Source organism: Cricetulus griseus, chromosome 5 (genome assembly GCF_003668045.3).
Source record: "Cricetulus griseus strain 17A/GY chromosome 5, alternate assembly CriGri-PICRH-1.0, whole genome shotgun sequence".
In the NCBI taxonomy this organism is placed as follows: Eukaryota; Metazoa; Chordata; class Mammalia; order Rodentia; family Cricetidae; genus Cricetulus; species Cricetulus griseus.
In genome coordinates, this window is record NC_048598.1 from 57429732 (window position 1) to 57961360 (window position 531629).

The following is a 531629-nucleotide window of genomic DNA, read 5'->3' on the forward strand; positions in this document are numbered from 1 at the left end:
CTAGTGGCTCTGGGAGCCCTGACCACATCCACTTTGTGTGGTGACAGTTTGGGACCACATTTCATCTTCCATGCAAGCTTCAAGAAAGCAAAAACCTGAGTCCAGCCGGGCGTTGGTGGGGCACGCCTTTAATCCCATCTCTCTGGAAGCAGAGGCAGGCGCATCTCTGTGAGTTCGAGGCCAGCCTGGTCTCCAGAGTAAGTGCCAGGATAGGCTCCAAAGCTACACAGAGAAACCCTGTCTCACCCCCTCCCCCCAAAAAAACCTGAGTCCAAAACACCCTGGCATTTCCCATGTCACTCAGCCATTGCATAGTATATTAATTAAGGCTGTGTGGACACAGAGTAGGTAGCTGCAGGAGTTAGAAGGAGGCCTGCAGAATGTATACAGAAGGAAACCACTCCTCTAGTCCTCCCTGTGTGTTCCCACACCTCCAGTCCAGATGTCAGGTTCCCAGCATCTGCTCCAGTGCCTTGTAGTGTCACTCAGTTAACCAGTTTGAGTTATGGCTGTTGTGAGTGCTTCTGTTCAACCGTAGCTACTATATGGAGGATACTCACCCGTCCAGTGCAATCTGCCAGTAGCCTTGCTTGGTGACTGGAATCCAATTGAGGTTCCCAGAGAAATGAGAGGGATCAAAGCCTCCAAAAGTCAGCTCACTTCCTGAGCCACCTTGTGGGTCACTACATAGAGAGAAAGGCAAATTGTCAAAGAAGGGCCAATTGGCTCTTTGCCGCATGTCTGGGCACTTGCATCTGATACCCAGGTAGGCAGAAACTACCTAGGTAGCCTGAGCCTTTGGGAAACCAAAGAGAAGAATGACTGTGTTCAATTCTCTGTGAATATTTCCTGCTTCTTGGATAAAACATTTAGTAGGTAGGTAGCATCAGATCTGCAGATCCAAGATCAGGACTATCCTGGGTGTGCAAACACCCAGGATGCCCCCCAAAATACCCTTTCTCGGGGTATGTTCCCTGCTATGAATGCTGCGGTGTCCAGAGTTCCCACAATGGTCACTCCCCTTTGGTAAGGCAGAGAGGGTAGTTTGAAAGCAAAATGACATATTAGAGCTTGACTATTGGTTAATTTTCTTTGGTAGTTTTTTTCTCAAGTTATGTGCTGGAATTTAGTAGGATTTGGGGAAGAGGGGTATTTCCAGGAGGAAAAGGAGCAGAAAGATACAAAGCCTGAGGTGCTGCAGGGCAGGCTGGTAGTGAGGAAGGAACATATATCTGTAGGGATTTTAGGTTCAGTGAGGACTGGGGATGTAACTAGAGGGTACAACACTTGCTTGGCATTCATGAGTCCTGGGTTCTAGAACTCTCACCAGCTGATCTTGTTGAATTCTTACATCAACCTTGAGGAAACTGGGACACAAAACCATGCAAGCGGAAAACATGAGTCCAGACAGTGTGCCTCGATCAAAGTCCTACCCAGTCCAATCCCAACTGCACTCACTCTGGAGACACAGCACAGCCCAAGAGAGCAAATGCAGGACTCTTTGTGGAAGGGGGACAGGAAAAGGGGACCTATTTTGTAGCCTGATGAGCTCAGGCCAGGCCAGAGTGGGAGGAAAGTGAGGTGAGCATCCCAGGCAAGGGTACAGGGACAGCAAGCTCCATGCTCTTCCCAACTATAGTTTATGGATTTTGAGAGCGCATGGCGATACAGGTATAAGACAAAACCATCTTAACTATCTTTGAGTGTGCAGTTCATATTTTCATTCTCATGAAGCCAAGCTCCTGCACATTTTCACCATATAGAACTGAGACTTATTGAACAAGGATCCCTTTCCCATCTCCCCTTGGCAGTCATCACTGTATTTTCTCTTTAAATTCTCTTTAAATTCTGGGTACCTCTTGTGAGTAGAATCGGATCTGTCCTTTTGGTGTCTGGCTTATTTCATTTAGCATAAGTCTTGAGGTTTAATCCATGTTCTAGCACAGGTCAGAATTTTTTTTTTGTTCAATGGGAAATTGAACTCAAGGCCTCCTGCAAACTAGGTAAGTCCCCTAGTGCCATACTGCAGCCCTTGCTATCTTTCCTTTCAAAAACCAAGTAACATTCCTCTGTATGGCTGTACCACATTTTCCCTTCCTATTCATTAAAATATAACTGATTTTTGGTGTCATCTTATTGGCTAATTTTCCCCCTATCTCCCAAAAATAGACGTTGTCCTTTTTCCATTGTGCTTTGGTGTCTACCATTTCAGGTAGCATGCAGTGGGACCTTTTTGTTTTTTGAAATAGGGTATCTCTGTGTAACAGCCCTGACTATAGACCAGGTTGGCCTCAAACTCACAGAGATCCACCTGCCTCTGCGTCCTGAGTGCTGGGATTAAAGGCATACGCCACCAAGCCCAGTTTGGGTATTTATTGACTATATAAATCACTAGCCAATCTCAAGGGTCCATAGATTCAACTCACAGTGGTAGTTTACCAAGTATTTGTCACAACTCCTTTATGCGGCAAATCACATTTCCTCAAAATCCAGAGAGCCTAAGTGTTTTGCTCAAGATCATATGTCATAGGTCAAGCCAGAGTTTCAAGAGATTCACTGGTCTTAGGCCCATAAAGTTTCTGCCTGTAGTCATCATTGACCTGACCCATGGAACTTGACTGGCCTCACCTGCTCATGTAGACAGAAAATATAGGCAGATCCACGAGGTTCTGGGCCATCATGTTGTCAAACACTGGGGTCACCCCTCCAACAGCCAGTGAAGGGTATCCCAGGCCCAGAATCCCATCAAACTCTGCATTCACAAAAGTCTGGCCCGGCTCCTTGACACTCTCTCCAAACTGCTGGCCGTCCACAGTCAGCCCTTCCACCTGAAGGGAGAATTGCACAAAGGTTCGTTGGATGAGGTTCTCAGATTCCTGGGTCCCTGTTCCAATGAAAGCTAAATCTTCCTTTCTCAGCTTTCCTTGATAAACAGGACAAAAATGTTAACTATAATCCCACTGATGTAATTTCTTCACGTGACTTTAAAAATTGAAATATAATGAAATGCAGAAAATGCGAGTGTCTAATAACAGTCCACACACTATACATGCCCATGAAACCCTCCTGAGACAAGACAGAACATTTCAAAGCCCCAGGACATTCCTTTCCTGTACCCTACCAATCATTGTGTCCCTCCTCCAAAGTGACTGGCCTTCCAAGCAACATTGGTTTGTCTATGTCTTTAATTTTACATGAATGGAATTGTTTACTAGGACGCTGCTACTTAGCTTCTGTTCCTTAGCACTATGCTTGCTACATACTCTTAGAATGCTTTTATTCTCATTAGTATTCCAAGGTATGACTATGTTACATGCTTGATCCCTTATGCCATCCATGGGTAGGATTCTGGGCTGTTTCCTGTGTTTGATTATCACTGCTGCTGCTCTGTGTATACTTCCTCTTCCTTTGGTGAACACAGGTGTGTATTTCCATTGGAGCAAATCTCTAGACGTCAGGGTTTATAAGTATTCTCTCTGATCAAAAGTCCTGGAATCTTGCAAAATTGTGGTACCAGTGTTTCCTTTACTGATATTCTGAGAGTACCAATTGGGCCATACCCTCATGAAAGCTTTATGGCCTGTCTCTTCCATGTTGGTTTTATAGCAGATACACAGAGGGTTATATTGAGATTTTAATTGCATTTCACAACAATTAATTGGTTATTTGGATATCTTCTTTTAGGAATGCCTGCTTTTGTGGTTGTTGGTGGTATATTTTGGAACCAAGTCCTTTGCTGGAAACTACAAGCCCCCCCCCCAACTGCCAGTGATGCCTTTTGCTGTTTTTGATGAAAAAAATATATGAATTTTAATGTAGTTAATTTTTGCTTCACCATTACTGTTTTTTTTTTTTAAATAATGTGCTTTGGAGTTTTTCTTTTTCACAGTCATGGAGACATTTTCCCAAGTTTTTTCTACATGCTTTATTCTTTTACATTTTTGCATTTAGGTCTATAATCTACCTAAAGTCTGACAACATACGACAAAGTTTTTTTTCCTGTACAGATATCTAACTGACCTACCGTTTTTTAATAACAGTGTTATCTTCTATATGCTACAGTAAAATGTTCAATATGAGTGAGGTGATTGGTGGGAGATTTCTAGATTTTTTTCATACATCCTGGTACATTTGTTTTTTTTTTTTTCCTTTTTTTTCTTAGCCTGTACCAATATGGGAGTCCAAATTGTGGATTTATAATACCTTGGCATTGTTTTCATAAGTCAAGATGATGATGATGATGATGATGATGATGATGATGATGATGATTATGTTTTTTTTTTTAAGACAGGGTTTCCCTGAGTAGCTTTGGAGGCTGTCCTGGAACTCACTTTTATAGACCAGGCTGGTCTCAAATTCACAGAGATCTGCCTGCCTCTGCCTCCCAAGTGCTGGGATTAAAGACATGTGCCACCACCACCTGGTGAATCAAGATTATTCCTGTATATTACATTGCATTCATCTACATGCTAGAACCAATTTATCAATTTCTAACACAAATCAGTACTGTTTGATTGGGGCAACACTGGATCTAAAAATCAACTTGGAGATTTTGACTATTTTATCAAAGTAAATCTTTCTACAGTCCTCGCTCATCTTTCAATATATAATCTTTTAATTTCATACAGCAGTGATTTATGGTTGTTTTTAGGGTAGAGCATATTTGTTAGAGGTAAGCTGTTTTTGATGGTTTTCAAAACCTATTTTTCATTTGTCTTTGCTGTGACATAGAAATCCACATGACTTTTGTATGTTTACCTCTTCTAGAAATGTTGGTAGATTTTCTTATTATTCTCAATATACTGAAGATATTTTTAGATTTCCTACATGTGGATTTTTTTCTTGTGGTTATTTGTCTTGGTGCATGCCTTTAATCCCAGCACTCAGGAGGCAGATGCAGGTGGATGGATCTCTGTGAGTTTGAGGCCAGTCTGATCTACACAGAGAATTCCAGGACAGCCAGGGCTACAGTAAAACCCTGTCTCAAAAGAAAACTGAACAAAACAAGAGGGAAATCTTGCCCAGTACTGGAAGCCTAGCAGGCTACCCAGGGCTAGGGAAGTAATGGATCTTGGAGGAGAGCCCATAACCACCACGTCACTAAAGCAACATAAACCGTAGCTACACTCTAAACATTTGTCTTTATACCCACTGATAAATGTAATCCTCAATTCTCATCAAAGCAACTTCTCTTTGAAACCGACAGAGTTGTCACAACCAATCAACATTCAGAGATGCGGAACCCAGTCCCAGTGGATATTTCAAAAAAACAAAAAACAAAAAACAAAAAACAATTCCACAGATAAGGCTCAGGGGTCATTGTGAAGAGAGGGTTCAGAGAAACTGTAAGAACCGGAGGCAGGGGGAGTTTGCTGTGAGATTGTGTCTCTTAAGAGAGTTAAAAGTTACACCCATAAAGCCTCACCAATATGACTGTGTAAAAAAGCTGAACAAAAGTGACACTAATAAACCTGCTGACACAGATGGGAGAAAGCCCATGAGGCCTCAGCCTAGGCAAAGAACTATGGGCAACCAAGGAATGCTGAGAATGGGAGAAATCACCTTTCCTAGGAAAGAGCACACCCATTTGGTTATTCAATACCAAATGGTCATCCCTGGAAACATGTACATACAAGTAATATTATACAAACAGAGCAGGTTGTTAGCATGTATCTAGGAATACATACATACAATACATACATACATACATACATACATACATACGCATGTATATAACAACAATTAGTGAAAAAAGAGACCATGAATTTGAAAAAGCGCTAGGAGGGGTTTATGGGAGGGTTTGGAGAAAGGAAAAGCAAGAAGGAAATTATGTAATTATACTATAATGTCAAAAATAAAAGAAAACAAGCAAAACTAAAAACAAACAAGAGAGTCTTTGTGTGTGCTGCTGGTATGACAATGTTACTTAGTTTCTTTTTCTTTTCTTGTCTTACTGTGTTAGCAATGGTCTTCAGCACAGTGCTGAACAGACAGGGTGATATGACTACTGCTGTCTGGTTCCTAATCTCAGGGAGAATTTCAAACCCTCTCAAAAAATTCACTATTGACTGTAAGCTCTGCTGTGGGCTTCAGAGGAGGACAAATTAACCTCAAACTCTCTGGCTTCCTCCACAGCCTCCCACACGCATCCCCATGACTGTCTTGTGGGTATTCTTTAATAGACTAAGGAAGTTAATTTATAATCCTGGTCTTCTAAGAGTTTATTTTTAAGTTATGAACACATCTTGAATTTTACCCATCCAGATGTTTGTATTGCTTTTTTGTCTTTATTCTCTCAGATGACAAATTTCTAGGAAGAAATGACTCTTGGTTGGGTCTTATGATCCTCACAAAATTTAATTTGCTCATTTTTTTTTTTTTTTGTTTAGGGCTTCGGCATCTATTTGGGCATGGTGGCATTTGCCTGAAATCTCAACACTCAATTCAGCACTCAGTAAGAGGATGGTAAGTTCCAAGTTAAACTCTGCTCTCAGTGAGAGCTGTCTCAGATCTGTCCTCCCCACAGAACACAAAAGCTTTGACATCTATGGAGAAAGGGTGTAACGCTAATCCATTTTGTTTTGTTCCTTTTGAGACACGATCTCATACAGCCCAGGCTAGCACAGGATTTACTATGTAACAGGAAATCTTAAACTTCTGATCCTCTTGCCTTTGGCTCCAGAGTGCTGGGATTAGATGTGTGTGTCACCTTGTCCAGTTTTTGTGGTCCTAGGGATCAAATTATGGGCTTTGTGTATGCCAGGCAAGCACTCTGCAAACTGACCTGTATCCCTAGCCTTTAGTTCCAGTTATTTGACTGACTGACTGACTTGATTGATTGACTGACCGACCGACAGACTATTCAGACAGGGTCTCACTATATAGCTTTGATTATCCTATAACTAACTCTCTATATAGATCAGGCTGGGATGACACTCACAGAGATTTGTCTGCCTCTGCCTCCTGAGTTCAGGGATTAAGGGCATGTTCTAGTGCTTATAATAACTTCTTCAAGTATTATTATTAAAGTTGTTCGGCTATGAAGTAACTATCAATTCTCTGGAAGATGGACCCAGAGTTTTCCTTGTGGGAAGGTTTTTTTTTTCTTTTTTTTTTCTTTTTAAAATAGTAGAGTAAGCATTTAAAATAGATACCACATTATTAATATTTTCTATGTTATTGCATCAGGTTTGATAGTTCATATTCCTCGGAATATTCATCGATTTAGGATTATTGCAAAGCTTATCAATGCAAGACAACTTTGATATCTTGTTTTGAGGTTGACGAGATCTTTAATAGTGTCCCTTTTCATTCTAATGTTAGGTTTCTTTCATTTTTCTGGATTAGTCATGCTAGGCCAGTTGGTTGCCCTTTGCAGTTAATTTGTGCCTTTGTTGTTCTTGTTTCCAGTGTGGATTTCCTACTTCACTGACGTCCTGGTCCTTCTCTCTATAATTTCTTTCCTTCCCTTTTCTTTGGGTTTGGTTTGCTCCTGTTATTAGTGGCTTGTTCTTCTTAGTGTTTGTGACTCAAAACAACAGTCTAGGTCACTGGTTTTTCTCATATAATGCACTTTGGGCTGTACTTTAAGAACTACATTAACTGTACATCAATCTGTGTACTTATATCTTACATACGTGTGTGTGTGTGTGTGTGTGTGTGTGTGTGTGTGTGTGTGTGTGTGTGTGTGTGTGTGTGTGTGTTTAGATAATTGTCTTTACACAGTTGCAGATGCCAGTTAGAGAGTGCACTAAAGATGTGGTTTCTAACCTAGGATTGCAGCCTGAGGTCTGCAGATGTGGCAGCAGAGAGAAGGTATGTGTCAAGAGAGAAGATATGTGTCAGCTGGAACCTGCCTGTGTAGGGGTGCTGGGCCCCCTTGGAACTGGAGTTACAGACAGTTGTGAGCTGTCACATGGGTGCTGGGAATTGAACCCAGATCTTCTGTAAGAACCACTGAGTCATTTCTCCAGCCCTCTTAAACATATTTTAAGGAGACTTAGTATACTAAAGAAAATAATTAAGGCTAGCAATACATTCATTTTTCTTTTTATTATTTGATGGCCAGCTCAGTGGAGTAACCAAACCCCACACAACTCACAAGAGTTCAGAAAGATTTGCTCCAGGTTTAATGGGGGGGCAGTGATAAAAAAGAGTCTTCTGCTAGGTTTTTATTTTCACTTTTCCCCACTTAATTCTCAAATTGTTGAAAGGATGTTGACAAAGACTGTGCTCCACTGACCTTGGGATATAGAATGATGGCCATCAGGGTGGACCAGCCTCTATTTCTCACACACACTTGCAGAAAGTATCCAGGCAGGGCCAGGACTCCCCTGGTTCTCTGATTCCCACAGCAGGGACCGGTAAGACTTTTGATGGGGGGGGTGTTTCGGTGTTCAAGGAGCGGCTAGACTTTGGGACTTTGACACCTGTATTCTTCTCTGTAGTTGGATGTTTGCCTCACACCTTCCTATTTCCCAATGGAGCCTCAGCTTGCTCACTGGCTTGCACTTCTTTTTTTCTTTCAAGGTGACAGCCTTCTCTCATCCCCTTAGTGCTCAGGGACTGGTGATCCAGTCCTGACACAAGGCATTGTGCCCTGACCCTTCTCTCCTGAAGGTAGTCCCATGCTTCTGTCTAGGGCTCAGTGTGCTGAAAGATGACCACTGTCCCATCTTGGGAGGGAAGGATTGCTCCCTTGTCCTGGAAGCTAGCCTTGTCTAAATCCACCTGAGGCAGACCTGAAATTGTGTCCCTGAGACCTCTGAACCATATCCTGATACCCCTGTGCCTAGTTCCTGCGCAAGAGAGCAAAGATTGAAGAATCTCACTCACAGAGACTTGGTCAGCTCCGATGATTCCTGTCAGGCTCCCAGTACCATACTGGATGGAGAAATGATTCCCTACCTCCTCATATGTGCTGGACTGGGATGGATGGAACACTGGGTGAGTCTCTGGAAAACAAGAATGCTGCTTATTGCTTCCATCCCTGCCCCAGAGAGGCAGAGTGGCTTCCCTCGGCTACCCACAATGAATGGACGATGGGGGTTCTTGGCAAGGCCTGTCAGTGAGCTACTGTGTTCTTGCTAGCCTGACCAGGTGTGTCCCAACCAGGGACCAAATATTTGTCCCTGGGCAAATCTGGTTGCTCACAGTGACCTCATAGACACAAGATAAGCACCATTTACCTGGCGCCAGCAGCAGTCTCAGCCATCGGTGTGGGGCAGAGCCTGGCTTTCAGAGGAAGCTCTGGGTGAACAATTACCACTCTAGGAAATTATCCCCAACTCTTCACCCTACTTTACAGATGTCTAGTTTCGGGTTTCAAAGAGCTTCTACCCTTGGGATGTGTTTCACACAGAAAGATCCTTCTCTGTTTAGGGCTTCTGTTTCCAATCTCTCCCTAACCCTACATTACCTCTGGCCAAATGGACACACCCATGCCATTGTACCCTACCAGCCACACCTCCATGGGAGCCAGGCCATCAGGGCCTCCTTGAAGCAGGTATACAGTCTTCCTTAGAACTCAACTGACCAACCTGTTCAGGTATAGACCAGAGAAACTATCCCCCATGTTCCTTTGGGTGTGTTTCAAAGGAAGTGAGTCACCAAGTCAAAGATTTCTCTTTTTAGTGGCTAATTTTCTCTCCATTAATTCTGACTAATTTGAAAGTTGTTATCTTGACTAGCAGTTACTTTTCATCTCCATCCCTGACCCAGCCACACCAAACACACACACACACACACACACATACACACACACACGGGGTGGGGGGGGGGAGGCTGGTATGGCAGGGAGGACCTGTGGAGGGAATCAAAGTCTCTCCATTGCACAAAATAGCCTCTAAGAAGTGATTCCCACCATTGCTGCACACTTACTGCATGCTGGGCTGGTACAGTAAACAGAAGGGACCCAGAGGTTGGAGGAGCCAGTGTCAAAAATGACAGTGAAGTTCTGTGGTGGGGATCCAATGGAGATAGTGCCGAAATATTCCATCTACAGGGACGGGAGAGAAAGAAAGAGAGTGTGGGAGGAAGGGAGAAGGATTGCTTGCAACTAGAGCATGGACTCCCACAGATGACAGTTTACAGAGCCTTGAAGAGGCAAGGCTGGAGACAAAGGATGCCAGGAACAGAGCAGAGACCACCAGGGAGGGCACTAAGGATACTCAGGAAACTTGGTTCCATTCTTCTCTCATTATCCTGATTCTTTGTTTTCCACTTTTAAATTTTAAATTAGATACAAGATTGTCTTACATGTCAATCCCAGTTCCCTCTCCCTCCCCTCCTCTCCTTCCCCCCACTAACACCTTACCTATCCCAACGCCTTTCTTCACCCCAGGGAGGGTGAGGCCTTCCATAGGGGATCTTCGGAGTCTGTCATAGCCTTTGGGATAGGGCCTAGACCCTCTCCCGTGTATCCTAGGGAGTATCCCTCTACCTGGAATGAGCTCCCAAAGTTCATTCCTATGCTAGGGATAAGTACTGATCTACTACAAGAGGCCCCATAGATTTCTGAGGCCTCCTCATTGACACACACATTCATGGAGTCTGGATCAGTCCTATGCTAGTTTCCTAGCTATCAGTTTGGGGACCATGAGCTCCCCCTTGTTCAGATCAGCTGTTTCTGTGGGTTTCTCCAGCCTAGTCTTGGCCCCTTTGCTCATCATTCCTCCCTCTCTGCAACTGGATTCCAGAGTTCATCTCAGTGTTTAGGTGTGGGTGTCTGCTTCTGCTTCCATCAGCTACTGGATGAAGGCTCTAGGATTGAAGGTAGGCATCAATCTCATTATTGGAGAAGGGCATTTAAGGTGGTCTTTCAACTGCTGCTTAGATTGTTAGTTGGGGTCAAACTTGTAGATCTCTGAACATTTCCAGTGCCAGATTTCTCTTTAAACCTATAATGGCTCCCTCTATTATGGTATCTCTTATCTTGCTCTCCTCTATTCTTCTCCCAACTCAACCTTCCTGCTCCCTCATGTCCTCTTCACCCCTCCTCTTCTCCCCTTCTCATTCTCCTATCTCCCTTTCCCCTCTCCCCTTCTCCCAATTTGCTCAGGAGATCCTGTCCCTTTCCCCTTCTCCAGGGGACCATGTATGTCTCTCATAGGGTCCTGATTCTTAAAATGTCATTGTGAACAAGGCAGGGGAGACAGAAATGCCTCTGTTTTTTGGGATCAGGGAACTGGGAATGTGGGGAATCAAGTTCTTTCTTTGCCCAAACATATAGCTAGTAAAATACCCAGCCAAGCACACAGTAGGGTCTTTCCCCTTGGAGCACATTTCATCCTTATCTCTTTCTTCTTGAAGGAATCCTTGCACACTGGGCATTACTGGGGCCTGCTTTACAAAGTTCACAGAGACTAGGGGATTAGACATCTGAGTCATCCAAGCAAAGAGACCCATGCCTAAGCACCCAAAGTCACTGATGCAGCACTGGTCCCTGCTGGAGGCCCAGCCTTCCTCCTTACACCCTGTGTCCCCAGGCTTCAACCTAAGAAGTCTTACATCCAGATAGTTGATGAGTGGCTCATTGGTACTCTGGTCCATTTTACAGGACTCGCTGAACTGGATCATGTCCAAGTTCTGGGACTTCCAGAAGTCTGAGAGCTTGCCTCGGGCCCGCAGCTTCTTCCGGATGGACTGATGCTTTCTGAGGGGTACCCTAGAGAAAAAGAGGCATGAGGGGACAGTTCTGCTTCTGTCCCCTATATCCATGTATCGGTTCATAGCCTGACTACAGCAAGACCCAGGAGAGGACCTTCAAGACCAGGGTGCGGCCATAAGCAGGCCTTCTCTGACCTGTGGATTCAGGATCTGAGTAGAAGTGGCTTTCCCTACTGGGCGCTGTCCCTTTGAGATTTTCTAGGGAATGGGAGGTAGGACACAGTCCGAAGTTTCATCTGACCTCCATGAAAGGCTGACTTAAAGGGATGGAAGGACTCTGTGGACTGGTACTCTGTGCAGCTTGGCAATGTAGCCCAAATAATAAAAACCCAGAGACAGATATTGAGGTTCAATCAGAAGATCAGAAAAGCAAAGCAAAGTGAGAGTTCTCACTTCTACTGGTGCTCAGACCTAGGGGGTGATCTACCAAACCTCACATTGCATCTCCAGACTGCACTGCTCCTCACCAAATCTCAGAGACTCTCTGAGACTGCACTGAGCTCCTTATAGTCTCTCTAGTTCTGGGATTAAAGGTATGAGCTCTGTTTCTCCTTTAGACTGATTCACTCTCATGTAGCCTAGGGTGGCCTTGAATTCACAGAGATCTATCTGCCTCTGTCTCCTGAGTCCTGGGAATAAAGGTATGTACCACCACTGCTCAGCTTCTATGGCTGTGGCTAGCTTTGATTTCTGATCTCCAGGCAACTTTATTAGATCATAAACAAATATCACTACATGGGAAAGTATTTGAAGGCTTGGAGTTGCAAACCATAGCTGTGAGGCACGCTTTTGAGCAACAGAGGGAGCCCCTTGAACTGGGGCAGGCACCTCCACTGGAAGGATTGGCCTGGCATAGACTGGGGAACATTGTCTAGGGATTCCCGTGAAACCCCAGTTTCTTCTTTTCATTTCCTCATTAGCTTTCCTCCCCCAGGGGCATCTCCGAGCCAGGGTTAGGGGATGCCTAAGTTGAACTCAGTGCTGGGGGCAGGGCCTTACCTGTGTATAGCTCCATAGGCCTGTCCCAGGTCCAGAAGAACCAGCAGCAGTGCAAGGAGGGATTTCATTGTGGTCCAACCAGCAGCTTCTCTCACTCTACTTTGATCTCTCTTCCCCCTTCTTTTCTTCTCAAGCACAGGGCAGGGTCACCAGCTCTTCCTGGTGCCCAGACCTGCCCTGCCCAGTCTGAGGACCCAATGATAAGGTCTGGAGTCAATAGCCATGCCCAGAGTAAACAGTATGTGTAATAGGACGTCCCTTGTCTGCCTCTTTTTACTTGGGGAGATAAGGGCAAAGTGTGTGTGTGTGTGTGTGTGTGTGTGTGTGTGTGTGTGTGTGTGTGTGTGCACATGTGTGCTCCTGTGTGTATACCCTCTGAAATGAGAGGTGATCCTGTCTCAGCTTCTTCAACGGTCTTCGGACACTCCACACTGGCTTTAAGAAATCCCATGTTTATTGTCTAAGGGAGCAAAAGATCCTTAACGAGGGTCCCACTGCTACTACAGGTGTTTAAGGTGAAGACTCCTGAAGGGCAGAAACTGAAATGCTATATGTGTAGCAGGATTGTAACTCAAAACGTTAGCCAGGCTATTGTCCCTATATTTCTTATTCTCTCTTCATTCCTTTAGAGGCTCCCAAAACAATTTGTCCTACTCCCCAAAGGCCCTGAAGTGGAAACATTTGGCTATGGATTTGTTAGGCAAGCTTTCTTAGCTCCAAACACTTGATGAGTCTAGGCCTGGGGTCCCTCAGTGTGACTGTCAGTTGACTTCCCATTGCCTCCAAGATATAGCACTCTTAGCTCCAGCACCATGTCTGCCTGCACACCACCGTGCTCCATGTCTTGATAAATTGAACCTCTGAAACTGTAAGCCAGCCACCCCAATTAAATATTTTCTTTGTAAGAGTTGCCATGGTCATGGTGTCTCTTCCCAGCAGCAGTAGCCCTCACTAAGACATGGGGCCTTGAAAAGAGGGCTCTTCAGGAATGTGGGGAGGAGGCTGGCTGGAGGCAGAGGCTTGGCACTTTCCAGAACATGGGAAAGCTGTTGGAGATGACACCCCTTATTAGCTTCTTTTTCTACAGCTTCAATTTACAGAAGATAAAATAATGACAGGGGCAGCTGCACAGTGCTACATGGAAGTTAGCTGCTCCAAACACAAGGTACATTACTAGTGTGGGGTAAGAGCCTGCTCTTGATGACAGGGAGCTACACTACAGGATGCGCTGCCCCTGGCTCTGGCAATAGCATCAGCTCAAAATGGCCCTGACAACTAGTTGGGAAAAATGTCCCAACTGTTTTCTGCTCAGAGTTGAGGAATAAAGAAAAATCCACTATGCCACATGTGACCAGGCAAGGAAAGACGGGCAATGATGCCTGCATCCACTCAGTTTTGCCCTAACTGGTCATCTCATCTTTGAAGACATTTCTCTCAAAACCTCATTCCCTCATCTATGAAATGAAGAGGCTGGGTTGAATGATGATAGAAGGGACACTAGAGAGGGCACAGGTGTGTCTCGGACATTGTGTTAAAGGACTTAGGAGTATGTCTTCAGACCTCACCCCAATCCTATGAGAATATTTAAAGCCACGGGGTAGCTTCTTTTTTTGGGGGGGGGCGGGTTCGAGACAAGGTTTCTCTGTGGCTTTGGAGGTTATCCTGGAACTAGCTCTTGTAGACCAGGCTGGTCTCGAACTCATAGAAATCTGCCTGCCTCTGCCTCTGCCTCCCGAGTGCTGAAATTAAAGGTGTGCGCCACCACTGCCCAGCCACAGGATAGCTTCTATGCAGCACTGTAACTATGCTCCAAACCTAGGTTTGCCTGACTTTAAAGCTGAGATTTCTAACTATGACACTGTACTGAATGATCTATAGGGCCTTGTGTTCTAGAACTTCTTCCCGAAAGAGGAAGACGAGAGGCTAAAAAGAGCAAGATTCATTTCTGCCAAGACACATGATTTGTAGGCTTGGAAGAATAAAAGGCATGCATAGGGTGTGGTGGGGTGATAAATGTTCTCAGTGCATATTCATAAGAGTTTGTTTGTTCTTTGAGACAGAGTCTTACTATATACCCAAGGCTCCTGTCTCTACTTCCTCATTGTATGTTTTTCTATGTATTTTCTATCTTGGTGTCAATGAATTGCTCTGGAAGAATCATTACTGTATTGCTAATAGGTGCAAAAATTACACCTGCACCTCGCTCTGGCTGAATGATGAAAAAAAACCTTATGTTTCTTTAAAACATTTGTTTACAGAACTGGGGAGGCAGAAGCAGGTGGATCTCTGTGAGTTCGAGGCCAGCCTGGTCTCCAGAGTGAGTGGCAGGATAGGCTCCAAAGCTACACAGAGAAACCCTGTCTGGAAAAACCAAAAACCAAACCAAACCAAAACAACAACAACAAAAAAACAAACAAAAAAAATTTGTTTAATGCAGAGACAACTTTGAGACACTTGTTTTTTCTACACAACTTGTTTTCTTTGTTTTTCCAGCCTCCTTTTTTCATGCAACTGGAAATCAGAAGACTCTGGCATCCCCAGCCTTTCACCATGTCATAAACTCAGTCAATTTGAGCTGTTTTACAACACACCACCAGCTGTATTCTGGGAAATTGGCTTTTAGACCAGAAATTACACAGCATTGCCAGCAGAGGGCGCAGGCGCCATGGAGGTTTCCTGTCCAGATGCGGCCTCTGTTTGCTAGCACCAGCATGTCATGCTTTATGCACAGTGACTGATACCAACTTACATGCTTGAATGCAGACACAGCAGGGTTTGAGTCCTGACACATGGCTTGTGATACCATGGATGTGTTTTGAGTTTCAGATTCTTCAACTATAAGAAGAAGTATGTGGGGCGCACCTGCAAAATATTAGCATAGGAGGTCCTCTACAAGTTTGAGATCAGCCTGGTCTACATAGGAAGCTCCAGACCAGCCAGATCAAACAGGGAGGAAAGGATGGCAATGCATAGGAGGAAACAGATACAAAAGAGCAGTTGAGATTATGTCAAGTCTCTGAGATGTGTATCTGATGAGAGTCATCAAACTCCCCTGTGGAAAAGATTGCAGATGGAGGTCTTGGAAGGCTTCAGTTATTTATTCACAGGTTGCGGTGCACACTCTCGCTTATCTAATTTCAGAAAGAGGAGCCCTGAGGCCCCAAGAGATATCTCCCTCAGTAGGCATGATTCAGGTGTAGGAACCTCAGGGTTGTCTGACTAAACTTAAATACTGTGGTGGTATGAAGGAGAACGGCCCCCACGGGCTCATGTATTTAAATGTCTGGTCCCCAGTAGGTGGAACTGTTTAGGAAGGATTAGGTGTAGCCTGGTTAGAGGAGGTGTGTCACTGGGGGTGGGCTGTGACTTTACCCTAAAAAGTCAAATCGGTCATTTGCAATACGGCACATTGCCCTCGGAATGAACTTTTACAGAATGAACTGTTTGGGAAAAGTCAATAGCTTACACTAGACCCAGTCTTGTTTTTTTCTGCCTGAGGCCTGTGGATCATGACCTAAGCTCTCAGCTATGGCTCCAGCAACATGTCTGCCGGCCGCCATGCTACCCACCATGACAGTCATGGACACACCCTCTGTAACTGTAAGCAAGCCCCCATTAAATGATTTTCTTTTATAAGTTGACTTGCTCATGGTGTCTCTTCACAGCAATAAAACAGTAACCAAGATAAATGTGGCCATGCCTAATGTAATGTAAAAGATGACAGCAGCTGGGCACTGCTTTCTAGACAGCCTGGTCTGGGTTGTATGGTGGGCAGAAAACCTCAAGTTCACTTTCAAAGATTGGGGGCTTCTGCTCACTCAGGAGGTGGCTTCTAGGGTGGATTCTTGTTGGGCTGTCCTTGAAAACTTCCATCTTGTATCTGACAACTGGATACCAACTCTAATAGAGAGCCTTGATATCTGTTGAGAAGATTGGAGCAGTCTGTTGTCCTTCAGCAGACAACCTGCTTACTGAGCCTGCCTGGAAGCTGCTCCATCAAAGCTGGGTGGCCCGGCTCTCCGCCCTTGGAGCCCCTCCTTATGTCTCTGACAGTAGGCTACCTCTTCAAAGCACACCAAGCCTGCAGGATATTTCTCAGCCAAGGCTGACTCAAAGGCAGCTAAGTCCCTACACCTATTCCCCAGTGCCTGCCATACCCATATTTCTTTGTTAAGTGTCTGCTGGAGGCTACTATGAAGGCCCACGAAGATAAATTTCCCAAATGCATTAGAATTTCTACTTCTAGATCTGTGGAGGGTAAATTTAAATGCCCGGGAGTCATTTTTTCTTCTCAATGAGTTTTGATGTCAAGTAAAGATGATTTTGTTCAACTAAGCTGAGACACAAATTAATTCACTACTACTCCTTTGGGCTTGGGGATTTAAAAAAAAAAAAGAATGTACCTGGTCTATGTATGAGTTCCAGGTCAGCCCGGGCTTGTGTCAAAAAATAAGTAAATAATAAGTAAATAAACAATAAAAATAAGTCCAGGTCAGGAAGCACATGCCTTTGACATCTGGTTCTGGCACTCGGATGCAGGGCAGAATCACCATTTACAAGGATCTGAGAACCTGTTAGTTAGTGCTTCTAGCAGTAGCTGGTGCCTGTCTACCATTCAGTGTCTCCCAAAACTCAGTCAAGAGCCTTGTCTAGACTGAATGGCTGAAAATAAGAGAGGAAATCATTTTATAAGGACAAAGCTGCAGGACTGAATAGGGGACTCAGCCGCTGAGAGAATGAGTTCAGCTCCCAGCACCCATGTGTGGTAGCTTGCAACTGCATGGGACTCCAGTTCCCAGGGCTAGTGCCCTCTTCTGACAGTCACCGGTACCAGGCAGGCATGTGGTACACACACACACACACACACACACACACACACACACACCTAAATTTAAAAAATCAAGGCAAAGATATTTTGTTTTGCTCAAAACTTGTTATTAGTAACTCCCAACTTCCAAGACACTACAAGTTATAGGAGCCTCGCCTGCAAAAACAAAGACAAAAATCTTAAGCTGGGTGTCAAAATAGTCCGAGGAACACTGATGCGTTTTTGGAAAATGCTGAAAGAAATTTACGTCAATCTCTATCAAGACCTGGAGTTTTTCAAAGCAGGGAGGATACAGTAATCACTCAATAAATACTGCATAGTCAGGACGTGCTGAGGAGCCAGCTTTTTGCTGACTTGTACTTCTCTCGGGGCTTCTTGGCAGCTCCCAAAGCTGCAATCTCCCTTCCTGACAGCACAGGAGAAAGTTGTGCGCCCGCTCTCTGCTCTGCTGTCCTGCTGTCAGAAGAATGAAAACGTACAGAAGTCCCCTCATATAGGCAAAGCAGCATCTGACTGAGACTCTCACAGATGCCCAGGTGTGGGGGTCTGCGATGGAGACAGTGGAGGCTGAAAATGGCGGACAGTTTCTGGGAGAGGAAGGTGTGGGAGGCTTGGGTGGGAGGTAGAGCATAGATGCTCCCCCAGCGTTCTCCAGGTGATCCAGTGAGCTCTTCATAACAGTTGACACTTATGCCCAAATCGAGGGGCCCCCCAATCGCGGGGTCCCCCCAAAATCAGTAAGGAGGCCGATTCCCAAATATAAAAGCAAAGAGCCTGTATTCAAGCTCAAGCTTGGAGTCTGTCTGTCTGATGCAGTGGTGGAGAGCAGAGAGTGCCCAGCCCACATTGAGTGGGGTTTTTGTCATAAAGGTTGGGAGTGAGGGAATTTCCAGGGTTCAACACCCTGATTGGCTGTCATTTGTCTAGGGGTGTCTTGGTGAAAGGGGAATAGGTGTGTTCTGGGCTCGAGGACATCTGATCTTTTCTAGTGGTTGGGATGTTTGGAATGTCAGGTACTTCCCCTTAGATACTGGCCTTCCCTGTGTGGTATAAGCTTATGACTTTTGCTGGAACCAGGGGCTGCCTGCCAGGGCCCACTTTTTAGCTGGTTTTTATTGAGCATGGCATGGCAGCAGTGCCCAAGCTGTTCTGGACACCCACAGACTCAAGTAGAAAACAATAAAGAAAAATGGACTCAAATATCTATTGGGTGGAGCCGAGTTAGGTCAGACTTTGGGTGGAGGACTGGAGGACCTCGGACTTGGAGCTGTTCTCGTTTGGCAGATCCTCTCAAGCCACCAAAGATGCTTAGGGGGCTCGCTTTCCCTCTTCCTTTATAATGCAAGTGAATTTTGTATTTAATGCGTGTGGCTTTGGGTTTCCAAGGGAGCTAAACACAAAGTGACTGTGAGGAGGCTCCCACCAAGATGAAAGCGATGTTATATAGAGATCTGGGAAAGTAAAGATGGTCTAACTCTTGTTCATCATTTATCAGAGGAGATTTTTGTTTGTTTGTTTGTTTGTTTGTTTGTTTTGCTAAGCCACTTTAGCAATCTACAAGACAACAGACCTTACTAGAAAGGTCAGAGCTGCCTTCAAGACAAATGAACTTTGTAGTGACAAAAGGAAGATAGTCTCAGGGCTGAGAAGGAATTTAGGGCTGTTATTTTATTGTCAGGAGAATTCTTTTACAGGAACAGTTCAAGTACTTTCAGAGTTCTCAGCTATTCCTCTGCCCCTGCCCTCCTCAGTCCACACCCTAATTTTGTTCCAGGACCATTTCTGTTGGAACATGATATGCTGCCCCTGCCCCCTGACAATGGGTGGGATATGCATATCGGCAATCAGGCAGACACTTAGGCAGCTCAAAAGGGCCATGTCATGGGGCTGCCTAAGGACTCAGTACGCATGTACAAGCTTCCCCTAAGTGTGTGCCTCCACATTCTCTCTCTCTCTCTCTCTCTCTCTCTCTCTCTCTCTCTCTCTCTCTCTTCTCTCCCACTCTTGCTCTCCCCCACCTGGAATGAACTCTATGGTTAATGTATCTCTCACGTTCCATCTCCATCTCCATCTCGAGCTTTCTAATTTAAACAAAATAACAATTTCCCTCAAAGTTTGCCTCGGCGAGGCCTGACAACCCTGGGGGTGGACGTGGGAGCTCCCTCTACAACTTCCCACTCTACCTCTTCGCTTCTCTCCTCTTTTATCTCCCTTTAAGTTCAAGATATATTCATTACAGAAATCATCCCCCAACTCCCCCCCCCCAAAAGAAAGATAGTCTGAGTGAGGTGGTGGATGCCTGTAACCCTAGCGCTCTGGAGGCTACAGCAGGAGAACAGGAAGTTTGAGGCTAGCCTGAGCTACCTAGTGGGGCTCCGTTTCAAACAAAACAAAAGTAAAATGGAATAATAAAGAATATGCAAATCACCACTCCACAGATTATTCACTTTTGATGTTAATCCCTCCCCCCATCCCTGCCTATCATGGACATGGAAGGTGGTCAGAACGGACTGCTCAGTGGAATGAGAGGAGGAACACACAGAGACACACGTGTAGTTTCAGTGAAGCACATTTGCATCCTGCCCTGTGTTGGTGCAACAAGAACATGGTAAATGCAGATTGATTCCATGTGAATTATATGCGAAATAATTGAACCCCAAATAACAGAAAAATGTGTATCTCTGGATATAAGCCAGCGTCAGACACAAAAATCATTCTCAGGGAAAAGGAGTTTTTTTTTTTTTTTTTTTTTTTTTTCTCCAGCATCTTATTTCTATGGAAACTGCTGCTGGCATCACAGATAGGCAGCTTTTGAATTTTGATTGTCAGAAGAACATTTCCCGATGCTGACTAATGCTGTCCTGGTCAGTACATGCTGGCAGCAACAGTCATTGTAGTGCTGTGCCCAGTGTGCCACTGTGTATATAGCTGGGGCACTATGTGGGCCAATTAGACTCAAGAAGTGACTGACACACTTTAGTTTAGTGTTTGTGTATGTGTAGGGGGCGCATGTGTGCACGTGCACATGCTGGCGTGTTTGTGTGTAGAGGCTGGAGGTAGACCTCGGCTGCCTTCCTCCACATATTCCATGTATTTATGTGTATTCCATGGTGTGTGTGGTGTTTGTGTAGGTGCCCAAGTACGCATGTGAAGATTGGAAGAGTATGTGTCCTGCTCCACATCACTCTCTGGCAGATTCCTTTTCGACAGGGTCTCTTACCAAACCTGGAGCTAGACCGGCTGGCCACCAATCCTCTAGCATCCCCGCTGCCCCAGAATCCACCTGTCTCCAGTCCAAGTGTTGGGTTAAAAATATGGCTCACCGTGCTCAGTTTAAGAGAACTGGGGCTCCACTCAGGACCTCACCCTTGTGCAGCAAGTATTTTACTGGCTGAACCATCTCCTCAGCCCAGTCAGGTGGTGGTGGCCCACGCCTTTAATCCCAGCACTCGGAAGGCAGAGGCAGGCGGATCTCTGTGAGTTCGAGACCAGCCTAGTCTACAGGGAAAGTTCCAGGACAGCCTCCAAAGCCACAAAGAAACCCTGTCTTGGGAAGAAAACAAACAAACAAACAAAACTCCTCAGCTGAGACCTTAGTTCCGGCACTAATGTCTCAATATCACACTTCTTGCCTCATACCTCAGTGTCAATCATGTGTTTTTAAAGGTTATGAAAGTTCATGTTTACCACACCTTTTCAAATTATGCATGCAATCCCACATAGTGAAAAGGCCATAATATTCTTGATATCACAAACCTTTCTTTTAAAGAGATAGTGTTGTCTCCAATATGGGGGAGAAATCTGATATTGACTTTTGGAGCATATAAAGGCTCAACTAAAATGAGTTTTCTTTTTCCAGTACTTTCTATCTTGGAGAAGTTGCTAGCAATGTCAAAAGTCTAGCATTTGTTTGACACAAGCAATATATATTTCAGGAACAACACTTTTATAAACTAGGGTAAAATTTTATCTTTTCTAAGTTTCATATTCTTGATATTTTTCTGGACATTCTGTACATCAACATTTAAGTTCTGCTTATGGTAAAATTTATATAGTAGGGATATGGCTCGGGAGTAGAACACTTGCCTAGCATGCGTGCAGAATGACCTGGTTCAATCCCTAATACAGAGCAAAACAAAACAAAAATCCACGCTGGCAAAAGCCAAACCACAAAAACCATGACGTTTATGTTGTCATATATTTTACTTTAAATATCATGACAAATTAGAGCAGAGAAAACATATTTATCAGTATACATTTTCAGAAGAGTAGCCTTGGCTTATGTTCAAGAATCCATGTACTTAATAATGTTGAAGCTTTCTAGAATGTTCTCATTGCCTCTTACTTTTAAACTCACAATGTTTTCAAATAGATTCTGTCCTTAGAGCTTCAGTCGCTTACTTGACTGCTCTGTTTTCAAGGCTTAGCCGAAGTCAGGCCATTCTGGCTGACTTGATAGAATTCACTAATGTCACCACAACTTCTTGATATATTATTCTGTACAGTCTAGGACATTTTGGGAACTTATGTTGAAATATATGATTGTTAAAATTTTCTTCAGCTTTGTGTCCCTCAAACGCTTATAGCCTAGGTTTGGTCTTTTTTGTTGATAATCTGGTAAAAATCTGTATAATCTTTCTCCAGCTATATATTTTACTATAGAAACAATTTTTGCTTGTTTGGTTTTTGTTTTGTTTTGTTTTGTTTTGTTTTGTTTTGTTTGAGACGGGGTCTTTTTGTGTAACCCTGGCTGTCCTGAAACTCACTCTGTAGACTGGGCTGGCCTCAAACACAGATCTGCCTGCCTCTGCCTCCAAGTGCTGGGATTAAAGGCATGTGTCACCATGCTTGGCTAATTTTTAATGTTTATATACAGACAGATTTGTGTTCTGAAAATATAGCTAAGGAAATTAACTGTTCCTCTGGCATAGGAGACAAACCTCAGTGGCATTTAGCATTTTTTCTTTTAATATTAAAAGTGATTTGTGATTTCAGTCAACAAACTTGGTATATGCTGTTGATTTTTTTCAGCCAAAATGTGTGGATTATTTAGTGTTTGTATTTATATTCTGGGTTAATGTTCTGCTATAATGCTATGAATCTTCTATAATATCCATAAGTGAAGAAAATTTCTCTTATTTTTTTTTCTTTTTCTTCCTCCATTTTCTTTTTGCTTGCACTGGGGATGTAGGGTTCTAATACCAGGCTAGCTCTCTACTCCAAAACCACATCCTCAGTCCAACTTTACTCATTGTGAGACCGGACCTCTCCAAGTTGCTCAAACTGTCCTTCAATTCATTCTATGACCTACGGCTGCCTTGGACTTGACATCCTCCTGCCTCAGTCTCCTTTGTAGCTGGATCTACAGGCTTGTACCAGCAAGCCTGGCTCCAGGCTTTCCTGAGATACTCTTTGGAATGACAGATATTATCTGGTCAGCAACAGATTTGTGTTTATGTGTTCAACAGCAGCATGCCCATTTTCCTTATCTTATAGAATCTGATTTGCAATATTAGTAAATAGATATTTCCAAGACAGATTTGAAATTTGAAGGTGTTGATATTTTGTTTCAGCTTCTTCATGTTTACTGGATGTGTGTGTGTGCTAAACTCTCCTTATCTTTGCATTCTTTCTAGTTTTCCAGTTGATTAATTTTCCATTGTTATTGTTATCAAAGAACTTTGAAGACTCACACGGTAAGACTCAGGTTCTATGTGAAAAATTATTTGCTTATTCTATTTCTCAAGACTTTTAGCCTGCATTATTATCCATAAAGCAAAAACTTCTTCCCTGAGGGAAAATTCTCACCGAGGGCATGTGCATGACCTGTATTTCCACAATGTGATTGCGGATTTGGCTTCTTTGCCTTTCTAAGTCTAGCTTTTATTGAAATTCTCAGTAATGGTTGAAGATGGGACCCAAAGGTGACTTCCCATTCTGCTCCTGTGTCTACCCATGTGGGCAGTTTCCAGCTGTGAATTATAAGTCAATAATTCAAATAGTTTTATTTCACTTTTTTTCCTCTAGACAAGTTTTTATTTTTTGTTTTGGGACTAACATTTTTGGTTTTTTTTCCTTTTCAATACCTTGAAAGAAACACCATATTAACCTATATATACATATACAATAGTTTATGTTAGAAATTATATTAAAAATAAGTAATAATCTATGAAATTTTACCAGTAGGGTTTTTTTGTTTGTTTGTTTTTGAGATAGTGCCTCACTGTGTGTCTTGATTGGCCTGCAACTCGGTATGTAGACCAGGCTGGCCTTGAACTCACAGAGATCACCCGCCTCTGCCTTCCAAGTGTTGGAATCAAAGGAATGTAGCAGCACACCTGGCTCCACAGATATTTTTGTCCCGAAGAAATTTCTTTTAGCAATGCATTAATAATAGCTGTGAACCAATTAGATATATAATGGTACACGGACATTTATTACAACAAAAGTGAGTTGTGCCATAATAAAAATGTTACAGACTCAGTTAAATTGGGAACTTAGAGGTACCATTCAGACTACATGACTTACAATGCTAAACGTCAAATTTCATCAGTACACAAATACTAATAGGGAGTTAAACAACATTTAAATAAACATAGCAGGGCATAGTGGTATATGCCTGCAATCCCTACACTAGGTAAGAGGACTGAAAGGAGCTCAAGGATGGCTTGACCTACAGAGTAAGACCGTGTGTCAAAAAAAGCAAGCAAGCAAGCAAACAAGAACTTCAAAATCCTCGGCAAAGCGCCTCTGTGGAAGCCCCAGCAATTTCTACTGGCGGGTCCTTAGCAAACTCATTTCACTGTAACTTGCGAAACAAGCAAATGCCAGCCTTCTTAAAAATGTCTATTTCCCCCTGCCAGAAAGGATCATAATAAATGAATTTTGTTGAATAAAGCGTCACATTGTCATTTACCAGAAAAATCTGTAATTAGTTTATAAACCACTTACCTTTGAAGTTACCAGAGAAACAAAAATGTCAAGAATACAGTTTTCTTGTAGGAAGTGGATGGTCAGCAGGGAGTCTGAGATGTGTGTGGTAACACCAGTCTTGTTGTTTGCTAACTACGACCTTAAGCAACACTTATCTCTTGGCCACCTCAGCTGCAAATGGAGATAACTGTGCTGATCCTTCCAACCTCTTCTGGAGTCACATGGGGCCCCTCCGGTTCTGAGGAACAAATGAGGCTGTGAGATGGGTGTACAGTTTTTTGGCAATTACAGGAAACGTGCCTGCTTTCTGAAATAAACGAGCAGGCTCAAAAGTCAACTAAAGGAGGGTGGGCATGGTGGTGTATGTCTGTAATGCCGGCATATGAGAGGTGGACACAGACATATCAGGAATTCAAGGCCAGCCTCAGCTACATACTGACTTGAGGCTAGCCTGGCATACATGAGACCTCGTTTCCATAAAAATTAAACCAATCAAATGAAGAACACGTTCAGAGTCAGTAGAGGACATTATTTCTGTAAACACAAGGTCTGTCCCTGTTGAGCCAGCTGCGTCCCAGGTGTTGGTCTTACATGGTCACTGGTGGACTTTTGCAGGAGCCCACAGGGCTGATATCCAGGATGTTCTTAGACCATCAAATGTTAAGACAATTGCTGGTTGTTTGCAAATAAGCTACCATGCAAACTGAAAATCTCAAAGTGATCCATCCTTAAGGCAACTTCCGTCAATAAATGGACTCTGTGATAAACCTCCAGGTGACACAGGAAATCTATCTGGAGAAGTGAAATTTTGCAGTAACAACCAGAAAGACATTCAAGTCCCAGAAATGGTGAGGACATTTACTTCAGAGGGAGCAGAGAAGGTGAACCTTAACGTCTCCGCCCTGGTTCTAATTCCTGCTTAGGTATAGCAGCACATCTGCCGCCAATCCGAGGAAAGAAAGGTGACAGAGTCCCATCCTTCATTCATTCATCAAGCATTTATGGAGGATGACTACGTTCCAGGCACTGGCCTAGGTGATGGGGAGATGAGTCGAACAGGACACGGGGCGCTTGAAATCTACTTCGTGAATTGTCCTTGTCACACTCTGTCTTCCCAGGTTCTGTCCCTTTTTTTCTTATGATCCCAGGCACCCTGAGGCTCATCTCTTACCAGTGATTTCAGATGCTCGCTGGAGCAGGAAGGACTACAGGGCCTGTTAGCATGCCTTTGTGCCTAGTGCCCTCTTACCTGGAACACACAAAGGCAGACTTGTGCTTCGGCACAAAGGCAGCTTTATCCTCTTGTTATCCAAGAAACAACTGCCCAGAACTTGGAAGACAGAAGAAGGAGGATTGTAAGTTCAAGGCCAGCCTGGGCTTTGTATCAAACCCTGGTGAGAAGAGATGCTGTGCTCCTCTCTGACCCTATAGTCCTTCTTTGGAGTACATTTTTTTTTAAACACTAACTTTTAATCTTTTGTCATATCTGCTAAGTTCCAGTGGAGATGCCCCCAGGAGAGTAGGGTAGGAGTGGGTACGGTACTGTTGTGGGTGTCATGTACACTGTCTCTTACTTATGCAATCTGTCTCACACTGCCGGGGATATAGCATACACTAAAACAAATTCTGCTGCATTGGCTTTTTCCCCTTGGATTTCCTTTTCTTCCTTCTCCACTCAGTTCTCATGGTCTAGTTTTGAGCATCATTGGTTTCCTTGCTCTTTATCCCTACTCTACATCTTTACTCTAGCTTCTAAATGTTATTTGCCCCTTTGTGTGTCTAAATGATTCTTGACGTTATTTGGATGGAATTTCGTTTTTGGCTAATAGAATTTTGTCTTAGTTAGGGTTTACTATTGCTGTGAAGAGACACCATGACCATGCCAACTCTTATAAAGAAAACATTTAATTGAGGGTGGCTCTCTTACAGTTCAGAGATTCAGTCCATTATGATAACGAAGGAGAGCATGGCAGCATGCAGACAGACAGGGTGCTGGAGATGAGACTGCTACATCTTGTAGGCAACAGGAAGTCAACTGACTCCCTGTGAGGTATCCTGAGTATAGGAGATCTTAAAGCCTGCCCCTACAGTGACACATTCCTCCACAAGGCCATACCCACTCCAACAAAGCCAGACCTCCTAATAATGCCACTACCTATGAGATTATGGGATTGTGGGGTCAATTACACTCAAACTACCACAAATTTCCTCATTGATTATTTTTTTTCTGTAACCAACAACTTCAGGAAAGATGGATTTATCTTAGCCCATGGTTGCAGAGGTCAGTTCATTATGGCAGGGAGGGTATGGGGAGCAGAGTCACTCACGTCACGGCAGCCAGGAAGCAGAGAGAGAATGTCTGTACTTCTAGGCTTTCTCCTTTGACTCCAGGAAGAGTCCCAGCTTATGAAAGGAGGCCATCCACCTCCACGGGGAAGAGAAATTCTTCCCCATTTAGTCTTCTTTGGAGATGCTCTCACAGACATACATATGCTGAGGCAGGCATTACCAATCTCCTAGGTGCTTCTCAATCTAATCAAGTTGACAAGATTAATCATCACAAGGACAAAACATTCCCATTGGCATTTCAGGTGCCAGCAGTGAACCAGAAAGAATTCTGGACCCCAACCCTCAATCCCTAGCCGCACGCCCCCATCAGGGGTTTAGAAAAGCTGGTCAAGGTTTTAAAAAGTCAGAGTACTCTCCACCATTGAGTGTAAGAGGCCATCCTTCCTTCAGAAGGCAAGTTTATGTGCTTCCCCAGGACCAGCACATAGGAATATTCCTCCCCAGCCCTTTTCTGCCTGGCACTGGGCATCTGCCTTGCCTGCTCCCTCGACTTGGCCTGGTCATGGGGCCAGTTAGGGAAAATGAGAGGCTGCAATAAGGATGTAGGAAGCAGAGACCCAGCTGTCAGTGTTGGGACTTCTTGGTGGCCTTCTCTTCTTGGTGGCCTTCTCGATTTCAGTTAAGGACCCAGCCTGGGGTGGGGGGTGGGATGAGTCACTTAGAATTATATTCCTCTACACAGAAGGCCAAGAAGATTGCTGTCTGAATGTGTTCATCACCATTGGTCCTTGCAGATATTTCTAAAGATTGCCATTGACTCAGCACCCGAGTCTGTGAGTCAGTAGCCTAAGTAAGCATCATTTCCCAAAGTACAGGCTATGTATATTGTAAAGGCCAATGATATCACAGGTCATGGACGGCACAGACCACAAACATTCACAGATCACAGTACAGGCCATGATGTCACAGGTCATGGGTGGCACAGGTCATGGATGTCACAGGCCATGGACAGCACCGGCCACAGGCATTCATAGATCACAGCACAGGCCATAGATGTCACAGGCCACAGACATTCATAGATCACAGCACAGGCCATGGATGTCACAGATCACAGACAGCACAGGCCATGGGTGGCACTGGCCATGGGACAGTGGTACCTCAACTGTGTCACTCTGCATGCTCCTGTTTTTCTTACCGGTCTGAATAACACATTCCCCGTGTTTGTAGGACTTTCTTTCGTGGTGACCTCTGGTCCTCCTCTACCTGACACCATCCCAGCCTGTCTCAGTGGTATAGCAACCAGCTTCTCTTCCTATAGAATTCTCTGCAACACGTTCTACTCGAGAGTCCTTAATAGGCAGAGAGAGAATAAATTAGATCTATCACCAAATAATGCTGGTAAGTAACAAATAGATGAAGAATAATATAGAAATATAATAATAATATAGAAATATAATAATATAGAAAACCTCTTAAACATAGCACTGCATGTTTGTAATTCCTGCACACAGGCTAAGGCTGGGCAATCCTGAATTTAACTACTCCAACAATAAAACCAGTGATGAAGGCCGTTGTCCTGTCTTCTGAGGAGGGTGTTGGGGCTCACATTGCTTCTTGATTCCATTCCACCTACAGAGGGGAACACAGGAAGCAGTTACATCCAAGCCTCCATGCCCTTCCTGTATTGAAAACCGTCAAGCTTGGAACAGTCAGCTCTAGGCCTCAGAAGAGTGGGAGACAAATCATGTGATCTAGCTGGCTTCCCATCAGCCCTGCAGAGTTATTAGGCCACTGTCACTTTTTTTTTTTTTTCTGGTTTTTCGGAGGGTTTCTCTGTGTAGCTTTGGAACCTATCCTGGCACTCGCTCTGGAGACCAGGCTGGCCTTGAACTCACAGAGATCTGTCTGCCTCTGCCTCCCGAGTGCTGGGATTAAAGGCATGTGCCACCAACGCCCAGCTATCATGTGATTCTTGTTAACCATGCTTTGGTAATGGAAAAGTAGGTTTGAGGTCAAGAAAAGAGGGACATGAACTGGTTTGCTGTAATAAGATAATTGAATTGGGGATAAGGCCGAGGGAGCTGGGGAGCTGGGGAGCTGGAAGGGGAGTTTTGATGGGGAACAGAGCTAGGCATTTTTCTTTTTGAGATAATGTCTTTTTCTTTTGTGTGTGTGATATACATGAGTGAGTTTATGTGCATACCACAGTATCCATGGAGGTTGCTGCTGTGTACCGGGCTGGCTGACCTGAGAGTTTCTGAGGGTTCTCTTGTCTCTGCTTCCCACCTTCCATGTGAACTCTATATCAGGTGTGCTGCTGTTGGCTTTATGCTGTTTTAGGAATACAAACTCAGGTCCTTCGTTCTTGAATGACTAACAATTTATAACTGAATCATCTCCTCAGCCTGGCACAGGGTCTTTCTACATAGCCCAGGCTGACCCTGAACTCACAGCAACCCCACTTCAGCCTCCTGAGTTCTAAGATGACTGGTATGTATCACTACCCCTGACTCAAAATTGAGAAGATATAAAAGCACAGACTGCAGGAAAGCCAGCAAACACAAACACCTTGTGGGGTGTTTGGTAGAAAGGAGATGATGTGAAAGGGGACTGGTGTCCACAGCGCAGAAATGAGTGGTGGCAATAAGTGCATCGTGAACAAGGTAGAGAACCAGTCTGGGGTGACTGAGCCCAGAGTCAAAAGTCACATGAGGACACGATCCCTCTGGGAATCATCAGAAGTCTCAGAGAGTGCACTGGAGTGCCCAAAGAACCTACACTGTAGAGAATCGAGCCAATTGCTGTCAAATCTTACTGAACAGCGTGACCTCAGCGAAAGTCTGTGTTGTGAAATGAAAACAGGTTTTCCTTATTGCAAGATGCCTCTTTTTGTAATGTGCCTTGTTTATAGCATTGTAGTATTCCTCGGATTTCCTTCTTTCCCCACCCCATGCACTATGGGCATCTCATAGGGTCAGAAGTGGTTTTTGTACCCACAGGAAGAGATAGCTCTAAGAGGTAACTACTTACCTCTTAGACCAGACTGAATCTGAGAAGGGGACAGAGTGGCCATTGGTTTGCCCGTAGGTGAGCAAGATTGCTGTATCTGACCTGAGGCCAGCATGTATTTTCTTTCTTCGAGATAGGGTCTCTCTATGTAGCTCTGGTTGTCATGGAACTTGGGACTCACTGTGTAGGCCAGGCTGACCTCGAACTCCCAGAGATCTGCATCCCTCTGTCTCCTGAATGCTGGGATTAAAGGTGTGGGATACCATACCTGGCTTCAGGATGTCTTTTGCCCTGCCTTGATGTGTGTATTGTAGTCTTAGATGGCCAGAGACAGTAGATCTCAGCCAGGGTTGTTTCCCCCACCATCATCCCTCACCTCAGATGACACTTGCATTTCCTGGAGACTCTTGGCTGTCATATCTGGGTGTGGCCATGCTATTGTCATTGTTCATCAGAGCTGGGAGGGAGGAGACAGGGCAGAGGTTGTCCACAGTCCTGCTGTCCACAGTCCTGCTGCTGAGACCTGTTGTGAGGTCTTCCAGGCTCTTGGGGAAGCCTTCCTCTGTGCTAGCTCTATAGATAGAGGTGTTAGAGGTCCTGGTTCTCAACCTCCCTAATGCTATGACTCATTAGTACAGTTCCTCATGTTGTGGTGACCCCCAACCATAAAATTATTTCATTGCTACTGTGTAACTGTCAATTTGCTGCTTTTTTGAATATAAATATGCAGGATATTTGACCCAAAGGGGGTCTCGACCCACATGTTGAGAGCCATTGTTCTAGGTGATGATAGCAATGGGTGGTACTTAATGATGGTTGGGAAGTCTGAGCAACTAGATGGATGACCAGTTCTACTGGTGTGCCTGGGATTGTCTCAGTTTTTGCACTGAAGTTCCAAGTCTCAGGACAACATGGAGGCCTGACTTGCTCTTACTTTTGTAGCTGTGGACTCTGCAACACAGAATAAATCTCTCTGATTTTAAAACAAGCAACTTCCCTTTTCAGGATGGGAGAATTCTGGATGTTTCTAACCAGAGCCTAGAGGACAAGGGTGTGATAAGCTTCTCAATGTAACAATGACCTGTCAGCTGGTCCTCAGGGTCTGCGCCCCTACCTACCAAGCGAGAGGCCCGAGTCTCCTTGACTCCACCAGCAATCATGACTCTCAGAGCAGAAATTGGGTACATTTTGTTGAGTGAGTGACTAGGGGCAGTTTTTCTAGATGGTTCTTGGAATATTCTGTTCAGTCCACTGAGGGCATGAGACAGGAGCTATTTCCCTTGGGAAAGCATAATTCTGCAAGACTCTGGGCATCCCCAGGGATAAATTGTTGATGTCTTACCCAGTACAGACACTTAGAATTGAAAGATGATTTGCAAAATCTTAAGAGAAATCTGAGTGTCCAGAAAAGAAACCACCTTGTCCTTTTAGTATTTCATGTGTGTATGTTCGTGCATACCCTCTATTGCTCCTCATCTTGTTTGGGGGGACAGGTTCTCTTACTGAGCTCAGAGCTCACCAATTGGCTAGACAGGCTGGCCAATGATTGCCAAGCATCTGACCATGTTCATACCCTGTTCCCAGCCAGCACTGGCATAAAGATGCACACTGCCATGTCTGACTTTTTATGTGGGATGGAGGTGGAGCTTAGTAGTAGAGTATTGTCTAGCATTCTCAAGGGGTGTGTCTCTCTGTGTGTGTCTCTGTGTGTGTGTGTGTGTGTGTGTGTGTGTGTGTGTGTGTTCTAGTAGAGAATAGAAAAGGCCCACTTTTTGTGTTCAGTGGAGAGAAATACTTTATACACCATCTATAATAATGTGTACATGGTGATCATAAAAAGCAGACTAATGCTTGCCACATTGGCACACACCTGTAATCCCAGCCATTGTGAAGCTAACACAAGAGGAGGATCAGTAGTTCACAGCCAATATGGGCCACACAGAGAGGCCCTGTTTTGGTTGTTTTTTTTTAAGAGCAACAAAAAGCAGATTGCCTTTATTTAGTTTATTGTTTCCTCTACAATGTACTCGTTTAATACATGGGAGGAAAGTTAAGGCCTCTAATCCTTGGCTCACCACGGTTCTCCCAGTCATCAGTGTTGGCCTTCACTTTCTGTGCACCAGGCTGGCCTCGAACTCACAGAGATCCACCTGCCTCTGCCTCCCGAGTGCTGGGATTAAAGGCATGCGCCATCAACTCCCGGCTGTGTATGATTGTTTTGCCTGCATACGTGTGTGTGCGTGTGCGTGTGCGTGTGCGTGTGCGTGTGCGTGTGCGTGTGCGTGCGTGCGTGTGTGTGTGTGCGTGTGCGTGTGCGTGTGTGCGTGTGCGTGTGCGTGTGCGTGTGCGTGTGCGTGTGCGTGTGCGTGTGTGTGTGTGTGTGTGTGTGTGTGTGTGTGTGTACCATGTACCTGCCTATTGCCCAAAGATGTCAGAAGAGTCATTGTTTCCTCTGGAACTGGAGTTACAGTTGTGAGCCACCATGAGGGTGCTACAAATTGAACACGGGTATTCTGCAAGAACAAGCACTATTAACCACTGAGCATTCTCTCTAACCCAATTCCATGGCTTTCAGCTCACACACAGAATGACAACAATTCTAGAACACATCTAGGAGGCTGCCTCACTGTAGACACTTCATGTTTCTCACTATGCTTATTCATGTATGGTATGGTGCTAGGGACCAAGCCCAGGGCCTGGCACTTGCTGGGTGAGTGGTCTACCACCAAGCTTCAGCCCCAGGCACTCTGGGTTTTGAATGACTGCTATCTTGGTCTGTTTTATTCACTAACAAATACTTTTTTCCATGCTTGATCTCATTGTGCAGAGAAAAATTGTTTTTTATCATAGCTTCCATTTGTCAGTATCCAAAAATAGTGCAGAAAAATCTCTACCAAAATGGGAGCAATTTCTAGCTCTGTATTCAGTCAATAATCTACCTTCATAACCCTGTATGCTCTGCCTTGAACTTCTTCTCTTTTCACCACATCTGTCTGTTTTTTTTTTTTTTAATTAAATTTTTTTTTCAGTTTTTTTGTGACAGAGTTTCTCTGTCTGGCCCTGGCTGTCCTGGAACTCTGTAGACCAGGCTGTCCTCAAACTCACAGAGATCTTCATTCCTCCGACTCCCGAGTGCTGGGATTAAAGGTGTGTGCCACCACCACCAGGCTAATTAAAATGTAAGAATTTTATTCTTTGGCAGTTTTATACAGGCATGTAATGAATTTTACATGTCATGTCCCCATTCCTTGCTCTCATACTTGTCCCTCTCCCACTGAACCCATTTTTCCCCAAGTTAACCCCCACTTTCATGTCTTCTTTTTATGTGTGACCCCACTGGGTTTAGTTGCAGTTACTTGCACAAGTGCGGGTAGGAGATTATTTGCTGGATCGTGGACAACTGGCCTTTCAGTGACTACACCACTAAGAAAATGATACTTCTTCCCCCAGCAGAGATTCACAGCCAATAGACCTTCAGGGATGAGTGGGACCTCAGAGGCTCCTTCCCCACCACCATGAAATGTTGGCTCCATCTTTTTCAGGTCTCCTGCAGATAACCACAGTTGTGGTGAGTTCATGAGTGCAAGCAACACGTCCAGAGGATGTCTTTGTGCCGCACATCTCCCCTGGTCTGACTCCTGAGTTCTTTCCTCCTCTCAGATGTTCCTTCAGCCTCTGAGGGTGTGATACAAGAAGTAGAACACTCCATCATCACTTACTTTTGGCAATTTGGTCAGCTACGGGTTTCTGCATTAACCAATTCCTACTTAGAGAAACTTGTTTGACGAAGGGTAAAGTCTAGCACTAATCTCAAATGGCACCAGGAGTTAGGGCTGACATATGTGGGCTTGCTGGAAATTTTTGAGCTGAAAGTGCCATGCTCTGAATTGTGTAGTTAAAACACTCATTTATTTTATTTTATATTTATTTGTTTATTTATTTTTGGTTTTTCGAGACAGGGCTTCTCTGTGTAGCTTTGGAGCCTATCCTGCCACTTGCTCTGGAGACCAGACTGGCCTCGAACTCACAGAGATCCGCCTGCCTCTGCCTCCCGAGTGCTGGGATTAAAGGCGTGCGCCACCAATGCCCATTTATTATAATGCAGATTTTTTTTTTTTTTTTAGAAATGTGAAATGTAGACAAGAACTGATTATAGAGACTAAATAGTGAATGGTCCCCCTTTTCAAAAATCCCTTAATTCTGTAAAACATACAGATACCCATTTAGGAAATGAAGCAGGGGAAAATGGTCCCTCCTGCAGTGAGTGGCTTTGCTGTCCACAGATTTGGGGGGGATGGAGATGCTGTGCCTGGGAGCCAGACACTGAGAAGAGGGCCTGCTGTCTTTTGAACCAAGTGCTGAGATGAGTGGAAAGGGGCAGGAAACTCCTCCATGAGATGTAATCTATCAAAATAGCTTCCTGTTGGTGTCACAGAATCTATCTCTTCAAAGGAAGAGATAGATCTCCATTTAGGTCTCATTTCCACCTCCTGTCTGGAACTAGAGCCTATTGGTTTAAAGCACAATGCTCACAGGCTAGACAGGGGGTGTGCCCCCAAAGACCCCAGTAACCTCCAGGCAGGTTACTTTCAGAACCTTCTCTTCTTGGATGCAGTGTTTGCAAGTAGGCAGGGAGTTGAGATATGTGTGCACATGCCATGAATGTATAAGCAGGCACTGTGTGTGTGTGTGTGTGTGTGTGTGTGTGTGTGTGTGTGTGTGTGAGCATGTGCATACTATCATCATGTGAGCCCCACGGGCTGAGCTCAGGTCCCCAGTCTAGGTAGATGCTGTCTCACCAACCTGTCTGTGTTCCTTGACTTTATTCACTTGCTGAGGGCACATGCATTTTTCATGAGCCTATTGGGAACAGGCTGAACTAACTACAGAGAAGAATGAGACCCAGTGTCTCAGTGACTCTCACTTTGTGTAAAATACATGATGGAACACAATACACCATGTCAGCATGGAGGTTTCTATAAAACGTAGCCTGAGTCTCAGGTGAGAGGCCCAACTGGGGAGATGGGTTCCAACATGTGGGGTTTAGCCACATGACCCCAGAGAAAATAAGCAAAAGCAATGGTGAGAGGCAAGAACGGATTTGAATCAAAATGATCATTTTGGGCAACTGGGAAGCAAACATTTCAGTTCATTTTCCGGGCCCTGACAGAGTGCTTCGGGTTTAACTACAAGAATTGGGTCAGGTTGAGAGGTCTGTATGCTTAAGCAGCACTGGTCAAAGGGTGGCCTGTTGATTGTTATCTCAGAGCTGCTTTGGAAAGTGGCCTGCAAGAACCCTTACTGTTTCAGGGAACAAACTGGCTGCCACAAGATGATTGTTCCTCCTGTTTGGGGCGATCTGTCTCCTAGGCTTTGCTGTTTTCCCCCTGGAATCCAAGGTAATTGCATTTGAGGGATCTAAAACAAGACATGTAGAAGCCCTGGGTAAGATGCCTGGCATGAGAGAGTTAATCACAGCCATTTTCTAGACACTTAAGTGACTCACAGGCCTACATGCAGAGTAACAACACCTGGCCCAAAGGTTTAAACAAAGGGACAGAAAGGGACGGATGTGGAAGAAAGGCAGGAGGACAGGCTTCCTTCAGGGTGTCAGCAAAGCATCAGGGCTTTTTAAAAAATGATGCTGGAAGTGATAGCATAAACATTTCTTATAGGGGCTGGGGGTACATGCTCAGTGGTAGACTTATGATTGGGTGAACACTTTTACATGGTCTAAGGATTTAGCATGTTTGAGTTTGAAATTTGATCTCGTGCCAACCCCCCCCCCAAAAAAAAATATTTCTTGTAATGTTCTGTAAAGAAGACATGGTCCAGAATGGACAAAGCCTCAGCTTTCCCATTACTGAGGTTCAAAGACAGTTTCTTCTGATCTCTGGGGCCCCAGGCAGATGGCTGTATACTGCTTCAACACTGCTTGAGTGTAAGGGTCCCTGGAGGAGTGTCCATTGAATAAGGAAGTCACTGTTTCTGGCATGTGATCATGCCCATCTCAGTCCCCAGTCAAATGACCAGCTCTAAAATCCTATGCAGAGGACATGAAATGTGTTCAAAGGTCCTCAACGTTCAGCACATGATACTGTGAGCCTGGAGCAGAAGCGTGGAAAATTCTGGTCCCTGAGTGGCCATAGAAGACTAGGATAGTAGAATGTTACCCTTGATCAGGAATACAGGTGATGGAAACAGCAAATCAAGAATGGGAGCTTAGGGCTGGAGAAATGGCTCAGAGGTTAAGAGCACTGGATGCTTTTCTAGAGGGTTTGATTCCCAGCACCTACATGGCAGCTCAGAACTCTGTAACTCCAGTTCCGGGGGAATCAGATGACCTTTTCTGGCCTCTGCAGGCACCATGTATATATGGTGATGCAGTGATATACATGCAGGCAAAACACCACCACACACACACACACACACACACACACACACACACACACACACACACACACACACACACACACACTAAAAAGGTAACGACAGTTTTAAGAATAAAAAAAGGTTTATTTCCACCAGCTAATTGTAGCTCAAGTGGATAACTCACAATCCATACTGTCTTTTTAAAATTAGGGCTTTATTGCTAACTTTTACAGACAAAAACTCAAGATCAGAGAGGGCAAGAAATTGTTCTTAGGTCACCTGGCTGCTAAGTAATATAGACAGGGTTTAAATTTTTTTACCTTGTTCTCCTTTTTCTTCACTCCCCAGTGTAGACCCCAGGGATTTAGCCTATGATAGACCATCCTTCCTTCCTTTCCTGCCACTCTCTGTCATGCAGGCTAGAAGTCACTGTAGGTTAGTCTTATTTGGTTCTTCAGGGTCCTTTTTCCTACGCACACATTCAGCAGCATCACACAGAGATTGGAGAAGAGCTGCGTGGATGAGGGGGCTTTGTAGTCCCTGCATTCTAAAGGAAGAACCAGTTAGTTCCTGGTGCAGTGAGCTGTGGGGTCCTGCTCAGCACTGTGTTTGGTGGGCTCTACCTCCAGTCATCCGCTGCTGCTGTGCCTGGTATTGTGTGGTCAGTTATTGGATGGTTCCAGAAGCTGGCCCCATGGGCCTTCCTTCATGGTCTGCATGGGTGTGTGGGCATTTGAAAGGGTATGAATCCTGGTAATGGTTCCATTTCCATTCTCTGGTGCCGCAAATATGCCAACAGGAACAACACCCTCTAGTTTTTTTATACCGGAGGTTTTGTTTATTGTCTTTATTTTGCCTGCCGTCCTTTCTTCTCTCTTTCCCCCAGGGCCAGGGACAGAAGCCAGGCCTTGTGTGTATTACAGTAAGTGCTCTCTATAGCTGAGTTACACCCTTAGCCTGGCCTTTTTGGTTTTTAATCTCAAGGGTTGGAGACTCAATGGGTCACTTTCCACACAGTGGAAACTGCTACTACATTGGGGAGACGGCCTCCAGGAACCCGTTCACTCTCATGTTCTCCCATCAGTGCATTTCTTCATGGCCTATCTCTGGATTGCTTTCAAAGGCTGGAACTTGCTCTGTCCTTGTGACTTCCCTTGATTTGATCTGGGCCTCAGGGCCGGTGGGAACCAAGGTGCTCCTCTCTCAGGCTGTATGTCAGCAGAGCAGGGAGGTCCAGCCCCTAACCTCAGGCCCAGAGCTTCCCAGAGCCTGACCAGAATCCTAGACTGACTAGCAGACACCTCAGAAACTTCTGCAGACACTTCAGAAACTACTGCTCAATTCTCCTGATTTGCAGAATAAAAAAAACAGGGTTCAAAATTAAAAAAAAAAAAAGAAAAGGAAAGAAAAGAAAAGAAAAATGTGACCTGCCCAGAACTAGTGATAGCCTTAGCCTGGAACCTGAGTGAGGTTTCTAAGCCAGCACCATTTGCTTTGGGGCTTGCTGTCTCTCATGTGCTGACTCTTGTGACTTCCCTGTCCCCAAGATCTACCCAACATCAAACCTGGTGTGCCACTCCCCCTTCCCCCATTCCCCTCTTCCTCCTCCTCTTCTTCCTCCCCTTCCTCCTCCTTTAGACAAGATCTCATTGTGTGGGCCAAGTTGATCTCCAACCTCAAATTCGTGGTCCTCTTTACTTGGCCTCTTTAGTATTGGGATAGCAGGAACGTGCAGCCATGCCCAGCTCCTGTATGCTTTTCACTAGTTTTGGATGTCTCTGGATGAAGACGCAGTGCCTGGATCCTTGGTCAGGTTTTTCTCATTGTTGGAAGCTCTGCCATCCACCACCCTTTCTCTCCATCTCTTTTTGGGGGTTCTGTATCTCTCTCCCCCTTCCACCACCTCTGTTTCTGTATCAGTCTTTGTCTGCTCCACCACCTCTGCTTGCTTTGGCAGAGGAACTCTTTCTATCTCTCCCTGGATGACAGCAGCACAGATAGTTTGGACAGCTCCAACAGCCTGGACAGCTCCCCTCCTGCCTGCCAGGGAACCCCAGCTTCCTGGTGATCTTACTCTCCACTTAATGATCGGGGTCTCTGATGTAAAACATGAAAGTTAAGTCACCCCAGTGATGGGCATGACAGCAAAACACAGGAAGGCCCAGGGCATCCTAACAGCACCTTTGTGTAATCATGTGTCCTCAGACATATATGCAGCAAAACTCCCTCACACATAAAATAAGTAAAATGCATTTTTAAAATCTAGAATTTAAAATATAGTTAAATAGCACAACATGTAAAGGTGTTTGTTACCAAGCTTGATGACTTGAGTTCAATCCCTAGGACCCACATGATGGAAGAGAGAAAAGACTCCTGGAAGTTGTTCTCTCACCTACACACACACACACACACACACACACACACACACACACACCCTCTGCATGCATGCCCAGCAAATAATATTAAAGTCTAGACTTCATACAACCTCCAGAGTGTCCCCCACTGTCTCACAGACAGCAGGATTCACTACCACCCACAAACTGGACTCATGGCCTTTTTGCATTGATACTGGCATAACTGGTAGCTTCCTTCATAGTCACATAGTTCAAGACAAAATCATTGTTCTGTCATCTGGTGACTGGAAAGACCACTTAAGACTATTGCACGTTCCTGATGGGCTATGGGACAAGCAGATGCGTGGAGATGTGTAGGATAGGCAAGGCTGGATTTTTGTTTCAAGAGGCTCACTAAAGGTCTGGTGGAAAGGGGAAAGTGGTTACATTGAGAACAGGGTCAGGACAATGAGGATCGTGTCCAAGAGCTTTATTCTACTTATCAGCAAACACTGAGCTTAAGGGTGAGCAGGTGAGAGGTGATGGACAGACACATCAGACTCAATCCAAGTGAGGTCAGGGCCCAGAGAAGATCCTGGCCAGGAGCCTGGAGTTGGGAAGAAGCAAGTTCTTCTCATCTCTAGTGCTTTGCTTGGATCTGTGTACCCCTCAGGCCACCAGGGATGTTGTGTCTTTATCAGCTGATGTATTTCATTGAGTAAGCCTGCCTTGCTCCCAGATTTTCAAATAATTCTTTTTGAAAGCCAACCATCAGCAAACCTTTGAATCAGTTTTGGTTTTTCAAAACCAAATTTACAAAATTTAACTCAATAAGATTTAATGTTCATTTTTTTGTTTTATTCGAAGCAATTACAAAATAAAAGATACTTTTCTTGACTTGAGTAAAACTAGCTTATCTGAGATTGATGGTTATACAATATTTAACTGTGAGGTCCTGGACGTGATCCCACTTAATCAAGAATGAAACAGACTGTTTACAGCCTACTGGTTCCTTTATTAGCTGCTATCCCCTTTGACCAGCCGTTTTCAGCCTGTGGGTCTCGACCCCATTGGTAAACATCTGTCTCCAAAAATAAATATTTACATTATGATTCATAACAATAGCAAAATTATAGTTATGAAGTAGCAATGAAATAATTTTATGGTGGGGGATCACCACAACATGAGGGACTGTATTAAAGGGTCACAGCTTTAGAAAGGCTGAGAACCACTGCCTTAGAGGCTCAGACCAGTGCAAGCTAGGTCATCATGAATGGGGCTAAGATGAGATAAAGTGGAGACCATCACAGGCAAACAGTGGGATCCTGTCTTAATATTAAAAAATAAATACATAAATACCATAAATAAATGCTCTAGCAAGAGGAGAGGCCAGCTGCCCTAGAAAAATCTAAGACCTTAGCTTCAAGTTCTTTAAAGTTAAGCTGGGGCTATAGCTCAGTAGTCAGGTGCTTGTCTAGCAAGTGTGAAGCACTGAGTTCAATCCTCAAATCCACCAGAAGGGAAAAATGGAAATTTGGGGCTGGGGAGATGGCTCAGTTGATAAGAACCTACAAGTAAAGTCCAGCATGGAGGTGAATGCCTGTAATCCCAGAAGCCTGGGAAGGACACTGGGGCTGGCTGGCAGCAGTCTAGCCAATCAATGAGCTCCAGGTTCAGAGAGAAGTCCATTACTGTGTCCATAGTAATAATAAAAGATGGAGGGGTTAGCAAGATGGCTCAGCAAGTAAAGTGATCACCACCACACAAATACAAGGACTTGACTTCAGATACCCAGCTGTGTGTGGCATGCAAAAGCTGGCCAAGCAGCGTGTCTGCAACCCTAGTGTTTGGGCGGGATGCAGAGTACGGACAGGTCCCTGGTGCACACTGGCCAACCATCCTAGTCAACTGGTGCACTCCAGGTTCAGTGGGAGACCCTGTCTCAAAAGTAAGGTGGAGAGTGATTAAAAAGACACCCAACTTCAACCTCTGGCCTCTACACCCACACGTGTTTGTGTGTACCTGCATATAAGTTTGCATATATCACACGAACTCAGATAGACATAAACAAAAAATTAAAGTGGAGAGCAATCAAGGAAAAACACCTAGTGTTGGCCTCTAGCCAACTCCTTATGCACACATACAACACACCCACAAACACACACACACACACACACACACACACACACACACACACGAACATGTATACACACATATTCACACACACACAAATATTAAAAAATAAAATAGGGCAGGTGAGATGACCCAGCAAGTTAAAGGTGCCAGTGATGAAAGGTGCCAATGATAAAAATAGAACAAACATAATAAAGTTGGTGTTTCTTCTTTACTGCACGAGACCCCTTGATAGTGTATGTCATAACCATAGCTACTGAGTGACTGACGGATGAGGAACGCATATGCCAGGGATTTGCTGGGCAAAGAGATGACTCAGGTTGGAGGCAGGGAGATCAGGATGGCACTAGATTTCGTCACACCGTTGGAAAGGGTGTGAGGTTTAAAATGTATGTTTTCTTTCCAGGGTGTTTTGGTTAATGTTTTCAGCTCCAGCTGGCTGCAAATTAATCCTAGGAAAGCGAGGTTGTAGATAACAGAGAACACCTGTGGCCCTCAGTCATTGTATGCCACTCCATCAGTAATCAAGGAGCTTTTGTATGTGACAGTCCCATGAACTTAGAAGATTGGCTGTCTTCATCTGCAGAAGTAATTACCCTGTGAGGGGTGGGAGTGTAGTTTCTAGCTCAAGGTATATTCCTTTGGAACCATCATGCAGAACCGTCATGTTCTTCCTCGTGGGCTCCTCCATTGGGGGAGGCATTGGATAAAAGTTTTCCCAACTTGTGTAATAATAAGAGGCAGAGAAATTGATTTGATTTAGCAGTCAGTAGATGATTGTGTGTCTACAAGCTGGAAATACAGACCACAACAAGCAGGACCCTGCCTCATGGATTCTTGTTCTAAAGGAGCAAGCATCCTAATGCCACTACGGGGCTGTAGCAGAATTCCAAGACCATCTCAGGGTGAGAAGTATTTTAGACTCAATACCAGTGGGGATTTGCAAATATAGATTTCTGGGCTCAGCAAGATCAGAGAGCAGCAGCAAAGAGACACTGTCTTTTCTGTTTTTTTTTTTTGTTGTTGTTGTTGTTTTGTTTTGTTTTTGATGTCCCCTACTCCATCAAATAGTCCTATCTTTCTTCGCTTTCTGGTACAATCCCCACACATGATCCTACATCAGAGAAACCTCTTAGGTTTTGCGGTTTTCAGATGCATCCTCCATGACCTTAGATAGAAAGAAGCCCCCAGTCTGGTGTCTCAAGAGAAACCGGGCAAATAGAGGCCAATACTCTCAAGGCTGGCTTTCCCAGCCTGCCCCTGGGGCTCATTATTGCCTCAGAGGGCTGTCCCCGGCAAGGGTGGGGTGGGGTGGGGTGGGGTGGGTGGGTGGGGTGGGGTGGGGTGTGTGTGTGTGTGTGTGTGTGTGTGTGTGTGTGTACACCGAATCTCAGTAATGTTTGCCTAGAGAAGGGGCTTCAACCTGATTTTTAAGTCAAGAGCTGCCCAGGCCAGCCCAGAGCCACGGGACCCGCTCCTTCAGCTCCACACTGCCACCTTGTGGTTGGAGATGCAGTTTTGCAATGAGCAGGGGTCAGGAGACCCTAATCATGTCTTTCCGCTCCCCAACGTTATTTGTTCAGTAAGTCATGTTTTAATTTTATCTTGTGGAGCCCATTATCATTGCTTATAAGAATAAATATGCACTGGATTTTCCTGTATATTAAAGAGTCATATTGGCTAATTTTAACCAGGACTTTGGAGCTCTAGACCCAGAATGGAACCACTGCAGCCTGGGTCCCGATTTAATAGCCACTTTAGACCAAAGACCTATTTACGTACAAACAAAAGCATAGCCACCTGGGAAATCAGTTACTGTTACCAGATAGCTTAAAAATCCATCCTGAGGAATTCCTACAATTAACTGGTCAGCCATTTTCCTCTCTGCCCTGGCCTGGTGTCCTGTTCCTACATGGTTGTTTCTTTGTTTGGTTGATTGGTTTTTCCAGACAAGGTTTCTCTGTGTAGCTCTGGCTGTCATGGAACTCACTCAGTAGATCAGGCTGGCCTCAAACTCGATGGGATTAAAGGCTTGCGCCACCAACCGCCCGGCTTTGTTTTGTAAAATAGGGTCTCACTATTGCAGGCCAGACTGGTCTTCCAATCCTGCCTCTGCGTCCTGAGTACTGGGATTACAGATGTGTGCCACGATGCCCGCTGCCTATGTAAATTTTGGATTTTGTTTATTTTTGCACTACTAGGGGTAGGATTAAACCTAGGGCCCGTTGCTTGCTAAGGGATCGCTCTGCCGCTGGACTATGCTCCCAGCTGTTTTTATTTATATTTCAAGGCAGGGTCTTGCTAAAATATTCAATCAGGCCTTGAACTTGCTTCTTAACCCGGGCAGTTCTTGCATTTGCAACCCGCTAGCCTCCTGAAGAGCCGAGGTTACAGATTTCCTCTGTAGGCTTTAAGGAACTGAAGGGCGGGGCTTCACAGCATGAACTGTATATAGATGTTCCCAACACAGAAGCGGCATTATTCAGTTTATCCTGGTGTTGGGGTCAGAAATGATTTTTTGCTCCCTCCCCACAAGGCCCACCCGCTTGTATCCCATCCAGCTCTCACTGCTCCACACTGTCCATGAGAACTCCCTATAGGTGCTGCAAAGGCTGTTGCTCATTGTCTTAGACCAGACACACTTTTGTTCCAGGATCATCCTACAGTGGGCTCCCAAGGTCCCAGGCCCAATGCATGGTCACTTCACACTGGTCTTATTGTAGAATCTGCTCTCTGGGAAAGATCCAGTGTAGTCTTCCCACGGAAGGAACCGTGGGGTGAGGGCCCCAAAGCCACCCCACGAATAAATTTTCCTTGTGCAGTTCACAAAAGTACACAAGAGAAAGCACAGGAGTAGGCAAACAAGGACTACCGGAAACAAAGAGTAAACTGGAGAGGGGTGTTAGCTAGCCTTGGTCCTGGGTCCTTTTCTGTCTCCAAATTATAGACTCTCCAGACCCAAGACCTTGGGAGTCACCCTCTAGCTGCAGTCTAAGACAGGCTGTCATTTCCTCCTATGACAACAGTAGAGAGTTCTTTATAAATCTCTTCCAACATTGTTGTTTCTAGTTCCTAAATAAAGGCAATTCTGTTCAGAGAAATTGGTGACCTGCAGAGTTCACACAGGTAGAAAGAGCAAGACTGAACCCCAGACCTTTGGGATGCACAACTGGAGTTCCTTCTGAGTTCCAGTCACATGGTGAAGGATTTAATTAGCACCTGAAAGACCCGCTCGGAATGCCCCTGAGCCCCCTGCCCCGAAGCTGCCGGGGCCTCCCAAGCCTACACCCCGGCAGGGCTCGCGCCCCCGGCCCGCCCCGCCTGGCACCTCGCCTCGGGGCTGGGGCCGAGCAACGAGCACCAGGTGGGCCGGCACGAGGGCGAGCACCAGGTGGGCCGGCACGAGAACGAACACCAAGTGAGCCGGCCTGGAGCCCTGCCCCTGAGCCCCGCCCGATGAGAAACACTCCGTCCCAAGGTCTCCGCCCCCAAGGTCAGCCATCTGGACGCGGAGGGGGGGGAATTGAGTCTGTTGTACCAGACACCAGACCTTGAGAATATGCTGATCTGGAATGGCTCTGTGTCTTATTTGAACCATCCAATAGAAATGATTCTGTATTTCGCCTCATTTGAAAGACTCTGTGTTTCACCTCATTTGAATAACTCTGTACTTTGCCTCATTTGAATAACCCTGTATAGCGCCTCATTTACATTGACCAATGGGAATAGCTCTGTACAATGCCTCATTAGAATTATCCAATAGAATCCCTGCTCCTAGCTTGCGCCTTTTTCCCTATATAAGGACCCCTTTCCCTTGGCTCGGGGCGCTTAGCCACACAGAAGCTAAATCGCCCCGGGTACCCGCGTCTCCAATAAAGCCTCTTGTTTTTTGCATCGAGTTCGTGGCCTCGCTGATTCCTGGGTGTGGGTCTCCCTCTACAAAAGTACCTCTTCGGGGGTCTTTCACACCTTGTCGGCGGTAGGCACTGGAGCCAGGAAGTGCAGTCAGAGATGGGGCACTGGGTAGAGGGGTGCGAGAGATTGCATAAGCAAGAAGAGGAACATCTTCAACTGTCCTGGCTTGATGGGGTTTGCATCCCAAGCCCAGATCCACATGATAGATGGGCACAGAAGCCACAGAACACAGAGAGAGAGTGGGTGACTTCCTCCTGACTGTGTTGTACCTTTAACACCCCCTGTCCCCTCAAATGTGCCTGTTTGCTGCTCTCCAGTTCTCTAGTTCCAAAGGGTTGGATGTTCTGTTCAGTCATCGCATCCAGCTGGGATTCTTTTCTGAGGAATCCTAAAGAGGTTTCTTAGGGCAGAGTGGCTGTGATAAACACCGTGACCAAAAACAGCTCAGGGAGGAAGGGGTTTATTTCAGCTTACAACTTCCAGGTCACTGAGAGAAGTCAGGATAGGAACTCAAGGCAGGAACCTGGAGGCAGGAACTGAAGCAGGGGCTGTGGAGGAGTGCTGCTCACTGGCTTGCTCTCCATAGCTTGATCAGCCTGCTTTCTTTCTTATTTTTTATTTTTTTTTGTTTTTTTTTTTTTTTTTTTTTTTGTTGTTGTTTTTTCGAGACAGGGTTTCTCTGTGTAGCTTTGGAGCCTATCCTGGCACTCGCTCTGGAGACCAGGCTGGCCTCGAACTCACAGAGATCCGCCTGCCTCTGCCTCCCGAGTGCTGGGATTAAAGGCATGCGCCACTAACACCCGGCTTATTTTTAATTTTTAGAGCAATTTCTTTTATTTTTTTGAGATTATAATACAATCATGTCATTTCCCTTTTCCCTTTCCTCCCTCTAAACCCTCCCATATACCCTCCCCTTCTCTCTTTCAAATTCATGTCCTCTTTATTCATTGTTGTTACATACATATATGTACATATATGTGATATGTATATGCATATATATTCCTTAAATACATAAATATAAACTGCTTGGTCTGTATGATGTTACTTGTATGAATGCCTTCAGCTCAGCCTTCTTTCTTGTACAAACCTTTCCCCAAGGGCTGCCGCGCCCACAGTCGGCTGGGTCCTCCCACATCAGTCACCAGGCAAGAAAATGCACCACAGGCCAGCCTGGTGGAGGCAACTCCTCAACTGAGGTTCCCTCCTCCAAGATGAGCATGGTTTGTGTCAAGTTGACACAGAAGTGTCTTTACTGAGCCTTAGTCCCTCTTCAGAACTTCTCTAGGTGTTTGTAGATCAGTTGTGATTGCAAACCACATTTATACCCACTTTGTCTGACTCTCATAACTCAGGTATCCAGGCTCAGAACGTCACTGACTGTGGTCACAGCTAGTCCAGAGCCAGGATCCAGCCCTCTTGACCTGCTGCTGGTGGCTGCTTTTTGTATAATCTTGGCTGTCCCTTGGAACCAGAACTAAGGTGGGGAAGTTCCTCTAGTTCCCCTGAAAATAATCAGGAAGAGTGGGGCCAGGCCCCAGGTTTCACTTTTCCTTGCTGTCTCTTCTTCCTACCTTGGAGGAAGATTCGGTAATACAGAACCGAGGTCAAAGGGGCCAGCTCTGTTGACGTGGGACCTACCAGAACTGAAGTAACAACATGTATGTAATTGTTATGAAAAAGGGACAATTCTAGAACCTGTTGGTTAGAACATCCTTTGTGGTTTTTGTGCTGTGTTAGGAAATTCTGGTTTTGCAAAGTCATAGATGGCTAGAGTTGAGAAAGACCTTAGAGACTACCTCACTACAGGTGAGGAAGCTGAGGCTGGAAAGTGGAGGTGGCTTCCCAGGGCAAAGTAGAGACTTCAAACCTTGACTTCAACTTCTCTTAGAACTTCAAGGATTTCTAGAACCATGATCATGTCATGTCTTTTTTTTTTTTTTTTTTTTTTTTCAAAAAGGATGTCTGTTCCACACAGTACCAGAGGAAGGAAGGCTGGATCTCTGGAGGAGACGAGGAGGAAAGGCCCTAGCCTTGTGGCTCACAGCCTTATTCTTTCTCCTGATTTTATTTTATTTTATTTTTTTATTAGTTCAAATTAGGAACAAGCGTGCTTCACATGCCAATCCCTTCTCCCTTTGTCTCCCCTCCCCCCAACCTGCCACCAGCCCCTTCCCCCCTCTGCTCCCCATCTTTCTTCTGATTTTATTGTGAACTTTTTCACTTCTTCTTCCTGCTTCTCTTTCTCCCTATCTCAGCCCCAGGGGACATACCACTGAGAATGCATGGTGTGTCCCAGTGCCAAACACCCAGTGGCAGGAATGATGCAGGAGAAGGGCTAGCTAGCATTTACTGTGTTCCTAGTTGGCACCAGTTCCCACATCACCATCGGGTATCAAGCCCCAAATTGTCATCAGATCATCTCATTTCTGCAGATAGGAGGGCATAGCTGGGAGTCCTGTTCTCCTTTCTAATAATCTGTCCTCCCTGGTTGCACTGAGATGTACCAGTAGGTTAGAATGGGAACAGTTAGCCAAGTCACGAGACAAGCCTCTAAGTTGATAATGCCATTGAGGCCTGTCCTAGATCTAGAATACTAGTCTACCAGCCGGGTCTGTTTGTGGGTGCCTTTATGGATGTGAAGGGAACCGAGAATTTGATTCTCCCGATTCCCAACAATCTAAAATTGAGAGAGAATAGCCAGCACTCACACTAGGGGCTGCCATGACACCTAGGGTAGTGGCAGCCATTCTAGCCTCCTCATCCTGCCTCAAACTAGGCTCCACTCGGTACCATCATCAACCCTTTTAGCCCTTATTCCCAATGCCTGAGATGAGCAGAGCCTGGTTCCAGGGACTCCTCTCTAAAAGATGCTGGTCTCCATGTTGGCTTCTCCATCCCCCTGCTCTAAATCCTTCGGTGACTCTGCAGGCCTGGGCTTTGAATGGAGGCTGAGGTTAAGGCTAAGACGGAGGGTAGATGGACCACTGGAGTGGGTCAGCAGTGTTGTGCGGCGGCTAGCAAGGCTGCTGTTGGAGAGTTGCCTGTGCACTCGGGGCTGGGAACCCCTGCAGCAGGAGCGGGGACTCAGGGAACGTGGCAGCAGGTGGCTGTTGAAGCCCATGTAGATCCAGGGGTTGCAGCAGCTGCTGAGGTTGCCCAAAAGCATTGAGATGGTGAAAGCCACATTGGTGGAATCTGCCGAGACAGAAATACAAAAGGTCTTAGAACGACAGCACAAGGGGGAGCCTAGGACAGAAACCGGGTCTCCACTGAGCAGATGAAGGCATGGAGGCCCAGAGAGGAAAAGAGATTCACTTGGGGTTCTGTAACTAGGGAGCATTGCTCAGGCCTAAACTTTAATTCCTAAGCCAGGCCTCACTGCCCCTGTCTCAGCTGACTTGTAACGGTAGTGATAAGGTTTGCTCCAAGTTCAATTTAGAAGAGTAAACGCTGCTTGGGTAGGACTGCTGGTCCAAACAGAAGGAAAAGGTTTTGTTTTAAAATGTGGACCATGAATCCTCTAATTCGAGTCTTTTCTCATTCTTTTAGCCCAGTCCAGCCTCAAACTTAACACAGGCCTTTGGAAACTTACTCCAATTATGATCCCTTTTCGCCCAGGGGAAAAAAAAATGTATGTTTCCTTGGGTATACAGGTAGACAAATGGAACATTTACTGATACAAATCACAAAGTGATTTTCTTCTTCCCTATGGCCTCATGGATGTGCGTATTTTTCTCGTTGGGTATGAAGGATTCCTTCCAGCATCTATCTGCTGTAGCCTAGAGGCCAAGGGTTCCTTCAGTCTGTTTTCATCATAGAAAGTTGCCTTTTGGTGGACTGTAGGCTGAGCTGACAGTTGTCTTTCAGAGCTCTAAACACATCACTCTAAGCCCTCCTGGCTTTTAAACACTGTTGAGAAATCAGCTGTTACTATGATGGGCTTGTCTTTCTGTGTAACTTGGTGTTTTTCTCTTGCTGCTTCCAAGGTACTTTATAATATAACGTGGGGAAATTCTTTTCTGGTCTTATCTGTTTGGTATTTTAAATTCCTCCCTAAGGGGATGGGCATCTCCCTTAGATAGGTGAGTTTTGAAGCTATGGTTTTATTGGAAATGTTTCTATTTCTTCAGCATGGATTTTTTTCTCTCTTTCTTTTATGGCCCTGGTTTGTAGATTAGGTCTTTTCAGGGTATGCCTCAGATCTCAAATGTTTTATTAACACTTTCTTACTAATTTACCTTTGCCATTGATTGTTTCAGCTTCTCCACCTGGTCTCCAAGTCCTGATACGTTGTCCTTCTCATGATCTATCCTTCGGGTAAGGCCTTTCACAGAACTTTCTGTTGACTTACTAGTATTTTATTTCCAACATTGTTTGCTTTTCTTCAATGTTCCGGTCTCTTTCACATCTTATATTGTTTTCCTTGTTTTCTTCAGCTCTTTGTGTTCTCTTGGAACTCATTTGGGAGTTTGTGTTCTCCATGATTTTCCTGAGCATATTTATAATCATCCTTTTAAATCCTTTGCATGGGATTTTTGTCTAATTCGGTCTCATTGGAGGCCTTTACTATTGGACTAGTGATTTTTTGAAGGAGTCACTTTTCCCTGGCTATTCATGTTTCTTATGTTTTTGGCTTGAGACTTGTGCATTAGGTCATTGGTTGGATTTTTAAAAAGCACTCCCATTCTTTCAGTAGAAGTATTTACAGTGTTCAAGGGAAGCTGCACCATAGTGGGGTTGAGGCATAGCTTTCCTCTATCAGACTTCAGGGCACCAGGAGCAATCTCCCCTGAGAGTGAAATACTAGCTGCGAAAACAATCACTATCAAGGAACAGGCTCACTGTGAAAATATATTAGCAGTTAAATAAAAAATAATCACTTCCTAAGCACCAATAATTTTAGACAATAAAGAATTGATAGTACGGCAAGCATGAATTTATTAGTTAGTGTGGGAATAGGTAGAAAAGAAAAATAGTGAGACTACTGTTGGATTGATGAAGAAAGAGTAGAGGAAGGAACGTAAGTAGAAGGGGGACAGTAGGGACAAAGGTGTGGGGGTAGAGTGGGGTAGGTAGCTTTGGCTAAAGTTGGAACTGGAAGAGAAAGGTAAGGAAATGCAGATAATCACCTGGAACCACCCCAGTGCCCAGAAGGCTGAGACACAGCAGCCCTTCCACCTTGGCCAGCCTGTGTGCTTAGAGAGGAGAGGGTTACAGACAGAGAACAAGAGCAGAGAAGGGTGCAGCTGGCATGGAGAAGTGGCGTTGGGTATTAAACACAGGAGAAGCAGATGTGAAAGAGAGCGAGCTGATGGGCACAGAAGAGTATGAATGCAGGCTGATCTCTTTGCTCGCTCCTGTCTCAAGTCTCTCCGCATTCCTTCCTTGGCTCCCAGAAGCCTGGAACCCCCCTATAAATTGTGTCAGGTCATTGATGCTAGGGGATTCTTCAAGGATACTTTAGGGTCCAGTTCTGTGTTGTGGATGCTGCTCTTGCCTCAAGTAATAGCTCCTGCTCTCTGAGTTTCAAGGAATTTATTTTAAAACAAGTTTTGCTATGTACTTATTAAAGACTAAACCAAGTTTTCATGCCAATGGGATGGATGTGCTTGTTCATTTTCATGTAAACAGATCTTAGCCAAAATATTTGCTACTGTAGAACACAGAGCATTTTCAATGTCTTTCAGAGTTGATTAATATTTTGAATTTATAATAGTCAATGTGCAGACTGTTGTTTTGTATGATTATGTAGCATAAAATAACAGTAGCATATATAAGGACATTTCAGATATTGTTAGAAATTCTATCCTAATAATCCCAGGCCAAAATTCGTTCAGTGAGGGCTGGAGAGATGGCTCAGAGGTTAAGAGCACCGACTGTTCTTCCAGAGGTCCTGAGTTCAATTCCCAGCAACCACATGGTGGCTCACAACCATCCCTTATGAGATCTGGTCCCCTCTTCTGGTGTGCAGATATACATGGAAGCAGAATGTAAATAAAATCTTTAAAAAAAAAAAAGAACTGAAAAAAAATTCGTTCAATGATATTTTCTTCTAACATATTTTTGATTAATGTATATATGGTGTATATGTGTATGCATATGTGTATATTGGGTGCACATGCTTGTACATGCATGTGTGGAAGTCAGAGGTTCATATCAGGTGTCTTCCTCTATCACTAACCACCTTACAATTTTTTTTTGAGATAGGACATCTAACTGAGTCCAGAGCCCACAGATTGGCTAGACTTGGACAGCCAGCAAGCCTTCAGGAACTTCCCATCCCAGCACTAGATCTGACTACCACACCAGTCTTTTCACATGGATGCTGGAGATCCAAATTCAGATCCTCGGGTTTGCAGGCAAACACTTTACACCCTGAGCCACCTCCTTAACCCTGGTTATTTTTAATATGAAATGCAAGTCAGTAACTCAAACAAAAAAAATTTAAAAATCAAACATTTCAATCCAATGCAATCCAAAGATAAACAAATTTAATGCATGCTGAGCAGCGATAGCAAGAAAATATTAGGTATGATATAAAGCCCGGTATGATAGAACACTTTGATCCTAGCACACAGGAAGCAGAGACAGGTGGATCTCTGAGTTCAAAGCCAGCCTGGTCTACCAGAGTGAGTTCCAGGACAGCCAGGGCTGCTATACAGAGAATCCTTGTCTTGAAAAACCAAAACAACAACAACAATGAGTGGTTTTGGTCTTTCTATTTTCTCTAGAGCATTCTCACCATTTGCTCTGGTCACTATAGTCTCCTTTGCCCAAAGCAGTAGATCAGCAGACCTTGGAATGAAACTTCTCAAACTCCTGCACTGCATGGAAGAGCCAACCGCCATGCTACAAGCAGGCCTGTGGAGAAGCCTTCATGGCAAGGAGCCAATGCACATGGCCAGCTGACGCACTGAGGCCTGCTAGCCAAACCATACACAAGCTCACTTGAAGTGGAATCCTCTCCCAGCCGAGCCTTCAGATGACTATAGACCTGGCTGATACCATAATAGCTACTTCCCTGCGAGAGACTCTGAGGCACAGGACCCAACAAAATGGTGTGTAAATTCCTGACCCACAGAAATGGTGAAGTAAAATGTATCACTCTAAAGACAGTCGACTCTTACCTGGATAATTTTCATCTTTATCTGCCTTGTCAGGCAAGCAATCTTCATCTAGTTCAGTGGTTCTTAACTTTCCTTAACCTTCAACTCTTTAATAAAGTTCCTCATACTTTGGTAACCCCCTCAACCATAAACTTATTTTCATTGCTGCTTCCTAACTGTCATGTTGCTGCTATGAATTTTAAATAAAAATGTCTGTGTTTTTTGATGGTCTTAGGTGACCACCACCTCCAAGTACAACAGAGGAGCAACTTCTAGACACAGAGCAACTGCTGGGATCTCAGTCTTCTTCTCTAGTTGTTACTAGGAATCTACTCTCTCATGGGGGGGAGAAGTTTCTTAGGTGGGCAAAAATGTACAGTGAAAAATTCCACTGAGATCCCTTCCAGATATAAATTTCTTCCTAGAGATTTAAGGAAATGCTTCTCACCAACAGGAATGCAGATGACCCTGGCCTCCTGTGCAACAGCATAACTGACTTACTAGCAGCTTCTTCACAAAGGTTGAAGAACCTTTGAAAGCAATGCTGGACCTGGAAGGAAACTCACAAGCAGACTTCCCAGTTCTTCCAGCACAGTCAACAAGAACCACTGCTCCATCCTTCTATTTCTAAAGAGAAGATCCCGCACCCACCACTAACATCAAAGGTCTAGCTCATGTGTTTACCCTGCAGCCCATGACAAAAGCTTCAGACAATCATGAAAAAACTCCTTCAGATGTGCTCAAGGTAGGGTCACACCTGAGACAAAAATAAACAGGGCATAAGGTGGGAACATTTGATAAGACACGAGTCATAGGGGTAGAAGCCAATGCTATTTGGCTAAGGAACACAAATGCCTTGCCTTATGAAGCATCTTTTGTTTTGGTCCATCTGAGCCAGGCACAGTGTAAGGGAATATGCCATGAGGAAGCATCGGACTCCATGGGGGCTCTGCTGCTCAGCCCTTGTGGGAAGATCTCCCACAACCAGTGCAGGCAGAAATTCAGCTTACAAGGGGCAAGAAGACAGGCTTTACCCAAAGACCATGGGGGAACTGGGTGAACAGAACAAATAACTCTAAGGTAGTGACTCAAAGCCCACAGGGCTTTTATTTTGCTGAGAATGCATTGTAAGACAGTTCTTTGTCCCTGCACTGGCTTAGAGAAGTCCTTAGCCATGGAAAATCACTCTCGATACAGACAACGTATTGGGGACAGGCTCACAATAATGGTGGGTCTTGAAGGCAAACAGGGAAAACCACACCACCTGATAGAAAAAAATGGAATCAATCTTCCCACAATGCTTCAATTAAGGGCAAATAACTACTTCATCTTTTATCACTGGCCAGACTGTAATTGTTTGGAGAAAAGTCATGTGACAGATAAAGCTGGCCTATAAAGCCCCTGAACCAAGTCCTGGCTCCATCACCTACTAGCAGTGGCATCTTAGACCTGTATCTTTAAGGCTTCTCTGATGTACTGTAGAGAAAGTCACTTCATGCAGCTTCACATACATGGTACCAAGAAACCCTTCCTACTAGTCTATGCCTGGCTGGAGCAGTGGAGCCTTAATAGTAAGTTGGGTCTAATATGCTCATTGCTTACAGAAAACTTGCAAATACCTTTGTGTCCACACTAATGCCAATGGGATAGTTAAGAAGGGATACAGAGCCAAGCATGGTGCTGCGTATCTGTAATCCCAACACTCAGGATGTAGAGGCAGGAAGATCAAAATTTTGACATGGGCTATACAGTGAGTTACAAGGTCATCCTGGGCTACCTGCAGCATTTGCAGCTCAGGAAGCTACTGTGCACATCATTCCTTGTTACCATGTAGAGCTGTCTTTTTGGAGAGCATCACTTTGTTTTTTGGGTAAGAGGAAGGCCTCCTTCCTTGTAGAGTCAAGTTGAGAACCAGGGATGTCAGCAAGGAATGGTTTAAAAAAAAAAAAGACAAAAGTGGGCTCTACTCTTCACTTTGCCAAGTCACAGATCCTTTCTGAGCCTCCCTTTCCTCGATGGCATAATGAAAGAAAGAGCTGAAGTTGAGGTCATAGGGCTGTCGTATGCCAGCCTAACTAATTGGAAGTGGCTACTGAGAAAGGCCACAGAGCCATATCCAGACCCAGAAGGGGAGGGCACCGAGAGAGAGAACAGTTCCTGTACATTGCCATCCTGGATCAGATTATTTGAAACTCCCTTTCAGTTCTGTTAAGTCTGTGATCCTAAAGCCCATGTAACAACTGGAAGTTGACTGAGCAAATCTGCCAAAAACAGCCATACTGTTTTCTACCTTGTTCCACAACAAAAGCATCACATAGTGTTTTAAAATTGTTAAATAAGTAACCAAAATTTAAAATCAAGAAATTCCACTGTGGCGATATCTTGCTTGTACAAATAAAGCCTGTCTGAAGGTCAGAGAAGGGAGCTTGCCACTGGCTAACCATAGAGGTCTATAGCAGCAGAGCATGCTCTAAGACAAACAAGCATCAACTTTCTTAGTTACTCCATTTCTTAGTCTCCTGCCTGGCCCTGGGAGGCACCGTGGTCCTTACCCTAACCAACCTTATTGCCCTCCCTCACCACTTCACATAAGCCGCATACTTGCCTTCGTTAGGGGCATTCTCATCCCACACAGACCACATCTGGACACTGAAGAAGGGTGCCCAGCAAGCGATGTAGGCCAGCACAATGACAAAGGTCATCTTCACAGTTCGGATCTTTGCCCTGGTGATGGTGCTGATGCTGCTGACCCGGGATGGCAGCCCTCTAGTGGCTGCAGCAGGGGCAGAAGATGAGGACTTGTCCCACGTCCTCCAGCCCCTTCTTTCCTCCCTGCCAGCCTGTGTCTTGACTTTAAGGTTCTTGTAGATCTCACGGCAGATGAGGCTGTAACAGGCTGTGAGCACCGCCACAGGGAGCACAAAGATGGCCATGGTGGTCCAGGTGATGTAGGCCCGTGGCCCCCAAGAAAAGTAGAAATCTGCCCAGCAGTCCAGCACCCCTGAGCCCTGGATCACCTCTCGCAAAGAAAAAATGAAAATTTGAGGGAGGCTGAGGACGGCAGCCAGCAGCCAGGGGGCAGCAATGAGAGGGTAGGTGGCTTGGCTGGGCTGCTGGAGGCTTCGAAGGGGGTGACAGACAGCCAGGTATCGGTCCAGTGTCATGGCCAGCAGCATGTAAGTGGAAGCAAACATGCTGAGCACCTGCAGATACTTGACGGCCCGGCAAAGGACGTCAGAGCCCTGGAAGCGGTAGGTGATATCCCAGAGCAGCTGAGGCAGTACCTGGAAAAGCGCCACGCCCAAGTCAGTCAGGGCCAAGTGCAGCACAAACAGATGCATTCGGGAACGCTTATGGCCCTGGCACCCCAGTGTCAGGAGTACAGCCAGGTTGCCTCCTGTGGCCAGAACCAGGACAGTGGCTAGGATGCCAATCTCCACCTTGGCTAGCTCTTCATCCCTGCCCAGCCAGGGTGTGGTGGCATTGGGGACAGACTGGGTGCCCCCAGGGGAGGGAGTGGCAGTCCAGGAAGGCTCAGAATCCATGATCAGGATTTGAGGGAGAGAAGGATAGGAGGGTGGATGGAGGGACCGCGTGGGTGCAAACAAAGCTGGATAGATAAAATGGAATGGGAGAGAAAGCTCTAGAGGTGGAGAGAAAAGGAGGCGAGGGTGTCAGGGAACAGGTGGAATAGTTCAGCAGACAGGAATAGGAAGGAGAAGGAAACCAGCAGAGAGCAGACCTAACATCCCTGACCTCTGTGGGCCAGGGAATCAAGGAAAGAAGAGGAGGCTCTGGGAGCTGGGGGTCAGTGTGGCAAGGATGGAGAGGGTTGGAGGTGGGGGCTTCTGAAAGGTGACAACAGAGGAAGCAGAGGGGCAGCTGCCATCTCCCAAATCCAACCCAAATTCATTTTGTCCAAACTTTTCTGGAAGTGGAGAGAGTGGATGTCCTCGAAGGCACAGTCCAGGATCACAGACAGGCGTTGCCTGCAGGAACTGGAAATCCCAGCTAAGCCATGCGCGCTCTCGGCTCTTCCTCTCGCTGGAGGAACACAAGCACCAGCCCAGCAGATGTGGCAGCTCAGAGCGTATTTGTATGTGCTTGGATTCCTAGCCCAGAGGCTGCCGCTTGCCGGTTGGCTCCTGCGGAGGAGGGTGGAGTGAGGTTCAGTGGCACCCTTCAGACAGGGGTACCGAGGGGAGGGGCTGAGGAGCTGGGTGGGACTGTGGTGGAGGAGGGTCAGGGAAAGAATCGTAGAAGGAAGAAAGAAGCAAGCTCTCACCAGCTACAGGGATCCACTGGGCACCAAACAAACTAACCCAGGTTGGCATCTTGACCCCTCGACTCTCGCCAGACAGGTGCACACTGGAGATGGGTGTGTATGCTTGTGCATTTGTGTGTGTGTGTGTGTGTGTGTGTGTGTGTGTGTGTGTGTGTTTGTCTGTGTGTCTGTGTGTCTGTGTGTATGTGTGATAGAGAGAAAGGGGGAGTGGAGTGGAGGGGGAGAGAGAAAGGGAGGAAGGGAGGGAGGGAGAGAGAGAGAGAGAGACAGACAGACAGACAGACAGACAGACAGACAGACACAGGTGGTCTCTTTTCCCAAGCACAGTGCTGTAGGGCACCACAACGTGTGTGCAAGATACCAAATCTTCAGGAATGGCTGAAAGGCGTGTCCTAAAGAAGCTGACATTGGGGGACCAGATGTGACAGTCGTTCCTCTTAGGATGGGCACTTGGAGCTTTGAAGGTAGAAGAAAAGTGAGGACATTTGCGATGGGGGGGGGGGGGGGGGGGGGGGATGGTGGATGGTGGAAGCAGCTAGACCCCAGAGCCCTGATGACAGGAGAAATTCCAAATAGAGTGTGCATCTCCAGGGTAAGTCTAAACTTCTGGCCTCTCTGGGGATACACTTCACGAGTTCATGTGAGGCAGAAGCACAGCCGCTTAGAAATTATGTCACTTAGAAGGTTACAGAGCTAGTCAGCAGCAGTGCAGAACCAGAACAAACCAGCCGCAACAGAACTAAATACATTATCTTCAATGACACCACGGTGTGATGTGAGCTGTCTGAGAGGTAGCAGCTGATCTCAAACGAGTAAATACCATCTGGCCCTGAGAAAGTTTACAGTTCGATGGAGCAGGCACTGAAAGGTGTAGGTTGGGAAATCACTTTATCTTTGGGAATTTCACACTGTCGGGACTCACTAGGTAGGTTAGGATCCATGAGGAGCTGTGATAGTATGATCCAAGCCTCAGGGAGAGTAGGCTCTGTGAGTGCAGGTCCATTTAATTTGTTTTTTAAATCAAAGCTGATGGATTCAGCCCCCTTGACAAGCCACACACACACACACACACACACACACACACACACACACACATCCAGCTTGTGTCTTTTCTAGATTTTTCAACCTGCTATATATCTCACAAATTCATCATCTTTTGTGCTTTGCTGTCCAAACTTCCCCTTTTCCAGAATTTTGCTGTTTGTGAATGAATTATTTTCATTTTTTCTACCTTTGTGTAGACACACTCTAGTACTCTTCATTAAAAACAAAAACAAAAACAAAAAAGCATTCTAACCCTGTGCAGAGACTATACCCAGATTTCTATATGTGTACTCTTCCTGCACACAGCATAACTTCTTGCTCTCAACCATTTGCTTTCTTTTCTTAAAAAACAAACAAAACAAAAAGGGATAAGGGAAAGGGAGAAGAAGGGAGGAGGGAAGGGGAGGTGGGGAAAAATGTATAGCTCAATTTAAAAAATGGCAAAAAAAAAATAAGAGGAGAAACAAAACAACAACAACAAAAACTGGGATCTGACTGTGTAGAACAGACTGTGCTCCAACTCAGAATTTGCCTGCCCCAGCCTCCCAAGTGCTGGGATCACAGACATGAGTAACACAAGCTGCCTCCAATCATTCATTTCCACACTGTTTTTAGTTGAGTCAACCACATTTATATCTGTTTTTAAAATAGTATAAAAATGATAGCAAGCCATATGTACCATCTTTTCTCTTGGGGGTGGAATATTTTTTGCTTTGTTTTGAGACAAGGTATCAGATAGCCCTGGTTGACTTGGAATTCCCTATATCGTTAAAGATAACCTTGAACTATTTAGGGGTTTGTGTGCATGTACATGCATGTGGAATTCAAAGAATAACTTCAGAGAGACCATTTTCTCTTTCTGCCTGTGAGCACCTTGGGTCATCAATCCTGGCAGCCGGTTTCTTTACCCAACAAGCTATCTCAGGGGCCCAACTCTATGCCTCTACCCCTCAGGTGCTGGGATTACAGGTGCATTACACCATAAATGGCTCTGGACCTGGATTTTGAAATTCTGTGTGGTTTTTGAGATTGCCTATGTTGATAGATGGTATTAATCTAGTTAACTGACTTTACTACGTGATATTCAAAATGTGGAAGTAAACCACTTTTTATTTTTCCAGAACTGGGCTTTCATAATTGAAGTCATTCCAAGATTTTTTTCTTATTTACTGTGTTAATTCATCAGATTTTCTCTAGGGTGAATAGCTAGCATTATTGGGTAATACGACGAATGATTTTTGTTGTTGTTGTTTGTTTTGTTTTTCCAGATTGGGTCTCACTATGTAACTCTGGCTGTACTAGAACTTACTCTATAGACCAGGTTGGCCTCAAACTCACAAAGATCTCCCTGTCTCTGCCTCCCGAGTGCTGGGATTAAAGGTGAGTGACACCACTCTCATCTGTGAATGGTTTTTAAAGAGATAAGACATAACTTGAATTTTTGTCTCTAGTTGTTCTACTAGCCGAATTTTAGTTTTCCCGTCTTTCTCATTGTTAGACTTTTTAATTTTTGTCAACTTGGTCTGCATGGAATGGCATTCCTTCTATTTTATAGCTCTCTGATTATGATTGGTTTTGAGAATCTTCCCAGGCTTGATTTCCTCTTTTATGAATCATTCATACCCTCCATACAACTTCTGATTTGATTTTGTCACTTTGTCTTTCTGCATGTCTGGTATGGATCTTTTATTCGTTATCACATGTTGCAACTATAAGCTGTGGTCTCTGACTCATCTCTTAACTTTAAGCAGGGTCATCTATTACACGGAAGATTTGATTAGGATTTAGTTAATGGTTTTTCTTATTTCAACCTTTTGTGCTTTATGGTCTCTATTTACAGAAGATAGATGTTCCCTCCTTCGGTAATTGCCCCACCCCCATTCTCTGCCCTAGCATCGGTTTTTTTGTTTGTTTGTTTGTTTTGTTTTCTTTTTTCACTTTAAGGTTTGAAATTCTTTAGGAATTTATTTTTTACAGTGTGTGAAATAAGTCTCTAACTTCATTTTCCTCCCAGGGAACAACAATTCCTCCATTTATTGAGCAATCCATTGCTATCTGTCTATTACCTAAATAATTATCAAATTTTAAGATTGTTATTGAGCCTATTTCTAGGATCTCTATCTAGTATGGTACACTATTTTTTTAAAATCCCTGTTGTAATATTTGAAAATGAACTTTAATATATAGTAAAACAAAAAAAACAAGCCTACCCCTTGTTCCTTTAACATATTTTAAATATGTATTTTTTAATGATGTGTATATGTGTGAGTCTGTGGGGGGGGGGAGATATGTATATGTGAGCACGGATGCTTTCTAAGGCCAAAGGTGTTGGATAACCCAAGAGCTGGAGTCGCAGGTGGTTGTGAGTCCTTTGCAAGAGCAGAAAGTCCTCTGAGTTATCTCTCCGGCCCCTCTCCATCTTGTTCTTCTCAAACTGTTTTTCAAAACTTTGAAAATCATAATGTTTGTCAGTCTGTACAATTCCACAAAAATCTTTGTTGAAATTAGGTCAGAAACATTGAATTTGGGGGAAGACATAGCATTATGTATGTATGGTTTTAATTAGGTCTAACCTCCTTCAATAATGTTCTGTAGCTTTCTTCATTAAAAAAAAAAAATTTTTTTTTTCACCCTTTGGAGATTTGATTCAATCTACCTTACAGTTTCTGTTGCTGTTGTGCACACCACTGTGTCCTACTGCATTCCCTAGAGACTTGCTGGTTATTGCTAGTAAATAGAGACAGTACTGGGTTTTGTATCATGTTCCTATATACAGCAGGTTTTCCTTTTTAATATTTATTTGTTATGTATACAGTATTCTGCCTGCATGTACGCTTGCAGGCCAGAAGAGGGCACAAGATCTCATTACAGGTGGTTGTGAGCCACCATGTGGTTGCCGGGAATTGAACTCAGCATCCTGGAAGAGCAGCCAGTGCATTTAACCTCTGAGCCATCTCTCCGGCCTCTATAACAGGTTTTCTCTAGTGTGGAAATTATCTAGGCGTGTAATATTGTTTGCAACAACATTAATTTGGTTAACTAGTCTCAATTAAGCTCATGTTTCTTTTTCTTATCTTACTGCTAAAGCTAAGATTCCAGTACAGTGCTAAAGAGCAAGAGTCACTGATGTTTCAGATGAATCTACATCAGGTTCTGTAGCTCTTCTTCAGTTACAAATTTTAAGATGTATTATTTTTTTGACTACATATACTAGTCAAGTGATTCTACAAAATTTGTTTCTAATAAAAAAACCACAATTTCCATTTTTTTAACCCATCAATGCAATTCTTTCCTTTCACCTTATATTTGTTATTAAAGAAATATCAAATCATATTCAAAACTAGATAGAGCAGCATAAGGAAACCCTGTTTCCATTTCTCAGCTGTTTCAGTAATCAGTAGATAGCCAATTTGGTTTCATCTAAATCTTTTTCTATTCTTCACCCCAGTATTATTTTGAAGCAAACATCAAACATCAAACATCATTTTATTTGTTAGTATCTCAAACACATATTTCTAAATATAATGGTGTTATATTCTCATTCCTGTATTAGCAAGGGCTCTTCAGAGAAACAATCAGTGTGGTGTGGGTGTGGTTATAGAGACGGAAGAGAAAAGCAGGAGGGGCTGGAAGGGTACTGGGGATTTTTGTTTGTTTTTTCTTTTTTCTTTTTTATTCAAGATGGGGTTTCTCTGTGGCTTTGGAGGCTGTCCTGGAACTCGCTCTTGTAGACCAGGCTGGTCTCGAACTCACAGAGATCCGCCTGCCTCTGCCTCCTGAGTGCTGGGATTAAAGTTATGTGCCACCACCGCCTGGCGGGTACTGGGGTTTTATAAGACTCAGCTGCATGTTGATAGAGGCCCGAAGTCCCAGGATCTACCCATCTACAGTTACTGTGTCTAGGTGTGTGGCTCCATGGAAGAGACCTCACTTAACATGTCGTGAGACCCTAGGTCAGATCTCCAGATGGAAACAAAAACAAAACACAACATTGTAACCAAATGCATCCCTGGCTGGAGATCCAGAACTGCTGTACTCTTCTAGCCCAGGCCTGAAGGGGGCCCACAGACAGGAAACACAAGAGCTGTTTTTTCAGTCGTGGCCTAACAGTAGGGAAAGATCAGGACCACAATTCTAGCTGTAAGACACAAACAATAATCACCATGAGCTAGTGAGATGGTTCAGTTGGCAAAGGAGTTTGCTCCAGGTGCTGATGACTTGAGTTCGGTCCCCAGATCCACAGCTGAAGGGACAGAACCAAATGCACATCTATGTGTGCAAGTTAGCATGTGCAAGCCTGTACTCACATGCACATATTATACACACTCTATACAGTAATATAACAATAAATAATAAAAACCAGTCATCAAGGCCTCTGAAACTATTAATAATTCATTCTCTTATCAAATATTTGTCTAGTCAAAATATTCTGCTGTCTTAAAATTTCCAGCAGTCTGCTTGAGTCCAAATTCCAGTACGTGTAATGCTTGCCTGCCTTTATGTACTCCAATCCTTGCATAGTTTCTGTGCCCTCCAGTTTTGTTGCTGCAGAAACCACATCATATAATACTGTGGGTAATCCCATCATCATTACCTTTATTCTCTTCTTCTAAAATTGTGTTTATTTTTTTCTTTGAAGTTTTCACACATGTATATAATGAATTTTATATTGTTTTAACCCCTCATACCTCTCTCTTATTCTTCCCTTCCTCACCACTGAAATCCTTCCCCCTCTAACTTTGATCTCTCTCTCTCTCTCTCTCTCTCTCTCTCTCTCTCTCTCTCTCACTCTCTCTCTCTCTCTGAGACCCACTGAATTTAATTATGGTTGCTTGCATGAACATGGGCGGGAGGTCATTTACCGGAGTATCAACAACTCTCCAGTGGCTACAGTATTGAAGAAAAGGAAGCCCCTCCTTCAACAACCACTGAAGTCATCCCTCAAGGGGTGGGGCCTCATGACCTCTCTCCCATCCCTGATAAAATGTTGACTGTTGATGGAAAGGCCTTCGGCAGTAACCACTGCTGCAGTGAGTTCATGAGTGCAACTGCTAAGTCATTTCCAGAAGAAATGTTTGCTCACACACTTCTCCATCCTCTGGCTCTTACATTCTTCCTGCTCCTTCTTCTACAGTGTTCCTGAGCCTTCCAGGGGATGTCTCATTTAGAGCTAAGTTCTCCATTGTCACTTATTCTTAGCACTTTGGCCAGTTATGAGTCTCTGCATTAATTACCATCTGCTGCAATAAAAAAGTGTCCTGATGAATACTGAGAGCAGTACCATTCTCAATACATACCTACATACATTCATACATACATACGTGTGAGTGTCTGTGTGTGTGTGTGTGTGTGTGTGTGTGTGTATGTGTGTGTTGAGAAGGTAGTTTGTCAACATGTCAGACTGGCAAAACAATAGCAGTAAGTTTCCCCAGGGCCTATGAACTCCCCAGTCAGAGGCTCTTGACCAGTATCATAGCAACAGACATGAATACATATGAATCAGATCCAACCCAGTTGGTTGCCCCTGTAATACTCATGCCACCATTGTACCAGTGGGCACATCTTGCCTGGTGCGTCATTATTGTAGTTCACAGAGTTCACAACTGGGTAAAAACAGTTGACTCCCTCACATTTCCACACTCAGCCCCCAAGAGCCAATGTAGGGTACTTGCATCTTTGATCAGGCTTCTTAGAACAGGAAGTAATTCTGTTAGGCTCAAACTACACTACCCTCAACTTCCTTTGCAGAGCAGTTGAAACTTTCTGTAAAGTAATCAGCAACTCACATAAGTATTAGCTCATTGTGGCTATCGGATCTCCAGTAAGAGATCCGTGCTCGCCCATACCCTTGGGGGCGCCTGAGAATCCAAGGTAAGACAATCTTTGAGTTCCAAGCCAGCCATGGCTAGTTAGACCCTGTCTTACACAAACAAACAAGCAAGCAAACAGAGCTCTAGTAAGTTCCTCTGTAGTTTAGAGAAATTGGGGCAGGTAGGGGAAATGGGGTAACATAAGAGAGGGAAAACAGCCCCTCACCCTGAAATCCAACTGAAGCCTCACTAGGGAAAAATCAAGAATTCCAGGACAATTAACAACTGTCTAAGCCAGGCATCCTCCCTTCCCAGCCTTGCAGTTTTCTAGGAATCTCATGGGAAATCCCATCAGCAGGGAAAGGATATGTTACATGCTAAACTGCTTGTGCAAAGCTAGTGGCTTCTGAGTTCCTTTATCAGATTATAGTCCCATCAAGGTATCTCTGGCACCACCCACTTACCTCACTTTCAAAAGAGAGAAATAAAGGGTTTCATAGCAACCTTTTGAGATGTAATATGAGAGCCACAAAAATGGTTTATATGGCTAGTGCTAAGGCAATAATTTAATGCAGCTCTCTCTTGAGGAAACCATACCCACATTCGGGTATGTCTTATGCTTTCGGACTCTCCCTTAGAAAATGCTCTGAGGCTCTAATTTCTCCCTTCTCCCCCTACCCCTCTCTCCTCTCCTTTCTCTTTCTCCTCATGCTTAAGTCTATGTTATATTACTTCTAATAAAATCTCAACTCTGCTTCATCATACCGGCTAGTCCCCAAATTCTTTTCGGTATTGGAGCCACAAATCCCAGTTTGCAGTGAGTTTCCATCCCTAAAAGATTGGGGGAATTCTTCAGACTGCTGAGGGTGACAGCATGGAGCTGAGTCTCTGTCCCCTCACCACAAAAGGCTGTAATTCACAGGGGAAAGAGACACGGCATGACTTCTAGTTTCCAAAAAAAAAAAAAAAAAAAAAAAAAAAAAAAAAAAAATCTGTCTCCTACCAAGGATAGCAGGCTCGACTGAGGTGTTGTTTGATGTAGAGAAGCCTCAGGTGGAAAGAGGGCTGGGTGAGGTACAAAGCTGCTGAGCCTAGGAGGTGCTGAGGGTGAGCGGCCAGCTGGCCTCCACTCTGTGTTCAACCTCAGTGCTCCCTCCTGATGCACGCAATGAGGCACACACATGACCCATAGCCATACATACAGGCAAAACACTCATATACATAAAAATCAAAAATAATTTAAAAAACAAAACAGAGTTTTGTTTTCAAAATTCATCCTTAAGGGAAGGGAGTTTGTTCCCAAGCCTGTTTGCTGAGACATGAAGTTATTTTCTTCCTACTGCTTACCTCTCACCCCAGCCATGTTCCCAATACACTCATGCTTTTGCTGCATGGCAAGTTTTATGGCAGGCGGGATAGAGGACAGTCTCCATAGTGACCATCCACTGCATCAACGCTGATCTATGTTAGCAAATGCAGGCAGGTTATTCATCTGTGTGCTGTGTGTGAAATAACCAAATAGTCTATGTGTTCTGTCTTACTGAAAGAAAACCTTGGCTCATGGTGGCTCAGCAAGTGTTTGCTGGAAGGATGGATGGGGAAAAGATAAGAAAGCCACAGGCCTTAAAGTCAGGATGCCTGAGTTCTTTTCTTGTACTGCTGATAACTCTTGATCAAGTCTGCTTGTCACCCTGGCCTTAGTTTCCTCTTAAGGAAATAGGATGATGGGACGATTGAGCTCTCAGACCCCCATAGGATCTCTGTCTTAGGAGCGCTATCTGAAGATGCCTGGGCATATTTATTTCCTGTTGGCTGTTTTCTTTCGATTCAGCTCTGGACACTCCCCCCAATCAAGAAACCTCCTTCTGAAGTCTTAGAGCCCCATGCAATTGATGCCGTCTCTGTTTGGGCAGTGACAGCTGTCCTTGCTCTGGAAGAACAGCTGCGTTTCTTATCCAGGTCACTTACCTGATCCCAGCAGTCTGGACTGAGCTGACTGGCCTAAAGCTACCTGCCTCTGGCTGCTTCCGCCTCCTCTGCCCCATCTGCCCTCCATTTCACTTCCTGTTCATTGCTGAGTTTGCAATCTGGCTCAAAATTCACCACCTGCCACCCCTCCCAAGGCCCCCTGACTTCTTCCCTGAGCTCTGCCTCCCTGCCTGGTACAGACTGCCCCACGAAATGACATCCATGTACAGGATTCAGCAAAGCAGAGAAACCAAAGACGAGAGAAGGCAACGCCAGTGAATGCAGCCAATGTTGCAATTAGAAAATATAGAAAGCCCTTGAAATTTCAGCACTCATTTAGCTCTTGGTGTGTTCTGATTTTGAATTATATTCAGGGAAAGCAGATTATCTCTCTCTAGAGCTTGGGGCCTCTGCCTGGATCAGTGAAATAGTTTGTTTAGGTTACATTCTTTTGACTCATCTACTAGTACTAGACTCTGTCTTAGTTTTATGTCTGTTACCGTGATAAAAATCCTGACGTAAAACAAGTTAGGGGTAAAAGGTTTATTTTAGCTCACAGTTCTGGCTTGTTGCCCACCATGGCAGGCAAGTCACAGCAGCAGGAGCTTAAGACAGCTAGTGACATCACATCAAGAGTAGGGGAAAACAAATGCATGCATGCTTGCTCACTTGCTTGCTCGCCTAGGCCCAGCTTGGTTTCTCCACTTACAGTTCACTCGTTAATGCTACATCCTTGAGCCCTGTTGCACTGGAGTTTGTCAGCCCTGTGACAACACATTTACCATCACACAGAGCCAGCCAAGGAGCTGCCAAACTATGTTCCCCACTACCTCCACCCTTAGCCTTGGCATAGCAATACCAGAAGACCCTGGGGCTGGATGTGGCTGTTTAAAGAAACACATGAGATTATACATGAAAGAGTTTAGGAGAGAGCTGGATGCACAGCAGGCTCTGAAACAGTTGTTTCCATAGTAATGGTAACTGTGAAAGGTAAGCAGAGCAGGGCATGAAAGCAGAGGAGGGACACTGATAATAAGGGCGTATGAAAGCTCTGACATGTGGGAGCTGGTGCTAAAATTGAAGTCAACATACCAGATCTCAATTGTCCTTTTGTTGAATGCTAGGTATACAGACTTCTCCAAATCAATCAGATTCTTTCCTCATCTGTCACATGGAGGTGTTCACACTATGCACACCTCCCAAAGGACCTGTGATAGTTTCATCAAACACCAGGTCTGTAACCGTTACCCATGTAGGCCTTACACTTGATGAATGTTGACCTGTTTTGAGGGTTGGGATTTACCACTAACACTGGCCTAAAGCTGATTGGATCATTCTCGAATGTCCTTGCTTGAAGGAGGATAAAGTTCAGGCTTTGGGCCAGGTTGAGGTTGTGATTGCCATTTAAGTGATCTCAGCTGAGTGACCACTGTTTTGGTCACAAACCCTCTCCAAATGATCCGGCTGTGACCACCAGAAAGCTGAAACTTGCTCTTGGAATCAATCTTTAGGTTTAAAGAAGTCTGGGCTCTCTGACTCTGTTGGGCATCTAGGTTTCAGATCTGTTTGTGAACTGGAGCAGATGGCACAGGTTTGGAATTTTAACCTGAGGCCAAATCTCTGGGCCTTCTCCTAGTATCCATACTCAATTAACTGGAAAAGTAGAATGTAAATACATTTTGAAGGGGCAGGTGTGGGGCTCCTGTTGCTCTCACATGGCCCTCTGCTACCAAAGAATGATGTCATCATTTCGTTCCTTTTAGAACCAAATGGAAAATCATCTTCACTTTCTTCCTAGCCATTTGTATGGCAAGGATGGTATAAGGAAAGGCTCCAACATTATTTATTTATTTATTTATTTATTTATTTATTTATTTATTTTTGGTGTTTTGAGACATAGCCCTGGCTGTCCTGGAATGCAAGGCTGGCCTGGAACTCACACAGATCTGTCTGTATCTGCCTCCCCAACGATGGGATTAAAGGTATGCAGCATCATGCCAGGAATTTAAATTATTTATTTATTTATTTATTTTTTTGTGTATGGGTGTTTTGCCTGCATGTGTGTCTGTGCACTAGCTTCATGTCTTGTGCCTGCAGAGGCCAGGAGAAGAGCAATCAGATCCCCCTGGAACTAAAGTTACAGATGTGGGTACTGGGAATTGAACTGGGGACTTCTAAGGAACAAGAGCTCCTAACTGCTGAGCCATCTCTTCAGCCCCACCTAAAATTATTTTTAAACTACTGAGTTGAAAATGCTCCAATGAAAAACCCATTCTGGCTGCCCACCTACAGCATTACCTGAGGCGGGCCTTAGCAGGCAACCACAATGTTTGCTTTATGCAGATATCTGAAGTGGGAGCTGTGGCAACCAGCTGCATCTACACAGCTATGTTCCAGGACTGAGGCCAGTCATCACAGAGATACTGAACCAAATTAACATTTTATAACCCACCAAAGCACTTTTCTAACTGTAATTCAACATATCTGGTGGAGCCGGTATTTGAGATGAAGGGCTTTAAAGAGTAGGCACCAACTGTCCTGATGGCTGGGGATTTCCAGAGAGGTGGGAGTTTCAATTAAACCAGAACCATCTGCACAAACTGTGACAGTATTCATCTTACCACACAGCATTCTATTTTCCTATTGTTGGTGTCAGCAAAACGTGACCGAGTGAAGGGACGAGAGGGCACACGCCCTCCAATCAAACCTCAGTCTGCACTGGGGGTCTCTGGGGGTTCACTAAAAGTGTTTTGGGTTTGCCTCTGGGTAGGAGCTGAGATGTAGCACATCCCTACATCAGATTGATGCTGCTGGACCAAAGATTATTTTATTTTATTTATTTTAGATTAGGAGCTCAAAGTAATTCACAAATATAAGGCCAACCTGGACTATACGAGACCCTATTTCAACAAACAAATATGCATTTATATATGGATGTGTGTTTTTTTTACAAAGTAAAAGAAAAAAGAAACCACTGCTCTAAATCACCTAACTTGGAATCATTTTAGGAATAAGAAAAAAAAAAAAAACCAAAACCAAAACAAAGGAACATCATATATATGGGTGATTAGAGGGGCTGAATAGATAGCTCATTTGTTAAGAGCACTGGCTGCTCTTTCAGAGAGCCCAAGTTCAATCCAAGCATCCACATGGCAGCTCATAAAGCAAACTAGGACAGACTGAATGCATAACTATTATATGTGTGCCTTGTCAGTCTCTGAAAGTTAGGCAAGCCTCAAAGTTCTGTTTCAATTGCCTGGTGAGCTGTTAAGCCTCCCCGAGGTGATTCTAATTTACAGCAAAGTCTGAGACATTCTAATTTACAGCAAAGTCCGAGACCACCGCTATAAGTTTCTGCTCCCATTGTATTCAGAAAGTGAGGTGAATTAATTTCTTAACATTCACTCATTTGACATTCAACGTTTGTTAAACTCCTATATGCCAGGCACTATGCCAAAGGCTGAGCTGGCTAAAAGACATAGGAGATTCTCTCTCTGTCTCTCTCTCTCTCTGTCTCTCTCTCTCCCTCCCTCACTCCCTCACTCCCTCCCTCTCCCCCTCTCTCTCCCTTTCTCTTTCTCACTCAGAGCTCATTGAGTAAGTGAAAACAACATAAACTAAAGCAAATTTACCATTAAAAACTAGGATGGCTTACACCTGTAACTACAGTACCGAGGAAACGAGGCAATCTGTGGGCAGCCTGAACTATACAGTGTGACTTGTGTCAATAAATAAATAAATGGCAAAAATGCTGGATGAAAAGATCAAGTAGCAGGGACCAAAGAGAACGTGGAGCAGGGAAGGGGTGGGGAGGAGGGCAGGTGAAAGGGCTGGGGATTGAAGGGTAGGCACTTAGAAAGCTATTTTTGGCAGAGAAGTCACTGAGGGTGTCTTAACAGTGACATTTAATGACATTTGAAAAATTCGTAGTCAGCTACACGAATGTAGGGAGAAAAACTGAGGAATAGAGGCGGTTCTAAGGACCGTAGAAAAAGAGATGTTCCTGGAGGACCAGAGAGAGAGCAGGCGGCCTGAGGGAAGGTCAGTGGGGGAGGGCTTCCTGGGCCAGGGAACTAGCTGGGGTTTTAGTTGTATTCTAAATGCAAAGGAAGCCAGTGAGAGAGCACATTTCTGTTTCTGTTCCTGCATCTTTTTAATTGACATTAAGCTTTTATTTATGGAGTACAGTGTGATATTTTGATATATACATACATACATACATACATACATCTTACTAGAATAATTAGCATTCCCATCATCTCCAACATTTTTCATTTCTTTGTGTTAGGAGCACTCAAAACCCTCTTTTCTAGCTTTCTTGGAGTATACAGTAACTTGTTTTTTAGCTGCAGTCATCCTGTTATGGAGACCTGGAACTTCTACTATTTACATTTAGTACTCATTGTCTGCCCTCCCCAGCTTCTGGTAGTCTTTGTTCTATCTTCTCCTTCTATGAGATTAAAAGTGTTAGCTTCCCTTTTAAATACTGAAAATAGAAACATTCACCCTGCTGCAAAAGGGAAAGGAGAAGGCAAGCAGGTCCAGGCTCCCCCAAAACTCCCAGAGGAATACCGTCTTCCCAGTGGACTGCTGAGAATGGCTCCTGGGGGCTGGGTGGTGACTACTGTGTGCAGCCAGAGCTGAATATCAGTCACAAGGGATGAAGGCAGTGGCTGGGGTTGCAACTCTTTTTGTGCAAACTCACCAGATAATCAGGTTACATGAGTTTTAACACCTGCACCTCTTTTGGGGGTGGACATGGGCTGGGGGCTGTTCTAAAGAGAAACAGGCTTTGCAGTTCTCTGCTAGATGAGACGCAAGTGCCAAGACTAGCAGCCAAACAGGGAAGTCTGAAGCCAGGCTCTGGGGCCCAGGGACTTGGGAGTCCCAGGTGCACGGCCATCTGCAGTGAATCCATTGCCCAGATGGAAGGTCAGATTAAACGAGTGACCAGAACTTGAGGTGGGAGGGTAGCCCTGAGGACAATCTGTGGGAAAGGCTGTCCTTAGTAGGCAGGTGCGAACTCTGTTAGAGCAGGGGAACTTCTTGTTACTGAAAAACATTGCAGAATAAATTTGAACAGAAACTAAATCCCCCTGAAGAGCACAGCCCAGGACTCTCACCTTGTCCTGAACTTGTAGGAGAAGAGGAGGGGGACTTTGACTCACAGTTTCATAGAAATACAGAGGAGGGAACAGGAATGAAGCCATCTGATCAGACACTGTCCTCCTTAAAGACAACACCCCAAGACAACTGCAAGGCCAGAGGGTGTGTTTCAGAATACTCTGTCTGGTACCTGAGGGGGGAAAAATGAAAATGGAAATGAATGAGGCTAGTCCAAATGGGTCCAATAATCATGTTCTCAATACTGAATGCTTACTGATCACCTCCTATGTGTGCCAAGTACTTGGATAGGTGTTGAGAACAAACATATATATGTATATGTACGTATATGCTGGCCCATGGAAGAGAAGGGCATTGGGTCTCCTGGAACTGGAGTTACAGGCAGTTGTGAGCTGTTGTGGGTAGTGAGACACAAACTCAGGTCATCTGGAAGAGTGATATGCACGCTTCACTGATCCATCTCTCCAGCCCCAAAAATGGTGACTTGAGGAATTCACTGAAGTAGGCCTGGCTATCACTGGGCATGCCTTGATCTGTTTTAAAACATGCAAGTTTCTTCCAAGATGACTATGAAGGAGACCCTCGTGAGACAACAGAAACTTGGGGAGGAAAAAGTGAGGGAAGGGTCATGGTAAATAATACAGAGAGAGAGAGAGAGAGAGAGAGAGAGAGAGAGAGAGAGAGAGAGTCCATGTTACACACCCAGATGCTATAAATTGTGCCAAGGGAGAAAGGGTTTACATTTGGAGAGATAGTTCATGTCTGGAAAGTCAGATTCTGTACTTGAAGGATAAAGTTCCACGTTCAGAGGACAAAGCTCCAAGCCCCAACACCTATGTAGAGGGCTAGTGGAAGACCAGATTACGTGCCTAAAGAGTAAAAAACTGTGCTTAGAAAGTTCAAAATGAGCGGGGCGTTGGTGGTGCACGCCTTTAATCCCAGCACTCAGGAGGCAGAGGCAGGAGGATCTCTGTGAGTTGGAGGCCAGCCTGGTCTCCAGAGTGAGTGCCAGGATAGGTTCCAAAGCTACACAGAGAAACCCTGTCTCGAAAAACAAAAACAAAAAACAAAAAAACAACAAAAAAAGAAAGTTCAAAATGAATACAGGAGTATCAGATTTCATACTTGGAGGTTGAAAGTGCTTGCATGGATTGCCAGTTTCCAGCCTTAGAGAATAGGTTCTATATCTTGAGGTTTTAAAAATATCTACTTCCAGGGGCTGGAGAGATGGCTCAGTGGCTAAGGGCACTTCCTGCTCTTGCAGAAGACCCAGGTTTGGTTCCCAGCACTCAAATGGCAGCTCACAATATTCTAACTTCTGTTCTGGAGAATCTGGCACCCTCTTCTAGTTTCCACAAGCACCAGGTATGCATATACATCCATGCAGTCAAACATGCATATGCAAAAAGCAAAATAACTATTTTAAAAGAATCCATTTCTAATTTCCTAAGCCCCCAAAGCACACTTTCTTAAAAACAAATTTGTCTTATTGCCTATTTTTGGTTAAAGAGTAATACTGTTTCATTGTCTTCACATCCCCCTTCACCACTGCAATTCTCCATTTTACTAATCGTAGTAAATAGATGGATGAAGGGCACGGGCTTAGAGTACTGGGTGGATGTAATTGTGAAACATTGCACTAGAGTATAATAACCGTCAGAGTAATAATAGATGGTTCAATATGCTGTAGTTACAGAAGCCTCCTTTATCCTCACCAGGGCTGACTGCTCTTGTCTGTCTTCTCTATATTCCTTATAAAGCAGATACATGGAAATGACTTTGTTTGGGGATGCCCTGATCTCATCTCTCCTGAGGAGTAAAGTGATGGGTGTGATGGCAATTCCGCTTAATGACCTTCCACTGTCTAATTATCATCAAAGAGTGGATTGCAACTATGGGAGGGATCTGAGAGGAGAGAATCAGGGTAAAACGGCGAATTTAACAGAGCTCATTTCATTCAGATGACAAAATGGCCTCTGCTTCTGTCTTTCCCTTTATCCTCTTTCTCCTTTATCCATCTATATGTCTTAGAATCAAGATATTAACATTTTTGTCAATTAAAGGAGAAGGTATGTTAAAAAAAAAACAACTAGCAGTATGCCATAAACATTCATCTCTGCTTACTTGTGTCCCTGTTGAATATTTCACACTATCTCAAAGAGAAGATGAGAAATCCTCCATTTCCTTCCAATATATCAGTGCTGTATCTTCATGTTAGGAAAATCTATTGAAGATAGGTAGCAGTTCTTGATGGCCCCTGAACGGCTCATTCAGACTCGTAGAAGAAGCATTTCATTAAATTCAGCCAAAAGCTTATCTATTTTTATGGTACCAGGGATGGAACCCAGGACTTCATTCATCTAGAAAAGTGCTCTATCATTACACCATCTCCCTGCCCTCTTACACATTACTGAGACCATAAGATCATTTTGGTTTTTCATATGGACATACCCTCCTGCTTTTCATAACAACCCTTTCCCCATTCCATATACTTTTTAGATTGAGACTAACCTTATAGACTTATATGGTGATTCAACTGCCAACTGGGCACTTAATAACTACTGTATCTTTTGTAAGCACCACACTTGACAATGGCTCAATACTTCCTTCTTTCACTGTTTGTTTCCATAAGATAGATAAATCTCCCTATTAACAGTGGGATATTTACTTACACAGAACAAAGTGTTCCTAAATGTAATTTAATATGCAATGACTTGGACACTTTAGAAACTAACCTTGTTAATTTTGTTTGGGGAGTGCATATATAAAAATGTTATAGATATGGAGATTCACATCTATAATAACAGCACCTGGGAGCCTGAGGGAGGAAGATTGGAGGATAGAGTTCCAGGTCATCCTGGGTTATACAGCAAGACTTTATTTTTTTTAAAGAGAAAAAATAAATAACTATTGTATAAAGGATATGTGGCTGTTTTCATAGTTGCTAAGACAGAGAGCCAGAGCACAAAGCTTGGAGTATGCAAAGCTCTTGTGACTAGATGCCAGCCCTATGCACACAATGATACCATGTCAAACCCTGTCTCTGTTGCCCTGGATGCCAGATGTCCAGCTTTATCGGTGCTCTTACCTGCACAGGTTCTACTCAGGGACTCGGCTTCATGACCAGTTCTTCCACACTGAAACCAAGTCAGAAGCACAATTTGGAGGAGTCAAGAGAAGCTGGGAAAAACTGGCTTCTCTTTTCAAAAGGCACACTCTTTAGATAGTAGAGTCCCAAGTATAGAAAAGTATCCAAAGCACCTAAGTGACTAAACAAGAATGACACACATGACACAAAATATATGAAGCATGATTTTAAATATGGCTGTTTTATGTAACTCAACACATGACCAAAAATTATACTGAAATGTTAATTTTGCTATGCTTTGTTATAACATTGACCGTGCTAGTAAGCACCCAAATAGAAATTTGTACTGAGTTTCAAGACTCACACTGTTGAAATTGCATCACATGCTGGAACTGATCAATGAATGGGTGACTAGGACCTTTTGAGATGGAATAAGTGACTAGATCCCTTTTTAGCCTTGCATGAAAAAAACAAAACAAGCCTAAGCTTAGGGTATAGCAGTGCTTGCTTAGTATGCATGTGTAAGAACCTGAGTTTAAACCATAGGACCAAAGGAAGAAAAAAGTTTAAAACTGATCTAGTCAGGTGGTGGTGGCGCACACCTTTAGCTACAGCACCCAGGAGGCAGAGGCAGGTGGATCTCTGAGTTTAAGGCCAACCTGGTTTACAGAAGCTCCAGGACGGCCAGGACTACATAGAGAAACCCAGTCTCGAAAACAACAACAAACACCTCAAAACCCCAAACCCAAAACAAATCTAAGACAGTAAAAAATGACCTAAACTAGGAAAGCAGAGGCCTCCCCTGAGCAAGGTGTCCCGTTGGTTCTAGGGTTCCCATTAGGCTGAAGTTGGAACCTTGCACCTGGGCTGGAATATCAGCTGGAAGGCTCCAGTGAACCCAATAATACACTCTCCAATGGCTAGTTCCCATTTACTGGAAGTGGAGCCTCTTCATACCCACAAGGCGTTATTTGCTGAAAAGTGCTTATAAATAGCAACCTGAAACCTTTTATCTTATTTGTTCATTTAGAAACAAAACAGTTGAGGCCTTATCTTAACGCACGTGATATTCCGGTTGTAGCCAGCAGAGCTTTTAGTTAAAGAAGTGACAGCAGGCTGGGAGTGTTCGCTTGCTTCCAACCAACCCATAAAATGGAGATGCACAACTAGATTAAATACTAAAACCAGAAGCTAATCCCCTAGCAGCCCTGTGCAAATTAGAATCGGAGGCCCCTGCTATTGAATAAACACCCCTTTGAGGCAATGAAGGATCTGACTTAGCTACAACTCTACCTTAGGAGGTCCCTAACTGAGAACAGCTAGTGTGGTGGTGTTGCAGATGGTCCCTAAAGTGGTTTAGAGGGAATTATTGACTCCATTCACCAGGTCATGTGTTCAGTGTAGACCACATCTGCTCTATGGGTAGAATTCCTGTGATTTGAGTCTCCCCATCATTTTCAAGCTGCCCATCCCAAGCGTTGCTCAAGGCTGTGATCCCTACTGGCTATCCCGGCCCATGGTATTCTTGCCAGCTCTTTCAGCTCCCACTTCTCAGCAGAACCAATCTTTTGTTTGTTTGTTTGTTTAAGACAGGGTTTCTCTGTGGCTTCGGAGGCTGTCCTGGCTAGCTCTTGTAGACCAGGCTGGTCTTGAACTCACAGAGATCCGCCTGCCTCTGCCTCCCTAGTGCTGAGATTAAAGGCGTGCGCCAGGCTCAGAACCAATCATTTTAACACTTATATGCTGTCCTGACCTGTTAATCAGGTCACGTATGTGTTTACATGTTGCTTTCCTTTGAGGGAATTAGTATATTGCTGCTGAATTCATGCTATGATTGCTTTGTTAAGTTTTGTTACATTGTACACTGGTAATGGGTAACTATCATTTCCACCAGGAACCTCACAGAGTATTCTAGAATGGATTAATTGGCATCTCAGACTTGGAAGGGTTTCATAAGACATGAGTAGCAGGAATCCTGTTTATTGCTTGAGGCAGAGGGTAGGATCTAGCCTTAGAAATTGTTGTAACTGAGTGGGAAGGACTTCAAAGAAAAAGAGTGTGTCTTGCTGGGCGTTGGTGGTGCACACCTTTAATCCCAGCACTCGGGAGGCAGAGGCAGGCAGATCTCTATGAGTTCGGGGCCAGGCTGGTCTTCAGAGCGAGTGCCAGGATAGGCTCCAAAGCTACAGAGAGAAACCCTGTCTCGAAAAACCAAGAAAAAAAAAAGTTGTGTCTTTCTAAATAAGAGGTTGGGAGGGGTTCTTTATCTAGGAAAATGACAAGCTAGTATCAGACAAGCTAGTAAATGTCATGAAGGCAAGATGGCTGCTGTCTTCTGGCTGAGAAACTACAGGCAAAATATCCCAACAGTTTCTAGGGAGTCAAAAGACTTCTTCTGTGTTACTTTAGGACTGGAAGCTTGTTCTTTGGAAATCGACAGTGCTTATACTTTGCATTTCCCTTTTAGATGTCTCACTGGAGAATACATGACTATGTTAAAAGGCCCCAAGGGAAAGTGCTCTGTACACTTGACCCTCACCTTTCATGGAAGACCTAGCACTGACGGATCAGTACTGAAGTCTGTGCAACATGAACTCTTATTTGTGTGAAGGGCCTGGGTGTGTCCCTTTGGTGAGTAATCTTCCTTTGTTATTTCCTGCTTTGTTAGCAGCTGCTGGACTGACTTGCTCTTGGTTAGAGCTGCCTTTGGCCTGCTACTCAAGTAGATGTCTCAATAAAAGTCTTGCCTGTATTCATCTGGGTTCTGTCTTGTTTCTACCATTTATGGATCCAAGCACCTGGATCCAGCAGCTAATAGTACCTATACTGACTCGGCATGGCAGTCTTTTTGGGTCAGGGGTCAATGAATGAGTTGTGTAAAATCTTTGAACACTACAAAGTGCATTAAGATTGAAAGTGTTAGTGTTAATAAGGATAAAATAATTTATTTTCCTTAGTATGGTAGCATTTTAATTTTGTGTTACTCCGTATTAAATCCAGAGCCTGGTGCATAAAAGGCAAGCACTAATTTTATTCAGTTTTATTTTCGTTGCATCAATTGTTGGTTCCTTCTCTCTAGTTTCTTAGGCTCCTATCCCTCCACCACCAGGTTACAAGTATAACTGAACACCAGCATGTAATAAGCCACTTCTATTCTTATTCAGAGGATTCAGACAGGTCCAGGCTTGTCAGGGGCGTGGGCAGGATCTGGGTATACAGAAGAGATGGGCCCACCAGGAAGCCAAATATGGCAAACAGAGAGACCTATGGAAGGGCATAGGATTGACACATGGGGTGCTGGTTTGCACCTCCTTATCTCCCAAGAACCAAGATTAAGAGTAGCCAACCAGTTGAACAATTTTTTTAACTGTATGAGAAGGAACAAATCACAAGGACACTAATACAACACTAGAAATAAAAATTAGATGAGTGGTTTTATGAGAAGTTCTCTCACAGTGACAAAGTGGGATTGAAAGAAATACTCTGATAAACACTTAAGTCTGGGGCATGGGGAAACAGGAACATGGAAGGCTAAGGCATAGGATTCCCAAGTTTCAGGCCAACTTAGGCTACCCAGAGAGACCTTATTGAAGTATGTGGAAGAAGAGGAGGAAGAGAGAAATGGGCACTCATGCAAGGGTGAGGACCTATGGAACATTCTTGCTTAACATTTAATACTTCTTCTAAGGAGCATGGTGAAATGAGCTACACAGTTGCTGTTTTGGAAAAGGGCCTGCCAGTTTGGAAATAGAGTTGAACCTCTGTAGTTTGCAAGATTTATATCAATAGTCCTCACTCTTTTTACTGGGCACTCAGGAAGTAGCCAGGCGTGGTGGCATATGCCTTTAATCCCAGCACTCAGGAGGCAGACAGGTGGATCTGTGAGTTCAAGGCCAGCCTGGTCTACAAGGTTCTAGGACAGTCAAGGCTGTTACTCAGAGAAACCCTGTCTCCAAAAACAAAAAACAAAAAGCCAAAAACAAAACAAACAAACAAACAAAAAGACTCAGCAAATAAACAAAACTTAGAAAGCTCAAGAGATAAAAGAAACTCTCAAGACTCAGGAGACTAGAGAAACAAGATTCCCATGGCCCCTCCCCAGGGTTATACAGTCATAGTTTCTGAGAAGAGACTCTTCAGCCACCTGAGCTGTCTACAGTTGTGCAGGAAGCTCCAGGGATGCAACCAGAATGGGCTTTTCAGTGGTGAAGCTGCCTTTGAGTTATCCACTCTCCTGTAAGTAACCCAAGTAAGTCCAGTCAACTCACTAATTCACCAAGGTAGACTCCGCTAGAATCATTTCTTTTGTCTGTTGTCAGTGCCCATCTGGAATAGATAGACCTTTGATCATGTCTCTGCAACAATCACAGTACAACTGGTTCCTAACAGAGACCGAGAGAACCAAAGATGAGCTAGGGAGGAATGTTTGTATGGCCCCTGTGGCGGGTCCTGGGATGTATAATGGAGGATGACCTGTGTAAGAGTGGAACCTCTGGGGCAGCAATCGTCTCCAAGTGGTATTGGATGGTGTACCTCCTGTAGTGGGGTCTGCTTGTCTCTCCCACCTTCCACTCCCCTCCCACCCCTCCCACCCTCCACCCCCCACGCAATGGGGCAATGGGTACCAGAACTTGCAACCAGGGCCTATGCATCTGAAGGCAAAGGCTGCATGACCTGAGGTAATACATGAGAAATCAATCCACAGTGAACTGGCTCATAGGAGCCATGGAAGACAATTGATTATTATGGGCTGAGATCTCTGAATAGCAGAGAGTGAAACATCAGAGGACAGACAGGCAACACTGAGGGACCTGCACATGAGAGAAGGTGTGTTTGTTGCACAGTTGACCAGTCCGTACTGGGCTGTGTACATAGGATTGCTAAGGGGTTGATTCTGGCCGGGCATTGGTGGTGCACGCCTTTAATCCCAGCACTCAGGAGGCAGAAGCAAGTGGATCTCTATGAGTTCGAGACCAGCCTGGTCTACAAGAGCTAGTTCCAGGACAGGCTCCAAAGCCACAGAGAAACCCTGTCTTGAAAAAACAAAACAAAACAAAACAAAAAACAAAAAACAAACAAAAAAAAGAAGATTGATTCAGGAGGGACTTCAGGACTGGGATAAAGCTTTAAAGGCTTTGATGAGACTCCTGGTAGGACATGCTCTTTACAAGGTAGCAGAGGCTCAAGAAGATCTAAATTATTTAGATAGATCGGGTGTGAATCAGGTTCATGAAGCATTAAAAGCCATCAAGAGGGGATAAGAGAAGGATAAACCAGATAAGGGGGTATCTTGGTCATTCAAAGGCAAACATGGCAAGATGTGTTGAGCTAGCGTTGCTAGGTCTTGGTCAGTGTTTTAGTGCTGGGAAGAGACACCATGACCACAGCAACTTTTTATAAAGGAAGGCATTTAACCGAGGCTGGCTTACAGTTCAGGGGTTTAGTCCATCATCATCAGGGTGGGAAACATGGCAGCCTGCAGGCAGACATGGTGCTGAAGAAGGAACTGAGAGTTCTACATCTGGACCCACAGGCAGCAGGAAGGAGAGTGAGCCAACGGGCCTGGCTTGAGCTTCTGAAACCTCAAAGCCTATCTTTGTGACACACTTCCTCCAAGGCCACAACTACTCCTATAAGGCCACATATTTGAATCCTTTCAAATAATGCCACTCCCCACGAACCTATAGGGCCATTTTTATTCAAACCACCACAGAGCCCAACTCAAGGTTCTGGCTGTCAACTGTTTTATATGCTGCTGAGACTTGTTTCTTTTGCCAACTTCTGCTGCAACAATAGCTATCAGCAGTCTGCTTCTTCTGGCTCCTTGTCCCTTAGGTCTTGAGCCTGTAGAAAACTCCACATGAAGTTCCCACCTATCGCTAAGAAAATGTCCCTGAGCTGAACAAACAAGTTCTACCCCAGGTATATTTGACTGTGTACTATGGGAGAATAACTCTGCCACTAGGAAAAGCTTAGTCATGAACTATTCCCCAGGTTTTTGCAGGTATGTCTTACCTACAACCCATGGGCTGCATGTATCTCAGGATTGCTATGAGTGTGGCACAGCACATTTGTAAACACAATGCCATATCACAACATCAAAGGTTGGATGTCCCTTATCACTGAGTGGGACCTGAAGACCTGATTGAGAACTCTTAGCAGTTTTTCCCCTTCCCACCAGATCTGACCTCCTTCCCATAAACCTCATTTGCACCTTATTTGCATATTCACACTCAGCCAGTTAGGGCCTGACTGGTCCCCTATAAATTCAGGCACCAGAGTGGCTCCTGGGAGTAGAAGCATTGTAAAACTCCACAGAGAAGGAAGAGAAAGAAGGCTGTCTTCATGGTTCACCTGGGGTGGACTGACTGACTACCTGTGCCTGAGGCTTCTGTCCTGGGCACCATGCTCACTTGAGCCAACCTCCGGGACTCAACCAGAGACTGCAAGCAGAAGCAACTGCCCCTGCTTCAGCCTCCAAAACCCACTGCTCCAGAGACCTGTGGCTCCAGGCTTCCATACATACAGACCTCCAGCCTCAGAGACCTGCAACTCCTGACCTCTGGGCTTGCTACTCCCCATGGTGTGACCCACAGACTTAAACTGCAAGGGACTCCTCTCAGTTGGCACCCCTAAGCCTTCACAGAGCTGAATTATGTGCAAGCTCTTTTTATTGGCATCCTACAGAGGGTCCCAGAACTTTCACTTTTCCCTTGAAATTGTTACTTGCAAGTGGCAATAGTCTCCTTTTGTTCCCTTAGCTGTCTGCCAGCTCCTTTCTTGGAGGGAAGGCAAGAAAAGAACTAGATTGGAGACAGGTGGTGATTTCTACCAACTGCTTCACTTTCAGCAGCCAGGTATGGCTAATGGAAAGGCAAGGGCCATGGTGCTGGCCTGGAGCCTGTCAGAGACAAGGAGCAAGTCCCAGTGAGCTGCAGGCTCTGCAGGAAAGAGTTTGACTCTGCTCCTCTTTGGGTCTGAACCTGGCCTAGCCAAATAAGCTGACCCCACAGAGACTATTGGAGGTGGGAGGAAACACAAGTGGCGCCATAGTAGCAGCAGCAAACCCGGGATGAGGAAGCGATATGGGGTTTGAGCCAGAGGGGTCATGAAGGGAGAACCCATAGAGACAGCTGACCTGAGCTTGTGGGAACTCATGGACTCTGGACCAACAGTTAGGGAGCCTCCATGGGACTGACCTAGGCCATCTACATGTGACAGTTGGTTTCTTTGTAAGGGTAACACTTCCCATCCATGTCAGTGTAACTAATGTTGCTGTTTTGACAAATGATCCATACATGTAATGAGAGTGTTTTATGTTATGTTGGACCTTACCTTTTTTTGTTTTGTTTTTAAAGTATCCCCTTAGCTATCCAAAATCAATTGACTCTCTCTAAGATCAGACAGCAGCCAACCCTCAGAGATTTGCCAAACCTCAATAAAAAGGCTTCTTTATGTCATGATAATCCTTACCTTTAAGATAGCTTAATGGGTAAAGCCATTGCTGCCAAGACAGATTACTTAAGGTTGAGCCCCAAAACCCACATGGTAGAGAGAGAACCAACACCCACAAGTTGTCCTCTGACCTCCAAAAGCATACGGTGGTATAAATGCAAACACATATGCACAAACACATACACAAATGTAAAAATTTTAACTATAAGCAACCTATAAACTTATAAAATATATTCTTAGCTTAAGCACAGAAACACAAATGAAGACACAACAGAAAAGGTGGAAACTAGATCCCTGTTCCCCTATCTTACATTCTCTACAAAACCAACTCAAAATGGATCAAAGGCTGCAATGCAAAACCTGGATCTTTGAAAACACTAGATACTGGCATAGGCAATGATTTCTGAGTAGGAGGACTCCAACAGCTCAGGAAATAAAAGCAGAAAAAGGCCCATGGGATCAATCAAATTAAAAGGCTTCTGCACAGCAAAGGAAGCAACAGAGGAGCAGACCTACAGAAGGGAAGGGTTTTCACTAGTTATTCATGCAATGGAGGGATCAGTATCCAGTGCACATAAAGAACTCAAAAAAGTTAACAGCAACATAGCAAGCAGTCCAAAGGAAAAATAGGCAAATGATCTGAAAATGCTTCAAAAGAAATACCACACAAACTTATGGAAAAGGCTCCCAGTGTTTTTAGCTACTAAATGCTAAAATGCAAAACAAAACTTCACAGATATTTGCCTCACCCCCCAACCCAGAACCATTATCATCAAGAAAAACCAAAACAGCCAGGGCTGATGACTCATGCCTATAATCCCAGCACCTGGATGGTTGAGAGATTGCTGTGAATTTGGGGTTAGTCTTGACTGCATAGTGAGATCTTGTCTCCAAAACCAAAATACATTCTGAGAAGATGACTCAACAGCTGAGAGCACTTGGTGTTCCTGCAGAGGACCTGGATTTGGTCCATCTACATGGTGACTCAAACTGCCTGTAACACCAGCCCCTGGGAATCCAATGTCCTCTTCTAGCTTCCGGGGCACTTGCATGCAAGTGCTTCACCTACATACATGTATTCAGGCACACATACGGTTAAAAATGAAAATAGGCAGCCAGGCATTGGTGGCGCATGCCTTTAATCCCAGCACTCAGGAGGCAGAGGCAGGTGTATCTCTGTGAGTTCGAGGCCAGCCTGGTCTCCAGAGCGAGTGGCAGGATAGGCTCCAAAGCTACACAGAGAAATCGTGTCTTGAAAAACCAAAAATAAATAAATATAAAAATAAAAATGAAAATAATGAAACCCACTACTTCGTGTGCTAACTTAAAAAAATTAACTAAAGAAAATAAACAGAGAAAGTGGAAGAAAAGGAAAAATGCTAGAAAGGATTAGATAAAAAGAAACCCTTATATTCTGTTAGTAGGGATGAAAATTAGTGAAGTCCGTATGGAAATCAGTATTGAGGGTCTTCAAAAAACTAAATAACATGTAATCCAGCCGTCCTGAGCTTATACACAAGGCAAATAAAATCAGCATAGCAAAGAGATCCTTGAACACCGTGTTTATTGCAGCACTATTCACAATAGCGAGATATGGAATCAGACTATGTGCCTAAGCACAGATGAACACACACACACACACACATTCATACTCACATTAGTGGTGGAAAGCTTTAATTAACCGTGATTCATAAGCACAGTGAAATGTTATACAAAGAGAAATGTGGCTGGAAGGATCTCCAAAACACATTTTAAGTTGAAAAATAAATCAAACAATATTGCAAAATGATACCCGGTTTTTTAATAGAAAGGTCTCAGTGTGTGCATGTATTGAAAATTTATGATGACCTCTTAGAATATGTAATTTTATATATGGGTAAAAAATAAATTGTAATAAGTATTGTAAGGGGATACCTAAGTATTCACTCCTCAAGAGACCACCTAATTATCTGGGCATTACTGCCTCCATACAGTAATTTCCTTCAAAACCAATGACCCAAGCGTTTTACATTCAATATCTTTACAGTCCCTCACAAAAGTCTAGTATATGATAAGTATTACAATTTAGAGCGAGTTCCAGGACAGCCTCCAAAGCCACAGAGAAACCCTGTCTCGAGAAACAAACAAACAAAATTGTAGGCTGGGTGGTGGCACACACCTTCAATCCCACCACTCAGGGGACAGAGGCAGGTGGATCTCTTCGAGTTAAAGGCCAGCCTGGTCTACATAATGAGACCCTGTTTCAAAAATATTCTCTTTCAAAAGGCGGGTAGGAGGGGAAACGGGAAGAAGTGAAGGAATGGACCCTGGAATCTCACTCACTGCCTGGTGTCACATTAGTGGAGGGGGAAACGTTTGGGGGGGCGGCTTGTGCACTCTACTCCTGCTAAGAACGCTTTGGTGGGTCACTCTTATGATGTAATTTCAAGGAATCAGACTTTTAAGGTAGAAAACACTAAAACATAGGTATAAAGAATAGAGCTAAGCTAAGCGTGTAGCTGTTATCACCCGCTGTTCAGTATCTGGCTAAAGGACGGCAGGTGGCAGCAGAAGCAGGCTGGGGTTTGTAGGAGCTGCCAGAGAAGCAGCGTTTGAGTAAAGCCTTCCATGTGAAAGAAATCTTAACACAAGAATAAAAATAGAACAATGAGGAGCTGGTGCCACGAGCTCCAGCCACCGCAGACCCTGATGTCATTCACTGTCTGCCATCTGCTGAGCCTTGTCTTTCAGGGAGAAAGAAACGGTTCCAAGCTCTGTGTGTCCCTGTCCTAGCTTTGCTCAGGTCACAGAAGGAAGCTGGTTCACCAGATAGAGGCTCTGGGCAAGGTGGGGCCGGATGAAGGAAAGGTTTTTAGAAGGAGACTTCTTAGGCAATAAAAAGAAACGAAATGCTGCTTCACAAACCTCAAAATGCCATGCTAAGTCAAAGAAGGTAATCACGGGAGACCACAAAATGCATGGCACCATTGAAAGAAATGTTTAGGATAGGCAAAACCAGAGACAGAATGGGACTAGTGGTTGTGTAGGGTAGAGGAGGTGGTGACTGCCAAAACTTCTAATGGATACTTAGTATCTTGAAAGGATGAAAAGATCCTGGAATTTTACTAAGTTAGTGGTTGTAAAAGTCTGTGAATATGCTAAAACCATTGAGTTTTACATTTGAAATGGGTACAATTTGCTAAAACCATTGAGTTTTACATTTGAAATGGGTACAATTTATAGTATGTAAATTATTATACAGTTCATAATACATAAACAATATAGCATTATAGAATTCATCGTATGTAAATTATTCAAATGAAGATAGATCACAGACCTGGCTACAAATTTCACTTCTTCCTCTAACAACCTATGGACCCTCCCTTCCTTTTCTATACCTACATCTCAAAATTAAATCACAACAATTTAACAAAGACTATGAAATGCCAGCCAGAGTGAACATGGCATTTGTGTCCTTTTGTTTTCCTAGTCCTTACAAGCAAGATGACACTTTATCTCTAAGCCCAGCTGTGTCATGTTTTGCTTTTGGTACAACTGTAAACGTCTCCACTGTTCTCCATTTCCACTCCAAGTCTATTTTCTTTTTCTTTTATTATAAGAAAAGAGTCTAGTTTTATTTTTTAATTAATAATTTATTTTTTACATTCCAGTCCCCCCACTACCCTCTCCACTCAACTCCCCATCTGTTTGCTGGACAGGATAAGGCCTCCCCTAGGAAATCTATTAAGTTTGTCCCATCATCTCGTTGAGACTGGACCAAGGCACACTCTCCTCAACCCCCCATCTAGGATGAGTAAGGTGTCTCTCCATATAGAACGGGCTACACTAAGTCGGTTTGTGCATTAAAGTTAGATCTTGGACTCACTGCCAGTGGCCTCATACATTGTCCTCCTTTTTGTTTCTGATTTTGTTAATTTGAATATTCTCTGTCTTTTGGTTTGTTTGGATAAAGATTTGTCTATTTTGTTGAATTTCTCCAGGAACCAATTCTTTGTAGTTTTCTTTGTTCTATTTTATTGATTTCAGCCTTCAATCTGACTATTTCTTGCCATCTACTCCTTGGTGGGTTTGCTTTTTTTTGTTCTAGTGCTTTTAGTTGTTCTGTTAATTCACTAGTGTGGGATTTTCCCAGCTCATTTATGTAGGCATTTAGTGCTATGAACTTTCTTCTTAGCGAGGCTTTCATTGTGTCCCATAAGTTTGGGTATGTGTGCTGCCATTTTAGGAAGTCTTTAATTTCTTTCTTTATTTCTTCCTTGACTCAGTGGTGGTTTAGTTGATCATTGTTCAATTTCCATGTGTTTGTAGGTTTTCTGAAATTAATGTTGCTGTTGAATTCTAACTTTAAGCTGTGGTGATCTGATAGGATACAGGGGGTTATTACAATTTCTTTTGTATCTGTTGAGGTTTGCTTTGTTACCGAGTATGTGGTCTATTTTTGAGAAGGTTCCCTGAGGTGCTGAGAAGAAAGTATATTCTTTTGTGTTTGAGTGGAATGTTCTATAGATGTCTGTTAAGTTCATTTGAGTCATAACCTCTGTTAGTTTCCTTATTTCTCTGTTATGCTTCTGTCTGGCAGATGTGTCCACAGGTGAGAGTTGGGTGTTGAACTGAAGAAATGCCTCTACAGGTAAGAGCACTAGCTACTCATCAAGCAGACTTGGGTTCGACATCCAGCACCCACATAGTGGGTGACACTAGCTGTAATTCCAGGTCCAGGGGATCTTCCTCTGGCATCAAAGAGTACCAGGCATGCAAGTGGTCCACAGACATACAGGCAAAATATCATATACATAAAATAAAGTAAAACAAAAAAATTTAAAAAGACACCAATGTTTTTTTTTTTCCCCAAGGGAAAAAAAGATATACTACTGTCTTAGTCCATCACCAGCTGTTTCTCCACTTAATGTAAATTTCATCCTTTAAAAAACAAAACAAACGGGGTTGGAGAGATGGCTCAGAGTTTAAGAGCACTGACTGTTCTTCCAGAGGTCCTGAGTTCAATTCCCAGCAACCACATGGTGGCTCACAACCATCCTTTATGAGATCTGGTGCCCTCTTCTGGTGTGCGGATATACATGGAAGCAGAATGTTGTATACATAATAAATAAATAAAATCTTAAAAAAAAAAACACAAAAACGGGGCTGGAGAGATGGCTCAGAGGTTAAGAGCACTGGCTGCTCTTCCAGAGGTCCTGAGTTCAATTCCCAGCAACCACATGACCACATGGCTCACAACCATGCAGAATGAGATCTGGTACCCTCTTCTGGTCTGCAGGGACACATGCAGACAGAACACTGTATACATAATAAATAAATAAATAAATCTTAAAAAAAGCAAAAACAAACAAACAAACAAAAAAACCCATCAGATTAATCATATCTATTCCATCACGGAATCCCTTCTTGGGAGTGTTGTGTTTTGCCACATTCAAATACTTTTGCCACATTCGATTCCTTTGACCCTTGATGTATTCTGCCTTTACTCACAGAGCCAACCCTGTGGTCTAATGGTGGGGATATTAAAGTCAACAAATTAGATTCTCTACTCTCCTGGCATTTGCTTCATGGTGGGGGGAGTCTAATAACAACAACAAATGTATACATATTGCTGTGGACTGAGTTTTGATACCTGTCATATGTTGGAACGCTAACTGCCAGTGTGATGGTTATTGGAGACGGGACCTTTAGAAGGTAATTAAGTTTGGTGACATCATGAAGATGAAGTCCTCATGATGAGATGTGTCCTTTTTAAGATGAAGGAGCGATTGCTAAAGCTCTATGCACACCACACAAGGGCAAACGGGGAAATAACTTTCTGCAAAGTAGTCAGCATCCTACTGGGACCAAAGCTGTACTCACCTTGTCCTTGGACTTACTGATCTCTGGAACCATGAGAAGTAAGTGTATCATTTAAGTCATCCAGCCTGTGGTATTTTATTATGGCAGTCTGCATAGACTGATACAAGTTGGTATGAAAATGTGCATTTAAACAGGAATCCTACAAAAGCTATATATGATGGTTTGGTTTGGATATGGTTTGCTATTGCCAAGACTCAAATTGAAATTTGGTGTCCATGTGGGAGGAGGATCCTGTAAGAGATTAGTTTGAAACTGGATTCATTCTCCAAAGAGCAGGTGTGGCAACAGCCATTCTCCTCTACGCTTTTGTGTATGCCTGTTGGCCATTCCCAGAGGCACTCCTGCCATGTGATGCCATCTGCCATGCTGTGACATGGCAGCAGGCCCCTCTCAGGTGCAGGTGTTGAATCCCAAGCCTCCCTGAATCTAGAATAAACCTCTCTTATTTTAAAAAATAAGGTTTGGTCTTTGGTATTCTGTTATAGCCAAGAGTAGACCAAGATGGCTGATCTTGCTGATGGAAAGACTCACTGTGGTGAGAAGGCTGCTTTGGGGAAGCCTCACAACTCTCTGCTTAGACTCTGGCATCTGTAAAATAGTGACTTGTAAAAGGGTCCCTGAAATACTTGGTTCTGCCCATCTTATGGTTAGAATAACTATTTCCCTGGGAGGATTACACATGCAAGTGTACTCGAACTTAAGGTGTTAGGTAGAGCATCCTAATCATCCTGGTTTAATTTTCAAATCGAAAAGTGTGCCCTTAAATTAGGATCTGGATTCCTAGTTAACAGTGTTCCCTTCCCAGAAAAGAAGCAGTGTGTGTAGACAGAACAGCTCCTGTTCATCAATTCTGCTTCCCTCTTCCTTGGATTATTGCTGGCTCCCCTGTGCTGTTCTTTGGAGCCACTTCCCTTGCAGGTAGCAGTCCAGAGAATAGAATCTATGGCTTCCTAGGGGTTCTTTGGATAGGGCTGATCCATTATGATTTCACTGTTCTTTTACTTTCTCAGAAGAACTATAGCAAGTATCATAGCAGAAAACCAGCATTTAAAAATTATTCAGACATTCTGTAAAATTAGATTTCTGCTTCTCTCACCTCTGAAAGCTTTTGCCGAATGTCTCAGATGCAAAAGGATTATCCAAGCTCTCCTTACCTCTGCCTTCCCAAAACAATGACATCCAGTGGCGTGGCCACACAGTATCTTATTTTCAGCCTTTTCTCCCTGGGAACTCTCCACTAGTGACCATGCTAGAGAAGACAATGCTCTTCTCCCTATGACTCCTTGGTGCAGACTTGGGGAAACCTCAAGGAATTCAGAGTACAGCACACCATGGATCTGCCAGCAGCTTGGGATGTTTTTGGCAGATGTTTTTCCTGGTGATGAGACTAAAAGGATCCTCATATAACTGGCAGATAGAGTCCCTTCACTTCTGAACAATCCATTTTAGGGAAGACCTATCAAAAAGGAAACATATATGAGTTTTTTTTTTTGGTGTTTTCTTTTTATTTTATGTTTATTTAAATTAGAAACAAGCCCATTCCACATGTCAATCCCAGCTCATAAATGAGATTTTAAAATATAAAAATGTGTTCAATCTTTTGCTTATGATAAATATAAATTTAAAAAATCATAAGAGGATACTAGTATATTGATTATAATTTTAAAAGTGAGTAACCCCTCTGTTGATATTTTTACATAAAGGTGGTGGCAGTTTACTTTGGTGTTTAAGAGGTAACTTGATAAATTTTATATACAAAAGGTTTTCAAGCTGGGCGGTGGTGGCACACACCTTAAATCCCAGTACTTATGAGGCAGAGGCAGGTAGACCTCTGAGTTCAAGGCCAGCTTGGTTTACATGGTTAGCTCTGGACTGCACAAAGAAACCCTGTTTTGAAAAACAAACAAAAAGGTTTTAGTAATTCCTCTTCTAGGAATTTATCTCACTGATATTCCAAACATGTTTAAAGCCATATTAGAAAATTTTCCATTACTATATTGTTTATAAGAACAGAAGAACAGAAGCCTGGGTGACAGAGGGGCATGCACTTGTCTTTGGGTGATAGAAGCAGAAGAACCAGGGTTCAAGGCCAGCTTTGGCTACATAGTGAGTTTGCATTTTTTGTCTGGTCCTAGGGTTTCCATGACACCAAAGCTGAGAAGGAGACCCACAGCCATTCATTATTCCACCCTAGATGAAAAACAAACTCCTCTTCTTCTTCTCCAGACAGTCTCTCTATGTTGCTCTGACTGACCTAGAACTCATTATGTGGACTAGGCTGGCTTCAGACTCACAGGGATCTGCCTGCCTCTGAGTGCTGGGATTAAAGGCGAGTGCCACCGTATTCATCGATGACAAACTTCTTATGTTCTTGAGAAATGTTCTCCTTTCCTGTCCTTTCTGATTTCAAAGCCATAGATAACATCCCCTTTGGTGAGTTCAGATTTTATCCAAAGATGGCATAATCATTCTGCAAGAAGTACTTTAAGGCGAGAAATTACTACACATTTACCTAACCTATGTAATTGATATTTCAAAAAAAAAATTCCACCACAGAGATGGAGTGATAAAGATGAGTTATTTCAACGTTAGAGCTCTCCTCCTCCACCAAATTTCTCTCTGTAAGTATAAGGACTCCTGTGTTATGGAATGTTGGTAGCAGATTTGGACTGAGACATGAGACAGTTAACATCTGCAATTTGAATGCAGGGGCCAACAGAGGCCGCTGACAGAAGGGGGAAACACGGGTAGTCTCTCTTTGCACAGTAACAGGCTTCACTTAGAATCAGCCAAGTTCCTGGCCTGTGTTCAGCTAACCAACCCGTAAGCATAGAAAAGAATGCAAGATTGTAACCAAGGAAGGAAGTGTTAGAATCCAAGGGCCTGGAATCAAAGAAAAATATATTTAAATGAGAACCAGGTTGCTACCAGTACTCAGGAACGTCTAGAGCAGGCAGAGAAAGGGCGATGGATGATCTAAGCATAGGATCTGTCAGCTACAGGAGCTTGGTAAGAGCCCCGCCCCTAAATTCCATCTGTCACCAATGGAAAGCAGAAAGGAAATCTGTACTGAGAGCCAAGCCAGTGGGGAACTAGTCCCAGATGGGTGTGCCTCCTGTGTACTTGATACATGTGGCCTGCTCAGCAAATTTGTGTTTCTCTATTCCTTGGGCTACCGTCTGCTTTAAGGACTAGGAAACATTTGATCTCAAGTAGTTCAGAAACTCAGTTTCCTGCCGGTGTTTGCCTAGGTCTAGAGGAAAGGAATAGTTGGGCCGGTTGGTTTCCTGGTAGAGACCCTGGGTCAGCAATTCCTGGTCCTTTGCTCCACCTAGTGGATTTCCAGGCTAGAAGAGGCTCTAAAAGAGACCTGTGATGAGAGAGAAGTGTACTTTTGTTGGAAACTCTCAACTTCCGTCAGTTTCTTTATTGATAATACTTAATTCCATCTCCACTGGGTTCTTGTTCACACTGATTGAATTTTCACCGAAGCTAAATGTGTACCTGTGAGTCAGTAGAATCTTCCCCTCTACCCCCCAAGACAAGGTTTCGCTGTGTAACAGATCTGGCTGTCTTGGAACTCACTTTGTAGATCAGGCTGGCCTCAAATTCATAGAGATTCACCTGCCTCTGCCTTCTAAGTACTGGGACCAAAGGTCTGGGCTACCCCTGCCCAGCTATCAGCAGAATCTACTTTTTTTTTTTAAATATGGAAATAACATTATATGATTAGGAGTTCCCTGTTAACACAGAGGAGCATATTCCATGCATAATTATGTTCTCTGATGGCCAAACCCAATCAAAGTTCCATAGGTCATTTAATTAAATAATGACCTACATAATTAGTACTTCAGCAGCTCCCTTTGAACAATAATTGGTCAAATAATCACAGAACTATTTATTGTTCAAGAAGTTTCACACTTGGTTATAAAGACAGATGAAAGGACATAGAGATGCAGGGCAAAGCTAAGACTTTCAGGTTCAGAAGGATTCCAAACAACTGACTCACAGATCCAAATGTGGAGATCAACATTACTCTCAGTGTAGGCTTAGGACATTAACGTCTACATTATAAATTCAGCAGTCTATACTTACTTGCCTCTGTCACCAGCATCATAGCTATTCCAGTCATCACTCTTTATTCTGTTTATATTAGATACTTGAATTTTATGGTTGTTTTGAGACAAGGCCTTATGTAGCCCAGGTTGGCCTCACTATGTAGTCCTGATTCTGAGATTGCAGGTGAGCATCACCGTGTCTGGGCTTCTGGGTTTAGTTTTGTCTCCATTACTATACATATGTTAAAGACTGCACTCTCCATATTTGAAAATGTGTCCTTGTTTGGAGATAAATGTGAGTGTCCTTATAAAAAGGGGGAATTGGAGACAGACACGCACAAAGGAAGAACGCCATGTGAAAATGGCCACCTACAAGCCAAGGAGAGAAGCCAGGAACAGGCTCTTCTGGCAAAGCTGTCAGAAAGCACCAGCCCTGCCAACATCCTGAGCTTGTTCTTCCAGCTCCTAGAACTCCAGGACAACACATTTCTGTTGTTTAAGTCCCCTAGCTTGTAGCGCTTTGTCACAGCAGCCCTTGCAAATGGATATCATTAACCCTGGCAGACAAATAAGAAGTTCTCTGCAAAAAAAAAAAAAAAAAAAAAAAAAAAAAAAAAAAAAAAAAAAAAAATTAAATGAATCTGTGGAATGCTAGAGTTGGGAAGCATCTCAGAAAACATTGCTTAACCCCATTATTTGTTTTGAAATAATGTCCAAGGCCCACAGCGATTAGGACTTAGTCCCCTTTCGACTCAGCCTTCAGTATATCAGTGTCCATTACATCTCACCAGCTAACTCAAAGGCTGGCAAAATCTGCCAGGGATGGTGATTCCATCCAGACTTTGTTGGCATCTTCTGGGGGAATAGTATTTAAGTCTTTGACCCTCCTAAATACTTGCAAATAGAAACATGCTATGTAGGAGGATTAATTGCTAGCTGGTTGCCAGACAGAAGATTAATATGCAGGAGAACAGCAAAAACTGGTAACTTGACCTCCGGCTGGGCCCACACCATCATCAGGTGAAGCTCCAGCTCTAAAGGGAAGACTACCTCTGTCCCACTGAGCATCTTATCAGGTTCCTATGAACAGAGTGGGGGCAAAAGGATGCAGAGCCTGAGTAATGTTTTATAATGGGTGTGGACGCTTGTTAGACTAGTGAGCATACTCTTGATTAAAGTATACCACACAAGTAATTGCTAGATTTCAAACCAGCTATCATCTGGGATCACAGAGTTCTAATATCCGACAAAGAACCCAGCTTCAATTCTGCAGCAGAGGCCTTTAAAAAGTCTCGGGGATAATTGGCACTAAACCCAGGAACTGCCAAAAGGAAAAATGAATTGGTATAATTCGACCATGAATTACACTTGATTCATAGTCCCAGATTGGGTAGGAATGGAAATATCTACACATTTCTATGTTTGAGATCCAGCTTTTCTGTCACCAAATAGTTTTGTATGAATACCGGTATAGGCAGAGATGGTCGCTTCCCCTTTACTGAGGACTAAGCAATTTTAATTTGGGCAGAGAATAAATTGCATGGCAGGCTGTTAAGTGATTGCTTTTCATTTAATCTTCTAGCCCCTCACTGAAACACTGACTGCTGTCTTCCTGGTATATGGAAGGTGCACCCGCAGTTTATAATTAAGACAAAGAAGTGCTGATCACTGTTTTACTTCATAAAGTGTACCATAGGCATCTCTCTGGGTATTTAAGGAGAATATATGTCCCTCTGAGAGTACAAATTGCTTGTAAGTGTATATGCCCCTGCTTTTTCCAGCAGGAATGGTCCCTTGTTCCATAAGGGCAAAGAACTAAATATAGTTGTGGTAGACAGATGCTGTAACAATCCCTCCTGTACCATGTGACTTTTGGCAATATGACTTAGCCACAGCTCCCATAAAGAGAGGGAGTCTATTTTTTCCTCCCTTTGAATCAAGGCCATCCTTATGATTGACTTTGACCAACAGAATGAGGCAAAAGTGATGCCGTGCAACTTACAGATTTAGCTCATATTTTTAGCCTTTTAGAAGGCAGCCACTACATAAAAACCAAACCAAACCCTCAAACTGGATTACTGAGATGGTGGGAAGGCGAACATAGGAGAAAAGGCTCGGCAATTTAGGGCATCCCATTTTGTGAGTGAAATCACCTAGGGCCTGCTAACCCAGCACAATTAAGAGTTGAGTACACACACACACACACACACACACACACACACACACACACACACACACACACACACACAGGAGGTCCGATGAGATCAACAGAACCACTCAGTCTAATTAAGTTTGGGGGATGTTTATTACACAGCAATTGATAACTGAAAGAATTTAAATTCCCTGATAACAGGGAATTTAAGGCTTGCATATTCTGAAGGGGCAAGTACTAGGCATGGCCTCTAGAAATAAGAAGCCACTTACCACTTAAAGAAAGGTTTCTCTGTCATTTATTTTAAGTTATGTGTGCTTGCTTACATGAGTTCAGGTATATCCCACTCATTAGGGAGTCCTTACAGGTCAAATTCCCTGGAACTGGAGATGCAGGCCATTGTGAGTCTCTATGTGGGTGCTAGGAACCAAACTTGGGTCCTCTGAAAGAGCAATAAGTTCTCTTAACTGTTGAGCCATCTCTCCAGCCCAATTACTGCCACTACTTTATGATTTCTGCTTTCTTTCTTCCTTCCTTCCTTTTTTTTTTTTTTTTTTTAAGGGTTTCATATAGCTGGAGATGACCTTGAATTCCTGATCATTCTTCCTCCACCTCCCAGGTTCTGGGATGACAGGTGTGAACCACTGTGCATTTTTATTTTTAATTTCCAACAGAGTCTTCTGGAGGTCAGGCCTCCCACCCTGTCCTTAAATTCCTGATTGCATTGTTTCCACCCAAGTGCTGGAATTGTAGGTGTGTACTACCTTGCCTGGCAAATCTACCATATCACCTTAGTCATGATCTGGGAATGTGGAAGTAACTTCGTTTCATAGCCATATCATGGAGTCATTTCAGATTAGCAAGATGGGTGATCAATATGTAGTCACCGTCCTTTTCCTCACTGCAGTTGGTTCTGGAATCAAAACTATACAAATGCGTGTGTGCATATACCTAGCAAAAAGTAAATTATGTCCAAACTGCTAGCTGCAAGGGAGTCTAGGAAAAAAATAGCATTTTGTTTTTCCAGACAGAGTTTATTTGTGTAGCTCTAGCTGTCCTGGAACTTGCTCTGTAGACCAGGCTGGCCTTGAATTCATGGAGACCCAACTGCCTCTGCCTCCTTTGTGCTGGGATTAAAGGCATGTGCCACCACCATCCAGCTAAAACAACTTTTTAAAATGTATTACAGAAAAGCACTGAAGGATTTTTTCCCTTTTGAGTTTCAAAAAAAACTGTAATATTAGCTGGGCAGTGGTGGCACACACCTTTAATCCTAGCACAAAGGAGGCAGAGGGAGGCGGATCTCTCTCTGTGAGTTCAAGACCAGCCTGGCCTACAAGAGCTAGTTCCAGGACAGCCTCCAAAGCCATAGAGAAACTCTCTCAAAAAAACAAAACAAAACAAAACAAAACAAACAACTCCCCCAAAGTAAAAAAACCCTGTAATATTTAAAAATAATGTTCATATAAAATAAACTCATTAAATATGGGCTAAATGGCTTAACCAATGATCAATAAATAAAAAGCATGATTTAGAGATATCAGCCTCAAGTTAGGCCTGAGTAGGACATTCTGTGTGCCTAGAATCCTATGTTTCTTTCATTTGACTTTATGAATATACCCTGAGGTGTTCAGAATGCTTTCAGATTCAAGATTATTTCAGCTTAATAGTTTCCTCCATTTCTGCTACTATAGAATCATCTCAAAACAAACATGCTCGATCTGTTTGTTCACAGTAAATTTTCATTAGAAATGGATTTGGGAGGGTGGACAGAGGCTCCCAAAGGCCAAACTTTTAATCATTCCTGCCCCCTGTAGCTTTTACTATCTCCTCTCTTTGCAGGCTTGTTCTTGAGGATATTGACAGCTTGATTTCTCTGGGTTATGCTGTACAAAGGAAATTAGCTCAGTATGTCTTCTACTGAATTCCATCTGTAGCTCAATGTTCTAAGGTATTTGTGAATGTGGTTACAGACCAATTTTTATAAGACAAGGCAATGTTCCAATGTCTGAGAATATTTCTCCTTTTTTTTTTTTTTAATTTCACTGAACACCCTGGAAATCCACCCACGCATGAGCAATCTCCTGCAATGTTCGGAGTACTTTTCAGGTGTTACAGACATAACAGGTGCTTCCTCTGGGGAGAAAAAGCATGGCAAGGAGAGAGGGGCAGAAAGCAAACTGTTGGGATATTCTGGGTACAACTTCCCTCAAGTGAATCATCCCCATATGCCTGCTTGCTGTGCGTCCCTTGGCCGAGGAAGTGATTTGTGTGAACGGAGGCAGAGAGATACATTCTGGTGGCAAACTTCAGTGGAGCTCATCCTTGGCAAATCCGACTGTTGGTTAGCTATTTATCAAGCCACTCTGCCACAAATACCAAAATGCAAAGTTTGAACATAGATTTGATACCTGTATTTGCTCTTCTTATTTGCAATATATGTATAATCTTGCATGAAAATCAAGTAATACTTGTTTAAGGCAAGATAGCTTCTGAAACTAAGCATCAATAGATTTTAAATATTAGCTTGCCAGAAAACAGAGACTAAATAAAAAATAAACAAATAAAAACCCACAATAGAGAAAAGACACATTTTTTATTAAAAAGAAAACAAAGAAAACAGAGACTAGAGACATTTATAAAAGGTGGCCGTTTGATTCATTTTTTGAAAAATGCACACAGCTTACAGCACAGGCATTCACTTAACTGTGAACATTTGTAACTTGGAAGATGAAAGTCTGGACTGGTGAAAATGACTTCATTTACAGATAGACATATAGCAAAGCTGGGAATTAAGAATGCCTCCCACTCTCATCAAGTGTAAGTCTAGCTTTCTCATCAGTTGTGGGGTTAAAAAACAAAACAAAACAAAACCTCAGTCACTAAAAAGCTAGATGCTGTTGTTCTCATCTCTAAAACAAAATCACCGAGGGATAATAGGGAAACATATGTACTGGGAGATTGCTCATGGAAAACTTGACTTATTTGAGTGGAAGTCAATGACACTGGGAACATAAGGAAACAGAGTTGTAAGCTAATTAATTAGGGCCACTCTAAACTGTACAGTGGTGTCATTTACTTGCCCTGCCAGCTTAGGGAAAAATAAAAAAAAAAAAAACCTTTCTGCCTCAGTTTGTTTATTTTATATTTTTTATGGCAAGGATGATAGGGACTATCTGTTAGGAATTATGTGCAAAGAAAGCACTCTGAGTGAGGGTTGGCTCACAGTAAATATTCAATAAACTTTCTTCCTTCTCCTCAAGTATCATGAGAATGGGGCTTTGTTTAGTTAATGCTGTATTTCTAGCATCTGTTTTGTGCACAAGGAGGGCCATCAATATTTCTTGAATGGGTAAATTAAAGTAACTGAATTTTGGGAATGAGAAAAAATTTGTCTTTGGATTGGGGAATGTAGCTCAGTGGTATAGTGTTTGTCTAGTGCACGAATTTGTCTAGTGCACATAAGCCCCCACGAATTTGATTCCCAGTGCAGGAGATGGGGAGCAAAATAGAAAAAAAAAAGCACTGACCTGGAAAATTTGTCCTAGGTTTTATAGCTGGGGAGAAAAACAAATGGTTTTCAGTATAGGGCCACTTAGGGATGTAAAAGAGATCCCTAAACGAAAATGAGAACACTAAGATCTAATTTAGAGTCTTTTAATTCTTTAAGTGTTTGAACTAAGAATTTCTTTTTAGCTTAGCTGGGCATAGTGGTGAACATTTGTAACCTCAGCATTAGATAAAATGAGGCAGGAGGATTGCTGCGAGTTCAAGGCCAACCTGTGTTAAATAGTGAATCCTTAGGAGGAGATATTCTTAATTTGTAAAGTCGAAATGAAATGATGACTCCAAGAGGATTCTGAGAATTAAAGAATATGTGATAATTCTCAGTGAAACAGAAAAACATGATACTGTTAACTTTTACATCAGTGAGTTTGTACACTGAGTAACAATAAACTCATTCTTTAGTGTTAGAAGAAAGAACCTTTAGCTAAAGATTTAAGCACTAAAAATATTCAACCCCAGAGGTACCACAGACATAGACTAATTTTTTCCATCTGTGCAGTTTAGGGTAGATTTGGCATACACTCAATACCAGGAAAGAAAGAAACTATGGTTTAATCTGCTTTTAGAGGAGAGAAAGAGAGAGAGAAGGAGGGGGAGGCAGAAAAGGAAAATATTTCCTTTTATGAGCATGAATGTTAAAACATAGAGCCTTCATCAAGTAATTCACTACTGAAGCAAGAACATGCAATCCATTTCCTACAAACCTCTGCAACCTACACTTAGTTGTTTTTCTATATCATGGTTTACATATTATTGCCACTGCCTTCTTACCAAAGGGAAGTAAATATAGATTATTCTTAATCAGTCCCTTGTGACTCAGAGGTCAAAAGATCAGTTCTAATAGGATAATCTCCATAAAATGCTAATATTTAAGGACTTTTTTTTAAGAGGCAAGGGTTTATTAAAAACATTAGAGCTTTAAAATTGGGTCCCACCCAAGATGCCTCAATAGAGCCTGGGGCTGAGAAACTGGTTTGAGGAAAAGATAAAGTGGCAGAAAAATCAAGGAAGCTCATTGTCCCTTCCTTGAACTTCAGGAATGCTGAGATGGGAAGGAAAAACAGGCAGTGCCCTTGCAGATCCGAGGCTCTCTGAAAGACAAGATTCAGGGAGCTTCAAGATGTACATGTGTTTAGAGAGTGAAGAAATACCATTTTCACAGTCAAGTTATACTCCTCAAAGAAAGAACATTAGAAAACTGAATTTGATTATACTTTAAAATAACTATTGTCCTGAATCTGGTCATTTTAGCTCCTTGGCCAAAAACTTCAATAACTACGTTGCTTCTGGGTGAAGTCTAAACTAGACAATGACAAACTGTGCTTTATCTTGAATTAATCCTTATTATTTCCTTACAAGGTATGGGGACCACTTGTAATTTCCCAAGTAATCAAGATAATTTTATCTTTTCATCCATTTCTTCATGTGGTCTCTGTTCTAAACTCTCATCCCAGCTGGTAAACTCCTGTGCACAAAACCTGTCTCAAGTATAATTTCTTTTTCAAGGATTTCTCAACTCCCACTCTTTCGTATTACTTGGGGTAACTGTGCTTTGTCTCTGGAACCCCAGCACTTTACACATGCCTTTGTTAACTCACTTGCTGTCAGGAATTAGAGCTTTCCCCCAACCCCTGAGGGTTCCCAAGTCAAGTGTGAGCAGAATATTGTGCAGTTTTTGCCACATGACAGGAGACTAATACAAATTGATGAATGGAATATTAAAAGACAACAAATGCATAGATGATTTTAAACCTACAAATTATGCCAGGACCAGAAAACAAATGCTTATCTACACACATACATGATTCTGCTTTGGTCTTTCCAGACTATGTAATTTGCTTTTATTTTAGAAGGGGTAGTTTCATGATAGAGCCTTTGTCTAGCAAGCCTGAGGCCCCAGGTTCAATCCCCAGTACTGAAGGAAAGAAATTTAAAAAGAAAGCATTATGAACAAAAGAGAGCAAGATAAGAGATAATATAATAGAGGGAGACATTATAGGTTTAAAGAGAAATCAGGCACTAGGGAAATGTCTGGAGATCTACAAAGATGACACCAACTAACAATCTAAGCAACAGAGGAGAGGCTACCTTAAATGCCCTCTCCTGATAACGAGATTGATGACTAATTCATAAGACATCTATAGCCTTCATCCAGCAGCTGGTGGAAGTAGAAGCAGACACCCATAGCTAAACACTGAACTGTACTGAAATCCAGTTGCAGAAAAGGAGGACTGATGAGCAAAGGGGTCCATACCAGGCTGGTGAAACCCACAGAAACAGCTGACCTGAACAAGGGAGAGCTCTTGGTTCTCAGACTGATAGCTGGGAAACCAGCATGGGACTGATCCAGATCCCCTGAATGTGGGTGTCAGTGAGGAGACCTTGGAAATCTATGGGACCTCTTGTAGTGGATCAGTACTTATCCCTAGCATAGGAATGGACTTTGGGAGCCCATCCCACATGGAGGAATACTCCCTGAGCTTAGACACAAGGGGGTTGGCCTAGGCCCTATCCCAAAGAATATGACAGATTTTGAAGACCCCCTATGGAAGGCCTCACCCTCCCTGGGGAGCAGAAATGGTATGAGATAGGTAGGGTGTTAGTTGGGGGCAGGCAGGGGAGGGAGAGGGACCTGGGATTGACATGTAAAATAATTTTCTTTCTAATTAAAATAAAGAAATGAAAAAGAAAGCATTATGGATGTATTTCTCTAGATAAAAATGTATGAATTCATTTGCTACCTAAAATGGGCTTTCCTAGAAAAGAATCATAGAAAAGTAGCTGAGTAATCTTAAATACTGTGCAGCTGCAATGGAATATTCGGGTTTATTTCAGTCAGTGTGCCTCTGTCTGGCACTGCCTCTTCACAGAGAATCCAAGTCAAACAGCACATCAAGACCTGAGCTGCATGGGAACAGACAAATTCTATTGAAGGTTAGCTTGAATTTTAACATTCTCAACTCTAGCTCTAAACACTTTTTCTTTAATTGAATAAGTTAATTGAAGAATATATATTGCTATGAACTTTGTTTTTGTTGTTTTAAAGCCTTTCCAAGAATCTACTTTTTTTTCCAGTACAAGATTAAAGATTAAAGCCAGGCCTGGGTATTGGTCTGTAGTGCTAGCTACTGGGGAGGCTGAGACAAAGGATTACAAATGTAACGCTTGCCTGGTCTATGTAGTGAGTTCCAGGCCAGCCAGGGCCACAGAGCAAGACCCCTATCTCAAAAACAGAAACAAAAACAATGCAAAAAGAGGGAAAACTCTTTTTATAATGTATGGTGGTTAAGCAATCATTTCTTTAGGTTTTTTCCTATCATAAGTTTTGACCTAGACTACTCAACTCGAATTTGCTATTCACAGAAAAATATCTAGAGAATGGATAACTTAAAGATGAAAGTTGGTTTTATCTGGTTCTCAAGGCATAATATCTATAATGGCTTTAGAAGAATGTAAATAACTAACATTACTAAACAACATACATTGATAATTTTCTGACAAACTCATGTCTAACACCACTTTCCATACTAAAGCAGTCATTACCAGTACAGCTTATGATAACCAGTACCCATGGAAACCTGACAGCCTGCTTTTTTTTTTAATCCTTATTAAATTCAGTTGAGCTGCATATTTTGTGTGGCTGACATAGGAGTGGGTATTAATGTTCTTATTCAGGAATATAGAATCATATTATCTAGCATCAAGTTATAGAAAAACTCTCCATTTGGAAGGTAGCCGAGTGACAGGTGAAATTTCCTATTTGAAGTCAAGAATATACCAATATATATCTGGGCAGAGGGGAAGGGAAGAAGAGACAGTAGAAAAGGAAGAAAAGCTGCTATCAAATATGAAAAAAAGAAATAGAAGTAAAGAATTGGCTTAAGTTAAATTGAGAAAATTAATTTGAAATCGCAAATAAAAGAGTAAATGCTCCATTGTTTAAACCACTGGCAAATCTTTATTGGCAATGTTAAAATTGACCAATTAAATATTTTAAATAGAAAAACTATAAAACATTACATATCCATCATGATCCATTCATCGAATATACTCTTCTGCTGACATTTCTAACACATCTTCATCTGTACATTCTTCTGTCTCTGGCAAGTTGCCCCAAAGTAGGAAGTTTACACCTGAAAATAAGAGGTCATAAAGTTCTTTAGTGCTTACTACTACAATTCAGAGCATGACATATAAAACTTTATATGCCAAACTTCTCATATAAACTATGACATTACTAGTAAAGACAACAGCAGGGAATTATGTCTTACAAATAAAACTATCTAATGTTACCCATCTACAACATGAGCATTCTTTAAACTCTTTTAAGCAAGAGCTTGAATGTTAGACTCTTAAGAGCTCAAAAGGAACTCTGGAGTTCCATCTGCCCCAACCCTGCCTCCAGCTACACAATGCCATTCATAATCTACATTGATAATTTAAAAATATATTTCAGTCAGATGCTGCCTTTAATCCTAGCACTCAGGAGGTGGAGGCAGGAAAATCTCTTAGTTTGAGGCCAGCCTGGTCTACAGAGTGAGTTCCAGGACAGCCAGGGGTACAGAGAAACCCTGTCTTGAAAAACAACAACATATATCAATATATATATATATATATATATATATATATATATATATATATATATATATAATTGGCTTTTATATCAAAGAATTCTGCACAGGTGCACAGGTATATAGTATTAGGCCAAACATACTAAGGATAATGAGATGACTAAAAGTAGAAAATTAGGAGAGAATAAAAAACTGTCATGAGACCATCTCAAGCTATTTAGCTGGTAGTATGAGCAAAAGACTACCAGCCCTGGGTTTCCACTCTACACTGAGATGAAGACCACATGGTGGCACAGAATGAGCCAGGACTTGGAGACTGGTTTGAATCCAGTTTCTGCCACTGTCAGCGTTTTTACTACAAGTGTACACAACTGTAGACAATAGCTATTACTGTTTTGTTATTTAAAATTGTGTTATTGTTCTGTTTGTTTCTTAAGATAGCCTCATGTGCCTAAACTAGCCTCTAACTTAATATGTAGCTGAGGGTGACCTTGGACTCTTGAATAACTACCTCTACCTTCAAGTGTCGAGATTACAAGCATGTGCCACTACATCTGGCTAAAATTTTTATAGAATGGCATTATACCACACACGTTTTTTTTTCCCCAAGATAAGGTTTCTCTGTAGCTTTGGAGGCTGTCCTGGAACTCGCTCTGGAGACCTCACAGAGATCCACCTGCCTCTGCCTCCCAAGTGCTGGGATTAAAGGCGTGCACCAGCTGCACACATATTTTTGAATTTATCTCATTCATGTTATTTCTAAGTGGCTAAAATTGTTATGGAATGGTACTATACTATATGTATTTTTCTAAGTAATCTCATTCACCTTATTTCTGAGTTTTGTCTTTTTGACATGTGGTGCAGATTTAACTCATTTACTTTTTTTATTCTGTACAGTGTTTCATTGAAAATATTTTATTTTTAACTTAAGTTAACCAGTGGGAAGCAGATGTGTACATGCTGCGTCGAACATCTGGAGTAGAGAAGGGAGGTTGCCTTATTGAGGCAAGGTCTTTCTTGTTTCCAGGCAATTCTCCTACCTCCACCTCTAACGGGCATCAAACTCAGTTTATCAGCCTTGTGCAGAAAATGCTTTTACCTGATGAGCCATCTTGTCTGCCTAACTCTTTTAAAATATGTTGAGAATATGGCCCATCATTTCTGGGCCTGATTTGCCTCAGCACCAAAAGAGACATGAACATGGTTGAAGCAGTGGGAATACACAAGTTTATATTGTTTGACAGAGATATTGCAATCTAATCAGGCAAGAAGTTAGTCCTTATTTGAAGTGACAGAATACATAGATATCTACCATGTTCTTTTCCATAATGGTTGCATGTCTGAATTGGTTAGGATAAAAACATTTCCTAATTTTCACCCCAAGAAGAAATGGGGATCTGCTTGGGGAAACCTATGCTGAGGGGCTGACCAGATAACAAGGAATTGTTAGGCTAAATCTAACAGAAAATTAGAATCCATAAAGGAAAATGGAGAGCCCAATACCTTTGGGATATTCTAGGGAATCTGAGTTGAGATTTCTCAAGTGTATTTGGGAAAGATCTGGGAAATCAGGCTTCTATGTGTAGGCTAACATAGGCTTCTTAGAGAACTTTCATGCTGAACATTCTAGAATGTTGTATGATTTGTGCATCCATTCCTTTGGTGAATATAACTCAGGAGACTCAAGGACAGTTCCATAGCCATTAGAAACCTCCCTTTGACAAGCATTTAGGAACTTTTAGTTTAAATCACAATATTAGAGTTACAAAGAAGTTTGACATATTTGGAGTTTGTACTCAGGAACTATGAAGCAACTTAGCACAATTGGTTCAAAAGAGAAAAAAATAAATGAGGAGACTGGATCTGACTGAAGAGCCACCTTCCTCTCTGTTACGGAGGAAGGAAATCCTGTGCTACGTCTGTTTCTCATGGATTAGAGTCAGGGCAAAAGAAAGAATGCTGGTCTTTTATGTTTGAAAAATTGACCAATATTTTAAAGTAAATCAAAACTGAAAAATCTCCACCCTGTGTTTTGAATCCGGTAAAGCAGGAAAAACTGTATCAAAGCAGAAACTTTCTTTAATGTGTCCCATGGGAGACACAAATATAAAGTGAAAAGCCTAAAGTAGGAGCCTGTATTTTACTTAGGGGAGTTAGAAGGGTCCTTGCTTGAAAATGACCATCTTAATATACATAGTTTTAAATTAAAAGGCCAAAGTGATGGATTGAGAGCCATTTTTGAATCCTGGGCCATTAAAAGAAAAAATCAGTCTTTTTTTTTTTTTTTTTCTTTTTTTGGTTTTTTTGAGACAGCGTTTCTCTGTGTAGCTTTGGAGCCTATCCTGGCACTCGCTCTGGAGACCAGGCTGGCCTCGAACTCACAGAGATCCTCCTGCCTCTGCCTCCCGAGTGCTGCACTGGGATTAAAGGCGTGCGCCACCAACACCCAGCAAAAAAAATCAGTCTTAAAAACACAAGCATAATTGGAGCATTTAAAACCCTTGACAACTTAAAGCTTGAAATTCATGATCTCTTGGTCTATCAAAGCATCTCTCTTTCCCTTCCTCCCTTTTCCCCTCCTTCCCCCCTTCTCTCTCTTTCTCTCCTTCTCTCTGTCTCTCTGTCTCTGTCTCTGTCTCTGTCTCTGTCTCTCTCTCTCTCTCACACACACACACACACACACACACACACACACACACACACACACACACACACACACACACACCACACTTTAAAAGGAGTATGCTGGGTTAGAGATGTAGTTCAGTTGCTAAAGTGCTTGTCTGGCATGCACAAAGTCCTGGACTTAAACTCCAGGACCTCATAAAATCAGGCTTGGGTCTTGGTTGCACAGTGAGTTTGAAGCTCACCTGGTCTACCTAAAACCCCGTTCCAAACACAGAAGAATAACTGATAATGGGCTCAGTAAGATGGCTCGTTGGATAAAGGCACCTGTTGTCAAGCCTAATAACTTGAGTTTGATGACTGTAACCTACACAGTACAAGGAGAGAACTAACTCCCACAGGATGTCCTCTGATCTTCATATGCATGCTATTGTGTAGGCACATGTATACACACACACACACACACACACACACACACACCCCACATTGTAAATAAGATCTAATAAAGATGTTAAAACTCTATAATATACTTTTTTTGGTTTGTTTTTCCAGACAGATTTTCTCTTTATAACAGTCCTTGCTGTCCTGGAACATGCTTTGTAGACCAGGCTGGCTTCTAACTCACTGAGATCTGCTTGCCTCTGCCTCCCAAGTTCTGGGATTGAAGGTGCATGCACCACCATTGTGTGGCTATAATATATTTTCCTTCTATATGTATGTCTATACAGTAAGTGTGCAGAGGTCAGAGGGGGATATTGGGTGTTTTGTTGTATTACTCTCTACTTATGCCTTTGAGACAGTCTCTCACTGAACTTGAAGCTTGTTATTTTGTCTAGATTGATTGTCAGGAAGGTCCTGTTTCTGTCCCTCAGTGAAGGGGGTTATAGGTACACTCAGTCATGCCTGGCTTTTTCTTTTTCTTTTTTGTGGTTTTTTTCGAGAGAAGGTTTCTCTGTGGCTTTGGAGGCTGTCTTGGAACTAGCTCTTGTAGACCAGGCTGGTCTCGAACTTACAGACATCTGCCTGCCTCTGCCTCCCAAGTGCTGGGATTAAAGGTGTAACCCACCACCACCCGACCTATGCCTGGCTTTTTCATGAGTGATGGGGGTCCAAACTCAAGCTCTTAGCCTTGGGCAGCTATTACCCACTGAGTTTTATGTGTTCTTAGGCCCTAGCACATTTTCTTACTAACATAATTTGCGTAACACATTGGCCTTAAATATTTCCCTTGACTAAAATTCTACTGTAACTTATTAATGCACATGCTAATATATATTTTAAATTTATTAACTTTGTTTTATGTGTATGTGTGCTTGCCTACTTGTCTGTATGCACACCACAAGCATGCAGGTGCCTGTGGAAGTGAAAAGAAGGCATCAGATTTCCTGGAACTGGAATTGCAGACAGTTATGAGCTGCCTATTGTGGATGCTGAGAACTAAACCCTGGTCCTCGAGTAGCAAGGCTCTTAACCACTGAGCTATCCCTCTAGTTCCTGAAATGTATTTATTTCAAAGAATTGCCAAACAGAGGCTACTCAATTTTCTTCCCATTCCTCACTGCCCTGGCAGGCCCCTTTCCTCCTTTCTTTACACACATGTATGTACACACATATGCCCTTGACTATGCATATACTGTCTTCAAAAGCTCTCTGCAATCAGGATGTGCATTAAGGTTCGACCTCACAGCAATAAAATGCTAGTTTAAAAAGACCAGCATGACAAGTGTGGTGGTACACACCTATAATCACTTTGGAGGCTAAGGTAGGAGGACTGAGCCAGCCTGGGCTACTTAGTATGACTGTTCCAAAAGGACAACAACAAAGCCTAAGACATTCAGGTAAGTTTGAAGTGTTCCCTCAATTCAGCAATAAGTGGTGATGAGTTTTGGCTGATAGTTTCATAACTGAATGTGTGGGAGAAAGCAGACCAATGTTTTACTCTTGGGGACCCAAGGTTACACTCTAGCTGTGAAGGTTTCAGGAGGTACCGGCAGAGAAATGTTACAAGGAAACATATACATCAATTGTTTCTTACCAGTAGAGTCTAGTCTGTTAATACCATAAACCGCCTGGCTGTGAAACATCCAGAAGTGTCCATTGTTGCAGGAAAGAAGGCAGGAACTACAGGGAACAATCACATGATAGCCTACAATGTTCCCACTTAAAAAAAAAAAAAAGTAACTGTTAGTAGATAACACCTGTAATAGGTAACAGCTGGACACATAAGCATCTGTCTGCTACTTACTGTAAACAGACCACGAAGTTTCAGCTTCCTCTGAGTGGTTTGTTGCTGGCTTTGAGAAGGGAGCTTATTCTGACAGTACTCACAGGCCTATACAGTCTGTAAGTGAGACAATACTAATGTATTTGCACATTTATTATTTTATTCATACTCTCTTTGGAAGTTAGCTTTAGGATGTGATTTGTTATGGAAAGTACCAAAACTGATGTGCTATACAGAGAAAATATATTACACAAACTCAGGTGTATGGGTAAAGGATTTCACTATCTTAGGGACTAGGATAAGGTTTTTATAGGTTCAGGCTCTTAAAAATTGTTTCAACAAAGTGGGAGGTAGGTGAGGGGTAAGGGCATGGGCCCTTTAAATGAAATGTAAGCTGGCAACTCCCATTTAGTTGCAGTGATTTTGGAGGAATTCAGAAATGAAGCAAATCTCCAGACCCCACAGAGTTGAAAACAGTTTGATTGTCTTCAGCAAATCACCAAGTTTCTTATTTTCACATTTTTTTCTGAGTCTCATGCTAACTATAGTAAACACACAGGGAATGTTTTGTTCCTTTTTTTTTTATGAGTTGTTAATACCTTGATGGTAAAAATTCTTTTTATTTTCTTTTTTTGTTTGTTTGTTTTTGAGACAGGTTTCTCTGTGTAGTCCTGGCTGTACTGGAACTCACTCTGTAGATCAGGCTTGCCTCAAACTCACAGAGACAGACAAAATGGGATAGAGGTAAAAGCCACGAGCCTTGGGGCAGCACAGGGATGAATAGAAATGGGTTAAGTTGTAAGAGCTAGTTAGTAACAAGCCTAAGCTATTGGCTGAATATCTATAATTTACATTAAGTCTCCGAGTCAGTTATTTGGGAAGCAGCTTCTGGTTGTTTGGGAACAGGAGGGTGGGATAGGGAAACTTCTGCCTACAATATAGTGAATTCAAGACCAGCCTGAGTTACAGAGTAAGATCCTGTCTCAAAATATATATATATATTTTTTCATTCAGAAACTAAGTTTGAGCTTTAGAGGTTTAAGGTATTATCAAGATCATGCAGAGAACCAGGACAGGGCAGGGTTCAGATCTGATACCGGGCACAGTGGTATGATTATGTGCATGGATGTAAAAACCAGAAGTCAACTTGGGGTGTAGTTCTTCAGGAGCCTTCTGCCTTTTCTGAGAAAATCTGAGGTTTGTCAGTTAGGCTAGGCAGGCTGGAGAGGGAACACCGAAGATCCTCCTGTCTCCAGCTGGGAGCTGCAGTGTATCCTGCCAGTCCACAGCGGGGACTGCAAGTGTATGCTACCACATCCAGCTCAAGTTCAGAGCCTTATATTTCTGCTGCAAGCTCTTCACCAGTTGCACCATCTCCTCTGCTCCCTAATTTTTATGAGTGTAAATCCCATTGTTACCTCTTAGATTACACAGGATTACTGGGGAGCAGATATTTGTGAATGCACTTTGGAAAACTACAAATAGTATTTCAACACTATCACAAATACTCTTTTAAAACAATAATTCTAGGACTGGCAAGTTGGCTCACTGGGTAAAAGCACTTGCTTCTAAGCCTGAGGACCTGAGTTTAATTCCTGGGCTTCCTATGGTAAGAGAGAACCAGTTGTCCTCTGACTTCCACATATGTGCCATGGCACAAACAGGCTATATACCCATATCCATGCATATAAATAAATAAATAAATATATAAATAAATAAATTAAAAATAGTTCTAAGAAACAAACATTCTTTCAATGGCTCATTGTCTGAGTTATATCAATGCTAGATACATCCCTCAGAATCTTCTGTGGGTTTTGGTGTCAATATCTACCTTCCAAACTCTGGCTATCTACAACAGTGGCACAGATTACCATTTTAAACATGCGATGTCCTTCAGTTTACATTTGCAGATTCCAGTGAAATAGCATCTTCCAATGAAATCCACAGTGCTGGAGGATAAAAAAAGTTTACAGGCAGTCAAATATACTAAAGAATTGAATTCTGAAACAAAAGATAAAAACTTGCTGTATATTCATTCCCACTAAAAAATGTGTGTGTGTGTGTGGTCAAGAGCCACTAGGGATGGAACTTAGAATCTTAAAAATGCTAGGCAAGCATAATACCATTGCTCTACCATTGAGCTATATTTCCAGAATTCTATCTTATTCACAAAACTAGAAACTAGACTATAAAATATAATTATAGGGAATTTTTGTAAGAATTGGGTAATAATTTGTGCTCACTATAAACATTTGGCAGATTTTCTACTAAAAAACAATCTGTGAGAGCCAGAGAGATGGCTCAGTGTTTAAGAGAATGTACTGCTCTTGCAGAGGACTGGAGTTTAGTTTCCAGCACCCACATTATGCAACTCACAACTGCCCTCTCGGGACACCTCTAGCCTCCGAGGGCATCTGTGCACATATCCACCACCCTTCAAACACACACAATGAAAAAAGTAATAAGATAAATCTTAAAGACCAATGCACTCACTGGTTCACACATCCTTAGCGTATGAATACAATGTGATTATAACTCCAACAAAGAAACGTAAGGAATGCAAAAGGCATGATTCTATGCTAGACTCTAATATGTAACAACTCAGCCAAGACTTCCTTATGATCACAATTCTTATAAAGATGGAAGAATATTTCATATTTGTGTGTGGGCATATCTAACTAAAATAACACATGGATCCTAGGACCTTTGGGACATTAGGTAGGTTCTACGATTTTATCATCTAGTGCTTTTTTTTTTTGGCACCACACAAGTGCACATACACAAATATTACCCAGTTATTTCTGCAACAAATGACTACATGTAAGCCAATTCACAAAAGATTTCAATGGGTGAATAGGCTATATATATAGCTTTCCTTGTCTGTAGTTTAAAAAGTTCAAACTTACTATCATTATTAATTACTTTGAATGAATTTCACTTTGAATGAATTATTACCCGCTTCTTTCCAAGTGACTGTTGAAGACTTGCTTCAGTGAGAAAGGGTGTTTGGATAAGGCATGAGCTTCAAGAGCCAACTTAAGGGATGTACGGTCACGTGACTGTAAGTGCCTAGAAGCATGACCTCAGTACTGACCACTTTGGGTAAACCACAGACTTCGTCCAGACAGTCTGACCACTTAGATAAACTCCAAGGGAATCATCAGACTGTTGGGAGTGGCTGGAACACCAAATGATAACCTTGATTCCCAGGGATCCATGCCACCTACTGCCCGGTTAGTTAAAGGGCTACCCACTGGACTTACTCGGTAGGAGGGATGTCTGTAGAGTAAAGGTCTATGTCAGTATCGGCCAGCAAAACAGCCTTCATTCCCCTACAGCTGAGAACTTGCTTACAGAATTTGCAACAAAGGATGGACACGCATCGGTCCTTGAAAGTACAGTTGTTGGCAGACATAGTGTCCCACGTAGAACGAGGTACAGAATTTGGAAAGGGGGGAAACAAGCAATACCGTTCGTGTTTTGATTCCCCCGGGCTAACGGCCAAGTCGGGAGGCCTTGAGTTCTCTAAGCTCTAAAATTAAGAAGAGTTCTGTTTTTCGGGTGGAAAGGTAAAATTAGTATTTATTGAGTGGGAAGAGCAAATTGTACTTCCTTTTGCCTTGAGGGGAGGATGGCGTTTGAGGTGGGGAGAGACAAACAGGGTTGAAGGAAAACTTTTAAGACTGCTTTCACTTTCTGTGGTCTCCAAAAGTCCTCGGCTCTTCACTTCCCGCCCCCGAATTCAGCGATTCCCAGTTCCCGGCGGGCTTCCCTTTAAAGCCTCGCCTCTCTGACCACTCCCAGCGCGAGCCCCGCCCGCAGAGCGCTCCAATTCCTTGCTCGGCTCCACGCGGCCTCTTCGCAGGGTTCAAGGGCCCTCAGCTCTCGGCACGCGCCCCCTTCTCCGAGCTCGGCCGCGGGCCTGCTCCTTGCACCACGGCTCTCGGCGTCCTCGCCCCCTCAGCTCGCGCACTTGCCACCCTTGGGGTCTCTCCCACTGCGGCCGCTCCGGAGTGAGCAGTAGTGTTGGATGAGGTGGGGGAAGAGGCCGCAGATGAGGCTCGGTCCGCGCTGGAGTCAATCACCGCTCACGCCGGGTTTTGCTCTTTCTTCCGCTTTCTCGGCTTTTTCTAACCCGCTGTCAGTTTGAATTGCCGGCGCCGAGCACGGATTGGGAGGACCAGAATTGGCCCCAGCCCCACATTGGAAGGCCAGGGGCCTTCTCCTGACGTGAGCTCAGAGGCCTCTCCCCAGTAACGGTGCCGAGGTCAGATCGGCTCTCTGATTGGTTCGGCTTGACTCGGCCTCTAAGCTCATTGGCCAGCATCTGCTCGGGTACACCCTCCTTCCCCCTGTGAACTTGGAAGACACACCCCGAGTTTCTTATTGGTAGATACTCTACGGACCTCTACTGCTAATTGGCTAAACAGCCCTCCTCCTTTGCCCGGCCCGATTGGTCTCGTCGTCTCCTGCGAGTTTGTGTTTGGTTGTCGGTTCTATGTTACCCCGCCCATCAGTTATACTTTAGGGTTCCACAGGCCGGGGAGGAGCTCACTCTGGGACTGCGCCTGGGCAGCTAGGGCTTGCCACACCTCTAAGTTTCGTCGGCCCCGCCCCAACTCCAGGCTTCTAGGGATCCTTTATTCCTATTGGCCAGAGGCCCCATCGGTCGATAGAAAGCGGGTGCTGATTGGCAAGGGGGTGGGCTCTGCTTCCCGGCGGGGTCTTGCGGAGTTGGCGGAATCTCCTTTGGGAACTGGGGGGCCGAACTGCGTAGAAGAGGGTGGCGGGGAGGAGATCGCTAAGTGGGAAGCGGAACCTGGGGCCTGGGACCCGTCGCGGCAGAGCCAGGTAAAGGCTCCTTCCCCCTTTCCTCTCCGTTTGCCTGGCTGCTGCCCTGACTGTACAAACCCGGACTGGGCGGGTGGACGCGGTGCGGATGCTGCTGCTCTCGGCGCCGCCTTAGCGGTGCCGCCGCCCACGGTCCTCACACCGCCCTCCTCGGCCCGCGACCCTCCAAATCCCCCAGTGCAGCCCATAATACTTCCCAGGACTGCTCATCTCCCCGCCCATCCCTGCATTGCTGAGGACTGTCCTCACGCGGCGACACCGCCCTCCCGCAGCCCCTTTGCACACGGCTGGCCGGGTCCACCTCGGGGCCTCGCCGTAACGGTCTGCTGGCCTCGTCCCTGGTCTCCCAGCCTTGGCCCGCAGCCCAGGACCCGGAAAGATGGGGTGTTCCTCCCGGCTTGCGGGGCTCTTTCTCCGTCTAGCCCTGCAGTCTGTCTCCCGGGGCTCTCCACCCACTCCTATATCCAAACCTCATGCGGGTCCCCAAAGTTGCCAACATCCTGCACTTCATGTCGCAGCCCACCGTGGTTTCTCCCATTGCTTTGCCCCCAAAGCCGTCTTCTCGGCGCCCTCTCTGGTCATGCATGCTTGGGCCGCTCGCGCTGGCCCGGGCTCTCTCTCTCCCGACTCAGGACCCCACCTCACGCCCGCCTCCCGCTTCCTGCCTGCCCGCCCGCACCGTGCGGCCTCTGCTAGCTCTTCCTGCGCGCGGCCCTTCCTCCAGCCGCCGGGAGCAGGCGACACTGCCCGGAGCCGCCCGTGCGCCGGCGGGGACCAGGCGGCCTAAGAGGCAGGGGCCCGCTGCAGCACCGGAGCCCTTCCCTCAGTCTCCCTGCCGCCGCCTCCCGCGCCTCCTGGAGCGACTCTCACTGATGCCTCCCACCCGACTGGGATTGGGTGCGGTTTTTGTGATCCCTGGGCTTGGGGGACAAAAAATATTGGGGTTGCCATTTAGAGGCACCCTTGTCCCTGGCTTGGGGGAGGCGACTGCCCCTTTCCGTCTCCCATCCCCTGGTTTTCCCGGCTTAGACCCTCGCTCGCCTCTAGCCCGTTTCCTGCTTCTGCCGACCACATTGTTTTCCTGGATGTCCCGTGCAGAGCGGGCCCTTCCTGCAGCACCCCCCTCCCCCTCCCCCCCCCCGGCTTTGCTGCCAGGAGAAGCTGGTTACCAAAAACAAAACAACTGGGAGGAGGGGTGGGAAGGGAAGAAAAGTTATGCCTGTCTGGTTTGTCCCCTCTGGTATTGATCCTGTAGATGTTTGGGAGGTGCCCCAGCGGGGGGTCAGGGGCCGAGTCTCGGACTCGGCGGGAGAGCCCCTCTTGGATTAGCTGGGCTGGGGAAGCACCGAGGTGCCGCAGTCCCCAGCTCTGCTTTCCCGCCGCAGTCCCCGCCCGGAGCACGCGCTGCCGGCTGCTCCAAAGTGTTTTCTTTCTGCCTTAAAACAATCTGGAGGGAGCTGTTTTCTCCCTACCTCGCCACGCCGGGTCTTTGGGCCGAACGGGCAGTGTTAGGCCAAGATGAATGAGCCGAAGCTGGACTCCGAGTGTCATCCCCGACCCCACCCCTGTTGCGATTAGGATCTGCCCTAGGACTGATCGCCCCCTTCCCCCCCCCTTTTTTTTTTGCATTTACAGGCTAGTGAACCGGAGCAAACGACTTCCGATCTACTCCGCGCTGCAGCGGCACCCTTTTGGGATTTGATTTGCAGCGTCTTTGAGCTGGTACCACAAAAAAAAAAAACCCCGCGAAGCACGCCTTGGCACCCAGAGACAATCCCACTCCCTCCCAGAGACACAGCTGGGCGCGTCCACACCCCCGCATCCCATACACCATGTTGTGCGGAAGGACTTCTACTCCCAGCCTGTGTCGTTGATGTCAGACCCCAGGCCAGCCTCAGGGCGCTGCAGTTCTCCTGGCTAATGCTGTGGCTGTGGCGAGGGCTTTAGTACATAAGCCAGCCGTCTCTGCCGCCGCCGCCCCCCTCCCCGCCGGCCTCAGCGCCCACAGTCTGCATGTGTGTGTGGTAGCCGGCTGCCCATCCTGCCGCCCGTGTTTCCCTGGAGCTCTGGAGACCACCGCGGGTTCTTTCTCTGCCGGTGGGAGAAGTGGCCTTGGAGGAATTGATTTCGGTGTTGGATTTTTCTCGTGGATCTATCAATTGACAATTCGAATTTGGAAGAAAGAAGGAAAACATGACGTCCCCAGCCAAATTCAAAAAGGATAAGGAGATCATCGCAGAGTACGATACTCAGGTCAAAGGTAAGGATTTTGAAAATTAGCATAGTGCATATGCTCTGCAGACTGGTGAGGCATGCGTTTCCACCCCAATTTTCAGGGCGTTCGTTTCTTGGGTGGAGCAGGTGGCAAGTTGACCCCAGGGGTGGTTTCATAGGTGGATCAAAACCTTGGAATGCTCAACAGTGTCGGGGCCACGAGCACTGGAAGTGGGCTTTGGGAGTACCGTTGTGGGGCTAGCCATTATTTTGGCAGCTTTTCCCCAAAGGCTGGGTGGGGGAGGGGCAGGAGGTTCTCCAGAGAGAGGGAAAAAAAAAAACCCTGCAATTTGCCTTTGGGTGTCTTGAGTCAGGCTTACTTGAAGGACAGCTGAAATCTGACAGGTGTTTATTTCAAAGGTTGAAGAAGTGTCCAGACAGAAAGGCAACCTTGAGAAGGTATACCATTTGGAGAGACCTGGGAGAGGCGGGCGTTTTTTGGTGTACTGTATTAAAGCATGAGATTTGCCATGAGACTGGATTCAGGAAGACCTTAGCCATATTGGGTGCACCTTGTACTTGTCTGGCCCATGGTCACCCTGCATGCAGTCAAAGATCACAGACCAGAAAGAAGACCATCCCAACTCGTTTCCATTCTCACCTAAATCTGAAGGAGTTGAACTGTTAGGGGTTTCAGAGTGGTGCTGAAACTGAAAAATAGGAAGACATAATTGTTTAACCCTTCTGTGTTGTCACCCTCTGCTCCAGAATATATGCTTTTAAAGGTTCGTTTCCCTTTCAGCAAAAATGTGAAGGGGTAAGGCAGTATGTAGACCTGGGAAAACCAAATGTTGTCTCCTCATGTGCTTAAATTGGCTTCTCAAATCGAAGCCCATAACCAAATAGCTTTTCCTTATCCAGCGTTTCCCTTGAGAGGTGTCTATGCCTGTGAAGGAGCCCTAGCCTGTGTTTGTGCAAGGCACTACCCCTTCCTGACCAGTCCCTGGGAAGAGCCATGTGGCTCTAGCCCATTGAGACCTTAGCTGGGAAGTAGGAGAGGTGGGTGGCCTTGAATGTTCCACCACATGGTTGGAGCTGAGTTTTTCCTTTGTTTCAGAGTACAGAGGGAGGGGCCCCTCCTTCTTTCCCTGCACCAAAGCTAGGAGACCTTTTCCTATCTTAGAGGACTTGGGAAAGGCCATGTCTCTTCTCAAATGATTGCCCTGGGTGTGGGCTAGAGGTAGAGTGTGAAACCGGTAGTCCTTTTATTTCTTGGAAGGTTGAAAGGTAGTTTGAAGTCATCATTGTTTCTGCAGGGTTTTTTTTTTTAATAGATATATATATATATATCTATTATATATCATATATATATGATCAGTTTGGTCAATGCAGGAGGTGCCTTAAGGGACCTTCAGTCCACTTGACTGCACATATTGGTCAGTTTTATTACAAGGAGGGGTAGTTGACTGATGATAGCTCCAGCTGGGTTGGAATTGAGAGAGGCATGATTTTGAGTTATAACTTAGGTCTTGGCCTCTTGTCACCAATCATAATCCCGGCCTGTTTTTGTAAACAATGGCTACTGGCCTCTATGTCCTGTCCACAGGCACTGTATTCTGCTCTTGCAATGCCCCCCTACAGTTTTAGCCAGATATGTCATTAAAAAAAAAAAAAAGTGTCCTATTTCTAACTGTTGCCAAAAAGGAGTGTTAATAACTTTGACTTTTCCCAGGTGGTTCTCTAGAAACACACAATTCGACTAAGGCACAAAGTGCTTATATTTTTTTTTTCTCCATTTTCTTTTATAAAGGTTCAGTGCTGGCAGGTATCAGAATTTGCTGATTTTTTTAGAAAATTGGTAACGATTTCTCATGAGTGTCTCAAAATTAAGTACTTTGTGAATTTACAAATACTGCTCATTGAGATGATGTAATGCAGCTAGCTACTTGGAGTTTCTCTTCCACCCTGCTGCAGACTAGAGACTGTTGTGTTTCGTGTCAATATTTTTTCCATTGACTCTATTTAGGAGTTAGAATTTTGTAGGTGGCTGACCCTGATTACTGCCTCAAGGAGGTGCCCCAAGAATGCTTTTGGAACTGAACTGGTTTAGTCTCTCAGTTTATAGCTAAGGAGAATGTAGAGAACTGAAGAGGTTTGTTCAAGGTCACACAGCTAGGTGGTAGCAGATCTGAAGGTAGAGGTAGCTTTATGACTTCTGTCTCTTCACAGTGGAAATATCATCTGATCATGGTGACAAAAAAATTCTTAAGGCAAAACCAGGTGACGTATAATAGTAGTGATAGGATAATCATTTTCTTTGGATGTTCTTTATGCACCATGGAATCCTAATGAGAGGTCTGGTGTAATTGTCACACCCCTTCAGGAAGTATTTTTGCCATTTGAGGACATGAGGAATCTGAGGTATGAGGGTAAAAAACCCGTTCAAGGTCACACAATCAAAAGTAGCAGCTTTACTTCCTTGTTTTATTCATTAACTCTTTATTGTGTGCTTAGTGTGTATTCTAGGACTTTATACATCTGTGAAGAAGACAGAATTCCAGACCCTTATGGAGCTTACATTCTAGGACCATACTTCTGGTGGAAGACTATAGAATTTGAATTTCAAAGGGCTTGAGGTTGGGGTTGTTGATATGGCTTACTACCTGATCTTCTATTAGAATTAAGAATTTCAGCTTTTCTTTTTTTCTTTTTTTTTTTTTTGATTGTATCTTATTTGTTTTGCTTTTTAGAAACAGAATCTCAATGTGTAGGCCAGGCGAGCCTGAATTGACTCTGTAATTCAGGTTAGCCTTGAATTCATGACAGGTCTTCCTTAGTCAACTTTGTAAGCCTGGGAATACAGGTGTGAGCCCCCACACTCTACCAGAGTTTCAGTGGAACTCAAGGTGCTGCTGGATTTACTTCTCTTATAGATGCCAAGATTAAAAAAAAATATATATATATATGGCAATCAATTTGGTATGGTGGTTAAAAGTAAAGGTGTTGGAGGCTGAGAATCCAGGTTTAAACCTTTGATCTACTCTGTTACATGCCTGTCTGAGTCTCAGTTTCCTAATTGGAAAATTGGCAAAATAGTGTGGGCTTGCTATTCCTGTGAGAAATAAAGGAGCTGGTCTGTAGAATTCATGTAGTACAGTATCTGGCACCTGTGAGGATGCCGTGACTATACAGTCTACCTTCTTCAGGGAGCCTCTGTCTTGCCAACTAGTCAGGCTGCATTAAGGGATCTCTCTCAGAGCACCAGAGTAGGAGTGAAACATGTTCTCATTTGTTGAGGAGTAACAAATGTGTCAGGTGTCTGTCATTTAAATCCTTTGGCAAGGCATTATGGCTTATGCTTGTAATCCTAGTATTTAAGAGGCTGAGGCAGGAGGATTGCTGAGAGTTTGAGGCCAGCCTGGAGTAAAGTGAGATCCTGTTTCAGAAACAAAATCAAATCAAATCAAATCAAACTAACAAAACAAAGCAACCCTCCTCCTCAAACAAACCCAAACAGACCACCACCAACCAAACTCTCATACTCTTTGAAGATTAATTTCCTTTCATATGAGTAGGTAAACTGTCTGAAAAATATCATTGCATGTGTCTACCTACTTTTTAGTCAGAATTGTGTGAATCAAGTAGACTCTAAATAGACTTTGGGCTCTCCCCTATTTTGTGTCTCCTTAAAAGCACCCGCTTGCATGTGCGCTGAGGGATTTCTGAGGTCTCAGCATCAGTCCTACCCCAGTGTGGTTTTAAGGGGCAGGAGCAATGCTCCCATTAGTCAGTCTGCTGTGTGGCTGCCTTCTTAAAAACCAGCATTGTTTCTGCCTTGTGGGTGTTTAGATTCCTTTGAAAAGTTCATGTCTTTCAGTGTCCAACTCACAAGCACTAATGTTCTTAGTCTTTTTACATGACTTTTTTTTTTCAAATTTATAAAGTGCTTTTATATATATGAATTTCTGGAAATTCTTGACAGCCTTGATGAGATTCCTGATTAGAAACTGGTGCATCTGACCTCTAGCCTGTTAGCATCTTTGCTGGTACTTGAATGCTGTATGGTGGTGAAGAATGGGACATAGAATAGAGATGATTGTCTGGGTGGGACTTGGGTGAATTCATACTACTGTCCACAGTGCCACTGGGTCCTTTCTTAATTAGATGTTAAGGATTCTCTTCCCCCTTTATTATTTCAACTTTGTCCACCACTGAGCTAAGAAGTAAAATTGTTATTTATTTTATTTTTTAATTTTTTTGAGACAGGGCTTCCCTTCCCTTCCCTTCCCTTCCCTTCCCTTCCCTTCCCTTCCCTTCCCTTCCCTTCCCTTCCTTCCCTTCCCTTCCCCTCCCCTCCCTCCCTCCTCCCTCCCTCCCTCCCTCCCTCCCTCCTCCTTCCTTCTCTTTTCTTTTTGTTTTTTTAAGACTGTCCTTGAACTCTCTGTATTGATCAGGCTGGCCTCAAACTCACAGAGATCCACAAAGATGGGGTCTTACTATATATTTGTTGGACTTGAACTCACAGTGATCCTCCTGCCTTAGTCTTCCAAATCTGGGATTAGAACATACACTACTATGGCCAGAGAGAAATGAAATTTTTATAATTTGCATTTGAAACATTCTGATAGGAAAAGCACCAGCAATTTCCTGGAACAGTTTAACTTGTGGTACTCTTTGGTAGCTGGAGATGAAATTTCAACTCTAGTCATATTGTGTATGCACTTGTGCTTGGGAATGCCAATTGGTGGTATTAAACAAGCCTGTTCTCAGGGGAGGGCTGAGAAGTTCCTAGTACATGCCAACAAAGGTCTTTTCCCTGAAGTGTCTTTCCTCCCAGCCTCCACCCCTTACTCCCCAAGGAGACTTTAAATATAATCAGATTGTGAAAAGCTGCAGTAAAACAGCTCTTTGGAATCCTCAAGCAGATGCTGTTGTCTTCCCGGGAGATGACTGAATGCTCTTCTTCCCTCATTTATGGAACATAGAGACTCAGCAATAAGGTGGACTCCTAGAAGAGAATGAAATTCTAGGAAAAATTCAAGTACCCCGAGTTGCAAGACCCTGAAGGAAGGTGATAATGCTAGGAGCTAGGCCATGCTGTTTGACTGTGCAAAACAGCAGTGGTTGGAAACTGTTTATGAATACTCTAGCTTTGCTATGTCAGGCATTCTCTAGGAAGAATAGAGACCGAAATTTCCTTGGGAGAAGTCCTTTGGGATCTCATTGATTTTGTACCACTCAGGCTGAAAGCCAAAGATAAGCCCTTGTGAAGTTTATAGACTGTGACCTGGCTTGGAATATTTTCAGCGTCAGCTAGCTCTCAGGTACTGATTTTTAAATCCCACTGTTTGCTCCAGAAAACTGAGCTGCCCATTGTGGTCCCTGTAGAGCTCTCCTTCTGCAGTAAAGCCTTTCGTTAGGGGAGTCATGTCTACTTCACATTCTAGACTTCTGATGGCTACATTAGGAAAATACTGTGTCATGCTGAAAGGAAAAACAGTCCATTCCAAATGTTGGCTCCATCCAGGGGGAGCAGAAAGGACATGTGATAGGTAGGGTTTTAGTTGTGTGTGGGGGAGCCGTAGGGGAGGACAGGTGGGAGAAGGGAACTGGGATTGTCATGTAAAACAATCCTGTTTCTAATTCAAATAAAAAAAGTTGGAAAGAATTTAAATGACCACAGGGGGGAAAAAAAAACAGTTGATGTATGATTTCTTGTAATAAAATTCAAGAGAACAATTTTATACAGTGTTGTGAGCTCCAGTGGAGAATCTTGGAATGTTACTTTGGAAGAAATTTAGTTTGAAAAATAAATAATAAGAACTTTAAAAATTTATAGAATAATATCTTTGATGAAATTGTGTAGCAATTCTCATTTCTTTTTTTAACTGATTAAATGCACATAAAATTTTTATTACTAATTCTTCAATGTACAGTTAACTATGTATTCTTAAATGTACAGTTAACTATGCATTCTTTAATGTACAGTTCAGTGTCATTAACTGTATTGACATTGTTTAACAACCATTACCGGTCATCTATCCATTGAACTATTTTCATTTGTACCCACAAAACAGTAATACTTCAATCCTGCTTCTGACAACCATCTCTTTACTTTCTGTCTCCAACTCTAGGCACCTCATATTAAGTGGAACCATTCAGTATTCACCCATTTGTGACTGGCTTATTTTGCTTAGTATATTGTCCTTAAGGTTTTATCCTTGTCACTTATTTAAGGTAGAATGATACTCCATTTGTGTGAATGTATGTTATATTTTGTTTATCAGTCATTTGTTGATGGGTACTTGGTTGCTTCTATATTCTTGACCTGTTGGAATAATGCTACTATGAACATAGGTGTTTTCCTATTCTTTTTTTTTTAACACTTTTATTTTTGTGTTTGGGTATTTTGTATGTGTGTCTGTGTACAACGTGTGTGCTTGGTACCTGTAGAGGCAAGAAGAGGGTGTTGGATCTCCTGGAACTGTAGTTTATAGAAGGTTATGAACCATCTTGTGGGTTCTGGTTATCAGACCTGGGCTCTCTGAAAAGCAGCTGAGCCATCTTTCCAGCCCTCAAGATTCCTATTCTTTTATGTATTTATTTTTTTCTGAGACAGGGTTTCTCTGTGTAGCTCTGGCTGTCCTGGAACCAGCTCTGTGGAGCAGACTGGCTTTGAACTCACAGAGATTCACTTGCTACTGCCTCCCAAGTGCTGGCTTAAAGGCAGTGCACCACCGTCACCCAGCAAGGTTTTGTTGTTTTTTTTTTTTTTTAGATTTTATATCTGAGTCCTCTGCATGAATAACTGCAGGCCAGAAGAGGGCATCAGGTCTCATTATAGATGGTTGTGAGCCACCATGTGAATGCTGGGAATTGAACTCAAGACCTCTAGAGGAGCAGCTCTTAAACACTAACCCATCTCTCCAGCCTAGGATTTCCATTCTTAAAACATGTTCCCTGGGTGATGGTGGTACACACCTTTAATCCCAGAAAGTCGGATCTCTATGAGTTCGAGGCCACCCTGATCTACAGAACTAGTTCCAGGACAGCTAGGCTGTTACACAGAGAAACCCTGTCTTGAAGAACCAAAACAACAACAAAAAATAACTAAAACATGCTCTATATCAATATTTTATAAGCCTACACATCCATAATATCACTGTCTCAGTAACTTTTTAGAGTTAAAGTTTCAATATGAATACATATTTTTGTGTTTTGAATATGTAGCTATGTTCTTAATATGAGCATTATGTTATTAACAATAAAATTCTATACTTCTTAATAATTATATTAGTTAATACATTTTTCTTTGTTTCAAGCAATTTATTGAATCATTTTGTTTTGTTTAGAGACTGGATCTTTTTAGATGGCCCTTGGTGATCTTGAACTTTCTGTGTAGATCAGGCTAGCTTCAAACTTGTAGTGATTTTCTTGCCTCTGTTTCCTAAGTGCTGGGATTATAGGTATATGTCACCATAGCTAGCTTTTGTTTTTAAGTTTTAAAAGGAATGACATAAGTTGTACATTTTTAAAGCATAAAATTTAGAGCTGAGGATGTAGTTTAGTTGCAGAATAGACAGAGTGATTGCCTCACATACATAAAGCTGTGGGTTTGATCCTCTCAGTACAGTTATGATAAAGCTTGAGGAGGAACTTGAGTGGGGAACCATGGCAGATTCCATGGCAGGTGAAGATGACTGAGGCGAAGGGACAAACACGCCAAGGAGACAAAGCTTAAGTGAGAAGTTTTATTAGAAAGGGGAGAGGTGGGGAAAGGAAAGAGAAAAGAGGTTAAGAGACATACAGACACACAGAGAGAACAGAAGAGAAGAGGGAGACAGGAAAAGTTCTTGTCTGCCCCAGGGGAACAGCAGGAAGGAGAGAGTGGGAAGAGAGCTGGAAAAGAGCAGAAAGAGAAGAGAATGGAGAGAGAAGAGCTGGAAAGAGAGCGTAAGTGGGTGGAGGCCTTTTTTTGTACCTGCCTGCAGATTAGTACTCATGGAACGCTGGGCTGAGCAGAGTACTGCTTGAGTACATTCTGCCAGGTGACAGGGGGAAAGCCAGCATAATGCCTGAATCCTTATAAGTATCCATGAGTTTGATCCCCATTTACTACATTAACGTGGTATAGCGTCGTGCAGGCCTGTAATCCTAGCACTCTTGGAGGTTGAGGTAGGAGGGTCAGGAGGTTCAGGGTCACCCTTGGCTGTATAGCCGCTTTGAAACCAACCTAGACTACATGAAACTCTTGTCACTAAAAAATAAAGTACCCAATTTATATATCTATGGAACCACCAGTGCCAAGGTAGTGATTATAACAAAGTGTTAGTTAGCATAACATCCCCAAATGGTTTTTCTTGATAATATAAAAATCGAGAACTATAATAACCTGCATGAGAAAACATTAATTTGAAGACAAAAAGGTAAAAGCCAGAAATTACCAAGTTTTAAAATGTTATAACTAATGCTGTTAAGTTACTAAGACTGGTTTCTAGAAAATTGGTTTAACCTTAATGAAAAAGATCAAAAAGCAAACTCTCTCTAGGGCTGGGTTAATAATTTTATCTCAGCCATTATTGTATTTTTAGGAGAGACTGTACAATGGAAAAAGAAGAAAAGTCTTGGCCATGTTAGGAGCTGACAAGTGACAATATCTATTTCCTTATAAATCTTGCTAGAACCAATCCCCAGGACATCACACCTCTATAGAAGGGGCGGGGCCATAAGTGAACCAGATGCCAAATGGTGTGTGTGTGTGTATGACTAGAGACTCCTATGGGAAAATCTCTCTGAAGACTGTGGATTTGACTTTTCTGCTAATGGTGAACCCATTTCCTGCTGGATAGAGACCAGGTCTCTGTCTTCCATCTGCTTGCAACCTATTATTTCAAGCATGTTTTCCTATTTGGGTTTCAGAGAACTGGAGACCTGTCTGAACTGCTTGTTATTCTTTTAACATAGTCACTACTAGTTGCAATGTCGTTTGGGATTACTATGTACTAGGCATTATCCCAAATACTTTATATTTCTTAATCCTTACACAAGAAATATATTACTGCCATCATATTTAGTTAATGAAGAAAGTGAGGTGCAGGACATTTGGTGACTTTACCCAGGGCTTGCCCTGGTGAATTTTCTGTCCCTGTGCAAACAGGCATTAGAACTTCAGTTGTCACTAGAGTCTCAGTTCTGAATGCTGTCATGGAATGCTTTTCTCTTCCTGCCCAGCCCTAGATGCTCATCTGCTGAAATACCATCCTTCTAGTCAAATCTATTCTGGGATGTCTTCTGTGGTCATTGTGACCAGAAAGATTCTATTTCATCCACATAGGACTGCTCAATAGCTCCCTAGGGAATTGATCTTGTACTGCATTATGTTTTGAATATTTGTATTTCAGTCTTCTACTAGGAATTATTTTCTCTCTGTTTTTTCTTCTCATGTATGTGGTGAGCTTATTGTATATGTTTTTGTGTGTGCATGGGAGCATGCGTTTCTGTGTTGGTGTCAAGAATCTTCCTTGATTGCTCTTCTACTTTATTCTCTTTAGGTAGGGACTCTTAAACCCACAGCTTGCTGTTATAACTAGTCTCACTAGCCAGCTAGTTCCTGGGACCTCCTGTCTTCCAAAGACACTATTACGTTTATGTGTATTTTCTGATAATGAACTCTGGTCCTTTTGCTTGCAAGACAAGCTGTAGCTGCTTAACCATTTCCCCAGCCCTCTTTGCTTTTTGAGATAGGGTCTTCAGGTTGACCTCAAACTATGATTTTCTTGCCTTAGTTTCCTTAGTGTGGTCATTATAGGTGTCTGCCACACTATGGATTTGTAAGAATGGCTCAGTGTTGTCTTATATAATGCAAGGAATATTGGTGTTGGAAGTAGCTTTGAGTTGGAGTCTTGTATCATCTTTTTGCTCAAGTTCTCTTCTAAGCATCGTCTGTGATATAAGATAATAAGACTTACCGTCTTGTTATTGCAAGTGTACTGTAAAATACTAACTCAAAGTGTGACATTTATTAAATGCTAAATAAATAACTTCTTATGAGATCCTTTCACATAGGAAAGATGTCTGGAAGACTGTTATAGTCTAAATGGTGGATTTTAGTAAATATTTATTGACTATGATAATGAATGAGTAAAAGAATGACCTAGAAATATACTTTCGTTTACAAATTTTTTTTTTAAAATTTGACCTTGATAAATCACCAAAGTGATTAGAAACAAACAAATGCTCATTATTCTGCTTAGGTCATGGCATACAGTATTGTTTACACTTATTAGTTCCCATTTATCCTGCTCACATTTCATATTGCTGCAGAACTGAACTGTCTCTAGTTTCCGTACTACATCTTACTATGTCATGCTTTGTCTACGTTCTCTTCTCTCCTGGAATTGAGTTCTCTTCCTTGGGCCTGGTAAGTACATTCATCCTTTAAAGCTCAGCTTAGATGGAATCACCTCCAGGAAGCCTTTTCTGCTTCTCTACGTCTCTGTCCACTTTGTTTGTTTGCATGTATCCACTTTCCAGCACATACTAAGCACATTAAAAATATTCACTAATGAGGGCTGGAGAGAAGGCTCAGCCATTAAAGGCTAGGCTCACAACCAGAAAATATTCATAAATGAAACTGAACTGTTTTCTGAGTTGGTTGGATGTGACATGTTGCCTTGTCACCACACTTCTCCTGTTTCTCCCTCTATTGCAGAAAAAGCCCACTCCCTTTCCTAATGTTACTTGAAATTCAAAAAATATTAAACATTGTGAATATTATCATTCCATAAGGACAAGTACTGATTATCTAGCATGATGGAGCTTCTCTGCAAATGAGACATGATTCATATTTATTACACACACCTTTATCCTCTTTTGAGTTTAATGTTCTAGAACTGTATTTGAGCTGTTTATATTTCTTCTATCATATATCTACTATAGGGGAAAAAGAAACCAAAAAGGGACACACTATTATTATTTGAAACAGTCTTGCTTTGTAGTCCTGGAACACACTATGTAGCCCAGGCTAGCCTGAAACTTGTGCTAAGCCATATTCCTCAATATCCTGAATGATAGGATTACAAATGTGAAGCCACTCTGCCTGAAAAATATTTAGTGTGAAATTCTCAGGAGTTTAAAACAAAAGTAAAGCCTTTTTGTAGTTACAGCAAAATAATTCTGTACTTATCTAGGATTTATTTGCCATTTTTAACAGATATTAAAAAGTCCCAATCTGAGAAAATTTTGGTCTGTCTTGACCAGGAATTAAGAGCATTAACTGCTACATGGAATTGTTAGGATACTGTTTCAAAGCATGGGTTTTGCAAGAGCCAATTACCTGGTTAGACACAGCTGCATGGTCTGCAGCATGGGAAGGAAAGGCCTGAGGGAACAAACAGGAAAGCTCTCTTCCTTGGTTTTTCAAGTCATTTGGTGTTTAGTAGCTTTGACCTTATTTGTGTATTGTGAATGCATGGTCTTTTTTTTTTTTTTTTTTCCGAGACAGGGTTTCTCTGTGGCTTTGGAGGCTGTTCTAGAACTAGCTCTTATAGACCAGGGTGGTCTTGAACTCACAGAGATCCTCCTGCCTCTGCCTCCCGAGTGCTGGGATTAAAGGCATGCGCCACCAACGTCCGGCTGTGAATGGATGGTCTTAAAGTTGAAATATAAGTATATATTTTTCCCTGAAGAAGGAAAACAGCTAGTATATGTGCCTTTTCCTTTTTTTTATTTTTTTATTTTTTAATTTTTAAGGATGCCATCTGTTGGTAGAAGGCAGAATCTCCCCACCAATCTGTTTTTGCTTTAAATGAGTTAATCATTAGGTGGGTAACTCAAAAGACATTTTCAGAAGTTGACATTATCTGTGCTGCTTAAGCCCAGCTTCTGTAGTTACAATCATGACGTAGAAAGCAAGGTCAGAATGCTCTTTCTGGAGAAGACTGCATCGGCTATGGGTGACTGGAATAGCCAGGACTGTACAGGGTGATAGAGCACAGAAAACAAGGGACCCACCAAAGAGGATGGAACTTGTCAAGACATGTCCTGCTAGCAGCTCGCGCCCCGCCCCCCCCCCCCCCGTGTGTCCGTGTGTGTGTGTGTGTGTGTGTGTGTGTGTGTGTGTGTGTGTACATGTGTACATGTGTACATACTGGTACCAGAGCTTGTTGGATGAGTGAACTGCTCTTTGGGAGGCAACTTTGCTAGAGGTGGGTATTTGGAAGCTGTGGTTCTTATCTGCAAATTGGGGACAACAATACCTGGGCTTTCATTACCAATGGAGCTGATGGTTAGCACTTATTAAGGGCTTCATAGGTCTAAGATGTGTTTTGAAAGCTTTACATATATTAGTCCAGGAATTTCCCAATGACTCTATGAGGTAACTATCATTATTATCATCTCAGTTTCACAGATGAAGCAAAATGAAATTAAGTGACTTGTTCCAAGCCACAGTAGTAAGTAGTGATGAAAATAACATGAGCCCACACTGACTTAATGTTGTTGTGAGGCTCAAATGAAAGTATTCATTTGGATGCTGGATGCCATTAAACACCTGTAATCCTAGTACTTGATAGGTAGTAGGCAGCATCAGGAGGACCATGAATTAGACACCCTTAGCTACTTAGTGAGTTCAAGGCTAGTCTGGACTGCATGAGACTGCCACTGCCAACAATGAAATTTGATATTCTGACATGTTCTACATGTTTAGTTGACTTTTTTTATTTCCCAGTATCTTTTTTTTTTTTTTTTTTTTTTTTTTTGAGACAGGGTTTCCCTGTGAGCTTTGGAGCCTATCCTGGCACTCGCTCTGGAGACCAGGCTGGCCTCGAACTCACAGAGATCCGCCTGCCTCTGCCTCCCGAGTGCTGGGATTAAAGGTGTGCGCCACCAAGGCCCGGCTATTTCCCAGTATCTTAGTGAAGAAAAACAAAATAATACAATGTTCTAAATGCATTCCTGGTACATAGTTCACTTGTCCTGACTATGTCTTGGTTTTCTCATTTGTGAAATTAGGAGTTAAATTAGAATATCTTTAATTTTTTAGAAAGGTTTTAGAACTCACTATTCTTGCTAATTTAAGATATTGAAGTTATCCCTTGTAGGGTACGTTTCTCCTTATGTGGGTACAAAAGCCATTCTCAGCACAATACTCTCCCTAGCTCTAGTGCCTGTACCTGGGCGGCTTTTGCACACGTAGAGGTGGACTCCAGCTAGAGCTAGAGCAGCACTGACCCAGAGAGCACTTGCAGTGGTGTTTGCGTACCTATTACAGTCTGATAGGCAGATGTGCCTCATAGATGCCTCAAATTGAGGGAGGAATAGTTGAAATGTTTTCAACTATTGTTTTCTTGTCACCCAACGAATAGGCTAAGTGACAGCCTGTTGTTTTAAAATGATCATTATTAATAATAACTATGGCTCATATTTTCATCATTGTAGCATTTGAGAAATACATTCATGGGAAAGGAGGTTTTAGGGCATTTGTGAGATGAGTTACCTGATCCTGAACAAGCCATTTCACCCTCAGAATTTTCAGTTCTTAACTAGAAAGTGGAAAGAGGCAAGACCATTTCTACTTAGGATGTATGATCAAAAGTATGGCTTGCATTAAGTGAGTTGCCACAGAGTCCAGATACTGATTTTTATCTCGGGAGAAAGATAGAAAACAGACTAGACCTGTCCTGGGTTTTTCTTAGAGCCTCTACTCCTGGCTCAAGTTTCATCTTTAAGTGACATAAATAGGCCATATGTTTTAGGCATCCTTAGAGTCAATTGTGCTGTATCTCTTCATCTGTATTTATTCAGTGATTTGTGGTGGTGTAAGTTGTTTTAGCTCTTTGCTGTCAGCAATTTTAAACCAAACACTGTAGCATTTGGGGTAAATGGCATCTGTTACTTGAATTAATGAAATTTTTGAAATGGGTGTGTTAAGGCTAGTAAAAACACAATTTAGAAATACCTACTTCTCTCTCAAACTATAGTAGTACTCTGATCGCCAAAGGTTAAATCTGGTTTGCTGAATTGTGCCAATTGCATCTTTGTGAGAGACAGACAGACAGACAGACACACACACACACACAGAAAGAGAGAGAGAGAGAGAGAGAGAGAGAGAGAGAGAGAGAGAGAGAGAGAGAGATTTCTTTTGCTATTTGTAGGACTGTCAGGCCAGAAACGTCAGCTTTTTTGGATTCAGCAGCAAAAGAATTAATCATTATCCTGGCAGTAACAGAAACTGCCTAGGTTTTTTACCTTTGTCCCACATTTCTCTCTTTTTTTGGTCTTAGAAGAAAAAGAACATGTATACACACTTAAACACAGGCACAGACACAAGACTTGGCGTAAAATGATCTCATGCTTACAAGAGCAGGAATTACTTGGGAGGGATACTTGTGTTCTGTGGTGTTAGTAGGCATGATGTGAAAGCAGGCCTGTTTGGCCTGTGAAGATTGCAGATAAGAGTGATATGTAATTGAGTAAGAATTTGAAAAATTATCCGATAACATTAGGAGCAGCAAAGCAACTGCTTGTGCCTTTTTATGCTCAAAGTATTTGGAGTAGGAGTGAGGAGTTCTCATTGTTTTCAGGGCGTGGGAACCCTCTCCCCACTCCACTGGCCAAATATGTTTGCCTAAACACAGAGTGTAAGGTTTCTGTGTGATCTTAGTGTTTAGTGTAGTCTTCTGTCCCTGGGCAAGTCTTGAGTCTAATCATTTCTGGAGAAAGACTGTCAGCTAACCTTTAAAATCCTTTCTAGAGAAGCCTAGCCCAGCCCAGCCCACCTTTTCATCGTGCTCTAGTGACCCAAACTGTAAATGGTTAATTCTGTCATTTGCAGAGCTTGAAATAGGAGGAAAAAGAGCCTTGCCGGATGAACTAGTATCTTCACTGGGGCCACCACATGCTCTGTGCTACTTTTGCTTCCTTCTAGTTCTCGGTCCTTGGGAAGGAGGAGGGTATTTATGAAACTTGAAGACCTTTGCTCTTGGCTACTGGGATGTTGTTCTTCCCAGCCCTCTCCCATCCTACTTTTTCTAGTGTTGGGATACTTTGTATGAACAGGAAGAATGAACTAACTTCAACCAAACACCCATTTTATAGCACCTAGTATGTGCTTGGTGCTGTTAGGTTGTGGACATACACATAAAGAAAAAAGTGTTTCTGTCTTTAAAGTACTTCAGCCTAGGGGGTTGGAGAGATGGCTCAGAGGTTAAGAGCATTGACTGCTCTTCCAGAGGTCTTGAGTTCAATTCCCAGCAACCACATGGTGGCTCACACCATCCATTATAAGATTTGGTGCCTTTTTCTAATGTGGAAGCAGAATATTGTATACATAATAAATAAGTAAAATATTAAAAAGAAAGTACTTCAGCCTATGAGTGGGATGGACTTGCAATTGGCACAATTCAGCAAACCAGATTCAACCTTTGATGATCAGAGTACTACTATATTTTGAAAGAGAAGTAGGTGTTTCAAAATTGTGTTTTTACTAGCCTTAACACACCCATTTCAATAATACAGACAGAGGCTGGTTGATAGGAAAGGTGCTGATTGCCACCTAAGCGACGGAGACCCAGGTAGTATGTGCAGGGCCTTCTGGTACTTTATCTTACTTGATTTCAAGTAGTACTACAACAGGCCTCTTTGGTTTTTGTCCTTTTTGAAATGCTTTATTGTGATATTAGTATACATTTACTTGCAGTTCTAAGAATATTGAGATTGTACACAACCTTAGTTTTCTTCAGTAGTTAATACCTTACAAAATGATACACATATAAAATAATACAAAATATAGTATCACAACTAGGACCAAGGCATTGATCAGGCGAAATACTGAACAGTTCTATCAGCACAAAGATCCTTCATTTTACACCAGGTGGTGGAGGCATCCACCTTTAACCCCAGCACTCGGGAGGCAGGGGCCAGTGGATTTCTGTGATTCAAAGCCAGCCTGGTCTTCAAAAGTGAGTTCCAGGGCAGCTAGGGCTGTTACACAGACAAACCTTGTCTCGAAAAACCAAAAACCAAACCAAAACAAAAATGATCCTTCATGTTGCCCTTCTAATCTTGCCCTCCCTTGAACTCTTCATACTAATGCCTTCCATGCTCCATCCCTAGTCTTGTGGTTTATTGTCACCATAATCTCTTCTTTACATCTGTAATTTTATCATTTCAGGAATATAACAAAAATATATCTATAAGCACACAGCCTTTTAAGATTGACTTTTTCAGGGCTTAGTGGGTAAAGGAGCTTGCTAGCAAGCCTGATGACCTGAGTTTTCTCCTAGGACCCCAGGTGGTGGAAAGGAAGAGAGAATCAACTCCCTTAAGTTTTCCTCTTTTCTCCACATGTGTGCCATGGCAAGAGCTGGTATGCGAACACACACACACACACACACACACACACACACACACACACACACACACACACAGAAACACGAATAAATGTAACTTTAAAAATTAACAAAAAAGACTTTTTTCAAGAGTGCATTTCTTTGGGCTGGTGAGATGACTCAGTAGGTAATGGTGCTTGTCAGGCAAGACTGGAAGTTCAGTCTCCGAAACTTCTGTAAATGCAGAAGGAGGAACCAACTCCACAAAACTATTCTCTGGTTCCCACATGTGCATCATAACGTGTGTCCTTCCCCTTACCCCAAACACATATCACATGCATGTGTGCAAACACACACCTACTGAAAACTAGTAATTAAATAGGACTGTGAAATGGCTCAGTGGTTAAATTTCTGCTAAAGCCTAATGACGACTTCAATCTCTGGGACCCTGGGATGAAGGGAAAGAATTTACCCTTGAAAGTTGTCCTCTGAACTTCACACTTGTGGGTGGCACTCTCCCAAATAAATACATGTAATCCCATGGCATGACTGTTTGACTGTTTAATCATTTACTCATTGAAGGATCTCTGGGTTTCCCATTTAGGAATGTTATGAATAAAGCTACTATGTTTATACACTATGAATGAAGAATACTCAGGTACAGGTTTTATATAATAATGTTTTTTAAAAATATATTTTGTAGATTATTAATAGGAAATTCAAAGTTTTTGTTCATCTAGAGAAGAACATAATATAGAATATTATTATTCCTAAATCTGAGTTGTATATATAAACTGAGATAATATGTAGCAGTAAATACTGCGGTATGTAATGAAATATTAGCATAAGTAAGTTGGACAAGATGCTTCCTCACTGTGTCCTGTCCTTTAATCTTAGATATCAGAGTAGGAACTTTTAAAAATTACGTGTATTTATTTATTTATTTATTTATTTTTATTTTGTGGTGTGTGTATGTTTATGCAGTGCATGTATGTGCACTGAGCACAGTGTGCATATGGAAGTCAGACGTCAACAACTTAGAGGCGGTGTTTCTCTGCTTTCAATCTGTGGGGCCCATGGATTGAATTTAGGTTATTAAGCTTTGTAGAAGATGCCTGTACTGACCGAGTCAAAGTTCTGGCCCATTGTTCTTAAATTATGATTTAGGGAGCTTTTAGAATGTCTTCTTTTCTTATTACTGATGTGTTGGTAGTCCTTATATATTCTGGTTGTTGAAGATTATTGGCTGAGATACCTTCTCTTAGAGTTTATCTTCTTACTTTTATTGAATTATTTGATATGAGAATTTTCAATTATATAGTTAAATTGTCTAACCTCTCTTTATGGCCTGGATTTGTTCAAAATATGCACACACATACTTTTCCTGTTCTGAAATTATAATGTACATGTATTTTCTTCTAAGAGTTTTAGAGAGCATTACTTGCCATATATTTTTGAATAAATCGGGAATTAATTTTTTGTACATGCTATGAACTAGGAAACTAACTTTATTTTGTATTCAATATGGATGTTTGTCTTAACTCTCCACTGATTTGTAATCGTCACCTTTGCGCTTACATCAGATTTGTATAGCTTCGTGTGCAAGAGCAGATCTCCATTATGCTGAAGTAGTACTGCCCCTGGATGGATATAAGGGGTCCCTGTTAAGGGACTTGAATGTTTTCTCTCCTGCAGTAGACAACATTAGGCTGCCACCATTGTCCCAAACAGAATAGCTCTGCAATTATGCTCATTGCATTTGGCATCTACTTCATACTTTTTGTTTTAAAATTTTTCTATTTTATGTGTATGGGTATTTTGTTTTCATGTATGGCTATGTGCTGTGTATGTGCCTGGTGTCCCTGGAACTGGAGGTAGATGACTGTTTGCTGCCATGTGGGTGCTGGGTATTAAATCCAGGTCTTCTGGAACAGCACCTAGTGCAGTGCTCTTAACCTCTGGTTCATAGCTCCAACCCTTGTTTAGTTTTTCTGAGATAGTCTTTATTATGTAGCTCTGTTTAGCCTGTAGACCAGGCTGGCCTTGACTCACAGAGATCCAGTTGCCTTTGCCTTTTGCTGGATTAAAGATGTGCAGCACCACACCCAGCCCATGATATATATATATATATTGTGTGTGTGCGTGCTCAAGCATGCACACGCATGTATATACATATTTATGGGGGCCAGAGGTTGATATTGAATGTTTTTCTCAATCACTCTCTATCTTACGTATTGAGGTAGGGACTCTCACATCAATCCAGAACTTACTGATTTGGCTTTTCTAGCTAATTAGTTTGCTCTGTATGGAGATCTCATCTCTGCCTCCCAAACATTGGGATTACAGATGGGCCATCAGGCTTGACTGATACTTACATGGGTGCTGGAGATCCAAACTCCAGTTCCCATGTATGTGTAGCAAGTGCTTTATCCACTGAACTGTACCTTCAGTCCACTACTTAAGATTTTATTTGAAGAATTTATCCGTTGGCCAGGCAATGATGGTGCACACCTTTAATTCCAGCACTTGGGAGGCAGAGGCAGGCAGACCTCAGAGTTCAAGGTCAACCTGGTCTATAGAGCAAGTTCCAGGACAGCCAGGGCTAAATAGAGAAGCCCTGTTTCAAAACAAAACAAAACAAACAAACAAACAACCCCCCCCAAAAAAAAACAAAGGGAGGGGAAGAACTTTTTAAAATTTTGAAGTTGCTATTGTTTATGTATTCATTGTGTGTGTCTGTGTATGCACACCATGTAGGTGTGCATGTACGTGTGGAGGCCACAAGTCTGGTCAGGTGTTGTTCCTCAGGTGCCGTCCACCTTGTCCTTTTGAGACAGGATCCCTCACTGTTACAGGGCTTGATGATTAGGCTAGGTTGAGAATCTAGGTAGGTGACGGCCATTGAACCTTATATCTACTTGTCTCTGCCTTGCTAGTCTAGTGTTGAGATTATAAGAGTAGGCTAGACTTTTACATGGGTTTTGGGGATCATGCTTGCGTGGTAAGTACTTTACTGATTGAACAATCTCTCCAGTCTCCCACTGCCTTTTTTTTCTTTTTTTAAGAGCAAGGTTTCATGTAGTCCAGGCTGGCCTCAAACTCACGTTATGACTGAGGCTGGGTTTAACCTCTGATCATCCTGCCTTCAGCTTTTGAGTGCTAGAGTACAGATATGCACTACTACATCTTAAAAGCTTTTTTTTGTTTTGTTTTGTTTTGAGACAGGTTCTCACTAAGCAATAACCCAAGTTGGCTTCTAATTCAATGTGTAGCTCAGTTTGTCCTCAACTGTATAATCATCTCACATCTGTTGCCTGAGGGCTGAAATTACAGGTGTGTGCCACCATTTCCAGCCAAGAGTACTATTTTAGCAAGTGTAATTTTGGAAAAATTTTCAGTTATTTTTATTGCCATGGGTCTTCTTTCTCATTTTGGGTTAGATACAAAAGGTCAGAAGTTCGGACCTAGCAGTGAGAGGATAGTGTATTCTTTTAAAGTTAAGTAAAACTATTATTTTGTGTGTATATGTGACTTGGTGACTGTCAGTAATTCCAAGTACATAACCTATGCCACAAATAATTAATATATAGTTTCCATAATACTGGGTTGTCTAGAGTCTTGTTCATTTCCTCTGTTATCATATAAATCAGGGAAGGAAAACAGCCTACTTATAAGAAAAGTAATTAAAAAGTTAACCCACAGAAGTACAAGAGGTGACGTCAGCCTGGGCATGACTAAAACCAGCGATTTGGTAAGCACTTGAGGAGTTCTGAGATGGGAGAGGTGTTGGCCAGCGTGAATAAGAAAGACCTTCATTTATGGAGTGGGACTTGGCTAGGTTGAGAGTAGGAGGGCAGAACAGAGGCCATGTGTCTTCTCATAGTGGCATTCCCACAGCCCTTTCCACGCTCACCACTCCTGCCTCACTTCCTACACCCTAATACAGTGATGGTTTTATGTACTCTCACCCCCTCTCATTTCTCTCTCCTAGACACACATTCTGAATCAGAAATCGTAGGAGTTATTGGAGGGTGGGCAGTGGGTGCCTTTCATTTCAGCATTCCCAGCATCTAGCACCATGTTTGCATATGGTAGGCACCCAGTGAATGGTCTGGCTGGAGTTGACTCATAGAGGAAGGAGTAAGATCAGGGCTCTGCACTTGGGCAGTGGAGAACAATGGAGACAGTCAGCGTTGAGGAGCAGTCTGATGATGATGTTGCATTTCAGGTCTGCTGGGCTCTGCCCTGGGTGCTACAAGTCTGTTTGTTTCTAGTAGTCAGTCCTGGAGCCACTGATGAGGAAAGTGTCATTCCTGATTGACAAGTGATTTGCAGTGCATTGTGGATTGTGTGGATTGCCCCTCAGCTCATCTCTGAAGCCTTGTTTTCTTCAACCTTTGGTACTATGTTTGACGACACTATGTGGAAAGATGGCAATGTGAGCTCTGGGTGGGATGGGCACGAAGGGTGAGAAAACAGTCTCAGGAATGCCTGAGACCAGGGCAGAAAGAGACAGGAAAGTCAGGAAGAGATGCTGCAGTTGCTAAGAAAATGAACATTATTTTAGACATCCTGACTTTGAGGTGACATTGTGACGGTGCCACCCTCAGCACCTTCATTAAATCTGTCGTTTTCCTTTCTTCTAAATTGGGAATGTTGCAGAGAAACCTGTAAAAGAGATGACACCTCCTGTATGTGTCAAACACCTGACCTAATTTGCAGCTTCTTTACATTTCAGTCTGAGAAATGTTCTCTCTTGAAGGGGTCTTCATACTATGTTTGTGTTTGGGATTAAGTAGCAGTTTCTTTCCCTGCACTCTGTAGGAGATGAGCACAACTAAACAAGGAAAAGAAAACCTTGCTCTGAGCTGCCCTGCCTTGAGAATTATTTAGAAGCTTCTTCAGGCAGTCAGCTGGGAACTTTGCAGAAGTCAAGCCCTGTTACCACCTAAGTGCCTGTGGTCCGACTAAGATCTGGATAAGGACCAAGTTATTTTAAAAGCACTCCAGGGAGTGTGGGAGAGGCTGAGTTCAGCAAAACATGTCTGGGTGGTGCTCGTCTTGTTTCTGGGTGTGGAAGCAGGAGTGGCTAATCACCTTAATTTTAATAAATCTGGGATGGTGAGATGATTCTCTGATAGAGGATTTGATTAGAGATTGTAATACAGGATTTGTTGAAAGAGGGGATCGTGCTACAGGTATTAATAGAAAAATATATTTCAGGTATTAACATTTGAACTTAATGTATTTTGTCGTCATCTCCAAAGCTTTTGAATTACTAGTGTTATTTTTTTGTTTTGAACAAAGTGGCTTGTAGTTTCTTCTCATCTAGTTGTTGGATCTCAGGTGACTGTAGGAATTTACCCCTCTCACTCCCTTTTTTTGAGTAGCAAAGCTGGTTGGGTTGGGAATGCCAAACCAGAGTTTGTAAACACAATAAAATGAGCAGCTAGAGGTTGAAAAGCTTGGATACCAGTGCTAGTGTCATCAGATACACACCCGGGGTAAGTCCCTAATATCACCTTGCCTCACTCAGCCTTTTAGCAATAAGAAGAAACATAGTGTCTACAATTAGGGGTTGTTGTGTTGATTCAGTGAGATTATGTTTATATAGATGTATAAATTTTTATAATTCAGGCTTTGTAAATTACATCTCCAACAAACTTGAATTAAGATTTTATTTGCTGTTGCAGAAGAATGTGGATAGTCTCTTGGTGTTGTTTTAATGGGGCTTGACCTATATAACACTGACTCAAGGATATTTGTTAAAGTCAATCACCTATTGCTTTCTGGGCCATGCCTGAAATGACATGCGATGTTTTGGTGAACTCCTTTTGCACTGCCCTAATTTGAGGTTGCTCTTCGACAATTTGGTTGACATTTCTGAACATACATATTCTTCTCTCTTGGAAACAAAACAATGGCTTGGGCTGGGTAGACATTGGGAACATGACTTAGCTGGTAAATATGTGATTAACAATGTACCTTTGGCCTAAGTGTTGGTTTGGGCCTCAATATATGATGGGCAAATGATAACTAGCCAGTCAACCAAGTTGAACATGTTGGGGAACATATTGGGCTCTGCTCATGCTTGAAGCATGACTGTGCCAATGCTATACTAGTTAATTAACATAGTGAGCACATACCAGTAACATTATTTGCATTCGTTTGATTATACCTCTCTGTCACTTGCTACACTGTGAGCTCCTTGAGAACAGAGACTGTTCTTGCTTATCTTTGTTTTTCCAATATTCAGTGTAGTGTTTGGTACATGGTAAATGCTTATTAGGTGAATGGATGAAGGGATAAATAAATAAATGAATGAAGCTTGGTGTTTGTATTCAATTGGAGGGATTTTTTTGTGGAAGGCAAAGGTGTGGGATTATGTGTATTGTCATCTGGTAATTGGAAAGACCCATACTTATGCACAGGTAGATTGTGGCTGTTGTCCTGGACTGATGCCATAGTGGTGAGGACTGACTGAGCATTTATCCCTTTCTTAGAATAGTTGACCCCTCTACCTCTGTTCCCTCTTTGCCTTCCTTTCAAGCCTTGAAACTCACTTAATTTTGCCTAGACAGTCTCTTCATCCCTCATTCTGTTTGGGTACACATGCATGCCTGTATGTATGCATGTTTAGGCCTGAGGCCAACCTTAGGTATTATTCCTTAGGCTGTCTATCTTACTTTTGGACATAGTCTTGCTGACCTGGATCTCATGAATTAGTCTAGGCTATCTGGCTAGTAAGGATCCACCTGTATCTGTCTCCTTAGCACTGGGATTACAAGCCCAGGTCACTATGCCAGACTTTTTTATTTGGGCTTTGGGGATCAGACTCAGGTTCTTTTGCTTGCACATCAAGTACTTTACCAGTTGCACTGCCTACCCAGTCTCCAATTTCTCTTTTCCAAGTGCATATCCTTACCTCAAGGAAATCGTTTCAAACTCTTATTGATAGGTACATTCCTGTTCACGAGTTAAAGCCACATCAAACACCTGCCCTAGAGTATCTTTACTTGAAAAAGCACTAATGAGGGGCCTGAAAAGAGGAAAGACCTGGCCACAAGTTCTAGAATGAAATGAAAGCAACAAAGCATCAGTGATATCAACTTTGAAAACATCAAAAAGTACCCCCGTTAGTAGTGTATGTAGCCTTTAGAATCATGAAGTCTCAGTTTACTTCCTCATCCTTCTCAAGTAAAATTTCCTTTCTGAAACTCCAGTCTTAACAAAGCAGGGGCTGGAGAGATGGCTCAGCAGGTAAGAGCACTTGCTGCTCTTCCACAGGACCTGAGTTCAGCTCTTAGCACCCATGTCAGACAATGCAGAGAGAATGGATTTAGAGTTCCTTGGCCACTTAGTATCTTTGTTACTTTGAAACTTTTCAAGGTTTTCTGTACCTCTGTTTCCTTCTTTGAAACTATGACCATTTATGATGAAATAACCACCCTGTTAAGCTATATATGAAAAATTTTTTGTAGCTAACATTTCTCATATTACATCGGTTTTCTGTATTGTTTTTGATTTGCATATACTTGATGCATTTTAGTTGCATTATAGTCTTAGAAGTTGGCCATCTTAAGAACTGAAATGGCACACATAGCATGCCTTTCATGGTAAAATGTGTTTGAACTTCATCAAATTTACAAATAATGTTGTTATGCAGGGCAATGTACCTACCCTATTAGTAAATTAATTGAGGTTGTCTTCAAATTAAGTGTGGATGGAAGGATTTATCTCATACATTTGTTCTTGCCATGGTGTTTAGCAGTGCTGGACACTTAAAGGGTGATTATGATGTATTGTTGATAGTTTTAAGAGTCATCTTAATCATGACTCATAATCATTTTTATTTAGTAGTAAATCAAAATATCTTGAGAATATTAAATTCCTTTATTTTAGAAATAAGAATGGGAACTTGGATGTTCTTCTTAACTGGTTCACTTGGTGGTGTTTTGTTTTGTTTTGTTTTTTCTCTCTAAATTGGATAAATTTGGGTTTGTAAAATCAAATTTTACAAGAAAGGCACATGTCTTCTGGTTGGCTTCCCAGTAGGGTGCATTTTTTCAGGTATCTCCCTTTTAAGATGACATATCTTCTCAACTAAGAAAACCATTTCCCAAACTCTTATTTTTGGGGGACTGTTTCAGAGAAATATACCAAAGGAGAGAACCAGAAAGCATAGAGTGTTTATAGTTACTTACTTCATGGAGATATCACAGTGGATCCCCAATATACCTTGATACTCATTGGATAGCTTAAGATCAAAGGTGGGCTCCTGCCTGTGCCTCCTCCCACTGTTAAGATTCAAATAGGTGATTGTTAATGTTGACTGTTAAAACATTTTTTACAGGGAGCATTCACATTCCCAGAGTCAACAGGAGACACTTACAGAGGCAGGCTGTCAGATACCCTCCCCACAGTTTTAAAAAAGGGTGAACTATTTTGTTAGCTAATGTACTGGTGGGTTTGAATACGCAAAGACGATAGATTTTTCAATCTTATTTTTCTTTGGGAAAGCTTCTTTCATTTATGCAGGGATTATGTAACGTTGTAGTCACCCCATATTGAATGTATTCTTGGCTTGATTTGGTTTCACTGTTCTTAGATTCCCTTTGTCTTATCTTCTAGGCACGTCACTCTGAATGCTTAAATCATTAACAATTCATTTAAAGTCTTAGCTCTTTTCATTTCCTACCACCCTACAACCTGGGTGTGGTGGGAACCTGTACAAGCCTGCCTATCTGGGCCACACCTGAGCACCTTAGTATTTTGGTTGTCAGAAGGCCTGGGAATAAGCAGATTGAATGGAATGCACTGATTGATTGGAGTAAGCAGATTGCCTGCTCACTGAAAATTCTTGTAGTCAGGTGAGAGCTACAGGGCAGAGAATGAAAGCATAAAGTCCTGAACCTGAAGATTTGACGGTTAACAAACACCTTGACTCTTTTTATGCAGCAACCCTTGTTTACTTTTCTTCAGCGGCTGTTTTTGTACTTGTGTTCTTCTTCTTCAGAGAATCGAAAGTTCTTTTGCTTGTGTCATTTCATTTATTTGTTGTAGAGACAAGAATGTAAGTCCTTTCCTCCCATGGTACTAGGATTGAACCCCAGGGAGGTACATAGTAGAGAGATAATCTGTACTGAGCTGCAGACTTGCAGGAAGTAAAGTCTCCATGGAAGTGACACGTTGCATCCCTTGCTGGGCTGCGGAGTCATTGCTCTAAGGCAGTTAGAGGAGATGTTCCAGTGGTCTCTCTCTCTCTCTGTGAAACAAGAGGAACATGTTATGAGAAAACGCATTCATTAGTTGATTTTGTCATAGTGTGAACATGGTGGAATGTATTTAGACAAACCGAGTTGTAGTTGTAGGTTAATTATTCACCTCTTGATGCAAAATAAGAGGTGTGTTAAACACAGATGTGAGTCTGCTGCCACTAGTAATACAGCATGCTGTTTTACAGGAAGTATCTTTTTACAGAAATAATAGAGTCTGACATAAAAAGTATAGCTTAACAAATACATAGACAAGCAACATACTTGTTTGTTGTCATTATCAAGCATTATATATGTACATAATTATATGTGCTATACTTTTATATGGATATGATTGAATGCAGTAGTTTGTTGACACGCATCACCACACACATGTGAGTAAAGTGTTAAGTTATGTGATGTTACAAAGGACATGATGTCATTAGGAGATAGAAATTGTTGAGCTCCATTATAATCTTAGGGGGCATATATAGTCCATTGTTTACCAAAGTGTGCTTGTAAGGCATATAAACTATTAGGTTTGTGTGTACATACACCTGTATATGTACACATCCGTCTTTTCTTATTCCAAAAATAACTTCATCTGCATCTAATCTTTCTCTCTCTCTCTCTCTCTCTCTCTCTCTTTTTTTAAAATTTTTTGGTTTTTCGAGACAGGCTTTCTCTCTTTAGGGTAGCCTGGGCTGTCCTGGAACTTGCTTTGTAGACCAGGCTGACCTTAAACTCATAGAGTTTAAGTGTTGGGATCAAAGGTGTGCACCACTGCTACCTGCTTCCTTCCTCTTCTTTTTCGAGACAGGATCTTTCTATAGCTTATAATGGCCTTTGAACTTTTGCTTCTCACAAATTCAGATATTACAATTGATATGTGACAGCTGAGTGTCTTTTAAGAGAGAATTTCAGGTATTAATGTTTTAATAATCTATGTTGTTTTGTTTTTGAGAGAGGGTCTTACTATGTAGCCTTGGCTGGTCTGGAACTTGCCATGTAGACCATGTTGGCCTTGAACTCACAGAGATCTATTAATCCCTGTACTGCTTTCTAAATGCAAGGATTAAAGGCATGTGCCACAACACCTATCAGTATTTTTATATATTTTAGGTATTTTATTTTTTATATGTCAAGAGGAAATGTTTCTCTGCTTTTGACCCCTTTGTGAGTTGATCACTTGTAACTTGTACTGAGAGAAGGAAGTTCAATCAATCAAAATGTTTCTGCTGCATAAGCATATTTTATAATGGAAATGAAGTGACAGCTTTTTTTTCCGTTTAAATGAAAACATTTCCTTTGGGTAAATTGAAAAAGTTGATAGTTAGCCTATAAATACTGATGATTAATTATGGCAATGCCTGATGATATATTTTTAGGTGATTTTATTTATTTTTATTTTATGTGCATTGGTGTTTTGCCTGCATGTGTATCTGTGTGAGGGTGTCAGATCCCCTGAAACTGAAGTTACAGACATTTGTGAGCTGCCATGTGGGTGCTGGAGATTGAACCCACTGGAAAAGCAGCCTGTGTTCTTAACCACTGAGCCACCTCTCCAGCCTCCTCTCTACCTCCCAACCCCTGCTATGATGATATTTGATCTCACTTCTGTATCTCTTAGATGATTTTCCCCATTAAAGCATATGCTAGAATTGACATTTCTTGACAGTTTTGGTATTTCTTGCAAGTGCAGATGTGATCCAAGACATTGTCTCTTTTTATCTACCTGAGGGTCTTGCCCTGTCTTTAAAGATATTCAATTTGTGTACTTAAAGACACACATTCATTTGTTCATTCATTCACTCATGTACTCAACACATAGTGATGCTTGCCTATTATGTATTAGGATCTTGTTTGGTCTGAGAGACAGAGTTATTGATAAGAGTGAGCAAGTCTCTGCTTTTGTGGGACTTTAGTCTTAGAGAAATATTTAATATACAAGTATATGAGGTATATGGATAAGTTAATAGGATATTTTAAGTTGGTGCAAAAGTAACTGTGGTTTTTGAATTATTGAAATTCCTGATCAGAATGTTTATAATAAACATGGATGTGTTTTACCACACATTTTTGTTTTGTTTTTGCAATGATTTATTGTTACTTATTTTATACTGTAGATGTTATTGTCCCCTCTTATTCTGTACAATAAGAAACCATTTCTTGATTTAGATTGTGACATGCAATGAAAAGTAGATTGTATACAACTGGACCATGGCTAGCTCAGTGGTTGGACTGAAAAGAAGCTCCAAAGCACTTCCCAAAGCTGAACTTGTACCATAAGAGGGGCATAGTCACTGCTGCTGGTCTGATCTACAGTTTCTTGAATTCTGGCCTGACACATCTGAGACATGTGTTCAGCAAACTGATGGGTTATACTGAAAACTACAATACACAAATCTAGCATTGGTCAGTAGAAAGGTCCTATTTCTCCTCTACAGTGCCTGAATTCACATTGCACAACCAAGGCTTCAAAAACTGAACGAAACTGGGTGTGGTGGCAGACACCTTTAATCCCAGCATTAAGGAGGGAGAGGCAGGCAGACCTCTTTGAGTTCCAGGCCAGCCCAGGCTACTTTACATAGTAAGATGCCATCTCAAAACAAAACAAAAAACTTAAAAAATAGAAGGAGCGGGGTGTGGTTGGTGCACGCCTTTAATCCCAGCACTTGGAAGGCAGAGGCAGGCGGATCTCTATGAGTTCAAGACCAGCCTGGTCTACAAGAGCTAGTTCCAGGACAGCCTCCAAAGCCACAGAGAAACCCTGTCTTGAAAAACCAAAAAAAAAAAAAAAAAAAGAACTAGTTTGTGAAATTTTGCCATGTCTGCCATTATTTACCTTCAACTGACAACTGCTTCATCTTGATTTTTTTTTTTTTTTTTTGAGACAAGATCTCGCAGAGATCTACCTGCCTCTGCCTCCTGAGTGCTAGGATCAGAAGGTATGCACCATCACTTTTAGGCATCTTTTTGCAGGAGAAATGCTTCCACAATCAGCAGGATTCAGGAAATGCTTTCCAGGAGTTCATCTAATCCTGAAGCGCAGATTTTTTTTACATTACAGGAATTACTTTCTTTCTTATTAGCAAAAATGCATTGGTTGTAGTGATGCCCATTTTGATTAATAAATATATATATTTGAGTCTAATTATAATAATTTAAAAATTTTATGGTCTGAAACTGCAATTGCTTTTGCACCAACTTAATACTCGTGTGATCGGAGGAAATAGAACAAGAGGTGTGGAGAGTGCCTGGAAGGGAAGAGGGAACCTCCTTAATCACTTGTAGGCAGGGAAAGCTGTGCAGAGATGATGCCTGAGCCGGCATTGTGAGGAAGAAAAGGAGCTATGCAGGGGAAGCTGGAGGGGGCAGGTCTAAGGGGTTGAAGTAGACAGAGCTTTATATGTTTGAGGAACAGAGAGAAAGTGTGAGAAAAGAGGGCAGAGAATGAGTAGAAGAGAGACGGACAAATGATGGGAAGTGCAATAGGCAGGTATGGCCAGACTGTCCAAGGACTAGAAAACATCCTGGAGAGTCTGTATTTGACTGTGCACTGGGAAATCTGGGAGGACAGTTACTGATTTACATTTTTAAGGTTATTCTACTTGTTGTATGGAAAGTGGGTGTTAGTAGGCGAAAAGGTGGAAGAAAGAGTACCATTTATAAGATTATTGCAGTAATTGAGTGGGAGAAGATGATGGGTTAAACTAGGTGGTCAAATGTGAGCCTAATTTTATCTTTCTACTAGGTAAAACCAGGATGAGTGGTATTCTCAACATAGGGACATAAAAGGAATATTTGCCAGGAACAGTGATTGTGCAGGGGTATGTGTGGAACAACAATTCCATTTAGGCAAGATGTGTAATATCTTTCCCTGGGACAGTATCTCTGCTTACAGAACAGGCTCTGTAAGATGACAGGCCCGTTTGCAGGTAACACCCACAGCTCTGCAGGGCCACTTGAAACTTGGAGATGATACCTGAGCAGATACTATAAGCCTGCTAGAATGTATCTGGAAGAACACTGTTCTAGTTTGCTTTCTGTTGCTGTGATAAACACCATGACCAGCTGGGGGGTATGGTTGCACATGTGGGAGGCAGATGCATGCATGCAGATCTCTCTTGAGTTAGAGGCTGGCTGGGTCTACATAGTGAGTTTCAAGCCAGCCAGAGCTGCTAATTGAGACTTTATCTCAACAACAACAATAAACAAACAAACAAACAAACAAAAGAAACCAAACAAAATAACAACAACAAAAAACACACCAGGACCAGAAATACCTTAGGGGAGAAAAGGATTTTTTTGGCTTACACTCCAAGGTCACAATCCATCATTGAGCTGAAGTAATAACTAAAGTACCGACACAGAGGAACACTGAATACTGGCTCTCCCTTGGAGGCATATTCTTTTGCCTGACCAAGGAGTGTACAGTGTACACTGGTGTATCGTGTACAGTGGACTGGGTTCTCTTACATCAATTAATAATCAGACTGTCCTTCACAGACAGGTCCACATATCAACTTGAAAAAGGCAATTCTTCCACTGATGTTTCTCCTCTCACGTAACTCTAGACTGTGTCAAATTGACTATAAGAATTAACCAGGACTAGTACTGTGGTACTCTGTTTCCCAAACTATCTATTGAGGTTATATAGTTGTTGTCAAGGTTCTCTGTAGGTGGGTGAGCTGTAGACATGTCTTTAAAAAATGTTGTTTTCCCAGACCTCATTCAAAAGGCTGCTCACTTATTTATGTTGCTGTGTGAGATTCCATGTGTTTCTTGCAGCATTGATGAGATCTAACATGGTGGTTCTCAACCTATCTAATGATTACACCCTTTAATACAGTTCCTCATGTTTTGGTGACATCCAATCTAAAATTATTTTTACTGCTACTTTACAACTGTAATTTTGCTGAGCAGTGTCTCAGTTCCTAAGACTATTGGAAATACATGTTTTCCGATGGTCATGACCCACAGGTTGAGAACTGCTGGTCTGACACTGTTAGATACCAGTTTTAAGGGATAGCAAATAGGTATATGTGTGGTTAGAATGGGAAGGGTTGAGCACCTGCAGTTGACCCTACCTGAATTATCTTATTTATTATCTTAATTGATCTGTATGCACATGAGTATGTGCATGAGAGTGCTGGTGCCCTCAGAGGCCAGAGGTGTCAGATTCTCCTGGAACTAGAGTTACAGGAAGTTGTGAGCCACCTGACAGGTGCTCGGAATCAAACTCCGGTCCTCTAAAAGAGTAGTATTCACTCTTTTAAATGGGAATCATTTTATTTTGGACTAGAGAGATGGCTCAGGGGATAAAGTACTTGCTGTGCAACTATGAGGACCCGAGTTTAGAGACCCTGCCTCATTAGTAAAATCCAGAGCAATAGAGATAGAAGACAGCATATGGCAACTTTGGTCCTCTGGCCCCCACACATGTGAACAGTACCTATACACATGCACCCAAAAGTATTTTATTTTTGTGTGTAGAGTGTTTGTATGTATGTGTGTAACATTCCTACTCATTTACTTCCCTTGGAAGAGAAGAAGAGCCCACAGTTTCAGGAATGGCATTGGTTTGGTTTCTACATTCTGACCTGATTGTCATCCTCAGTTGCTAGGCTCCTGTGTTTAGGTGCTTTTCAGTTGCAGCCATAAGATCTATAAATCAACAGTTAAATTTTCATAGTGAAGAGTTGGTTAAGCAAGAAGGGAGAATACTTAGGCCAAAGTCTTCCAGAGGAAATACTTAAAGAACAACCAGAAATTGAGCATTTGTTAAACAGAAGAGAATTGTCATTCTGTAAGATCAAGATCACCAGGAAATACAAAGCAGAGGAAGTTCCAACTGCTTAGTATTTTTGCTTTTAAAAATGGGATCATATAGGCTGTAAGATAATTCAGTTGATAAAATACTTTCTGTAAAAGTCCGAGGACCTGAGTTTGATCCCTGGAACATACATAAAAACGTGTTGTGTGGGCAAATAAGGAATGCTGAGAGTGGAAGAAATAAAGCCCCCTCAATTGGTTATCCAGTACTGAGGTGTCAGCCCTCAAAATCATAAACATATAAGTGACATTGTAGGGACCGAGCAGGTTGTATTTATATATTTAGGAGTGTGTGTCCATTTGTGAATGTGTATATGTATGTGTGTGTAATGACAATTAAAGAAGTAGAGGCCATGAATTTGAAAGAGAGAACAAGGGGAGGATATATGGTAAAGGTTGGAAAAAGGGAAGGGAAGGGGAAATGATGTAATTAATATTTTAATTTTAAAGATGCTTTCATTATAACCTTAGTTCTGGGGAGGCAGACACAAGAGGATTGCTGAGCTTCATGGCTACTTCACAGTGAGCTCCAGGCCAAGGAGACACTCTGTCTCAAAGAAAGTGGGCAGTGTTCCTGAGAATGACACTCAAGGTTGTCCACACATGCACATGCACATGCACATGCACATAAACACACATCAATTTTTAAAATAAAAGTGGGACTATATGTATTGTTTCATTGTTGACATTATTAATCCCATTTTAGAAGATGGGAAAACTGAAATATTAGATAGGCTAAGTGACATGCCTGAGTTACATAGTAAGGGTAGAACCAGAATGTAGAAAACATAGTTCTTTTTAAAAGAACTTAATTGCCTGGCATTGTGGAATATACTTGTAATCCCAGCACTCAGGAGGGTAAAGAGGGAGGAGGATCAGGAGTTCTAGGCTAGCCTGGGCTACATAGGAAGCCTGTGTCTCCAACCAACCAACCAACCACCTTAATTGAAATGTATGTAATTTACATACAACAAAGCACAACCTTTTAAACTAAAAAAAATTAAGTTTTGACTAATAAATGCACTAACTACATATTGAATGATTCTGTCACACACCACCCCCATGTCCCATGTCCCCTCATGCTCCTTTGCCTCTTCTCCATTATTTTGACACCTAATCCAATGACCTTTTCCCAATCCCATACTCTGATGTAACATATTTTCTTTCATCTGTTTCCTTCTGGAGCGGTACTGACTGGCAGTCAGCTTCCCCATGTTGAGTTGTAAGACTGACTAGGAAGTCCATTGTGAAGTTCTTCCTTGGCTTTTTCTCACCTTCAGGTGGCTTCTTTCCTGGTGAGCTTGAAAAACTGGACACCCACTCATTGTCTGCACTTACTTTCCTGTGGCCTGCAGAGGGGTGGAGGAGAGTGGTGGGCTGGCAAAGGAGATGACCTCTGGAGGATGCTCTGTTTCTGTATGTCTGCTCAGCCTCCTCCTTGGAAACCTGCTCTTTGCTGCCTAGTTGCAGCTCTCCAGGGCCTTAATTAGTCTGAATTCTCTATCAGGTGACTGAATCCCAAAGGCCTTGAAGAATCCCAGCTCTGACAAATGAGCAAACCTTGGGTTTTATAGCTGTGTAAAGCAGGTCCTTTCCCTTCTCTCCATTAGGTTGTAAGTGAGGACAGCCTTTTCTAATGTGCCATTCTCATAGCCTGGGTTCTGCTCATGGTGTCTTGAACATTGCAGAGGATCAGAGGTTCTTCCCAGAGGTTTGACCCTGGAGTGTAATTGCTTCTAGAGCTGTTATGTGGCAGTACACTGACTTTGTTCCTAGCAATGCGAAGACATGAGTACTTTAGCTAACCTCTATAGTGCTCACAGGAAGTAACCCAGAATGCAGGTTTTACTTTTCTAAGTGAGGCTTGCTTCCATTTAGTCACCTAATTCAGGGTTATGATAGTAATCTCTTCCATTTGTTTTTGGGCTGTTTTCAGTTTTCAGGGCCCATTTTTTAGCCATCATGTCCTATTTGGTACCTTGTGTTAAGGTGAAAGCCCTATCTCATCTGACTTGGAATAGCTCTGAGGGTATAATAGACTCAGATTTCTCCTGCAAGGACTCACTCATCTTACTCTTGGTCCCTACAGTATTAATTTTCTCCTAGTTATCTTAGAAATTTCTCTGGCTTTGGGAAGAGTAAAACAACAACAGCAAACCAGACTACATGCTTCAGCTTCAGGTTTCTCCCTTGCTGGCAGCCCCAATCAGAAATAATATTTTCTAGAGAGCGTAGCCTGAGGCACTGGTTTTATTGTACTCCCTTGAGTCTGGCTGTCAACTGTTGGTGGCCATTCCTTGCTTTCCTCTTTAGTTTGCTGGCTACATCTGCTTGCTAAATCTCTGGAGTTGTCTCTTTGACCTCAATGCCCACTTTCTCACTGTAGGGACCTTTTGCATTATGGAGACAGGGGAAAGAATGTTTTGTCTACACTCAGAGGTACTCAGAGGCCTGTGTACTGACTCCAGGGTGCTTCAGGAAGACATGATGGTAGGAACAAAGACTTAGTTGAGAGCACCATGTGTACATCAGGGATGGCTACACAGAGATTGTGTGTGTGTGTGTGTGTGTGTGTGTGTGTTTGTGTGTGTGTGTGTGTCTGCAAATGGTTACTCATTTCGGCAGGCAAAAAGAGAATTCTACTTTTTGCAGAAGTCACATGCTATTGCAATGCTTTATTTTCCATTTCCCACTGGAGTTATGTTTCGAAAGGCCCAGGAAAGTTTCATTCCTTTCTATACTCCAAGAGAGCATTCCATAACAACGAAAGAAATATTAAAGATGACAGGGAACGCTAGGAGTGCAAATAGCCAAGGCAGGTAGTAGGGAGAAAAAGAGACCCTGGTTTTGAAAGAGAAACTTCTTAGAGACACTCTGTAGGTGGTTACCTAGGGAGAGTGTGGATTTATTTGACAGTTCCTGGTTTTCATTTAGGCTTCATGTGTACATTTATTTGGGAACTAGACAAGGAGTTGTGGCTGAGCTTCTGGTTCACTGGGCCAGACAGAGTTGCTGTAGGTAGGAAGCAGGTTGGCTCAAACATCCACAAAGAGCCAGAGCTAGGTGGTTATTTCATGTTGTTTTGTTTTGTTTGTTTTCTTCCTCCCTCATGCTGTCCTTCTTGGAGTCTGTATCTTCTCTTTCCACATAAAGTCTCTTCTGCTTCCCTTTTCTACAGCTGTACCTGGGTCCAGATGGCTTCTGCCCCCTTCCCTTTTGCTTTGTAGCGCTGATCACTTCTTCACAGACACCCTGGGTGGAAATGGGGTTTTGTTCTGGTGCCCTCTTTTCTGGAACGGCTGCACCCTACCAAGACAGATGGCTGTCTAGACTATTTTTAACTGTCTCTGGGGAAGAAGTTTCTACAACCTATTTTGAAATCTGTTCTCCTGATTGACAGTTCTCAAGTTAGGATTTCTTGCTGATACTTGGCTTAAAAATTGACAGGTATAATTAACTCCTTTCAATTTGTTCCTTTAACATCATGTAGTTCGAGGTGGAGAGGGAGTTTGGAAGTCATTTAGGCCCACCCCTAATGAAGAAAATGAAACCCACCAATTTCTTAACTCTAAATTGAAATGGAAAAACGCCTCTACATTCTCCCATTGAGAATCCCATCTGTTTTGGGATCTGCCTCTGAAAGCACACATTTGGGTATCATTTTGTGAGAATCAATTTAATTTTCTGGAAAAGAAACAAGTGATTGTGGAGTTGGAAGTGTAGACTGCAAGCATTAATTGACTTACTCTGTTTTGTTAGTGAGAAAGTTAAATGATGCTTGTAGAATTACTTTGCCATAAAGGTAAAAGTCAGCCTTTAAATATGTACAGCCTTTTCCAGTTTATTATTTTTTTTTCCATTCTCTTAAACCTTTTCTTTAAAGGGAAAAAGAGGGTGGTGGTAGTTATTTCTCTCCCTTCTATCAGTGTGATTCTCTGTATGTTAAATATTTGTTGTAATCATTTTGTTGGGTGGCTGAAACTCCTTTGAAGCCCCCTTCACGCAGAGGGCTTTCTGCTGTTTCACACTTCCCTTGATACAAGTCCTTGTCCTACCTCCCTTGACTGTCAGCATCTTGATAGCAGAAAGCTCTAGTGAGAAGTAATAGTGTTATCTCAGTGTCAGTAGAGGATTCTTGTTATGTGGTGTGGAAATCCAGCATTCATTGTAAACCAACAAAGCCAGGGTAGGCACCCAGTTGATTTCAGAAAATGAAAGGAACCCTGTGGCCAGGCGTTAAGTAGAGTATTTGAATTCAGCTTCTGGTTCATGGGAAGTAAAGCCAAAGGGGCAGTGAAAATAAGCTGTTATGGGACATTAGACTTTGTCCCTTTCCTTTCAGAGTTATCCCTTGTGGGAGGGCCCCATGAAAAATTCCTGTTGCTTTGGCAGCCTGGATGTGTGTGATCCAGCTGTTTAGTGGTGCCAAAACAAACATTAGTATTGGTCTCAGGGCCCTTGTTGAGGAGTTCGGCAGAGGGTGGAAGGGCTGCATTGGGAGCAATGTTGATGAAAGTGATTTTCCTAATTGCTGGCTTGAGGTTGGTTCTGAGCTGAATTTAAAAGAGTTAAGATCTTTTTTCTGTCCACTTTTTTTTCTTTTTTTTGGGGGGGGAGTGGGGGTGGTGGTTCAAGGCAGGGTTTCTCTGTGGCTTTGGAGGCTGCCCTGGAACGAGCTCTTATAGACCAGGCTGGCCTCGAACTCACAGAGATCCACCTGCTTCTGCATCCCAAGTGCTGGGACTAAAGGAGTGCGCCACCACCGCCTGACATCTGTCCAGTTTTTGAACCAGTTTTTGAAAGGCAAAACTAGGTTTACAAATGGAAACCTAAGAAAATGTTAAACTTCAGGCTTCTTGGTCAGGAAGGTCACTGCAACTATAGCAAAAAACAAAAACCAACCAAACAACCAAACAAACAAAAAACAAGCCTTTCTTCCAAACCCAACTTAATTTCTTTGCAAGGCAATTCTGAATGTTAAACTATTTCTGTTTTTATATGTTGGAAGAAAACATCAGTAAGGTAGACATTAGTTGGAGACCACCTTCTCTAGTTTCCCTTCCTGCAAGAAGAACTTTTTTTTAGTTTAAATTGATACAAATACAGTATGGCCCAGAAGTAAATGAAAGGATTCCTAATGTACTTCTTAGCCCGACAAAGTTTTTCTACTTATCTGCAACAATTTTTGACAATTATCTTAAGTGTAGATTTTAATTGGAGATACGATTATTACCAAGTCTGGTTCATCTTAGGATAGATTCTCTGAGTCTTTCTTGGGTTATTTTACATCCCTTGAGGAAAAGGACATTGTCTGATCAGAACAGAATTTGAGTTTCATCCTACATTAGATACAATTGGCCAACTCAGAATTCTGGACTAGGGAAAGAACTGTGGAGTGGTGTTGAGTAAGTCTATGGAAATGCTTTGTACTCATTGCTTTGGACACCTGCTTCAATTTGGCCTTAAACTCATGGAACTAGCTCCTTGATATGTGGGAACACAGCTACACAGAGAAGTCAAGTAGAATTTATTGTCATGTGTATCATGTTGGGCACCACCAGAGGACTTTCAGATTCTTGTATCCAGGAACAAAGCATTAGACAAACATGTGGATAGTAACAAGCAAAATGAGAGAATTTATTAAGACACTTTGAAGGGAGGAATAGGGTCAGAGCAGGGAGAAAGTCTGGAAGCTTAAAAGGCAACTGCTACACAAAGAATAGGTGTTCTTATGTCACACCTGGTGGGCATCCTGGCTCATTTGTATAGTGCTGGTTTTTTGGACCATCTGTATAGTATGTTTTTCTTACATGCTCTACCTATTAAATGTGAGTTTTATATATAACCTCATGTTCTGTAAATCTTAGAGCATCTTAACGAGTCACCTTCAGACACAGTAGAGTGCATCTATCACTGTATCAGTAGCTCCATCCAGTTCTAGTATGCCTCACCCTTGGATTTCCAAGCCTTGTTTTTTTTTTTTTTTTTCTGCTAATTTTATAGGCCTTGTTTATGACCTGTTCTACTACCTCAGGATTTGTTCATACCTAGTGTTATGATAATAAATGAGGGGAACCTTGGCAAATTCCATAGCAGGCAAGGGTGACCAAGGCGGGGAAACAAACATGCCAGGTAGACAGAGCTTAGTGAGATGTTTTATTAGAAAGAGAAAGTGGGGAGGGGGGAGGTAAAGAGAGGCAGAGAAAGGACAGAAGAGAAGAAGGAGACAGGAAAAGTCTTATCTGCCCCAGGGGAACAGCAGAGAGAGAGAGAGAGAGAGAGAGAGAGAGAGAGAGAGAGAGAGAGAGAGACAGAGAGAGACAGACAGACAGAGAGACAGAGACAGACAGAGAGAGAGAGACAGACAGAGAGACAGAGAGAGAGAGAGAGAGAGAGAGAGAGAGAGAGAGAGAGAGAGAGAGAGAGAGAGAGAGAGAGAGAGCGCCTAAGTGGGCCGGGGTTTTTCTTTTAAAGGGTCCTTTTCACCTGCGTGCAGACTAGTATTCTGGAACCCTAGGCTGACCAGAGTACTGTCTGAGTGCATTCTGTCAGGCGACAGGCCAGTGTAAAGCCTGAATTCTTACACCTAGACCGTTTCTGAACCTTCTTCAGTTTCACATACAGGTTTCTACTTCTCTGAATTAGAGTGGAGTTATGTGGTCCTCCCCAGATCTGTGGCCTTAAGATGATTCACAAAACTTTGTGAGGTGATTTTTTTTTTTTTTTTTTTTTTTGACAATTTGGACAGGAACATAAGACTCAGAGAAACATGTTGAGGGTCACACTGGTCCTGGAAAATGAGATTGCAGGAACTGCTTCTGCAGTCTGTGCTTTTCTTGTAGGGCTTCTGAATTTTCCCTTGACTTCTGACCATTTGTTTCACCTCTTGGGGTCCTTGGAAGTAAACTGACTAAAAAGGGTTTAAGAGAAAGAACAGAGAAACTGGACTGTGGGTGTTTACTTGCTATTGGAGGATCATCCACTACCATGAGAAGAGTAACCAGTTCTGTTTTCCTTTATGCACAGACTTCCTCATCCACTTCTGCTGACTCCACTGGGTAGAAACAGAGATGCTGTAATGGAGGAGAGGAGGGAACTGAATGTAGTTTACTCTGATTACATAATAAAATCAGAATCTCCCAATGGACCTTTCCTGTCTCCTGATGGCTGTGATAAAGTGGGCCACCCTAGGGACTATTTACTTCAGGGCCTCCCCAGGGTTATTAGGCCCACAATGGGTCTCAGGATTAAATGTGCAGTTAAATTGAGATCAATTCATTAGGATAAAGACTTCCTTTACTTCTGAAGTAGTGTGGTGTTCCATCTCATCTGTCTTTAGAAGTTCATTTGTAACTGGCATTTGAATAGTGGCAATTTGAGAATACCTCTAGTTTATTTCTCTAAGGTTTAGATTAATATACATATATGTTTAAAATATGTATAATATATATATATATACACACACACACACACATAAATGGAAGCTTATAACATAAATTTCCATATGGCTGCAAATGACTTAGTGTTAGTTATCTCTACCCTAACCCCTCCTCTATCTGACCTTCCCACTTAAACACCCCTTCGCTTATTCCCCTCTTGCCCCTTCATACCATCTGTGTCTACTTTCCTTTTCTAAGTTAATTAATATGTCTTAAGACAGGGTTTCATGTAGCTAAGGTAGGTCTTGAATTTGTTTTGTGGCTGAGGATGACTTTGTACTTCTGATTGTCTTATCTCTACCTCCAAAGTGCTAGGATTACAGGCACGTGCTACAGGATGCCAGGGTTTATGCAGTACTAAGTGCTCTAACCTGAGGCTTTTTATGTGCTAGGCAAGGAAGGCACTTTCAAAATAAACTACATCCCTAGTCCTAGATTACTTTTACTAGTAAATTTCATTTTCAGAAGACTACAAAGAAGTCCTGAGGGCATGCTCATTTACATAGAACTTTACCAAAGTACAGGATAAACTTAGGCTTTTAAAAAGCAATCTGACCCGGTATGGGAGGTGGCCTAGTGGGTAACACACTTGCCCTCGGAAGTGTGAGGATTTGAGTTTGAACCCTATAATCACATAATGCCAGATGAGTGGGAAGCCGTTCCTATATATTTCTGTAGCAAGATGAGAGATGGATATAGGAAAATTTTCTGAAGCTCACAAGCCAGGTGTAGGCCAGCTAGCCTGTTTTACAAGGTAGTGAACAAAAAAGAGACTCATTACAAAGAAGGGGAGGACTGATACCCAAGGTTATCTTTTGACCTCCACATTTATACTGTGGCACACATGTACACTCACTCTCATATAAACATCATATATGCACACAAATAAAGAGAAATAAATAAATAAAATATAAGTAATCTGACCATATGCTACATTGTTTTTTGATGAAAATGATTTTAGTGACCATTGCATCTTATTGCCAGTAAGCAGATGGATGGAATAGCGATTTATTCTGTGGGTATCAGCACCTGAGTTTATACTGTGCCTGGGAAAACATTCTTCGCTGTAGTAGAGCATACATCCTGATGCCTTGGACGAGTACCCTTTTCTTTAAGACAGCTCTTCCCTAATGTTCTTTAATAAAACCTCCCTAATTTCCAGGTGAATACCTAAAAAGGAAGCACTTTGATTAAATTAACTTAAAGTCAGAATTTACGTATTATTCCTTCTGGAATATATATACTATTTATCTAAAAGAGTAATTTTGTAGATGGAAGTGCTAATTTTTTGTGTAGTATATGTGTTCATGCAGGTGTCTGTATGTGGGTTGTGGGGGGCAGAAGTTGATACTGGTATCTTCTTCAGTTGCTCTCTATATTATTTATTTTGATTTTCAAGTGCAGGGAATAAAGATGTGCATTACCCCCTGGCTCCACCTTAGTTTTTTGAGACCAGGTCTCTCACTGAAGATAGAGATCACCAATTGGCTAGAGTAGCTGGGAGGTCAGTTCTGGGCTTTTCATCTGGGTGCCGAGATCTGAACTTAGGTCCTCATGCTGTGCAACAAGCACTTTTAACTAAATGGCTAAGCCGTCTTACAGGATTCCATAAATATAAACTCTTTGAAGAGATTGTGCAGATTGTAGGTCAGAAACACGGGTAGGGAATATCAAAATCTCCTCTCATATCCTTTAACTATTCCAGGTGTTTTTTCTCCTACATGAAATAATTTATGTTAATATTTTATAATTACTCATTCTTCAAAGAAAGCTTTCCTTCTAGTTTAAAGGAAAACAAAATCATCTCTTTTTTTCTGTTTTTTTAAAATTTAAATTAAAAACCATCTTATTTTACATACCAATGTCAGTTCCCTCTCCCTCCTTGTCCTCCTATACTCCTCACCAACCTCCCCATCCCACCTTCCATCCCCTCCCAGGGAGGGTGAGGCCTCTCTTGGGGGGGTCATCAAAGTCTGTCACATCATTTGGGGCAGGGCCTAGGCACTCCCCCATGTTTCTAGGCTGAGAGAGTATCCCTCCATAGGGAATGGGCTCCCAAAGTCCATTGGTGCACTAGAGATACACAAAGTATCATCTAATCTTCTAGACAGCCAAATGAGGAGTGAAGGCATATTCATAGGTGAGTTGATAAAGCTATGGAGTGTTTCAAGAACCATAGAAAGCCTGAAACAATATAATCACTTGGTTGTATTTTTAGAAAAATTGAAAAAACCTAATGAGTAAACGTAAATCCCTCTTTCGAAACAATTGTATTTTTGTCACTACAGAGCTTTTTTTATGGCTCAGCAAGATGCCTCAATGGGTAAAACACTTAACCTTACAAGCCTGACAGTCTAAGTTTGATTCCTGGAACCCATGTAAAGTCCTCTTACTTCCAGACACCAGCTATAGCACATGTGTGCCTGCTCACATCAGACACATACCTAGTAACAATAATAATAACTTAATGAAATGGAAAGCCCTTTTGTATTTGAAAAAAAGAGAGAAACTAATTTGTAGATAAAGCACAGCAGGCTAATAGATATATAAGCTGATGTTTTCCAAAACTTCAGTTATTTGAAGGGTGAGAAAGGCTACATCAAAATAATAACTTTGAAAGATGAGCTTTTGGGGGAAGAGGGGTCAGTCTTCTCTAACTCAGTCTGCCCTCAGACTAAGTAATTAAGATGATCAGGAACTTCTGATCTTGCCTCCACTTCAGGATTATAAGTGTGTCCCGCCATTCTCTGTCTGCTATGGTTGTAAAGGTCAAACCTAGGACCTCTGTCATGCCAGGCAAGTGCTGTACCAGCTAAGCACACTCCCAACCCAAGAGAAGCTTCTTGGAAGTTTATTTTAGAAAAGTGGCTCTATTACCTAGCACCTGCTCTTTTCATATGGCTGTGTCCTTTACTCTGAAGGCCTAGCAGCCATCTTGATCCTTTAACTTAACATTTAATTACCCATTTTGTTGCCTGTATGAGTGAGACTAAAAAAAATTTTAACACCCTTTTGAACTCATTAAAAGATAATCCCATTCCCTGGGGGAGTTCTCTTGCCCTGTCAATGGATACTTTTCTAAATGACAAATGTGAAGTGTGGTGGTTTGAGTTTGCCTCCTTTCTTTAAATCCTGGAACTCTGTACTTCCTTTACTGCTGTTATTCTGTACTTACTAAGTAAAGAAAGCCAATTTAAAAACTTAAATGTTAAACTGAGAAAGATGCTGCACTTTTTTTTTTTTTTTTTTTTTTTTTGGAGGCAAGGTTTCTCTGTGTAACAGCCTATATATTCTGGAACTTGCTTTGTAGACTAGGCTGGCCTTGAATTCACAAGAGACCTGCCTGCCTCTGTTTCCTGAGTGCTGGGATTAAAGGCGTGAACTACCACATCAGGCTTTTTTTTTTTTTTTTTTTTTAATTACAATGTGTAGTGTGTTGCATCCCATCCTTCTCCCTTTTCTTTGTAATTCTGTAATCAGGAGTCATGTCATCCATTTTCTCCTAGTGTTGTGCTATAATTAGTAGTCTAGTCTGAATTATACAATGGAAGTTGGTTTTTTTTTTTTTTTTCCTAGCAGAAATGCTACTTACTCACTTTATTTTACAAAGAGCTCACTCAGTCTGTAAGAGTGATTCATTCATCCAAGAAACATCAATTAATATGGACTGTGTGTAAAAAGTGAGCTGATGGACTGGAGAGATGATTCTGGTTAAGAAAGATCCTGGCAGGGGAACCTGCATCAGACCTAGCTAGGCCCCCTGAATGTGCTTGACAGTTGGGGGGCTTGAGCAGTCTATGGGGCCGACAGCAGTGGAACCACTATTTATCCTTAGTGCAGGAACTGGCTTTTTGGAGCCCATTCCCTATGGAGAGATGCCTTGCTCAGCCTAGATACAGGGGGGAGGGCTTTGGTTCTGCCCCAAATGATGTGACAGACTTTGATGATCCCCATGGGAGGCCTCGCCCTCTCTGAGGAGTGGATGTGGGATGGATGGGAGGATGGGAGGGAGAGGGAATTAGAATTGGTATGTGAAATAAGATTGTTTTAAATTTTAAAAAAATTAATAATAATAAAAAGAAAGCTTCCTGGTCTTTCAGAGGACTGGAGTTTGGTTTCTAGCACCCACATCTGGTGACTCATAATTGCCTGTAATTCCAGCTGCCGGAAATCAGACTTCTTCTGGCTTCTGCAGGCACCAGCATGACCATGCGTATATTCATACACAGCACAGATACATACATAAAAATTTTAGGGTGTGCAGGATTCTGGGTATTCAGAGACAAATATACAATTCATGCCCCTAAATGTGCTCATCTAATCAGAGGCATACATGTGAATAACCAGGTGACCTTCCATTTGAGAAATGTTGTAACGAGGCATGTACAAAGTTCTGACTTGGTACTTGCTCTCAGGATAGTAGCTTCCAAATTGTTCTATTTGCCTGTTCTCTTAGCAGTTCTGGGAGTGTTGAAGGGCTAGGGATGACTATGAATATGGATTTGAAGTAAATGACTGAAAGAGGGCATATCTCTTATCAGTGCCAGGCCTGGCTTACAAGGTGTCCTACAAGGTAGATCTCTTGTTTGAGGGTAGCCTGGTCTACATGGCCAGTTCCAGGCCAGCTAGGGCTACACAGCAAGACAGCAATAACAACAATAATAAAAACCCCAACAATAACAATAAAAAACCACAAAGTTCTTGCAAAATGTTTGATCACTAAATAGTAATAGGAAATTTCTTGGAGTGGAGCCATTTGGGAAACTGGATTTTGCATTGTTGCTCCTAAGCACAAATCTTATTTTTTTTTTTTTTAAGAATTGTTTTGCTTCATGTATGAGATCAACATTTTGCAGGTGATTTCACATTGGATGGCCTTTTAAAAGTGACCATTTTACAACCTTCTGGTCCATTTTAGGTTTAGGGCAGGCACAGAGATGAAGTCCTGGGTAGATGTGGGCATGCTATGTGAAGCGTTGCTGCTCTGTTGCTGTTTGTTTGGAGTTGTAGAGATGGTGCTTATGCCCCTTCAGTTCCTGTGACTCTCAGCTCTGGAGTGGAATTCCCCCAGGCAGTGCCTTTTGATAGATTGGGAAGGAAATAAATCTGTTGTTCTGTGCCTATTTAAAAAATATTTCCATTTACCTTGGAGAATGTACAAGAACAGGGTTTAACACATATTTAAGAGACAACTGCAAATAAAGAGGATGTGTACACAGTAGCATGAATGGAGTGCTATTCTTAGTCTGGGCTGTAACCCAGAGGAGAACAGGAAACAAGATGCTTCAGAATGGCTAGAGCCCAGAGTCTTCAAGTCATAGGGAAACTCATGACAGCTGGTAGCATCCTCCAGATCTTCCTGTTTGGCTAGAAATTTACCCTCTGGTTTTGAGATGGAGGAAGAGATGCTCCTTTTCTAAGAGATCTTGAGAGAAAGAGTAGATCAAGAAATGGATCTCCTGCTTGTCCTATTTCTTCTGTAGAAATCCATATGGTAGGGGGAACTCCCTTTCTCATGTTTGAAAGGTTCAGCTTCTTATGAGAGAGAGACCAAGTGGGCTAAACCTTCAGCAATTTTTTGGTTCAGACTTTAACATTATGCTTTAATTCCATTAAGCTTTGAAAGTTAAAAGACTGGACTTGAAATGCATGATGAATAATTATAGCACACAATGGTGAGCAACTAGAAAGTGTAGGCCACTCAATGGCTGCAGATTCATTGACTCGAATATATTAGTGTCTGGAAATTGGTCCCATCATCTGTCTTCCCTGTCTGATGTATGATAGAGAACAGTTTGTCCAGCTAGCATCCTCGTACCCCTCATACACCTGTCATCCTCAGGTAATCATTAGTGCAAACTTAACCTGATCTAGATAAAGTAAGGTAAATATATACCGGTCCCCACTATTTATTATTTAATATCAACACACCAGGCTATTAAGAAAAGGATACCTCTTTTTTTTTTTAATCAAATACTATAGGACTGATTTAATCAGTATAAAATTGAAAGAGATTTAGATTTGTAACAAAAATCCAAATTTGAGGAAGGACAAACTTTAAAACAGCAGCCAAGTCTGGAGGGGTGAGTGCAGGCATGCTGGACTGTGGAGCAGGGAACTGACCACTGTCAAACCAGTGTAAGTTGCTTGGTTTCTCATGGAAAACATTTTATACACTTATGTCCATCATCGCCCAAATATGTCTGTTCCACTGGTAATATCACAGCATAATATTACATTTACTCCAAATTCTGTCCCATGTGGGAAAATTAGATGATTTCAAATACTTTCTTCAGCTCCACAATAAGCTGCCAGTCACTCTTCTGCATTTCGTCTCTGAAGCAGTCTTTGAGTGCCTGCTGATCTTGCTCACAAGAATGTCCGTAGCTTCAAAATGTCTCCCAAACATTTTGGGAGATTCCCCAGGGATGGGTTCTATTTTGACACAGACCTCTTGTCCTTTTTTTGCAACATCCACCTGCCTGTGGTTTATTTCAATACTTGTTCCTATCCCAGTGTCAACAAAATTTTTGCTTGGAACACACATAGGTGTTCCTTGTTTCACTTGACCAGCCTCCACAGTGACGCCTATTACTATTGGATCTCACGAATTGAAAATGTACTGAGGGAGGATTTTCATCTTGCAGGGAAATACTGCTATGTGCTTTTAAACTCTTCCTGTTTCTGTTTCTTTGTAGTCTTGTCTGTATTTTGTAAAGGCATCGAATAAATGATAAATAATTTCTGCACTAAAGATTCTAACTCCCACACTATCAGCCATCTCTTGCGAATCCCGTTCGATGAAAAGGATACCTCTTTAATTTGAACCTGATATGAGATAGGTTTCTTCAGAAGGCCTGCTATGGCATTTTCTTCAGGCACATTCTATGAAGAGGATCAGGCCTGCATATAAACTATTGCATTCCCCATTTTTCAGTTTATAAGAAGACAGTCTCATTTCCCTTTTTTCCCTTACTCCAAATACCACATTTATGTAGTAGTGGTACCTCTCTTGGAAGAACAGAAATTTTATCTTAAGAGTGCTACATAGAAACTTGGATTCGCTTTCACCATTGATTAAAGTTTGTGAGAAACAAATGTAGGGAAAATACTGCCTGTAGACTTGAAAACCATTTACTTTATTAATAGAATAGTCTTGTTTATACTAACTGTGTACCTTGAATATTCAAGATCTCCATGCTCTTAATATTTTAGATAATGTTCTGTTGATGCTGTGAGTTAGCCAGGAGCTGTCTTCATCTAATGGGGACGAGAGGTGGGTAAAATGAAGGCAATTGGTTGCTGTCAGCTTCTCCATTGATGTGGTGACTATGTTAGAGCCAGACCCTGGAGACCTGGCTTGGAGAGGTATGGAGGCACCAGATAATGTGATGTCACATACCTGCAGTTCCAGTTACTTGGTAAGATAAAGTAGGAGGGTCACAAGTTGGAAGCTTACCTGGACAAATTAGTGAGATCTTGTCTCAAATAAAATATAAAAATAATAAAATAACAAAATAGGCTGTAGAGGTTGCTCAGTGGTAGAGAACTTACCTAGCATGTCTAAGACCCTGAGTTAATCCCATACCACAAAACAACAAAATGTAAGCCAGAAATATCCACAAAAGTCACTATGAGGAGTTCCGATAGAGTACCAGATCTGAATTACATGAAGCATGTAGCCCTCAAGCAAAATAATTTCCAAATGGTTATAAGAACATACTTTGGTTTAGAGTTGTCACACTTATGTTTTCTGGTTTACTATTGTTACTAAATTTTTCTTGTCCTCTCCCAACCTCTAAACTGTTAGCATAGATTTGAGAGATGACAAGGATTCCAGTGTAGGTAACTTTCTATAAGAAATTTGGAAGGAAGAAGACTAGAGAATTGATCATGCCCTAACCTGACAAATGATGATTAGTTCTGATGAGTATGGTAAAGTTCAGAGTTGTTATTTTGGAGGTGTTTTGGGATTGGAATTCAACGAAAGGTATGCAACAGAGAATCTGGGCAAAAAAACCAAAAAAACAAAAAAACCTTCCTTCCTATTTATCTAGTCTTAAGAACTTGCCTTTGGGTTATTGATTGCAACCTGCTGGACCAGTCACTGGTGTCAGTTCAGAAGGTCTGCTTTTCATAACCTATATGCATATTCAACCAACCACACTTCAAACATAAGTGGGATAGTCCAGCACTAAGAAGGCTGAGACAGAAGGACCACAAATGGAAAAGCTTAGACTATGTAGCAAGACTTTCTCCCATAAAAGGCAAAAATTTCCAGAGAGCCGAACTTTAATTTGTTGTGCACTGAGTTCATGTGACTAAAGTTATGTTCCTACATATCCTACTCCTGCTATTTGATATAACCTATCTTTGTAGCATTCATTTTAAGCATTGTTCACCTTATATTCTAGTTAGGTTTATGAAAATTGAGTCTGTCTTAAATATGTTACAAACATATTTCTTGCCACTACTCCCTTAACAGTATAGTGCAACAATGATTTATATGTCACTTATATTGTGTTTGGTATTATAAGTAATTTAGAGATGATTGAAAGTATATGGGAGGACCAATGAGATGGTTCAGTGGGTAAAGATGCTTGTCCTGCACGCCTGACATCCTGAGCTTGCTCGCCAGGTTCCATGTAACGATGGAAGGAGAGAACCAGCTCTACAGAGTTGTCCTTTGGCCTCCACATCACACTGTATGCCCCCCATAACAATAAATAAGATTTTAGATGCAGAAAAAGGAATTTGTATTTCAAAAGTGTATGCAGAATATGGCAGATTGTGTGTAAATATGCTATTTACGAGAAGCTTGAATATTCTTGGATTTTAGTATCCATGTATCTGTTCTGGAATCAACTTGTCACCAATACCAAGGAATGGTTGTATATGAAACTGAACTATAGGGATTTTAGGACAGGAGAAATGATGAGATTAAAGCAGGTCTTCCATCTTTTCTGGAAAGACTCCTTTGATGTGAAATCCATTTTGTCTAGTTAATTGGAATTACGATCTGGCTTCTGTCCTTAAAGACTCTGTGATAATTGTGGACTACTTAATTAATTCTCTTTGCTTTATTCTCTTTGCTTGACAAATTGATGACATCATCAGCAATAAGGCATTTGATTCAATGTTTAATGTGTGATTTTTTGTTTTGTTTTGTTTTTTGTTTTTTTGAGACAGAGTTTCTCTGTGTAGCTTTGGAGCCTGTCCTGGCACTCACTCTGGAGACTAGGCTGGCCTCGAACTCACAGAGATCCTCCTGTGTCTGCCTCCTGAGTGCTGGGATTAAAGGCGTGATTTTTTATTATTGCTCCTTGCATTCTTAGATTAGCAGAAAAAAAAAAAAGAAAGCCATTTTTATCTCTAACTACAGCTCAGCTTCACTTAAACAAGCTGTAGCAATCAAGATTTACATTCGTTTTGGCTATACAATAAGTTGTATTGAAAGAGTAAATTGCTTAATTTTCTAGAATCTTCATGTTCTTATTGTAAAGCGTGGACAAAGTAACTAGAAGGTAAAAAGAACCTCGAATGTGAAAGCTCACAGTGAGCTTTAGCCGTTTCTTTTACTAGGTGGAAAGTGTACAAACCTATTCTGTCCTTTCACACTTTCTACTTTCTGTTTGTAAAGTGAATTTGACATTCGCTGTTCAATGGATGTTTGGAAGTCTAGTGAGAGATTTGAGCTATGAGGGTGAATGTGTGTCTCAAGATCCATATTTGGTTTGCAGAACTTGTAGTATATTTGTAAATTGTCTTTAAAGAACTGTATTAAAAACACACTCCAACTGTTTCTCCTTATCAGTCCTTTACTTCAGAAGAGTGCTGTCTGACCATGTGCTTTAAATAACCTTCAGATGGTGATGTGCCTAGTAGATGAACACAGTCCTTGTGAGTCCATTTGCCCTATGCTTGGGAGTTCTATTCTTAGATTACAATGGCCGGAATAGAAAGCCTTTGACCCCACATCCCACTGGAGTCATGTATCCCTGGCTAATGGAATTCTTTGGGAGCCTAGGACAAAGGGCAGTCTGCTTCTATTATTGACTAGACTGGCATATAGTAGACTATTAAAAAACTAGCTTCTTAATTGTTTGTAGTTTCTAGTATATGTGCTGCCAAAGCCAGCACAAGATTTCTCTGCATAGCCCAGGCTGTCCTGGAAGTCAGAAATCCTATTGTCCTTGTCTCCCGAGTACTGGGGTTAAAGGTGTGTAGGGGGATTTTTGTTGTTGTTATTTTCTTTTAAGATTTATTTATTTACTATGTATACAGTGTTCTGTCTGCATGTACACTTGCAGGTCAGAAGAGGGCACCAGATCTCATTACAGATGGTTGTGAGCCACCATGTGGTTGCTGGGAATTGAACTCAGGACCTCTGGAAGAGGAAACAGTGCTCTTAACCACTGAGCCAGCTCTCCAGCCCCTTGTTTGTAGTTTCTGAGCCTGGCTTACCTGGGACATCCCATGTTGTAATCCTAATTAAATTTGGTATGTTTACTCTGCTGTAGTCAAGGAGTAGTAAGAGAAATAAAGGATAAATCTTCCCTGTTTTATGTTTCCTTGGATCTGTGATTAAAATTTAATATCATTCACTATTTGTCAAGGAGAGTCCTGAGAAGGAGGGCTCTTTAGCATGTATTTTGCCTCTATACTGAACCTGGGACCAGGCCACCTGTATTTCAAGTTATCTTTTTAAATCCTTCTTTGATTTTGTTTTGTAAAACCAAAAATAGAGAGGTAGAAATGAGGTCAGAATTTACTCAGGGGCTTTCTGCTACTGCATACTGCACATGCCTTATCTCTTGACAGGTGACAGTATGGTCATTTCAGTAAGGATACTTGTGATTTAAGAGTATCACTAAATGTTTATAAAACACCAGAGTATAATCACTCCATTTATACCTAGAACTCCGGACAGTCTCTATAAAGATATTATGTTATGTGAGCGTATTTGGTTGTTGAATTCTGAGGCTGAACAATTCTGGAGAAAGAGAGCCTTCGTACCACAGGGAGTGGGGTGGGTGTTTTCAGGAGCATCTTGATTTTTATTTATCCTACCAGAGACCAGATCCTCTGATTTTGGGGTGCCTTTCTCCAGGGAACCTTTGGAACTTCCAGAGACATGATCTCAGCTTCATAACATCCCTGTTAAGATAGAAGAGGGCTGAAATAACTTTGTAGTGAGTGGGAGAGTCAGAGAAACCCAAGTTAGAAAATTAGTCCAAGGTCACATCAAATGATTTGCAGCTCAGGTGGTAAATGTGTCTAGAGCCTGGTCTCCTAGGTGTTGCAGCTTCCCTAACAATATAATTTGTGCTCAATTACTTACTTATCTGTTATATCTTTCTTCTTCCCTTTTCTATTTTGGTAAGTAAGGTGTTTCCACACTAATTGCCTGATTAATGTTGGGTTTTAATTTATCTCTAAAGATGATTGTATTGGTTTATTTTGTATCAACTTGATACAAGCTAGAGTCATCAGTGAGGAAGGAGCCTCAGTTGAGCAAATGACTCCATGAGATCCAGCGGTAAGGCATTTTCTTCATTAGTGATCAATGGGAGAGGGCCGAGTCCATTGTGGGTTGTGTCATCCCTGGGCCAGTAGTCCTTGGTTCTATAAAAAAAAAGCAGGGTGATCAAGCTAGGGGAAGCAAGCCAGTAAGCAGCACTCCTCCATGGCCTCTGCATCAGCTCCTGCCTCCAGGATCCTGCCCTGTTTGAGTTCCTGCCCTGACTTCCTTTAATAATAGTAATACAAATAGTACTGTACAGGACATACAGTACTATGTACTATATACTATACAGCACTGTATATTATACTACTATAGTACTGTAAAGCACTACAAATTTGGCTTTTGTTATTAGTTGTTTGTTGTAATAATATTATTCACAAACATATCTTTTCCGACCTGGGCCGGTTCACCCCTCCTTAGGCAACCTGGTGGCTCCCCGCTCCCGGGAGGTCACCATATTGATGCCGAACTTAGTGCGGACACCCGATTGGCATAGCGCACTACAGCCCAGAACTCCTGGACTCAAGCGATCCTCCTGTCTCAGCCTCCCGAGTAGCTGGGACTACAGGCGTGCGCCACCGCGCCCGGCCACAAACATATCTTTTTAGTTGCCTTCATGACTCAGTATTTATCAAAAACATGAACTTTCTCATGAAATATCTCTTTTTGTGTTTTAGATGGGAGGTTTTGAGGCACAGCGAAGTTTGGTGACTACCTATGGTCACCATGAAGTAGCTGAGTTCTTTAGATTCTCAGCTATATGCTATGAAGTTTTTTGGAAGTTTAAATGCTTAATACTATGAAATAAGTTTCAAAGGAGAATGTTTTACAGAAGAGATCCATTCACCTACAGTGGGAATTATCAGTTAGTGAAGTATTATCTAGTGCTGTATAGTTTTTGGTCTGCTGATGATGGCTGGCTTTTGGATTTATGATACAAGTCACTCATTTAACACTGGATGCCTCTCTCTCTCTCTCTCTCTCTCTCTCTCTCTCTCTCTCTCTCTCTCTCTCTCTCTTGTGCCAGTTTACCATGTTGGACACTGGATGACAGACGGGAACAATTCCCTCATCTTAGGATCTCATAGTGGATGTTTGAATTTGGTGTCCTTTAGATGCTTTCGATCTGCAGTAGAGTTTTCTTAGAACCTGTACTGTGCCCCCTGTCTTGTACTTCAGTGGATATCACTGCTGCTAATCTGGGCCCACAACTTTCATACCACCTCTCACAGGATTGTCTCAATAGCCTCCTAATTAGTCTTCTCACTTCATTGCTATCCCTTTCATCTGCTTTCAGTATGACAGCTCAAGCAGTCCTTTGAAAATGGAATTCAGGGGGCTTCTGGAGAGATGGCTTAGTGGTTAAGAGCACTTGTTCTTGTGGAGGACTTGGGTTCACATAGTGGCTCACAACCATCTGTATGTAATTACAGGTCTAGAGGATTTGACTCCTTCTGATCTGAGGACACCAGGCACACACATGGTGTATATACATGCATGAAGGCAAAACACCATATAAATCGTAAGATGGAATTCAGATCCTCATTCTCTGATCAGACCAACCTGTGGTTTTGTGTCACAAGATTCTTCCCTGACTCCGAATACTACCTCACTTTTTATTACTCTTTGCCTTGCACTCCATTTCATAACAGTGGACTCATGTTGTTTTCTTTAACACGCCGAGCATGCTTGGCAGAGGCCTGTCTTAAGGCTCCAATGCATCTTCTTGCTAGAACACTAGTATCTTCATAGCTCAGCTCTCTACTGTCTTGAATCTCTCCTTGAAAATTACCTTGTTAACAGAGCCTTTGTGATAGCTCTCTAGAAAATGTATCCTGACCTGGTATTTTCTATTTCATTAGTTTCAAATCACTTCCTTTTTACTATACTCTAATGTATGTATGGGGAAAGGATTTTGTCTGCTTTTTTCTGTTTTTATCCCTAATGCTTATGAAATTCTTGGTATTTGTTAATTGAACAAATCAGTCTATTATTGATTCAGTATCCTTTGTAGAAGTCTCTTGGACCAGTGGTTTGAAGAGATGGACAGAATAGCTGTATTTGTGTAGAATGGAGATTTTCTTAAGGTAAAAGGTGTTTATTGGTTTAAGTCCCAGCTTTAGCTTTAGTAATTAATCAAAATTTCAAAGAATGGATTAAAAGAGAACTGGGAGACCATTTGATTATTTTGCTCCAGAGAAGTTTAATAGACTGTGTGTGGGAGTAATAGAGTCCAGAGAAGATGCATATGTGGGAATAATAGAATCCTGAGAAGATAGCTGAGTTGGCTAAAGTCTTGAGCTGGCTGAGGGTAAGTCTGAAATTAACGTTTCTGACATAGGATTCCATAGTCTTTCTTACATGTGTTTCCCTGGTGAAAGGAGATTGGACACTTTTTTCTCCAGACTTTAAACAGTAGCGTTTTTCTGTAGATGGGTGGTAACTCAGTAATGTGTGGAAAACAGCAGAGACTAACTAGTGAGAATGGGAACTACCCAAGATATGCCATGAACACCAAAGTGTGCTTCCTCTTTTTATTGGCAGGAGATGTGTCGGGTGTAAAAGGAAACCAAAATCCCAGAGCCTTTGACACCCTAGTTGTTTTTTTATAGGCCACAGTGAATGTGTCTGCCACTTAAATTCAGATTTTTTGATGACTGGCCAGACCAGCTGCAAGACTAGCCCTGCCTTGATTTGCCAACTGTTCATTTTCTTGGTAAAGTTCATTATTTCAGGCATTTGTGTATACTAGCTTATTGTGGGGTTGTCAGAGCTATCTCTTCGGGACAACCATGCCTCCCCATGTAGCATGTGTCTTGAAGCTGGCCTGTCTCCATTTTTTTTTTTTTTTTTTTGTAAGCATGTAAGGTCTTTGTTCAAAAAGATAGCAAGGACTGTTTAAAAAAAGGGGGAAATGGACATAATGGTGGGAACATGTTTGTAAATCAACCAAGATGTAATTGGAGTGGAATTAACAAAAAGACAAGTTTAACTTCTTGCTATCTGGTTTGTGATGTACCCTAATTTGGGTTTAGAAGACACTTTGATCATTCATTAAGGGGATGCCATCTTTGATTCTTCCTATGTTTTTTTTTTTTTTTAATTACAGTACTAATCTTACAAAATCCCCATGCTTTTACTACATCGGTTTTATTCAAGCAAAATTCTGAATTTTACTAGTTTATCCAAACATATTTCTAGTTGAGATTTGAATCTGGGGATGCTGACTTTCACATAGACATTTTGGGACAAGTGAAGTTCCAGTGTCCTGAATACTGTAGTTATGCTACCTAGAAAGATGTGTTTTGCTTTGGTTATAAAGTTAATTTTTAACTTAGTTTTTTGTGTATTAGGTAGCCAAAGTAAAAAACAGGAAGATTTAGGGCTGGGGTGTAAGATACCAAGTGAAACAAAACTCATATGATTAGGAACCAAGAGTTACTTTGTCTGTAGACAATTTCTTGTTTGGGCACCAGTTGATTTCTTCATTTTGTATCTCCTGGCTGTATAAATTTGCTGTTGGGTGAGTCTCACATATGATTCTCAGTCACTCATGGAAGACAATAGAGAAGACAATCCTTGAGTAGCTGAGTTTAAACAATGGGTGTCGTGAGAGCAACTCTCCGCTTTGGTTCCTATAAGTCTTCTTATGGAGAGGCTAGAGGAGCTAATGTCAGGATTAGAAGTAACGCTGATGTTTTTGGTGGTTGGGACTGTTAGAGTATGACTTAGATTCTGTTATCCCATGGCGAATTCCCTGATCCTTTGAGACAGAGGCAGCTTATAACATAAATAATGAGACAGTTAAATCCTTATCAATTCTTATTTTCTGTGTTAAAAGGTCTTAGATAATAGGCCTGCCCCTCCCCCCCACCATCTTTTTCCAGTAGTGTTTTTACTTGGCAATTTCATTTAGACATAAGCAAAAGGATATCAACCCAGCTTTGGAAATAAAACCAAGTCTGCATATTACCTCCCTAGTTATTCTTCCCGTTCTACTTTCTGCTATTTGGGTAGTAGATCACTGGCGTTTCCCCTCCTCTCTTCCCCTTCCTCCCCTTTCCTCATCTTCCCCCACCTCCTCTCCCGCTTCCTGCAGTACTTTCACTCTCTCCCTGACTTTTTCTTTGACATTTTTGTTTTGGAAGAACAGATGACAAGCTCTGTTTAAGACTCTATGAGAGGGTACAGTATGGATGACAATCTTTGCTAATGGTGGCTTGCATTAGGATAAATTAAATAAGCCAAACATTGTCTCCTAGTGATAGGAACACAAGTGTTAAACACATTTGGAAAGAAATTCTGACATCATCCCCAGGATCTTCGGGAAATACACATAACCTAGAGACACATTCCCCTTTGACCCTATAAAGATTTTTTTTTTTTTTTTTTTTTAAAGAATAATGCCCAAACTGGTTTTCTGGCCACCTTGCCTGCCCATTTATTGTTGAGAGAATGGATGGAGGCAGCCTGCTTTTGGAGTCTCACAGCCTCCAGAGGTGTGTGGATTCTACATTTGAAAGTATAAAGCCCTCAGTGAATGCGTTCCCTCTATTCATTGTACCTATAAAACTTGCTGGTAACCAGCACCGATCAGGATTTGAGCTTTCTGGTTGCTTTTCTGGCTTGTTACTTAAGTGTCTGTTAGGGAAGGGCTAGACTGAGTTTTGACTAGTGTTTATGTGGATCCTCATAGATGATCTGTTGAGAACATTGTTTTCACTCTGCTACCTTTTGTGGTCCTGTGTGTGGTTCCTGAGATGTGAATGAAGATGAACTGGAGTCCTTTGTTGGTGTTTTGGTGAAGTAGCTGTCTTAGTTAGGGTTTCTATTACTGTAGTAAAACACAATGACCAAAAGCAATGTGGAGAGGAAATGATATTTTGTCTTCCAACTCTCAGGTCATACTCTATCACTGAGGGAATTCAGGGCAAGAACCTGGAGGTAGAAACAGAAGCAGAAGCCATGGAGAAGTGCTTCTTATTGGCTTGCTCTTCATGGTTTGCTCAGCTCTGCTTTCTTAAACCATTCAGGACCCTCTGCCCAGGGATGGTACCACCTGCAATAGGCTGGACCCTTCCACATCAGTTACTAATTAAGAAAATGCACCATAAGTTTGCCTACAGACCAGTTTGTTGAGGACATTTTCTTAGTTGAGGTTTCCTCTTTTCAAGTAACTCTAGCTTATGTCGAGTTGACAGAAAACTAACCATGAAAATAGCCAGGACCGTGGTTGGACTTTTTTTTTTATGCTTTCATCATCATGATTATCATTTTTATTTTACATCCTTACTACAGTTTTCCCTCCCACCTCTCATCATAATCCTTTTCCACCACCCCACCTCAACTCACTCCTCCATTTTTCCTTCAGAAAATGTCAGGCCTCTCATACATATCAACCAAATATGGCATATCAATACCAAATTTTAGTAAAGCTGGATGAAACAACCCCATATGCGGAAAAGGGTCCCAAAAGCCTGCAAAAGAGTTAGAGACATCCCCTCCTCCCACAAGAAGACCAAGCTACACAACGGCCATATATATGTAGAGGGCCTAGGTCAGTCCCATGCAGACTCCCTGGTTGTCAGTTCAGCCTCTGTGAATCCTTATGAGCCTAGATTCTGTGGGTTTTCTTTTCTTTTCTTTTTTTTGGTGATGAACAAGTGTATTTTTATTTTTTTTTAAAAAAATTTTTTATTAGTTCAAGTTAGGGAACAAGCTTGTTTCACATGTAAGCCCCTTCTCCCTCTCCCTCCCCTCACCCCCATCCCTCCTCCCCACCCCAACCTACCCCCCACCCCATCCACCCACCACTCCCCAGGCAGGGTAGGGCCCTCAACGGGGGCTCTGCAAAGTTCTGTGTTTTCTTATGGTGTCATTATTTTATTTTTTATGGGTGTTTTTGCTTGCGTGTATGTTTGGGTACCTGGTACCCAATGAAGCCTGAGAAGGAGTTGGATTTCCTGGAGCTAAAGTCACAGATGGTTGTGAACTGCCGTGTAGGTGCTTTGAAAGAAACCCAGGTCCTCTGGAAGAGCAAGTACTCTTTAACTGCTGAGCCATCTCTCCAGTTCCACTCAGAGCCTTTCTTAACCTGTGCTTATTTCTCTATGAGCTCTTGAAACATTTCTCTTGCCTTTGTCTTGGTTGAATTTACATAATGTCTTCATTTTTAAGACCAGGACCTTTTGCATTTCTGGAGCTAATTATTATTGAAAGGTAATCTATAAGCACACTCTAGAAAGCCACCCACAGGGAGCTAGAATTCCAGATCAAGTCCTAGGCAACCTGATGATTCTGTTATTTGACACTTCTTAGTTGCTACAAGAGGGTTGAAATGGCCTTTCCTGTTCATAGAAGCCTTACCTGAATCCTACATTACTTGGCTTAGGTTCTGTCTTGGTATGATGGTAAGCTTTAACTGTCAACTTGACACAATGTAGAAAACCAACTGGGAAAGAGACAGCTTGTCTACCTTGGGCTGGACTGTGGGGGATTGCTTTAAGTTAATTGATATGTGGCACACACCTGGTTTTGTGTCCTGGACTGTATAAGAATAGAGAAAGTGTGTAGTAGGCATACGTGCGTTTACTTCTCTCTGCTTTTGATTGTGGATGTAATGTGGTGTAGATGGAAAGCTCTTCTTGTGACTTGTCTGCAGTGGTGGACTGTTAACTGGAATTGTGAGCTAAATAAATCCTTTTGCCCCTAAGTTGCTTCTTGTCAGGATATTTTATCACAGCAATAGAAATGAAACTAAAACATTTGGATTTTTTGCCTGAGTCTGAGGGAGGAAAAGTTCAAATACACATAAACAAAAGAAATATAGTGCTACGGCTTTATATACCCAATAAGTAGTTATTGCTGACTTCATTTCACCTTGTTGCTTGGAGTCTTTTCTGGGCCAGGTTTTTCTGGACCAGGTTCTTGACTTCTTATTCAAACAACAACAACAAAAGCAAACACAAATTGTAAAGTAACAAGATGTTTTACTTAAAGAGACTACAGGGCATACTGTAAAAGACCAGTGGGCTACTTGAGCTAGAGTGTTCAGGAGCATCAGTTACTGTTTTTGGATTTAATTTTATGGAGGTTCACAAGGAGGAGTTGGTTGCTAAGGGGAAGAATATGGGCATTCTTCTGTTTTGACTGACAGGCTTAGGTTATGTATGTCTTTTCTGCACATGTTTTTTCCCCACGATTCATCAGATTTTAATCATATGCACACTCAATAGATATAAAGTGGTAAATAGAAGATTTTACTTAAAAATTCACCCAGAGGACATAATTTTCCTTAGTGTGCCCCAGTCATCCTAAACTGGTTCAGGATGGATCAACCTTCTACTTCTAGTTGTTGGATGTGTTCTGGGACACATTTCAGTGGAAACTAATCACAAAAGGGGAATTGCCAAGGAGTGCTTAGGATAAGAATGTCCTATTTCATTGTTTGGAGGAGGGTGGATGCAGCTAAGTGCATTGTTAGAAAAGGGATGTGAGCATAGCTCAAGCCAAGTGGAATTCCAGGTTACCTGAGCTATATTTATGCTTGCTTGCCTCAATCTACTGTATACCACTTTCTTCAGCAAATATTTGAATTTCCCCTATCCTATCTTCTCTCCCCTTTTAAAATTATTTTTTGGAATAATGAGTTAGTGACCAAGTAACTTTCACTAATGCACATCATTTTTTGCTTGTTGGGGTGCTAGGGGTTAAACCCAGGAACTCTTAGATAACTTCATGGACATTAACGCATTGTAATCATTATTTATTGTTTTAGATGCTCACACTGCATACGATTAATAGGTATCCATTCCAGTTGACCCCATATCTTTAAAAATATTTTTAGATTTATTTGATGTATGAGTCTTTTACCTGCATGCATGTATGTGTGCCACATGACTGTCTGGTGTCCACGAAGGCCAGAAGAAAGCATTGTTCTTAACAGCTGAGCTATCTTTCTAGCCCCTCATTCCATGTTTTGTTTTGGAAACAGTCTTGCTATGTAGTTCTGGATAGCCTCAACCTCAATTCTCCTGCCTTGATCTGCTGAGTACTTGGATTATAGCTATTTGCTAAGATATCTGCCTTTGACTCCATATGTTTTTGACATGGTCCCATTGGACTTCAGTTTCCATCTCCTCTTGTAAAGATTCATTCTGAGAATCTTGTGCTGTAACCCTAGCTGTGGTCTTCTTGGTTCTTTTTTGTTTTTGTTTTTGTACATTAACCAGTTTATTAAAGGTGAAAGAGGGAGAGACAGAGAGAGGGTAAGAGAGAGACAGAGAACAAAGAGGAACAGGAAGAGGAGAAAGAAAAGGCTGTCTTCTTGATTCTTATTCTCTCTCTCTCTCTCTCTCTCTCTCTCTCTCTCTCTCTCTCTCTCTCTCTCTCTCTCTCTCGTAGCTCTAACCGGACTTGACCTTGCTGTGTAGTTGAAGATGACTTTGAACTTCTGATCTTTATGCCTCCACCTGTCAAGTGCTGGGATTACAGATGCCATTCTGATGGTTTTCTGTCAGGGAGTAAGATGCACTGCCTCTGAACCATTGGCAAGGAAAGTCAGAGTGGATAATGGGCTGTGATTTTGTTCATGTTGTATGAGGAGATAGTCTTGTAAAAGACTTGGCAGCAACCCTTTGAATAATTGCTTCTTGGCTCTTGTGTTGATATAGACAGATCCTTGACAAGAATTTTACATGGTCTTGAGTCTGGAAGATACTGGTATATCAATTAGTTTTCTTGAAGTAGACTGTGGGAATGTCTTGAATGCAGACTGTAGTTCTAAGAAGTCTGCAGATAGGGCTAGTCATTTTGTTAATTTAGCTGGTTTGACTTCTTCACATGTAGAAACCAAATGTAAAGGAGATGCAGACGTTAGGGGAAAACCCTGGAGCCTTGCTTTTCCCTTTCTTATTTTCTGTGACTGGACTATTAGGTGAACGGGAAGAAGTACTAAATCCCAGCTGGAGCTTTGGTTTGTTTCCTCCAGTCCTTTATTCAAATTTACAACAGACAACTCAGAGTAAAATACAGAGGGATAATTTAGGACCAAGTTACCTTACACTTTATTGTAATGAACAGGAGACACAGTAATTTATAGCCTGTCATTTCTATAGTCTGGAGATGGTTTTGCTTTGGCATATGCTTTGTTGAAACAGACTGTGTGGCATTAGGCGAGAACTCAGCAAGTTGTACCCAGTCCACAGCTTTTAGATGCTAAGGGAAGAGGTCATGTCAAGATGTTAGGATGACTCTAGGACTCAGTCTCCCACGTGAAAAAAGAGAATAATGACTTTCTGAGTTGGCCTTTTTTCATTTCCCTTTGATTTTGAGAAATAAATCCCTTCTTCCCTAATTAGCTGGACAATTTAATAGTCTGTATTTCTGAGAGAGATTATTCTTATAACTATCAGACCCAATTAGGTGAAAATCCCTTGGTTTTACAAAGGGCTAATGGAAATTCTTCTAAAAGCAATAATTTCCATTCTACTAATCAGGTAGTTCTGAAGAACTTACCTGAATCTCTTGGGTTATTTTAACAACAAAAATCCAAGTTAGGTTTTCTTTGCTAATAGTTAGCAGGGAGAATATGAACACTTGGCATCCTTGAAGAATCTTTAAATTGCTATTAGGATCAAGTGTTAGCTCTCTTTTTCTAGTCCTTCTAGCAATGCTGTTTATAGGACACAAAATAGATAAAACTGCATTACTTCTCTCCCTGCCTCTTTTCATTAAAAGAAAGTGTCTTCTGCAAAAACCTTGCTTCATTGCCTTTAAATTTAGTATTTGTTAAGGTATTACATCCAAACCTAGCATTGTGTTGTATGTTGTATCCCTGTCAATTGATTTTATTCTACATTCATGGAGCACCAGCAGTGTTTTAGTACTGTGTTGGGTCCTTGAGATAACAAAGTAAGCCAACATGTCCTTGCTCAGTCTACTAAGAGAACATCAGAAGGTATAATATGAGCTGTGGCAGCCTTGCCACATAATTTATATTTTTGTTCTGGAGCCATTGGGGAAACCTGAAGTGTTTTAAGCAGAAGAGTGACATGATCCTCTTGTGGTTTAGAAAGATTACTTGTACAAGAGATGATACCCAGAGGTAAGTGGGTGAGACTGGAGACAGTAGCAGTTCCAACAACAGATACTGACGGAGCTCCTTGTGAGGTGTCAGACATGGCTCTAGATACTGGGAAGTGAATCTGCCCTTGGGAGAGAGGTGTGATGATTGGTAAGACAGATCAACATAAAATAAATGATACTTTTCAGTTGTTGATAAATAATTTGAAGCAAATAAATAGAGCCAGAGGGGTTAGGATATTTGGGTCTTAGGGTGATCAGCAAAGGACTATCTAAAGAGGTAAGTAAGTGAGTTCAGGCAACTAAGGAGCTCTGAGAAAGAGAATGATGGGAGAATAGCAGGCAAGGGACTCTCCCTGACGAAATGGATGTGACACAGTGTGTAAAACTCTGTAAAGTCAGGGTGGCTGGAACATAGTGGAACATAGGGGAGCAGTTGGTGGTCGGATGACATTGGAGAGGTTCCTAGGCCATGGGAAGGAGTTTGGGTTACTTCCAGTGGAGCAGCAAGCACTGTACTTAATTAAGTTGGGATCAGCAAAGTATAGTCCATTTGACTCACCTGGATATCTCTCTAAATAATCTGTATTTGGACAGTCACACTCACTGGCTTAAGGGTTAAATGTGGTTGTTTTTACATTACTAGAGCAGAGCTGAATAGTTGTGACAGAGAAAGTAGGACCCAGAAGCCTGCACATTTGGCCTTTGTAGAAAAAGTTTGTTCACCTTAGACTGTAACAATTTAACTTAAAGTTTGAGGAGATATTCTGAGTGCAGTGTAAACAATGGGTGGTAGAAGGCAAGAGCATATCTGAGTAGTGTGGGCAAGAAATAATTAGATGTGACAACACCAGGAAGCATGCATCATGCTGCTACCCTAGGAAGCAGGCATCTAACTACTTTTATTCTGTTAAAAGCACCCGAGTATCTATCTGGGCATGGTGGTAAACACCTGCAATACTTGCACTTGGGAGGCTAAGGCAAGAGAATTGTGTTGTGTTTGGAGCAGTCTGAGCCACATAACTAAACCTTATTTTATACCTTTCCCATCTCCAAAGTAGTTTCTTAGCTGTGATCTGTACTCAATAAATGCTGTTAAATGAACTGGAAGTAACAAAGTAAAGAGGTGTTCCTGAAAATACTGGGGAAGTGAGGCTTTGAGGTGTTTTTTTAGGAGGTGAAAACTCAATGCAGTTATTTTTTACTAGTTGAACAGAAATAAGGGTATGGTATCACCTCCAAAGGCTAGGTTATGGATGGGAGATTGGCATTTGAGGCCCTTAGATTTTCCTCAAACTTGTTCTTCTTTCCCTGTATTTTTCTTTCTCCAATTCTAGATTCTCAAGCTTACAACCAACTCTCTTGTTGTCCTTTACTCCTTTTTAAACAATTCATTATAAGTTTGAAGTTGTTGGCAGAGGTGGCAAAAGTAGAAAGTAGGATGATGTTTCCTTTCTGGTTCACAGGTCAAGATGAATGGAAGAACCATTTACACACAGAGGGAAAGGACAGAGAGGGGAAAGAAACGCATCTTTGGCTAAGGGAAATATAGGTTGAGCAATCCAAAGGGGAGTTGGGAAATCAGGCCTGGAGTATAGTAGCTTTAGTTCTAGATTGGTGATGACAGGAATTCCAGAGTCATCAGCTAATGTGCATTCTTTAAAGGAGTGTATAGGACAGAAAAGGCAGGACAGATATCACAGGCCATCTATAACTGCTGAATATCTTTCTATATTTTGTTGGGCCCCCAAAAGGGCTTTCTTATGCTAACATGTGTTTGCTCTCTCGCTCGAGATTTATATCTTGTGTGTGTGTGTGTGTGTGTGTGTGTGTGTGTGTGTGTGTGTGTGTGCGAGAGAGAGAGAGAGAGAGAGAGAGAGAGAGAGAGAGAGAGAGAGAGAGGAGGGAGGGAGGGAGGGAGGGGGTGGGGGAGGGGAGGGGAGGAGAGGAGAGGAGAAGAGAGGAGAAGAGAGGAGAAGAGAGGAGAAGAGAGGAGAGTCAATCAGTCAGTGCCATGGAGTCTAGAAGAGGGCATTAGATTCCCTGGAGCTGGAGTTATAGCCAGTAGACATGGGTTCTAGGAACCCAGCCAGGGTCCTCTGAAAGCAGCAAGCTCTCTTGCTGAGCCATTTCTCTGGCCACTGTTACTTTCACTCAACAACATGGCTGGGGAGCTCTTGGACTTCTTTTGTCTGAACTCCTATGGTGAGTGGAGCATTTGTGACCTTGTAATGCTGCAGTTGGTTCATGTCTGCCTTTATCTATGGCTAGGTAGGAGGGTCTAGTTGCTTTGGTGCTGGAACGAGAATTCTCTGACACTAATCTTAGACAGATAATTTTATTGAGTCTTGTAGCCTTTCTTTTAACCTGTAAGACTGGACTAAACTTTAAGCAACAGCTGCCTCTTTTTTTTTTTTTTTTTTTCTGGTTTGAGAAAGAGGAAGCATGGAAGTGACTCAAAATCACCCTGTGTTGAAAGTAGCCTTAAGATACATGTCATCATAGATTGGATATAAATCTTCTCTCTTTAAAAGTTCATTATGAAAGCCCAGGAATAAAATGAGAGCTGCAAAAGGGACAGAGAAAGATCTCTCTCTCTCTATCCTGTTCTCTCAACCCCCTTAATTTCCTTCTGTCCTGGGCATTGAATCTAGGGCTTCATACATGCTAGGCAGGGTTTTACTACCAAGCGATACTTGCAGCACCCAGTCCTCTTCACCATTATGGTAGAGACCCATATATGTTTTGTGGTAAACAATCAAGTCATAGTCTAGCTATTCCTCTGATAAAAATTACCCTGTCCCCAAATTAGTGGCTTCTGACAGGCACAGGTATGCTTCATCATCTGGTCTCAGGGTTGTAGAGACTGTCTTCTCTCTGCTCCATCCCCATCTCCTCAAGTGAATTAAATGGTAAAGGTAAATTTAAAACATGAAAAGTATTTGGAAGGGTTTTGTTTTGTTTTTTGTCAAATCCCCTACACTGATTTCTTATCTGGTATTAATTTATGTAAAAATAAGAAAGAATGGGGGGCTGGATAGATGGCTCGGAGGTTAAGAGTAATGATTGCTTTTCCAGAGGTCCTGAGTTCAATTCCCAGCAACCACATGGTGGCTCACAACCATCTGTAATGAGATCTGGTGCCCTCTTCTGTGGCATTCAGGTGTACATGCAGGCAGACCACTATATACATAAAAATAAATAAATTTTAAAAAAGAAAAAGAAAGAGTGAATCTATGATTTTATTCCTTCCCTGTTGTTTTATACAAATGATAGTATAGTATACAATCTGTACAATATAATTCTAGAGCTCTGGTGGGTGAGGTGTCCTGTTTATTATAGACAACAAATTGGGCTGTTCTCATTTGTGTGCTTTTATGGAGTGGATGCCTTTGGTCTTTGCCATTATGTCCTGGGGAATCTTTCCATGTTAGTACAGAAAAAGTGGTCATATATATATTTGCATAGTATTCCATTGTATGGATGGCTGCCACTGCTGAACCAGTATCTCACAAATAGACACTTTAGTCATTTCTGATGCTTGCTGTTACAAGCAATGGCTCAGTGAATAAAGACAGCATTTAAAAGATTTGCACACACACACACACACACACACACACACACACACACACACACACACAAGGTTTGCACAGTGCTGTTCGTGTACCTTTAAATAAGATTATTAAGTCTTTATTCTTAGAATGCTGGTTGGTTTTATTTATTGCTAAATTCCCAATTACTGATATTCACCAGTGAAACATCGAGAATGAGACAAACATCCCTTCAGAACTCAAGAATCATTAGAATGACTGCTCCATGGAGGCATACTGGGCTATCTTAGCTTATTTTAATAATAAAACCTTTGGAAATTTTAATAATGAAACCTTCTTATGGTCCTTTGCTCAGTAAGTCTGAATCACTGATCACTGTGATTACTGCCATGGCAGCTGTAGAGCAATTTAACAGGGTGATAGTGAATAAGACAAATTACACTTCAGATTCATAACAGATTGATATGCAGAAGTATGCAATGGATGGGGTTGGGGAAGGAATGCCTTTGAATTTCTGCACATAGCGATAAAATAGGGAATGAGGTCACTGTAGCCATTCCTACTCAGAATTAGTCATCCTGCACCAAACTAGAGCTCTGATGGGTAAAGTGGCCTGTTTATTATAGACAGCAAATTGGGCTAATTCTCTTGTTTGTGTGCCTCTTGGAGTGGGTGGCAGTGCTGGGTTACTTACTAATTGTTTTCTTTAGAATACTCCCCTTTCTACTGCACAATGAGTAAGTTTTTAATGGGAAAAGAGGGAGGCAGACTAATAGCTCCTGGCCAAGGGAGTATCAGTTTTTATGCCATGTAAGTGATTGAAAAGAGCAGACTGGGAAACTAACTGTGGGGTGCTAAATGGTTCACTCTTGTTTACAAGGTAATATAAAGTATCCCTGTGATGGGAGTTGGGGAGAGGTGGATTAGTGAAGTAACTATGGCACTTACTTTGTGTATTTCCGGATTTGTGTTGGGGGGGGTAGTGAGGATATGGGTCACATGGGGGGTTGAGGGCAGGCTTTGAATGGACCCAAGAAAGATAATCCAGGTGACTTGACTGCAGTTCAACCATTATGGATCTTTCTTGACACCCAGTCATATTGTGGATGCCTCAAATCTATGAGGTATTACTTACTGATCTTGTACCTTCGTCCTGTGTAAAAAAACACTTAGCACACATTATCTTGTTCGTCATGGACGTCTTTGAAGATGACGAGCAGGAGAAGAATGCTTTTCTTGTTTAGTGTTCAGCCTCCTGTCTTTATTAACAACGTGTCTTAAAATGCCACTGGATTAAGAGTATTGTATGTTGATACAGAAACAAGCCAATGTCTTGAAGTGTGTAACACCTTTTTTGGAAAAAGAAACTGAGCTAGATTAGTGAACAAGATCTGTACCTCACTCCTTGTATCTGGGCAAAGTTTTGTGCTGACAGAAGATCCTTCAGAGTCAGTGTGATCTGAAAATTCTGTGTTCAAATCCTACTTCTGTTCCTTTACCAAGTTACCTGACCTCTGATTTTTAGCTATTTTATCTGTAAAATAGGCAAATGACAGCTACCATGAAGTGTTTTTTAAATTATTAAATGAGGTAATGGAAATAAAGTTGAGTTTTTGTCAAACATAGCTGCTTTAGTTATTAGCAGAGTCTTCTAAAAGGTCTCGTTTATAGGTTTGAAGAGCAAGCAGGTGCTAGAGATTGGTGCGTCTGGCAGTGTACCAAGAAGTCTGCCTGTAGGGGAGGGAAACATATTGACAGTTTTGGAGGAAGGTGTTGGTTACCATAGCAACTTGGGAATTCATTTGAAGAAATAGTTGTGTGACTGGAGGTTATCTCACTGTAAGAGACTGAATGATGGAAGAGAAAGATAAAAGAAACAAAGAATCCTTGTCGAACGACCATTAGATCTCACTTGTTCTGTATCTTCAGGAAATACTGTTAGAGGTGCTGTAGAGAAAGCTTCAACTGTGAGTCATAATGCTGTAGGCCTTCTGTTTATAATGGATGGGTTTTTTTTTGTTGTAGTGGGCAAACATGATGCAGCCTGTGTTAGTTTATATGTATTACTTAGGTTAAAAAATAAATGTACAGTGTTATTTCAGTGAACTGAATGTCTTTGGTTATCTGAAAGCCTGGCATCATACAGTCGCATATTTTTTTTTTTTCCTGACAGTAATTTCTTTTCTAGGGTTTTAGTTTCCAGGAGCTCTAGTGTGGAGTACACTTTAATCATTTGCTTTGTTGCTAAATTAAGTAGCATGATGAATACAGGTGTCTTCTCTTGCTTTGGCAATTCAGATATATTTTCTTTCTTTTTGAAAAAGCTCGCTCTGTTATTTAGTTTGTAATTGCAACTTCAACTTTGCCTAGAAACAGGAATGGGCCAAATGAAACCTTTTTCAAGAGTATGGTTTTATTAATAGATTTTCTGTGTAAGTCTCATCAAGTTTCTAGTACTCACTCACATCTACTTCTCGGATTCCCTTTGAAGTTAGTGGTGGCTGTGTGGCTTATTCTGAACAGCAAAATACGGTTAAATGTAACACTGCTAAGCAGAAGCTATTTCCAGGATGAAACAGCTTAGTGTTTTCTTGCTTGGTATTGTGAATATTTTTGTCCAGATGGAGCCTATGTTACTCTGGACCTTTAAACTACAATGATGAACAGAGTCCTTACTCCTCATCCTTGTTGGACATATAACATAAACATGAAATGAGCTTTTGTTAAACCACCAAAATTTAGGTGGTTGTTTGTCCATACAGTAGAATCCCACATATCCTGTCTATTTTAGCAGACACTTCACACTTACTGAATTAGTGTCTTAGTTAGCTTTCTCTGTTGTTGTGATAAATATCGTGGCCAACAAACAACTTGGGTAAGAAAGGAAAGGGTTTATTTGGTGTATGCATTCAGATTACAGCTAATCATGGAGGGAAATCAGGGGAGGAACTCAAACAAGAATAGAGGTGGGACCACAGAGGGTCTCTGCTTATTGGCTTGCTTCCCATGGCTTGCTCAGCTTGCTTTCTTATACCATCCAAGACCCACCTGCCCAGAGATGGTACCATTCATAGTGGGCCAGGCCCTTCCATATCAGTCATTAATCAAGAAAATGCCCCTACAATCTTTCCTACAGATAATCAGATGGAGGCAGTCCTTCAATTAAGGTTCCCTCTTCCCAGATGACTGGAGCTTGTGTAAAGTTGACAAACTCTAACTAGCACAGTTAGGTTGGAGAATGTTACAGCAAATGAGACAAATGGAGTCTCCACCTTCATGGACTTACTTTCTTTGATAGGTAACAGATAAGAACAAAAAATAAGGCAGGCAGTGGTGGTATCATCTTTAATCCTGCCACTTGGGAGGCAGAAGCAGGCAGATCTCTGTGAGGTGGAGGATGGCCTGGTTTATAGAGAGAGTTCCAGGACAGCCAGGGCCACAAAGAGAGACCCTGTCTCAAAAACCAGTTAAAAAACAAACAGAAAAGAATTGCCAGTTGAGACAAGAGCTATACAAGAAAATAACAAGCAAGGCTATTGTGATTGGTAAGTCTCAAAAAAGCAAAGAGGAAGAAAATGGGATCTTTCAAGAGCTTTGTTAACACTTTAATATTTCTTTACATGTGTCAATACTTTTGAGTGTTTCTAGAGTATTTTCTTGTGCCACAAAAAGGAGATAAAATTGAAAATTAGGGAGACGTGTTATTTCATACCATTGAGCCTAAGGAAGTAGCTAACGTATTTCAAAATAAATGACATTCAAGAATATTAGTTTGCTTTGTGGTCTTTGAAAACTCATTAGTATCCCACCAGATTTAATTGGAGATGAAATCTGAGCTTTGTTTATCTGCTGTTAAGCCCCTCCCCAAGGGTACCCATCTTCCCAATTACACAGTTAAGATGTCTCCTGGCTTAGCAGAGACAATCCTGGTTAACTGTGTTAACCAGTCTCTTATACTGGGGACAACTGGAGTGGAAATGGATACATAATCCATGTATTTTGTCTAATGTGATTTTGGAAGTAGATTGATAAAAGCATTGATTGGTTATCATTTTTCTGGAAGAAGCATAGGGCTGGGGCTCAGGTTTGCTTGTTGAAGGACATTACATTTCTAGTTGTTGATTAATTTTGCATGACTGAGAGATCTCTTGTTGTAAGAGCAGGCAATACCTATTCTGCCTTGATGGGACCAAGGGACAAAAGTGGTGACTGGGAATTGTAATGAGGGAGGGAGAACTTGAGTGCTAAAAGAATGAAGCCACTTTTCCCACAAACTTCAGGCAGTAGGGTTATGGACTGCACGCACAATTGTCGGTTCAGTTTTACAATACGTTTGCAGCTTCAGTGAAAGGGAATCTAGAAATTTGTGTAGAGTTTTTTCCCTCATCCATCTGGGTAGTCTTATGGTCATCCCTGGAGGAAGATGGAGAACTTACATGTTGTAAACCAGACTTTTTTTTTTTCTCTGACTGAATATTTTGATCATTTCATAGAGGCACATGCTCTGAAAATTTTGATGTGGATGAAACTCCAGGCAAACAGGGGAAAATGTATAAAAGTAAGAACTCCCCAGCACATACTTGCAAATATGGTTATATTGATACATTACAAATGCTCATGCTAGGGCACATGCCAACAGTTCAGTGCTATGTATAGCAAGTCCCTTGTTAGATCTATTCAGAAATGGTAAAATAAGTTGTGAGTATGAAAATTTTGAAGATGCATGATCATGTTACATAGAGGCTCATGCATAATTCAGCTGAGTTTAATATTTTTTCCACGGTGGGTGCAAAAACTGAACTGTTTGGCATAATGAAGGCAAATTATACCCTCATTTGGGAATGAAGGTAGTCATGGGGAATATGAGGAAGGGTAGAAAACCAGGTCACTTTTATATTTTTTTTAACCAAATGTATGGAATCTTTTAGTATTTTACCTCTACAAGAAGTAAATATGTAAAAGTCCAAATTGGAGGCTTAAAGGTGTTTGTTTTGAATGGACATTATTAATAGCGTTGGGCTTGAGATGCATTTAGAACATTGTTCCTATATTCATAGAATATTCAGAGATAATGCTGGACTAGAAATTCAACCTAGTCGGTAGAGTGCTTGCTTAGCATGCATGGTGCAATGGATTCAGTGTCCTGTACCACATAAGCTGGGCATAGTGACACAGGCCTATAATCTTAGTACTCAAGAGGATATGTGGTAAATTTGAGGCTAACCTGGCCTTCATGAACCTGCCTCAAAAAATACTGGGGAGATGGTTTGATGGGAAAAACACTTGCTGTGCAAATGTGAGGACCTAAGGTTTAATTTCTGGAACCCACATAAAGCCAGGAGCAGTCTAATGTGCCTGTGATATCAGTGTTCTTACACAAATGGAAGTTAGAGGCCCAGCAATTTCCAAAAGCTCTTGGGCCAGCCAGGCTGGTGTACAAACCGAAGAGGGATGCAACAAAAGAGACCCTGTCTCAAGCAAAGTGGATGATGAAGACTAGCATCCAAAGTTGTCTTCTGACCTCCACACACCTACCTGCATTCCTATGTATCAACACTCACACATATGAAGTGAACATGTATCCAACCACAAACATGTATGCACATATAAATACAGAATTCAAAATATATACACATACTAATGGACCCCCCAAGACTTTATTCTGCAAATGTACCTGCATTTATATTCATCATTGAGAATGGAGAAGAAATTTTGCAATGGCCATCAAAATGGGAATAATTGCACATACAGAAGCACAGCCATTTGAATGCTATGTAGCCAGGAGAAAGAAGAGGCAGATTCATAATGTACTACTTGAAAAACTCTCCAAGGTACACTGTACAATCTTTAAAAAGCACAGGGAGGGGAATAGATACAGAGTTTGTATATTCCTATTCTAGATACATATGATATTTTAGAGACATATAAAAATAGTAACAGGTGTCTTCAGGATACGAGCTTTGGGACAGAGTGGAGATAGGAGGAAACATCTTTCTCCTTGTTTACTTTTTTTGCATTATTTTCAAAGTACTTTCCCAAGTAAATGAATGCTATGCCTATTTAGGAAAATATAAGACAAAGACAAGAAACGCCTAATCTCTACTACTGTCCATAGTGATTCTTTTGTTTTTGCTGCTGTATATTTAAGACGGATTCTCTGATTTTGCCCAAGATGATAGGGAACTCACTGTATAGCTCAGATTGGCCTTGAACTTGTAGTAGTCTTCCTGCCTCTACTTTCTAAGTGTTGGGTCCCATAGTGATTCTTAGTGTAGATGCCTTTGGCATGTTGGATATATAAGAGTGTTCACATATCCTAAGACATTACATTTCTGTCCCTTTATACTAAACACTGGTAACACTTTTTCAGTCATTGTGGCAAGCAAAAAGTAATCTAACTTCTTTTCAGGGAAACTCTATTGTTGTCTTACTGAATTCTTAACATGGGAAGCTGTGGGCTTTTATTTACATAGAAAAAAAAAGTCAGTGAACTTCTTTCTATTCCTGATTTTCAGTCAGTAATGTAGTGCATCGGCTGGACCAGTGACTGACTAAATGTGGATTGCATCTTGATGGGAAGAAGTGTGGTGCTTGGACTTTGGTAACAGAGAGTAAAAAATTAGGAAGTAGTATTTTTTCCTCTTCTTTAAAAGCACAGAAGATTGATTGGTCAATTTCTCTGTGGTGTTTCTCCTCTCCTTCCCCCCAACACTAACAGAAACCATCCAACTGCATTATTCTCTGCCAACATTTTTTTTTTTTTTCCAAGCTGGAAGGAACAGAGGCTTCTGCTAGAAATTGGCATCTGTCTCTTGCCTCTCTGTGGTGTTGTTTCCTCTGTGTAACACTGAATTCACATTAGAAAGCAATCCCCTGAGACTCATGGAAAGAATCATTAAGACTAGTCTTCCAGGAGATGAGCAGAGATCACCTCATATGAGAGCAAGTGGTCTGTCCTGCCTGATTGGTGGTGGCCAGGAGCCCTTTGTGAAACAGGAGGCCAGCTACTGAGACACAGTAAGCCTTGGCCTTTAGTATTGTCTTCCCAGGCTTTATAGATCTAACACAGCCAAGGATAAAAACCTTCCAAGTAGAGATCTTTCTTTGGGAGTAGTCATTCGGGAAAAAGGAATCTTTATTTGGAGTACTTTCTTGTGCAGTGAGTGAATCTAACCACTAGATGCCTTCTATCATAAAGTAATTGGTTTCTCTAACTTAAGTGTGCACACTGAAGCATAGGAAAATGCACACACTTTGCCAGTCTTTCAGATTTTTTTCTTTTATTTCCCTTTTGGCTTTTTATTTCTTAAAAAAAATATTAAGTGAGATTTTTCTTTATTTTCTTCCATCTTCCAATTTCCTTCCCTAGAACATTGCCTGGAAGCATTCTGGGTAGTGCTTCTGCTGATCTCATTTCACATTTTTTTCATTTATTTATTTATTTATTTATTTATCCATTCATTCAGAGAAAAAGTAAATGTGTGTTCATGCTGGTTTTAAAGTAACCCTAAAACAATATTCTTATTAATTGCTTGAGAGTTCCATACAATGGTTTTGCTCATATTCAACCCCAGTTCCTCCCTTGTCTCCTCCCAGATCTGCCTCTACCCCCTTACTGCCCCCAACTTCACATCATCCCTTAAAAAATTTTTAATCCATTATCTCCGATTTGTGCTGTCCATATACTTTAGGGTGTGAGACTATGCACTGAGCTTTGTCAGCCTACCCGCCACAACCTTAAAGAAAACTGAATCTCCCTCCCCCCAAAGCCAGCAATTGTTCATAGCTCTTCAGGCATGGTAGTTCACTAGCTTGATCTCGTGTATGTACCCACTGCTGCTGTGAATTCATGTGTTAAAATAACATTCTATTGCCTTTCTAGTTAGATAAGCAGCATGATTATCATAGACAGTTTGGAAAATACAAAAAAAAAAGCAAAATGAAGAAAATACTCATTAAAGAAGACAATGCCCCCCTTTTCTTAGCCATGATTTTTTTTCCCTTCATCTTTGTTCCCTTTTCACATCTTCCTGTCACTGAGGGTTAGCAGCTGATAGAGGGCCCTGAACCTCACCATTCCAAGAACACTGAAATGAAGCAGGATCTCCTTGGGTTTGCCCTGAAGCTTTGCTGACTGAGAGATATCCTGGTATCTCCCTAGAAGACTTTAGGAGCGTGGTTCTTGGAAGGAAGGAATGGGGTGAGGGATGTGTGCCAGTGACCTCTGTAGGACCCTCTTCCTTCTGCCAGGCTTACTGGATATCTGTGCATTTTTATTTTCTACCAGAATTCAGGCTGTCACCTTGGCTATCTTTTATATCCTGGCTCCCCGCATCCCCAACCCCTTGTTGTAAAATGCTGACTGTATTACTGAATCTTTCAAATTAGTTTTGGGATCCAAAGAGAATATTTCTTCTTGAGGGGTTTAGATTTCTGCTGTTGGCCAATTCCTGACAGATACTGACAGTAGGACAAGTGACAGCAGACAGGTCTGATGTCACTTCAGTTCCAGACTCTGTATCTCCTTTGTAGGACAGCAAGAGAGATTAACCAGGTGGCGGCGGCTTCTTCTTCTTCTAACTCCTCCTCCTCCTCCTTCTCCTCCTCCTCTTCCTCCTCTTCCTCCTCCTCCTACTTCTCCTCCTCTTCCTCTTCTTCTTCCTATTATTACTATTATTATTATTATTAATTATATTTTTAAAAATAATAAAGTTTCTGGGGGAGCTTTCCATTTTCATAAGAACCTTTCTGCAGGTTTTGCTTCGTTGGGAATTGAGAATCTGTGAGTCTTTACGATTGCTTACCCTCTCTCCCCCAGTCCTACCTTTCTTCCCTCCTTCTCTTGACAAGATCTTAGTCCTCCTTGGCTGAAACTCTCTGCTGTGTGGACTGGACTGGCTCCAAACTTGTATGTAGCCATTCTTCTTCTTGAGTACTTTGATTACAGGTGTGGTGTCATCTTGCCTGGCCAGGACTCCCCCCCCACCCCCCTTTTTTTCCTTTAATGTCTGAAATGTGTTTCTGTAAAACATCTGGAATTGTAGATATCCTGGGAGCAGAGAGTTTCTAAGAATTCCCTTTCCCCCCAAGTTCTTCGATTGCTTTTTCCTTCTCTACCCTTTTTATACAGTTGATTCTTACATCCTGCTATCTTTTCCTAGGTCCTAGATCCATCAAGAAGTACATTTTTCCTCCTTTTTTTGTGTGTGACAGGGTTTTGCTATGTAGCCCTGGCTTGCCTGAAACTCACAGATATCTGCCTACCCCTATTTCTGGAATGCTGGATTAAAGGCGTACACTAACATACCCTCTGTAAGAAGTGCTTTTATTCTTAACTCTTCCCCCTGAAATGTCTATGCTTTTCAGAAGATGGCAAGAAATAAGTGAAGACATTTATTATTAACTATAGTGGTTTTTAAGAATTGTAGTGAATAACTTCCATTGTGGATTATAATCTCTCAAAGAATTTGATGTAAGGATTTTTTTCACTCTTCCTGCCAGATGTCTCATTAAGAAGCATATATTTCTTAGCTTTGTAGGCAGCCATCTGGTTCCTCTCTCTGCCTCTGTCTTGGCTTCTAAATCTTCTTTTTGTCCACTCTGTGACTGAGGGTTAGCCAGTGGATCTGAAAAGTTGTTTAGAGTGACTTTGGGGTAGATGTAGGTTTCTGTTATAACTATGTAATCTAGAGCCGATCCTGGGTTTTCCAAGAAGCCTCTTCCAGGTGTATGAGCAGGAGCCCACTGCCATTTTAGACTAGATGGTTTTCTGACCCATTGTGTTTGGTCTTTACTCATAGGCACAACAGTAAGTACTAAAGATTTGTTGGATTGAAGTGACTTAAATATGATTTGTGTATAATTTTATATTCATGTAAAGTCTGTTCCCATCTGAGTTACTTTTCATTTTATGTACTGCTACTCTGAAAATTGTCATTTCCTAAGTTCTTTCCTTTTTTACCCACTTGCTTCTGTTGTTCCAAATTTAGGCATATTTAAAGCATGACCAGGTGGGTGTAGAAATAACCGTTGATTTAAATTGTTCAGCTAGAGGAGGGTTGGAAAAATGGCTGAAACAATCAGATTTTTTTTTGCGGGGTGGGGGGAGAATCTGGGCTGTAGGGGCAGAAGGTGGAAATTTTGGTAGTGCATCAAATACAAAAGTTACAGGTTGTCTGTCTGCTTTTTTTTTGAGGGGGGAGGCACTGGGGGTTAAACCCTGGGCCCACATTCTAAGTGGGCACTGTACAGTGATCTGTATCCCCACCGAATCCCACCCCTGCACTGGCTTAAATTTCTGTCTGTTTTAGAAGGAGCCATTTGTCGTGGAATAGTGAGTGCAGGCTTCAGCATCCTTAGAGCTGTGTGTGGGTGTGGAGTACTCTGTTCTTTGGGGGTGTTCCTGTGCCCTCTAGGCACATAATCATTTCCCCTTCCCCCACCATCTGCCCTTCAACACTTGGCACTTGATTTCCCATGTCCATTCCTGACACCCCTGCCCCCATAAAAGTGCAGCAAAAAAGCCATTAGCTTCCTGTCTGCCCCGCTTTTAATCATCTTCCAAGGGCAGCAGCAAGTGCAATCCTAGCCCTTTCTATGTGGGTGTCAGACTGAGCATTTAACTTCTCCTCTTTTATGAAAGTGCACATTAGCCATCCAGAGACTTAATCTCCTAATGATTTGTGTGTGTTGGTAAAAAGGAAAAGCTATCATCCCTGACTGGTATACTCAGATGTTCCCTTTGGTACATCCATGGCAGGATTTCAAAAGAGAAGGACCATTTAATTTAATTTTGCAGATGGCGGGAGGTGCTGTAGGGAAGCTTGGTCACAATGTACCCCCTCCTAGGAGAGTAGCTTCAGGAAATTCAAGTTGCTGGAGGGATTTAGTTGTGAGAAATTGAATGTGCTGGCTTCTTTCTGTCTTCCTTTCATTATGAAATATGGATTGGAATGAGGGACAGCGGGAAGGTATAGTGAAGAAATGGCTAGGTTGAGTGACTGGTAGAAGATTGCTATTTGTAATGATGCTCTTCTTGGACATATGGATTATAACCAGCTACAGATTAACTCATTTCCTCATTAATTATTTTATGGCTTCGTCTTTCTTAAATTGCCCCCTAGAGGCCTGATTTTTTTTTTTTTTTCTTTTTCCTGTAGGCTAGAGACTGCACTTGCTGGTTAAGAGATTAATCTACCTTTCTCCAGGGCACCAGCTCCTTTTAAAGACTTAGAGAAGACAGATGAGGGATTTTCTCTGAACCTTACTGTTTATTTTAGGGGGCTGCCTCCCCATAGAGAAGAGAACCCACAATTCTGATTCAGAGCACAGCACAGCTGGATTTTTGCTGTTCAGTTCTGTGAAAAGTTTCAGGATTAGAAATCCAAACTGTTGGCTTGTGAGCCAATAGACAGACACAGAATCTTGGTGCTTTTCATTCTGGCTCTTAAATAAATTTCATGTTTCAAATCTGGCCAGAGTGAGGAGAAATTAGTTTTCTTTATGTTTTGGAGTTATGCTGTTTTACAAGGAAGTCTGTTTTAAACAAGTGCATATTTCTTCATAATCTTTCTAGATGGTATTAGGCAAAATGTCTTCATAAAATTTGTGTCCCTCATGGAGAAATCAGGGTAATACCCTCTGGGAAGCTTCATTCCCACTGGCTAGCTTTCATAATGCTAGAAATTCGGTGTCTGCCACTGGAAGAGAAAAGGAATGACCAGTCTTATCCAGCTGTGAGCCTGGAGAACTACAGCGAAGACTGGCCTGGCAAGACATGCCCACTGGCATCAGTTTTATGGGGTTCCCCATACCTGATGGAATTTAAGGCCTACTGTCAATGAAATACATATATGGCACCATTATTGGAGCAATAGGTGGTGGGTGACTACAGGAAACTGTTTTCTGGACACAGTAAGGCAGTTGTACACTTGAATTCATAGCAGTTGAAAGAACATGTATATTACCTGTACAGGCTCAAGGCAGACAAAATTTCAGGTTGGAGAGGGGAAGTGGTCATGAAGTCCCTCCCCTAGCTAAGGAGCACTTGGCAATTGATAGCTACTGGAAGAGGGAGGATCATTTTTCTTTAAGGGTACAGCCCCCAGTGAGTAAACCACCCTCCAGTAAAAGCCATATTTCCAAGTGTATGGACAGAACAAACTGTTTTTAATGAGTTACAAAAAACAGTGAGAGACACAAAGTTGGGTGGGTGGGGAAGAGAAATGGATCTGAGAGGAGAGGGCTGAATATGATCGAAATGCATTGCAAAAATTCTCAACTAATGGACACAGCAGTTTAAGTAAATAGCCCGAAGATACACTGTGAACTTTTAAATCTTGGGATCTTGTGCAGATCTCTGTTGCCTTTGCTCTTTCTATCTCCTTTAAGGTGTCTGCTAACTTCACCCTGCAATCACTCCTTTCCCCTAGAAACGTAAGTGTCTGATACCATTCATCTTGATAAGACTTTAGTATGACTGAGAGCATGATAAATATGGTTGATAACAATATGCTATATTTTAAAAGTTGTGAGATAGTATACTTTAAGTGTTCTCAAAACAAAAATGATGAATATGTGTGATATAACATGTTAATTGGTTTAATTTAGCCATGCCATTGTGAACATACTGTATTCTGTATCATAATTGTGCATGACTTACTTTATGAACTAAATAAATGAATGGAGAAAAAAAAGACTTTAGTATGGATGAACATGTGCATCTGTGTTGAAGACCCCATTCCTTTTAGCTATCACCAAGCAGGAAAAGAGATTTAGATCCTATACTATGCACTTGTCCATTCATCTGTTAAGTGAATATCATCTATTATGTATTCAATATAACTCTAGGTGTTTAGTTTTGTTACTAAATACTAAAGTATTTCTGAGTTAACATTCCAACAGAGTTTGAGGATTAGTGTACAATTACATAGCATCAAGATATCAGTTGGATATCAGTGTTGGATAGTGAAGTCAGATTTTATTTCAAAATGAGGATGGACAGTGTTGAGGTGAGTTTTGTAATATAGGTCACATTTTTGCAGAGATTTGAAGGAGGTGAGATTTTACACTTGTGTGAAGAACATTCCACTCACAAGACAAGCGTCTTGTAGCAGATCCCTGAGGCTCAAGTGTGCTCAATGTGTTTGAAGACTTAGAAGTCAACTATAACTGAAGCAAAGTGATCTAGAGGAGATGAGGGGGCAGTACTATAAGTTGATGTCACAAAGGGGTGAGGTGGGGATAAAGGTTTGTAGAGGACAGAGAAGATGACTGAACATATCATGTCATGTTAGTACAGGCTTTATTTTGTAAACCCCTCTGGTTTTACCCTGTGCTACCAGGTTTTACAGCTTTCCATCTCTACCATCTTCTAAACTCAGGACTCTCCTAAGAAACTGGATGGGGCATAGTGCAAGACTATATATAACAGAGAACACAGAGAAATCTACACCAAAGCCTTAACCTAGAACCTTTTCTATAAATTAATAGGAGTCTTCCCACCTTCCTCCCTGGCACATACAACAAGAAAACTACATAGCTTGCTTTAAACTCAACTTCCCCCTTTGTTCTACTTCAAGGCTCCAAAATATTTATGATTTTGGTGTATTTGGCATTACTTTAGTCAATTTCTGAAGGTGTTTACCACTGTTGACCCTTTTATCTCAGAGAACGTCCTGAAATGCTTTTCTGTCTGTCTGATACTTCTAATTCTGGAAATGAACTTCCTAACAGCAACTCATTAAATCATCATAGGTGAAAGGTATGTAGAAACACACACACAAGAAGAAATTGACAGGTTGTATCCATCTTTTCTTTTATCACCATCACAACATCAAAAGCATGAAGGGAGGATCCATCCTTTGGATAGTGTTTGATTTTTACTGGGAGCAGCAGTTCTTGCTAGCATGTTTGGACATTGCCCATATCTGGTTTAGTCTAATCCTCACCTTCTTACCAAGTCTAGTAGTGTTGTGCTTTTTCTGAGTGAGGATTCGAGTATTTTAGTTTTCCAGATAGAGATTTTGTTTCGGGTCTTAGATCCATTTTTCCTATCGGTTTGGAGTTTTTGTTTTGTTTTGATTTAGGGTCTTGCTGTAGAGCCCTGCTGGCCTGGAGCTCACTACATAGACCAGGCTGGCCAGAAACTTATAGCACACCTCCTGCCTCTGGCTTCTCCATTGCTAGGACTGCAAGTGTTAACCACTTATCCAATTGTTTGTCTTGTCTTTAAGAGCTATTATTTTACTACTTAAAAGTTTTCAAAGTGATTCTTGAAACACTGATCACAGCCATGTGTATAGCTCAGCTGACTAGAGCTTTCACACAGGTTATGAAGCCAGTTGTTTTGAAAACTCAAGTGTTTTCTTTTTTTTTAAAGCATAGAAAGAATAAAAGCAAACTGGATATAGACAATAAATATAACTGCATCCAAAAATTCAGAGTGATTGTACACATATGCATGTGGTATGTTCTGTGTATGTGCATGTTTGTTCAGAATGTAACATGTACTGCTCCTTAGGGTTTTGATGAGTTCAAAGCATTGCCTCAGCTTGACTGAAAGTTACATTTGCTTATTATAAGGCTAAGGAAGATAGAAGTGAATGCCTTCCAAGGAATATTAGTTACCTTCCTGGCAGCTGCCACAGCAATTTAAAGAAGAAAGAATTTACTTTAACTTACGGTTTCAAGGAATACAGTCCATCGTGGTGGCAGGTAGCACATGGCAGTGGGAACATGAGACTAAAACCCCCTACCTTTTGCTATTTCAGTGGCTGACATTCAACTGACTTTCCCCCTGCCCTTTGTTGTTTTTAGTCTGGGGTCCCAGCTCATGGGATGGGCTACACACTCAGGCCAGGTCTAGCCTCCTCAATTAATCCTTTCTGGAAACACTCCACAGAGACACACCTAAAGATATGCTACATAATGTCTCGGTGTTCCTAAGGAAGGTGGGGAAATCACAATTAACCATCACAGAAGGTAATAATTTGGTAAAATAAGAGTGAGTAGACCTTCAAATGATAGTTATGAGAAGAAGAAGAAGAAGAAGAAGAAGAAGAAGAAGAAGAAGAAGAAGAAGAAGAAGAAGAAGAAGAAGAAGAAGAAGAAGAAGAAGAAGTTGTTGTTGGATTGGGTTTGCTACTCTTTTGTGAAAGTGGACTTGATAGTTATTATCATCAATTTGACTAGAATACAAGTGCAGGTTATCCAGGTTGTTGACCTCCAAGCATGCCTGTGAGGCATTATCCAGACTGGGTTAACTGAGGTGAGAAGGCCTGCTGGCTATGGATGGCACAGTTGCATAGGTTCTTGTCCTGGACTCAGTAAAAAAGAAAAACTGTACTGAGCAATCCTTCTCCCTGCTTCCTGACTGTGGATGCATAGTGATCAGTTGCCTCAAGCTAAGCCCTTCCTCCATTAAGTTGCTTCTTGTTAAGTGTTTGTTCACAGCAACAAGAAAAGTAATTAAGATAGTGGGAGATCCTGTGCCAGAACATTATGCTATCCAGGTCAACAGGAACTAAGCTTGTTGTTTCTCTTTGCACAAAGAATTGTGCAATTTCCAGTGGGAACTCCCCTCTGGAGGTGGAGAGGCAAGGAAAGGAGGAGTGGAGAAAGAGCCAAATATACAGAAATCTTTATTGTTGAGTCTTTGCGAACTGAGGATCTGCACATAGTTAACTCTGAAGCTTCGTTGGAATCTTCCAGAGTCATTGTTGAAGATAGGGAAAGAATAATTCATTTTCATTTATTTCAGTTCAACATTTATACTAGCTCTGTGGTATGTTGCCCGGGATGTGAAAATAAGATGTGGTGTTAGACTTGAGGTGCCTAGCATGGGAAACAAATTATATTTCCAATTACCTTCCATTGTGCTAAGTGTCATAATAGAATTATTCGAGATGCTACAGAGGAGAACTCGTAAATAAGAGGAATTATCCTGTAAGCTTTTTTTTCTGAAAAATGTGACATTTAATAATAAAGAACTAGGGGGCTGAAGAGATGATTGCTCAGTGGCTAAGAGCACTTGTTCTTGCAAAGGACCCAGGTTCAGCTCCTAACACTAACACCCACGTTGGTGGATCATAATTGCCTATAACTTCAGATACACATGTGGTGCATATATGTACATATAGGCACTCACACATAAACATAGTATAAAACAAACAAATCCTAACAAAAATAATAAAGAACCAGAATAGTGATTTCCTTTATACAGTTTGGGAAAGTCTACTCTCTTGAAAATGAAAATTAAATTTCTTAGGGACTCGGTTTTGTCTAGTCCAGTCAGGGTGTTGTGCTGGTTTGTGTCTTTTACTCAAATTTATTCTGTTGTTTTGTTAAAAATTAAAATAAAGGACTGATCCAGACCCCCTCAACGTGGGTGGTCAGTTAGGAGTCCTGAGCAATCTATGGGGCCTCTGGTAGTGGATCAGTATTTATCCCTTGTATACGAATGGACTTTGGGAGCCCATTCCACATAGAGGGATACTCTCTCAGGATAGACACATGGGGAAGGGTCTAGGCTCTGCTCCAAATGATATGACAGACTTTGAAGATCTCCAATGGAAGGCCTCACTCTCCCAGGGGAGCAGAAAGGGGATGGGATGGGGTGAGGGTGCGGCAGAGGAGGAAGGGAAGGAGAGGGAACTGGAATTGACATGTAAAAGAAACTTGTTTCTAATTTAAATTAAAAAAAAGAAAAAAAAACATGAAAAACAATTTTGACATAATCCTTGCCCAGAAAGTCTAGAGGCACATAAGATCATTTAAAATAAATTTTCTTATAATGTCCTTTAAAAATACAGGCATATACTAGGGGCATGAGAGTTTTTCTATAATGGAACCCACAGTACTCTTGCTTTTGTTTTCTCAATTTTTAAAACCAACAGTAGCTTTTAAAGACATGCAAAATCATGACTAATTTGCAATAGTAATATCAACAGAAGTCACATAATCTAATCTCCCACCTTCTGATGCTAGGTTGATTGACATCTGACAGCAGCATTGGCCTAAGCCTGTTTATGTGAACAGACTGAATCCAGACCTAAGCTTTAATGCTTGGTATTTGGTTTTAATTTTATTTAGTTTAGTGTTTTTTATTCTTAGCTGACTTGCTCTGAATTATGTTCCTGCCTCAAGAACATTCTAAATATGCCCATCTATGGATTTGAGCAGGAGGGTATTCCCACCCCCACCCCCCCACCCCTACCCCCGAGGTGTGAAACAGTCAGGCAAAGCATTTTCTTGTCTTTTTCTGGTTCCTGAGTTAAAGTCCTTTCCACTTACGTTGTTGAGGCATGTGGTTGAGACATAGCCTTTGGTGTAAAGGGGGTAGGCAGGGAGAAATACTTAACCACAGACTCTCTCGGATGAGGAAAAAGAAACCTAGGCCTAACTGGTCTGACTCATGCAGTTTTCTTGCTGCAGCTATAATACTTAACTCGTGGGACTGATCTGTTGGCAAGATTATAACGTGTGGTCATTTCTCGCTAACCATTGATTCACCAGGCTCTTTGAGCTTTGGAGGGAATTTAGTTTATTTGGAAGATGCAAGTTGAAGGAGTCATTAGAAGAATATTAAAAAAAAACCTTGACCTCTCCAAAACTGAAATGGTTCATGCTTCTCTTGTGTTTGGACTCTCTAGAGGGAATGCTCACCATCTTTAAAAGCAGTTGCTTGTATAACTTCTATATGTGATCCATGATGGCTTACCATTGGTCTGTGGGAACAATCCTATGCTCATTCAGACTTTGGTATTGTCCAGCACCATGACCCCTGTCTTCCCTCCGTCTTCCTTTGTTCAACCTCCTACTTAAAAGTTCGAGGTTCTAGTTAGTCTGAATTTCTTTTATTATTTCATTTCCTTTTATATATCTTCCTGTCCGAATTTCTTTTATTATTTCATTTCCTTTTATATATTTTCCTGTCCTTGTCCTCTGGACCATTGAAATACAGTCTTCCTCTGGCCTAGGGAACCTTCCCTGTACTCTTTTTCTGGGTAACCTCAGTCCTTGAAGTCTGGCTTCTGGAAGCCCTTCCTCAGTTTTGGACCAAGTAGGCTTGATAATATACTGTCCTTTACCTGATAATGAGCTATCCTGTTGCAGCTCTTCCCATAGTCTGTCTTCTCTAGAAGACCACCTTCCTTTGGAAGGCAGGCCCAGGAAACTGGTTAAAACGAGAAAGACTTATACTGTGCTGGCACTTAAAAATTTATGGACTCTTTTCAGGACAGTATAATCTCATGTTGTCCTTCAGGAATTTCAATAAGTGTTATCACTTCTATAAACTACACTAAAGATGTGAATTTAGGCAAAAGTTTCTTTTAAAGCATATTAAAATTCTGAGTATTTATATCCATTTTAATATAGTTTAAATTTTAATAACTTTCCTTCTATATAAACTGAACTTTTTATTTAGCAAGTGATAGACACTATTATTTTTTAAATTAAGTGAGAAAAATCTGGGCAGTGGTGGTGCATGCCTTTAATCCTACCACTTGGGAGGCAGGGGCAGGAGGATCTCTGTGAGTTTGAGCCCAGCATGGTCTACAGAGCTAGTTCCAGGATAGCCATGGCCACACAGAGAAACCCTGTCTTGAAAACAAAAAATGTTAAGAAGGGGGAGAAAAATGTTTAATATAAATTTTAAGGAATGTGGAGAGTGAGTTCCAGGACAGCCAAGGCTACATATAGAGAAAACCTTTCTTGAAATATCAAAAAACAAAACAAAAAATAAGAAAAATTTGATTTATATTAATATACTTGGAAGCTATATTATTTGTTCACATGTTTAAAAAGTTGTGACTGACATTATATTGCTGTGGGCTAGTTAGAGGGGCAGGATATTTTCTTGATGGTACCTTTGTCTCTCTGACTGAAAAGGGCACTTTTCAGATTCTCATTGGCCTCTGTGATCTTCTGATTCTGGTAATTATATGTTTAGAAAGTATAAGCATATTGAAGGTGATAATTTTATTTTCTACTTAAAGACACCACAGACCATCATACTCATACATTTGCAGGCTGGTCACATTCTGGATTCTGGTAAAGGTAATGAAAGACATTGTTTCAGAGGGCTATGAAATTTAGGAAAACCCTTGTTTTGTACTCTGACTGGGATTGTGTTCACTGTGCTTGGCCAGCCCTGGGGCAGCTGAAACGTTTGTTCTGGTAAAGTTTCCTCCTAAAAAGATTTCATTAATTATGAAAAATGCCCCGTGGACATATACAGTGAGTCCTTTTGTATCTGTCATAAATAATGGAGAGAAAACATTTGTCAGAATAGAACAGAACTGACTAGATAATGCACCTCTCCTTTGAATTTTTCTAGGGTTTCTTTTTAAAAATTTTAAAAGATTGGTTTTGTTTTTGTGTATAAATCTTTGTGAGTATATGCTTCACATATGTGGTTTCTACAAAGGTCAGGAGATGATATCAGACCTCCTGGAAATAGAGTTATGCACCATTGTAAGCCACCTACTGTAGGTGCAGAGAACTGAACTCTAGTCCCCTGACCTGCTGGGCCATCTCCCCAACTCTTCTTTTCTCTTTTTAAAAGGAATAACTATTGACTTTGGGGGGTTAGGGAGCAGTCATAATTAAAAAGTCTTGAGGAGGGACAGCAATAAGTTGTCTCAAGTCTCATAAAGTCAAAGAAGCTTTTCATTCATTAAATTCAGACTTTTTATATGTTGGTCACTAAGGCATCAAGGGTCAACTGTGAACAAAGCAAATCCAGTATGTCATCATGGGGCTTGTGTCTAGTGAGAGGAGAAGACAATACCTAGAGTTATTATAGGTATAGAAATTATAGTGGGGTAAAATCAAATGAAGGTAAAGGTTAGTGTTAGGGCTCTATCAGATGGGATGTCTGTGAAGGCTGCTTTGAGAAGATGACCTCTGAATAAAGGGAAGGGACTAACCATTGCAAAAGAAGTGTGCTTCAAGCTAAGGGGAACAATTTCAAAGGCTTCCTTCCCTTAGCTGAGGTAAAGGTGGGCTTGGTACATCCTATGACCAGAGAGGCCTGTATGCCTGGGGAACTGTGAGGTTGAATTCCAGAGACTGGAGCAATTGAGCTATGTAAGTGTTTGGAATGCCTTCACCCTTTCTCCAGTGTTTGCCATTGGAGGGTGATGAGTAGAGTTGCCATGTGTAGAGTAGTAGACTGTGGAGTAACGGGTGGAGAGTGAGGAACCAGATAGGAACAGTTATTCAGAAGAAAATGATGGCAAGTTATACTTACCATGTAAGTAGAGAATTGGTGGAGAGGCTAAGAAGAGGTTGAATTCGGGATGCAATTTGAAGGCAATTTGAGTTGACAGAATATGAAAGAGAAGACTCAGCAGTATTTTTGAAGGTTTTTGGTCTGGTAAGTAAAAGAGGTGCCATTATTAGGATAGGAACCAGGATGGGTAGTGGCCAAGAGTTGTGTCAAGAGTTTCCGTTTGGGCTTAAGTTGATACCTGTTAGAGAACTAAGAAGAGATGGTAAGTCAGTTCTAGGAGGCTGGATAGGTCTAGAGTATAAGAAATTTGCAGATAACCAGGCATAGGAATGAAAACAATAATTCCAGAAGCAATTGTTTGGAATAATTCTTGTCAGTGAAGATTTCTGTGCCTTATTCAAGAGAGTGAAGTAATGAGAAAAAGGCTATTAGTCACATTCTTGTTGTTTTGTAGTTTACTGAAAGTAGCTCACTGGTGTTTTGTTTTGTTTTTAAACATCAGCAACTCATAGATAAGGACCAGTATTAATCCTCAAAGGACGTCGTATCACATGTAGATTGAATGTAGTACTGTATCTATAATCCCCTCAAGTCATGTGAGTGACCAGGCCCCACTCCTGAGGTCCTCCAACTCCCAGTTTCCACCCACAGGACATTCTAACTGCAGGAACCCCCCACCCTACAAAGTAAAAAGCCCAATCTCTGGACATGAACCAATCTCCATCCCCTCCCCCCCAAAAACTCTGTCTGGTACCTGTCTCCAAGATACTAGTACACCAAGAAGGGAAGGATATACCTGTGTGGCTTGCCTAAAATAATGTATCTCTTAACTCTATATAAGCCCTGTATCCTGTTCAGCTTGCTAATGTTTCTCACCTGAACAGAGGTAGCCACCCTCCTGGTTTTTTCCCCTCTCAATCTCTTGCGTGAGGTTTGCTGTGTGGTGTGTCTTTGTGGAATTCCTTGGCTCCTGTCTGCCAGGATGCCTTTTCCATCCATCCGAGCTACAATGCTTACAGTGTCACTCTTCCCTGCTTTCACAGCACTGTGCACATCCTCACTTATTTATATTATTTCACTTTACTGTAGCTTTTTATTTATTCCCCACTCCCTTGCTAACTTGGAGGGAGAATTTTTGTCTTTGTAATCTCAGAACTGGGAAGGCACTCAAATAAAGTTTGTGATAACAGTAAATAAAGAAGGTTGGCTTCAGAGCCTAGCTACTAAGGTTCCAATTCTGAATCTACAACTAACCAGCTGTGTGATACTCACCAGTCTCCTTCAGTTCTCTGGGCTTTGGTTCTCATTTCTTCCAGCCAGGATTTTTTTTAAGATTCATTTATTTGTTACATATACATATGTTCTGCCTATGTGCCAGAAGAGGGCACCAGATTGAATTGTAGATGGTTGTGAGCCACCATGTGGTTGCTGGGAATTGAACTCAGGACTGCTGGAAGAGCAGTCAGTGCTCTTAACCTCTGAGCCATCTCTCCAGCCTCCAGCCAGGGTTTTTAAGAGTCTTGGAATTACGAAATTTGTAGAAAGGCAAATGATCAGGGTAAAGAGCATGACTTGGCAGGGCATCCAACTTTGTTTCCTGGAGATCAGTTTGGAGAGGAACTGATTACTGTTGGGATCAGAAGTCTTGGTGAGAAGTAATGGAGAGGTGAACCTGATGAAAGCTCCATTGTATTCTTACATAACGCTTTCTGGAAAGTACTACGAATCAATATTTTTGGTTGAGGTGACATCATATGTTTGTGAAAGGACTAAGAGCAGGTGAGATAGATTTTGTGGAGAAGACTGGCAATCAGGCCAGGTTCCCACTGGGAAACATGATCCAATAATATGTTTCATGTTGGCAGCAGAACCCATGGGAGTCACAGCACCTGTCTCCAAGATGCCAGCACACTCAGAAGGGAAGGATATACCTGTGTGACTTTCCTAAAACAATGTATGTCTTTTTTCTGACCTGCTTTCCTACTTCCATTTTCTCCTTAAATATGTGGTATTTATGACTAAATTAGAGAAAATTCTAGAATGTGGAGATGGGTTTTGGAAGGCAAAAGAAATGAGCTCATATCCTAGGGTTGAGGCAGTGGGGAACACAATCCCCATCTGAACATCAATGAATTCTCTAGGTGCTCTCTGAAGTGAGGACAGTTTCCAGAGGGCTGTTTCATCCCCGCTGGAAGGTATTATCATTTAAAGGATACATGATTGTCAGTGAGGCAGGGCCTTGACTATTTTTGCTAAACTGTCAGTAATTTCCAGTTATACCCTTATTGAAACTTGTCAGCAGCATCCTTTCTAAGTAAGATACAAACCTCCTTCTAACTCCTAAGACAGGTGTACTTAGTAGTGTCTGAGCAATAACCAGGCATGGACAAGGAGGCAGAACTGCCCCAGAGGAAACACTAGTGGCTATGTCTTCAAATCCTGAGTTTGAATGTAAAGTATTCCTTGCCATATTTTGATCTGACATCCTCTGAAAATAGTAGAATAGTGATGTGCTAGCCAGTGGAGTTTAGTGTCATGGCTAAGCCTGCTGCCCAGACACATTGTTTGTACAATTTGCTTTAATAATTATTCAATTCAGAAGTGATTTAACCCTGAAAGTAGAGAAATAGAAACCAAAATTCTTTATGGAGTCTGGGGCCATTTCCGTGTTCGTTGGCAAAGTGGTACTCAACCTCAACAGAACACATTTGGTGGAGTTAAAGGTGTCTGTGTGTGTGTGTGTGTGTGTGTGTGTGTGTGTGTGAGAGAGAGAGAGAGAGAGAGAGAGAGAGAGAGAGAGAGAGAGAGAGAGAGAGAGAGAGAGAGAGAGAGAATTCACATACTGTAAAATTCACATCTTTAAGGTGATTCAGTGTGTTTTCATATACTTACAAAATTGTGGAACAGCAAAGTTAAACTTTGCTTGAATCAATGAATGAAATAGCAAAGGTAACTGTTGAGTATCAGGAAACTTGTTTGAAAACTTTGGTCCTTGCAAGGGAAGCTATTTAAAAAAAAATTATATCATTTTAAAATGTGATAGAAAAGAAAAGAGCCAAAGGACATTGAATTTTTAAGATTTACAGTTAGATTTCTTTCTGTTTATGGTTACATTTAACTCTTAGGTCTTCACATTGGAGTTTACTTTGCTTCTGTGGGTCTGTTATATAATAAAGAACATTCAAAGCAAAACCAAAAAGCCTTAGGTGCCCAGAGAAGATCACTTCTGGCATTCATCCTTTCTTGTAGCCAGTTCATGTGACCCTAGTACTTTGGTACTTTTTGTTTAACCAGGGAAGCTTTCATAGCTCAGAGACAGCTGCTTCTAAAACATAGAGCTTGGCTTCTTCCCACAACTCTAGTGAAAGATGCTACAAGGGCCCGCCATCTCTCAGGACTTCTCTGCCTCCTGTAAAGCAGACTCGTAAAGTCTTCTTGGTTTGTGTGGTAGAACAAGATGTGAATACTGTGTCTTTGAGTGTGTTTACAAGTGCACATGCATACTCACTTGAGCACACAGGGAACTTTGAGAAATTCCCTGTGTTTTTATAAATTGCCCCTTTTTCTTTTTGCCCTTATGGTCAGCCAGGGTATGGAGGGGCCTCCAGCCTGGGCACATGGCCCAAGTGTGCTGACAATCAGCACCCTATTGTTTCTGTCCCCTTATGTGCATGGACAGAGGCTGGCACAGCTGCCTTATTGAGGACCACTATTTGTTGTAACAACAGCAGCAGTACATTCTACTCTCCACAGAAGAGCCATTATGTCTTGGAGCAGTGGACTGGAATCTTTCTTACTGCCTTCCTCAATGTTCTGAGAAAGATAACAAAGGAGAGATTTCTGTCTAGGCATGTTGTAGGGGAGTGCTTCCATGTCACTAACCAATGACAAATGGTGTCTATTAGCAGTCTCTTCTGGATTGGGGTGGGAATATCACCCCCACCCCCACCCCCTTCCCTATCTTTATACTTATTGAATACCTCAGGATGGGCTCACAAGCAAAGGGAAGGATTTTCCTGGAAACTTCCATGGAGAACAGATGTAGGATGTGGGGAAGGAATCCAGTCTGGTTATGGATTAGTAAAAACCAGATAACTTGTACTTCAGTGGCCTAGCCTAAACTTGATCCCGGGATCCTGAATCATTCTTCAGCAGGAAGATTGAAATCCCAGAGATTAAAAACCATGGTCCCTTAATTACCCAGAAATGCTGTCCATGGAGTATCTACTTCTTACTTCTCCAACAAAGCAGATAAATGTTAAGTTAGCTTTAGCCCTGTCTCAGTTGCCTTTCCTGCTGCTGTGATGAAATATCTGACAAGAGCAATTTAAAGGCAGAAAGGTTTATTCTTAGTCTGGCTCCCAGTTGAAGGAGCAGTCATTTGTGGGAGGGAAGCTGAGGTAGCAGGACCTTGAAGGAGCTGGTCAGAACTCTGCAGTCAAGAGAGAGCTGTGAATGCCTGGCTTGTTTTCTCACTTACTCAGTTCAAGGCCTCAGTCTGTGGAATTGTGGCACCCTCAGCCAGGGAATCTTCCAACCTAAATTAACCTAATGTAGGTTATACTGAGTCTCAGAGGTAATAATAAATAGATTCCATCAAGCATTAACCACCATGAGCCCTATTAACACTGTTGGTATGGCCTTTGGCATATTACTTAGTAAACCTTCAGTTTTTCTGATTTGAAATATCTTAGAAGCTGGTAATGGGAATTAAGTGAGCTGCAGTGTGTGTGTATCCATATAATGTGTTCAGTAAACACATACCCTTTCTGTAAGGATCAAGAGGGTGCAAGAATGGGATACAGCTCATGCTACACTGCTTATGCATGGAGAAGTCAGCATGGAATCTCATGCTGGTTGTAAGTGCATGGGAACTTCTAAGACACATTGCTATATCCCACAGGTGGCCCCTTGATGTACTTATTTCATGGATAGGACAGTTTCAGAACAGCCTACTTCTTGAATTACATTAGTATCATGGGGCTTTATCTATAGTCCTTAGAACAGTCTAGAATGTTTTTTTCTGCATTCCTAGCTAGGAGATTATTGAGGTACAAGTCTTAAGTGAGGTGGCTCAGAGGGACTTGATAGCCAGAGTGTACCTTCCTCTCCCTTTGTACCTTTGGCCCTGATTAGGCACTTGGACAGCCATTTTACTCTAAGAGATGAGTCTCATTTAATGGGCAGTTTTTAAGTAATATTGATGACCCATGAATAATCTACCCACAGTCTTCCTATCTACTCATCATTACTGCTAGCTTTTCATTAATATGTACAAAGGGGCAGATGCCTCTAGGAATGATCGTAACAAAGACCTTTACCCTTAAAAGACCCAGAAACCTCTGACAAAGACCCAGATTCCTGACATGAGCTCTGTAGATCTCTCTCTCACACACACACACAGCCCTACACCCCTTGTAATCAGACTCCAGAATACACAGAACAAGAGAGCTTTGATGAGTGATGAGGTAGGCAGCAGTTTTTCTGTGAAGCATTCTGCTTGCTTGAAACAATCCTGCAGTGCTCAGTTTCAGTTCAGGTTGGGTTACTGCAGGGCTGACAGGGATGGAGAAGAAGATTGCTCTTAGATATTACCTAGGGTCACCTACAAAGGACCACCTGTGTCTGTCATGTACTGATACTGCAAAAACAGAGCAATAAAGATGGGAATAGATTTTGGACGTCAGGTACTCAGAAGTAAAACCCAGTGCAACTTTGTCAGTCCTCACCGCTTTTAAGAAAGCAGTGGTTTGGAAGATTTCATGGCCTTTATCCCAAAATTTCATCTAGAGCTCGGGTGATAACTTCACTCTTCTCCTTCCCCACCTGCCAGTGCTGTGGGAGATGAATTTGAAACACAATCAGGAAAGGTATAATATATAATAGGCACTTCCGTTCATCCTCAACTTGGAGTCATGCTTTGAGGTGAGTGTACCGATAGAGAAAAGAGATGAAAGCAATTGCTCTATTTTGATGCTAATGGGGAACTGGATGTAAAATAAGCTGGACATACACTGTGGGCCTACTCTGGGCAAGAAAGCAGCCCAGTGTTGGCAAGTCTATTTGCCTCGAATGCCAAATCTCTTATCAGTAAAACATGTAGTGTATTCGAGACAGATCCAGTTGCATCTGAAGCTGCCATTGTTCTGGTTCCACAGTGATAGTGTTGCTCGTCCTATGCAAGGACTTGGTAGGAAATCTGCCAAGCAGGAGTGTAACTGGACATAGTTTTACCTCAGACAGAGCAGGGGGCTATCAAGCCACTGAGGATGGGACAAGTGAGATACCAGTAAGAAAGATCTTTCGTGCTTTTTTGGTTTGTTGTTTTTGTTTTTGTTTGTTTGGCTTTTTTTTTTTTTTTTTTTTTTTGAGACAGGGCTTCTCTGTGGCTTTGGAGGTTGTCCTGGAACTAGCTCTTGTAGACCAGGCTGGTCTCGAACTCACAGAGATCTGCCTCCTGAGTGCTGGGATTAAAGGCATGTACCACCACCACCTGGCAGAAAGATCTTTCTAAGTCACTTACTATTCCTATTTTACTACGCCTTCAGCTTTAAAGATAGTTTCTTGAAGATTTACATTCTGTAATATTAGAAACTATGAAACCAATTGACCTTGAATGTGATTTTCTAGAAGTCATGTTTTATTCTTGATTGCTGCCATTTGCCCTTGAAAAGGCATCTTTCAACCTCCATGAAAATACAATGATCTTTACCCTGTTTTGAAAAACATTTGGAAGTGATGAAAAAAAGTGTAAAAAAATAGTTATTTGTCTGGCTTTGAATCCCAGCTTACTGGGATTTAATAGTTTGTCTTCTTTAAAGACTGAATAATAGTATTCAATCTTTAAAATAGGGTAACATGATTTCATCGGATCATTCATTTTGCCAGAAAAGAACCCAAATTCTGGATGGTGTTAGAAACAGTAACTTGCTTTGTAATTATTTAGCTTTGGATATTATTTTGTGTATTATACAACTTATTCTAATGATTTGAACAGCTTCTTGATTGGTCTTGAGTAGTCCAAAAAGAGTTGGAGGTTATTAAAGGTTCCTCACATCATTTGGCCACGTTCAGTTGTAGGCTGTTTATTAAGGGCTTTACTATCCCAGGGTACAGGGAACAAGTGAATGAAAGGCAGGTAAGTATCTGTGTGTACAGTATATATTTAGAGCTGTCTGTCTGACCACATTCTTTTGTTTTCTTACAGAGATCCGGGCTCAGCTCACAGAGCAGATGAAATGCCTAGACCAGCAGTGTGAACTCCGGGTACAGCTGTTGCAGGACCTGCAAGACTTCTTCCGAAAGAAAGCTGAGATTGAAATGGATTATTCTCGAAACCTGGAGAAGCTAGCTGAGCGCTTTCTAGCCAAGACACGAAGCACCAAGGACCAGCAATTTAAGTAGGAACTCTGTGACAGTTGCTTTTAGAAACTTTGAGAGTGAGGTCTGGGGTGCAGGGAGGCAAGAGGCACCACTTAGATCCAGGTTGCATCCTGAGCCTACAGCTTCAAATTTGTTGAAAGCCCTCAAGAACTCTTCTTTTTGCACATCAGTCTTATCTAAGAGAGATCAGAATAAATGGGGAGCCAAGCTAATGAGTTTTATAGCCTTTCTTGTATGTCAGCCAGTAGTCTGAGTGTGTGTGTGTGTGTGTGTGTGTGTGTGTGTGTGTGTGTGTGTGTGTGTGTGTGTGTGTGTTAGCATATATATATGTGGCTAACAATTTATACATGTATAAATTGTATTTCAATTATATTTACTTCTGCTATCATACCATCATACTATGCCTTCCTATTCCCTCCCACGCCAGCTGATTCTCTTTGTCTTCCTAGCTAGCCCCAAAGGGAAGATTGCTAAGCATTCATCCAACTAATGTCCGTTGCTCATTCCTTGAACTCCTTCATAGTGCCTTAAGATATGGCCGAGAGCAAGCATTTCCTTTTCACATGGCCTTTTAATTAGAATGAGGAGATGGGCAGTAAACAAATTGTAGTCAGGTAATTTGAAGATGGAGTGAGAACTGTGGATGTGTAATTCAGGTGGTGCAAGGACCTAGAAAAGGGGACCATTCCCACCCTCCTTTGACCATTATTTTGTGCTTGATTCATTCCAGCTTATTCCTGTCTTATCTTATTCTAAGTAATAATCCAGTTCTTAGCTCCCTTTAAATGCCTGCTAGGTACTGTGCTCTGTGCTGGTTCCTATGGGAATAATGTAAGCTTTGGAATGCTTAGTTAACAAGGAAAAGAACCATGCAAACTATATAAGCAAATCCTTAATAATAGAAATAGGGGGAAAATGGATATTTTCAAAAAACTGTGAAAAACAAGGTTAAGTAAGTAGAATGGGTCCCAGAGGATAGTGCTTTGACAGCAAGTATAGAAGGTCATATTTGATGTGCCCGTGGTAATGAGCCTCTGAGGAAAAGGATGGGAAGATTAGATAATTTTTTTAATCCAAGAGAAGAATATTAAATTTGGGGGTAGTACATGTAGAATTGGATAGCATATAAAAAAGAGCAGTAAGGATGTATTTGAGTTAGTAAGCTTTCTGTTGCTATGATCAAATAACTAAGATAAATAAACTATAAGGAGGAAAAGTGTTTGTTTTTGCCTCATGATTCCAGAGGTTCTAAGTCCATAGTTTGATCTGATTTGGGGAAGGAGGTGGTGCATGGCATGTGGAGGAGGAGGCCTGTTCCTTCATGATGTTCAGGAAGCAGAGAGAGGGTGGGGCTAGGAGTCCATCAAAGACAATCTCCCAGTGTCCTAACCTCCTATTACTATGTCCTACCTCTTAAAGGATCTGCTGTTGTCCAGAAGTAGTACCACAGCAGTAAACAAGCCTTTAACACAAAGCCTTTGGTGGATCTTTCAAACTTATATGTTAGCACTATTCAAGAGGTATTTGAAAAATTTAAAAAAAAAAAACAAAAAACATTTGATAACTGACTGGATAAAAAGAATCTTAATGGTTCAAGGTATCTCTGGTATCTGGTATCTCTAACCTGGCAACCAAAAGAATTGTGGTGTCCTTTATAACATGAAGGCATGAAGGAAACAGGTGTTTTAAATAGTGACTCTACTTTGAGCAGGAGTTTGAGGCATTGTAAGGATTTTAGGTACTCAAGTTGAGTTGTGGTACTGTGGAGCTAAGTGGTTTTGAGTGGGGATACCTATTAAAATCTTTAATGTAAATAATACTGTAAATGTAGAAGAGAGGATAAGAACCAAGAGCCAAAAATCTAAGGCTTAGGAGACCTCCCAGTGTTAGGAGATAGTAAGTGGTTCTGCTGGGAAAAAATAAGGAAAGGAGTCAGTCCCTCCTCCCAGGCAGGTTAAAGGTGGGAAGATATGGTGTCTCTCTCAGGGAGCTAGAAATGTTTCAAGGAGAGCTTGATCCGAGTCAGTTTCAGCAGTTTCTTACTAATAACTTTGGGTTCAAGGCATTCTGAGAGAAACAAAACAGAATAAGAGGAGCTGGAAGGCTGGAGGGACAGCTCAGTGGTTAAGAGTGCTTGCTGCTTTGGGGAAGATCCAAGTTTCTTTCCTAGACCCATGTCAGGCAGCTCATTACCATCTGTATCTCTAGCAGTCTATTCCACTCTTCTGGCCTCTGTGGGTACTGTATTCATTCACACACACACACACACACACACACACACACACACACACACACACACACACACACACACACGAGATAGTTCTTTTTTTTTAAAGGAGTCTGAAAACAAGAAGCTTTCTTCTCTCAGAATGGAACATCTGAAATGCTAGTTTTTGTAGGTCAAAAATGTTCACATAATAGCATTCTCACATGGCACAGCCTACTACAAGAAGAGATGAGTCATTTGAACAAATGCACTTAATAAGGATAAGATGGAGAAAACCTCAACAAGAGCTCTAGGCAACATCCTGTGTTCAGACTAATTTATTCCTAAAAATGTCAACAAAATCAGATAGTTAAGAGTCTTCCTGTTTTACATGGAATAAATGGCTTTTGTTCTTATAAGTGTATATATGAAAGTCTAAATTATCCTTCATTTGATATTTTTCAGCCTTTATACCTTTTCTCTCATTCTTCTTTTTCCACAATTACACCTATGATCTACTTTGAAAAGTTCAGTGAGCATCTGAAGGGTCCATGCTAACTTCTGCTTTGTCTCACTGATGCAGTGATGAGACCTCTACTTCTCAGTATAGCACTAGTGATGGAACCTTCAATTTCCTGTCTTCCCCTCATTTCTGTGTTACAGAAGATAGCCAAGTGCTTCCATGTTTGTGTACTGTAAGCATTGCTGTGGAGACAGCTGTGTCCCTGCACCTGTGTTGGGATTTTATACATAGCACCAAAATTTTTGGCTTTTTCTTTTCTTTCTTTCTTCCTTTCTTTCTTTCTTCCTTTCTTTCTTTCTTCCTTTTGAGGCAGGGATAGGAGATATTTAAAGGCATTTTAAGCATGACTAGTTTGGTTAAGATAGGTGTGGCTGCTATAGTAGACCTTAAGTAACAATAGCATATACAAGATAGGTGTAGATTTTTCTGTAGATAATAGCCTGTTGGGCAGTCAGGACAGTGTCAGACTTCTTATCCCACTCCTAAAATGTGTCCATTGCTGTATGGCCCAAAGTAGCTCATTGCTACCATGTCCCATTTCATCCATTGGGAAAAGAAACAGGACAAGAGGGCAGCATGTCTTTAGTCTTTAAAGGTATAGACTGGAAGTGGCACATATATGCCTTTAACTCATATCCAGCTGGACAGAACTTAGATACATGGTTATGTTGCACTGTAAGGGAAACTAGAAAATACATTTATTAACTTGGATGATCTAGAAAGTAGGGTTTCTCTCAGTATAGAAGGGAAGAGATATTGAGGGACAGTGTTTGCAACATTTCCTAAGTGTCATGGTGTATGGAAGGGCAGGTGTGTGAAAAAATGATGCTCCTTGACCATATATAGTACACATAAAGGAAGGAGTGATTTGTTCTGCTCTCAGAGGCCTGGAGAAGAGCCTTTTGAAGGGGAAGTTCAATGGATAGGAATAGAAAAAGGAATCTGCTAATGCTATGTATTGTCCCTAAATAATCGACTTAATTAAGACAATGCAAGCACTTGGAGAAGAATGAAGAGATGGGGAAAGAAGCATTTTAGAGAGAAAACAGTGTTACCAACAACCCAAAGGTGAGAAAAACATGGCTGGTGGAAAACTTATCTGATTTTCTGAACAATATGAATTATAACTGTAATACTAAATAAACCTGGAAAAGTTGGTAAGCCAGAAGATAACAAAGGTTTATAATACTGGTTTATAGGGTTAGGGCTTTGTTCTGTAAGGATAAAGGAGCCATTGACAATTTCTGAGCAAGGAACTGAATTATGTCCATGCTTTAGAAAGACTAGGTGAAAGGACTTAGCAGAGAGGTGTGGTTGTCCAGTGAGGAGGGTAGTATGAGCCAATGCAGAAGTTGTCATGCCCTTGGGAATAAAAAAGATGGAGCAAAATGTGAAGGCAGGAGCCACTTGAGTCAAACAATCTGGAACAGAGGAAGCGCTTTTTGGTTTTCTAAACTTTGGAGTAGGAAGTGTACTGTATCTTCATTCAGCCAGCAAACTGAGGCCTCAATTTTGCTGACTCTGTGACTGGTCCCAGAATAGTTCATTCTCAGCAGGCACTTGTCACTTCCCCCAGAGCTGTAGCAGCTGCTAGCCCAGTAATGCCATGAATTTGTCTGCCCGTGCTGCTGGGAGAACAGCTGCCAGCAGCAGCTCTGGATAGAACCCACTCTGGGATGTGGAATTTATTCAACTTGGGGTGGACCAGGTTGGCCAGGGCTGAAGACAGTACACATAGATTCAGCCCACCCTTTTCTAGGCCTGTCTTTTACTCTGGCTCCATTTCAGCCATTCATCTTGGGTTAGGATAGTTATTTTGTTATAGTTATAAGTGGCACATTTAGGAGCAGATGTTGCTGAACTATTTATTTTTATCTTCTCTTGGAAAATTTCTTCCCCTGCAAGCCATTGCCCTGTCACTCCACGGCTTTGCTTTCTGTTCTTTGTGCCTGTTCACCTTTTGTCCTTCCCCACATGGCTCAGTGCAGATGTCCTCATTAAAGCCCATACAGCTTAACTCCTGCAAAGTCTGACCTGATGGTTCCATTCCTCTGCCCCAGACTGTGAGGGATGCTACAGACAACTAGAATGATTATTCTCTGCTTTCAGTTAGGTAATATGGCCTCCCTGTCCCCTAATTCATTCACCCTGGTTTGATTTAAAGCAGAGACATGTGACAGTAAGAAGCCTTCCTATGGAAGATGTTTTTGCATTTTCTTTCACTCTTTGAAGAGCACAAATGTATTCCCATTTGTTGTTGAGCCTTTCCTTGTCTCTTGAAGTGGACTTTGTGTTAATGTTGCCCCACAGGATTCTGAAGGCTTCTAATTAATAATGTGCTGGCTTTTCTTTTCTTCTCTTCTTTCACATGGGCTTGCTGTAAATTACTTTTCAGCTTATTTGGTTTTGATCTCCTACTTTTAATAACTAATGTCTTTGTTATATTTTGAGGTAGTTTCTCTCCCCCACCCTCACCCCATGTGGAGTTTTAGAGAAACAGTCAAGCATGACTATCCTGCTGTGTTCCTTACAGACCTTATGCTATTTTATAACCTGTTTTTTTTCTCCATCTTTTCCTTCTCCTTAATACATATTTTTGGACATTTAAAAATTATGTTCTAGACTCCTAGAGAAGGGGTCTCCTCCCCAAGAAAACCCCAGTATTTTACTTTTGCTAACATTAAGTTAGCAATATCTGAAGGTGGACTTGTGGAAAGTTACTTTAATGAAGGATGCAAGAGAGCCTGACCTCAGTATCTCATGAATCTGATGGAGGGCTGGGTGGGGAGTTAACTCAGTTAAGAGCACTGGTTGTTCTTCTAGAGGACCTGGGTTCAGTTCCTAGCACCCATATGGTCATTCATTACCTTCTGTAATTCCTGTCCCATAGGATCTAATGTCCTGTTCTGACTTCTGGGTGCATCAGGAGTACACATGATATACAGACATACATGAAGGCAAAAGTAGCCAAACACAAAGAAATACAAAATAATAGAATTTGATAGATATTCAACTTCAGCAGTCCCTTCAGTGAAAAATTAATTACATTATTAGTTTAGAAAAATTCTGGTCTTATGTCTAGCCTATGTATGTGCAAAGGTGCTGTAGGTGCTTACCTTCTGTTAATGGAGTCTTCCTTCAAAGTCAAGTTGAAAGTTGTTTACTACTCATTTGGTTGAAAAGCAGAATCAGTTGGCCATGGAGAATATTATAGCTCTGACTGCAAGTGAGAAAAAAGGTGGAGAACCAGAGAAAACAGAGGTTCTCTATAAGGAGGGGAGCAATAGGAAACAGAGTTCCTGGAAGGAAGAACTATCTGACTTCCTGGGATTAGCACATCATTCATTCATTGTGGACACATTTGGTAATTTTTTGTTTTCCCCTGGAAAGTTTTGCCCAGATGTAGCAGCATTTGGTATTAAGCATGGGTTGACCTTCCTTCCCTGTGGCTCAAGTTACTTTTATTGAGAAATTAACAAGAAATTCCTTGGTATGTTTTCCACCGGCCCATTCCATATAGAACTTTAGGTGGTGGCTGGTCCTTTTTAAAGGACGTGTTGGCAACTGACAAAAGAAGAAGAGGCTGCATAATGTTCAGTTGCATTCCCTCCTTTCAAGGCTCAGGGATCACTGCAGAAGAGGGGTGGAAAGAGTCTAAGAGCCAGAGGTAGTGAACGACTGCAAGGAAACAATGCCTCTGTACACAGAGCAGCTATACATATGAACTCAAGGCAGTTGTGACAGCATACACAAGACCTGTAGAAGCCCACGCCAGACCAAACCCCAATGTGGAGATGGGAGTTGGACACAAAATCCCACCCTTAGCCACGAAGCTATTGGTATCTGTTAGCTGCTGGGAAAGAAACAGAGACAGACACAGACAATTTTCTCTTAGCGTAGCCCCTAGTAAGTCAACCACGCTCCAGTGGAAGACCATACACCCAAGAATATTTAAGCAGCACAGCACAAATTGGTCTTTTTGTTTATTTGGTTGGTTTTTTTTGGTTTTGCTTTGTTTTGATTTGTTTTGTTTTTGAGGAGATCCAAAAATGTGTATGGATAGGGACAGGAATAGAATAGATCTGGGAAGAGTTGAGGGGGTGAATAAAGCACATGTGAAACTCTCAAAGAACTAATAAAAAAAATGAATGGTGTTGAGAGGGCTTCTCACACAGGGTAAAGGAGGATGGGAGTCATAAGAAGGCCACTTGAGTGCCTGCAAGATAAGGTGGTTGACCAGTCTTTGGAACTGAAAAATAATTCTGTAGAAAGTTTTTTGGGATACTTTGCATCATAGTAGAAAAACAAAACCAAACCCCAAAGCTTTGAACTGGGTAAACTTAAGTCTAAACCTGATATCTTCTGCTATAGCTCTGTGACCTTGAGCTAGTCATTAAACCCTTTAATCCTCAGTTTCCATACTATGAGGTGTGGAGTGTAATACCTTGAAGAGTTGGTCTCAGGATTAGATATAGTTTATGAAGTACTAGTCCAGCATCTACACTTAGTAGGTACTCAGTAGAAATTAACTGCAAGAAACTGTTGGGGTTTATGTAAGGAGTAGAGAGACTTGAGTAGATAGAAGACCAGTTCTGTTTGGCCTCTTGCAGCACTTTCCATGGAGTCCAGCAGGGCTGTACAGCAACAACTGTGATTACTGGGCTCTTGGTCTCAGGAAGCCTATCAAAAGCTGCCACACTTCTACTTAAATGGCTTTATTTTATCCTTCTGGGACAGGGAATGACAGATGGGTCAACAGCAAAACATGCTTTTATGAGCATCTGGGGGTGTGCTGGACTTGCAAGAGCTTCTTATGCATCCTAGGATCTGACACTATAGGGTCAGCAAATCATACTTCAAGCTTCCCATATCCACAAACAGGAGGCATGCCCTTTGACAGCAGTACTGGAGGATAGGGGAATTATAGTACGGTCTCTACTCTTAAAAGTATTGCAATAAACCCAGGGAGCAGTGCGTAGCTCCATCTCTGAATCTTTAATTCTTAAGAATTCACAGCCAATTAAATGCATTGTCTTTGACCCAGTTCTCTTTTAAAGACAAAAGCCATGCCTTCTTGTTGAGAGTTGTGTTAAGTGGGAGGGTTTCCAAGATAAGAAGAAAAGACATTTTCTGCTACACAGAGTTTTATTTTTTATTGTTGGCTGGAGAAAGTCAAGCAGGCTGTAAGAGAATAATAGCACATATCCACACAGGCACAGGAATCTAAAAGTAGAATACCATTTAAAGCAGGTACCAGTAGTTCCTGAGAAGGGAGAGATGGTGGAATATTCAGAAAGGGACTCACACTTGGTTCAGTCAGAGAAAGGTAAAAGATAGCACAATTATATTCTCAATTAAATTTGGTCCCATGTTAATTGAAGTAAAGACTTTAATATCTTAGTCCTGTGCTGTGCTCAAGTATCACACTGTGGGAAGGGTCATGTGGGAAGGGCTCAGTGTTAATGAAGGATCTAAGGAGGTTGAGAAGAAGTAGAGTTTGGGTTTTTCATTGCTGCAGGGTAATTTTATTCTGCTACCTCCTGTTTCTTCTTACTCTCTGCCCCCTGGGTTTTACATTCTGGAAGGATCAATGAAACAGGTCTGCATCTTAACATTCTTGGTACACTGGATAAGGAGTCAGGATTAGAACGAACTGAACACATTAGGATTGGATTCAGTGGTAAGATCCTGAGCTCTATTAGACTATTTCTGCTTAAGTGATTGGAAGAGGGCATCCTTGCATGAAATTCAGAACATCCCTTCCTGGCAGCTTCTAGTGTTAAAGTAGAGGTTGTAGAACAAGTCTGGCAGCTCTCAGTCTGAACCTTTGTAAACAACAGATGTTCTTAACTGAGTTCTAGGGGTGGAGGTTGAGGTTTCTGTTGATGCTTGAAATTCTTTGAATTTATAGGCAGCGTCTTGGGGATTCAGCAAGAGGAGGAAGTTGTAAGGGACTGATTTTGCAATGTACAGGTGGAAATGCTTCTGACAGATTTCCTTAGAACACAAAGCACTATTGAATGGACTCTGAATAGAGAGAGAGGTACCCAGGGAGGTAAACACAGTAAGAAAGGCTCGGCTTCAATGGTATATTGATTTCCTGCCTTCCTCCCCCTTATACTCCTTCATTTGTACACCTCTGACTTTGTTAGCTCCTTCCTTATGAGGATGGAAATGAATGCTCTTTCCTGCCACAAGCTACTGGGACAGCTGCAGCATAGCCTCTTTCATTAGTACCTTCAAAGTAGTTTGGATTCTTACAGTGTACAGATTTGTAGTTTATGGGCTTTTCTAGGATTTTTTTTTTTCTTTAGGTAAGGGTCTCACTGTTGAACCCATGAACCTCCTTCTTTGGCTGCCTGAGTGCTGGGATCACAAGCATGTACCTCGACATGGCACTTTTCTTGGATTCTAAGCTTATTTTTGTACTTTCTCAGTGCTGATTTTGTGAGATTCCCATTACATCATTAATCACCTCCAGTTAGAGATGGGTGAGGATAGTATGACTTAAAGCAGTTCAGTTCTTCCCCCCCCCCCTTTCTGGAACTAGGGCTCTAATCCAGGATCCCACATGTGCTAAGCAGGCTTTTGCTTCAGTGCCACATTCCCAACCTCCAGTGCTGCCTTTCCCTATCCCTGTCACCCAAACTCCAAGTACAAGTACTAAACTCGGGTGCTGAGAGCCCTTGTACTTCATAACATAGAGGAAAAATGTATATGCCTTATGTGATACAACAAACAAAGGTTCTCACCTTTAATCAAATGAAGAAAGACAATATATTAGATTTGGGCACATTTTTGTGCCACTCTTATTAGCAGAAACAACTGTTTTGAAAATCTTTGATTAAAATCACTTGTTGTTTGGGGACTGAGGACATGTTATATTCTTACTGATTCTGAGAGCAGGTCACTTCTGGCTGTTCTATCCAGAAGTTTAGAAAATGATTGAACACTACTCCTAGTAAGCTCATTCTTTAAGCAAACATTTCTGAGCACTTATGATATGCCAGGCTCTGCCAGGAATGAAGCATAGGTAGTAGAATAAGCCACGGTTTTAATTAACGGAGGTTACTGATTAATGTGAAACAGTGTAAGTGTATGTATGTACATTTCTGTGTTCCAACAAGGCCTGGAGTTCAAGCTGAGGAACCAAGATTGTTGAGGGATACTTTTAGACACTCTAAGCACCCAGCTTCATTTTCATCATCAACAGTCAACAATTCTGCACAGATGCTGCATAGGTTCTAGAGTCATAGAGATGACTGGGCCTCTTCAGGAGGCTCATGGTGTCATGTGGAAGATAGGTTTATACAGAAAAAAAAACAAAAACAAAAACAAGGTAATATGTAATTAGTGCCAAAGGAGAGATGAGGAAAATGGCTTCGTTTTCTTCCAGAATGGAATCCTTTACAACTTTTTATTTTATATTTAATTATATCTTATAATTATAGAAAAATTTTAAGAATAGCACAATAGTAGTATATACCATTTTACCCAAATTGAAAATATGGCACACATTTTGCTTCACATATTTTCTTTTCTTTTCATGTGCAATTTGTAGTGTTTGTAGATATGGTACTCTTTTTTTATTTTTTTGTAGATATGGTACTCTTATATCCCTACATATTTCAGTGTGTGTCTGCCAAAACTATACCTGTTTTCTAACACAGTCACAGTGTAATTGTCAAAAGTAGAACATGAAGATCACCATGATAATCCCTAATTCATAATCATCCACATTTTACCAGTTGTTTAAAAAGTCCTTTTAGCAAAGGAAAAGTCAAGGTTGTTTAGTTGTCTTATCTCTAAGTATCCTTTAATGGAGAATAAATTCCAAGTCTTTGTATTTTATTACATCTACTTTTTTATCATTTGACTCAAAAATTACTACCTAATTTGCTATTTCTAATCTTCTGATAATACTGTCTGTGATTTGATTCAGGTTGCAAGCTTTGGTAGGAGTGCCATAAGAGTTATTGTCCTGGTTTTCTCAGTATGCCATGATAGGAGTCACTTGCTGGTGATTTGCTCTGTTACTGGTAATGTTAACTTTGATCATTTGGTTAAAGTGCTATCTATCAGGTTTCTGTATTTTTGATGTAACTCTAAAGCTATTCTGTCCTGTGCTTTGAAATTTAAGGACATGTTATGGAGACACGCTTTAAGTCTGTGTATAATTACCAGTAGTTTTATCATCTGTTGATAATTCTTGCTTGAGTCAATCTATTAGGAGAAGAATGGTTACCAAAAAGTCACTTTTCAAATTCTCTGATTCCTTCTAATTTTCTTGCATGGGATTTTGTAGAAGCAAGTGATTGTCCACCACTTCCACTTTTTTGGTCTGGTTGTTTATATCAATGTGGATGGGTAGACTTTTTTTTTTATTTCCATCAATAGTTTATGATCCCTTAATATTTGCATTTATCTTTATGTTTGTGGTGTCTTATACTTTATTATTGGAGTCCCATCAGACTGGATCCTGTGTCATCATGACATGTTTTCTTATCATTTCTTTATAGTGTAAAATGGTCCAGGCTCAAACTGAGCTTTCCTTGTTTCTGCTCTAGAAAGTCATTTCTTTAGAGAGTCCTGGTTGCATTTAGTATGGAATTTTATCTAGAAGCAATGGTTGCTTATGTGTGCTATTTGTTATTAGAGTTTAACTATAGTCTCTTTCAGCAAAGGTAGTAGACAGGTGTAGGTCCAGAAGCCAGCACCGATGTACTTCTACTTTTTTCTCCATTTATATTTAGATGCTCCTCTGCTTATAATGGGATAACATTCTGATAAATTCATAGTAAGCTGGAAATATCTTAAGTTGAAAGTGCATTTAATACACTTAATAGGCTCCATGACTGAGCAATATAGCACTCTTTGGAGTATTAATTATTTACTTTTGTGATCATATGTCGGCCACTGCCCAGTATCACCAGAGAGTCATACTGCCTGTGGCTATCCAGGAAGAGATTCAAACTTAAAATTTGGAATGTAGTTTCTACTGAATGCTTATTGCTTTGACACCTTTGTCAAGTAAAAACACTTTTTAAGTTCAACCATCATCAATCCAGAGACTATCTCTACATACTTATATAAAAGCCTGTGAGTTCACATTAATCTTTAGTTCTATTCTAATGTCACATGTTTTATTTAAGTGTCTGCACTTTCCATATTTGTAATTCTCCTCTCTGAACAGTCAGAAGTCTGGTTCCATTATCCATAATATGTTTAACTAGTTATTCAGTCCTAGGCTGTACAGAACATAGTTTTAGAATTGCTAACTCACACTTCTGAAAAATACTGACTCAGTTGTAATACTGGCTTAGAGTATTCAAGTTTTTGTTTCCAGCCAAAAAGTTGTTCTTGGTGCTTTCTCCTTCAAACTTCAGACTTTGACTATAGTTGTATTATTTGTTTTGAAATGTAATTCTGTTTATATTTAATTTTTCCTCTCCATGTTGAGAGCTTAATTAACATTCTCACTTCCAAATCTTTCTCTTGACCAGAGATCAAAAAACTTAAGGAAGTGCCAAACGTGGTGGCACATCATGCCTTTAGTGTCAGCACTCAGAAGCAGAGGCAGGCAGATCTTTGATTTTGAGCCAGCCTGATCTACAGGGTGAGTTCCAGAATGGACAGCCAAGGCTACATAGAGAAACCCTGTCTCAAAAAAAAAAAAAAAAAAAAAGTTTAAGAAAAAGCAAGGGACATGATCACCTGTAAGTTATGTCAGGATGTTAGCATAAGTCAGATGATGGATGTACTCAAGGACTGTCTGGATTTGCCCCCCTATTTCTGATTCAACTCTGACTCCAGGGCAAGATAGTCTATGGATGTAGACCCTTGCCAGTTTCTCTTAAGATGACTGCTTAAATTCTCCCTCCCATTCTGGGCGGTCACTTCTTTTACAGTTAGGGAACCAGAACTAGAGTCAAGTTTTGTTTTTGTTTTTGTTTTTGTTTTTGTTTTTTTGTTTTTTTGTTTATCTCAGGTTTGTGTTGATTGTGTACACCATTTGTCATCAGCTCATGTCACACACTGGATGTAGGTCCTTTGATGATCTTAATATGGTCTAGAGCACTCTTCCATAGATAACCAACCCTGCAAAATTTTAGCCCTGATTGCTAGACTATTCTCTAGCTCTCTGTTCTAAAGCCCCTTATTTTTCCTTGCTAGCTTTCTTACCCAGACATACTGGCTTCTCTAACAGCTCTTACATTAATTCTAACCCAGTTATCAACCTTCTCTCTTAGGATGGTGTCTGAATTCTCCTTCTGTGCCACATCCCTCTACCTCCCACACACTCATTCTGTTTCTTTTTCCTCCAGATCCCTGTAACTTGCTCAGTACTATTTCCAGCTGTTCTGAATCTTCCTGCAGCTTAAGTTCAAATACAGATGGGCTCAAAGCTTCAGCTGCTGTGCTCATTTCTACAGCCTAAAAACAAATTACTAAAAAGCATCAGGAAATTTTAGAGTAGCTTTAGGGTTTGGTTTTTCTGTCTTCTCGGTGGTACTTCCTCTCCCATTCCTCCATTTCCCCCTGCCTATTCCTCATAATCCCTCACCACTTTCCCCTTTTCCTTTTATGCCTTCCTTAGCAAAGGCTAGTTCCTACAGCTGTCACTCCATTTTTATTCTCTCCACATGTTAATGGATTTAAGCCATTTGTATGGTACTATTGACAACCAAGCTGGAGATGCTGATGTTCTTCTAATTGTGCTGATTTGCTATTTCGGACTAAGGAATTTGTATCCTTTTGGTCAAATAAGGAGATGAGGTTCTGCCCGTGGTCGAGAAATTACCCACTTAAGAATGAAGGTGCTCTTCTAAGGATTTTATCCATAAGGGTGGGAAAAGGAGCCGGTTCTACTGCCTGCCGCCTGCCTGCCTGCCTTGCCTAGTGTGTGTAGATATTTCCTATAGATAACAAGTGTGTCACTCAGGAAACAATTAACATTGTGCCCATGTCATTATTTTCAACATCTTCTTGAAATTCGTCAACCACTTTCTTCTCATGTTCTTTAGAAGTTTGTTTAATTCAGTATTTCTAGTCACTGTAAATATTAGAAGTCAACATAGTGGGACTATTTATTATTCAGATGTACAACAAAGACAGTGGCTGTCAGCTATAGAGGTCAGGAAGAAGACAGAGCAAAGTGCAGTAATTATGGGATGCCCAGTGTGACCAGAACACTGAACACTTCTAGGCATTGTCCTAAAAAGAGGTTTTCAGGGAATGGCTTCCAGGGGTTGAGGGGCTTCTGCATTTACATGGAGATTAGGAAGCTTGTGTACAAATGCCATCCTTGCTTTCTCTCTGTCCTCCCCAATTACCTTTCAAGTGTGTGTGTGTGTGTGTGCGCGTGTGTGTGCGCGCGCGCGCGCGGCGGCGGCGGCGGGAGGGGGTGGGGGTGGAGGTGGGGGAGATGGGTGGTGGTGGTGGTGGTAGATGAACCTCCACACATTAGCATATGAAGGCCAGAGATCAATATTAGTGTTTTACATTATCACTTGCTACCTGATTTTTTTTCTTTTTTTAAAGACAGAGTCTCCCAGTAAACTTAAGAGTATGGCCTTTTGGCTAAACTAGATGGCTAAACAAGCTCCCAAGGTCCACCTCTCTTTCCCTGTCTTTCCTCCAGTATTGGGGCTACAGATGTGCATCACAGTCCTAGTGTTTGTGTGTGCGCTCGGGATCTGAAGTCAGGACCTTGCACTTATCCAGTGAGTCCTCTTCATGGTGACAGTTCCCCAATTCATTTTCTTCCTTCCACCTTTCTCACTCATTTCTGTCTTTGGAAGAAAATACTTGGAAGAGAATTTTCAGATTCTTAAAAAGGGCTGGGTTATCTGAACATTTCCTTGAATTTAGGACATTGGTTTAGACTTCTAAACTATTGTAAGCTGGAACACACAGGTCTACTCATGCAAATAGATGCATATGCCAGCCCTGGTTGTGCACAACTGTAGTCCACACACTTGAGAAACTGAGGCAGGGAACATGAATTCTAAACTAGCCTGGGCTACATAGTGATACCCTGATTAAAGCAAACATCTAACAAACAAAATCAACAAAAGAACAGAAAAATATAAGACAATGTACATTTGTATTATTAACCAAGAACATCTCTTTCAAAAACAGATTTTTTACTATATATAATATATACTGATATCTTACTTTTTTTTTTCTTTTTTTTCTTTTTTTGGCTTTTCAAGTCAGGGTTTCTCTGTGGCTTTGGAGGATGTCCTGGAACTAGCTCTGGTAGACTAGTCTGGTCTCAAACTTACAGAGATCCGCCTGCCTCTGCCTCCCGAGTGCTGGGATTAAAGGCGTGGGCCACCACTGCCTGGCAATTTTTGTTGTTGTTGTTGTTTTAAATATTTATTACTGAGTTATGTGTCTGTGTGTGGGTATGTGCACATGAGTGTAGTACCCATAAAAGGCCAAAAGAGGACATTGGATGTCCTCAAGTTACAGATGGTTGTGAGCCACCTGACATGGATACTGGGATCTAAAACTACAAGCACAGTACCCACCCGTAGTCACTGAGCCATGTTGCCAGCCCCCAGCCCCAGGATATTCTCTTCTGATCATACTCGCTGTGTGGTATTTTCTACTGTTTTTAGTTGTTCTGTTCTACTGTTTTCTAGGTTCTGGGGGTTGGGGAGAAGAATGCTAGTTTTAAATTAATCATTATTTCAGCTACATTTTAGTGTGATTCCTATCCCATAGATTGAAAAACATGCCTATAAGAACACTAGTTCTAAAGTGTTTTTGCAGGGTGCAGAATTACCTGGAATGCTTATTTAAAAAGGAAGGTTCCTGGGCATTACTCCAGTCCACAGTTTAAGCAAGCACTCCAGGTGATTATGTTGCAAGGTCACCCAGAGAAACTGCTCTCTTAGGAACTTAGCCTGGCTGTTGAAAGTTTCAGTTCTCATACTTGATTGGAAATGATTGATAGTAGGGTTCAAATCCAGAATGAGGACCTTCCATTTTAGAATGACCCTGATCATCTACAGTGGCTCCTTGATCCTACTATGCTGTGACAATGCTCTTTTTAAAATGTCTGTTACGGTTCTTTTGCAGTAGAAAACATTTTAAGCGAAGCCACAGAATAAAGAATGAAGGAACTGAAAGGTCCTTTTACAGGGTGGCTGGGTATGGCACAACCCTTCAGTAGGTACCAGAGCCAGGCCCAAATTAGAATGGGTGGGATTCAAAACTGTTTTCTCTTCACTTGCCTTTCATGTATAACCACATGCAGTGTGTCAACATGCTCTCTGGCGCCGCTAGTCACCAGCAGCTTTGCTCCCTCTGGGTTCATGGACCCTTGGTATTCCTGTTATGTGTTGTCTTAGAATAGCTCTGTGCTCTGGGGAACCAAGCATTGTCCATTAACTCTTTCATCACTAGGTCTTTGTAGACACTAAGTTAGGTTTTCTGATTGAAATGCAGCAACCACCGCAATGAAATAAGAAAATCAGTCAAGAGACCCGGGCCCTTGTCTTGTTCCACCACTATTTGGGTGACCTCAAGATCCCTGAGTATCATTTCCCTCCCATAGAAAATGATACGTTTGGTTTATTCTACACCATCTTGAAAGTCTCTTCTACTCCTGAAATTGCATGATTCTATTTTTTGTACCCTCTGGCTTTCCTCTTTACACTTTAAACTTTTTCCCTTTCAAATCTGGGCAAGGTTGGGTACAACAGATTTACTGAGCTTGGAATTTTCCTAGAACCAGATGATCAGTTAATAGTAGCAAAACATATTCCTATGTAGTGCACTGACATAGTCTAAAAATAGCAAACATAGTTCGTTGTAATATTTAGGAAAAGACCTGAGAGGTTTGAGGTGTGGTTTGTCTTTAGGAAAATTATGACTTTACTGGAGCCATTTTGTGAGTGCAAATTCATTGAGCAGGCTGTCAAGTAATAATGACAGTTGTTAACGTAATAAGTGGTGGTGATACTGAATCGTGGCTGGAGAACACTTCCTGTGGTAAAGCTTTTATGTGGATATCATTTTGGTGTAATGATGTGATGATAACAGGAGTCAGATGAGTTAGGCTTTGGGTCTGTTGTTTTCATTTATATTTTTAAACAGGAAAGGAAAATGTGAAGCTTACAGTACAGATGTCACTTACTCAAGATTACCTGGCTATCAAGTGACAGAGCTGAATCCAGGTCTTAGGGTGCTTTATATAAAGTATTTCCTTGCTGGGATAGAGTCACTATTCATCCAAATTCCATAAGGAACTAAACTCAAAATCTGACCTACTAACCTGGAAACTGACTAGGGCATTCTTACACTTCCCAGCCCTTTAAAGTTTCACTAATAAAGTATTAACCTGGCTAATAATATGTCTGGGTTTGGAGCACACATACCAATGGGGATACATATTTGGTCACTCAGCAGCTACCGAGAGAATAAACACGAGACACAACGCATAAGAAGTAGTAATGATATATGAAGCTGCTCTGAGGACTGTATGACTTTGTTCCATTTATTTTTCGTTTCAAGCTTTTTTCCCTCATTGTTATCATGAGCCATATAAAGGGATTCCTTGTCCCAAGAGCATGCATTTAGAAAAGGGAGGTAGTACCCTAATGGATGCCCTTTTCTTACCAATGGGCTGTTACTACTTGGCGTAGTTAACTCCTTCTGGCTGGAAATCAGTAATTTATTGGGTATAGATCAAATTTCTGTGCTTGTGCCTGGTGCCGGAGAGATACTGCTCCTAGAGGGAGCATTTGATGCTTTGAAATAAGTGTGCGGATTTCAGATTGATGCCCTTCTGTTTTGGCTCACATACATATTTATTTCTCTAGCATAAATGACCAGGAGTGAGCCATGCAGTATGCCTCAACCATCTTCCAAGGTTTTATTTATTTTAAAAATCTGCTAATACATCTGTGGTTTTCTCTATATAGTTGTCATTACTTATGGGGCTTCTGATGACATCTTAATTAACTAAAGAAGGAAAAACTGAAGATATAATTATATAATTGTTCACAGACCTCCCTGTAGAACATGTGGATCCAACTGAAAATTCAATAAAATGATTATAAACTTTCTCAGCTGAGGAGTTCTTTGGTCATTGCTCATATCTTTGCCATGTCTTTCTCTTGCTATATTTTAATTCTGTTGATTATTAGTTCTTCAGGCCTTTTGATGTGATCACTATATTTTTTGAGTCAGGGTATCATTGTATAGTTCTAGCTAGCCTGGAACTTGTAGCAATCTTCCTGCCTCTACCTTTGACATTCTGAGACTATAGACAAAAACTATGCCTAATATTGATTACTGATTATTTTGGTGTGCCTGGAGAGAGGACTGTTTAATGTTCAAATAACAGAATTTAAGTTCATAGTTCATGTTCCCCAGTTTTTAGATAATAGCTACATTATATAAGGAGAGTTGAGTAAAGAAGGGGAAGGCTCCAGGTCTGCAGAAGTCCTAAAGAAGGCTGTGGATAGACAGACCTTCTAATTTAGTCAAATGAGGGTTTGTCAATGGGTTCTTCTGTATCTGTTTTCATACAAGCAGCAAGACCAATATAAACAAGATGAGGGTTTCACCCACAAGGACAGTTTAGGAGAAAGAAGCCATGTTTTAGATCTAAGAAGTCCACAAACAGATCGATATAAGAAACAAGAAGGATGAACCTTCAGCTCTCGTCCACAGAACAGAGTTTGGCACATTGTTAACTATTCATTTTTTGTTGAGTGAATGAATGAAATAAAAAGAGATTGGGAACTCAGAAGGAATCAGAAATAAGATATCAAAAATCTAGGCAAGAACTTGGGATGGCAGAGATTTGGGTTTAGGATAGAACCCCATGTTTGTTCTCAGGGGACCCACTGAACTAACTGTCTTGAATTATGGGAAGAGCTTCTATCTGTCTCCTCTTCCCTGAGATCAGGGTGTTCTGGGGTGGTTGAAGGGAAGGCAGGGTCTCTAATACAACTGACTAATGGTATTTCCAGCTAGAGTCTGTATTGGTTCATATTTGGGGTCATCCTTATTTCTCTGTCTTAACCCAAAAGAACTAAGGTCCCATACTCAGAAAGTGGTTGCTAAACATTTAGCAGATATCTAACACATTGTTGGTCCAGGTGTCTACTTCAAAGCAGATTCCTAGTTTGGAAGGAGGGAAAGAAAGGCATACCTCTCTACCAAGGCTATAACTAAGCTCCATGAGACTACTCCAGAGCTACAAGAACCCCATTCCCTATAGCTCTTTCCCCAAACCTGATTAGAGGTGACAGACTGTTTTGAGTAAGACACATAGATGGCTTCTTGAATCCTTTCTAGTCATCTGTCTAGGCAAGTATGTGGCCCTAACTTGAAAATTTGAAAACTGTTTCTTCGCACATAATGTATATTGGTTTTGCTTTTGGTACTTCTCTGTTCCTGTCTCTGAGCACTCCTACTCTGATCTCATTGTTGGCAAAGCTGAAGCTACAGCTGTGATAAATCCAGAGAAATGTGCCCACCCCCTGTCTGCCTGCCTATCTTTGAAAGGTACCTTCAGGCTGCCACTGTCACACAACCAGCAGCCACCATTACGGGCAGAATCTTTTTAAGTCAGTTTCTGCCTTGGTGATTTAATTTTTAAATTCTCCCCTCCTTTTAACACCTTCCCTAGCAAATCCAATCCATCCTCTGGCTTATCTGGGTCAGCAAGGGTCTGATTTTATGCACAGCACTGTCAGACCGCAAATCCGCTGCAGCTTTTCCTCTATCGAGCTTGCCTGTTTCTGTCAGCATCAGCAAAATGCATAATAAAGAAAATAAGCCAGAAAGGCTAATAACGCTCATCTGAATAAAATAATCTTTGACTGCTTCAGTTCATTTCATTTTAATCAAGGTGCCAGGAGGGAATTTAGGTTTGCATTTTTTATTTATTTTATTTCTTTGCATTCAGCTTCTTTCTCATCACTAGTTTGCTGTCAAGCCATCACTAAATGAGCTCTTTTATCATGCACATACCTATTTTTTTTATCTTTCTCATTGGAGACTTAATAACATATACTGAATGATGAATTTAACTCATTCAGAGTTTAGTCTGTCATTGCAGAACTGTTATCTGAAAGTGAAAAATTATATTCTTAGATGCATTGATAATTGCCAGCTTTTTAGAAATTGGCAGGTCTGAGAGGGGTTCTGCTTTGGGGCTTTGGAAGTTGCTGGTGCTTCTGGGATTCTGGGCTCCTTTTGAATTTTTTTGTCAACCTCATCACACAGTACCCACTGAGGAACACAGGACCATTGTTCTACCTTGTCTCTTTGGGAAAGTACAGTGGAATATTGAAGTCTGTTTCCCTTTTGGTATCTTCCCAGAGACATACAGCTGCTTGGTTAATTGCCTGTCACCGTCTTATCCCAACTGTGATTTGCTAAGGGTTATGCACTTTTAGCAGGCTGCATTCTTGGCTGTGGCCCAGTGCCTGTTGAGGAGCATGTTGGAAATGGATGAAAGCTGAGTCCTCACATGTTTGGAAATGAAAATAATAATATTTCTCACATTTGCATAGTGTTGTTGCTAAAGTTCTCTTGCATCCATCATCACAGCTGATCCACAACAACCTTGAGAAAGGGCAAATAATAGATTGTGGACCTATAGGAAAACTTCAGTACAACAATGTAGAAGATTAAGTCATACACTAAAACCAGGCTTGTACTCTGCAAAGCCATAAATGTACATGTTATTAATTAATTGCTGGAGGAGCTTCTGGGAGCTTAGCAGAGATCTATTGAAGATCTTTCAGGAGCTAGATTGGGGACTGTCCATTTTGTAGATGAGCTGGTAGAAAATTGATAGGACAAGTGTTGATTTTGTATGTGAGCTTATTGAAGCAACCAGAGGAAATATGAGGGGGGCGGTAATGAATAATGTAGAGATTTTATGCTTATGGAGCTGCTTTTTCCTTGGCCATCTAAGAAGTCCTTCTAGTCGTCTGTTGTTATGTGTTTGAGTATCCATAGATGTAATCTCTACTGAGGGAGGAAAACTGGCTCATGTCTTCAAATTGATGTTCATGATTCAGTTGCACGGGTTTGTCTTGTCCAGTGCCTTTCTTTGTAAGTGATAATCCCTTCTGTAGGTGCACACTGGCTATGAGTTTAGTGAACTTCTTTTGACTAGTCATCTCTTCTGCAACACAAGTATTTTCTTGGCTTCCTGAATTTTTCAAGTAAGAAAGATAACTTTTGGATATTCTGTTTACTTTTTAGGGATTGGTGTTTATGGGGGTTCATATGTGTTTACATGTGTTACATGGAACTAGACATTCTTCTGTGAATTTTTCATGGCAGATATCTTCAATGTTGTTTTTATGGAATCCTACTGTGGGAAAACTTGTAGAGGTTTTAGTCTGTAGTATTCCAGAGATTTTTGTCTCTGATAAGATCATTTTTAAAATTTACTTTTAATTACATGTATGTGCATGTGTATGGGTTTGTGTACAGTGCAGGTGCCCATGGATGTGAGAAGAGGGATCAGATCCCCTGGAGCCAGAGTTAGGAGTGGTAGTGAACTACCTGATGTAGGTGCTGGGAACTGAACCCAGGTTGTCTGCAAGAGCAGCCAGTCTCTTATTCACTGAGCTATCTTTCTCTCCCCCCCCCCCAAGACAGGGTTTCTCTGTATTGCTTTGGAGGTTGTCCTGGAACTCACTGTGTGAACCAGGCTGGCCTCGAATTCACAGAGATCCACCTGCCTCTGCCCCCCGATTGCTGGTATCAAAGGTGTGCACCACCAGAGCCCGCTGATAGATAAGCTCTTTAGCTTTATCTCTGACCCTAAAGATAAGCCAGATGACCTTAGCTCTCTGATGTGGACTGTGGCTCTCTGGTTTCCTCTTGATCTTTACTGTTTCCAGAGAATGACAATTTCTGTGAGCTTCAGTTTTCTAATCATTAAAATGAATTGACGTATAGACCTTAAAGTTCACTCCCATGGCGACCCTTTTCCTCCAGCTAAGCCCAACCTCCCCAGATAGTAGCTGGGGTATGAAAAGTACAAAAATACATATGCCTGGGGCAGGGAGCATTTCCCACTCAAACCATAGCAGTAGGCTGTAGAAAAGATATCTTAGTTTCCACTTCTGCTTGGGTTACTGTGAGTTTTATGATGTGAACTATAATCATAGCTGTTGGCCCTGCCTGCTTACTAACACTTTTTTTTTTTCTTCCATTTCTATGCAGGAAGGACCAGAATGTTCTCTCTCCAGTAAACTGCTGGAACCTCCTCTTAAACCAGGTGAAGCGGGAGAGCAGGGATCATACCACCCTGAGTGACATCTACCTGAATAATATAATTCCTCGATTTGTTCAAGTCAGCGAGGACTCAGGAAGACTCTTTAAAAAGGTATATGGATAGGTGCTCCTCGTCACAAAGATTCGTGGTTGGAGCAGTGGCATAGCTTTGTAAATAAGAGAAAGGATATTTTCTTTCACTTAACAAGTTTTCCATGACCATTCTATACCACATAGTCTTAAAGAAAAAGAATAATCCTGGGAAGACACAGCCATGGACCAGCGCCATTATCTATCAGCTTTATATATTGATTCTGATCTGGCAGCTTCCTTTGTGCTTTGCAAAACTCTTGGGAATTAGGGCTCTTTAGTGTTATGCATGTTTTCTCATCTAGTTCACTTACTAATTCCTATATGTTTATATTTTGAATTAGTTTTCTTTCCAAGTTCTGTCTTAGCCAGTTGGACTTAAGGATTTGATTATTCTTATCATGGACACCTTACTACTTTCTGAAACTTGATTGTTACCTCAATTTATTGTATATGGATTGAGCAATTTGGCTAAAGAAAAATGGAAAATAATTGTCATAATCTTTTTTTAAGATCTATTTATTTTATTTATTTATTATGTATACAGTGTTCTGTCTGCATGTATGCCTGCAGGCCAGAAGAGAACACAAGATCTCATTACAGATATTTGTGAGCCACCATGTAGTTGCTGGGAATTGAACTCAGGACCTTTGGGAAAGCAACCAGTGCTCTTAACCTCTGAGCCATCTCTCCAGCCTCAATTGTCATAATCTTAAGTAATTATACCCCTTTTCCTGTTAGTGCTGGAACTAGCCTCTTGGGAACTCAGGAACCCTCTTTTCTTAGGCTCTCGGTGAACTAATTCTTTCATGAGGCTTGGTTATAAATGGTAGCAGAGACCCTGACTACTGTACGTAGTAGCTGTCTTAGTCAGTGTTCTTTTGCTGTGAAAAGACACGATGGCCACAGCGACTTCTATAAAAGAAAGTATTTAGCTGGAGCTTGCTTACAGTTTCAGAGGTTTAGTCCATTTCCATTTAGTGGGAAACATGGTGTCATGCAGACAGACATGGTGCTAGAAAAGGAGCGGAGAGTCTTACATCTGAATCCACAGACAGCAGGCAAAGAGAGAGACTGGGACTGGCTTGGGCTTTTAAAACCCCAAAGTTCACCCCCCAGTGACATACTTCCTCCAACATGGCCACATCTATTCCAATGAGATCATACTTTGTAATCCCACTCAAGTAGTGTCACTCCTTAATGATCAGGCATTCAAATCTATGAGATTATGGGGGGCATCCTATTCAAACCACCACATATACCATGTCTGACATTCCTCAGAGAATTTCAAGAAAGTGAATGTCATAGGGAGAGGATATATACAGCTATTTATACATTGGCTTCTAGATGACAACATCCAGTGTTAAGATTAGAGGCTAAGTAAGAAGATAATCTAATAATCAGAATTGTCATTGATGTAGTTATAGCTCTTTATCAATTTCCTAGTTTTTAACATTAGACAATGTTTCAGATTTGATTAGACATGGAATTAGTACAGGATTTCTTCCACTACTGGTCTGAACAAAGGACTGAGTGCAATTCTGTGTACTTAACTGCATCTATGAAGGCATGTCCTTTGTGTTTAGAGGCGGGAACAGATACTGAAAAAGGGGGAAAGGTAACTTCTCTTAATGCTCACTGACAGTCTGATGTGACTCTGCTGTTGGGGACACTTTCTACCATCTCCATTGTTTCCAGCATCTGCTGTAGCTTACTTACTATTAATCTGAATTTCTCTGTAACACCCAGTAATGTGTTGCTATGACTGAAATAACTTCTTTAGATTGGCCCTCGACTGTGATCTCTTTTGCTCTTTGTGACCTTGACACTGCTGAGACTATCTTAGACAGCCCTGCAAAACCGATAGCTTCTACCTCCATTTTCTCTGTTCATTTGAGTACAGTACTTTCATGAGAGGCAGTTTCTTGGCAGTCTGTCAGCTTCCTTTTCTTCTAGACTTAGAATATATTAGTTCTTTTCTGTTGCTATGATAAAACAGTGTGACCAAAGGCACCTTATAGAAAGAGGGGCTTATTGGAGATATGGTTCTGGAGCAATAAGAGTCCATCATGGTGGAGAAGCATGGCAGTAGACATCAGGCATGGTGGCAAGAGCAGGAAGCTTAGAGCTCACTTCTCTAATACAAGTGTGAAGTGGGGAGTAAACTGGAAGTGCAGTGAGGCTTGCTCTCAAAGCACAACCCCAATGACTAGTTCCTCCCTCAAGGGTAGCACCTAAACAACTCAAATAGCACCAATAGCTGGAGACCAAGTACTCAAATTTCCAAGACTATAGGAGACATTTTTCATTACATCACCACAGAGAGGAATAAGCTAAGAGAGATTTATAGCCTCTCCACATCTCCGAAAAGTCTGTACCAGCAATAGGCAGATATCAAAGCCATTAGTGTTCTTGACTCCTCAAGTACCCATCTACATTTCACCAGAGACCTGGGGATGTCACCTCTAGAAGGAAAAACCCTTCCATTAATGACATTACTAACCAGGACCTCAGGGTTGACCTCTGTAAGCTGTTTTCTTACATTGATGATGTAAGGAAGAATTTACTTCTCAAGATTGTTTGTGATACTTTGTAGAAGAGTGGTTCTCAATCTTCCTAATGCTGTGACCTTTAATACAGTTCCTCATGTTGTGGTGACCCCAACCATAAAATTGTTTTCGCTGCTACTTCCTAACTGTAGTTTTGCTACTGTTCTGAATCATAATGTAAATATCTATATTTTCTGATGCTCTTATGCAATCCCTGTGAAAGGGTCATTCAATCCTGACGTTGAGAACCGCTATTACAGAAGAAAAACAACCATATGATAAGTTTGTAGTTCAGTACATTTCTACAAACAGAATACACCTATGTAATCAGTTTCTTGGTCAGGAATCAGAACATTTCAGTATTCTAAAAGCCTCATCTTCCTTTCCCAATTTCTGAAGCCCTAGGAGCAGCCACAGCCCTGATTTCTAACAGCATACTTTGTTTGTGTGTAGATTCATACTGTGTATGAATAGAATTCTCTCATTATTGTCTTTAGGTATATTTCAATATTGTGTAAATGCAGCTCATAAGACTTTCTTGATTATTATAACCTGGTTTCAATATATTTTTACTAATTAGAGATATAAATAGAATTGTTAAATAGCCAATGTTTACTATTCTATAAGGTGGATAATCCCTTTTTTTCTTCCTCGTGGGGCCCCGATGAATACAAAGAACCCTTTAGCAAGTTGGCCAGTAGATAAGAACAGATTCATTCTGTTTGGATTGGATGAGGGCCTTTCTGCTTTCTAGTTCTAGGCAAGAACACATTCTTCAAACCCCAGTTTTCCACTGTCTTGTTTAGAGTCTATTGCATCTGAAGAATTAGAATTCCACAGGTAAAGATAGAGAAATCAGATAAAAGACAGAAGAAAAGTGTCAGGGTACCCTTTCTGTTTTATGAAGCTTTGTGCTGCTGAGCAGAGGCCTTATCCAAGGGACCTTTCTCATGCTGGATCTGCTACTGAGCTCAAGACCTGGACTTTGTTATGTGCTTCAGTTCCCTAAAGTTAGAAAACAAAACAACAAACCACTCACAAAAACCAATTTGGGTTATAGATCTCCATGGTTTCTTCTGTCTTTTACTAGAGAGATCTCTTCTGGTTGTTGGGTTACTTCTGTTATATTTTGAGAGGTAAATTGTAGACCCAGAGATAAAGACAAATACAAGTGAAGTGTGAGTATAGAATGGAGTAGAAAGGTCACGTTGGAGAACGATGTATCATTTCAGAGGCTCTTATAGTGACCAGCAACCAAGAGATAGCAAACTGGAATCATAGTATAGATAGTATTTTTTGTTTTACCAGAAAATTTGAATCTAGTAGTAAATATCTATTTCTTCAGAGACATAGGCTTTAGAAAAGGTACTTTTATTTCTGATTTTACTGCTGATGCCTGTGTTTTATGCTAGGCTATGAAATTTAGTGACAAAGGTTATAACAAGAAAAGTCAGCTTTTTAAAATCCATATGTGCCAAGTATTATGCTAAACATTTTTGTATACATTATCGCCTTTAATTTTTACAATGTATTTGGAGTTACTATTATTATCTCTTTTATAAAATAGGAAACTAAGACTTAAAGACATTAAGCAAAATGTATAGCGAGGCTGGTGTTTTAGTCCTGTCATCTGGATCTAGAAGCTGGTGTTTTCATCTACATGCTGTCTCAGGAAACTGTAGGTGTGGTGTGCAAGGAAGAGGCCTTACTCTTTGCCATTGAATCTAGAAAGTCACCCAGGGAGTAGGACTAACATTTTCTTTTGCCACAAATCTCCCCAAAACATTTAACTCTATTGTTCCTCTTACCTGCTTGTGGGCAGGCGCTCAGGGTTGTCCTGAAGTAGGCTGCATGTTTTTCTCCCCAAGCATAGAATTGCTAGTAAGAAAGGAAACAAAGACTCATTAAATGTGAGGTATGGCCAAGAATCTGGCTCATAGCTAATTCAGCTAGTTTGGGGTTGTCAATTTGACTACACAATTGGCCCCTCTATGCTGCTGAACCCTCTTAAGGGATACACCCTACTGGCCCTCTAGTTTGTGGTTATACCTACTGGGACATACTATATATTTTGCATGAAGCTGTGTTGGAGATTACTTGAAGCTAAATATAACATCTGGAAAGTAGCCTCCTGTCCACAGCTAAGAAACAGACGCACTTTGTCTAGGATTCTAGGGAAACTTGAGTCCATTTGGTGCTCCTGACATCTCCTTCATTTAATGAAAGCTCAGTCTGTCTGACCCCTGTTGGAAGCAAAGCTTGGATAAATATTATTACTACCACCTTCATTTATTTAATGTGGTGACTTCAAAAATGGCAACTCTCACCCCCACATAGAAGAGGAATAATTTTTCCCATTGTATCAGTCAAGCTGCAATAAATGTGAGTATGCTATTTCCCACAGTTGGGAAGACAGTCCTGTTGGCATCCTCCTTTCACCTTGTGGATGACACTTAAAGCACCTCTGGCTCTGATTTTCTCAGCTCATTTATTCTAGCCCTTGACAGACACTTAAGCTTGGAAGCTGGTGAGCTCAAGCAGCTCTTGATTGTACCCTTGTTTTTCCAGTTAACTATATTCTTAATTTACTTTTAGTGCTCTAATTTTCTCTGGCAGAAACTCAGGTTAATTTAAGAAAGCTAGGTCACATTCCCCACAGACTAGTAGTTCTCAACTTTGCCTGTGCATAAAAGTTACTTGGAGGAATTTTAAGAAAATCTTTGACCTTGAATAGACAAAGATATCTTAGAATATTAAAAAGCATGAGGTGTAAGAAGAAAAATTGATTAAGTCAGATTTCATCAAGTCATGGGCTTTTTGAAAAGATATTTAAAAAAAAAATGAAAAGCTACAGACTGAAAGAAAATATTGCAATGCTATAACACCATAGCTGAGACGGAATAATTTATCCAGAATAGGGGTTTATTTCATGACAGTTATGGAGATGAAATTCCCAGAGGAATGCCTCTGGCAAGGGCCTCCTTCTTTCTTATAGTGTCCTAACATGGTGAAAGCATGACATTAATGATGGAGCAGAGAGAGAAGGATAGAGGTTGATATATTTTCTTCCTTTTTTCCTTTTATCAGAAACTTACCCTGAAATAACTAACCTAATCCCAAAGACAATGATCCATTTACCTAATCACCTCTCATCTTTACTACTCTGAGGATTAAGAACATGATCTTTAAGGGGCACATTCAAATCACAGCAACATACATCTGACAAAGACTTGTATCAGAATGGAGAATTAAAAAATTACAACTCAATAATAGGAAGATATACTTACTACCTAAAATTTTGAACAGGCAAAACATCTTAGTAAACACTTTTCTAGTGAAGCTATATAAATGACCAAGCAGCATGTGAAAAAGATGTTCAGTGTCATCCATCGTCAGGGATACACACATTAGAGTAATTAGGACACAGGCTGTCAATTCCCTAAAGTGCTTAAAATGAAAACAGTTGACAATATCAAGTGTTTCTGAGAATGTGTAGACATCTTGTGTTGTTTGTAAGAGTGCAAAATAGTAATCACTTTGCAAAATAGTTTGATAGTTCCTCAAATATTATATACTCACCATCTTGATGTGGCAGTTCCAGATATTTCTAATCATTTACCCAAGAGAAATAAAGGCATATGTTCGCATCAGTTCTGTGCCTAGATATTCATAACAGCTTCTGATATGATTAAGTTAGAGATTTTATGATGAGGAATGTGTGCTTGAGTGTTCAGGTGGACTCTAAATATAGTCGGAAATGTCCTTATGAGAGGGAAATTACAGTTAGGAGAGGGAAAGGTCATGTGATAAAGAGTCACAGAGAGAAAATGCTGTGCCGCTGGTTTAGAGTACGGGAGGAGGTCATGAGACAGGGCTGGATGCTATAAAATACAAAGACATGGATTCCTGCTGAGATCCATTAAAGCAAAAGTAACACTGCTGGCACAGTATTCTAGTTACAAGAGAATTACTGTGACTGGTCAGATTTTCATTGATACCAAATATCTTGGTTCAGTTTTCAATTGTTGTGATAAATAAAACACCATAGCCAAAAGTAACTTGGGGGCATGGAAGGGAAGTGAAGGCAGGGACCTGTAGGCAGGAGCTGATGCGGACGCCATAGGGGAGTGCTGCTTGCTTACTTCTGGCTTTTACTCCTTGTAGCTTGCTCAGCCTTCTTTCCTATACAACTCAGAACCACCTGCCCAAAGGTGGTACAGTGAGCTGGACCATTCCATATTAAAAATATCAATCAAGAGCTGGGTGGTGATGGACGCTTTAATCCCAGCACTCAGAAGGCAGAGGCAGGCAGATCTCTGAATTCAGGGACAGCCTGTTCTACAGGTCTACAGAGTGAGTTCCAGGACAGCCAGGCCTGCAACACAGAGAAACACCGTTTCAAATAAATAAATAAATAAATAAATAAATAAATAAATAAATAAATACATCAAGAAAATACCTTCCTAAAGGCTTCTTTCTCTGCAGGCCAGTCTGGTAAGTGTATTTTCTATTGAGGTTCCCACTTCTTAGATGACTCTAGCTTGGGTCAAGTTGAAGAAATAGGTAATAAAAAGAGATTTAAAATTAGAAGCAGTACATGTTGCCCTTTGGATAGTAATCTAATTTCCTATTTATGCTGAGAGAAGATTATTATACTATAAGAAGCATATTCTATGGTGTTATTTTCATAAGAAGAAATAAGAGAACTAACCCATGTTTGTATATGCATTGATCAATGTCTCTAGCAGGTATAGCTGGCTTCTGTATCTACATTTTTACTGCAGACAAAAATTGTTTGGGAAAAGTGAGTGGTATGTGTATTATACGTGTATAAGATTTTTTTTCTTGTCATTATTTTCCTAAATCATGTAACAACTACTTATATAGCATTTACATTGTGCCAGGGTAATATAAATCCTCTGGGAATGATTTGTAGCATAAAGGAGGTATTAGTGTAGGTAGGTTGTATACAAATTCTATGCTACTTTGTAAGAGACTTGAGCATCATTTGATCTTGTTTTCCTCAGGGGTTCAATAAACCAATACCCTGAAGACACTAAGGTATGACTGCTCTACTGATTGAATGAATGGGAAAAGAATGGTTTCTAAAGGTTATGGCCCTGTCTTCTGCCTCTTTGAGAAAGGGTTTAACATGGAGATGTCTTTGGAAGAATATATGAGTGATTAAATTGTCCTGCCTACCTCCCTCCATCGCCTGTCCTCCACTAAACCCAGTATCTCTTAATGACTGAATTTCTTCCTCATTACAACATGGTCACTAAGAACATTTTGTGATGCTTTATAGACAGCTATTCCAGTTGTAGTTTATCCTCTTGGTAGCACACACACAAAACTAACCCCCCCACACACACCCCAGAATTTGTTGTGATTGCTTGAACTTTACTCTCTCATTTCTGATGAAGAGATTGTCTTTGGAGAAATGAATAGGATGTGAAGCTGGAATTCTTTGAGTAGGGAGTGGAAGGCTGCTGGGCCCTTCAAAGGTGTGTCTGCTGATAAGGGGGCCAGATTTGCCACCAAAGCCAACACACAGGAAGCCTGAAGCTAGTGCTGTTCATGGTGGTTTTAGCTTTGTTTTCCATGACAGAGCAGCATCTATGTACTGCCCCTAAACGTATCTCTCTGGGTGATTATTTTAGAATAGGTAGCTGAAGTCTTTTTCTTAGGTTAGTTTGTATGTTTACCTTTTTAATATTTTAATTCTTTGATATCTAGCTGCTTTTTCTGAAGGAGCTCACATTGCAAGATATAAAATATTCCAAGATATAGTGGTAAATCAATTTTTAGAAACTAAAAGGAAGAGAATTTGAAGAATCACAATAAGATGTGTAGGGTAAGGATACCAGAGTCTAAGCATAGCCTTTTAAGTTGCTCTAAATTAGAAAACCATCCAGTCTCTAGATATATTAGTGACTACTGTCACTAGCTTGAACCCAGTTCAGTAGGATGATTTGCCTCTAGGATCATAGGCATTTCATCTCACTTAGAACTCCACAAACTTTATGTAAAATAGTCATGATTAGTACTGCTAACTACTTTTTATTCAATGGCAATGTGACTACACTCTATACTAAATAAGTATTTACTATAATCCCTTTGTCTTCTCATGGAACTGTTAAATACTCAAAGTATACATATTATAAAGTATATAGCTCAGTGAATTTTTACAAACGCCTCTTTTGCTCTATTCTAGTCATCAAATCCCGAAGGGCTGGCTTCTGACAAAATAAAAGCATTTGCCTCTTCATTTGTGTAAAGGAAATCTCCAACACTATTCATTGAACAATTTAAATGCTCTTTGCTCTCTCCCCTCCCCTCCCATCCCATCCCGTTCCGTTCCCTTCCCTCCCCTCTCTTTCTTTCCTGGTCACTACAATTTATACAATAAGTATGCTTATTTTCTCTGAAGTATTAAACTTTGTTCTAGATGGTGGTTAAACTAACCGGTTGATTGTTTTGAACTTGGGGGACTTGGTTTTCTGTTTTCCTATGGTAGATATTTTTTGCTTCTATTCTTAATCCTGGGACATAGTTTGTATATTTAATGCATGGCCTTTCTTGGGTTTCTATAGCAAGTCCAAATGTTTATCAAGACCCTCTAACTTGGCAGGTTTTCAGCTTCACATTCTGTCTCTGTATCTCCCCTACCGTGGGCAGTTCCTGAGTTGGACAGCTGTCCCAGTTTGCTTGGAGCTGAACAGCTCCTGAGACTGGGGCTTCCAGGTTTAACTGTTCTGCTACTGATGGCATTTGGGTAGGCTCTATTTCGAAACTAGTATTAATAATATTGCTATGAACATCACACTGGAGTTTTTCTTCCTAATGGGTAGCTAAGAAATTAAAATTGTCATTGATAAAATACTCTTGTAAGACCAGAATGAAGTGATATTGAAATTTGAACTCCTGTGCCATTTCTACTATAACATACCATCACCCCAAGTTTTAGAATTTACAGTCAGTAACTTTAAAATCAGATTGTTGCACCTGATCCCACGCCAGGATTTCAGGCCATGAATTTAAACCAGAGCCCGCTGCTTGTTCTCTTCTCTCATTCCTTTAATTTCTCTACTGTTTTTCTTCCCCTTCTCTTCTTCCTTTTTTTGTATCCCTTTCCCTCTAGTCTTATGAATGATCTTCAAGTTTTTACGGTGTATGTGCATTATAGGAAGTTAAAGAAAAATTCTTAGTCTAATGCTGGTCTCTTTTAATGACATTAATTTGTTGAAGAGATCATGGCAGTTATCCATGGCAGTTAAAATTTACTGGTGCTTGACTTCTGCCCTGTACGTTGGAAGTTGGTTCTAAAAACCTAAATGAAGTCTTATATTACAATAATAATAATAATAATAATAATAATAATAATATTGTAGTGAGGGGGTACTGAGAAAGGGAGGGAGAGAGGGGAGTGTGGATGTGTGAGTGTCAGAGACTTGTGAAGCCCAGGCTGGCCTGGGATTTGAGATCCTCTTGTCTTGGCCCCACAGCTGCTTTGATTATAGGTTTGTGCCATCATTCCTAGCTTGTTTAAAATGTATAATGTTTGTTGTATCAGTTACTTCATGTTGAATCACAATAGGAAATACCTTGTGAACCCACTGTGTATTGATGTCTTAACACTCCATAAGCATTCACAATCTAAACCCACAATTCTACAGTTACATTTTTTTCACATGAAATAAAAGGCATTTATATGATGTTGTCATAGGAATGTGCAGCCAATTATCAAGTAGTTTAATCATCTACCATCTTTGTGCCTCTTCTATTTTGAGAAAAGGAGAGGGTCAGTAATATAGCTTGCCAGGGACCAAGCAAACAGATACTGGTTTGTAAAAATGTATTAATGGCATGCAAGCCAACTTGGTACCAACATTTTTTCATTTCAAGGTTCATAGCAGTAATAAAAATAATAATTATAACTAATACTAAATGAGTGCTAGCCATGTCCAGGGGCATTGCCAAGTATTTATATGTAGCCCTTTTAATCAACACAACAGGTCTCTGCGGTGAGTACTGCTTTTGTCATCTTTGTTTATAGATGAGCCTAGGCAGAGGGGATAGGTAATTTCTTCAAGGTTATACATCTGGCTGACAGGAGAATTGTGATTCAGGCTTAAGCAGTCAGCATCCTCTGAGCCATTTATTCACACCATCATGCTCTGCTGCCTTGTGTGCAAGGAGGTAGCAGTCCTGTGGCTAAGCTGCAGAACCAGTTCTTGTGCAAGGGATAATGGCTTATGGACCCTGCAGTCATACATTTTGATGCTGTATCGAACTATTGTGTTACTCTTCTTGCTCAGCTTGTCCAGAGAGAGGCAGCACTCTTGATTTCAGGTCCCTTCTTGCAGAACTTGCTTCTTTTGATTGTCCAATTTATCTTTGTCAGGAGTAATCCTTTGAAATTCTACCAGCAGGTCTGAGCATGATTTTTATTTAAAATGAAAACGAACTTAAAATGTTCTGTCTTCTGAAACAGAATCTTCACTTTTCCATTTTTATATCTTCTTTGGTAATGACATCTTTCTGACCCCTGAGTTTTTGCTGTCAGACCTTTCTTTGATCTCCTCTACCTGTCTCCTTCCCCTCAGACAGGGTCTCAGTGTATCACCCAAGGTTGGCCTTGAACTTGCTGTGTAGTCCAAGCTGACCTCAAGATTCCTGTGCCCTTGTCTCCTAGGTGCTAGGATTTCAAGTATGTGCCGCTATTTTATTTATTTTTCTTTCTTTCTTTTCCCCTGTGCTCTATAAATTATTTGTACAACCAGCTTTCTTCGGCCTTTAATCCAAAATTAAACATCCAGATATTGATTAATTTTAATTGTCTGCACTGAAATTCCAGCTTTGAAAGATCATACCATAGGAACCTAGGAGCATTCTTCTTCCTGGTTTCTGACCCCTTAGTTAGCCAGGCAGTTACTGTTAAATCCCAGGAACAAGAATATTATATTTTCTGGGTTTTGTTTTTAATTGCATTTTGAAATAGAGAAACCAGCCTTGGAGCTTGGTTGTATTTTGTTTGTTAATTTGTTTTATTTTCTGTTGTATAAGTAGTCCATGCAGCTGTGTTCACACCCGTAATCGCAGCGTACAGGAGGATGAGTAGAGGAGGGTTACCACAAGTTCAGGGATAACTTAGACTTCATAGTGAGTTGAGGCCAGACTGAGCTATATGATAAGACACTGAGAGGGAGCAGCAATAAATAGGAAGTAATAATTATTTGAAATCATTACAAACAATTTGATATACTCTCTTTCAAATTTTTCTATGTACTTTGTAGAAAATGAGGATTATATTATGGCCATATTGCTGTGTAAGAGAAATATGCAAGAAAATTATGCATATTTTCTTATTTAACATCGTTAGTAAACATCTTTTTCCATATCATTGCAACCTTTTTTTAAACATCACTTTCTATAACTGTTTAGCATTCTATTTCCCTTGGTGTCCTCGAATGTTCTTTTGATTCTTATATCTCTGTTTCCTTAACTCTAGTGGGCCATGCTCTTATATATGCAGAAGCAATCCCAATTCTATCTGATATCGTCAGGAAGTGACTTGTTTTAAGGTGATTAGATAGCCTTCAGTTTCATTTAGTATTACCCTACTTCCATTTAATGTAACCTTTCATTTTCTTTATTTGTTGTTTTCTTTGATCTTAGCTGAGAATGGCCTCAAAGCTTTGCCTGAGCCTGGGCCCTGGATAGCTCAGTATAGGTGTCACCATCCTGGGTATCAGTTTCTTGTCTTTACACTGAAGAAAATCACGCATAACTTTATTTGTTCTTGTAGACTATCACAGGAATCATTGAAAAACCGGTAGGAAATTGCTGTACAGAACTGTTATGACCAACTGGTATCTGAGTGTGTCCCAGAGACTGATGTGCACTGTGTACCTTCCCCCTTCTGGAATGATCTTTGCATCTCTAAGTTAATCTTTTTTTAAAAGCATTTTTATTGCATATTGTTAGGAAGGAAATAAAGTAGACAAACTAAGAAACCCAGTATTTAGCTTTAATCATCTCTTCTCCAAAGTCAGAATAAGCCAGTCCTTGCATCCATAGAAGCATCCCATTCCTGCCGTGCCTCTTCCCATGACCTTGTTTCCTTTTGATGTTCGTTTAAAGGGTGGAGAGTAGAAGGGGAGGGAAGCATTCTCTGTTTTGTTACTCTCTGAGTTAGCGATGTTTCTGAGCCTTAGTGTTTTCAAGGCAAGAAAAATTGCATGGCCTACCTGACCCTTCTTTTGGGACCTCTTAAAATAAATAAGTAAACATTTTTAAATGCTTTATTTAGATTCAGAAGCATAATTGGACTACTTGTTCATTCTGTCCAATTTCATGGTTATTATGTGATTGTCTACAGTTGCTCAGTGTTCAAATTGACACTATAAAATGGTATAGAGGTCAAGGCCTTCACTTCTCGGCTATATGGATGGGTCATGGGCTTCTGATAGTTATGAAAGATAGCAGTTTCTTGAATGATAATTTATAATCTGTTGTCTACAGGAACTAGGAAAATGAACAGATTCATGAAAGGTGGGTCAGGTATGATCCATTAGATGGAAAAGAACTGAGCTTTTCATTCTTTTAATTTTCCACTTCCAGGATTCTCAATTATTCATCTTCTTATCTGATGGAAATATCTTTTGAATGTTACTGTATTATCTGATTTCAACTTCCTGTCCTGATTCTTTTTTTTTCTTTTTTTTTTTCTTTTCTTTTTTTGGTCTGTATTAGAAACACCATCCATGAGACTGATCTGATAGCACCAAGGCTGTATTTTGGCAAGCAGTGGGAAAATTTTTGTGGGGAAAGTTTGGGGCATGGGTGTGAAGAGCTTTGGGTGGAGTTCAGGGAGTTTGAAGTATATGTAGTCAAAGAGCAACATTGGACATGTTAAGTAGAACAATGAAATCTTGACAACCATATTTTTAGTCATATTGGTGGCAATATTCCACTTAGTTTAGAATGGAAGAAACTATACCATAGACCCTGCTATGGTAACTCAAAAGGGAGATAATGGAAACTGAAACAATGAGATCTTCTAAGAGATAGAGCAAGGTATTATAGATGTGCCTGAGGGAGCATATGGGAAAGTAGTTAAAATTTATTTCCTTTAACAGATCTTTGTTATGTATCTCCTACATTCTAAGCACTGAGTTGGCACCAGAAAATAACAGAAAGCCCTTGCCTTCATGTAGCTTGTATTCTAGAAGGAGAAACACCATCAGAAATTTTGTGTGTGTGTGTGTGTGTGTGTGTGTGTGTGTGTGTGTGTGTGTGTGTGTGTGTGAGTGATGGTGACATGATAAAATGAAGCAAGTAGCCCATAGGTCCTAGGAATATTGATATTTTATATAGGGTGGCCAGGAAAGATCTCACCACTAAGCTGGTATTTGAACTGATTCCTGGAGAAAATTTTGAATATTGCTGTTAAACTCTTTGAGAACGATATTTCTATTAGATAAAATGGCACATATCAACTGGGAATATGCTTATTGGTTAGAGATGTAGTAGGGATGATGGTATGAGTATGATGAGAGTATGAGATAGGACCAGAGGCTTGGTGGGATGCATCGGGAAGCTACTTAAGCCCATCGGCTTGCTTCTGGGTTTAAAGTACTGAAGGAGAAACATGCTAGATTAAGGGAGAAAAGATGAAAAACAGAGTTTTCTTCAAATAGTTCTGGTTAGAGAAGATATAGTAAAGTAGCATGATGACTCTGGTGACACTGAGAAGCAGTTAACTGTAGCTTTGAGTATGTATTTTAAAGATGGAGCCAATAGGATTTGCTACTAACTTGAATGTGGCACAAGAGTAAAAGAAGTTAAAGGTGGATGCTAGCATTTTGGCTTAAGCAATGGGAGGCTGGACTTCCTGTTTGTTCATATCCCACGAAAGAAAGTATGTGGGACAGCCACTCATTCTAATCCAGCCTTGTAATTAGTAAGACTCTCAAAGAGCCAAAAAGTGACCTGTCTTGGGTCATTCAGGTAGTGGTAAAGATAGAGCCAAATCTCCCAGGTCTTCTAATTCTATTTAAAGCTCACTGCAGGACTTAATACCTGTGTTCCATTTCAGATAAGGGAAAAGAAAGCATTTGTGAGGGCAAAAGCTGGAAGGAAGATTTGAAAAAAAAAATCATATATTATATATATATATATATATATATATATATATATATATATGATGTTCGAACCAGAAAGTGAGTATTCAAAGTAAAGGCCACTTGGGAGAAGTCTGAAGATTAGAAAAGAGGAGAGAACATGTTAAATGGACAAAAGGAGCTTCACAAACTAAGTAGGAAGATTTGCTAGGGACCATGAAGGGGTCAGGAAGAATGGGACCTGAACAAATAACATTTGACTGAGTTTGAAATCTTCAGAAACTTAGTACAACCTCCTCTAAAACCTTAAGCACTTTTGTCTCCTTTTCTTTTTCACTTAAGATAGTAGAAAATGATGTAAGCCTGAGGTAGTGTTTTCAATCCCTTCCAACTATCATTATCTTGTAAGTTTCAAACAAGAATTCTAGCTTCCTGTACTTCCACATATGAACTGAATGACAATCATCCTTCTTGCTCACTTTGGCTTATGAAAATAAGGACACAGAAGTAAATTTACTTTGGAAAATAAGTGTGTGTGTGTGTGTGTGTGTGTGTGTATGATTAAACCCAGCCCTTCACTAATACTAGGCTCTGCCACTAACTAATTTTCCTAAGATTTCATCATTGAATTCTATAAATTTTTATTATTATTATTATTATTTTATTTTATTTTTTTGGTTTTTCAAGACAGGGTTTCTCTGTGGCTTTGGAGGCTGTCCTGGAACTAGCTCTTGTAGAGCAGGCTGGTCTCGAACTCACAGCGATCTGCCTGCCTCTGCCTCCCGAGTCCTGGGATTAAAGGTGTGCGCCACCAATGCCTGGCTGAATTCTATAATTAAGTAACAGAACTTTTATAACAGTGCTTGCCAACCCATTCAACATTAAACAGATATAAGATATTATGATAGAGATACATGATGTAAAAGACACATAGAATAAATTTTAAAAAGATATTATGATAGAGCTGATAGTGGCAGTGCATGCCTTTAATCCCAGCACTTAGGAGGCAGAGGCAGGTGGATCTCTGTGAGTTTGAGGTCAGCCTGGTCTACATAGTGAGTGCCAGGACAGCCAGAGTTACATAATAAGACACTGTCTCAAAAAACAAACAAACAAAAACAAAACAAAACAAAAAAATATATTGTGAGAGTTTTACATATAAAGAGAATGTTCATTTCACACATAATTAAATTGAATTTATCTTTTGTTTGGGGTATTGCCCTGTGTTGGAAATGTGATCTAAGGGAATGGAATCAAATGGAAGAAACAGACATGCAAAAGTATACCTGTGGCAACAGTATGACGATAGGCCCTGTGGTGGAGGAGATGCTGGGTAAGGTTTACCTTATAAAGTCCTTTTTGTCTTAGCAAGAGTCCTGGGGAGGGTATCTGGGGATTCCTGGGAGAGGACACAGCTTGTGCAGAAAACAAAGGGCATAAGCAAGTGGAGAGTAATCCACAACTATGGGTAGTGTGAGTGAGACGGAATAGCTTGGTCCAAAGCTACAGATACAGATAGTAAGGGTAAGGATGGATGGAGAAGTGATGAGGCGTAGGAAGTAGACGAAGCTTTACCCATCACATTTAAGGATGTATTTTGAAGCCAGAGTAACATAACCCCTGTAATGTTATTTTAACATTTTATCTTGTAATAATTTCAGACATAAATAAATTTGATTTTTAAAAAGAGACAAAAGGGCTGGAGAGATGGCCTAGAGGTTAAGAGCAGTGGCTGCTCTTCCAGAGGTCCTGAGTTCAATTCCCAGCAACCACATGGTGGCTCGCAACCATCCGGTATGAGATCTGGTGCCCTCTTCTGCAGAAAATCTTTTTAAAAAAAAAAAGAGAGAGAGAGAGACAGAGACAAAAATCCTGTGCAGCTTATTCATTACAAATCTCCAAGTGTTAAAAATCTCATAAAGCATGGCACATGTTTAAAATCATTAAATCAACATGACAATACTATTAATCTATGGATCTTACTCAAATGTCACCTATTGTCTCACTGACACCCAATTTCTGGCCTTATGGTCTGGTCTGGGTCTTGTTCAGAATCATAGGTTGTGTTGAGGTAAACTGTCTCCTTAGTCTCTGATCTCTGGCAGTCCCTTTGTCTATCTTTATGTTTCATGATTTTGATATTTTTGAAGAATGTTTGCTACTTATCTTATATTGCTGCTTTTTAAAAAATATGTTTTCCCATGATTAGGTTCAGAATAAATAGTTCTGGCATCACACCATAGATGTAATACTGCATTCTTCTCAGTATATTATAGCAGTAGGCTTGACTGGATTTGTCCCATCTCTGGTGGTAGTAATTTTGATTATTTAGAGGGTGCCTTTCTTTTGTATTTTAATAAATGCCTTATGAGGATATTGTGACGGTATGTAAATATCATTTCTCTTCATCCATTCTTTACCTACTGATTTTTAACGCCCAAAGACAAACCTGTTCCTCTTTTTTTTTTTTTTTTTTTTTTGAGATAGGGCTTGCTATGTACCCAAGCTGACCTCTAACTTCAATCTCTCTGCCTTACCCCCTTGAATTCTGGGATTATATATAGGTGTGCACTGTAACTATCCACCCAAAAGATGCTTTTTAACTGAAATAATTGATTCTCCTGCCACTTTTTGGATTCTAGGGAGGGAAATGAAGGAAAGGCTTAGTTTTTAACCTCAGGAAGGAACTGGAAAAGATCACTGTTTACTTAAGAGGGTGAACTTTGGCACAATAGCTTTGTAAGGGAGCTGAAAACAACTCTTTTGGGTTTTCACAATTGGAGTTTGATATAGCACTACTTGAAAAATTTTGAATTAGTCTAAGCACTTAGGGTTGTTTCTGACTTAAGATCAGTGGTAAATCTGATTTCCTTGACCAATTTCCTTGACCGAAAGGGGAGGGAAATGAGAGAAAATTGAGCTTTTACTCTGAAAGCCCTCTTACATTCTGGAGTCCTGCTGGGTGTCTGAAAATACCTTGTGTTCTATTTGAAACAATAATCTTTTGGCTATATCTCTTCCACTGCTTTTTTGAATGTATTAAACTGCCAAATAGGTGATGGAGGAAATGGACTACATGTCCCAGGAGAAAGGTCAAGACAGTTGGATCTGTGGTTAGCAGAGGAATTTCAACACACTTTCAGATCATCTCTTCAGATGGATTGAGTTCTCCAAGCCTGCCTTGTGTCTTCCTCAAATACTTTTGACCCCTTCTAACCCATAAGACTCGTGCTTCAGAAGTTTGAGTTGGCATTCACAAGTCAGCTGTGGAAAGTGATAAAGAATAGGGAAGTGTTTTGAAAGACACTGCAGCATAGAAAAAGAGCATTGGACCAGGAATTAGCCTGGATCGTTGACTGGTGGTTGCTTTGTTTATCTTCTTATTGGTTTAATTTCCTACCACAATTTTGACATTGTCTTCTGGATATTACCTGTAGACTAGAGAGATGAATTAAAAGTTGGTTCTTAGGCAAAGCAACTGAAGTATTCATTCATATTTTGTAACATTTAAGTGAATAGATTGGGGCCCAAGGTAAAAAGGACCACGAGGCATAGTTGTGACAAGCTTGCTTTTTTTCTTCTGCATTCTAGAAACATGGTTGTGATTAAAAAACAAAACAAACAAAAAAACACACAGATAAGATCCTATATTTATTAATCTTCTTAAATTTCTTTTAATTTGCTTTTGATTTCTGTCTAATAAAATATTTCTCAACCTCTTTAGAATATTTGAGAGTATTAGAACTGCTGGCATAGTTTCTCCTCTATCTAGGTTTATACAGAAGATTGACATGCTCTGGTTTGGAGAGAGTGTCCCTAGCTTTTCAAATTATTTATTTCAACCCTGCATATTTGACTGTAAAGCCCTTTTCCATAAGGAACATGGAACTGACAATCCTGTCTACAAGCTAAAAGGACATCTTTTAAATGGGGGAGGGGAGCATTTGAAAAAAAAAAGGCAGAGAGACACAGTGGACATTTTTTACAGCCCTGTAGTGCCTATGGAGAATGAATGTTCTTGTTAAATATGACCATGACCTACAGTTCCATGCATGCTTGAGACAGAGCTCAGGAGTTGGTGGATAGAGATGACCACATGAGAGGCCAGCTGAGGCCATGCTCTTCATTTCCAAGTTGAAAAACAATCCTGGCCTGAAAAAGCAGAACTACAGAAAGGCCTGTGGTTACTTTCTTTCTGTATCACTATAACTAACATTTGACACACAAATAATATTTGTACTATCTTTTTAAATGCTAGTTTTATTAATTCTTTGAGAATTTCATACAATGTATTTGGATCATATTCATACTTCCCCCACCCATCTAATATTCACCCTGTCCTTCCTGCTCACCTAACTTTGGGTTTTCTTTCTCTTTAACCCCCCTTTAGTCTAGTTTGTGTTGGGAGTAGAGCATGCTCTGGAGTACGGTTGACCTACCAGAAAAACTGGCTCCCTCTCCTAGCAGCTGTTGAGTGCCGTAGCTCCTCAGCTAGTCATGGAACTTCTTGCCCATCTAACCTCCTTCCATGCTGGCATTTTGTCCTGTTTGAGCTTGTGAGGGTCTTGTGCATGCTGTCAAAATACTTTGAGTTCATATTTGCATCTGCCCACTTGTGTCTGGAAAACGTTATTTCCTTGACGTTATCTATTACCTTGGGCTCTTGTTATTTTTCCACCCTAACCTCAAAGATCCTTGAGAGAGAGGTGTGATATCATTCTCTTTGTTGCTGTCAAAGTTTATGTACTTTCTTCCCCTTGTTTTCATCCACTAAAGCTTATTTAAGGTGAGAATACATAGTATGGATAGTGTGGAACAGTTTTTAAGTTCCAATTCTGCCATTTAGTAGCTGTTCCTGGACAAATTGCTTGACCTTTCTAAGATTTACCATGTATAAAATTGAGATAGTGATAAAATTGCTACAACAGTTAAATGAAGTTATGCCATAAATTAGTACATATTAAACACTGAGTAGAAAGTATAGTTATTGTTTTAATTACTAATTGCATAATTAAATCCAGATCCTTCAGAAACTTTATGTTGTTATTGAAAGGGTGGAAGACATTTGCATGAATAATTATCATCATGGCAATGTAGATATGAAAAGGACTATGTAGATGGCATAGTTAATAGTTGCTGAAGAATATAGTCCAGGTAGTAAAGGAAATTTTCATATATAGCTTGCTTATTTAATGAAGACAGTAAGCCAGTATATACTATAAAACACCATTCCTGTAGCCTTCTGAGATATTATTAATCATAGAATTCCTCATCCCCAGGTTTTGAAATTTATAAGATGAAAAGTGTGTTGAGTAGCACATAATGAAAGAGCGATTATAAATCATATTCTGAAGTGACTGCTCACATGGGTCAATGCATTGAACTTTTTAGTAGCAGTTAAAAGGCTCTGGTGTGCTCTTCTTGGACTACAGCCCTTTGTATCACTCCTGCTATCTTAATTTTGTGATAATTATTTTCTTGTCTTTCTCTAATTATCCCCTAGTATTGACTCTAAACATCATAGTTTTAATTTTATTTATTGACTAGGCAAAATGATTTTTTTTCTTTTCAATACTCATACTACTCTTAAGTATTTCACTTCTGTTACCGTGTGTGTGGAGACTTTCTCACACTAAGCAATTCTCTGTTTTCTCTGAAGATGCGAACTAGAGACCCTATAATCTACTTCCTATTTTACAGGCTAAGGTTTCAATTCTACAAGACTACCCTCCTCCCTTCAGATGCCCATTAAAAGTTCAGATTGTCATCTGTGGTTCTAATGTATTGTCTATAAAATAAAATTTCTGTAACTCTCCTCTGTATGTTTGATCATTTGCTACATCAACCCACAGAACTTAGGGAAACAACTTACATACCCTATTATTTCATTACAAAAGGCTACAATACAGTACAACTGATGATACAGGACAAAATGTGGAATTCAGAGCTTTCACGCCCTTCCCAGTCACACAGCCCTACCAGCTTCACTCCTGTGTATTCACCCACCTAGAAGCATCTTTATGGAAGTGTAGCATATTAAATCTGTGGTCATCAGTGAGCAACCCAACCAACCATCAGCCTTCTGTCATCTCCCCTTTCTACAGCTAAGGCTGAAGTCTTAACCTTGTTTTGTTTGGCATGGTATATGAGATTCATTCCTATTTCATAAACATCTGCCTTAACTTATTTTTATTACTACTGAGTTCTGTTTATGAATATATTACATTTCTTTATCTATTTTATTTTGATGAACATTTAAGTTGGGTTTTTTGGTGTTTTTTAGGGGGGTTGTTTTTTTTTTTTTTTTTTTTTTGGTTTTGAGGGGGATTTTTTTTCTACTTACAACCAACATGAACATTGGTTCTATATACTGGCATACATGTGCCCATTAGCAAGGTGAAATTTGAGCTGCATTTTTAGTGAATGTAAAGGATTTTAAGAGTTAATAGATAGTAAGGTAGTTTGTGACTTTGAAAGAAAAGCTGGAATAGGCTGTTAATGTGGAAGGAACAGGCTTCAAGACTTACAAACAGGAGAATGGTGGCAAATAAGATGGTCAACTAATCACTGGATTGATGAGTTGTTTAAAACAATGCAAAAATGAACCTTGAGTTCCAGGCTGAGGAGCTGGAACTTTATTGTGAGAGTACTTGGGAACCATGAAAGGTTTCAGAAAGGATGGGGCTGTGATTCACGGATGGGGCAATGTGGGAATGCAGTGTGGTAGCAGTGACAGGAGGAATGAAAAGACAGTTGTTACTGAACTCAGATTGGCAGGCTTGGCAGCAGGCACTGTTACCCACTGAGTCATCTTGCTTGCCCCCCAACCTTGTTTTTCAAAATAAGGGTTCTCACTTCTGAAGCTCCCCAGTTCAGCCAAAACAGTATTTGGCCAACAAGCCCCAAGGATCCTTGTGTCCTGGATTTCTCAGTGCTAAGATTTAGGTATGCGTCATACCTGGCCCTGTTTAAGGCTTATTTATATGTTTATTTTCAGAGCTTTGTGTACAGTTCCTCCAGTAGGTAGAATTTAAGTCACCAGATGATCTCTAAGATTTGATTCTCAATCACTTAGCTGATTTCAAAAGATGCCCTTGATTTGGATTAGATTCGACTTCCTTCTCTTTATAGATTGTGAGTTTTGAAAAGCCCCTGGGGACATAAGAGGGACCATATTTAAAACCTGAGGTTTGTTTCAATCTTGTTTTCCCAGAATGTCTTGAGAAGGGAACAACTTGAAAGAAAGCCTAAGTGTGGCAAGTCTTTGTTGTTGCTACCAGCAATTCATTCTTAGATGTAAAGCACATAGCACCGTGTTTTTTTGGGAATCTAGAATTGCTGTTGATTGGGAATCTAGAATTGCACCAAACCTGGTGAAGTCTAAAAAGAAAGCAATCTCTGTCTTCAGTGTTTAAACCTAAGGTTCTATATTTAGATAAGCCATTTTAGGTAATTTGGCCCAAAGTTCTGCTTCATTGGAACTACTGTCACATAAGAAGCATCTCCCTTTCTAGAAGACAGCTGAGGGGCAAGAAGCTAAGCAGAACTATCAGTAAACTTGAAGGACTAGACAAAATTGAAACTGAGACAAAGGAAGAGCCAGGCTGCAGAGGGTAAAGTAAAAAGGATTTAGAGTTCAAGGTTTGCATGTGCTACATAGTGAGTTCAAGGCCAGCCTGGACATCTTCATGAGCACTTGTCTCAAAAGAAATGCTAAGAAAAAGCCTGGGAAAGTAGCTCAGAGAGTACTTGCTAGCATGCATGAGGCCCTGGACTTGATCCCAGTACAGGTATGGCAAGAGGTGCAGGGATACCATAGATTCCGTGAGCTATGGAACACCACAGGAATGAACTTAGAAGTAAGGGCAAGCACAGTGACTTCAGTGATCTCACAAGGACTGAAGTCTAACTTCAAACTCTCTTAATCTCTAAGATGATCCAACATAGGTAGTGGCTGGAATCGTATTTAAATCCTGACTCAAGGAAAATACTAACTTATTTTTCATCATTTGTCATATGAAATGTTTGACTTCTAATTACAAATAGGCATTTGTGGAAATAAGATATCTGTGACCAAAAACTGAGAAGTAATAATCTCATGGGAGACCCAAATAATTGTTATTAAACACACTCTTTAAACTTTGTTTTGTGGTCTAAGAAATTAAATGATAAGAACAAAATTGTAAATGATAACTTTAAATGAATTAAGGATACCAATGTAAAAGCTACAGCTATAAACCTCTTAGAAGAATACATAAATATAAATCATCCTGATTTTGGATTAAGCAATAGTTTCTTAGATACAGCTCCAAGCAACTAAAGAAAAACAAAACACATTGAACTTCATTCTTTTCATTATTTCATATCATCATTATTTTCCTGCTGAAAATATTTTCAAATAAAGTATTTTATAAAGGATTTTTTTCCATTATATTTAAAAGAACTCTTATCTCAACAACAAAAGGCAACCCAATTTTAAAATGAGTAAAAACTAGAATAAACTTTTCTCCTGAGGAGGTTAGCAAATGGCCCTTAAGAAATGTAAAGATCTCTGCATTATAAGTGAACTGCAGGTCAAAGCCACAGTGAAGTAACACTGGTCATGCCTATAAAGATGACTATAACTTAAGAAAAAAGAAGAAAATAAAATATTAATGAGAGAAAATAAAATGCCTGTGAGGAGCTGAGCATGATGGTACATACTTATAATTTTAGTGTTTGGAAGGTACCTAGAAAGACCCTTTATAAAAAAAAAAAAAGGTTTGATAAGTCTGAAAACTGAAGTCTAGAATTATCCTACAACTCAGCAATTTCACTTTTAGATATAAACTGAAGAGAAATGAAAACATGGGATTACAGAAAAACCTGTGCATAATAGCATTATTTATAACATCAAGAAGTGGAAATAATCTATGTTCATAAAGCAGTTAGACAAATATTGAAATCTGTCGTCCATTTGTAACATTCATCCATTGAGAAGAAAGATACTGTGTGGAGCAGTGAAGTATAGATCATTATTGGATCACGTGTTTATTAATGTGCATGGCCCTGGGTTTGAACCCCAGTCATTGTCATGCCCACAGAGAAAGGAAGTACTGATGAATACAACAGTATAAATTCTGAATATACTATGTTGAATAAGAGAAGTCAGATACAAAAGACCATATGCCATAAGATTCCATTTGTAGGAAAAGTTTAGAATATTCTAGTTCATAGAGAAAAGTCGATTAGTGGTTGCTAGGAACTGAGAGTAGGGTAGAAAAGTGATTACTAACAGTTATCTGGTCTTCCTTAGTGTGATGACAGTCTTCTGAAATTAGTGGTGATGGGTTATAAAACCTTTGTTTATGTTAAAAAGCTTGAATTTAAATATTTTAAACTAGCAGATTGTATGTTATGAATTATGTATCAATAATAAAAGAACAAGACAATTTTATGATGAAAATGCAGTAACTCAAAGAAACTTAATATGTGGATTAATCAAAACTGAATGAAGCTTATCTTGAAGGTGGATCATAAAACAATATACTGAATATTGAAGTAAAGGTTGAAAAATACAGAAAAAAAACCATAAGCTTACAGAAATGATGAAGAGTTCCAGAGGAAAACAGAGAATGGAGGGAAGAACTATTTGAAGGAAAAGATGACTAAAATTGTCTACACCAACCAAGTTATTCCAGAGTAAGAAAACATGAAGTCAGATGAATATAGAGACAGCTGCCTGTAGGTGAATTATGATCAGATTGATGAAAGCTGTGAAGGAAAAAAATCTCACAGCACAGGGAGGGGATTTAGCTGTACCCAAAGAAGCAACAACAAAGTTAACTGCTGAGTTCTCAGTAAAAACATTGAAAGAAGGGAGATGCCGGCGTTGGTGGCGCACGCCTTTAATCCCAGCACTCAGGAGGCAGAGGCAAGCAGATCTCTGTGAGTTCGAGGCCAGCCTGGTCTCCAGAGAGAGTGCCAGGATAGGCTCCAAAGCTGCACAGAGAAACCCGGTCTCGAAAAAACCAAAAAAAAAAAAAAAAAAAGAAAGAAAGAAAGAAAAAAGAAGGGAGACAATGGGAAGAAAAAAAAGAAAAAGAAATAAAGGTCAACTAGAGATATTTCCACATGAGAAAATATGAAAAAAAATTATTACCAGAAGATCTACACTGAAATAAATAATAAAAACCTTTTTTGAGATGTGTTTTTGCTGTGTAGCCCAGGCTAGCTTTGGACGTAATCCTCCTGCTTTAGCCTACAAGAAATGCTGGGATTACAAGTATATACCACCTTGACTCTAAATATTTAAATGAAAAGAAAATGATTCTATAGAAGGTTGGATATGCAGGAAAGAATGAGGAGCAACAAAATGGGAGCATGCACGTTTTTATGTATGTGGGTGTGTGTATTTGTATCTAAATGAATACTGTTAAAAGGCAAAAGTAGTAATCTTGTGGGGTTTTAAATACATATAAAGTTAGTGGACAGTAAATCAGCAATAGATTCTGGGTTGGAATAGGAAAAGGGATTGTTAAAGAAGCAGTAGAGTGTTAATGTATAGTAAACTTTGGCAAGTCAAGAATATACACCATAGACTAGCAAGATGGTTTAGTGGAGAAAGGCACTTGCCCCTAAGCCTGAAAATCTGAGTTTGATCCCTGGGATTCAAGAGGTGGAAGGAGAAACTGGCTTGTGCAAATTGTCCTTTGGACTCTACAGTCACACCATGGCATGTGTATGTACATTCACACAGACACATAACCACTAACGGAGTAGTGTCACTATTCTAAGAGAAGGAAAGATCAAGAAGGAAAGAAAGCATTTGCTAAAGGGTTACTCAGGCCTATAGGCTAAATTGTAGTTGTCATTAGAGGAGGACTCGACTACTAAGGGTTGCATTTGAGAGGTTAATTTTTGGTGGGTGATGATACTGTCTTGTGTCTTAAGTTTGGTTGTGGTTCAAAATTGTATTTGTCAAGACACACAGAGCTATATACTAAATGAAAAATTCTTACTGAATTTTTAAAAATAGATGAGAAAGTAGAAAATAAGAGAGAGAGGAAGGAGGAACACAGTTGGCTAGATTAGATAGCAAACAGTAAGTTAGTAGATTTAAACTTGAATGTATCAGTATTTAAGTATAAACTGAGTTATGCAAATGAAAAGGCAAGTATAGTTTTCTGTCAGAATTTTTCCCCATACAGTATTTGTTACTTATAAGAGAATAAATAAGAGTTGGGTATGATTTCAGGGTCACCTAACCCTCATGATCCTGAGACAAGAGGATTCCAGGTTAGAGGCCAGCCTGGGCTGCATAAGTAAGTTCATGGCTAACTGGTCTGCATACTTAATGAGACCCTGTCTGAAAAAGAGAGGGAGAAAGAATAAGTAAATTTTAAATAAAAGGATACAGGTTTAAATAATAGAAAAAAAACATAACTAACAAATTCAGACCAAGTAGATTTTAATGTTGAAAGTATTATTAAATATGAAGAGACACGTCCTAGTAAAAGGTCATCATCAAAAAATATATATGTTTAATAACAGCTTGAATAATACAAGTTTTTCAAATAGACAGAATTCAGAGGCAAAATAGTTTTCTAGGTGAATGAAATGAAAAAATCATTAAAAATACTAGAAAACAACAAACTTGACCTTGAATACTGTGTCCAGCCATTGAGATGAATACACAGTCTTGAAAAGTACATGGATAACAACTCTGCTTGAAATATAAATGAATCATTTAAAGTTTATGTATGTATAGGAGAGGAAAAAGTAAACCTTTGGTGAAAAATCTTGTGAAACTGTAGTTTTGTGCATCCCTGGATGTGTCATTGTGTCCAGTGTGTGTGTGTGTGTGTGTGTGTGTGAGAGAGAGAGAGAGAGAGAGAGAGAGAGAGAGAGAGAGAGAGAGAGAGAGAGAGAGAGCAGGGAAGGGCAGAGGGAGATTGATTCTGTCCATGTCCGTCCTCCCTCTCCTCTCTCTCTCTCTCTCTCTCTCTCTCTCTCTCTCTCTCTCTCTCTCATGCTGGAGATCATTCCCCACTCTCCAGGCTTTGTCCACAATGTACCACTAACCACTGAGATACATTTCCAGCTCTTAAATGAGGTATCAGAGCCTAAACTCTGATCTTTTCCTTCTCACAATTCAATGATTTTTTTTTTTCATGGAGTAAAGTATTAGCAAGAGGGAAGGTGTTATCCAAAAGGATATGGACTTTTGTTGTTGTTTTTGTTTTTGGAAACAGGGTTTCTTGTATAGAACTGGCTGTCCTGGAACTTGCTCTGTGAACAAGGCTGGCTTTGAACTTAAAGAGATCTGTCTGCCTCTGCCTCCGCCTCCCAGGTACTGCGATTAAAGGTATGCACCACTGTGCCAAAGATTTTGAACTTTAAAAAGTGTACATGAGAGGCAGAGGCAGGCGGATCCCTGTGAGTTTGAGACCAGCTTGGTCTACAAGAGCTAGTTCCAGGACAGCCTCCAAAGCTACAGAGAAACCCTGTCGGGGGGGGGGGGGGTGTTGGTGGCGCACACCTTTAATCCCAGCACTCAGGAGGCAGGTGGATCCCTGTGAGTTCGAGGCCAGCCTGGTGTCCCAGGATAGGCTTCAAAGCTACATAGAGAAACCCTGTCTCGAAAAACAAAAACAAAACAAAACAAAACAAAAAAAAAAAAGTGTACATGGACCATGATGGATGGGAGTAGCTGCACCTGTAATTAGTGTGCACAAAGACAAGAGGCTATAAGCCACCAGTGTAGCTAGGGAGAGCTACTCAGTGCTCTAAAGTTGGTAGTATGTTCCTGTTACATCCAACCCTGAAGCCTAAAGTGTCAGGAAAATGTATTCATGATTAAACCTTCTGGAGCGTCTTCCTTTCTCTGTACTGAGATTCTAAGGCAAGTCAAGACTTCTAACACTACACTGATTCCTGATGAATTGGCTTTACTGCTAAGTTCCTCTTTCTCATTTAATCAGCAGTTTTCTCATTTAGGCATTTCCTGTAGGGTACTGCTGACTCTTTATTTCCTACCAGGCTGCTTTCCTCTTCTCAGTGTTTGCATGCCAACTTTCAGATGAGCTCTGTTACCTCTTGTCCCAGCCCAGCCATCTGGGAACCACACAGGCTTTCTTCCTACGTTCCAGCTCCTGGGACATGCTTTTGTAGGAGGGCATATGCTTGCAAGCACCTTACTATGCTGGCACTCTTTCTTTCTAAGCTTGCTTTTTTTCCTGAGTTCATTTCGTGTCTACTGAGAGATTGGTGCCTCTTTGCCTTTGTGTCTTTTGTTTCTTGTGTGTCCCGGTCTACTTAAGAATGCCCAGATTCACCTAGATACAATTTCTATGCCTCAGATGTCCAGCCTTGGCAATGCAGTAGGCATTTACCCTCAGAATAACATCAGTAAATGTTTTTGGAATGAGATCAGATCCTGAAGACACATTCTCATTCAAGGCATTATCCTGAAGAGTAACCACAGATGGAGATTTGCCAAGATAGCAATTACAATGATGACTTAAAAGTAAAAATTTAGATGTGATTTTTCTTTCTTGGATATTGTTTTGAGCTCATTTTCTTAGTATAGGATTTATCTTTCTAAGAGGCTAGAACACACATGAAGTTCAGACTATGCTATTAGAGGTCTTGAGAGAACAGGTGGCCTTCAGTGTCTTCCTGCCTCCTACTCCCTTTGACATTGACCACTCCCTCCAGTGGGGTACAGTCTTGTCTGGATTATCTGTTTCACTTAGAAAATGTAGTAGATTCCAGCTTTGTTGGTAGGGGAGGCTTTTTTTCCCTATGCAGTATAATCTTGGCTATGAATTTATCATGTAGCTTTTATTATACTGAAGTGGGTTGGTTTTTTTTTTTTTTTTTTTTTCTTGTTTCTTTTGAGCTTTGTCCATGAAGAGTTGTTGAATTCTGGCAAGGGCGTTTTCTACATTTGTTTGATGCTCATGTGACTCTGTCCTACTTATATCTACTCATATGCTGTGTCATACTTAATGATTTGCATATGTTGAACTAAACCCTTGGAATAGAAACAAAACTTGGTTGCATGTGTAATCTTACAGCATTCTTAAATTCAGCTTGCAACAATTTTTATGTCTGTGTTCATAGGACAATAAGTCTGTATAGCTTTCTTTTTTTGTTGTGTCTTGTCTGGTTGGGCATCTAGGTGATGTGGCTTTATAGGAAGTTTGACATTGTTCCCTCCCTTCCTGGGTGATAGAACAGATTGGAGAACGTTGGTATTCACTCTTCTTGAAACGCTTGGTAAAATTTGGTGGCAAATCCTTTTGATCTTGGCATTTTCATTGTTGGGAGATTGTTATTGCTACTCTATTCTCAGTTATTGTTTCAGATTTGACTTGTTTGTGTCTTCTTTATGTAATGTTTGTAGCCCAGTGTAGGAGTTTACCCATTTCTTCTACATTTTCAGGAATATAACTTTTCATATTAAGCTCTATTGATTTTATGGATATCATTGGAATGTATTTATTTTTACAAAAAAACCAACTCTTTGTTTCTTTATATTGTTCTTTTAGCATCCATTTTATTACTTTCTGCTTTTATCTTCATTTTTTTTTTTTATCCACTGCTTTGAGGTTTGGCCTGTTCTTGTTTTTTCTTAGGTCCCAATCCATTTGAACTATGGTATAGTTTAGTCCTGAGGTGTCTATGCTGGGTTTTAGTATGGATTTTATTTGTTTGTTTTTTAAATGTATTTATTTTACATCCCGGTTGTAAGTTCTACCTCCCCCTTCTCAAAGTCCTCCCCCCACCCAGTTCCCCTCCTTCTAACCCCAATCCTCTCCTCCATTTCTGTTCAGAAAAGGGCAGGCCTCCCATGTATATCAACAAAACGTGGCATATTGAGATGCAGTAAGACTAAACACCTCCCCTTATAATAAATAGGCTGGACAAGGCTATTTATTCCAGTGTGAGGAATAGGGCTCCCAAAACCAAGCAAAAGAATCAGAGACAGCTCCTGCTTCCACTGTTAGGAGTCCCACAAGAAGATCAAGCTACACAACTGTCTCATATGTGTAGAGGGCCTAGGTCAGTCTCCTAGCCCCTATGAGCCCAGGTTAGTTGATTCTGTGGGTTTCCTTGTGATGTCCTTCATCTCTCTGCCTCCTACATGGATGACATATTTAAATATGAGAATGGGGTATCAAAATCATTCTGTATTATTATTGATTTGGAACCTATCTGTTTCTTCTGTTTGGTTTTGTTTATTTTACTGTTTTGAGTTTATTAAGATTTTGGTGTTGATTTAGGCAAAATTAGGAGGGGGGCTCCAGAAAAAGGCAGTAGTTGGGGTATGGTAGTATAACCCTTAATCCCCAGCAAATGGAAGGTGAAGGCAGGAGGGCTCAAAAGCTTACGGGCATCTTTGGTTACATAGGGAGATTGAGACCAGCCTGGGATGTCTCAAGCATATTAATTGGAGTGAATAGCCAAAATAAAGGTGTAAGCTACTCAAGAGAAATCTCTCCTCCATTGGTTTTCAGTGATTTTATATCTTAGTGGCTTTGTTTTTTTTTTTTAATATCATGTTTTGTTTTTTTAGATAATTCAACAGGAATCTGAAACAAGTAGTTTCAGATTTATAGTGTGTCAGATTTCTTCTGTAATATGACCCCCCCCCCAGGAAGATTCAACTATACTCATTAACGTCTGAATAAAATGCCTGTTGGGGAAATTAGCTTTTATGATGCTTACAAACTCAAAGGATTCCAAACATTATTTTTTAGCCAGTGTATAAGCTTTTGGGATTCACTTGTCATAACTGAAACAGCCATTTGTAATTAGAAAGGCAAATGCAAAATAGGAGGATTTACTGTGTAATAGCTGGATTTTTAAGAACTCATATTTGTGTTTCTGGCAAGCTGGACTGAGATAAGAAAAAAAAATCCTTCAACTAAGATCATTCAATTTCTATTAATGCCTTTGAGATGGAAAGAATTACATTCTGATAGGCTCAGACGTCAGGTCAGTGTCTATCTTTCTCAGCAGACTGTGAACTTTTAAACTCTCAGTTTTATATTCAAGACACAGTATATGACATATAATAGATGCTCTATAAATATTTGCTGATTTTTTTTGGTACATTCTCTAAAATCCAGCTGTCTTTCCCCCTTGCCAGAATCTAGTAATTAAACCTAAACCTACTTTGAACTGTAATCAGCTATCTCAAGAAGAGAAGTTTATTTAGCTCCTGTCTTGATTGATGGGCTCTAATCCTATCACTACTACTTTAAATTTAGTGAGTTATGACTAGTATTTAAAAAGTGGAAAAGAATAGGAAATATAGGAAGACACTACGCAATACATATAGGTTTTCATTGTAGACATACTGAATTATAATTTCAAAACTGAATGTCCTTTCCCCCTACCCACATTCAGAATGTCAAAGCACTCCCAGTGTCTCTCTCTTGGCAACTCCAAACCAGCCTTTCTTTAAAATATTTGTGCTGCAATGTAATTACTTTTGTTGTTATCATTTGACATACTAGAGATTCACCACCAAGGCCTTGAGCTGTTAAGCAAGGCTTCTCCCACCAAAGCATTCTGCTAGCACTATATCTGTATGTTGTATGACCTTGATCTCCCCAGAGTATAAGGTCCTGATAGAGCTCAACCTTGCTAGAGTCATTGATTTCCTCTTCTTACACACAGGCAAGGAAATAGGGTTGAAGGGAAATTCAGAAGTTATTTCTCAGCTCTGCACCCCTGCAGCAATAGCCCCCACTGCATCATGTTTTTGTTGAATGAGTTGGTTGGGAGAGGCCAGCCAGGTTCAGTTACCACCTTCACTAACATTGGCCCTGATACCTAACAGATACTCCCTTAAAGCTCTGTCCTAACCTTTTGAATCGTTCTGGGCAAAGTGCCAGCTCAGGAACTTGGCCTTTTGAAAAAGAGTGCCCCCAAACCTCCTCTTTGGATTTGGTGGCATGTCTCCTGCTGCAGAACTTAATAGAACATTTATAACCCTTTCCTCTGTGATCTGGAAATGTTGATTCAGTTTAATTTTTTTTTTTTTGAACACATGGCCTCTGATATATCTTTGGGGTGAAGAGAGGATGCTAGCACCGATAGAGATTGAAAATTGGATTCCTTTTTGGAAAACTGCTGATACAGTCACATGTCACAGAATTAAATGACCCCGATGTTTCTACCTGCTGACAGCTTCAGCCTTGGAACCAACTGAAATTAGCTCCTACCACGTGGCAGAAACATGATTTCATAAATACACACAAACAACGAGAGGTTTTGTGCCTACTAAAAGTTTAGTGTAGACAAGCAAATTACACTAAGCTAGTCTGAATAAGCACATCCTTCTAGTGCAGACTAGTTTTAGCACCCATTTATAATTGGTGGGATTTTTGTTTGTTTGTTTGTTTGTTTTGTTTAAGCTAGCTGACAAACCCATTGACATTCAGGAAATATATGGATTTAAGAAAGTACAAAGATGGGAAAAGGAGCTCCAGAGATGGCTCAATGGTTAAGAGCCCTGTTGCTCTTCCAGGGGGCCCAGGTTTAGTTAGGTTGCAGAACCCACATCATCTGTCAGTTTGTAACTGTCTGTAACTACAGACCCAGGGTATCTGACGCCTCTGGCCTCCGCAGGCATCTACACTCACATGCAAATACCCATATTCAGGCATGCACACCTATTCATAATTTAAAACAACAAAAATAAACCAAAAAAATAAAAGGAAGCAAATGACAGTCCTATATTCAGGTAGAGCAGAGCACACATTTCTGCCGCCTTATTCTTGAGTACAGGGTGGGGGTAGGGGCTGGGGGCTTTGAAACAATGTGGAGATGAGGCTGTATACCCAGTCCTTATCTGTTAGAAAAGGAAGACTTCTTGCTGGTTTTGTAAGCGCACAGCTTGAAGGAGCTGTTATTGCAACCTCATTTCTGACTACCCCTGCTTTTGTAGCAGGCAGAGTGGGGTTCCCACTTTGGCCAAAAATGGTTGTGATAAGTTTCAGAATAAAAGATCCAGATCTGAGCACACCATCACACTTCCTATTCTATTGTTAATTGTGCCTCATTTGTATTCTAATTTTAGCTACCTTTCTTTTCTTTTTTCTTTCTTTCTTTTCCTTTTTTAAAGACAAAGCTAACTATGCAAATACTCAAAAGAAAAACTACCCCCAAACCACCCCTAACTTCTGTTTGGTTTCCTGCAATGTTTAGATGACTCATTCTCTTCCAAGAAATTTTAAAGAAAAGAGATCAGGCCGTGTGTTGGTGCACAAAGACTGCACTGTAAATTCCTTTTCTCCACTGCCTAGAAACCCCTTTGCTTCTTTATAGAGAAAGGAAAGCTCTGCAGCCCTCATTGTCTTGTACTTGGCTTCATCAGCGTTGTTGTTCCTAGGAATAAATGTGCTCCTTGTCTTTGGGTGGGGCTCCCTCTTAGCTTCGCAGCTCCTTTAACCCCTCTGAAGAGATCTGCGCGGAAGCACTTCCTGATGCCTTGCTTTCCCTGAAGGCATACTGTTAAGGCTGCTGAGACAGAGAACAGGTGGCCCTTTATCATCTGTGAAAGGAGAGACACTGGCCAGTTCCTGCCTGTCTTCTGGGTCAGTATTGCACCTGATAGGAGCTTTAATTGTATATTTTAACTGAGCCAGCTACACATGTGTGCCCAGTTCAGCAGAGGGGAGTGGTAAATCTGATTGCTTCAGCAGCTTGTTCAAATAAACAGGGATAACATTTCGTTGGTCCTCCCGACTAATCAGAACACTAAAGGAAACATCTGCTTGTCTTAATTGCTATTTTATTGGTTAGGCTTTCCCTCCTCTCCCCCTCCCTTCCTCTTCCCACTCCTGGACTCCTACTAGTTTATTTAAGTCACAGCCAAGCAACATAGCATAGGATCAAGTCCTATCTCATCTAACCTTTGCCATTTAAACATAAGGAATAGGGTGAGAAGGGCTGGAAGGCTGGCAAGGGGAGCTGCTGGAGCTGGGAGGGAAGGTGGACACTTGACAGTGGTGCTCAGCTCTCTTCTGACGGGAGTCATTTTCTCCTCTCTTCACCTACCAGGGCAGTGTCAAATGCCAGTCTTAATGTCCTGTAACCTCCAGGACAAAGTCAGATTCTGTTGTGAGTTCCCCAGGAGCTTTGTTCATCCGACTTAAGTCAGGCAGAACCCCAAGCCCTCAGATGTTGGCCATTGCTCCTCTTTTGCTTCTGTGGAGCACATCCTTCGCCACCATGGGAGGGCCTGCAGGGTGAAGTTATAGATAAGAGGCATTCTTTCTTGTGGCTTTTCCAAGCAGTTGAAAACTGCTCTTTCCCAGATTATTAAATGAAAGGTACTAGGAATGGGAAATCTAAAACAGGCAAGGTGCCCCTGAAGCTTTCGTTTTTTTTTTTTTTTTTTTTTTTTTTTTTTTTTTTGCTAGCATCTGGGTCCTTGCAGAGAATTTGCATGTTGCCTTTTACTCTGCTCTGAAGTCAGCCTGTTTAGTTCTATTATGGATATATTGTTAGAAATATGTTCCAGCCCCCAAGAGAGAGTCCACCATTCCAGTTGAAGTGTCTCTAAAAGGCAGAACTTTAATGTTGGTCAAGAGTAAACAAGAGAAGTTTTACTCTTGATCACACAAGGCCAGGAAATGTTCTTGGTTTTTATTCTAAAGCAGGGGGTGACTTTCTTCCATTGGATAGAGTCCCACCTCAGTCTTTCACGATTGGCTAGCAATGTAAGAATCAGCACGAAGGAAATAAAGGGGCCAGACATATATGTTCCAAGAGTGCATTGGAGCCTTGAATGAATAAGAGGTTTTTTGGTTTTGGTTTTGGTTTTTTTCAGTGTGGGGACGGACGAGGACTTAAAGTACTTACATAAGGGTTTTAAACAAGGTGGAGGAGATTAAAAAAAAAAAAAAAAAGATTTGAATTCTCTTTGTTATAAACAAAAGTTTTATGTGTTTGACAGAAAAGACTAATGTTTCTTACAGTAAGGAGACAGGCAAAACGTCATGTAGAACGATTGAATAGTAGAGGTTGGTGTCACAGTAAGCTTCAACTGTCAACTTGACATAATCCTAGAGTCAACTGGGAAGGGGCAGCCTCAGCTGAGGAATCCCTGTAAGATTGTCCTGTAGTGGCTTATCTGTGGGACATTTTTTTAAATTGCTAATTGATGTAGGAGGGCTTAGCCCACTGTGGGCAGTACCATTCTAGCAGGTAAACCTGGGCTGTATAAAGGATCTACCTGCCTCTGCCTTCCGAGTGCTGGGATTAAAGGTGTGTGCCGCCACCACCCTGGGCCATCCTGGCATCTTAACACATATGTGTCATTATATTTTGTTCTCACTTGTTTCCTCCCTCCTTCAGGGTTCTTTCTGTGTTCCTCCCTCCAGCTGTTTCCCTTTCTTCCCCCAGTTAACTCCAACTTCTGCTTTCTTAGTGCATGTATTCCATTACTCTATTTCCCAGCTCTCTTAAAATCTCTTCCTCCACTTTGATAATCTTTTTAGATCATGGCCTACACATACAATTTTAAGTCAAGATTCTTTGTAAGAGAACAAATGTGGTATTTACTTTTCTGAGTCTGACTTATTTCACTTAACATAGTTTCCAGTTATATCCATTTTCTTTCAAAAGTCATGACTTCACTTTCCTTTATGACTACATAAAATTTTATTCCTCTATTCACTTGTTGATGGACTTCTAGCATAATAATTCCATTTCCTGTCTATTACTTATATAGTCCTGTAGGTGTACTCCCAAGATTGGCATAGCTGGGTCATAGAGCTCTGTTTTAGTTTTTGAGAACCCAGCATTTGTTGTTACGGTTTTCTTGTGATACCATTCTGACTGGGGTGTGATGGAATCTAAAAGCAATTTAATTTGTATTTCTCTAATGCTAAGGATCTTAAACATTTTTCAAATATTTACTGGCCACTTGTATTTATTACTGTAGGAGCTATCTGTTCAGTTCATTAGCTGATTTATTGATTAGATGGGCTTTGGGTAGGCACCTGAGACGTTTATCCCAGTTTTGAAACTTAACACTTATTTGGGTATTTAATTTTTTAAGGTATTTGTGGATTATAGATAATCAGATGCATACTTGAAAAAGGCTTTTCTCCCGTTCTATAGGCTCTCTTCACTCCGGTAGTTGTTTCCTTCGCTATACAAAATACTTTTTTTTTTTTTAATTTGATGTAATCCACTTTCTCAGTTTTTAAGATTATTTCCTTGCTACTGGAGTTCTTTTCAGAAAGTCCTTGCAAATGCATACATCTTAAAATATCTTCCCTGTATTTTCCTCTAGATGTTTCCAAGTTCCAGATCTTACAGTAAGAGGGAAAGACTTTCATTTTACAGGAGAGAAATTAAGCCCAGAGAGATTGACCAGAGCAGACAAGTTTTAGCAAGTGCTGCAGTTTGGATATGAAATGTCCTTCATAGGCTCATGTGTTAGACGCTTGGTCCCCAGATGATGGTGCTATTTGGGAAGGTTTTAGAACCTTTAGGAGTTGGAAACTTCCTGGAAGAACGTGGCAGGCTTTGAAGTTTTATAGCCCATCTTTACAGCCTGTTCATTCTCTGTTTCCTGACTTGCCAGCTTCCCCATTCCTGCCACCAAGCCTTCCTCACCAAGAGGGAGTGTATCCTCTTGAACCATGCCTTCCTTAAATTGCTTCTTGAAAGGTATTTTGTCAAAGCAATAATATAACAAATATACAGCAGGTGATAGGAAAACTGAGCAGCAACTTTTGTAATTGCTAATTTGGGAGTCCTTCCACCCTGTTTTTAAAATTGCCAAGTACAAAACACATGAAAGAAGTCACACCTATGTTAAATTCCAATGAATACCCTAATGGGGGAAGCAAAGAACTCCTTCATAGTAAAGTGGCAAAACAGTTTTTATTTTAATAGAATTAATTTATTTGTTTATTGGTTTTTCTGAGGCAGAGTTTCTCTATGTAACCGCCCTAGATGTCCTGGAACTCACTCTGTAGACCAGGCTGGCCTTGAACTCAAGAGATCCGCCTGCCTCTGCCTCCCAAGTGCTGAGGTTAAAGACATGAACCACCACTTCCTGGTGCAAAACAGTTTTTGAAATGTTCAGGGTTGAGCTGGCAAGATGACTCAGTGGGTAAAGGCACTTGCTAACAGATCTGACAACCTGAGTTTGATGCCCAGAAACTACATGTTGGAGAGAGCTGACTCATGCAAGTTTTCTCTGACCACAGTGTACCCTGTTGGGCCCTGTGTGCACACAACACACACACCTTGAAAGGCGCAGTATGAATGGAAGGACTCGTCCTTTGCCCTGGAAATGAGCTATGATGAGTGTCATTAAGGGGCTGGAGATGCAGCCCCAGTGGTGGAGTGCTTGCCTGGCACCCACAAGACCCCCGGTTCAATTCTCAGTATGGATAAGTAAAAGCTTAGAAGTGTGCTTGAGTGTTGTAGTTATCTGGAGGACAACACCCTGGTGATACAATTGTTTTTATTCTCTGCCTTCTTGGGCTTGGCTTCTGACATTCAGTATAGAAGATGCATTTCTTTCCTGCTCCGTCATTCTTTTGTTCCTATTATTCTGTGTGGTTAGATGCCAACCTAGGGTGGGCAACAGCAGAGGATCAGAGAGCTGCTGCTGCTCAGAATTAGCCTCAACATATATTATAGAGTCAGGTAGTGTTAGCTAAATGTCGCAAGAAGTCATTACTGAAGAACTACTCTTTGCAAGTTTGGGAAAGAAATGAAGCAAGGGAGAATTGGGTGACCCTTAACATCTGTGCCAAAAAAAAAATGCACTCGATTTTAGGTGGTTTTTCCTTCTATGGAGAAGGAATGTGCAGGCCAATCCTGTAGGTCGTAGCTCGATGTAGTTTGGGTGCTGTCAGGTTAGAAGGACAATCCATTCCTGCTTGGAGTTTAGGGTTTTTGAGTTTAGGTCTTTGGATATCGTGTTTTTGGGTTTTTTTTTTTTTTTTTTTTTTTTTTTTGTCTTATCCTATTGTACATCTTACTTTCTTTAGTAATCCAGTGGAGTGGGTGCCTGAAAATATCTGAGAAAGCATGGTCTGCCTAGCCACAGTTGCTAGGTAGGATATGGCTCTCAGGCCTGCTGTTGAGACCAATTGAAAAGTCAAAGGCTATAACCCATTTTCCCTCTACATGATTACCTTTACTGGGCTATAGCAAGGGCTCGTTTCATTCCATTAAAACTCTGAGTAATCTGACCATAATTGGTTATCTGATTTGCTAGGTTAAATAACGGTCTGTAATTGAGTCTGTGCCATTTGTAGAGCCTGTGCTGCTCTTGCCGTTGCTGCCACCTCCCATCTCCTTCTGTTTTTCAATTAACCTTCCTTCTTCTTTTCTTTACAGAGTAAAGAAGTTGGCCAACAGCTCCAAGATGATTTGATGAAGGTCCTGAACGAGCTTTATTCGGTAAATCAGATAGGCCGCCTGGCTCTTTGATCCTAGAGAGAAGCAGCATTTGGAAGTTTGCAGCCATAATCACGTCAGCAACAGAACTCAGCTGAGGATAAGGACACAGCATATCCCCATTGGGGGTGACCCCACCCATATGTTTTTCCACATTCAAGTTTTTCTAAACCAAATGAGCCAAAAAATATTTTTCCAGTTGTGCAATCTTACTGTGGCTTCATCTGGGGCACCACTGAAAGAGAGCAGCCAAGGTCTAGGTTACCGGCACAGCTGTCACCATTACCAGCAAGCCAGGAACCCCAACTTCATAGCAAAGAATGTAGCTACATTGCACTACTGCTTGTTGGAAAGCATGTGTAGTCAGTCATAAGTTATGCATCAGATCTTAGATTAATTGTGGTTTGAGTTAGAGCAGATGCTATAAAGCGCAGATTCCTAAAGTCTGCAATGTAAAGTACCACTTCAGGCAAAGAGAATGTTGAAAACACAGCAGAGAGGTAAGCTATGGGCTTGGAGAAAAGAGCACAGTCTGCTTCGAACTCTCTCAGACAGCTTGTAGGCTGGTATGTGCTGTGTCCCAGAGTGCTGGTGGTTCATTTCTCCCAGCCATGTTTTGTTAATTATATTGGAAACATGCACCCACCAAGGAAGTTCTTGTTGCCATAGAAGAAATGCTTCAGTTGTACAACTTGTAGCTCTTATAGACCCTTTCTGAAGTTTGGTTGTATCAGCACTGTGTGTCAGTTTTCAGAATTGCCCTTATTTGTTTGAAGATGAAAATGATTTTCTGTATTTACTTGTCCCCCCTTCCCTTTTCCCCCTTCCTTGCTTCACCCCTTCCTTCCCAGGATGACGCAGTGGTGATATGCGTCACAAGTGTTTGGGATCAGAGAATTCCACATTCTTGATCCAGAAGCCTAGGTGTGGCCATTATGTCATGGCAACTGTTGGTAAATAGAGTAGAGTGGTCATCTAATTTGTCTCCAGTGATGCTCCAATTGTTTTGAATTTCTACTCTGTGACCCTTATACTCTGAAGCCAAATAATGGGCAGTACCCTTTGTACCCCAAGTTTTCATTTCTCTCAAATGAAGTTAAGACTTTTTAAAAATAGAATCATGGCACTCTGAGCCATTTTCAGACTGGATGAGTTTCCTGAACCTTATCTTTTCATTGCTTTACTTCTCTTTATTTTTAGAGCATCTTGTAGGTACCAAGAAGAACTGAGACTTGCCTCCAGGATAACAAGTGACACGTTATTCTAGGACTCCTTTTACTTTCCCAGTAAAAAGCATCTTGGGCCTTTGCTGTTTGCTGCTGCCTCTCAGGTCAAGCAGCAAACTCAGATCCAGCATACTACATTTGCAGTGAGGCAACAGAGGAAGAACTGTGTCTGAAGAACTGTTAGCTTTTACACAGAGTTGCAGATCACTTCATAAGTTTTGGCTTAAAAAGAAAATGGTAGTATGTAAACTGTGCTGGAATGAGGAAGAAAACCATGGAGCTTGCTGATCTGTCTGATGAAGGCCAAGCTGGGAGACCCAACCCCTACCCCTGTTTACTTTTTTTAATAGTTGTTTTGTGTGTGCATCAGGGCCCATTCTTGGAAGTTGGGTCTCTTCTGCCACCTTGTGGGATGTGGTCATGTAACTCAGGTCATTAGACCTCTGTCTACTCAGCCATCTCCCAGCCAAGACTTCTGTGATTAGTCTTCAGATCATTATTGGCCAGTTGCTTCTGTGGCCACCATGTGCCTTCAGTTACTACAGAGCATAAAGCTCTCTCACTAGCATTCACATGCAGAATTGGTGAGTGTGCTGCCCTTCTGCTTTGAGGTGAAATGATATACTTACTGTTTGTTCAAGTCCCAAGGAAGGCTTAGATTTTTACCTCTAAATGGAAAGAGAAAAATAGAAGAGGACACCAAGAAGTTCCAGAGAGGGCAGAACATTCTGGTACAGTGAGTCTTAAACAGGGCGATCTCCTCTCCCCCACCTCCCAACCCACAAAATGGAATGTGTGGCAATCTCTCCTGATGTTTTCAGTTGTCACAACTGGAGCAGTTGGTAGCTCAGTGTCATCTGAAAAGTAGAGGCCAAATATGATGCTAACATCCTACAATGTATGGGACAGTTTACCACAATAATTATCCAGCTCCAAATGTCAGTAGTACCGAGACTGAGAAAACTGGGTGTGCTGACTCTAGGCTGCTAAACTAGCCACGTGAGGTTCTATCCTGTCCTGACTATTAGCTACATGCAGTTGGAGGGATACTTCCCACTGCAAAAGTCAGCATGATGATGAGAGTTCATGTCAAGTTTGTTGGTTTTCCATCCTACTCTTCCCCAGAAGCAGCAACAAAACACTATGTTCTGATACCTGCATGCTGTGTGGCTATCAGTTATCAAGGAATTCATATTTCCAAAATACCACACTGGTTAAGAATCAAGTGAATTTGAAGGTTCTATATAGGTCATTAGAAAGGTTGTAGGATGAAATTAAAAGTTATTTCTTGTGTAGGGTAAGATTAGTTTAGGACTGATCTGAAATAGGCCTGAGATTAGGGTGATCCATCCCTTTTTGCTGGTTAGCCTAGTGCTTATGAAGAGAGAACCAGATATGGTCAGACACTTTCAATTCAGCACTTGAGAAGCAGCGGCAGGTGGATCTGTTGAGTTCATCGAGGCCAGCCTGGTCTTACAGGCCAGCCAGGGCTACACACTTTCTGGGGACATATTTTCAGTGCTGAATTGGTAGTCCTAAGGAAAGCAGGATGTTGGTCACCCTGCATGAGATAGTGGTTTCCTCAAGTAGGAAGTTGATAGTACTGCATAGTGGCTTTGGAAAGCTATTTGCTGTACATAAACTCTTTGGGGAGAGTTTCTTCTAAGTATTTCCCTTGTTTGCTCTATGTAAGAAAACAGGAAAGAATCTCTGCTTTCACTGGCCCTGTCAGCAGTAGGAATTATTTGTCATTCATGTGGCACTGGAAAAAGAGATCAGGGTATTAAGAAACCCTCTTTATTTCTCAGTGCTCTTCTTACACCTGCCCCTATTCCCCATGAATACTTTTTTGGAGGGGACCAATTACTCAAGGGTTGATAATCTAAGTACTTTCAAACCTTGATGACCCATGGGGCAGAGCCCAGGTAGTTCTAAATACAGATGCCTTTGAACAAGAGATCCAGAGTCCCACCATAAGTAGCCAGCTGCCCCTCTGCACCTTCTGCTTCTGCTCGCAGGGGCTTTGATTTCCCTGACTTAGCATTCTGTGCCAGGGGGAGTTTCCCACAGCTGTTCTTCCAGAGAGCAGCCCCAGTGATTCTTGCACATATGTGTGCTGGTCCATTATCCCTCTGTCCATCACAATGAGCTGGCTAGCTTGTAAGCCATGGTAAAGTGGTTTTCATTTTCTTTCTGATGTTGTAGGAATGCCTTTGAAGTCAGAGCGCAGTGCTTCCCAAAGAACTCTGGGATTGTCTGCCTCAACTGTACAGAGAGGCTGTGTCTGGAAAATCCCAGGAAGCCCCCACAGAAAAGAGTGTATATGGAGGCAGGGAAGCCACATGGATTGACTATGAAGAGCCAACTTGAAAGAGAGAGAGAGAGAAGAGGTAGTGGGACTCTCTGGGACTGTCTTTACCTCAGAGGTTTTATCCTTCGGTACTATCCCTGAATCCCTCAATATGTCTCCTTGACTTGGTGCAGCAGCTGGTTGCAAAGCTGCTTTAAATTGAAATTCAGCACCTGTTCCCTTGAAACACTGTCAGCTAGTAGTCCCCTGATACTGTTTGTCTGTTTGACCCTATCATTAGGCACTAGAGATACAAAGGCAAATAAAAGATAGTACTGAAAACAAGGCATTTCATTTTAATGTTGGGGGAGGGGTGAAGCAGCTAGTAAAACTGAGATAACTCTTTTACATATCTGCAGGGAGGGACTGGGTCACGTTCCTTGGAACGGTACAAGAATTCAGTCTTAATCGCCAGTTGCCAAGAACTCTTATGTTTTTCATCCTATATTCTCCCTAACTTCCTTCACTGAGGTCTTATTTCATGGTGCTGTATCTTTTCCATTCTCATTCTCTCTCTAGGGCTCTTACTGATAAACTTTTCAGCCTTTTCTCCCTCTAGACTGTGTTTCCTACATATTGCTTATTTTGGTCTTGCTTAATCTAGAAAACATTAGGAACCTCTCTCTCTCTCTCTCTCTCTCTCTCTCTCTCTGTGTGTGTGTGTGTGTGTGTGTGTGTGTGTGTGTGTGTGTGTGTGTGTGTGTGTGTATGTACGCACACACGCGTGCACCCATGTGCTTTTGAGAAAGGGTTTCTCTATGTAACCCTCACTGTCCTAGAACTGGCTCTGTAGACCAGGCTAGCCTCGAAGCCAAAGATCCACCTGCCTCTGCCTCCTGAATGCTGAGACTAAAGGCATGTGCCACCATGCCTGGCTGTCTGCTTATATTTTAAAGTGAGGCATATATGACATTTCCCAACTTTGGAAGAGAATGCAAAGGAAAAAGTCATGCTATCTTTGAGATTTTAATTTCTTAGATTGGGTAATGTTTTATTTTCTTTTAATCTTTACATTCTTTAAGGGTAAGGAACAATATATATAGTTGTTTTAGTCATTGTTATCTAGTAACATAACTTTTGGAGTGATTTCATTTCCCATGTTCATTTGCCATGTTTCCTTTTTATCCTGTACTTCATAAAATAAAAATTCACTGTTTTAGAAATTACTTTTAACATTGGGAAGTGGTGGTGCAGGCCTTTAATCCTGGCACTTGAGAGGCAGAGGCAGGCAGAGCTCTGAGTTTGAGGCCAGCTCTACGGAGCAAGTTCCAGGACAGCCAGGGCTATACAGAATTTCTTTCTTGAAACTACTCTCACCCCACCCCCCAAAAGATACTGTTACAATGCTTTACTCTAGTGCTTGAATTCCTTAATCACATTCAAGTAAGAAAAAGAAAGAGGAGTCCCTCATCTGTCCTTCCTCAGCCAGGATAGCAGATGCCTTTCTTACCCTTTCACCAGGAAGAATAGTAATCTGGTCAAATTTTCTCTTTAATGCCATTGGTTGTTGATATACAGAGTATAAGCAGGGTGGAACTTCCAGGAAATGATGTCATGTTCGGAGTAAGGTGAATATTTAAATTACTCTGTATTTAAAATGAGACATAATTGAGACTGCACTGTACCTCAGTATTCTTTATTCCTTCTTGCAACTCCAGGTGATCCTAAATATACCCACAAGTCCCCAGGTTTCCCCAGCTTCAGCACCACTGACATTCTTAAACAGACACTCTGTTGTTATGGACTCTCCATGTATTCCTGTCTCTACCTACTAGCAACCTCTAAGTGATTAAGATAAAAAATATTTCCAGACATTGCCAATTATTATCTGAGGTCTAAAACAGCCCCTGATTGAGGCACTGCCCTCAGTTGAGCACTTTCATTCCTAAAGAGATCAGTTTCTTTCTTCAGGGTTCCCTCAGCTGTCCTTTACCTTTCCTACCAGCTAGTTCAGCTTCGGTCCTATGCAGATAGTCACTGTGACTTAGTGGATAAGATGTGGACTTTGAAGTTAGATAGACCTAGGTTTGAATGTAGGGAGACACAGTAACCACGCCTCCTAAGGGCTGGTCAAGGTGAGGTCAGGATGACTTGGGATAGGTTTTTTAAGGGGCTGCAAGCACATGGGAGCCCCTCTCTCTGGCCTAGCTGCCTCGCTGCCCCTGGCACGCTCTGGCTTGCGTTTGGCTGGTGTTTATCTGAATAAAGATATTCAGATTTTCAGATATTCAGATTTGCTCTCGTTATATTGAATTCTGACTCTGCCATTTACCTAGTTGTAAGACTTTGGGTACCATAGGTAATGTCATTGAGACCTACTTCCTTATCTGTCTTTAGATGTACAAATACTAACATGTCTTTTTTTAAAAGACTTACTTATTTATTATGTATACCGTGTTCTGCCTGCATGTATCCCTGTAGGTAAGAAGAGGGCACCAGATCTCATTATGGATGGTTGTGAGCCACCATGTGGTTGCTGGGAATTGAACTCAAGACCTCTGGAAGAGCAGACAGTGCTCTTAACCTCTGAGCCATCTATCCAGCCCCACTAACATGTCGTTCATAAAGTTATTGTGAGGATTAAGTCAAGTAGCACACATAAAATCCCTGGCACACAGTGTGTACGGAAATGCTAGAGATTATTACTAATATTAAAAGGTGCTTTTCTGTTGTCAGCCACACAAAAGTACACTCTACTCCTAGATTTTCTATTTCTCCTTTTCAAAGAAACCTCATGGCATCAAAGTTTCAGTACTCATGAATTTCCAATTGCTTGATTTATTATTGTATTTTAATTTGGAAGCTGCCTATGTGGAAACAGAAATTTCCTGCAGAGTAAGGTCAGCTCCTGTGTGGCTGGAAGTAATATATTTGAGAGGACTAAAAATTAGCTGAGATTCTATCTTCTGGCCTTCTTGCCAAGAAATAATATTCAATTCCTGGACAATAGCTCTTTTGGAAAATTTGAAAATTTTATCCCTCGCCCCTCCCTTCCCCCATTCCCTGTCTGTTTTTTAAGGCAAGGTCTCTATGTAGTCTTGGGTGTCCTAGAACTCGCTATGTGGACCAGGCTGGCCTTGAACTCACTGAAATCTTCCTGTACTACTTCTGGAGTGCAGGAATTAAAGGCATGTACCACTATACCCAACCCTATGTCCCCCGCCTTATGTTACTTTCTGCTTGTGGCCAATCCCAGTTACACTTGATATGTAATTTCTTCTTTCAAAGCCTCTTACCTGAATTATGCAGGTCTACAGCCTTCACAGGACATTGTTTGGGCTGTAGAATTGTTAAATGAATGAAACTAACAAGGGGTGGTAACTGCTATTGACGTGTTTCTGTGAGAGCAAGTGTCTAATGAGATAAAGCAGACCAGAACATTTGGAACTTTTTCTTCTTCCTTGCTTTATATTTGAAAATATAGAGTATTCCTTTGGTCATGTTGCCTTTTGCCTTTAGGGTCTGAAAGAGGTGTTGTTATTTCTTGTTTTACTTAGTATCACTCGGTGACTAAGCAATAAAGATTACTGAGCCAATATAAAGGTCATGCTTACAGATAATGATGAATGAAAGTAAAAACATTGATGAAACTTATATGGAATCATTGCAGTAACCATCCTATACTTATGCATGGTCCTTCATATATATGTATTGAACCAGACATTCCCTGGAGGAATATGAATATTGCTTCATGTAGAGTTGATGCCATTTGTGTGACCTCTGGATGGAAATGCCTTGCAGGTCATGAAAACATACCACATGTACAATGCTGACAGTATCAGTGCTCAGAGCAAACTAAAGGAAGCAGAGAAGCAAGAAGAGAAGCAAATTGGTAAATCAGTGAAGCAAGAGGACCGGCAGACACCCCGCTCCCCTGATTCCACTGCCAATGTCCGCATTGAGGAGAAACATGTCCGGAGGAGCTCTGTGAAGAAGATTGAGAAGATGAAGGAGAAGGTAGATGTGCTCTGGCAACTCTAGAGACAGAAAGGGATGTTCAGAAGGCAGGATTGAGGAATTCCCCAGTAGGTGTCATGAAGAGCTAAACAAAGCAGCTCTAGTTCCTTTAGTGCCGAATCATTCTTTGTCTTACCATGAATCCTAGCTATTGGAGAACCTAAGCATATGAATTCTCAGACTTCAATTTCAAGTGTATTGACAAGAATCAGTAGTCACCTTACTCAGCTCATTTTCCAAATGGAGTTGAATGTCCTATTGCTTTAAGAAGTAGGGGAGACTGTGGACCTTGTAGTTTGGCTTTAAAATACCAGGGTTCACGGGAGACGTGGAAGTACCTTCTCCAGGGTGACAGCAAGGGTGGAGAATAGTATGTGAAGACAGAATCAAAGTAGAGTACACATCTGAACCATATTCATCTCATTAATCAGAATTAGAATCCAGCTTAAAGCAGATGTACACAGGGAGTAGCAGCAAAGTGGAAGCTCTTGGCGTGCTGTCCTTCACCTCTCACAGAACAGTTTTGACCTCTATTTTAAAAAGTAATAGTGATGGGTCAGCAAAATGGCTCATCGGATAAGTCACTGCCACTGAGCCTGACAACCCGAGTTCAATCCCAGGAACCCACATGATAGGAGAGAAATGACTTCTACAAATTGCCCTCCAATCTCCACAAAAACACAAAGGCATATGTGCATGGAAACACACACACACACACATACCACATCATATGAAATAAGTAAACATTTTTAATGTTTTTAACTTTAAAAAATGACTAAAAGTGAACTTGTGTTTTCTTTTTAGCGACAAGCCAAGTACACAGAGAATAAGCTGAAGGCCATTAAAGCCCGGAATGAGTACTTACTGGCTTTGGAGGCAACCAATGCATCTGTCTTCAAGTACTATATCCATGACCTGTCTGATATTATCGATGTAAGTACTTAAAGCTGGTGTGGGAGGCTGTGGGTATCTCTTTGCCTCATTTCAGAAGCCTACACTTCACATGTTCCCCATTTCTGTGTTCAGACATGTTGGCCACTTTGAGACCAATTTGAAGGTAGCAGCCATGATCCACTGTGTAAAGGTGATGCACTTTACACTTGATATCATTCATTCCTCACAGCATTCATGAGAGAAAAGCAAATACCATCTATAATATTGACTGACATTCAGAGAGTTTAGTGATTTACCCAGAATTAGTAAAAGGCTGAGACAAAATTTGTACCAAATTCTGATTCCTAAACCCATGTGCTCTTCTGTTTGTCAAATAATAGTCTCTTATATCAGAAGCTTGTAGAAAGAAGCAACACAAGAGTTAAAATGCCTTCCTTTATGTTTATATAACAATCCATGTTTCTTGTTGTTTTCTAATTTCATTGTCACATCACTCTTATAGATACTCAATGCTCTCTTAATTTGTGATCCAGAGAGCTTAGAGACCTACTTGCCCAAGGTTTTGGGTCTGCATTGTGCTGCAGACTAGGGTCCTATCTAGATGGCATCCAGATGCTACTGCTATCTGCTCTGTTCTCTTTTGAGAAAATGGCACAAAAATGAAAAAAGGAAGGGGGGCTAGTACGCATACATGTTTTATTTGTGGGTTACGCTTTGCTTTGATTTCTTACTGCTTCTCCTCAATCTCTGTGTCCTAAAATGTCTCTCACATTCAGAATGTAGTCCAGCCCAATTCCTGGACCAGCTTTGTATGAAGCTATGTAAGCAAACCCTTTCTCATGTCTTCTTTGAGTCACCAAAGTGCGCCTGGAGCCAGCTGATTGAGCATCAGCAGTCCAGTCTCTAGGACATCAGCAGTATTCTTTCTGAGACCTGGTATCTGCCTTGGGTTCTTGTCAATAGCAGCTGAGCTTGCAAGACTCAGCACGTGGTTTTCCACCTTGGTTTCTTCACAAGCATACCTGCTATGCTTTACATCATGTGGGGAATCTGGGCGCAGATTCACTATTATATAACTGATTAGCACATCTTAGGCTTGCTTCTGAACTAATCTGGAACCCTGCTCTATTTCCTACCACTCTACCCCTAGTAAAATAAAGACCTGGACTGTTTAAATCTGGCCTACATCAGGGTTGCTGGGGGAACTTTTCTAAAATACAGACTAGTTTCCTTTCAGCCAGGGAGTTTTGATCTGTAGGGTTTGGCCTCCTAAGGCCTTAGATGTCATCGTCTCAGCTGGTAAGTGGAGCCTTGGTCTGCATTCAGGCTCCTCTTTGTTCTCTTTGCTTGTTGATGCCAATCTGAACACTGTCCTTCAGTGGAGGTCAAACCCTACACCAGTCTTTTTATTCTTCTCCTTCACTGTTGGTAGAGGCCCATTCTCAGCATGAGGAAGACGGTTGGTCACTTTTTATGCCCACTGTCTGCTATTTCTCTCCCATTTGGTAAAATAAATAAGATTAAGAAATTAGACTAGACAAGGTATTGCACCCCCTTTACTGGTTTGTCCTCTTTCCTTTGCCTCTAGAGGATATGTGTACCAGTTTCAAAAAATCGCTTACTTCAGAGAAAAGAGGATTTTGCTCTGTGAGTTACAACCTTTGTAGTACATGAGCAGATGTTTTAAAAAACATGTAAGAAGCAAACTGTTTTGTATTTTGTTTCCCCTGATAATAAATAAATGGCCTGTTGAGAGCCTAACTGATAGGATGTGATTTGAAGAGCCATTGGAAAAGAAGACAGCCTTTGTAATGCTTACTCAACAAGGCATAGGTGTAGGGGTGGTAAACAAGTCCAGGGTGGCAGCATTCCAGGCCATGAGTAAATTTGTTCTTGTTTGGGTTCTATTTTGACTGTATCATATTTGTTTGTTGTTTGTTTGTTTGTTTGTTTATTTTTTAGAATCAAGGTTACTTTGTTTTATTTTGTTTTTTCGAGACAGGGTTTCTCTGTGTAGCCCTGGCTCTCCTGGAATTCACTCTATAGACCAGGCTGGCCTTGAATTTACAGAGATCCACCTGACTCTGCCTTCTGAGTGCTGGGATTAAAGGCAGGTGTCACCACACCTGGTAAAGGTTACTCTTTTTTGTTTGTTTGTTTGTTTGTTTGTTTTTCAAGACAGGGTTTCTCTGTGTAGCTTTGGAGCCTATTCTGGCACTTGCTCTGGAGACCAGGCTGGCCTCGAAGTTACAGAGATCTGCCTGCCTCTGCCTCCCGAGTCCTGGAACTAAAGACGTGCACCACCAAAGCCCAGCAAGGTTACTCTTTTTAAAAAGCTGTTATAATAGTATTTCTATTCTCTATAACCACTTAGTACATTTATGGGGCACAGTGTGTGTTCAGCATCAGTGTTACAAATAGAATGTAAATGTTTTTACCTAAGAGAAGAGATATTCGTATGCCCTAGTTTTCTCAAACCATGAACCATGATCCATTAAGGGAGCAATAAAATCATTTTTATGCATTTAACTTATTTCATATGATTAGACTAGAATAGGGGAGAAAATATTAGATTGTATCACAATATTATATGGATGAGATTTTTTTGTAATTTTTATTTTAGGGGTGCATGTGTGTGTGTGTGTGTGATGTATTTCTTACTGTGAGCTGAAGGTTAAAATGAAGGTCACTGTAAGTCTCTTTTAAGATCCAAGAAGATAGGAACCAAGACTTACTTTACCTTAAGTAGTAATATGTAGCTGAGCACATAGTTTTTTAAGGAGGGAAAAATTATCTCCTAAATCAAGATTTGCATTTAAATTTTGTCCTTTTAATGTTCTGTTCATGTATAATTTACATTTAATGATTAATCAAGTTGATTGATTGGTTTGATTGTTACAGTTTGAAGAGTTTGTGAGAAATTCACATATTCTTGTAACCTGTATTTTTATTGAGATACAGAATAAGTACCATTAGCAGCAAACACCTGGAATCTCAGCACTTAGGAGGTAGAAGCAATAAGGGCATTAAAGACAGGCTAGGCTCTGTTGCTGTCTCGAAGCAGCAAAGAAACACAAAATATGAAAGATACATTCTCATTACTTGAAGGCAATCATTATTTAGCTCTTTCACCCTTAAATTAATATTGCCTGTTGGAGAATTTCACAAAGCTGGGATTTTACAGAATATAATTTATTTTATTTATTACTTGAGTATATATGGACATATACATACCACAGTGTATGTGTGGAGGCCAGGAGACAACTTTGTGGACTCATTTTTCTCTTTCCACTTCTACTTTTATGTGTTGTTTTTCATTTCTGTTGCTGTGATAAATACCTTAACAAAAAGCAACTTCAGAAAGAAAACATTTATTTAGTTATAATCCCAAGTTATAGTCCATCGTTTTAGGGAAGTTAAGGCAGGAACTCAAATAGCTAGTCCTATTACATATTTAGTCAAGAGAATATGCCTGCCTGCCTGTCACTTGCTTGCTTTCAGCTAGTTTTTTTTTTTTTTTTGCCTCATTTATAGTTTAGGACTCTATTAGAGGGAAGGGTGCTGCCTACAATGGGCTGGGTCTTTTTACATCAATTAATGCTCCAGACATTTCCACAGACCAACTTGATATAGCTAATTTCTTGTTGAGACTCTCTTACCAGATGAGGTAGGTTTCATCAAGCCAACAGTTAAAACAAAACAGGACACATGAGTTCTGGGGTCTGATCTCAAGTCAGCAGGTTTGCACAGCAAGTGTTTTTACCCACTGAGCCATCTTGCTGGCTCCAGAATATAGTTTTTGCAATTTTTTTTCCACCCAGGATATTTTTTTAGCATCATCCACATTGTTTGCATCTATCTTCCTTTTTCATGCTGTTCTATGCAATTAAAATTGCCAAAACTGTTCTGTAGCAAAGAAGCAAAGAGTGAGTAGGGAGCCTGGGTATGCTGGCTTCATGATCTCAGCAGTATCCAGAAGTTGCTTCAAGACATGGGATTAGTGTCATTCCAGGCCATTATTGCATGTGTCATATGCCACCATTCTACCTCCTTTTGGGTTTGACTCAATCTGCATTTAAGGCACTGAGCATAAGTAAAAAATTATTTTTAATAGGTCTCATTAAACTGACATAAGGACTAGCTTCCGATTTCTTTGTATAGTATAATAAAAGATTTAATGTAAACTCAAACTATAAGAATCCACATGAGACATCATACACATACTGGGGAAAACTTGACTCTAGGCAAGGAAGATATTTTAATCTCACCTGGTAGTTTCTAAGAACTGGAGGAGCCTGTTGTGGTATTTCTTCACCTGTATCCCTATCTCTTGGCCTCTGAGCAGATGGGTAAGTGAAGTACCCGGCGTTGTTGTCGTGGGTAGCTGAGTATTGGATAGAAAGTCTGTGATGCCATATATACCCAAATTGGACACAAAAGAACTTGGCTTTCCCAATATGATGGTTTTATTGAAGGCAGTTGTTTCTCTTCCATATGAATTTGAAAGGTGATATGAAACACTCATTTGTCTATTCTAGGTTTTCTCTAGATTCTCTAAGGGAGACTAGCAACTGGTGAAAGGATAACGAACTGTGACTAAAGTTTACACATTGGGATGGTCTGTTACTCAATTTTATATAAAAAATTATATGTTTCCTGCAAGTTTTTTTATAGCATTTATGTAACATAGAAATGGCTAAGGAAACCTTACATGACCATGGAACTCACCAAAATGGAAAGCATACTTTATTTCCAGTATAAACAAAATTGTCTGTTTCCTCTATTCATTGGGGTCCTCCTGGGAAATATTCAAATCTCATTTACTTAGCCTTGCCAGGTACTGCTTCTTTGCTGAAGGCTGAGTTTCTGTCCACATCTCCTGGGCTAACTGAAGGCATGTCAGAACCAGAGAGCACATTCTGAGTCTGACCTTGAATCACTGGCCCTGAGAAGCTACAGATGGTCATCCAGAGGTTTGCCCCTTGCAGGTCTTAGGTTATAGACGTAGAACATCTGGGGCAGTATGCAGCCCATCTATCTAGATGATTTCTTGAGAGGCTGGAGTCTTTGACTGTGGCATCCATCAGTCAACTGTATTGAATATCTTCTGTGAATGAGACCTTATAAGAAAAATTGTAAACAAAAATAAGATACAGAAAGCCCTAAGATACCTACTTTCTGGTTGGGGTAATATGAAATGGCAGGCCTCAGAATGACTGTGTGTATTAGGGTCATATGAAGGTGAATGCAATCGGGTCCAAGTGGACCAGGAATGCAGGGCTGGCTGGCTTCTGAGAATTTAATTTGGATCTTAAAGATTGAGTCCATTTCCAGCAGGTTTCAAGAAAAGAACTGCTAGGAACTGAAGGGTAGAGGTCCACAGATTGGGAGATGCTGGTGATTGCTGCTGGTTTTGAGTCTGCACAGTGCCAGATGTGTTAAGTGTATTGTCCATTTGCTGTCCAACCATCTACAAAGCTGGTATTTCCCCCATTTTCCGCCCAGGGGGATAAACTAGCTTTCTAAAGGCTAGAGGCCTATGCTTTTTCAACACTCTGTCCTATGCAGGAAGTATGTCACTGGCATTCAACAGAAGAGGCTAAAGGTGGACATAAAGAGAGGTGATGTTGAGTAGATAGACTATATACACACAGATTACAGTTTTGATTTTTGTTTTGTTTCCTATTTAACTTTGGTCAAGTTAGGTTATTTAGTGAAATAACCTAAATAAGTTTTCATCTTCCCTAGTGTGGAAAACTAAGCTAATACAGACTTCAGTGGGAGTAATAGTGAAGATTAAGATGAAGAATGTACATAATACTTAGTTCACTGTCTGACATGTGAACTTTAGTGGACAGAACCGTTCTTTACATGTACAAACTAAAGGTGACTTTTACCTTGGGCAGGGATAAGTATTTTAGGTTCTTCAACAGGGGTGATTAAATCACATCATTAGGACAGTTTGCAAACAGCTTTGTTGTAAAATAAGGGATGGACTAGGATAGAGATAGTAAGAATGGAGAGGAAAGTGAAGATTTCAGCAGGGCCCTCCCTCCCCCTAGCTGTCCCCCAGTCCCCCGCCACACAGCACTACACCACTAACTACAGAGTTCATCTCAGGGACTATAGAGAGCTAGGCAAGAGGATTTGCAGGTTCAACAGCATCTCCTAGAGGAGGAAGGGGCCCTCCCTGCACGTGCAGTTTCTCAATCAGCCGCCTTTGTCTGGATTCCACTTGCTCTTCCTCCAACTGAATTGAATGTTTTCCCATCCTCTGGCTATAGTTATGCTGTCACTGCTGTTACTCTGCTGAAGCCAAGCACCTGCCAGCGTCTGTTGGCATTGCACCAGAGCTCAGCCCGATGTGTGCTCCATTGCTGAGCTTCTTGTCAGATGCCTGGAAGGAGGCGGCCTGTCACATGTTTTTTCTTCCCCAATAGTGGCTGTTCCTGAAGTGATCATGATGAGAAGGAAATGCTAGGGAAATTAATTTGATGCTTATTGATGCATTGAAATTACAATCAGGCAGATGGCCTTACTCTTATCCAGAGATTTTCCTCTGACATTTCCTCTCAGGCTCTGGACATCAAAGCTGTGTAAATAATAGAGGCGATAATTGATGGCCAAGGAGTTTGGATTCTGGGTCTTTATTGGAGGGGTAGGGAATGTTGTCATAGTGTTACAGAATACCATTGCTGAAAAGAGCTTTGGGGATTACATTTAATCCAAGGATTTTTCGGGCTTTTCTTAAGAACTTATTCTTCAAACCAGACCACACATAGAATCCCAGTTTACTAAATAGGAAAGTGAGCAGAGCTGTCTTGGTTGAAGTAAAGATAAAAAGGCCCCCAGACCTGCTAAGTAGCCCTCCTCTCCACTTCCTAAGGGGAACCTGAGTGCTGACACTGAAATTTAGAGCTGTGATATGTAGCTTAAAAACCACTAGACTGTCAAGGAAACAGGTCTAGGGATAGGAGTAGCTTTTCCAAGGTTGTTTCATTCTACCTTTACTGTTTTGTGTTTTTCCTCTATGTGTGTGTGTGTGTGTCTGTGTGTGTGTGTACACACTAACATATGTAAGGGTGCATACACATGTGTGAGGGGCCAGAGGACAACTTCAAGTATCATTCCTTCTCATCACAGTTGTCTTGTTCTGTTTTTGATTTTTTGTTGTTGTTGTTTAGTGTGTGTGTGTGTGTGTGTGTGTAATAAATATGTGCATATGAGTGCAGGTGCCTATGTGAGTCTAGAAGAAAGAATTAGATCTCCTGGACCTGGAGTTATAAGCAGTTATGAGCTTCGAACATGAATGCTAGGAACCAAACTCAGGTCTTTTGTCAGAGAAGTAAGCACTGCTAACTACACAACCATCTCTCAAGCCCTGACCTTGTGTTTTTGAGACAGGATTCTTGAAGGTTCATCTTAGCCAGCTGACCATCAAGCCCCTTTCTCCACCTCTTCAGTGTTAGGATTACAGACCCCTCACCCAGCTCGTTTACATAGGTTTGTGATCAAGCATAAGTCCTCGTATTTGCACCCAAGGACTTTACTAATTGAGCTATCCCTTTAGCCCTGGTTTTAGTTGTTTGTTTAAAGACAGAGACTGGCTTTGAATTGACTATATAGCTGAGGATTGAGGGTGACGTTGAACTTCTGATCCTCCTCTGCTGCCTTCCACTTCTGAGTGCTTGAAGTTACAGGCCTGCACCACCACACCCAGTCTATGCAGTGCTGGGGATCAAACCTAAGTCTTCATGCATGCTAGACAAACCCTCTTCCAGTTGACCAACATTCCCCAACCCCTACAATTGCCTCTTTTGTAGCCTTTTCATTTTTGTTGTTGAACATCAGGGATGATAAGAATTTCTCCAGTAATACTTTAGAACTTTTTAGTTTAGTTTTCTTCAGCTCAGGCTTGTCGCAGAACACTGGAAATTGATGTCATGACTCGCATCAACCTTCTATTCCCTCCTTCCCCACCTACCTAGATTTGAGTGTACGTGAATTTGTTGCTAAGGCAGCACTCCAGATTTTTGACCCCTGAATACTGCATTGGCCCGGCAAACTTGCTGTGTAGTGACTTCTAACTATAGCCGCCCTCGAGGACCCATGGCAAGCTGCATTATTATTATTGTTGAATTTTGTTGTCATGACATCCCCAGACAAACCAGAAAATAGAACAGAATTCTTTAACTCTTGGCCATTCTCATTTTTATGCAATAGCAGTTCATTAACTCTTATCATTGGGTTCTTAGAGATTTACTTCTGTCTAACCACCTTAGTGCCCTACATGGTATGCCTAACCACTGACCTAGGAGGCCCAGGTCTTGGAAATCATAATGTCAACTTCCTTCCTGTCACCTTGATATGGTCAAATATGTCCCAGAGACCACTTCCCTTTTTGTCAGGCCCTGAGATATCTGTGGTATGCTTATGTGCCTTTTCCTTCCCACAGCAGTGTTGTGACCTAGGCTACCACGCTAGCCTGAACCGGGCCCTGCGTACTTTCTTGTCTGCTGAATTAAATCTGGAGCAATCAAAGCATGAGGGTCTGGATGCTATTGAAAATGCAGTAGAAAACCTAGATGCCACCAGTGACAAGCAGCGACTCATGGAGATGTACAACAATGTTTTCTGCCCCCCTATGAAATTTGAATTCCAGCCCCACATGGGAGATATGGTAAGGCCCTTCCCCATCCTGTACCTTTTCTCAAACTGACTTGAATGTACTAGATGTGTATATAGTTTTATTACATCTAGGCGACATCCAAAGGAGAGGGGGCTTCCTGTCAGGTAAGTTTCACTCTATTCTTTCACACCCTGCAGTATATCTCTTTGATTTTGACTGATGTGCTTATCCCTGAGCATAGCTTCATTAGTTCCATCTAATTCAGCTGGCCTGAGCTGTCGAGTGGATGGTCTCCCAGAGGCTAATCCACCCTATCCCAAGGGAACTGTGTCCCAGAAACCTGACTGGAGTGGCTAGGGAATAAAGAAAAGCACAGGTACGTGTACAGAAAAGCAAGTTTCACGTAGGTTGTGCTAGCTCTGATGGAGGATACCAACTACAGAATAAACCAAGACCTCAGCCTGTTTATATGTACAGCACAAGGAGAGGAGTTAGCTGGTATTGGTAGGAGGTATCTGTAGGCCAGCAGTCTCCAGCTATGCGCATCCTAGATGTGGAAGCTCCAGTTGATTTTGTGTGCATTGATCAGTTGTTCATAAACACTTGTTCTTGTGCACACTGTTAACATTCACGTTCAGACCAGAGGAAGGCTTTGCCAGTCCCAAGTCTGACCAGCATGGGGAAGGCTTTGCCATTCCCCATGGTCCTTGACATGGCCAGGCCCATGTCAACAATGCACATTCACTTAGGACTTCATTCGCTTTTACACATTCACTCCAAGCTTCCTCAGCTTCCCACAGTATGAGACCAAAAGAACTAAATGAGAAGAAACCACAAAGCAGCAGTGTGCTCTTGCCAGGAGCAGTGTTTCCCTTGGGATTAGCAGCTAGACTCTAGAAAACCCTGCTGTAGCCTGACAGAAGTAGTGTTCTAATCAGACAATTAACTGTCATAGACCGGCCATGGTGAAGTAAGTGGTACATCTCTGTCTTACATACAAAATGTGCGATAGTTTCTCTCCTTTCCTTCTTGGGGAAAACCAAAGCCCTTACAGTTTGTTTCCATTGCTGTGGCTGAGGAGATGTCAGCATCTTAACAGATGGAGAACTAAAACAGTCGCATGTTAGTTAAAGTTAGAGGGGAAGGGGTATTACCAAACTCCAGGAAGCCCCATTCTTCACCTGCCTTGACTTCTGTTTAAATTTATCTTTTGAGTCCCTTCTCCAGCTGCCATTGAGAATCCTTTGCAAAATAAGTAGAATTTAGGATTATCCAAATGAACTGGTATATTTTCTGGTGTCGACTGAGTTCTCTTCTCTTGTCTCCCTAAAGGGGAATCCAGATGATGGGTACACAGGTCCCCGCCTTGCTCTGTCAGAACCACATTTCCATACTCTAAAGCACAGCTGGAATGCATTACCTTGCATCCTGGCTGAAGATCACTGGCAAAGCATGTATTAGCAACTCTGCTGCTCTTTAAAGAAACAGGCTTGGAGGTGATTTTTCCTCTAATGCTCCACGCTAGGCCTGGGTGACTTTAAAAATTGATAATCATTCTTTTGCCCTATATATGACACAGCTGATCGGTGGCTTGGCCAGAAAAGGGGCCAGAACTTTCCATGATTTCACATTCTGGCTTAGGAATGGCAAGTCATCCTTGGTCCTGCTGCCTGTCTTTCTCCATTATTGTAGGTTATATGAGGCAGAAGGAAGGGGCTGCCTGGAAGTCCTTAAAATAGGACCAAGGTTCAGGTGGCGTTTTAACTGGTAGCTCTGAAATTGGCCACAGTAGTATTCTTGGGCCACATGAGCTGATGTCAACTGCTCTCGAGTTAGTGCCTGTTTCTACTATTGAAGCACCCAGAGGTTTGAGGGGCACTGGATGCCTGACTGGTGACATCAGGCAGCCAGAGACAGAAATTTCATTCTTGGCACCAACCCATCTGGCAATCAAGCTTTCTCCATTATGTCTACTTATCTAAAAGCCATGGTGAAATCAGCTCTAAATCTTGGGCCAGCCTCTCAGCTGAAGAAGAGGTCAAATCAGTTGGAATCTTAAATGTCAGTAGAGGAAAAGGTCAATTTCCAGTCCCCTCCATTTGAAGAGAAGTTTTATTTTTTGAGTAAGAGAATGGTTTACAAGTGTATGAATATACTCACTATACTCACTCTTCGCTGAACGTGAAGGAGCCCAATTCCCTTCAGATGTTTCTTTTCCAGTAGGAACTAAATAAAGGACACTTGGTAATAAAGTGACAGGCACTGCCTCCACATGGCATCCTAGCCTCCATCTCCCAGCCTTCTGCCTCCCATCAATCATCCAGGAGATTAGATTACACATGCCGTAGCCTTACCTTTATCAAGATGCTCTAGGTCAGCTGTTACTTCACAGAGAATAAAGTTGGTTGGTAGTTTACTGGGGTCAGGAGGTCAGGGGATTCCATACTTTCCTCCACATGGCATCCTAGCCTCCATCTCCCAGCCTTCTGCCTCCCATCAGTCATCCAGGAGATTAGATTACACATGCCGTAGCCTAACCTTTATCAAGATGCTCTAGGTCAGCTGTTACTTCACAGAGGATAAAGTTGGTTGGTAGTTTACTGGGGTCAGGGGGTCAGGGGATTCCATACTTAGTAGGATACAATGATAGCCTGAAGCCAAGCACCTGCCAGCGTCTGTTGGCATTGCACCAGAGCTCAGCCCGATGTGTGCTCCAAAGCTCTCATGCATGGCCCAGATTTATAAACATGCTGGCTGCCAACAGCAGCAAGTTATCTTCCTGGCCCACTTCTCTCCTGCTTTTTAACTCTGGTGTATGAAGTATGAGGAGGAAAGCACCAGAGAGGTGACCACTTGGACCTTTGGCTGGAACTCTTCACTATGCCAAAGCATTGGGTTTGTGGACAAGGGGCTGCCTGTGGCACACTTTTCTAGCCTCCTCAGAAGACCCTGCTGTAGACCCTGCTAGACCTAACCCTGCCAACCATCCGCCTGCCTATCGACTCCAGAGAAATGTGGTCTTTCCAAACGGATCTCTGTCCCTATTCCTTTCATGTACTGTTTGGTCTAGAAGGTCGCACACATTGTCTTTGGATTTTATTTTCATGTAGAAACTGCAAGCCCTACATGCTTTCCCAAGTAAGTAGTTGGGGAAAAAAATACAGTGTTAATTGTTTCATGAGCAGTAGTGAGAACTGGAATCCTCAAAAGACCTGAGTCCTCTTCCTGACCTGCATTTCTCTTTCTGACAGGCCTCTCAGCTCTGTGCCCAGCAGCCAGTCCAGAGTGAGCTAGTGCAGAGATGCCAACAACTGCAGTCTCGCTTATCCACTTTGAAGATTGAGAATGAAGAGGTATGTTTCCTCCCTAAAGGCTCAGAGCCACTGTGTGCTTGTTGAACTACTTGCGGCTGTCCATCAGGGGCAGGTGGAGGGAGCATGCAGAGAATGTCCGGTCTATTGCAAAGATTTCCTGGCCAAATGGAGGCTTGGGCTTTCCCTGCTGTTGCATCCTGCCCTTGAAATCCAGGAAGTTGTTCATACATTGCCAAAGGTTGCGCTCTATTTTGAGCTTTTACAAAATGCCCCTCCCCGCTACACATTTAATCAAAGTGGCACTTGGCTACTGTGAACAATATCAAGTCTCTGAAATGGCCCACTCATGACTGGCTTTTCCCAGCATTTCAAAAACAAACTTGACACTTTAAACATCTCTATCATCTTATAAGAGGGTGACTTTTATTTTTCTAAACACAGCATATTTTCTTTTAATAATCAATTTAAAGGGGCAATTTGATCAGTAATCTAGCTTTCTGTTGAGCTCAGATGGCTTCTTACCTTGTAAGTCTTAATTTTACAAAGAAGGAATAGGTTCGGGCTACTTAATTTGCAAATAGGAAAACAGATTCATTGATTGGTTGAAGTGCCAGGAGCATTGAAGGACTAGACTTAACACATATTTTAGCTAGCTCTGGTATGATGGCAATACTGATTTGCAATTATTTTTTCTTTGCACTTCTATTATAATAAAGAAATAGTATTAAATCTTAAAAGTAAACATTGGGGTTGGAGAGATGGTTAAGTGGTTAAAAGCACTGGACATTCTTGCAGAGGACCCAGGGTTGGCTTCTAGCACCTGCATGGTGGCTCATAATCACCAGAACTTCAACCTCATAACCACCCTGAGCTCCAACACCCTCTTCTGGCCTCCACAGGCACCAGGCTGCATGACATACACATATGCTGGCAAAACATCCTTATACATACAATAAGTCTTTTTGAAAAAAGTCACCATTACATAGAAGAGCTGGTTAGGTACAAAGCAGAAAAGAAGTAGTGTTTAGGTGTTCACTGGAGAGAGCAGCATGCTGAAGCAGAGTCCCTGTGATGTCCATCACTCACTTAGCACTGTCGTCTCTGCTGGCACCCTCCTTCCTTCCCTACCCATCTCTTGAGAGGCGTACTTCCTCTCCAGCTTCTAGGTGCTCCATCGCCTGCTATTGCATAGCCTGCCTCTCATGATTGCTTTGGCCATAATGGTTATAGGTGAAAAAGACAATGGAGGCTACCCTGCAGACCATTCAAGACATCGTGACTGTTGAGGATTTTGATGTGTCTGACTGCTTCCAGTACAGCAATTCTATGGAGTCTGTAAAGTCAACAGTCTCAGAAACTTTCATGAGCAAGCCCAGCATTGCTAAGAGGAGAGCTAACCAGCAAGAGACGGAACAATTTTATTTCACGGTAAGGGCACTCACTGGCCTTAAAGGAGCATGTGCAGACACTGTGAACTCAAGAGTTTTTGTCAACTGTCTGAAAGGCAAGCTATGAATACACTAGATTTGAATCTGGCCTACTTGCACACATCTCTTAAAGCCACGTCACTTAAAGCCACACATCTACAAGTCGTTCATATCTACCGGGGACCTCAAGGAAAGGGATGCTCCTAAATTAACTACTAGGAAAAAAGAAATTTGAGAAAACTTCAACCAGATAATAGGCTTTCATTTCAAAGTAGCCCTGTCAGCCACAGAAGATCATGACAAGGGACTTAGTTTCTTGGTTTTTGAGAACTATATTCAAATATCCTTGCCAATATGTATCTTGGTTTAAAAAGTCTAAAGTCTCCCTGGGTGATTTGAATGCATTATCATATAACTTTCATTATTAGGAAGTTATTTTTCATAATATTGGTAATTATCAAGAATTCTAAAGCAGTATATTTTACTCATTGTTCTCAGTTTTTCATAGATAGGTGTGTGTGTGTGTGTGTGTGTGTGTGTGTGTGTGTATTAATAGCTCTTTGAAAGGTTTCTAGCTGGTCTTTTATGCTGCTTTTTAAAATTATCTTAAACTTGCCAAGTAGGACCTATTACTTGTACTAAGATTTATTTCCTTATCTTTTGATGTCCAAGAAAGGGAAAAAATGACTTTGCAGTTGTAAGATGAAACATGGCCATTGAAAATGCACACTGACCAAATAAAAGGACTTCCCTTGTCTTCCAGTCATGAAGCACACTCAGCATGAAGCAAATTAGATTTTTTCTTCCAGCTGGGACAATTTGTTTAATTTTTCTTTGAACATTGTCCTTTTTTCTTTAAGAGCACTAATATGATTGATTGGTGTTTTTGTAAATCTGTTTCAGTTAGTTAAGTCAAGTCTTTGGTGGTTTTGTTGTTTTAAATCCCAAAGAAAACTTTAAAAGGGTATGATTTAAGAGTATTGTTCTAAAACAACTGAACATTTTTTGTTATATAAAGAAAAATTTAAGTGATTTTATTTTTAAATCTAGAAACATATAACACATTTCACTATAAAAAAAACATTTTAAAACATGGTCATTAAACTCAAAAAGAAGAAAGTACATATGAGCATGTATTTAAAATTATTACTTACAAAAAAAAGACACCTTTGTATATATTGCATTGTAAATTTGTGTCATCCAGTTATATGTTCTAGCTGTTTTGGGGGTTTTGTTTGTTTTCTTGGTGGAATTTTCATATGTGCTAGGCAAGAGCTGTAACAATGAACTCTGTGTCCAGCCCATATCACATTTTCTAAGCAAATGCAAATCTAGACAAAAAGATGGAATGACACATTGCCTAGTTCATGGTGTTCAGTAACTGCCATTCACTTTACCATCATCATCATCAACCCATGCATCAATGACTATGAAGTTATTCGCTGATTCTCTGCCATGCTGGGGAGCAGACACAGGAGGATAGATCCCTGGGTCTTACTAGCCAGCCAGTCTAGCTGCAGGTCCCGTGTGAGTCCTTGCCTCAATAAATAAGGTTAAGAGCAATTGAGGAAGACACTGTGACTAGCGCTGACTCTGGCACATAATACACTCCCAACAAAAAGTAAGAAAAGAAATTTTGGACATGAAAATCCATACTTAAGACAGAACTACTTTTTGAATTAAACAAATAGATAACATATTCAGAAGTTGATGTTTGCTCCCAAACCAGAAAGCTGATGAGATGCCTTGCACTTCAAGAGCTCGTACTGAGGACAACATCCAGGGACTGACAACTGCCTATAACTCTAGATCCATCCTGGCCTCTGTGGGCGCCAGCACTCCCATGCAAATGCCCAATCATGTACATGCCCCACACAGAGACACATAATATAATTGTTCTAAAGAAATAAATTTATTCAAACTTATAGCCTCTAAAATCCTGCCTGCCTGTTACCCTCAATACAGTGGGGTTCTGCAACCCATTTCCTGAATTTGGTGGCCTTGGTACTTCTTATCAAATTATTGTGCACATTGCTTTGACTATCAGAAACTAGTTTTGGTTTAACTAGTAACTATCAGATTTGCATGAATTCATTATTTTTGTGGCTGGATCAGAAATGTGTCAGGTAATTATCTTCTGATAGCAGCATTTTTTCGTAGTGGTTGTGAAGTGGACAATCAGATCCCCAAATTAAAACTGAGGAGCTACCTGCCTAAATTTGCCAATACTCGTGAAAAAAAAAAAAAAAAATCAAAGCAGCACATTTGGGAGTTCCCTGCTCTTGGAAAGTTGTAAAGAGATCCCTCATTACAGCTTGACATAGTTTTCTGTCTGCTTGTGACTGTCATCAGATTAATTTGCCCATGTGACATCAGTTGGAAATTTGAAATATGTCTTGCAAAGTCTGTGGAAAATTATAAAATTTTAAACTGGAAGCAATTTTTTGACGGGGGGGGGGGGTTTCAAGACAGAGTTTCTCTGTGTAGCTTTGGAGACTATCCTGGCACTCGCTCTGGAGACCAGGCTGGCCTCAAACTCACAGAGATCCACCTGCCTCTGCCTCCTGAGTGCTGGGATTAAAGGCGTGTGCCACCAACACCCAGCTTGGAAGCAATTTTTAAATATCATCTAACCTAACCTTCTCACTTGAAAGCTTTGAAAAAATAATGGAAAATTCAGTGGGATGGATAGCTTGAACAAGGCCTTCATCAACAGCTGAACCCAGAACTCAAGTCAGCTGCTGGTCACAGGCGTTTCCTCTATGCCCTGCTGAGCAGCTAAAAGAAAAAGGCTCAGCAATCTCCTCCTTAATATAAGAAAATGTTTTCTGACCGCCTTGTCTTTGTGTCTGTCACTCATCTTCTGTAGACACCATCCCCCGGCATCTTCTTCTTTTCTTGTTGCATTGTAAAAAGACTCAAATATTTCAAAAGGAAACTAGGGAAAAAGTAGAGCCTTACCTTACCGCATGCATCCTTTTCTCCCTTCTGCCATTGAGTGAAACTAGTTCATTTTGTACTTTCAGAGATTTTCTATGCACAGGCAACTGGTGATATATCAGTGAGTGCCCCTTAATACAATAAACGACACTGGAAATTGTAATAAATGGGGCTGGGGAATGTAGCGCAGTAGTTAAGAGTGCCTGCCTAGCATTGTGTGACACTGTGGGCTCCCATCTTCAGCCCTGCAAGAGAAACGCTATGGAGTGACACGTGACAAGCAGAAGTGTACCTCTATCACTGTCTTCCAGTCTACTTTGATCACATTCTGAACACCACTCATGTTAGTCTAAAAAGATTTGTCCCACATCTCACACAAATCCCTTTCCAATGGCTAGACAGAATTCCACTGTATAGTTACATCATCTTTATTTAACCAGTTCTCTGCAATGAGCAAGAGTCCTCTCTGGTTGGCCAAGAATCATCAGAGCCTTAGAAAGCTGGAGTTTCTCCGAAGTATTTCGTTTTATGGAAAGTTGAAGTATGGGATTATCTTTTAAATAATGTTTTTCAGATTTTTTGTTTTATGTGTATGAGTTTTTGCCTGCATGAGGTGCCCTTAAAGGCCAGAGGGCATTGGAACCCTAGAACTGCACATAGATAGTTGTGAGCCACCATTGCAGATGTTAGAAACTGAACCCAGGTCATCTGCAAGTACAGTAAGTGCTCTTAACTACTGAGCCATCTCTCCAGCCCCAAGTATGGCATTTTCAAATGGGAGGTGAAATGCAGAGGAGATTGAAAATTGTGGCTGATAAAATAACAAAGGCAAAGTATCTGAACTCTTAGGAGTAGATTTGGGTAAGACAATAGGAGAGAAGGCAGTCTTTTGTCCATTAAGCAAGCCACTAGACTTAGAGCTGTGATTTGGTGTATTATAGAGTGAGGGGAGGGTCTGATTATTATAATCTTGACCCTTGGTAATTAGTTCTTCCTAATTACCAAAAAAAAAAACACTTTCTCGTCCCTTGGCTTCAGCTGTCTCAACTCTATGTCTGTTCAGCAACAACTGAATCCTTTTGCCTCAAGTTCACTAATAAAGGCAGAATTGTTTATCCCCAGCATGCCTGTCCTGATTTCTAGGTGAGGTAAAGAAGTGATGGATAGCATGTCTGCAGACTCTGGGATTCCTTTCCTTTCCCACCTAGATGCAATACGCCAACATTCTTTCCGCCCTTGCTTTAGGGATGCAGAGCGTATCTCGATACAGTTTGATCCTTTAGTATTTAGTGGAACCTGGAAAGGTAACATCATACCTCCTTATCAGATTGTTTTTGTTTTGATGCTTCAAGTGACAGCTCTGAAGTTACCTCATGAGCTGTAAACATTGGGGTTGGGGAAGGGTTTGGGAATTGAGAATAGAAATATGAGTGAGAGAAAGGAATTTTTATTCCTCCCCTTTCAGAATGTTGGCTGTATTGTGAGCATTCTGGTCTTGTATTGGAGGTCATAACTTTTTGAGTTTTCTTCATTAGGAAACCCTGAGACTCCTGGAATAACTTTCCAAAGATAGGCCTTTCGGGGTTGTACTATTAGCAATGGATTTTCCTGGAGGCTTTTTCACTCTGGGTCCTAAGTGTGACGCCAAGCCCACAATTAGGCACTGGATGGAGATTAGGATATCATCCAGGAACACTGACAGCAAGTGAGCTGACAGCTGGAACAGATGGAGAGAGGAAGGTGACAAGAGAGCCTATTTTCATGCAGATGCTCTCTTGCAAAGGCATAAAGGATCAGAGAACAGGTCTTAAATAAGACAGCAGAAATGATTTAACATAGGGTTTGTCTCTGGTTTGTTTCATTTAGAGTAGGGATACCACTAGGGACTGGTTTTGTAATTGCACAGAGCAGTTTATAAAGAGAAGAATGAGATCCCTCACTTATTTATTCTTTTATTTATTAAGTTCCTACTATTTTATAGGAGTGACATTAAGAGTCACGCATAGTCAGGATAGTCAGTGACATAGTCTCTAGATAGAAAGACACCAGGGTAAACCTTCCGTGATAGGGTGTATGAGAATGGTGCCATGGGGATTTACAAGGTACCATAGGGCCATGTGGGCAAGCACAAGGGGCCCAGGGACCATCTCCCAGAAAAGCAGGTTTCCTTCATTTTAAATGGGAATGAGAGGGCAAGCTCTTAGTTAAAGCTTCATACTGTATAAAAAAAATAGAGAGAGAGTAAGAGTAACTCTGAACTTTTTATTTTTCTTTATCATTAATGAAGCAGTGATAGTCATAAAAGTCAAAGACTTGAAATACAATTTTTTTTAATTCGTGAACAGTAAAAGACAGAACTATTATTATTATTTATTATTATTATTATTATTATTATTATTATTATTATTATTATTAAAATGTTTATTCCTTGGAGCAAACCCAAGTCTTTCTAGTAACTTGTGGGTCATAATCTGGGAGATCCATTTGCTTCTAAGTTAAACATCATCATATGAACCAGTGCAGCAGGAATAGCCAAGGCAGACTCGAACCCTCAAGAATGGCTGTAGAGGAGAGCTTTAGCACTCACTAGCTTGCAGTCACACCCTCCCTCTCCTAGAAACGTCTTCTCTTCTCTAATAAGGAACTCCCGATATCTTCCTCATATATGTATAGGGCTATTGTAAAGGACAGACAGACTATGTGCTATGTGCTATGTGCTAACATAGTCTAAAGTCTCCTGGGATGCTACTAATGTAAAAATAACGGTTACTATGAAATTTCGTTCTGCTTCTCTTTGGCTCTGCAATGTAGTAGGTGGAACATTTATTATAATACTTGAGAGCACGCACAATGCTGTCAAATTTCATGTTTGGATACTATTGTGTGAGAAAATTTTCCTAGAAAGACACATCACACACATCTACTTACTCCAGATAGACAGCCCATGACAGAACAAAGTACAGATACCATCAAAGTCCAACTTGGTGAACCAATGAGTTTTATTGGGGTTACCTGTAGAAGTATGGGTGAGGTGTTATTTACAGAAATGACTCCCATCTTCATCACAAAAGGTCTCCAAAGCTGGGCACCTGGGGCACACTGCATAGTCTGTAGGCAGCTCAACAGATTGAAGTATGTCCTTTGTAAGTGGTATAGTTAGTCTGAGCCTCCTCCAGGCAGATTGGCTGGTCTCTGTTTCTTTTCAGGCTGCTTGGCTTGTCTGAGAGTGACTTAGTCTATATTGTGTGTATACTTGGGAGAGAGAGGCCTCATGAATGTGGTCAGTTTCGGGAACTTCTTGGGACTTTTTTGAGTAGTTTACTTCCCTGGGAAATATTTCAAAGGGGGTGAAGGGAGAACTGCTACACAACAGACAGTGTGTGAGTGACTTTTTCATCTTCAGCAATTTCATCAATCTCTTCAAACCCACTACTTTCTTCCCATTACTCAAGTAAAGTGGGAATAATGCTAATATTAGTTTATACCGTTGTTTGAAAGATTTTGTGAGTTATCCAGTCAAGCATAGTCTCTCACAAGCAAGACAAGAGTTGATGAGATGTCAAAACTGAAACTACAACACAGCAGTCATAGATTGCCTACTAGTGCAGGTGTGAAGGCACATCTCATCTTGTGCTTGGAATTTGCATATGCATAGAGTAGGTGGCAGCCACTCCAGCTGAGCACTCAGAAACTCCCAACTTTAATTGTTAGAATAGAGGATAAGACTTGGTAGAGTCTGGCTTATACAGGGGAGCTTTGTGGGTGAGGTTTACCATTGACACTACTCCTAGGATGATGAATGCACCCTGGGAGGAGCAGGGTATCAAAAGATAGCAAGTGCATGTCTTCACCCCAGTACAGCTGAGCCTCAAGGAGGTTGTCACACCATCCCTGCCGTTCTCATTCTTTATTAGGACTAAAGGACACAGGTGAAGGACTTTACTTAGAAAACAGTTTACTTATACTGGCTAACATGAAATTCATAGGAAAATACTGTGTAGGTATGCACCCACCATGAGAATCAGCGGAGAGAGAGGTTTTTTTTAAAGAATTTAAATGGACTTGCTAGAAATTGAGTCAGAAAGTCAGAAATCAAATGCCCTCTCATAGGTAATTGTCCATTTGAACATTTGTGCCTTGTGTTTCCTCAGGACTTTTAAGTTCTCTTGTTTCTCCTCTTCCCTTACAGAAAATGAAGGAGTACTTGGAGGGTAGGAACCTAATCACCAAGTTACAAGCGAAGCATGACCTCCTGCAGAAAACCCTGGGAGAAAGTGAGTGTGAGCATGGTCTGCTGAAGCTTGGTAGAGAAGAGGCCAGCATCGCTGTGATCCTGAGCACTTGCCTCCAGTCCTCAACCAACTAGACCCCGCTGGTTATATGAATGTGTTTCTTTGCCTAGCTTATTCATTCATTGTGAAAGTACTCCCCTAAATGGCTGCTTGAGTAATGGGAAGACGTCAGTGTGTAATGGAATGCTAATATTCACCAGCTGTTTCTTTAGATGGAGCGTGCCTGCTTTGCACCCAAACCCAATCCTTCACCTTTCTGTCACACCTGTGGTAAAGGAGCTTAGGGTTATCTTCTCTCTAGACACTTGTTAGAGCTCCAATCCTGGAGAGAGAAGGTCTTCAGATGGAGGGGGATGGGTATACTTGCTGCTTCTTCAGCTTCCAGGGTGAACATTCATTTCCTTTCATTTAAGTGGCAGCCATCTTTCTAATGTGGCTGCACTAACAGCAAAGCGCTGAATGGACTGTATTTTCTCTGGCAGTAATCTTAGCCAGACACTGGAAAGTACTGAGGTAGAGAACTGGACAGACATTCTGGACTTTCTCCCCAGTCAGCCGTCAAACAGAAGGCAGAGGCTGAAGAAGCGGCTTTCCCTGAGGTTGTTTGGCGCCTTGCCCAGGTCCCCTACCTAGCTTTCAGCATCGTATGATTAATGGGATTCCCAGGTTGGGGGTGCCCTGGATGTTCTGCCTTCCTCCTATTTCACTAATCTCTTTTCTTAAAGATGAGACCACAGGGAGCATGTGGTCTCATTGGCGACAGATGTGCCTGCACTCAGACACAAATCTAACATTTTAAAATAAATTCCTCAGCACTCATCAGACAAACTGTGAAGTCTAGCAAATTTTACAAGACTGATTGGCTTTTTAGCTGAGAAATTGGAATCCCACTTTTCAGACCAGACTCACCTACCCACACTTCTTCCCTTGTCTTTGTCCTACCCTGCACGATCCCCCACACACACACACACGCCCCGGAAATTTTCTTTCTCTAGTATCTTTGATTTTGTGAGTTTGTTTTTTGTTTGTTTGTTTGTTTGTTTGATGTTTGCTTTAATGTGAAAAGAGTCTTTTAGTACCTTCTGCTCTTTTCCACCCAAACAGTTCATATCTAGGCATGAGAGCCAAATTTGCTTAACAGAAAATCTTTACTCTTGAGTTACCAGATTGCTGTGTGGTGAGTTAAAGGAAAGACAGCTTGTAGAACTATTTGAAGAAATTTACAGCTATGATTTCTTTCCTCGAGACAGTCTCAGCATAGGCTGGAAGACAGGAAAAGGCTTCAGAGCCATGCATGTGTGCATGTTTATACACATGTATACACCAAATAATGTTACTCTAGAGGGATGGAGGTTGACCAGAGGGGCTGCAAATTGCCATAATTTAAAGATGACAAGTTCCAGAGATAGAGAAAAATAATAGCTATAAATCATCCTATGTGCAAATTACCATATCCCTGCCTTCTGTGTTTGTCACCATAATGTAAGAGCCTCTAATTCTTACCATAGAGGGATAATTGATGTGTATGAATATTCCAGAATGGAAATGGGACAGATGTTGAAAATAATGACTAAGAATAATATTTTTCCAAATGAAAGCTGAGCCTTTGGTATTAGGGCTGTTCAAGATTGGGGGATAGTACTGCTGAAGATGAGCTAGACTATCTTAACAATTAGCAACACTTTAAATACAAGAAAACACCCTGCCTTCCCCATCCCTCAGAGTGGTCTTTCCTGAAGTTTGAATAAGGAGGATGGGAGTTGATCTCTTCATTTCTGGCTCACTGCCTGCCAGGGTTTGTCATGGATTTATCTAAGACAGATCAAGTTTGATTAACTGTTGGCCCAGAGAAGGCAACATATATTACATCATGGTTTATGCATGAATATATGAAAATTTTAATTAAAATATTTTTACCAACTTTAAAATTTTCCATTTCATTTTTCAAAGCTAACTATGGCCCATGAAAGTCTTAACCACCTATCATTAGATTGAAAGCCATCATTTGCTAGCCACATGGGTACTGAATCTTATCTTTGCCTTACTATGCTAGTGCAAGTTAACAGAATTTAGTATGGTTCTATAACTAGAACCTACATATTTTCTCCCTCCTCTCTCTATATTCTCTTTTCTTCCCAACCTTAACTGTATGTATGTGAATGTTTGCTCATATGCTGACAAGTTTGTCCCATGCCCTGTGTCCCCTAAACCTACCTCTCATCACCACTACACACATATATAAGAAGCTGGATTTCATGTATGAAGAAGGCTTACAATAATTTTGTTTTCTCTAAAATATGATTGACGTGTTCTTCCCATATATCCATGCCTGTTTCCTCACTAGGGAAGTAGAACTGACAAGGTCCAAAAATATTGATGACTTTGGCATTAGAACCTGAGCAGCAGAGTTCCTGCCCAAATGAAGTTAGGGCAATCCTTTTCTGCTACTGGCTCCCTAGGAAGATATGAAGAACATGGCTGGCAATTCCTTGGGTGTACAGCCCTCAACCCTTCTGCTTCAACAAATACATTTTCCCCTTCTCTTTCCACAGGTCAGAGGACAGACTGTAGTCTTGCCAGGTAAGTGACTCTGGGAAGGGTTAAAGAAAGACCCATGAGCAGTAGCAACCTGGAAAAGAACCATAGAGTTGTATTGTAAAAGACATTGGATGACTGCAAAGGAGTAGCCTGGGGCAAGAGTTGCTTCCTTCTCTTTGCCTTCCAAACTCTGTCTCCTCCCAAATGGCTGTGGTGTTGCTGCCATTTAGGGAAGTCTAAGCAGAATAATGTCATGAGAGTTATCACCTGATAAAAAAATCTTTCCTGTAACTCCCCAAAGCCACTATATTGCAAGAAAAATAAACATTGGACTCTGTTGCATCTTGGTAACTTCTTAGCTAGGAGACTTCAACATGGCCTTAGGGAAGTCTCCAACACAGAAAGATTAAGTGATAGCATTTAATTTGAGATTTTTTTTGTAATATATGGAAAAGATGATAGGCCTTAATTAGTGACTGTTGGTGGATAATGAAATATTATATTGCAGAATGGCTTGCCAAATAGCACTGGGCTAAATCTTTGCTGATGTACAAATATGCAATCCTCCCAGTCTTTCCCCACCTTCCCTCCCTCTCCACCTCAGCCAAATATTTTCCCTCACAGTCATTGATGCTGCTATGAGGTGGCAGAGAACAAGACATTCATTCAGCCATCACCCTCAGATGCCTAAAAATGTGCTGATTTAAAAGGAGAACATGCTTTAATGAACCAGATTGCATTGTATCAGCCTGGCAACTCATACAGTCATGAGGCCATTTATAGTTATAGACTCATTATTTAGTGATAACTCAATTTGATTTTCATCATTTTGTCATAGTGGATTACAGTGCAGGTCCCGTTAGTATAAAAATTCGTGAGGACTGGAGGGAACTAAGATGAATTCTGTAGACTCTATCTCCTAGTGGTATAGGCTTAACTTCATCAGAAATACCACATCTCTGGAAAGCCTAAATAGAACTGAACTGATTTCCCTCGCTGGGTTATTTCCCATGTGTAACTGTGGACTATTCATTTCCTCTCTCAGAATATCAGTCTCCTCTTGTTGAGGACAAGAGTATTTTGTCAGTTCAGAGAAGCACTAGGATTTCAGAAAGGTGCCGTAAGGGCAGGCTGGCAGCAGAGTCAGAGCAAGGCCCAGCATCCTTGCCTGGCTCCTACCTTCACCAAGCAAGGCAGTGCTGCCCTCCTTGTTTTGAGTAGTATGCTTCTTCTGTATTACCCTTCGAGAAAAAGGCTTCTACAGCTAAACACAGCTTGAAAAGCACTGACAGAAGGTCTCTGGGGCTTCCCTTCCATCTGAGTGTCCTACCATCTAAATAAAAAATAAAATAAGCAGTCCTTTTCTTTTCCCCAAGAGTCTCAAGAGAAAATATATACCCTTTGGTGTTTATTATTGTTTCCTTTCAAACAGAAAGATCTTAAAATTGTCTAACATGAATCTGTTTTACTCTAGATTAAATCATTTGCCTCCTATTTAAGTTTTAAACAGTCATAAGCATTAAAATCAGGGACCTCTGTGCTTTTATGAAGGAATAAAGTTTATTAGGCTTTGGTTGGGAAATAGCTTGCCAAGTCTCTTAGCTGTTTCTGGGACTGAGATCAATAATGTGATGTGTTTCATTACCTGCTGTACAGTTGTTTTACATGATTTAAAGCTTTGGTCCTGGACTTAGAAGTGGTTGTCTCATTCTGTCCCCATTTTCTCTTTTTCCTTCCTGTTGCTGGACTGGTCCTTTCTGGTTCGGTGTGTCAACCACAGGCGTAGCTCAACCGTGAGGAAACAGGTAAAGAGCCCAGCAGAGCCAGACTATTCAGTCTGCCTCATGAAAGCGGAGTACCTCTCATAGCCATGGCTGAATTCCATGGTGTGCCTCCTCTGACGTCATGCTCGTGTTTGGTTGTATCTTTAGTTACAATATGTTTAAGACTCTAGCAAACACTGATTTAACTTTCCTGCAATTATCATAGGTTCTGTGATTTGTTCTTCTTGTTGTTAGTTTTTTAAGTTTCTTGCATGTTAGGTTTGGTTTAAATGTGGACAAATTGTTCTATAACAGCCCATGGTGTCCTTCTCTAGGAGACCATAAAGAGGCCTCACAATTCCTCACATACACACTGATGAACCAGCATTGAGGTAACCAATCCTCAATCTAAAAGGTGTTGTGTAAGTTTGTAAGTTTTAATTATGTCTGGTAACATGGTAATCTTAGTCGTATTCCTGACATACCCTAACAAAGTACGTATGAAACTGTTAGGGGAATGTTAAAAAAGAATTACACAACTTGACAGGTTTGCACTTGACCTTCACCATTGTATTAAAATTCACCATTGAGCAGCCAGTTCTCACCCATGTTAAGAAGACTCTTAGCAGTGGCCTGAGTAATTCACATCAGGAGAAATCTCAACACAACTAAGCATCTCACACCAGCTTTGCAGGAGGGAAAGTTAGCAACAGTAGGAGTGGGAGGCATCATTCTGTCTACCCAGGAAAAAGCTGACCTAGGCCTTTAAAAAGTCATTTGCAGGGCTGGAAAGATGGCTCAGCAGTTAAGAGTACTTGCTGCTCTTCCAGAGAACTTAAGTTTAACTTAAGTCACCCATGTCAGGCCACTTAGAGTTGCCTGTAACTCTAGCTCCAGAAAATCCAACACCCTCTTCTGGCCTCTTAGGGTATGTGCACATGTGACAAAAATATGTATAAATGTAAATAAAAAAATGTTAATGTCTATTGTAGTCATGCACAGAGGCCCTAGACATAGGGCAATCATCAGATACAGAAGGCACAGGGTTTCTGCCCCGTTTCCAGCCCCAGCACTCTGTTCATGGATCTGACTACTCTGCCTTGGTAGGCAGTCCAGCTACAGAATTCACTTGACGAAGGCTTCTTTGTCTCCTCAGTACTTCGAAGATTTATTTATTTCATTTCGTGTTTATAAGTGGTTTGCCTACATGCATGTATAACATCATGAGCATGCCTGGTCTCTGTGTGGAAGTCAGAGGAGAGTGTTAGATCCCCTGGAACTGGAGTTACAGATAGTTATAAGCCACTGTGTGGGTGCCAAAACCAAACCTGGGTCTTCTCCTAGAGCAGCAAATACTCTTAACTACTCAGCCCTGTCTCTAGCCTTCCTCTTGACTATGAATATCATTTTAGTGAGAAAAATCATCTTTTTTTTTTTTAATTGCAGCATCGTACTTACTATACAGCCCAATCTGGCTTTGAATTTGTAATCCTACTTCTGTCTCACAAATCCTGGGATTACAGACACTTGTTATCAGGCCTGGCTATACCTTTTTTTTAAATCATAACAATTCCATTGTAACTTTTCTACTATCTTATTCCTATAATTTTTTTTCTTCTCCTTTCTCCCCGGATTTCTGTTAAAACTTGAGGGAGGTGGACTGCCTCTCAGAGACAATTTGTTGCATTTAAAATTAATAGACATATGTTTTACAGACTAAGCAACCACTTTTCCTTTATTACCAAGAATAGACTTGAACTTGAATCCTTTCCACTTCTGGCCTAACTCTAGACCTCATGCACAGACATAGAACATGTATGTGGGAGCTTTGCAGCTTGTGCTGTAGCTGTGGGAGTGCTAGAGTGTGGCATGGAGTGTCTGCCCCTGGTTGGGGTCACCATCAGCAGGGAGAGGCACCCTTCTGGTTTACGTTGCATACTGCTGCACTAGAGCAATTGCAGGCAGGGTGTTCCCCTGGTACCAGGTTTGCATCAGGGTCCTGGATTTTCTACATGCCCCAGTCCAATAAGGTCCTTGTATTGATTGTTCTTCCCGTTTCTCTTCAGCAAGAGGTTTTTTTTCGTGGGTGGTCAGAACAGTAAAATCATAATTTTAAAGATCTTACATAAATAACTGGGAAATCAGTCTTTGTTTCTTGTAAATCAGCTAAATAAGAGGAATAACCTGGAAACCTGTTTTCCTGAGAGACTGTGTTCAAAGCAGCCCAGACTTTTCCTAAAAAGGAGGAACATCCCCCGTCCTCTGTTACTTACAGACATCCTTGTTCCACACAACCCTTTCATTTTCTCTCTACTGCCCATCACCTCTCTCACCTCATTCCTGATCTTCCTTCCTTGTGTTTCCCTCAGGTGTGAGCCACTCTGGGCTTGTCTCTTTTTAAAGGATTTATTTGTGTGTGTGTGTGTGTGTGTGTGTGTGTTTGTGTGTTTGTGTGTGTGTGTGTGTGTGTGTGTATTTAGCCTATGTGTATGTCTGTACACCCTGTATGTACAGTACATGTGGAAGCCAGAGAGGGCACCAGATCCTCTGGAACTGGAGTCCTCAGTGGTTGTTAGTTGCCATATGAGTGCTGAAAACTGAACCTGGGCCCTCACAAGAGCAACAAGTGCTCTTAACTGCTGAGCCATCTCTCCAGCCCCAGAATTTTAAATGTTTAAATGTTGATAGAGATGGTTATATTTAACCTGCCTCAGACATAATTTAGTATCTATATGTATCAAAATGCCACATAGTATCCCATTAATACATACAGATTTTATGTACCAGTTAAAAATTAGTTTTAAGACAAAAAATTAATACTGAAAGAAACCATGCCAAACTGTGAATATTATGTAAATGTCATCCTGATAGTTTTCGCCTGTAAATTACTGACTGTTGCTCTACTCTCTTTTCCAAATTATGCCAACTGTCAGTTCCCTCCAGCTTCCTTAATCTGATTGAATGGAAATTTTCCCTGATTGTCCTTAAAAGTCCTTTCCAACCTAAGGTTATATGATAAAAAGCATTGTAAGCAAAATAATGAAACGAACATTGATTCATTCTAACATTGAGAAAAGAAGGGAGAGAGAAAAAATGAATGAGAAAATATGGAAAGTGCTGAGGAAGTTGTATGCAATTAGTGATGACGTCTAGGTTTTTGGGGGTGTCATGGGAACACATAGGCACATCTGGGGAAGTGAATTCACTTGTGGCTTAGAAACATCACAGGTAGCAGTGAGGACATCTAGAACATTTGAAACCTGTGTACTGTTGTTCCTTATTAAGCTCTGCCTTAGACTCCATGTTAGCATTCTGGAGTAGGATAGATGTCTCTGGCCTACCCTGTCTGCCACAGATTATTCCTCTGGGTTACTTCTTCTGGTGGGTTGTTGGTGACCATACACATGCAGCTTTGGTTCCTTGTTTCCTGAGAACTCTATGTTTGTCACCCCCTACTGTTGGTAGAACATTTCATGCACAGCCAGACAGAACTTTGCATTCACATAGTTTATTAATGCCAGGAACCTATAAGTTTCCTAGTGTCCTTCCTCCCTCTTTAACTTTAAATAAATCTAGGGCCAAAAAACTCTGCAAATCCATTTCTGCCACCTTCATTATCTCCTACACAATTTCATATGAATGGAGGCTTTCCCCCTTGTGATACCTCGAGCCTAGTTTTCATTAGAATAAGGAAGAAAGGACCAGGTTCTTCCTCTAAGGTTACTTGGGCTGACTGGCAGAAGTCAGTGATTTAACAAAATGTCAGACCCTGGCTGCTGTACCTCAACAGCTAGAGGAAGCAGTCGGGTTGGGGGCGGTGGGTCACAAAGATGAACATTTGGAGCTAGGTGTGGTATCACACCCCATTAATCCCAGGGAGGCAGAGGCAGGCAGATTGCTGTGTGAGTTTGAGGCTATTCTGACATACATAGTAGTTCCAAGCCAATCAGTGCTACTTAGTGAGACCCTATTTCAAAAAAAGAAATAATAATAATAAAATGAGCTTTTGTGACACTGAGACCTTTCTGGCTCCAGCTCCTTTGGCAGCATCCTGATCACTGGTAAGCTTGGAACAGGCCAAGCCATCTCTTCTCTTAGCCTGACTCCTTCATGAGACCCAGCTGCTTCATGAGACCTTATACTAGCCAAACCCCATGGCTACAGTTGAAATTCCAAAGCCAGATGGGTGCAATCCAACCTGTGAAATGGGCAGAAGATACAAGGATCCACCCCCACTGTAGAATCCAGTCTTTCCTGAACATAGGAAACGAGGTTTTAGAGCCATACATGTTTTTCTTTCATGTAGCTACATTTTAAAAACCAATAATTGGTATGCAGTGTTGGCTATCCTCACAGGATACAGTATGAGTAACAGAATTAAGTCCTGGCTTTTCTACTTATTAGTTATGTGATACAAACAACATTAACCTCACCAAGCCTCATTTCTCCATTATGAAATGAGAATAAACAACACTAATAATACACCATAGAAGCAATCTATCTAAGAGACGTTGTATGTGAACCAACACCTCTGTAAGTGTGGACATTAATATTCATGTACCTGGGCCTGGAGAGATGGGTCACTGGTTGTGAACACTGGTTGCTCTTGCAGAGGACCTGGGTTTGATTCCCAACACCCACATGGTGATTCACAACCACCTGTAACTCCAATCCCAGGAGATTCAATGAATTCTTCTGACCTCCTTGGGCATCAGACACACAAGTGGCACACCAACATGCATGCAGGCATATAATATTCATATTATTATTATATGAGGATTATATGTAATAACCCATATAATTTAAATGGAATAATCAGGATTGTATTGAAAAAGGACATCTGGGAACCCTACTTTACATATTCCCATGTCATTCTCACTATTTCCAAGAATTGCTTTTTCTTTTCTTTATTACCCTTATTGTGCCAACCAAACCATCTTTCTTTCTTTTAGGTTTTTAAGCTTTATTTTTCATGTGCATGGGTGTTTTGCCTGTTTCTGTCTATCTCTCTGTCTTCTGTCTCTCCCTGCCCCCGCCTCTCACGCTAAAAACTATAGCTCTTTTCTGTCATTTTTAAAACCACCTGCCGCCATTTCCATCACCATATCCATGGCCACCACTATAGCATCAATGCAGTCAGGCTGGGGGCGACCAGCTAGCAATTTCATCTCCATTTTGAGACTGGACTCACTTTTTCTATCCTTGATTCGAATGTCTGTATTTCTTTTCTGTGTTTCAGGATTCCAGCCAGGCAATTCCTCTGGTGGTAGAAAGCTGCATCCGGTTTATTAGCAGACATGGTAAGCAAGAATACAACTTTGCTCATATTTGTGAAAAGTTAGAACTGCAAAGAATTCTTTGTAGAACAAGAGTAGAGGTCGTTGGAGCTGGAGAGATGGCTCAGTGGTTGATAGTACTTGCTGCACAACCATGGGGACCTTAGTTTAGATTCCAGAACTTGCATATCAAGGAGAGCAGACTCTTAGGCACATCTGTAGCTATAGTGCTGCGGAGGGCAAAGATGGGAAGATCGCTGGTGCTGGCTGGCTGCCACCCCAACCTAAAAAAAAATCCTGTACGGTCCAGGTTCAGGGGAGAGACATTGCCTCAAAGGAGTAAGGCAAGAAGTTTAGAATAGAGACTAATCAACACTGTCCCCTGGCCTCCATAGCCACACACTGGGACATGTATACATATATGTGCATGTACCCCAGAGAGAGAGCAACAGAGGTTGCCTTCTCATCCTCACATTCTTAGAAAAGGAATAAAATCTACTTACTCACATAATGTTTGCTCCTTTAGGAAGGCCCTACCTACATGTTGAAAATAAACATGTTTTGACCTAGCCACTTACCCTGCTCTTTGCTGGCTCCAGAGTTTTAAAACCCAGCTACTTTGTGAAGAAGTGCAGCAAGGTCATGTGGTGGTGGTAGTGAAACTAATAGTTACAGCCTTAGTGTGTGTGGGTGTCTCTTATGGCGTAGCCTACCCATTTTGTTCCATTGGTGGTACCAGAATGGCTTGAAACAATTCCATCTATGATGTTGCACTGACTGCGTATATAGTATTTGGGTTTTGTCTTAATTTGGTCTCACTAGGTACATTGTCCCCATGAGCTCAGTTAATAACTGTCCTAAAGTTATGTCCACCTTTTGAGTGCCTTCAGGGGTCCTTCTTGGCATCAGTCAGATTATACTTGCTTTCTGCTGGGGCAAAGCTAAGAGATTTACCAACCTACAGCAGATTAGACAGACTTTAGGGTTAGAGATGATTGCCAGCAAGTTTATTTTCCAAAGCTGAGAGTATTTTGAAAGTACAGATAGCTATATTGGCCTTAAGCATGTCTAGAAACTAGCATCAGAAATTGTTTTTAAATACTTAAAAAGGTTATAAGATGACCATCCTAGAGCAAAAGAAACCAAGTATTGTAATCTAAGGCAGCCATTTTTTCCCTCCATTCCCTTGCCTATCTCCCTACCTATAAACTGAGATGTTTCTTAGATTCATTATTGAAACAGTAATTATTAGCATCCTTATAGTTTATCCTACTTTCTATCAACTATAAATTTTTACTGTTATCTCAGTTCACTTGAAGTAAGAGCATACTGTTCATCACTATTGAACAATCAACAAATATTTTATAAGCCCCTGACCAGTGCTGAGTACCATGTATTGCCAAGAAAGAAAACATAAAGAGAAGTAATACAATATTCTTGTCTCTAAGTGCTTTTGTGATGCATTTGGAAGAAAATAGGCAGATAGTAAGTTAATGAAAAGAATAAAGTAGTAGTAAATGACAGTAACAGAGTAAGAAATTTACAAGACAGCAGTAATTAATACCAAGGAGCTGGCAAAGATGAATCCAAGCAGGGTTCAGTAGAATAATCATTATTGGTTGCTAAAGAACAATGGGAAGAAGTTGTGGATTCATTCATCCATGCATTCACTTGTTCATTCAATACAGAGTCTATATTGATTGCTTATTATATGCCAGTAAAAAGGTTCCTCATGAACCTTTTGTTCCACTGAAAAACAGATGATCAGCCAGTACACAAATTGACTTGCAATGTTTCCAGTGCTGGTGTATGTCATGAAGAAAAGCAAAACAAGGTGCAGGATGGAGAATGGAGAGAGGCACTGTTGCAGTGGGTCATGGAAAGCCTCATGTCACATTTGAGTGGAGTTGTGAAGAAGAGGGAAAGTGATGTGTCCATCTGAGGAAGAGTATTTTGTTAAGAGAGAACCAAAGACCGGAAACTATTGACATATGTAAGGAAAAGTGCACAGGCTGAAGGGAAAGAGTAAAGGGAGGCTGAGAAGAGATGAAGACACAGTGTTCTTAGAGTTTCGTTGGCTACAGTAGGTATTTGGGTCTTATTCTGAGTGGGATGGGAACTGTGGAAGAACAAGAATCTATATTTGAAGTGTCTCTGGATGCTGCCTAGAGATTGCAACAGAAGGAGGAAATAGGAAGTTCCGGTAGTAAGCCAGGGATGTTATAGTCAATGAATTACTATAAAGGTGTGTCTCAAACAGTATTTAAAAAAAATAAAAACAAAACCTGTGCATAAGACTGCTTGCTATAGCATTATTTATAATTGCAAATACTAGAACCATCCTGAGTGCCCATATATAGAAGAGTGATTGAAAAGCTTGGTATGTCCATACAGTGGAGTCGTGTATCATGGTGAAGATGGTGAGCAAGAGCTCCATAGGCTGATTAGAGACAGGTCTAGGATATATTGTTAAGTCAAAAAACAAAAGACAAAACAGTATGTACTCTGCCTTCACATAACAATGAAGATTTGCAAACATATTGACTATGTATGTATCTTCTCATTTCTACAGAACAATACAGGAACAATAAGTCTAGAAGCTAGTATTTTACTGGTTGGTCATTACAAGTAGACAGTGGATGTAAATAATGGAGCCATGGAAAATAAAATAAAGAATGATTATATTCTCTTGTGCGGTTTTAACTTTAGAATGATGTTAGCATTTTCCATATACAAAAGATAAATAAATAAAGCTGAGATGTGAATCAAAGCACAAACAGAATGTGAACCTAGCTGCAAGTAATGTGAGCCTAGCTGCATTACAGATGAGGAAACTGAGTCACTAATAAATAACTTTAGAAAGCAGCTTTTTGATGATAAGACTTCAAACTTACATTTAGTTGGTAAAGTACCTATTGTGTTCAAGTTCAAGGACCTGAGTTCAGATTCCCAAAACCCACATAAAAAACTGGGCATGGCAGCACATGCCTGTAACCCCAGTGCTAGCTATATGTGTCAAGCAGAGACAGGCAGATCACTGAGCCCCATTGCACGGCCAGCCCAGCGAAAGCAAAGAGACTGAAGTCCAGCAAGGGACCTTATTCCTATAGTAGTAAAGGTAGAGAACAAGAACGTCAGGAAGAAAGCTGATAATGACCTCTGACTTCCACACACACACATGTACCTGCAATGCTACATACACTCAAAAAGACAAAAGGACATATAATAAATATATATAAGAATTAATACTTTTTATCACAGAAGTGTTGGTTAACAAGCAGAAATTTTGTGTATTCCAGAACTAAACAATAAATACATTGTTGCAATGTGGGGAGTGGATGTATGTTAAGATAAAGTCTTACTGTAGAGCCATGACTGGCCTAGAACTTATTAGAAAAACCATGCTGGCTACAAATTTGCAGTGATCCTCCAGCCTTGGCCTCCAGAGTGCTAGAATTGTAGGTCTGAGCCACCACTCCTGGCCATTGTTGTTTTCTTTTATTTTAATTCAGCATATAACAGTCAAAAAGTATTTGTCTAGCTGAATTGGCTTTTTTGCCCAAGGAAAGAAATTCATGGAGTCCCTAAAAAGCTATGCCTAATTTTTTTGTGTTTGTACATTTAGTGGAGTCATAACCTTTGTTAACTTCAGAAGAGTGTATGGCACATCAAATGCTAGAAATTTTTACATCCTAGCAGTTATCTTCTAGAAGATAAAGATTATTATAGTTCCCATTATATAGATGAGGAAACTAACGCTCTCTGTAGTGGTGGGTCAGGGTGAACCATGAGGACATTCAAGAGGAGGAATTTGAGGAACCACTAAAATAACCATGAAGGGATTTTTTTTTTTTTTAATTTACCATTTTCAAGAAAGGAATGTGAGGTGGTTGTTGCAGCAGTCAGTTCAAGAATTATCCAAGAGAGCAACTCTTTTTTTTCAAGAAATTATTTTTTTATTAGTTCAAATTAGAAACAAGCCTGCTCCACATGTCAATCCCTGCTCCCTCCCCCTCCCCTGCCCCCACCAACTCCCGACCCTATTCTCCCTCTACTCCCCAGGGAGAGTGAGGCCCTCCATGAGGGATCTCCAAAGTCTATCATCCTGGGCAGGGCCTGGGCCCTCCATGTGTCCAGGCCAAGAGAACATTCCTCCACATGGAAGGGGCTCCCGAATTCCATTTGTGTGCCAGGAATAAATACTGATATACTACCAGAGGCCCCATAGAATGCCGAGGCCTCCTCACTGACATCCAAGTTCAGGGGTCTGGATCAGCAGTCTGGGGTCCATGCACTCCCCCTTGTTCAGGTCAGCTATCTCTGTGGGCTTCTCCAGCCTGGTCTTGATCTCTTTGCTCATCACTCCTCCCTTTCTGCAAGTGGGTTCCAGAGTTCAGTTCAGTGTTTAGCTGCGGGTGTCTGCCTCTGCTTCCTTCAGCCACTGGATGAAGGCTCTAGGATGGCATATAATGCAGTCATCAGTCTCATTATAGGGGAAGGGCATTTAGGGTACCTCTCCACTATTGCTTAGATTGCCAGTTGGTGTCATCCTTGTAGATCTCTGGAAATCTCCCTAGTGCCAGATCTCTCCTTGGACCTATAATGGCTCCCTCTAATATGGTATCTCTCATCCCACTCTCCCCTGTTCTTCCCCCGACTCAACCCTCCTGCTCCCCCCATTTCCTCCTCTCCCCTTCTCCCTCTCACAGCTCCCTCTCCCCTACTCCCATGCTCCCAATTGGCTCAGGAGATCCTGTCCCCTTCCCTTTCTCCGGGGGACCATGCATTCTTCTCTTGGGGTCCTCCTTGTTTCGTAGTTCCTTTGGTGAAGAGGATTGTAGGCTGGTAATCCTTTGCTCTAGGTCTAAAATTCATATATGAGTGAGTACATGCCATGTTTGTCTTTTTATGACTTGGTTACCTCACTCAGGATGGTTTCTTCTAGTTCCATCCATTTGCCTGCGAATTTCAAGATTCCATTGCTTTTTTTTCTGCTGAGTAGTACTCTGTTGTGTAAATGTACCACATTTTCTCTATCCATTCTTTAGTTGAGGGGCATCTAGGTTGCTTTCAGGTTCTGGCTATTACAAACAGCACTGCTGTTAACATAGTTGAACATATGTCCTTGTTGTATGAATGTGCATTCTTTGGGTATGTGCCCAAGAGAAGAATTGCTGGATCTTGAGGTAGACTGATTTCCCATTTTCCTGAGAAAACGCCATACTGATTTCCAAAGTGGTTGTACAAGTTTGCATTCCCACCAACAATGGAGGAGTGTTCCTTTTCCTCCACATCTCTCCAGCATAGATTGTCATTGGTGTTTTTGATTTTTAGCCATTCTGACTGCTGTAAGCTGAATCCAGCAGGTTCTATGTCATTTCCAACTAGCTTACCCAAATCCAATGGGTTTTTATGCTTTTATGTTAGTGTGTGCTAAGAAACGAAGAATAGAGATTATGGAAAAGCCAACTGGTTTCTCCTTTGTGGAAATTTTATTGTTTCTCCTCTCAGAATTACCACATCAGGTACTCTAAAGAGATAATATGTCTGGTGGGCCAGTGAGATATTTCAGTAGGTAAAAGTACTTGCCTTGCAAGCTGATGATGTCAGTTAATCCTCAGACCACAGACCTCCACACATGTACCATGGCACATGTACCTGTACACACACACACACACACACACACACACACACACACACACACACACACACACACACACATCTTGCATACTCACACAATAATAAGTGGTCCTACTAGTAAGTGGTCCTAATCTAGGGCATCCACTCTCTAGGAGAACTGAAAACCAGACTGAAGTCGAGCTCAGTATTTTAGGCCAGTTGTCTGATTTCCAACAAGCTCATCTCTCATTTGTTCTTCCCTGGTCCCACAGGCCAAGGCTACATTTCCTTAGCCATCAAAAGTACCCAGAAGCACTGAGGTAACCCTCTCAAGAAGTTGTGTAGCACTTCTCCAGCTAAAACACACCAAGTAGCCTGGTTTAAGATGACATTTCCTCATACCCTGTGTTTCTGATAAGTTCTTGGGTGTGTTTCTGTCAGAGCCTTGCTGTTTATGATATATTCTGTGTTTAAACAACAATTTCTGGCTCTCATACCCCATTTGGTAACTAACATAATACTACTACCTCACTGGCACTGATGGGATTTTAATATCGCTTGCTATACTATGAGGACTATTTTAGAGATTACCGTAGAGGGAAAAACAACTTACATCTTATTACAGTCCAGGTAATCACATTCCCTTTGCTTCCTTCCAGTCGTATTTCCCACAGTTTCAGACTTGGCCTGTGTGGTATAGCTTCAGACATCTAACTAATAGAATATAACTCCCCTTACTTCAAGGGTAATTCTGAAACAGCCAGCAAAATACAGCATTATTTTATTTTGTTTGTTTTTCTAAAATCAATCTGAGGTTTATACAAGGCTTTTGGAGGGGCACAGAGAAAGGTTGACAAAGGAGACCTAGGCTTGGAAAAAGACTGAAAGTCCTGATACTGCTAGGGATATCAGCTAAGCCCCTTGCTGGACCAGTCAGTGGTGATGTTACAGTTGCCTGTGTGGTGCTTTCTACACTGTGTCTAAATACAAACAGGCCAAGATGGCTCCCTCCCATCCTCTGCACTTGCAGACCAATAGCCCCATCACCGAAAACAGTCTGTGATTGCAGCCACAAGACTGCCTTTGAGCTCTGGTCCTCATTCTTGCTGTGTAACTGAAGGCTGGTCATCATTCACCAGTCTCCTCATCTAGAAGATGGGATTGCTGCCAACTCAGACTTTGAAAGGTTATATGAGGACCAAATATTTTATATGAGAGTCAGTGGCAGTCATTATATAAGCCTTATTTTCCATGACTGTCTACTCCAGCAAAACCATGATAATACAGTTTTTATGTGTTTTCTTTAGAGAAAGGTAGCAAGCAATCAGGGATCAGTGCCTAGGACAAAGACTGACAGTGTTGTCTGTGGTTGTTCGTTTTTGGTTTTTATGTCCTCTGTTTTTCATCAGTTCAGAAAGCATTGTCCCCTAGAATAATGGAGATGGTATTAAAATGCTTAAGACTCCTAACAACCTCAACCTTTCTCTGCTAACTTCTCTAATGGTGCCTAATGCCTTGCCTGTCAAGACCCACCTCCATTCTTAACTGTGGGCAACAAGAAAGCACCAACAAGTGACTTCCCCACTCTACAGGTAGGGACATAAAACTACAGGCAGGAGAGACAACACCCTGGGAATCTCCCTTGGAATCAGAAGAGGATGTGAGCATCCTTTCCCTAAGTCTTTGGCCAGATGCTTTCCTTACACTAATGCCCCGTAATCCTCCCAGAGACTTTTCCAACATCACTGCCCTGTTTTTCTCCTTTGTCCTAAACCAGAAAAGACAAAATACTTAAATATGTGGTACCAATGGAGATGGGTATTCTACTAATATTGGCCTTATGACTATATAAACTTGCTTTTTTTTTTTTTCTTCATTTTGACCACTCTATTTTGTGTGTGTCTAGGCCTGCAACATGAAGGAATTTTCCGAGTGTCTGGATCACAAGTGGAAGTGAATGACATAAAAAACGCCTTTGAGAGAGGTGAGGTGGGAATAAACAGCTGTAAGATAAGACAACTGTTTCAGCCCTGTGGAGATGGCTCTACTGTTTCCCCTAGAGTTCCCTATGCTTAAAAACCTAAGAGATTGCCTGTTTTCTCTGTACTTTCAGTAAGTACACAGAGAGATGTTAGGGCATGTCCCAGCTTCCTTCTTTCTTAGCCCCACCCATCCTGCCTCATTCCTGTGATGATCTGCCAAAACCCAAGTAGTTACCATATATCCAGACAGTTAATAGCCTCGTCCAGAACCCTTGGTGGCAGTTAATATCAAAGCTAATGTGCCTGTTCATTGTATCCCATTTATCATCTTGTGGTCTATTAAGGTAATGGGCAAGCTTTGGCAATTTCTGTCACTGTAATGGATATATATAGTTTCAATTTAAGGTTGGTGTTATCATTAAATTTAATTACACTTGATATGAAAATTTCCATTGGGATTCTGGGATGACTGTTCTGTCAGTAGGTGTCCTCTGGTAGTCAAAGAAGCTGGCCTCCTGGCCTTGTTTCCCCTCCAGCAGAGGCTCAGTCTCCTTCCAGTTTCATGATTCTTGTTAGAGAAACAGTTCCTTGTTTCCACCCCAACCCACAGGAACATTCATTAGCCTGAACAGTCTGCCACATCCTGACTGTCAGGCTGGGTAGAGAGATAATGAGATGAGGATGCTGTGATTTTCCTAACTCACTTTCTTTCCTTTTGGGCTGGGGCTTCCTATCTTCAGGAGAGGACCCTCTGGCTGGGGACCAGAATGACCATGACATGGACTCCATAGCTGGTGTCCTCAAGCTTTACTTCCGGGGGCTGGAACACCCACTGTTCCCCAAGGACATCTTCCATGACTTGATTTCCTGTGTCAGTAAGTATCATTGTGCCCCACAATGGCAGTAAGACATTTGGAAATTTCCACCAATTTGTTTGCTCATAAGCTTTTCAGTAAAGTTTTTCTTTCTTTCTTTATTTCTTCCAGTGAGTATCACCTCTTTATCTCTACTGTTTTATCCCTGGTAGGGGGAAAGAAAGAATGACTTAACAGTAATAGTATAGAATCCAAGTCAAGTCTCCTGGCTTTTTCCTTTCTAATTTATCTCAGTCATTAATTCCTTCACATCTCTGGTTTATCGTTTTTTAGTAAAATGCTTTTATATTCATCCATCTTAAAACTTGTATACAATGTCTGTGCTATTAATAAGACCAGAGAAAAATAAACACTGACCCTGCTCCCTGTTTTGTATGTGCCATGGCTTACCTGCTGCTACACGTATTAACACGGGTCTGTGAATAAGAAAAGCCCCTCTGTGTACTTGAAAGTAACCATTTACTATTTCCCCAGAGAAAGGTCTCTGTTTTCTTTAGAGTTCCCTTTTAGGGCTTGAAAGTTATTCCTAGACATTTAGTTTATTCATGATACTGAAGGATCCTATCACTTGATTCCATGGAAAGCAATCCATGGAAATTTAAATTAATAGCAAGTCATTCAGGAAGTAGACTATCCTATCCTATTAAGGGTTTCTGTTGCTGTGTTTTAAACAAAAACAACAACAAAATGACCAAAAGCAACTTGAGGAGGAAAGGGTTTATTTCATCTTACACTTCCATCACTAAGGGAAGTCAGGACAGGAACTCAAACAGGGCAGGAACTGATGCAGAGGCCATGAAGGAATACTGCTTACTGGCTTGACCCTTAAGGTTTGCTCAGCCTTCTTATAGCACCTGAAACCACCAGCACCCACAGTGAGCTAGGCACTCCCACATCAATCAAGAAAATACACACGCTTACCCATAGGCTAATGTGATGGGGCATTTTCTTAATTGAGATCCCCTCTTCCCAAATGACTCTAGCTGATGTCAAGTTGACATAAAGATAGCACTATGTAGACCCTACCGGAATGATAGCCTCAGAAGGTGAAAAGAATAAATGCAGAAAAGGCTTTTCCCAGGTTGAACAAGGCATTCATGCCTCCTAAATTTTCAGTTTGACCCAGCGTTTGGTCTGAATACTTATTCCTCTGTTGGTTGTTCTGAGAAAAACCAAGGGCATCTGGGATACCAGTTCTCTTTGTTTGTTCACGTATGTGTGAGAATCTGATGGAAAGGAGTTATGTTGACAGTTACATACATGCATTACTTAGGTCATATCCTCATGTATTTTCCAAGACTAGACCTAAGTGAGGTCTCTTACCTTGGGCTGGAGTTGGCAAGATACACCAGAATCCTCAGCCACCCAGTTCTTCTTACTCTCACTCCTAATCCAGTATTTGCTATTTCTTATTCATTTAAGACAGCCTGATCAAGTCCATCTTGACACACAGTCAAAGGCTGTTAATGACAGAAACCACAGGCAGATGGCCAAATCTGTACTAACCTGACCATAGCACTAAAGTCAGGAATCTTCTCTGGTCTTCTTCGCAGCTTTTACTGCTTATCCTGGGTCCTGATCTCTCCTCTCTTTAGTCAGGTTCTGTTCATATCTACTTTAGGTAAGAGAGGTAGAAGCCAGACTTCTCCAGGGGAGGAAGAGGTACCTGTGTGTACAGGAGTCAAGAAAGGACTTCCACAGCCTCTGTCCCTTCTCATGTGTGGGACCCTTCAAGACTGAGCATTCAGTAGTCATGGTAGGGTGAAGGTCAGCTTCATTAGAAGGGGAATGTACCAAACTAGTCTGTGCCCATGGAGCATACAGCCTGAGTCCTGTATCAGTCAGGCTGTGTGGATCCCAGCACGGGGTCTCTTGTAGCAGCCTCATCCCAGAGCATCCAGGATGACACTCCTGTCACCATACCAGGGCTGTAGATGGGCTGGCTCTGCTTGCTCTATGAGTTGCACTGCTGATGGAAAGAAATTTCTTACTGTTCCTCTCCAGGATTGCAGTCATGCTAGAGGGGTAACACATGCCTTTCTTCTTTCAGCAATGGACAACCTGCAAGAGAGAGCTGTGCATATCCGGAAAGTCCTTCTGGTCCTGCCCAAACCCACTCTGATTATCATGAGATACCTCTTTGCCTTCCTTAATCAGTGAGTAGCTTTCACAGTGGTGAGCCTGGCTTTGACTATCCAGGACTTTCATGGGGATCTATGTCTTACCATCCATCCTAACAGATACTTACTTAGCATCTACCATACACCAACTACAGTGCTGTGATGTTAAATGGAAAAAGAAAGGCCTTTTATCATTAGATCATGGTCCAAGGAAAAAAAGAGACAATAGTAGATACATCAGGTAGAATAGGTGCTAAAAAGAAAAGAAGAGTAAAGATGGGGATAGAGTTAAGAGGTCCTAATGGACAAAGGATGAAAGAAGAGTTAGTTGAGAGATGTGCTTGCCACAGAGGCCTGTCTGAGAAGACTGGGTATAAGCGGTAACCTGAAGGGGACAAAGGGGGCCTATAAGGACATTGGAAACTTGAGGGTCACAGTAATAAATAATAAGTTTGAGTTTGGGAAATGACGTTAAAGCCTTTAAAGAGAAAAATGGTATGATATGATGTTTAGGTATTTTCAAATCTGCCAGTTACTTTGTGGAGAAGTTACTGTAGAGGGTCAATGAGAAGAAAGACCTACTCCAAGGTCATGACATGGTCTGGCTGAGGTGTTGGTAGACCAGAAGATGACAGAAAGGGTCAGGCTTATGATATGCATTGAACACTGGGTGAGACAGGCATAGCTTACCATGATCCCCAGCCTTCTCCATGTTGTCATCTCTCATCATGCCGGGTCTAGGTTTCCATATAACTAAGAAATAGTTCTATGGATTCCTGGATCCATCAAAACAGGGAAACCAAAGGTAAGTCAAGGGGCCAGAATATTATAGTTTTAGTACATACCTTGTAAATATGAAGTTGTCATACATAGCTTTTTGTTTAAAATAACTACAAATTTAGAGTCCATTTCACAAGCCTCATCCTGGTTAGACAGTCATGATTGGCCTGGCCTTATAGATGTCTGGGATTAGTGGTCCCTGCCTAAGACCTTATTGGGAAGCCCACGTCATCACCTATCCCAGTGCAGAACCACAGAGAATCTTGGCTCTGTGGTCTGAGTCTGACAAAGTCTTAACTCAGTCCCCCATCTGCCCTTGAGATGAACTCCTCATAACTCATTAGTATGCTCATTCATAGCCTGGAAACACTGCTTACTACTCTGTTAGTCAGTCCCCTTAGGGCCCAAGTCACAGCTTGTTCACATCAACCATACTTACCCTTAACCCGGGCCTTGTTTGCCCCCCATGAACTAGGAGCATGCTACAGGCAGCCAGATAGACCAGCTGATAGAAACAGGGAAGGCATAAATTAACTGTTATCTTTTCTGGACTTTCAGAAGAGAGAAACAATAGAGTAAGCATGATGCAGTATAAGAGACAATGGCCATTATTAGAAAAAAAAAACATGGAAATGGTACTAATTTCATTATTAATTTGTGTGTATATAATTTTAAAATATTGTTGTGTGTTTATAGTTTTAAAAATTATATAGGAAAGGTGAAGCATTTGTAGTCATAGTGTTTCTGAAAATAGTAACATGCAAGACACAGTTTGTAAAGTCTCCATGGGAAGATGACAACTGATAAGTCTGCAGCTGCCAACAATTACATCAGCAGTTGGCAAGTGGTTCCTTGTGGAGACTTTATCTGGACCCTCACTTTGGGGATGCACACTTTATCCTCGCTGAAGTATATTCTTGGATTGTACACATACTGAATCTCAAGGGATCAAACTAAAGTATCTATAAGGCTGGCACTTCAGATGTAACTTAGTGGACTCTAGTCCAGAGTCTCACTTGTTGTGAAGATGATGTTGAGTCAGCGCTATGGATCTCATCTGAATGCACAGCTTGGGGACGTTCTGCCTATAAGCTCAGAAAATGTGCCTTATTTATACAGTAGAATATTGTTTACCCATAAAAATGAATGAAATATTGACACTACCGTGTGGATGAACCTTGAAAACATTGTGTTGAGTCAGTAAACCAAACACACACACACAAAAGAAACAACTAAATATTTTAAGACTCCATTCCATTTGTATGAACTCTCCAGAACAGGCAAGTCCATAGAAATAGAAAGTAGATTCCTGGATGCCGGGGGCTGGAAGAGGATTGGAAAATAACTGGTTAGTGAATACTAGGTTTCTTTCAGGGATGATGAAAATATTGTACAACTTAGAGGTAATGGTTACATAACATTGTGAGTATGTTAAATGCCACCAAATTGTATACTTTTATTATTTCTTATTTAGAATACAAAGTGATGGATTTCATTATGATCTTTTCATACATATATATCATTTTACTTTGTTCTTATTTGGCCCCCATTGCCCCCCCACAAGCTCTTCTTGCCAGTCCTCTTCCTCTTTCAAAAAGTACCTACTTCTGCTTTCATGTTACATGTATTCCACTACCCTTCCTTTTTTTCCTTCCCCTCCCTTTAGGCCTTCTCTTCTCTCCTAGTCCCTTTTCTGTTTCACATCCTACACACACGCACACACACACACACACACACACACACACACACACTCCACATATGAAAAAAAGTACGATATTTATGTTTGTAAGTCAGCCTTATTTTACTTTATGCAATGATCTTTGGTCCTATCCATTTTCTTGCCAGTGTTATAATTCCATTCTTTTTTATACCTGAATAGAATACCATGTTTGGGCTGGAGAATGGCTCAGCCCTTAAAGGCTAGGCTCACAGCCAAAAATTTAAGAGTTCGATAAAATATCATATTTATGGGTACCACATTTTGTTTATCCATTCACCTGTTGGTAGATTTATTGCTAGGCTAGTTACATAGCTTGGCTACTAAGAATAGTGCAATAGTAAAGACAGGAATGAAACATATCTGTGGTATGTTGACTTAGACCCTTCAGGATATATTCTAGAGTGTTTTAGCTGAGTCATGTGGTAATTCTATTTAGTGTTTGTGGTACCTGCATTCTGATTTCCATAGTGGCTGCACCAGTTTACATTTCTTCCAGTCTTATATAAGGGTTCTTCTTTCTCAACATCTTCACCAACATTTATTGTCAGTTATCTTTTTGATGACAGCCTTTTTGACTGGTATGCAACAGATTCTCAATTACCTGTGTGTGTGTGTGTGTGTGTGTGTGTGTGTGTGTGTGTGTGTGTGTGTGTGTGTGTGTGTGTGTGTGTGTGTGTGTGTGTGTACAAACATTTAGAGCAGGAGTTTGAAGTAGAAACCATGGAGGAATGATAGTTAACTGACTTGTTCCCATGTACAGCTACATTTCTTTACACAGTCCAGGCTTACCTGCCTATGGTACAGTGGGCTGAGCCCCACTGCATCAATAGCAATCAAGAAAATTCCCCAGATACTCACAGGTCAGACTGATGGGAGCAGTTCTTCAGTTGAGATTCCTTCTTCCCAGGAGATTCAAGTTGACAACCAAGATAAGCGGTCACAAGTTTCTTGGTCCTTTTTTGGTTTTGTTTTGATTTGGTTTGGTTTTTAATGGGAATCAGAAAATGTACATATATTCATAAGACTACAGTTCACAAAGATATGTCCTCTTCCAGATCCTTGTCACTGTAGCCTCCAATGAATAGGACAGTCTTTTCAGGGGTGGGGACAACAGTACTTCACATCCTTTATCTGTTGTAGAACTTTCACCCAGGTTTCTTGGGAATAGAGTGCTTCTCTTTAACTATCACACTTCCCAGAAACTCTGGTTTCTTGTTACTAGAACACTATCAGATCACATTAAAGAAACAAGGCTTTACTGAATTTTCTGTCTCTAAGATACCAGGACCTTGCACGATATATTATTAGCCTATAGCATATTGTGTGGGTCATTTCTGCTGAGGTTATCAAAGTAATAATTGCTCCTGTTTCTTTCCAGTTTTAATCTGATGATAAACAGACTTATATATTCCCCCAGTATTTTCTAAACCTCTGTTTTCTTTTAACTCTGGGTCCAGAGAAGGATTTTAAAATTAAAATGGATATGGTGGTACAGGAATGTGATACAAGCATTTAGAAAGCTGAGGCAAGAAGACAGTGAGTTTGAGGCCAGACTGGGGTACATAATGAATCCCTGACTTAAGCAAAAACAAATCACCTTCTGAGAAGCCATCTAGCCACTGAGATGATACCCTTCCCCACTGGCCTCTACTGCATTTGCTTTTGATATTGTGGAATAGTGGTTCTCGGATGCTAATTTCCATGGCATTTGTTCACACCATGCCATATCATTTCTGGTGTCCTACAGTGATTATAGAAGGCTCACAAGGTATGTGTCGGGTTCTCTAGCAGGGGAGAAAGCCATTTGTTAGGGTCTGGATGTGGGGCACACTAAAAGTAAACTTCACCCAATCCAGAATGTCAGTGGTATCCAAAAGCTCTAGTTTCTTTTCAGCATCTGTCAGAATTGGACACTGAGAAGCTACTGCTGATAACCATAGGAAAGCCAAACTCCTCAGCAATGCTGATAGCCCTTCGAGCTTTGTAGAGGATGTACCCAAAGTTAACCTAGCCTTCTGTTCTAGGACAGGCAGTGTCTTAGTCAGTGTTTGGTCATGGCAACTCTAATAAAGGAAAGCATTTAATTAGGGCTTACAATTTCAGAGGTTTAGTCCATTGTCATCATTATAGTGGGAAAAGTGGTGGCATACAGGTAGACATGGTAGAGAAGAGTTCTACATCTGGATCCACAGGCAACAGGGAGAGAGAGACACTGAGCTGTCTTGGGCCTTTGAAACCTAAAAGCCCATGCCCAGGGACATACTTCCTCCAATAAGGCCACACCTTCTCCAACAAGACTATACTTCCTAATCCCTCCCAAGTAGTGCCACTCCCTGATGACTAAACATTCAAATATCTGAACCTATGGGCCTTTCTTACTCAAACCACCACAGGCATGGACCCATGGGGACTTGTCAAGCATAGTGATGGTTGAGTGCTTGGGTCCTTGGCCAAGGTTGGGGTGTGACTGGAGCTGATGCTGACTGAGAATGGGAAGAATCTCTAGATAAATAAACAGTAATGAATTAGCCTACATCCAAGGGAACTCCAAGCAGAATATAAACAGAGTACATAATTAATTCCTGGATGTAATAATGTAAGGGGATATTATGAAAATGTTAAACAATTGCATTAGCTGTTCCAAAAAGAATTCACTGTCCTGGTGGAATAAAAAAAGTTAATCAGCTGACTATATTTCTAGTAAGTATAGAATTTGGAGTAGAAAATGCCCAAGAATTTGATTCTTTTGTGTGCATGCATAAAAGCATATGATGTACAGTTCCTGTGTCCTGTAACTATTTCTCAGAGTGAGCTGGGGTCCCCATCTGCTTGATAGCTTGGTGAGTTGTCTGTGGGAGCCATATCCAGTTCTGCAAAGATATGGTATCTTCTCAAAGCAGGGTGGCTCTGATGCATAAGGTCAGAGGTAAGGGTAAAAATGAGACTCATGAGGATTTGATTGGGGAACTGGAGAAGGGGGTCAGACCTGCAAGCAGGTCTTACATCTTTCCTTTCCTTGGCTCCTGAATAGGCATCAGTCGTCACTCTCTCTTCTCCCCACCTGACTGTCCAGAAGGCCTCTGATGCCCAGAAAGGCAGGTGGCAGTTTATGGACTTAGGACTTTCCTTCTGGCAATGTCTCTTGTGTATGTGTTTTCTGGTCATTCATGTGACAGCTTTCCAATTTCCCCCCTTTCCCTTTTCCTCCAGCTTATCACAGTTCAGTGAAGAGAACATGATGGACCCCTACAACCTTGCCATCTGCTTCGGGCCCTCACTGATGTCAGTGCCAGAGGGCCACGACCAGGTGTCCTGTCAAGCCCACGTGAATGAGCTGATTAAAACCATCATCATCCAACATGAGAACATTTTCCCCAGTCCCAGGGAGCTGGAGGGTCCCATCTACAGCAGAGGAGGAAGCATGGAGGATTACTGGTAGGGGCCAGGGAGGGGAGGAAGGGAAGGAGTACCTGATAATAACTGCTATAAGAGCCAGATGGTCAAGCAAAACCCAAAGGGAAACAGCCTGGTCCTCCCACTCCACTTACAGGTTCTGCAGGTGGCAGGCTCTGGCCCTTCTCCCACTTCAGACCCCCCTACAGAATAAGTGTTGCTTCACTGCCTCCCGTGTTTTTATGAGTGTTGTGTAGCTAGGGACCATCCCAAAAGATAATGACAACACAAAGGCAAGGAGCTTTTACAAGGTAGTATTTAGACTTGCTGTTCATCAGGCAACGGTGCCCAAACTGTATTGGGATGGAAACAGAGCTGGGCCCCCCGGGAATCCTTTTCTTAGGAGGTAGAGTCTGCGTGTGAGGCAAAATCTCCTGACTGAGTTTGTAAGATGGCACACTAGAATAATTTCAGAAGTTTGTGACAAGAAAAAGGTATAAACTTATTTGGGGTAGGGTAGGCACAGTTCTACCCGCCCCCCACCCCCACCCCCGTGGGAAAGTGTGAGATTATATAGACATGGTTTTTCATGACTTAGCCTGAGCACAGAATTCTAAAAGGAACCTCTGGGTACATTTCTGTTAACTACCTCTTTTAGATGAATGAATCATTTCCAAAAAAGAAAAAGAAATACTACTTCCCTTTTGCAGATAAATTTCTTGCAACCCAGAGAAACCAGTGCAGTGTTTCAGCCCACCCCAGTAATTGGGGAATCAACCCTGATCACCTATCATCTAGGACAAGGCTCTATCCAGTACCCTACACAGATACTGTAATAACACTTTACAGAGCCATTTTTCACTAACTGCAAAGGCAACAGCCTTTCTCTTAAACCCTGGTGTCCCATACCTCCTCCTTTCTTTCCTAAATGGTTTTTCAATAGAAGATGAAAACATAAGCCAGCCCAAATCAAATTCTACCTAAATATACTATCTAAAACCAGTCCTTCCAGCCCCATTGCTACCAAACACAGTTGGAGAGGACAAGGCATATGCTTACTTAATTAGCAGCCAGTTGGTCCACGATTCTCCATAACCCCTTCAGAGCCGCTGCCCAAGGAATGAATAAAATAACATTTGTGCCTCTGTGAACTTCCTATGGCAGTGGCATCCTTGGATCCACTCTCCTGGACTTCTGATCCTAGGTCTGCATCTGAGCAGGCACCTCAAGTGGCTAGCTTAGAAACAAAGATTTCTGTCACTGACAGTGGTTTGTGGTGACTAGGGCTGTTGACCATTAGGTGAGCTCCAAGGATATATTCTCTTGCACATTACTCCCCTTTGCATGAGTAGTTAAGAGCTGTGGAATGGTCGGTCCTTCGGTTCTTGCCTTTACCTGTAAAGTTGACCTTTGCTTCTTAAATATCAAATCCTTGCAGCTTCTGGATGAATAAGGGGGCATAGTGCTCCCAGCTCCCAGCTCCCTGATCCCAGTCCTCTAGTTTTCCTTCTAGTTTTCTCCCAGGTGTTTTCCTCGACCCTTACCCCATGTTGTATATGTGGTACTTACTGGAATATCATATTTGCAAACACCGCACAGGTAATTAGTGAACATTTGTGTCACTGTTCCAGGCCTTGGGCAATTGTCCATGACCTTGCTCCTGACCTCTCTTATTTCAGAAGAAAGAGATACTATCACAGTGAACTAGTATCAGGCATCTGTTCTGACAGGATATGCCCTCAGCTGCAGCCACTACCAGCACCTCCTGTGCACATTCACTGCCTTCCCTTTTAAAAGGGCCCTGCCCACCTCCCATCTCTCTCCCTCTCCCTCTCCCTCTCCCTCTCCCTCCTCCTCTGTTTGTTTCTCTGTCTTCTCTCCCCTCTCTCTCTGCCTTTCTTTTCTCCTCTGTTGTTCCTGTCCCCAGATGCTAGTCGTCTCCCCCACTTCTCCCTCCCTTTCCCTTTCCCCTAATTAAAAAAAAAAACCTCCATGTGAGCTCTGTTGAATGGTGGCTCTCTCAAGCCACCTTTTTAAAATTACAACAGAACTGAGGCACTCCAAATCCAGGAGAGTGGCCAAGAGACCAGAACCATCAGGGAGAAGAGGCTCCAGAATGCTCTGCACAGATGTGGGAAAGTACATTCTGACTACCTACTAGTCTCCAAACTGGATTCTGGTTGCATGGGACTGCTGCTGAGACCTTGGACCTCAGATTTTGATAGGGTTAGACATGTTGTCAGGGCCAGAGACGTGGGAGGGGAAAAACATGGGATTTTAGGACTACATGGAACCTCAAAAGATATCATTCTTTTACCATGGTGCAGATTTCAAAGTGGAAAGCACCAGATCCTATGGGACCAGAATGAAATGTAGACTCTCCAACCCAAGACAGATCTTGTGGCTCAGAAAAGCTCAAGTGGGATAATATATGAATTTTAGCAAGTCCTCCAGGGCTCTCTGCAGTGTGAGAACTGGTGCCCTGGTGCCTTGTGGATGCACAGGAATGAACCTTCATGCTGGGGAAAGGGTTATCTTTGTCCTATGCACCACTGATGCATTTCCAGAATGCCACCAAACTCATGGGATGGTTTTTAGGCCCAGGCACAGTAAGGAATTGTACCCACATTTTTTTTTTACAAAGAAGAATCCCTATTGCTGTTCTACCAGAGTATTCTCTGAATCTTAGGAGCCCTCCTAGGACTGGTTTTACCTGGTCTCTAAGGAGCTTCCTAGAAGAAAGGCTTGTGTACTGGGCAGGGAGAGGTTCCATGGCAAGTGGTATGGCTGTTCATAGACCTGCCTGGAACGGTTTGCTTGTTGGTGCCTAATGCTGGAGGAGAAAACTTCAGACAGGGTGAGAGGGTTTTTTGTTTTTCTGCTCTTCAAGAACATCCATCTCCTCCCTGAGCCAGAAGATAAAACAAGAAATGCTTCCTTAGTAACTTGTAGCCATTCTCAATTCTTTGCTTTGGATGATTTAAGAGAAGATAAATTTTTTAAGAACTTGACTGAGCTTTCATCCTCAGGCCTCTAGTAAAAACCTAATCTACAACAGATCCTTTTACCTTTGCTCTTGATTTCCATTCAGCCTACTCACTTCCTACTTTCTCATCAGTGCACAGGCTAATAAGTCACACTGCACCCTAGGGCATCAAGTGAAAGGAGGCTGGAAAGGAGGTAACACTTAAGTGCCCTCATGCTAAAACCTTCACTAAATTGCACCATTGACTTCTCACACGACTATCTGTGAAAAAAACAGTAACAACAAAACAGCTATCCAGCATTAGAGCCCGTTTTCAGGTCTGGATGTTCCTGATACAACCCGGACTTCCCTTCTGCCTGCTCCTTCCTTAAGAACCAAGAGTGAATTCATGAAGAGAACCGACCTGAGTAGTTGAGTTGTTCTGTGTTTTCCAGAGGGTTTATTTGTAACTTCAAAGGCCTTCCCTTTCTCTGAAGGCCGTTTAAATCCTGAGTAGTGACAAGTGGTTTGGGGAGCAGAACCTCCAGAGATTCTTCATTCTTGGCTGTTGATGGCTGTGTACTTGAGAGTAGCAAGCCCACAGTTGATGTGAGGCCTCTGTTCCAAGGGAGCTGTGTCAAAGGGAAGAACACTACTTTGGGAGCACATACTGATGTCCCAGTTATTACTCTTCTGTTGCAGTGACAGCACTCATGGAGAGACTACCTCTGCTGAAGACTGTGCCCAGGATGTGACAGCAGAGCACCACACGAGTGATGACGGTATGCTGGGGGCTGTTGGTAAAGCAGAAATGCTTCCATGTGTGTGTTGTGCATTCGATAAACTCTGCTGTCCAGAGGGCCCTAGGGAGAAAAGGGGAGTTTCTTATCCCTCCTTTCCTTGGAGGGATATTCTTACATAAGAGATTAAACCAGAGGTGAGTAACTAGACCTTTTGTAGTCCTTCTGCTTCCTTGCCCCACCTCTTAGCTCCCTATCTAGCCTGAACCCAGTAGATATATGCCTCTACTGCTGCCAGGTTACTGGAAACCAAAGCAAAGGAAAGCTCATTTTAAAAACATCAAGCCTGGGGAATAGAAATGCTAGGTGCCAAGAACTCAACAGAAGCCAAGTGAGGGGAGTGGGAATGAGGACACAGGAACCACACGCTTGCATGCCTGCCAACTGGAAAAATTGACCCTTGCACAGTACGGATTTGTGTGCTGAACAGCCTGTGAGTGTGCATCCAGGGGTGGAATGCTCAGCTGTCATCCTCAAACCCCTCTAGAGTGCCCATGATTTATTAGAGTCTGTCCCAGCCAGCACATTTCCCTTGCTTCCAACCATTCCACACCTCCATTTCTGGATCACTTGGTCTCTGGAAGTCTCAGCGGTTGACAAGGGGCCTCAGAATTTTATGGGCAGAAGAATGAAATGGCACATTCTACGGAGATTTGCCCACCCCCTCCCCACGCCTTGCTAGAAATCCTGCAGTCTGGAGACAGCTTCTGAAGGGGGAGATAGGACTTCTTGTTTAGATCCTGGTGTTGGAAGGAACGGTATGATCTTTACGAGAGAAGTAGGTATTAGTAGAGAATTCAGTATGCAGAGCTGCCTTGTTCTCATACTGTTAGAGGCTTTATCTCTAGGGAGATAGATGGGGCAGCTGAGAAAACAAGGTCAGCCAGTCAAGTGATGTGCCTGAGGCTGTAGAGAACTGAGACTGGACTACTAAGACAAGGGTTCTGCAGTGGAATCTTCAGCCGGCCCATTTAGAAGCAGACTTTCCATCCAGAACTTTATGGGTATGGGCTTCTTTTTAATCAGCCTTCCTCCCTGCAGTGGTATTTATGATCTAATGGTTCCATGTCTTGGAAAGTCTTCTATTTACTATCCAGTCTCTCCGGCAGCCTAGAACAGATAAGTGATGACAGCAATGACTAAATGTACGTATATCACAGTGCTGGGTTAAGTTTTTCACAGATTGTAATTGACTTCTTATAAGAACTTCATGAAAAAGAGCACTATTCCTATCGCCTCATTTTATAGATAAGGAAAGAAGAGCCCACACAGAAATAAAAACATATTGCACTTAGAAGCCCCTTGTAACTTTTCAGATTATTTTTATATGCATTTCCATATATTTGTTATAAACCACTTTCTATGTTTTACATTCTACTGAAACGAATGAATAACACAAATAAATTACTTAAAATATGGCATGATTCAAGTGTTTGATGGCTGATAGATTTACTATATGATCAGAAAAGAAATGATGCTCAAAAATACAGTAGGATAAGCTGGATATAGAGTTCAGTGATAGAGCCTTGCCTTTGAACATCCATGTATGAAGCCCTGAGCTCAATTCACGGTACTGCCTAAAAGAAATGAAGAATGCAGACTGGCACATTGGAAGATAGATGGAATCAGCACAGAGAGCTGTGGAGTCAACACAGGTTTATCAGGGAAGCAGTGCTCCGTGCCTGAGCCCAGGCAGAAGAGAGAGGGCGCCAGGCTATTAGGTCTTTATAGATCCTGTGGCTAATTTTTTACACTGAGTTACCCTCGCACCACTCTAAGTCCATGCTTTTCACCCAGTTTCCTGAATCTGTAGATCCCAGAAACACGTGTTTCGTCCTTCTCTGCCTTTCCCAGAATGTGAGCCCATTGAGGCCATCGCCAAGTTTGACTACGTAGGCAGGACAGCCAGGGAGCTGTCTTTCAAGAAGGGAGCATCCCTGCTGCTCTACCAGCGAGCTTCTGACGATTGGTGGGAAGGCCGGCACATTGGCATAGACGGACTCATCCCCCATCAGTACATCGTCGTCCAGGACACGTAAGTGGGATCTTGGCACCTTTGAGGGTGGTCTCTGCTACACTGTGGTAGTGAAACTTCAATTCTGGAACAGTCACAGCATGAGAGAGACTGATTCCCTAAGAATGAACACTCCATGGAGAACACCTACCCCTGCAACTCAGTCTCCCCACTTTCCCTTCTCCCTTTAAATCACCACCTAATGCATTTGTTTTAGAAATATGCCAACCACCCTAATGAGCGGTAATGTGGACTTTTTAATTTGACTATACATATTTCCTTTCTGGAAAGATCAGGGTGAGAAAACATTTTTGCTTCTCTGGTTTTGGTTTGTTTTTTGTTCTTTTTGTTTTTGGTTTTTGGTTTTTGGTTTGGTTTGGTTTGGTTTTGGTTTTTAAATTTTGGTTTTTTGAGACAGGATTTCTCTGTGTAGAGCCAGCTGTCCTGGAACTCACTCTGTAGACCAGGCTGGCCTCAAACTCACGGAGATCCGCCTGCCTCTGCCTCCTGAGTGCTGGGATTAAAGGTGTGCGCCACCACTGCCCGGCCTTCTCTGTCTTCTGTGTAATGTGCACTTTTGTTTTTTGAGATAGGGTCTCTGTCTTAGTTAGGGTTATTATTGCTGTGATTAAACACTATGACCAAAGCAACTTGGGAAATGGGGGGTTATTTGGCTTATACTTCCATCACTAAAGAATTCAGGACAGGAACTCAAACAGGATTGGAACCTGGAGGCAGGAGCTGATGCAGAGGCCATGGAGGAGTGCTGCTTACTGGCTTGCTCAGCCTTTTTTTATAGAATACAAGACCAACATCGCAGGGATAGCACCACCCACAATGATCTGGGGCCTCACCCATCAGTCACTAATTAAGAAAATGCCCTCCAATAAGGATCTTATGGATGCATTGTCTCAGTTGAGGTTTCCTCCTTCCAGGTTACTCCAGCTTGTGACAAGTTGACATAAGACTAGCCAGTACGGTCTCACTCTGTGACTTAGGCTGCCTTGAGCTCAGTGTATATAACTCGTAGCAGTCCTCCTGCCTTAGCCTCCCCTGTGCTAAGATTACAGACATGAACCACCAAACATGGCTTCTCTTTTTACACAACTATCTATACCTCAGCCTGCTGAGCCATTGATAGTGCTTTCCGCCTGCAAATGAAAATTAACAGGTTACTTTTTAGAAGGTCTGGCTTAAGAAGCATTGTAAAAGAAGAAAAGGAGGGGAAAGGATGTCGGAGAGCAGGGGAAACCAGAGTTGGCTCTAGAGATCTCATCGGCTAGGCTGTTCGTTAGTTCCTGCCGTTTGAAGCAATGTCTCCCAGGCAGGAAGTAGTGAGCCTTGTGGCCTACCCAAACCTGCCTCACTGACCCTTTGCCCTCACACACTTCTCAAGGATAAAAGCATTGTCACTGTTTTTAGTCCTTCCCTTACTATTATTTTTTTAAAGGTTGGTATCCTGAATGGGTCTGCACCCTCCCAGCCTCTCCTGGGCTCCTTCTTTGGGGAAATCCTTCTTGTGTTGATAACATCGCCAACCTGATGGTGATCTGTTCGTGGACAGGACCCTCCCAAATTTAGTATTATGATTTCACTACAGGATGGAGAGAAGATGAACTTTGGGGGAAGAGGGGCTTTCTTTGTCATCAGTAGCTAGAGGGGCCAAGAGAGCAGTAGAGAGACCTGGGACCATCTTGGACGCGCTGAGTGAGGCTAGATGTGCTGTGACAATGGCCATGTGTCCACACCCTGCCTCAACACTGGTATCTCCAGAGCCACTACAGAGCCACTACAGAGCTACCTGTCCTTACCAGCAGTGCTCAGAACTGCGGATAAACCACCACCTGGACTTCCACCTCCTTCTCCAGGAGGTGGTCCCATCATGGCACCCCATGAAAGCAGCACTGGGGTCAAAGGCAGAAGCCTTGAAATCAGGTGTTCCCTCGCCAAGCTTTCCTGAGGAGCTAAGGATCAAATAGAAGTCAGCAGATTATTTATTCTTATTTACATGACCCTCCAAAGGCCCTCAGATTTCCTTGCCTCTGTTCACAAAATTAGCCCCACCAGTGGTTGCTGCTGCCTTCAAGCTGTGTAGGGTCGTGTGTATGTTCAGGTGGGCCATCTTGCTGATTTAACACTGCTTTTTGTATTGTTTTTTTCCTTCTCCCTGCCTGCCTGTCCCTTCTGCCCCAGCGAGGACGGTGTCGTGGAGAGGTCCAGCCCCAAGTCTGAGATTGAGGTCATGTCTGAGCCACCTGAAGAAAAGGTGACAGCCAGAACAGGGGCCAGCTGTCCCAGTGGGGGTCATGTAGCTGATATTTATCTTGCAAACATCAACAAGTAAGCTCTGCTTTTCATTTTCTGCTCCCCTAAATGACTCACTCACTCCGCCTCACCCCCTGCCTAACCCCACCCCGCTCCTGTGCTGTATGCAGGGCTCCTAGCTCCCCCAACCTAACAGTCTCCATGTGTCGTTTGCTGCTGCAAGGTGGATGGCAGGGCTTACATGGGTCTCTAAGGGCAGGCCCTACCCTCCAACTGTCTGTTATCATCCTGTGGTACTCTGTGTGTTCCACGGTGTCTGTCTGCCCAGACTTCCTGGCAGTCTTAGCCAAACCTTCATCAAAGCTTTGGTCACCTTATGCAACTTGGTTTTGTGCTATTTCTTATCAGTGCCTTCACTTTTCCAATTCTTGCTCAAATAGTATTTGATAGCTTCTTTGACCCTTGTCTGTCTGAAGATTTCAGAGTTTCGTATGTCTTCACCAGGCTTCTGTCCACCAGGTGGGCTTACTTAGATGCCATGTGTCTGGTTCTCCCTATCCTACATTCATGGCCATGGAAAAGAGAAGAGCACTGAGCCCAAGGGAAGCTTTCTCCTGAGCGTGACCCTTCGCTCCCTTTCACACTAGCAGAAATCACCTTTCATTTTTTTCTTGTTGCTTTCGCACTGTGTTTTTATTATCCTCCCCTAGCAGTCCTTTGCAGATGCCCACTCCTGTCCAGCAGGCTTACTCTCACCCCAGCTTTCATTGTGGCCATTAGCAGTATTCCGAGGTTCTAACTCCATCCACACCTGCTGGCTATCTAGAGGGATTCCTCGTTCGCCCGCCCATGAGCTGCTGCCTCCCCCAGAGGCACTCAGGCTATCGGAGAACTAATCTCATCTCAAGGGGCCAGACACCAAGTCCTACAGACCTCTTTCTGCCAGACCCTGAACTGTGGCCCAGTGCCAGGAGGATGACAAGCCCCGGGGCTCTCCTGGTGAACATGGATTGGAGATGACGTACAGTTTGTATTCCTTCCGACCTTGGAGGGGTGAAATGATTTGCACTTTGAAACCCTGTTAACCATAGCCTCTGGACACTGAGACTGGAAGGAGAATAAAAGATGCTTACTGTTTTTAAACTGCATGAGGTTGCCAGATCTCTTGGCTTTTTTCCAACCAGACAATAGAGGGGGTTGGGGGACATGGATCTTTTCTATCTCTTTCACACTCAAGTTCATCAAGTTTATTCTGCTCACTTATGTAGTATAGTCATAACTTAATTCAGACCAGTAAACAAGTTGAGGATTTTATACTTCCCTCCGGTCTGCTAAGAGGGCAAGCTAATAGAAGGTAGCTTCCAGCTAATCACATTTTTTCATTATTTACAAGTCTGTGTTAATTATGAGTCTGCAATCACAAGGCCATGAGCTTATTAAGCCAGAAACCAAGACTGGATAGTGGAGGGGAAGCTAGATATTTATTTAGGCACTTTGTTTTTGTTTTTTATGGCGTTGGGGGTAGAACTCAACAAGTCACATATACAAATGGAGCATTCTACTTCCGAGCTACAGCTTCAGCCCTGGGTATTAAATTTTAAGTCAACATGTATTTGATACCATTCATACAAAGGAATTACAGAGAACAAAAGCTAGAATAGTTAAAAGATAAACATCTGGTAGAAAGTCAGGGTTGTTCCCTTGATCTCTTTGCTTGGTGGTATTAAGATTCTTACGATGAATTTCCTGGGGACAGACCATAACCAAACCATGTCAACATGGTCTACTCAAGCTTTCCCGGGCACCAGCCAATCAGTGCATGAGTGACAGCCCTAACATGCCTGGCTCTTAGGAGTGAGTCTGACTTCCCGCCTGCCTCCAGAACAGTGCTCCCATGAAACTTGAGTTTCCTGATTGCCTTGGAGAACTCTTTCCTCCTGGGCCCTCTCATTTGATTAACTCCTCCTCAGCCTCCAAGACTTACCTATTTGGGTAAACCTTCCTTACACCCTGAGTTCCTTGGGCTGAAAACAATGCCCTCATTCTGCATTCCAAAATGGCTTGAGTTGCTGGTACTTGGTGCTACGCCTGGTTCCTCCTCCAGGCTGAGCTCCTTGTAAATCAGCCTCTCTGTCTTCCTTGTCTTTATGCCCCAGATAGAGCCTGGGATGACACTACCACAGTCCCCTAAGTCTGCCTTCTCAGCAGTTCTGATCTGTGAGTCAGCCATCCTTGAGAGGAAAAGGGAAATCAGCAGCGTTCTTAGGTGTGGCATTTAGATTTAATTCCACATCCTATATTAACCATCTGCTTTGTGCCAAGCACCAGTGCTAGCTGTTCAGAGCTCACAGTCTGGCAAGGCACAAGACCATATGGAAGGTAACTGCAAAGCAGTTGTATGGAGGCACTGGAGAAACCTGGAAGGGAGGAATCTCTTCGGTCTGCAGTTGGAGGTACTAATGTCATGGAAAACTTGACAAAGGAGGGCTCATTTCAGCAGGGTCTTCCTAGACTAAAGAGCATCCTTTTTCTGGTTGAGAATGGCTGCCTTACAACGCTAGACCTGCCTAGCAGCCACATTCATAGAGAGGCTGCTGGGCCACATCCTACCAGACCCAGAAAGATAAAGCAGACCGAAGCTGTAAGCAGCACAAGAAATGACTTAGGCATTATCTATGCTTAAGAGATGGCCCCCAATCTGCAGTCCTACCATTACCATCCCGATCCCCAGCTCATCCCATCTTCCTCAGTAGAGTCGAGATCAGAGCTACACAGCTGCTATCTGAACTAGCAGCTTGATGGCATCTTAGATGAGGTCCTTTAAAGTCTGGTTCAGAAAAATAAAATTATTCAGCATCAGGCAATAACCCATATGGCTAGGATCCCACTACATCACATCATTTGAGAGCCTTTTGTGGTATGAAATGAATTGGCCCAGTGCTGGGTGACATAGGAGTTGTGTAGATGCCCTTTCTACCCTAAGATCAGGCACACAGTGAACCCTCTGTCTGTGCCACTGCAGTTCCTTGAAAAATCTCTTCCATGTCTATGAACAAGAAATAGCCTCTTGCCAGAGCCCAGATGATGACGGACTTGCTGTAGTATAGTTGAGCAAACTGAAATGTGGAAAAGTTAACTCCTATTGCTAGAAGTTCTCCCCCTCCTTGGTGATGGTGAGACTTTCCTCCTTGGTGATGGCGAGACTTTGTCACCTGGGGCTTGGGTTTCTGTTCATGCAGGCAATGGAGTGGGTCTTTTCATGAATCTTTCTCCCATTAGAAACTTTCTCTTGAACAGGCAATTTTTTTTCTGACAGCATCTTACATGGTTAGAACTCAAAGCTCACAACCACCAAGTAAGTATCCATTTCACCTCTGCCCAGGTTGGGGGTTGGAGGGAACAGAACCATAGAGAAAACAAGAGAAAGAAAAACTGAAGAGATAGAGTATTCTGTGTGACTTTCTTTAGATGTCCCAGGTGCCAGCCTCTGCCCCCTGTCACAATCCCAGCTCATTGGACCCAGGGCTTCCTGATCAGATGCCGTTTCTGTTTGTTGAAGGCAAAGGAAGCGTCCAGAATCTGGGAGCATCAGAAAAACATTTCGGAGTGACAGCCATGGGCTGGGCAGTTCTCTGACTGACTCCTCCTCCCCGGGGGTGGGGGCTAGCTGCCGTCCATCCTCTCAGCCCATCATGAGCCAGAATCTCCCCAAGGAAGGGCCTGATAAGTGTTCCATCAGCGGCCATGGGAGCCTCAACTCTATCAGCCGCCACTCATCCCTGAAGAACAGGCTGGACAGTCCACAGATCCGGAAGACTGCCACTGCGGGAAGGTCAAAAAGCTTCAATAACCATCGGCCCGTGGACCCTGAAGTCATTGCACAGGTAACTGAGGGGCCCTGGACAATAAGTAGTAAGTCTACACTCATCAGTTCCACTCAGAGCAGCCCCGGCTAATCAACAGAACTTAAAAGAGATCCCTGTACGTTCTATAGAGGATGCAGCAAGTATCATACATGTGAATCTGCCAAGACAGCTTACTGAGCAATCTGCCTACCCTTGTCTCCCCAGCAAAACCTGAAGGTAGAGTTAATAGAATTCTACCTTCTTATTTGTATTCTGGCTGTTTCCAAGGCTGTTAACTTTTAAAGCCAACAGCTAAATATTTTGATAAAAAAAGTCCATTAGTCCAAGTTTCATGTGTTAAGACACTAAGGTAGGGTCTGAGGAGATGGTTCAATACATAAGAGCGCTTGCTATGCGAGCAAGATGAACTGAATTCAAATCCGCAGCACCCACATAAAAGGCCTGTAACCCCAGTGTTGGGGATTAAGGGCAGGCAGAGTCCTAGGACTTGCTAGCCAGTCAGCCAGCCTAGCCAAAAGAACAAACTTCAAGTTCAGTGAGAGTCTCTGCCCCCAAAACAATAAGATAGAGAGTGATAGAGACAGATACCTGACATCTTCCTCTGGCCTCTGCACATAGAACACACACATGAGAAACTAGATGGATAGATAAGTAGATATGTAGGTAGGTAGGCAGGCAGACAGATGATAGAAACACAATAGTAGACTTTAGTGAAGCTAAGACTCCGTTCCTGACACTCCATTTCATAAAGCTGATCTCTGATACTTGTAGATAGCTAATTAGTCCACCATCGGATTCTGTCTTCAAAACCCCAAAGTATTCTTGTTGCTTGAAGCTCAGGTACTAGAAAGTTTCCAACCCAAAGTTGCAGGTACCAATGCAGATGAATCCCAGATTGCAGGACCTTGCTTTCCATCAGCACCACATTGATGATTCTGTTTTCCATGAAATATTAGAAACCCAACTCGACCTCTAAACATCCAACTACTGGGGCCACTCCAAGCAGTTCTCTCAGACGTCTCTCCCAGCTATATACTTTTCATTAGAACAGGTAGGAACTAAGGGATTGCTTTTGTCCTCTTCCTCACCTCAACTTCTGGGGTGATCAGGAAAGGGCAATAGAGGCTCTGTATGGTCCCCATTGGTTTCATTGGTGCTCTGCTTAAGGAGGTATACCTGGTACACCCAATATTGAGCCCTGGGCCTATAATGTCTTGCTTTGCTTACCCTCTATCCTGTTTAAGCTCCTGACAGCAATCTGCCTTGCACCATGGGAATCCTCCTTGATCCTCTTTTAGCCAGCCATTAACCAAAGTCTTAGAAACTGTGAACATACTAGTGGCCTTACAGGACAGAGCCAGGAGATAAGAATTCTTCCTGAGCATTCTAAAAGATTTAAGAAGCCCACAGGTGTAGCTCAGCAATGCAAGCTAAGAATGTTTGCCAATTGTGCATAGGCTACTGGGTTCCAGCCCTGGCATTGCAGGAGGGGGCAAGAAAGGCTAATAAATGCCATAGTGATGAATGAAAATGAGTCACTATCATCCATAGCAAGCTTCAGTCACACCATCAGACAGGAAGCCCTAAGTGGGAAACCTGGGGCTTACTTGAAACTTAGAATCTTTGAAAGTATTCTTGATCCCAAAGAGGAGTCCTGTGGTGGCTTTGGGATGCAGTATTAAACACAAGTTTGCCAGGAGGGTATGGAAGCTGAGCACTCTTACTGGATGCTTGCTTACAAAGGTTCTTTGGTTCTGCTTTGAGCCCTTGGACTAGGGTTGCCATTTCTCTAAAGTCTTCAGTATCTACTGGTTTGCAGATGCTAACTTACCTACGTGGGCTTTGGCTCCCCCTTTTGGCCACTCTTGGGTTCCCTTTCATGGTGCTGGGTAGAAGGAAGCTGTTTCAAGTTGCACACTTGGGTGAGTTGGGAAATTGAAGCATTGTCCTGATAAATCTTCAAGGACTTGGCTCTTGAACCTTCCTTAACTCTCGTGGAGGAAGGAATAACCCCCTTACCCACTGGCTTTGAAGTCAAGAAAATAAAGATCATACTTGATCTCTACTACTTTGTAAAATGTGTTCATTGATGTACACTTTCAAACATACACAGAAATGCAGAGAATTACACAATGAATCCCCGTGTACTCATGACCTTTACCCTCCATTTAATTATATGTCATTTCATCCAGAAATGTTTAAGCACCTGTTACTAAAACCAAGGACTCAAGTTGAAAATACTCAGCTACTCTTTCTTTTTTAATAATATTTTTAGTTGTTAAATTTAATACATTTATGATATATATATACATATATATATATGTATATATATATATACATATATATATATATATATATATGTATATATATATATAGTGGGGGGGTTCGAGACAGGGTTTCTCTATGGCTTTGAAGGCTGTCCTGGAACTAGCTCTTGGAGACCAGGCTGATCTGGAACTCACAGATATCCGCCTGCCTCTGCCTCCCGAGTGCTGGGATTAAAGGTGTGCGCCACCACCACTCAGTTTATGCAATGTATTTTGAGCATGTCATCCACTACCACCTCTAACTCCTCCTAATGCCTCCCAACTGCATTAGGAGGAGTTAATACTGCATCCCAAAGCCACCACAGGACTCCTCTTTGGGATCAAGAATACTTTCAAAGATTCACTTCCCTCCCAACCTCATATCTTCCTTTTGTTATTTCTTTTCATATCCTGAGTCATATAATTAATATATATATATATATATATACATATATATATATATATATATATATATATGTTCATGGGAAGTCTAATACTTTCCATACATACATAGGTCTAGGGCCACCCACTGGGCCATGGTCAACCTACCAGGAGCCCCATCCCCAAAAATGAGTGACTCTTCCTACCTCAGCAACCATCAACTGCCAGTCGCCTCTCCGATAGAGGTGTGGCCCCAGGGGCCCCTCCCCCTTTCTGCTGGAATTTTGGCTGGCTTGATTTTGTGCAGAAAACCACCACTGGTATGAGTTGATGTGTGCAACTCCTTGTCATGTCCAGAAGTCATCAATCACTCTTTCTAAATTCCTGATGATGAAAATCTCTCTGTCCCCTTTCTCCACATTCTGGACATTCATATGTTCAAGGATTTCGGCCAAATAAAATAAGGCATTTTATAGTTGGTTTCATGGCTTGGCGTATTTGGTTGAAATAGGATCCTTAGGGACATCTGTCTTGGTTTGACTTACTTCTTCCTTTTTCCTGTTTTGCAGGATATTGAAGCAACAATGAACTCTGCCCTGAATGAGCTTCGAGAGCTAGAGCGGCAGAGCAGTGTTAAGCACACCCCTGATGTGGTTCTGGACACCTTGGAACCTCTCAAGACCTCCCCAGTGGTAGCCCCCACATCTGAGCCCTCTAGCCCCCTGCACACTCAGCTCCTCAAGGACCCTGAGCCTGCTTTTCAGCGCAGTGCCAGTACTGCCGGGGACATTGCCTGCGCCTTCCGGCCTGTCAAGTCTGTCAAGATGGCTGCTCCAGTCAAACCACCAGCCACACGGCCCAAGCCAACTGTCTTCCCCAAAACAAATGCCACTAGCCCTGGTGTCAATTCATCAGCTTCCCCGCAGTCCACTGACAAGTCTTGTACTGTCTAAGGGTTATAACTTAATTGTTCTAGACAAGGAGACTGACATTATTAAAATCTTCCTATTTAACTAGCTTGGAGACTTCAGTTGAAAATTAGGTTCTAAGTTGTTCTTACAGGAATTAGCCTTCCCATTATTCAAACCTTGAGAATGAAGCCCTTGTTACTGCCTTTCCCTTCATGGTCCTTCCCTCTACTCGTTGCTTCCCTCTGTTGTAATCCAGCCAGCTACAGTACATACTGTTCTTAGGTTAGTCAGAGACAAGTTTCCCATGATCAGGTTGCTATATCTGTCAAGGCAAGACATGGGGACATGGGCCTATGTCTTTGTCCCTTCATACCATAGAGGATACCACCTTGACCAGATGGTTGGCTGCAGCCACTTAGCTCTTGGTGGCATCTTATTTTGAGTACTATTTTAAAAAATCACATATAGTCCAGTTTTCATTTACTATAAGTAATATTCATGTGCATGCACACCCATGCACACACTGAGGTTTTTCTGGTCTCTGGTGTAGCCTTTCCTGGTCATAGACTTCTCTTTGTTGTTGTGACCGTTCACACTGAAGCCACCAGGAGACTATTTTCATCGCAACTTTGTTCCTTTTGGACCAGAGAAACCTGGCCTTCAAAATCTCTCTGTCTAGAAATTTAGCAGAATAGGACAGTCCTGTAATCTAATGTGGGGGTAGGGATTGTCGTCTTCCTCTTGCTGTGACTTGGTCACTGGTGTTTGCATTTGTTCTGCTCCGTTCTGTAGAAGAACATCCCGGTCTTAATAAGGAGCTTTTAAAGTTTTTCTGAACTTACAGACTTTTCTTCAGTTCCCGTCTTTGTCTCTTGACCACCATTTTCCATTTCAGATATTTTCCAATATTAGACAATTTTATAGCTAGTTCCTTTTAGAGTAAAAAGTCTTAACATTTTATTATGTTTATGGCAGGTTTGAAAGGGGTAGGAAATGGGTCCTTCTTCCTTCCACCTTTTTTGGTATTCAAAACTTCTTAAATTTATTCTATTAAAAAAAAATAAGTTGCTCTCTGCCAATCCAAAAATTGTTCCCAGATTAAAACTATTTCAAGTTTACCTCTTGGCTTAGTTTTTTATAAGGCTCTCTGGAGATGGACAGGGGCTTGGAAAGCCCTCATTCAATTCTAGAGACCCTGCCTTTTGAGACTGTGTTTGTTTATCCAAATAAGGTCAACTAAGGGAACTTTGACTCCCACATACTCAAAATTATCTCCCCAAAGCCAGAATCTTTAAAAAGTAAAATACTGAATGCTTCATATTGGGCCTGCCATTGGCCTGCTTCAGATGTGCTGCCATGGAATGCTCTAGCCAGCCTACAAGCCTGAGGCTCGAACACTCACTCCTCTGCATCGTGCTTCCCCAGGAGCACCAGAGCTCCGAAGTCATAGTTCAGGTTCATGTGCTTCAATAGCTCAGTGAAGCTCAGGCTCATTCCTCTTCTCTGGTTTTTGGTTTGAAAGCTATGCTTTTATTTAACTTTATTGTTTTTCTATAGTTCAAGAGAGATGGTGGGCTGCCATTCAAGTTGGAAAATCTGAAAGTCCTTAGCTTTGGGCTAGAAGAGATCCTTTTGACCAATATGTGACGTTGGTAGTTGGATCTTTGGAAAGTGGTGGATATTTCTCTCTGTATGAAGGGAATAGGGAGCTTGAAGATGTCACTAATGAGAAGAGTAACTTGCAACACCAGGGAGACTAGAGAGAGAGGCGAGTGAGTCAGATGGCCAGGGACAACCCTCGGCCCTTGGGCTGCCTGATTCTTACTGCTCTTTTTACTGACCTGACATCTTGACCTGGGCTTGTGCTGCTCCTGAGCCAAGGGGGACTTTCAGACCCAAGGATCTGAAATGATCTCCCGCCCTTACATTCCTCTTAATCTAAGTGATAGAAGTTTCCAGCCTGCCCTTTATCCTCTCTCCAGGACATTACCCTCTAAGAAGCTAAAAGCAAAGCTTCTTAAAGAGCATACTGTGGGTCTGTTCTTTTGTTCTTGCCTTCTCTTTCATTCCTGTACATTATTTGTGTTTGTCATCCCCTTGGTCGATGTCCATCTGCTGATTTGCATAATGAACTGGACAGTGTACAAGTGGTTCCCTCCTAACCCCAGCTCTGGGAGCCTCGCTGTCTTCCTTATCTCTGGTGCTTCTGACGCCTGTGAGATGGTCCTGTTAAAAGGAGTAGGAACCAATAGGAGGCAAGTCCTCCTCGGCAGAGCTCACTTCAACTGGAATTGAGGTTGCACACTGTGATTTTACACCCCAAAGCCAAAAGGAGCTGGCCACCCCAGGCCTTAGGCAACTAGCCTTCCTCAGATAGGCTTGCCCGAAACCAGCATGATGCTTCCAAGAGCCCTGCTCTGCCCCTCGTGGCATGGATCCTTTCCCTGGTGTGGACTCAGTCTTTGGGGAAGAAAAGTGGGGTGGAGCTACCAGCATCCCAGTTCGGAAAATAGAGGAATTTGCCACCAGCAGCTTAAAAACTGGAAATGCTGGTCTCTGCCAGCCTCCTCAGGCCACCCTTGTTTGTCCCCATGGAGATGAGAAATCCCTCCAGGATGAACAGACCACTGGAAGGGCTGGTGTGCATGGACTTCGCTTCAGAAGAGAACTTAGATCTTCCAGGGAACTGCAATGTTGTGGCGTCTGATTTGTATGTCACATTTGTGTAAAATGGTATGTTCTTTAAAATGGTGTTGATAACTGGAATATTGTATGTATGCTTGAAGATGCTTTGTGTGAACCTAAGACTCACTCAGCCGATGTTGGATTGGGGAAAATCCAAAGCACAACTTCAAAATAAAATATGTTTTTAGGTTTCACTGCTGCAAGTCATCTCCCTTTCCCCCACTCCCTGAAAGTGTCGATCATCTGAACTAACAGGAAGAACAGGTGACCTTGGAGCTTCTCTTCCCCTCTATGCTATTGGTTCCCTTTAGCCCATGTGTGGAACCTCAGGTTTTATAGGAAGTCTGTGGCGGTAAAATCTTTCCTTAACAGAACCTACTTTTTGCTTTAATGAAGACTACTTTACTTCTGTCTGTATGATCAGATTTCCCACTTGAAAAACTGAAACCTATAAAGCTGGTTGGAAACTTTGCCAGCTACAACCAAGGGTAGCCAGAAGGTTCTGTATTTTAAGATTTATCATTTTTTGCTTAGTGTGTATGGGTGTTTTGCCTTCATGTTTCTCTATGTAACGCATGCAGCACCACAGAAATCAGAAGGGGAGCATAAGATCCTCTGGAACTGAAGTTACAGACAGTTAAGCCACCAGGTAGCCCCTGAGAACTGAACTCCAGTCCTCTGCAAGAATAGCCAGTGCTCTTATCTGCTGAGCCATTGCTCCAGCCCCTGCCTATGTCTTTGTCTTTCACAGCCAAATCCTGGAGGCAGCCTGCCCTTGGCCATCCCTGTATCTGGAAGAAGTTCTGATCAACATGCCTTGTTGCTGATGAGGATGGAAGACACAGGGATGCATCCTCTCTCTTCGAGATGCCTTGTGTTTTAGTAGAAAGTGAGCTTGAGGGTGGAGTTCATAAAAAGTTACTCATGTGCCTGCCATGACCAGAAGCCCAAAGCAGTGGGGCCAGACAGTCATGGATTGAAACCTCCAAAACTTGTTCCCTGAAGGCTTCACTTCTAAATGAGGAAGAAGTGGGTCTACAGAAGTCATTCCTATCTGTGGGTATACATTTGCATATACTTACACAAATACATGGTTTGCTTGAGACAGGGTCTCACCTTCTAGCCCTGATCATCTCAGAACTCACTATGAAGACCACACCGGCCTAAATTCAGAGATCTGCCTGTCTCCACCTCCTCAGTGCTAGGATTAAAAGCATGCACCACCACCCCCTTGAGAATTTTCTTTCTCTTCTTCAAGACAGGGTTTCTCTATGTAGTTCTGGCTAGGCTGGATCTTGCTTTGCAGACCAGGCTGGTCTCAAACTCACATAGATTCACCTGCCTCTACCAGATACTGGGACAAAAGGTGTGCACTACCATACCCAGCATCAGAATTATGTTTTCTAAGATGTTGTTAGCAGCTGGGAAAGGGAGGGTCGATTTTCTCTAAGAGTGTAGCCCCTGATAGGTGGAAGGCCACACATCCAAGAATATTTGGACAGTACAAAGCAGCCTTGATGGAGGGGACACAGTTGGGTGGGTAGGTAAGGGGGAATGAATCTGGGAAGAACTGGGGCCTAAATTTTGAACTAGCACAATTGTCCTTGTCTTAACTACTTGACAGTTATATGAGCAGCCAGGTTAGCACTCGGGTCCCGTTCTACACATAGTTCCTGCTTTTGTGTGGGGCTGTGTGACTTCTTACACTGTGAGTTGCTTTCCGACCCCAAATAAGAACAAGTGCACAGATATACATGTGTACATACTTAATTTCTGAAGCTTTCATAAAGCATGTTTGATCATGTACATCCTCCCCAGTTCTTCCCAGATTCATTCCCCCTTACCTACCCACCCAACTGTGTCCCCTCCATCAAGGCTGCTTTGTACTGTCCAAATATTCTTGGATGTGTGGCCTTCCACCTATCAGGGGCTACACTCTTAGAGAAAATCGACCCTCCCTTTCCCAGCTGCTAACAATTGCCAGTAGCTCCTCTGCTAGGAGTAAGAGTTCATGCCCATCTCCCCCCCAACCCCATGCTGGGATTTGGTCTGGCTTGTGTTTGCACAGGTCTTGTGCAATGCGGACATTCGTAATGAATAGACACCTGATTATCAAAAGCAGCAAAATACCAAGGGAGGTAACAAATTAGAATAAATTGTACAAAGCCTGGGGCCAGCATTTGTTTTTAGGGAGCTTACTATAATACCAGACATCCTTGAGGATGTTTATTGGCATTGCCTGTGTTCGGTAGTAACACAGGACCCTACTCCAACCCTAGCATGGACACACTACTTGGTTTGTCATTTTTATCTCGTATGCATCTGGTGTTCAGCATCTCCTTGCCCTACAAGCCTGTCTCATCCCCCTCTATCAGTGATTGAGCATTCACAGTAAGCATTGTTGCCCTGGGGTAAGTCAAAATTGAAACTCTTCTGCCACCCTGTGGTACAGGCTCTCACCCTGGCAGCAGTATATGAAGAGGGATCCCTGGAACCACTGAGTTGCTGAGATGGAGCCAGCTCTTAGGCTGTGGGCAAAGCACCTCTAGCAAAGTCATGCTTTTGGGGGTCCTCTCCCAGATATATATATGTGTGTGTGTGTGTGTGTGTGTGTGTGTGTGTGTGTGTGTGTGTGTGTGCGTGTGCGTGTTCTGATGGGACAATGATGGGCACAGATGGCAGGCAGTAAACAGTCAATACACAAATGCACTTCAACTAAATGGAAACTGAAACAAGAGACCAGGTGAGTATGGAGTTAGGATTATCTCATTTAAATGTTTATAGATCCCGTTCTTCTAGGAAGTTAGGTAAGAAAGGATGTCACAATGTATTCAGATGTATTCACGATCCTCTTATATTAGCCTCTTGAGTGCTAGGATCTCCAAGCATGAGCTGCCACAGCTGACAGGAAGTTTCCTTTGACTCAGAAGCTAACCCTGATATTACATATGGCAAAGAATCAATTAGATAATCAACTGACTTCAGTGTGTCTATTCAAGCGCTGTGTTGAGCAGGAAAAACAGGCGGTAGAGCTTGTTTCCTACTCAGCCCAAGAAAAGCAAAGTAAGTGAATATGAAAATGAAACAAAGTGCTGGGTTGGACCAGAAAGGCCATTACGGAGCTGTGCGATGACATGTGCCAGTAGTCCCAGACATTCTTTAGCTGAGGCGAGATCATCACAGCTTGAGGCCAGCTTTGGCAATATAAAAGAAGGGGGATGTCATTGTGGTGTGAAACCAAGCATGGAAAATTAAGATTTCTGCTTAGGCAGGCCATGCTGAGATGACCCAGAGATCCACAAGTGAGAAGGTGTGTGAGTCCAGTTTGGAGGATATCCTACCCCAAATCCAGGAGGATGTATTCAAACTGAGATTTATGATGGGAGGTGTAGATGGAAATCTTGTAGAGGAGGAGGAGAAGGAGAAGAGATGGAGTAAGCCCAGCTCCTAGGTGGCAGAAGGGTGCATATCACAGAATCAAGAAAAGGCAGTACTTGACAAAGGGAGGGATCACTGTTAAGAGGCCAGTGTCGTGGGGGATAAGATAAAGATGGTGTCAAAAAGTAAGCACTTTAATAGGGCATGGTGGAGCAGGCCTTTAATCCAAGCCCTTGGGAAGCACAGACAGGAAGATTCTGTGAGTTCAAGGCCAGCCTGCTCTACCTATCAAGTTCCAGGACTATATAGAGGGTACCCTGTTGATGGGGGAGGTCCTTCGGTGTACATGATTGTCTTATTGGTTGATAAATAAAGTACTGTTGGCCAATAGGAAAACAAGATAGGTGGGACTAGCAGTCAAGGAGGATTCTGGGAAAGGTAGAAGAAAGTACAGAGTCACCATGTGAGCCCAGGAAGACAGGACACTTGCTGCTGGCGTCCGATAAGATAAGTCTTAGAAATATGTAGATTTATGATAATTAAGACTGAGCTAGCAGATGAGAAGGCAGCATTTGTACCTAACATAAGTCTCTGTGTGTTACTTGGGACCTTAATGTGGCAGCGGGCGGAACTTGCGCAGCCTGGCAGAAAGCGCCCATGTGGCAGCAAGGCTTGGGCAGCTTGGTGGAAAGACTTATTGTTACACCCTGTCTCAAAGGGGGAGGAAAAAAAAGAAGTGGGAAGGGCTGGGGATAGGATTTCTTGGTACACAGAGAGGTCCTGTCTCAAAAAATAAAAGGAAAGAAAAGCATTTTTTCAGCAGATGGGAAATGAACTCACTGGAGTGGGCGAGGCAGCAAAGGACAGACCCAGCAGCTCGGAGAATGCGGGCATCCCAAGGAGCTAAGGACTGGGGTTTGTTCTGAAGATAGACAGAGTGGAGGCATATTTGCTCTGTGGGCAGACACAGAGAGAGACAGGCAGGAGTCTGGAGGGGCAGCTGAGTTGCATAGCCAAGTGAAGGTGGAGGCCAGCAGAAGGGATACGGGGTCCTGTCTTGGGAGGAACAGCAGCCACTAGGGTAGGCATAGACAGGCAATGGCTGTTAATTCTTTCAGTTCAGCTAAGTTGAAGACAGGGTCTTAAGATGGCTATGGGAGGAAAGAAACATTTCCAGATGTGGAACAACGACAGATAATTGCACAAGGACCAGGTCCCTTGGGGCCTGGATAGTGCACCCACAGCCCCTTTCCCGCTGCTTGGGAAGAGCCAGAGTACCAGTTCTGGCTGTAGTCCCTCCTTCGCCAAAATTCCTGGGCAGAGTTGACTTATAAAGGTGTCAACCAGCTAGCTATAGGCTCTGAGGTTTTGTCACTTAGCCCTGTGACTAAGTACAGCCAGGCCCTATAAACAGGCCCACACACATGTACCACCCTGCCATGATCCTTTCTTACATGTAAGGTACTGGAAAGCACTGTATGTATTGGGGGTAGGTTGTTGGGGGGTCCAGCACCACTCTTGGGTACAGAACCTCAGCCTCATGCATGCTGAGCAGTCCAGTACCGCTACTGAGCTATATACTTCCAGCTGCCTGACTTCTTTTTTAAAGAGCTCTAACTCTATTGCCCTGTTCAGACTGATCCTAAATTCCTAGGCTCAAGTAAACCTCCTGCCTCAGCCTTGCTAGAAGCTGGAACCACAGATATATGCCACTATGCCCAAAACAATACCTATACCAAACCTACTGGGTACCGAGCTTGGCATCTCTTTGCTTTATACCAATCCTTTGAGAAAGGTTAATTGACAAGTCCTGTTTAGGAGGTGGCCTTGATAATAGCAGCCTTTCCACCCCACCAGCCTCCATCAGTAGCAGAGATCAGTTTTTTTCCTCCAGATTTGCTAGCCGAACACATACATACAAACACACACACACACACACACACACACACACACACACACACACACACACACACACGCACACACATGCACACTCACGCACACACATGCTCTGGTCCCTATGCTGCCTTTGGACACTATTTTTATGATTTCTTGGGCCTGGGAGGATGTAGCAAGACTCCTTATGGACATCCTCTTGTCTCCAAGCTCCTGAACTTCCCATGCAGCTGGGGCACAGGCAGGACAGTCCTATATTTGTCCACACCAAAGGTATTTCCTCTCAGAATCTACAGGTGAAGTGCTATCTATTACCAGCACAGGTCCCCCTCGCTGGTTCTCTGTAGGGTCCCAAATACAAAGCCCTGGACAATCCATGTCCTGTTTGTTTGTTTGTTTGTTTGTTTGTTTTTTCAAGACAGGGTTTCTCTGTGGCTTTGGAGGCTGTCCTGGAACTAGCTCTTGTAGACCAGGCTGGACTTGAACTCACAGAGATCCGCCTGCCTCTGCCTCCCAAGTGCTGGAATTAAAGGTGTGGGCTGCCACAGCCTGACAATCCATGCCCTTTTGATGCTTCAGAACCTCTGCCTCTGCTTCCTATGCTTGAACGAGTTTCCCTTCTCTGACTAACTCAGAGCACACAGCAAGACCAGCAAGCCCTTCCTGTTGCCCCAAAGAGGTCCACAAAACCACTGCTTGCTGAGTGTATGTCTCCTGCACTCACTGCCACGTTGTCCGGCATTGTGCCTCTCTGGGATAAGCTGCCTATGTCTCTCCTTTTCTGTCCTGAGCACACACTAACTGTTTCATGGGAGATGCTATACCTGATTCTTGTGTTAGAAGATGTGAAAGTCCCCGGGAAAATCGACTAATTAGGCTAGCCAGTGAAAGGAAAATAAGAGTGCTAATTCGTGGAGGAAAATGAGCAGCCTTCAGGATAGGCAAAGTGATCCTGTAAACCTCAGTGGGCAAAAACAGTCTCCCTGGTGGACCAGAGGGGCACTCTGATCATGCAAGTCATTCAGATGACTTTCTAGACCAGTAGTTCTCAAAGTGTGGGTCACATGACCCCTTTGGGAGTCATATCAGATATCCTGCGTGTCAGACAGTTACATTACAATTCATAACAGTAGCAAAATTACAGTTATGAAGTAGCAACAAAATAATTTTATGCTTGGGGGATCTCTAGAACATGAGGAACTGTATTAAAGGATCACAGCATTAGGAAGGTTGAGAACCACTAGTCTAGACTGATGGAGCAGCCATGTTGAATGGAGTCACCTTGCTAGAGGGTAGGAGACCTAGAGGGTAGTTAAGTGATTTGCTACAGGAAGCACACTTCTGTCCTCTCCAAGCCCTAGGTGATCAGCAAGTGCAGTTCTCCCATGTTCCTGCCAGGTGGACACCTGTTAACACGCAGACTGGAGTGTGGACCCCTCAGGGATGCCCCTCCTGGTCCTGCTGTGTGAAGCCATTGCAGGGCCTCTAGCTGTCATTTTAATCAGGTGAATCTGTCAGCCAACAAGCTCTGGGCCTGTTCGTGCCTCTCCTCCCTGTGATGGGGTGGGGCTGGCAGAGGAAATCACCAGGTGTGGCCGGGGGAAAGTCCCACCAAGATTCTAGAGAAACATGGAATTTCCTGGTTTTAACCACTTATCCAGCTGCCCACTCAGAGCTGACCAGAGCAACACGGACCCATTCTAGCTTCCCAGGATATTTGGGGCACTGAGTTATGCCTGGTGGCAAATCATGGGCAAATTACTAAAGATGTGTAGGACTTGATGGCATCAAATGTGGTCTGAAAACCACTTTCCTGTCTCCTTGAGTTTACCAGCTGCTACATTCCCTGCCATCCATGCAACCTAAAGCCCACCTTCAGGCTGTGGTCAGAAAGCTGCCCCAGGGTGGGGTGGGTGGGGTGGGGGCAGGCTTTGCTGTGTGTAAGGTCAGTCAAAGCAGAGGCTATGACCTGAGTGTGTGCTTGTTCTTGCAGGTTCTAAGGAAGACAAGTCCTGTCCAGCTTCTGGGAGAGGCCAAGCACAGGTCCTGGGACTTTCTAGGCAGCTTTCAACTGGGCTAACTTGTTCAACCTCTTTAGTTGACCTCGAACAGAGCCCTGAGTTTCCCTGCCAGAGATGTCAGCACAGCACCCAGTGGCCTGTCAGAGGCCCGGGCCTCAGTCCCTGCCTATTTGTGGCATAGACGATGGTCCTATGGTGTCTGCCTAGCAGCATCCTCCTTCCCCTTCCTGATGTGGGGTGAAGGTGTGTGTGGCAGCCGCTGAGCTGCCTGTCTCTTTAAGAGAGAGAGAGGAAGGGAGGGAAAGAGGTGGGGAGAGGGAGAGAAGTGAACCAGGAAGTGTGATAGAACTGAGAGCCTGGGCTCTGCTGTCCTGGGTATCCCACCTCTATGAGAGAGGCAAGAAAGAAACCTCAGACCCAGGCCCATCACCGCTAGCTTTGCCTTCGTGGATCCTGGCGGCCCATGACTATCAGGATGTTCTAGGCACTGCCCACGATTGACTTCAAGGCCTGAAATCCCTGGGGATGCCACCCAGTCCCACAAGTCTGCATTCCCCTGCAGCTGAGTTGGGAGATGGGGTGAGTGTACAGCCGCTGTGGAGGAGGGTGGCATGGGGGGGGTCAGGTGGGACAGCTTCAAGGAAATACTCAGCTGAAAGCCCCCTCCCCGTGTCTTTCTTGTGGCTGCTGGGAACCTGGTGGTGTCCTGTGCTCCCTCTGTGGAAATAAACACTCTCAGAGGCCAGGCAAGGGGCAGGGAGGGTTATGGCCCTGGGGAGAACCACCATTGACCAACAAAGTTCCCCTCTTGGGTTCTGCTGCCCAACATGCTTATGCAAAGCTGGGGTTCAGCTTTGGGTGCCCCTGCTGACCTCTGCTTGGGATCTTTTCCCTGAGGCCCAAAATAGCCAGGAGAGGCTACCAGAACATCTGGAAAGCAGCTGGAAAACCCCCAGTCCTGTAGGGAAGACAACAACGGGAAAGGGTTACAAGGCTGAGACTGGTGGCCTTTGATGGGCTGAGAATCAAACAGCACCAAGGGGGCCTCTCATCCGCCCACCCTTCTCTTCCGGTGTAGCTCAGCTCCTGAACTTGCCCCAGACAGAAAGCATAACACACACAGAGAGTCTGCCTGATTCTGGGCCACTCCGAGTGCGAGTAAGTACATCTGTCACAGAAAAGCCCCAAGGAGGATGGGAGTCCGTGAGCAGGATGGTGTTGACTCGGTGACAGCTACTGTGCAGTCTGTATAGAGAAGGGACTGGTGGGAGACAAGAATGCAGAGGTGATCCAGATGTGCCATAGTCCGAACTTCTAAGTACAGAACCCAGAACTGTGTGGCCCATCTGGAATTCTGTTCTGTGCTTCTCACTGCCCATCTCCCTGACTTCAGCTGTGCTTTGCCCTAACACCAGGGCTTGGTTGAAGACCAGCCTATGTAGAGTTATGTAGACTATACCAAAGTGATATAGTCTGGTGCCCCCAGCTCCCAAGGCTAGGACCTCGACCTCCATTTCCGTACACCCTGCCTGAGCCTCTCATTGGGCTGACTCCAGCCATAGGAGAAACGTGGCCTCTCATTTCCATTGCCTTGAGAAGCACCCTTACTTTTGCATAATGCAAACATGAGTGTGTTGTCTGACACTGGGGTGTGACTACTGATCTCTTCAAGTGGCTTCTGCCTCAAAGGCCCATGTTCTCCAGAGTTTTCATCTTTAAATCAGACTCCCAGCTGGGACCTAGCTCACTCAGTCTGTAGGGTGTTTGCCTAGCACGCATGAAGCTGTGGATTCGATCCCAGGCCAGCACCTAGTTTAACAGGGAATGGTGGTCCACAACTACAATTCAAGCATTTGGGAGGTAGACACAGAAGTTCAAGACCCTCTTCAATACCACTGAAGCTACCTGGGCTGGCTACTCTGTCTTAAAAAAACACAGAGAGAGTGGGCTCAAAATTGATCCATCTTTGGTTTGAGACCCAATGAGAGGCTGGAGCAGGAAGAGGCCCAGCCTAAAGCAACTTTATTTCAAAACATTGAAGGAGTAGTGGCCCTTCTTACGCTCCTGCCACCAGGCATCCCAAAAGGCTGGCTCTGGCCCTATTTTGCAGATAGGCAGTAACTTCTGAGGCTACACTTTCTGGAGCCAGTTGCTTTAGAGGAACCAAGTTTTTGGAGGGAATAGGATGAGAGCAAAGATGGGGAGCAGAGTTGTGGACAGTTTCAGATCTTCCCCAGAGTCCTTGAGCCTGTGTGTGTGATGCTCTTAAATCCTTCCCCACTCTCCTCCATCACCTTCTCCTCCCTTCCATCCCTCCCATCCTTTCTCCTTGGCTGTCTCTCCTCCTGGAAAAGCACTGGCCAAGGCCTGACTGCCTGCTGAGCAGATGTTAGCTCCCAACAGTAGGAAGTTAGGTGCCATATAAGCAGAGAAGGAGGGGTGGTAGTGGGGGCTCCAGGCTCATGTTGCAATCTTGGAGATTTGTGGTGGTGTGACTGGCTCTGCCTGACCCTGGCTGACCTAGGGCCCTTCCTCCTGCATGCACTGTGTCTGCTTCCTGGGACAGTCCCAGGCCTGGATGCCAAAACTCTGAGTCCCCAGTTCCTGGAAGAGGTGATAAAGGTTTGTCCCCCTAGACTGGCCTACCTCTGAAGGGTGCTGGAAGGGATCTGGGGCACAGGACAGAAAGAAGTCCCCATGGGTATAACAGATACAAGCTTGGGACCGAGTGGGACACTCCTGCTGCCGTTTTGTTTCTTTGGGAGGAAGTTACTTAACCTTCCTGCACCACCATTTCCCCAGCTCCCTTGCCTGTGCCATGGCCACATAGAGTCCTTTACGGCACGGTCTTGGGAGCTGATGGCTTGTACCAATATCTATTGCAGGTCAGGCATGGGACCTTGGGGCTCCCGCATGGTTGGTTGTTTTGTTTTCCCAGGTGGAAGGTAGCCAAGCCTGGGAGATGCAGAGTACAGCTAATTATCTATGGCACACTGATGACCTGCTAGGGCAGGGGGCCACTGCCAGCGTGTACAAAGCCCGAAACAAGGTAATAGCCCTAGAACTAGCCCGCCATTGGACATTAGGAGTCTATGAAGCTGTACACGAGGCCCCAGAGCTCTGTTCTGTCTACCCTAATGAGAAAGGTTTGGGCTGATGTGTGGGATGCTGGAAAAAAAAAAATGCCTTGGAATGGCATCTCTGTCTGAGACATGTTGGGACTAGAGGACAAGGCAAAGGGGGAGGTGACAGCGAGTGGGATCTAGGAATAGCAGGGCTGGGAGGTTGAGCCTGTCTGGGTTTGTCCCTACAGTGGCCGGCTGTAGAGCTGTGTCACAGGGCACTCCGTACTCAGGCACTGAAGGCAGGGTAGACTGTCTAGGCAGTCCTTACCTATGGCAAAATGAGCAGTGACAAGCCAACCCCTGTGGGATATCAATTGTGTCACCTCCAAGTGCTGCTCCCGCTCCCTGAGTAGGGGAAGGAGTTGCAGATGTGAGCCCACCCAGTCATCCCACCCACCCCCTCCACCCCCATCTCCTCTGGGGCTGTGTTGGGGAAGAGGCTAAAGCGAGGGGAAGGTGGCAGCTCCCTGGCAGGGGTGGGACCAGTGTGGTCCCCGTGTTGATCCCCCACCCTATGCCCACACACCAGAAATCTGGGGAAGTGGTTGCTGTAAAGGTCTTCAACTCAGCCAGCTACCGGCGCCCCCCTGAGGTGCAAGTGAGGGAGTTTGAGGTGCTGCGGAAGCTGGATCACCAGAATGTCGTCAAGCTGTTCGCTGTGGAGGAAACGGTGGGTCCTCTCGGTTTGGTCAGCAAAGGATGCTCTTGATCTTATAACCTTTGCGGTCTAGGGATAGGCAAGTCATGCTCATTGGCAGTCCAGAGACACCGGTGTGTGTGTGTGTGGGGGGTGATAAGGAAACCAAGGGTGTGGGAATCAGTGCCTAATCAGAGAGGGTTTCTCGGGAAAGGTAGCCTTGGGTTCCAGTGTCTGAGATGGGTATGATGCATAGCAAGATGGCCAGGCAAGAAGCTGCATCCCGGGAATGAGGGCGCTGGGTAAGCAACCTCCCGACAGCGGAAGTGGGAAGTACCCTCCTCCCCAAAGCTTGTTCTGTCCTGTGCACAGGGAGGCAGCCGGCAGAAGGTGATAGTGATGGAATACTGCTCCAGCGGGAGCCTGCTGAGTGTGCTGGAAGACCCCGAGAACACATTTGGGCTTCCTGAGGAGGAGTTCCTGGTGGTACTACGCTGTGTGGGTGAGCCATACCCCGTCCCCAGGCCTAGGCCCTCTACACCACCGGCAAAATCACCAGGATGAGTGTGATATTCTGGAACAGGCATCCCAGTGGGCCTGAGGCAAAGGGGTGGGCCAGAAGGACCCACGTGACTGATTCAGCTCAAAGCTGTCGGAAGAAAATTCTAAAAAGATTTGTTTGCTGGTGTTCAACAGGTAGGACAGCCTAACAGGGTTAGGTACCTGTAGGCAGTGGAGTATCCCTCCCTGTACAGGGGAGGGAATTCTAACTCACAAGGCAGTGTGGATGGAACTGAAGGACACTGCACTGAGGCATGAGCCAGCCATACAAAGGCAAAACCACACTTCACCTGGGCCCAGCTCCCTGGGGAGTTGCTACAGACAGAGGTGGAATGCTGTCCAGGGCTGGAAGTAGGGAGTGCGTTTAGATAGGCAGGGACTCCACTGGGGAGAAGGCTCTGCAGGTGAGTGTTGGTGATGTTTGCATGTGCTTAATGCCACTGAGCTGTGTACTTAAAAACAGTTCAACTGAAGGGCCTGGTTGGTTCTCCCCACACGGGGAGGCAGGCTGATCAGGAATTCCAGGCTATGCCGTGAAACATATCCAAACTCAAATGTTTTCAATGATGGGATTTTTGTTTTGGGTTTTCTTGTTTGTTTGTTTGTTTGTTTTGGTTTTTCGAGACAGGGTTTCTCTGTGTAGCTTTGGAGCCTGTCCTGGCACTCGCTCTGGAGACCAGGCTGGCCTCGAACTCACAGAGATCTGCCTGCCTCTGCCTCCCGAGTGTTGGGATTAAAGGCGTGTGACACCAATGCTGGACTTCAGATCTCCTGGACCTGGAGTTACAGATGTGAACCACAATGTGGGTGCTGGGAACTGAACTCGGGTCCTCAGGAGGAGTGGCAAGTGCTCTAATCTGAACCTTCTCTCCACCCCCCTGAAAACTGTATTAAATTATTTTTCCTTTATGTGTGTGGGTTTTTTGCCTGCACACGTCTATGCATGACATGTGTGACTGGTGCCTGCAGAGACCAGAAGAGGGGGTTGGATCTCCTGGAGCTGGAGTTCTAGTTGTGTGCTGGGAATCGAACCACGGTCATTTGAAAGACCAGCCAGTGCTTTTAACAGATGATCCATTTCTCCAGCCCCTTCTCAGCCCTGTGGGCTTCTCTGTTCTTCCATTTTCCCTGTGCCCCTGAGTTCCCCGTGGCAACTCCCTGTCTATTTGGATGTGAGCACAGACTCAGCAGCAGCACAAACCTCAGACATTAGACTGACCTAGCTGAGCCAAGCTAGTAGAGCTCTGTCTGTTCCCAGTGGCTGGCATGAACCACCTACGGGAGAACGGCATTGTCCACCGGGACATCAAGCCCGGGAATATCATGCGGCTGGTGGGAGAGGAGGGACAGAGCATCTATAAGCTGTCTGACTTCGGGGCTGCTCGGAAGCTGGACGACGAGGAGAAGTTTGTTTCGGTCTATGGTACAGAGGAATACCTGGTAAGTGACGTGTTGGAGACCCTCTGCCCCAAGCTGATGGCCCCTTGCTTTGTGCCTCCCTAAGAGTCCCCTAGGAGTGCCCACACTGTCCCCCCATGGCTACTCTCTACCTTTCTCCCATAGCACCCTGACATGTATGAGCGGGCAGTGCTTCGCAAACCCCAGCAAAAGGCGTTCGGGGTGACTGTGGATCTCTGGAGTATTGGGGTGACCCTGTACCATGCAGCCACCGGTAGTCTGCCCTTCATCCCCTTTGGTGGGCCCCGGCGCAACAAGGAGATCATGTACGGTGGGCTATGGGGCAGGGAATGAAGGGGACAGGCCCTGGACTTCTTACTGACAGACGCCTGGCCCTTCCCCCACTGGGTCCTTGACTCTTTAGAGCCACTGCTAATCAAACTAGAAGTACAGCCTTACACCCCTGGCTTGGTAGAGAACATTTATACCCTTTTGTGTTAATTCAGTGTTCTCTCTAGCCCTGGCCTGTTCATATTCCACCATATCTCCAATAAGGCTCAAGGAGGCTTACAAGGTTACAGAGCCTGCAGGGATGAAGATGGAGCTGGTATCCAGATTTTAAACTAGGGTTTTCCTAGTGCCTCTCACTGACTGATAGGTGGAGCTTAAAACAGGGACTTCCAGGATGTACTGCCCACAACAAAAGAGATGTAGTGTCAAACCACTGAGATGAGGGGCCCTTCGATACAAGGATCTGCTGAGCTCTGATGCTGTCTGTGTAGGAAAAAAAAAAGTACCGAGTCTTGGGACAAGTTCTCAAGGTTCTAGCTGGAGGGCCGTTGGGAAAACATCTACTGGACCTAGTGTCAAGAGTTCATTATAAATAAATACTGCAAAAGAAAAGCAGAAGTTTACATTGGCTGTAGGTAGAGGGCAGTTGAGAGGAGAGGGCTTTGGGGTTGCAGGGCAGCCCATCAGAAGTGCTTGTGACCGCTCTGGTGGCAGTTAATGGTCTTCAGGGGTAGAGAGAAGCCGAGCACCAATGGCCTTGGAAGTCAGAAGTGCTGGGGTCTAAGTCATGCTTTCAGCATATCTTCAGGAATGTGAAATGGTTCTTGGTTGGTTTCCTCAGAGCTGATAGATGGTCTGCTTCTCTTCCTTTCTCGGAGATCTTGTAATGAATGGAGGATATCTCAGAGTGTTTCTCTTATCATTGTGCCATCAGGAAGGTTGGTGCTTGCACCCTTGGTCCTGGGGCAAGCTGTATGGAACTAATATTAGGGTTAGGGACAAGGGGGATAGGCTGTCAGGGAAGGACAGATGGGGGAGGAGTCAAAAAAGCGAGGAGAGCATGTTTGACACTGAGCTCAGCATGGCACAGATGTGGAGGTAGCTGGACTTGGTATAGCCATAGTGACGGTGAGAAGGGCTCTGTCTACAGCAAGCAGCTTGACTGGGCAGAGTTGAGCTCGCAGGTAGAGCCAGGATGCCCCGATTTCACCTTCCAGCCTCCCTCACATGGCTGGGTGACATGGACTGTGCTGTGTTGGGAGTTCATTGTGTCTTACTGTATGGTGGGTGAGAGTGATGGGTGGGTGGTGTGGAGGTGTGGGTCTAGTGGCCTGATTCTGTCCCGCTGCAGGTACAGAATCACCACAGAGAAACCATCCGGGGCCATTTCAGGGACTCAGAGGCAGGAAAACGGGCCCCTGGAGTGGAGCTATAGCCTCCCCATCACCTGCAGATTGTCCATGTAAGTGAGAGGGGCAGACTCTATGGAATCTAAGCTAGAATCTTCTTCTCTCTGTTGAGAAGCTACCTATATCAGCAGAGCCCAGGGGTCCTCCACGTCTCTTCTGTAGCCTGGAAAGTTCCATTTAGATGCTTGGGCCTTAGCTCTGACAGTTTTTATGTCTTGTGTGTGTGCAGGGGGCTGCAGAACCAGTTGGTACCCATCCTGGCCAACATCCTGGAGGTAGAGCAAGCTAAGTGCTGGGGCTTCGACCAGTTCTTTGCAGAGACCAGTGACATCCTGCAGCGGATTGTCATCCATGTCTTCTCCCTGCCCCAGGCGGTCTTGCATCATGTCTACATCCATGCCCACAACACGTGAGTGGGAACAGCAGAGAAAGGGAATAAGACCCCCACCCCACCCCCACCGCCGCCTTCTACCGCTGTCTAAGCCGTGGTGTGGACCCAGGGAAGCATCTCCCAAAACCCGTGTGGAAAAAGTACTATTTCCACCAAGTTCAAGTCAAACGGACTTCCTTTTTATGTTCTACATTCTGTACTCTTTACAGTGCTAGCCTGGGCTTTTCAGTCTCAGAGGTGGGACGCTCCATTTCCTGGGTTTAGGACGTACTTTTCATAGAACCCCTTCACTCACTAAATTCTTGGTCTTTGCTGTTGGAGACAGGGTCTTGCTGTGTAGCCCAGCTGACCTCAAACTCTATCCTCCTGCCTCAGCCTTCTAAGAGCTGGGATTGCCTGCACCAGGGTCACCATACGGGATCAGGAGAATTTTAATGAGGGTACAGCAGGATTGGACACAAAGGCAGAGGCTAGGCATCGGAACTCCTGGGTCCCCTTCCCATTTTGCATGAACTCTGCCTTTGGCCTCTCCATCTTTGATGAAAAAGCTACTCCCTGAACCCTACCCCCAAAGCTGAGCCCTCCCCATGGTGCTTCCTGACACCTCCCTCCTCTCATGTGTCTAGGATTGCCATCTTTTTTGAGGCTGTATATGAGCAGACCAACGTGCCCCCCAAACACCAGGAGTACCTCTTTGAGGGTCACCCTTGTGTCCTTGAGCCAAGCCTCTCAGCGCAGCACATTGCCCCTACAGCCGCCAGCAGCCCCCTGGTTCTGTTCAGCATGGCCAGTGACACACCCAAGGGCCTGACCTTCAGGGACCGTGAGTAGGGCCATTTGGGCTGAATCTTTTATACCTGAAACACTCTCCTCCAGAACATTTGGGTTTACAACCCAGGGCATGACTTGTTTTCTTAGTAAATGTTTCTCTGGCCCACACAATAGAAGTAAATTTGGGTTTTAATTCTACACATACCTCTGAGTTGCCACGTGACTTGATCTGGTGACTAGACTTTCCTGGCTTTCCCCAGGTCCTCCAACAGATATGGGGCATTGGAGCCCTTACGCCCTCAACAGTCTCTGATTGGTGGGGATGCTTTGGGTAGCTTGGGCTGTTGGAGAGAAGGGCAGGTGGGCCGAGACCATAGCCTTTTTTGTTTCATTAATTTCTAGAGATATTCCTTCTCGTTTGGATTATGCTTAGTCCTCCTCTGAGTGGGGGGAGGGGGCTTTAAACTTGCAAGAGAATAGAGTCTAGTAGTGTGGGTCTACTGGCGGGAGAGGCAGGGCGTTGAGCTTTAGGGTGTAGTTCTCAAAGATGACCACAAGGTGGCAGTAGAGAACCGATACTTAGAAGATCTACTGGGTCAAGGTGCAGGCCACCAAGAGAGTTGGGAAGCTTTAGATGGGAGAACAGCAGTGAGGGGCGACTGTAATCCGGGAACGAGGAAAGAGTTGACCCAGTCCATAGAAGCAGACCCCCTCAGGTAGGATCTTTGTCTGCAGCTGCTCTGGACGTCGCAAAGTTCGTCCCCAAGGTTGACCTACAGTCAGATTACAACACAGCTAAGGTGAGGGGCAGCCCCCAGGAGGCAGAAGGGGGTTTGACACAGGGGAAGGCCTGACCTGCCCATCTGTGTGTTTCAGGGGGTGCTGGGCGCTGGTTACCAGGCCCTGTGGCTGGCGCGGGTCCTGCTGGATGGGCAGGTGCTGATGCTTCGAGGGTTACACTGGGTCCTGTGAGTACTGTGGAGGTTTGGAGGAGGGCATAGCATACCCATCAGACCTCTTCTGTCCCTCTCTAAGGCCGTGTGCCCTGGTCAAGGTGGCTCTGACTAGGGCTGCCCTCACACAGGGAGATACTTCAGAGCACGTGCCAGCAGACCCTGGAGGTCACGCGGACAGCCCTCCCCTTCCTCAGCAGCAGCCTGGGCATTGAAAGGTGGGTGTTCCACCGAGGCCAGCTGTGGCCCCTCAGCTCTCCTCTCTGCTCCTCGGTCTTCCCCCAACCAGAGTTCCCACACCCTGCAGCATTCAAAAGTTCATCCCGTCCTTCATAGCCTCTCTTCCCAATTAGTACCCATCCTCAGCTCAGCCCTGCCTCCTTCAGGGAGAGACCCACGTGGGCACTGCCTCTGTGGGCTCCAGGACAGTCCCTTACCTCTGGAAGGGCAGCCTCTGACCCCCAAAAAGGGTAGTATCTTCTTGTGCCCCAGGAAGAGCAGCTCCCCTACCCCAGGTAGGGCCTTAATTCACCAGGACTTTGAATGATTTGAAACACTCATTCTGTACCAAGCCCCAGAGAGAATTCAGAGGAAGGGCTCGTTCCCCGGTACTGTCCCTGCACATGGCCAGTGACAGAAATCCAGACTGTCTCAGCCTCCACAGCTTCACTCATATTTCCTCTGGGTCTTCCACTCTGGGCCTTCTGAGGTGGAAAGGTAGATCCCGGAAGGAAGGAAGGAAGGAAGGAAGGAAGGAAGGAAGGAAGGAAGGAAGGAAGCTAAGCTAGTGAAGGGTGGTGGAGACAAAGAATGAGGAAAGCTCCATTGGTCAGGGTGCTGTTGAGAAGTGAACATAGCCTGAATCCTGAAAGGTGGAGGGCGGAGGTGCTGACAGATGAGAGTTCTACAGCACAGGGAAGCTTTCCCAACAAGCGGTGACAACATTCCTGAAGTCCCCACTCCCCAAGCCCCAATAACCTGAGCCTTTCCCTTGGAAGTGCAGGGAGTTTCCCAGGGTGGGCTGGATCTCTATATGAGCCCAGGGCCAGCAGAGACTGATGACTGATGAAAGGGTGGGGGGTGGGGGATAAAGGGAAGAAGGGTGTTTCCAGATGACGAGACTGGGGCCCATTGTGGCTGAGTCCCTTTTGATGGTGACTCAGGGTGGAAGCCATCAGGAGCATTCCTGTTGGACGTCCTCTGGCTAGTCTCCTGCAGGGTACAGAGATGAGACCTAAGGGTAGGATTGGCATCTGCCCCACAGAAGGGCCTTGCTGCCCTGGTGCAGTCAATCCTTCCTTGGCATAGGAGCCTGGCCAAGGACTCTCTCGGGATAGGAGCTAAGGCACCAAGATTTGAAGCCCAGAAAGCCTAAGTTGGTGGGGGATGAAAGGGAGTGAAGTCAGGGAGAGAGGTGGGTGGCGAAGGCATGGAGGCCTGGGGGTCCCTTTAGAGAGGTTGGTACCAAAAAAAAACTGACCACAGTGACCATCTGTGGGTTCTCAATCTGGGCAGAGATGTGTGGAAGAAGGTGTCAGACATCTGTCTGCCCCTTGCCCTAGACCGACAGGTTGTAGGTGACAGGTATTGGCTAGCCAGATTTTCCACTCTGGCTCCAAAGATCTGAGGCCAGGAGTGTCAGGTGTGTGGAGGAGAGGAGAGAGCAGAGGGGCCCACATAGAGCCAGAGACCAGATGTGATCTCTTTCCTGCCTTGCAGGAGACCACAGGCCATCAGTACCTCTCCCTTCCTGGGCCTCTCTGCCAATATCTGAAGCCTCCCGGTACAGCACTTTGCAATCCCATTCTTTCCTAGACACCCTCAGACCTGTAGATTCCTCAAGGGCTGGTAGCAGAGTGTCAGCTCCTTCCGGCCTGCCCACCCTTTCTTTCTTCACTGTGCTTTCTTGGCAAGGCAGCCTTCCTATCTTTTGTCCTGAAGGTCTCTGGCTGGAGGGATATCTGGACATTAGGACATCAGCAATCCTGAGGTATCCCCCAACCCAGCCCCTAACAATATAAATTTACTCCCTCAACAAGTCAGCTTTCCCACGTGGGATAACTGTTGTGTGCTGTACACTGCCGGGCCCTGGAGCTCTCTAGTGGGTAAAGCATACAGCATCCCCTCCTTCGTGGAGCCTCAGCTGACTCCTGAGACTCTGGTCTCCTCCTCCATCCTTCTGTGACCCATGCAAAAAGATGCAGCATGCCCTCTTAATTGTTATTATGTAAAGACTATTCTGGCTGGCCATGGCAGCATATGTCTTTAATCCCAGCACTTAGGAGACAGAGGCAGCAGGATCAGCTTGGTCTATATAACAAGCAAGTTCCAGGACAGCCAGGACTACAGAGAGACCCTATGAGAGAGAGAGAGAGAGAGAGAGAGAGAGAGAGAGAGAGAGAGAGAGAGAGAGAGAGAGAGAGAATATAATGTCTGAGAAAGGGAAGTGGACACCAGGTCCCACCCCTAACCAAAAAGCCCTTTGCAATTGATGCTTGCCAGCAAAGGGAAAATCAGCTTTCTTCAATGGAGTAGCACAGGGTACAACAACCACTCCCCAGCAGGCTCCATGACCAGGAATAATTGGCCAACATGAAATGAACTCCATGGTTGTTGTTTTTTTGTTTTAACATTCGTCTTATTGGCCGGTTGTTTTTATTTTTATTTTCGTGTTGTTGTTTTTTTAAGAGGAAAAAAGAACATGAGGTTGAATGGGTAGGGCTCCAGGGAAGATCTGAGTTGGGGAAGGGGACAAATATGATTAAGATATATTCTATGAAAAAAATTAAAAAGAGAAAAAATCTTAAAAAAAAATGTGTGCTGGAAGTGCGGGGGCACCTCCCCCCAGACCCTAGTCACCACACTGCATCCCCTCTGTCTATAAACTATAAACTGTCACCAGCAGGCTGTTCTCAGCTGGTGGCCCCCTGCCATCACCACGTTTACATCCCCTCTGTACCCATCACGACTGGAAATTTTCTATCATAACTGTCCTACAGTTTCTTTTTACAGCTTGTTTTGACCAAACTGGGAACCAGTCCAGGACCACATTTGTTTCTGGTAGTCTTGTTCCTTGAGTTTCTTTTATTTATTTATTTTTAAGTTCTTCCCCTCCCTTGCTTTCGTGCCACTGGCTTATTGGAGGCTCCGGGTCATTGTCCCACCCTCAGGCTCACAGAGCTCTCTCTTGCTGTCATTTGGCGTCTTCTTCCCCCCATGCATCTTTGGTAAGTTAGGGGCTCCACGGACTGTTGGAGTCAAGTTAAAATTTTGTGTTAGAACACACCACAGACTGCATGGGGTAGGTAATACCTGTGTACACACCACAGCTAGTGGTCATCTGATTTCTTTACTGTGTAGGTACATTTTTTTTCCTACAAAAAAACAACTAGGTTAGTGCTACTTTGCCACCTTGCAAATACCCACCTTTTGATCATTATTGGTGGAGTTCAGTGTCAGTCATTTCACTGGGGCAACGGGATGCTAATGTTCCAAGTCCTGGACTACTGTAGGCCGGGACCCTCCCATTAATGTGCTATTGGTTGTCAAGAAATACAGTTTCTACTGGGAAGAATTTCATTCTATTTAGTTGTAGAACTTTCTAGCAAGGAGTTTACTAATAGCTACCTTGCATTGTAGACTTGTACATTGATGGATCTACTTCAACTTTTATTCTTTGCAGTATTCAACAATAACATCACAACCTTAGTGTGGTGGGGAGGGCCCATGTCAGTTGGTCCTTCTGTCTCAAGCTCTAAACTCCCCGAAAAAGCCAACAAGACTGTCACAAAGAAGCTGTGCCCAGTGTTTGGGTTCAGAGCCCTCTACCCCTTCACCTGCCTCCTGAGTCTCCATCATAGCCTTATCCTCACTCCCCTCCAGGCTCAGCAGTGGGGCTGAGATGCCCGACTTCCAGGAACTAAAGGAGGCCACAGAACTGAGGTCCAGGCTACAGACTGTGAGTGAGCCAAGAGCTTTATAGGAATAGGGGTGGGGGTGGGGTCTTGCAGCTTGCCCAGCATAGCCCTGAGTTCAGGACCCCAAAACGGGAATCTCTCTTTTGGCCCCACAGTTCTCAGAGGTCCTCTCTAGATGTTCCCACAGTGTCACAGAAACCCAAGTGAGCCTGAGTTGCCTGGGTGGAGAGCTTCTGAAGAACCGAAATCAGCTCCACGATGACAGTAGAAGGTCTGTGGGATTTCCTTAGTCTGTGTGATGACTAAGGGTTGGGGTGGGGGCTGCAAGTGGGCCCAAAGGCTCAGAAGCTTTCCCAGAGTCAGTCTGATTGCTCTCTTCTGGGGCAAGGTGCTATGGTGTGGGAGGGGAATTCAGGGCAGAGCCAGGCCCTCCCTCAGACCCAGTCTCAGGAGTGAGACCCTGGGTCCTGCCCTGACTGGGAGCTGGAATAACAAGGAGGGGCCACAGATGGTGCAGGAGGTCTCAGCTCCCTCTCTGGGTGTGTCTGCTCTCTCTTTCATCAAACACCAGTGAAGCTGATGCCTGTCACAATGGGAAGGGTCACTCTGTGAGGTTCCTTTCCTAAGTAAATGACAGGTGGGCTTCAGATCAGAGCCACCTACCTCCAAAGCCTACAGCTGAATCTACAGCAATGTTTTAAATTTTGTTTTATTTTGCCTGGGATGTGGCATGGTGGCAAAACATTCCAGGTTCAACCCCCAGTACCACTAGATAGATAGATAGATAGATAGATAGATAGATAGATAGATAGATAGATAGACAGACAGAAGACAGATAGATGATAGACAGATATATAGATGGTAGATAGATGCACATATTTAATCCCAGCAATTGGGAGGCAGAGGCAGGAGGATCTCTGTGAGCTGGAGGCCAGCCTGGTCTACAGACAAGTTTGAGAACAGTCAGGACTAGAGAAACCCTGTTTCAAAAAACTTATTTTATGATTTTGTGTGTATGAGTTTTATTGCATGCGTTTATGTCTGTGCACCCCACACTTGCAGTGCCATCTGAGGCCAGAAGAGGGCATCAGATCACCCGGGACTGGAGCTATAGATGGTTGTGAGCCATGGGTTGGGTGCTGGAATCAAACCCAGGTCCTGTGCCAGAGCAAGTGCTCTAAACCACTCACGGGTCTTTCCAACTCCTGAGTTACAAGCTTTTAAAGAATCCTATTACTGTTTTCACAAACCTAAAAATGCCCATGCACACCTGCTGAGTACAGATCCATAGCCTCCCTTGCTCCACTGTGACCATGGCAGGTGTGCTCTCTACAGATCTAATGTCCTATGTCCTCAATTCTAATTCAAACAGTTTTGAAAAAGACAGGGTTTTCTGAGCTGTTTCCTCATAGAATGAGGAAACAGTCTAAAATGAATAAAGCTTGTGCACTCTGTCTCATCTATGGCGATTTTTTTTTCCTGAGACAAGGTCTCGCTGCGTAACTGTGGCAGGCCTGGAACTTACTGTGGAGACATACAGAGATTCGCCTGCCTCTGCTTCATAAGTATTTGAGATTAAAGGTGTGTGCCACTGTGCCCAGCTCTCACGGTGGATATTATGAATGCATTGGATTAGGCCCGGCCCACACTCTGGCAGTGTGCTCCACAAACCCTCCGTGTGCACTGAGGTGCCTTTCTGGATTCACAAGGCAATTCCAAGTTCACAAACGTGAAACCAGGGCTCTAGACACCTCTCAGTCAGTCTCATCCCCTCAGGCTGCCTGAACCCTGGCAACAAGCTCAGAGGTACCTGAGGTGCTGGTCACCTAGAAACCTCGGGAAGGAGGTGGAGCCGAACAGGCCTAAGGGTGAGGAAGGACTTCCTAGGTCCCTGAAGGAAGCAGCTGTATCCAGCTTGAAAAGCAAGGGGAAGAAATGACATTAAATCCCAGATTGACAAGGTCCTTGAAAGGGTACTTCCCATCCCATCCCCCTGCCTCCAGGGGACCATGGATTCATCACTGCTTTAGGTAGAACTGTTGACTCACTAAGTTCCTCCAACAGAGCAGCTATATAAGAATATAGACCCTTTTACCCAGTCCAGACTCTCTGTTTCACCTGCTGGGGGAGTGGGGGCTGGGAAGGAAGGGAAGGAAGGAGAGACAGAGGGAGAGATGCAGAGAGAGAGACAGGTCTAGAATAGAGAAGGAGAACTTGATCCAAATTATCTAAATAAGCTTAAAGACAGGCTGGGTTCCTGCACTCCCCCCAGGTCACACCCCACCCTGCTCTGTGGCAGGGAGACAGCATGCTTGAGTATTCCCGCTTCCTGCCCACAGTATCCAGAAGATTCGGTATTGTTTGGACAAGATGCACTTCATCTACAAGCAGTTCAACAAAGCTAGGATGAGGCCAGGTGAGCTTTGGAGAGAGCCAGCTACTAGGAGCCCTCCTTCCCGTCTCCCTCCCACCTACCCAGCCTGGCTGGAGGCTCACGGAGTGTATTGTATAACACTGCCTGAAGCCAGGGTGCAGCTGGTCTTGGGCAGGGGAGTCCCCGTCTGCATGTTACCTGTAGGCTACTGTCATGAGAGGAGCTTGGCTGTTGTGCATGCAGGGTACAGTGAGCAGGAGTCTAGGCAATATGGAAAGGGGCCTGGGGAGGAGCCCCTTACCGTGTCAGAACGCTCTAAGAAATGTTTTCCTGTCTACTGTGTCTTTTGTTTGTGTGTGTGTTGGGGGGCGTGTGGGTGTGTATGAGTGTGTGTATGCTTGAGAGCTCATCTTTCACATGCATGTGTCTTGTGCATGTGTGTTTACCTGTTATGGAGGCCAGACATTAATACTAGGCTTCTTCTTCTTCCGTTGCTTTGCATTTTATATTTTAAGGTAGGCTCTCCTATTGAACTCAGAGCGCACCAATTTCGCTAATGTAGCTAACCAGCTTATTCTGGGGTTGCCTGTCTCCACCTGCCTAGCACTGGGGTCACAGGTGGCCACAGCACCTGCCCAGCATTTCCATGGGCACTGAGGATCTGAACTCTAGTTTCCACACTGCACAGTAGCACTTCACTGGCCTGTCTCCCCAGCCCTTCCACCATGTCTTTGGACCACCCAAAGACACAGTTTGTCTGAGAATGGGGGACCAAAAGAAATTCCCATTAGCATTCCTGGACTAGGTGATTTCTTACATTATCTTCAAATGCCCACAAAGACCTTCTGGGTGGGGACAATGCTTCACAGGCTTAGGAATGGAAACCTGCTTGTCTGAGTTGGATGAGGGTGGAGTAGGCTTGAACCTGGGGAAGGGTGGGGATGGAGTTAGTTGGAGGAGCCTGAGAGTAAAAGCCCCAGTTAGCTAGGGAGCTAGCATGCCAGAGCTCACTCCCTGACCCCACCCTATGCTCCAAATATTTCCATATCTGCCTCATTGCCTAGTGCCCTTCTGGCCCCAGGATAATCTGTGACGCATATAGCTCACTGTTAGGAGAGCCACAGCATCTAACCGTATGTGTAGTTTGTTTTCTCACCATCAAATTAAAAAGAAAACACAGGTGAAATTAATTTATTTTATCTTATTCTATATATCCTAATGTCATTTTGGCATAAACCCAATATAAAACAAACCACTAAAGAGTTGTTCTATGCTCCTTTTCAAAATCCCATCTGTATTTTATATTTTATATCTCTGTCTAGAAGACAAGTGTTCAGTAAACATGGTAAGTCTTAACAAAATTGTAGAGCTGTTCTTAGCAGGAAAAAAAAAGCATTTCACCCTGCTTCAGTTTTAAATTTTACCTTAATTGAGTGTATTCAATTAAAAATCCAGCACTTCAGTCACCTTGGCCACATGTCAGGTGCTCCTTAGCCATCTGTGTCTGGTGGTCACCAAGGAGGACTTGGGGATCTACAGAACGTGACTTCTCTCCTTTGGGGCCTTCATCTTCCTTTGGAGTCAGGCCTCAGAGGGGATGGGGAAGGCAAGCCTTCCTGTCCCTGGGGACAGTGGGACCTGGGGCTCATCCATGGTCTTATACCCAGCTGGCCACTGCTGTGGTTTGAGGAGAGCCAGGAAGGTTGTCTACCTCCGTGTCTGGAACTCTGCCATCCTAACACCCAAGCTTTAAAGTGGTGCCTTGATGTTAGATACTGACCTAAGGACTCCATTCGTCTTTGAGTTTTTTAGTGCTCATAAAACTATGCATGACCGAGTGTGGTGGTGCTTGCCTTTGACCCCAGTACTCAAAAGGCTGAGACAGGTAGATACCTGTGAGTTTGAAACCAGTCTGGTGTACATAGTGAGTTCAAGGCCAGCCAGGACTGTATAGAGAGACCCGGTCTCAAACACAACCAAATAAACAACAGCAACCCTCTATGAATCTCAACTTTCCTTATTTTCTAGTTTGGGAACCTGAGGCACAGAAAGGCTAATTAGCTCAATTATTCTAGGTCCAGTTTCTTTAACCAGCCCATTTCACAGCCTCGAGAGTTCCCATGTTTACTGTATTTTCAGCGTACTTTATTATAAATAGAATAACTGCCAGCATGACGGAGTGTCGCAGGACACCATTCTGGAAGGTTGCTTGACACTCTTCAGGGCGTTCTCCTGTGATCCACATAGGCATCCATGTGTGTACATGACGAACACACAACTAACTCTAAAGCCAAGTCATTTGTACACAGCAGCCTTCTAGAAGCAGGAAGGGCTGGGATGTGTTCAGGTGTCCTGACCTCCACAAGTGCAGGCCCAGGAAGGGGATTCTCCTATTGGGGTGATGGAATGGGAAAATGGAAGGGCAAACCAGCATCTTGGGGCTACCACTGTTCTGGAGACCCATCCCCTCAAGGTCCAGCAGGGGGAAGTCTCACCTCATGAGCTTTACAGTCTTTGGGTCTTTGGGTGGTAGTCTAGGTCCAGGCAAGGACATATCTACCCAAAGTTGTTTCCTCTGAAAAAAGTTGCTGGGCAGAGAGGGAGAGCTAGAAGGTGGTGGCCTACCTGTAAGTAACCCAGGGATGGAGCCAACCAGCTGCCAGCTGGAAAGTGTGGTGCTGCAGGGCCATGGCAGCATCCCATGAGGACCATTTCACCCAGCATTCCCACCTACATTTCCCAGGTTATTTACACACACACACACACACACACACACACACACACACACACACACACACACACACACCCAGCAGGTCTGCCTCCCTCTGGAGCCCCATAACATATCTCCTCAGCTCCTTTGTCCCTAAATCATAGTCATCCGGTCACTATAATAATGTTGTCCTAGTCACGTGATGTTCCACGTCCTCAGCCCCTCCTGGCTCCCCTAGGCCTGAGATCCCATAAAATAGCCACCACCCTAGGCTGTCTTCATCTTTTTCGTTTGCTTTGTTGACTAGTTGAGTGGTGACATCATCCCCATCTGTTTCCTTCAGGACTCAGCTACAATGAGGAGCAAATCCACAAGCTGGATAAGTGAGTGGGCTGTTCCCTGGCAGGCAGGTGGCAGGAGGGTGGGGGTCAAGGGGTAGAGCGAGTCTTCATTCCAGGAGGGACACACTGCAGCGCTTTGACCCTTGGCTGGGGCAAAGGGGCCAAGGGGATCAAGATGCAAGTCAGGTTGTATAGGGTCAGGGGTGGGACACAGAACAGCTGAGTCAGGGGCTTCACACAGTCAACCTTGATGTAACTCACTGGCTTTCCTCCCGTTGTGAACAAGTTTGTAGAATTTTTCTCTTGAATTATTCTCATTGGCTGGCTTCTTCCCACTCGCTGCGGCTCTTAAGCTTGGCCTGGGCCTGCCTGGCTTCTTCTCATTGACACCTTTTCTGGACACCCACATCTTCCACCAGGTTCCCTGATCTGGTGGCTGTTTGGGGATTTTTTTCCCCCAGAGCTATACCACCTCTGACTCCTGCACATGTGAGCACGTGCGCTCGTGTGCACGCGCGCGCGCGCGCGCGCGCGCGCACACACACACACACACACACACACACACAAAAAAAAAAAAAAAAAAACATACTCACAAGCTTTCCATAGCTGTATATCCTTCCTTCTCCCAGAGATCAAGTTTGAGAGTGTATGCATTCACAGACCACCATATCGGCCTCCCCTGCCTCCTTATTGGGACATGTGGCTTTACTGGCCTCTGAGCTCTCTTCCTGAGAGGTGTCCCTGCTGCGAGCTGAGGGGCTGGTGTTTGTGATGGGTAGTGGTGGAAGGGCTATGTCTGCATGCAGGTGGCTCCAGCTGCTCACCTCTAGGTCTTGGGGTCTCTGTCCTTCCAGGGTGAATTTTAGCCATTTAGCCAAGAGGCTGCTGCAGGTGTTCCAGGAGGAATGCGTGCAGAAGTATCAAGTATCGCTGGTCACACATGGCAAGCGGATAAGGTAAGCAGCCTAACCCCACCTCTGATCCTCTAAGCTCATGGAGCCGGGACTGGCCCAGCCCTTCCAGACCTCAGAGGACCCCCCCCACCCCGTCTCTGTTGGACCTAAGTAGGAAAGAAGTTTGTGAGAAGTGAAAAAACACATGGGCCAGGTGGTCTGCTGAGTGATTTCTACAAATGTGCTTGTTTGGTTCCACAGTGTTTACACAGCAAATATCACCACCTTTCAGATGAGGGGACCGAGGCTCCAAGAACTGGTCTCTTCCTAATGCCACCCACACAGCTAATAAATAGCAGACTGGGGACTAGAACATGGGTCGAGGTGCCCCTAAAATCTGGGTTTTCCTTGCTATCTCTGTCTGGTGTGGTGGGCTCTCCTCTCTAGGGGGAACAGTACCTCCCCTAGGGAGGAAGAGAAACAAGTGGACTTCAACCGGCAGGGAAGCAGGGCCAGGCATCGCCCACTAATGTGCCCTCTCTCACACTATTCTGGAGTTTGGGACTCCTTCTTCATGTCCCATGGTCCCCTGCTACATTTTCCTGGGGCCCCTGAGAAGAAAGGATGGCTTTCTGTGTGCTGTGAGGCCTGTGGCCTTGTCATGGGGCTGCGTTCCTCTCATCCTCATAATAGAATACAAAGCCTGGGAGCCCCCAGCACACTGAGGTGATGGGCCAGGCAGGTCTTATATGTTAGTTTAAGGCCATTCCTGATGATCCTAATGTGTATTCAGAAATGAGAACCAACTGTTGGTTTAATGGACCTGGAACTCTGTGCAATGGGGAATGTCCCCATGTGCCCTCTGATTAGAGATTAGAATTCCCAAGTCTTGCCCTTACTTTGTTATGGAAATGGAAGCACGGACATCCCTCACATAAATGCTCTAGTGTGCGCTGCCTGTCCTCACATAAGTGGGCTAGCCTGGGCTGTCATCTGTCTCTCATGCCTTACCTGGCTCTAGGCTTGCCATAACAACTTGAGTGAGTCAGTTACATCCACATGGGTGTTGTTACTGATCCTTGTCCTGGCTCTCTTGGGATTCGCTCAGTTCCCAGGGGCAACTGTGAACAACACAGCAGGTAAGAGATAATGCTTAGGACCCCTGATGAGCTGACACCAGCTGGAGAGTCCCAGCTGTGGAGAGCATGGCCTGCTGTAATCTTCTCCATTTCTCATAAGGCAGGTGCAGAAGGCCAAGAACCACCTGCATCTCATTGGCCGATCTGTGGCTGGCTGTAACACAGAAGCCCGAGACAGCCTGAGCAAGGTGTGGGTGCTTTGGGGGTCCTGGGGGCTGCTGAAGGGAGCAGGCATTCAGATCACTTCTGCCAGTGGACAGAGCAGCCTTGACCAACTCAGGGATGCCCATGAGGGGTGGAGGTCTCTGACCTACAGATGTGCCCTGAGATAGGAACATTCCTAGTGATTTCAGACTGAAAACCACAGTAAGCTCCTGCTGCTAGGACATCTGCCAGTTTTGTGCAGCCTGGAGAGCCTAGGCTGCTCCTGGGAGCTTGTGGGAGCTCTCCTTGGCCTTCTGAGTCACTTTCTGCCAAGCAGCTGGCCAGCTGGCCACTCGAAATACAGAGCGGGCCCCTTCTAGGAGAGAGCTATATGTGGCTGCCAGTGTGCGATGTGGGCAACCTTGGAGACTGGCCAGGAATGGCCTCTATCCCAAATTGTGGCTCAGATTGTGTCATGAGAGGTTTAGGTTAGAGCCAAAGGGAAACTTGGCGGACTGAATTATTCAGTTCAGTACAAATGAGGGAAGGCAGTGACACCAGTAGGATACTCCCAGGATGAAGGAACTACATGTTGAAAATATTGGATTGTTCCAGGGCCTCTAGGGAGATGTGTTACCCTTCCTCAGCAGTTCCCCTACCCAGCCGTACGTAGACAGACAGGTCCTTCCTGACTAACGCATGACTTCCCTTCAGATCCTTGATCGTCTCCTTCTGGACAGAGCACCGGGGACTCAGATCTCACCACACCCCATGGCTCCCCATCCCAGCTCTGACCCAAAGGACCTGGTCTTCCAGTGAGTGCTGGAGAGTTGGGGGAAGGAGGGTGCTGAGGTTAATACCCTTTGCTTCATCTCATGCCAGGCCAGGCCAAGAGGCGGCTCCATGGCCTCTGCAAGTGGTCTCTGGGCCAAGTGACTGGGCCTCAGCCACCCCTTCTTCTTCCTTGGACAGCATGCAGGAGCTCTGTAATGATATGAAGCTGTTGGCCCTTGACCTCCAGGACAACAACCGCCTCATAGAACGGTGAGCATCTCCCATGTCTGAGGAAGGCTGTGTCCTCCCTGCTGCCAAGGCCTTGGGGGCGGGGGGTGGGGGGGTGGCAGAGTCCCTGTGTGTCCCGTGCAGGATCCAAGGCACTTGCTGATTCTCTGAACAACCACACTGGAGTGTAAGGCCTCATCCACAAGTGGGTGTCATCTTGAGGAGGTATAGGCTTTGCTTATAGGCATTGAAGCTAGCTTCAGTACATCAGAGTGGAGCTTGGGGGCAAGGGGACTTTGTGTCTGGGTCAAGTTCTGCACTGAATATGGGCACTATGCCTAAGGCTTCCATACATGCCTAAGGAGCCTTGCAGGTGTCCTTGGAGTGGATGCCACTATATGTCTCACACTGAAACCACAGCACAGACAAACTGACATTTTTGCCTAAAGTCTGTATCTCCTGCCCCAGGGGTTCCATCCTTCCCACCTGCTCTCACAGTGCCCAGGCTTCCTGGAGACCCTGGCACATCTCTAGATAGCACCCCCTCCTGGATGGGTAGGGACCAGCAGCTGTGCTCAGGCGTTGGGATTCTATGCACCAGTAAGAGTCACAAAGGACATGTGGGGGTGGACATGCGCACCAGGATTGCCAAGTGCTGGGTAACCCAGGAGCACATTCACAGAGCAGAAGGTCTGCTCTGTAGCAGTCCCACTTCATAAAGCATGTTGTTATTTGCTTGTTTGTTTATTTGTTTGAGACAGGGTCTCTCTATGTAGCCCTGGCTGTTCCGGAACTTGCTTGCTATGTAGCCCCCGCCCCCCCCCCCCGCCCCAACTGGGCTCAAACTCACAGAGATCTATCTGCCTGTCTCTGCCTCCCGAATGCTGGGATTAAAGACGAGCACTACTATGCCTGGTTTGCTGTGGGGCATTTGAAACCTCAAAGCCCACCCTCAGTGACACACCTCCTCCAACAAGGCCACACCTCCTCCAACAAGGCCACACCTCCCCCAACAAGGCCACACCTCCTCCAGCAAGGCCACACCTCCCCCAACAAGGCCACACCTCCCCCAACAAGGCCACACCTCCCCCAACAAGGCCACACCTCCCCCAACAAGGCCACACCTCCTAATCCGCCAGCATTCAAACACAGGAGCTTCTGGGGGCCTTTCTCTTTCAGACCATTACTATGAGACTCTAGAATTGGGGTCAGGAGGTAGTGCAACCGGGAGCAGAGCCTGTGGTTTGTCCTTGGAGTTCTGGAGGGTTCCTGGATGGGGGAGACATCCGCTCCCAGTTCTGTTCCAGCTGGAGAAGACTCCATCCCCCCCACCCCACAGCTTCCATCCTCTTTAGCAGGAAGTTCTAATCTTTAGTGCCCACATAAATCTTTCTTGTGGTGATTTATAGTTTATTTACAAATATCTCAGAACTGTGTTGGAGTGAATGTGCACTTCCTCATTCAGACCTGCAGCCAAAGAGCCCAGTGAACCAATCTGAACCCCTTTCTGGCCTCCAAGAGTGTCTTCACATGGGAACAGTGGTACTTCTAAAAGGGCACGGGCTGGAGATTGCTCCAGAGTGAGGCCTGGGGCAGGGGCCTTTCAAGTTTTCCAGGTGATCCCAACATGCACCGATAAAACCCAAAAGGTGGTATCTGGGGACAATGGTACTACAGGGGGACAGCTGAGGACCTGATGGCTGAGTGTTCCTGAACACTGATGGCCCTGGGGCACCATCTGCAGGCTTCTTCAACAGGTGGGCCAAGTTGACCTGTGCTTTTTCTTACAGATTACAGAAAGTTCCATCAGCACCGGATGTCTGAGCTCCATGGGGTGCACGAGGTACTTGGAAACCATTAGAATCAGTCATACAGTACCCCTGCACCATGAGACCAAATTCAGGGCAAGGTCTGGCCCCATCTCACCAGCCTACCTCCATCTTGGCCACTGGCCAACAAACTAGCATTACTTTGGCTGCCTGTCTTCTTGGGAAGCAACAGGGACAGGGCTTCCCCAACAGTATTCACAGGAGAACATGCAGTTATCCTGCCTCATCCAGACACCAGGACTATTCCTCCTCAGGCCAGGAGGCCTGAATTCAGGAGGGCCTTGGGAAGAGGCTGAGCCCTCCCACCACTCTGCACTTCCAGGGACCAACAAGGCTCTGGAGCAGGGGGATTTCTCCGGGGTGCTGGAGCAGAGGACTTAATCGGCAAGTCTTCCCATTGAACACAGCCTGCTATTTCCTGAGTGTCCCCATCCCTGGCCACAGGCAACCTACAAACTGCCCCTTTGTGCGTTGTATGGAGGAACCTGCTTTGAGAAGGTGGGTGGCTGAGGCCAAATGCTGGCACTCTGGGGACCGTCTTTCTGCCTTCCCTTCCTGAGGCACCCTTGGTACTGAGAAACAGCTGGTCAGTGTCAACAACAGGTAGCCATGCCATCTGGACAGATGGAAGACAGAGTCCTAAGGAGACAGCAGGCCTACACCTTCGGAAATGGAATAAATGGACCGCCTTTTCTCTTTCCCTGCAGCTATCATGAAAGGGATGGGAGCGCACTGCGGTCTGGGTGGGGACCTCTCAGGAGAAGTGTTGGGAAATGGAACAGAGAGCTCATTTCCTGGTCCCTGCCTTTCCTTCAGTGGGCTCTGGCTTTAGGGATGAACTCAGGGATGATGGCCTCTCCCTAAGAGATCTCCATTTCCTGCCCTGTCATTTAGTGGCCACATAAGGAGCCTGGACCTGGAGAGAAAGTTTGGCTTTTCTTTCTTTCTTTTTCTTTTTTTTTTCTCCCATCTAAGGCACTTACCATCTAAGTACCTGCCATTCCCCTAATCCTTATCACTGTTGACAATCTACAGTGTCTAAAATGTTTGAGGATCACCATAGGGCTTTCCTTTACTTAGCCCAGAAGCTAGAGGAGCACCTGGGTAAAACACTCCAATTTGTGCAAACTGCTTACAAATTCAGTCTTTCTTGTCCAGCTTCCCTTAAGCCGGCAGGGGAAGAAGAGGCAGGTGGATAGGAAGCCCCACTGTGCACTTCAGAGCATGAAGACAGCACAGTGATTAGCTCCAGATGATCCCGTCTTCTTGAAAGTCTCCCCATCCATGGAGGGTGCACTTCCTAATGTCCCAGTGGGGCCAGAAGTGGGGAAGGCAGAGTCCCAGACGTAATGTCTATAGGAAGAGCCATCCAGCACCAAGCCACTTCTAGCATGCTCTCCGGGGGTGAATTCAGGCCAGCTTCTGCTCACCAGCGCCCCAAAAGGGAAGTCCCACAGTGGGTTTTTCCTGGCATCTCAGAACCACGTGTTTGGTGGAGTGCATCGAACAGAGCCTGGGGATGCCTCAGGGCCAAATGCAGATGTGTGGGAGATATCTGCCCAGAGTCTGATCTGAGTATGCCCACCAACTGAGGAACATCCCCAAAGGCTTCACTTCACCATGATGGCTGCTGGTGTGGTTTCTAGTTCCATTTCAGAAGAGTGTAAGAGGCCACAGCCCATGACCAAAGGTACCAGTAAGAGCCTCAGGTGTGTGGTGGCCCCAAACAGTCCCCTCTGTTCCCTACATCAATTCCTTAAAATGAAAAGAATCCATTCAGTTCATCAGGTGGGGTGTGAAAATGTCAGGCTCTTGCCAGGTACTAGAGCTACCGGGGTGACAAGGACACTCTGACTGGCACTAAGGAGCTAGGCTCTGGGGAAGGCAGGCATATGACAGAATTTCATTGTCCTTCAGTAGGTGTTGTGATTGGAATGAACACACAACTCAGGTGTAGCAGGAGTCACCCTCCTTGTAGGGCAGGGTAGCTAGAGCAGGCTGGGAGCATTCACTTGGGAGCCGGTGACCCCCCAAGTGGAATCCTGGTGAGCAGGTGAGAGGCTTGGAATGTGTGGGGCAGAAGAAGCACTGGCATGTATGTCTGCGTTCCCAAGCAGCAGGCTGTAGTAGGAAGTTTGGAAAGGGAGGAGCCAGCCCCAAAGGTCAGAACTGGGCCATGGGCTTTGTTTTAAGGAGCCAGACAGGTTTTAAGTCAAGTCCAACTGGTATTAAAAGATACCATTCTTTTTTTTTTTAAGATTTTATTTTTTATGTATACAACATTCTGCTTCCATGTATATCTGCACACCAGAAGAGGGCACCAGATCTCATTACAGATGGTTGTGAGCCACCATGTGGTTGCTGGGAATTGAACTCAGGACCTCTGGAAGAGCAGTCAGTGCTCTTAACCTCTGAGCCATCTCGCCAGCCCAAAAGATACCATTCTTAGTGCCAGTGTGGAGGGCAAAAAGTCATGGTAGAAGTAGACTAGAGACTTCCATAAAGTGCACAAGTCCTCCTCACTCCTCAAGTCCTACCTCACGGGCTCTGAGGTCCCTGTGACAGGAAGCAAAGGTGCAGTGGTCACAGGTCTCAGGTTGCCTGAGGGGCTCAGATCCTTGCAGACATCTGGAAAGAGGCTCCTATTCCATTTAGATGTATCTGGGCATCCCCTGAGAATGGACTTGCTCAAGTTATGGTCCTCACTGGGAGAGTGCAGGGCAGTCCCAGTTCCTCAGGCCAGAGTCCAGGCAGATGGGATTGGGGAGAGGGAGGCTAGAGCTTCCTTCCATGCCTTGGGATGTAGGGCTGTGTAGTTTGCTCTTGGAGACCGGTACCTGGGCCCCACCCAGCATCTGGATCCAAGTGGTGGGTGTGGTCCAGAAATCTGCATTGCTGGTGTGCTTCCTCCAGGAGGCAGGGTTTATGATGACCTGGGAATAGCCCCTGGACTGGACACCTCACCCCACTTCTCTAGGACAGTTGGGTCTAGGAGAGCCAGTCTAAGACAGGATGGACCTCCTTGGTGGCCTCGCCACTCTCCTTTCAGCATCTGCCTTTTGTTTTCACGTGATGGCTCCTGTCTTCAGCATGAATGCATTAATGGATGCTGCACTTGGCAGCTTGGAAAGCCCTTCTGAGATACTTCAACAACGTTCTTCCAGTTTTCAAGTTAAGCATTTTGTTTTGAGATGGAGTCTGTACAGCCTGGATCAGACTAAAACTATGTCACCAGGCTGTGACAAGATACCATGGCAACTCTTAAAGGAAAGGATTTAATTTGGGAGTTTGCTTACAGTTTCAGAAGGTTAGTCCATTATCATTATGGCGGCAGAGAGCGTAGTGGCAAGCACAGTGCTCACGGTAGGGGTGAGGGGTGCTTTTGAAACCTCCAAGCCCACCCCAGTGACTCACTTCCTCTAACTAGGCCACACCTCCTCATCCTTCACAGTAAATTTATGAGCCTATAGGGGATATTCTCACTCAAACCACCCCGTGAGCAACCCTAGTGGGAGAGGTTATGGTCTGTGCCACGGTGACCCAAAGGCCCTTTATGTTCCTAGGCTGACCACTCGGAATAACCGCCATTTAAAGCCCTAGCTTTCCATACCTCCCTCACCAGAGAGCGGGAGGGAGGAGGCAGAAAAGATGAAAGGGAGGGAAGGAAAGAGAATGAAGGGAGAAGAGGGGGATGAGGAGGAATGGGAGTGGCAAGAAGGAGAAAGGGGGAAAACTGAGGGGAGCAGAAATGAGGGCAACAGAGAAACAGGAGAAGGAGACAGTGGTGAGTAGAGCGGGGCTGAGGTGGGGTAGGGACAGCCCATGATGTCATCCAAGTCACTCTGTGCTTGTTAATCTGCTCCAACCCCAGGCTGAGGCTCACTGCCATCATACCAGGCTCAGGAGCTGGCTTAACCCTGGAATAAAAGTGCTTGTGGCCTGCAGCCTCCCCTTTGGCTGAGGGATAAAGGCTGATGACAAATATGGAATATCTGAGTTTTTTCCACTGCAAGGGGGAAAAGCTTGCGTGCACACAAGCCAACCTTATCACAAGTTTGGCAGTGCTGTAGGGTGGAAAAATTGCATGTTTGACATGTAGCTGGCAATGCCATGAAGTGGTGCCCCAGCCTAATGACAACACTTTTCAGGAGCACCCCCTACACACACCCTTTTATCCCTAAGTACTTTCAAGGACAGAGAAAACTCCCTTTCAAGCACAAGCATTTGGTGGCATGTTTGGTGGAAGGACAGACCCACTGCGCACCCCTGCAAGCTGTCCTCTGAGCTCTGCTCACACACAAAATAAGCAAATAATGTTTTTAAAGTCATGCCTAAGAATGGACATGGTGCTTGTCCATCCCCCAGCCCTGGCCAGGCAGAAGCGTCTGAACACAGCAAATCCAGCACCTTGGACAATGTACTCAAGCTATCAGTCGAGTCCCCTCCTGTTTCCCCTATCCCAAAGGGGTCAGGGTGCCTCCATTCTCCTTAGAACATCAGTTCACACTCTTCATCTCCACCTGTCTGGACATAGGGGCCATGGCTTAGAAAAACATGTCTTGGGGCCGACATTGGTTGTGAGCCTACAACTGTGCTCTTTCTTTCCACAGGACACCAGCACCTCCTACTTGCCCTGCATAGAGAAGGGGGTCAGGAAGAGCAAGATCCAAGGGAGGAAGGCAAATCCCAAAGGTTACCTGCAACTCCCATTAGGGTGAGGTAACAGTGAAGATGCAGAGAGAGTGATGGATGGATGGATAACCCTGGGATGCAGGACTTGACAAAGTTGAGTGATGTCAAAAGGGAGAGAAAACTAGATAAGGATTCTGATTAATCACGCTGCACCTACAGTTAAATCAGAGCTTTATTCACTGCCCCTTCACACCCCAGCAGGAAGTACAGAGGCCAATATGTAGATCTGAGTAGTCTGGAATCCAGACTACTGGACCTCTGTCTGTACCAGTCACATGATCTTGCACCTCAGGTTTCTATACTGAAAAAGTAGAACACTGGCCACTTCACATTTTACAAGAGGTTGGGCTGGAGAGATGGCTCAGAGGTTAAGAGCACTTGGTTGCTCTTCCAGAGGTCCCGAGGTCAATTCCCAGCAACCACATGGTGGCTCACAACCATCCATTATGAGATCTGGTGCCCTCTGCTGGTGTGCAGATATACATGGAAGAAGAATGTTGTATACATAATAAATAAATAAAATCTTTAAACACACACACACACATTTTACAAGAGGCCTCCACAGATCCATTATTCTCTAGCAACGTGAGGCGTCACCCACTCCCACTGACAGTGGGTACTGTGCCCTCTGTGTAGTGTGCAGCCTAAGAGGACAGGAAGAGGGAGGCCATGGACATTCCCTTCAAATGTTGTAGAAGGAGCACACAATTTATACTATATTATACTATATTTTACCACAAACTCCGTGGCTTGTTACCGCATATCTTGCTTCACCAGTGACTACATGGTGTCTCCCTAGCGCTGCTTTTTTTTTTTTTTTAACTCCGTAACTCTGTTCAGATTTCCCACCTAGCTATATTCTGTCTGACCATTGGTCAAAACAGCTTTAGTCATCAACCAATAAAAGCAACACATATTCGCAGCATACAGAAGGACATCTGTTATTACCAATGGTCAGACATCATGCCAGTAGGACCTGGGAATGTTTGGACAAATTTGTATTCACAGAGTTTGGGATGAATGTTTGGGGGACATTGTGTCTGCTGCCCCCCTTAGCCTGGAACATTGTTGTTCCTAGACACGGGTTTTTCTCCATTTACCTAGGTTTAAGTGAATCAAGGAAAGGGCCTTTCTGTCTAACCTAATGGTTCTCAACCTGTCGGTCACAACCCCCAAAGACTACTGGAAAACACATATGTTTACATTACAGTTCATAACAGTGGCAAAATTACAGTTAGGAAGTAGCAACAAAATGATTTTTTTGTTTGTTTGTGAAGACAGGGCTTCTCTGTGTAGGCCTGACTGTCCTGGAACTTGCTCGATAGACCAGGCTGGCCTCGAATTCAGAATTCAAAGATCCACCTGCCTCTGCCTCCAGAGTGCTTGGATTAAAGGCATCCATCACCACTACAAGATACAATGAAAATAATGTTATGGTTGGGAAAACCTCCTCACCTTTGGTCTCCTAAAAGTGCTGTGTTTGTTTTCAAAGCACTAAAGACCTGATACACATTTTACACCTGTGTGGGTTTATTGTGTGCTTCTCCTACTAAAATGCAAGCTTGATGACTGTGTGTCTCTCAGTGTCAGTGCCTAGACAGACACCGGATACACAGTGGAGCTTAGAGGAGTGTGTGGTTGAAGAATCTGATTACTGCTGCATGTCCTTGAGGATTGCAGTGGTTATCACTGATAGTTGCCCCAGCTCTTCTCCAATACTGAGTTCATGGTGAGCCTGCACTGCTGGCTCTCCTGTATAGGGTGGTGTGTGACTTGTGAATGGATGTGACCAAGACTTTTAAATGCCAGTGAGGATCATCAAGGCTTTCTTGATTTCCTTCCAGCACAGGGACTGGCCATATTAGATATGGTGTCTGGGATCTGCATGAATCCCTGGGTGACTCTTGTGCAAGTGCTCTGTCATCCAGCATAGGACACGTAGTATGAGTGATAAAGAAGTCTCTATTGCCTAAATTCAGTGAAATATGGGGCTTATTTGTTACTGCAACATAATTTAACTTGTCCTGACTGACATAGTAATCCTTTGTACAGCTGCCAATATCCTCAAAGTTCCCTAAAACCTTCAGAGATTTGGAGCAACTTCAAATGCCTCAAAGCCAGATAGAACCAAAGTAACCCCTTTAGAAAACCAGGCTATGTCTGCCTTTCCTCTTTCTTTCCTGCTAGGGGATGGGGGGTGGGAGATAATCTTGAAGTAACTCACTGAAGAGGGAAAACAGAATGTTTTGGGACCACCTCTGAAGCGGCGTCAGACACTGACCTACTCAAATTCACCACAAGCCTTCTCCTTGGTCAAAAATGAAAAGCAGCATGTTTTCTCTGTTGGAATGAGTCACATCTGGGAAAAGTGACCAGCTCTGAGCCAAGATGATCTAAGGACCAAAAAAAAAAAAAAATCCCTCCCAGTAGATGTTTCAGCAGATGTGGTGAACCCTGCAGCACGGTGACCAAGGACATAATAGAAAAAAATGCTGCTGCCCAGGCATCCAATGCCCAGGTGATGTCCCTCTCCACAGGAACTAGAAGGGTGTTTTGTCTTTTTCACTTCTTCCCTGGAAGAGGGAGGGAGGAGATGCTCTTTCAGGGTAGGAGAGGACTGGATTGGGAAAGACTGGGGAGGTGAATCCCACACCCGCTGAGGCTGGGGGACAGCCACCACCCACCCTGACCTCAATGTTTTGTCTCAGGGAGATGAATCTTAAGATAAACTTGATAAAGCTTTGGGTGGGTCACATGAAGCTATACTATCTCCATTTCATCTGACTCCATACCATTTCCCTATCAGTGCTGGAAGCAGCCACCATCACTCCACCAAATCAGAGCCACCAGAAAACATAACCAGAGCATCTTCTGGGTAGCCCAACAGCTGGCATGCCTGCACACTGTCCCAGCTGGAAGGCAACACACTCTACTGTCCCAGCCGAGAAGGCTGCACACCCTACTGTACCAACCAGCCTCAGTCACACACAGACAACACTGATGCCCACCCAAAGGATCCTTCCCAGCCAGGGAATCAAGGTCAGCCCTAAATGGCACTTGGAGGACCTGGGTGTGGGAGGACAGAGATGATGGTCGCTGGCAATTATAAATAGTGTCCAAAACTGGCCTTCTAATATTGCATTTGCTACCAGAACCATGTTGCTTACACACCAAACTGTCACCCTGAACTCAAGATGGGTCTCTGTCCTGGATCTCACCTGGAACATAGCACCCCTGAGAGGGACAAGTTTGAAACTTTGTGGAGATGGATGAATGGATGTTTCCACAGGGTGGAAACAAGCAAATATTACATGCAATACAGGTTTCTACAAGAATCTTGAGAGGTGCTTACGGAAACACTGGAGAGGAGGAATAAGAGGCTGCAAAAGCAGGTTGTACTTCCCTTTCACACATTCAGAGAAAGTGTCAAGGAATACCCCTGCTGGGTTCTCTCAGTTCCAACCGACCCAACCCAAAGATCCTGGGGTATGGAACAGAGAAATCCACTTCCTAGAGCAGTAGTTCTGAGTAGACCATCAGAACCTATATTACATGGGAACTTGCTAGAAACACAAAATATCCTAGCCCAGACCTACTGACACAGGAACTTGAGATGCAGCCGATAAACTGTCATTTAAGGTCTCTGGGGTTGGTTGGCCTCCAAAGTTTGAAGCACTACTGTGGAGAGAGCAAGAGGCAGGGTGGAGGAGTGGAGTGGGGACCACTGTGTCCCACTTGCCGCTCTCCCCACTTTGTAGTACTTAAATCATTTTTTTCCACTACCCAGAAACCAGTGAATGGAGTGAGGAGAGACCAGGAGCGTGCCCTCTGCTACCAACCAAGAAGGGAGGAGACTTTGATTACCACCACCCTGGGGGAGAGGCCTTGGAGCAAGGAAGGCTGGGAATTCCCAGGCCACTGGATTTTTAGGAATTGCCTGAAAATTACCTTCAAGGGGAAAAGCGAAAGTGAGGATTCCCCAACCAGACACTAGGGGGAGACCCATCTCTGGCCTGGAAAGAACCCTGAGGAATAAGGTGTAGACGGATTTATAGACAATTCCAGGTCTGGTTTCCGAACTGACACCCACTGCATACACACACCATTGTCCCATACTCCCACCTGAGGATGCTCGGCTCTTTTATAAAGTAGCTGAGTGTGTACAGATAGCCTATGCATTTTCAGCCATGTCTATTTTCCTTGTGACACACGGTAGCGTGTAAGTGTATATGGATCATTGCTATCCAATATTATTTAATGAATAATACCAAGAAAAAATGTGTGCATTTCAGTACAGGCATAGTTTCCCCCTGAATATTTCCATCAGTGATTTGTTGAAACTCAAAATGCAGAGTTTTTGGATATGGTGTATTGAAATCTATTCCCAAAGTTGTTTGCTGGTGACTACTGCTAAATTAATTAAAACAAAGTTTGTGATTTAAAGGGGAAAGCGTGAGCCCTAAGTCAGAACGACCCGAACTGAAAAGAGCAATGGCGCCTGCAGCTTCAAAAACAGATTGTAGAGGGCCCAGGGCCGTTGCTAGCCTACGACAGGACATAGGTTCAAAAACCCAAGAGGCCTACAGGCCGACCTGTTCTCTCTCCCTTGAGAGATGGGGCTGTGGACAGACCTGCTGCTAGTCATTACCACTACTTAAATTTTCAAGACCCAGTGCATTAAAGAATACGCCTGCTCGTTTGTTCAGGAATTAGGACTTTCAAGATGGTGGTGGCAGAACCTTAAGCCAGACAGGAACCTATGGCGCACCCCTTGGTGCTGGTGGGAAGCGGACTTCTCCTCTCCACTCCCCAACCCCCACTCAGGTGAACCTTCCACACTAGGAATGAAGCAGGTGTTTAGGGCATCTACGTTTCCGCAGCGACTACACGGCAGGAAAGCCCCTGCCCTTCCATGGGGCACAGCGAGTTCTCAGGATCACCCATCACCAGGGATCATCCAGGATCACCAATCACCCTAACCCCCGCCTTGGGGGGGTAGGCAGCCTATGTCGCAGGGGAGCGAAGGGAGAGCCAATCTAGCCAGCTTCCCACGGCCAGCTGGGAGCGTCCGCGGTGCGCCTTACTGAGCCACGCTGGGCTCGGGGGCGGCTGACAGCGGCGGGCTAGCTCCCGGCCCCAGGGCGGCTGCAGGGTTCCCAAGCCCTCCCCTCCCACCTGCGCCGGGCCCGGCCAAGGTTTGGCCGTGGGTGACTCCCGGAGGGGACCCGCCAGGGCTAGAGGCGGGGACCCAGAAGCCAGCGGCCCCCGTGCCTCGTAAAGCCTCTCTGATGCTCCGATCTTCACTGCCCAGGTCGCCGAGTCGCCCCTAAACCCACGCGGCTCCGGCCCGCAGACACGCGTGTTGCCCTTCCGGCCTCTCCGAGGGCCCCGCCCCGCCTCGCCCGCCCCGCCCGCCCGCGGACTGCGGGCCCTTTAAAGGCGCGCTCGGCCGGAGCCGCCCCTTCTGTCGGCCAAGCTCCAGAGCTGCGGCCGCCAGCGGGCCTCGACCATGGCGTCCCCGGCCATCGGACAGCGTCCCTACCCGCTTCTCTTAGACCCCGAGCCGCCACGGTATCTGCAGAGCCTGAGTGGCACGGAGCCACCGCCGCCCACCCGGCCACGCCGCTGCATTCCCGCGGCCCTGGTCCCCGCGTCCGGGGCGTCAGAGGGACGCGGCGGCCGGAGGGCTGCCCGGGGAGACCCGGAGCCCACGCCCCGGGACTGCCGACCCGCTCGCCCTGTCCGGCCCGGTCTGCAACAGAGACTGCGGCGGCGGCCGGGGTCGCATCGACCCCGCGACGTGCGGAGCATCTTCGAGCAACCGCAGGATCCCCGCGTCCTAGCCGAGAGAGGCGAGGGGCACCGTTTCACGGAACTGGCACTGCGGGGCGGCCCGGGCTGGTGTGACCTGTGCGGACGAGAGGTGCTGCGGCAGGCGCTGCGCTGCGCTAGTGAGTGAGGGCAGGGCAGGGGAGGTGGGCCGGGTGAAGGGCTGTGAGCCTGGGAGAGGAGGCCATTGCCTTTTGTGACCTGCCCGAACTTTAAGAAGGTAACCTTTGGAGACTTTGGAGACAGCTGCTGTCTACTGCCTGGTAGCCTTTAGAGGCTGCCAACTAAGCAGATGTGGTTATGCTGTAAGGTTGTGCACCTTCATACGGTTCCAGCCTTCTCCCCGAGGCAAGCAGGCAAGCTCGTTTGTAGGTTGGGATTGATGGCTCGTCACAAGGTCATTCAGTTGTCTTTCACACACCCTCTTCCTCCTTTAGTTGTACATTTTTAGGATTGGGTAGTGATATTGATAGCAAAGTGAGTATTTGACCCTTACTTATTAGAGTTAATAGGGAAGTGGCTTGGTCACCTCTGGCAAAAGCTCAGGCTTTTCCTCTTAGGGGAGATGTTGGCACGGGAAGCCTGGTTAGGTTTTGAATGGAAACGGGCTGTGAGGTTGGAAGATGTCAAGGTCACCTGCACCTGAGGCCCCTTCTGCCCTCCACATCTGACTCTGCAGCCCCTATACTCTGCTCTGCTTCAGTGTTTGGCTGAGTCCCTCCTCTTCCTTCTCCTCCCATCCCGGCACCAATCTTCTAGCTCCAAATTACTAAGCTCCCTGCTTGGGCATCCCCAGTTGCCAGCCAGGCTTCTCTCATTCCTGACTGAAACACTGGGCACCAGTGTAGAGAGTTTCTAAGCGCGTCTGCACTCTTTTTAGGGTTTCTATTACCTCTGTCCAGTGGTGAGAATGTGTGTGTTCCTTTACTATGTGTCCTCCTCAGCAAGCCATGCTAATGCTGTCGCCGAGGATGCTCATAGCCATGTGTTTATGCAGCTACTTTAAACATGTGAAACACAATGCCAGTCTCCAGCAGTCATCTGCGAAATGGATTATGGTAGTTGTCACATTTTTTGGTAAAGGCCCTTCTCTCATAGCAGCCAGTGCCTCCCTCAGACTGCATTGCTGGACAGCAGCAGCTAGCCGTACCACGGCGACTGCCTCTCAGCTGATGCCAAGACTGAGCAGAAGGGGAAAGTGGGTGCTGTTCTTCCACAACGAGCACTCCCCATTCAGGTGTCTGTTCAAGAAAGAGCTAAGCATGTAGAGTCCTGTGCCTGGGCCACATGTGGGCCGGCTGCTGTGCATTGCCTTTGGACATGCTGCTGGCGTTTTCTCCCGGCATGTTCCTGGCTGCCTCTCACATCCCACTAACCCCGTACACAGGGAAAGAGACGGTGCCCTCACTCTAATGGATTTACCTATGCTCAAATTCCAGAAGCTGCATTGTCCAGGAAAAATATGCTTGCTGTAATTCTTGCTTGCATTTAGACTTTGAGGAACCGTCCGTTCTACACCAAGTTTGTGGTATTCTTCTGGTTAGCAGTAATGCTGTGCTGGCAGGCTTCTGTGTGGGAATCTGTGCAGCACTCCATGAGTAAACGAGCATCCTCGAACCACATTAGAATGGTTTCTCTTGCTCAGTCCCTAAATAGTTTCCAGCAGTTGGAAAAATGGAGACCACAGACAAGGCCTCTGAGCTGCAAATTGTTGAGGTCCTTTCACTTTCTTGGGCTCCTGTGGCCCCTGCGTGGCTGGTTTTATACCAGCCAGAGATGTCTGATCACTACAGAGGCATCAGAACCTGAGTCAAGAAGCCACAGAAAAGATTCTGTTTGTTGTTTTTAATATTTAACTAACTGTGAGCATTCAGCTGACCAGGAGCAAGTTGAGAAATTTTTGGTGTGCAGGCAGACTCAGGCATCTGGTGTCAAGCTGAGGTCTGGGTCCCTGAGAGGGTTGGTCTGCTTGATTTTCATTTTGAAAAGCCCAGGTCAGAATAGGAACTTCTAAAAGGTAGTCCTGGAACTGGGGGCGCTGGCAAAGCAAGCACGAGGGCCTGGACTTGATCCCCAGAACCCATGTGAAAAAAAATAAAGGCAGGCAGGCTTGGTGGCTGGCACGTGTTTGTAATCTCAGTGCTGGGCAGGGGGTGGGGACAGGCAGATTCCTGGGCCTTGCTGGCCTTGCTGGCCAGGCAGTATAGCTTACTGTGCACACACATGCACGTGCTCATACACACACACACACACACACACACACACACACACACACACACACTTCAAACTGGAACCAAAATCCTGCCTTTGAATCCAAACTGCCATTTAGTTTCTATGTGACCCCATAAATCCAAGTTGCATTCATTTGTCTTTAAAAAGTGGGGGTAATGATCTTATCTACTGCATTGTGTTAATGTGAGGGTTCAATGTATTAATCATTTACATGTAAGTTGATTATAAAAGTGGTTGACAGGATGCACAATGGACATCTAATTAGATATAAGTGTTACTATTATCCCCTCCCATTTTAAGAGCTTTAATTGTTAGCTGGAGCTCACTATAGCCCCTAAGCCTTGAATACAGTTTTCAAGCTTTGCTTGGTTGTTGAGTTGAAAAGGGGAAGTGGAGAGTACATCTTGGAAGTCCAGGTATGAAGTGTCCTTCAGAAATGACATCCCTGCCTAGCGTCTCAGATGGAAGTCAGCTGTAATTAAACCACAGTCCCATGGCTGAGACTCGTGTACCTGCCTTAAGGGTCTCTTTCTGAGTAGCACTTTCGACCCGCAGAGTGCCATGCCTGGTTTCTGTAAGTGGAGGTTGGAAATGGATGCTTGTCTACACTGTTAAGTCTCAGCAGGCAGTGGGGCTGTGATTGACATCTTCCTGTTCAGGGTGCTGATGCTGGGAAGGAGCCTGGTTGACAAATGGGCTTTCAATGAGGGAAGTGTTAGAGAATTGCCTTGCCTAGCTTAAGCTTAGTCCCATTTCAAGGTCTGTAGCAGCACTGGTTAACACTGAGTTTGCCGAGAGGAAAGTTCAGAGCTAATGCTGACTCTCAGGATTAAGTCTGAGGGCTGGAAAGACTGCTCAGTTGATAAAGTGCTTGCCATGCAAGCATAAGGACATGGGTTCAGTCCCCCAGCACTCACAAAAGAAAAAAAAAGAACCCTGGCCTTACAGTGCTCACTTGTAAGCCATAACGGGGAAAGGGGCAGCTTGCTGGACAGCCAGTCTAGCTGTGTTCATAAACTCCAGGTTCAATGAGGGACCCTGTCTTAAAAAAAAAAAAAAATCAATCATGGAAGAGACTAAGAGACTCTGTGTTGACCTCTAGCTTCCAAACACCCCCACAACAAATGTGTAACAAAGGCACACACAAAATCAAATTTGTCAGTTAGAGAAGGAAATCCAATGGGTGCAAATACACACAGAGGGTAACAGCAGAAGTTGAGAGGTGGCTGAACCCCAATGCTTTGTTTTTGGGTGGGGTGGTAATGGTTAGGCTCCAGCATTCCCCAGAGAAGTCAGCAGCAAATAACCTGGGAATTTCTCCAGCTGCCTCTTGCCCTTTCTTGTGTAGAAGGTTCGCAGCACGTAAAGATGGCCTTCTGCCATTTGTCTCATTTGAGTGGGTGTGTGAACCGTCCTGGGCCAGGGAATGGTCTGGCAGTTGGGGAAACCAAGTCTTAATTGTCATCCAGGGAGGAGAGACTTCAGGTGGAAGCTGTTAACACATGAGTGCTCCAGGTTGGCTCCAGGAAAGGGTGTCTTTGAAGGGTCAGTTATTCAGAGCCACTAGTTTAAAGTGGTTGAAATGGTGGGCTTGAAAAAAAGGGTCTCCCTGGGCTTAGTTCCTTAACCTCCCCCTCCAGTGGTAGGCTTTGAGAACCTCATGTTTGCTGCCAGATTCCTAGGGAGGGGTTCCATGACATTATTCATGAGAGCTGTGATGTCTCCAGGGTGCTCATGTGATTTCTCTAGTTACTGTTGCTGTATTAATGGCTGGGTTTAACTCTGTCCTCTATGGGATTGGAGCCACCCAGGTGGCAGCTCACTGACTTTATTAGGGCTCTTTGCAAGAAGACTAGGACCCTGACTTTGACCATCACCCCCATCCCCTCCCCACTGTGACAGATAAAGGTCTCCATAGGCAGCATCTTGGCAAGTGCCCTTTATTGTGCTGGTGGTCCCTGTGTTTACTCTGGGTACTTGGGGGGCTATTCATGCTGGAATATGTAGCTTGTGTTTTCCTTAGCTTGGACCCATATTTTGTTTGGGAAGCTGGGAAAATTAGGCACTAAAATTGATGTTTTGTTGTTAAAGATGACAGGGAAACACCCAGTTTTCTCTTCTGGCTCTAATTAAAGTCTTAGGAAAGGCCTTTTTAGAGTGTGTGTTAAAAGATAGAGAAGGGCAGTGGTGGTACGCTGTACCCTCCAGCCCTGCATCCCTAGTTTTCCTTTCTTCCCTTCCCATTTTCTCAAAACATGAAAGTGAAGGGATTAAATGTGGGCCAGTTCCAGCCCCCATCCATCAGAGCATGAAATTTTATGATTATGGAGTATGGGGGCTTGAATTCCAGGTATAGTCAAAAATGATTAATGCCACTTGTCTACAGCCTAATTAGACTTGGTAATGAATGTGTGCGTGTGTTCGTCTGCTGAAGCTGCGAGTTATTAGATGGCAGGGAATTGATGAGGTTTGGGGCTGGGATCTTTCCCTTTCTCCAAGCTCACTCTTGACTCAGCCAGTGCCAAGCTTGGCAGGAAAGCCCTGAGTGACAAGGAAAACAGCCTCAGCCAGCCTGAAGGATTGTGCCTGGCTGGCAGAGTGAATCCCATCCTAGGGAGTCTACCCTGGTCAGGCTCAGGCCAGGCCAGCTGAGGTCTGGGAATGCACACAGGACAGTTCATGTGCCAGCTCTAAAGAGCCTCATTCCCATGCTGCCACACTCACCCCAAAATAACCTCACGAGGCTGGAATGTGGGGTGTTTCTGCCAAGCACTCACCTGCCTGGGGCTTTCTTGACCAACCTGCTCGCAGGGACCTCTCAGGTAGAGCTAATTGTGACAGGCCCACAAGGCTTTGAGGCCATCTTAGCCCTAAACATGTTTCCCCACCTTGGACTCAGTGCCCAGCACCTCTATTATAGGCAGCCACCAGGCATGACAAGGGGACGTGTGTGTCCTACCCCCTCCCAGGGATCTCTCTGGCTCTCCATACTCACCCCTCAGTTTCCCGTAGAGGGCGGCTGCTTGCTTCTCTTGCCCTGCCTGGGGTATTATTAAGGCTGGTGATGGACCTATAAACATCTCAAGCCCTTCCTGTTCGCATTCCAGAGATGGCAGGGTGAGTGTTCTTTGGAGGGCGAGTAGTTGTGGGTGCGCAAGGCATGTAAACACCCTGGCCCTTCTGTTCCTGTTCCTGGCTTTAGTCAGTGCCAGGCACCTCTTCCCAGCTGCCAGATCCTGGTCTGTGTGACTGCAGGCTACCTCTGCCCTCCCAGAGGTCTGGAGCCACCCTTCCCTCCCGCAGGGGTCTGTTCCAGCTACTGGGTCAGGAAGTACTGGCGGCAGCTGACTCGGCAGAGGCTAGCCCTGGCTGAGGAGATGGTTTTGTATTTAGTCATATTCGGGTTTTTTCCAGGCATGCTGGCACACTTCTCTCCCCATGCTCTCATTAGGAGCTCAGGGTTGAGAAGGGAGCACAGCCAGTGTTGGGACTTTGGGGAGAGGAGGAGGAGGCAAGAAGATGATGTCAGGTTCGGCACAGGCTTCTTTTCCTGGAGGCACTAGTTTAGTGGAATAAAGTCTGTGCTGGGAATAGTCCTGTGATCCTCACCCTAAGGTCAAGGGCTTCTTACTCACCCCTACCAGTGATAGGTGGGTCTTCTCTGAAACAGACACTATGCTGAGAAGACATGTGTGCAGGGCCTGGTGGACCTCAAGACCTCTTCATGGTGTGTTCATTGGCAGAAATGGCCAACATGTCTGTGCTGGGCTTGTTCTAGCCTGCTTGTGGTTCCTGGAGTCGAGGAAGTTCATGAGATACCTCCCCTGGGAAATCTGAAGTTGTATCTTCTTGCACTTTAGTTAGGGGGGAGAATAAAGTGCATTGAGCACCTCTTGGGACCATGGCTCATACTCAGTGTGGAATGATGGGTTGTGGCTGGAGGGTCTGGGTGACCACTGGAGGTTGAAATGTCACGTGTTTTCTTCAGGATGCTCCTACCTATATCTACTGCCTTGACTGCAGTGGAGGACATCAGGGAAAGCACAAGGTGGCATTGCACAGAGGGCTTGTCAGAGGGCGGTGATCAATATTTAGACTCTTCTTTCCCATATGTCATTGGACAGATGGATGGCGGCTAAGAATGACGCTCACTTGTGATCATAAGAGGCTAGGTCATATTTACTTTTTGGTAGAAGACCTCTGTGCCACCTTCTGCCATCTGAATAGACACATTTCCAGGTCTTCAGTGGCTGTTGGCTGGGGAAAAATGAAAGTGTGGAGCTGGAGAGAGATAGCTCAGTATATAAGGTACATGCTCTGCAAGCATGATCAGAGTGGATCCCTAGAACCCACATAAAAAGCTGGGCACGGGGAGGGGGCACACATTTGTGGGGTTTTCCCAAAGAATTATTTAGGTATTTTATGTACATGAGTGCTCTGTCTTCATAAACACTCAAAAGTGTGTATGAAGGTGGCTGGCTCCTTAGGAATGATACCCAAGGTTGTTCTTTGGTTTCTATGTGGTGCCTGTGTACACAGAAACATGGACACACACATGCATATGTACACACACGAACACATGCATGAGGAAAAGGGAATGAAAACTGATCTTACATGGACCTTGATGAAACAGGTTCATAAAAGGCAGGTCTAAAAGTAGAGCACTGTTGTTTGTGGTTTTTAAAAAATTCTTTCGAAGGGTTAGGGAGGCTGCTTGCCAAACATGTACAAGGCCTTGAATTAGATGGAACCTCACCACTGAGACAATGACACTGCAATGCACACCCAGAAACCAAGAGCCCTGTGAAAGGACAGCTTAGATCTTTTCAGGGTTGTCAGCTGCATGCTGGCCCTGGGACATGTCATCACTGAGTTTGCTGAACTGTGATGTATGTTGCTCTGTGAACCTGTGAAAATGGAAATAAATACTCACCTGTCATAGAGACAATGGCTGAGGAGTCCAGGACGGAGAGGACTTGAACCGCCCCTGGCTGTGTCTGAGGCATTTTTGTGTTCAGCCTGTGTTGGGCCCTGTGTTCTGCTGGGAGGTGGGCAGGACTGAGACTTAACCGTGGCTGTCACAGATGAAGAGTGGCTCCTATAGGATAATCCAGAATCCAACTCTGCCTACTGAGCTACCATCATTGGCCACGTCGTTTATTAAGTTTTCTTAAGTCTCTCTGTCAGTGAATGTTGAAATATCCAAAACATGATTACTAGTAATAGCTACAGGGGAGTAAAAAAAAAGGAGGGTGAACCATTTGCAAGCTGCAGTTTCCCGTCAGTGCCTGGGTAGTTGAGTTGGCTGTGCACAGCCTGTCTGTCTTCCCTTTCAGTCCTTCAGGTGCTCTTTATCATGTGCGTGCAAATCATAAGACCTTTAGAGTCTAGAAGAAATGTGTCCTTCCACTCCCAGCACATCTGTGGCCATAGGTGTGTGTGTGTGTGTGTGTGTGTGTGTGTGTGTGTAGTAGGTATGGACACGCATAGGCTTGTACATTGGTGGCTATGGACACACATAGGGGTGGGTATGGACACACATAGGTGTGTATGGGGTGGGTATGGACACACTTAGGTGTGTACGGGGTGGGTATGGACACACTTAGGTGTGTATGGACACACTTAGGTATGTATGGGGTGGGTATGGACACACTTAGGTGTGTATGGGGTGGGTATGGACACACTTAGGTGTGTATGGACACACTTAGGTGTGTATGGACACACTTAGGTGTGGGGGGTGGGTATGGACACACTTAGGTGTGTATGGGGTGGGTATGGACACACTTAGGTGTGTATGGACACACTTAGGTGTGGGGGGTGGGTATGGACACACTTAAGTGTGTATGGGGTGGGTATAGACACACATAGGTGTGGGGGGTGGGTATGGACATTCAGGCACATCTTTGGTGTGCTGTAACTGCCAGAGTTCGTGACACAGACCAGCTAACACCAAAGTGAAATTAAGCACAGAATCCTAGGGGAGACAGCCGAGGCAGAGACGGGCTGGATAAGGACTGGAAAGTAATCCAGGTCTGCTATGCAGATCTCTGGCTTGAAGTCCAGGCAGCGGGTTTGCTGCCTGCTTTCCTCATTCACTTGGACGTGGTGTTTTCCATCCAAGCCCAGAAGAGGCTGGAAGGTTGGTGGTTTCTGTTGTAATAATTATGTCCTCTCTGCAACAGTGGAAAGTATTAAAAAGTCAGAAAGTCTTTATGCTGCCTTGTTTAGCCACAGATCCCCGCTGTAACTGGAGAGCGCAGAGTGCTGTCATGGAATGTCTGCACTAGTGAGGAGTGTTTTGAAAGCAATCCCTTTTTATGTAAGTAGGTGTTTGAGGGGAGGCCGTCTCCTACCCCAAACCTGTAAGACGGTGAAGGCTGTTGCTTCAGTTCTGCTCACCCTTGGCTGGACTGTCTCCTCAGCATGGAGAGAGATCCTCAGCCCAAGCTTGGACATTAGGGGCAGCAAGAGGTCATCATGGACAACCCCCTGCTACAGGTGGTATATACCTCCAGGCTGTAGAACACCTATCCCATTCCCAAAGGATCAGAGATGACGATTCTACAGTGCACCACTTGTATGGGCCCCAGATTTCATCCCAAACACCCAAAACAGTAAAACAACCCCCCCCCAGACAAAACAAAACTCTGTGCTGAGAAAGGAGAAGTGAAGCTGACCCATCCTAGAGCCAAATGGGAAGGACGGCCCCTTTTATGCATATTAAAACTTTCCCAGCCTCAGGTGCCCTTCTTTCCTAGGGCAGGCTTGGGAATGCCGCCCTCACCTCTGCTGGACTGAGCCAGTTCCTAGACGCTATGGGCAGCAGCTCAGAGCACCAGAGGGCCTCGGCACCACCTTTTGCTTGATGGTTCCAAGTATCATCTCAGAACTTAGACTCACAGCCTTTTTCTGGTACAGAGGCTGCTTGACAAGCTAACAGGCCACAGACTTCCTGAGGAAATGTATGAGAGAAAGGGTCAATGTCCAGGCCTGAGGAAGATGGCCCTTCAAGTGTCATAGTAAAGGAAGTCTTAGTACACACCATCCAAATACTGGCTAAACTCTCCAGTTGTTTCCAAGATAGCTCTTAAAACAGTTTCCCAAACATTATGCAAGACTCACCTCTCTTTTCAGCTGTATAGAATGATTTTCCCCCACACGTGCAGGATATCTTTAGCCCCGTCCACATATCTACATACAGCAGCCCTTGATGGCATCTCAGGACAGCAAAAGGGCGGCCCTTCCACACAAGTTGATGCCCTGATAGGTGCTGGATTTAAGGAGGCTCAACTGAGGGAACACTTATTCCATGCTGTGCTTCCCTTTTAAGGGTGGAGAAAGATACATTGTCCTGAACATATATGAAATTGTTGAATTTCGTGCATTCATCCTCCAGTCATACAAAAAACGACAAAAGAACAGAATGAGGCAGGCTTCAAAAGAGAGAACACAGACTCCCAGACCATAATAGACCAAAACACAAAATGAGAATAAGGCCATGAGGATACATAAAACAAGGGTCATTGGTTTGTTTTAGCCAACAGGCTCAAAATCTGTAAAACAAAAATTCTTGGAGTTAATAAAGATTGATTTCAGAACCCATGAATGTTCATCAAATATTCTACTGCTGAGTCACACTCCTGGCCCCTGTAAGACAGGATCTTGCTTAATTGCCTAGGCTGGCCTTGAACTTGGGACCTCCTGCCCCAGTCTCCCGAGTAGCTGGGATTACAGGCATGTGGCATCATGTTTCTATATTAAATGAGGATTTGCAACTACGTGCTGCCATTGCTTCTGTACTGAGTATGGAGACACCAGGACACAAAGGTTGGACTCCTGTAAGGAAGGTAGGTGAGGGGCAGCTTCTTAAGGTTCACAGTCAATATTTTCTTCTTTGAGTAGGGCAGAGAATATGGCCTTTGGCCTATGGCATTCTGTTTGACTTTGGGGGAGTTGAGAACACAAAGAGGTTGAGCCAGGACTTGATGGCTGTTTGGGACTCCGGGACTCTGTAGGGGACATCTGGAGTCCAGTGCCTGCCACCAGGATTAGCACAAGGTGACCACAGTGATTCCACCAGTCTTCTGAAGTTTGTGGTCTCTGGCTATCTGACAAGTCCTTTTTCTCTGGATCCAGCTGCGGAAGCCTGAGGGTGGGTCTGGTGGCCTTCCCAGAAGGCTGTTGCCACCCTGCTACCAGCTCTCTGACTTGGTCTGGACAGCAAGCAGGGTCTTCAGATGCTTTTCCATGAGGCTGGCTACTTTGGGGTCAGAGTTAGGGATAGCCTGTGAACCCCAGTTTGGGGCCAAGGAGACATTTCTGTCCTTAAATGGGTAACCATTATTTTCTCCTTTGCGTCCCCCACCTCCTGTAGCCCACAGGATCACATCTGTCTGCCTGTCTCTCCTCTTCCCAGGTATCTGGTCTAAGATAAATGTTCTGACCTCCTCAAAGCCACACAGCTTTCTCACAGCCCCCTCCCGGCTCTGCTGAGTGACATGAATTCAGCAATATGAATTAGCTTTGGGTTGTCCCTCAGGAGCCTGATATTCAGTTGGTAAAGCGTTAGTAACCTACCACCCCCAAAGCAATCCTTTAATGAGCTCCCAGGCTGGGCATGTGGTATGAGGTAACGGATGACTTTGGTTGTCGGTTGGAACTTTGAAGACATTGATTTTTTTCAGACTCACAGGCATGAGTGAGGAGTGAGGCTGGGGCAGGCTCTCCTGCAGCCTGTTTGGTGGGGGCACTTTTATCTTATCTAGCTAAAAGCCCAGGAATAGAAAGTTTTCCATTGGAGGAGGTGGCAGGGACAGGATCTCAGCAGAGGAGGAGGAGACATCCATGAGGTCTCAGGTACCTATTCTGGTCATCAGAAGCCTAGAGCCCTCCGCCAGTGACTCCGTCTCTTGGCACCATCCCTTGACGCCAGGCCTATTGATCGGCAGACATCTTAGAATGAGGGAGGGCCCAGACGAGGAGGTGGTGGCTGCCTGCTTCAGCACAGTCGCTGTGTGTCTCCAGCGGCTCTTCCAAAGGCTCCCGAGGAGCCAGGAGCTGTCAGAAAAGCTCCAGACCCCACAGAGGCTCTGCGGCAAAGCCCTGGCTCATGGTAGGTCCCTGCCCCTCCATCCGGAGATGCTCCAGACCAGAGAGAAATGGCTATTCAGGTTCCCAGGTCTCTACCCAGTGGCTTTCCTCATGGTAAAGGAATGTGGGATCCTTCAGGCAGTCAGGCCCTTAGTACTAAACTCAGCACCATTGCCTGGTCCCACTGACTCTGCAGAGAGCAAGGCTTGGGTGTTGTCACCTTGCCTGACTGAAGAACAGGTGTGCCAGACAGGCACAGTCATCCTGTTTGGGCTGTGGGTTTTAATAGGACTATGAATTAGGGCTGGGTAGCCATTGGGATCGGCTTCCTGATCCAGTAGAACCCGGTGCCTCCGAGGGCTGCTGTCTTCCATTCTGCCTGTCTTGTGGCTTGTAGGGCACCAGACTTTGTGAAGCAGAGTGAAGACCTGGGAGTAGCAATGGTTCCTGGGCAGAGCTCCTCACCTGCACAGTTAGTGAAAGTGCCAGTGATGTGCAGGGCTGGAAGCTGCCCAGTGGAACCTTGTGGAAGAAGCCTACCCTAAGGCAGTGACTGGCCGCTATTTTCCTTCTTGGTCACAGATTAGGATGAGAATAGTACTTAGCTGGGCAAGGAGTGGATGAAAGAGGAGCAGGAGAGACAATAGCAATGACCCTATTATCACTGCTTGTTTGCGCATCCTCTACTATTCCCTGGGGCCAAGAAGGCTCTCTGTTAGTGGCATCACAGGGACAGGGGACGGATCTGAGGCATTGCTCTCTAGCCAGGGCTCTTTCTACTGGGTGGTGTTTTCTCCAGCGTCTTATGCTGTGGTACTGTCTGTAGAAAAACGGAACATTTGTATTTATTTTTACTATCTTTCACTTGCTCCAGACCCCTGTAAGGAGGGAATGAGGAAGAACTAGTCTTTTGCAGACAGAACGGAGAAGGAAGGCCCTTGTCAAAGGTCCTTGTAGCCAGGGCTGGAATCCTCTACCACTGGATTCTGTTCATTACAGTGACTTACAACTGTGTCCTTTCTGTGGTTGGAAGGCTGTGGAGTACATTGCCTTTCCCCAGAGAACCCTGCCCTCTCTCTCTCTATTTCCCAATACATTCAGAAATAAGTGGAGATTCCAGGTAGTCATAATGTCTTAGAGATGGAACTAAAATCAAGTGTCACATCTGAACCAAAATTTTAGAATCAAAAGTTTTAAATGATCTTGACCATGACAGATAATTTTTCTGGTTAAGGTTTTACCTTTTGAGAAATGGGAAATTTATCCTTGTCAACAGCCAAATACATACTCTGTACTAAGAAAAAAAAATGACTACTGGGTTTCTTGATTCCAATGAGCGCACTCTCTTTATCTCTCTTACACACACACACACACACACACACACACACACACACACACACACACACACACACACTTCCTCGTTCCTTTGCTATCCAGTCCAGTGAATTATTGACTGAATAAAAATCATACAGTCCTATCATGGCAGCATGAAGTTCAGGGCCAATGCTACACCCACAGCACACTGGCTTCATTTTGTCAGGATTTTGACTTGGCTTGCAAGAGGAAGGGAGAAAGGAGGGGTGCCTAAAGATGTAGGAGCTGTGGACGTCTGGAATGTCTCTGAATTCTTCACAGGACTTCACAGGCAACTGGGCTGTGGCATTAAAGAAAATAGCTAAGGACTCAGGTGGACTTTCACTTCCTGGCGGTTAGGCCTGTCTGTCACAAGTGACTTTCCCCGGGCTTCAGTTTTTCCAAGTGAGGCCTCTCCTTTGGCACTTCTGTCACTAGTGTTCCTAGACAGGCACTCTGGATAAGCATGGCTGTCCACTCTTCCTTTGCATACAGTCCAGAGTGGACGTCTGTGTGGGAGGCTTAGCATTTGAACGTTGCCGGGGCAGTAGAGGGACACAAAGCAGAGCATCTTCTCTAGAAACATCCCTGTCCGTGGGTTAACCACACCAGCGAACCAACAGGCAGAGCTGGGCAGGCCCATGGCGCAGCTCCAGGAGCTGAGCAAGCATGTCACCATGCAGCAAATCTATCGTTTGAATGACTGCTGGGTGGGTGGAACCCAGAGAGGAGCGGGCCTGATGTCTGCAGAAGCTTCTGACTATAGTGATGTGGCTGCAAGGCAGCTTTTGTCCCCAGCAAAAGCTGGCCACAGACGTCATTTATTTACTTTGCTTCTCACGGCAGAAGTCTGCTGTGCCCTCTGGCAATCTGCACTTTGGGTCTGTAAGAGATGTAAAAGCAGGCGTGGAAAAACCAGTTGGATATAGTATCTTGGTTGTCCCACAAAGGACTGGCCCTGACTGCTCCTGGCCACAGGTGACCCTCTGGCTCTCAGGCTAGGCAGACAAGTGCACATGTACACATGTCTCTATGTACACTCATACCTGTTTCCTTTGGTGTCCTGCGGTCTACGTGGACCAGACAAGATTCCTTTCGAATCAAACCTGCTTGACTGAGGTCAGTGGGTCACTACCAAAAATGTACTCCAGGTTACCAGGAGGCTGGGCTACTCTTTGTCCCCACTCAGAAATAGTATCTGCTTTAGATAAAAAGACTTTTTCGATAAAAAGTAGAACAAAATGACTTTTCCCCCTTTTCTATCCATGCCCCTCTCTCAGCTCCCCAGGTGACCCCTCTGACTTCTTGTGGGGCACAGGGATGGTGGTGAGGATCCAGAACTAGGGTGAGCCTCTGCTCTTTTGTCTCACTTACACCTGGAGTAGAGTGACACATGCTAGATAGGGCAGGGGGAGGCCCTGGAAGGGACCGGAGCTGAGAGAGCATCTAGGGCAGTGGTTCTTAACCTTCCTAATGCTATACCCTTTAATATAGTTCCTCGTGTTTCAGTGACCTTCAATCTAAAATTATTCTCATTGCTACTTCATAAATGTAATTTTACTACTGTTTTGAATCATAATGTAAATATCTGTGTTTTCTGATGGTCTTAGGCAACCCTATGAAACAGTCATTCAGCCCCCAGGTTTGCCACCAACAGGTTGAAAAACACTCAAGTGGCTCCATACTGGCTTTGGAAGACCACACACTGGTCCCTTTTTGCTCAGTTCTTTAAACTTGTCTATTGTAGTTCAAAATATTTTCTTTTCAAGGTGCTCTGGTAACTGGATCTTTCCTTTTTGTGTGACGGTCCAAGCAGGATGTGTCTGTTTTGAATTCTTTCTTTTGTTCTCTCTCTCTCTATGAGACCTTTTCATACGCTTCTTCCTGTTACACACAATCTTTGGATGTCCCTGATTGCCTTCTGCAACCGTCTTGGTCTCTGGTAGGCTGTCAGTAGATGCATGCATACCTACAGAGGGAAGGGCAGTTAGAAGGTAGGCAGATTGGAAACAGAGACAGAGCTGCATAAAAGGATTTAATATTCCTTCTGAGTACGTGTATCCTGACGGCTGCACACTGAAACTGCCTTGTTCAAAAACTGTTCTGTGTCATAGCTCTTTTCTCTGCATGACCACACTATAAACACAACTTGGGCCTTGAGGTGTGGTGTCCTGATGACCACTCTCCACCTTCATGAGTGCATGATAAATAAGATCCATTTGTCTTGCTCGCCAAGACAATCCCCCCTCCATGGACATGGTCTCTTCCCTCCCAGAACCCATTGCTTCTTACCATACAGCAGGCCTGCAAGCTCCCTTACTTGTCTACACTCCATCACCACGTCTAATTCTCTCTGTCAGCTACAGAGTTCTTCACGAGGCCATGGTGCCACAACATAAAGAGGCCAGTGAATAGGGGCATGTCTTTTTAAGGTACACACTGTACCATTAGGAAACATTGCATGTGAGAATATAAATACACTCCACACTTATAGTCAATTAAGAGATTAAGTAAAGTTGAGGATAGTTTAGCAACTGTGAGAAGACTGACTCCATTATGAATTGATTTACCTGCTCTACTTTAGTCTGTGAATTGAGCCCAGTACGCTACCACTGAGCCAAAGCTAGAACCAACTTTAGACAACTTTGAGCATTATAGTTGAATCTCTGTAAATGTTAGAAATGTTGGAAGTGTCAAAAAAAATACAGAAAAATATCAGCAGATGGGAAAGACAGTGTTAACATTTTCCTAACAGAGCTGTCTACAGTAGAAGCCCGAATCACCAAAAATTATTCTACTCTACTAAATTCGTTTATAATTGCACCCACACAAGACAGGAGGCATGCTTCGGGGTAGAACACTCTCAAATAGCAAAGGAGCATAGAACTGGAATGTGGACAAGGTGACCTGTGGTCCCTCTGCTCCCAAGTCACTGACACATGGTGGATGCCTCTGAGTCCCTCCTGCTTTCTGCACCCTCTGTCTGAACTTGTGAGTTGAGTGGTGTCCCCTTTTTTAACTGCCCCCCAACTCCCCCATCTCCAGCCTGGCCTGATGTTGTGCCTGCCCTCTGTTGGTGGTGTCAGTCTGGGGACATGTAGTTAGGTTGGTGATAGTTGATGAATGTGCGGGCTGAGAGGCACACCCACCCACACCTATTCACCCACAAGCACTCATACCCACCCACATGGGGCGAGACTGTGCCTCTGCATGCCTGCCTGGGAAGTCAGCTTCTGCCAGGTCAACAATGTGTATCTGGGACAAAGGTGCCAGAGACACATCCCAAGTGCCTGGAAATGTAACAAGAAGCTCACAATGGGGAGTTAGTACCTGAGATGTCAAATGTAGAGGCCAATGTCCCAGAGAATATTGATATCTGTTTTATTTATTTGTTTGTTTGTTTGTTTGTTATTTTTGAGACAAGGTCTTACTCTATAGCCAAGGCTGGCCGGATTACCATGTAGCCCAGGGTTGGCCTCCACTTATCGCCCTCCTGCCAAGTGTTGGATTATAGGTTTACACCACCACAGTTGGCCCAGATATCTGTTTTAATATCTGCTGAGCAACAGCCCAGGAGATCTTTCACCTTTTTTTTTTCATGCAGAAAGGTTCTTTAATAAAGAGTATACATGTCAACCTCACCCAACCCCACCCTAGCAAAATGGGGTCACTGGTAGATAGTGGTGGCCATAGACTTGGAGTAGGCCTCTGATCACTTCCTTGTGCCTCAGTTCTCACAGGCTCCCCCAAAGCACCCCCTTCCCCAGAACATTCTCTCCTGATGCTTGACTGACAAGACCTGCTTCCACAAAGTCCTCCATCTCTCTGTTTTCATAGCGACTGAGCAGCAGAGTCAGACTGGGGTATGTTCAGCTGTAACATCTCTCAGAGACAGAGCCGCTCTTCAGCCGGCTGCTTTAGTATTGTACCAGTCTTTTCTGTTGGTTGCCTGACCCCCGACACATGTACGTGTGTGTGTGTGTGTGTGTGTGTGTGTGTGTGTGTGTGTGTGTCTGTCTGTCTGTCTGTCTGTCTGTCTGTCTGTCTGTCTGTCTGTCCCTCCCTCCCCTGTTTGGGGCATATAGTGGGCTTGTTGGGGTGGTCTGCCTTCTGTACACAGAAGGCTAGGGCCTCAGGCTCTTTCCTGGAAAGGCTGAGAGGCAGGTTCTCTAAACTGACCCTGGGAGCGGGAAGCTTCCATGCTCCTGTTGCTGGTCTCATTAGGGTTTTAACCAGGAGTGTAGGAAAGGTATCGGCTGTGTTGATTTTTGGCTGTGGCTGCAGACAGACCCCCAGGCCTAGTCACTGAAGCACATCTACCTCTCTACTCATCCGGATGATGAGTTCTTCCATCTACCTGCCTCACTCCTTTGGACCAGCCACAGGCAGAAGTGGCCGTTAGTGTGCCGTAAATGAGTGGGAGACTTATTGGATGTTCTGACCTTAATTCAGCAGAAGAGGACCTGAAAATCAAGAAAATCTTGGCTAGAGCCTGGCATGGTAACACATGCCTGTGATGTCAGCTAGGAGGCTGCAGCAAGAGGATTATGTATGTGAGTTCAGACCCAGCATGGACTACATACTGGGATATATAAAGCTCTTGGCTAGTGTTAATTGCACACTGGATCAACAAAAATCTGGGTATACAGCCTCCCACTGAGCTGAAAACATCTGCTGCTGCTTATTGAGCACCTACTAAGTGTCAGGTGCCATTGGATGTTTTATCTAAACTTTCTCTAATTTTTCAGAGAAATTTCCAACAAGAAAGCTATTATTCCAATTTTTCAGACAAGGAAATCGAGACTAAAGAAGTTCTAAATTTAACTAAGAGAAACTGTTCAGACATTTCACATCCAGACAGGCCCCAAGTTCAAATTCTGACCCAAGATGACTCCAGTTATATCCACTTCCTAGCACCAGGTTGAGTATTCCAAGGTCCTCCTGCTGATCCATGGCTGATGAGTGGATGCACTGGTATCATCCTACAAGGTAGCTGGTGTTGGGAGCCCCCGTCCATCCTGATGCCACCAGGAGCAGGGTGCAAAAGGCTACTTCCTGCTCCAGCAGAAGAAAAAGCACTCCTGACCTCCAACCCTGTATCCCAGTCCCCCTACTCCCCAACCCCCATACTCTCCACCCCTGGCCCCATTCAGGATGAATCCTACCCTTGACCTCCAGGAGGAGGAGAATCAGGACGATGTAGGAATGGTCCTCTGAGGTGCAGGTTATTGCATGACCATCAGGACCAATGCAAAGCAGCCAAGCATGATGGATCTCCACGCCCAAGCTGCTGCCTGCGGCAGTGAGGCTGCCGGCTGGTAACCTTGCTTCTTCCATGCATAGTTGCTTTACCCGTAAAGTAGAGGTTGCACAAAGGAAACCATGCCTGCACAAAAACCTGAACGTAGATGCTTGTAGCAGCTTTACTTAGAACTGCTAAAACTTGGAAGGAACTAAGATGTTCTCCAGCAGGAAAAATAAACATGGTACATCCAGACAATAGGGCACAAATTCAGCGATGGAGCTGTCACACCATGAAAACAGAGGATATGCATCTCACTCGGTGAAAAAACTAATCTAATAGGGTTACATATTATATGATACCAAATTTTGTGATGTTCTGGCAATGGCATGACTGTTAAAAAATTAGGGGATGGGTAAATAATCAGAGCACAGACTTTTTGGACAGGGAAAGTACTTGGCCATAACCATGAATACACTTTCAGATCCATAGAATTAACAGCACTGAGTGAATCCGATGTAAACTGTGGTAAGGAGTATGAATGTAGGTTCATCGGCTGTAACAAATGTACCCTGTGGTGGGGGTGTTCATAATGGGGAGGCCATTCCTATGCAGGGGAGGGGTCATAAAGAAACCATACTCACCATTTAATTCTTACCACAAACCTACAACTGCTTCAGAATATCCTACTTTTGAAAACTCGAGTCGAAGGATATATTGTGCAGGCACAGTATGCATTGTGTAAGATTGTATAAAAGTACTATCTGGCAGCATATAGTGGTACCAACTATACCAATCAGATCACAATGTGGCCACCTGGTTTTTTTCCTTTTACACAGTGTCCTATTCAGGGTTACTTTTTGTGGGAGTCTCTGCAAACACCACAGCTAGCAGAGTAACAATCCATGTGGGACAAGAAGGAAATCCAGTTCAACATGACTCAGAAGCCAGTGCTGGTTCAGACTTCTAGAGTCTGACCCAGGCAGTATATTGTTGGCACAGTTAAGTATAGCACAATTTGAAAAAAAGTTTCCTGGTGTAACACAATGTGCCTAACCGTGTGCACTAGGAAGCATAATTATATCAAAACTCTTCTCAAAGTACATGCTACTTCTTCCCTGGAGATGGGCTCTAGAGACAGGCTGCCTGTATTATCCTGATGACCTAGAGGGAGGATCTGGTGTGGTCTCCGTCATACAGATAGCATAGAGGTCATTTGGGTTCTTGGCTGCCTTCAGTCCTGGTTGTGGGAACATGGGGAAGCCCTTGGTCACACAGATAATACAGAAGCCACCTGGACTATTAGGTATCTCCAGTCCTGTTTATGGGAGCTTGGTAAAGCCTGGCCCTGCAGATAGCACAAGTCACCAGAGTACTAGCCATCTCCATTCCCAGCCTTCTGGGAGGAAAACCGGTTAATATATCTTTTCCCTTGAAAAGGCAACCCTGCGTGTTTATCATTCCTGGTTTCCCTGGTGCTTTCTGTGGGCACAAGGGCCTTGATGCTCCCAGCAACTATTGCTATGAAAAACACCATGACCAAAAGCATATTGTATACGTCTATATCATAGTCCATCACTGTAGGAAGTCAGGGAAGGAACTCAAACAGGGCAGGAACCTGGAGGCAGCAGACACAGAGGCCATGGAGGAGTGCTGCTTACAGGCTTGCTCACTGTGGCTTGCTCAGTCTGCTTTCTTATAGAACCCAGGACCACCTGCCCAGGGCACCATCTACAATGGGCTGGGCCCTCTTCCATCAGTTAATAAATACAGAAATGCCCTACAGGCCTGCCTATAGTCAGATCTTATGGAGGCATTTTCTCAATTGAGGTTCCCTCCTCTCTGATGATCCTAGCTAGTATCAAGTACTAGCCAGTACACACAGTCTATTTCCCATTAGTAAAAACTATATATCCATTGCAAAAAACGTAAACAACTTAAGACACCGTATAGAAACGACAGACACCTGGAATCCCATCCCTTAGGCCTTCTTTGGAGACACATCTCTGCGTGTATAGAAGTATGCATGTCATTTATATAATTAGGGTCATGAAACATAACCTATTCCTCTTTTGTTGACCAGTGTTGAGCTGCAACATAAATGACAGCCACATTGCAGTCCACGTAGAAATAGGTCACAACCACGGTGAGTCAGCTGCAGATGGATGTTTCTGGCATTTTATGGTGATAAAGAACCATGTGATGAACATCTTAGTTCTATGTAGGTAGTCCCACCCTTAGGAGGAATCCCCGCAGGGAGCTGTATCTCACATACCAATAGAACACTTCTACATATTTCTATACCTGTTTTGTGACAGACCATGCGACATAGTCTACTCACTCCAGGCCAAAGTGATGACGACACCAGAGACAAACTTGGTGACCACTGAGTTTTTATTGGGGTTATTAGTAAGAATATGGATGAGGGGTCACTTTAACAGGAGCGGGGATGACTCAAAGGTAACTGCTTCACTCAAAAGCCTACCGGATACAGGTGACAACTTACAAAAGCTGTGTCCTAAAGCTCTGTGCTCAGCTTGCAGGCAGCTGGACAGAACGGAGACTCTCCTCTCTGCTACAGAGGGTGATCAGTCTCCTGCCCTGGAAGTTACCCACATCTATAACCCCGGGGAGGGAGTCCTGCTAAATCATGCAAGTTTCAGCTTTCCCAGACATGCGTCCCTGAGTGTCATGGGCACCCCAGCCCTCCCTCCTGGAGGGAGTATTGAGTTCGGAGGAAACTACCACACAACAGTGCCACCCCTGCAATCGGGAATATAATCAACTTTCTTTTCCAAAACTAGAGCAGAAGTTTAGAAAATCAAATGTTGGGGGTGGTGGTGGTGAGAGATTTAAAAAGAAGGGAAGTCCCAGGGAAGCAGAGGTACCTCTTCAGGAAGGTTACCTGTTACCTCATCTGGCTTCATGGATACCTGTTGTCTCCCCTCTGAGTAGCTGAGACCTGGGCATCTTGCCTAGACTGGGGGTGGGGAAAACGGGGGCTCTGAGGAGGCGTCAGAACCTGTTGCTTCAGGCCTTAGTAGAGGTCTGGAGGTTAGCAACACTGATGGGATGTGTACAGACAGGCTTCGGGATGCTAGATGCCATGGCCACTGGCCAGACTGGACTTGAGTTTTAGCCTGCTAATAAGAATAGCATTTCTCGGCATCAGTGTATATCTGTGGTGCACTAGTCACATACTATCTCACTGAATTCAGCCACACTATGAGGTAGGGACTACCAACACCTCCATTTAACAGATTGGGAAGCTGAGGTATGCAGGAGTCAGCATGCTAACTAGGGTCTTAATCAGCACAACACTTCAGGCTCTCCACTGCAGCTAAAAGCCAGGTACTATTTCTTCCTCTGCTGGCACAACCAATTTATGTAAGACTCTTTTGAAGTGTTCTGGTGATTGGGCTTTACCAATGTCAGGTAGGAGATTTGGAAGTGCAGCCCTGGGGTCTTACAGGGGAGAGTGCTGTAGCCACAGAGAGAACATTCCTATCTGTTACAGGGCTGAAGGAACATGGGTGGGAGAGCAAGGTGGAGACTGTGGGTGAGGTCAGGGGCTGGCTGCAGTGATGGAAGGGGCCTGGGCAAGCCTGGGCCAGGGGGTGTGTGGAGTGTTTGAGGATCTCCCTGGTCTGAGAACTGTCATTGCTGGTTCAGCCCAGAAGCTTCAACACAAGGAAACCAAGTGCAAGATTGAAAAAGGATTGTTTGAAAGGCCCAGATAGCCACCCCAACTCGTTCTAAGAACTGGAACAACCCTCACTCCATGGAGATCTGTAAACTGTGGTTCCCAGTACCCATTGTCTCTTCTTGCAGAGTGGAGGAAAGAGGAGCAGGGAAGGAACATTAGAACTCCGTCTAATCCTCAGGATGGCTCTGGGAACTGCAAATTGTGATTCCCACTTTCTAGTTGGGATTGATGTGCAGACAAATTCAGCAGCTCAGGCACAATCACAGAGCTAGTGGAGGAGAGACTAGTGGCCAGGCCATCCAGAGAGTCTCTTCTGTCCCCACTGGGCAACAGCATAAGCCAGGTAGGGCTTGTCCTGAAAAAGCAGAGAAGGAAGCAGGTGGCAGTGCTGTTGACCTTGCAGAAGGCTGAGGCTGCCTGAATGTTGGCAGTGACTCATCATTGACTGGGGACTGCAAGGAGCCAATGGGTCCTGTGACCTTGGGGGCCTGCCTGTCCTTCACCCCATGTCTCTGTCTGGGCAGGAGGAGCTGAGGGCTAAAGAGGGAACGCTGTATTGCCTTGGTATCTTGTATATGGCTCCTTTGTGAAAGGAATTCTCCTCAATTCAACACATCTAATCCAGAAAAATGAGGCACTGGGGTTTCACGATTACACAGCAGAATGCAAGTAAGCCTTGTGTGTGTGTGTGAACACTTTGCATATTTGTATTTGAGAACTGGGGTAGGGCACAAACTAACTTTGGCAGCCGTGGGGATTAAGACGTCATTTGGCAGCTTCTGCATTTTGGGGAAACTGTCTCCTAGCATATAGTTCCCACTGCTGGTTTTCCCTCCTCTAGGTTCAATTAGTAGATGGAATGCTATTGCTGCACACAGGTTGTCATGGCATCTGAGCCTGACTATTGTTTGAGATGGTAACCTGTGGGTCAAAGCTAAGAGAAGGGCCACTGCTCTTGGGGTAAGTAGGTGGCCCCAGCCTCAGTCCAGCCCTCCATGGCCCCTGGACTTCCAGTCCACTGCTCGTCTCTGGAGCTGGTGTCCATGGGAACCTCCATCTCTTTGGACTTAAGTGTCCGTTTTCCAGTATGACCTGGGGTCTGTATCAGGGTTGATCTGTACTTTCTGCCAAAAGGCCTGACTCCCAGAACCTCAGAATGGGGCCCTCTGTGGAAACAGGGCCATTGTAGATATAATTAGTCAAGATGAGATCCTCCTGGAGTAGGGTGGGTATCAAGGACCAGCAAAGTCCAGCAGCAAGTGGGCCCCTGATTCAGTCTGACCAAGATTCTTTTAAAGAAGACAGAAACACAAGGAGACAGTCCTGAGAAGATGCAGTTTGGAGGTGTTCAGATACCAGCCACCAAATGTGTGACTGTCTCTGAAACTCTAGACGCTTAGAAAAGGCCAGAAAGATTCAGGCTGTTCAGACTTCAGAGGGAACAAGCCCCTGTGAACTATTGAGGGGTCCCATCAATTCCTGTTTTAGGTGGTGGTGAGCAGCAGGCAGAGATAAGAGAAGACTGTGAGTTCAGGCTCTTCCTTCTACTGCCTGGGTTCCAGGAATGGCACTCAAGTCCTCAAGCGAGTGCCTTCTGCCCACCAAGCCATCTCTCTATCCATGAGGATTACCCTTTTATAGATGGTAATACTAATGTCAAGAAATTCCAGAAATGGCTCAGCAGTTAAGAGCATTGTCTGCTCTTCCAGAGGACCAATTCTCAGAGGTTCAATTCCCAGCACCCATATGGCTGTTCACAACTAACTGTAACTCCAGTTCCAGGAGGTCTGACACCCTCACACCCATGTACATAAAATAAAGTTAAATAATTTTCAAAAAGTTAAAAAAAAAAGAAATGCCAGAAATGCCAAACATCTATGTTTATTGCTGCTCTGCTCACAGTAGCCAGGTAATGGGATGGACCCAGATGCTCATCAACAGATGGCGGGGCTTATCTGCACACAAGGGAGTGCAGCTTTAAGGAAGAACAAAATGATGCCATTTATAAGGAAATGAGTGGAAGCTGGGCAATGGCAGTGCATGCCTTTAGTCCCAGCACTTGGGAGGCAGAGGCAGGTGGATCTCTGAGTTCTGACTTCGAGGCCAGCCTGGTCTACAGAGTGAGTTTCAGGACCGCCAGGACTACACTGAGAAACCCTGTCTGGAAAAACAAATAAAAAGATGGAACTGGAAATCGTGCTGAGTGAAGAAAGTCTAAACAAATACCATGTTTTCTCTCACGGTGGAATCTAGATCACATAGAGAGGGATGGGGAGGAAAGAAGTGAGATTGTCTAGAGGGGCCAAGAAGACAGAACATGGTGTGCATGTATGAAAATGCTACAATTAAACCAAGTGTGTACAATCAATATAGATTAATTAAAATGCCAAGAAACTCTGGCCAGGCCTTGGGAATGTTGCTCCCCTAATCTTTTGTTGCCTCTTGGTGGTGAGCTCTTTGTCCTAGCTATTCAGTGATGGCAGGCCCCTGTCCCTCCATTCCCTGTAATGAGGGCATCTGAGCTGGCTGCAGTGTCTCCTTTCTTTCCATGTCTTGTAGGCTCCTTTGTGCTAAGCCTGCCTTGGCTCCCCTAGCTCACAGGTCTGAACAGCTTCCTAGATCTGTGCGGAGAGGGGCCTGGCTTTCAGCTATTTTGTGAATTATTTCCTGTGTGTGTCCTCACTGCTCCCTGGTTCCTGAGAGTTATGTCTTTTTGTTTATCTGCTTCAAGACAAGGTTTCTCTGTGGAGCCCTGGCTATCCTAGAACTTGCTCTGTTTACCAGGCTGGCCTCAAATTCATAACTCAGAGATCTATCTGCCTCTGCCTCCCAAGTGCTGGAATCATAGGTGTGTGCCACCGCATCTGGCTGAGAGTCCTATCTTACTTTTACTTCTAGCACAGAGTATGTGTCAGTCCAGGCCTTGCACATGAGGGCTTCAACAGAGATGGTGGCATCTACATGGCCCAGTTCCACCCAGGATGCGTCTTCCCGTGTCCAAACTGAACACCTGATAAAGGTTGTAGAATATAATAGGACACCAAAGCCAGGGACTGGGTAGCAGTGATGAGCTGCCTTGAGAGGAGGTCTGTGGAATTGGCCCCAGGTGTCCCCTGGGACATGGTCCAGGTTTGGGGACATGGAACATTGCCCTACTCAAGACACACCCCAGCCCTGCAGGACACTGTTTCTGTGTGTGCTGGTGGCACAGGGACTCCGATGTTATCAGTGCTGGTCTGGAAACCCTGGGCTTGGCATTTCCAGGGACTGGGAAGTATGAAGATGTATTTCAGGCTACAGTCATGACTACAAAGTCTTAACTGGAGAAAGTCATTATCGGTCATGTGCATTTCTTGTTTTTTCTTTTGTTGCTGTCTTGTTTTGTTGTGATGGTGTCTTCCATGTGACTCTGGTTGGTCTGGAACTCGCTATGTGGACCAGGTTGGCCTTGAACTCTGCTCTCTGAGTGATAGGATTAAAGGTGTATGCCACCACACACTTTTTTAAAATTCCAAATCTGCTCTTGGAGTCTTCCCTTCCCATCTTGCCTAGTTGAGTGTAAAAACTATAAAAAGACCTTTCTGAGGTTCTTTTTTGGGGGGGTGTCAAAGAGAGGAAGGAGTGAGAGAGAGCAATGGAAGTCAAAAGACCAACACAGGTGCATAGTCAGGAGGAATGTGCCAACTATGCGAGGCTCTGAGGCACTGCAAGGGGAAGAGAGGAAACCTTGAGCTCTCCCGAGAGGCCTTCCCCCTGTGGAGGTGGTGGCTCTCGCCTGCCTTGGAGCTGGCAGAGCTTCTAGCCCACCCTCCTCTTTATGTTCCCACTTTTTTGTTCTGAACCCTAAACAGTCCCATCTTCATGGGTTCTGCCCTCCATGTTACATTATCAGAAAGTCCTGGCATTTCTGGATGCTGTGGGTGAACTTGGCCCACATGGCCTTCTGTGCCCCTTATCCACTGAGGGTGAGCGATCTCCAGTGAGCTGTGTGTCAGCCACTAGAGCCCCGTGACACCTGTGGGACCCTAAAGGTACATGGTATTACCTTAGAGGACTGACCTTACCCGTTATAACTTCTGTTGTGTTTGTTTCTTGTCTGTTTTGCTTCCCCCCACCCTTGACAAAAAGCCCAGGTCATTTGGGAAGATTGAACTTTAAATGAGAAAAATGCCTCCATCAGATTGGCCAGTGGACAAGTCTGTGGGGCTAATTTCTTGACTGATAATTGATGTGGGAGAGCCTAGTCCATTATGGGTGGTGCTACCTCAGGGGTGTGGTCCTGGGTGGTATAAGAAAGCAAGCTGAGTAAGCCATGGAGAGTGTCTTAGTGTTCTATTGCTGTGAAGAGACCCCATGACCAAGACAACTCTTGTAAAGGAAAGCATTTAACTGGGCATTTGCTTACAGTTTCAGAGGGTTAGTCCATTATCATCCTGGCAGAAAGTATGGCACAGGCTTTACATCTTGATCCACAAACAGCAGGCAGAGAGAGGGACTGAGTATGGGCTTTTGAAACCTCAAAGACCACTCCCAGTGACACACCTCCTCCAACAAGTTCACCAGCTGGGGACCAAACATGCAACTTTGTGAGTCTACAGGGGCCATTCTCATTCATACTTGCAGACAGCAAGCTGGTAGGCAGCGCTCCTCCTTGGCTTCTGCTTCAGCTCCTGCCTCCAGGTTCCTGCTCTGACTTTAAGCTGTAAACCAAAATAAACTCTTTTCCTCCCCAAGTTGCTTTTGGTGTTGGTGTTTAATACATCAGTAGAAAACAAACAAGGAAGACTCAAGGCAAGAGCTCAGGGCTAAAGAAGGGGCTTCTGGGAGCTTTATCTCATGGCCTGGAGGATATGAGCATGGCCCTTAACTGCCACCCCAGAAAGATGGATGGGGAGTTAGACCACAGAGGAAGGAGGATGGAGAGTTCTGGAATCTCTGTGTCCCTGTGTTTGTCAGGGTCCTTGAACGAGGACTGGTGTCTGGAAGGACTGGTGTTTGGAAAGACTTAAGGGGGCGTCTGGGAATCACATTCTGGAACTTCTCAGCAGAGAGAAGAAACCCGCTGCCTCAGGACCCCAAGATAGGTTATGCCGCTTGGCAGCTTAGAGAAAAAAAAGACCAAATGTGACAAATTTTGAAGTTTGTTAGCTGGAAGGGCTTCTCAAGGTGCCTGAGCCATTGTCAACCAAAAGTGGTCTTCTAACTTCCAGATTAGCATGCAAGCCCAGGCGTTGAGGTCCCTGCCACAAACCCCAGCTGCTCTGGCTCACCTCAGGCACAGTCAGGGAAGCCAGGACATGGAAGGCTATGCTCTGACTGAGTGGTGGCACCTCCAGGACAAGGGACCACAGCTGACCCAGCAGCCACCTGTGGGAGCCATGCTGCCTGCTGTCCACTGGCATTCATTTCTTTCGTTTCTCACCCTTCCTTCCCCAGTCCCTCCCCTACTGTCCTTCTTCCCTCCTATCCCGTGACTGAATCTTTTTGCCTCCTGGCCCCTGACTTCCCTTCCCTTTTGCCAAGGAGGCTCCAGACGAAGACCCTGAGAAACAGCAGCCTATGCTCTGCCACTCATGATCTGTGTCCAGGTGCCTCACTTTCAGCCTCTTGGAGTTCACTGGATTTAAGGAAGTCCTTAGGTGGAAATCTAAAGGTTCTTTTCACTTCTGGACATTAAGTCTCCACTTCTACAGCAAAGAACCACCTCTGGAGTGTGCTTTTTCTCCCAGTTTGGGATGTCATCAGCAGACTATCCTAATGGGCTTAAGTGAACCACCCCAGCACTGCTGGAGAGAGATGCTTGCGATGATTCTGCCTTTGGAAGGCTCTTAATTCTTCCCAACATGCCTTCTTACACCTGTGTAAACTCTTTACATCAAGGCTGAGTGATAAACTTATGTTTTATATACTGGCAAAATGAGGCCTTCCCTAGGACATGTGGCCTCTGGTTAGCAATATGAATTTTGTAGAATGGGCACCAATATATAGCCAGATGGTCTGACTGAGGAAATCACTGACGACTCAAGGTCACACCAGATAATGAACGTGGAAGCAGTTTGCACAGGTGTGAAGTGCTTGCTGCCACTCTTCACTGTGGCACAGAGCTCAGGTATCACCCTTACACAGAGCCCTGTCCCCTGCTTCTGTTATACTGCTCTTCCCATCAGACCTGAGTGCAGCCTCTAGTTCTCCTGGGTGGAGGGTAACTCCCATGTACTGATGTCTACCTGACCCCAGTCCCTTTGGTTCTCTCCTCTAGACTGTAAATTCACCTGCCACCCAGAATGCCGCAGCCTGATCCAGCTGGACTGCAGACAGAAGGAGGGCCCTGCCCTGGATAGACACTCTCCAGAAAGCACCCTTACCCCGACCTTCAACCAGGTAAGCAGGAGAGCCCACAGGCCAGGCTGGAGAGCCAGCCCAGTGGGTGGCATGATTCCATATATACAGGCTGTTCTCTGTCCAGACAGAGCCTCAGAGACACCCTTCCATGGGGGTCTGGGGAAAGAGATGGGGAGAAGTCTGCCCTACAGCTTTCTCCATACAGTCTGTTTGGCCCAGGGCTCTAATCCAGGTATGAGTACAGGTCGGAGCAAGGGGAGTGCTAGAGAACTTTCTAGAAGGTCTGATTGGCCCTGATGGGTCTGAAGTTCCACACATCATCTTGCCTTTAGATCATAGATCCTTCCAGACTTCTCAGACCAACCTTCAAAGGGGCAGGGCAAGTGCTCTTTCTTTGCCTGATGTAATGAGAGTGTGCTGTCCTCCGTGGCTTATGACTCTGAGTTTTGCAAAGCACATGAACATCAGTGCATTGGAACTGTAATATTTATTTAGGATTCGGGGTGCAGACAGAAGACAGTGTGTCTTGATTATTGTGTTAAACATTTATGGATTATCTAATATGTACCACGTGCTATTAAGGGTAGGTATAATAAATGTTAACATCAAAGGGTCCACAGAGAGCTTACTTTCTGGTTGGGGATTGTAATAGACCTGACTGGTGTATGCCGGGACATGTGTGTAGTATCAGCCTGGTGTTTGGGGTACACAGTGTAATTGTTTCTGCTAAGAGAAAAATAAATCAAGGAAGGCTTCCCCAAGGAGGTGACATTTGACATGGGTCTTTTCCTGCAGGTTGAAGAGGTAAAGTGTGTCCTAGGATATTACCCATTTATTACTGTAACAAGGTTTTAAGTGTCCAGCATACCCCAGGCCCAGGAACATGGGGGAACTTAGTGATACAGTTACGAAAAATGGCTCTTTCCTGTCCTGTGCTTACAGCAAGGTAAGGAAGGGACAAACTCCGACCCTAAAGAGGGAAAAACACCCAGGCATTATGGAGGAGTCATGAGAAGCCCTAGGTCCCCACAGCCTCCATGCATATGCACCATGGGTTCAAATGCCTGGCATGCACGCCTTGCGTGTTCCCACTTCCCCTGCTGTCTCTATGTCTTCACCCATGGAAAAGCATTGTTAGAGAGCAAGTGTGATGTGTACTTTTACAAGGATAATATCAAACTGGTCCTAAATTGTTCATTGAAAATTTTGACACCCCCTCTTCAGTCTTTGGAATCATGGCTGCTCTAGAGTAGCCTGCAACCAGGTCTCTGGGCACAGCCTGACCCACACATGACTCAGGAAGCCCTGATGAGCGATGTTTCTGTCTTGTGTTTTTTCTGGTGCTGGCGGCAGAACCTGAAGCCTGCTAGGCCAGTGCTTTGAGTGAGCTCCACCCTAGGCAGCCAGTTACTGAACATGCTCTTTAAAGATTGGCGGGTCAGATAGCACACATCCTAAAGTCATATTTAAATATCTGTTTTGTCCAGTTTCCCTTTCTCTGTGGGGACTGGTTGGTCTCTTTTTGCTCCCAATCCTACCTACACACCCGATCCTAGAGCCCCACCCCCCCACTACTGACTGGATCTGCTTCTTGGGGTCTCTCCATGCCTCCCTCTAGAACAGCAGGCTGCAGAAGAAAGTGATTTGTCCCCTCCCCCAAGACATCTGGCCATATCTAGAGTTGGTTTGGGTTGTCGGCTGGGTGGGTGCTCCTGGGACCCAGTGCATAGAGGCCAGGGGTTCTGCTAAGCACTCTGCATATTGCAGTATGCCCCACAGCTGGTCCCAAATGTCAGCTGCGCTGAGGTGGTAAAGCCTCTAGGCTGTGGGCCAACTCCCAGGGCTGTGGAAAGAGGCTGGGAAGGGCACGGGTTTGTCTCACACAGTCTCTTTCTTAGAATGATGGCCAGGAGGGGTGCTTTCCAGCAGTACATCAGACAACAGAGCTCTGTTCTCCTTGCCTCCTCGAAAGAAGAGGCATCCTAGAGCCCTCTGGCTAACTGAATCAGAGCTGTCTGTCACAGAAACAGGCCTGCAATATCACAGAGCTGTAAGAAACCCAGACGGTGCTAGTGGCCCCAGGCAGCAAACAGCTTCTGTGGGTCCAGGTTACTGGAGTGACCTGGCATGTGCCTTGGACAGGCTTGACCCTAGTAGCCTCCAGTAGAGTACCCCATCAAAGAGGGGAAAGCCAGGCCCTGATCCGGGTGTCTGCCCCACCCCCACCCCACACTCACACCAAGAATTCTGTTCATGCTGATTTCTGACTTGGCTTGGAATCTGTTACATATGAAGATGGCATGGCTTCCCTTCCTTCACCCGGCTGTTGTTGCCTGGCTAAACTAACCTCTTGCCATCTTCCTGGGGATTTATTGAGGCAGAGGTCTGGACCTGAGGTGAGGGCCCATGTCTATTGTGAGGTCTCATCCTGGTGACACTCTCCTTTTTGCTGTTTAAGGGAAAGAAGAGCATAGATTTTCAACAGCTGACAGAAGCAGTCTTATATGAATGTTCATGCATCCTCTTTGTACAAGCATTTGTGCCTGTGTGTGTGTGTGGCACTGGGGAGGGAACCTGGAGCCTTGTGCACTCACCTGAGGCGTTCACCATCTACCGGTGAGCTGCAACCCCCAGCCCTTCATGCATTTTTCAAAATATGACTGAGATCATCCTAAAGGCCTTCACCTTGAAAACAATAATGGCCAATTTCTGGCTGTCTCAGCAGAGCAAGGAAGAAGGCAAATGTGGAAGGGGCAGGGTGGCTCAGAGCCTGGGCTGCAAACTGGGTCCCATCTCTGAGGCCATGAGTCTCTGTGTCCAGTCCCAACCCCCTTCCTACATCCCCACCCCCCGACACAGAAAGGCGATGATAGCTGACTGCTTTTGCTAGCCAGAAGACCAGTGGTTTCATCTCTTTCCTCAGCCATCCTGAAGCCTGATGCTTTCTCTTGGGCACCCTTCGTGGGTTCAGACATGCCTCCTGCAGGCCTACCCAGGTCCTGGCTTTAGCTTCAGCCTGTTTGCCAGAGAATGCCATGGTTGTTAGCTGAGGAGCAGGACAAATGGCTGAAACAGCTGTGGTTCTTTCATTTGGGGGCATCCTGAGGTGTTTTATATTTCCAGTGGCTTTAAAAGTGTTCTTACAAGCTGGGCATTGGTGGCACATGCCTTTAATCCCAGCACTGGGGAGGTAGAGGCAGGCAGATCTCTGTGAGTTTGAGGCCAGCCTGGTTTACAGAGTGAGTTCTAGGACAACCTCCAAAGCAATACAGAGAGAAACCCTGTCTCTGGGCGGGGTGGGGGGGGATGGAGGGGTGGGAGGTGGGGGGTGGGGGGGAGTGGTCTTATGATGTCACCCCAATGGCTTCCCAATGAAGGAGCCCAGCCTCCCGTTGCTTCTGTGAAAGCCCAGCTCAAGAGAAGATTCTGCGCTTGGCTACCCTCTGATTTTTATTCTACTGTGCTCTCCAGGATCAGACAGCTCTGGCCCTCTGGCTGTTGACACACTTTTCTTGAATGTGGAATATGCAGATTGTAAGAGATGAACCTAAGCAGCCCCCTGTCACTCAAAGCCCATTCCCCAGGGCCCATATTCTACCCAATGGACTTCAGAGTCTACTGCTAAGGCCAGCCCCTCCCATGGCAGTTCCTGGTGATCTCTCTCAGCATGACCATGCTTGGGATCATTCTAGCCTTATTCCAAATGACTTCTATTTCAGTTTCTTTTGTATACAAGCATTTTTAAAATGTATTTCTATTATTTGTGGGGGGGGCACATGCGCATCACAGGTACATATGTGGAGCCCAGAGATCAACTTTGGGTGTTGTTTTCAGCAGTCTACTTTGTTTTTTGAGACCTTCTTTCCCTGGAACCTGAAGCTCACTGATTACTCGAGGCTGGCAGGGCAGTGAGCTCCAGGGTTCCACATCCTCAGTGCTGTGATCACAAGCCTGTGCCATTGCACCAGCTTTTTACATGGTTTTGGAGATCAACCCTTTGGAGTGGGTGAAAGCCCACTCACCCATCTGACAATCAAAACCATGCCCCCATACGACCAGATGTCCTAAAAGAGGGGACAGATCACTTCCTTCTGAGACCTGCTGCTCTAGAGGAAGGTACAGAGAGAACCTGAGTAATGATCCAAGATGGAAGCCACAACTCAGGTCCTCATGTTCGCGCACCATTGTTGAGGGCATACATACCAACTGAGCCATCTCTCCACAAGCACATGGATTTATCTTATTGACCCTGATGTCTCAGTCATTGTGCCTCTGTGTAAGTGACCCTGTCTCCATTCAACCATCAGACAAAAGACTTTCAAAGCTCCAGAGTGGATGGACCTGGCCTTTCAACCCAGCAGGTCTGTTTTCTTCCTATCTACGTTCCCACCCCAAATGCTGACAGACACCCCCATCATCGTCGGTCCTCAGTTAAGCTCCACAGCAGCTGAGAACTGACTCCGTTTAGGGAGTTCTGGATCTCCTGACTCCTATAGCCTTGAACTACCCCCCACAGCACACTGTCTCCCTTTCCGAAATACCACTGTCTGTGTGTAACCTAGAACCACCACACGGGGGAGCCAGAGAGGTGAAGAAAGGCATCTGAAAGAACAAAGGCTATTTTTTGTTTTACTTGTTTTTTTAAGTTATTTTATGTTTTAGACTTTTCATACAATATATTTTGGTTATAGTCTTTGGCCTCCAAGCTTAACAAGTGCATGTACCACTTAAGGCCCTGGTTCCATTCCAAAGATTCCTAGTGGATTTGCTCATTTCAGCCGAGAGTTACATAGCGCTAGTGATGAGCCTAGGGCCTGTAGCATGCTAGACAAGGGCTCTGTCACTGAGCTATATGCCAAGCCCTTGATTTGATTGATTGTTCATGAGATAGGGTCTCGATATGGAGTCCCATTGACCTGGAACTCATAAGCCTCCTGCCTCAGCCTCCTCAGTCCTGGAATTCCCAGCTGCGGTATCTTACCCAGCTATACGTCCATCCCTGCTCTGAAGCTCCATTGTTGGTGTGTACAGTTTTAGGATTATTATAGCTTTATAATTGCCCCCCCCCCCGTATCACTGTGAAGTAGCTGTCTTTATCCCTGCTTAGAATGTCTTTATCCCTGCATAGAATGTTAGGAAACATTCTATGGACTGATATTAGCATAGTTACTGATTTTTTTTTTTTTTGAGGTGCTGGGAATTAAATTTAAGGCCTCACACATAGGAAGCAAAGTGCTTTACCACTGAGCTAATATTCCCAGCCTTGTACTTTGAATTGCCATAAGCTTACTATGTCTTTTTCCTTTATTTTTAGCTATTTACTTTTTGTGTGTGCGTGCTTGCATGTGTCTGTGAGGTTTGTGTGTGTGGCACGTGAGCTTGAGTGTCTGGATCCACACTCATGTATGGAGGCCAGAGCAGGGTGGTAGGCAGCGCCCTCTATCGCTCTCTACCTATTCCGTGAGAGACCTTGTCTCTCTCTGAACCTGAAGTTAGTTATATACGCTGGGGTGTCTGGCCAGGCAGTTCTCGGGATCCACTGTCTCCACCCTTTAATGCTGGCTGACAGGTATGCACATGCCTGGCTTTTTACGTTCATTCTGGGGATTCAGACTCCCTTCCTCATGCTTGCAGGGCAAGTGTCCTTACTCACTAAGCCCTCTGTTCAACATGTGTGCCTTTCTTCAGCCATGTATTGTTTAGCAATAGGGATGTGGTCTGAGAAAAGGGATTTGTTGGCTTGTAAAGGTCACGGGCTGTGCTGACACAAACTTTGATGATATAGTTTGCTACATTCCTGGCTTGTATGGCATGTGTGCCGATGCGTTCCTTCCTTCATCTCCCGTGTCTGAAAAAGTCGTTATTTCAGCTTTGTTTCTTAGCTCATCCCTGAGTTGGAAATTCTAAACTGGAAGGCTCTTTCTCTTTTGTGACTTTTGCAACCCCATGCTACTGTTTTCTCTTGTGTGGTTTCCAAGTGTAAATCTTCTGTTCCCTGTGTCCAGGGGCATCTGTATACGACACATTCTCCTTCCCATGCTGTGTGTACGGTTATTGTAACTTGATAATTTGAGAATGATGTGCCCTCTGTTTCTGTATGTATTTTGCTTGAGCTTCATTCACTTTCTTGGCTGTGTGGGCTATTGAGTTCATCAAAACTGGGGAAACTGTCGGCATTGTTTCTTCAGGTTTTTATGCCCTCGACTGCTTTTCTCTGGAGGATTCCACTTACGTACATATCATTTGACTTTTTGGATTTGCCCCACAGATTACCTCTTTGGTCTTTTAGTTTTGTCTGTTTTGTTTTGTTTTGTTTTGTTTATGTCTGTTTCCTTGGGGTGGCTGCCCCTGCCATGTCCTCAAGTTCACTAACAATGTCTAACTTCCATTAACTATAATCAGCATGTTTCCCATCCTAATCATTGCAAATTTCATTGCTAGAAGTAAGAATTGGTATTTTAGATATATTTCATGTTTCTACCTAACTTTAGTGGGTTTTTTTCTAATTCTAGCATTTAAGTTATAGATTTGTTTCAATTGATTCCATTTTCTCCTCGTTAAGGAGAAAATTCCCTGTTTATTTTTATTTCTAGTAATTTATTTTTGTTTTTTGAGACAGTTTCTCTGTCCTGGAACTTGCTTTGTAGACCAGGCTGGCCTTGAGGACATAGAGATCTACCTGCCTTTGCCTCCCAAGTGCTGGGATAAAAAGTGTCCAGCCATGTGTGCTACCATGCCTAGTAATTTTTAACTGAATGCTTGACATTTTAAATTTTGCTTTGTTGGGTGCTGATATTTTCATAGTCCTACACTTGACCTTAGCTAAATATGTTATTTTCATATTCCCATAAATATTTTTGAACTTTGCCCTGGTACTGTGGACACCTGAAAATAGCTTGACTCTTTTGACTCTAGCTTTAAAATTCGGTACATCATGCTGGGGGGATAGCCTGGTGAGTCAAGTGCTTATTGCACAAGCATGAGAATCTGAGTTTAAATTCTCAGAGGCCACAAAAAGATGGATATGGTAGTGTGATCCTGGAGCTCCCATGGTGAGATGAAGGATCTGCAGGAGTTGGTGGGCTAAGTAGCCCATGCAGCAGTGGACATCAGAGAGACCCTGTCTCAAAGAGACTGGTAGGTGAGGATGAGCACCTGAGCTTGGCCTCCACACATGTGTTGCTGTGGCATACACGCAGTCACACACACACACACACACACACACACACACACACACACACACACACACACGCACACGCTGCCTCAGCAATTGTCCCCTTGGTTTCTACGTGCATAATTTACCCTCAATTAAGGTTCCAACACCTTTCCCAGCTAAGGGACTTGGTCGTCTTTCCTGGGGAATTCCAGAAGTAGCCAGATGAGTCGTCTGTGCCAAAGAAAAGCCAATTCTCTCTACCCCACTCTGTCTGCGTTTGGCATACCCTGTGCTGTGGCTTCTTTGTCAATTCTTTACTAGTTCCAGAATCAAAAAGTGCTACTTAATGTGGTGATATATTATTTATGATTTATTAAAGGTTGTCTGAGGATTCAGAAAGCAAAGTTAGCCTCAAAATATAGATATTGAAGAATACAAGTTGTGGTCAGAGATAGGTTAATAACCGGTAGTTTATTAGGGGGAAATACTCACGCAAGGGAACCAGTGACCAGGTTTGCACTTGAGCAGGATGGACCCAGAAAATGCTTCCCACGTACCTGTGACCATGCCCAAGCATGACCCTGTAATTAGAGTCACTTCCTATACTGTAGAGATCAGGCAGTGGTGATACACACCTTTAATCCCAGCAGCCAGAAACTAGGAGGTGATGGTATACACCTTTAATCCTAGGACTCAGGATTACGAGATCTCTGTGAGTCCAAGGCCACCCAGATCTACACAAAATTGATCCATTCCTAAAGAGAAACAGCTTGTACAAAGACCTGGTATCACATGCCTTTAATCACAGCACTAGCGAGATATAAAAGATAGGAGCAGGGTCTTCAGTATTCAGTATCAGGCATTCATTCTCCAGCCACAATGAGGACAGGAAGACATTGAAGTCTCAGGATTCTCCAGCCACACTAAGGAGAGGTTACAGTCTGAGGTTTGGTGGAGCCAGGATCGCCTTTCAGTCTGAGGTAGAGTAAGAGCTAGTGACCAGTTGCTTTACTTTTCTGATCTTCAGTTTGAAGCTTGCACCCCAATATCTGTCTCTAGATCTTTTACTTATTGTGCAACAACTTAATCTGTCAACAATTCGCCTGCACCAGAGAACCTCCCTGCATGGGAGCGTCCCAAAGCTGATTTGTCAGGCACAGGGTGAGCTCATTTCTGCTGTGGCAGAGCCAGATACCCCCCAAACAGGGGGCAACAGGCCCAAGAGCCTGCCTCTAAAGGACAGAACTCCAGTTCTATTTCCCTAAAAGCTTGGGAGCCTTGGAGGCATTTCTCAGTGCTGCCCGTGAACAATGGACTTCTGAGGGGGCACGGCGTTCCTGAAGCTCTGAGGCTCATGGCAGCAGGACCTTCCTTTCTATGGCTGGTACCATGTGAGTTGTCATCTCACCGAAGGTCATCTAACCCCAGATGCTAGAAGATTAGCCTTGTACTGAGAGGCACCTGAGGGAGAAGGGCACTGAATAGAAACACCTATATTCTTTAGTGTCCCAAAAGGACAACAGAAAGCACAGACCCTAGACCTGACTCCAATCTGATCATGAGTTTTTTAGGGTGTCTGCTTCTTGGTGTGGGCAACGGAGTTAGTTCAACCCCATTCAGTGTTTATAGGTATCCAGACCCTGTCAGAACTGTTAGCCTGGCAGCCAAGCAAGAGAAGTGTGGTATGGGCTAGTGTCTCTGAGAAAGTGAATCTCTCATGAGCCTAACCTAAATGGTATACAGATGATTATCTTGTAAGACAGGAAGTCATCTATGGAAAAATTGAGCTCTCTGCTTTACACAGCCATGTCATCCTCAGAAATGCCACCCCAGAGGTAGTAGACAGTGGCCTTAAGATTCAACCTAAATAAACCATCTGGGAAAGGATGCTCTGAGGAAGGTGTGGGAGGTGTGGTCATCACTGGGAGACAGGAAGCAGAGGACAGAGGATTGCATGCGTGCCCGTGCGTGCGTGCGTGCGTGCGTGCGTGTGTGTGTGTGTGTGTGTGTGTGTGTGTGTGTGTCTTACAGAGATGTATGTATGTATGTACGTGGTGGCCAGAGGACAACCTCAAGGAGCATCCCTCAAGAATGCTATCTACCTTATTTCTGTTTGTGGGGGGTAGTATGTGTAGGTGTGTATGGGGGGAACACTCATGCATGTGTGTGCATGTGAAGGCCTAGGGTGGGCTACCTTGTTTCTGTGTGTTGGGGGTGGTATGTGTAGGTGTGTATGGGGGGGAACACTCATGCATGTGTATATGTGGATGCCTGGGGTGGGCATCAGATCTCTTCCTTGACCATTTGCTACCTTCATTTCTGAGACAGGAACTCTTACTGTTTCAGCTGGACTGGCTGGCTATAAAGCCCCAGGGATCATCCTGTTTCTGTCTCCCCAGCTCAGGAATCATAGGTGCATGGTATCACACTGGCTTTTCATATGGGTGTTGGGGATTGAACCTGGGACCTTGTGCTTGTGTGACAAGCCCTTTAATTGAGTGAGCTATCTCCCCAGCCCCAAGAAGAAGATTTTTAAACAGAGGAAATAATAAAAGTGAAACCATGAGGGGGAAGCGATGGTGCTGGGGAATGCAAGCCAAATTTTGCACAGCTGTAATGAGGGCACTTGGTTGGAACTACAAATAACTTGCTGGCCAGGCATGCAATGGAAGGGCCTTGAAGGACCTACTCTAGAGTTCGAACTATTATGTCATCAGTGGAAGGAAGACAGCAATGGTAAAGGGGGTTACTGGGTTTGAAGTCTAAGCCTCAGTTTATGCATCTTTAAAATGGTTTCCTGCAGGGCAACAAGGATTAAGAAATTACGGATTAAGGCAACAAGATGTGTGAGCGCTCATGACACATAGCTCATATCGCCCTCTCTAGATGCTACCATAAGAAGCAGGACTCATCTTTTATGTCCATCCTTTCTGTCCAAACTCAATTACCCAATTATGTAGAAATAGCTGTTAGATGAATGAATGGATGCACCAGGCATTGATGTCTTCACGGAAGGTTTTATGATGGAGGACTTACTATGGTTAGAGCTGAGTCTTAGGAGAGTAACTTTGACAATAAGGAGGTGGGAAGTGTGAAGGAGGAAGGGACAGTAACAATGGAAGCTCTTAGAAGGCTGTGCCATAATTTAGGGCCGAAGAACTGAGCAGTTGGAGAGTTGAGCATGAAATGATGAGCTCGGTTTCAGGCTTGGTAAGAGTGGGGCCACAGTGGTGAGCTGGTTGGTTCTCTGTCAGCTTGACACAAATTAGAGTCACCTGAGAAGAGGAAACCTCAACTGAGAAAATGCCTCCATCAGATTGGCCTGTAGATTAAGTCTGTGGGTCGTTTTCTTTAATAATGATTGCTATGGGGGCTCCCAGCCCACTGTGGGTGGTGCCACCCCTGGGCAGGTGGTCCTTGGTTTTATAAAAGGCTGAGCAAAGTGTTGAGGGCAAGCCATTAAGGTAGTGTTCCTCCGTGATCTATGCATTAGTTCCTGCTTCCAGGTTCTGTTCTGACTTCCCTCAGCAATGGACTGTAAGCTATAAGGCAAAACAAACCCTGTCCTCCCAAAGCTGCTTCTGACCATGGTGCTTTACCACAACAGAAGAAAGTCAACTAAGATAAGTGGGCAGGACTGCGTATGCAGAAGGTTGCTGCTCAGGAGAGAGAAATACAAGCAATGTGTCTGTCAAAGGGGATTGAAACCATCAGCATAGATGGGACACTAATGCCCTCCCCAACACACACTGGGGGAGAAGGGATGACTGAAGAAAAACAGTGGAAGGGGAAGACAGGAGTCCAGGCAGATGGGGAGAGTGGCTCTACCTTGTTCTATGAGGGGGTACAGTTTCAGGCAGTGCCATAATTATGACAGGAATCATGGGGCTAGCCCACAAGGATACAGAGTGTAGAGTTGGAGGACAGAGTCTGGAGTCAAACCCCACAGGGTTGATTCCTCTCCACCATTAACTGGCATGTGTGATGAAATGGCAAGTTATTAGACTACCTGATTCTCCTCCTCTTTGTAAAACAGATAATGACAGAGTTTCCTCGTGTACTTGTTGGAGGGATTAAGTGAAAATTAAGATGCACATTGAGTTGGTGCAATATTAGCCAATGTTCATTTCAAAATGTGTATCGGGGTGGGATAGCCCATCATCCCGGTTTCCAGCTTCTGCTGGTGGGTCTTAAATCTTCATCCCTGAGACCCCTCAACTGCACAATCTGAGGTCCACGGTCGTTCAAGACGCTTAATCAAGTGAAGTTAGGGGTAGGGCAAAACTTCCAGTTCCTGGAGCTGGAGAGATGGCTCAGAGGTTACTGGCTGCCCTTCCAGAAGAACTGGGTTTGATTCCCAGCACTCAAATGGCAGCTCACAGCTATCTCTAACTCCAGTTCCAAAGCATCTGCGGTGGTCATCTGGCCTCCGAGGGCACCAGGCACGCAGGTGGTACACAGACACATACAGGCAAACACACCAATCCCTGCCTCACGGTATCCCGGTTTTTCTAGAACATGCAGGACCCAGGCTGGATCTGACAAGGGCTCCTGCCTCCTGTCAGGATTCCATGTGAGAAAGGAGTAAAGATTAAAAGCAAGTCTGTCACCACCAGACACTAAGTCAGGGAAGTGGGCTGTTCACCACTCCACCAAGGCTTTCACAACCTGCACAGTGCAGTTAAGGACCTGTACAGCACACATTGGGTCCAGGCCCTGTTCCTGGCCCCATGGGCAAGACCAGGCAGTTCCCATGCTTTGTGGCTTACCCCTTAGAAGTTTAAAACCTGCCACCCAAGCTCCTCTACGCCCCCTCCCTTCCCAGGGCCAATTGATGTCACTATTGTTAATTATTCAATGTCATGGTTCCAACTAGATGCTCAAGACAGCCAGGCTCCCTCCCTTTGAGACTGTAGGGGTCAGTCAGGACTTTTCCCTGCAGAGGCTGCCCAGTTGCTCTGTTGGGTATGGTCTTTGCAGAGGCTACTTAGTCGCTCTATTGGGTATGATTTCTTTGCATCCCTCTGGACCCTGCCTGCCATCTCTGCTTTGCTGATCCTTACTCCTGGCTTCCTTTTGACTGCTGACCTCCTTCGGAGCCTAGATCCATTAATAGGTGTGGGTATATGTGAAAGATGATAGTGTAACCAGAATTCAAGAGACTGTGAAAGCAATGAGCTGTTATGGAACAAGTTACTTCCATCAGTTTTATTTTTCACCTGTAAAGTAGGCACAATACCTGCTCTCAAGATCACAGAGTGGCCTAGGTGAAGTATGGGTATCAAAGGTGCTCTGAAAAGCCCTATTCAGCATCAGCTTTCACAGTGTTTGGAATAGCATGGAGCAATTCTCTAAGCATTCAACATCCCCGAGGGAGCTTTCTTCCTCATCTCTGGCATCCCATGTGCTGTGCACAAGAAGGGACTTGTGCTCCTTCCTGGGAGGCTTGAGCCGGACACTGGAAAGGTTGTTATTAGCTATGCTTGAGATCACACATTTTGAATGCTGTACCACCATGGTGGCATTGCAGAGTGTTGTGGGTGACCCCAAGGACATAGCATGGTCACAGGGGCCTGTGTTTCCTGAGTGTTGGACAGAACCTGGAGGTTGACTTTATTAAAAACCATGAGGGTGTCTAGCTGGACAAAGAAGGTGGGATGTTCCAATGGTCGGTGGGTTACCAAGAGGCTCCTCTGAGCATTTGTCTCACCAGCATCAGACATGGAAGCTGATACCAGCCTCGTTGGCTTGAACCACTGTCTTGGGAAAACCTTCCTGACTCATGAAGATTGCTGTGGGCAGAGCCAGGCCCTATCTTCAGTCCCATCCCAGAGAGATCCCCCCCAACTCCTAGCAAATTCTCCTTAGTCCCCTCATCCCACCCCACCCCCTAGCCTGCTGTCTGCTTTTACTTACCTTCCTTCTAGGAAGGGAGAGCTACTAGTATTGAAGGTTCTGGGTTGAGGGCACCAGTTCAGGGGTGCTGTTATCTACTGGCTTCTCTTTGGGAGGATGGAACTGAACTAGGCTGCGACTTTAAAGCCCCTGAACACCAGCAGATTTGGCAAAGGAGGGGGAAGAAGGTTCCTCACAAAGTAACCATCTCTCAAAATGGAGTCTGCAGCTCCATGAGGAGGTGTGAGCGCCTAACCCTTTGCCATCCTGAGCTCACCAAGCACTGGACTATTGCAAATTGTGAGAACAGCCACAGAGCCTCCTCAGCCCCTCTCCAGGCCGCCCCCGGGGTCCACAGCCATCAGACTCTGTAAATGGGGTTGAGGCTTTCCTTCCGAAGCCACAGTGTCTGAGGACTGCATTCATTTCCTTTGCATTTAAAGATGGCAGAATGCCCACCCAACAGGCTCATCCTAGCTAATGGATGGTATGTCACAGTGACTTGGAGCAAAGACCCTAGGAAACGGAATTACTGGTCCCTGTTTAATGTCTAAGGGCCGACTGCATGCCATCCATCACACAGCACACATAGTTGTCGCTCTAACAACAGTAGCCCAAACTGCTGTCAGACCAACGAGGTCTGGAAGTGGCAGAAGGGGTTCATCCTCTGATGACTTGCAAGGATCCAGTGCCAGTGTTCCTTCTAGTCCGCCTAGTCACAGGAAACTAAGTATAGGAATGACTTGATTTGGCAAGGGGCCTCCTTCCCCAGACTGTCAGGAAAATGTGCAAATAACCTGGTGCTGTCTGCAGGCTCTTTGAAGGTGAAGTTCTAAAGATGGAAGGTTGGGTCTGCTCCACCCTGCAGCGCCTCGCTTGGGACTTGCAAGTGCTTATTAGACCCGGTGGTTTCCTCTGGCCTTTTCAAGTTAAAATGTTGCTTCTTCTCCAGGCAGGCCAGATAATGATTTCCATCTCCAGTTACTTCTCTAACCACTGACTGACCTAGCTCCTGGGAAGGGGCAAGAAGGGTAGGGTAGAGTGGGGTGGAGAGATGGAGTGGATGGGAAAGTAGTCAGGTTGTGGCGGGGTGCACTTTTACTCCAGAGCTGTCATCATAGCAAGTGAGAAAGCCTGCTTCCAGAAGGAGGTGGGAAGGGCAGAGGGAATTGTCCCCCTCTGGTTCATCCTGGCTGGTCCCTACCCCATCCCCACCCCCGCATCCCCACCAGGGGTCCTTGGCACTCAGCTGGGGGTGGGGTGGGTGAATGACAACCAGCAGGGTTTTGGGGAACCTTGCGAGAGGAAGTGGCTTTAGCACTGCAGAGAGCAGTACAGGAAAGGCGCTGGGAGAGGGAGGTGTAGGGAGGCTCGTCAGCACACGGGGCGGGGAGCCAAGCAGGCGGGCGGGCACAGCGCTCAGGACCGCAGATGCAGCTGCGGGAGAGAGAGGCGCACGGACCCGAGCCCCAGGCAGTGTCAGCACCCGGAGCTCCAGGGAAGGAAACGCGGGCTGCCTGGTCCGACCCTCCTGATAACCATTGCGTATTAGCACCAGCACCAGAGCACAGAACCCGAGGGGCCCCTCCCACAGACCGATGAGCTCTCAGACACGGGCGGGGCCCAATGACCGTGGACAGCAGCATGAGCAGTGGGTACTGCAGCCTGGACGAGGAACTGGAAGATTGCTTCTTTACTGCTAAGACCACCTTTTTCAGGAACGTTCAGAGCAAACAGCTTTCAAAGGTAAACCTGATGATTACAAGCGCCTTCAAGGGAGGAAATAAGCTCCGTGGTCTTCGAGGGAAACTGGCATCCTCTCTCCGCCAGGCAGAGCCATGTGCTAGCAGAGTGGCTTCGGGGGGCCTGCACTATTCTGGTTAGCCCTCCTCGCGGTATTTCCTACCCTTAGGCCTTTCAGAATGAATGGCTCTCTAGGATCTGGGGACCTCGCTGGTTCATGGATGACTGCATGCTCAGCGGTGTCTGGATGGGTAACTGAGCACCTTCTCCGTCTGGTTTCCCTCCTGATTTGAGTTTACAGCTTGTCGGTGAGAAAGAGATAAATACCCTCAGCAGAAAAATACAAGTTGAGACTTCCGTGATGTGTGTGGCTAGAAACCATTTTAAAACCTAGTCTAGCAACTTTGCAGAAGTCCAGAATGCTTTTAGAAACAGACTAGGCTGCCGTCATAGTACCGTTTTAGCTCCTCAGTAGGCTTGGGTAATCTAAAGGAGCTGTCTGTTTCTTAAACACGCTGGCCTTTGGATACCCAGCAAGCCTGGTCCTCTGGCTATACTCTCCTGGGTGCCACAGAGCCACACTAGCTGCCACATGTGTTGGCAGAGGCAAAGTGTGAAGTTTGTTGGGCTACTTAAGCAAACAGTCCCCCCACCCCGGACTGTAGAGAGGCTACCTCCCAGGGTGGGTTTGTAGACAGATGTGAAGGGTTAAGTTTCACAGGTGTATGGCAAGCTCATCATTAATCCAGTGGTCCTTCACCTATTAGAGTCACCCCCAAAATCTTCCCCAAACCCATCTTGGCACCTCTTTCGTGAATAGTTATCTTGCCTGCAAGCCCTGCTTTGGCCGAGTTCTGACTTTAGGCAAATACGCTGAGCCATTCCTTGATGAGATGACACCCCAGAACCCAAAGACAGCTTGTGATTTTATGTCAAAGAAAGCAACTAAAACAGACCCATAGAGCCAAGTACCTGATTTGGGGGGTTGGGGGACAGGGAGACAGTAGTTCCTTCTGTGGCTAGGTAGGCCTCAAGGCAGAAAAACATCATTGCAGAGGGGAAGTGTCCAACCCTCTCTTGGGGTTCTTGCTTCATTGTGATCCCCTCCCCCAGTCTGGAGCAGTGGCTCACAATTGTGACTACAAGCAGAATTGTGAGATATAGAAAATACTGACAGGGGCTGGGAACCTCGAAAAGCTTCCTTGTTCATTCTGATATGCAACTGATCTTTTATTGCTTTAGTAAGTTTTGTTGCTGCCTGGGAAGAAAATGGTTCCTGTTTTTTAAAACAAAGTTGAGCTGCTGCCTGGCTTCTCACTACCAGGCTGGTCCCAGAGGGTGAAGGTTTTGCATAACTGAGGTGAGAAAGGGGCATGGCAAAAACGTCTTTTACTTGGCCATTTGTTTCTAGTACTCTTGGGGAGAAATGGAAATATCCTTACAAGAAAATAGCTGGGATGGGACTAAGAAGGAGGGGAATGGCTTTCTCTCTCCATTCTTCCATCTCTCCCTGTGGAGATGGCTTGCTCCAAGCTCAGACATCTCTTCTCTCCATTTCCTCCCACCCCCACTTCCCAGCATTGTGCCACAAGTGACTGTCCTTTACTTTGTATCTTGAATCCATTACATCTTGGGTCCTTTGCGTGTTTCTTTAGCTTTTTGCTAGTGTCTATACTTGCAATAAAGACAGGTACCCCCTCTAAGAAACTCATTTTCTGGAAAACAAGATGCCAGACAGGACAATAAGGGGTAACTACTCCAGGGAAGGAAGGGAAGGTGCTGACCCAACTTAGCCTTGAACATTCAGGACTGTGGTCAGGGACAGAGAGCTTTTCTCAGCTGTAGTCTAGCCTTTGGCACCCAGATCACCCAGGGCTGGGGTGGAGTTGAGTGCCCTGGTTCTAACGTGGCCTCACTGGTTCTGCAGAGGTGTGTGGAACAAACTTCCAGCTCAGGGTGCGTCCTCCAAACAGTTACAATCTTTTTCTCATTGGTGTTTTATCCGGTTCTATTTTTGTTGTTGTTAGTAAGTTTCCCGGCTCTACCTTCTCTCTTGGAGTCACTCTGGAAAAAATTTCAAGTTGAACTGTCGTATCTTGACCCCATTGTGACCGATAAGCAAATCTTTCTGTCCTGCTCAAAGATAAATTGCATTTGAGCCCCTAAGAGAAATTTTTTTTCTTTCTCAAAGAGGAGTGTGTGTGTGTGTGTGTGTGTGTGTGTGTGTGTGTGTGTGTGTGTGTGTGTTTTCTTGTCACTCAGAGACTTGGGTACCCTTAGGAAAGGCCAAGATTCTTCTATAAATAGCCTTGTCAGAACAACCTGTGTCAGCTGCTCAGGGTGCCTGATCTCAAAGCAGTCCCTCAGGCCTCTCTCCAGCCCCCATTAATGGGAGACATGAGGGAGCTTTCCCTCTTTCTACAGAGGAGGCCTGGAGACAGCGAGGAACTGGGCCAGCCCTGGGCACACCTGCTCTTTCCTCTACAGAGATGGCGGCTTCCTGGGGCAATGTGTTATATTTGAATCAGGCTGGGGACCTTTTGAGTCATGCTAGTCAGTTTCAGAATGCTGAACTGGTATTCTCTGGGTATCTCCCCCTTGACTGTGCACAGTTTGTTTTCTGGGTTATGTGTATCAAAATGGGGCTTCTGGCGGTTTGAAGGAAAACCAGCCCAAGAACTCAGGCAGTCTGCAGTGTCTACACAGTTACCCCAGCTAAGATGGTGGAATGTCTGCATGTCAACAGATCTAGGGACCCAGGGACTCTGGGACTCCAGGAGGACATCAAGGTGGGTGTTCTGAGTGGACACAGAGCTTCTTCTTTAACAGTGCCAGATGAGGTCCGAGGTCTGCACCAGGCCTTACATCTGTGGCTGGGTGAGGTGGAGCTTGGACTAATGACCTCAGTCTACTTTTCAAGTCCTCTTCCTGCTTGGTGGCTGACCGGGCCACAGGCTTTGTTTTCTCTGGAAGGACTTAGACAGTCATAAGCTGGATGGAACTCCTGGTTCCATCCCTTCTTTCTTCCATTGCTCCTTGCCTACAACAGGGCCTGTGGTGCCCTGGGTATAGCAGGCAGCCCTGAGACCAGTCAGGGAAATTCACATCTCCCTGCCATCAGCAGCACACCCAAGTCTCAGGCACAGTTTCTGCCCCTGACCACCTTGGCATTTGAGAAAACACTAAAACTAAGCTCCAAACTTGGAACAATAAAAGCAAGATGGACCAGTCAGCTGCTCCTGTGCCCTCTCCTAGAGGCTCACACTGTCTAGGACTAACCACAAGTGGTCCTTGGTCCTGGTATTTAAGGATGTGGTCTCTGTGCCATCCCTTCAATTTGTTGGCTCCTCTGGCCTGTGCCAGCTGTGCTTTTCCCTGAGAACATGCCAGTCCTGTGAGTCCTGCCTCAGGCCAGGGCAGCAGTGTGGACTTGGTTAAGAAGGTACACTACCTGTTAGCTGTTACCTTTAGTTGCTACATCTTTCATCTTGTGCAATTAGGATGGATTAGCTCCTGTAACAAACTATCCCTGGTTTTTAGTCACTGAGTATAAATAAGTTTATTTCCCTTTACAGAGAATTAAACTGGTAGCAGTCAGGGGACTGGGAGCTCAGGATAACACATAGGAGGCTTTTGTGAACCCAGGATGACAGTGTTTTATTTTTTTTTAAAAAATTTCATATGTGAGTACTGTATATAATTTTCATCCCTCGCTATCCCCACTCCAACTCCTCCCGTGACCTCCATCCCCTCTCAAATTCATGACATCATCTTTGTTGCCACATATATACATACACACATGCATACATATAAACACACATGTATGTATAACTCACAGCCTGCTGAGTTCATTTGTGTTCATATGTGTATTTGTTTAGGACTGACCACTTGGGATTGGATAGTCTCTGGGGCACTTGTCCCTGGAGAAGACAGTTTTTCTCTCTTTTTTTAAAAAATATTTTATTTATTTATTATGTATACAACATTCTGCTTCCATGTATATCTGCACACCACAAGAGGGCACCAGATCTCATAACGGATGGTTGTGAGCCACCATGTGGTTGCTGGGAATTGAACTCAGGACCTCTGGAAGAGCAGTCAGTGCTCTTAACTTCTGAGCCATCTCTCCAGCCCCAGTTTTTCTTTCTCTTAACAACCATGAATTACCTTCATGTAGGAAGGGGACATTCTAAGTGTTCCCCACCCACTTTCACATGTCAGTTGGTGTCATAATTGTACAGGTCTTATTTCGGCAAAACATAATTTGAGACTTGATGAATGCAACTTCCCTGTCATACATACAAAACAATCTCACAGCAGAGGCCTTGGTGTTCTGTTCTTACAATCTTTCCAGCCATTCTTCTATGACGCTTTCCATCCCTGCTCACAGACATCCCGCCCCTGTCACCCTCATCACAGTGTGCTGTGCTTTTTTCAAGACTGTGGGGACCTTGTGACAGTCCTCTGAGATCTTTCCTAGCATCTGAAGTGACGGGATGGCGGGCAGAGCTGTCAACAGAGTCCTGCTTCTCACTCCCAGTCACTGACTGAGGCAGCAGCCAAGTCACTTCAACATTCAGGCACAGGTCCTACATCTAGTCCTTCCCAGCATGCACACCTGTGATGTAAATCAGCCTTCCTTTTGCTTCTGGGAAAGCCTCACCTCTATTTGTTTGGGAATAGCCCCTTTTACCTCCTGGGCCTGAGAGGGAACCTAGATAGTGAGCCCCTAAGTGTTTAAGTTATAAGGATTTCTGCTAAGGTGAGATCAGGAAGGGGACCTGAATGCTGGTGGGGGTCCTTTCTTCCAGGACCACCTGAACTCAGCCATCCTGTCCACTCTCAGAGATTAAGCCAGGCCACCCTTGTTCTGTAGGCCAGCACTTCCCTCCTGTACCTCTCTCTGTGTGTAAGACTAGACTGTTTATGTTGACTGAGCTAGATTTTACCAGTTTCTGTTTGTGGAAGAAACACACACACACACACACAGTTTAGGAAGAAAGATTCTGAGCCCTTATTTGTTCCTGTCAGGTAAAGAGGAGACACTTGACAGGCTCAGCCAGGGAGACTACATTCGGCCCTCTCCTCTCAACTTGTCAGGTAACCCAGATCTGTATACGATGTGGCACTGGGAGCCTTTATCTGGGGTCTTGTTTCCTCCTCTTCATGGCTCAGTATACCCTTAGGAGAGGCTGGGGACCTAGCCCGACAGCCCTCAGCCCATAAGCTGAAGAAAGAAGCGGGCTTCCAGGTAACCAGCAGGCAGCAAAGCACCATGTGTCCCAGCAGCTGTACAAGGCCCATGCTGCTCCTCTCCTAGCAAGTGTGAGTGAGCATGCTGGGTTGGAACTTGCTTGCCACTGAAGTCCCTTTGCCTCTGTCCTTTACCACCTTGGAATATCTGCTCTATGTCCTGTTGAGAGCCACAACCTGAGCAGGAGCCTGGTCATAGGAAAGGAACTGAATCTGGAGTGCTCAGGATGGGGCTGAGCTATGGGGCTCTGCTGGCTTAGGAGCTAGATTGACCCCTAACATGTTTGAAGTATAGAATGAAAAGAAGCTCGCAACTTTATGCAAACAATGTAAACCCTAAACCCAGTTAACAGCCTCCAGACTTCCGTGCTCTTGGAATCGTTTTTTACTTTCCATTATTTATTTTGCAGTGCCGAGGAGCAAACCTAGGGCCTGTAAGTACTAGGCAGGCCCCCTACCAGAACTGACACTCGTGGTTCAATGGTGAAACACACATAAAATTTACCATTTCAGTCATTACTAAATGTACATACAGTTCTGGAGCACGGCGTAAGAGATTCTCACTGTTGTTCAACTATCACCACATCCATTTCTAGAACTTTAGGGGTTGAACCTAGGGCCTTGTGCATGATAAGCAGGTGCCTTACTGCTGGGTCTCCAACCCCCATCTCCAGAACCTTTTCATTTCCCCACTGAAACTCCTTACCTGTTTAATTACTCTAGGAGCTGAGAAGGAGGGACTTTATTGTCTCTTTTTGGGTTCAGCTTACCCCACTAAGCATAGTGTTTTCAAGGTTTATCCATGGAATTGCATTACCAGAATTTCCTTCCTTTTAAGGCTAATATATATTGCACTGTAGGATGGCCCACATTTTACACATCCACTCTCCTATCGGCGGACCCTTAGGTTTCTTCTTTCTGTGTTGTATAGCACTGCTTTCATTTGCTAAATCCAAGTCAAGGTCAGTCTTGTGATGAATCACCATAATGTCTCCACAGTCCTTTCACCAACTTACATTTACCATTGAGGTGGCTGATCTTGGCTGTTAACCTGGCACGCCTGAGAAGAGGGACCCTCAGTTAAGGAATTGCCTCCATCAGATTGGCAATTAGACATGGCTGTGGGGCATTTTCTTGATCACTATTTGATGTTACTCCCTTGGGCAGTGCCATATCTAGACAGGGGGTGTAACAATAAGTCTTTACTCCAAAGCCACCCAAGCCCCGCCACCAGGCTGCCCAAGTTCCATCCACCACCATATTAAGGTCCCAAGTAACACACAGAGACTTATATTAGGTACAAATGCTGCTTGACCAATGACTAGGATTTCTTATATGCTAGCTCTGTCTTAATTATCAACCATAACCATAATGTAATATTTTATAAGACTTACCTTATGGAGGACACCTTCCGCTGGCATCCTCATCCTGGGATCACATGGCGGCTCAGAGCAGGAGGAAGAGCAAAAAGGACTTCCTTCTTGCCCTTGCTTATATATGTCTCCCTGTTATGTCACTTTCTGCTTGGATCACCACTTCTTTACTACATTTCCCAGAATCCTCCTTAACTCCTAGTCCCACCTAACTTGCTGCCTCATTGGCCAAACAGTATTTTATCATCCAATAAGACAAACATATACACAGACACACTTCCCTCATCAGGGAGGTCTGGGCTGTTTAAAAAGGCAAACACTGTCTAGAAGCAAGCCAGTGAGCAGTGCTCCTGCCTTGGGTGCCAGCCTTGGTTCTCTCAATGATGAACTTTTGCCTTAAGTCAAAATAAACTCTTTCCTTCCCACGTTGGTTTGGTCAGTGATTTATCACAACAACAGAAAACAAAGTAGGCCAGCTATTTAACACTGGGCATACTCCACATCCAACAGTGTATATCTCAGAAACAGCCAATGGGAATAAAGTAGAGTTTTGGTGTGATTTTGATGTTTTTCCCTCAACACTTGGTGATACTAGGCATCTTTTCACGTACTCAATGAACCTATATATTTTCTTGAAGAAATACCTGTTCAAGCCCTTTCCATTTTGAGCAGAGTGCTCACATTTTTGTTGAGTTGCTGGAGTTCTTTATATATCTGTATACCAATCCTCCTCTAGCAGTCATTTGCAGTGGACTGTTATTATTTATTTTGCAGTGGGGTCTTGCCAACATGAATGAATGGGTTAATGTGGGTGTGTGTACATGTCTGTGGAAGTAGACATGCGTGTGTGTGTGTGTGTGTGTGTGTGTGTGTGTGTGTGTGTGTGTGTGTGTAGGTCAGGTCAATGGCAGGTGTCTTTCTCGGTTTTTGGCTGGCCAGGGAGAGCTCCACGGGTCACCTGTCTCTGCAAGTGCCACAGTTGTGTGTGTGCCACTGAGCCTGGCCTTATATGGGTGCTGGGGATCTGAACTTGGGTCCTCATGCTTGCACAGCAGGCACTTTACTGATCAAGCCATCCCCCAGTCCAGGCTGCTTTAACACAGGATATTAACATAGTTGTTAGGCTGATAAGATCATAAATTGTAGCTTTCAACAGATTTTTATGGAAGATAAAAGACCTGTGACAAAAGTACTTAGGACAGTGTAGCCTGTTAGGGCTTCACTGACCCAGCTTTCTTTTGTCTTGCCAGACAGTAATCACTGCTGTAGCTGGTTCTGTGCCACAGACTAGCTGAGGTCTGTCAATTTTCACCGAACTTACAACAAGTGAGGCACTTCGAGGCATGCCTTCTCGATTACTCTGCACAACAAATGGCATGTACAAACTCCATGTTATAAGCCTCCATGATGTTGACTTTCTGATACTTGCCAATCTGTGACATAGCATGGCCAGTGTGACCCAGTGGCAAAGTGCAAGTGCCCTGGGAATAGCACCTGTATCCCGACTCAAGTTATTTTGAGGGGTCAGTAATACCATGAAGCCCCAGAGCAGTGCCTGGGGTTAGGGTTCCCCAGGCCTTCCGGTCATGAACAAGTCAGGTGGGTTACTCCTGCAGACCAAAGGAGAGAGAGGGGGAGAGAACACACCTGTTCTGGGACATGCTGGTCCTCTAGGGTCTTCACCAAGATGACATGATGCTGATGAGGGCTGCCTGAAAGCCAGTCATTGATGCCCAATTGTTCTGACCCTATTTGTGTCATAGTACATGTATTTCTGCTTTCCTTCCTCTGGTGACCTGTGGGCTCCCAGGGATGGGGCCACACCAGTCTGTATCATCTCCCAAGGTACCTTTCACAGTCTTCAACCCAGTCAGCTCCTGTTGGTGACTACTGCCATTAACCATCTGCTCTGCATTTCTGTCTCTGGGGACTTCGTTCTCTTTCTAGTCTCTCCCCCACTTCCTTTATCCTGTGTCTCCACTACCCACTCTAGAGCCTCTTGGGTCTCACGCATCTCTGATTAGGCATGGCTGTGTGATAGAGTCCCTCCCCGCTCTGCTGCAGGTGACCTATTGGGGAACACAGTCTAGGAATTTCTAGTCCTTTTATTTTGGGAACCATGGGCAGGTAACAAACGGACTGGAATGAACCCTTTTATTGTCATGGGTAGAACAGAGGAACCCCCCAGAACATGGGCATTTTGGAAGGGACTGATTTTGGAACTAGGAAGGGACCGGACAGTGTGTCTCACTGGAGAATCCCCTTTGTATCTTGTTGAGGCTGTCACAAAGGGACCTGTAGCCTTTACTGTGCTTGTATATTGATCCTGGCATTTTAAACCCAGCCTAGACAGATGTGGGTGTCTCTCCTTCCCCATCCCCAGGTTCCCATTTAGGGCAAGTGCAACAGAAACCCCAGGGGGACAGGAGGGCCTCTGCATGGCCTTTTGTTCACGGTACATGCCTGCAGCTCTCTCCCTGGCTTGGGCTTAGAGGTTTCCACTCAGGGGCCCGACAGCTGCTGCTGACAGACATGCTAAGAGAGAGGAAATGAAGACCTGTTTGAGCTTGGCTGAGGCGAGGTCTGGCTGACACAAGGAGAAAGCAGGTTGCAAGCACCGAGAAGAGCAGAGCGGAGCAGCAGAGGGGACGGAGGGGAGCTCTTGTCCCTTTGGACCATGGTTCCTGATGCAATTCAGATGGACCCAGCTGTCCTCCAGGTCTTCAGCCCCACACCCAGTTCTCTGAAAGAGAGGAGGAAGTAATGATGAAAACCCTCCCTATCTTGTGTTCAACCTTAGCCTTGTGGCGGGCCTTGAGTTTGTTTGGTGTCACTTCATGATTTGGCAGATGAGGAAACTGAGACTCTCTGGAGGGGAAGTGGCTTGTTATAGGTCACAGGTCATTTGATAGTATTGTATGCATTCTTATCAAGCTACCAAGAAGTAGATCAGCCCAAGTCTGAAACCTCATGCAGCCCACATGCTCTTGGCAGTGAAACCTTAGGGTGTGGGGTGAAGTGAGGTGCTCTTGGGCCTGGCTGTGTGGGATCCATGGACAGCGGGCTCTATGCTGGGACTCTTCTCTGGCTGCCTTATCTTTCTGACACCTCATCAGCAGGTATTTCTCTGATACCTCCTTGGAGGTCAACTACATGTTAGCTGATCCCAGCAGCGGGTACCAAAGCAGCTTAGGCATCCAACATCAAGTCTGTTCCATCCAGGGAATGCTGGGTTAATGAATGTGAGCTATTTAAACTCTGCCTCTTGTCAGGAAGGGAGGAGAGTAACTCTGGGGAAATGACCAAGCCTTTGCCTATAGAGTTCCCATTAAGTGTGAGTGGAGTTTTAAAAGCCCATAACTGGTGGTGTGAGGAAATACACAGGAAACAGTAGACAGTTTTAAGTTGACAGGAGTTAGACTTTCCTGGAAGATGGGCTTCTGGGGATACCTGGGGAGGATCTTGATCACCTTAATTGGGATGGAAGACCCATCACTGGGTGGCACCATTCCATGATTAAAAGATTCTGGTCTCTCAGGAGGGGTACACCTTGAATCCTAAACCCAGGAGGCAGAAGCAGGTGGATTTCTGTGAGTTTGAGGTCAACCTGGCCTACATAGTGAGTGCCAGGCCAGCCAGGGCTACCCTGTTTTGATGATGATGATGATGATGGCAATAATAGAGAAAGCAAGCTGAGCTCTGGTTAGTGAGTGTGCATTCATCGCTCTGTCCTGATTATGGATGTCCCTCAAGCCCCTGCCACCGTGACTCCCTGCTATGATGGACTATGGCCTGGAGTGGCAAGCCAGAACAAACCCTTTCTTCCTTACTTTGCTTTTGTCATGGTGTTCTATTACAGCAGCAGAAAGAAACCACTAAAGCACACAGGAAGTACAACTCGGAGAGAGACTGGATAGAAGTGCATATGCCTTCCTTCACTTGAGAGTTAAAATGCCACATATCTGATACATTCAGGGCCCAGAGGATGGGAGCCCACCATGGGCTGGAATTTTCCTAGGCACCATACAGAGGAGATGGAACCATGGGAAGAGAGGGTTGTGTATTCTAGGGAGGGAAATTGCACAAGCACCACTGTGGAGCAAACTACTACCCCTGGTCACATTGCACAAAGCAAGCTTCCCTGCTCATAAGTACATTACACAAAGTAAGTTTTCTTGGGCCACAGCTACCCTTATTCTCTGGCTGCTTCTATGTTACATGGGTGGCCGTGAGTAGATGCAACTGACTATGGCCTCCAAAGCCCAGTGTTTACTACCTGAACCTTCACAGACAAAGTCGGCCTGCTGCCTGTGTTGAGAAAGGAACGATGAACTCTAAGGATGTATGGCTAATCTAGAATCAGTGATCAAGGATGGTGAGAAATGAAATTGGCTGGAATGAAAATGCTAACACTGCCCTGGCTGGGTTTGATGACTTCTAAAACACCTGTGAGCCTCACTGAGTCTCACTTCACTTTGACTTTTACATCAAACCTGAGTGATAAAGGATTTTTATCCCAAATGTATAGACGAAGCCAAGATTTACAGGTTCTCTGATTCTCTCAAAATTGGAAAAGGGGAGTCAAAAGCCAATACATACTGTCCATCCCCCTGGTGTTTACCAAGCCTACGACGTGCTGAGCAGGAACAAGGCTCTGGGATACCACAATGGACAAGACAGGCATGGTTACTTCACTTGCAGAATGCAGACCACATTTAAGTTCAAGGCCCACCACAGCTCCTTAGAGAAGAGGAAACCCCTGTCCCCTGCAGTCAGGGAGGGCCCAGCGAGGGTTCTTGAGCAACTGTTCCTTATTTTCTTTGTGCCCAGTGCTGATGGGCACAGAAGAAATGAAGTCATATGGCCCTGGTCGTGAAGGAGCTTCCATCCAGGAGAGGGGGAAGCAAGACTGTAGATAAAGTCCAGAAGGCATGGCTTTCCATAAGCTTAGCTGTAGTCTGGCTGTGGTTCACTCTCTTCAGCTGCAGGCGGGTGCAATGATGGTAACTTTCTTCATCTACTTGCTGTGGAGGGGAGTGAGCACATCCACGCTGAGAAGAGTACATGGCGATGGTGATGAAGGAGCGCTGCCACCACCATCACCACTCAGGCAGCAGTGGTTAGGGGGGCCTTGCCAGGCAAAGAGACTGCAGGGGGGAAGACGGGAGTGAGATGATGAAAGTCCTGGGCAAGGAGAACATGCTGGCACATTTTAAAAGAGGGGGAGGGAAAATTTTAGAGAGGTTTGTGTGGTTTAATCAAGGTAAAGCAAACACTGAGAATGGACACACTCCTCTGCCTACTTGTCACTCTGGGAGCTTCACTGGAGATTTCTTAGTCTGTCCAGGACCCATTTGGGGATTAGCAGCTGCAGGCCTCTGTAGCTACCCTCTGTAGAGTGGAATAACTAACTGAGGACTCCTGTTGTCACTGATTACAATGTACAACTGGCCAGTGTGGTGGTGCTGCCTTGAAGATAAATTACAGCCAGATTTGACTTAGGATAAATCTATTCTGTGCGGGGCTTGTTGAAGGTATTTTACTTTACTTGATTTTGAGATAGTCTTGATAGCTCACTACATAGACCAGGCCTCTGCCTCCTAAGTTGCTGGGATTACAGGTGCATGCCACCACTCCCAGCCCATTAAGGGTATTTTAATTGAGATGTTAGGGAATCATCTGGGGAGGGGCATCTGTGCCTCCTCCTAGCACACAGCCTCTTTACTTGGTTGTCAACCTCCTCCCCCCTTTTGCATGGCTTAGGACAGTAGACAGGCCGGCTTTTCAGCAGTCCTCTCTCAACAGGCTCAGTTGTTGACTTGCTCACAGTGGATACTGCCTTTAGGTAAATTGTGGGGGCAACATTTATCTTTTGGCCCCAAAATATTAGCTCTACTAGTGGGATGGAATTGTTGGGAGGGTCACGGATTCTAGACCCTGAAACATGTTGGAATCACCTGAGAGATTTCTAAAATCCTTGTTCCTGAATCCCAGAACATGAGATAAGCACTCTCTGAAGAGAAAGTTCAGGAAGCCATATTTCTAGAAAATCCCCAGTGACTCCAATGTGCTCCAAAGTTTAGAACCCAGAATTAGTTAAGAACCCAGAGTCTAGAATCTATGGTGTTTCCCAGGCTGGTGGTGGCTTTTGAGCTCTTGGACAGGGCTCACTGGTTGGCCTACTTTAAGTGATTCATTCCATCTGTAGGTTATATCTTGCCTGGCAGGTTCAGTGTGGGCAGCAGCCAGCCTGAACTGGGTGCTGACATTTGATGATGACATTCTATGGGAGCATGGTTCACAGTGTTGGCCACACAAAGACTGCTGACTCTCCTAGCTAGATGGATGGAGCTCACCTACACACCTGGAAGGCCAGAACTTCCAATGCTGAGGTCAATGGATGTTGTCTTCTGCCTGTCTGGAAGGTACCCATGGTACAGACTTGCATCATTTCCCAGGCTTGTAGGAAGGGAAGAGAATAGATGGGTTGATGTAATGAATAAAAGTAGAACAGGAAGAAGAAATCTAAGGCCAACGCAGCTGTGACTCACTGTGGTCCACAGTGAGGTGTGGAAACAGGCCTTCAGCAGCCACAACATAGCTACTTCAACAAGGAAATGGCTGGAGCTTGACTGAAAACTGAGACCTTCCAAGGGGCTTATGGAGTTTTATATCACTTAACATTTCTTTTGTAGATGAATGAGAATGTGCTAGGAATAAGTCTACCCACCTTAGAGACGGGCAGAATGAAGTATAAAACAGCAGCTTATTCAAAGTGGAAATGGTCAGAAGACAAGGCAGAGCCACAGCCAGGACTGTAGGTGTGTGCCCAGCTTATAGAAACTGGCAGCGGAGAGTCCCAGAAGTGAAAACAAATGAGAGGCTCCAGTCTGAAAGTCCCCAGATTAACGAGTCAACAGTAAATGAAGGCAGCCTGTGAGGCTCACATGGCTTACTCATAACAAGCAAACAGGAGATGTCCCAGCAACTGTTTTTCCTTAGAAATTCTTCACGCTCTAATTCAGAGATCCAAGAGGGCATCCTGGCAGGCCCCTACATTTTGCCAGCTTCCCAGATGACGTAAGACCCACTAGGATCCCTAGAACTGGCCACACTGATCAGGCCAGCTTAGATGAGTGTTCCACAGGTTGAGTTTTGGTTTACCAGCTGTCAATACCAAGCCTGCAGTGTTAAAATTCAGTGACCATTACTGGTGTGGTAGGGTGCTGATCCCTGCAGCAGGCTGCCCTAGAGTGACCACATAGCCAATTGAGAACTCCAGGCTGAGATGGGCTTCATTCTCATTTGTACTTGGCCACTCGCTAGCAGAGTGGGACACAGGCACATGGAGGTTGGGGGGGGGGGATAATGCAGGTAGTAGGTCAGAGAAGGCATCTGAAACAGCCAACACACTGATGTTGCCATCAGGAGCTCTGGGTGGAAAGTGCATACATAGGGAGCAGACTATGGAAAGAGCCTGCAATGAAAAGAATGTTGCCTCGTCTCTGTGGGGCGCTGGGAAGGTGGGGCCATCCAGACCCAGCAGTGCCCACTCCTCTGGGCAATCGTGGCGTTTGCAGTTTCCTGTGCGCTGTGGGGTCGGAGAGTGGGAGGATGTTGGCAGTGTGGTGAAACTCCACAAACGGGTGTGTTGAAGGGGAAGGTCAGGGGCGAGCTCTGTTGATGGCGGCAGCAGTGTGATGTGGGACCCATTGTAAAATTCCCCAAACCAAACCCAAGAGCAGGTGTCAGGTGATGTCAAAGCCATCTCTCTCTGGGTACCAGACGTGACTAAACTAGTCCTAAGTCTGCTGGATTTCTAAGATCAGGATAATTCGGGGAGAATTTTCACCAACCAGCTCCTCTAATCAAAGTCACTCAAGGCAGCATGAAGACAAAACTGGGAAGTGACAATGAACATGAGAGAAATCCAGAGAACCGACTGAAAAATAACAGTGTAGACCTCAGAATCCACCATGTACCATACTGTGAGGTATGGACTTCCACTCCAACTTCATCCGTCCGTCTTCTAGAGGTTGGGAAGGGGAAATCTGAGGACTGTAGGAGGAGAAGAACAAAACATGGTGACGCAGGGAGAGCATAGCAGGACACATGTGGGGTTTCTGGTTTGTTCTGCACATGTGGATAAGGGTATTAGTCAAGATGAAATGCCTTAGTCTTGATGTTCTCACCTGGAAACGGGGTAATGAATCATCATGCAGCTTGGTTCTGTGAGATGCAAGGAGATGGCTGAGTACTTAGTGTAGTACTTAGGTGCTCAGTAAATGCTGACCATCCCCAGTAGAGGGACTACAGCCCCCTATCCCTACCAGTTCATTCATTTGACAAACATATCTTCATCTGTTGTGAGCAAAGCTCATTGGTCAGACATGAGCTCCGAAATGGAGGGCAGGTGTCCTTGCTTCCTGGGTCCAAGTCATCAGCTTCTGCTGACATGTGTTCACACAGCAGCAGCTTTATCATTACTTTGAGACAGATCGACCATGACCATGGCTTTGTATCTTTCCATTCATGAGCACCCTTTCCGTAGCAAACCATGACCATACGACATTCTACCCACCCACCAAGTTCACAGCCACTGCTCGCTTGTGGGGCACACTGACACTGGTTTCCCAGCCAGTCTGGGGGATGTATGAGTCGCATTTCAAAGGCGGTGAAGCCTGAGGCTGAGATTTGAGTGGCTGGCCCCTTACTGCTCTTAGGCTGGCACTTGTTTCCCAGCCGGGGAGGCATTTGGGAGGCATGCTTACTGCCCTTCGTATACTGAGAGCTGCTGTCTGCACTGCTCTTCTCTGTCTGCTCCAGAATGTCTGCAAGGCAGTGGAGGAGACACAGCACCCGCCCACGCTACAGGAGCTCAAGCAGAAGATTGAGAGCTACAACAGCCGGGAGAAGCACTGCCTGGGCATGAAGTTGGTAAGCAGGGCCCGCCCACCCCCTACCCAGCATCCCTTCTGTCCTCCCACCCCCACCTCTCTGCTTGGCTGTCTACTCTGTCTGGGCATGAAGGTGATAAGCAAGGCCTGTCCCTGCCCATCCAGAATCCCCTCTCCCCACAGAAGTAGTGAGTGACTCCCTTGCAGTTCCCTCTTCTTTGTCCAGGCCCAGCTTTCTGTGGCCTTGGGGACCCGGAGAAATAGATTAGGTTTTAGAATAGACTTCAGATACAATCTCTGTTCCATTCACACTCTGGCCAATTTGGGAAAGCTTAACCTCCCCTTACGTCAGTGTAAGAGATCTTTAGGGGATTAAAGACAGTGATGAAGGCTTTGAGACTTGGTCCCCAGGAAGCCCTTTGCCAGGGGAATTTTGCAAGAGGAGTGGAGTGTGTACTGGCGAGCACCCTGACCTTGCACAGGGTCAGAGAGACTGTCTCTAAGGGAATACTAGAAGAACCCTGCCCCCTGCTGGAGACCGGCAGCAACTGGCTCTTTGGGGCTTCCAAGTCACACAGGTACCACAGAAAAGGCCAGAGGCTGGAGTTTGTTGGGCTGGACTCGACCTCTGATGCCCCTGCATAGCTCTGAGGTAGAGAGGTGCCTGAAGACTCTGCCTGTTGGATTGAGGACTCGACAAAGGCAATTGGCACCTGTCTGGTAGATGGTTTGGGCCAGCCAGCCTAAACTTCCTGTGAAGGAAGCCATAGCAGCCCCACCAATCTTCTCTAGTAACTGGGCTCTAGACCTCCTGGCTCTTGAGGAGAGGGGAGCATCCTACCTCCAGCACCTCTAGTTGGCAGACTCGGGAAGAAACTCCACAGGCTGGCTGGAATGGCCCCTATCAGGGCTTCCACAGTTCATAAGCTTGAGTGGCAGGCAGAATCACACAAGATGTACTTCCCACTTGCAGAGTGAAGATGGCACCTACACAGGTTTCATCAAAGTGCATTTGAAACTCCGGCGGCCAGTGACGGTACCTGCTGGGATCCGGCCCCAGTCTATCTATGATGCCATTAAGGAAGTGAACCCCGCAGCCACCACAGATAAGCGGACATCCTTCTACCTGCCACTTGATGCCATCAAGCAGTTGCATATCAGCAGCACCACCACTGTCAGCGAGGTCATCCAGGGGCTGCTCAAGAAATTCATGGTTGTGGACAACCCACAGAAGTTTGCACTTTTTAAGCGGATACACAAAGATGGACAAGGTATGATGAGAGCATTCCCAGCCTTTCCCTAGTCTGCCAGTGCCCACACACTGTCATTAAACCCACTGTGAGCCCTGGATGGGACCTGGGTAGGAAAACAAAAAGCCTGATCAGGTCGCTCACATCTACCACTGTCCATCTCCATGCACAGAAAAGGCATGATCTGAGTTCTGGGCTCTTGATCTTTATAAGATGATGATGTAAATAGAGGCAGGGCCTCTTGAATGCCAGGCAAGACAGCTACCACTGTCTTGTCAGGTTCATGCCCATTAGCACCATGTCCATTTCTGTTATCTGCCCCAACCTGTGCATTTCCAAGTCCATCCCACCAAGCCCAGGCCCCGCCCTGTCCTGCTCTGTCGAGAGGAGCACCCAAGCCTTCACTCTTTATTTGCAGTGCTCTTCCAGAAACTCTCCATTGCTGACTGCCCTCTCTACCTTCGTCTGCTGGCTGGGCCTGACACTGACGTACTCAGCTTTGTGCTAAAGGAGAATGAAACCGGAGAGGTAGAGGTATGTCTGTACCCTTTGCAAAACCCAGCCCTGGATGGGGAAAGAGGAGTGCTGCTGTCCTAACTGCACTGTGAGCTCTGGTGAGAGCTGGGCTATAGGCAGTGTTTAACCCAGGATTCTCAGTGGAGCACAGCAAGTTATAACCTGCATATGGCACTGCCTGTACAAAGGATTTCACTTGCTTTGTTTGTGAAAATGAGGCTTGGGGTGTGTACTAGGGTGGGTGGGGGTTACACACTGAGAAACTGTATTTGGACCCATGCTGGTCTTGCCCCAGGATGGCCTAAGGCCCAACAATTTCCAACTGGGTTTTAACTCAGCATAGGTAGTTTTCAGTCATTTTCTCTCCTAAAATGACTTCCTTTCTACAAGAGGGGACTAACCAGTGTCAGTCCCCTGGCAAAAATGGGATAAAATCAGGCAGTAATCTTCCAAGTCCAGGATACTTGGAATGTGATCTTCACGGAGTGACAGAGAAGGAGGGTCTAAGTATTTATCACATTGTTCGGTGGAGGTTGAGCATGAGCAGGATTGGTTGTTTTTGTTATTGTTTTTTTTGGGGGGGGGGAGGTCAGTGGAGATCTGGCTGGAGGATCTGGGCAGATCAGGGCTCTGCCCTCATTTCAACCAAGACAACTCATCATGGGAGTCTACAGCTGAGTCTGTTAGAAGGGAGCCAGTAAGCCTATGAGCTCTGCTGGCCTATGGGCTGGGGCTGGGAGAACAAAAGTGCAGCTGTCTATGCTGCTGGCGGCTCCATGGTGTGGTTTCTTTACCTTCTCTCCATGGAGTGTGGGGATTAAAGCAGAAATACCATAAATGCTCCTTTGTACTAAGAGCTTGGCATCTCATCCCTTTCTCCCATGTGGAGGTCAGCCTGGCCAGCTAGAGCCGAGGTCCACAGCTAGTGAGAAGTCATCCTGCCTCTGGAGACCACAGCCAGCACCAAAGTGAGGAAGACCTCAGTTGCTGTTGACTCTTGTGTAAAAACAGCATTTGCAGTGCCAGGATTTGGCCGTTTGTGGCTGATGTGACCCTCATATATAGTACAAATGTCATTCATGGTACCTGCATGTTCAAACTGCATGGGGCTGGCTCACTGATGTAGGCTGGAGACAGTGGCAGGGCCCTTGGGTCATGTCAACCTCTAACCATTTCTCCTTGTTTTTCCACTTCTTCCTCCCTGCCTCACAGTGGGATGCCTTTTCCATTCCTGAACTCCAGAACTTCTTAACTATCCTGGAAAAAGAGGAGCAGGACAAAATTCACCAAGTGCAGAAGAAGTATAACACATTCCGGCAGAAACTGGAGGAGGCGTTACGGGAGTCCCAAGGGAAGCCTGGGTAACCGGCCTCCTTTCTGTCCTCTGAGTACCCTCCGATTTATTTTATTATTTTGCAACAGACATTCTCAAGACGCCTTTGGGTCCACCTGTGCCTGCCCAGCAGTTAACAGATGTGGCACAAAGTCTCTTCCACAAAGTGTCTGTGCAGGGTTTGATTCCTGTCAACCCACGGCACCATGACTCTGAGAGATTCCGCCTGGATCAGAACTCATGTGGGAAGAACAGTGTTTCCCCTGCTCATTCTGCTGGCCTTTCACAAACCAAATAGTTGCCTCTGGTCACCAAGCTCCAGTCAATCACACCAGCTGGCAAAAAGGGAAGAAAGGTTTTAGAGCCCTTTCTTTTTTCTCTGGATTTTTCTTCAGTTCTTTGCCACCTCTAGTATCTTTATTCATGGGTCAAATGTGGCATATTCATTCAGCTAAGTCCTTGAAAGCAGGGAAATGCTCATGAAAGGACTGTCCTCCTTGCCCCCAGGGGCCTCCTCTTCACTAGGACTAGACACTCGGGGTTAGCCTGAGATTTCCAGAGGCTAACAGCCCAACCAGGCCCTGTCTCTGTCACCCCATGGGCCGTGCACATGCAAACCCAAAGGCACATACTTACATCTGTGTGTCATTTCAGCATGTCTTTGTCCTGATTGTTATGTTAAAATTTGAATTTAATATTGTTGTCCTCATGGGTTTCTACCAAAGGGAAACCAGCCACTTAACTATTTTAGTTTCCTGCTGAGTCGCCAGAAAGTATTGCAGAGAAGCTCATCCAAATTGTCTACAACCTGCCTGCATCTAGGAAGCAGTGGGGCCTGGACCGCTCCGTCTACCTCGGCATCCATCCTCTCCAGCTGTTGCCTGAGTGGTAGCTTTGACCACTTATGGCGGGCGGTGGGGTCCTTTCTGTTGCAAAGCATGGTCTGCTTGCAGCACAGTCCTCAGCAAGCCTGTGGGCCTGACCTGCCCGGTGACTTCAGTGCCTTTTTGTTTTCAGGGAGAAGAACAGGGCATGTTTGTAGAAAGCTCTCCTGCTGGCTTGCCCCTGGCAGGAAGACGACAATGGTGGTGTAGAGAGGAGGGCCTCAGAGCACAGGGTGACGATCACACACCTCTTTGCCATCAAGCTTCCTGATCAGACTCTGACTTGAAGATGTGATATTATTAAACCACAATGAGAGCATCAGATTATGACTCCAGCTCTGACTAGTGCAGACTGAACACAAATTAGCCAGGACTGCAGAGACACTCAATAGAGGGGATTAAAACTTGTCCCTTTCAAAGAAGGCCAGTGTTCCAATGTAGCCTCAGAAGAGACCACTTTCTTGTTGCCCTTGCCTCTCCACACCCCTCGGGTCGTTTCAAGCCCAAGCTTCTTCATGTAGCCTCAAAAGTTCCCTCCCCAGCTCAGGCTAGTCCACATCGCTCCTGTCCCAGAGGAATGCTGGGTCCTTGTCATTCAGTCTTCTTCAGAGCTGCCAAAGCAACACAAGCTAGCAACTCTGAGGCTGTGCATGCTATCAACCCTGGTTGTCAGCCACCTGGTGCTCAGCCTCATCACTTCCCTCCCTCCTGTGGATTACAGGGACAGATGGAAGTCAGTCCCTTCACCCTGCATGTCTGTAGCATTAGGAGAAGGCATGGCTCCTGCTGCAAACACTGTGAATGCTGCTGAGAACCTCCCTCCATGGATGGCTATTTTATTTTTGAGAAGAAAAAAAAGTCATATATATATATATATATATATATATATATATATATATACACACACACACACACACAAACATATATATATATATATATATATATGTGTTTGTGTGTGTATATCACATAGAGGCATATAACTATATATAAAGAAAATGTGTTTATTCAGAAAACTATGGTAAAATTCAGACTTTAAGCAGTTGGACACAGGACCTCTACTGAGGTTGAGACTCTGGGAAGGGTCAAGTTCCTTCAGTCCCAGAGCTGGGTGTAACTGCTGGTGGTAGTGCCTTCTATGGTTGTATTGTTCTGTGGGTGTTGTTTTGAGAATATTTTCTTTCTAAATGTCTTTCTTATATATGTTTTTTAATGAGTAATAAAAGCTTACTGCAAAAACAATTCACTGGAAACGTCCTCACTGAACTTCATCTTATGGGAGCTGAGCTGGTGTGCGGTATGGAGCAGCAGTAGGTACATTTCTTGGCAGAGCCCAGTTTTCTTCTGTAGTGAGCTGGGAAGAAAGGCTACTTATCCAGATGTTTTTGAGAAGATTGTCCAAACTGCCTCTTCTCCATCTCCCTAGTGCTGGGGTGGGGAGGGGACTGACAGCGACGCACATGTTGAGTTAGAAAAGAGCAGGGGCTTTCTGGCTACAAACGTAAGCAATAGCTCTGTTCTGGAATTACTTAAAACTAAGATGTTAATGTGTCACTGATGATTTCAGCCATGGGAAGGCTGAACTGGTACCAAGCAGCCCTCATTTTGGCACCCTCTGATTTCCAGCAAAGCAGTATCTTTGAATTCACAGAAGCCGCCACATAAGTTAACTAGAGAAACCACTGCCTTCCAGTGTTGCTCATGCATCAATCATGCAATGCATGGAGCATCTACCGCTCTCCACCAGACATCCTTAAAATTAGCCAGTCAATCCCAGGACTGATGAGATGGCTAGTGAATAAGGAGCTGCTGCCAAGCCTGCCCACCCGATCTAAAGGAGAAAACAGACTCTTGAAAATTTTCTTCTGACCTCTATATGTGTGCTGTGGCAAATGTGTCCCATACACTCTGTGTAGCCCCTGGCTGTCCTGGAACTCACTATGTAGACCAGGCTGCCCTCAAACTCAGATTCACCTGCCTCTGCCTCCTGTGTGTTGGGATTAAAGGTATCTGCCACTACACCTGCTTACAATAAAACATTTTAAAGAATTAGCTGACATCTACCCTCTCTGGTCCTGCACATCTTACACCAGGGTCCAGGCCAGGTGGGTCTGTCTAGTCCCCTACTCCAGGCACCATGCCCAGTCCCCAGTCCAGCCTGAGCCCCACATCCAGTGTACCAGCTTAGTCTGGTCATCCCTGCCACACAGACTCCAACCTGCAGACCTTGGCCAGGACAGACACGTGGCCCACCCACCTGACTCCATCCTCTTGCATAAAAACTAACTCCAAATGGATCAAAGCCCTAAATGTGAGACCTGACATGCTGAAACTGCTAGATGAAATATAAGCAGTATCTTACAAAATATAGGTGTAGGGGAAAGGACTTCCTGAATAAGGATTCCATTTGCCCAGAAAAAAGCCAACAATTCAGGAAACCAATCAAGGGAAGAGGAAGCCCACAGGATGGAAGAATCTTTGCCAGATATACATCTGACAAAGGACTAAAATCTAGAATAAAGAATTCAAAAAGTCAAAAAAAGCAAACAGCCCATTCAGAAAATGGACTAAGGAACCATAGAGATTTCTCAAATGAAATAAAAACGGCTAAGAAATATTTCAAAATATGCTCATTCTCCCTAGCATTTGGGGAAATACAAATCAGTATTTGTATTTTTTGCCAGTCAAGCTGGCAACAAATACTGGAAAGAATGTGAGGAGAAGGGAATCCTCATTCACTTTTGATGGGACTGCAAACTGATACAGCCACTCTGGAAATCCGTGTGGAGAACCTTCAAAAATCCAAAAATAAACATACCATATTGTCCAGCTATACCACTCCTTGGCACATTACCCAAAAGACTCGACATCCTACTACACAGATACATCTCAGCAACGTTCACAGGTGCTCTACTCACAACTAGGCAATGGAAACAACCTAAATGTCCTTCAACTGATGGACGGATAAGGAAAACGAGGTACATATACTCTAATACACAATGGAATATAGTTGTAACTATGGAATTAGCTGTAAAGAAAAGTGAAACCATGAAATCTTCAGGTAAATGGATGAACTAGAAAAGAGCATAATAAGTAGTAACCCGGGGCTGGAGAGATGGCTCAGAGGATAAGAGCACTGCCTGCTCTTCCAGAGGTCCTGAGTTCAATTCCCAGCAACCACATGGTGGCTCACAACCATCTCAATGAGATCTGTGCCCTCTCTGACCTGCAGGCACACATGTAGGCAGAACACTGTGTACATAATAAATAAATCTTTAAAAAAAAAAGTAGTAACCCATACCCAGAAAGACAAACATCATATGTTCTCTCTCACCTGTGGTTCCCAGCTCCAAATCTTCAGAAGTGAAATTATAACCTGGAATAACTGCTGCAGAAACCAAAAACCATGAAAGTAAAAGTGGACAGGTTGGGGGGCGATTCAAGTTTCCAAGAGAGGAAGCAATCAATAGCCCTACCCAGTTGTAACACCTATGAACCATAACAACCAGCATGGCAAAATATCCCTAAAGGTATTAATAGTGGCACTCTCATCTTGGTGGTAACCCCTGTTTAATTTGACTTAAGGCCCACTCAACAAGAGGGAAATCATGTCTGGTGCTAAAAACTGGCCAACATGAATGGGGGAATCTCATGGAGCCCCACAGCTAGACAAAGAACTATATTAACCACGGAATGTTGAGAGTGGGAGAAATACTCTTCCCCAGGGATGAGCTCCGTAACTGGCTATCCAATACCTGGTGGTCAACCCTGAAATGATATATTCAAGTAGAGCAGGTTGAATTTATATATTCGTTATGTTATAATATTTACGTTGTGTGTGTGTGTGTGTGTGTGTGTGTGTGTGTGTGTGTGTGTGCACAGAAAAAGAGGCCATGAATTTGAGAGGAAGGGAAACCTAAGATAGGAGCCTCCCCCACCACCAAAAACAATTACGAAAACTCAGCCAATCACTATGTAAATCTGTAACATCTGTCCACCTACCAGAAGGGGCATGGGAATGAAGCAGTTTCTGGTTTTCACTGGACTCACTTCACTGTAGCATGGCATTAATAAATTCTTGGTACAGATTATTTGGCTTAGCATAAAAAGACTCCGTTCCATGGTCTGACTCTGCTCCACCCTTTTCCACATCTCCATGCCATTCATAGGGGAAATAGGAAGATGATTCAGTGCAAATATATCAGTATTCTTGGAAAACACACCCCAGCACAGGCCTTGACAGCACACCACCACAGCAGAGCACAGGCTGAACCACAGTGAAGTGCAGATCCTTACAGGCTTTGTGCCTTTAGCAGGGAAGTCATCGATTTCTACAGCACTACCTTCCAAGAGCGTGCAAAACATTATTCTCATAGATGAGCCTATGAGAATGCAGTGCTGCATGTCATACGTATGTATGCAAGGGTCCTTTGTTAGCTCTGCACACACTCCACTCCTGACAGCCTGTACAGACGCTTTGTTGTAATAGGATCCTGCTAGAGTTGGCTTCTAGAGGGTACTTCATGTTCAGTGCGTGCATGCTGGTAGAGAGAGGATTAGTGAGATTAAGAAGTTTATTACCCAGTGAAAAGGCCTGTTCTTGGTTTCACAGCAAGAGGTGGGAGTTGTCACATACATTTTTTACACACGCCCCTCTCTTTTCAGATCTAAAACAGGTGATTTGGTGGACAGTAGATGAACAAGTCTCTTTCATCTCAGTTTTTAAAAGGATGAGAAAGAAAAAAAAAAAGCAATTCTTTACTGGTAAAATCCAAGAACTCTTAAGGAGTTTACAATTGCACCACTCTTATTCCTATTTACATAGAGAGCCCTAGTTACAGACAAGACCTGCACAAACCAAGGTGGAACCATTTCTGGCATCCAGTAACTCCTGTGTAATCAGACCAATAGAGCTCCTCTTCCTGAGACCTCTGAAGACTGCTGAAGAGCCCTTCCAACAACCCAAGCTTCCAACAAGAAGCTGGGGCTAAAGAAGGCACTTGTTGTCCAAGGCGTCACTATAACAAAGCTACCAAACTTAGCCAATAATGGCAGCTTGCTGTATCCAGCTGGGGAAGAAGCATGGTCGCATAGGAACCCATGTTCTGGTCTCACTGTTCTTATGTCTACTGGCCTAAATGCTGCTGCTCTGCTTAGAGTTCATTCCTTGTGTTGCTGTGACTGAGGGCAGAGAATAGCCAGGCTGCTTTCTATGGGACATGAAGGGGCTGGCAGGCCTAGGAGGTTAATTAGGTCATAGGAACACTAAGTAGGAAGCTGGGGTCTGTCTATCTGGTAGAGGGGCTTTAAAGCAGGAAGGCTCTGCCTGCTAAGCTTTGGATGGGCTGCCCTGGTCTTAACACAGGGCATGAACTAAATCACAGAAACCATGTGGACATTCTCACTAAGTGAAGGACACGGGCATTCAAATTTAGATTAGAATAAAAGCTTTCAGTAAAGAATTACAGTTTTTATTTGTAAAAGTTGAAAATACTCATATCAATTACCAGCTCAGAACCTGGGTTCCCATGGGATCCACTGCATAAAATGAGTCTGTCACTTCTTGCCAGGTTTGGGGGCCTTTTCTAGGCCTTGGATGTATTTTCCAGGGAGCCGATACTCTTCTACAATCCAAAAAGAAAATCTTCAGCCAAGCCTGGTCTCAAGTCTTTACTGCCCCTCCCTGTATTCCATGTCCCCTGGGCCCTGTAACCTCCTGCCCCTCCTTGTCCACTAAACTTCCAGTGCGCTCATCCCTGCTGTCAAGGATCTGTCTCAATAATTTCCAACACATGACCCACCTTCTACATCCTGTTCAAGCTCACTAGTGTCTGGATGGGCCATTTACCACACACAGTAGTTGAACGGTATATTCTGGTCATTTACACTCTACTAGCTACCATCTACATCAGTGCTTCTCAAACTTGCTAAAGCTGTGATCCTTTAATACAATTCCTCAGCAGGGCGGTGGTGATGCACACCTTTAATCCTGGTACATGGGAGGCAGAGGCAGGCAGATCTGAGTTTGAAGTCAGCCTGGTCTACAGAGCAAGTTTCAGGACAGCCAGGGCTACACAGAGAAACCTTGTCTTGAAAAACCAAAATAAAAAACAAAAGAATACAGCTCCTCATGTTGTGGTGACCCCAACCATAAAATTATTTTCATTGCTACTTCGTAACTATAATTTTGCTAGCTATAAGTTGTAATATCACTGTGTTGTCCAACAGTCTTAGGAAGGGTTGTTCTCCCCCATGTGGTTGCAACACACAATGAGAGCTGCTGATCTAGATGTACAAAGAGAGATGTGTGTCAGTTCATGTGTGTGTTTGTCTATTTTCTTCCGTCTCTTCTTAGTCCCACTCCACCACATGTGGCTCTCCACATAAAAGAGCTCAATTTTGGAAGTCAATTGCTGTGGATTGTCATAGGTCATGAGATAACTCTACTTATTGAGCATGTGCTATGTGCTAGTCTCTTGAGTGTGAGGCAGGCATGGGAAAGGCAAGATCTATTTCAAGTTCTATTTTGCAGAGGGTTCAGACATTAGAGAAAAAATTAGCCAAGCTCCAGACACTAACCAGAAACATCAACACAGCTGAGCAGTACTAATATTAGTAATTTTTACCATGTTCAAAGGGAAATGGGTATTACCCCCAAGCTGTGCCAGTGACCCAGTAAGAACAGACAGACCAGGGATACTGGAAGGTACACAAGACAAGGGACAGCCAGGTACAAGCAGGTAGATGTCAAGTGCCCAGTGTATGTGAGAACAGAAGGAAACTGGCTGGGGTGGAATTAGGATGTCTGGGAGCTAGGGGGAGGCTGCAGGACAAACAGGGCAGGATGGGAGGGGCTTATTCCTGAAGAAGGAAGGCATGGGTAAGACAGACACCCTTCTAGGGGGAATGATGGGGTTATTTAGTTTAGAAAGGTGAGCCAGGCAGAGGTGCAGGAGGGCTTAAGTGAAGGACAACATAGAAGCTAGAGACCCAGACAGAATCAAAGCAACTTCGGTTCTAAAGAATAAAAAGATTCAGAGCCCAGCTACAGTACTCAGAGTCATGTGAACTCCAGTCAAGGTACTGTGTCTCTCTGAGCCTCAGTTCTCCCGTCTGCAAAACAGGCCAACAGTCCTGCAGCACAGTTATAACCAAGGAGATGTCCTTCCACAGCCCAGCTGAATGCCAGGCACAGCTAGGGCACTCACAACATGATTTATAGAAAGGGAAATCAGGAGGAAAGCTAAGAATATGTATGATGGAGAGAGCAGTAATCTTGGAAAGGGCCAAAGGTCAGGTTCAAACTCTGGCTTCCTCTCCTGCTCACCGCTACAAACTCAAGTGTGTGTACAAGTGAATATACAGACTGTTGCTCCTTGATGGGGTTATGTCCCCTTATACACCCATTGTGAGTTGAAAATATGGCAAATCGAGGGGCTGGAGAGATGGCTTGGCAGTTAGAGCATTTGCTGCTCCTCCAAGGATCCAGTTTTCAATTCCCAGAGTCCACATGGCAGCTCACAACCATAGCTCACATCTACAACTCCAGTTTCAGAGGATCTGGTGTCCTCTTCTGAGGGCACCAGGCACACACACAGTGCACAGACATACATGCAGGCAAAACACCCATATACATAAAATTCTTTTAATTATTAAAAAAAGAGAGAAAATATGGTAAGTTGAAAAGGCACATCATCCAGCTAATGTAGAGAACACCTTAGCTAAGTGGCTCAGCATAGTATGTCGTTCTGGTTGGGCCCCACCTGGGTCACATGACTGATGGGGGAGGGGCTCTTGCTACTACCTAGCATCTCAACAGACTTTCTAGCCAATGCTAGTTCTGGAAGAGTTCGGACTTCAAAATCTGAAGTACAGTTTCTCTGGAATGTACCGTTTCTGCACCACTATGAAGTGGAGCCACTGTAAACACTGTGTAGATATAGGTATGATGACTAGACTCGAGTGAGTCAGCGGCAAGATCTTTGCCAAGCCAGCCCAAAGTGTCTTCTCAGGAGGGATACTTACCAAGCAATAGCTGGCCAAGGTGGTGGATCTGGTTTCCTTGGATCTGCACCTGTAGACTGTCTTTGGCCCCAGGGGCAGGAGAGACGATGGTGCTGGCCTGACATCGCAGCTGGAGAGCGGCAGCCACTGAGCATGGGTCAAGACCATAGGTCTCCAAGTTCCGGACCACAGTCACCTGGGGACAGTAATGACGGTGTTCATTCATGGTATGCTCTCTCCTTTCGGCAGCCACCTCACCCACGGTCCCCGACAGTTCTCTGTAGGGGAAGCTGTAGCCACGCCTTCTTAGGGGCTGGCTACAGGTGTGCCTGACCAGGCTTGTGAGGGCGTGGTCAGAGTGACATAGTGTGACTGCATTTCGGTTTCAGTTTCTCTTTGCTTCTTGCTGTACAGACCTCTACCACACCGGCTGGCTAGGTTGCTCTGTAAGTAAGGCTTTTCCCTATTAAATACCCTTACATTTCTACCTGACTCTGTATTGGTAATTTCCCACTATAGTTCTCTATGGCTGTAACCCCGGTGTCTTTCTGTCTATCTCATCCATGTTCATAGACACTCTATCCTACTATAACATTTAACTTAGGGTTTTTAACCATGGAGAATTTTAAACATAAATAAAAGTACAATAATATGGTGCCAAGCATGGTGGTACACACCTTTAATCCCAGCACTCAGGAGGTAGAGGCAGATGAGTTAGAGTTGAGGCTAGCCTGGTCTAGATATAGCAAAATTCTTGGTCAGTCAAGGCTACATAATGAGACCCAGTCTCAAAAAAGTACAAGAGTGTAATGGACTCCTACATATCCATTACCAATTTCAATAGTTGTCAACTTACAGGCCAGTTGGGTTTATGGCTCCTAGATTACTTTACAGCAAATCCTCATACTTCTGATCATTTCATATATAAATATTACAGTATATGTATCTCCAAAGATTAAGGACTCTGTTTTCTTTTTCTTTTCTTTTCTTTTTTTTTTTAAAGACAGAGTCTCAACTATGTCTCTCTGGCTGGCTTCAAACTATGTAGATGAAGCTGGCCTCTACTAACTCACAGAGATCCACCTGTCTCTGTTTCCTGAATGCTGGGATTAGAGGCGTGTACCACCAGGCCCTGCAAGATAAGAACTGTTTTAAACCTAACAGCAGAAGTAACAGGGGAAATGGCTCAGTGGGTAAAGGTGCTTGCTGCACAACCCTGCCAACTGGAGTTCAGTGTCTGTGATCCACAAAAGGTAGATGGAGAGCCAGCGCTACACAGTTGACCTCTGACCTCCATACATGCACTGTAGCATGCATGCTTCCCCTCCCCAACCCCAACAATGATAATGATGATAATGATAATAAAATACTTGTACCTGACAACAGTTCTTTAAATCACATAGCTAGTCAAAAGCATTACGCTTTCCCATTATTAGCAACAAATGAGAAGAACATGACTTTAGGACAAAAAGGAAAGCATTATTGTTTTGTTTTATTTTGTTTTTTTAAATCACAATCAGGGCTGGAGAGATGGCTCAATGGTTAACAACACTTGCTGCTCTTCCAAAGAAGCTTAATTCCCTGTCCCTGCAGGACAGCTCAAATCCCTTGAACTCCAATTCCCTGGGGAATCTAACACCCTCTTCAGGCCTCTATGGGAACTGCATACATGTAGTATCCAAACATATGAAAAACTCATACACACAAAATAGAAATAAATAAATAAATCCTTTTTTTAAAGTTATAAAAATCACAATCCCGGGCTGGAGAGATGGCTTAGTGGTGAAGAATATTGAATGTTCTTCCAGAGGACTCGGGTGCAGCTCCCAGCACCTGCATGGCAGCTCCCAACTGTCTGTAACTCCAGTCTTAGGGGACCTGACGCCCTCTTCTGGCCTCCACAGGCACAGGCACCACACATGGCACACAGATGTGCATGAGGCAAAACACCCACAAGACAAAATTAAAAACAAACATGTAAAATTACAGTCCTCCTCTTGTTGCTCTTCAACAACTTCTCTAGTTCACAACTACCAATGATAAAGGACCACCTTCACGTGGCCTGGAGGGGCTGCTCTCCACAGTGCCTTTAAAAAAAAACTTTATGCTTGCAAGGACTACAGATACAGTCTTCCACAACGTGAGGCTTTAGAGATCACATTAGAAAGTCAGCTTCCTCCCTGAGACCCTGGCTGTATCTCCCCACAAATGGTCACAAAAATCTTTGCTTGCAGACCTCCAGGAAATAACTCATTTCAGGCAACACCTACTTCATCTTTGGATGGTGTATTATTAATAAAAGATTTGTGCTTAATATACACAAAGGTGTTTGTTATACTACCTGGCATGCAATTGTTGCTAATTAAGGTTACCATGACTGGTTCTCATTTAGGCACTGCTTCCTTCCTGCTAAGTGCTTGGCCTACACACAGTCTGCATTTGGTCACTGAGGTACAGGGCAGGTATTACCTCCATTCTTCACAGAAGGAAACTGAGGCACTAGGAAGTTCAGAGATGAGAGAAGGCCACACTGGAACCCAAAGCCTAGGCCCAGAACCACATACTCTGCACAGATCTGTCTTGAGCCCAAGCCTGTGTGTTCTCGGGGTTTCTATCCATCTTTCTCCTCTACACATGCAGAACAAGGACATTCCTTTCGAAGAGAACATCTTTCTACAAATTTGAAGGCAGTTTTAATTTGTTCCCTACAACTTTGTGTTGGCAAACTAAACACAGCTCCTTCAGCAAATTTTTACAAGTTATTTTTATTGAGCAAGGCCCAAGAGGTAGATTGTTTAAGAGATGAAGGCCTATAAAGTACCAAGTAAAAACGTAAACTAAAATATTCTTCACTTTTGAAACAAGTTCTAGCAAGTTTCTTAGTACAAAATCCCAGAGGGCAGGCAGGAGGGATTGCTTAATGATACCCCCCACCCAGGGTCAGTGCAGGCACACACACGGGCCATCCAATCCAAAAGGCTCCCATCAAATCAGGAAACTAGAACTTAGCAAGGAAACTAAGTGACCATCCCCAAACACTGGATCTTTTTTGGGTGGTGGAAGGGATGGAAGCCAGGGCCTTAACACAGGCAAAGCAAATGCTCTGCCCTGAGTCACAGTCAATGCCCCCATATTTCTAAATTACCTTTTTATTACAAGCCTTCTGTGCAAGGGTGATGTCAATTGGACAGAGTTTTCCTTTCTTCAGAATGGGTTCCTGTCCAGGAAACGTCACTTGGTAGGCAGGCTGCATATTTTGCAAACACCTAAAATGGGAGTTCCAGTTATAAACAGGTCTTTCTGCACCCTGCTACCATGAGCACTGAGTGAGAGTTTTTGAGGCACTTATTTGTAATCTAGATGCAGTTTAGAAGCACTGAGATCACCTGGGGAGCTGAACCACACCGACCAATGAACTCAGTGTCTCAAAGATCCACAAAGTAAAGCCAAAGTTGACACCCACTGATTCAGAGAAGAAAACAACAGTGACTTGAGTGCCTAGAAATTCTCCACTTGCTTGGCTTCCTGGGAATCTACTGTCTGCTTTGTGGAGGTTACTACCCACCTCAAAAAATACTGTACCAGCTTCCTGCCTCTAAGTGCCATGTCACGTTGCTCACATGTTCCAGCAATGCACTTTTGACCTGGTCTTTTTTATGTATGAAGTGACTGCATGTATGTCTGTGTGTGCGCATGTGAATCATTGCAGGCACCGGCATGGCAAGGTAACATGTGTGGAGGCAGTCTCAACTACCGCCCTCTTTAAAACATGGTCCCTTTGTTTTCACTGCTGCACACATGAGGTTATCTGACCCATGAGCTTCCAAGGATTCTTGTGTCTGTCTCCGTCTCCTCAGAGGATGATGGCAGAGGTGTGCCTGCGTCACTTGGCTTCTGAGGACATGGATTCAGGCACTCAGGCTTGTAAGGTACAGGCAGCAGTGCAGGAAAGCTGGAAGGGATTGCCACTCCCTATTACCTGGTCAGGAGGCAGTCCCATGGCAGCTTCATGACCACGTGCTGTTCATTTTTCTCTAAGATGCAGTCACATAAGATAGGATCCAATTTCACCAGACTAAAAGGAAAAAAAGATGCATTCAGACAACATAAGACTCAACCATTCCAAAGGGACAGCATCCATCACCTGTGTGCTCTGTGCCATCTAGGACCACTCAGCTATGTGACCAGAGGCCATTGGGCAGTAAAGCCCACTGATGGGAAGGCAAAGAGGCAAGCAAATGGTGGAAGAAATGTGGGAAGGAGCAACCAGGATTCTTGGCTCAGTTCTGCTATGAGCCAAGTTCTCCTATCTTTCAAGGCTTAATTTCAGTCAGCAGGCTAGCAAGGAAGGATGGATGTAAATGCTAAACGCTACAGTCATTACAATGTGTACTTGGAATAAGCTGTTACATAAGGCCCCAGAGACCCATATAGTTAAAGTGGAACTCAGGGCTGGAGGTGAGGTGGCAGAGTGCACATCCAGCTTTCTAGAAGCCATAGGTTCTGTTCCCTACACCACAAAATACATAGCAATTCAAAACAAATAAATAAAACCTTTATTAAAAGTGGGACACTTTTAGATTATATTTTAGATATTTTAGATTCATGTGTAGGCCTCTCTAATCATAAGGATGTCTAGGATAGAAAAATAGTGCAACTTATCTGTTAGCATGCCACCTGTGCCCGTTTATAAGAAAAATCATACCAAAAAGCCACAATGATTGTGATTATTTTTTCAAGGTTGCATTTTTCCTGACAATAGCCATATGCACTTGAACATCAGTGTTGAACATGTGTGAGACGTGTGTACTCAGCTCAGGGTCCGTCCAGACAGCATGCAATCGACCTGAGGTTTATAAACGCTGGGCTTGCCTACTTCTAAGATGCTGTGATAGTTATTCTCCATTCCAGAATCCTTCCTGTCCTTTGTTTTTAAAGTTACTACATTCATTTATCTCTGTGCCTGTGTGTGTGTGTCTCTAAGTGCACAATGCTAAGTGTACATGTAAACGCTTTGCAGGAGTTGGTTCTCTCTCTACCATGTGGACCCTGAAGGCAGTCAGGCTTGGCAGCAAGTGCCTTCCTTACTCACTGAACCATCCTGCCAGCCTCTTTCCTGCATCCTTTAATGTCTGTCTGTTAGAAATGAAGCCCTGACAAGACAGACTCCATTCTTGGTGCCCACGTACTTTCTGTTGTCTGCATCCACCAGGTTGTTCTTCTTGGCATAGTCAATGATGATCCTGCGTACTTCACTGCCCTCAAGCGCGTTCCCCTTCCTAGGAGAAGAAAGAAGTAACCAGAGGTCAGGTCAAGCTGTACCTGGGGTCCAACTGTAAACTTCATACTTCCTGCTCAGCAGGGCTCTTTCCCTGGCTCTCGCCTTTCTCTTCTTTCCCTGAGGGAGGCGAGCAGGGCTACTTGAAGTGCAGCTGCAGATGGAGAGGCCTACTCTCTCATTTACCTAACCCAAAGGCCATCCCCAGGGAGGAAAGTGTGACACTGCATTTAGAAGAAGATGGGCAGAGCAGATTTGCCAGTCACAGGAAAACACTACTCAGGATGACGGGAAAGTGCATCAGACACCATGTAGGCAGGAAAGGGCTGCTCTCCAAAACTCACTTGTGGCCAGACTCCTGGAAGAGCTGGGTCATGTTGGCTGGGACACAGTAGAGGGATTTTATATCTGGAGGGTGATAGGGCTGTTCCCTGCTACCCTCCTGGACAGTCTGGGAAGTCAGGGAAGGCTCGGGGATGACAAAAGATGTGATCCTAAAATCCAGCAGAAGAGAAAAAGCACATGTTATACCAGTGCCTTGGTGGTCCCCAATCTGTGGCCCAGGTCCCAAAACCAACTGAGCTGCAGTAACAGGTCCCACACTTACCTCGGGTGCCTCCAGTCCACAGCCACAATGCTTTCCACTCCTTTGCTCAGCTCCTTGATCTGAACAATCTGCTCCTGCTGCATATGCTGCAGGAACTTTGAGAGCTGGGGAGAGAAGCCAGTATAGGGACTTCAGTGACTCCACACACAGAATACCTAAGGTCTAGCGTCAGGTGGGAACTAGAGCACACACATTTCTGCAAGTTGGGGAGCAAGAAGCTACTAGAGGGCTAGAGAGATGGCTCGGTGGTCAAGAGTGCACACTGGGGGCTGGAGAGACAGCTCAGTGCCTAAGAGCTCACACTGCTCTTGCGGAGGACCCAAGTTGGATTCCCAGCACTCATGTTCAGTGGCTCACAACTGCATGTAACTCTAGCTCCAGGGGCATCTGGCCTCTTCTGGCACCAGCACTCATGCATACACACTAATTAAAAATAAAATTAATTTTAAAAAAGTTGCCCAACTGATAAAGTCTGTTAACTCTAATCAGATAGAAGGGGGTCAAAAGGGAGAGAGGAGTGGGTGCCTTAACTCAAGGAGAGTTTCATTACTTCCCATTATACTTAGAATCAAAAGGCTTATTAGTTGTATCTTGAGCCCTGTCTACAGGGCTTCCCACATCCATCTTATCTCCCATGCATCCTTACAGGACTCTGTATAGACATGCAAAGAAGGTGTGGGCTCTTACCTTTTTATAGCTTGACTTCTTTATGTCCAGTTGCTGTCCTTTGGGGCTAGGACAGATAAAAAGGCAAGTTAAACTAAAGTGAATTTTGGTGAATTTTGACACTTGTGTCTTTCCTCCCCCACAGTCAAAGAGTGGCCACTATTCTGGAGTTCTCTGCCCAGCTGTGGTATCAGAGACAGACATGGAGTATGGCCTACTCCGAGTCAGGACTATCCAATAGCACTTTTGTGGCACTGGGATGTCTATCTGTGGTGTCTAAGAAAGCAACCACTAGTCATCCATGTGACTATGAAACACTTGAAATGTACCAACTGAGACTCTGAGATTGGGGACTGAATATTCAACTTAATTTAAACTGGCCACATGTAATTAGTGACTATTGTAATCAGACATAGCTTTATTAGAGTTCTCTCAAACCAGAGAGTCCCCTAATGGCCTCAGAAGTTCCATTTCAAAGTGAACCTTACCAACAGCTACCTCACACTGAGGGAGCCAGGTCTATACCAGAGTTCAGCACTCTGTACTCTGGAGCCTAACGCACCCCGCCACACCCATCACTACCTGCTGTCATTGGTCACACTAGTACACAATGGCACAGGACCTGAAACAGAGGCCACATAGCCTGGAAATACTAAATTATTTACTATCTGGCTCTTTGCAGTCTACTGATGCGTGCCCTAAAGCACTTTCACGGTAGTTAGGAATAGAGGTTCCTAATGAGAATTATGACCCCTCCCTCTTCTCAGGAACTTAATATCTTCTCTCAAAACCTGGCACTCAATAGCAGGGTGACTATCAGGGGGACTGTCCTAGAACTCACTCAAATCTAATGCCTGCTCCCAAAAAAGTTCCAGAACCCCGTTTCCCAGCCACTTGCAATGCAGTAGGAGCAAGACAAATTACCAAGGACCCTAATGCCACAATTGCCCTGGGCCATGTGTAGTCAGGAAGAGATGGGATTAATTACCACTTGTAAAACACAGCAAGTCTCAGGAACACACTGTCTGCTATGAGGCAGAGCAGGCTGTGTGTATATATGCATATAGGGGTAGACCTGCACCCTCTTTTTTTTAAGACAGATTCTCACTGCAACCCAGGCTGATCTGGAACTCACTCAACAACCTATGCTAGCCTTGGATTCACTGCTATTTTCTTACCTCAGCCTCTTAAGTGTTGGGATTACAGGCATGAGCCACAGTACCAGGTTATGAGGTATGCAGAAAAGACCCTGCTCTTTCAGTATTAACAAGCAGCTGGTATACTCCAGGCTGTGCAACTTTACAGTAATCCTAGAAGTATTAGAAATTTGGGCTCAGAAAAGCCCTTCAACTACTTGCAATTTGCTTTGGTTAACTACGCTAAGGAGGTAGCAACTGAACCTTAAAGGCTCCATCTTCAAAGTCAACACTCCCTCCCTTTCCTAGTGGCTACATTCTCAATGGTGTGGGCTTCAAACCCTATTCTCCTCCAGGCACAACTTTTCCTAAGTGGAAGGGTGGAACGGTACAGGCAACTTCTTGACAAAGGCTGTCCAAGGATTCTTGCAGTCTATGCCATGGTACCTGACTCATGAGAGACACCTTGGCAGAAAGAGGAGTCAGAGAATCTTGGGACTGTTAACCTTAGTATCTTTCCCCTGGATAAAATGGAAGGTTTTAAAGCCAAGAACCTAATTTATTTGCCAGATCAACTTTCTGTTCTGCCCTTCTCATAGCCATGTCACTCAACCAGCCTCCACCCACAGCAGTGCCTTCCCTACCAGCAGGAGAACATGTGACTGCCAAGGAGAGTACTAGTGAGCAAAGGGAGGTCAGCTTTTTTGACTCGACTCTTCAAGGCATGCAGGAAGCACTGGTGTAACAGCTCATCCATTTGTTCTGTAAGGAAAAGAAAACCACACCCTCCTTGAGGCTCCCACCTTGTCTGAGCACTGGACACTCTCCATCCCTCCCTGCATCCCTCATCAGCTTGGCTCAAATGGATCCCATCCCTTGGCACCAACGCTCCCAGGCTACAGACTTTTTAGAGAGAGAGAGAGAGACAGAGAGAGAGACAGACAGAGAGAGAGAGAGAGAGAGAGAGAGAGAGAGAGTGTGTGTGTGTGTGTGAGATACTACAGCATGTGTGGAAGTCTGAGGACTGGTTTCAGGAGTCACTTCTCTCCTTTCATCATGGGTTGTTCCAGGGATTGAACTCAGTGGCCAGGTTTGCACAGTAAGTACTTTCACCTGTTACCTGTTGCACCATCTCACTGGTCCCCTATTGCCTGTTGCACCATCTGACTGGCCCTTGTCTGCTGAGACATCTCACTGGCCCTTTCCAGACGCCTGAACACTGACCCTGTAAGGGTTAGCCCTACAGCAAAGACCAAATCCACAGTGCCACCAAGCCAAGAACATTCATTCAGAGAAGTCAGAACCAGAAGCCCTAGGAGCTCACACCTGGAAACTATGTGACAGGCAGACAGGCACCCAGAGGCATGATTTTTGTAAGAAGGCATACAGAACTATTGCATGACCCCAAATAAGGGTTCTGTGTTCCTCTCCCAGAGCACCAATGCATTCTAATCTAAAGGACAGGTGTGAGCTTTCCACTCCCAAAGCCACACCTTGAAGGGGCTTGCCATCCACACAGTCCTGGCTCTGGGCCCCGGAGCTGGTGTCTTCAGATGCTTCTGGGTGATGAACCTTCCTGTTCTCCTCCTCTCCCTCCAGGGTAAGGCAGCTCAGGTTTCCTTGCAGACTAAGGTCCACCTTCTCTTCATTGCTATCTGTGGGATTCACTGCCAATGGGGCAATGGCAGGTGGAGAGGACTTGTCTCCAGATTTCCTGGAAAAATCTAATGTCAGAAACACCAAGCAGTAGCCACAATACTCACCCACCCTGGTCGGGGGAGAGTCTGTCAGGCATTTAAAGACAGCACCAGAAGGCAGGGGTTTCCAGAATGTCCAAGTGATGTACACTCATCTCAACTCTATTCAATTATTCTGGGCCCAGAAAAGTTGCCTCAGCTTTGTCATCTGTAAAATGGAGACTGATATTCATTTCATCCCTATCTCAAAGAAATGATCACCTATAGTATTTATTATTATAGGCAGCCTGAGACAGAGATTAAAGGAAAAGCATAAAAGATAAAATACAAAGAATGAATATACACCAATATGCTATAACACCTGGCTACAGAACCAGACTTGGTGGCAAATGCCTACAATTCTAGCCCTTAGGAAGCTCAGACCAGGGTATTTCAAGTTCTTAGGTCAGCCTGAACTACATAATGGTACCCCATCTCAACCTTCCCCTACCCCTAGCTCATCCCCCCACAGAAAACCTAGTCCTGCTGCTTTTGAGAAAAACACTATTTACTGTTGGAGGAAAGTGACATTAACCAGACAAAGAGCAGGTATGTGGATCTGAAGTGGATTGTTATAGCCAGGGCATGTGTTCCAGATGTGATACTGGAATAACATACAGTCAGTTATCACCCTGCTGTCTAGAAATTGATCTGGAGTCAGAAGCACTTGTCTCAGGACCCAATGATGTCTAAAATGGACAAAGTCAGACTAACTAGTACTATATGTACATCACCACAGTGAAGGGCAGGGCAAACAATTGTCCAGAGCAATTCTTTGGGACAATTCCAGGCCTAGAAAATAACCAAAGTGTCTGTAATTTCTTGTCTGGATAAGAAAGATGTATTTTCACACAGTTGGCAAGCGGATGGAAGTCTGAGGTCCACAAGCTGCATGAGGATGTGCCTAGACCAATACTTGCACCTCTGAATCTCAGGCTCTTGTTCTCTCCCATCCACCCATCCCACCTCACCCCCATTGCCTGTAAACAGAAGAAACAATGCACCTACCACAAGTGGTCCTGATAAGTGTGGAGCACAGAGAAGCCCTTCCCCTTCAGGCCTGATGCCAGCATCTGAGCTGTGGACATGGCAGCCACTCCGATTGCTACAGGAGCTCTAGGAAGGAAGCAAGAGAAGAGGTCAGGCAGTCTCCTCACTGAACTGTTCACACAATGACTCCTGGCTCCTTATCAAAAGCAGCAGCAGGAGCTGGGGAAACAGTTCAACAGTGAAGTACTTGCGTAGCATGTATAGGGCCCTGGAATCAAAAAGCAGCAACATGATGGCTCAACAGCTGTAAACACACTAACAGCCATCTGATTGTGGATTTGAGATAGGCAAACTCTATATGTAAACTATGTTTCCATAAAGTTATTAAAACATAGTTAACGATGCAATTGATCAGACTGATCAGACTTCACTTTCATCAGTGAAGATGATGAAAGACAAAGGCAAGAGAACACCACATATAGAAGAGGCTAGAAGAAGGGACAGCTAAGTGCAATGTGGTATCCTAGACTGGATCCTTGAATGGAAAAGAGGTACTCAAAAAAAAGTCCTGCAGAAATACAAATAAAGCTCGAGTGTGTTCACAGCATTGTCCCAGGATTGGATAACACTCCTCAGCTGTGAGAACTAGAGTGGTTACAAGAGACATGGCCGCTGAGAATGCTGGAAATCGTGGTGTGTATCTGGACTCTACACCACCTCTTATATTCTTCTATAAATCTAAAGTTACTGCAAACATCTTCTGCCTAGATTCACAGGCTTCCCACAGGCTCAGGAACATACACCAAAGGGCCCACTATCCGCTTCTTCCGGAGGAACCTATTTTTTCTTTCAGACCTTGGACCATGAGTTTTGGAAGCTGTCATTTTCTTCCACATCCCTTGTACCTCTGTTCCTCTGAGCCACCCCCCCTCCCCACCCCAAGACACACATACACAAAAGGCACAGCTGTCTGAAATAGTACCTGTTCCCCACCAAGGCAATGGCACAGAGGTCGCCTTGCTGTACCTCAGGCAGACCAGTAGGGGGCACCACTACCCCTGGCAGCATCAAATCTGTAGCAAATAAAAACATAGCAGCTTACTTAATGGTCCCACTTTATTTTCATCCTTTATTTTATCATATACCCATCCACTTGACAAAGGACTAACAAACTGAAGCACTAGGTGCTATTTGCTAAAGTTCCCTATTGATTTAAAGTACAGCATGTGGCAATCACAAACCGCTTTCATTTTACTTATAAAAGGCTTAAGACAGAATCAGATGTCCAGGGAACTCATGGATCAGCTAAGTGGAAGAAATAACACACACACACAAAGGTGGTGGAGACAGTTTCCAACATATGAACACAAGAAAGAGTAGCCCTATTAAGGTGGCTGATAATTACTGAAGACATTTCAAGCCATAGCTGTAACATAGAAAAATTGTCTTACCTGCTCCCCCGACCAGCTTATCAAGTACCAGAGGCCATGTTGTAAAGGCTGGCAGAAGATCAGGATATGACCACAGTGTGTACACTGTACCAAAAGAGATCCAGGAAACACTTAACAAACACCGCCCGCTGCAGATCCAGAAAAGCCTGACACCACACTCACTTTAATCAGAATTGAGAAAGAGAAACAAAAACACCCCAGCTCAAGGTTATAGAGGTTAAAAGAAGTTTGCCAGGGAGACTGCTTTCAGGATGAAAGCTGAGACCTACTGACGCCTGGAAACTGGTTACTACAGAGACTTGGAGGCATCTGCTGCTGCTTCGGGATTGCCAGCAGAAAATGGCCACAGTGAACTAAAATTTGGGGCAGAAACCAAAGAGGCTTCGATGCATGACTTCAGAAACAATTGAGACCCCAAAACTGAACAAGTCTGTAAGAAATTTTGAAATTTTCCTATATTTATATTTTGAGTTCCTATTTTCATAATGATTAGCATAAAACTCCTGTAGGAAAAAAGTCTCCATTTGTCTTCAGGTACAGCAACAACCTGGAGAAAGAGATAGGAGCGGCCTAAGGAGACTGCGTTGCAGCCTGGCATTGGTGGTGCACGCCTTTAATCCCAGCACTCGGGAGGCAGAGGCAGGAGGATCTCTGTGAGTTCGAGGCCAGCCTGGTCTACAGAGTGGGTTCTAGGACAACCTCCAAAGCTACAGAGAAACCCTCTCTCAGGAAAAAGAAAAAGAGAGAGAGAGAGAGAGAGAGAGAGAGAGAGAGAGAGAGAGAGAGAGAGAGAGAGAAAGAGAGACTGCATTGCTCTGCTGCAGCCAGACAACCTTGGAGGAAAAGCCCCAACTGACAAAGTGTCAGCTGCTATGGAAAAGAGATCTGTGACAAAGATTTAAAAAAAAAAAAGAAAAGAAAAAAAAAAAGACTCAGAGCCTACGAAAACCCACTGTGAAGCAGCCCATGTGAGGTATATAACTAATGCAGCTGTAGTGGCTTCCTTAATCTAGCTTAATTCCCCAGCCTAGGTTTTCACTTGTGTTAAGAAAAGCCGTTTACAAGCAATTTACAGGGCATTTTCTTCACATGCCCTGAAATTTCATCTTTTGCAACACCGCAGAGCTCTCACACTCCTTTATCTCAGAACTTTGCAATTGTCATTCTTTGTGAGGTTTTGTTTGTTTGCTTTTTATTCCTTTTATGGCAATTTCTGGAAATAGCGTTCGGAAATTCCGTGTTTGTCTGAAAAAGCAGGTTGATGGCGGAAAACAAGTATCAAAACCAAATCAACAAAGTTTAGCACATGTTCCTCAAGGTCTGTAGTCTAGGCATTCCTATCTTGTTGCCATACCTGTTGGATACAAATTTTTCTCCAGTTCAAACAGGATGGGGTTCCCTCCACTCATGTACACAGTCACTGCGTCCCCTTTGTGAGCATACAACTTCACCACGTTTAGCTCTTCCTTCCCAGGTATCAACTCAGAGGCCTGATCTGTTCCAAGGGTGGGGAAAGCAGCGGTCACATCGGCCCGAAGTTTTCTCCTGCAGAAAGCACACTGGCACCATGAATACTATCTTCCTAATGGGCATTAATAAATACTGAAATTCAGAACGACCATAAAAAGCGTAAGTGCTGAAGAAAGACTGCCTGGTTTAAGGTGCCCTGTTCTCTGCCTTCCAAAATCCCTGTCTTTCTTATTATCTCGTCTACTTTCACAACTTTCTAGGCTTATCATTCCACACCGATGCTCAGTGACTAAAGTTAGTCTCTGACCCCACATGCCTTCCCCACTCCTTTCTCACACTAGCTGACAAATTTGTCAATTTAGGATTAAAAGGCCACGGGGGCACCAAGAGAGCTGGCTCCAAAATTCCTGAGGAAGAAATCTGTGTCTGCGACACAGACTGGAAAGATAACACCTCTCCCTATCATAGCGGCGCTCTCCCGCCAGGAGGAATCAGTAAGCACACCCCCACCCCCGCTTCCCGCAATGCTTTTAGTTTTCGTTACCCCACCTGGGTTTTCCCACCGGCTCTAAACTCCGTGGAGGACAGGGCGCCTGTATTCCCTCATTTTACATCTTCCACAACACCTAGTCTGAGCCCAGTGCACACCGACTAAACTTTATTTCTTGGTCCAAAAGACCATCTGGGAGATAAATAATAACCCCGCACCTCATGCTCAAAATGTTTTTGACGTCCCTGCTTGGCTCCCTGGGGTCTCCTCTCCATGTGCACCCCTAGAGGTGTAGGGGCCTCTCTCAGTGAAGCAAAAGCATTTTCTCCCTCACCTGTCCGACCCCTTGATGGCCGTGTTGGACTTGACCCGAAAGGCCTTAGCGAACATGTCTGCTAGGGTAGCCCAGGAAAGACAAGAAGAACACAGACTCCAGGAACAGTCAGCAAAACGAGGGTGTGGCAGCTCCCCAGCTCTCAACCCTGGAGGCAGCCATGCTGAGGACCCGACGCCAAAAAGCAGCCGGCTAGGAACCTGAGCGAAGAGCTTTGCAGCCCTAGAAGCGACACTGGCCTGTCCTGGTCCCGGAACTGACGCAGTTCAGGGCGGGACGGGGCGGACCCCGGAACTTCCGCTCCGGTCTTACAGGGCCCTTTGCTGGTCAGTGGCAAGGCCGGTCAGCTTGCTAATTGCCTTCTAGCTCTAACCTTCTCCCGATCCGCTTTAGGTACGGCGCTGACAAGAAACTGCCTGCTTGCAATCTATTCCACATGCTTAAAGTCCCCAAAGTTAATCGAATTCATGTTTTAGTAAACTTGCTCGTTTTATTGAATGCTTCTTTTGTATGCTTAAAAGGCTTTTATTTATTCATATCTTTACATGGTGTTGTAAACTAAAGGCTTCAGCTAGGATTTTCTCCTTCTTGATTTACACGTAGTGATAATAGCAACCGCAAGGAACCAGGTTTGCCCAAGGCAGACTAGTCGCACAATCAGATAACAAAAGATGGGGCTTCCCTGAAAGAAACTGTAATCAGAGGGCAAGGATTTAAAACCTGGGGTTGCTTAAGGTTAGGTTTCAAACCTGGGACAAAAGTCTGAGGTGCCTATTTAATATATAATCAGAGCGGACACTGACTACCAGGTTCTCCCTGCATCCCTCAGTCTCTACCTGTTACATGGTCCTCCTTGCTCGCTTACCCCGCCCCCACCCTAAACCCTTCCCTACACAATCAGCTATATTTTTTGGTTACCTGGCTTTTCCGTTTACTCTTTTGGGCCTCCTGGCTGCTGCACCTGGTTCCCTTCTCTCTCCTCCCCATTTTCGTCCTCCTCTTCCCACGTGACCCACCTCAGTCTGGTCATGACCCCTCTGGACTCTGTCAGATGTCCCTGCCTTTGGCTATGCTCTCCCACTACAATAAACTTTCTGCTCCGCCATGCTTAGGAGCAGTCATTTCCTTTCCTTTTGATTTCTTTTTGCATTCACTTAACTTCTATTAAACTAAGTTTTGCATATCAGATCTTCATCATCGTCCTCATCCTCCTCACCATCATCACCACCATCATCCCTGTTATTCTTTTGTTTAAAAAGAAGAAAAGAGAAATATTGAGATGGACATATTGACTATAAGTTTATTATAAGGCAGAATGGGTAGACTAAGAAGAGTAACAGGGTAATGGCTGACCGCCATGGCCGGTCGCCATAGAGAGACAGAGCGGGGAAACAGAGAGAGGGGGGGGAGAGGGGGAGAGAGGGAGAGAGGGAGAGAGAGAGAGAGTAAAGGTGCAGGGGCCTATCTTTTAAAGGGGTCCTCCGCACCTGCGTGCAGACTTCTTTCCCATGGAACCTTGGGCTGACCAGGGTATTGCCTGAGTGGATTCCACCAGGTAACAGGGGCATAATGCCTGAACCTTTCATTCCCACCTCTACTTATTATTAAAAAAAGGTGGGGTGTTTAGACATGGCAGGTTAAGGAATAAGGGCGTCGAATTCTTAAGACTGCTTCCTGCTGACATGGGGGGCGTTGACCATCTTTGGGGGACCCGAGAAGGTTGGGTTGCTGCCACGTCCTGGGGAAGCTGGTTGCTTCATTGTAGTCCAGGCTGTATGGAACTCCCTGGTGCCTCTTAGACCTGGCAAGATGTTGACAGAGCAGAAGACAAGGTTGAGATTAGAAAAAAAAATTTTTCTTAGGTCCTGTCACTTGAGGGGAAGATTGTAAGATGAGGAAGGGGTTCCCAAGGAGTCCCAAGATGAGTGAAGGGAATTTGGGACCGGGGAAAGATTGAATATTACCTGGAGTGAACCTGACCTGTTTGGATCTGATTCGGCTCACTGGAACTTACAAGAATCCTTAGAGTTTGTGGAAACATAAGTATTAGACATGTTAGAAGCATATTCATGTTAGAAGCAACTTGGCTGAAAGTATTACCATTTTAAAAACAGACAGATTTTTTTTTTGGACAATGAAAAGCATCTTAATCTTGACCTTGTAGTTATGATCATATAGTGATATTGGTGAACTTTATTATGAACAGTAGCATGAGAAATAGAGAAGTCAGGAACATATTTTATTCTCTTAATGTCTCGACTTATTTTATCATCACTTAAGCCTTTATATCCTTAGGCCTTTGTAACTACATTCTCAGACCTTTATACATCTTAGACTTTCCTATCTTCACATAGTTAAACCCCAAAATACCTGTTACTGGAATCTGTTTTGCTTTAAGCCGGCAAGACTATCAGTCGTCAAAAGCATCAGAGTTCTTGAGAAGGATAAGATTTTACCTGAATCGATGATTAAAGAATAACAGAGACTTGCCAGCAGGCTGCATGGACAGCCATCCCCAAGGTGCTCCATCCATAGTAGTGGGCTGCAGGACACCTGCCTTCTTGCTGATAACTTGCGACCTGTGGATTAGAGACTTTGGGAAGACTCGCCTACTGTTGGCCCAAGCAACGCCGGGAAAGTCGATTCCGTTGTCCTCTTGTCCATGGTCTGGAATACTTTGTACCAGTTGAGGTGAAGGGCAGGGTTGCTCAGTGACCAGCGTTGTCACTGAGATGAAGTTTCTTCAGTGCCCAGTCTTCTCGGAGGAAATGGGGTGGGGCCAGCAGCTGGCCTATCTCTCTGTTACAAAAAGCTTTTTAACAAAATATTTTAAATGCCATATTCTCTAGATCTCTGAGCATTGCCTGAACCTTTCAATCCCAGTTGTTTAATAACAAAGTTATTAATAACAAAGAAGAATTTCACATTGACTGTCCAAAGAAGTGCCTGGTGATCTCTGTCATCTACTGGGGTCTAGTTGCTAGCCCCAACTTCTACACCTCCCACCCCCCAGGCTTTACTGGAAGCACCCCACCCCAAACCAAAGGCAAAGGAGCCCAGAGGAGGGCACTCTTCACAGAATCCTGGTCGTTGAACTGCTGTGTCTTCACACTTAAAAGATCTAACACTAAATGTGACCTGGTGAACTGAAGAGAGTTTTGGGGGAATATTAGAAATTTCAAACTGAGAAAACTATTGTACAATTGATCCAAAAACGTCAATCATCATCCTAAAAATTAATTAATGGTGAATAAGTAGGATCCACGATTCAGGGAATTAGGTACCACCACACCCAGCCCCCCTCTTAAGAGATTAAGAGCACAGATCAATATGTGCTGGTTAATTCTTTTGTCAACTCAATGGAAGCTGGAGTCATCTGGGGAGTAGGAGCCTCAGTTGAGAAAATGCCTCCATCAGACTGGCCTGTAGGCAAGTCTCATATGTTGGGAGCCAAAAATCTCAGGGCTTTGCGTGAGATCTTAGGCCGTTCTTGGCAGGCCATATAGTTGTATATTAACCTTTACATAGCAGATCCTCAGAACCTCAGCTCAAGAAAATAAACAACTTGGCCCAGTCCTCCACCTGCAGGCTCAGTCACCTAGGCAACCCTTCCTGGACCTCTTACTCATGAATTCTTTTCCCTGCCAAACATCCTCTTTGTGGCTTCCTAATATCCTACCTACACTAACACCTAGCTCACAAACAACCCGTTCTACCCCTCCCCATATCCTGCTCTGCCGACTACATAAGCTAGCCTGAGAAAAAAAAATAGTTTGCCACTTGATCAGAATCCTGTTTTGTGGTCGTTCTTTCTGCATCTCTTGTCCCCATTCCCTATCACTGACTCTTTTGCCCAGGTTGATGTCCTGCAGATCGGGACAAGTCTCTAGGGCATTTGCTAGATTGATGATTGATGTGTAAAGGCCCAGGCCATTGTGAGTGGTGCCACCCCTGGCCAGGTGATCCTAGGTTGTATTAGAGAGTAAACTGAGCAAGCCAGTATTCAGCTGCTCCCTCTGTGGTCTCTGCTTCAGTTCCTGCCCTAACTTCCCTTAGAGTTAGACTGTGAACTGGAACATATAAGCCCAATAAACCCTCTCCTCCCACAAGTTGTTTTTGGTCAGTGTTTTATCACAGCAACAGAAAGCAAACAATTCATCCTAGGTGACTACCATCCAACATTCTCTGCCTGCATCAGGATCTGCCTTCTGATTATGATGACTCTAATGTTGGATGACTGGCTGAAGACAAGCTAGCAGCCTACATCCCTTAGCAGCTCCAGTGTGCCCCAAAGGGTTTCCAGATTATCATTTACTCTTGGGTCAAGGTTGCAGAATTGCAGCAAGGTGAAGGGAAATGTATCCAAAGGAAAACTGCTGTGCATACCTACCTCCGTGTGTCTTTTACTGGGATTAAATTCAGAGCCCCTTTGGAGCTACCTCATCTGTTTATTTATTATATGCATACATTTTTAGATAAGTTCTCTCTAAATTGTCCAGATTGACCTTGAACTCATTCTCTGGCTCTGGCTTGCCTTGAACTTGTGATCCTCCTGCCTCAGCCTTCCAAGTAGCTAGGATTACAGCACTACACCTACTAAGAGTGAAATTTGCTGGGATGGGGGTAATTTTCACAAATTATACTTGACAGGAACATAACTGTAGCACAGATTCTTTACAAGAATAAGGTATATTTTGAGGCAAACATAGACTAGAAGAGAGATTCCCTTTTCTTTAGCCTCCCTATCTTTTCCCTTGCCAATGAATCTCAAGGAGGCGAGAGCAATTGACTTAATTAGATGTAACTTAACAGCTTAGTCTTTGTGCTTATTAAAGTGAGGTCAGGTTTGCCATGAAAGTCCTTCAAACTCCACACATGCACCATGGCACCCATGTATGTGCCACACATGTATCATCACAAATACCCACGCGGTAACAAACATAAAAGGAAGGATTGAACACAGTCTTTCTGCTTTCGGGGAGCTTACCCTCTGATTAGTGGCATGCATGTTCTTTTGTGTTCCCAAACTGTTTAGTCTAGCCTTCTTGTTGCTTCTACTGAAACTCAAATTCTCCTGGAAACATAGATCATTGTGGTTTACATTTCATGTGGGATCTATGGTTTGAGAATTTTTGGTAGATCCCGTGGTTTTTAGGGTGAAAAGATGTTTTCATGCCTTCAGAAAGGGTATTCATGAGGCTGGAGGCATAGAGAACACTTACCTAGTGTGGGGATGTGACAGCCCTAACCTGAGGGCACTGTGTTTTTGCCTGCCCATAAATGAACTGCTCTATCCCAGTCATTAGTGTTCTCAGACCTAAGTAATATTTTACTCAGGTCCCCTATGATGACTAAAGAAAGGTAATATGGAGCTAGGCATTCTATAAGGGCCTAGGACTAGGATAACGGGTATTGACAGCTGACCTTGTTTCTGTGAAACTCACCATTGCTACGGGAAAGGGATGAAATGGTCTTTCTGTTACTATATAGCAGGAAAGTAAGAAACAATAGAGGAAAGTAAAACAATGCTCCTGCCCAGCTGTGGGTTCCATGGATAGTTAGAATACACACCTTTCTGATGTCCACTTAAAACCTAATCTTAAACCCCACCTCCTAACGCCATGCTGTATCAGCTCTAAGGCTGCCATCCTTCCACTAGCAGTCAGAATAAATTAATTTAATCTAAATTTGAATTGAGTCTAAGTCTGGGATTTCTTCCAGTGGATTTGAACATCACAACACTAGCACGCACGAGAGCCTTCCTGTTCAATTTGAAAACAAACAAACAAAAAACCCAAAAGAATAATCATCGTGTTCTCACTGAAAGAGGTCACAGACTGTTTTGTTTTACTTGTCTAAACAGCTCTTTCTCTCTCACCTTCTGTGGTGGGTAGTTTTAACTGTCAACTCTACACAACCTAGAATCACTAGGGAAAGTCTCGATGTGAGACTGTCTACATTGTTGGCCTGTGGTCATGTCTGTGGGGGAGTTGTCTTAATTTAGTTAATTAGTGTGGTACTAACCAGCCGCCCTAGGTAGGAAGTCCTGAACTGTATCAGAGTGGAGAAGTCAAGCTAGGCACAAGCTAGCAGCATGAATGCACTCATTTCTTTCTGTCCCTTCCTGCGAAGTGACACACACCCCTGTTGCTGTGACTTCCCTGGAATTGTGAAATAAAATAGACACATTTCTTCCCTAAGTTGTTTTTGCCAGAGTATTTTAATCATACAGTTAACACCTTCACAGCAGTGCTACGGCCATTTACTGTTCCCACCCCCCTTCATTAAGTCAGGGAGGGTTATTAACTTGTCCAGACTCACACAGTTACCTTGTATTATTTAGTCTGTGGACGATGCTTTCTAAGTACTAGAATAAATGGTGGTGTTGCCATAAAAACCTATCCACAGGGGCAGGGGTGTGTTTAATTATCACATGTGTTTCATAAAAAGCAACCCCAGATAAATAAAATTTCTAAATGTAAAACCTACATGCCAGAGGCTGAAGAGATGGTTCATCAGTTAAGAGCACTGGCTGCTCTTCCAGAGATCCTGAGTTCAATTCCCAGCAACCACATGGTGGCTCACAACCACCTGCAATGAGATGTGGTGCCCTCTTCTGGCATGCAGGAATACATGCAAGCAGAACACTGTATACATAATAAATAAATACATCTTATAAAAAAGAAATCTACATGCCACAAAACTAAATATGTTCTTACCATATGACTCAGTATTCACACTTGGTTATTTACCCATGTGAATTTAAACTTGTATCCCTACAAGAATCTGATCACCACTGTTTATAGCAACTTTATGAAGAATTGACAAAACCTGAACTTGACCTTCAGAACAGGGTATCCTTTTGCACAGCAATCATCATCATCACCATCATTGCAATTGCTTGATTAATTGGCATAATTACATGGAGAAGTCCACAAATGACTACAATGCCCTTTGGTAAGTGAAGGAATATTGTTATGATGTCTTGTTTATAATCTAACAAATAAAGCTTGCCTGATGAGCAGAGGATGGAGCTTGCCACTAGCTAATCATAGAGGTCTGGAGGTCTGTACAGACAGACACGAAGTGAGATGACTGCCCAGAGAGAGGAATATAAGGCAGGAGGAAACAGGAGCTCTGTCTCTCTTCAGCCTGAGGATTTCATAGAGGTAAAAGCTCTAGTGGCTGGCTGCTCTGCTTCTCTGACCTTTCAGCTTTCACCACCTAATATCTGACTCTGGCCTTTTATTATTAAGACCAATTAGAATTTGTGCTACAGAATGTGCCAGTCAGCCTTACAGTGCTATGACAATACACTTGAAAGAAAGCAACTTACAGGAGGAAAAAAAAAGTGTTTGGCTCACAGTTTCAGAGATTTCAGTCTATGGGCCCTTGCTTTGAGGCCTGTGACAAAGCAGGGCATCATTGTGGAAACCCATACTGGAGCAAAAATTCTCATACCATGGCAGCCAGGAAGCGAAGAGAAGAGCTGGTTTTATGAGAAAGTCATGACCCTCAGGTTCTAATTAAACTGTGAATCTATACATAGATACTCATGAAATCAGATCCCTCAGAATCAAACCATTTCCTAAAGACACTAACTTCCGAACACTGCTGCTTTGGAGACCAAGACATCCACGCACAAGCTTTGGGGCAACATCTCAGGTCCAAACCGTAACATTAGACAAGCAGGGCTACATCCACTAATGGAATGTTAACCAGCACTGTAAGAAATTGAAAGACCCCCCAGAGGCTCAGGCTCCCAGGATCTCGGTCCAGGACCTCGACCACCCCAATCACTGGGCAGAGTCGAAAGCTTGATGCAAACAGCAAGAGGTTTTATTGTAGTTGTTTAACGAGCTAACCCCATGTTAGCTCGGCCTTTCATTCATCCACCAGGGCGGATGGCTAGAAAAGACTCAGTGAAGCTACAGCATAGAGATCTTATAGGGCAGCATAAGGGGAGTGTCTATGGGTACGCACAGGCTCAGGTTTGGTGTGCCTCCAGACTTGCCCTGTGTTGATTGGTCAACTGGTTGTTATGGCCCATAGGCCCTCCCAGGGCAATTGTTATGCTCTGCAAGTCGTTGCTGTGCACTTGTCTGTAAAGCACACCCAGAGCTGTAAAGCATAGCACTACCAGCTAACTTCTGATTAGTTCCTTGCCACGAGGCAGGCATCTGACCTCCTAGTGACTAAGGCAAGGTCAGGCAAGCATGTGCTAAGCTGTTATGGCTGCTGAAATGGGGAGCTGGTCCCTTCAAAATGAACTATTCAGTCATAGAAACACATGAAGGATTCTAGTTTGTATTATGAAGTAAGTGAAGGCAAGCTGGGACTGGAGAGATGACTCAGTGGTTAAGAGTGCTTGCTGTTGTTACAAGGGACCAGGTTTGGTTCCCAGCATCCACATGTTGGCTCATAACCATCCCATAATTCCTGTTCTAGAGGATCTAATGCCCTTTTCTGACCTCCAAAGGCACTGCTCACATGTGGTACAAATACAAATATGCAAGCAGAACATCCATACTCATAAAATTAGAAGATAGAGAAGCCAATCTGAATAGGCCTATACCTATAAAATCTAAGTAACAAGTGACATTTTGAAAGGGACATAACCATGGAAACAGTAAAAAAAGAGGAGTAGCTGCTAGACTTTGTAAGCAGGCAGACATCTGAGGGCAGGAAACTATTCTGTGTTATACTGTACGGTTGGTACATAAACACTGTAATATGCAAAGAAATGAACCAGTTCTTACTTCAGATCCTATTCAAATAAAGCAGACATTAGGACCAAATAAAAAATATAAACCATAAAGCCACTTTTTGTTTTTATTATATATATATATGTGTGTGTGTGTGTGTGTGTGTGTGTGTGTGTGTTTTGCCTACATGTGTATGTGTATGTGTGCACCACGTGCATGCCTGGTGCCTGCAGAGGACAGAAGAGGGCGTCACATTCCCTGGAACTGGAGTTACCAGTGGATGTAAGCCACCATGTTTGGAATTGAATTTGGGTCCTTGCAAGAGCAGTCAGTGCTCTTAACTGCTGAACCATCTCTCCAGACCCTCATAAAACTTCTTCAGAAAATGAGAAAATTAGCCAGACATGATGGTGCATGCCTTTATGCCTTTAATCCCAGAATTTGGGAGACAAAGGCAAGTGGATTCCTACAGCTTTAAGGCCCTGATCTAAATAACAAATAACAAATTCCACCAAGGCTACATAGTAGGATAAGAGGGGTGTGTGCAAATGCCTTGTGCCTCTCTCTCTCTCTCTCTCTCTCTCTCTCTCTCTCTCTCTCTCTCTCTCTCTCTCTGTGTGTGTGTGTGTGTGTAGAGAAAGAGAGAACATCTTTGTGATTCTGTATAGCCAAATCTTCATATATAGGACCAAATAACATAATACAAAGAAAAATAGTGGTCATTTGGGTTTCTTCCTAAAACAGGATAAAGATCTTGATAATTGCTAAGAGAATAAACTTTAAGTGTTTCCAGCACAAAAAATAAATAAATAAAAATAAAAAATATTTGAAATTGAATATGCACTAGTAGCTTAATCTAGCCATTTATACAGATAAAACAGTAGTACACAAGACATTTGTACCATTTCATAATGTCAATTAAAGAGAAAGAATGTTTAGGATTAAAGCAATGGAAAGATAAGTCACAGATTGAGAAATGTACTGCTCTAGATGATAGAAAAGCTATAGGATCCCCTAAAGATGTCATCGCCCCCCAGACAGCAAAAAGTAATTTAAGTACATGACACCCACATTCCAAAGAGGTGGGGTGGGTGTTTTTTGGTTGTTCAGTGGGTTATGGATATTTGTCTTTGTTTAGGGGAGTTGGTTACTGTTAAAATTTTTGCTTAAACTAGAAATAAAGAAGAAAAGAGGAGTGCAAGATGAGACATATTAACTAGTTTATTATAGGCCCAGCAGAGTAGAGAGACTTAGAGAGAAGAGGAACATGGTTAATGGCTGACCGCCAAGGCCAGTTGCCATAGAGAAGCAGAGAGAGCATAAAGAGACAGAGAGAAGAGCAGAAGCAGAGAGAGGAGTAGAGAGAGAGTAAAGAGAGAGAAGTGTAGAGAGAGCAGAGAGCGCGTAAATGAGCAGGGATCTATCTTTTAAAGGGGTCCTCTGCACCTGCATGCAGACTTAGTTCCCATGGAACCCTGGGCTGACCAGGGTACTGCCTGTTTCACCAGGTAACAGGGACAGGCCAGCATAATGCCTGAACCTTTCAATCCCATTTACTTATTATTTTTAAAAGGTGGGGTGTTGGACATGGCAGAATAAGGAATAAGGGCATCAAATTCTCAAGACTGCTTCCTGCTGACATGGAGGGCATTGACCATCTTTGGGGGACCTGAAAAGGTTGGGGTGCTGCCATGTCCTGGGGTAGCTGGTTGTTTCATCACAGTCCAGGCTGTATGGAACTCCCTGGCACCTCTTAGACCTGGAAAGATGTTGGCAGAGCAGAGGACAAGGTTAAGTTTTTTTCTTAGGTCCTGTCACTTGAGGGGAAGATTGTAAGATGAGAGAAGGGTTCCCAAAGGGGTCCCAACATGAGGGAAGGGAGTCCTGGGACCAAGGAAAGACTGAATAATATTTATTTGGAGTGAATCTGACCTGTTTGTTTGGATCCAATTCAGCTCCCTGGAACTTACAAGAATTCTTAGAGTCTGTGGAAACCTAAGTATTAGATACATTAACAGCATATTCATGTTAGAAGCAACTTGGCTGAAAGCATTACCATTTTAAAACTGACAGATATTTTTTAGGACAATGAAAAGCATCTTAGTCTTGACCTTGTCGTTATGATCCTATAGTGGTATTGTAGAACTTTACTATGAACAGTAGCATGAGAAATAGAGAAATCAGGAACATATTTCATTCTTTTTAATGTCTCAACTCACTTTATCATCACTTAAGCCTTTTTATCCTCAGACCTTCATAACTTTAATTCATACATCTTACATTACCATCTTAGACCTGCCATTTTCAGACCTTTATACCTTCCATTCTCAGATCTTCATAACTTGCATTTATCCACCATGTTAGACCTTTTCATCCTCAAGACCTTCATAACTACATTCCCAGACCTTCATACATTTTACCCTTTCCTATCTTCACATAGATAAACCCTAAAATATCTGTTCCTGAAATCTGTTTTGCTTTAAGCTGGCAAGACTAACAGTCGTCAAAAGCATCAGAGTTCTTGAGAAGGATAAGATTTTACCTGAATCAATGATTAAAGAATAACAGAGACTTGCCAGCAGGCTGCATGGACAACCACCCCCAAAGTCCTCCATCCATAGTAGCAGGCTGCAGGACACCTGCTTTCTTGCTGATAGCATGAGACCTGTGGATTATGGACTACAGGAAGGCCCCCTACCATTGGCCCAAGCAACGTAGGGAAAGTCAATTCCACTGTCCTCTTGTCCATGGTCTGGAGTACTTTGTAGCAGTTGAGGTGAAGGGCAGGGTTGCTCAGTGATTAGCGTTGTCACTGACTCGAGATGAAGTTTCTTCAGTGCCCATCAGTCTTCTTGGAGGAAATAGGGTGGGGCCATCAGCTAGCCTATCTCTCTGTTAAAGAAAGCTTTTTAACAAAACATTTTAAATGCCATATTCTCTAGATCTCTGAGCATTTGAGGGCTGTCTGTCTGTCTAGTATTTCAGCAGTCAAAAGCTTGCCTTTAGTTAGAGAAAAATCCCCCTTTTTAAATAAAAAAGCTGTACCTTTGTAAATGGCTTACAGGATGGACTGAGTTGTATAAATATTCTGTTAATTTGAAATAGACCTTTGTGATTTTAAACTTTCATCATCATTTAAAGATACATGAGTTAAAGTTACCTAGACTTAGCTTATATTTTAAGTATAGCTAAATTAGACCTGTTAGACCCCGGAAAATTCAGGCCTCCGGGGTCTCAGCCCAGGACTGTGGTCACCCCAATCATCAGGTGGATTTGAAAGCTTGCTGCAAACTGCATGAGGCTTTATTGTTGTTTAACGAGCTAACCCCACGTTAGCTCGGGTCTTTCACCCACCCGCCATGGCAGATGGCTAGCAAAGACAGCTCGAAGGGGCTGCATAGAGATCTTGTAGGGCAGTATAAGGGGAGTGTCTAGGGGTATGCACAGGCTCAGGATTGGTGTGCCTCCAGGCTTGAAGGGCTTGCCCTGTGTTGACTGGCCAATTGGTTGTTATGGCCCATAGGCCCTTCCAGGGTGGTTGCTATGCTCTGCACGACATTGCTATGCACTTGTCCGTGAAGCACACCCAGAGCCGTAAAGCATAGCACCACCAGCTAACTTCTGATTGGTTCCTTGCCACAAGGTAGGCATCTGACCTCTTAGTGACCAAGGCAAGGTCATGGCGAGCACGTGTTACTGTCATGGCTGCCAAAAGGGGCAGGCATCTGACCTTAGTGACTAAAACAAGGTCAGACAAATACATGTTTGGCTGTTATGGCTGCCGAAATGGGGAGCTGGTCCCTTCAGACCTTTATGGCTTTAAATGTTTTTCATCATTTAAAGATACATAGCAATTTAGGAATATGAGACTTAGCACAGATTAAGTTGTATATAGTAATGAAGGAACCAGCTTCCCTTTTGGCAGCCATAACAGCCGAACACGTGCTTGCCATAAACCTGCCTTGGTCACTTAGAGGTCAGATGCCTGTCTCATGACAAGGAACCAATTGGAAGTTAGCTGGTGGCGCTATGCTTTACGACCCTGGGTGTGCTTTACGGACAAGCGCACAGCAATGATGCACAAAGCATAGCAACCACCCTGGGAGGGCCTATGGGCCATAACAACCAGTTGACCAATCAACACAGGGCAAACCCTCCAAGCCTGGAGGCACACCAATCGTGAGCCTGTGCGTACCCCTAGACACTCCCCTTACTCTGCCCTATAAGATCTTTCGGGAGCCCCTAGGAGCCGTCTTTTCTGGCCATCCGCCATGGTGGGTGGGTGAAAGACCCAAGCTAACATGGGGTTAGCTCATTAAATTACAATAAAGCCTCGTGCAGTTTGCAGCAAGCTCTCGAATCCGCCTGGTGATTGGGGTGACCGAGAACGTGGCCTGGGACCCCGGATACTTGAGTTTTCGGGGGTCTAACAGTAAGATAGGTATAAAATTAAATTACAGGTACAGAGACAAGCAGGACTGGATAAGAGTAAAAGGAGGAACCAGAATGCAATCTCTGATCCATACATGGTAGCAAACAGACAGGAGATTTAAAGGGACAGAGTAGACTTAAACAGAGGATCCTGGAAAGACACAGTATTCTGTAAACAAGCCATGAGCAACAGAGCTAGTGAAAGAAGAAATCACAGACAAAAAAATAAAAAGCAAAAAGAAAATGACAGAAAGCAAAAGTCCGGCAGCTAGGTTTGCTAGCACAGGCCACTGGAGTGGGAGTGCCTACAGGTAGGTCACATGGCCAAGATGGTGGCCCCCAGGTTAGCCCATATGGCCAAGATGGCAGCCGCCAGGTTAGACCACATGGCCAAGATAGTGGTGACCATAAGCTGCTTTTGTCTGTTTACCTGCCTGTTGGCTGCAACCAGAAAGGTTCCTCTATGCATCTCCCTGGGTGAGGCAAATGGAAAAACTGGCAAAAAGCTCCTCTCCAGATGCCCATAGGCCCTGGAGTTGCCAGGGGCCTGGCCCCAAAGGGTACACAGCTGTCCAGAGACTGATAAGGACCCAGGGTCCGAACTGAAAAAGCAAAAAAGCACCGCTCCTGAAGCGGAATTCCAAACCTGACCCATGAGAAATTCAAGGGATACCTTACTGGATTGTAGCGAACAGGCAGATGAGTGGGTTCCAAGTTCCAAAGATGGTTAGTTGGAAAAGCAGCAAGTTGAAGTGTACAGAATTCCGGTATCTCAGGCCGCTGCAGGCAGGAGGAAGTGTCAGGAAAAACCAGGATGGAAGTGGGTTATGAGTTTAGATTTTAGGATCCCCAAAATTTCCCATGCCCCTGGCAGGAGAGGTTACAGAGAAAGCCTATCCCGCCAGCAAGCTTCGAGAGAGCTTACGGAGAGAGCCTAAACTGAGTTGGGTGCCAAATGTTATTCTTTTGTTTAAATTAGAAATTAAAGAAGAGGAAGAAGAGCACAAGATGAGACATAAGACTATCAGACATGTTAAGAGACATAGTAACCAGTTTATTATAAGCCTGATAGAGTAGGGAGACTAAGAGAGAAGAGGAACAGGGGTAATGGCTGACCGCCATGGCCTGTCGCCATAGAGAGGCAGAGAAAGTGCGTAGGTGGGAGAAGAGAAGAGCAGAGCCAGGAGAAGAGTAGAGAGAGAGAGTAAAGAGAGAGAGTGCAAATGGGCAGGGATCTGTCTTTTAACAGGGTCCTCTGCACCTGCATACAGACTTAGTTCCCATGGAACCCTGGGCTGACCAGGGTACTGCCTGTCCACCAGGTAACAGGGGCAGGCCACCATAATGCCTGAGCCTCTCAGTTACAAGTTGTTATTGGTAATGGTCAGGAAAAAAAGTTGAACAAAGGAGATTAGATTCAGGGATCTTGTTTGGAAAAGAAAAAAGGGGATATAGATATGATAGGGTATAAGGTAGATTATTGAATCTACTCTAAAAAGAAAAATGGGTGATAGAGAAATAAGATAAAAAGACAGATTATTGAATCTACTTTTAAACCAAAAGAGCAATTACTAGTTTTAAATATTTTACATTGATATGGATTTTTTTATATTGATACAAATTTAAGATCATTTTTTGTTAGAACATACTGTACATATGTTGCAGGACGAGTCCAAGCAGGTAGCCTCTTGGGGAAGGGGCAAAGAAGGTGTGGAATCAACGGTGCAGACTTCAAGTGCCAGATGAGAAGCAAAAAATCAAACTTTTATTGAGGATATGAGCAGGCCTTTTATTCTGCCTCCCAGGACCCAGGAGTGGTGCCAATCTGGAACGCTGTATTGTCTGGTGGTCTGCAAGCCTCCAGGCAGACTTCAGGTTGACTCAAGAGGAAGCTGCAAATGTGCATGCTTGGCGGGCCTCCAGGGGGTGTCCCCTAAGGCAGTTTCAAGTGTTCGGGCCAGTTGGCTGACTTCCTCCTACATACCCACCCTTTTGTTTTTAATTAGTATTAGGAGCTCAGCAGGAGCTGGGGAGCCAGCCTTGTTGACCCCACCTCAGAGGCACCCAGCAATTGGACTGTGACTGTTTTAGGTTGACTTGCTGAGCAAGTCCTTACCAGTCATTGACTACCAGCCTTCAAAAGGTGATCTGCCTGGAGAGCAGTCCCAGGTGGAAGGGGGGGCTTCTTAAGTGGAGGCCCTTTGAATCTCTGTGAGCCATGCTTTCATGACCTCCTGAAGTAGACCGTTAGAGGTGTGTCTAAGAGCCATTAAAACCTGAGGAGTAGCCTTGTTGGTCGCCCATTACCATCAGATATGCTGTAGAAGACATTTGAGAAGGATTAATATTAATAGTATTGTGCCACCCGATACTGCATATGTGACGATCCAGGAGTGATCGAGGAGTCTCTTAAAGTTAAACTGGTCTCAAAAGTCATAGGAGGTACCTTAGTCATACTGAGATGGGAAATGTGTTCTTATAGGAGAACAGAATAGTTGTGAAACTTTCCTGACCAGGTGCCCTTTTATATAGTGGGCAAGTTGTGTCCTGGACTGGGACCTGAAGTGAGGGTAGCATGCTAGCAAGGCCGTCATGGATAATTTCTACTTCTTTCGTGAGCAAACCCACGTGTTGTTGCAAAACATGCATAGCCTAGTATATAAGGAAGGCATACATCACACATCTGGGGAGGACTGTGGAAGCTCAGGTTCCTTGACTCATTGGTGTCACTTGGTGGCTGGCCATGCATCTCAGGTAGGGGCCCATATCGTGTTGTTGAGCTCTGTGGGAAAATACAAGCATATCCACTTCCTTGAGTAAGCATCTGGGCAGGTGGTTGCCATTGGAAGGTGATAGGGATAGATCCCCTCCATCTACTAGAGGCATCAGCGTGCTGCAGAGTAGGCATGCCCAGTGTTTATAAGCAGGTCTGAGGCCCAATTCATCAATGGAAAAAAAAATTCAGGTGGAATAAGGCCTGGGTTAGAGCCAGATAAGGGTTTTGCTTGGTCTCAGGTGAAGCAGACTTGGCCAGGATATCCTTGAGTATTCTACAGTTCTCTTCACAATGGCCTGGCCTTGAGGGTTGTAGGGGGATGCCAAAGGTATGGCTTATTCTCCAGGAACTGAGGAATGTGCTGAGCTGTTGGGAAGCATAAGCAGGGTCATTATCACTCTTTATGGCTGTGGCACCCCCGTGAGCAGCATAGCAGATTTGAGGGCCTTAATAACATGGGAGGTCTTTCCCTGAGAGGGTCACAGCATATATGAAGGAGGAGCAGGTATCCATGGCATGAACATAGCAGAGACTACCAAACAGATGGCAAACATCCATCTGCCAGATTCATGCCCCCCTTAAAGAGGGGACCCTGGGGCACCAGAGGAGTACAGGCAGCACAGGATTACTGTTTACAGTGAGAAATGGCATCCATGCAAGGTGGAAGGCCATTTCAAATTTTGAGGTAATTTTTTGTAGATCTGAGAACACTTGGTGTATCTACATTAATGGGCCTGATTATCAAAAGACTCCCAAAAACCTGCGGTAGTCAAAAATATGATTGCCAGGAGAGGCCTATGAGGCTTGTATCTAAGGATGTGACATTTAGGAGGGAGACAACACTATGAAGGCAGTCTTTGGCCTCTTGTGTGAGCTTGATCCTTGCTGAGCAGCAGGTAGGGCCCTCAAGTAGAGAAAACAAGGAACACATCTCTTACTCTGTAATGAACAAAAAACGACTTAGGCCAATTAATAGAGCCAAGAGAGTTGTTGGAGCTCTGCTGAGGTATATTGGTCCTTGGATGTCAGGCTGAAAGACAAGGGGAGAAATTGTCAGGCTATGGAGAATTCTAGAAAAGCATAGGGAGGAAAAGACTGGAGCTTTTCAGGGGCCACCTGGAGGTTGAGGGAGGCCAAATCTTCTAGGAGGGTCAAGGACACACTCTTTAGAAATTGAGCATCAGGGTGTGCCAGGAGGATTTCATCCATGTAACGGGCCAGAAGGACATCCCTGGGAACATTGTGAAATGCCTGGGAGACAGAGCTGGCGAATAGTAGGACTATTTTTCATTTTGGGGCAAGACTGTCCATTAGTATCTTTGGGCAGGTCACTGCATGTTAGGCTCCTAGACTGCAAACGCAAAGCAGCATTTGTCTGCTGGTGCCTATGGCGTCTGAAAAAAGCTTTCTTCCCTGTCTAAAAAAAGGTGTGGTGAGAAGGGGGATGGCCCTGGGATGGGGGTAGGTGGGCTGTATAGCACCTATTTTTTTTTCATTTGTTCATCAACAGCATGTAGGTCCTGGAGTAACTGTTAATAGCTGGACCTCTTGTGGAGGACAAATACGGGGGTGTTCTGTCTGCTGGTAGAAGGTTCTAGGTGTCCCAGTCATTGACTAGTTCTTTTAAGGCCATTAATTTAGGTTCTTTATCTACCCAGACGTCATTATCAAAGAGCCAAGAAAGGGCAATAGGGTCAGGGACCCGCTTCCCTGAGGGCTTCTGGTGGGCAGTGGCCTTTAGAATTGGGGGTGTAACTCTGGGTGGTAGGTGTGGAATCATTAAAGGATGCCCTATCATTTGTGATCAAAACCACACCCATGTCTCTACAATATCCCTGCCCCAAAGGTTGCAAGGCACATTGGCCACTATGGGAGAGAAGGAACCCTGGTTACCATAGAGGTCCTTCAGGACGACAGCCTGCCCAATAATCTTGCTTGCCACCTACTCCACTTTGGAGGGGCCAGGCCGAAACTTCCAATGTGGGAACACATACATGTGTTCCAGGCCCTTTAGGGCTGTAGGTAGCACTGGCTCTAAGGAAAAAAATGTGAAAAGAAGCAGCACAACATTTTGGGAAAGGCATTTGAGACTAATAAGGTCAACCTAAAGGGCTTAGGAGACACAAGGCCACACAAAACCTAGCATTCATAATACTGGAAACACCAAGTCTGAGAGAGTGAGTGTCACAGGTTTTTAATGAACGGTTTATTTTAAACAAGCATTCCAGTTTTTTGTTTGTTTGTTTTGTTTTTTGTTTTTCGAGACAGGGTTTCTCTGTGTAGCTTTGGAGTCTATCCTGGCACTCGCTCTGGAGACCAGGCTGGCCTCAAACTCACAGAGATCCGCCTGCCTCTGCCTCCTGAGTGCTGGGATTAAAGGCGTGCGCCACCAATGCCCGGCCGCATTCCAGTTTTGCAATACATGTATCATCATATGCATCATGGGACATTCTGCTACCAAGAAATTCATAGCAACAAAATGATTTCAAACTGAACTCAACCATCTAACAGCTGTTTTATCACAAAAGTACAATTGAGTGGTCGCAGGGGCATTTTCTGCTCTGACCCTCTGAAAGTGCTGTGGTCATATACTGAATATCCATTTTTCACTTGTTCTTGTGGAACTGGAAATGAAATCCTGGGCCTCCTGCATGCTATGCAGATATTGTACTATTGAGCAACATTTCAAAATTCCTCTATTCCCCCCACCCCCAAGATCCTGGGATAGTTGCATTTAAAAAATGTATTACAGGCTCTTCGGTTTTCCTGAACTGGCTTCAAAAGACAGGCAAACATCTCATATGACTTGGCTAGTCCATGGTAGGTAAATCTTGTTTTAGTTTTTCAGAGAGAGATCATGGTGATTTTGAACCAAACTCTTCATTTATTTAAAAAAACATTCTAATTTGTTATTCAATAACTTCATATGTATATCCAATCTATCTTTAGGAAAACATTTTAGATTTATCTTATGTGCATGAGTGTATTGTTCATGTGCACCACTTGTGTGCCTGGTACTCTCGGATGTCAGAAGAGGACATTGGACCCAGAACTGGAGTTATGGATGATTGTGAACTGCCATGAGGGGGCTGGGAATCAAACCTGGTCCTCTGCAAGAGCAGCCAGTGCTCTTAACCGCTGAGCCATCTCTCCAGCCCCTATCCAAAGAATCTGATCATATCCAACCAAAATCCCTCCTCCCATTTCTTACTCCCTCAAAACTTTGCTTTCTCACCTTCTTTTACTTACTTTAATATAACATTTATCAAATACATATTTTACATATATTAAATATGTAAAATACAAGAAACACTTTATCCTTGAGCAGAAGCCGTGTTCTCTTTGTATTGTTTCAATTTCTGTGCAAGAGCAGCTCAATAGCGGGAGGTCACAGGGCAGTTCTTTAGTGAGGGTGGGTGATTGTTACAAAGCAGGGTCCTTTGAAGAAATACCGAAAGGTACTTAGGTCACTAAGGTCAGAAACTCATGAAGTCCAGCACCCATGAGGAGTTCTCTCTCCCTTGACCATGGAAATAACGGGCTAAAGACAAAGGCGACTTCTGTATCCACTCCCCAACAGGCTTAGGGGTAAGAAGCAGAGCAGGGCCGAGCAGGAACTCGTCAGCTTGTCTCGGAAGATGTGTCTTAAAGGCAGAGGGGGAGATGCCATGATTCACAGCGAGGTAATTAAACATGTGCAGGCAAGTTCCATTCAACTCTTTCCCGCAGTAAAGTAGTCCGAGGTGTTCAAGGGCAAGACCGGTTAGAATTTTGCAATCCTGGACCTGGGAGGAGCCTCTTGTTGCCATGGAACCCTGGCTTCAAACAAAAGATTCAAAGAGCCCAAATAAAAACCCCCACGAAAGCAAGACTGTGCTGGTTGTGGGAGTTGTGGAAGGGGAGGCAGTAAGAAACAGCTATTCAGAAACTTTAAAAGGTCATCATGGAAGACAACATTCTTATTTTTTATCACAGACAGGCTAAAACAACACTGATCATAAGAAAGTAAAGTGTCCCAAATGGACGGATTCCTGGCTGTAAAGAGGTTGTGAATCTTCAGAGACGAGACTGACAGGGACGTTAAATTTTAGGAACGCAGAAAGGGCCTTGGGTAGAAATTCGAAGATTTATGGAATTATGCGCTTCGAAATAACTTCCAGTGTACACCAGGTGGCGTGCGCGTCCGACTTGTGGAAGAATCTGGTTTTTCTGATGGATCCAACAGACTCACTGTGTTGCAGCTGCCTTAGAAAGTCTGATGGGTACCACGTTCAACACCACACACCACTACCTCTTGTGTGGCTTAACCATCTTCCTTTTCACTCCACTCTGTCGGCTTACCATGTTGAACTTAACAGAAAGGGTGTGGTACGCTTTCCTACATTAAAGACGAACAGAGTTTTCCAAGGGGCCTCCTGAGCAGGAAGACTGCGCCGCAGGTAATTCCAGGCTTAGTTTCGCTGCTAGATGAGTACGAAGAAACGCAGTTTCTTGGGCCTCAGTTTCCTCTTATGCCAAAAAAAAAAAAAACAAAAAAAAAACCAAAAAAACAAACAAACAAAAAAACCGATCTAAGAGCACTTACAGTGAGCAGAACGCCCCGTGCTCCGCCCTCTCCGCAGCGGTTGCGCAGGCGCGGCGCGGCGTGCGCGGTTGCTAGGCGACGCGACCGCTCCCGCGCCGTCTGCCTACCCGCGGCGCGAGCGGAGAGCCGCGCTGCCGCTTGTAGCGAGGCCGGGAGGTGCGGTGCTGGTGGCGACCGTCCCGGCCAACCGCCGTCGCTGTGCCCGCGGGACGAGCTCGCGATGGGAGGCGCAGCCCGCGGGAGTGAGAGGAAGGACGCGGTGCTGCCGGGGGCCGGGCTCCCGCCGCATCAGCGGAGGTAACGGCGCCTGGGTGGGAGCGGGAGGACTCCTTGCGGGTCCGAGCTGCCTGTCCATCAGCGCGGTGAGCGGGAAGGGCGGGGGGGGGGGGCGCGGCGGGAGGCGCAGCCTCCGGAGAGCCGGGGCTGCGAGCACGCCAAGGACCTGTGTGCAGCAGGACCTGTGAACCGCGCCCTGTTGCTCCGAGAGACCAGCGAAACCCCGGGAGCTTGCTCCCCACACGTCGCCTGGCTTTGTAGGGGCCCCTTTTTTCGCACCCAGCCCTGGGTGAGGACGCTTTCGGGTTGTTCGCATCTGGTGGTTGCTTGCAGATGCGGTGCTGGTCCCTGTGGGTTTCATCGTGCTGTGGCAGAGGGCAGTCCCATCCAGAAAAAGAAAAAAAAAAAAAGAAAAAAGAAAAAAAAAAAAACCAAATTGGCTTGTTACCGAGACATTGTCTGAACGTGAACATGTTCTTCTTAAGATGTTTCATTTTTTTTTAGTGTGGTTTTAAGCCCCCTTCTATTCCTGTTAAACTCCAGAAGTAATTTTATAAGACAGATCTTAAAAGTGACTGAAATATTAAAAGATATTTTTTAAAGACAATGAAAAATGTTACCTAGTCATGATTGTGTTCGTAGTATGTCATCTGAGATGTGTTCGTGCTATGTTATCTGAGATGTGTTCGTAATATGTCATCTGAGATGACAGCGTGAAACCGTGATGTGTGCGATCGGGAAATCCATAGTCTCAGTAGCAGATAAAATGTATTATTCAAGGCCATCTTGTAGATCCTGCCCTTTGTTTGTGTGACTTCACAGTGGTGGATTCACAGTGTAAGAGCAGAATGGATCTGTACTCCTGTAGCATTTTAAACAACCCCTGTCTTCTGGGAAATAAAGTGGGAACAGAAGATTCAGTACATTTTGTAACTTAAAGCATCCAGTTGCTGTTGGCTGCCTTTTTCACAAATTGGGTTAGCTGTAAGTAGGTGTGTAGGTAAATAAGACAACCCTAAAAGGTTTCTTGTTTGTCAGAGTGTGTGGACAAGACCTTTTCTTCCCATTAACCTGTGAGCCAGCTTAGAGGGGAAGGCTGAGCTGAGATTAGGATCCAAGTCCAGAGACAACAAATGCCCCTTTTGTGCTTATTCTCTTCTGATTTCCAGTTTCCTATTCAAATTGGCCTTCATTTTCAAGTAGTATGCTAATTGGTGGCCTCTCATTTTTTTGAACAGCATTCAGAAAGTAAGATTTGTTGTCACTATTTTCTTCACTTATTGCTTGTTTGTTAAGTGACAGGGTCTCTTTATTATGCAACTCTGGCTGTCCTGGAGCTCACTCTGTAGACCAGGCTGGCCTTGAACTCACAAAAAAACCCACCTGCCCCTGTCTCCTGAGTCCTGGGATTAAAGGTATGCACCATCACATCTACCCTTTTGTAACTATTTTAAAATTTGAGTCTAGAAATGGTTTCATTTCTTTGAAAAGATAAAGGAGCCAAGAGTGGTGGTGCAGAGGTGTAGGCAGGAGGATCTGTGTGAGTTCAAGGCCAGTCTGGTGTACAGAGTGAGTTCGAGGACAGTCAGGGCTTTGTAATTAATTTTTTAAAAATGGAAAAGAGGGCTGGAGAGATGGCTCAGGCAATAAAGGCCAGGCCCCCAACCAAAAATAAAAAAATGGAAAAGAAAGGTTGAGATCCTTCTGTTCAGTGCCCAGTGTCCCACTTGTTTGTGTACAGGGTCAGAAAAGTTAAGAAACAGTTAAGGCCTGGGGTGTTTCAAAACTGCAAGCTCATTTTGTTTAGTTACTGACCAGTTTTATCTGTAACCCAACTAGGTTGGGGGATGGTGTCTATGATACCTTCATGATGATAGATGAAACCAAGTGCCCACCATGTTCAAACACGCTCTGCAATCCTTCTGAAGCACCTCTCTCCAGAAGACTAAACGTAAGTAAAGGAAGGAATGCTCTCTTAAGATTGTTTGGAGGAAGAGGAAGAGCTACGTAAATGCTCAGGTGCAGTTCTGCACCGACGGCAACACAGACTTCCTTTTGTTGTGGTGGGTTGTTTCTTTTGTTTTAAGGTTGGGTTTTTTTGTAGTGGGGGATTTCTTAAGTTTTTAAAACATTAAAAAAAAATTGTTTTTGACACAGAGTCTCAGTATGCAGTCTTGCCTGGCCTGACACTCTTATGTAGACCAGGCTGGATTCAAACAGAGATGCACCTGCCCCTGTCTCCAGAGTGCTGGTATTAAATGGGTATGCCACTGTGCCTGTTTGGTTTCCTTTGATTTTTTTCTGACTTTTGAGAAACAGTCTTGTGGTTTGAGTTCAGCTTTTTGGAACAGTTTTGAAATCCACACCTCACTTATACTTTTTACTGGGGTAGATATGGCAGGTGTCCGGGGGGGGGGGGGGAGGGGAGGGGAGGAGGAGGGGATCCTCTTGTTTAGGTGATGTTTCTTTTTATAGCAGATGACATATGTAGAGTATTACAAATGCTTCTTTTAATAGAAATAACACAAAAAAATGTCAGAATTCATAATCAGCTCAGCTTTCCTTTGTGGTTCTGGCCAAACAGTATATGAAAGACAGCTGGGTTTTTGTTTGTTTTCTTACTCATAGATTAAGCTGAAGCAATACAGCTTGAGTTTTTTTGTTTGTTTGCTTGGTTTGGTTTTTGGAAACAGGGTTTCTCTGTTTAGCTTTGGAACCTGTCCTGGCACTTGCTCTGTGGACCAGGCTGGCCTCAAACTCAGAGATCCACTTGCCTCAGCCTTCCAAGTGCTGGTATTAAAGGCATACACCACCACTGCCTAGCTATGAGCTTGGATTTGATACATTCAAATCCCTTTAGGAACTCAGACCCTTAGATTTCGACACTGTTTGATTTAAGATAATAATGAAATGACATCACAGTCTATCTGCATAAGTAGAGCAGTAGAGTCTGGACAAGTTCCGGGCAAGGAGCCTGTCTGTGACTTGAAAATGTGCTACAATGTGTCATCTAAGGAACCTTCTGAGGAGCTCAACTGACTGCTTGGTAATCTTCCATGTTTGCACTTACCACTTGGCAGTTGTTCCTTTTTTTTATTTTACTCTGTAATTTGACTTTTAAAATATTGCTTTTATTTATTTGTGCATGTTTTGTGGTGCTCTCACATGCAGGCAAACAGTAGATTGCCTGTGTGCCTGCATGCGTCAGACTTGGTAGCAAGTGCCCTTACTTGCTAAGCCATCTTGTTAGCCTTGTAATCGTTCCTACTACTTCTGTAGTTTTTACCACTGTCAAGGCTAATAATATTACAAAGCATGGTCTAAAAATATTTGGAAGTCTGGTCACGCTATTTTTTAAATCTCCTATGGAGCACAGTGGAGTTTCTTTCCATCCCTGAGTTTATTTCTGTGGTATTTGAACACCTCGGAGAAATCCAGAACTATATCTGTGGCGGCGACCATCAATGTCTCCTGCCTCTCTCTGCTGACAGCATTGAAAACTTTTTGTAATGGGGCTGGTGTGTTAACATCAGAGGCAAACCTCATTTAACGCTAGTTCAGAGTTGATCCATGCTGATCCTTTATCCAGAATGTCACTCGGATTACATTTCAGAATCAAATTAATTTCTCACTGTTTAGAATGACAATTATGGGGAAGCCCTAAGATTTTAGATTCTAATTCAACATGTCATTGCAAGGATTTTTGGTTTCTTTTTAACCCCCTTATCCACTCTTCTTGTGTATGTGATGTGCATGTATGCTCTTCTGTCTTATTCATTGGGGCAGGGTCTCTCGGTCAAGAGCACTCAGAAATGACCAGTCTTGCTAGCCAGCTTGCTTGGTGTCTGTCTTGAGGTGGTCTGTTTGCCCACACAGCACTGACATGGGGCTGAGGCTTTGAACTCTGGCCCACATGCAAACACCCAGCCCCTGTTATTTGCAAACTTGTGCTTTTGACCCATGGGAACACTCGTCATTTTATGATTCTGTCAGGAGTGCCTATTAGTCTTCACGTGGTGGCCTCAGAGCTTCTCCAGCTGCTTTCACATTCATTCTCCTTGTAAACTGTAAATTATCCACCTCAAGGCTTTTATTGGACTGAGTTCTTTGTTTCAGAGATTTAAGGTCAGGAGCTAGTTGAAAGTAGTTTTGCTTTGTTTTGGCAGTGCTGGGTGGGGATTGAACCTAGGACCTCATGCATGCTAGGCAAATACTCTACCAACTGAAGTTCATCTTACCTTCTACTTCCAAGGGTAAGTTTTTATATCTGCATTAGAAGATTATTCATTCTGAATTTCCCAATAGGATTTTTAGGACTCAACTAATACAGTATATTTTATTTAAAACACAATATGCTTTCTACATTAATGGTATACAATGAAGCATTCTTAAGAAATAAAACATGGTAACTCCTTGCTGATCTATCTTTTGTACAAAATGACATGGTTAACAAAATATTTGGCTGAGTCCATTGTATACCTTTCTGATAATCATGATTATAACCCTAGGCTAGAAATCCATAGTATTTTATAACTGTTAACATCTTATATATGAATACTGTTGTCTCAATTAGTTTCTATTGCTGTGAAGAGACACTATGACCATGGCAACTCTTTTATTTTTGTTTTTTGTTTGTTTGTTTCTGGAGACAGGGTTTCTCTGTGGCTTTGGAGGGTATCCTGGAACTAACTCTTGTATACCAGTCTGGTCTCGAACTCACAGAGATCCCCCTGCCTCTTGCCTTCTGAGTGCTGGGATTAAAGGTGTGTGCCACCAATGCCCGGCTAACCATGGCAACCCTATTATAAAGGAAAACATTTAATTTGGACTGGCTTGCAGTTTCAGAGGTTCGGTCTCTTATAATCATGGCAGCAAGCAGGCAAACATGGTGTTGGAGAGGTAGCTGAGATCTGCAGGCAGCAGGAAGAGAGTGACAGTGGGCCTGGCTTGAGCATCTGAAACCTCAAAGCCTACCCCCAGTGACACAGCTTCTCCAACAAAGCCACACCTCCTAATAGTGCTACTCCTTATGGGCCTATGGGGGTCATTTTCTTTCAAACCACAATAGCTGTAGATGGAGAAAAAATAGAAGGAATGTTTTATAATAGCACAGAAGACTTTGTATATAATTGACTCATTTCAGGATTTGAGATTTATAAGAAAGAGAAGCATGGCAAGGAAAGATCCACTTCCTGTGTGGAAAAATCCTGATGGAATTCCCCATCTGCTGGAGATCTGAACTGTGATAATCTTTAGTGGACTACATCTGAGCTAGATACTGTCCTAGAAACCACACTTTAAGAAAGACACACCTTACATCCCAAAGAGAGTGTGAACAGGGAGAGTGTGAACAGGGTGATGAGAGAGCCTAGTAGGCTCAGGTGAGGTGGGAGGAGGAACCAAGGACGGTGTCTACAGAAGAATGAGAGGGGGCAAGGACAGGACAGCCCTGTTTACAGTTCCAGGGACTTTCACATGAAACGTGGGCATGGCTGGGAAATTCTGGATGGTGAAGTAGCACTCAATTTGCAGAAAATGCAAGGAAGGCTTGGTATATGGACAAACCAGAGTCTGGAGATCCTGGTGACATTTTTAGTTTTGTTAAAATAAGTCTATGGAAATTAGACCTCTAAACACTTGTTCTTGGGAGTGTACTGTGCCTGAGACCCCCTCTCTCTCTTGATCACACACAGAAGTGAAGACCTTCAGACTCTTCCATTAGGCAGAGGGACTCCCAGGGACAGATCCAGGACCACTTGTCCTACTAGCATGTAGATGATGACTCTTAGAGAGGCATTCCTTTGCATTAAGGCAGTGATTTTACGTTAAAGTTGGACTATCCCTGGAAAGATAACATGATACATTGAATAGCAAGCAGAAGGTAGGCTTTATGCCAGGGAGAAAGAGGGCTAGGTGTTTCCATGCAAAAACTTTCTGCTGGGTCCCTCTTTGCTATATGTTCAGTAGAGGGAGCCTGTGAGGTGGAGGAAGCCACCACAGAAAGAAGAGAAAATCAGTAAGGGGGAAAGAGAGAGAGGAAATGGGGGCTTAAGCCGTCACATACTGAGAAATTTTACATAGTGGTAGCCAGTGTTTTGAATGTTTTATAGTTTGTGAGAGTCTTTCGTTTTTTGACTATAGTTTGATTCTCACAAGTAGGTATTAGCCACATTTTATAAACCAAGAAACTGAAGTTATGACAAGTTCAAGTAATAGTCCCAGGTCCTAGAGCTTTAAGCAGTGCAGCCAGGGCCCCAGCACAGACTTTTTGACTTATTCTTTGCCTAGCTGAGCCTTATAGATAGATTAAGCTTCTTAAGAGTACTTGTCTTTTAGTGTGGGTGCCAGGTAGTGAACAGTAGACATTCTGGTGGAAGGAAGGTGGGTGGGTGTTGGGTGGGAACTCAGTCCTGGTAGGCTGACTCAGGGTAAAGGCTCTTATTGCCAAGCCTGAGTTTACAATCCCTGGGAGTTGTATGGTAGAAGAGAACTGGTTTCTGAAAGTTGTTCTCTGACCTCCACATGTGTATTGGGGCCCATGCACTAGTACAGTTCTACAGAGAGAAGACTGAAGTTAGTTCTTGAAGGTATATAGGATATGAATGGGTGGGGAGAGTAAAGGAGTCTCAATTCAAAGACCTAAAAGAAGGAAGGTAGCGTGTTGGCATCACCCTGTCTTGAGCAAAGCTGGCCACATGTAGGATCTGGGGTGGGTGTATTCAAGGAATCCAAGGATTGACGTAATGCACCTCCAGAGACCGATGATTTCTTATTTTCTATACGGGGCTTTGTTTTCTTTTCTCCCCCCGCCACGTGTGTATATAGACGTGAGTGTGGTATATGTGTATGGGGTATGCATATGTGCATGTATGTATGTGCCCACGCACGCCTATGAATGCATGAGCCTGTATGCACACACTTTCAGAGACCAGAGGAGAATGTCACTTATCCTGCTCTGACATTCCCCACCGTATGTATTCCTTTGAAACAGGGTCTGTCACTGATTCTGGAACTAGTCTGGGTGTCCCCCACAGCACTGGGGTTACAGGCAACTTTTTTGCATTGGTAATCCAACTTGGGTCCTCATTCTTGCATAGCCATTGCCCTTATTTCTGAGCCATGTCTCTAGTCCCTTCTTTGGGCCTTCAAACTTTAAAATGAAAGTGACCGACCTGTTTTGATGTTGTTTAGTTAGTAGGCCCTTTTGCCTTTCTACTATTTCTAGTGCCGATAACAGTCCACGTTTCCCTTTTGTAGAATACCACTGAGCCATTGATCAGAGATCGCACTCAGCACTTCGTGAATGGAAGTGAAATGAAGGTAGAACAGCTGTTTCAAGAATTTGGCAACAGGAGATCCAATACGCTTCAGTCCGATGGCATCAGCAACCCTGAAAAGTGCTCTCCTGTTTCTCAGGGGAAGAGTTCCGAAAGCCTGAACACGGTGAAATCTGTCAGTTTATCCAAAACGTCAAAAGTGCTGCCGCTGACTCCCGAGCAAGCTCTGAAGCAGTACAAACACCACCTCACTGCCTACGAGAAGCTGGAAATCATCAGTTACCCAGAAATCTACTTTGTGGGGCCAAATGCCAAAAAGCGACAAGGAGTTATTGGTGGTCCTAATAACGGGGGATATGATGATGCAGATGGAGCCTATATCCATGTGCCCCGAGACCATCTAGCCTACCGCTATGAGGTGCTGAAAATCATTGGCAAGGGGAGTTTTGGACAGGTTGCCCGTGTCTACGATCACAAACTTCGACAGTACGTGGCCCTCAAAATGGTGCGTAATGAGAAGCGTTTCCATCGCCAGGCAGCCGAGGAGATCCGGATTTTGGAGCATCTTAAAAAGCAAGATAAGACTGGAAGCATGAATGTTATCCACATGCTAGAAAGTTTCACCTTCCGGAACCATGTGTGCATGGCCTTTGAATTGCTAAGCATAGACCTGTATGAGCTCATTAAAAAAAACAAATTTCAGGGCTTCAGCGTCCAGTTGGTTCGCAAGTTTGCCCAATCCATCTTGCAGTCCTTGGACGCTCTTCACAAAAACAAGATCATTCACTGTGACCTGAAGCCAGAAAACATTCTCCTGAAACACCACGGGCGCAGTGCAACCAAGGTCATTGACTTTGGGTCCAGCTGTTTCGAGTACCAGAAGCTTTACACATATATCCAGTCTCGTTTCTACAGGGCCCCGGAAATCATCCTGGGATGCCGCTACAGCACGCCAATCGACATATGGAGTTTCGGTTGCATCCTGGCAGAACTTTTGACAGGACAGCCTCTGTTCCCTGGAGAGGACGAAGGAGACCAGTTGGCCTGCATGATGGAGTTGCTAGGGATGCCACCACCAAAACTTCTGGAGCAATCCAAACGGGCCAAGTACTTTATTAACTCCAAGGGCTTGCCTCGATACTGCTCCATGACTACTCAGGCAGATGGGAGGGTTGTGCTTCAGGGGGGTCGCTCTCGCAGGGGTAAAAAGCGAGGCCCCCCAGGCAGCAAAGACTGGGCAACAGCACTGAAAGGGTGTGAAGATTACTTGTTCATAGAGTTTCTGAAAAGATGTCTTCAGTGGGACCCCTCTGCCCGCCTCACCCCAGCTCAAGCATTAAGACATCCTTGGATTAGCAAGTCTGCACCCAGACCTCTCACCATGGACAAGGTGTCAGGGAAACGGATAGTTAATCCTACAACTGCTTTCCAGGGACTGAGTTCCAAGCTGCCTCCGGTCGTTGGAATAGCCAGTAAGCTTAAAGCTAACCTAATGTCCGAAACCAGTGGTAGTATACCTCTGTGCAGTGTATTGCCAAAGCTGATTAGCTAATGGACCGCTTGGAGATGCATATGTATGTATGTATTTTTAGTTACCTTGCAAACATGCAAATGGAAAAACAATGAAGCCCATTCATTGATGGATATGTTTTTGTTAGACTAAACTTTTTTAACAAGGCAGAACATTTTTATATGACTATAAAAGAACTCTTCAAGGGCTAATTGTCTAACCAGCTTGTATTGGCCATCTGGAGTATACATTAAATGACTTTTTATAGGTCAGTGCATCTTTGTTATTTTTGTCAGAGATACCTCAACCTGTGTATTACTCTCTTGGTTTAAATCTCTTTCTTTAAGATAGAAGATATTCTAAGAGTATATGTTATTTCTCACCTCTCAGCTCCCTCAGCATCTATTTTGGAAGGTGGTTTGGGGTTGTGTTAGGCATGGATATAGAGCAAAGCTAGAATTCTTACCCCAGCAAGCAATTCTGTGGGCTCATCCTAGGTGGAAAGATTCACTGGTGAATACGGGTGGCTGTTTGTCACCTGGACTGTTGTCACTGAGTAGCATTTTAGGGTTTTGTCTTCATTATTTTGCCTCTGGTTTATATCCTGGGTACTCAGTGGTTACACTTTGCCAAATAATCCTGGAGTTATTGCTGTGCTTTGGTAATTTACCCCCAAAGGCCAGTGTGTTAGAGGCTTGCTCGCCAGCACTCTGGGGGAAGTGGTGGGATCTTAAAGAGGTGGGCCTCAGTGTTAGGTGTTGGGTCAGTGTGAACATATTATTAAAGAGGACTGTGGGGCCCTGGTCTCATCCTTTTCCTCTTTTAACTCCTGGCCACTGGATGAATGGCTTTGCTCTGCCATACACTGCATCTCGATTTGATATTCCAGGCTTAAGACAACAGGGCTGGTCAGTCAGTAGACTGAGACCTCTGAGCTGAGTGCTACAGTAAAGCTCTCCCCTATGTAAGTTCATCATCTGTGGGATTTGTTGCAGTAGTAAAAAGCCAGCTCATGCGTCCTTCCTCTGCCATCTCAAAAGAAGCTAACTTTATGTCACAAATGACCCAGAGTATCAAAGGTTTGCAGCAAATTCATTGCCATGTGCACCTTAATGTCCCACATTTTCACTTTGAACTTCACCCCTCCCTGGATGCTTAGTTATAAGAAGGAAACGATTTGAAGGTCCAGAAATGCTCTCATCTGTTTCCCTGCTCGTGTTCCGTTCGTTCAGCAGTCTTCGTTCTTCTCTGAGATTTAAAGTCAAGTGGCAAAAGCTGGTAGTGCCTGTGACTGCTAGCCATATGTCTCACTGGAAGGGTGCAGAGGGGACAGGAGCTAAGGAACTTACTGCTACTGTTTGTGTGTTAGTTTTGCCATCCTGTCTGTTTCCTTGGCCCTTGGAACAGATGTATCTGACTGCCATGAGCACTATACCTCAGAGCTGTGTTTCTAACCTGTGGGTCCCGACCCCTTGGTTAAGGTGTTGACTGACCTAAGGGGTCACCTAAGACCATTGGAAAACACAGATATTTACATCAGGATTCACAACAGTAGCAAAATTCCAGTTATGAAGTCGCAGTGGGAATAATTCTATGGTTGGGGGAGGGGTCACCACAATGTAAGGAACCGTATTAAAGGATGGCAGCATTAAGAAGGCTGAGAACCTCTGCCTCAGAGCGTAGTATTGCTAGAGTACCCAGTTCAGTTTTCACTTTTCCCATCACCAAGGCCAGAGGCAAGTCACTCAGACAAGCCACAGCCACTGTAAAGGAAGGATGTGTTGTTATTTGGGCACTGGATGATTCACACTCGATCTGCTTTACAGAAGGCAATCAACAGCTCCCTGTAACTCCAACTGGCTCCTCTGACTTGCTGGAGAGAAAGTCACTCTCCCGTGTTATCTACACCGAGCAGAGCACACGTTGAGGTCTGAGGTCGTTTTGCCTGTTATCAGTGTAGAGGACCTACTCTCCCGAGCAGACAGTTGAAAGAGCCACTCACTACCCTAAGGGACACTTGGGGTTTTGATGTTTGTTTGCATGAGCCATCTTTGGCAGCCAGCACAGACAGGGTCTGACGAGGCTGGCATGTCCCCTTCCTGTGTGATGAGTGGACTGTGAGCTCATTGCAGTCTGGCTGAGTGAAGGTGATAGATGGCCCATGCATTATGCAAAAGATAGAAAGCTCTGAAAAGGTGAATGGAACCATTTCTGCCTAAACTTGGCAACCACCAGCCTGACGCGCAGCAGAGTCATTGCATTGGCCAGCCTGCCTCCTGCAGTGACTCAGGTTTGAGGAAAGCTGCCTGTTTTTAAACACAGAACTGGCGGTACTGATGAATTTGAGGAGGTTTGCAAGTGCTTTTAGAAGCTATTGCTCTGTCCCCAGACCCCTGTCCAGCCACAGCAGTGAGGGACTGGGTCTCACATTGCCGGATTGTTCTCTGGCAATTTTCGTTGCAGCTGTTTAGTTAAACAGATCAAGTTGGTTGCCTTCCTGATTTCTAAATGGACAGAAATCAATTCAGTCTCCACATTGTTATCAACATAGTAAAAGAGTTCAGTCGGAATTTGTTTCATTGTTTCTGAAATACTTATTTTTTTCTTTTCCACATGAGAATTTGCTAACTCACCCACTTGGTGATCTGATTAGATTGCTCTTGTTTTACGTGCTGGTATTTCTCTACAGCATGCATGAGAGCTTCAGATGACATGGGTGTCTTGAACATGTCAGACCATACACATTCATGTTCCTCCATGATGGGGCTTACTTCTAAATTCAGCCACATACCCAGATGTCTTCTTTGGAAGACAGGGTAATCAGATATGAGTTACATGGGGATACTTTATTCTTGTAGTCACAATTAGGTTGGTAATAATAAAAAGGAGCAAGCCTTTAATCCCAGAACTCAGGAGGCAGAGGCAGGCAGATCTCTGTTCAAGGCCAGCCTGGTCTACAGAGTGAGTTCCAGGACAGCCAGGGCTACATAGAGAAACCCTGTGTCAGAAAAAACAAAACCAAACAAAAAACAAAGAACAAAAAAAAAAGTTTATGTATTATGTCTACCTCTGTGGACATGTGCTCCTGAATGCAGGTGCCTGTAGTGACCAGAGGTTTCAGATCCCCTGGAGCTCAGGTTAATGGTGTTTGTAAGGCACTGGGCATGGGTGTTGGCAACAGAACTCGGGTCTCCTTGACCGCCTTTAATCCCAGCAGTCGGGAGGCAGAGACAGGCGCATCTCTGAGTTTGAGCTTAGCCACTGTGTCATCAGCCCCGAAATTCCTTGTTGTGTGTTATCAATGCCATTAACTCAGATAGTGGAAAGTCGAAGGTCGTGCTACAAGGGCCCCATGTGCCTTATTTCCTCTGGGAATTAGAGATAAGCACACACCCATTCATGTCTTCTTACCCTCAGCCTCCCCAGAGATTAGGAGTCTGTAGATACTGTACTGGACTTGTACACAGAGCAAGTGTCGGTGGACAAGGCAGAGAAAAACCTGGATCTGTCCAAGTACAGAGTGAGAAACAGTCACAGACTGCAAGTTAAGGAAGAGTTGCCCCTTAGCAGGGACCTGCTTCCTACTTTTCAAAAATACCTTTCCATATCCTCATTTTAACCCATCCCTCTTGAGAATCTTACACTTCCTGGAGCCCAGAAATTTTAAAGGGTTGCCCCCACCACCTGATTAGAGGCAACCTTTTCTAGCTGTCTATTGAGTTGCAGTTGCATTTACTAATTTCAAAGAGAAAAATTTCAAGTCACAGTGAACTCATTTATGCAAGGCTTAAAAGCTCTGTGGTCTCTGAGATCCATAACCCTGAAACCAGAGCAGAAAGAGAGTCTGCAGCAGTGGTTTTTCAACCTGTGGGTCACAACCCCTCCAGGGGTTGAGAGACCCTTTCACAGGGGTCCTCTATGACCATCTGCATATCAGTTATTTATCACCGAGGCTCTCAACCTTCCTAGTGCTTCGACCCCTTAATACAGTTCCTCATATTTCGGTGACACCCTCCCCCACTGTAAAATAATTCCCATTGCCTCTTCATAACTGCGATTTTGCTACTGTTAAGAAGAATATAAATATCTGATATACAGGATACCTGATATTTGACCCCCCCCAAAGGGGTTGCGACCCCCAGTTTGAGAACCACTGGTCTAGATGGAGACAAGCCAATACGTTTCTTTTAGCTCACTCACTGCTAAGCCCCGTCTGCCTGAGCAGAGAAGACTCAGAAACATGTTCGTTCCCTTTACCACCATGCAGATAGAACACAGAGAATGCAGAGCCATAAATGAGGCCAAGTGGTGGCGATCTGTGGCTACTTCACCTCTGAACTCAGCCTTTATAGTGTTCAGTTGGAATCACTCTGTTGTCATAGTATTCTTCCATTGTCCATTTGATCCTGCTGACTGCTTCCGGAAAACGCAGCTTGGAGTGAATGACTCATCGTTGCCTCTATCCAGGTGTTTTGTTTTTTTTTTTTTTTTTTTTTTTTAATTTGGGGTAGTGGTAGTGGTGGTTTTATTTAAAAATGAAATGCTTTGAGAATGTTCTAGTCTCTCACAGTTCTTTCAAAGTCAACACAACTTGGACACGCAAACTCTTGAGTGTCCTTTGGGGCTGGGGAGGGAGGTGTGGAGAAGCAGCAGCACTGAATTACCTGTTCTGTGTCAGGTATAATCTCTGGCAAATGCAGTGATAAAGTGCTGGTCACAGGAAAGCAGGGAGTTAAAAAGGTTCGAAGAAGCCTTGAAGAGACTCAGCCCATGTCCCTGTTAGTGCTCAGAGCTGCTGTGAAAACACAGGTTCAGTGTTTGTGGACAGCTAGCTCTTGGGGATCCCCGGCTTTCACTCCCGCTGGAACCATCACACAAGCCAGGCTTAGTTTGCAGATGAGGCCTGACAACCAGCTTCAAGAAAGCAGGTTGTCTGAGACCTTGGCACGAGTTTTAAAGCCTGAGCATTGAACACATGGCTGAAGAGGGGATTCCACGCTTAGGGGGCTGCAGACAGCTCTGCTTCAGCCTGCTTCTGTGATCCGAGCCACACTATTGTCCTGGCAACAGGAGCTAATTGGGGGATGAACTGTGAGACTGCCTTCTGCTTCCTTTGAATTACCCCTCTGCTTTCTTCCTTGTCAGAACCTGGCCCAGCTGCATGTGGGCCTGCTATTGAATGTGAGAGAAACTAAATGCTGCTAGGGCAGGCACATTTAAAAGGAATGTTCATCCTTCAATATAATGGTTAAAATTGACTAAACCTGCATGCTCTCAGGGCTTCTTTTTAGAAGTGTGTGTGTGTGTGTGTGTGTGTGTGTGTGTGTGTCTGCTCCCCCCATGTGGTACACAGTGTGCATGTGGAGTTGAGTCCCACCTTCCACATCTTTGAGACAGCTTGTCTTGTTCTGCTGTGGTGCAGCTACTCTAGGCTTGCTCACCCAGGAGCTTCCATTTCTGCCCTCTGTCTCTCACCGTCAGGGTGCTGGGGTTGCAGATGCAATACTGCGTCTGTCTCTTTCTGTGGACTCAAGGGATCAAACACAGGTTGCCAGGTTAGCATAGCAAATACTTCTATCTGCTGAGCCATCACCCTGTCCCTCCCTTGGCTCATATACCATCAAAAGCCTCTGAGACTAGAAAAGGCAATGAAAATGGTGATGAGGGCCACAGGCATTTTTTTTTTTTTTTTAAACTGTACTTTACTATCTAGGAAGGACTGTGTTAGTTGTAAAACCTGACATGTCAGCAGTGAGACCCAAGCTGATGCTGAGGACTGTCTGTCCATGACCGTTCTGCAGAGCCTAGATGTAACTTACCGTTGGATTGCCGAGGCCACCCAGCTCTGCTTGGCTGTTGAGGAGCCGAGGAGCAGCTACAGCACACGCAGTCTGAACACTGTAGAATTCCCATCCATCCCTAGGTCAGAACCCTGGCCCAAAGTAAAATCACATCTCTTCTCCTGAAGCAGGCCTGTGCAGGCCTCTGCAAATGGCATTGCCTTTCAGCAGTGTCTTGGGAAGCCGCTGGTATGCTCAAGGAACCAAGTTTCCTTCTGTTCCACCTTGTCAGAGGAGACCTGTGACTAGATGGAGCTGGTTCTGTAAGCTTCCAGAATCTTAGCCCAGGACCTCAGCCACCCCAATCTCAGAATGGAGGCAAAAGCTTGATGCAAATTGCATGAGGCTTTATTGCAGTTTAACGAGCTAACCCCATGTTAGCTCGGGTCTTTGACCCACCCACCATGGCGGATGGCTAGCAAAGACAGTTCGAAGCTGCTGAGTACAGATCTTTATAGGGCAGTGTAAGGGGAGTGTGTAGGGGGTATGCACAGGCTCAGGATTGGTGTGCCTCAAGGCTTGAAGGGCTTGCCCTGTGTTGATTGGCCAACTGGTTGTTATGGCCCATAGGCCCTCCCAGGGTGGTTGCTATGCTCTCTGCGTCATTGCTGTGCGCTTGTCCGTAAAGCAAACCCAGAGCCATAAAGCATAGCACCACCAGCTAACTTCTGATTGGTTCCTTGTCACGAGGCAGGCACCTAACCTCTAGTGACTAAGACAAGGTCATAGAGCACATGCTACTGTCATGGCTGCCAAAATGGGGAGCTGGTCCTTTCAGTTCAGAAACCGCAGCGCTGAGATCACTCCCTGTAGGTTTGAGCAGGTGTCATTCATTGGCCTGACTCTAGTCCCTTTGCATTGAATTCTCCCCATTTGAGTCCATCTCTTCTCTTTGGAAGCCAAAGAAACTGCTTGCTATAAACACCAGAGACACTTAGGCTAAGTTACTCTGGAGGAGGGTGGAGGCAGCAGTGTTGTGTGGGGACCAAGAGGAACACACTGATCACAGGTACCTCCTTCCCATCCTGCTAAAAGGCCAGGGCCAGGTGCTTCCCATCAGGCCTAACTCAACTGGGACTAGCTGTTGTTCAACTCCCTCCGTCATCCTGCCTGAGGGCCAGGTGCTTCCTATCAGGCCTTCCTCTGCTGGGGTAGCTGTTGCCAACTGCAATGTCACTCACACCACCCCTATAGCCCCTTCCATGCCTAGCCTGGTCTGAGACAGCTGTATTTCAAAGACAAAGGCAAAGTCCTCTGTCCTTTCTTTATTCCTGTCCTTAACTTCTAGCCCTAAGAGGATGGGGATAGGAGAGGTGCAGCTTTAGCCAGTAAAACCGGACTAGGTCTGGGGAACGCAAGGAAGAGATTCCTCAGCCCCGTCAGGAACTGCAGGAGTACTTGGGCTCTGAGAGGGTCCTCCTACCCCAACCTCTCTTCCTGTATTTCTCATGGACTCTCCTGGGGGGTTCTAAGTCCCCCCGTCCCTTTCCTTTTTCTTCTACCTTCTTTATTCTTCACCAAATGTCAGTGTTTTAGGTATGCCAGATACGGTGCTAGATCTATTCAAACATGATGTAACTCCAACAGGTACATAAGTGAGACACAAGGGCATATATGGTGATAGATGTAGACTAGGTGCCTTCACTCACCTCACATAAAGGTCAAGGGGAGTGGGAATGGACGTTGTGGTAACTGTCCAGGACCATTTATTTTGTAATTTGTTCCCTTATTCCTACCCCTTTTGATCCCCACATCCACCAGTCCCTACAGTCTACAATGCTTTATGCTTTGGAGAAAATGAGTGACACTGGGCCAGTGACACTGGGCTTGGTCAGTAAAGGCACCTGGTGCCAAGCCTGGTGACCTGAATTAGAGCACTGGAACCCACCCAGAGGAAGGTGAGAATTGTGGGGGACTGAATATCGGATCCCAGGTTCTGGTCACCATAAACAACATAAACAGCGGTGGCGCCAGGACACTCCGGCCCACTATTGTATTGTTAATGTCAGCAGGGGTACTTTTGTTTGCCAAGTCCTGAGGGTAACATGCCTCTTATTTGCATCTGTATGTACCTAAGCATCTGAATAGGCCCTCACCTGGGCAAGCTGAGAGAGGAGAACAAAGACAGAAATGGTTGCCTCATAGTATTAGCAGGATGGTTAAGAGACACCAGAAAAGATGGCTAATAAAAAAATGGCTCTAGTTTCACAACATGGAACTGAGAGTGAAGGGACCAGCTTCCCTTTTGGCAGCCATAACGGTCGAACACGTGCTTCTATGACCTTGTTCTAGACACTAGAAAGTCAGATGCCTGTCTCGTGACAAGGAACCAATCAGAAGTTAGCTGGTGGGAGGGTCTATGGGCCATAACAACCAGTTGACCAATCAACACAGGGCAAACCCTCCTAGCCTGGAGGCACACCAATCCTGAGCCTGTGTGTACCCCCTAGACACTCCCCTTACGCTGTCCTATAAGATCTCTTGGGAGACCCTAGGAGCCATCTTTTCTAGCCATCCGCCTTGGCTGGTGGGTGAAAGACCCGAGCTAACATGGGGTTAGCCCATTAAATTACAATAAAGCCTCGTGCAGTTTGCAGCAAGCTCTCGAATCCGCCTGGTGATTGGGGTGACCGTGAATGTGGCCTGGGACCCCGGATACTTGAGTTTTCGGGGGTCTAACAAGAGTTCTCTGAAGATGACAAGATGCCTGTGTTTGGTCTTTACTGTCGTTGGGTTCCTCGAAGCTTCCAGATCCACACACCCCAACTTAGGTAGAACCCCATGGAATAAGGCTGAGACATGCTGGGTCATGACAGAGAATCGACTCAAGGCCTCTCACCTCCACATGTGTGTGGTAGGATGTATGCCATGGCACATGCACACTACACACACAGGCACAGAGACACACACAGAACAAAAATTTTAAATATATAAATGAAAAGAAAGATGCTGGTTGGGTGTGGTAGTGCATGCCTGTAATCCCAGAGGCATCTCTGTGAGTTCAAGGCCAGCCAGGTCTACATGTCTCGTTCCGGGACAGCCAGAATTACAAAGGAGACCCTGTCTCAAAAAAAAAAAAAAAAAAAAAAAAAAAAAAAAAAAAAAAACAACTTTAAACAAACAAACAAAAAGAATGATGCTTTTTCCAACTAAAAAATGATAGCCAGGCTTGCTCCCCTCCCCTAAGAGTTTTATACCCCACTCTCTTAGTAGCCCTTCTTCCATACTTAACTACCAAAATACATTTATTTTTACACACTGGGATAGGAAAGGGGCAAAGGCTGAGTCGAAGAAGTTGCGTAGTGTCAGACAGGGTTTAAATAAGGACAAAAAAAAAAAAAAAAAAAAAAAAGCCCCACTCTGCTAGCTTGGTCTGAGGAGAAGCCTTAGGACATAGGCATAATGGCAGTGTGTGCCCTGACTGGATGTCAGTCACATGGGATGAGGCTGGTTAAAGAAAGCTCTGGGAAACTCCCAACTCAGATGCCTCTTCTATTGTGAGAAGTCTCCTAAGTGAGGGTGCTGGCCCTTCTTTATGGGTGGGAGGGAACGGCTAGTAGGATTTGGCCCCAGGCAAAGTTATCCCCAGCATTGAGAGAGGGCGCTAACACGGGTGAGGGCAATGTGGACCAAGTCTGGCAATTTAATATTCCCTGACCAAATCTTAATTTTACCGAGGCAGTTGTTTCTGTAATACCAAAACACACACACACATACACACACACACACACACACACACCACACACGCGAGCGCACTTGCGCAAGCACGCTTTGTCCTGCTCCAATACATTCCTGCCTGCCCTCCCTCCCCACACCCAGCTCAGAAACGTCAGCGACACGGACACTCCTTACTCCTCTGGCCTCTCCTGGGACTCAGTCTGGTGGCCACTTTTCCTTTCTGGGCCTCAGTTTCCAATCTACCTCTTTAGGCAATCTAGGGCAGCGCATAGGGAGAGACTCCTGGGAGGTGTTAACTCTGGAGCCAGTCTTTGTACTGAAGTCTCAGAACTAGGTTAAATGATTTCAAAAGCTGAAGCTCTTGTGTAGACCTGAGTTCACTGAGATATTGGGGAAGGAGCCCTGGGTACAGAGGCCCACTGTCAAGATCCTGCTGGCTAGAGCATCAAACCTCAGGAATGCCAGTGTGCCTTGCAGTGGGTTGGCTGGGTAGGGGCTGGAGGTCTTGAAGGGACTGAGAAGTTGCTCTCTGTAGGGTGACAGGTCTTATTGAATGGGAGGCAGAGGGAATAGGAGGCGCTGCTGCAGTAGCTCCTAGGAGCCTGGGCTAGCACAGAGGCCATGCATGGAAAGGCAGGGCCCATTGTACACTTCCTCACTAGGTTGAGTTTTCAAGATAGGTTGGGCCTTCCCACCACATCCTCACCAAAAATCAAAAAGAGAGAGGAGGAGGAGGAGGAGGAGGAGGGAGGAGGGAGGAGGAGGAGGAGGAGAAAGAGAGAGAGAGAGAGAGAGAGAGAGAGAGAGAGAGAGAAGAAAAGAAAAAGAAAGAAAAAAGGTTAACAGTCAAAACCTTGAAGTTTCCACATATAACTGGTTAGAAAAGTATTGTTGGAGAGAAAAAGAATAATATGAGGTTTTAAGAATTGTTCTAATACTCCATGGAGATTATTTATAAGGCTAGGGACAAATGTTGGAGATTTAAGAGATAAGTGGAGGTTTGGGACATAGGCACATGCATACAAGGTCCTGGAGTATAATCAATAAGCTTGGCTGAGGCACATGAAGACCATGGCCAATATGGAACAAGGCTATCTGGCGAGCCTGTGGAATGGAACTGGAGCAGAGGGCGGGAAACATTCTGCAGACACTGGGTCTAATCTGCTAAAGTGGAGCAGTTCCAAGACTTTACAAAATGTGGACTGGGTCTCAGGAAACTCTTCAGAGGTAGTGAAGGGGCTGGCGAGAGGACAGCTGTCAGAGCACTTGCTACTCTTGCAGAGGACGGAATTCGTGTTCTAGCATCCACGCCCACATCCACACCAGGTGGTTCACAGTGTGTAAACACACATGTACACATGGATGCACACATATACATAGAAGTAAAATAAACCTTAAAAAATAGGAATGCTGCTGCATACAAGGGCCAAGCACATCCAAAGGGAGAGAGAGTGTGTTCAGTTAGAATTTCCAGCTCATTCCTTCATGATCCAGAAAGCCTCCCCACCCCCAACCCAGCCTACTCAGAGAGCCTCTGAACAAAGGGGCCAAAAAGCCAAGTGCCACATTCTTAGAATCTACTGCAGCTTCTTCCCCTGAAGTTGCTAGCTGCCCAAGTCCCCACCTAAAGCACTCAGCTTTTGACTATACTTGGGCACAAACCTAGCTTGTGGTGGACACATCATCACCCCTTGCCAACAACCTATAAAGTCTCCCTGCTTTCATTTGTGGGCATAGCTTCTCTGGCCTCAACCTCTGGGACCAGAGAACCCACCTGGGAGTTGCTTTACAAAAAAAAAAAATTTTACTCTCACTCCTCCCATTGGCCAAATATGACTGGGACCCAGGGGTCAAGGATGCAAGAGAGGAGCGATCTCAAATGTGAGCACAGTGAGGATGGGTGCCCATAGTCATGGCTGAAATTTGGTGGGATAGAAGACTGAAACTTGACTTTGGAACCAATTGTAGAAGGGTGGTAGATAGAGCCATAGAGAGGCACACAACACAAGCAGCATAGTCTCTATGACCTTCAGGAGACAGTTTGGTCTCCTGAATAAATACCTGTTTAAGGAAAGACTATGTATCTGAGTATTTTGTCTGCATGTGTGTATGTGCACTGTGTGTGCATACCTGGTGCCCATCGGCGATGGAACTGGGTACCAGATCACCTTGAATGGGACAGCTGTGACCTACCACCTGGGTACTGAGAACCCAACCCAGGTCCTGTGCAAGACCAACACGTATTCTTAACTGCTGAGCCATCTCTCCAGCCCCCAATGAACAACTTTTTAATGCATAAAAATGTTCAGTTACTGTGCTGGCCACTGAGAAGGGAATATGGAAGTGAATGGAGCCTTGAAAACCTGGTTGGGGTGCTGATGAGACTTCAGAATAGCTCAGTGGGTAAAGGCACAAACTGATGACCTGAGTTCAATCCCTGGGCTCCATATGGTAGAACCAGAGAACCTCTGACCTGCACAGGCGTGCTAGGGCACAAGTGTACTCCCTCCCACCTCCCCAAATAAATAAATAAATAAATAAATAAATAAATAAATACTTGGTGGTTCAGATGTGAGCCAGGGCAGGAGTGTTGAAGAAAGCCTTCTTGGAGGGAGTGGGTGTGAGATGGGTTGGTGGGTGGGAGTGCCTCCCTTGAGCACAGTGGTACAGATCAGCCATGGCCACCCATTGGGCTATAGCTATCTGAATCCCAGCTTCCTTTTCATCTCATTTTTACCTCCTCTTTTCCCGTCAGAAGAACAGGTTTCTCCCAGATTCCAAGAGTGTTGTCCTAATAAATCAAACAATCCACCCAACAATAAAAAGTCACTGGACTCATAAACCTAGGAGCTTGAGCTCTACAGGCACACTGAACACATTTTCTCCTCTCAACAAGCCCATAGTCCACATAGGCATAGAAAGTCCACATAGGCATAAAAGTCATTAATCAAGTGTTTGATAAGGTCTAATGGTAGTCTGAGCAAACTTAGAAAAACTTAGAAGAGGGTGACTAATGGCTTCAGGCAGATGACTGCATCATAATCCCGTTAATGAGCAGGATTTGTCATGCAATGAAGGGAATTCCTGGCACACAATTTAAAATGTGTGGGAACAGCAAAATGTGAAAAAACGGGGGTGGGGGGATGGCTCAGGGGTTAAGAGGGTATACTGTTGTTGAGTTAAATTCCTTACATTGGACAGCCCACAACCACCTGTAATTCCAGATCCAATGCTTCTGGCCATCAGGGGCACCAGCAGTCTTGTGACTGTACCCCTACTCCCCAAGATCCCACTCATGTATGTAATTAAAACAAATAATAAATGCTTTTAAAATGTGACAAACACAGTCGGGTGTTGGTGGCGCACGCCTTTAATCCCAGCACTCGGGAGGCAGAGGCAGGTGAATCTCTATGAGTTCGAGGCCAGCCTGGTCTCCAGCTCGAGTGCCAGGATAGGCTCCAAAGCTACACAGAGAAACCCTGTCTCAAAAAACCAAAAACCAAAACAAAAAATGTGACAAACACAAGGTGGGTGGCCACAGCACGGGAGGGCAGGACCTGAAGCTGGAGAGAGGGTTAGTCTGTATCAAAGGATGTAACCCCAAGTAAGGAGTTTGTCAGTTTGGCAGACAGGGAACCAGAGGGGCTTCTAATGTGGCTGGAGAGTTCTGAGTTTTCCTTTCAGACAGCTGGGCTAATTCACTAGCAGGAAACAGTATTTGCTCAAGTTCAATCAGGAAACCTGAGATACGATCAGTGCCTATGCCCTAACCCTTGCACCTCACTTCCTCACCTCCCTGTCCTTACCACCTCCCTCCGAAACAAACAAACAAACAACAAAAAGAACCAGTTGTTATTGAAGTTCATCAGAGCTCTGACTTTCAGGTACTGTAAGCAAATGGGTGAGGCTGGGAACTCTCTAAAGGAACCAGGTTTGTTTGGCTCAGTGATTCAGAGCTCTAAGTCAGAGTTCAGGCTGCCCTAGATGTTTAGCCTCTGACAAGGACCCCAGGGTGTTCTTCACAGGTGGATTGCGTCATGGCTGTGCTCTTGAGGTGGAGAGATGTACTGATAAGATTAGCAGCTAGGGGCAGAGGCTAGGCTTGCCTTTCATAACAACCCCTAGCAACTGGGGTCTTGTGAAAACTACTCTAACACCCTCCGAAGACACACACACACACACACACACACACACACACACACACACACACACACACACCTTCAGTGACCCAATGCCCTTTCTTAAGGTCTCAGCACCTCTTACTCCCAACACATGAGCTTCTAGGGGGTCACACCTAAGCCATGCCCAGATTCATACTGTCCTTCCTCCAGCTTTTGGCCCATCTTCATATGGGACAACAGGAGAAAAGGGTGGGACCTTAAGGGACAGCTGCTAATCCTAGAATAACCATCCAACTCCAGAGATTTTCAGTTTTCCTGGTGTACTTTGCAAACTTTGTGGCTATTCCCCCCAGGCCTTATAGCTGAAGAACACTAAAAATAGGCCAGCTCATTTCAATTTAATTAGCCATTCCTCTGAGAACACCAGATGGAATGAAGCAAAGACAGATGCGCTGGGGGCAAGAGGAGTGGGAGTCGGTTCTAAATGTGGTTCTGTTGGCCCAGACAAAGGCACGCTGCAGCCTTCAGGCTTGTAGACCACAGTCTGGCTGTCACTTCTAGGTCGGGGGCACAGGGGAGAGCTGGTTGGTGTGCGAGGAGGTGGGAGCACTACTGGGATTGGGTGTGTGTGTGTGTGGCTCCAGAGCGTGAGAAAGAAGGTTTCTTCCTCCTCAGGGGCGAATGTGTGGTCCCTGCGGGGGTACCTGCTAGTCTGGCTCCAGTGTTAGGGGCTGTGGACAAGCAACAGTCCACACCAGGAAAGCGTTGTGACTGTCGCCAAATGAGGTGAGGGATCTATTTCTGGAGCCCGTTAAGAGTGGTCGAAACTGCCAGTTGCCCGGCGTCAGATATATTCCTTATCTGAAGACAGGGTGATATGTACAGAGTCAATTCAGACAGCTCATGGACAAGGGGGAGATTAAAAGGTCCTTAGAGCCCAGGGTCTATCCCCTTAACCAGCGTCTTCACAGCTCAAGGAAAGACCAGCGGTGTGGAATCACTGCCCCCCCTGGTGGTATACACAGGGATAAAATTACCGGGCTCAGGTCATTAGTTTATTCAACCGTTCTGTATGTGGTGCAGTTTCTCTCCCAAAATTCCAGACAAAGGAGCGCGGGCCTGGCGTGTGAATCCAGGGTCGAATTCAAAGTAAATCTTTCTAGCATCCCCCCACCCCCACCCGGGTTAGTCCCTAACAAGGGCACTTTGCGGTTTTTTTTTTTTTTTTTTTTTTTTTTTTTTTTTTTTTTTTTTTTTTTTGCAGGCCCACGTGTGCCAGGGGAAACCATTTGAGCTATGACTTGAGTGGCTCCAGGGAGAAGGCTGTGTGCGTCACTTTTCCTTTTGGCTCCACAGAGGAGAAGAAATGGCCTTTTGTAACATATTCCGGCACCTTAGCTAGCACCCCCACCCTGCAATCTGAAGAATTGCTAGACTCTCTGCCCTTGCCCCAGGGAGGCTGGAAGGAAGAATATGAACCATTGACAGTGAACGCACCTTCCTGTCCTCCTTCCGACCTGATCATGACGTTACTTTCCCGGCTGTCCAAAGCTGGCTGTCAGGAAAGGGCAAGCGACCTGATGACTGTGGCAAGTAAGGTGCGAAGATATCCTGAGGGGTCTGCCCATTTGTCATTGTTCTTATCACCACTGAACCGTCTAAGGTTACACTTCTCACTGGTCATGATTCTGGATCTACCAGACACTGGGTGGTGTGGACGGGAAACAATTCTGAAGAACAAATTCCTGTACTCTGACCATGGTTGAGAGCCATGGAGTTTCTTTTCTTTTTGAGCTTGCAGGCCAAAGGCACCAGGAATGGAAGACAGCCCTTCCCTTCCCACCTCTTCTTTCCCCTTCCTCTCACTCCCATTCCCCCCTCCCTCCTCTCCTTCCTCTTTCCCACCCCTCCCCTCCCCTATCCTTCCTTGCCTTTCCTCTCCCTCCCCCTGTCCCCCTTCTTTTCCCTTCTCTCCCTCTTCATCCCCTCCCCCATTTTAATGTTCCTTCCCCCTTCAGTAGGTGTATGTTTAGAAACAGTGCTGCACAGTCTATTGACAAAAGTTGTGAAGCATTGGTTTGGGGCTGTTGTAATGGCTTGTAGGTGAAGGCACTTGCCGCCAAGCCTGACAGCCTGAGTTTGATCCCAGCATCCACATGATGAAAGAAGAAAACCAATCCCAGAAAGATCAGAAAGGTGTTCTATAACTCCATATGTGCCATGTAGCTTATGTATGCGCACACTCATACATAAAATGCACACATGATAGATGTAAAGGTAATAAAAATTTAGAGTTAATTTTAAAATTGCCTCCAACATTTTTTTTGCTGCAGTAAAATATATATAACACAAACACTATCATTTTACTATTTTACAGTGTACAGTTCTGTGCCACTAAGTCCATTTTCAGAGCTGTGCGGCTACTAACATGCTTTGTCCGTGGAACTTCCTTTTATCTTCTACAGAAACTATGCAGGGCCTATTATATGAGAAACTGCTGGAGTCATACTGTAATTTCTTGGTGGCCTGGGAAAACAAGTAGTGGCCACCACACTCTAAGCTTCTCCAGGTGCTAATGACAGACGAAGCTGTGGCCACTTCATTTTCCTACAGTCCCTAGAGTCTTTAGGGTCCATAACACCCCTTCCCAAAACAGAACCACAGTGAGCTTGTACACTCCAGCTCCATGCCTGACATGAATTGGCTATTCAAGAAGGGCTTCCTTATGGAGGAGTGCATCTATCTGTACGGGGAGAAAGCTGTCCCCAGGAAAAGAGACTACGGCTTGACTTGACTTGGTCATGAGATGACAATGGTGTGCACTTTGAGGTCAGAAAGACTTTGAGTTCAAATGCTGATGGTAGCCCTGTTAATCACATGGCTTGTTTTGTTGTTTTGGTAAAGTCACGATGGGGACAGAGATCAGTACCTTAGAGTGAGGGAGAGAGACTCAGGAGCACTCGTTCCCCCTCCCTTCCTCTGACTAGGTTTTAAAAGTAGCCAGGCCCTGTCAGTCATTCCCCCTCTGGTGCCTATTTCACCTTCCCTTTCATTCCAGTTACTTGCACACTTATTCTCACCTCCAAATTTTCAGATATGGTGTGCCCTGTGGGTGTATAACTAGCATTTAAGGTCCTTGGAAGAACTAAAAGCCCAATGGAAGGGGACAGATTTGCATTTTAAAGGATTTATTTATTTATTTATTTATTATGTATACAGTATTCTGCCTGCATGTATGTCTGCAGGCCAAAAGAAGGTACCAGATCTCATTACAGATGGTTGTGAGCCACCATGTGGTTGCTGGAAATTGAACTCAGGATCTTTGGAAGAGCAGTCAGTGCTCTTAACCTCTGAGCCATCTCTCCAGCCCCAGATTTGCATTTTAAATTGTCAGATCACCATGAGTGCTGTGTATGTATATTCAAGGAGGTCATGGGATTTAGGATTGTGGGCTTACTATCCAATAAAAGACTTTTTTTTTTGGTTTTTCGAGACAGGGTTTCTCTGTGTAGCTTTGGAGCCTATCCTGGCACTCGAGCTGGAGACCAGGCTGGCCTTGAACTCACAGAGATCTGCCTACCTCTGCCTCCCGAGTGCTGGGATTAAAGGCATGCGCCACCAATGCCCATCTTGATTAAAGAGTTTTTAAGTGTTTTATAATGCTCTGGACTAACCTCCCTGTCACCATTCATCCCTTCAGTGATCTCTTCTACATAAGACTTACAGATTCAGGTTCTAAAATTAGTGCTCCTGGTTTAGGAGCCAAGACATTAGATCCCAGTAGATATGAGACACTGGGGAGCATGGCTCATGTCTCTTTTAAACCCTAGAATTATGTGATCAGGTTACCAATCAAATTATTGTGAGAATGGATTGAAAAGAGGAAAACTAGGAGCTAATTAAGAGGGCCAATAATTCACATGGATGCTAGTGGGTGCCTGGAGCAGGGTAATGGCCTATGATGGAAGCAATATGAGGTAGGATTAGCTGGAATCGGTAATTGGCCAACTGTTAAGAAAGAGTAGAATCTAAACTGCCTGGCTGCTTCAGCTTACTGCAATCAGATAGAGAGCCATAACTTTTTCTATCAGCAGAATGAAGAGTGTGTGAGCCTCTGTGTGTGTGTGTGTGTGTGTGTGTGTGTGTGTGTGTGTGAGAGAGAGAGAGAGAGAGAGAGAGAGACAGAGACAGAGACAGAGACAGAGACAGAGACACAGAGAGACAGAGACAGAGACAGAGACAGAGTGTGTGTTTGAGAGAGAGGCAGAAAGAGAGAGTGAGAGAGAAAGCTGGGTGTTTTAGATAATAAAAACAGTTGTTGAGACTCACCGCTAAGCGTCTGAACATAACTGTGAACACAAATCCAGCTGCATGGGCAAAAGAAACATTTGAATTGTGTCCCTAAGTTTGGGGATGGTGGGTTAGTATGAGTAGGAACTTGGGAATTGGTACAGTCAGTCAAGAGAGAGAGGAGCCAGCATGTGTGGAAAGAAGTTGAAAGAGACAGAGAAGTGGGCAAGGGTGTAGATGTGGAATGCAGAGGGACAACTAACAATCAAGGGTGGTGAGCGTTCTGAGAATGAAGGTTGGTGTCAAGCATGAAACCAAACAGATGCAAACCCCCCATAGTGAACTGAGATGAGGGGATGGAAGGACAGATAGAAGCATGGACCCATTCAGGCCAAGGAGACACAGGGGGGACAGAATGGGTGGCCTGGAAAGTATGTTTCTTTCATAAATAAACTGGGGATGGGAATCCAAAAGGAAGTGTTGTCTTCGATTTTTAATATGAGTGGGACATGGTGGCACATACCTTTAATCCCAGGACTGGGGGGAGGGTAGAGGCAAGAATATCAGAGAGGTTCATGGACCAACCTGGGCTACATGAGACCCTGTTTAATCCCTGCCCCCATCAGATTTTCTTTTTCTGTTTTACTCAGCTTCTTTCCTTTCTTTCCTGAGCCAGGTCTTGAGGATATGAAGTTTGGAGATGCTGTGGTTCCCATTAAAAGATGGGGCAGCGAGCTGAATAGACACCGAGGTCCTGTCCGCTTCGAATTTTAAGCCCTAGATTCCAGGTGGTTCTTGATGGCTTGGCTGAACTGCTGCCAATCCGAGATCACCTTCCTTCAGTCTTTATTTTACTTCATTTTCAGGCCCCAAAGTTACTCAGGTTACTCCCCTCCCCCATCTGGGTTTCTTTGTGTAGCTCTGGTGGTTCTGAAACTCACTCTGTAGACCAGGCTGGCCTCAAACTCAGAGATCTGCCTGCCTCTGTCTCCCATCTGCTGGGATTAAAAGTGTGCACCACCATGGCTGGGCATCCAGGTTATTTTTAAAACAAGATCAGGGTACCCATAACCTTTTCAGGGTATTGATATAAGTCACCCTTCCAGTGCTGTACTGGGGAAATTGTTTTTTCTCACAACTGTGTCTACTCAGTTTGCAATCCCTGCTGTCTCTATCTCAGCAGGGCTCTGCTAGTCCACCCTCTTTCTTTCTTCTTTCCAATCCCCTCCTCTAGAATATTACATTAAGTTGATAATTAGACTTCTTGCTTCCGCCCCTCCGGCCCCCATTTTCCAATCTGTTCATGATACTCCTTATATTTGGGTTTTCTTGACTACTTTTTAGGGCTCTTCCATCCTTGGTTGCCACTTGCACAGGCCAGACACTTCGTTCACAGTTGCCTTTGGATGCCTCAGTTTGTACTTGCTGGGTACTTATGCAATAGCACCCTCACAAATCTCTCTCTTTTCCATCAGTACTTCCGGACTACAGCTTGCCAAGCTCCAGAGGAAAATATGTGTAAGCTCTAGGGGAAAGAATGCCATCTGGAGTCTTGTTTCATACTGATGTCAGAATGGGCAAACTGCAAATACTAGGGAGATTTGCTTCCTAGTAGATCAGTAGGGGTGGCAGCATTGGCGAAGAGCTATGGAGAGAACTGATGGCTATTTCTTGCTTGGGAGGCTTGCTTGGCTAGACTTGACCCAGAGAGACAGAGATTAGACTTCCTTAACCTTTACTACCATGGAAAGTGACTAGTGTGTTTAAACAGTCCGGATCAGTCTTTTGTCGGCCTTTGCAATACTGGAGGTGAAACCTAGAGCCCCATACATGCTAGGCAGGCCCTGTGTTGCTGAGACACATCCCCAGACTCCCTTTGACTCCTTAGTGTAAGAAAGAATCTTGCTAAGTTGCCCAGACTGGCCTTGAATTCTCTCTTTAGCCCAGGCAGGCATTGAACTTCCAATCTTCCCATTTTAGCCTCCAGAGTAGCTGGGATTAAACAGCTACACTACCAGAGCTGGCTTTAAGATTCTTTGCAAGAGTGATGGCCATAGGGTTGAAGGCTAGCCTGGGAACCTGGGTGACAGAGCAAGATACATAGACACAGACTCGTGCATGTGCACACTCGTGCATACACACACACAGACATATACACACATACAGAGACACACATACACACAGATATAAACACACACATACAGACACACACAGACACACATATACAACACATACACACACAGATACACAGACACAGATACAGACATAGATACACACACACATACACACACACACACACACACACACACACACACACACAGTGGCCAGGAGCACTTCAGGTAACAACCACAATTAAGGGTGTGTTTTCATTTTTCATAGGTAACTGCTCCAAAGCCAAAGGGAGGGAGTGAGGAACAAAATCTTTGTATAGACTCAGAGACACTGACAAGGCAATGAATGAATGAATATGAATTAGGAATGGATAAGAAAGACACCATCTCTTTAATAGTGGGCTATTTCAGAGTTGCTCAACGAATTAATGCCTAGAAAGTACTTAGGAACTTATCTAATGTGTAGTGAATGCAATGGGAGAATTCAGTGTCACAATGACTCCCTTCCTGCAGTGATCAAACTCTGACAATATGGGGTTGATTATTCAGAGGTTATAGCAAGCTTTTTTACTTTCAGATTTTTAACCTGCCACCCACCATCCAGCCCCAGGCTTATGACTACCCTTTGAAGAAAACAAAATCCAACAATAACAATTACACAATAAATAAATGTGTAATTATCACATCCTGCCTGTTCCCTTTGTGTAACTAGAGAATGCTTCAAAGTCTCTGTGTGGTTGTATCTTTATGTGTGAGGATTGTTTTGTTTTTGTTTCTCAACTCAGTCAGAAGCTCCTTCTGTTGTTTCTGCTTTTCTTTGTTTAAATCTTTTTTTTTTTTTTTTTTTTTTTTTTTTTTTTTCAAGACAGGGTTTCTCTGTGTAGCTTTGGAGCCTATCCTGGCACTCACTCTGTAGACCAGGCTGGCTTCGAACTCATGGAGATCCGCCTGCCTCTGCCTCTCGAGTGCTGGGATTAAAGGTGTGCACAACTTTGTTTAAATCTTAACCTGCTTATTTTATTCATTTCAAAAAGACCCTAAAGCCACTTTCTTCTTCCATTCCTCCCCATCTCCTCAGACGTCTCAGAGGTGGGCAGGCTCTAAGGACTGTGTCACCATGGCTGCCAAGATAGTCAAGATACCCGTTCCCTTCCAGCTGCTGTCTTCCCCAGAGCCCAGGAAACTCTCAACCTTTGATCTTAGCCTTTACGCTTTGGCTAACCTGTTGCCTTGGCCAGAGTGTGGCAGCAGCTTTCTTATCTTAGCTGTTCTCAGCCCATTCCCACTGAGAGGGAAACCATCTTTCTGAGGATGGCTCATTGCTAGCAATCACTTTGTTTTTTTTCTTGATAGAAAGAGTTGTGGTTTCCCCTTACAACCCTGCCAGTCCTCCCCCTGCTCCCCACCCCCCCCGGAGCTGGAAACTCCCTTCTTGGTTGTAGTGCTTCCTTCTGACCCAATATGCAACTTTGGGAAGTTAGCTTGAACTTCTGTTCCTCCAGTCACAAAAAACACCTTGGCAAGTGGCCAACTAGAGGATGTAAAGGTTTAGGGAAGGATTTCTTTCCGGAGGTGCTTAGAAGAAGGGATTTACAAATGCCTCTGGTAAGAATAGTCATTTAGGGAACTACCAACTCATGTAGATGGTGGCTTTTGAAGAAGTGAGCTTAATCATTTCCATTGCTAACCACGGCCTTCAGCTTGGATTGACAAGGTAGCTATGCTGTGCCCCGTCCCTTCTTCTTACACACTGTATACTTTTGAGAGGCCTCAGGTAAACAAGGCAGAGGTGAGCTGTGGAGCTTTCATCATTATGATAACTATGCTTCCAGTCTGAGGAAACAGGAAGTGAAACTGCCCACTGACAAATGTCTGATTCTATCTCCTCCATTGGAACTACAGGTAAAGAAGCCAGCCAAAGAAAATGTAGCCCAACCATAGGCTGTAGCAACTTCCAGTGCTGAGGTGTAGAGATGTGGGTGTCACAGGATTATCTCTAAAGACATAGTTTTCAGAACCGTTTGTGATCTTCCCGAATTATCGTAACACCTTCCTTCCTCTTTCATGTGATATCTTTGGGCATTTCCCTACTACTTCCTGCCCTGTTTCCTAGAGAGCTTCCTATGGCTCTCCAGGAGAAGCTCCCGGTTAATTTTCATGATTGATTGGTTCCCAGGCACATACCTTACCTATGTAGGTCAGGACTGAACCACCCACCATTCTTATATTCCCACAGCAGACATATTCCACAGGCCTGAGTTTTCTTCCCTTTCCCTTGAGGACACTATGCTTTCTTCTGGCCTGGCTGCCTGACACTCCATCTGCCTGGATGATCTCTTGTATCCTTTACCTTTTTCAGAAATAGATTGTGGATAAATAGAGTGTGATCACCCAATATCCACGGTTAATAGTCCCATTCTTACATTTATTACAGCAGTATCCATAATTGCCAAGACGTAGCAACAACCAAAATGTACATGATCCAATAAACGAAATTTGAAGATGGGGCTATATACATAGGCTCTTGTCTTAGTTAGAATTTATATTGCTGTGATAAAACACCATGACCAAAAGCAACTGGAAGAAAAAGTTTATTTGGCTTAGACTTCCATATCACAGTCGTCACTAAAGGAAGTGAAGGGGGAGGCACTTAAGGCAGGAACCTGGAGGCAAGAACTGAAGCAGAAACTATGGAGGACTGCTGCTCACTGGCTTGCTTCCCATGGCTTGTTCAGGGATCATCTAGGACCAAGGATCCGGGAATGGTACCACCCTCACTGGGCTAGGCCCTCCCACATCAATCATTAATCAAGAAAATGCTCCACAAGCTTGCCTCAGGCTGATCTTATGGAAGCATTTTCTCCACTGAGGCCCCCTCTTCTCAGATGACTCTAGCTTGTGTCAAGTTGACAGGAAACAAAAGCAAAAACACCAAAAAAGAAACCCCCCACAAGATCTCTAGCCAGTTCAGCTATGGTCTACCATTCAGCTTTTTTTCTTAAAAGGGGAATTTGCAAGACAAACATCATGGATGAAACTTGAGAACATCATGTAGAGTGAAACAAAAAAGGAATATAAATTCTGCAGACTTCACTTATATGAGGTATCTAAAAAAGCCAAATTCCTAGGATCAAAAAATTTGATGGTGATTTCCAGGAGTTGGTGGTGGAGATAGAAATAAGTAAAGAGTGGTTGTAAAGTTTTCGGCAAATAGTACAAACAAGCTCTAGAGATCTTCTGTATGACAGAATCTGTAGTCAACAATAAGGTACTGTAGGAAACATCCAAGGCAGGACATTACACAGCATGGCATGGTACAACATAAACATAGCCAACCATCCTAGAACAGAACAGGACACAGGACATGTGGCATATATGACTTGAATGACATATATGGCACCCCTGAGAAAGGATGACAGTCTTGTTTTTCCTACTGTTTTTTCCTGAGCCTAGACTAGGAGTCAAGAGAAGCAACCTCGGGTATGTTGAGGCGGGGACAAAGTTCACGGAGGGGAACTGACTGAGAAATAAAAGCCCTACTATGATGCTTTTTGCCACAAACCCTCGTTTTGGAGAACAAGATAGCTAAGATGACAGGAGACAGGACAGCATCTGCAGAAAGTCACTGAGCCCAAGTATCTTCATTGGGGCCCCTGGAAAGCTACTGGTGACAGCCACTTCATGACATTTTCTGGGGCGTTGACTGAGTCAGCACGAGGAACCAGTCATGTCAGGTCACCAGTCATTACTCCCCAAATGGGATCTATTATCATGACCTTTTGTTTTTCTGTCTGCCATCAATCATCCTCCAAACTATTCATCCAGTAGAAATACAAGTGTCCTGTTCTATGACAGGCATTTGGCAAGTCACCAGGATGATACAACAGCATGAATCTCAGGATATTCTACTTCCACAGGCTTCTGCTAGTTTACATTCTATTATCTTTTGTCCCCCCTGGTATTGGGGTGGAATCTAGGGCCTTATTCTTTTTAGGTGAGTGCTCTGCCATTGGCCTGTGTTTTTATTCCCAGTCATTTTCTGGACAGAAAACAGAACACACAGTAGGTGCTATTTCATCCACATCCCCATTCCTGATTCCATGATGAGTTGGGCTCTAGGTATGTTGATCAAGGAAGGACAGGGAAAGCTAAGATCTCTCCAGGCTCTCTGCCTTGGTGAGGGAGGCCTTGACTGGCCTAGTGCTAGGGAGTTCACTGGTCCTCCTATTTAGCAAGTCTGTGTAGGTTCCCCTTCCCAGGCCCCAGGCTCCTCCACAAGCTCTCTGGGAAGCTGGAGGAAGGCTGCTGTGTTAGGTAAACAAGAACCAGATTCCTGAGCAGTGATGTGGGTGGGTACACTGGTCCAGGCGGCTGTGATCACATGGAGAGATGAAGAAATACCTCTGCAGCCCTGACCTACCTGGGTCAGGAGAGGCTGGCTGCCCATGGACCTGTTTTGCTCTCATCCAGTTTCCCTTGGCCTGAATTAGAGGGCCTTTCCACCAATAGTATCCTCAGATGCAAATGAACAGCCAGCCTCTGTACTTCTCTTTAGGATCTGCCATCTCTTCTTCCTCAACACTCACATGTTCACCTCCCACCACCCCTGGGAGAGGTGAGAGGGAGAGTTCTGAGGAACTAGAGGGAGAGTTCTGAGGAATACTTTCATCCTTGGAGGACAATCTGCTCAGGCCCCAGACTGAAGCTATGGTGGAGTTGGTACCTGTCCATAGGTGGCCAAAGCTGGCTGAGTCAGGAGGCAGGGTTTTCTTCTGAAATAGAGACTTACAGGATAGTTTCAGTTTCCTTGAGAGGTTAAGGTCGATTCTTTTGGGCTTTTGGACTATAAGAATGTGTCAAAGGGTGTGTGTGTGTGTGTGTGTGTGTGTGTGTGTGTGTGTGTGTGTGTGTGTGGTCAGGAGAGAAGGTAGGAAGGAGAGCATTTCTGTGGTTTCCTATCCTAGAGACCTAGAGAACAACACCTTTCCTGGTGTGGTGTCTCATAGCTTTCTGCCAGGAAGATGGCTAGGTTTCAGGCTTAGTAAGGACTGACGAAGGCTGACTTGGTTTGAGAGTTTCCAAGTGTCTGTACTCAGTACTGTAAAGGGGGATGCTGCTGTGTGAAATGGTCCAGAAGTGGGAGGCTGAGTCTGTGGTCTTTGCAGGCCCTGAAGGCTATGGCTCTGTCATGTAATGGCTAGGAGGGACCCCTGAAGACCTGAGAGGTTACAGGAGCAGCCCATTTGTGCCCTTTGTGGATAGGCAGTGTAAGGACCCCAGTGTCAGGACCCCGAGAGACTCAGTGACCTCCTGGATGCCATATGCTGCCACTGTTTTCCATGAATGTGGAGGGGTAAGACAGAACTACTGTTTAGCAGGTGTAGGATTTCAGCTTAGAAAAACAAAACAATGTTCTGCAGATGGATAGCAACAGCAGTTGACAACACTGTGGATGTATTCAATGTCACTGAACTGTACATTGCAAAGCAGCTAAAGTAGCGCATTGTAGAGGCTAGAGTTCAGTTGTTAAAGCAATTGCCACAAACACACGAGGACCTGATTTCAGATTCCTAGCACCTACACAAGAAAAAGATGGCCATAGTAGTTTGTCTGTACTCCCTGGAGCTCACTGGCCAACCAGCCTGGCCAAATTGGTGAACTCCAGGTTCACTGAGAGACCATGTGTCCTAGTTGTATTTTATTGTTAACTTGACACAACCAACAGTTACGTGGGAAGAAGGAACTGCGATTGACAAATTGCCTATATCAGATTGGCCTGTGGGCTGTGTTTTATAGAATGTCTTGATTATTGAGATAGGAGGGTGCAGTCAACGAGACTGGTGCCACATCTGGGAAGGTGTTCCAGGGCTGTCTAGGAAAGAAGCTGAGCACAGCCAGAGACATCAAGCCAATCATCAGCATCCTCCCATGATTTCTGCCTCTAGGTTCCTGCCTTGAGTTCCTGCCCTGACTTCTGTCGATGATGGACTGTAACCTGCAGCATGAAATAAACTCTTTCCTCTTCAAGTTGCTTTTGGTTGTGGTTTTTATCAAAGCAACAAAAACCTAACTAGAAACATCTTGTCTCAGAAAGTAAGGTGGGGAACAACTGAGGAAGATGTTTGATGGCCTTTGACCTCCATACATGCACACATGTGCATGCACACCTAGACACACATGAACACCTACCTACATACATACTACACACATACATTAAATTTTACATTATGGGTATCTTATTCTCTCTCTCTCTCTCTCTCTCTCTCTCTCTCTCTCTCTCGTGTGTGTGTGTGTGTGTGTGTGTGTGTGTGTGTGTGTGTGTGTGTGTGTGTGTAAGCCCTCTAAAGGCAGTGAGAGTCACCTGGCACCTCTATTTAATGACAAGTGTATCACAGGACTTGGGCATTCTGGAGAACAGCACAATGCTTAGTATTAACTGGTGTTCATTCAACATTGGTTGCTTTGAAAGGGGTCATGGAGTCAATAGGGACAAAGATAGATGTATCAGGGTAAAGCCATGTGCCCTGTCAGGACATTCAGCTGTCACTTGGCGTCTGTGACTGCCCCATTGGAGGAGGCCACTAGAATCATTGGATTCTTTTCTAGGACTGAGGAACTTGTCTACAACAAGAACTTCCACAAGCAGTCTTCCTTTGTTGGCCGGTCGTGGTACACTCCTTTAAATGTACCACTTGTGAGGCAGAGGCAAGTGAATCTCTATGAGTTCAAGTCAACTTAGTCTACAGAGTGAGTTTCAGGACAGCCAGGGTTATTACAAAGAAACCCTGTCTTGGAAAAGAATTAAAAAAAAAAAGATCCCCCTTTATCTCATAACTCTCAGGAGTTTTGAGAACCTGGTTTGTAAGGTCACCATACATCAGTGTGTATGGCGATGTAGATGTGTCTTAGGACAAAGGGGTGGATCAGATCCTAGATGTCCTGTTCACTGGGAAATATGGGGGAAGGGAAACCTCACTTCTACCTCTGTCATCAGATGACAAAAACAAAATAACCCATACATTAGGTCCAGTAGCCATAATCTGGAACCCTGAGACTCTTTGAGCAATGACAGGATATTCTGAAGTGTTAGGGTTGGAACATTTGGGATCTCTGGATTAGGTAAGCACAAATAGTGAGTCTCAAGTGTTTTGGATAAGGCTATGCAATCCATTTGTCTATCTGTCTGCCTGTCTCAAATGTGCCTCTTGTATTACAAATGCTCTAAGTTCATATGCATTACCGCTTCCTGATCCTCTTCTTTACCTTCAACACCATCCTTGATGGAAAGCTCTGGGAACTGAGTGCTTCCAGCTTCAGATTGTTTCCTTCCCTTGAGTCATGCAAGAGGCCAGCAGGTGTTAGGTGGCTGGACCACTTTCACAAGCACTTAGGACCATGGGCTCTGACACAAACAGAAACAGTTGGAATTCTGGTCCTTCTCGCTCTCGTTGGCTGATGATAACAACTAACTGGTGTACTAGTTACCGTTCCTTTAGTGCTATAAAATACCTCTTCTCCCTCTGATTGGCTGCTGACACTAACTAACTGGTGTATTCATTACTGTTCCTTTAGTGTTATAAAATAGCTGAGGCAATATAAAAGAAGAGAAGACTTATTTTGGCTCATGGTTTTGGGGTTTTGAGTCTGTTGTAGTTGGGTTTGTTGCTTTGGTGTCTCTGTTAAGTACCTCACATCAGGAGGACATACCTAGTAGAGACCCATTCACTACATGTCCAGAAGGAAAGAGGAAGGATGAGAGAGCAGCACCCCCCAATCCCCTCTGAAAGCATACTCTCGGGGGGGGGGGGGTGCGCTAACTCCTCCCATTAGGCTCCTCCTCCTAAAGGCCAACACCTCCCACAATCTGGTAACACATGGAGTTGGAGGGGAGACCGGAGACAGGGATGGGGGGAGTGACATTCAAGATCCAAACTGGCTACTATTTTTTGGAATGACAGTGTTTTCAGTGGCGAGAATAGCAGGATTAGGTATTATTTTAGAGTGTAGCTGAGGGGGTAGATATAAATCAGGAAATATAAGTGAAGTGGTTCAAAGCCTATAACTCTGCAAAAGTCAGAATTGTATGACATTCTTATGGTACTAATGGATTTTACAGAATCTCTCAATACAGTTACTGACACTTTGAAACTGCTGAATTTATTCCTGATGCAACAGAATTAACTGTGTTTTTTTTTTTTTACAATTACAAGAAATAATCAGGAATATATATATTATATATATATATATATATATATATATATATATATATAAATCACATCAGATCCCATATGGTCTGCCAGGTCCTCTAGCTCAAGGTAATGATGAAATTGATTGGTTATTAATAGGAAGTGTGCTGGAGGCCTCATAATTTTATAAAAACACCATGTCAACAGCAAAGGTTTAAAAAAGGATTTTTTTCCCATCACTTGGCCACAAGTTAAGGAAATAGTAAAAAAAAAATGTCCTTTTTGTTCCTTCTATAACCAAACTCTTTTACCTGTAGGAATTATTTGGTAAATGGATCATTTCATTTTGCAGAATTTGGAAAATTAAAATATGAACACCATACAAAAGACATTTCCAGGATTTCGGTGGGCAGCTGCTTAGAGTTCTGAAAAGGCTGATTCTGTAATTACACATCTATTAGAAGTCATGGCCATCATGGGAATACCTGCAGAAATTAAGAAAATGCCTCAGCATATATCTCTAGTAAAATGAAACAGTTTTTTTGCATATTATAAAACATATTACAGGTATACCACACAATCTCCAGGACAAGTGGTTGTTGAAAGATCTAATTGCACTCTAAAAGAAATGCTTAATAAACAGGTAGGCAGAACAAAGACCCCCTGAGATTGCATAATGCCTATGAACCTTGAATTTTCTTAATGCTAATGAGAAAGGAACAACAGCTTCCTAGAGACATTGGACAATAGAAAAACTCTGAGTTAAATCAGCTTGTGGACTTCAAAGATGTGTTGACATTATAAGGAAAACCAGGGTATGTGCTATGTGGGAGAAGGGGTTTCGCTTTTGTTTCCACAGGAGAAGAAAAGCTATGTATACTACGAAAATTAATTAAGATTTGATTCCAATAGGAGAAACCTCTTAAGGAGAAATGATAACTCATCCACCAAGGTGACAACCCTACAAGTTGTAAGGAAAACTGAAAAGGGTCAGGGCAGGGTTCTTTTCTTGTCTTTACAGGAGAATAAAAATGCCCATCTTTTGATAGAGGACAGATCTCCAAAATATACAAAGAACTCAAGAAACCAAACATCAAAAGACCAAATAATCCAAAAAGGGGGGGGATACAAATCTAAAAAGAGAATCCTCAACAGAGGAATCTCAAATGCCCAAAAGACAATTAAGGAAATGCTCAGCATCCTTAGTCATCAGAGAAATGCAAATCAAAACAATTCTGAGATATCATCTTACATCTCTCAGAATGGCTAACATCAAAAACTCCGATGACAGCTTATGCTGAAGAAGCTGTGGAGTAAGGGGAGCACTCCTCCATTGCTGGTGGGAGTGCAAACTTATACAGCCACTTTGGAAATCAGTATGGCAGTTTCTCAGAAAATTGGGAATCAATCTACCTCAAAACCCAGCAATACCACTTTTGAGCATACACCCAAAGGATGCACAATCATACCACAAGGACATTTGCTCAACTCTGTTCACAGCAGCATTATTCGTAATAGCCAGAACCTGGGATCAACCTAGATGACCCCCAACTGAAGAATAGATAAGGAAAATGTGGTAGATTTACACAATGGAGTACTACTCAATGGTAAAAAGCAATGACATCTTAAAATTTGCAGGTAAATGCATGAACTAGAAAAAGCCATCCTGAGTGAGGTAAACCATACCCAGAAAGACAAATACAATATGTACTCACTCTTAAGTGGATATTAGATATAAAGCAAAGGACAACCAGACTACAGGCCCCAATCCCAGAGAGCCGAGATAACAAAGAGGACCCTAAGAGAAACATACATGGATCCACCTAGGAAGAGAAAAAAAGACAAGATCTCCTGAGTAAATTGGGAGCATGGGGGCAGGGAGAAAGGTGGAAGGGGAGAAGGGAGGTGGGAAGGGGAGTGGGGAAAATGTGTAGCACAATAAAAAAGGCAAAAAATAATTAAAAAATAACCATCTTCAAGAAATCAAAAGACCTTGGAAATCTAGACATCTAAAAAAAGAAAGGAAAGCTATCCAGAAAAAAATTACCTAGCAAAGAAAAAATCTGATCTATGGTACCAATATTCTCTGCAGGGCAAAAAAAAAAAAAAAAAAAAAAATCTCACCACCTAAACATCTATATCTCTTTACAGAAAAGTTATAGTCCTGCCTCAATTAAAAATCAAAGCTGGCTTTGAAATTAGAGCAGACTCTCTCCTCCTCTAAATCCAAGCATGTCGCTTAAAAAAAAAAATTCAGAGTTTTTGTCTCAAATCAGAAGAGCCACCTGGTGTTGGACAAAAGTAAACCAAAAATCTAGGGACTATTGTTATCAAAACTCTGTTATCCCTCCAAAATTCTATTTCTCTGCATACTTAATTTTGTCCCTTTGGTACTTTTCTTTGAATATATGTCTATCAAAAATTTAAACTTTCCTACAACAAGGATTTCATCTGGTTCATAATGATGCCATTGAGCTGATAAACAACACTCAAGGATTGGCTTTGGACCTTAAATTCCAAATTGTGTAGTAGGGGGACTTTTCTCCATCTTTTCCTGGCCCACTGGACCATTTTCTTTCTGCCCTCCAGGTCCCTGCAGCTGCTTATAAGAGACTTAATATATATTCATAATTGTTTGGCCAATGGCTTAGGCTTATTACTGGCTAGCTTTCTTTCTTATAAATTAACCAGTTTCTACTAGTCTGTGTATTACCACATGGCTGTGGCTTACTGGTGATGTCCTGGCATCTTGCTTCCCCGACGGCTATGTGGCTCTCTGTGACTCAGTCTTCCTTTCTACATCTTTGTTTGGAATTTCCACCTACCTGTATTTTGCCTGCCCATTGGCTGAAACAGCTTCATTTATCAACCAATAAAAACAACACATAATCGCAGCATACGGAAGGACATCCCACATCAATATTGGCTAGCTGAGAATGGTTCACCTACAAATAACATTCTAGCCAAAACTTCAGATAAGAACTTTAGATAAGTCTTACTGGGTACTCAGAGGCTGGCTACAAATGTTGCAGCTCATCCTCTTGAGACTTAACCATTGTTTTCTTTTTTTTTTCCGGGATCCCATAGAGATATTGTCCCCCCCAAAAAAGACAGATGGAAGTAATGATGCCCCCTTTCCCAACAGTTGAGATGGTTTTTGTTTTTTTTCTCAGGGTTGGTTATAAGTTATAAGGTTGGAGGCAGAATAATAATAATTAGACTCAGGAATCTCATTTGGTATTTTAAAAAAGGGGAATAATAGAATAATAAAGTTTAATAGTATATCTACTTGTAAAATATCTTAGCAACTATTAGTTATAGACAATTTACATTTTGCATATTGATAATATGTAAAGTTGTCTTTGTATTCCTGTATTCCTGTATAATTTGTTTTTTGATACAAATTCAAAATTATATTTATTATATTGTGTATGTTCCTATTTCTGTTTACAATATTTTTGTACACAAATATAAATTATTTTTGTCATATTGTATATATGTTTCTACTTCTGCTTAAGATATTTTGTATATTGACACAAATTAAGGATATTTTCTCACATTGCCCTATACATTTCCACCTCTGTTCAAGATATTTGTATATATTGTTACGATTTCCAGGTCATCATCCTCATGCTGCACATCTTGTTCAAAGATTTTTTATTTTTATAATGTAAAGATTTAGTCTTTAAGCTATATAATTATTAAGTATTACAGGTTAATAGTAATACATATTTGTCATGCTTATAGTTATGTTAGTTAGGTTCTCTAGATGTACAGAGATGTTCTCTGCACAGACAGGTAATCTTCAAGCACTTAAAAACCTACAGAATATATCAATTAAATGCTTCAATAACTTAGAATTCTGTTGCTGTGAGACACATCTGCTCCTGGAGGCACAGATCCATTCCTGAGAGGATGTTGGGCACTGAAGACACCCCATGTGGAGCTTGTTTTCCTCTTGGCAAAAGTGGAAAACTTGGCAAAGAACCGCCCTTGCCTCACTCAACTGCTGACAGTAAGCATGCTGTCCAAACTTAATAAGCAGGTTCCAAGAAAAGTGAACCTGCTGAACCTTGCCAAGACAAGATAGGACAGTCTTTTGAATTTTCCTGCTTCGGAAAAATGGTCTGTCAGATATTCTAGGCCTATAGCCAAATGTTGTAGAGAGACTTTGGGTAACTGTCCAGGTAGCCAGCTGTTTCTGTCATTTCTTGCACCTTTTGGAAATCACTTGCTTATGTTTCCTACTTACTCAGGTAATATTATTTTCCTTCTCAGGTCTTTGATGGGGTTGAAGACTAGATAGTCACAGTTACTATCCTCTCATAGCTTAGTTATGACATTTTAGGAACAAGACATAGACTCTTTAGGATAGGACAGGAATGATCTCTGTTATTTGCCATATACCTAGAGCCTGAACATTGAATATGTGTTTCTTGCTTGACGCTGTTCCTGCTGGTTGTAGTTCTATTTTTGTGCATGCTGTTGCCCTGTCTTTCTTCTAGACAATCCTGATATTTGTTCTCATTGTATATAGCTTTGTATTAGGTCTACAACCTTCTTATTTAGACAAAAGAGGGAAGTGTTGTGGGAATTCTTTCCGCCAATAGCTTTGGGGTACCAGTCTTAGGGCATGGCCTGGTGCTATGTGAGGACTGAAAAGTTGGATAAGAGAGCTTTCTCCCTCTCTCTTGCTCTGGCTTCTGCTTGGTGTGGTGGGAGACCCAAGCTGCAGAGAGGCAGCTCAGGATCAGTGATGGCTTCAGCCTTACTCTGTAGCTGTGAGTCTGTCCCTTTTCATTCCACCCCTTAATAAATTGGTCATTATACCTTTTGTAAATTCTCGTATCAGATGATTCTTTCTGTTATTGTTATTGTTGAGAGAGGGTCTTATCTTGTAGTCCGTATTGTTCTGGAACTCATTATGTAGCTCAGGATGACTTCAAATTTGTAGTAATCCTCCTGTCTTGGACTCCTGAGTGCTGAAATTATAGGTGTGAATCACAATTTCTGAGGCTGTGTGTGTCTGTGTATGTATGTGTGTATGTATGTGTGTATGTATGTGTGTGCGTGTACATGCTCTGCCACTAAGCTATATCCCCCAAAGAATGAGACGGTTCTTATGAAAGTATCTGTCATATAACGACAGGTCACATTGATAGAAGCCAATTACTATGTGCCAAGGACAGCTCAAACTATCTTCTTGTACTGAATCAAGGGAATAATATCTCTTTGTCATACAAGGCAACACTGAGGTGTGGTTGGAATTTGAACCACTGGATTTGATTCCACCATATTTGGCTACCGTGGTGAAGCTGTTCATCATTATATCCTTGGGAAACGCCCATCCATACACACTCAAACAGGTCATCACTAACCTTTCTGTCCTCCACCTTCCTTCTGTTTACAAATGGCAAAATACCAGGCATCACCTGGTCACCAGCAAAGACCCACCCTAGTTGTATTCCTGGATGGTGAGTTTCTTTTTCTTTGATTTCTTTTCCAACACATTATCTAAGCTGTATATTCACCTATAGATAGCAAGTGGTGTGGAAGACACATGATAAACAGAGGGCAGAACCCTTGATACAAGAACCTGAACTGGGTTTACTGGAGTGCAGGTAGATATTTCCTTCTCTTCCAGACTCTTTCCAGCCTAAGTGGTGGGACTTAGAGTTAAGTGCCATCAGGCAGGACCTTGCTATGCTGTTGACTTGCAGGGGTGAAGTTTCTATTCCTCTTTGGGCTCTTCCTCTTTCTCTTTCCATTCCCATTCTTCACAGCTGTCCCAGCTGCTCCTCGTTGTGGCTTCAACTGTCAAGGACTGGGGTGCAGATAAGGGGAATGCCTGTGGGGGAGCACAATACTTCCTCCCTCCCCTAGGAGGTTCTCAGGGAAGGCACTGCTAACCCTTGTTTTGAGTAGAGTTTCTTTTTGTGAGATGGAAAGGGGGGATGGGAACCCCTGGAGACTACTATTTTGAAGTCATTTTCTGAGTCAGAAATTTCTGTTACTAACAATTCTTACATATATGTCATTGTTTTGCTTTGGAGAATTTCTCATTTTATCTATGAAATTTAGTCCAAGGTGTCTTGACTCCTTTTGTCATCAAGTCATGACAAGGGTGAGTCTACAGAGGACTGATTTGTCATACTAGCCATGAACCAAAGCTGCTTCCTCTGTGTGCAGCTGATTTTCTTTTTTTTTTTTTCTTTTTTTAAAATTTATTTATTAGTTCTAGTTAGGGAACAAGCTTGTTTCACATGTAAGTCCCTTCACCCTCTCCCTCCCCTCACCCCCATCCCTCCTCCCCCACCCCCAGCCTACCCCCCACTCCATCCACCCACCACTCCCCAGGCAGGGTAGGGCCCTCAACGGGGGCTCTGCAAAGTCCATCAAATCTTCCTGTGCGTGTGCAGCTGATTTTCAGTCAGCCCGTGGCTGGATCCATCTTGTCTGGAGAAGCTCTTTGAACATTCTACGAAACTGGTCTCCACCCTGCATCATCCATTCTTCATACCACAACAGAATAAAATAGGGAACTTTTACTCCTTGGTGGTTTGAATTGGGCTTAGTGAAGTCTGTTGAAAAGATACTGTCACTGGCTCCTGTATGGTGTCAGCCATGCAATTTACATTGACTTATGCTATAAAAAAAGAATAGGCCAAGATGAAAAGAAGTCTGTGAGATTTAAAGTTAATCCAAAAGTGGAGTTACAAGCAATACTTCTTTAGGATATTCTTGCTTAGGAATGGGAGGACCATGTCTTAGATAGCAAGAGTATGTGGATGGGTGTGAGGACGATTTGGCTGTGACATCTTGATATTCATTACCAGAGCTGATTATGTTGATCTAGATGGCTAGAGGGCTAAGGATGCCCTCTTTCTCCCTCATCACCCCAGTGTGTTTCTCTAGGGCTGTATGCACCATCAAAAAGGACAGTGTCTTCTATAGAGGAGGACCACTCTTTGGATAGTGATACACAAGTGGCTGTGCTTTCCTGCCAGAAGCTTCAAATGGCTCTCAAGAAGGATATGTGGGAATATGTCTATTCAGGATTTATGTAGGAGCTATGAGTACGGACTGTGGGTCAGAAAGACTTGATTCTGCCTGTTGCTGGAAGAACAACCCCAGTGAAGTTATTTCTCTAGAGCACAACATTCTCATTTATATAATATATACTTGTGAATAACAGCATATACCACACAGGGCTGTGTAATAGGGTAGATCTGGCAGTAATAGAAAAACCTAGAACTCTAGGTTTCTCAACAAGGACATTCATTTGTCTTCTATATAAAGTGGTTTAAGACCGAAATGGTTGATCTGTAGTCACTAGGACCCAGGTTTTTGTAATTTTTATCTGTTGCCCTCAAACTACAGCCTTCATTTCCATGACTCAGGAGGGCTGCCCAATCTCCAGAGATTTTCATTCTAGCTGGCAGGAAAGAGAAAAGAGGAGGGAATGTTTTGTAACACTATTCTAGAGACATAACAAACCTTTACTCACCCCAAACAGGGAACCAATAACAGACTGAAGTAAGAACAAAAATGACCCAGAGACAGCTGTGTCACCAAAGCCCACCCCAGCATGGGTGGCAGCTCATGAAAGAGTTCATTTATCAACCTGTGGGAAGATCAACAGGCTGGAGAGCATCCTTTTCAGGCAGTGCAGTTGGTCTGAGCCCCTTCCAGGTAGCTGGTCTGGTCTCTGTTTCTCCCAGGTAGCTGGGCTGATCTGAGCCTCCTTTAGATAACTTAGCTTGTCTGATAGTGGGTTTCAGGAGTCTTTACAGCTATGCATGCTTAGGGAGGGAGGGGTCTAGTGTATCAGGGAAGTTTTAGGTACTTCCTGGAGCCTTTGAATTGTTTACTTCCTGTCTTAAAGAGCTTCCCTGCATGATAGAATGTTTCACTTCCCCTTAAAACATCTTATGGTTTCATCCTCATTTTAACATCCTGTGTTTTAAGGAGAGCCCCTCCAAGATGGGATGTTTTAACCTCAGAGGAAACTCCTCCACAAGGAGAAGGAAGAAGACCTTTCATTTCCTTTTAGATCACTTTCATGGCTAGAACTTAAATCTTACATAGGAACCAGCTGTAACAGAAGTGGAGGAACTAGGGGGTGTATTTAGACAGGCACGTGTTAAATATCGGATCTCTGTCACTGTCAAAGAGGGGGAGGATAAAATAGCACTGCACTGACTGCCTAAGATGATTAGCACTCTCAGCTACAGACATTTGTGAGATTTAAACATGACAATCCAAGTTGAGAGAAATCTAAACAATTCCTGGGTATAGAGTCATCACTCACCGGTTCTCATCATTGCCATCATCATCTCCATGTTTCCTTATTTTAAATTCATCTTGCTGATAAAATAATCCTTAGCTGCTTCTTTTCTTTTAAAAGATACTTGGAACTTTTATATCATTTAAGTTTGATTTTGTTTGAGACAAAGTCATGCTATGGAGCCTGGGCTATGAAACTCATGATGTAGCCTAGAATGACCTCAAACTTGCATCAATCCTCCTGCATCATCCTCCAAAGTGCTGAGAGTGCAGATTTAAACATGTCTTCACAAACTAAAACTGCATAACAAGGAAAGCAAGGGAAAGGTGAACAGAGCATTTAGCAATGGCTGTCTTAGGTAACACACTTAAGGATGGGTTGGAGGGTAGCCTCGGAAGCATCTCTCTCTCTCTCTCTCTCTCTCTCTCTCTCTCTCTTTTTCGAGACAGGGTTTCTCCGTGTCGCTTTGGAGCCTGTCCTGGCACTCGCTCTGGAGACCAGGCTGGCCTCGAACTCACAGAGATCCACCTGCCTCTGCCTCCCGAGTGCTGGGATTAAAGGCGTGTGCCACCAACGCCCGGCAGAAGCATCTCTTTAGATGCATTCTACTGTCCAAGTTCTATTTTGCATTTTGGGTAGTGAGTCCACAGGTGCCTATGACATTATGAAATAACCATAACCAAATAAAAATGGAAACACACAGACCAATCTGGAACTACTACTGATGCAATTCTATATACTTTTGGTCTTTAAATTACCTTCATCTTGAGTGAGGTAACCTAGTCACAAAAAGACAAACACGGTATGTACTGACTTATATATGGATATTAGACATACAGCAAAGGATTACCAGCCTACAATCCACACCTCCAGAGAAGCTAGGAAACAAGGAGGACCCTAAGAGAGACATACATGGTCCCCCAGAGAAGAGGAAAGGGACAAGATCTCCTGAGCAAATTGGGAGCACAGGGTGGGGGGTGGGAGGGAGAAAGGGAGTTAGGACAAAGCGAAGGGGAGAAGAGGAGGAGAACAGGAGGGAGTAGGAAAATTGAGTTGGGGGATGAATAAAGGAGAACAAGAAAAGAGATACTTTAAAAAGGGAGCCATTATAGGTTTAAAGAGAAATCTGGCACATTTCTAGGGAAATGTCCAGAGATCTACAAGGATGACCCCAACTAAAAATCTGAGCAATAGTAGAGAGGCTACCTTAAATGCCCTTCCCCTATAATGAGATTGATGGCTACCTTATATACCATCCTAGAGCCTTCATCCAGTAGCTGATGGAAGCAGAAGCAGAGACCCACAGCTAAACCCTTAGCAGTACTCCTGGAATCCAGTTGTAGAGTGGGAGGAGTGATGAGCAAAGGGGTCAAGACTAGGCTGAGGAAACCCACAGAAACAGCTAACCTGAATAAGGATTTGCTCATGGATCCCAGACTGACAGCTCAGAAACCAGCATAGGACCGAATCAGGCCCCCTGAACGTGGGGTCAATTAGGAGGTCTGGGCAGTCTATGGGGCCTCTGGTAGTGGAACAGTATTTACCCTAGCGTACGAATGAACTTTGGGAGCCCATTCTCCATAGAGGGATACTCTCTCAGCCTAGACACACCGGGGAGGGCCTAGGCCCTGCCCCAAAAGATGTGACAGACTTTGATGATCCCCCATGGAAGGCCTCGCCATTTCTGGGGAGCAGAAGAGGGATGGGATGGGGGTTGGTGGGGGACATGGGAAGACGGGAGGGAGAGGGAACTGGGATTGATATGTAAAATAAGATTGCTTCTAATTTAAATAAAAATTGAAAAAATAAAATAAAAATTATCTTCATGTATACTATATTACA

At 43.7% G+C, this 531629-nt stretch overlaps 8 protein-coding genes across 50 annotated transcripts in view; 4 read left to right on the forward strand and 4 right to left on the reverse strand.

Moving 5' to 3' along the window:
* Positions 1 to 12734, reverse strand: part of Ctse (cathepsin E) — a 16767-nt gene extending 4033 nt beyond the window's left edge. Inside the window, exons 1-6 of the mRNA XM_035445694.1 lie at positions 12667 to 12734; positions 11509 to 11665; positions 9880 to 9997; positions 8836 to 8954; positions 2629 to 2828; positions 561 to 683 (exon numbers count right to left, since the gene is read on the reverse strand). Of these exons, the coding sequence (XP_035301585.1) occupies positions 561 to 683; positions 2629 to 2828; positions 8836 to 8954; positions 9880 to 9997; positions 11509 to 11665; positions 12667 to 12734 (785 nt within the window). The remainder of the gene's footprint in view (positions 1 to 560; positions 684 to 2628; positions 2829 to 8835; positions 8955 to 9879; positions 9998 to 11508; positions 11666 to 12666) is intronic.
* A 34604-nt stretch (positions 12735 to 47338) lies between these two features.
* On the reverse strand, positions 47339 to 55129 carry Avpr1b (arginine vasopressin receptor 1B). Its single transcript, XM_027418116.2, has 2 exons — positions 54190 to 55129; positions 47339 to 47673 (listed from the first exon to the last, which is right to left on the reverse strand). The coding sequence occupies exons 1-2, from the start codon at positions 55127 to 55129 to the stop codon at positions 47339 to 47341; spliced, it is 1275 nt and encodes a 424-aa protein (XP_027273917.1).
* Positions 55130 to 99930: 44801 nt separating this feature from the next.
* Fam72a (family with sequence similarity 72 member A) lies at positions 99931 to 109628 on the reverse strand. 3 transcript variants are annotated; one of them, XM_027417674.2, is made up of 4 exons: positions 108681 to 109625; positions 107289 to 107366; positions 105229 to 105314; positions 99931 to 100130 (listed from the first exon to the last, which is right to left on the reverse strand). In XM_027417674.2, the coding sequence occupies exons 1-4, from the start codon at positions 108830 to 108832 to the stop codon at positions 100036 to 100038; spliced, it is 411 nt and encodes a 136-aa protein (XP_027273475.1). In that variant the 5' UTR covers positions 108833 to 109625; the 3' UTR covers positions 99931 to 100035. The 3 variants fall into 3 exon arrangements, with proteins under 3 accessions (XP_027273475.1, XP_027273474.1, XP_027273476.1); XM_027417673.2 differs by having other exon boundaries at positions 105229 to 105353; XM_027417675.2 differs by lacking the exon at positions 105229 to 105314 and having other exon boundaries at positions 108681 to 109628.
* Positions 109629 to 110131: 503 nt separating this feature from the next.
* Srgap2 (SLIT-ROBO Rho GTPase activating protein 2) lies at positions 110132 to 335014 on the forward strand. Of its 6 annotated transcripts, none has more exons than XM_027417668.2 (23): positions 110132 to 110268; positions 111904 to 112528; positions 203940 to 204132; positions 226060 to 226222; positions 264245 to 264307; positions 271622 to 271837; positions 272642 to 272770; positions 281187 to 281411; positions 284612 to 284713; positions 285905 to 286102; positions 293231 to 293315; positions 295886 to 295913; positions 297652 to 297676; positions 302874 to 302934; positions 310436 to 310513; positions 311252 to 311386; positions 313437 to 313542; positions 319217 to 319441; positions 323067 to 323146; positions 325019 to 325199; positions 327372 to 327518; positions 331003 to 331327; positions 334566 to 335014. In XM_027417668.2, exons 2-23 carry the CDS (start codon positions 112462 to 112464, stop codon positions 334947 to 334949), a joined length of 3216 nt encoding a protein of 1071 aa, XP_027273469.1. In that variant the 5' UTR covers positions 110132 to 110268; positions 111904 to 112461; the 3' UTR covers positions 334950 to 335014. The 6 variants fall into 6 exon arrangements, with proteins under 6 accessions (XP_027273469.1, XP_027273470.1, XP_035301495.1 ...); XM_027417669.2 differs by having other exon boundaries at positions 281190 to 281411; XM_035445604.1 differs by lacking the exon at positions 334566 to 335014 and adding an exon at positions 332266 to 332370.
* A 9869-nt stretch (positions 335015 to 344883) lies between these two features.
* Positions 344884 to 374202, forward strand: Ikbke (inhibitor of nuclear factor kappa B kinase subunit epsilon). 21 transcript variants are annotated; one of them, XM_027417677.2, is made up of 22 exons: positions 344891 to 345463; positions 347823 to 347933; positions 348539 to 348679; positions 349019 to 349148; positions 350466 to 350647; positions 350771 to 350931; positions 352248 to 352358; positions 352535 to 352714; positions 353323 to 353519; positions 354203 to 354267; positions 354344 to 354435; positions 354552 to 354638; positions 358303 to 358378; positions 358457 to 358608; positions 360677 to 360753; positions 363765 to 363804; positions 364617 to 364718; positions 365895 to 365982; positions 366653 to 366753; positions 366911 to 366982; positions 368731 to 368783; positions 373380 to 374202. In XM_027417677.2, the coding sequence occupies exons 1-21, from the start codon at positions 345410 to 345412 to the stop codon at positions 368762 to 368764; spliced, it is 2253 nt and encodes a 750-aa protein (XP_027273478.1). In that variant the 5' UTR covers positions 344891 to 345409; the 3' UTR covers positions 368765 to 368783; positions 373380 to 374202. The 21 variants fall into 21 exon arrangements, 14 of the variants coding, with proteins under 14 accessions (XP_027273489.1, XP_027273482.1, XP_027273485.1 ...); XR_003485743.2 differs by having other exon boundaries at positions 344893 to 345463; positions 368731 to 369267; XM_027417679.2 differs by lacking the exon at positions 373380 to 374202 and adding an exon at positions 345963 to 346042 and having other exon boundaries at positions 344894 to 345463; positions 368731 to 369559.
* A 4699-nt stretch (positions 374203 to 378901) lies between these two features.
* Rassf5 (Ras association domain family member 5) lies at positions 378902 to 442794 on the forward strand. 2 transcript variants are annotated; one of them, XM_027417701.2, is made up of 7 exons: positions 378908 to 379412; positions 407173 to 407294; positions 437502 to 437612; positions 438546 to 438843; positions 439241 to 439356; positions 440551 to 440699; positions 441689 to 442794. In XM_027417701.2, the coding sequence occupies exons 1-7, from the start codon at positions 378971 to 378973 to the stop codon at positions 441711 to 441713; spliced, it is 1263 nt and encodes a 420-aa protein (XP_027273502.1). In that variant the 5' UTR covers positions 378908 to 378970; the 3' UTR covers positions 441714 to 442794. The 2 variants fall into 2 exon arrangements, with proteins under 2 accessions (XP_027273504.1, XP_027273502.1); XM_027417703.2 differs by lacking the exons at positions 440551 to 440699; positions 441689 to 442794 and having other exon boundaries at positions 378902 to 379412; positions 438546 to 438746; positions 439241 to 439330.
* Positions 430816 to 463965, reverse strand: Eif2d (eukaryotic translation initiation factor 2D). Of its 13 annotated transcripts, none has more exons than XR_004770063.1 (17): positions 463715 to 463965; positions 462775 to 462965; positions 461421 to 461504; positions 460952 to 461042; positions 459988 to 460095; positions 458737 to 458957; positions 457888 to 458005; positions 456129 to 456174; positions 455442 to 455545; positions 455179 to 455328; positions 454746 to 454835; positions 453536 to 453631; positions 452702 to 452822; positions 449578 to 449752; positions 447060 to 447176; positions 440425 to 440595; positions 430816 to 431418 (listed from the first exon to the last, which is right to left on the reverse strand). XR_004770063.1 is itself a non-coding variant. In XM_027417693.2 (16 exons), the coding sequence occupies exons 1-15, from the start codon at positions 463768 to 463770 to the stop codon at positions 447109 to 447111; spliced, it is 1719 nt and encodes a 572-aa protein (XP_027273494.1). In that variant the 5' UTR covers positions 463771 to 463965; the 3' UTR covers positions 430816 to 431418; positions 447060 to 447108. The 13 variants fall into 13 exon arrangements, 10 of the variants coding, with proteins under 10 accessions (XP_027273494.1, XP_027273497.1, XP_027273492.1 ...); XR_004770062.1 differs by lacking the exon at positions 430816 to 431418 and adding an exon at positions 436521 to 436733; XM_027417693.2 differs by lacking the exon at positions 440425 to 440595.
* Positions 463966 to 483534: 19569 nt separating this feature from the next.
* Dyrk3 (dual specificity tyrosine phosphorylation regulated kinase 3) lies at positions 483535 to 493546 on the forward strand. Of its 3 annotated transcripts, none has more exons than XM_035445574.1 (3): positions 483535 to 484065; positions 486327 to 486438; positions 491745 to 493546. In XM_035445574.1, exons 2-3 carry the CDS (start codon positions 486355 to 486357, stop codon positions 493314 to 493316), a joined length of 1656 nt encoding a protein of 551 aa, XP_035301465.1. In that variant the 5' UTR covers positions 483535 to 484065; positions 486327 to 486354; the 3' UTR covers positions 493317 to 493546. The 3 variants fall into 3 exon arrangements, with proteins under 3 accessions (XP_035301465.1, XP_027273505.1, XP_035301466.1); XM_027417704.2 differs by lacking the exon at positions 483535 to 484065 and adding an exon at positions 484287 to 484508; XM_035445575.1 differs by lacking the exon at positions 483535 to 484065 and adding an exon at positions 488654 to 488740.
* The last annotated feature ends 38083 nt before the right edge of the window (positions 493547 to 531629 follow it).

Excerpts from the sequence above, each read along its gene's own strand:
- Rassf5 (XM_027417701.2), top strand. The coding sequence starts at position 378,971 with ATGGCGTCCCCGGCCATCGGACAGCGTCCCTACCCGCTTCTCTTAGAC. Across the intron at positions 379,413-407,172 it reads GCAGGCGCTGCGCTGCGCTA|ACTGTAAATTCACCTGCCAC; the intron begins GTGAGTGAGGGC and ends TCTCTCCTCTAG. Across the intron at positions 437,613-438,545 it reads ACTGCCTGGGCATGAAGTTG|AGTGAAGATGGCACCTACAC; the intron begins GTAAGCAGGGCC and ends TCCCACTTGCAG.
- Eif2d (XM_027417693.2), bottom strand. The coding sequence starts at position 463,770 with ATGTTCGCTAAGGCCTTTCGGGTCAAGTCCAACACGGCCATCAAGGGG. Across the intron at positions 455,546-456,128 it reads AGAAGTCAAGCTATAAAAAG|CTCTCAAAGTTCCTGCAGCA; the intron begins GTAAGAGCCCAC and ends TTCTCTCCCCAG. Across the intron at positions 454,836-455,178 it reads TTCCAGGAGTCTGGCCACAA|GAAGGGGAACGCGCTTGAGG; the intron begins GTGAGTTTTGGA and ends TTCTTCTCCTAG.
- Dyrk3 (XM_027417704.2), top strand. The coding sequence starts at position 484,432 with ATGGGAGGCGCAGCCCGCGGGAGTGAGAGGAAGGACGCGGTGCTGCCG. Across the intron at positions 484,509-486,326 it reads CTCCCGCCGCATCAGCGGAG|GTTGGGGGATGGTGTCTATG; the intron begins GTAACGGCGCCT and ends TAACCCAACTAG. Across the intron at positions 486,439-491,744 it reads CTCTCTCCAGAAGACTAAAC|AATACCACTGAGCCATTGAT; the intron begins GTAAGTAAAGGA and ends TCCCTTTTGTAG.
- Srgap2 (XM_027417668.2), top strand. The coding sequence starts at position 112,462 with ATGACGTCCCCAGCCAAATTCAAAAAGGATAAGGAGATCATCGCAGAG. Across the intron at positions 327,519-331,002 it reads TATCTTGCAAACATCAACAA|GCAAAGGAAGCGTCCAGAAT; the intron begins GTAAGCTCTGCT and ends TGTTTGTTGAAG. Across the intron at positions 331,328-334,565 it reads ACCCTGAAGTCATTGCACAG|GATATTGAAGCAACAATGAA; the intron begins GTAACTGAGGGG and ends CCTGTTTTGCAG.
- Fam72a (XM_027417673.2), bottom strand. The coding sequence starts at position 108,832 with ATGTCTGCCAACAACTGTACTTTCAAGGACCGATGCGTGTCCATCCTT. Across the intron at positions 107,367-108,680 it reads ACAGACATCCCTCCTACCGA|CACTGTGGATTTCATTGGAA; the intron begins GTAAGTCCAGTG and ends TTTATCCTCCAG. Across the intron at positions 105,354-107,288 it reads GACATCGCATGTTTAAAATG|TGGGAACATTGTAGGCTATC; the intron begins GTAATCTGTGCC and ends TTTTTTTTTAAG.
- Avpr1b (XM_027418116.2), bottom strand. The coding sequence starts at position 55,129 with ATGGATTCTGAGCCTTCCTGGACTGCCACTCCCTCCCCTGGGGGCACC. Across the intron at positions 47,674-54,189 it reads TGAGAATGCCCCTAACGAAG|ATTCCACCAATGTGGCTTTC; the intron begins GCAAGTATGCGG and ends CTGTCTCGGCAG.
- Ikbke (XM_027417677.2), top strand. The coding sequence starts at position 345,410 with ATGCCACCCAGTCCCACAAGTCTGCATTCCCCTGCAGCTGAGTTGGGA. Across the intron at positions 354,639-358,302 it reads AGCAGCCTGGGCATTGAAAG|GCTCAGCAGTGGGGCTGAGA; the intron begins GTGGGTGTTCCA and ends ACTCCCCTCCAG. Across the intron at positions 366,754-366,910 it reads CCAAAGGACCTGGTCTTCCA|CATGCAGGAGCTCTGTAATG; the intron begins GTGAGTGCTGGA and ends TTCCTTGGACAG.